We start from the raw sequence: 572,907 nt of genomic DNA, 5'->3' as shown, positions 1-572,907 counted from the left end.
AGGCAGGTGTGTACGAAGTGCTTGATAAATGCTGGTGGTTGTCATCAACCTATCATAGTAAGCTCCGTCCTGATTCCTGATGGAGACCCAGACCCCTTGTCCTCCGATACCAAGGGAGGTATTGACCGTGACGGTTCTGCTCAGGGTAGGGGAATGTCAAGAGTGGACACTGCACATAGAGAGAACAGCAGGAGCAAAGGCTTTGCTGGAGCTGTGAAGGTGCTGGAGAGCGAGGCTTCCTGAAGCCCAGGCCAGGCCAAGGACGGAGCTTTACCAGTCTCCCCAGAGTGCCCCTCTGTCCCCAGCCCAGGCCCAGCTACCTCCCTCCTTCCAACTTCCTGCAATTCACAGTAGTAATCACTTCTTTGTGTTTCTGTATTGTTTTATCACCCAAGTGTGCATCCCTATAATTTTCAGTCTCACTTTTTAAAAACCTGATACAGCCTTTAAGTTTTTTTAAATCTGAAGGGTCCCTTGTACCCTTTTCTCTTTCTTACAATTTATCTGTTGAAGAACCTGGGCCATTTGTAGTTTTCCACAGTCTGGGTTTTGCTAATTTTATGCTGGCGGTGCAGTTTACTCTTTTACCCTCCACACCTCCCGCAAATTAGCAGCTGGGCCCAGAGACCTGAGTTGCCGCAGATTTGATGAGACTCTAGGTGGCGGTGTGCTTGTTTTCTATCAGGGGCATGTCTTATCTCGTGTTCACTGTTTTTTATGTTGGCAGCCACAGATGCTCAATGCCTTCATCCTGGAAGTAATTCACTGTGGCATGGAGCGGGGGGCGGCGGGTGGGTGGGGGGAGATGCAACATGGAGATATTCTAACCTATCATGTTATAATTTATTGGAGTAATTTTATGAAGAGATGCTGCCCCGCATCTGTTTGATTTGTTTGTACAGGAAAGGCAGGATAAGTGCATAATTCTTTTATTCAACTTATTTATTCAACTTTTCAGATAATGAACTGGGCTGGTTCCCTGTTTTCCTCAGAAGGTGGTAACTTTTAAGGACTATTATGATGACTTCAGGGGCTTAAATGTATTTGATGTGTTTTATTCCATTGCGATTATTAATCATTATTGTTTCATTTTGGCTGTGGGGAGCTTTGTCAAGTTGGCCCCTGAGTTTGACACAGCCCTGGCGGTTGCTTTCTGGAGTTTCAAGTTGCCACAGGCTCATCTTGTACTAGAGGTGGAAGAGTTGTTTCACATGTGCTCTACCCATTCCTGACATATCAACATAAAGGTGGCCCTGCCACCTCCTGTTGTTTAGGCTCAATGATCTTGGCCAAGATGGTGACTTTTTTTTTTGTCGGCTGGTCCTCAGACACAAGGAGTCCAAATTACCTTGATGGTGACCAGAGCTTGAAGTTCAATGTACCAGGACCTACAGAATGTGGTTCTGTGTCCCCTGGCAAGAGAGTACCCTTTTTGGGGACCAGTACTTTCGACCTTGCAGAAGGAACAGGAAACACAGTGTCCCTCAGTGGCTCCTTGGAAGTGATTGTAAATGTGTCCACTCCTGCCTCTGCCCCTTGGATCTGGGACCTACGTATTCTTCGTTAGAGACCCAGTACCACATCCTAGTCTCTGATTTAATGCATTAGATCCTGAAGGATGGACCCCCATCCTTGCATGGTTTTGCCTCAAACCGTTGAAGCCAGTGCTTGTGTTGTGCCTTCGGTGGGCCATTCCAGTGCTCGTTGAGGTTGGCAGCTTCTGGAGGGTACAGTATACACGTGACCAGCAGATCCGGATAACATGAGCCTACTCCCTAACTTTCTTTCCTGTGAAGTGGGCGCGCCGGTTCGATGCCATGCTGGATGGATTTCCACACCTGAGGACCAGGTGTTCTGTAAGCTTCTGGATATTGGTGCTGTCCCAGGTTCTGTGGTCAGAAAAAGCAAACCTATTTTTGTATGGAAGAACCACTGGCTCTCCCAGGTTGGAAGGGGCTTAATATAGTTGATCTGCCACCAAGTGGTTGGTTGGTCTTCTCAAGGAACAGTGCCATATCTGGGGCCAGCACTGGTCTCTTTTGTGGGCAGAGCGGACGTTCAGAGGCAGCAGTAGCTTAGATTAGCCTTGGTACATGGGAGTCCGCTGTCGGGCTGCTGCAGAGCCTCTGCTTCTGCCACTGCAACCACGTCTGTCCATGTGCCTATGGTGCCGGTCCCAGTGTGACCAGTGACAGAGTGTCTGGGTCATTCAGTCTGCTTGGTCATTCGGTTTTCTCCTGTGGTGGGTGCTCTGTGGTGGGCGCTAATGTGTGACACAAAAACCTTCATGCTTTGTTCCTGCACCTAAAACATCTGTCTGTGTGCCTCTGCCGAAACCTTCTTGTCCTTGGTCTTCCAGACATTTCTTCCCAGTTCCTGACTAGCCGGCCGGACCACTGGCCACTGCCCAGGGATGTGAACATAGCCGCCTGCATCTAGCTCTCCTACATAGCCAGGTGCACCACTTGCTCATTGGGAAGATGCTCCTCCTGCTTTCCCTTGTTTCCTACTGCCTTTCAAGGCAGCCACTGCCAGCTCCCACCCACATCTCAAGCTGACCTGTTGGCAAGCCAGGCTCAGTTGCCATTTCCTTCTTACAAGGAACTCCTGCTGACCGCATCTGCCTTTATGACTTGGCAGTTTTGACAGGATCCAGTTCGTAACGGGAAGTTCTGGATGTGCTGTCACTTGATGCTCATGGTCTAGCATTTCAGTTAAACCAGGGCCCAGCCACATGACAGGAACTGCTTCTCAGAAGGTGTGTAATTCTCCACTGCAGGTGGCCTGGCTTTGCTCCAGAATCCCAGGGGCTTGCTTTGTGGTTCTTTCACTGGTTTGCATCTTTACCGGTCACTGACACTTCAATCCTATAGAGTCTGCTGGGTCATATGACACAAATGACAGGATATTTGCTTAGCAGCTTGGACCTCTTGTAGAGACCTCTTCTGCTCCAGGTGCCACTCAAAGCTGGCAACTTCCTGTGTCATCAGAGACTTCCTAGGCTGAATTCCTGGACCGTGGCCTTCAGAGCCTGAAGAGCCCTTTCAGGCATTGTGCTTCCTTCTTTGTGCTGGAGGATGCAAGAGGCATCAATTTGAAGGGGATATTTTGGCATAGCCATGACCGCTGGACACCTAAAACCTTCTCTGAGGTAGCAGGTCACTGCGTCTTCTTAGGGTTTATACCCACCTTCGGGAGCACGTGTGTCTTACCGAGGTCTTTGATAAGCTAGCCACCTCTTGCTTTTCCCACTCAGTCATCATGATGTAATGGACTTGTGATGTTCTGTGGCTGTGCAGATGGTCCAGATCTCTTCGAACTCTTTGAACTATATATTATGACTGAAGGCAAAAGAGTTAACATACCTTTGGGGGAAACAGTAAATGAACAGTATTGTCTGTTCCACATGAGTGTGAACTTTCTGATTTTATTCCAACGCAATGGCCACATACCACGTGTCTGAGGCCTGAGGCGTCTGCTGTGGCAGTGATGGCACATCCAGCACAACAGGGCTGCTGCTCGGCTGCACCGTGGCAGCCGGCTCTCATTCTCCAGGATTCATCTGGCTTTCCAGGGGCCAGACTTGCAAATTAAATGGAGGTCTGATAGGGAACGCCATCCCTGCATCCTTTAGGTCTTTAATGGTGGCATTAAACTCTGCCATCCTCCAACCCCTGCAAGATGTGATGTTGTTTTTTTATTTAGTATCTTGGCTAGGTGGGGGTTGGAGCAATTTCAGAGACTTCTGCTTGGATTTCCCCACTGTGATTGCTCTGATCCCTGGGCCAAGGATTCAGTGTTAGGGTTACTCTAATTGCCAGTATATCAACTCCAGTTATACCTCTGGGGATTAGGTAAACGACCAGTTGGATGGACCTATGGACCCAGGGGACTACAACTGGGCTTCAGCCAGGACTCTGTGATTTAGCCCCAGAAGGCCCACTTCAGTGTTCAGTCAGACCTTTGTGCAGTAGTCCTTGACGTGCCTGGGCATTCCCCTTTCCACAGTGTAACTCGTGGCAGCCGCGGGTCATTCCTGGGTTCTTAGAGGGATCCTCATAGTAAACAGTTGTCCCTAGGTCTTGGGGACTGGCCTTATGTTTAATCAGTGGGTTCTGGATCTAAAGACTAGCTCAGATCTAGGAAGTGGTCATGACTTTATATGGACATGGCCGCCCTCTGCTACTTGGTGCTTGTCCTCTCCTGGTTGTAGATGTTAAGCGTCCCTTGTTACCTGTCTGTTTTGCCCCTAGGGACATGATGTTCTATTAACCATTTTCACAGCTCCCTGCTGGTAAGCCCCCTTGGCCATCTTTCCAGCCTTGCAAGGCTTTAAGGTACTTGTGGCTCCCTGGCATCCGGTGGTTAAGTTCTGCCAACTGGCTGCTCTTACTCCAGGGCCTCATCATTTCTGGTCTAGCTTACCTCTGTCAGCCCTGCCCTGACACCTAAAAACAACAGTGTTTTTATTTATTCTTCTGTTCATTTACCTAGTGAGTGCTTATTGAGTCCCAGTTATGTGCCAGACACTATCCGAGGCATTGAAGAAGCACTAGGGGTGGGAGGTGGAATCGGAGGGAGGGGAAGGGACTCTAGCATCCGCTCCAGAGACAAGACTCTACAGCCTGGTGTTGGATGGGATGCGGGCTGGGGAAGGAGAGTTGTCAAGGTGTCTCTTAGGCCCGAGAGGCCCACAGCGGACACTTCAGTTCACTGCACAGACTTGTGTTCCTAGCTGAGCTAGAGTGTGTGGGGCGGTGTGTCTGTCCATGCTCACATGTTTACAGTCACCTATGGGACACCCTTCAGCGGTTTTGAACTTCCTTCACTCACACCAGTTCGGAGGGCAGTGGGGCGGGCTGAGCCCGTGAGAGTCCTGGAACTGGAGGTTCCTTCCTGCCGTTCCCTGACCCCACTTTTCCTCTGGGGTGGGGCAGGCCCTGCATACTTGTGGCCTGGCTGGGGTCGCAATGATCTCAGCTTCCGAAAGTTTTATTCTAGGGTCTGACCTTTAACGCGAGCTGCTCAGGCTGGACAGTTACAGCAGCCTCGGAACTGCAGGATTAATTGCTGAGAGCCGGTTTTGAGGCCTCAGCTGCTCACCGCAGAACTGGACCTAACCGTGTGTTACTCTCCATCTTGGTTCAGGCTCTTGGATCCTGGTCTCCTGTGGTGTCACTGGTAACTTCTGGCCTCTGGGACAGCCAGTGCCATCCCTACCTCTGTGGGCAGTCGTGGCAGCTATTTGAATCCTTTCTTTTAAAAATATAATCTTTATTTTATTTTTTTTCCATTACCATTTAGTTCCCTTATACCTCCCTTCCCCCCTCAATCATCCCATGTTGTCCATGCCCATGAGGCCTTTTTCCTTTTAGCTCGGTCCCTCTACCCCCAGCCCCTTCCCCTCACTGGCCGTCATCTGCTCTCCATCTATGAGTCCTTACAGTTCACTTTCCCAGATCGTGGCTGTTCTCAGTGAGGTTGCCACCGAGGACCAAAATACAGAACACATTAGGGACAGGCCTTCCAATAAAGAAACCTTTAGCCAAGATCTTGTAGGACTTGGTAAAAGCTTCTTGGCTTTGTGTTTCTGCCTCTTTATTTTAACTTTGGCATTTAGAGGCACCTTCGGTGAGAGCTGGAATTGCATGGCCTCAGCCCACCATCGTGGCTCACCTGGTTCGTACAGGTTTTCTAAGCTCACCCTCTAGCATCATGAGACCCCAGAATTTTTACCCCTTTGTAGCAGAAAGCAAGCATAAAGTTGAGTTAAAATTGGTGCATGGTGCTCTGGCTGCAGTTGGGTGATGCACTGTCCCATAGACTGAAAGGTGGCAGCTTCAATACCTGATCAGGGCACATATCTAGGTTGTGGATTCAATCCCCTGCCTGGGCAAGTATAAGAGAGCAACCAATCAACCCCCCTCCCCTCCCCTCCCCTCCCCTCCTTTCTTCCTTTTATTCTCCCTGTCTTCCTCCCTCTCTAAAAGCTATGAAACAATGTCTTTGGGTTAGGATAAAAAAAAATGGTGCTTGGTTTTGTTTACGACAGGTTTCACTTTACTGGATCACAGTTTCAGGTGATTCTTTTGGGTAGGTCTTTATTTAGATAAGGTTGCTGAACCCCAAAGGTGGGCACTACCTGGAAAGATGAGACACCTAGGTTTTCGTCTGAGAATGCTGCAGGACCCACTGCCCCAGGCAGTGTGCCTTCTGTTCTTGGTGTCCCCCCACCCCCACCCTCATCAGCCTCAGGCTGTGGCCATGCTGAAGATAAAAGGACCCAGCAGATAAATGCTGTTCAAAAATAAGTTAGTAGCAGTCAGTCAAGAAAATTAAATAGAAGATATCCAGACTGGAAACATAGAAGTAAATCTACCTCTATTTGCAGATGCCGTGATCTTGTATATAGAAAATCTGAAGGAGTCTACTGAAAACTATTGGAACTAATAAATGAGTTTCACGAGGTTTGAGGATACAATATCGATGTACAAAAATAAATTCTTTTTTCATAGAGGAACAATAAGCAAACTGAAAATTAAGAATACAATTCCATTTACGATGGCATAAAAATACTTAGGAATCTTTAACAAAAGAGAACTATAAAACTTATATATCTGAAAACTATCAGACATTGGTAAAGGAAATCAAAGAAGACCTACATACATAGAAAGACATCCATGTTCATGGATCAGGAGACTTAATATTGGTAAGAAGATGGCAGTACTTGCTAAAATGATCTATAGTTCAGTGCAATCCCTATCAAAACTCCACCCGACTTAGCAGAAATTCATAAACTGATCCTAAAGTTCATATGGAAATTTAAAGAACTGAAGATAGCCAAAACAAGCACGAGAAAGCAGACCGAGGCTGGAGGAGTGCCACTCTCACTCAGTGTGTTACAAAGCTATAGTAACTGGCGTAAGGATGGACATGCAGCTCAGTGTCACAGGAATGAGTTCAGGGATAAATTCTCATGTTTACAGTCGATTGCTTTCCAACGAAGGTGCCAAGACAATTCAATGGGGAAAGAATAGTCTTTTCCAATAAATGGTGCTGGGACAACTGGATATCCACACGCAAAAGAATAAAGTTGGACCCCTACCTCACACCATATGTAAAAACTCAAAATGGGGTGCAGGACTGGTAATGCTTATGTGTGTGGCTTCTTAGCTGGCCTGTTTCTTCTCTCTAGTTTGAATCAAACAGGCATTGACCATAAGTTCCATGTTAGCACCCTGCTGGCTGTGATGAGATCAGAGATAGATTATACCAGGGCGGCTTCCCACACAGGACCGTGGGATACCTTGGTCAAGGGCAGAGTCTGTAGACCTAGTGACAACAATGATGATGATGACGATGGTGATTGCTGACATTCTGGAGTGCTAACTGTGAGCCGCGCACTGTTCCAACTACTTTACAAGTATTACTCATTTGATTCTAACAATATTATCATCCGTATTTCACAGATTTGGAAACTGAGGCAAGGGGAAGTAAACTAACTTGCCACACAGCTGATAAATAGAGCCAGTGAGAAGAGAAAAGCTTCTAGTGGAAGCCCAGACCAACGACATCAGCAGAGAGGAAAGGGTTGGCATCGTGGCCAGCTTAGGCGAGGGCCTCACCTGCTTGGTGCTGGACACATATCCTGGTGGAGGCCTGTGGCTGACCCGCCCCACTGGGGTCAGCAGCCTCGTGGAGCTCCATACTCCTGCCTTGGCCTCCACATCCTGCTGCTGGCACGGAGCAGGAGTCTGTGGGCAGTGACCGGGCTCGTGGAACTTGGTGTGTACACTTGCTGGTGGACTTCCACGGTGCTTCTCTTACTGAAAGTAATTTAATTATAAAAGCAGTATGTACTCATTCTAAAAAATGCACAGTTGTTACCCACATCACGGGGAGTCAAACAGAAGAACTAGCTCCTGCTGCTTGTTCAAGTTGACTCTTAAAAGGGTTCTTGATGGTTTTTGAATGTGAGAAGTTAAGATTTTCCTGCTGGAAAAAGCAGGTTCCATGAGGAAGACCTCGTATTCTGCATAAGAAAACTAAGGACTTGAAGGATTTGGCATTTTATGGCAGGTGAGGACCCAAAAGGCACAGATTGGGGCAGGGGCAGAAGGGAGGGCACTGGGAGAGGGGCCTGTCGCCTGCGAGAGAGGAGGGTCCGGGAAGAACGTCCAGGGAGAATCTCCCCGAAGCAGGTCAGCCAGTGCAAGCAGGAGCAGGGCCGCCCCTGCGGTTGTAAGCTGCCTGCAATGCCGCTTTGGGCTGTGGCCCCCGCAGTCGTGCCTCAGGTAAGATATTCTTTGGGGAAATCGAGGAAAGGGGACAGTGTTCCGAGATTGTGTTACCCAGGGACAGAGAGAAGGAAACAGCTGCAGAGAGCAGGATGCCAGGGAAATGGAGAGCGGCAGGAAGAGGAAATGGGAGTAAACATGACAACTAAGCATCTGGAAATTCGCATCAGGTTGGGGGAGAGCATTGAACTTTGCACAGTGTGTCGGGTGATTTCAGGCAATTCCATTAAATGTTACAGAAAGGATGGAAGACTTGGGCATACCGACACGGCAGATACCGAGGCTACAAGCATGAACAAATGGAAGTTACAATCCCTCCACAGCTCACTCTACAAACATTTTGGTGTAGATAGCTTCAGACTTTTTTCTACACGCATATACACTTCTCTGTCTGATTTTAAAGTGGGATTTAATGCACACAGCATTTTGCAGTCTGCTTTTCCCACTTAACATGGTATTATGAACATCCTTTGATTTCAATAAATATTCATCTTGGCATCAATTCTAGGGGCTGTCTAGTACACAGCCAAGGCTTAATGTTTTGGTTTTAGCTGTTTTTATAAACATTGGACATACTCATGGTTTGAGGAGTCAAATAAGTGTATAAATTTGCTCTGATAAATAGTGATCCCTTCCTTACCCACTCTACCTCTTCATCTAGAGCAGAGACTACCACTCTCATCTCCATTTTATTTTTTTAAACGTTATTTATTTATTTTTAGAGGGGAGAGGAGAGAGAGAGAGAGAGAGAGAAAGATCAATGTGTGGTTGCCTCTCACACACACTGCTGGGGACCTGGCCTGCAACCCAGGCATGTGCCCTGATTAGGAAATTGAATCTGCGACCTTTTGGTTTGAAGGCCGGCGCTCAATCCACTGAGCCACACCAGCCAGGGTCTCATCTCCATTTTAGCCAGTTTTGTTGGTATTTACCCTGGTGTCTCTAATATTGGGTTTAGAATTGCTACTTACTGATTTTCCATTGTAGGTATTATTTCTTGATTTCTTGCTATGGAAATTGAGTTCTTGCTATGGAACTTTCCTCCTACACTGCCAGGATATATCTCTCCATTCTCCTGTCCTCTTGATAAAATGTTAGGGTAGTTTTGGTTAGACCAGTGCGTCTACATTGTTTACATTGTTACAGTTATGTAAATGCTGTTGATAGCTGCATGGTGTAGCAAAATATGATGAATTGTCCTTCATACCACAATGTTTATTTTCTCTGGAGTTGTCTTCTGTTGCAGGTTGGGGTTTTCCAAAATGAACTCTGGGATGAAGTTCAGAGCATAGGATGTGTATTAGGATCAACACCTGTGAGAAGAGGAGAAGACTGGGCACTGGGGTTGGGGTGGGGGAAGGGAAAAGTCAGGGTGCCCGGCAGGCCAGAGCACAGCCCTGCCGTCCCATCACCATCAGAGCTCTGGGGTAGAATGGCCCTTCAGAGTGGTCCCTTCAGAAGTTTTTAGTTTGTATCAGACATCCTGTGCATTTTTCTCTTTTTAAAGAACACATCCTGGACTCTCAGACCTGCCCCAGGCTGGACTAGTGGCTGACTCCGGCCCACTGTCACCCTGGGTTCTCTTCTCACCGTTCTTCTGGGCTTCGGGGCATCTCGTTGTATGAGGGTCCTGCCCTGTCCTCTGCTGAACTGAATATTCTGTTCTCCTGGATCTGTGCATTCCTCTTTCTTAGTTTTGATCCCTTGTTTTAGTGGAGCACATCTTCCAGTAACATCCCTGGAAAGTAAAGGGACATAATTTTTTGCGGTATTATGTACACATAATGTTGTTATGCTGTACTTACACATTACTACTTTAGAGAAATACAGTTTTCATGCTTGAAAATACTTTTCCTCAATTTTTAATGCATTATTTCCTCATGCTTCTAGCTTCCAGTGTCCTTGCTGAGAAGTGCAGAACCATTCTCATTGCCTGACTCTGCATGAGCCCTGTTTTTCCCCCCTTCTGGAAACTTGTAGGATCTTTTGGTTTCTGGTGATGAAATTTGCCAAGGTGTGTGTGTATTTTCATCCACTGTAGGCACTTAGTGGACCCTGTCAATTCATTTGGAAATTCATGGGCTTCCAACCTGGGAAATTTTCTTAAATGATCCTTGGGTATTTTCCTTCCCTTTTTCTCCTCTGTTTTCTCTTTCTAGAATGTCTGTATTAACATACTGTATGTTCTACACCTCCTCTTACCACTTACTCACTCAGCCATTGTTTTATTTTTGTTTTGGGGGAGATTTCTTCAATTTTATCATTCAGCACTTTTTAAGTAAGTTTTTAAAATGAAATGTAACACAAAACAATAGCGTGTACAAATCACACATATGTATGCAGCGTATTGAATTTTCACAAACTGAAAACACTTGCATAACTGCCTAACTGCCACCCAGGCCCAGGAACAGAACATTGCTAGTACTAAGCACCCTGCAACCCTCTCATGCCATTCATACACATATATATTTATAGCTATACATAAATATACATTTACATATATATGTGTGACATGACACAATAAAAGATACAGAGCAAGACAAAGAAGAAGAAATGGATGTAGGAATGGGTGAAGAAGAACAAGAAATAGCAAAGAAATCTACAGCTGAAAAACAGGTGAGTTACATATTATACTCTCACCATTTGGTTCCTGTCTGGAGAGGGAATGTGAACCTTCTGGGGGAGACTTACCCTTGGACCAATGACTATGGCCAAGAAAAGGGAATGTGCTGATTTATCTAAACCAGTTTTAGCCTGCTCCTGGAGATGGAATTAGGTTCAGTTTTCCCAAGCACATGGGTTGCTTAAAGGAGAGGTGAATACCTGAATGAAAATTGATGCATTGTTAGGGGGAGAGAAGGGGTGACAGATGATCAGGAGGCAAATGAAAAATGTCTACTACATTTTTCAGTAAGTAAAATGCACTTAATTAAGCCTTGACTACTCTCGGAGCCGCTGCAGCACAAACAGGTGTTGGCAGATGTTGCCCCAATTTCCCAGGAACTAAATGACCCTTTTTGTGATAGATTTGTTTGTTGGTAGTCAACATTGACTTCTAAGCCCTTGTAGTATGCCTTTCTGCACTGCATAGCTTGACAAGCTAATAAAAACAGCATGAACAGTATCTCCAGACTCCCTTGCAGCTAGGGTCCTGGATACAGTTTACACCGTGCCAGTGGAATATTTTCATGTGTGATTTGAAAAATAAAAGTGAAGCAGAGGCTATTTTCCAACTTCTTTGGGCTTTGTTTTGCTTATAAGAAACATTATGGAGGTAAGTCTATTAACCAGTTTGTAGGTATTGAGAAGCAGTTGCTGTAATAGTAACTTCTTCGTATCTTGATTCTTGCAAGACTAAGTACCTTGCACAAGGTTACATAGATAATAAGTGATGGTTCAAGCTCAGATGTCTGAATTCAGAGCAACTTGGAGTTTTTGAGGTTTGCCCATGTTGTGCAGAAATAGTGGCTTCCCTGGTGGGTAAGGTCTGGTGTCTTCTGTGAGTCATTCCTGAAGGCCCAGCCCAGAGCTCACCCCACTAGCTCTTTAAGTCATTTTGGAAGCTCTCGGTTCCTTCTATTATATACTTTAAGAGTCATTTGGATTTCGTACACTGAAACCTTCTCACTAGCATAATAGGAGAAACACCCTTCTGGGATCTGGACAGAGCTAGCTTATCTCCCAAAATTCCAGGTTTCCTGATTACAGTCACAGCACGGGTATGGATTAATAGTCATGTTTCCTCCAACAAGCAGGGGCAAGCACATGTATGTTGGCACAGCTGTAGAGTGGCCTGTATAGAGGAACTCAGGAAATAGGGCACCAGCCTGGCTTGGCTTCCATGGGCCCTGCCTCCACGGGGTTGGTGGGGAACGAGAATCTCTTTTACTGCATGCCCACTGTGCACCAGAGCCTGCACTCAGCACTTCACAAAGATCACCCCATCCCTGCAATGACTATAACCCTGCAAAACAGGTGTGATTACCCCCAGTTCACATATGGGGAAGCTTAGGCACCAAGAGGCTGATGTGACCTTTCTAAGATCCCACAGATAGTAAATGACAGGATGAGCGCTAACATCCACGTCTGTCTGCACACTCAGACTATACTCGTTTACATTTTTATTTAAAAAAATTTTTTTTATAGAGAGAGGGGAAGGGAGGGAGAAACAGAGGGAGAGAAACATTGGTGTGGGAGACAAATATCCACCTGCTGCCTCTCAAACATGCCCCGACCTGGGGCTGAACCTGCAACCCAGGCATGTGCCCTGACTGGGAATCAAACCAGTGACCTTTGGCTTCGCAGGATGACACCCAACCAACTGAGCCACACTGATCAGAGCCCATTTACATTTTTTTAAATCTCTCAATTGTAAGCATAACATCTATTCACTGTAGAAACTTTGATATCACCCCTTTGGTGCCATGGTAGCACGGATTACTTTGTCTACAAATGTATTTTCATAATTGTAAATCCCCTGCTCCTATCATATAAGATGCCCAGTTTTGATACACATGTATAAGCTTTAGTTGTTTTTTTCTTTTTCTATTTTTTTCTTGAACAGTAACATGAAAAATATTTTAGAAATAAGAAGTAATTGATAAATGATGGTGAAATGAAAGGGCATTGCTAGTTACCCACAAAAATTGCAAAATAGTTCAACAGATAATTGCAAGGAACCACAGGTCACACTTGTTATCTTATTTATAGGCTCTATGAGCTAATTTAAAAGTGTTACAACATCTCTAATATCAGTAATCTTGTATGATGATTTTAATGACTGACCAAAGAGTGTGTGTGTGTGTGTGTGTGTGTGTATTTTGATTGCCAATTATATTCCCACAGTCTTTAGGCAACAGTTACCAATGATCCCACAAGAATTTAAAAGATCTGTTAATCTGTTGCCTGTTTGGACTAAATTGGTCCAGGATGATAACTCTCTGTAATCAGGTGTCAACAATTCTAAGGCAGCAGGAGAAATTCTGTTACACTCTGTGGTTGAAAATAAACTACAAAGAAACCACACATTGAAAATTACCTTGATTTTAAAATTGCTTGGGATCTAGACTTCACTCACTTTTAAGTCACTCAGGTGGTTACAATAAAAACCACCTTCTCTCTAGTTCCCTCTTCCTCCTCCTGTGGGACTCTGGTTACATGGCTCAACAGCTAGGAACTGTAAAGAATAATAACTTAATTTAGAAAGGTATTAAATAAAATTCTTTATTTATAAAGAATAGTAACTGAAAACCTCCCTCCTATCCTTGACCTCCACCTACCCGGACTTCCTCATATATTTTTGTAGAGAGTCTTTATATATATATAAACAGCTATAAATATAGATTCTTGTTTTTACATGAAAGGTAGCAAAATATACACATCATTTTGCACTGTTTCCTTTTTTTTTTCATTTAAAGGTACATTTTGGAGATCTTTCCACACTAGAAGATATAGAGCGTTTTTATCCCTTTTTACAGTTGCATAATGTTCTATTTTATGGATGTCGCATAATTTACATTTCCAGCCCCCTATTGATAGCCATTTGGGTTGTCTCTAATCTTTTGCTACTACAAACAATGCTGTGATGAATAGCTTTGTGCATGTCATTTTGCACATTTTGTGAAACTCTATACACTTATTCAATTAACTTAAATAGATATTTTAAGATTGTTTTGTAGACTTTATGTCAATATCCACTCCCACCACTAATATTTTGAATGTCTGCTTCCCTAGTCTTACCATGAAAATATGTTATCAAACTTTGGATTTTTTGTTTCATATGTTTAAGATTCATTACATATCTTTTAATTCATGTCCTTTGCCCATTTTCTATTGGGTCATTGGTCTTTATTTATGAAGTCTAGTGGTTCTTTACATATGAGGGAGATTACATCTTTGTCTTCTGATATGAAAACATATTTTTGCAGTTTGTCATTTGTTCTTTGGCTTTACTTATATATTTTTTTCTTTAATATCAGGTTTTTTTTGGGGGGGGGGGCTATGGTTGAGCTTATTAATCTTTTATGGCTTCTGGATTTGGGGTGATAGACTTCCATACGACAAGATAAAACTTTTCTATATTTCTTTTAGTATTTTTGAGATTTTCAAAAAAGTTAAATCTTTTATCCATTTGAAGTTAACTCCGTGAGGCATGAGGAATAGATTCAATATTATTTTTGTCTAGGTGGCTATCCATTTGTCTCAATACCATTTTTTATTGATCTATATTTTCTCCAGTGACTTGAGATGTCAGCTTTATTATATTGTATCTATGTATAGTTCTGTGACTCTTTCTGAATATTATATTCTACTCCATTAACCTCTCTCTGTGCATGTCAGCACTGCACTGTTCTGATTCTGAAGCCTCCTGATACTCCTTAATACCTAGTAGTGCTGATGCATCTTCCCCATCATCGTTCTTTTTTCACACTTTTATCACTACTCTTGCTCCTTTCTTTTTCTACATAAAGTTTAGAATCAATTTATCTAGGAAAAAAAAAGAAAGACTGTTGGATCACATTAAAATTTTAAATTAAACTATGGAGAACTGACATCTTTATGATGTTGAGTATTTCTATCAAAAAGCATGTTATATTTTTACTTGTTCAAGTTTTCCTTTGGGTTGTGTTTAGTAGTGTGAAAAAATGTTTCTTAAATAGGCCTTGGATATTTCTTGTCGTGCTTATTACCAGGTATTTAATTTTTTGTTGTCATTATAAATACGGCCTTTTCTTTGGTCACACCATTTACACTGAGAAAACTTGATTTCTATATAATAATTTTGTTCTCTACTAGCTTACTGTATTTTCTTATGACTGGCAATAGTTTCATTTGATTATATGGGGTTTCCTAGGTGGACAATTATATCACCTGTAATATTTCCTGTCTTCCAATTTTTATACCTCTAATTTATTTTTGTCTTGTTAATTTGACTAATATATTCTGTAAAGTACTAAGTGATATCAAAGTGATCATATTTGTCTTGATTTAGAGCTTAGTGAAAATGCTTCTAATGTTTCCCTGTTAAGTTTGATGTTGGCTTTTGGATTGAGGTAGATTTTTCTTTTCATGTTAAAGAAGTATTTATCCTGCCCTCACTGGTGTGGCTCGGTTGGGCGACATCCTGCGAAGCGAAGGGTCGCTGGTTCCGTTCCTCCTCGGGCGCGTGCCTGGGTTGCGGTGTGGTTGCAGCACATTCGAGGGGCAGCAGATGGATGTTTCTCACAACAGTGCTTCTCCCCCTCTTTCTCCCTCCCTTCTCCTCTGTAAAATAATAAAATCTTTTTTTTTATAAAAGCAGTATTTATCCCTACCATATTGAGTGTTTTGTCAAGTATACTGGTTTAAAATTTCCTTTAGCATTTGTGGAGGTTATGATATCATTTTCCTCCTCAAATCTACTTATTATAATTAATTATGTAAGTAGATGTTAAATCATCCTTGCATTCTGAAATGTATCCCACTTAATTATGATCCTGAGTTATGATTAATCTTTTCTGTTTAGAGTTTTTAAATAAGGGATATTGATCTATAGTTTGCTTTTATGTGTACAAAAGTATAAAGTTTGGATATTGATAATTGTTTCATAGAAACAAGGAGGAGTACCAAAGTTTTTTAAACAAGAATTCTTATATTTATACTTTGGAAGAGGTGTTGAGGATGAATCCTCATTATATTTCTTTTATGTTGGACTGTGAGCCCTTTGAGGGCAGGCTTTGCCTCTAGTTCATCTTTGCAGCTCCCAGAGTGCCTAGCACAGCGCCTGGTACACGGGCAGGCTGCAGGGAGCAGGGGTGAAGAAGGAGGACCTGATTTCAGATGTCCTGGCATTGCGTAGCAGGTTATCTAACCTCTCTTCACATCAGTTCCTACATCGGAAAAGTAAGGATAATGACGATATCTACTTCTCATAGTGTATAAGAGGATTAAATGAGCTAATGTATGTGAAGTACTGAGAACGGTTTCTGACATAGTATTAATTCATACAGTAACTATTACCATATTTAAGTAAATATTTATTGGAAGGATTTTTAACCCTGTGTAAGCAAAAGAGAATGTTGGTGCAATATTTAGAACCAATGAAGAAATAAATGGAGTCCTGGCATTTATACCAAGATAGTATCAATTTTGTGAATAAAATAATCATTTATTATTTGGGCCCCTGAGAGGATGCAACCCTGCCCACCTGCCCTTCTCCCATCTCACTCAGAGGACTGCCTGCTGCTCAGTCAAAGTTTAACAGAGGATTACATGGAGCTGGATAGGAATATTTGTGGCTGTAAATAGCAGAAAACCCAATTCAAAATACCAGAAGGAGATACTGGTTCACATCCATTAGGATGGCTATTATAAGGAAAAAAAAAGCCCAAGCCAGAAAGTAAGTGTTGGTGAGGCTCTGAAGAAATTGGGACCCTAGTGCATTGCTGGTAGGAGTGTAAAATGGTGCCACAACTATGGTAAACATTATTCCCTTTCCTTGAAAAGTTAAAAGTAAAATTACCATACGATCCAGCAATTCCACTCCTCAGTATATACTCAAAAGAATTGAAAGCAGAGCCCTGGCCGGTGTGGCTCAGTGGACTGAGCACTGGCCTGAGAACCACAGGGTCACAGGTTTGATTCCCAGTTGGGGCACATGCCTGGGTTGCGGGCCAGGTCCCCAGTAGGGGGTGTGCAAGAGGCAACCACATCCTGATGTTTCTCTCCCTCGCTTCCTCCCTCCCTTCCCCTCTCTCTAAAAATAAATAAATAAAATAGTTTTTTTAAAAAAAAGAATTGAAAGCAGAAACACAAACATATTTTAACACCCATGATTATAGCAGTATTACAATAGCTAAAGGGTGGAAGCAATCCATTGACAGATGAATGGATAAAGAAACTGTGGCATGCACACGCAATGAAATATTATTTGGCCTTAAAAATGGGGAAGGAAATTCTGACACATGCTACAGTATGGATGAATCTTGAAGACATGACGCTAACGTGAAATAAGCCAGTCACAAATACTACATGATCCCATTCATATGAGGAGGCACTTAGAGTAGTCAGATTTGCAGAAACAGAAAGCAGAGTGGTGGTGCCAGGAGCTGGGGTGGGAATGAGCAATTACTGTTTAATGGGTACAGAGTTTCAGTTTTTCGAGATGAAGAAAAATCAAGAGATAAATGGCGGCAATGGTTGCCCAACAGTATAGATGTACTTAATGCCTTGAACCTGTACACTTGAAAATGGTTGAAGTGGTAATTTGTTATGTTACATATATTTTAACCACAATTTAGAAAGTAAAAATAAAAAATAAGTTAAATAAGAAATGAAGTCAAATAATGAGGATGGTTCTGGCACACACGACTGGAGGTGCTGAGGTGGGGAGTGGCCTCAGGCGGGCCTCTCGGGGTGTGTCTCGGCTGATGCACTTCTGCTGGCCTCAGGAAGGCTGCCCCTGTTTGTCATTCACCACAACATCCCAGGAAGAGCAGAAAACCCATCCATCCCAGCCTTTCAAGCAAAGGGTCTGAGATTCACTCTGATTGGAACTCAGTTAGATGCTTATCTCTGAACCAATGGCTGTTGCCAGGGGAATAGAATGAAAGATATTGATTATCTGAAGCCAGTTCCAGAACCTGAGGTTGAAGATGGTGCAGCTCCCCTCCTAGGAAGTGGGCCGCCTGGGGAAGGAATGAATATCTGTTAGGAAAGCGGAGTGAACAGATGGGGATGGGTAAATCACCAGAAAAATTTAATACCTCATATTCAGCTCAGACATATTGAAAAAGTTTTCCAGGAGATGTGAAAGCCATCCACGGAGGAGAAATTAATGTGTGTGCAAGAGCAGATGGGTTTTCCTTTCTGCACTACTTCTCAGGACCTGCTGGCCTGCAGATTCCAGTACTTTCACACATAGCTCATTGTTTTTTTTGGAGACATCTCAGCAAATAACTTTTTCCTTGGGGTATAGTGATATTTAATAATCAAGATGTTACACTTCATTTATTCAAATAGTTATTGAGCCTGACTTCATGTCTTCTCGGTAAAGGGAGCAGCGTGTGCACAAGAAAAGGATGTGTGAGGAGGAAAGTGACGAGCTCCTCGTACAGATAGTTCGATGTCACCGGAGCATAGCCTGTAGGGCAGAAGTGACAAAGATAAAACGGGATCGGATCATGACGGTCTTTGGCTAGGCAGTTCTTGTTTCAACTTATATCCTGCAGTAAAGCACACACAGCAAAGTGTGTAAGGTGCATAAGCTTAGGCCAATATCGCAACAAATTTTTACATATATATACATCCATACACACCCAGATCTAGCTGGACATTTCCACCATTCCAGAAGGATCCTTTTTGTGCCTTCCCAGTCAATCCCTAATCCCCAGAAGGAGTTACTATTTTGGCTTCTCTTGTTATTAATTAGTTTTACCTGTTCTTAAACGCCATAGAAGTGGAATTATACAATATGTATCTGGCTTCTTTCACTCAGTATAACGATGCCTCCATGTTGTTTGTATCAGTTTGCTCATTCTATTCTCCATAGCATCCCACTGAGTGAGTACTTCACAATTATTTCTGCGTTCTCTAGTTGGTGGATGTCTGGGTTATTTCCAGTTCTGTGCTAGTGTGAATGCAGCTCTTACAAATATTCTGGTGCATGTCCTTTGGTGCACATATGCACTGATCTCTCTGGGGTGCATACCTAGAAGTGGGTGGCATGTTTCGCTATAGTAAGATATAGCCCAGGGGTTCTCCAGAGTGGTTGTATCAAGGGAGCTTTGACTTTAGCCCAAGAAAGACTGGGAATGGTATGATGAAGCTGACATTTCCCTCTGGCAGCCACTGTGGGAGACCCACCCAAAGAGGGTGAGAGTCTAGACAGGGGAAACAATAAGGAACCATGTCAAGGAGCTTGGGATGACGAGGCCCTGAGCTCAGGCAGCGTTCATGGAGGAAGAGGACGGTCTTGAGAGATGGTAAGAAGACAGAGTTGATGGGATTGTTTGGATGTGCTGGGAAGGGAGTGAATAAGTCCGGGATGCCTGCCAGGTGTTGGCAGAATGGAGGTGGGCTTCTCTGAGAGAGAGAGCATTGAGTAGGAGCAGGGTGAGGAAGACGTGTTCCCGTTCGAATACATTGAATCTGAGGGACCTGTGGGAGAGCAAGGTGGGGGCGGCAGGCAGACAGTTGGATGCACAGGGCTGAAGCTAAGGGGGGAGGGCCAAACTAGAGGTTCTATTCTGGAATCAAGGCAATCAGTGAACCGTGGGGAAGAGAGTGTGAAAAGGGGATTCCCAAGAGGATGCTCAAGAAGGCTTTTCCTGAGAGGCAGGAGGAAAACCAGGGGCTGTGATGAAAATGCGAGGGAGGGAGATTTTCCAGAAGGAGTTTCCAGAGGCTACTGAGGAGGGAAAAAGGTGGTCATTGAAAGGTGTCCTATGGATACAGAGTTTACCTTGTCATTCACAGTCGGGGATGGGGAGGGTTGGGAGGGGGGGCCCAGGATTTTCTGCTTCAACAGTCTCTGGTGTCAGAAGCCCACACCAATGAGACGGGGCTGGCTGGCGGGGCTGCCTCTCCCCTCCAGCCAGCTTCAGGGAGAGGGAGATTCAGCCTCAGTCCAGGGGCAGGGCCTGTGGCCTTTCAAAGTTTGTGGGGACCTCAGCTGGACAATAGAGGGCAGAGAGCTGCCTGTACATGGCCCAAGTCCCTCCTGACATCAGAACACTGAAAACATTGACATTTGAACACAAATTTCCCGTCGGCCTCTCCCCTATGGAAATTCCCGGTTGTAAACCATATTGACTTTCATCTGAAGTGTCAGAAAGATTGTCCAGGAGTCTGGGAGCCGCCCAGCTGAAAGCACGTTTGTGTGAAGGTTGGAGCAAACAAAATAGAGTTCAGAACACTTTTTAAGATCTGTGCCAGCGGTGAATTTTCCAGGAAACATGACAAAAATGGGCTCTCTTAGGCAAAAAAGCACTGGGTCTTATCATTATTCACTTGTGTTCTTACTAAAATATAAACTTGGGGGAAATGGCCAAGAGAAAGAACAGCACATGTCTCATTTCTTTACCAGGCACAAGGGGCTGGAGGAGGCTCCCGTCGAGTTTAACGGGCAGCTTTATATATTTATATGCTTTGACTGCAGCTAAAGAGCTCGGTGCCACACAATGGGCAGTTTCTAGTTGGATTTTAAAAGAAAATAACTTTGATCATTTCAAAAGCAATGAAGCCTGATGCGGTGAAGAGAAAAGAGGGCGGTAATTTATGGCTACCATTAGGGACACAAAGACAAAGGCAGAGAGAACGTTTCACTAAGTGAAGATTTACAAATGTGTAAAAACCACCCTTATGCCTAGAAATAGCTGAGTGTCTCTCTCTCTCTCCGCGCCCGGAACAAAAGGGGGCGGGAGGAAGGGGCAAAACCCAGAAAAGGGGATGCAACCTGCCTGCCTGCGCTGGAGATGAAAAGGTCAGCAGAAAAACAAGCACAGAAAACTCATTTTCTCGGGTCCTCCATCCGGCAGCAGCACTGGCGCACAGACAGTCTCAGCCTCGGCACACGGGCACGGGCGGCGAGGACTGCGGAGGAGACGTGAAGAGGAGGGAGCTAGGAGGGAGCTCTGGCGGGGGTGGACCCTGGGAAGACCTTTTTTTTTTTTTTTGTGCATGAGCTAGGCGGGGACTTTTTTGTGATGTTTATTTTTTTCTGCTTGTCAAAGGAATAAATAGATAGCTATAGAAGCAGACGCATATAGATATAAATATAGATACATAGAAATGCACATTGCATGTAAGCATATATCCATAGGAGAAAACGGTAAATTCAGAGAAGGGCAAAGTAGCTCAGAATCCCTGAGTGTGGGGCTTGTGGCCTCCGGGACTGCTGCTGCTGTGTTTGTTCCTGGAGTGATGCGGACGGTGGCGCGACCCATCCTCTGCGCCTAGGGTGGTGTGGGGAGGCCCGCGCACTGTGTGTTCCCTTATGAGGATGTGTTGCTTGGGGGGCCAGGTGACGGACACGGCCCGTATTAGTAGCTGGCCAGACCTGATGTTTATGAGTTTGGGTGGTCACAGATACCACCTGCGCCCTAGGCCAAACTGAGGCTCTCTCTTGTCCCTTGTAGCTCACCCTTGACCTCTAGCCCCCTTTCCCTTCACCTTTTAGGCTGCCCTGAAGATACTTTGAACTGGTTTCGGTGAAGTGAACATTGTCTGCTGTGATTCTGGGCCCAGTAGTGCGCCGCCACTACAGCCTCAGCGTGCCCCGTGGTGGGGCGAGTGGGCCGCTCTCTCCCGGGGGGCTACCGGGTGGGCGGCCAGAGGCCTGGGTCAAGTAGGATGAGGAAGGTGCAGAGGGTGTGCTGGCGTGAGCGGAGAAGCTGGGCCACCCTCTTCACTGAGTTCTCCTGGGGGTCAGGTGTGTGTGGAGTCACCCCTCTCCCATCCACACTTGCCCCTCCCAAATGTCCGGGCGGGAAATCCCCGCAGGTGGCTTTGGGGTGCGGAGACTATAGGACTCTGAGTTTCCTCCCAGGACACTTTCTGGGTGCCCCCCGTCCGGATACTTCAGGCTACAAGGACTGTTTGTCCTCACAAGAGGGACTGGGTCAAGTTGCAGGACACTGCAAAGTGGCCGCGCCAGAGGCTCTTGGAGGGCTGGAGCGGGGCAGGGGTGCGGGAGCAGCGGGTTTGGCACGGGGGGCCTGCGGAGGGGGGGACGAGGCCCGCCCCCGAAGGGCTGACAGCGGCCCTCGGGCCACCTTGGCCGCGCCCCCCGCGCCCCGAAGGAGGGGGAAGGGAAGGGGCCGGGAGGGGAGGCAGCGCCCCCGCGCCGCCCGCCCCCGGCCGGGGAGGACCGTGTGAAAATGAGGCCGGGGCTCGGGGGCCGGGCGGGGCCAGGCCGGGGGTGTCAGAGCGCAGCGGGCAGGGCGCCCGCACACACCTCCCGGAGCCGCTGCCGTGCTCGCCGCCCGCGCGCCGCAGCCTCTGCCCGCAGCCGCCGCGCCTTCCATGGGGGTCGCGGGCCGCGGCTGTCCGGGGGCGGCCCCGGCGCTGCTGCTGCTGCCGCCGCTGCTGCTGACCGCAGCCGTGCTGCCCGGCCCGGGCCGCGCCCCGGGGCCGCCGGAGGGTGAGTGTCCGGGCGCGGGGCGCACCTGGCAGGCGGGGCGGCGCCGGGGAGGGCGTCCTGGGTCCCGGAGCAGGGTCGCCCTGAGCGGGTGGGCCGGGCCCCGGGAGGGGTTGCCGGAGCCCCGCGTGGCCCCCGCTCCCCTGGAGCCTTCACCCTCCGGCCAGGCCAAGGCCCCACCGCCGCCGGGGCTAGAGGCCCAGGGCCTGGGAGCTGCGGCGGCCTCGGACCCGGACCCGGGACTGATGACAGTTCCTGCCGCGTCCCTGCCTCCCGGGGTCCCCGGGGAGCGCCTGCTAGTCAGACTCTCCCCGGCTGAGCAGGGAGGAGGGCGTCGGAGTCTCGGGGTCCAGCTCCTTCTCGTTTCAAAGGGGAAACTGAGGGCCTCGGCCAGGGCACATCATTAGATCGTAGCAGCTTTGATCCTGCTCTTTCGGGGGCCGCGGAGTTCTCCCGAGGGCTTCGGGGTCGGCTCCCGGGACCTCTATTTGCGGAACGGCCACCGTCTGAGGATCCGGAATCCCCGTAGGCAGCAACCAGCCTGGCTTTTGGCCAGACGTGGATAAGTACTCTAACTGGACTTGCGATACTTTCAAAACTTTTGTTTTTAATTAACATCTTGGATTGGCGTCGACCCAGGAAATACTTCTGCCAAGGCCGGTGTCCAGGTTGGGAGGGTGAGCACTGGTGGATCGGGTGGGTACCGTTCCCCTCTTGGCATCACCTGAGAGCTCAGGATGGTGCGCTCACATTCCAGGGCGAGCTCTCCCCCCCGCCCCAAGAGGAAGCCGACAGACGCCAGTCAGCTTTCAGCAGGCATCTCCCCCAACCTGGCCTTTCTTGCAGCGGGCATTTACTATTGCCTACACGTGTGCCAGGCAACGGGGCGCGGCCCAGTCTGTAATCAAGGCACCTTCTGGAGAGGGAGACAGGCAGGAAAAAGCGACAACTCTGTGTGATATGTGCTACAAAAGGAGATAAATACAGAAGCACATTTGGGGGGATACTTCACCTATCCTGGGGGGTCATGGCAGGCTTCCTGGAAGAGGTGGTTCTGAGCTGAGTCTTGAAGTCACGGAGAAAGGGTGGGGAGTATTCCAGGCAGAGTGTCAGGCTGTTTCTGGAGCTGTGCCTGTGAGCAGTGGTTTGTCCCGTGGGCTCCCAGGCAGTTCAGCTGGTGAGGAGTGGGGTGGAGTGGGTTGGTGGGAGGTGGTGATGGAGAGCGGCCGAGGTCAGGTCTCACGGGGCTTGGGCACCGTACCAGGAGCGGCTGTGTGCTCTTTTGCAGATGTGGATGAGTGTGCCCAAGGGCTAGATGACTGCCACACCAATGCCCTGTGTCAGAACACGCTCACCTCCTACAAGTGCTCCTGCAAGCCTGGCTACCAAGGGGAGGGCAGGCAGTGTGAGGGTAAGTGTCTTGGGGTCCAGTGGTGGGTGGGCCAGCAAGGGTCGATCCTGCTCCTCTGCTCTTGCAGTGGTCACTGATGTGGGTAAAGGTGCTGCCTCTTCCCCCAAGTCATACTCCCCACTCTCTGAAATGCACTTCAGATCCTTAAAGAACTGGAAACATCAGGGCTTCCCTGGAGCTGACTATACAGTTTTTCCTGGCTCTGAAATGTCTTTTGTATCTAGCTTCTAAAAAGTAAAAGAGGCGTTTTAGTATCTTTAGTGTCACTCAGTTTGGGGGCAGAAAGTCAACAGCCTCGTTCAGGAGGGCTCGATCAGGAGGGCTGTGCCTGCCGAAGCAGGGCAGGTCCCCCTCTTCCCTGGGGCAGTTTGCACCTTCTCTCTGGAGTCGGAGAGCCAGCGTGCTGCCCTCCCCTGCTGGCGAGGGAGGCTCGGTCTTGCCCACGGTCCTGGGCAGTTTGGCATTGTGACCTGCCAAGCTTTAGAGCCACACCAAGGGTCTGCCTCATTCGGAGTTGCAAGTTCACCCTGGAAAGATGTGTGCAAGATATTTTAAGCCCTTAGAGCTCCAGACCTGGACTCTGCCAGTTTGAGTTCTGGGCCACTGCGTGAACTCTGAAGTGCAGGACTAGCTGGAGACGGGACGCTGCTAGGAGGGGGCTGTTCCTGAGGGTGGAAATCCCAGCATGGTGGATTGGCAGGGCTTTTCAGGGAGCTCTGAGCCAGTCCCATCCTCCATTTTGCAGATGAGAACACTGAGGCCCAGGGGAATGGGGGTAGGGACTTGTGGCTGTGCTCACACAGTCTGTAGGTGGAAGAGAGCCGGATCTCTAGCTCTGTCCCTGGCCCCATGTCTCTTCCATTCCCTCAGCCCCCTGGTGTTCCTCTTTGGCTGGGTGAGAGGTCCTAATATTTCCGGTCTCCTTGCTGAGGAGCAAAACTCCTTCCATCCGAGGAAGCCGGCTCCTGATCGTGTTCACAGCAAGTGGGGTTGGTGGTCCGTCCATAAAACCCTCCTGCCCTTCCAAGTTCATATTTTCCCAGAGACAGATGACCATGTCTCTATCTGCTCTGCATGAAGGGAAGTCAGAAGGCTGCCTCTCCCTGAAACATCTGCCTGCCGGTTCCTCCATACCACATCCTCACCATATTAAATACTTTATTTACCGTGCTGCAGTCCACACACATCGGCACTCTGCTTGGGGAAAAATGTTTAATTTTCACTGCGTCCTCTGGTCACTGTGTTCTCTTTGCGGGTGGGAACTGTGCCCTGGTCTCTTTTGGGTCAAGCACATATTAGTGAATGATGTTGAAGTGGCAAGTGGCAAGAATTTCCTTATTCTTAGCTGTTGGGTTTGGCATGTTGCAAATAAAATGGAATTGCTAACAGTTTATGGTTGAAAAGTCTACTATTTAGTTTAAAATAACTAATGATTCACTGGCATTGTTGCTTTTATATATTACATTTGCTTAGAAAAAGTCAGACAACACAAAAATGTAAAAAACAGAAAATTTAAGACCTTCCTCTTCCTTTATCCACAGGTAATCACCATGAACAAAAAACATACATTCTTTGCATTTTAAACAAAAACCCTGGGAACATTCGCTCTTTCAATACTTGTAGCATTTATAAATCTCGTCGGTAAGGATGCCTCTGTTTAGCTTGGATTTCTTGGTCCGGGAGTCCAGGAGTAGGGGAATTGCAAAGTTTCAAAGACATGACTCCAGTATGTGTGTTTCTTGGCTTGTTCGTTGTTAAGCCTCTTGGGTCCAATCGCCAGTATCATTTGCTTCTGTGTTCAAGAATGGGAACTAGGTTTACTCCAAGTGAACAGAATTGTATTCTCTACAAAGTGTCTTCTGCCAAAGTGTTGGATATATGAAAGTATGGGCCCTGAATAGTATTTTTTTAAAATAATGTGATTCATAAATGGCTTTAAATAAAAGATATTTTATTCTACATGATCTGTGCTAACATCTCAGACTTTGGGGAGGGGATGTTTCAGTGATCAGTATTCATTGTACAGTCCTTACTTCTCAGTTTAGGGAACTTAATTAAGTTTAATAAAGATGAACCTAAACTTGGCCTTTGTTCAGGAGCTATATTTTTCAAAAACTTTTCACTTAAAAATTATTTTAGGCTTCAGAAAACTTGCAAAAAAGGTGAATTTATATGTGTCCTTCACGTATCTTACCCACCCAAATATTAACAGCTTATGCAACCATAACACAGTATCAAACCCAGGAAATTAGCATTTCCACAATGTTATTAACTAAACTATAGACCTTATTCAAACTTCATCAGTTTTTTTTTTTAATGTCCTTCCTCACCACCCCCCACGTCCCTCCCGCCCAGGATCCAACTCCAAGTCCCACTTCCCACTGATCTTTTTCTTCTGTGTCTCCTCCCGTGGGTGTCAGTCCCTTAGTCTTTCCTGTTCTCTCAGGACTGGACCCGTTTGATGAGTACTCGTCGGTTCTTCTGATTTGCCTTCTGTTTTCTCATGAGAAGAGTTGATAGGGCAGGGATTGAAAAGGTAAGAGAATTGCCTGTGTTTTCTCATGGTAAGATCGAGGTTACACGCTTGGAGTAACACAAAAGTAAAACTTTTGCTAAGGCTGCTACGGAAGTGCTGCTGCGCAGCTCACAGGGGCACACGGCGTCGTTGCCTTAGCGGCGACGTCAGCGTTGGTCACCTGGTAAGGAGGTGCGTCCTGGGTTTCCCCACTGCAGTCAGATTTTTTTCTCTTGCAGGAGAAACTTGTCTTGGGGTCAATGCTTTCAGCCTTTGTTAATAACTTGTTTCTTGTCAAACCTTTGCCCCCTGTTTTTAGCATCGAACTGTGGGTTTTCCTGCAACAGCTGTTACTGGGATATGTGCTTCCCTTCTTCCTTATACAGCTGTTCAGTTGGGATTCTCCTGTAAGGAACATTCCTTCTCCCCCATTTATTTATGCATTGATTTATATGTTTATACATTTATACCAGTATATACTCATGGGTATTTATTTAATTATATGTACAGCTCTTTATTTTTGGCTCAAGTTGCTTCAGCTTTAGCCATTGGGAGCTCCATCACATTCCTGTCCTCAGCCCTTTTTATCTGCCCCTGTCCTTTTTATGAAAAATTTCTAATTTTCTGGTACCACAAGATGCTCCAGGCTCATCTTTTATTTTTCACTCCCCAGTCTTGGAATCAACCACTTCTCCAAGCAGCTATAGTTCCTTTTATTGGAAAATGGTGTACAGAAACCAAGATCTGGATGTTTGATATTTTCATTGTTACTGGGGTGATTATTCCTAGGTCCTCTCAGAGGAGCCTAGCTACAGAGGATAGAGCTACAAAATACATACACATCTATATTTCTTTTTTTTAAGATCTTATTTATTTTTAAAGAGAGGAGAAGGGAGGGAGAGAGGAAGAGAAACATCAATGTGTGGTTGCCTCTTGCATTCCCTCTACTGGGGACCTGGCCCGCAACCCAGGCATGTGCCCTGGACTGGGAATCAAACCTGGACCGTTTGGGTCACAGGCCAGCACTCAATCTACCAAGCTATACCAGCTAGGGCTCTATTTCATCTATCTATCTATCTATCTGTCTATCTATCTATCATCTATCTATCTATCGTAAATTACACTGTTACTTTGGATTCCTCAGCAATATCACAAGATTCATTCTAACCTTCCTCTTAGCTTATTAACAACTTCTTTCTCCAACCATGAGAAACTTGGCTCTCATTATGTGCAATATATCTACCCATTTGTTCAGTCCTAGTGTACAAATGAAGTACTTACAGAATTACCAATCTATAATCCTGTGAGTAACACAGGTTTACTAGAGTACAGTATTCATATATAACTGTTTTTATTTTTAACCTTACAATAGCAAGTCAAGATATAGTTTTCCAAAGTTACTTAGACTAGTACTTTTCTTCCTCATTCCCTTCAGTGTGGTTGTATTATTCATTTACAATACAGTACATTCACTTGTTTCTATTTGTACTCCAATTTTTATTATATTTTATAGACTATGTATTTCAGTTGTCCCAATGTCTCCCCCTTTGCCCCGCTCCATCCAGAACCTCCTTATTCTTTCCATCAATCTTCCTGCTTAGTTCATGGCCATGGGTCATGCATATCAGTTCTTTGGCTTCTTCATTTCTTATGCTATTCTTAACGTCCTCCCCCTGTCTGTTCTGTACCTACCAAGTTGTATTTCTTAATCCTTGCACCTTTCCCCCCATTCTCTTTCTTCCCCCTCACAACTGATAACCCTCCAAATGATCTCCATACCTATGATTCTGTTTCTGTTCTGCTTGTTTGGTTAGTTTTTTAGATTCAATTGTCGATAGTTGTGAATTTATTGCCATTTTAATGTTCATAGTTTTGATCTTCTTTGTCTTAAATAAGACCCTTTAACATTTCATATAATAATGGCTTGGTGATGGCGAACTCCTTTAATTTTACCTTGTCTGGGAAGCACTTTATCTGCCCTTCCATTCTAAATGACAGCTTTGCTGGATAAAGTCATCTAGGTTGTAGGTCCTTGCACTTCATCACTTTGAATACTTCTTGCCAATCCCTTCTAGCTTGCAAATTATCTTTTGAGAAATCAGCTGACAGTCGTATGGGAACTCCTTTGTAGGTAACTCTCTGCTTTTCTCTTGCTGCTTTTAAGATTCTCTCTTTATCTTTAACCTTTAGCATTTTAATTATAATGTGTCTTGGTGTGGTCCTCTTTGGATCCATCTTGTTTGGTACTCTCTGTGCTTCCTGGACTTGTATGTCTATTCCTTCATGAAATTAGGGAAGTTTTCTTTCATTATTTTTTTCTTTTTAAAAAAATCTTTATTATACCTTTTTCCATTATCATTTAGGCTCTTTATACCTTCTTCCCCCCAGCAGTCACCACACCATTGTCCATGAGTTTTTTTTTCCTTTTTGCTCAATCCCTCCAGCCCTTCACCTCCCCCAATCCTACTAGCTGTCATCTGTGTGCCCTCTATGAGTCTGTCTCTGTTTTGCTTGTTAGTTCAGTTTGTTCATTAGATTCCACATCAGTAAAATCATATGGTATTCATCTTTCACCGACTGGCTTATTTCACTCAGTATAATGTTCTACAGGTCCATCCATACTGTCACAAAGGGTAAAACTTTCTTTTTTATGAACAAGTAGTATAAATGTCCCATAGTTGTTTTATCCATTCATCTATTGATGGACACTTGGGCTGCTTCCATATCTTGGTGATTATAAATAATGCTGCAGTGAACATAGGGGTGCTTATGTTTTTTTGAAAAAGGGTTTTGGGTTCCTTCAGATATATTCCAAGAAGTAGGATTGCTGGGCCAAAAGGCAGTTCTATTTTTAATTTTTTGTGGTATCTATATACTGATTTCCACAATGGCTGAAACAATCTGCATTCCCACCAACAGTGCAAAAAGGTTCCTCTTTCTCCACATACTTGCCAGCACTTGTTGTTTGTTGATTTATTGATGATAGCCATTCTGGCAGGTGTGAGATGATATCTCACTGTGGTTTTAATTTGCATTTCTCTGATGATTAGTGACGTTGAACATCTTCTCATATGCCTATTCATGTGTATGTCCTCTTTGGAGAAGTGTCTATTCTGGTCCTTTGCCCATTTTTAAATTGGGTTGTTTGTTTATTTTGGTGTTGAGTTTTATAAGTAATTTATACATTTTGGATATTAACCCGTTATCAGATATATTGGCGAATATGTTCTCCCAGTCTGTTGGTTGTCTTTTTATTTTGTTGATGATTTCCTTTGCTGTGCAAAAACTTTTTAGTTTGATGTAGTCCCATTTGTTTATTTTTTCTTTTGTTTCCCTTGCCTGGGGAGAGATATCTGATAAAAAAATTGCTACAAGCAGTGTCTGAGATTTTGCTGCCCATGTTTTCTTCCAGGATTTTTATGGTTTCGGGTCTAACATTTAAGTCTTTGATTTATTTTGAATTTATTCTCATGTGTGGTGTAAGAAGATGATCTAATTTCATTTTTCTACACATATATGTCCAATTTTCCAAACACCATGTATTGAATAAACTATCTTTAACCCATCATGTGTGCTTACTTTCTCTGTTGAATATTAATTGACTATCATTATTTTTTTCAAATAAGTTTTCAATTTCTTACTCTTTCTTTTCTCCTTCTGGCACCCCTATGATTTGGATGTTGGTACATTTGAAAATGTCTCAGAGGCTCCTTAGCCTATCCTCATTTCTTTGGACTCTTTTTTCTTCTTGCTATTCTGATGGAATGTTCTTTTCTTCCTTATGTCCAAATCATTGATTTTATTCTTGTCTTCATCCCCTCCACTGTTAGTTCCCTGTAAATTTTTCTTTATTTCACTTAGTGTAACCTACATTTCTGCCTGGGCCTTTTTTATGCTGTTTAAGTACCCAGTGAGTTCCTTGAGCACCCTAATAACTGGTGTTTTGGACTCTGCATCTGATAGATTGCTTATCTCCCTTTTGTTTAGTTCTTTTCCTAGAGTTTTGTTTTGTTCTTTCATTTGGGCCATATTTCTTTGTCTTCTCATTTTGGCAGCCACCTTGTATTTGTTTCTGTGTATTAGGTAGAGCTGCTTGGACTCCCTGTCTTAGGAGTGTGGCTCATCTGGATGAATGTGGCTTCTTTAATTCTTTGATTGTCAGACTTCCATACAGCTAGATTTTCTGAGGATTCTGGGTGATATTTGTCTTATAGCCTAGTTGTAATTTTTGCTGTGGTTGTGTGAGGAGGCAAGCTCTGTTTACCTATACCTCCATCTTGACTGGAAGTCTGTATTCCATTTTTTTATTTCTCTCCTCATCTCACCCCTGCTTCCTGGGGTGAGCATTCATATGTAGGTATGATTGTATCCATGTGTGTATGTAAAATATCATTATGGTTCTGAGAGTCAAAGTTATACAGAAACTCAGAGAAGAGTTACTCCTTCCTCCTATTCTTTTTTAAAAGATTTTATTTATTTATTTTTAGAGAGGAGAGCAGGGAGAGAGAGACACAGACATCAATGTGTGGTTGCTGGGGGCCATGGCCTGCAACCTAGGCATGTGCCCTGACTGGTAATTGAACCTGCGATGCCTGGTTTGCAGCCCACGCTCAATCCACTGAGCTACGCCAGCCAGGGCTTCCTCCTTCCTATTCTTATTACCCTGTTCCCATTTCCCCTTCTCTCCACCCCTTTTCCCACACACTGTGGCTCACCATCTCTGTAGTTTCTGGTAGCCTTCCTGTATTCTTTTATACAAATAGGCAGCTAAATGTGTATTTTATTTTAATTACTTTAATGTTATAATTTGCATACTATAAAATTCACCAATTCTAAGTAAGTGTACAAATCACTGCTTTGGGATAAATTAGCTGAGTTTTGCAACCATGACATAATATAGTTTTCAGACATGTTCCTCCCTCCTCTCAATCAGATCCCTCACGCATGTGCAGTTACTCTTCATTCCCAGCCCCAACTCCAGGCAACCACAAATCTGTTTTCTGTCTCTGTAGATTTGCCTTTTCTGGACATTTTATATAAATATAATCAAACAATATATGTGGTCTTTTTGTTTGTTTTCTGTCACATAGCATAATGTTTCTGAGGTTCATCAGTGTTGGAGACTTGCTGGCATTTTAATTGTTGACTAGTATTCCATTGTATGGGTATACATATTTTGTATGGATGGATATACATTCACCCATTGATAGATATTCGGGTTACCTCTACTTTGGAGCTATTATAAATAATGTTGCTATGAATATTCACCTGCAAGTCATTGTGTGGACATAATTTTACATTTCTCTTGGATATACACCTAGGAGTAGAGTTTCTGGGTTATATGGTAAATTTATGTTCAACCTTTTAAAGGAACTACCAAATGGATTTCCAAGTGGCTGTGCTATCTCATATCATTATTGGCAATGTATGAGGGTTCCTATTTCTCCGTATCCCTGCCAATATTTGTCATTGTCTGTCTTTTTAATTATAACTATTATAGTGAGTGTGAAATGGTATCTCATTGTGGTTTTAATTTGAATTACCCTAATAATTAATGATTTTGAGCATCTTCTCATGTGCATATTAGTTATTCACATGTCTTCATTGGTAGAATGTCTATTCAAATCTTTTCCCATTCTAAAATTGAGTTGTTTGTTTTATTGAGTTGTAAGAGTTCTTTGTAAGTGCTTTATAAGATCTGTGATTTGCAAGTATTTTCTACCAATATGTAGTTGTCTTCATTTCCTTAATGATGTCTTTCGAAGTGCAAAAGTTTTTAATTTTGATAACATCCAGTTTATATATTTTTAAATTTATGGATTTTGTGTTCAGTGTTGTATTAAGAAACTTTTACCTAACCCAAGGTATGAAACATTTTCTCATAAGAACTTTATATCATTTTTTGTAAAAGCTTTATAGTTTTAGCTCTTACATTTAGGTCTCTGATCCATTTTGAGTTGATTTTTATATATTGTGTGAGGTAAGGGCCTAAATTAATCTTTTTGCATGTGGAGATCTAGCACCATTGTTGAAAAGAGTATCATTTCTCCTGACAGATTGTCTTAGCATTTTTATCTAAAATCAAGTGAGCATAAATATAAGTGTTTATTTCCGGACTCTCAGTTTAGTTCCGTTGATCAATATGTCTTTTTTTATGCCCATACTACACACTGTCTTGATAACTGTAACTATATAGTAAGTGGAAGTCCTCCAGGTTTGCTTTTTCAAAATTGTTTTGGTTCTTCTGAGTCTTTGCATTTTTATATAAGTTTTAGGATAGTGTTATTAAGTTCTGCAAACACTAAAGCATTTTGGAATTTCTCACTTTTTTTTGTATTCTCTTATTTTTTACACAAAGGTAACATACCATAGATACTCTTGCATTTTTCTTTTATTTAATAGTATATCCTAGAAATCACTCCAAATCGGGTCATAAGAATCTTATTCATTGTTTTTTTTAACAGCGGCATAGAACATCATTGAATAAAATGCACCATAATTCTTCAAAAGTCTGCTGTGTATGGGCATTTATGTTGTTTTTAGTATTTTGTAATTACAAATGTTACAGTACATAATCTTTTGTATATTTATTTTCCGGTTGTTGGAGATGTATCTTCAGGGTAGATTCCTAGAAGTTTAAAGGTAAATGTATATTTCTTCATAGTAAAGAAATAGCATCTGTCTGGTTGACTTCTCTTTTATTTCTCAGACATTGATGAATGTGAAAACGAGCTCAGAGGAGGCTGTGTCCATGACTGTTTGAATATTCCAGGCAATTACCGCTGCACTTGTTTTGATGGCTTCATGTTGGCTCATGACGGACATAATTGTCTTGGTAAGGAAAACGGTTGGGAATGGCAATTCTCCTCTACCCTCTGGCACCCCACCCTGTTTTTCCTTTGATGAAATACTCGTTAAAACAAAAAAGGGATCAGACACTTGTGTTTTCTAGCCCCCTAGAAATCATACTCTCTGACAGAAAACCAGGCAAAGGTTTTTAGTTTTTATTGTGATCATTCATAATATAAATCCTCCATTAGTCTAAGGAGGTGGGCGAGCTTTGTCATTACTACTTATTGACTTACTAGCATTGTCTTGTCACCTTTAAGATCTTTGATTTGGTGATGAAAGAGTCTGGATTTATAACCGTTTCTTCAATGCTGTATCTCTGTTCTAGAATCTGGTAAAACTGCTTTGTCCTGAAGACTCCAAGTGTGTGCTTGAATCTCATCCAGATAGATTCTCCCTCTTTTTTTTTTTTTTGACATAGAGAGAAGTTCAAACAGCACCTTTCCATCAACGTCCTCTTTGTATTCCACTAAACAGAAGCATCTGGTGGAGTTTGAGCCCCTGAGTTAGGGACTGCAAAGAGCAGTGTTTACCTGGGTTTCTTATGCCAGGAATAAAACAGGACTTAGAAATAGCAAGTAATTGGATGGGGTCGAGTGTTGGATAGTCTCAGAGGATGCAGTACACCTGGCGGGTAGGTATTGGTGACCCGTTTACATTTTAAGGCTAGTGTCATCAGTTGTACGGAGGACATCATGGGAGACAGGTGGCATCAGATTCCATGGACACTGATGACCCTCCATGGGGCTGACTCACTGATGTCCCCTTGGATGACCCAGGAGCAACTTAAGCCAGGCCCTGACCCCGTGCTCCCTCATAGTGCCGTGGGAAGAGTCACTTGATCAAATGCTTTCAGATCAGCATCAAAGTTACAGATAAGTATGGGCAGAGTGCGTGTTTTTTTGTGAAATATTTTCCTTTGGGACTTAGTCCTCATATGACCTTTATCCACTTCAGTGTCAGCTGGAGCCTCATCCTGATGTAAACTGTCTCTTCCTGAATAAGAGGTGAGGCTTTGCGTCAGACCACTTGGCTCGCTTGAGGGCCAGAGGCTCGCTAAGCCCTTTGCAGGCTTTCCAGGCCATCGTCCCACAAACAGGCACATTAGGGCAGCAGTCCTGAGAGCAGCAATACACTGAGATGAATTAAAAACTCAAAAACAGGAAAGCACTTTTAGCATTTAATTTGTTGGGAAGCATAGAGTATGTTTGTGCATGGGGGGGGGGTTGGGTTTTTTGTTGTTGTTGATTTGGTTTTGTTTTTACCATTTTCTGGGGGAAATGTCACATTTCCCTTTGATTTGCCAGCAGTGGCATTTCAAGGATTGGTCTCTGGTGGCATTCTCCACCATCACAGCTGTGCTCAAACCTGTAGCCTGGAGAGGTGTGAGCTTCCAAAGAATGAGAAGCCACACCGGCCAGGAGTTAAGGACTGGGGCCAGTGTTGGGTGGGGTGGTTCTGAGTACAGGTCTGCACAGAATCCTGAGGCCCGGAGTCTTCCTTGCCTGACCGCCAACACATATTTCAGCAGACTCTCTCCATTTTTGTCCTTGGAGTCTCTTTGTGGGTTTGGTAGCAAGGATCTGCCTTGCAGAAAGACCCGGAGCACCTGCTTACTGTATCTGAACAGGCTAAACATTCTTTTTAAAAAAGGCCTGAGAAAACAAAGTGGTACATTAAGAAGAGCAGGACCAGCGTACATAGAGACTTCTCTGCCAGTTAGACTTGAAAGGGCCAACACATTTTGTGAGCAGCAAGAAGCTCAGAGCCAGGACTCCTCAGGAGTGGCAGTTTCCTGTGTTCTCTGGGAAGAGCCCTCACCACTCTCCGGGCCCCGTAACCACACATTAGCCACAAATATATTAGCCAGAATCGACGAAGCACAAACACCACTTAGCTCTGGCACTGACCCCAGAGTTCTCCAACATCTGACTGCCTGGGCGTCTGAAAAACGAAACACAGCTCTTCCATGCTGCTCACCCCACCTGAATTCAGTTTCTGTTTGCTGAGTGTCTGGAAGCAGGGCATAGCTCTTCGGCTTTGTGGTAGTGGTTCTCCACGCTGGCTGCACATTGAAAGCACTTAGGAAGTTTAAAACAACACCGTGGCCAAGGTCGCCTCCAAGGCTTCTTCTATTAGTGTCTCCGGAGGTGGGTCCATGCCGCAGGGTTCTAAACTGCAGCCAGAGTTGTAAAATACTGTTTTACAGTCTGGAGAAATTCACCAACCTAGTGATATACATTTGTGCATGTGAACACACACGCTTTGCATTAATTCAGTCAGAGTGCATCACCTAAGTTAGTGACACATTTCTAATTGCCTTGGAGAAAAGGAATAGTGATTAAACGTGGGGTGGGGTGTGGCAGCTCAGAGGAGAGCACACCTTTACCCAAAAGCAATCCAGGACTTGGTGTTCAGGGAGGCAGATCTCTCCGGGGCACCGTGAACCCTCAATGAGGAACACCTAGGCCAGGTGTGTCCCAGTGTGGCTCATCCTCTGGAATGTGCTCCCTTCACCCTCTGGAACAAAGAAGGGCAGGTTTGTTAGGCTTCAGGGGATGGCTCAAGTCCCATCAGTTTAGAAAGGCATCTGCTTGGTAGTGTGGGAAGACCAATGACTGTAAGATCTGAAGCTTGAAACCAGATAACAGATATTTAAATGGGAATTTTCTTGTTACGGATGTGCCCAGGAGCTAGTGATAGGCCCATGGGAAATCAGGCTGGGGAAAATAAATTGCTTTTGTATCAGCCTTTTCCTTGAGCCTCTGTCATGTCTGAGACTTTTCTGGAAGTTTCCTCCTCTTTGCTCATGCATTGAACAGTTCAGGTGCAGCTGCACATTCCAGTAAAGAAACAGGTTCTGGTAAATAAAACACAAACTTTGGGCCTTAAGCAGTTTGCAGTCTGGTGGAGGTGGATAAGTAAAAGACTCTGAGGGGTCAAAAAGTACAAATAAAAAAAACCCAATTTTGGGAATGCAGGGCAGTGAGTATATTGATGGAGCCACATGCATGCAACTCGGTGGAAGGGAAGTCCCCTAACCCCACTTCGGGGGTATGGCACTGGGCAGGGCCTCTCCCTCCCTGTGTTTCTGATGGCCCCTTCTCCGGGGCTCCTGCTGTCTCCTCTATGTCTGCCTGCCCCTGGTATTCTCCCAAATTCTACCTCTGGCATCCCCTTTCTGCTCCCCTCTCCCCATTCACACACTCCTGCCTTGTCTTGGGCTTTCTCAGGGACACTCGCCTAGGTCAGGCCCCCACAAGTAAGCGGTTTTCAGGGCTGTCTTTACAATACCAGGGGGAGGTTTCCCAGTGCCTGCTGGACCTACGCCTGAGCGCCAGCTTCTCACACTATCACCTCCCTTCCCAGGGCGGGGGCCAACCACAACCCCACCCCATCTCTATACCCAGTGCTGCTCTTGCTCATATTTCTTGGCCACTCCACCAAAGGCCCACGTGGCTCCCCTCTGGCAGGCACCTGTCCACAGGTGCCTTTTATTTCCTCCTCCCTAGGCATCCCCACTGCCAGGCCCCAGGTCAGCCCCCCACAGTACCAGGCATGGCAATTTCAGACACTCGTATGAGGCTGGACTCCCAGGCTTTCGATTATTCCCATTGCTCCTGTCCTCCCCTCAGCTGCTGCCTTGTTCTTCCCAACACAAGGGTCTGACCATGTCGCCCCTGCTCCGAGCGTCTCCCAAATGAAGTAGACCTTCTCTGCTTGTTACTCAAGGTCCTCTACAGTGTGACCCCCAAATCGGTCTTCCCAGCTCTGTCTCCTGGAACTTCCCTGCTTGTGCGCAGGCTGCAGCCCAGAAAAACAACCCACTGTTACTTGAACAGACTCCGTGTTCCCCAGCCTTCCCACCAGTGCTCACACTCCCTCTGCCTGGAAGCCCTCCTCCTGATTTATAACTGGAGGAATCCCACAGGGCCCACCCTTCACCAGCTTTTCCACAAAACCCATCCTGACACCCAACAACCACACGTGACCTCCTTTTCCTTTGTGCCACCTCTTCCTGTATTTCATGATCACTTGTACACTTGTCTCTTTCCCCCTCCTGAAGAGCATGCTCCTGGAACGGGGGAATTTGATCTTTCGTCTGTTTTACTGCCTCCCCAAGCACTGAGCACTGCACTGTACTTTGCAAAGAGAAGGTGTTCAGTCAATATTTACTGAACTGATTATCCTATATGCATACAGAAGGCCTTTTTTAAGTGAGCCCCAGACCCATGAGGGTCAGTTAATCATCTGGAGTCTCCCTGACTTCAATGCTTGGAGCTTCCGTGATGCAGGGGCTGGGAAAGGAAGCCCATCTCTGCTTAGTAGGAGTCCCTGAGCTGCCGAGCGGAGCGGGGTATTGAACCAGTAACAAAAGAGATGATTAGCCTTCCCCCTGCAGACGTGGACGAGTGCCTGGAGAACAATGGCGGCTGCCAGCAGACCTGTGTCAACGTCATGGGGAGCTACAGGTGCCACTGCAAGGAGGGCTTTTTCCTGAGTGACAATCAGCACACGTGCATCCACCGCTCAGAAGGTACCTTTGCTCTGCTGTGGTTGGGGGAGGAGGTGGGGGACGCTCACATCTGAGCATCCCCCACCCTCAGTGACTATAGAAGGGAGGTATGGGCTGTAGAAAGCAGCCCAGACTCTGCTAGTGGGGGACCGTGGGCGAGTTGTTTTAGCTTCACCATCTTTACCTGGCTCACCCGGCAAAGTAAGTGGCTGAGCTCTGAGGTCTCTTCAAATTCTCACATTCTCTGATTCTAATCTTCCCATAGAGTACATTTCAAACATGACAAGATATCTCAGGGGAAATGGACAGTCTGCCAAGTTTTTCAAAATCGTGCTGCAAACCACAGCACCAAGCCGAGCCTGCTCCTTGCTCAGGGTGGGTGGGAAGGGCTGGAGCCTCCTGTGGAGATTTCCAGAGCTTTGCTCTGTTAGCACCCCCAGCTAGATGGGGCCTTCCCCATGTTTTGCATTTCTGAACTCTTAAGCCTCTGAGGCTCCAGCAGGCAGGGGACTCTCCCCAGGCTGGGGCTCTCTCTATGTCACCACTTACCATTCCTCCCTAAGTTTGCAGAAAGCTCTTCTCTTTTGATGGCCTTCTTTTCTTCTCTCTGTTTTGAGTTTATACCTTGTTTTGTGCCTCTAATTAGTTCAGTGGACTCTCAGGAGTGGGAGGGGGCATGAGTACACAGGGCCAATCGCCACTTTTTGCCAAATGATGTGCTTTTAATTCTTCTTGCTCTTTTGTAAGCCAGATAATCACATCTTGGTGACTGCATTTCTTCTCCCAGGGTTGCCTGTGCCTCTTTTCAAGTGAAGTGCCCTAAATATTAGACTATTAACTCCTTTTGGTATGTGCTACTTATCCGTTTTCATAACTTAAGAATGAGGCCATTTTAAGCTCTTCTATTATTTAATCACAGATTTATGGGTTTGTTATTTTAATTGTGGTGACAGTGCCTTTTCAAGGGTTTCTTTGTGGAAGATGATTTTTCCTAGGAATGAGGGCTCCTTCCCTGTACCTGACTGGAAAGCCCGTCTGGACACTGAGAATGGTCAGAGAAAACCCCCGGGACGAGGGCTCCATGGTTCCCACCACCCCAGCCTGGTCACGGCGGCCGGGAGCGCACACACTGGCTCTAACCAAGCAGGTCTCCATCTCACACAGGCGTGTTCGAGTAGCAGTTGGGTTTCCTTTTCCTGCGGGTCTGTCTGGGCTCTTGGGTGAGCTCTGACTCTCCTCCGAGGCGGAGTGAAGAGGCCAGCGGCACTAGTGATCTGATCTCAGGGCATCTCCCCTTTGGTTGCTCCAAGCTGCTTCTGGAGAAGTCACTCTGGCTTTCTTTTCTGGCAGCAGGTGGCCCGTGGGTGGGGGGGCCATTGCTTGGACGCCCCCAGCATGGATCCCACCCACTCATGAAGCCCTACTCATCCCTTAGCCTTGCACTTCCAGAGCGGTGGCCCCCTTTTCCCCTCCAGCAAGCCCCCTAGACCGATTAAAGACACAGGCTCCTCCTAACAGAAGTAAATACAAAAGCAGTTCCCTTCCACAATCTGCGTTTTTTAATTTTCTACAGTTCAGACATTCTTGGAACCCCTGAAGAGTATTTAAAATGAACCTATTTGTCTGGAGCTAAAACCAAAATCCAAGAATTCGCGCTGTGGTTTGGAAGCGCTCCCTGTGATTTTCTGTTGGGTTTTGACCTGATGGCCTGGCAAATGCACATCAGCGAGAGCCCGCGCGCACACTCGACCCGAGGCCCCACCCATCAGGCTTCACCTCTCCCGGTAGAACAGCCGAGAACCCCAGCTCCTCTAGGACTCCCCTACCATGCGCATTAAACCCTTAGAAACTGTATTAAAATAGACTTTAAAACCTACAGTTGATACTCCAAAAAATGGTTAAAAGGAGGTAACACTGCACACTAGCATTTTCTAGTTTAGCTGTTGTTTTGCTAACAGCTCTTGCTCTTCATTGTTTGCCAACTGTTCTTCAATGCAGGGGACCCTAATAGCTGATTCAGAGGGACAGCTCCAGTCATTGATTTTTTTTAAATTCTGAGAGACCCCAAAGCTCTGAGGGAGAGACCGTGTGTTTTCACCCATGTAATGGGGGTAGGCTGGAGACAGCGGCCCGCCTGCCTTTGTCCCCATTCACAGGCACTCAGGCTCTCAAAGTGAGCATTCCTCTGTTGTTTTGTCTGCGCTGAGAATGTTTTTAGGTGTTTGTCCTGTGGCCCTTTCAGAGCAGTGGGGAAGGCGTCAGGGTCGTGAGGAAGGGGCTGTGCCCCCACCGGGGCCTGTCCGGCCCTTTTGTGCGTCGCTTCTCACCCTGTTGGCAAGCCATATTTTTATTTGGTTTCTGGAAGCATCTTTCATTGAGACCCCGAGCCTGGGGACCACAGGAATGGGCATTTCTAATGTTTTTGAGCTGTTTTCCTCCTGGTGAACTAACATCGCTGAACACAATGGCTAGGCTGGTCCCAGGGGCAGCCAGGACTGTGGCCAGCGGGCCTCCCAGTTTGGACCAGATCCACCTGCCCCCCTCCCCGCCCCTGCAGTGGCCTTGTTTGAGTCAGGGTACCCTAAGAGGCTTCATGTCACCTCTTGAAAAGCCCTCAGCATCTCCAGAGCCATTTTTAACCTCCATTGTCTCCTGGTGAGCTTGGGTCTAGCTTGCTCTGATATGACATCAGGGGCAATTTTCTGTGTATCTCCACAGCATCTGGTGCACAGTTCATACAAAATATTTCTTGTGTAAATGAATTGCTCTGAGGCAGTAAAGGTCACTTTGTAAAAGTCTTAACAGGACTTGTAAAGAGAGTGAAAAAGAAGAAAAAGAAGCAGCTGACCTGTGTGGGGAGGGCACTTTGCAGGTGTTACTGCTGCCTTTTCTCGGGCACTGTCACGCGTACCCCTAGGTGCTCCTGGAACTTTTTCTTTTTTTCTTAATTTGTTTTTTATGTTCTCCCAGAGACATTTGTTTTTTATTACTTTTAGAGAGAAAGGGAGGGGGAGAGAGAGAATCATCGATGTGAGAAAGAAATATCGATCAGTTGCCACTTCTACATGCCCCAACCATGGATTGAACCTGCAACTTGCTTATGTGCTCTGGCTGGGAATCAAACCCACGACCCTTTGGCCTACCAGATGATGCTCCAACCAACTGAGCCATACCAGCCAGGGCCTGGTGCCTGTTATTTCAAATGCTCTGCTGACCTAAGGACAAATGTAATGCTCACTGTGCCTTCCCAGGAGGACAAGACACTGCTTTCAGAAGCACCTCCTGTGCCATCTTGGCACCAGGAGAAAATAACATCTTCAGAAATCACCAGTTAGAGCAATGAGCAGTTTCCACTCATCCAGTGCAAGCCTCTTTCTGTATTAATTGACAGCAGCCCTTGGCATGGGTGAATGAGTCCCAGCACCTTCCAGCAGATTGAGAGCCACAGTTCAAACAGCTCGTAACTGTCAGATAAAAACCAAGATAGTTTTAGGAGAGTATGGGATGTATTAACTCTTGTGCTATCTTTTGAAATGGGAATAAGAACTGTTTATATGAAAACAATTTTCCCAGTTCAGCATAGATCAGTGGGTCTGTGGCAGAATGGCAGAGAGGGGACTTTTGACCTCCTTAGAGCCAAGTAGCTAAGGTTTCAGGGGCACAGTACAGAACAGTGTGGGACCCTAGAGAAGCTGAATGAAAACACTGGTACTTAGGTTTAAACGATGTTACTTCCAATATGAGAAAGTGTCTTGTTACTAGGGAGCCAATGAGAACAAAATCCCTACTTTCAAAGGTGTCTTTGAGTTGCATTGCACAAATTCGAAGAAGCATTGCATTAGTAATGCACTGCAGACTGAGGTGATGTTTTGAGAATACTCTTGAGTGTGGCGATAGCTCTTTTGGAGTACGGGCAGGCATCAAGGTCTCAGTGGGTTTTGAGATGAGGCACAGTGCTGGCAAACTACACAGGTGTATACTTTGCTACGGCCCCGTCATTTCTGTGTATGTTAGACCATCCAGGAAAATAACCACCTCTCCCCCTTCCCATCACTGTTGCCACAAGATTGGGTCTAATGAAACTTACAGCACACCCAAAAGGATCACACAGAAGCCAAAGCAAACCCCACATAGGAGGTCTCCTTCTGTTCTCCTTGCCATCACGTTGTCGTGTGACACTGCCAGCGGCTTGTGCCCCCAGCTTGCTGAGAGAAGGGCCCAGGGACTGACAAGGGTGGTCACAAAGGAGAGGTCCCTGGGCAGGTGACCATGGTGGTGGTGCCAAAATACAGTAGTCATGGTCACCACCCAAATGTGGATTTGGTGGGGGGAGAGAGGAGGGTGGAAATTTTCTGAAAATCATCTTCAAGAGTGTGTGAAAGCAGTGGGGCCCCTCCTCAGCCCACCTGCAGGCTCTCTGAGGGGCACCCTCCTCTCCTCTTTGCATTCTTGATCGGCTTCGGTAACCAGTTCCTGGGGTCAGCAGGCTCTCATTCCACGCTCAGAGAGCTCCTGATGAGAACTCTCTTTTCAGTTTATTGGTGTGGGCTCCTACTTTTTTTTTTTTTTTTGAGAATTGAGACCTCTTATCTCTCGGGTGACATAAGAAATTTTTCATGTCTGCCTTGATTTTAATGATATATTCTTTTAAAACATGGGGCTGCTGGAGACTCGAGCAGGCAGGCAAGTCTGTGGCTCATGCCTGGTCACATGCTGCTCTGTTTTGCAGAGGGTCTGAGCTGCATGAATAAGAATCATGGCTGTAGTCACATCTGCAAGGAGGCTCCGAGGGGCAGTGTCGCCTGCGAATGCAGGCCTGGTTTTGAGCTGGCCAAGAACCAGAGAGATTGCATCCGTAAGTATGAACAGGTGCACACCTGCGCTGGGAACTGGCCTGCCCCAGAGGTTGTTGGCAGCAGCAGCCCAGCATCAGAACCGCCACTTCCTGGCACAGCAGCAGCAGGGAAGGAAGCTGGCATGTGACACTGACCTCCATCGAGCACTCAGTTCACTGTACCAGGGTAGTCTCCCAAAAGGGAAGAGAAATGGTTTTTTTTTTTTTTAAGTAACCACTCAGAAGGAAATGAAATTCAGGAGGAAGGAGTGTGACATTGGGGGCTGGGTATCCCCATTCCCACAGAACTGAGTCAAATTTCCTCATTGGGCAATCCCAGCTCTTTGCTACCTGGTTTGTGCTTCTTTTATAAGCCGTGCCCACCTCTTTTTCTCCCAAACACCAACTCTTTGCCTTTCAGAAAACAGCCCATGTCTTTCATGTCCCCAAGCCTTTTCCAAGCACTCCTCCTTCCCTGGCTTGGCCAATTCTCACTCAATTTTCAATATCCTACATGACTTCTACAAATGATAAGGGTAATGTCTACCTTTGGGGAAGCATTTATTATGTGCAAAGTCTTGTCTGAAGATGTACCCTTGTCATATTTAATTCTTAAAATCACCACCCTAAGAGCCAAGTGTTATTATGCTCACTTTTAGCTGAGAAAATTGTGGAGAAGCTAAAGCAACAAGGTCACTCAGGGATTAAGTGAACAAATTAGGGTTCCAGCGTGGGTCTGCCTGACACAGGGCGTGTGCTCGTAGTCACCATGTCGTCCTACCTTGGAATCCTCCTGGACGGCCTCAGCACGGCCACCGTTTGGTGTTTTGGCTCCCACAGCAGAGAGTCATTTCCAGCACATGATTCTCTGGGAGAAATTGTGTTTATGTGTTTCTCCCCAACCATGAGCCCTCCACGTCAGGGACCTCATCGGTTTCCTCTCTCAGTCTTCTGGTGCCTGCCACAGGATGTGCTCAATCCACACGTTTAAGATTAATGGATCTGTGAACGGCATACGTGGTCTGGACACAGCTGCCCCACAATGATGAAATATGCTCATGAAACACCAACAGACAATAGGAAACAACCGGCCATTAAAGGTGTTCCTGAACCACGATCTATGCCGGAGGAAACTCTGAGGGTTTCCCTTCAGGAACTCCTCCCAAAGCCATGGACCTTCTAGAAGACCCCTGCAGTTTGCTACGGATGGTAGTTTACAGTGAGGAGACCTTCATGGTTAAGAGATGAAGAGACAGCTGTTGTTATTTTAAGTCACCGCATTTCTTTTTATTTTTTAAATCGAGGTATAATCAACAGAAAACATTTTTATTAGTTTCAGGTGTACAGTATAATGATTTGAGATGAGACAGTTTCGCAGGTAAGAGACTTCTTTCCATTGTCTCCACCACAAAGCGGAGTGCAGCCTTGAAGCCTGCCGAACCAGGGCTGGTGCCCCCGGCACAAACAAGCTCCGACAGGCTTTCGGGGCCCTTACAAGTGAGGCTGTGCTTGGGGGCAGCCAGCGGCCGGGCAGGGTGAGGACCGCTTCTCCTGGTTCCGGGTGTCTTTGAAGGAGCACGCAGATCCTCCGAGACCTGTGCAGTGAGACTCAGCATTTCAGTTTTTTTCAGGGGCCAACAGACTATTTGAAAGCTTATTTTTAAAAATTTTAAATGTTTTTAAGATGTCTCTGCTCAAATAATATAATCATACTTAAAAGAGGACAAAGATTCAGAATTCCACCACATCACCAGCTGTTTCACTTTTTTTTCATATTCTTATTTAGGTGTTCATAGGCATAACACAATTTTTACATAACTACAATCACAGAAAAGTTTCTCACACCACAGATATGCATTTAGTTCTTTTAAGTTAGAAAAATTACAATGCCTGTGTAAGAATTCAAACAGTCCAAAGCGTGGAGAGAAAATATAACCTTCCTCCTCCCATTTGCTCTGCCAGAGGTAACCACTGTTCGGTTTTGTAGTTAGCTCTTTTTTTTGGGGGGGGGGGCTTGCCGTCAATGCATTTGTACATAGTCTTTGTAATTGCTGGTTAATATTGCATTAATTGTATGCAAAGAATCACTATTTCCTCTGATTACCCACCTTCCTTCTAACTAATCCAGATGGAATCTGATGAGAGAAATCCTATACACATGTACAAATTAAATTTTGTCTGTTTGTCCCAGACCTAGAGTGTGATTGCATTTCCCAGAGCTCCAGTACAGTTGTGTTAATATGCAAACTTCTCCTGATAGAGCAAAGCAGTAGTCTAAGAATCTTTTGTTATGAGTTTGTCTAAATAGTGAATATCTATACCTCCCACCTTCCCATCTCAACCTTCCGTATAATTTTGGTCAAATCTGTCATTCGGCATTTCCACACTCCATATCGTGACTGCCTGTTGATGCGGACAGAGACAGGGTCTGCTCAGGGTCATCTCTCCTGTGCCCAGCGCCCAGCGCCCAGTGTGTATGAGGGGCTCAGATACTTGCTGAATGAAAATCAGAGTTCTTCTGGCACAGACGCAGCCCTGGATGTGGAAATCTCAGGGCTTTATGCATCAATTCATTTTCCTCTCAGTGACTTGTAACCATGGAAATGGTGGGTGCCAGCACTCCTGTGAGGATACAGCTGAAGGTCCAGAGTGTAGCTGCCATCCCCAGTACAAGATGCACACAGATGGGAGGAGCTGCCTTGGTGAGTGGAGGCCCCCGTACTGGGTGAGAGTCTACCCCAGCCTGCCCAACCCTTACCCTAACTCTGACCCTAACCCTGACCAACTATTAATGGTGTTGGGCACCAGATGCAGGTGTTTCCAGTGCATTTGTCCCCAAACGGTCCCATGATGCTTCACATGTGGCAGTGGGAATGGTTTAGGGAATGCGGTCCCTTTCTCCATGTGTGACCTTGAAAAGCCCTTTCACCTCTCCTGGACTAGGCTTCTCCTGAAGCTAGTATTTGGGAGACTGGACAATACATCCTGAGTGGCTTCGGTGACACAAAGTTAAATCTAGTGGTTTGTGACAGCACAGTGGCCTTTCTGTCAGCAGGATCCAGGGTTGCATATTCCTGGTGGGATGCCTGCCCCATCTGTCATAGCGTGTCCTTTGTTGACTCCATTTTATAAGATTCTTTTCACCCTGGACTAAGGGTATTGGCGTGAATCTGAAGCTTGCATTCCCCAGTGTCTCTTTGGTCAGTGCGATGTGCTTCAAAAGCACACGTTTTTGAATGTTTACTGAGGCTCTGCATACATTTCGCATGCCAGGCTTCCCACAGAGCCTCATTACTGCACATTTTTATTGAGTGAGCAGTCACATATCTCACATTGCTCTCATATCTGGGGTTTCAGCAGAAGCAGTTGTGCAGGGGATGAATAATCTGACTCATTCGGTCTGAGAACTGTGCTCTTTTGTGTTTCTTGCAGAGCGAGAGGACACCGCCCTGGAGGTGACGGAGAGCAATGCCACGTCGGTGGCAGATGGGGACAAGCGGGTGAAACGGCGACTGCTCATGGGTAGGCGCCTTGCCCACTCTCCCCTGGCCACTGTCATTGTCCATTTCCCTCCCCAACTACATCAGGCCTGAGCCTGGGACCCAGGTGCCCTCAGGCCAGCGGGACGGGGGTCAGGAGCTCCTGTCAAGCCAGGGTGTATCTGATCTTAACCCACTGCTGTTGCTTCACCATCACCTGAACTCCTGTGTTGTGGGAAGAGCACTGGCCACACTGTCAGAATAGCCCGGTTAATGTCCTCCTGCCCCGCCCCGCCCCCCCCCCCGCCCCAGCTAGTTCTTGCACCCAGTAAACTGCCCCGAGCCTCCACTTCCTACACTTTCTTTAAAATACATGTAATAAGCCCTTGCCGGTGAGGCTCCATTGGAGCGTAATCCTGTAAACCAAAATGTCTCGGATTCAATTCCTGATCAAGGCACATACCTAGGTTGCAGGTTCATCCCTGGTCAGGGCTCGTGAGAGGCAACCAATCCATGTTTCTCTCTCACTTTGATGTTTCTCTCCCTCTCTCTCTCTCCCTCCCTTCCTTCTCTCTAAAATCAATAAGCACGTCCTCAGGTGAGGATAAAAAAATAAAATAGATGTAATAAGACCTACTTCTTAGGGTTGTCAGGAAGCTCAGTTAAGATACTAATGTGCACAAGTGCGCAGAGTCCGACGCCTGGGACTTAGTGGGTGGTCAGGAACATTCCGTTCCCTTCCTTCTCAGTAACTGTGACCAGAGAGGCACTTTGGGCAGCCTCTAGCTTAGTGTGCTGCTGTGTCTGTTATTTTTGTCCGCCGAGTCTCCTCTTTCTGACTTCAGTCCATGTTAATATTGGGAGAGATGAATGGAGGAGAGTGGCACTTGGCTGTGGGGCACGGGAGGGTCTGCCAGCAGGTCCGGACAATGGAGCTGGAGATGACAGCAGAAGTAGTGGCCGTGGCTATGGGCATGGGAATCAGACAGACCCTCTGGACCCATTTTTATTCTGGAGGAAGCTTGGCTTGACTTAAACAAAACCTATCTTTTGATAGCTTCTGGATTTAGCAGTCAGGTAAGATACTGAGCAGCCACTGGTCACCAGGCAGGTAACATTTCTGAGCTCTTTTCTGCCCTATTAAAACTATTGTTTCTGATTGCCTTAAATCAAAATAGTACATATGAATAATATAAAAACTTTAAAAACTTAATTACTACTATGAAGCATGTAATGAAATGCATCATTTCCTTGTCACCTAACTTGCCATTCCCTCATCCCATTTGCCCGAGGCAACAATTTTTAATTCTTGTAGTTGTTTCTTCTCTTGATTCCCCTTCCCCATGTTTCTGAAAAGTGAAGTCTATGCAGTTATTTCTCTTTTACCCTCTTTTATTGAGATACTATACAGTTATTTCTTGATGTGTCAGTTTTAGGAATTAGCTTTTGACTTCCTACTGCAGAACACTAAGTTTAAGTTTGTTTCTGCTCCCTCCCCATCTCTCTCTTTCCCTTCATACCCTAAATATGGCTTTATCATGATTTAAGCTCTATTACATGTTACATTATTGTGACTGTGCATATCTAAATATGATTCACCTGTGAGTCACGTAATGTGCTGTGATTATATTTTCTCCACTTGCTTAGTTTTCTAAGTACCTCTTACCAGTTCTTTTGCAAATTCCTGGCAGAGCTCTAGAACCCTTTTCAACATACTCAAAAATAGCAGTTAACTTATTAATTCTGTTTTCTTCTTAAAAAGTCTAGTCTGAGGTTCCCACCTGCTCTGGTGAGGCCTGTCTCCGGACCAGCTATACATGGCTCTCTTGGGCTTTCCCTGTAGCCCCAGCCTGGAATTCTCTTTACTTCACAGATCCCACGTCTTCTCTTTTGTTAGATTACATGGGTAGATATAGATTTTTATAAAAAACATTGCATGCCTGAAAATGACTTTTATTCCAATTTCACCTTTTATTGAGAATTTGGCTCAGGGAGGACTTCTGGTCGAGATGGCAGCACAGGTAAACACTGCTCACCTCCTCACACAACCACATCAAAATTACAACTAAAATGTAGAACAGCCATCATTCAGAACCACCAGAAATTGAGCTGAACAGAACTCTGACAACTATGGAATAAAGAAACCACATTTGTCCAGACTGGTAGGAGGAGCAGAGATGCAGAATGGGCTGGTCCTACATCCAAGCATGGTGAGTAAAAGTTTGGGAGGGATATCTCTGAAGTGAGGAGTCCCAGCCCCACACCAGGCACCCCAGCCCAGGGTTCCAGTGCCAGGAAGATAAGTCCCCATAACTTCTGGCTGCAAAACCCAGCTAGGATTGAGTTGGTCGAAGAAACTCCTGGAGTCCCAAGCAGTTCCCCTAAAAGAACCCACATATAGATTTACTCAGACTCACTCCCTCTGAGCTCCTGCACTGGGGTAGCAGCTTGAAAGGCACCAGTGGCATATGGGGAACTGAAGTGTCTGGCATCAAGGCAGGAGCTGGAAGGCAGTTTTCTCTCAGACAGGATGGCATACAAAGGCCATTGTTCCATTTCTGAGCTCTCCTGCCACAGAGCCAAAGAGCTTGCAGGTGGGTGCCACATAGGAGACTCCATCAACCTGGCTGACACTGTTTGCCCCCAACCTGGAGATCCCCTGAGACTCCACCCCACTCAACTTATAGTCCTACCCAAACTGTTAACTGTGACTTTTCCATGTGAATGCCTGGTTTTGGCTCATGCTTCACAACTTCTTAAATACTATCAAACATGAAACAGCTGGTCTCAGTGGCTCCCAGGCCCTGTACCTCTTGCTAAGTGGCCCCAGGCCTGGCATTAGCAGCAGCCAGCCCTAATTCACAAGTTGGCTTTTTCTGGGAATCTCCAAGCACAGCACAAGTAGCAGCCATCTCAAAATGATTTATAGCTCATGCAGGGTGGCCCCAGATGGAGCACAGGTCAGGGCTGACCTTGGCCTGCACCACCTGGGAAACCACAGAGTCCACCCACCCAGTGGACAGCTACAGACCACATTGGAGCACCAGCACCCTGCCCCTGCACAGCTGATCCTCCATGGAGGGCAGAGATTGGTGGTCAGTGGTCATAGCCAGTCCTTGCGGTTGACTGGCCTGGGTAAGTCCCTCCCATTGATCTGCCAACAGCAACCAAGGCTCAACTACAAGAGGAGGGTGTGCTCAGCCTATATAGAGGATGCACCTTGAATACCCAGCTTCAATGATAGGGGAGGCTATGCTACTGGACTGTACAGGACATCTACTACATTAGGCCATGTTACCAAGACAGAGTCAAAGCAGCTCTAATACATAGAAACAAACACAGGGAGGCTGCCAAAACAAGGAGACAGAGAAATATGGACCGAATGAAAGAACACATCAAAACTCCAGAAAAAGTACTAAACAAAATGGAGATAAGAAATCTATCAGATGCAGAATTCAAAACACTGGTTATAAGGATGCTCAAGAAACTTAGTGAGGACCCAAGCTGCATAAAAAAGATCCAGTCAGAAATGAAGGATGCATTAATTGAAGTAAAGAACTATTTACAGGGAAACAACGGTAGAATGGGTGAAGCCAAGAATCAATGATTTGGAACATAAGGAAAACAAAAACCAGCAATCAGAACAAGAAGAAAAAAGAATCCAAAAAAATGAGGAGAGTATAAGCAGCCTCTTGGACAACTTCAAGTAATCCAACATTTGCATCATAGGGGTGCCAGAAGGAGAAAAGAAAGAGCAAGAAATTGGAAATCTATTTGAAAAAATAATGAAAGAAAACTTCCCTAATTTCATGAAGGAAATAGACATACAAGTACAGAAAGCACAGAGAGTCCCAATTATGATGGATGCAAAGAGACCCACTCTAAGACACATCATAATTAAAATGCCAAAGGTTAAAGATAAACAGGGAATCTTAAAAGCAGCAACAGAAAGGCAGTTAGTTACCTACAGGGGAGGTCCCATACTACTGTCAGCTGATTTCTCAAAAAAAAAAATCTTTGCAGACTAGAAGGGATTGGCAAGAAAATTTAAAATCATGAAAAGCAGGAACCTGTAGCCAAGATTGCTCTGCCTGGCAAAGCTATCATTTAGAATTGGGGAGCTGATAAAGAGCTTCCTAAACAAGAAAAAACTAAAGGAGTTCATCATCACTAAACCATTATGATATGAAATGTTAAAGGGGCTTATTTAAGAAAAGAAGATAGAAACTATGAACAAATAAATGACAATAAATATATTATCTATTGACAATTGAATCTAAAAAACAAACTAAGCAAACAAGAAAAACAGAGACAGAATCGTGGATACAGAGAACGTTTTGATGGTTTCCAGATGGGAGGGAGAAGGGGGAGAATGGGTGAAGAGGTGAGGAGATCAAAAAGTACAAATAGGTAGTTACAGTGTAGCCATGGGAATGTAGAGTTCAGTATAGGGAATGAAGTAGCCAGAGAACTTATACGAATGACCCATGGACATGAACAATGGTGTGGAGACTTCCTGAGGGAGTGGGCAGTGCTAGGTGGAGGTGACAAGGGGGAAAAATTGGGACAACTCTAAATCATAATCAATAAAATATAACTTAAAAAATAGAATTGGCTCAGTATGTAATTCAGAGTTAGAAATAATGTTCCATGAGAATTTTGAATAGTTTTCAAGCAATCAGTGTTGTTTCAAGGAGTCTGAAGTCATTTTTATTCTTGATCCTTTATATGGAACATATGAAAGCTTCTCTTAGATGTTTTTAGGGTCTTCTTCTTGTTCCTGGGGATCTGAAATTTCACAATAATGTCCCTCACTTCTCCTTCCTGTTATGTTGAGCACTCAATTGACCTTTTCAATATGGACATTCAAGACGCCTGGTTCTGTTAAGATTTCTCATATTTTTTTCTTTAATAATTCTCTTCATTCCATTTTCTCTGTTCTTGCTCTCTGGAACTCCTATTAGCTGGCTATCATAACTCCTGTATTGATTCTCTAATTTTTTTTCTTTTCTCTATATGTTTTTGTTTTACTTTCTAGGAGATATTTTTCTTTCTCTCTCTTTTTTTTTTTTTTTTTTTATCCCCTAATTCTTCTACAGGATTCTTTTTAAATTTCTGCTTTCAAGAATTTCCAAGACTTTTGCCCTAACTGGTGTGGCTCAGTTGTTTGGGCATTGTCCCGCAAAGCAAAAGGTTGCTGGTTCCATTCCTGGTTGGGGCACATGCCTGGATTTTGGGTTTGGTCCTCAGTCAGGGCACATACAAGAAGCAACCAATCGATGTTTCTCTCTCACATTGATGTTTCTCTCCCTTTCTTTCTCCCTCCCTTCTCCTCTCTCTAAAAAGAAATAATAAAATCTTAAAGAAAAAAAAAGAGCCCTAGCTACTGTTGCTCAGGGAGTTGAGTGCCAGCCTGGGAACCAAAAGGTCACTGGTTCCATTCCCAGTCAGGCCACATGCCTGGGTTGTGGGCCAGGTCCCCAGCTGGGGCTGGGGGTGGTATGTGAGAAGCGAGAGGCAACTGCTCAACATTTCTCTCTCACATTGATGTTTCTCTCCCTTTCTTTCTCCCTCCCTTCCCCACTATTGAAACTCTTAAAACTAAAATTAAAATAAAGAAATCCCAAGAATTTTACTTTTGTCTTTTGTTGTAGGTACCTGTTTTTGTTTCATGGATATTTTTCTTATCCCTCTAAGGAAATTATAAAATTTTTAAAAACTTCTCTTTTGTTTCCTGTATTATCTTTGTTTCCTCCAAGTTTACTGTTTGTTTGATTTGTCGTATTTATTTCCCATTATAGGCTTTCCTGAAATGTCTGGTGACTCTTGACTGACTTTTCATATTTAATAGTGAAATACTGAAAAGCCAATTAAATATTCTGTCAGCTGGTGGGCCTTATGCTTGGGTGTCTAGGTAGTGACTTAGCCATTTCATTTGGAGAGCCTCAAATGGCAATATCTGTATGTCTTTCACTTGGGCTGGTCAGTTTATCTGCAGAGGAATCTTTCAATCCCCTGCAGGGGACACATAGGCTTGACTGCCAGCCTTCTGGCAAATGAGTGGGAGGTAAGAATTTGCCATCTCTCTTTTGAGGGTAGAGACCAGAGGTGTCCAACCTGTAGCCCATGGACTGCATGCAGCTCAGGATGGTTATGAATGTGGCCCAACACAAAATTGTAAATTTACTTAACATTGTGAGATTATTTTTGTGTGATTACGTGTCACAATGTATTTAATGAGTGGCCCAAGACAACTCTTCTTCCAGTGTGGCGCAGAGATGCCAAAAGGTTGGACAGACACCCCTGGTGTAGACTTTCATTGACGTTACTGCCCACCCTCTGCTATTGCTTGTGCCCTTGAGTCCAGTTCTTCTCTGGCCCCACTTCCCCAGGATACATTTCTGTCTTGTAGCCCAATAAGAAGGTGGTAGTCATCTGGCTGTAAAATTTAGGGGGGAATTTGGGGGCTTATTTGTTTGTTATACAGACTCTCAATCAGTCTTCCTATTTTTACCTCCACCCTCACCTCTCCTTCTAGAGTAACTTAGTACCTGCTATGCCAGTCAGTGCCCCTTCAAACATACCACTTCCAGCATATCTGACTTCTCTCATCTAGTAGCTTCTCTTTTATTATCTTTTAAAAATATATTTTATTAATTATGCTATTACAGTTGTCCCATTTTTTCCCCTTTATTCCCCTCCACCCTGCACCGCCCCCTTCCCACTAACATTCCCCCACCTTAGCTCACATCCATGGGTCGTACATATAAATTCTTTGGCTTCTCCATTTCCCATACTATTCTCAACCTTCCCCTGTCTATTTTGTACCTACCATTTATAGTTCTTATTCCCTCTACTTTTCCCCCCCCATTCTTCCTCCCCACTGATAACCCTCCACATGATTTCCATTTCTATGATTCTGTTCCTGGTCTAGTTGTTTGCTTAGTTTGTTTTTGCTTTTGTTTTTTAGATTCAGTTCTTGATAGTTGTGAGTTTGTTGTCATTTTACTGTTTGTATTTTTTATCTTCTTTTTCTTAGATAAGTCCTCTAACATTTCATGTAATAATGGCTTTGTAATGATGAACTCCTTTAACTTTACCTTATCTGGGAAGCACTTTATCTGCCCTTCCATAATAAAGGATAGCTTTGCTGGATAAAGTAATCTTGGATGTAGGTCCTTCCTTTTCATGACTTTGAATATTTCTTCCTAGCCCCTTCTTGCCTGTAAGGTTCCTTTTGAGAAATCAGCTGATAGTCTTATGGGAACTCCTTTGCAAGTAACTGTCTCCTTTTCTCTTGCTACATTTAAGATTCTTTCCTTATCTTTAATCTTGGGTAATGTAATTATGATGTGCCTTGGTGTGTACTTCCATGGGTCCAACTTCTTTGGGATTCTCTGAGCTTCCTAGACTTCCTGGAAGTCTATTTCCTTTGCCAAATTAGGGGAGTTTTCTTTCATTATTTTTTCAAATAAGTTTTCAATTTCTTGCTCTTTCTCTTCTCCTTCTGGCACCCCTATGATTCAGATGTTGAAATATTTAAAGTTGTCCCAAAGGTCCCTAAGGCTCTCCTTTTTTTTTTTTTAATCCTTATTTCTTCATTCTGTCCTGGTTGAATGTTTATTTCTTTCTTCTGCTCCAAATTGTTGATTTGAGTCCTGATTTCCTTCCCTTCACTGTTGGTTCCCTGTATATCTTTCTTAATTTTGCTTGGCATAGCCTTCATTTCCTCTATTTTGCAAACATACTCAACCATTTCTGTTGAGCATCCTGATTACCAGTGTTTTGAACTCTGCATCATTGTGTCCTCTTCCCCTCCAACTGCAGAAAGATAGGTTGGCTATCTCTTTGTTGCTTAGTTCTATTTTTGGAGATTTGATCTGTTCTTTCATTTGGGCCTTTTTTTTTTTTTTTTTTTTGGTCTGGCAGCCTTACGTATTCACCAGGGCTGGGAGACATAAGGCTTTGTTGTGGTGCTGTATGTGGGGGAGGGGCCTGAAAGGGAACAGTGCCTCTTACTCTGCTGTTGGCCAGCTTTCAGTCATTTCCCCTGCTTCCTACAAGCAAATTGGGCCCTTCTGGTGCTGATTCCCCAGGTGGGTGGGTTTGTGTACCTTCAAGGACCCTGTGGGTCTCTCCAATGAACTCTCCTAGGAGGCTGAGGGTTTCTCCTGTCACTGCAACCCCTACATATCTTTGTGGTCAGAGGTTTTGAGGCTTTATTTCCCCATGCTGGAACTCTGGGTTGCATGGTCTGTCTTCCTCCCAGTTTATCTGCATGCAAATGTAGGACCACCTAGCCTGCCAGCTGCCCCCTTGCCCACCCTGATCCTCCAGCTGCCACCTTGCCATGAATCCTCTCCCCTCCAACTGCACATCTCTGCCCCTCCTACCAGTCTGCATGAATGTTTCTTCTTTAACTCCTTAGTTGTCAGACTTCTGTACAGTTCAATTTTCTGGCATTTCTGGTTTGTTTATTGTTTTAAAATTTGTTGTCCTTCTTTTGGTTGTGGGGCAAGGCACAGTTTACCTTATACCTCCATCTTGGCCAGAAGTCACCATTCTCTCCTATTTTCTTCATCCTTAAGGATTTGTTCTTTAAAACATCATTTTAGTGATATTTTGAGAGGAAGCAAATAAACATGTATGTCCTGTCTATCATATCTACTCAGAACTAAGCTTGTACCCCCACGTTCTACAATAAGGTAGTTATGGTAGTAAAATCGGGTTTCTCTCTGCCTACGTGCTATCAGTTGAATGAATGTGGAAGAGCATTTTTCTGTTACTTGGAGTAATTGTATGAAATGCAGAACTACAAGGCCATTTTGCTTAATGTTCATCTCTATAGATGCTCTTTAATGACTGCAGCTAACTTTTTATCTAGTTCTGACAGCTCTTTCTCCTTTCATGGAAAGTAAACTGATCTGAGCTAAATGGCAGTTGTAAGGAAGAAGCCATTGGTCTGCAAAAAGAGAATGGTTGGGGCATGCAAAGCTTAGCTTCTCTTGCTTTGCCCGTTACTAATATTGAAGGGGGAGAGCTCAGGATTAAGGAAAGACCACCTCCCACCCCTTTCCTCTGTTCTGTATTCACATCTAACCTGCCGGATATTTCACACTTAGCAAGTCACCGGCTGTTGATAACAGGAAGTTTTAGTGGCTTCAAATCAGTCAGTGGAGGGAAAGGCTCAGCAGTTTGGGAGAGGCACGTTAATCCCTCTGATCACCCCATTAAGCTTCCCTGGGACATGTCACTTTTTTAGATGGGTGGGAGGAGCTGCACCCATTCTCCCTCTATCTCACCTGCAGGTGGCAGAGACTTGGGGGTAAAACCATGAATACCCCACCATGCTTCTTGGCTTTTATGAACTTTGTTAGGTATGAATTTTGCACTATCTCTTTCCTCCCACCTGTATTAGCACTTTTTCAGGAAGCTAACTGCCTTTATATACTTCCTTGTCAGAAACATGTGCTGTGAACAATGGAGGCTGCGATCGGACCTGTAAGGATACCTCGACAGGTGTTCATTGCAGTTGCCCCGTTGGATTCACTCTCCAGTTGGATGGGAAGACCTGCAAAGGTAGCCTGTGACTCTTCGTACTGCTAATGTGTGGGGATAAATGCACCTCTTCCCCTCCACACCTCCAGCGTGACTACAGACTTGCTTATAGTTTATATTGATGGGAGCTTTTCTTCCCTCGGCTAGTGGAAGGTTATAATTGAGTGAGCTTAACTAGAACCAACCTAATTACACTAACTGTTGAGAAGATCAGCTTCTACAAATATCAAATAATCCATTTCAGGCAGCGGCTACATTAGAAAAAGGCAAAAGTTCAAAGGAACATGTGTAGGAGATAATAGCAACATATCATAAATAACAGCCAAGATTGTTATCCAGAAAACCTAATGAATAAAACTATACCTTTAACTTTTGCTGATGAATAGAGACCCCAATGACCTGCTAGCATTTCATGGGCGAGACTATGAAGGCTTAGTTCTTCAACATGATAAAAAGTAGATAACCAGTTACCGGTACCAGCTGAAACTGAGAAAAGATAAGATTCATTTGAGTATCAGAATAATTTAAAAGCATTAAGGCTATTTGATCGTTGTGTAATTTGCCAAAACAAATGTTCTACTTCCTTATAACTTTAATGATTAAACTGGAATGGAAAGTATACCAAAGGGAGCCACCTTATCTTGAGGGAGCAGGGGGAGGATGAGAATATAACAGGACATCAGCATTCTGTCCCACAGATTGTTTCCTAATGCTGGTCAAGGGCAACACAAGCCACAGTTCTCAAGGGGACTAGGCTCTTGTCTCTCAAAATTGGTTAAGCCAGGCAAGAAAACATGTGTAAGATTAAAAACAGCAGCGAACATTCTTAAGTGCTTCTATGGGTCTGTTTTTGTTTCAGAGAATAATGAGGCACACACAATAGTACTTCAGGGATTTGTGGAAAACGAGGCAAGTATGGCTGTCTGATTTGCCGATGCTTGCCTGTTACAGATATTGATGAGTGCCAGACCCGCAATGGAGGTTGTGATCATTTCTGCAAAAACACCGTGGGCAGTTTTGACTGCAGCTGCAAAAAGGGATTTAAATTATTAACAGATGAGAAGTCTTGCCAAGGTATGTGCTGAAATGTAGCTGTGCTGTGCGATGCCTGCCGGTTGGTGTGGAGAACACGAGACCCCACCCTGGCAGAGACTGACTCGCTGGGCTTCTCAACCGAGTCCTCAACCCCACCTCCAACCTGTGTCTCACTTATTTCATCTTTTAGGGAGCATAAAAACACTGATGTAGCTCACAGGTATATTTTGGAAATTAAGCTGTGAATGCTTAGAGAACACCTCAAGGAACCCATCTGGTGTGATTAGAGCAGAGTTCTCTGCTACGAACACACTGGATCTCAGAATGCACGTAGGGTGATATTAGGGTGTCGAGATAATGAATACTTTTCCTTCTCTTTAATGATTAAAGCAGAATGGAAAGTATACCAAAGGGAGCCACCTTATAAATGTCCTTTAACATTACAGATTTTATAGACAAAATTTAGTGGCAAAATAAGCAGATTTAGTTAACATACCTTTTCTGAGTAAACAGTTGGGGTTGACCCATGATCAGTATCATGTACCCATTGGTCTCTTCCTTGTAGCACTTGTTTGAATGGCCTTGGAGCTTGGGGAGAGGGAGGGGGCTGAAAGGAGGCGAGGCTGGTCGGTCCTTGGGCAGATGCATCCCTCCCACGTCAGGGTGCGGCAAGGGAACTTCTCTGGGTGGCAGCTGTTGACACGTGAATAACTGTCTGGGGTGGGAGTAAACGCTTTTGGGTAGGGGCACCACTTGTCTTTTCAGGAAGAAGGTCTCAGAAAAGACCTGCTATCATGTATCCCTGTTCCATTTCTAGAAACAAGAACAGTCTAACTTAATTTTGTTAGAAAGCCCAGAATTAAAGCAAAATCAGAAAATAATATCTGACTTCACTTTAGATACTAAAGATGTAACATTACCTTTTTAAAAAACCTTATAGTATGAATTAGGTTTCTTTCTTGGATTTTTCTTCTTAATACATATTTTGTCAGGCAATTCAAGCATAGTCCCCTTTAAATTCAGTGAGTTCATTCTAGACAATTACTGCGGGTTTTCATCCATTTGGCTTGGAAAGCAAATGTGCTGTTCTACATAATGTTTCATAATGTATAGAGCAAGGAATACTCTGTTTAAGCTGTGTAAACACATTAAAAAGAAATTAGAAAAGTGATCTCATTATTTTTGGCAAAGCAAAAGCCTGTCACGAGCAGCCAAAGTCAGCTACTGGAAGAGTCTACTTTCTCAACAACTGGCTGATGTTAATAACAGAATTCATGGCGTGACATCAATTACTGGGGAAGAAACAGACTTTTTCTCATTTTTCACTGATCAGTCTTGGTAGTACAAATATTTGCACAGAACAAATTTATTGAAGAAGTTGCCAGGATTTCTGGGAAAAGCTAGGGAAGAAGAGGTGTTGCAAGAATTTGCCCTTTTTATTTCACTTTTTTATTCTTCTAGTTCCTCCCAAATGTTTGTGTTTTTTATTAATGTAGTTTCTTGCAGCACATTAGATATGGAAAAGAGATATAGCAATGGTCTAGTTAGCTTCCACTGAGTTCTGCGCTGGTCCTGGTTTATTCATTTGGAGACATAAGTTATAACTCTGTCAAAGGCCCACAAAGAGCTCAGGAAGTGAAGCTCTAAAGTTCTAGTCTGCAGGAAAGATGTGAGGACCAGACCAGGGAAGAATAGATGATTAGATCCACAAACGCAGTCCTGAGGCTAGTTTTTAGGACCTCAGCAGAAGTCGGGGATGTCTCCGCACTGGACCAGGTTGGAGGGGCCCCATGGGATGGAACCATCGGGAGGAAAACCAAGGGATTGGCCAAGAGCATCCATCTTGGAAATTTAACACCAAATTTCAGTGTCTGCCATAGAAAAGTAGCGCAGATGTTAGCGTTAATGTAGTCTTTTAGTGCAGGAGGCATTAAAGCCAGGGTCAGCTGGCCTCCTGGGGCCAAAAGACTCCTTCCAGAAAAATCAAAGAGAGAGGAACCAGATTTATCTCCAACCCAAGTTGGATTCTCCTTTCATTTTCCCCTAGCTTCTAAGATTACTATTGCTGTTTTACCAATAGTAATATAACAATAATAATGCACAGGCTGTGCCTTATCACTTCCAAACTCATTTTACATATGTTATCTCATTTGGCTTCAATTCAATATTTTAAGTTCCTCAGCCCTGCAAATAAGCATGGGTGAGGGAGACCAACTGACCTTTTAGACAAGTGCAGTTTGCAACAGAATTTGGAAAGAAGGGTCCTGGCAGTGAGGACACATATTGTAGGCTTCTCAATACTGTCTTTAACACAAGTGAGTGGGAGAACAGATAATGTTTTATTCTGTTTGTGTTGTTTTCCCCAGTAACTGGTGTTGTTGTAAAAGTGTTCTCTCCACCTATCCTTCAGAACTGGTTTCAGATCCCCTCTCCTTTTACAATTGCAGATGTGGATGAATGCTCTTTGGACAGGACCTGTGACCACAGCTGCATCAACCACCCTGGCACATTCACATGTGCTTGCAACAAAGGCTACACCCTCTACGGCTTTACCCACTGTGGAGGTGAGCAGAATGCCCCATTTGGAGTCAGAGGAGGCTGGGCCTGTAGAGGAGCAGGACTTATCCCTAAGTTTTCCCCATTGGGGGGTGAAGGGGACATTCCAGTTCCTGTACAGTAGTATTGAACCCATCGACTCAAGGGAAGCATTGGCTAAGGGAAGTCTGTCCCCATTTATCCCTTTAACACATCAAGTATGAAATGGAGCAGGCAGAAGAGATAAGCTCTTCAGCTGTGAATTCTTTATTGAGTTTACTGATGCAGTTATATTCAGAGAATGGGAGGATCTCTCAGGAGATGACACTCTACCCGCTGGAACTTCCCAGCAGATAGTAAAGTCACAGTCCTCAGAGAGGGTTGGCTGGACACCAACAGTTCCACAGCCTTGCTGTGTGTAGGAACTGACCACAAAGCCTTGTTCGAGCCCTTTAGTTGGTCTTTAAGCAGGCCTTTGAGCTGGAAGCTGGACCATTGACTTTCTCTCTGCTTGGTGCCCATGTAGCAACATGTTCTGATGTCCTTTGTCCTCATGGTCAAGTAGACTACGGCATCAGTCAGATTTAGCACCAAATGACTCCTACTCTGCTCCCTGATCATCATGTTCGTTCAGCAGTCTTTGAGGCTAGAGATTCAGGTGTTGACTCAGAATATCTGGGGCTTCCAAGGTGGTGCTGAGGACCTGAGGATTTGGGAATCACTGGCCTAAATACTTTCTGCCCAGTCTTTGTGTCCTGTGCTTAAGAAGAATGGATAATAGTGATTTGCTATGGACAGTGTTATCTTTCTTCTTTTTTTTTGACACATTCTTGGCATTGTGAAAAACACACTCTTCCAGTCCATCAAGCAACCCCAAGGGCATGCTCCTTGCATACAGATGTGTATCTGGGTTTTAGTTAGAGCCACCTTTGACTTAGGCTCAGTCTCAGGTTGATGGAGATTCATGCAAGTCGTTTTCCTTCTCTGCAGTTCAACTACATGAACTGTTCAGTGGGGAGTCCTAATTCTGTCTATCTGCCTTAGCATGTAGCTCAGGAGGATGGCAGAGTTTTAACTTGGAAGCCTGTGTAGCATCTGAGTTCGGGCATCTGAAAGTAGAGTGTGACCCTCTCTGAGTGTCCCTAATCGGGGAGTGGTTGGTCAAAAATGGAACTTGAGGCCATTCTGGTGAGGTTCGTGCGGGGAAATCCCCTGGGTGGACAATGGGGTCAGCTGATGCCAAGGACATGTCCTAAAGGCAGTCAGCATCTCCCCTTTGTTTAGTGGGTTTCAACCATGCGACTCCCCTCCTGCTCCTTCCTCAAGCGAAGGACAGCGACCGCCGAGTCGGTGAGGGGCTGCTGTGACAGGAGCGTGTTTCGTTCCCCAGACACCAACGAGTGCAGCGTCAACAACGGAGGCTGTCAGCAGGTCTGTGTGAACACGGTGGGCAGCTACGAATGCCAGTGCCATCCTGCATACAAGCTCCACTGGAATAAAAAAGACTGTGTGGGTAAGACTCCGGCAGCAGCTCGCCACGGGCCCAGCGGCACTCTCCCATGTCTGACTGGGCCCGGAGTGCGACTGGCCATCCCACCCCTGAATTCTCCTCCCCTTAGCTGTAGCAGCCACTCTTGAAATAGTTCAAAAACAGGAGATACTTTGCAGGCTCTGGCATTGCCTCTGTGCTTCTGCATAGGTTGGAACTCACTTCCATTTTCCTGGTTGCTTTTTTGCATGAGAAAAACAGCATACAAGTAGCTCCTTTACCTCGGTGGGAAACGGTGCCTGGCGTCTTGTGTTCTGTGCTGAGTGTCAGCTCTACCTTCTTTTCTTGGGGCCTCTGATACATGGGACCCAGCCATCTTTGTCACACCTGGAAATGTCCTTCTCTTTCTGTAAGTGACTATATTTTGTCCTGTCTAGAAGTGAAGGGGGTCCTGCCCACTAGTGTATCACCCCACGTGTCCCTGCATTGCGGGAAGAGTGGCGGAGGAGACAGGTGCTTCCTCAGATGTCACTCTGGCATTCACCTCTCTTCAGGTGAGTGGGTCCCAGTCTCTGGGGCAGGTTGTCATGCCAGGGCTTGGCCTTCCCGGCCTTTAGGTGTTGGGTGACCTCAAAGGGCTTCCCCCAGTCACCGGAGGCTACTATTTTGAGACACCACGTGCTGGGTGTTTTCCTAGTGGTCTGCGTGCAGTAGGGTTGGGGGGTGATTTTGTCTGCTACCGGGAGCAACTGTAACCTCACTTACGTGTTGACAATCCACATTCTATCTGTCAGGACTGCAAGAGGCCTACTCTGTTACCTGCGGCAATTCCTCTTCTCTCAGGAACAAACAGCAAAAGTCAAATGACTCTGCTTTTGGGGGTAATTACCAAATGTGTGTCCTCTCTGGGGCTCGCTGTGCTCAACGGGCTTCATTCCTGGGGTGCTGCTCTTGGGCATTGGCTCTGTTTTCTGTTTATCTCCTCGATGTCATGAGCATGTTAGAGGACGTTCTTGCCTGCAGCCTGGATGCCTGACATCTGACTTACTGTGTAACAGACACCTACTCGGTGTCCCTGTGTGCCGGGCGGCTCTGTGTTCAGCCCCGGTGCTTTCATCACATTGGGCAGAGGCCAGCAGAGTTCTGGAACCAGAAAACTCAGGTCTCCCAAACTCCCTGTGCCCTAGAGCACCTCAAAGGCCCACCATGAAAGGGTGCCTGGGTGCATGGCATTGGTGGAGACAGATATAGATCTGACAGGGGGACCTCTGGACTTCTGTCCAGAGAAAGGACCTTGAACCCTTTCTGTTTTGTCAAAAGACAAAGAAATTGAAAGCTTTTAGGAAGCTTCGTCCTCCCAGATTTAGGCATCTCAATGATATGTCATGAGAACACGTGAATGAAGAAGTGGTTCTCGATGGCCAGACCACATGTATGAGCAATGCCAGGGACCTGGGGCAGGATGATAATAGCTTGCATATACTGACCGAACAGTTCAAGTATTCCAGCCACTGAGTTTCCTGCATTAGCTGATTTAATCCACATTACAACTCTCTGGGGCAATTTTATTATTATCGTCTTTAAGCAGAAGAAGAAACTGAAGTTCAGAGAGGTGAAATAATGGACTCTAAGTGGCTCTGGTAAGAAATAGTGGAGCAAGGATTTTAAGTAGGCAGTCTGAACCCAGAGTTGCAAGCACACGCTTTACTGCTCCACTTGCCTGAGCTTTGGGCCGAGCCGGAGCGGACGTCATGCTGTGTCTCACCAAGTCCCTCAGTGAAGGTCACGTGGCCATTTAGGCCACCCAAGGGTGCGCAAGCAAGTCATTAACAGTAACTCAGCTGTCACTCTGTACCAGATACTAGGCTGAACTTTTTATTTTTTTGCATTATCTCATTAAATCCTTACAACAGCCTGGTAATGCAGGTAACATAATTATGTCTGTTTTATAGATGAGAAAACTGAGAATTGGGGAGATTAAGTTCTCCTCACAAGTTGAAGAGCTAGAGTTTGAATCCTGGTCATTGGCTCCAGAGCCTAACCTATATGGTTAAGACCGACCGTGGGCGGAGAGCAGAGTTTTGCACAGAGCCCCTCAAGGCGGGGCCTCCCCGACCCTGAGAACCCTGGCCACGTTTCGTGAGTGCCATTCTGTCTGGACTGGTGGCTCCCTCAGCCCTGTCCTCCCCCCACAGCCTTATGCAGGAGAATCTGCCCTTCCCCATTTGCCTCATCAGTCCTGCCCAAATTTGAACTAGGGGATTCCAGTCTTCTTTTCTGGAAAGGCACAAAAAAAGACCTCCTGTCTTATCGCACTGTTGAGGTTACTTCAGGCCCTCCCTTTGTTATATCTGAGCACTGGATTCATCTCAGATGGAGGAATACGTGTAGCTCATAGGAGGCTCCTGGTGGCCCCAGGCCCAGGGGGATGGCTACTCCATGATGCAAACCTTCCTCGGTCTCTGGGTGAGAGGGGCTCAGGATATGCGGTGTGTGGTGGGACCCAGCCAGTGGATCGCTTGCTGTCACCCACCTGGGGTTTCCATTCCTCTGCCTCTCAAGGTAACATCTCTCACTTGTTTCTTTCTGAAGATGTCGCCACCGTCAGGACAAGTGTAACCTTTAAGCTAAATGAAGGCAAGTGTAGTTTGAAAAAGGCTGAGCTGTTGTTCCCCGAGGGCCTGCGACCAGCACTACCAGGTACGGACTCAGATGGCTGGTGCAGGGAGCTTGCCTGCATGTTGGGAAAGGGGCCCGGAGCAAGCCCGAGCCCTTCAGCTGGGGGTTGAACAGTTCAGAGTCTCCAAGGACTCTCTTCCCGGGAGGAAGAGGAGGCTAGCCTAGCATCCTGTGTAGTTCTGGGGTTAGACTTCAGAGTGTCCTTTGTGAGGTGCAAATGGTGAAGCTCTGGGGAAACCTGTAGGTTCTCATGAACCAGGAAGGCCTTTCACATGCATTAGCACTTTGTGATCATATCGGGTTAAATTTTCTAGATCTTCAAGTTTGCTCGAAATATACACCAAAGAAATGGAAAAAGGTTTGGCTCAGAAAGGGTAATCTCTGATGAACAAAGATGTGGCATCAGTTTTCCTGCTGGATCTAGTTCCTGGAGGCTTCAGCAGAGCAGACACCATCCAGCTGGCCTCGCTGAAAGGAGCAGAACCCTGTCTGTCTCCCCCAGCTCACATCTCCAGTGTTGTTGCATGAAATGATTTTGAAGATTTAAAAAAATCAGAATCCCAGTAGTAGGGAGGCTTCTTTCCCCAATCTTCCCTCATGTAAGTTGAGCAAACAAACAGTTCACTGTGGTCGCTCTGCACTGTGGTCGCTCTGCACTGCCTATTGTGAGTAACTACCCAAGGTTAATGTGGGTGCCTCCATTTGAGGGAATACCGTGCGGCTATCAAGTACGTGTTTCACAAAATGTGTAGTGGCATAGGAAAATGTTCTTGTTCCATTGCTAAGATGGAAAAACGGAGAGGAACACTTCATATATCTAATACAGCCCAAGTTGTATAAAAACAAAAGGGGAGGTAGAAAAAACTGACCACATCATTCGTAGTCGTTATAGCTGGGTGGGAGGACAACAGGCAATTTTAATTTTTTTCTGCATTTTCCAGATTCTCTACAGTGGGCATTTATATTTTTAGGTCAGAAGGAAAAAACATTATTTAAAAATACTCTTGGTCTTTAGTTAACTTAATGATGTTGTACTAATGTTAATTTCTTAGTTTTGATAAATATACGTGTTAGTGGAAGATATTAGTTAACATCAGGGGAAACCTGGTGGAGAGTATATGAGACCTCTCAGTACTATCTTAGCAACTTTCCCATAAATCTAAATTTATCCTAAAATAAAAAGTTAAAAAAAAATAGATATGGGAAAATTGAAAGGGAGAAAGGCTCAAAACGAACATCTGTTCATTTTGAGATTTAAAGTTAGCCTTTGAAAAGGTAAGACAGATCTTAGGGGCAATGAACAGAGGGCCGCTGGTAAGCTGTGGAGCCTTGGGCATCCTTGTAATGGTGAAGAAGGGGACACTCCTGCTCAGTAAAGCACGACTTTAAGACAGACACAAATCAATCGTGTGGATGATATGTGGACCAGCTCTTGGTTCGGTCAGCGATCATTGGTTGAAAGGTTCCCTGGGCGCCATGGGTGAGGGGTGAGAGCCAAAGCCAGGCATGGGGATGGCACAGCCCTGCCTTCCCTGACACACATCCATCCCACATGCCTTCACGATGCTGTTTGGCTCTGCCGATTCTTTGTGCCGTGTGTCGCTCCTGGCCATTTCAGAATGAGACCTCACTGTTGATGTGCTTCCCAGCTTTCCCTTTGGGTTTGAATTACTTCAAGGTCAGTCTGCCTGAAAGCTGGAGTTGGTTTCCTTTCTACTCTCGTGCTCATTCCCTACTTGAAGCCCCAGCCCCTGCTTGGCACGTCCCAGTCCAGCTTTAAGGAAACCACCTGTGAGAACACGAGTGCACCTTGGCAAACCATCAGTCAGAGATGCGAGACTACCCCGGTTCCTGCCTGCCACACATGTGGCTTGTCAGTCAAAAACAGCCAGCTTCTGTCCATGAAAACACCTTTCAAGAGCTAAATCGTTAAGCGACATAGGAGGCAATACCGGCCCTTCAAAAGCAAAATGTCATCGTGTTCCACACTGAGGGCTTTCAACGTCTTGGCATCTAGAGTTAATCATTTAGTCCCTTGTGGGTTGTTTTAATGAAATGTTTACTGAGCTCTAGCAAATGTTCGACTGAGTGCTTTGCCAGAATTTGGCTTCCGATCATTTTGTTTCTTCATACAGAGAAGCACAGCTCAGTAAAAGAGAGCTTCCGCTACGCAAACCTTACATGCAGCTCCGGCAAGCAAGTCCCGGGAGCCCCAGGCCGACCAAGCGCCACTAAGGAAATGTTTATCACTCTTGAGTTTGAGCTTGAAACTAACCAAAAGGAGGTGACAGGTTGGTTTGCAAATGGTCTGTGGTGCCAGGCTTCTCACAGCTCGCTCCTGATTCCTTTGCCTTTCACTTTCTGTCATTCTCGGGGTGCAGGGGGAAAGCAGTGCAACCACTGAAGTATCTCCTGTTTTTTCCACCCCTCCCCCAAACTACACTGAATTGGTTTGGAACCTGACGATTTTATCTGTTTCATGTTCATGAAAACCCAAAGCTACCATGTTGGCCAACAAATTTCTCTCGGTATTGAATGTTGCCCGGCCTGCTAGGTGCTCAGCTCCAGGTCGCTCCCATCTGACCACAGGGAGCCGTGGGTAGTGGCGGGCCCTGTGGTGGGTCTGATTGCCCTCACACGCGGCAACTGATGTCCTCCCCCACTGCTGTCCCTCTTTTTTTCTGTAGCTTCTTGCGATCTGAGCTGCATCGTAAAGCGAACAGAGAAGAGGCTCCGGAAAGCCATCCGCACACTCCGGAAGGCTGCCCACAGAGAGCAGTTTCACCTCCAGCTCTCAGGCATGGACCTCGAAGTGGCTAAAAAGGCTCCCAGAGCGTCGGAACACCGGACACAGTCCTGTGGAGTGGGCCAGAGCCATGTGGGAAACAAATGTGGTGAGTGGCCCATTGGCCAGAACTTTCTTGCTGACAGAACTGTCTTCAGTTCCATAAACACTAAGGGTAACCATATGTCTGGCCCGTCCTCCCCTCTCTGGGCTCCCTCCAGAGAACACACTGGCCGTCCACTCATTTAGGAACTACATGGCGGTGTCTCTCACATCTGCTGGACCAGGAGCACCCTAGCACCTGGCTCATGGAGGGCACTAATAAATGTTTGCCGAATTGAGGGGCAGAAAGGGAGAGGCAGGGTTGATGAGAAGAGGGAGTGTTGCCCTTTTAGGGTCTGAGGGACAGGGATTGTCAGGTAACTGTGGTCTCCTGACTGGAGCAGGGCTGCAGGTATAGGGCACCATGAGCCTTCTGCACGCTCCACTATCCCAGCTCCCCTCTTAGCTGCCTCTGGCTCAACCGATGGGGGCTACAAGCAATCTCCTGTCTGCAGTTTTGCACAGAGGCAAGGCTGGGCGCTGCTCAGCTGCCTTATGAGACCCCTGAGCTTCAGTCCAAGGTTCCTCGTAGTGTCAGCTTCACCTACGTTGGTGTGTGTGTGTGTGTGCGTGCGCGCGTATTAAATCAGAGCAACATTGATTCTATTCCTCTGATGAAGTTCCAGTCAAGAGGAGCCTGGACAAGTGGTTCTAGGGTGGTCAGTCTTGAAATTCGTTTATTTTGAGAGACTGTTCTGGGCAATTATGAGAGATTCTATCTACAAGTCTTACACGGGGAAGATTGGGAGGCTCACTTTATAGTAATAATGGTAATGATTTATTGAGTTCTCGGCTGTCACAAGTACAGCACTGTATCTAGGCACTGTAGCTGCCTTATCTTGTTTAATCCTAACAGGCATCTCACCAGGCAGGTATTATTATCTCCACTTAACAGATGAACAAACTGGAGCTCAGAGAGCTGAGTTCTCTTGCTCAAGGTCACATTGATGGGCTGACCCCAAAACCTGTGCTCTGGTCCCAATTAAGGTGAATTTTGATAACCAGACCCCTCCAGAGTAAACTAATGTCTTTTCTGAAGTGTCATCAGAATCACATGTGTTGAGAAATGGAGCTTGAGCTAAGGAGTAATAAATCGGTGTTTGTGAAGAAGCAAAGCTGGACCCCTGGTACTCATTCAGGAGAATTGTCAACTTAACCCCATCGCCCAAATCTGCTGCTTTGCTGAAACATGGTAAAATCAAGTGTAACTGTCCACCAGAGGCTGGTTCTCAAATAGTCTTGACTTCTATTCCAGCTGACTCTCTTACAAAGAAAAAAAGCAGTAAAACACAGCTGGTTGGCTTGTTCTCATTTGTTTCTGTACAAAAATGTTGATGAAAGTTGGCTGTTGCTGCCCGACTCTCCTGGGTGAGTTGCAGAAACTTACAGGGATCGGGGGCTGGCCCTCCTCCTGGCCCCTCAGAGCTGAATTGCACTCCTTTTCTCCAGTTGCTACCTGTTAGGGAGAGGGCTGGTCATCTTTCCAGGGAGCCTTTGCGGCCAGTTAAGAATTCAGGAAAAACAAGCGTCAAAGGCCCCGTGGACCAACGCCCAGTGAGAGTGTTACCCATACTAACGAGGGTGTGCTTCTAGGGACTCATGGCCAAAGATTGAGGATCACGAGTTACTTAACAGAGGCCTCATGACCATGCCAACTCATAAAGGATGCTCGCTGTGGGGTTTGTGCAGCTGTTGTGTGTTTGTGAATGTGTCCTGAACGCTCGGCATGCTACGTTACCTTGGAGCTGTTGCTGAGGCAGGTAACATGTCTTGTCTCAAGAGCTCTCTCTAGCAATGGATGGATTTTGCAGCCCATATGGGACTAAACCAGGGTCACTGTGTCTGACAGCAATGTTGAAGATCTTACCACAGAGAGGAAACAGCACGGAGAGGAAACAGCACAGAGAATTCCCAGTGAAAATCCTTCAGATGGGTGTAAAGAGCTGCTGGGTATGTTAAGTAGAAAGGCTCTACCCAGCAGACTCATGGCACAGGCAAGCAAGCTGCTGTGTGCATGTTAGTGTTTGTATATCTGCCTGTCTGTCTTATATTCGTGGCCTATTTGATGGTGTTAGAACTTTGTACACACCAGGCTTACTGGTAGGTTCTGAAGTGGTGCACACACAGAGATAAGCCTAAGATCATTCTCTTTTGGAAACTATTTTCAGTGTCTGCAGAAGACACTTCAAAAAAGTGTTTTGAATCACCTAGAAGGAGAGATGGAACCATTATGTTTTCCCTTTAAAATATTTTTATTTCATTTTAAATTACCAAAATAGTGCATGTTTCAAATGGTACAGAAATATGCACAGTGAAGCTACGAGTTCTCCCCTTGGCTCCCATTCCCATTCCCCAGAAGTATCACAGTCAATAACTTGCTGCATATTTTTCCAAAGTCTGTTTTCATGCATGCATAAAAATGAAATTTTATTTATTTATTCAATAAATATTTATGGGGCACCTGCTGTATGCCAGGTACTGTTGGAGGAGCTGAGAATCTAGGAATGAGACAAAAGAGCATAAGCCTCAGCCCTCGCAGAGTGTGCGATGCTAGAGGGGGAGACAGACCATCCAATAAACAGGGAGAGATACCATGTGGCTGCTGGCAGTAAGGGTGTGAAGAACCGGTGAGCAGGGAGCTGGAATAGATAGTGCCAGGGCAAAGGGGAGGGGTGAGGAGGTGTGCATGCTCCCAAATGCAGACTGTGGTCAAGGATTATGGTCCTGCAGAATGTCACTTGGGCAGAACGTTAAGGAAGCAAACCCTGGGGATGGGTATCTGGGAGAAGTCCCAGGCAGAGGCACCAACAAATACAAAAGGCCTGAGGTACTAGAAAGAAGGCCAGGACGTGAAGGATGAGGGAGGGGAAAGGGAAGGAGTCAGAGCAGTAGCCAAGGGTCAGATTACCTGGGGATTGGAAATGGTGGTGGGGACCACTGACTTTGAACTTGAGAAATGAAGCCAATGAAGGATTTTGAGCAGAGGAATAACAGAGTTCTGACTCATGTTTTAAAAGGACAACTTTGGCTGCTGTGTTGAAAATAGATTATAGATTTATATGTGAAAAACATTTAAAAATATATCAATATAATTTGAATAGTGCTATATATAACTATATAGTAGATCACTACATCTTTCTGTGCTAATAGATGAGCTAACATTTCTTTTAAAGCTTCCTAGTCCTTTTTTAAGATACCAGTATTTATTAGTGATATGAAATAGCCATCTATTGCCACCCTATTGATGGATATTAAATTTTTCATAATTTTTCTATCACAGACAATGCTGCAATTGATTATCTTTTTTGTGTGTGCACGGCCAATATTTCTGACCCAATTGCTGGGTCAAAGGACATGTATATTTAAAACTTTAAGACCATCCTAATACATATCCTCTCTGATGTTGCATCTGAGTATTTATTGCCCCACATCATTGCTAAAATGGGTTAGCTATCACTGATCTTTTTAATCTTTGCAAATCTGATAAGTGAAATCTGATAATTTCAACTGTTTTTTCATTTCTGTTAGTGAGACTGAGCATGTTGTCATATATCTGTGGCCATTTGGATTTCTTCTTCTGAGAATATCCATATTCTTTGCCTATTTTTCCATTGAATTGTTTGTTTTTCTAATATCACTTAAGAAATACAATTTAAAGTCTCAAGTTACAGCCGTGACTGGGTAGTTCAGTTGGTTGGAGTGCCATCCCGCACACCAAAACAAGGTTTCAGATTCGATTCCTGGTCAGGGCACACACACTTAGGTTTTGGGTTTGATCCCCTGTCGGGGTGTGTGTGGGCTGGTGGGGTTGCGGGGAGCAACTGATTGATGTTTCCTTCACACATTGATGTTTCTCTCTCTCTTCCTCTCTCTCCCCCTCTCTCCCTTCCCCCCTTCCTTTCTGTCTAAAATTCACATCTCTAAAAATGAACATGTCCTCCAGCAAAGATTAAAAACAAGTCCCAAGTTACATCAAAGAACAGTCCCTTCTGACCAATTAAATACTTTCTTATAGTCATTTTTACACAGTAACTTCTCGTTAATTTGGCATTTAAGAACTTTTGGGACAGCTCGCTGTGCAGATGACTTCTGTATCTACTATCTGTGATCAGTTTCAGCAAGATGGGGAAAAAAGATAGCAATTATATTCTCCAAAGAACAAATTCCTTAAACTCCGTTGTAATTCACAAAGTCCTTTAGAGCTACAGAAAAATTAATGATCACATGGCTTTCTAGCTGTTTTTTGTTCATAGCTATTTATCCTTTCATAAAGAAAAAATTATTTAAGAAATATACTTGCTACTATATATGACTATATTTTTGCATTTGATTATTCTTAAAACTTGCTGAGATTTTTAAGACACAATCCAGGCGGCTGGCAAACTGGGAAGTATTTTAATGCCTGTATTCTTGAGAGACTAGGAAATTCTAATTCAGCTTTTAAGAGCTGTAGCTCTCCGCTGTAGCAGTTGATAAAAATGAACTCAACCAGTACTTACCAAGATGCCACTCTGTGCCACTCTGTGAACTTGGGATGAAGCATGAGAATATAATGGGTGAGGGGCCTGGTCTTATGAAGTTCACATTCTAACAGACAGGCAAGAACAATAGAAAAGTAAAGAAGAACAGTTAGGCCTGGCCAGAGGGCTCAGCTGGTTGGAACGTCGTGCCGTACACCAAACGTTTGTGGGTCAGATCCCTGGTCAGCGTGTTTATAGAAGGCAACCAATCAATGTTTCTCTCTCATTGATGTTTCTCTCTTTTTCTCTATTTCTGTCTCCCTTCTTTTCTCTCTAAAATCAATAAACATATCCTTGGGTGAGGCTTAAAAAAAAGAAAGATAATTTTAGAAGTTGTGAGTGCTATGAAGATGATAAAACAGAGAGTGCCAGAGGGGATAAAGGGTTACTCTCCATAGGGAAGACTCTCAGAACAGGTGACACATGAGCTAAGATTTAAGTAGGAAGAAGAATCATGCCCTTTTTACAGACGAGGAAACTAAGGCAGAGGGGGTAAGCGATTTACCTAGTGTCACCCAGTGAGTAAGCGACAGAGCCAGGATTCAAGTCAGATCTGACTTAAGAGCCTATGTTCCCAACTCTCTCAATTTGAAAACTCCCACCTCCCCTGGGTACAGCCTGTGCCCTGTGACTGTCTTACTCATGCTGCACCCATACGGAGAACTCTCCGAGGGCCAGCTCTGTGCTGGGAGGCCTGAATGAATGCCACAGCCTCCCTCAAGTCACACTTAGCCTTCCCAGGGAAAAGTCCGAAAGCCTTCCCAAAAGAGAGAAAGCAGGAGCTGGGTTTTGAAGAATGTGTGTGTGACCTGTACATGGAGAGGGGTATGCAAGCAGAGGAATGGCCTTGGGGAACGAGAACCAGGAAGATGTACCCAGGGGACTCCTGACATTTCAGTATTACCAGCCTTGGAGTGTGGGGTGGGTGTGATGGGCAGTGAGGCCAGTGGGGAAAGCATGGCAAGTCGAGAGAGACCTGGGCTCTGTTGCTGAGGAGTCTTGCTTTGTCTCCAGGTGGTGAGGTGCTGTTAGAGGGTTTAGCCGAGGTGCGTCCAGGTCTCTGGATGCGGGGCTCAGGACTGGAGACTGAAAAACCAATTTGGGAGCTTTTGAATGCCTCTCATGAGAAATATTGAGAACGTGAAGGCTGTAGGAAAGAAGCAATGGACTGAGGAAATATTTAGGAGGAAATCTCAGCAGCATTTGGTGATACATCGAACTGGGGACCGAGAAGAGGAAAGGGTTGGGCGAACTCCGAGATCCCTGACGTGGCCTCTGATCCGGGCACTTCCTTCCCAATACGCCGCCCGTCTCACGCAGGCCTGTTTCACATGCAGGAGGCACTGAGAAAGAGCTGTGGGCTGGTTGAATAGATACATGAATGTGATCAGTGGGGAAGAAATAATCAGAAAAGATTTATAGGAAAAGCAAAAAAAAAATAGTCTCGTGAGAGGGCATGAGAAAGAATGAACTCAGATATAGAAAAGGCAACTAAAGACTGAGTTTTGAGTTGAAGACACTGAGAGAAGTGCTGGAAGTTGAGTCAAGTCAAAGAGGTTTCTGAGCCCGAGAGAGAACCCATCACAGCGGCACTTTGGAAGGGTGAAGCTGGTGGTGGGACAGAGCTGAGGCAGGAGGAGCAGAAGGCGAGGGAAATAGTTGGAAGGTTTTTGCAGTAATTTACATAAGAGATGGTGAGGATCAAAGGACACTGGTGCCACAGGGATGAAGAATAGAAAAGGACAAAAGGGTCACATTTGTAGGATGCCGCAGCTGACTGATGGAGCAGGGAGGAGAGGAGTCTGGGATAATAACTGCGGTTTGGACTCTGAGGGTTGGAGTCTTGGTGACAGGAAGAGTAGAGATGCGTTTATAAAAAGGGAAAAGCCAGACGGGTAGGAAGGCCTGGGCAGGAAAGGAAGGAGAAGCATTCCTTTGGGCAATGCTTCTCCTTCCTTTAAGTTTAAGGAAGTTTAAGTTGTAACAAGACTTCCGGACAGAGGTGTCCATGGGTGTCTGGGAGTCTAGGGAAACAGCGTCATCGCTCGTGTCCAGACCGGCCCTCCCATGTCTGTCTGCATGTGCTCTGACTTGCCTCCTGTCACTGTGGAGGAACAGCCCACTCTCCTCTCTGAGGCCCATGTCCCCCTGCGCTCTGGAGCGCATGCTCTCTCACCTTCTGAAGCACACCGCTCCTGCTCCTGCCCCACTCAACTGCCACCCTCCCATCTCTGAATTCTTTTTTTCCCTACTAGATAATTTCCAACAGCACACAAACCTATCTCCTGTCTTAAAAAACAAACAAACCCTCATTGGTCTTCCCGCTTCTCTCAGGATTCTTTGATCCTGCGTGGAGCAAAACTCCTTGAAAGAGTTGTCTGAATGTACTGTCTTTGCTTCCTCACCTCCAATTTTCTCCCCAACTGTAGCCAGTCTGGTTTTGGTTTCTGGCCCTGCCACTAAAACTGCTTTTCCCAAGATGTCTAACAGCCTTTATGTCACCAAATCCACCTGCCAGACTGCACCCCAACACTGTCGATCGCTGCCTCCCCGGAACGCTCTCTGCTCACAGGTTTCAGAAGCCCTCCTGGCTCTCCTGCGGCCTCCCCAGCTGCTCCTTTTACATTCTCTGTGCTAGTTCTTCTCTAATTTTTGATCTTTCAATATCAGGTAACCCAGGGCTTCGTCCCTACCCCTCCTCTGTCGTCACACTCTCCTAGAGGTGACCTGATCCGGCTCCACAGCTTTAAACACCAACACACTCTGGTGACCCCAGAACTGGCCGCTCCAGCTCTGACTTCTGTTTTGAGTTATGGCTTTCTCTGTTCGGCAGGGCTGAACATTTTTGATCACACATACACAATAAAATATTTTTTAATCTATGAATGCTTACTTAAATAAAATTACATTGTACCACTGGCCAATATATTATGTCCATTATGAAGGCAGAAGTATGAGATGCACATTAAATAAACAAAAAATGTCAATCAGTGGCTAGCTTTTACAGTTTGGTGAGGTTCATTGCTAACAGTCATGGTCATTACTCCATTTTTTTCCTTTTTGTTCATTGCTGGTATTTTGGCTCAACTCTTGTCAGATCGGATTGCATCGTTGCTCGTTGCTGTGTCTATCTCTTGACGTGCTTTGACAAAGAACAAGGGCCAGGGGGACAAGCCGTGCTGGCCCCGGCACCGCCAGAGGGTGCATCATTGGCACTACCTGCGGGCCAGGTTTCTACAGGAATCATCCAAAGTGCTTTGGGACAGTTTGGTTGAAACTAGATACCATAATCAGGAAATCTATTTCATTAGGCACAGTTAAACTGTAACTTTCCTTAAGATGTTGCAAAGAAGTGAATCAGTTAGTACCTTCCTTCTCCAGAGTGTGGAATGCTTGCTTTGTTCCTAAAGACCCTGTGTCTTCCTATGCGTCTGTGACTCATGGATGTATATGCTGACCGAGGGGCCAATCTTATACCATTCATTAAACCTTGAACCAGTGAACCTTTCCTTTTTATTATTTTGGAGGTGAAAATTAATATACATAGATGTGAAAATGTTGTGCCCACACACAGTGGACCACCTTGCAAACCCCTTTGCAAGGTGTAATATCCCACTTTGGAGATCAGCAGTATAACCAATGCCTTTTTCATATCAAACCTGCTTGGCAAACAAGCATCCCAAGCTCAATGTCTCTAAACAAAATATTTTGTCCCCCTCCACTCTCTCCTAAATAAAACCTGTTTCTCCCTCAGCTTAGTAAATGGCACTTCTATTTACCCAGCTGCTCAAGCTGAAAACGCCCAAGTCTTCTTGGCCTTTTTCATTCGGTCATGTTCCCCATCCAATCCATCGGCAAAGCCTGTCAGCTCTGCCTTCAGATTATATCCTGAGCCCAACTACTTTGTCCTCCTCCATGATTACCACTCTGTTCCAAACCTCCATCGTCTCCTGTCCAGTCCGTCGTGACAGGCTCTGAATTTTCTCCTTACTCTTGCCTGCCTTTGGTCTGTCCTCCAAGCAGTGGCCAGAAGACCTTTGAAAAATGTGTTAGGTCGGGTCACTCGCCCATCCAAACCGCCAACATACTTAGAGTGAGGTCTAATTTCCTTACTATGACTTTCAAGAACCTATGTGATAGGGCCCTTGCTTTTAAAAATTCATCTCTTATCGTCACCCTGCCCCTTTCACTGTGTTACTGCTACACCAGCCTTTTTGCTATTAGGCAATGTCTTTGCACGTCTATTTCCCTCCAATCTCTGCTGCAAGAGGCCTTTTCTGGCTATTCTTAAAATGACATACAGGTAGACTTCACTCCCACCACTCTTTGTCTTCCCCTCTTTCCCTGTTTCTTTCTTTTCTTCATCACACTCCCCATGAGTTAGCACTCTACTATATACTTGCTTGCTCATTGATTGTCTAAATTGTTCACTAGAATGGGAGCCCCATAAGGCAGGGAGGGCTATGTCTGTCTTCTCTGCTGTGTACCAGCTCCTAGAACAGTGGCCAGCACCAAACCATTGCTCAGTAAGTAATTGAATGAAAGAGTAAACGAATCTTCAGAGGGACAACTGATGAAATCCCAAGGGTAGTTGTCAACATTAGGAGAAAAGAGGGCAGAATGCAAATCTTTGGGGAAATATTTTAATTGAGGGCAAAGAGGCACTCCTAAGGAAGTAAAATCTCAGCCCCACTTAACTGGGCGTGAAGAGAACATAGCATGCATTGAGGAACCCAGTGAGGAAGGTATCAAGCTTGGCTCATCTCTCTGTCCCAACTTCAAGAATGTTTTCCAGTTGCAAACCTGAACACACACTGAAAACCTGGACAGATACGACAACCCAACGGGATGCTCCTGATATCCTGAAAGTCTCACTTGAAAGCAGTTCAAACTAGGATCCCTAGGCCACAGCACTTCTTAGAGCACCAGGGCCCCCCGAGCTGTGACAAAACACAGCTCTAGGACACTCTGGGAATCCCTGTGGGCTGCTTGTGGCTTTCCTTCAGGAGCCAAGGCGTGACTCTTAAGAAAACAGTCAGATGCTTGAGAGTGACCTCTTTTATTAGGTTCACCATCTTAGCCACAGAGACACCATAGTGTCTGTCCAGGGCCTGAAATGCTCAAAGGCGGTAGTGTTGAAAAGAGGGCCAGCCTTTGGGTCTCTTTGTCGCCATTAATCCTGGTCCCTCTGGTCTCTCCCTTTTGCATCAGAAAAGCTTTCTTGTATTTTTTTTTTAAAGAGAGGGAGAAAACAGCTGTGTGGGATTTGAGAATGGGATTTTAATGGTCACTGAAGACACACAAAAGCTTTGCTGTGATCACGAAGTATTCTGGGGGCAATTGACTCCTTTGTCTGGGGCAGCAAAACGAGCTGGCTGCTCAAGGAGAAAAGAGAACCAACTGGAACGTGAGCGTGAGGTCTCTTCAGGCCAGATCTGCAGCACATTTGCAAAGAGCTGTTTTCAGGCGTCTGTTCAGGGCATTTCAGAATCCCGTTTTAATGTTTAGCTCATTTTTACCTTGTGAAAAGGAACAAATTAATGTGGAAGGTGCTCACCATGAATTATTTCTGCAGGTCTTTCTCTCTGGAAGGAAAAGGGAAACTGTGAGTGACAGTACAAGTTTGTTCATGTGCAGCAGGCCTTTCACCACGAGAGAAAAGAGCCGGTGCCCTCTTTTCCTCAGGGCAGCCCAAGGGGCATCACTCAGCCCCTTTGCTCAGTTGAGAAATTGCAACAGATGTGGGATATTGTGAGGCTTCTCAAAATGTAACCTTGCAAAGGCTTTGGGGGTGGAGAGGTTGAATAGTTCTAAGGAGGCCAGCACACCCAGAGCTGCAGGAGCCCGTCCAGTTAATCTCTTCAGTGAGAATCATCACTGCCTGCCTGTGGAGGGGATCCGTGTTCTGCCCGAGGGACTAGTGATGGAACAGACCGTGCTGATCTGACTCTAGGTCATAATGAATGGGGCTGCCGCAGTCATTGCCCACAGATGCACACTTTCCCTTTGGGTGAATGAGTGTTAGGAAAACAACTGTCCCCAAAGTGGAAATGGCTTGGACCAGCAGTGTTGCGGACAGCCTAGGTTTTATTTACTTTCTGCCAGTCTTCACGACAGTTGGCTTGTTAGAGGTGGGAAGGGACTATTCTCTCATTCACTAGCCTGCTATAAGCACTGGGATAGTCAGGTGGGACCAGGGTAGAAAGTCATGGATTTTGGTACGCAATTCAGCCCATCTTTTCTGGGGAGATGGGCTGAAACCGGAGTAATTATGGAAACCGTTATCCGGGAGGGCTGCATTTAGAGAATAAGTCTGGAATTATAGGCTTTATCTGCCTCAGATCTATGCATACACTCATTATAATGTTGTGTGCCAAGAAAGCAAGAGTTTGGTTCACTTTTAGCCTTTAAAAAAGTCATAAAATTAAATAAAAATGATATGTGAATATTGTAAAGGAAAACCCAAACAATATAAACAACTTTTAAGACAGACTTTACAGGAGACCTTATTGATTGATTGCATTTAATTATAGAAATAATATTTGAAATGTGGCTTCTTTTGGCTTACTATAATTTTTTAAAAGCCTAATTTTTAAAAAATTATGGCATGAATAATGAAAAGACACTTTTATTACTGATAATAATAATAATAAGGGTTAATATACACTTTTATTACTGATAATAATAAAAGTGTATATTAACCCTAAAAGGGTATATGCAAATTGCATTTGTAAGATATAATGAAAACAGACATTTCCCCCCTAGAGACATTCAAGACGTGTAATAGCTAATTTATCAAGTGATATTTTGTTGTCTATTTCTTGGTATCTTAAATATAAAAAAGAATGTGTTTATTCCATTTAAACTTCCCTAATGCCCCATAGAGAATCCTTGGTAAAGTCTTGACTTGCTATTCAGTCTACATTTTTTAAAACTTTATTTTAGAGAGAGGAAAAGTTTGGGGGAGAAAGAGAGGAAGAGAAAGGGCATCCATGTGAGAGAGAAACATCAATTGTTGTCTTCTGTATGCTCCTTGACCAGGGACCGAACCTGAACCCAGGCATGTGCCCTGACCAGGAATCCCACTGGTGACCTGTTGGTTTACAGGATGATGCCTGACCAATTGCTCAGTCTGCATTTTTGTTAAGTGACCCTCTTCTCCCTTAAACTTGAAGTTCTTGATCTTACCATAAGTGTATTTCACAGACTAGCTGTGGGAACTTGGCCAAATTATTTAAGGACTCTAAGTCTGTTTCTATAAAATGGAGCTAATAATAGCACTTAACTCCTTATGGTTGTTTTTAGGAACAAATGAGATGCTTATGTAAAGTTTGTGGCATGGTATCCGGTAGATTGCAAGTACTGAACAAATCTTAGCCATTAGAAAGGTTATTTTGATGGTTATGATGAGGATATTTGAGTATTATACTAGGGAACTTAATGTATTTACATTCATAGTCTAAAATGAGATATAAATCCACACTTAACTAATAACACCAGAAATATAATCAGAAGCATAGTTTATTAATTTCCTTGTAGTTTATTCTCCCAGGAGATACTGACAAGGGCTTACTCTTTGTAACATGTTAATTTTATTACAAATATGAAGTTTGCTATTTTGCAGAGTTATCTGTCAGACTCGTGAGATCACTCTCCCCATCGCCACTAGGGAGTGAGCTTTTCATGACACAGCTTCTGGATGTGTTCCTCTCCTTTCAATGGCTCCTTTACCTGCAGAGTAAAATCCAAATGCACAGCATTCAGGAACTTTTTCAGTCTATTCCCAACCTTCCTTTCTCCCCTTTCCTCTCCTGTGTCATACAGGAATCTTTACAACCTGCCCCTTTCCTATGTGATGAGATCCTTCTCACCCTTCAAGGCCCAACACAAATGTGACCTCCTCTAGAAAGCCTTCTAGGATGCCACCAGCCAGAATGAGAAGCACCCTCTTCTCTGTTCTTCCACTACTAGGCCCATGTTCAGTGAATGACTTTCAACTCCCTCATCCTTCTGGTGGCACTTCCCTGTGAAGTGGGGAGAATTGTCAGGCACTTGTGCTCAGAAACAATTAGGACCACTGTGATCCCTGCCCCGGAGCTCATGGACTAGGGAGAAGAGGCCTGTGACGGCCTCTGACAGTGGCAGAGGGTGTGTGCCCAGAGAACCCAGAGGTGCTGCCCATTCTGTACTTGGGGGGTTAGTGTGGGGGAGCTTGTGGTTGATGCCACCTGTTTTCCTTCACCTCCAGCATTCGCATTGTCCTTCCTTGGCCTCTGTCTCCTCACTGACCAGATCGTTTACACCTTTGGCTAGTCAGTTGCAGGGCTGGGACATATTATGATGGATTGCAAGAACGCTGCATTTTATGTCCAAATGGAACTTTCCAAAATGAAGAGGGACAGATCACATGTGAACCGTGCCCAAGACCAGAAAATCCGGGGTCCCTGAAGACACCAGAAACCTGGAATGTGTCTGAATGTGGAGGTAAGGATTCGCCTGCATCTTCTTACTTTTCTGTCTCCAATATCATTGTTTAGACAGGAGGCATGAGTGTGTTTCCATGGAGACAGTGCACACAGCACCCTGGGCTTCCCACCAGCAGGGCCCTTGGTGGGCTCCTCTTTGGCTTTCCAGGGCCAGACACATACTGGGAGATGCTCACTTGAATAAATAAACAAAAAGCTGATGGAATACTCTGGCAGAAAAAAAGGCATAAATGTTGCAATGGCATGCTTTATTCACTGTAAATAAATATACCCTGAGACCTCAGTGATCTCCCAGCACGTAGGGACTATTGAAAGTGTTAAAATGGAGAATGTAGTTCTGATTATTTTTCCAGCTTTGTTCTCAAATTTATAGCATATTGATTTTTAAAAAGTGTTCATCTGGCTGTTTTGTTAAAAACTCTGCCAAGAATTTTTAATCATCTCTTATAAAATGTTTTCTGACTCCAAGCTCACTTAGGTTCAGTGGACTTCTTTTCTATTTATCTTTATGAGTAAATGTCTTCCCCTTTATTAAATGGAAGAAAGGCCAGCTGCGTTGACACTGTGGGCTGAAATGGCAGGTGTGGCCTGACCTGGCGATCGGCAGGTGATGTCTGCGGAGGGGTGCACGGGCCCTCGGCGCCCCTGCCGCTCCTTCCAGGGACTCCCAGAACCAGCTTCAGTCTCCACCCGAGTGACTCTTAGCTCGGCTGCAGCACCTTTTCTGGTTTAAAAATCAGGTCCTTGGGTTGAGCGAGACTCATGCCCTGTCTATGGCCTGTTACAAAACCCGAGAACTAACTGCAAAGTTGATAATGAAGCACTTTGGGGCACCTGTTCACACTCGTATGTGGCCTTATTAAGATATACTTATAGTAATAAGAATATTAGTATTCATAGTAGTAATAATAATAGTAGTAATTGCTAACTCCATTTATTGAATATTCACCTATGCCAGGCATCATGGTAAGGGTATTACATGAATTTTCCATGTGGTTGTATTACCTTTCCAAGGTTAAAGAGAGCCATTCAAGGTCACGCAGACAAGGAGTGGAGGATTTGGAATCAGATGCCAGGTCTGACAGACTCCAGCTCCCCCTTTGGGGACGTGTTTGTTAAATGCCATTATAGCTGTAACTTCTGGGTAGGAGGAAGACCATGAAAATTAATAGAGGAAAGATGATTAGGAATATAAGACACAACAGATTTCTATAGCATCTTGCCAATGACAAGCTAATTCCTAAGGAACATGTGCTTTTAGAAGTCCTTTTGTTTATGGCTATGCTTGTTGTCAAAACATAATAATAAAGTAAATTGCTTCAAGCAAAGGCCACCGGGTTTTAATGTTAGTGTGGACTGGGTTTAACAGACTAATCGAGGGAGACCAGAACACACCTCAGGGTAAGGAGATGCAATCTAGTTGACGTAATCGGTAAAACGATCGCTGGGATGTAGGTGTCTGGGTGAGGGTGTGCTTCCAGGTCTCGTAACCAAACTGATTTGAGAGAACGAGCTCCCTGGGCGCTCCTGCGTTGCAGGGGCTGCTGAGTTCCATGCCCTCTCGCAGGCCTACGTGAGCCCCACGTAGTCACCTTTGTTGACCCTGGCTGCTTCTCTAGGCACGCTCACAGGCACGCCTGCAGCACACCCAGGCCTGCTGCAGCCACTTTGGACACAGTGGACGTGGCTCCTCGGTCCCCACCTTGGCCTGGGCTGTGGAACCCCGTGTGTCAGGCTACCTGCTCGGGCTCAGCAGCAGGACGGGCCAGGGCTTCTGTCACTGAGGCAGGAGCTGAGGTCCACACCGGGTGACAGGCCTGCCCAGAGTCTGATCTCATCTGCAGAGGGATGGGGAAAGGTCTGCCCGGGGGCCTTGCTCACTGGGGTCATTGGCCCCCCAGGTCTGTGCCAACCTGGAGAATATTCTGCGGATGGCTTTGCACCCTGCCAGCTCTGTGCCCTGGGCACATTCCAGCCTGAAGCTGGCCGTACTTCCTGCTTCTCCTGTGGGGGAGGCCTCTCCACCAAACACCTGGGAGCCACTTCCTTCCAGGACTGTGAAACCAGAGGTGAGGATGTGGCAGCTTGCCTTTTTCCAGAACTGAATTTCCCTTTTGAGAACCACGGGAGTCTGTTAAAGCCCAAATGAAGCCCAGCCCAGAGGTGTGCTGTGTGGTGCCCAGTGACTGGGAGGTCAGGTCCTGCTCCATCCTCCCCGTAGGATGTACAGACAGCACGGGAACCTCCAAGACATGGTCTCCCTCCAGCCACCTGGGCCCCTCAGATGGGGCTGACTGCAGGGACAGCTGGGGGGGGGCGGGGGCGGGGGGGGGGGATGCGCAGGTGTACACAGGCTCCTCAGCTCCTTCCTCCCAGTCTTCCAATATCTCATTGCTCTCACCTAGTGCTGCACCCCCCACCCCCAAACCAGAGCCCTGCTCCTGCTGCCTCTTGCAGGAGCCCAACTCCACACCCAGCCTCAGTCCTGCACCGGCAACACTCACAGGGAGACTCGAGTTGTGACTATTTATGTCCGACTCTGCATGGACCATAAACTCTTTGAAGATACACTGCACTTTGTTCCCTTTACATTTTTTGCAGTGACATGAGTCACAAGTCCCACCTAAGCTGGCTCTTTAGGGAATTAAGTGTTGATTAACCCCAGATTAGTAAGAAAGCGTACTTCCTTTGGGACAGAAATTTATTACACTAGCTGTGAAACCTTTTATGTTGCATTGGATGAAAATAGTCTTTTTTTTTAAATCCTCTCCACCCTCCCCACCCCACAGTTCAATGCTCACCCGGACATTTCTACAATACCTCCACGCACCGATGCGTTCGCTGCCCAGCGGGAACATACCAGCCTGAATTTGGAAAAAATAACTGTGTTTCTTGCCCAGGAAATACTACCACTGACTTCGATGGCTCCACAAACATAACCCAGTGTAAAAGTAGGTCTCTCTGTAAGGCTTCTCAGTCCTGATTATGAGGGCAAGTGCCTGGGTCCACCTGGGGGTGGTGTGCTCGGTGCCCCTGGTGGGGGAGGGGCGTCCCAGGTACATTCAGAACCGTGTAGATGTCGCTAGCCCAGCTCACGGCTCTGCGGACCACGCTGAAGGAGAGTAAGGCGTGAGCCCCACGTAGTCACCTTTGTTGACCCTGGCTGCTTCTCCAGGCATGCTCACAGGCCGCACCTGCTGCAACTTCAGTTCAGCCCTGTTCGCCAGCATTGCTTGAGGGCTGCTGTGTGCCAGGCACTCCCAGCAGGGCAAGCCCCTGTCCCCGCAGGCAGCACGGGCTGGGGAATTGTAGAGGAGGGAGCAATTCATTCTGTCCAGAGAGCTGAGGGAAGACTCCTGGAAGGCATGAGGAGGCTTGATGGGGAGGGTGGGGGAGCGCAGCCTCAGAAAAGTAAAAAGCTTTAGGGAAGAGACCCCCTGAGCCTGACCATGGAATGCGCTGAAGGGAGTCTGAGGCTGACCGGATAGGGAAGCCTTGAATGCCTCACTAAGGGGTTTGATTTGCATGTTATGGGAATGAGGAAGCAAATAATTCAGTGACTTGCTGTGTGGGTGGGTGGGTGATTGGTTGGCTCTTAACCATCATACAAAGTGCTCTAGTAAAGTGAATCTCAGCTGACTCACTGGTGTTAAGACAGCAGTGTAGGGGAGCAAGGAGGCGCCCCCAAGCTGGAGGAGTTTGGGATTGAAGGGGGCAGTGAATCATTTGAATTTTGATTGGAAGCTTATCTTGTTTTCTCTCTATTCCAATGAAGTCCTATTAACAGTATCCTCACAAGTAGCCCTCTAGTCTCTTCTTGAATACCACTGTGACAAGAAGCTTACTACCTCTCATGATACCCTGGACTGTTGGTGGGTTAGACTTGGGGGTGTTCCCAGTGTTAAAGGGTTCCCCCCACACCGACGTGATATGCACTTCCACACCTGCTCCTTGGCTGGTCCCCAGGAGCCACGTGGCAGGTTCCCCAGGTGGCCCTGCGGCTTGATGGCAGGTTTCTCAACTCCCCAGCTCTCTCCTCCCTGTCCTCTCTTTGAAGAAAGAAAGCCTGTTTGTTTTTTTCTACTGGGAATAATAAATTCCAATCCTCATTAGAGAGGGAAAAGGCAACCCCTTCAATATCTTCTGTTGCACAGGTTCACCTGGTAGTTTAAACGATAAGTACCTTGAGGGTAAGGACTGCCTTTCTCCCTTCTGAACCCGCAGAGGGTTTCTGATAACCTCTGTTGGGTGAGTGGCGCGTCAGTGAGTGAGGGTGTGGCTGGGATGGAGCGTGTGTGTGTGCCAGACGTGTATGTGTCTTGCCTTCGGTGCCAGAGGTGAATATCCATCCTGCCCCACACGGACTGATAGCTAACTGGAATTCTCTTCCCAACTTAAAAATAAAGCGTGGTCCTGACTAGAGAGAAAAGAGAAAGAAAATGGCTGTCACATCTTCATCAGAGATCTCTGGGAAGGGGTCAGAGATCGTCTGCTGAGCCGCAAGCTCTGTCCCCCTATTTTGACAGGCCTAGAAGTTCTGCACCTTGGTTACCTCAGCACTCGCACGTGGTAAACAAAATGTCAAAAACTAAAGGCGTCCTTTTGTTTCAACAATGTCTGCCCCTGACCTTAAGCACTTCCAAGCTAATGAAAAGAACAGGGCCTGGGAACTCAGAGGGGTGGGCTCCCAGCGGGGACCCTGGGCAGGACAGGACAGACTCATTCCCAGGGTGGGGTCATGTCTGGGCCCCACGCCTTGATGGCAGAGGGATGCAGGGGTTGTCTTCCGCTGAGCTACGGGTGGCTGGTACAGAGCCATGGCTGTGCTGTGCCTTCATAACTCGTCACCTGTCCCCTTCCAGACAGAAGATGTGGAGGGGAGCTGGGAGAGTTCACCGGGTACATTGAGTCCCCGAACTACCCGGGCAATTACCCGGCCAACACGGAGTGCACATGGACCATCAACCCTCCCCCCAAGCGCCGCATCCTGATCGTGGTCCCTGAGATCTTCCTGCCCATAGAGGACGACTGCGGAGACTACCTGGTGATGCGGAAAACCTGTGCGTCCTCCCCCTCTGCTCCCCTCCCCTTCTAAAGCCAGCCGGGGAGCCTCATGGCACGCTCCCAGCTTCAAATGTGAGAAACGGGCCTAGCACGTCACCTTTGTGTTAGAACAGAGGTGGGACATGAGTTTTTAGAGTTTTACAAGAAACAAAATTTCCACAACCCCCCCCCCCCACTGAGGCCCCTTGCTGAACCCCAGTGGTGGTGGGGTTCCTGCAGGCCAGACTCCCCCCTTGGGCTCACTGGGGACACAGGGAGTCCATGAAGCTCATGCAGGGCTGGCCCTGGACACTTTCCTCGCCCTGGGATGCAACTCATAGCTTGGGGACTGACCAAAGTGAAGGGCACGGTCCCGTCAGGAGGGACCCCCCCACCCATCCAGTCACATGGCCCAGCGTCCATAAGCAACACTGCCATCAACACAGTGTAGAGGCAGTGCTCTGAGTGGGCTCTGCAACTGAACTGCCTGGATCTGAACCCCGGGTCCACCTCTCAGGAGTTCTGTGGTCTTGGACCTACATGCTGGATTTTCTGTGCCTCGTTTCCTCATCTGTTAACGTGGGGATATGAATAGTTGCTACCTCATAGGGGCATCATGAGGAATCAGGTCATACCCATAAGGCAGTTAGAAAAATACTGACACTTGGTGCCACTGCATAAGTATTTGCCATTCTTCTTAGTGGTTACAATGTCTGAAGTCAAGTGTGGGTTTGAATCCTGACTTTTCTATGTACTGGCCTGTGACCCTGGTCAGGTGACAACTGCACTAACTGCCTGCAGTTTTCGGAGGGTTAGTGGGATCGGGTTTAGAAAGGGCACAGCACACTGCCTGGTCCTAGGAAGCGCGCAGTAAAGGGTGGTGAAAATTACTAGATTCCAGCAGGTCAGCTCTGGGATGGGAGGGCCCCTCCTCGGCTCCAGCAGTAACTGCTTGCAGGCTGGCCAGGGGCCTTCCGGTCAGCTTCCCTTGAGGGTGCACATCACCCCCCAGATGCATCTACTCTATTTCTAGGCCTTTGGCTCTTCTGATGGCCCCGCTGGGCCTGAAGAGCTCTTGAGCATAACTTGTTATGTGGTGTGAGCATGTGCCAAGATGAGCGTTCATCGTCTGCCTGCTCGGTGATGCGCCTTGAACCCCACCCTCCTCCTACTTCCCTTGGCAGCTTCGTCCAATTCCGTGACCACGTATGAGACCTGCCAGACCTACGAACGCCCCATCGCCTTCACCTCCAGATCAAAGAAGCTGTGGATTCAGTTTAAGTCCAACGAAGGGAACAGCGCCAGAGGGTTCCAGGTCCCGTACGTGACCTACGACGGTAAGTGCTGGGAAGCTCAGGCTGCGGAATGCGGAAGGAGCTTCTCTGCTTTGGACAGAACCGACTTCCGGGCCAGCTGGCGGGCTGCTGACAGGCACACAGGCACAGAGGGGCAGGAAGGACGTCGCTGACTCATAGGTGCCAAATTTTAAACAGTCATTTGGGGACACTGACTACAAGGATGAAAAGATGTTCTAGAGCATAAATGGAAGTTTGCATACATTTGCTTTGTGGCACAGGACAGAGAAAACCTAATCCATGAGATTTCCATTCTGTTACAAGTAGAGATTTATAGATCAGCATTATTTTTTAAAGGTTACAAAGACCATTCTGCTTAGAACAGGAAAGAATAAAGACATCTAATTTTTGGTTTATTCCTGTGTTCATTCAGAACTGAGGCCAAACTCCCTGGACAGGGTTACATTGCCTATGCTCAGACTCAACACTTTTCACTGAATCAAAATTTTGAAATACTTATTTATAAAATAACAACTATCTTTGAAATTAAGAAGCTAGGAAAAAATTAGTTTTTCCCATACACATTCACATTTAATTACTACTATAAGTAAGATATTTATACTTTCTCCAGTTTCAGTCTAAACATATGATTAGGAATAATAAGGTACAGGTTCTAGGACAGATTTTCTAATCCATGGTATGGCTCTGGGTAAGCCATTCTGGACCTCTGCCTTCATCCACATTTAATAGGGATTATAAAACTGTTTTTTTAAGCTACCTTATAGGCAAGTAGGCATAAGATTTATGTGACAACATTTTGCTCAAGTTGCTAAACAAACATAAAGGTATGTAACATTTTATCATGTTAACTATCTTCTAGTTTTGATCTGGTTTTTATAATTAAAAAAATAAAGGTTACATGCTTTCAGAACTACAAATAATTAAGTACATAAATAAAATAAGAGTGAGCGTAGCTTGGCAGGTGAGGGCATGGCTGTTGGCCAGTCTGGGCACAATCTCTTCTGTGACTCTGTGTACATTATCATTTCTAAGCCCATTTTCTTCACACGTAAATGATGGTGATCACGAAACTTAATGTGAGGGTTCACCAGTACAATCTATAATGGGTTTGGTACAGTGCCCAGTGCACAGTGATGCTCAAAAAATACTAACCCATTACTATTGTGGCTTTTATTAAATGGAATCCTGTGGGGGGAGAGGGGAAGCTGCCACTTCTGGCCCTGTCTCTGCCATAACTGACTGTGTGATTTTGGGCAAATCAGATGACTTCTCTGGTTTCATGTTCTTCTTGTTAAATAAAGGGATAGAGCCCTGGCTGGTGTAGCTCAGTGGATTGAGTGTGGGCTGCGAACCAAAGTATCGCAGGTTTGATTCCCAGCCAGGGCACATGCCTGGGTTGCAGGCCACGGCCCCCAGCAACCGCACATGGATGTTTCTCTCTCTCTCTCTTTCTCCCTCCCTTCCATCTCTAAAAATAAATAAATAAAATCTTTTAAAAAATAAAAAAAATAAAGGGATGTCTTACATGAGCCCTGCCTGGGGCCCTGGTCAGCTCTGAGAGTCCATTGACAAACATTTACTAGGAATACAAAATGAACTGAACCTTGTCCTAGAGAACCTTATAGGCTAGTGGGGGAAGAGTCATCTGTTCATTTGTGAACTTATTCATTCATCCATCCAACAAATATTTAATGAGCATCTACTATGCCAGGCATTGGACTAAGTGCTGGAAACAACATGGTTAGTGACAGAAACACAAAACAGTATATATTGCCATAGATGCTACAATGAGGCATGTACAAAGCTCTGTGTGAGCTACACAAGAAGGGGAAGCAGTTCATTTTTCAGTTAATTTTGCCGCGCCCTCACCTACCAAGCTATGCTCACTCTTATTTTATTTATGTACTTATTTATTTGTAGTTCTGCAAGCATGCAACCTTTATTTTTTAAATTATAAAAATCAGATCAAATACTAGAAGATAGCATGATAAAATGTTACATACCTTACTTCATGTTTGTTTACCAACTTTAGCAAAATGTTGTCACGTAAACATTGTGGAAAGAATAGAGCACAGTTTCAAGAGATTTGGGTCTTGAAAGAATATATAAGTTGGTTTGTGCATTTGTTTTAATAAATGGAAGGAAGAACATCCAGGAAGAAGGAATGACAAAGGCCAGAGAACGCAGTACCTGGCACGCGTGGGGTCCGATGACTTGGCCAGGTGGCAGGGTGCATGGGGCTGAGCCCTGAAAGATGAGACAGGAAGGGGATGGGGTGTGGCTGCAAGGAGCTCCGAGTGCCAGACCCAGAAGGGTGGACCTGATCTTGTAGGGGGTCACTGAAGGTGTTTAGACAGGTGCCAAAAGCATGTCTTTTAGAAAGACAGTATCTTAAGGATTTCTTAAAAACACTTCAAGTAGTTTCTGTCTAACATGCTCCAAAAAGGAGGATCACCCTCCCTGTACCTGAAACCATGTCAAACACCCACGGGCAAGGGCTCTTTGAATCAGAGTCCTAGGAGGACACGAGCACCTCCCACAGGGCTCTGCTGAGCAAGACAGGGCCTCGTGCCCCTGAGAGCAGCCCCTGACCACCTTTCCGATCTGGAAGCGGGAAGGAACCAAGGGAGACACGGAGACTCTGGAATAAGTGTCGCCAAGGCTCACAGACTTCAGGCTGACTCTTTTCCGCTCTGCCTTTGTGACAGAAGAATCCCTTTTGATATTTTTGTTGTTGTTGTTCAAACAAAGAACCAGGTGAAATTACACATAATCCTAGTTAGACCCACAAGAGTGTGTCTTCAACATGTCACAGCAGAAAATGTTGAAAACTGCTGCTTTGGCCATAGAGGAGCCTTTTAGGTCTTTACTCAGAGCCTACTTAATCTTTGTTGTCTAAACATGTATTTCAGTCAAGTCTGATATCTGGTTTCCAACGCTGATAGCAGAACAGAAATCACAGTTAGACCAGTCAGGTGAGGCTTCTCGCCACAGACCTGACTGCTGGAGAACAGGGAGAACTGCAGTCCTAACATGGAACGGGCACCGCTGAGCGCTGGGCCTGTGCTGAGTGCCTCCGACACAGCACATGCCTCACTGTCGCCCAAGAAGTGGACGTGCTTCTGTCCTGGTTTGGGCCACTCGGGCTGAGATTGAAGAAGCCACCCTGCACGCACAGCAGGACAGAGTTGCAGAGGTCTTTGGGACTCCAAGGCCTGTTTCACCTGCAACACCAGCCTGCTTTTCTCAGGACAGAGCAAGTGAGGAAACAACAGCAGTTCTTAAAAGCAGAGGAAATATTTTTTTAAAGGCAGCGGTCTGGAAGAGCAGCGAGCTGCTCTCCGGTTCTCTCTGACACCAGAACACAGCCCAGCACTGGCGCTCCTGTGGGAGCCGGCTCTCCCTGGTAGAGACTGTGCAGCAGAGGAATTAGAGATAAATAACATGTGCCCTGTTGATGTAAGAAACGTCCAAACAGGTGGAGAATTTTGATGAGTTGATTTGAGCCAAACTGACAACAATTGCTGGGAAGCAAAATCTCAAAGGACTGAGAAAATGCTCCAGAGAATGGCAGTTTTGCAGCTTACTTTATACATTACAATCAGAGGAGGAGACATAAGGAGAGCTATGTGAAATCCACTGGTGGTAGAGTAAGGGGACAGGAGAAAACAAAGTGAAGAAATCTCAGGTTGGATAAAGTTATGTAAAATGGAGACACACATCCTTCTTTGACATTGGTGAGTATAGGATAGTTAACCATTAGCACAGCATACAGGGATGGTATTTGGGGATCGAGAAAACAATGAGGAGTCATGGTCTCAAGGTCTGGTGTACCCTGAGGGGGTCTGGGAAGAGGAGATTATGGTACTCATCTGACATTCCAAGGTTAAATAGCTTGTATATATCTTAGGTGCAAAAAGACAATAGACAGGCTTGTCAAAGGTAAAGATTGACCTTTGTCAAGGAAGCTACAGGCCTAGGACGTGACGACCCACCATGACCTGCTTTTAGTTAGGAAATTTTATGTTCAGACAATCCTACGTGGTTACTTTCAGTCTCTGAGTTTGTAAGGCCACCATGCAGGCCTCCCCTGGGCTTGTCAGGTTTAGTATGTGGCTGCCTTTTGTGTCCACAGCCCTTCCTTATATTTTATATTCACTAAAATAAAAGAAGAAGAAAGGTACCACATGAATAGAGTAAGTGACACGGTACATGTGTTGAATTAGTTGTTATGGTGATTCTACTATTCATTTCCACGTACCATCACTGGGCTCAGAGAAACTCCTTCAAGAACTCCTCCTACACAGTTCCAATGATGTTCTTATGACTTGTTTGGTTCTGTTGCACATGATGTGCATATAAAGAGGCAATTTTCCTTCAGCCTGGAACTTGAAAAAGAGTGTGTTTTGCGTGTGCTTGATTTGAACTGTGACTGTGGGAAAGAGACCAGACTTTGAAGGGGAGTGCACGTTTGGAGAAGGCTCATGTGGTGTGCTCTGCATTTAATGTGGGTATCAGGGCCCAGAGTCATTGGTGAGAAAATGAGCATGGCTTTCTTCCCAATGAACACAGCTTCCTTCCCTCTCCAACCAGCCAAATCCTCCCCGTCCCCAACCCCAACCCCCACCTCCCGTAAAAAGGAGAGCAGAGTCTTGCTAGATAGGTAAGAAGCTTGATTGCTTTACATAATACAAGGACTCGGGGAAAGGGAGAAGGGAGAAAATGAGAGAGGGAAAGAAGAGCCATGAGCCTGGGCGAGCTCACCAGGGAGTGAGTATAGACGGAGATGACACGACAACCACGCACTGAGCCCTGGGAATCCTTTGCAGTAAGAGGTCGGGAAGAGAAGGAGGAAAAGCAACAGAGCCTCAGCCAGAGAAACCAGTGGGGCAGGAGGAGAACCCAAGAGCGTGGTGTCTCAGAAACTGAGTGAAGGAGTAGATCAGGGGGAGGGGTGACTGACTGGCCAGGTCACATGCTACTGATGCATCAGAGAAGATAAGGACTGAGAGTTGACCTTTGGGATTTAGCAACATTAAGGTCATTGGTGATTCTGACAAGTGTTTTGGGAGAAGTGGCGGAGGGCAAAGTGGACTGGCCTGGGTTTGGGAGAGAAAGAAAGGAGAGGAATCAGAGACAGTGAGCCTCGGCAATTCTTTTGAGGAGTTTTGCTACAAAGAGGAGCAGAGATGTAGGATGGATGCTGGAAGGAGAAATGAGATAGAGAAACAGACTTTTTTTTTAGTCGGAGACATAACAGCATATTTGCATGTTGATGGAAAAGACCAGTAGAAAGAGAAAACTTCACCATCCAGAGAAGAAAGGGTAGAAGTACTGGAACAGGCCCTTGATTCGGTGACAGAAGATGGAGCCAGTGACAAAGCGGACATGCAGGGGGTTTATCTGAGGGAGACGGAACAGGGCGGATGGGCGCAGACGCTGGTGGGTGAGAGGATGTGGCTGCGAGTCTGTGGGAGTTCTCTTCTGATCGCTTCCGCACCGTCCGAGTGGTCATTGTTCTGACAGCAGCTATAGAAGGGCATTGCTCAGAGCCTTATAAAAATGAAAGAGAGTGAGAGAGAAAGGGAAATGATTAAACCATCCAATGCAATATATGTCCTTTACTCCCACAGAGGATTACCAGGAGCTCATTGAAGACATAGTTCGAGATGGCAGGCTCTATGCATCTGAGAACCATCAGGAAATACTTAAGGTAAGTATGTACTTAAGGTGGACCCACGGAGCTCCCCAAGCACCACTGGAGGAAGGTTGTCCTCTTGCTCCATATCGCCGCCCTTCAGAGGCTCTGGCCTGGTGGCGCAGTTGGTTGGAGCATCCTCCTGTAACTGAAAGATCAAGGGTTCTATTCTGGGTCAGGGCACATACCCAGGGGTTCGATTTTGCAATCCAGGCGCATGTGGTAGGCAACCATTCAATGTTTCTCTCTTACATTGATCTCTCTTTCTCTCTCTCCCTTTCTTCCCCTCTTTCTAAAAATCAGTAAGCATGTCCTCAGGTGAATATTAAAAAAATATTCAGGAGGTTGTCTTTAGTGTTGTCAAGAGAAGTTGTATTTCTTGATTTGGAAATGTGTGGCAGAGGAGCAGTGGGCAGCTTGTTTATTGTAAACACGAGCCAGCAGCAAACTGCATTTTCATGTTTATTCTCCAAGTAGTTGTGTTCATGTTTATTCTCCAAGTAGGTGGAGATCCTTGGCTCTTTTATCCTTCAAGGGTGAAATTCACCAATTTTTAGATACTTATAAGTAATTATCAATAACGCTAGCCATATCACTAACTCAGTAAGTATTCCCCAAAATTCCAACAATGTATCTCATCTAGTTTAGAAAAAGAAAGCAGGTTTTTCATATATTAAATTTTCCTTTATAATAGTAACACATGCTTTTTATAGATAATTAGGAAAAATAAAAACTGGAAAAAAGATAAAAATCAGAGGAAACCATTTTCACAAGTTGTTTTTCAGCTAATCAGCTTCACACTGGGTCATTATAGTTCCATTGGCAAAATGTTTAGATATTTTGGCCCAGTAATAAAAATTCTGTTCTTCTTAGGACAAGAAGCTGATCAAGGCGCTGTTTGATGTCCTGGCTCACCCCCAGAACTATTTCAAGTACACGGCCCAGGAGTCCCGGGAGATGTTTCCAAGATCCTTCATCCGACTGCTCCGTTCCAAAGTGTCCAGGTTTCTGAGGCCTTACAAATGAGTCTGCCTGCACACCGCTTGGACCGTGTCCGCCTGCGGGCCGGTGGGATGCAGCCGTCTGCTGCTGCCTCCAGCAGCAGTGACTGGTTAGAGTTCAACTTTTATAGATAATACAGATATTTTGGTAAATTGAACTTGGTTTTTCTTTCCCAGCATTGGGATGTGGACTGAGAACGACTTCCAGTCTCACCTGCGTCTCACTGCCAGGGGCAGATGTCTCGGATACATCAAGGGCTGGCTGAGCTGGACCTCAGTCAGCTCAGGTGAGACTCACCTGTCCTTCCTGGTTCTCACCCCTCCCCAAGTGAGCTGTGATGGGAAACAGGCCACAGAAGGGGCTGCCTTTTCTGCAACTTCAGCTTCCTCCAGCCCAGCCCTCCCTAAGGAAGCCCTCGGTGCCCAGGTGCAGGCTCTGACCGGGCAGAGGCGGAAAGGAGGGAGGGGGGGAGGCAGGGAGAGCCCGTCAGGCACCGTCCACACACTGGTGCCTGGGAGGACTCCGTTTCTCCACAGCCTTCTCCTTCAGCCTGTGTGGTCTGAGTTTGATCCCAGGAGCTTGAGTTCTAAGCATTGATCATTAAACAAACACTCAAAGCAGAAAGAATTAGAAATAAAAAGATAAGAACTAACAACTTCCTCAGACAATAGGCCTGTTGACACCTTCCTTGTGTCCAGCCTCCACCCTGTAGCAAACACACAGTGCAGGTCTTAGCACCAGCTGTGCCTTTACACACCCTGTGGGTCCAGTGCCAGGGCCTGGGGAGCTCAGGTCGGACATGATCTGCTTGGTGGATGAGAATCAGCCACCTTCATGAAAAGGAAATGTCATGCACTCTGAGTCAGCACTGCTGAGGCTCCTGTTTCCACAGTGGGCTTCTCGCTGGGGGCGTCCGTGGTCCAGGTGGGATGTGGTGCGGCCCAGCCGGCTATGTGTGCCTTCCTTCCCCACTCTCCAAGGTCAGGGACCGACTCTGTTCCATGGGCAAGAACAGCACCGCTGAGGGTGGTCTCACTGCTTAAAGGTCACATCACCGCCAGAGGCGGCTGCACAGTCTCGGCCTCTAAGTTTCTCAGTATCACCTCGCTTTCTGTCAGCACAGCATGCCCACAGTCATCTTCTCCCACAGGAACTTGAATTTTCAATAGCATTACATTTTTAAAAATTTAAACCCATAGGCAAAACTCCCCTTGCAGTAAATAAAAAAAGATTTCTATCAAACAAGTTTCCATTTCCCTAATGAACGGGCTGACTGCACACAGCCATAGTGTTTTATTATTTCATAAAAAACTAGCTGTACCTACACTTCTCTATACCAAAGTACTAAAAAATGATTAACAAATATTTTTGAAGAGAACGAAGACTACTTCATTATTGTTGAACTCACTTTTCACCTCAGTGATTTTTCAAAACATATTAATAACATTGATCTTTGAAAAATCATAAACTTTTCTTCTTTATTTGGATGCATCCTAAATACCCATTTCTAAATTCTTCTTCAAAAATTTGAACATCTTTACTTTTTAAAAAAAGTCATTAAAGAAAGCACTTGGGCCCTAACAGACATGGTTCAGTTAGCTGAGCATTGTCCTGTGAAGCGAAAGGTCCTGGTTCTTTTCCCGGTCAGGGCACACGCCTGGGTTGCGGGCTGGTCCCCAGTTGGGACGTGTGAGAGAGGCAACCCATCGATGTTTCTCTCCTTCTCCTTCCCTTTCCCTCTCTGTAAAAACAAATAAATAAAATCTTTAAAAAAGAAAGACAGAAAGAAAGCACCTGGAATTTGTAACACCAGAACTTTGCCTACATTTCCGAGTCTAACCATAAGATGAAAATTCAAATGGAATTTTCAGCTCAGGGCACTGACTCAGTGCCCTGAACACCGTGGAGGCGGGGCAAACTCAACTCGGCCATCCTTGTCCAAGCACGTTAGTAACTCAGTGCTCGTGACCGTGTGAATCTGTGTTGCTGGTTTCAGGGGAAGGCTGGGAATGGAAATATGCTGGGGGTTGGGAGGGCACCACGTGAACCTGGTCTCTGTGAAGCAGCCTCCAGGAGCAGGCCCATGTACCACAGTCTAGGAGGTGAGTGGTAAGAGATGAGGCCAGGGAGCGCACAGGGGCCAGAGCACGTAAGGCTTTAGAGTCCAGAATGAGGCATTAATTCTACTATGTTGTGAAGCTTTCAGGGGGATTTATGCAGAGGGATGGCATGTGGGATGATATCATTTATGTTCTTAAAAGATATGTCTGTATGAAGAAAAGATTTTAGAAAGCAGGCATGGAGGGAGAGAGCAGTTAACAAGCTATTGGTCATCTGGGTGGGAGATGAGGTTGTCTGGGCTACGGGGGTGGTAGTGAGGATGAGAAAAGAGAAGGATTCTGGACACGTTTCAGGGGAGAGTCAGCTGAACTTGCTGATGAGGACTGGATGGAAGGGGAAGGAAAAGACGGCAACCAAAGGTGACTCCCAGTTGCCTGAGCAAGTGATAGATGGAGACGGCGGTAGCAGGGAGCAGGTCTGGGACATCTGAAAGTTTTAAAACATATCTGCAAATTCTTTGATGCTCCTTCCACAGACATTTGGGGGTCTTTCCCCCTCCTCCTTCTGTCTGGGCTCTGTGACTACTGCTTGACCAATATTACATGGCAGAAGTAACATTTTACCAGTTTCCTCACCCAGGACTTAAGACACTGGCAATTTCCACTTCTTTTCCATGGGAAGCTCACACTGGGAACTCAGTCACCATGCCCTGAGGAGGCCACGGCAGCTTGTAGATAGCCTGTGGGGGAGGGACCATGGCCCACAGCCCATATCCCAGCTGAGCTCCCAGGTGACAGCTAGCAGGACTTGCCAGCCATGTGATGCACCATCTTGGGAATGGAATCTCCAGCCCCAAGCTGAGCTGTCACAGTTGATGCTTCATGGAGCAATCCCCGTTGAGCCAAAATTACAGACTTGTGAGCAAAATCTATGATTATCATCATTTGAAGTCACTAGGCTTGGGGGGTGACTCCTTCCCTTGAGGCATTGGGAAAAAAGAGAAGATTGACAGTTCAATGTTGGCCATTCCTAGTATGAGATGCCTATTCTGTGTCCAAATGGAAGTTCAAATAGGCAGCTGGTTCCCTGGAGCTCCAGAGAAGTCAGAGCCAGAATATGAATTTTAATGTCACAGAGTAAAGATACAAAACTGGCTGACATCTGGAAACGGCATATAGATGAAAGAACACCAGGGAGCTCTGAGTTCTGGGACTCCTTGTGTGGGCACAGGGACCGGGACTTGGAAGAGCTGCTCATTAACTAAACAGGAAGAGGTCACAGCTGAGTTTCACTTTCCCTCCCAGAGAGCTGATTCTGTGGGAGAACTGTGAGTGGGATCCGTGCAAGTCCTTCCTTCCAGCTGTGGATATTGTTCTTGAGCCATTTACTCAAGTGCTGCATCTATGGATGCAACAACATTGCCCTTGAGTTGCCTATGCTAATTAAAGAGTGTTTGCCTTTCCACACTAACAGATGATTTTCTTCACTGTGGAAAATTGCTTCCTCTGACTCATTCTCCTGCTGTTAAGTGTGTTGTCTGCAGGCACTCACTGTATTTAGGTTTGCAGGTGATTTTTAAATTGTCATGTAACTTGGGAAAGGCAGGCTGATGTACCACACAAAGCACAGACTCGCTTGCCCTCGGGCAGATCTTTGTGGGAAGATGCACCAGGGCTGTGGCCTGCTGCAAGCCTCTGGGGACCTCGGGGGCCCACGCCAGGCCCAGCTTCACTCTCCTGCTTAACCTGGAAAAGATGCCTCTTACTAGAGCTGTCAGCATCTCTACTTCCTGTCACATAGTAGGGTGGGTCCTGGGAGCCTTACCCAGTCTACATCACTCTTTGCCTGTATTTGGGACGCACAGTGCATTAGGTGAGGCTGGAGTGAAGCTGTTCCCCACCACATCAAGGGAGGCTTGTTAACTATGGCCTTCTCGCGCTATCTTGCTTTGAATGCAAGCTATCCTTCAAATCCAGACCCTGGGTGCAGCCAGTAGAGACCCATCCACAGGAAATGAGAAGCCTTGGTGAGCGTTCCTTTCTGGGACATCTTCTACTGTAAGGGTTCATAGTACCCTGCTTCCTTTTCTCCCTTCAGGGAGCCCAGGAGACCACCTTCAGGGGCCTAATGGCCCAGCAAGGCTGCTTCTGTGCTTGACAGCCACATAGATATAATTGCTCAGCAAGGATTACTTTCCAGATTACACAGTAGGGTTAAAATAAATTTAGAAAATGAAACCACTCTAATTCACAGGCAAGTTGTTCTAGCAGAATAAATGGGATACAAACTAAATCCACCTACTGTAAACAACGAAATAACTCAGCATTGCTTGGTTTTCAGAGTATGTTATTGGGGAATGCAGCCACATACCTTAGTAACTAATAATTCTTTGTTAATATGTTCATTCATTCATTCACGATATTTACTGAGGGCTTACTAAGTGCTCAGTATTATAGGAGCTAGTGATATTGTAATGAGCAAAATAAAATCTTTGCCTTTGTAAGTGTTTAGGTTTTAGCAGAGAGAGACAGAAAATAAACAAATAAACATATATTGTAAAATCAAGTGTGATATCTGTTACAAAGAAAATAAATAAGATTGTAAGGATAGAGGATGAGGAGGTAGTGAGGAGGAGTTGCTATTTTACATAGGGTGAGCTCATCATTAAAGGCATGAATCCAGGCCCCTCCTGGCGATTGGCTCCTCAAACCAAGCCTGGGAGCACTGGCTCTGGAAAGCTCTGCCAGCCACCCAGCAAGAACTTGACTTTTGGTCAGAGGGCCCCCTCCACCCCCATCAAAGATTTCCAAGATGGGACAGCCATTATGCAGTTTCTGGAACAGGCGCCACCTAGTGGTTGTAAATGTAATTAACCTGTGTTTCAGGCATCCCAGGGCCTTGGAGCTTGGAATTTAAATGCTCATAGTTCAAGGCAAAAATGTTACCAAGGGGGTGTTGGGGACCAGGGCTGTGGTTTCCCAACTGACTGATTGCATGCTATTTCATAGAGACCCTTGTAATGTATCTGTTTAGATCTTTTTCTTCCCTGTGCCTGAACTAATGATGAATGACCAGGTGGGAAGTCATTGAGTTAGGCCCTTTCAAACCATCAACAATATTCTGAATCATGTCCAAACACACACACACACACACACACCACTCCCCTCATTCATTCATCCATTCATTGTTATTGTTTAGGTACATGTTAGGCTGAAGATATATATATATATTTATGCCATAAATTATACATATATATGTATGCATGTATAATTTATGTTTATATTGCTGAGACAGAAGGAAGAGGAGTTGAAAGAATGAGGGGAAAATCACCCCAAATTTTAATCTCATGTGATGGTTCACTACATGTAGTTCTAAGAGCTATCATATCCCCCCGACTTGGACTGTCCCCTGATCCTATATTCTAAGCTAGGACTGAAGGACAACATTGAGGCACAGTTTGGAGTTTCCTGTCTTTTCCCTACACAGTGCAAGAAGCAGAAGTACAAACCTACCTCAAATCTAAGCTTGGTGCTGGCTTCGTCTTATACACATTTTGTGGTTGAAAATAAATTAACTTTTAATTAATTAAAAGTAACGAGCAGGAAATGGAACTGATGCCCCAGGGAAGACAGAGCCCAGCAATGTGTGACTGACGCAGCCACAGCCGGCAGAAGAGTGTGGTGATGAAGAGCATGAACTTGGGCTGTTTCCAGATCTCAGCTATTGTAAATAATGTTGCAATGAGCATACCACATGATCTCACTTATATGTGGAATCTAATGAACAAAATAAACTGACAAACAAAATAGAAACAGGCATGGATATGTGGAACAGACTGACAGATCTCAGAGGGGAGGGAGTTGGAAGACTGGATGAAAGGAGAAGGGATTAAGCAAAAAAAAAAAAATATATATATAAAACACAAAGACACAGATAACAGAGTGGTGATAGCCAGAGGGCAAGCGAGGTGGGGGGTAAGTAGAGGTAGGCAAAGGAGGGGAATAGGAATAAAAAGAGACTTTGTTTGGGGCGATGGGCACACCATGCAGTGTGCAGGTGATGTTTTATTAGTTGTATAATTGAAACCTATATGGTTTTACAAACCAGTGTCGCTCAATGAATTCAATTAAAAAACAAAAAAAGAGTGTCAGCTTGTGGTGAACCCTGGTCAGGCCAGCATGCTCAGCCCTCTGCAGCCCTGTGGGTAACTTACTGTGCGTGATGACGAACTGCTCATCATCACACGGTGTCAATTAAGGTGCATTTATATAATGCCTATCCATTGCATCAAACTGTGTACAATGCAGCAATATGGTAATGGTGGCAAAGCAAGAATATGTGCCTGGAACCTTGATGTCAGATCCAGGTGGTTTGGCTTGAGGAAGGCAGCTTGTAGCAGCCATATCAGATATGAAAACTGGAGTTTTGGGTGTTGTAGGCACAAGTATAAGAGGCTTGATAGCCCTGGCTGGTGTGACTCAGTGGATTGAGTGCCAGCCTGTGAACCAAAAGGTCACCTGTTATTGGGGCACATGCCTGGGTTGAGGGCCAGGTCCCCAGTAGGGGGTGCTTGAGAGGCAACCACACATTGATGTTTCTCTCCTCCTCTTTCTCCCTCCCTTCCCCTCTGTCTAAAAATAAATAAATAACATCTTTTAAAAAATATTTTATTTACTTTTAGAGAGAGGGGAAGGGCGGAAGAAAGGAAGGGGAGAGAAACATCAATGTGTGGTTGCCTCTCACATGGCGCCCACCGGGGACCTGGCCTGCAACCCAGGCCTATGCCCTGACTGGGAATTGAACTGGTGACCCCTTGGTTTGCAGCCCATGCTCAATTCACTGAGCCACACCAGCCAGGGCAAATAAATAAAATCTTTTTTTTAAAAGAGACTTGATAAACCTTCTCTCAGGGCTTCCAATGAGGAACCAAGGTGACTCAGGCACCATCACTCACCCAATATCCCCCTCCCAGCATTCTGAATATACTTTTCTAAGAATGCATTCTCTGTGTTGATCTTAGTGAAAGATTTAGCTAAGATTTATGTTTCATAATGCTCATTTTCTCCAAGGCTCCCATTATGTTCTCTGCAGTAGCTGGATTTATATCCCAGGCCTACCACTTAATAGCCATGTAATCTTGCACAAGTCACTTAACTTCTCTGTGCCTCAGTTACCACATATGGTTAGTACAGGTAATGATAGTACCTACTGGATAGGGTTATTGTGAGATTAAATGAGATCACACACATGAAAAACTCTTGGAACATTGCTCAGAATATAGAAAGGGCTCAATAAGTGTTAACTTTCTTTTTTTAAAAAAAAAATCTCACCTAGAGACGTACTTAATTGATTTTAGAGAGGAAGGGAGAAGGAGAGCAAGGGAGAGACACATTAATCAGTTGCTTCTCATACATGCCCCAAGTGGGGACTGAACCTGTAAGCCAGGCATGTGCCCTGACTGGGAATTGAACCCAGGACCTTTAGGTTTATGGAACGATGCTCCAACTGACTGAACCACCTGACCAGGGCAATAAATGTTTAACTATTATCATCATCATTATTTTCCACTTCTTGAGATGTTAAAAGGTAAATCGAAGATACTTTTTTTTTAAAAAAAAATGGGTTCACACTTTGCTTTTTTTTCCCCATTTCACTGAAACAGAAAGTCCTTCAGTTATAGGCTTTCTAGTGAGACGAGCTCTAGGAACTGAAGAATTAAATCTTAATGAAAAGCAAGCCACAATGCCTGATCTGGGTTCTCACAAGACTTTCTGAAAAGCCCTACTATCCTCCTGAGCTGGGAGGGTGAAACGCACTTTTCCAGTCTCCTAACCTGTTTTTCTCTGGTCAGGAACAGCACACACTCAGAGAGACCTGTCAATGCTTCATCATTCCTTATGTCCAACCCTTAGCCCCGGATGTGCGAAGACGGCGATACAACTTGCTGAGCTCAGACTCAGACACTCTCCAGAAATGCTCATCTCAGTTTTGACGTTTCCAGCATGACAGAGTCTAACTCCAGACTCCAGGGAGGTAGTACTCAGGGCTGCAAAGTGTTCTGAGAGACCTTCCATCTTTGGAGGTCTGTTTCTCGACAGAAGTGCCCTCTACTGGCCCCTGGAGGGCTTGTCTTTTCCAGGTTCTCTGCCTATCTTGGATTAGGGAAGAAAAGAGAAACATGGCACCCTATTTCTTGAGGGCTCACTTTGTGCCAGGCCTTCTGCTTTATGTGTTATCTTATGTAAACCACACAGAGTCCTGCCCCGATGGGTAAAGCAGGGCTCAGAGAGCTGCAGGAACTTGGCCAAAGTGCTACAGCAAACAAGGGGCAGAGCCGGATTCAAAGCCAAGCACAGACAACCCTCCTTCTACCAGACAGTCTTGCCTCAGATCCTGAGGTGTTTTCCCTCCTTTCTCTCCTTTTTGCTGTCTGATTTGAGGTCACAGCCTGTCTTCATCCCAGGAAGTGAAACACAATCACTGCTGAAAGGAACGGATCCAAAAGACACGCCAACTTTGGAAAGCACCAGTGGGGCTGCCATCAGCCCTGTTTTATGAGGCTGGTGATGTTGGGAATCACTCTGAAGGAAGAAGACAGAAATATCTCTTGTCTTTGCTTTAACCTGCCAAAGTCGGCACAGTTTTCAGGGCTGGGGGCCAAGTTGTGGGCACCCACACAGCCAGAAATCCTCACACACATATGGCAGCTGCAGCAGACAGCTGTTTGAAGAATCTTCCTGCCAGAAGGAGGTGGGGGTGGTGAAGGCACCTGAGGAGCAAAGGGGACTCTGCAGCTACAAGGATGGGGGTGGTGAATGAAGTGGGATCCAGGAAGCAGCCCTACCTCCAGGTGTGCCCAAGGGCAAAGTCAGAGCAAAATATGCATGAGGGGGAAAGGGAGGGGGGTGCAACCTCCTTGGCCATCCCTGCTTTCTTGCTTTCTCCTCTGCTCTTATTTATTTTTCCAGCTTCCCAGCTCTGGCACACATTCTGTACCCCATTTTCAAAGGCCTCCCTGCTAGCTGAAGACCCAAAGGAGGGTTGCTGGGAGAATACATTGTACACTTGAAGCCGCTGATAGCCATGAGACAGGAAGAGCCTGCCTACTGTGGCATCAGCTCAGAGCAGAAACAGTGATAATGTCACTTGAGCCCTTCAATTCAGTCATGCCTGAAACCCCTGTACTTTTTAAATAAGGGACCCAAAACTTTGCATTTTGGCTTACAAAATTTTCAACTGGGCTTCTGTCACTTACAATAAAAAACAACACAACATTCTAAAACAGCACCAGCATGTCTAGTACAATTTTCAAGGACAGATCCTCTACAACAGCCCAGGAAGGATGCAGAGAACTTTAGCACAAAGCCACTTGACAGAGTAAACTCAGATTCTAGAGACACCAGGCATGGACCAAGCTGGCTAGCCCCTGCCTCAGGAGGCCTTGGCTCCAAGGGGCAGGTGTGGGGGGAATGTGTGTAAAAGATGCTCCGGTTTAACTTACATTTCCTGCAGCTCTGTAGGGAGGCTTGGAGGAGGCATAAACCAGGGCCTATTCTGAGGCTCGGCAACCTACAGGTTTTCCTGAAGCTGTCCCAAGCAATGATGGTAGCCACCTTATGTAGAACTTTTCCTATGTGCCATGATGTGCTGTGTGTATTATTTCATTTAATCCTCACAGCAGCCATGAGAGGTCGATATGTTACTGGCATCATTTTTCAGATGAGGAATTAAAACTCACAGTGATGAAGCAGCTTACTGATCCTATAGATAGTAAGTGGCAGAACAGGAATTGAACTCTAGTGTATTAGACTCCAAAACCTGTGGTTTTAACACTAATATTATACTTCCTCCAAGATGGGTCAATGAGGGTAGGAGAGCTTGGCTGTATGGAGAATTAATAACTATCTTTTCTGTTGGTACAGCCTTCCAAAGTTTACAAAGCCCAGATTTATATGCAATCTCACTGCACCCATTTTACGGATATGGAAACTCAGGCATAGAGGTCGGAAGCGACTTGTTCAAAGTCATTTGGGCCAACTGGATAAACTGCCCAAGGTGATGCTCCTCATATGGAGTGTGCGGTCTGCAGAAACTCATAGTGTATATGGGTAGTGGGTGGGGTTGGCCTCCCACACTGACCCATGCTTAAGGGCAGTGATGGGATCAGTCTGGCTAAGGAAGATCTCTGACAGATGAGGGGACTAGCCAGTGTTATGGCCACATATCCAATTGCAGGACACAAATCCCAAGACAGCAAAGAGCTCTGCACTCACACAAAGATTCCCAGCTCCAGCCAAGGCCCTATTTATTTTTCAGCAACACTTGATATGGACAAATTCCAGTTCGACCAGAGAGATTCAGCTTCCTGGGGTTCCCAGGGGGGCTCTCACAATGAAAGCGGCCCCTTTCTTCCATTGGACCATCCTCAGCAAAAAAGGCTGCAAGACTGACCTGAGCCGCCTGAGGAGCAAGGAGTTGGAATCTGCCTGCCTGGCTTCCTCCCTGAGGAGAGTAGCTGTCCCAGCCCGAGCCCCTGGGGCCCTCACTGTTGGGCCTGTCCTGAGGCTTTGCCGAGCTCAGAGGCACCTGTCTGCGAGAGACAAGGCAAGGCTGTCTTTCTCTGTTCCCTGGGTGACGCTCACCTGGAGGAGTGACCAGGCAGGGATCCAGGTGACAGGATAGAAGGGGCCAGGGCAGTCACTGTTGTTCACTGCTGAAAGTGTGCCAGGGGACTGGAAGGTAAGCTGCATTCCCACCCCCTCCTCACCTTCCCCTTCAGGAGATACTGCTGTCTGTGTAGATTTTTTTTTTTGCAGGGGGCAGGGGCAGTGAGGGGTATTCCTTGAGGCCAAGTGAACAGCCTTCTGGATTTATTTTCCCACAAGCTCTCTGTGAGCTCTGAATCTAGGACAAGCGTTGAAGGCAGGAACGGAGGAGAAAAAGCAGGTTCATGAAGTCAAACCAAGCCCTTCCAGGTCTGGAAGGTCCAGCACAGGTTCTGGGGGAGCAGATAGTAGGTCCTAGGTTTAAAGGCCCATTTCTACCACTTGCTTTCCTTGGGCAAGACCTTAACTCTTGCCATACTTAGTATTTACTGAGAGCCTCCCACATGCTTTGGATTCAAAGGTAAAGAGGGGAAAAAGATTTAGTCGCCTTCTTGGAACTTACAATTAGTGAGGGAGATGGAGATAAACATTAATCAGATAACCAATAACAGTCTCCCACCACCACCACTGTCACCAAAAAAAAAGTGAAATGTCGGGGAAAGATGCATAGAACATGGTTAGAGAGAATGCAGCCTCTCTGTAAGATTATAGAAGACTTTCCTAAAGAAATAGTATGCAGCTGAGGTTTGGGAAAGCCAATAATGAAGCTGAGGGCTGTTTGCGTACTGAACAGAGTCAGAGGGGCATTCCATGCGTAGGAACAGGATATTCAAAGGTAGAATATTTGGCAAAAGGGAGAATGGCTCCTCTAAGGAACTGGAAGAGGGCTCATGAGGCTGAAGTACAGGGTGGAGAAGCAGGTGGGAGCAGACAGTGCAATAATGTGGGTCTTTATCTTTAGAGCAATAGGAAGCCTCCTGAGGTAGTTAAGCAGGGAGGTGAGATGATCACACTTGCAGTTTGAAAACATTACTCTGGCAGTAGCCAATAAAGAATTGGAAGGGAACCAAAATTCAGGAGGCCAGTTAAAAGGTCTCAGGTGTTGGCCCGTAAAATGGGGACAATGATAACACTACTTCATAAGCTGTTGCCAAGATTCCACAAGCTACTACATTTTTAGTATTTCAATACCTGGCACATGGTAAACTTTTCAGTAAATGCCATTATTGTTACTTGTATTGTTAGTTTCTACAAAAAGCAGATCTTTCTGCTTCATGCTGTTCCAGTGAGATGGGCTGGGAGAGGGAAGTGGTTGTTCCTAGGATGGAAATGCAGTTTGCACCAGTCACAACGTTGCGGCCAGAACCCAGGATGCCCGAAAGGCCCTGTTAGAATGGCTTGAGAGTATGAATCACGAAGAAAACCAATTGATCCTGGAAACATGCTGGAGAGATGGTAAGCCCTAGTGTTGGCTGAGAAACGTGCTTTTCTGCCAGGTGTTCCAAAGAGCAGGTGTGAGGCTCGCACTCGTGTGCAGTCGCGCCTCTCCTCAGCTCCCGGCTGACCTGCAGGTTTCCGCCCCGCCTGGCTTCCCGGCCAGAGGGTGCTAGGAGGAGGGAGGGTCCCTGGAAGGCCAGCTCCAACCCGTCCGCAGGAGCTACCCCCTCCCCAGTCACGTGGCCTGGTGGGTGGGGACCGACCTGAAGTTAGAGAAACCAAGTTCTGAGTGCGCGGCGCGCGTACTCCCGAGCCCGGGCTGTGGGCGCTGGGGGCGTCGGAACGAGGGGCGGAGGTGGCAATTTGCGAAGCCGAGTGTCGGCGCGGGCGGCGGGACTCGGGGCATGGCCCAGCTGTCGGTGATCCCGGGGTCGGCCACTGCGTGGACTGGTGAGGGGGAATCCGGGGGCGGCAGCGGCTAGGGCCTGAGAGGCTGCTCCGGCATTGGGCACCACACCCCCTCCTGGTCTAGCAGACGCGGACACCCACAACGGAAAGGGCAATCGGGTAAAGAGACCAAGGTGGACACTTGGGGCTTGGGGTCAGTCCCACCAGCTTCACTTCTCGGGGCTGGCTCTTACCCCAAGACTGGGTGACGCTGAGATGCTCAGCCCACGTCGACGCTGGCAGCCGCTCGCCGGCCGGGGGCGCTGTGTCGGCTCCCAGAGTGGTGCCGGCCCCGCCCCCCGCGCGCGCAGTGGCTGCTCTCCGTGACGTCATGCTCGGCTATAAAGAGCGCGGCGCGCGGTTCTCCCGGTGCTGGAGGAGCTCGAGGACCAGGGTGGCCGGGGCCGTGGGAGTGGCGCGGACGCGGGTCCGCGGGAGTCTCAGCGATGTTTTACTCAGGGCTCCTCACCGAGGGCGGCCGCAAGGAGACCGACATGCGGGAGGCGGCGTCGCTGCGGCAGCAGCGCCGGATGAAGCAAGCTGTACAGTTCATCCACAAGGACTCGGCCGACCTACTGCCGCTGGACGGCCTTAAGAAGCTGGGCTCGTCCAAGGACACGGTGAGCCTCTCGGCCGCGACCGCGCCCGCCTCGGGATCCCCTCGCGCGGCGGCCTCCCGGGGCCAGCCCATTGCCGCTAGCCGCTTTCACTGAGTCACCGCCCCGGCCCTCCGCTGCCCTCTGTCTCGCTATTCTCCATCCATCCCCTTGCTTCAGTGTCTCTCAGGATTCTGTCGTAGCTTTTCTAGCTCGCGCCTACCCTCGGCTCTGTTTCCTCCCTTGAAGTCTGTTGTCGAGTAGACAAGACCCTACCCTGCCTTCTTGCCCTCAAGTCGCCTTTCCTTCCCGTTATTCACAGTTCAGATTTTGATCGCAGGGGCTGGAGCCTCGCAGCTAGGGCAGCCCCACAGGCTACTTGGCCAGTACTATGACCTTCTAGTGGGTGTGAGGAGAGGACGAAGTGGGAAGAGAGGTGGGTTTCTTCGTAGTCACCATACCAGATGACTTCTGTTAAACCCATTTTCCCCGATGCAAAATTTTCTCCGTTTGATTTGGGTCTTACCTACGTTTGACCTTGATCCTGAAGTGGGACAGGAAAGAAGGGTCAAACGTGGAGGTTTCCTGAACCCCAAACATCTCTTCATCATAATCATCTCTCTTCCTACTCTACCCCTCCCCCCACCCCCCACAGAGGGGGTAGATGGTGGAGCCCAGGAGTCTCCAACTCACTGACCTGCTAAAGTGTGGGGTTGGGGCGGGGCTGGGGCTGGGGCTGGGGCTGGGTCTGGGGCTGGGGCTGGCTTTTTCTAGGAGGGTTGCTCTTCGCATTAAGGAGAATCCCCCGGGACTGGAAGTCTGGGTTCGAAGATCATGCTGCCCTCTAGATATAGAGGGAGACGGATGGCTAAGGGTCACCTCTTTAAAGAACTGTATTTGACTGTCATCCTTCAGTCACTGCAGTGGTCCTGGGCCGAATTTATGTTTAGGTTTGTAGTTTTATCTGGAGTTTTCTTGTAGTTTACTTGTTTTCCTAAGTTCCATAGCCATTTTATTCATTGGGGCAATAACTTATGAAACAGTAATTGAATGCCTTTCAAATGAAATAGGTACTCTGTAATTTTTCCAGGTTTTTTTTTTTTTTTTTGGCTTTTAGAATGGTTCACTGAAATTGCCATTTCCAGCTCAAGAATAAGTATTGAGAGCAGAGTTCTGAATCGTTTCTTTTAAAGCGACCTTAATGACACACAGATACTAGTATCAGATTTGCCCTCCCTCATTGTGATGAGAGTCATTTTTAGTTATTTATATGCAAGAAAGTCTACCCAGTTATCTTGCTCTGTTTTTTTCAAAGGTATTTTTCCTGCACAAGTCACAGGATTGTCAGTCTGCTTCAGGCTTACTTAGAGTGGTAACTGAAATGTATTCCCAGAAAAAAAGATAACTCTCTGTTTTCCCTTCTTTCACTTCAAAGCAGTTTAGATTTATTTAGCAAATCAGGTCCAAGTCTTCTTACATTCAGGCCAAAATAATCCTAGCTCCTGGAAGCCACAGGAACCAATAAAGAAGAAAGTATTAGAAAAAGAAGTAAAATGTGGAATGTTTTTCTTCCTTTCATTCATTTAAGATATGATTGAAATTTGGTTTTCCTGAGCTGTCAGGAGCTATCCCTGAGAAACTACCTCTCCATCCTTCTGCCTAGCATTCCTTATACTACTTCACCCTGTGTAGGAAGAATTCCATCTGTGTTTCTGACTCCAGTCTGTCTCAACTGAACCACACAGAAGCTGATTAGCAGTAGGCTGGAAGAAGGAAGCATCCTCAGAAAGCAGGTTATTGCCATGGATGTGACACAGGGCAGTTTACTGTGAGACCCTGAACCGTGGTTCACACTTTCTCCACCTCTACCCCCCATTGCCATGGAGTTGATATCCCTTTCTCACTGTTCTCACACCTTTTATGTGCAAATGATTGCAGAGAAGAGTTAAAACAGGTCACAGCCTGGCTGACTATGATTGGGCCAGGAGAGCTGTGAGTACTGGAGTGAGGTGGCTTGCTTAAGCTCTCCTGGAACTGATTTTGCTGCCTCAATATAATCTTGGAAGTACTCTATCACTTCACTTTAAGGGTATATCTGTAGTATAGACCAGTGTTGACTCAATTTTTTCAGATTGAAGTGAAATTTTGAGGATGCCAATATTGACTGAAGAGGTATATAGTACAAACGCAATAGAAGGAAGACAAGAATAAGGAGAAGATGGCACCAAAGAGAGACAAGGGGAAAAGTAAATTAGCTTTAATTGACTCTGGGGTATGTGCCAGTGAGAAGATTGTGGGTTGTTTTTTTCCTACTGGTGACCTATATTAGAATGATATTACTGGGTTTACTTAATTATCTACCTTTTGCCAAGCTGTCTGTAACTTTTGCTATTTGATACTGGCCTGCCAACTTTTTGTGGATTGGCAAAGAGCACTAGTAGGCAATCAAATGTGGTCTTATTCTCTTGGCCCCAGGGAAGTGCCTTTGCCCTCTTTCTGTTTTATGTGTAGTTGGCTGCTACACAGTCTGCTATGCAAATTAAGTGCATAATTAACTTATTTCTTATATCTGGCTCTCTTATTTTGTGTATCCTTTCATCTTGAGATTTTTTTTTCTGTCTAATGTTAAGAGCCAAAATCAGAGGTATGAGTAATATTTTATTTGAGTTATTTTTTTTTTAATTGATGAAACTGGAGAAAAAATCTTGGAGTTTCTTTTGTTTTAGCTACCAGGTTCATAAATGTTTTTCTCACAGAGATAAGGACTTTTTAAGTTTTAAAAACAGTCGTGTCATAGGATAATGTGCAGTCTTTCCAATATAATAGTATTAGTGAGCATCAGGCCAAATCCATAGTTGTCTAGCAATAGAAAGAGTTTTGTGTTCCTATCTACGAGTGATTTTGCTTATAACCAAATGCCTTAGCAAAACTTACTGGAATTAGGAATGAAGGCCAGGGGAAGGAAAGATGGTGGAACACACACAGCAAAGCCAACTGACCATGAAATGGCCAGCCCTGTACTCTGAATGTCTGATGTACCTGATCAGAATCTGTCAGTTAGAGCAGCCATGGGCAGTACCCTGTAGTTTAGCTATTCATAATGCCACAAGACATCTATAATGCTATAGGTTTTGAACCAAAGAACTTTGGTGCCTTGGAAAAGGAACGTGAAATACCAGTATAACACCAGATCTGGTGCAAACTAAAGATTTTCAGAGCTGCGGTTGTGTCCTAGTAATAGCAAACATTATCTGAACACCTGCTGTGGTCAGAACACTTGATAGATGCTAGAACCACAAATAAGAAAATAGCAAAATTTCCGTAGGGAGCATATAGATTAGAGGAAGAAGAGAGCAAATTAATTTGTTCTACAAATATTTATTGGACAGTTATTACATGTCAGGCAGTAATACAGGCATTCAAGATATACTAGTGAATCAGAGTCCCTGCCCTTATGGAACTTACATTCTTGTTCAGAGAAGGCAGAAAATAAAAGCAAGTAGATATATATATCAAGAAGCCATAGGTGCTATGGAGAAAATAAACCGGGGTAAGGGGGATAGGGAGTGCAGTGAGTGGCCAGGGTAGGGCAGAGTGGGACCTTGCTATTTTATATAGGGTGGTCAGGGGAGGCATCACTGATACGATTTCATTTTAAAAGATACTGAAGGAAATTAGCAAAATATCGTGGTGAAGAATGTTCTAGGCAGAAGGAACAGCAAGTGCAAAGGTCTGAATGATCAGTGTGCTTGAAGTGATTGAAGAATTATGAGAAGGTCATTCTGGCCAGAGCAAAATGAGCAAGAGGGAAGGCGATAGGAGATAACATCAGAGAGGTGATGGGATGCCGGAGTACTTAGGTCATTATATAGATATTTTGCTTTTAATCCAATACGGAAAGCCAGTGTAAGACTGTGGGCAGAGGGGTGACATGACATGATTTACTCTGTAAAAATGTTACTCAGATCACTGTGTGGATTAGGCTGTAGAGGGGTGAGAGTAGAAGCCTGGAGACCGATTAGGTACAAGATGAAGGTGGCTCACAGCAGTGTGATAGCAGTTCAAGGGATAAGGAAAGATCAGGTGCTGGATATACTTTGAAGGCAGACAAGTTTACTTGACGGATTGGATTAAGGATCTGAAGGAAAGAGTAATTACGAATGACCTCAAGGTTTTTGATCTGGCAGTTGGAAGAATCAACTTGTCATTAACTGACCTGGGTAAGACTACAGGAGGAGCAGGTTAGGGACAGAGAATAAGAATCAGGAGGAGTGCAAAGTCAGAACAACTGTAATAGAATAACAACAATTTTTTAAAGATTTTATTTATTTATTTTTAGAGAGAGAAGGGAGGGAGATAGAGAGAGAGAGAGAGAAACATCAATGTGCGGTTGCTGGGGGTTATGGCCTGCAACCCAGGCATGTACCCTGGCTGGGAATCGAACCTGCGACACTTTGGTTCGCAGCCCGTGCTCAATCCACTGAGCTACGCCAGCCAGGAAATAACAATAATTTTTTAAAAATCAGGAATCTGATTTTTTAACAAGTTTGGGGTGTCTCTTAGTTATTTAAGCATAGCTGTAGACAGTTCCCAAGAAGGAATACTACCAGGAAGCCCATGTTAGTTGCCAAGATATTACAGTCATTAAACGCTAGAGGAGTTCAGCAGAAGAAGGGACTACTCTGGCCTGGTGTGACAATAGTGATGGAGACCAGCATCTGAGTATAGCTGCATCATTCCCTGGTGAGGAAATTGACTACAAGATGATTTGGAGAGGAGGCTGCCTCCGTAGTATGCCCTATAGAACCTCAGAGTAAGATGAACTTACTTACATGTTATCTGGTCCAATTCCCTGCCTATATGTGAATTCTTTCTAGCAAAAGTACAGCCTGCCATGGCAGCTGAGAAACCACCATCTCAGACCAATCCTCAAGCAGGCAGCAATTAGGAATATGACTGTTCTCTTTGAAATAATGTGTCCATTGGATCACAAGGCAAAGGTGAAGAGACAGAACACAGAAGACCTGGGCAATGTGACAGCCTGCCTAACATATAGGTCCCCACGTGTTTTTGAGCAACTGCCAGCCCAAGGTCAACCTGTCTATATTCCCATGGGGTAGAATGGGTCACATGTTGTATATTCAACTAGTAAATAAAGCAGAGGAGGCATAGATACTGGTGCCCTTTCCAAGACCGGATAGAGACATGTGTACTGGGCTTGAAGTGAGAGTCAATCAGGAGTCCATGTTTATCTGCAGAGTAGAATGATTTCATGCTCTTTTAGGGGAAAAAGTGAATGGTAACCAGCTTCAATTTTAGGCTACTCATGAGAATTTAATGTATATACACATACATACACTTACTAACATTTGAGTGCTTTGTGCGGATCACATTGTTTAATCCTCACAAAAGCACTACAAGGTACTTACTAACTTGACCTCAGCTCTGTCTGACTCCAAAGCATATAGTTTTAAATACTACTCTAAGCCAGGAGTTGGTAAACTTTTTCTATAAAGGACCAGATAGTAACTTTTTTCGCTTTATAGGCTGAACAGTCTCTGTCTCAACTACTCAACTGTGCTGTTGTACAAAAGCAGCCATAGACAGTTTGAGTTTTATTTACAAAAACAAGCAGCAGACTGGATTTGGTTTGGGGGCTGTGTTTACTGACCCCTATTTCTGGTGGTTCTAACTGTGGTTCTATTGCTAGCTAGAAACCTTGGGTTTCTCCTCTGGAAGTAATTGCTACAAAGAAGGCAGACTTCTCTCATCCTTCCTGTTTTCCACTCTCGTCCATTCTCTGGACCATAGAATTCCATTAGTTTGATTCTGTCTGGGTTCAGTGCAGCATAGGTAAAGGGATTGCGAAAGTAGCCTTAGAAGTTCTTGCACAAATCATATTGTGTGGCATCCTGCAGTGTGATCTATTTCCTTTCTCCCCGCATTCTTCCCGCCTACAGCCTGATTAGAAGAGCTAATTAAGCAAACTGTATGCCAGATTGAGGAACCTCAACTATTTCCAGAAAGTAGCTCTGCCCACAGAGCCCATTTCCTTCAGAAGCTCCTGATGATGATGGAGGCAGCACATTTGAGCTCGCCGGATTAGAGTTTAGATGCCTGAACCCAGGTTAGGGCTTAGAAGCAACATTTTAGAAACAGTAGAGAACCAGGGACCGCTTAGGTTTGTAGTTGCCTTGTTGAGCTAAAGCATAAAGAAGGATTCATATCAGGAGGATGACTTGAGAATTATGCCTGAAAGGCCATCAGAGCACCTGCAGCACCTGCCTAGCTAATTACCAGTGTGTATCTTGAAGGATATCAGGAATGTAGAAGACAGTCCTTGGAAAGCCAGAATTTCAATAGACATAAAAAATGAACCAGTTAAGCAAATTTACATAGCAACAGCCATGGAGTGCGAAGTCAAGTAGTATAAACTATGTAATGTACAAGAACTGAAGGGATTCTGAAAGAAAGAACTAAATGGTGTTCATCAAGAAAGGCTTTTTGAAGACATAAAGGGTAGAGATTGGTTTGTTCATCACTGTCTCAAGAGTTGGAGATACAGCTGTGATCAAGACACCCTGCCCCTGTGGAGTTAACACTGTAGCTGGGAGATGAAATGGTAAACAAGTAAATAAACAACTTTTTGACTTAATGATTTTATCATTACCTATTGATTTTCTATTATAATAGATGAAGTTTTGATTCTCCTTCACCTCCCCATCATGTCTCTCTCCTATTATACCAACATTCTGTTAGATAACTGTTTTGTGTCAAATCAGCATGTACTGCTTACATTATTATGACTATGTTCATGCTATTCACAGTTAAGTCAAATAATATATTTTAATTATGTCTCCTTTCTCATACACATACTTATTTCTCTCACAATTATTAATTGCCTATTTATTCATTCAATTTTCTATGTAAAATTTAAATATACTTTTAAGTACCTTAAAACTGAAGATGACCTAGCAGCTCCATTTCTTTCTTTCTTTTTTTTTTTAATTTGTCTTGGAGACATCCTTCCTGGAGCCTTCTATCTTCCCATTTCATTTTGGACTGGTTGCTCTCAAAACCTACTGCACAACCTATATGCATGACTTTTCCTTCATCACCATCCTCAGAATTTCCTTTGCCTGTCTTCTCTGTCGGATCCTTTATTTCTTGGATCCTATGCTTCCCCCCGCCCCGCCCCTTGTTCTTTGGTTTCCCTCACCTTGGTGGAACATAGCCTTCAGGAGCTTCTTGAGGATGTATGGGAAGTACCTGCTGAGTCTTGATTGATAGTTCGGCTAGGTTTAGAATGTATGTACTGTCAAGTTTTTAAAAAGCATTATTTCATTGTCTTTTAGCTTCCATTACCACCATTGAGCAGTCCTATGCCATTCTGGTTCCTAATCCTTTGTATTTGGGTCATTTTCTTCTCTTTGGAAGCTTTTAGAATCTTTGCCATCTGTAGTACTCCAGAAATTCATAGTGATGTGAAATGTTGGTGTGGATCTTTTTCCTTTCATCATGCAAGGCTCAGTGTGGGCCCTTTCAGTCTTTAAACTCATAGCCTTCGGTTCTGGCTTAATATGCTATGCCATCCTCTCTTAGTTGTTTTAGAAATCCGACAGTGCATAATTTTTAAGCCTAGCCAAACTGTCAACCAGAGTCTTTTGACTTACTCTTACAAAAAGAATAAATTTTTGGCATTCTTCCCAGTCATCTGGGTCAAGTGGGAGTCTTATGCAGGCTTTACCCTAATCTAGTTTCCTACCTTAATCATACCTTCCAACTATAGAGGTTCTAATATCTCTAGCTCCACAGCCTTTCCAGGGTTTTAGTTTGAGTAGGAAAAATGTTTTTATAGTTAGACCCCAAAATATATAATAGCTCAAACATAATAATTTATATTTTCTTAAGTAACAGGTCCATCTTCTCTCCCATAGTCATTTAGGGACCCAGGCTGACAGTGACTCTTGTGTCTTCAACATGTGACCTCCAAGAAGGTTACCCTAGGGGTTGTCTACATTCCAGCCAATGAGAAGAGGAAAAGAATATGGAGGAGTGTGTACAGGAGATTTTCATGGTCCAGGTCTAGAAGTCTCACACGTCGCTTCTACCCATATTCTCTTTGCTAGAACTGAGCCATGTGGGCATGCCCCACTGCGGGGAGGCTGGAAAACATAATCTAGGTGTCTACCCAGCAAGAAGAGGAGAACATGGATTTCGATGAACAGCTGGCAGTCTCTGCCACCCCAGAGCAGAATAGTGTGACTCACTCAGCTTTCTCTAGTCTAGGTCACTTACCACTTTTATGTCTGCCCTTCAGATTCCAAAATTTTGTCAGCACCTCTTTCTTTTTTTGTCATTTTATTTACTGTCCCTTTTGTTCTTCTAGGTTTAGGCCTTTTTTATTCCTTGGCCATCATTTTAGTGAAATTTTGTTTCGAAGAAGTGTATAGTTACACTGTCATTGAAAACATGCAGGCATAACAAAATGACCCCAGAAAAACAGCTCTGAGGTCCATACGGGTTTAATGGCTGTGACTTTCCAATTCTCAAACTGTACTATGAATACTTTTAGTTGCAAGAGTAAACAAAGAGAATTATATATACCAACAGAAAATTGTTTCATATGTTAAACAAGAATAGAAAATTTTAGAAGTGTTATAATATGATTCTATTTTTTGTATATGTTTGTAACTATTAAAATTCTTTTAAAGGATATACTTCTAAACTTAATGGTTGTTATTTGTAGGCAGGGGTTGAGAGGTTGGGGAACCTGTCCCTTTTAATTTTATATGCTTCAGTGATATGTGCATATTTTACATTGAGCATGTATTGTGTTTGAACCTTCTTTGGTTACCGAAGAAAAGAACAAATAATGGAATACAGTCACCCCTCAGTATCCATGGGGGATTGGTGCCAGGCCCCCACCCCCCACGTCCCCACTGAATTTCTCAGATGCTCAAGTCCCTTATATAAAATGCGGTAGTGTTTGTATATAGGCCACAGCTGGGTATGCCTGTACATCACTTAATTTGTGTGGATTCAGTATAGTGCTCAGTGTGTGGAAAATTCAAGTTTCATTTTTTGGAACTTGAAATTTTTTTTCCTGATTATTTTCAATTTGCATTGGTTGAATCTGTGGCCGTGAAGCCTGTTGGTATGCAGGGCTGACTGTGGTCAGCAGGGCCAAAGGTCCTCCAGTAGTCAAGCAAAGTGAAGGCTGAAACATACCTGCCCGCTCTGGAAATGAGGAGGTGGTTACTGGTCCTATGGGATCGAAAGTGACTCGGTGGGGAAAATGGATGGTATCAGGATCTAGACATGGTTATTCGGCTTTTCTTTGAAAAGACCACTCAAGATCAAGGGTACATACGATTAGAGAGGTGTGTAGAGTTGAGGAGATGGGGTCTGAGGTTTTTCTTCCTGATATATTAGAACTTTGAGTATGTTTTATAGCCTGTGGAGAAAGGGCCCAAAAAGAAGGGAGGAAAATCAAAACAGAGATGACTTCAAGGAAAATAATTTTAGAATGCTCCTCATTTGCCTCATCTGTGCAGTGGTGATTAGACTCCTCTGCAAGACTGAGTAACCAGATAAAGTGCTGTTCAGCAAACCAACATATAATAGTAGGAAAGCCCCAAGCTTTCGGTGAGGAGGGCTTTGATTACATGGCCTTTGAAACTCCTTGCAATTTTCAGTTCTGCACGGTTTACCCAAGTTGGTCCTACTAAGCATGGACTTGACAGAAGCGAACACCCTGATTTAGTTTGACTTGAGTTAGGAGTCTAGGCTTATTAGCAAGAGAGATAAGAATGAAGAATTTCTATTTCTTTTGAGGAGCAAAGCATTCTCCCAGTGGCACATCAAGAAATCTGAGTTAGCACTTCCTCTAGCTCCTTATCAACTTAAGAAGCTCATTTTCTTTAAAGTACCTTTTTCTCTCCTTTTCTCAAGGATACTAATTTAGAATCTGTTTTGCCAAGAATCAGAGTATTTTGGGAATACATGTCTTCACCTCACCAGGGTTACAGTGAGTCATGGCTCTGACTCCATCCTTCTGCCTTCCCTGGGAAAGTTTTAGGCTCTGGGCTTCTGAGAGTGATTGTCTTCCCCTAGAATTGGAGTGCCATCTGGTATGTGTTACATAGGAACTTAGGGTTAGATGCTATACTTTGAGGGATTTTGAATGATAATGTAAACTGAGAATAAGATGCTTTGTGTTGAAATTTCTCAGGTCAACAACTTCTTATCAGGAGGTAGCTTATACTTTCTGGAGGCCACTTTGGGTGGAAACAGTAGCACATGGACACATCTGCCCTGGGAACTCTCTCCTAAGCTCAGTCAAAGAGCAGACTTGAAATCACACTGCTCATTCTGCTTTCTAACAGTAGATATCCTGACACAGATATAAGGTCAAGTCAAGTCCCCTTCTTCTTGGTCAATCTCTGCACCTTTTATGCTCCCACTTTTTGGCCCATTGAAGAGAAGGCAATGGGTGACAAGCATATGGCAGGAGTTGCCTTATACTCTTTGAGGTTTAGAAGATATCAGTAAGAATGATTCCTGTGGGTTCTGCCACGTTCCAAAGTGTGTCTCTTGAGAGGGTTGCTTAGCAGGTCTCAATTCCTGTCTTCCCACCCCATCCACCCACGGATAACTCAATCCTCAGGCCAGTAAGGCATATGTGTATGGACCGGGTACGTATAAGGCTGTGAGGGAGTCAGACTTGAAATAGAAATAGGCAGCGCTTCTGACAGTTCGTCTGAAGGCAGGTTTCTTCAGCGTGTGGAAATAAGCTGCCCCTTCTGTAAGTCACCTGGAAGGTACACCTGTTCCACACAGGAAAAGGCCACTTTTCTCCTGAAATGCCTTTGTAAGGAAGGGGTGGGAAGGCATAAGCCCAGGTAGTCCAAATCACAAGGGTCCCTTAGTCCTCTGTAGCCATTGACTATTCATTGGCCCTAGCCACAGTTTTTAGTGTCACACCTTGCTCTTTTCATTCAGGGTAGCCCCCTGCAAAGTGGTTTATAGTACCTGCTCTGACAATACCAATGATGTTCCTACTTGAAGGGAGACTAAATAAGCAGCAAAGGTAGAGCTCTGTTATGTGAGGCCTCTTCATTATTTCAGTGGTACCTGGGGACAGTGGGAAAAATGACTTGCCATTAAGAAGTCTCTGCTTTCTCTTCCTCAAGCAACCACATAACATTCTGCAGAGGCGCCTCATGGAAACCAACCTGTCCAAGCTCCGAAGCAGTCGTGTCCCTTGGACCTCCAAGACCAACAAACTCAATCAGGCCAAGTCTGAGGGACTGAAGAGGTCTGAGGATGATGACATGATTTTGGTTTCTTGCCAGGTACTGTTCTGAGAACAGCTTTTCCAGGGTTGTCTGGCAAATACAGTTTGGGCTTATTGTGATCCTAATAGTGGGTTTCTTACCTCCAAATTGTGTGCAGCATGTGCGTCTTTACCATAGAATTTGTAAATGAGTTTCAAGGAGGGCACTCCATGCAACAGACAAGGTGTATGCAGTATTTTGCATGCGTGTGCATCCTTACGGAAAAAAAGGACCAAAACATTCATCAAATTTGCATAGGACTATGTGATACACACACACACACACACACAAGATCTACTTAATGTATAGAATGAAACACCCAAATTCCTTCGGGATCTTCTGTCAGCTCTAGGTCCAGCAGGGAAAAGAGCCCCTCAAGGGAGACTCAGCAGTGGGTAAAGATGGGATGCTACCTCCCCATATCGTGAAGATGCTCTCCATCCCTGCCATTCATATGACATCTGCTACTTGCTCTCCGATCTCCCTTCCCTTGCTCTTATTGAACAGTGTGTTTCCTCTCCACAGTGTGCTGGAAAGGATGTGAAAGCCCTGATTGACACAGGCTGTCAGTATAATCTCATCTCTTCAGCTTGTGTGTATAGACTGGGGTAAGTAGCTGCTGGGTGAAATTGTACTAGATGGATAGATGGAACTCAGATGCTAATCACTCTTTGCCTGAATTTCTTTTGAGGTTACAGATGGTGAAGGTTGCCACAGAGGCTCCAAGAGAAGGATGCAGAGCTAAAAATATCAGCTGGATCCAGTCTGTAGTAGAGGGACAGAGTGAGGGTCCTCGGGCCCCTGGGAGGAATCAGTGAGCCAGGAAAGCCTCAGACTTTCTGTTAACTCCCACATATTATGTTTTGAGGAAAGACCACGGGGCTCTGGAATGAGAAAATGTGAGATTCTTGGCTGCTGTGTGTCATGCCGTGCTCCGCATTTGTGCCCTGCCCAAACATCAAAGTAGGAGCTGTCCTGTTGGTATAACCTCCATGAGTAACAGCAGGGAATGTGGGAGGCTTTAGCTTATTAGGGTCCTTGTGAAGGTCACACTGCCTGTCCCAAGAAGCATCAGTCTGAACTTGGAATGGGACTGCTCTTGCTGCCAGGCCTGAAGAGCGGTCCTTAACCAAAAGTTTCTTAGTGCATTTTTCTCTTTCTGAAGAACATGTAAAATGACATTTTACCTCCGCGCCTGCTGGGTTTTGGATGTGAGAGGCAGATACCTCATGTATTGAATGTCTTCAGTGCTCTCACAGCTGGTAATGAATTCTCCCTCTTTTAGTCAGAGAAAGCCATTTTGTATCCTTCCTCCTTTTCACTCAATCTGTACTTTCATTTCTTCTTCCTTCTCTTTCTTCCAAAGTACCAGAGGGGCACTGAGATATAGCCCAGAATTGGGAGGATCGACCCAGCATTCTTTTCCACTTTTGTATCCCTACACACAACAAATAATTCTCTAGCCCAAATCTCTGTATTGACACAATCACTAGGGTAGATATAATGGCCCATTTTAAACTGCTTTCAAGGTGTTCATATTCTTAGGTAGGGCTTGCACAAAACTTGATTTGTGGAATCAGTGACCTATACTACATGATCTGTCCCTACTTGTTTCTACCCTGCTCTCCACCTTCACCATCACTGTGTCTCTTTGAAGCTGCCTCTGTGGGTTTTGTACATTGCTATACAGGGTGGTGGGTGGAGTCCAAGACGCAAGTGTTCTTGTGGGAAGAACCCTGGGCTTTTTAATGTGGTAAAAAGATGAGATAAAGTGCAACATGATGGTTCCAGAAAGACTAATAATGTCCTGGTGCATAATTAGGCAGCAGACTGCCATGATTCCAGAGGAATTAATAACCATCTGTAAAGCTGCAATTATTATTTTTTTGGATGGGCTATAACACTAAAAGAGAGGAAATGGAGTAAAGCAGAAGTATTGGCACAGAAAGTCCATAATTAAGTATTTATCCACCAACCCATAATGGTTCGGGTGCTAGCTGTTCCCATCATGTTACATAACTGTGAAACCTTGGATGCTGTTTCTTTCCTTCCTCCCCTGCACAGGCAAGTTAAATTAGTTGGAACTTTCTCCATGATATTCCTTGCCGATATCAGTATCAATGCACTTACTGACATTAAACTTATAGCCTAAGACTAACTGATGAGGGTAGACTGAAATAAAAAAAGACATAGAGAAAATTAGACATTGAACAAAGTATCTTCTAAAATTAGAATCGGCCTGCCCTCGCTGAGATCTGTTACCCACAGAGGGGTAAAAGGACTTGTTAACTAAGCTGCCTTGCACATGAGTGGGGATGTTAGGATGCAGAATAGGGTTCTCTGAGTGTGTCAACTCTTATCTTTTACCAGTGCACATGGTGGTGTATCTCTTTATGAACAGGAGCTGCATTTTTCGTTTTTCTTATATCCCCTGGCACGTTTACGACACGTGCTAAAACAAGAAGTGTAGACTGGCTGGCACTTTTTTTGTAAATTGATCCCAGGAAATCCCTGGAAAATTTCAACTATGGGTCAGAAGGTAGATATCTCCAGATTCCATCAGAAACCTCTGTCAACAGGATTCTGATATCTTCTCCTCTGGTGCAGACTCAAGGAGCATGTCAGATCTCACAAGCACGAAGGAGAGAAACTTTCTCTACCCCGGCATCTGAAAGTAGTGGGCCAGATTGAGCACCTAGTGATCACATTGGGCTCCCTCCGCCTGGACTGCCCAGCAGCTGTGGTTGGTGAGTAGAACTGGGGACTGGACCTATGGGCCCCAATGTAAATCCTCTTCCTACCCATGAGATCTCATGTCTGTAAATATTGACTTCTTCAAAATCCCAGGTTTTCAATTTTCTGTACTGTAGACCGAGTCCCAATTATTGCCCTCCAAAATACCAGTGGGACCCTCGGCTACATTCAAGGCAAGTTGAGGATTACTCTCGAAAAAAAGAACGGGAAGGGGGCAAGACAACAAACATTTTGTATGCTAGTGAAAGTGGCCCCTCAGAGCTTTCCATGAGCTACTTTGAAGTAGAGGGCAAGATCCTCTTACTCCTATGCCATAAATCCCTTGATAATTTCCCACCATCTATTACTCTCCCTAATGTGTTCTATTCTAAACTACTGTAGGTTCTTGATTTTTATTTAAAGTTAAAAAGACCTGGGTTTTCCCTGGCTGGGTGGTTCAGTTGGCTGGAGCATGATCCTGTACATTAAGAGGTTGCAGGTTCCATTCCTGGTCAGAGCATGTACTTAGGTTGCAGGTTCGATCCCTAGTCAGGGCACATATAGGAGACAACCAATTGATGTTTCTCTCTCTCTCTCTCTCTTTTCCTTTCCTTTCCTTTCTCTCTCAAATCAATAAAGGTGTCCTTAGGTAAGGATTTAAAAAAAAAAAAAGACCTGCTTTTGAATCTTGGTTAAAAAGACCAGGGTTTGAATCTTGGTTCTATTGACTTTTCTCTATAATGATCTGGGAAATTGCACAACAGATGTTTATTAGATTGATAGAACAAATATTCATTGGATGGATGGATGGATGACTGATTGGTTGGATGGAAACTAATGGTGATAAGGCTGACTTCTAAATCAGTATGGAAATGGCTGATTTTTAATTTTTTTTATTAGAGGACAATGAGAAAAACTTGTCCCTTGGTCTCCAGACTCTCCGATCCCTGAAGGTAGGATTGGTTCTACTTTCCCTTTGATATTTCTTCTCTGAGGAAGGAAGGGGTCATCTTATATGGACACCCCCAAAGTGAGATCATTAACAGTAACCAGTGATTCTCCTGTGTTTTCAGTGCATCATAAACTTGGATAAGCACCAGCTGATCATGGGGAAAACAGACAAAGAAGAAATCCCTTTTGTGGAGACAGTTTCCCTGAATGAAGACAAGTGAGTGTCCAAATGGGTTGGATCAAGTCAAATCCATTTGCCATTAACCAGAGGGGTTCTCATACAGGATGTGGGATTGTGTTCTTTTTTTTAGGCATAATTAACATATTGTATAAGTTTCAGGTATGCAACATAATGATTCAACATTTGTATATATTACAAAATGATCATCACAGTAAGTCTAGTTAAACATCCATTACCTCGGGTTTTTTTTCCACCGCTGCCCCCCGCCCCAGCCATCCCCATGGGTTGCGTTCTGCCTGTGGCCTTCAGTCACACTACAGATACACCCTCCCCACCCCCACATTTCACCATCTTACAAAACTCTCTAGCTCACTCACAGTTCAGAATGAGCAGTGACGATACTGCATAGAGTGGTGGAAGAAATAAGTAGCTTTTAAACTAAACTTATGCTTGCCTTCCTAAAGTCCTTGAATTGGTATCATTGCTTCTGTTTGTTTCTCTTTGCAGCACTTCAGAAGCATAACTGCAGCCTGCAGCGTGTCTGCACAGGTGCACACACACCAGGTGGACAGATGGCGAAAACGGGGTTTGAACCAAATGCAGTAGCAACTTGCTGTGGACCAAGTCCTTTTCTCTAGTAGAAGCCACAGGGGCTCTTTCCCACCCAGACCTCTCTAGACTTTAGTCTGTGCTTAGAGATCTTGTCTGGTTGTAGCCATTGTTTTCTACTCCTTTGACCACTTAATATAGACGTTTTGACACTGCCAGGTCTCACTTGTGGCCTCTTTCTCTGCTTCTTCCAGGAACTTGCTTTTATTAGTCAAATATAGGGGCTGCCAGGTTCTATTTCCCCATAAATACACTTGCTACTTTTCCTATAGCTAAAATGTATAATAAACAGGAACCCGACCTTTATCTCCTTTCAGCTATTTCAGATGGGTGCAGGATATGTCTCAGAATTAACATCTCTTCTAATTCATTCATTGATTTGTCAAGTATGAATAGATCTGAGATCTGAAAGAGCCCAGGGAGATAATCTAATTCAACCCTTTCATTTAAAGGTTCAGAGAGGCGAGTGAATTGTCTAAGCTCAAACACAGAGTCGGTAGCAGAAGGGACCTAGAATTCAGTTACTGACAAGCCAAGGCTGTGTTCGTTCTCCCATGCTGCTTCCTTTACCTTTAAGACTTGAGAGGAAGATGAAGAAATGGGGGTTTGTAAAAAGCCAGAGTAGGGGAGGAATGTGCTTTGGGGATGGATGCAAGGAGGACTGGGTATCCCTCCCTCCTGTGAGCTAAGCCCGCTGACATTCTCCTGCCCCTAATTGTCACCTTTAGGCCCTTGTCTTGGTACCTAAAAGCTGAAGGTACAAAGATCAACGAGATGGTCTTTCACCTGGAATTTCTTGAAGGGGAGGTGGGGAAGGAACCACAGACAGAAGAACGTTAATTACTCTCTGAGATGGAATTGAAAGCTTCAGTAAATACCGGTAATCTGGGTATCATTGTTAGACATTAATACTCCCAAATGCAGTCACTATCTCCGCCTAGCCTGTTGTTTGTCTGCCATGGACTCGAGCAGCTGAGAACAGGAGTAGGTAAACAAGGTGAAAAACCTGGAGCAGGCCCAGAATGGAAGGGAGGACTAGATCGAATCAGTTGGTAGGGAGGCCTACACAGGGGAATTTTTCTGGGAAGGAGACTTCCAGGCAGGGAATTGAGGGTTTGAATACTCTTTAGCTCTGTCCTGGTGTGACGGAAGTGGGAAGGCAGGAGCTGGCAGTGTTAATAAGGAGAACTTTTTCTGACTGCCCAGTATTTCCTGACCCCTCTTTTCAAAGAGCTGGAGGTCACAGGGACTTCTCGAAGCTTTTTGTTGGGGATGTCAGCTTGGGCACACAGATACCTATAATGGCATTTCTTCTTCAATTTGGTCATAGAAGTGCCTGGAGAAGTCAGAAAAATAGCCAACTGTGGGTATCCTTTTAGGAGATTCCCACGTCTACCCTTGATTCATAGCATGAGTTCCCAGAGTGTTTAATGGATCCCACTTTGAACTTTGCCAGGTCCCACCAACAGTCTCATCTAGCATTCGGCTGCTGCCCCTACCAAACAGCTCTTTGGAACTCAGAATGTTTTTAGCCCTACAGAAGCTCCCTTGAGACTAGAAGGAGCCTTGATGACCTCCATTTAACAGCTACAACCAGTTATCCTGGGTCGTCCGCAGGCCCTGTTCTTATCAGCCCCTGTAGAGGAAATAAGATGGAAATTAAGCGTAGCCACAGTAGAGGTGGTCACCTTTGAAGCTTTAGCAGAGGTGCTCCCAGGTCACCAGCCTTCATTGCCCCCTCTACCTCCACTCCATTTTCTTTCCTACGGGGTCTCATGCCTTTCCACTGAGGTCTCTCTATTCTCCTCCCCCACCTGTCATGACAGCACTTTGGTCTGCTTCTTATCCTAGGACTGAGATGAAATGCTTTACCCCTTCCTTCCCTAGTTGAAGTTCCACTCCAAGCCTTGGCTCCTGGCTACAGGTGAGGCTTGTTGGAAATTCCTTGGCCTGGTTTATCCTTATATAGATTCTCTGTGGACCAGTGAGACCAGGAATTCTCAGGTACTCAAACGATGAGACTGATTCTGGCCCTTTGAGTTCAGGATTATATGGCATCAGGGGGAAGGCAGATGACCTTTAGTGATCTTTCTGGCGTCTGAGAATTAGTCAGTGGTTTTCCAGTTTTGGAATAGAAACAATTGGGGCAATTTGGGCTTAGGACGTCATAATCTCAATGTAGTCAAATCATTTGAATTTACTTAACCAAATTATGTTTTAAACCTCAGGCTTGATAGAGGTACCTTAAAATGTCTAAAGACAATTATGGGAAATCTTGAGCTTCATTAATCTTTAAATGCTGCCAAGTTGATTACTCTGGTAGCCCATACCTCCTTGATATTCATTAGGGAGCACTGGGTCTATTTCGGGGGCAGGGGCTGCTGGCAAAATAAGCAAGTAAGGTCAGTTCTTCCCAGAATCCTAGAAAATTCTCTCTGGCACCTCTGACTGAGCGTATAGGAAGAGAATAGCTACCTAGGTCACAGTTCTGAAGACAGGCAGTAGCTAGAAGTAGCTCTTAGAACTGGTACCCCTCCCCTTCCTTACTAATGCCCATCTCAAACACAGAAAGTTTGGAAAAGACTGTTTTTGTCATTTGGTATTTTTATGTCTGACTTGTTTGAGGAACAAATGATTTCTGACCTTTCTATTTCCTTGCCCTGCACAGATCCCATCTGGTAAGATTCTCTGTTCCTTAGCTCAAAGTGTCTATAGAATGATTGCTTGGTGCGCCAGCTACCCTCACTCTTGTGTAATAGAAATATCTTTCCAGGTTGGGGACATGGAGGAGACAAACTGGATTACTTCCTCCCTCTGTTGCCAGACCTCTGCATTAGCACTTTATCTGCTCAGTGTTTCTGGCTCTGTTGGGTTTATTTGTGAGATTGATGTAACAATAAAGTGAAATCTTCCCCTGTGTGTGTGTTTGTCTGACAGAGTGTCTGTGTCAGGGCCCCTGGAGGGTGGGGAAGCCGGGAACAGCCTAATTGCTGCATCAACATTTGTCTCATAGGGTGTTCTGAACACAAGGCTTTGTTGTCCTCATTTCCTCTATTGCTGCTGGCCTTCAGCTCTCCCTCTTACTGGCTATATGTCCTCGGGCAAATTAATGAGCCTCTCTGAGCTTGGTTTAGGATCTGTAAAACAACTCATAATAGTACTTACTTTACAATGTCAAATGAGATAACCTATGTAAAGTGGTTGGCATATAGTATTCCCTCAAAGTTTTTTTTTAACGGTTTTATTTTTCTTTATTTTTTTTTAAGATTTTATTTATTTATATTTAGAGAGGGAAGGGAGGGAGAAAGAGAGAGAGAGAGAGAGAAACATCAGTGTGAGGTTGCTGGGGGTCATGGTGTGCAACCCAGGCATGTGCCCTGACTGGGAATTGAACCTGCGACACTTTGGTTCGCAGACCGCACTCAATCCACTGAACTACGCCAGCCAGGGCTATTTTTCTTTAGTTTTAGAGAGAGAAGAAGGGAGGGAGAAAAACAGGGAGAGAGAAACATCTACTGGTTGTCTCTGGCACATCCCCTGTCTGGGGATCTGACTACAACCCAGGCATGTGCCCTAACTGGGTTCAAACCAGCGACCCTTTGGTTCTCAGGCCAGCACTCAATCCACTGAGCCACACCAGCGAGGGTGATGACAAACTTTTATGGTGGCTCATCAGTATGAGAACACTTCTAGAAAAGGAAATATTATTTAGTTCAAACAAATAGAAGCGGTTTGGGAAGGGGAAGGGTTTAATGAACCTAAATATATAGTTAAAGCCATTATCTCAGTGACATTCCAAATAAATGTGTTCCATAGATGATAAAAACTTTATGTTAATATTTTAAATATTTAAACAGTATGAGTAAATAGTCAACAAGAAACAACCTTTATGCCAGTGGTTATCATAATCTAGAATTATGGTTCTATTGCTACTCATATGACTATCTTTCCACCTCAGAAGGCTTTCTGTCTTATTTTTGTCCATTCTACATATTAAAAATATAAAAAGATTTACCCAACCCGACTCTTAAGCAATGAGGAACAGAATCAAGATTCATAATCATCTTAATGGAATGATACCAATAATATTAAGTTTTAATGGAGTTAAAAATACATTCTGACTTTCATTTTTAAAAATTTGTTACACTTGCACAGTGAGAGAGAACTTGGACTAAGAAAGGTTCATGTGAACATGATGGTGTTTTAGTTGATTTATCTCTATGTGGCAGTATTAAGGACTGTGTATGGAGAAGATGTCATTCATAAGCCAGGGATGTGTATATAATATGTAGAGCATCCAGAAAAGGACAATGGCAACATGACTGTTCTTAAGAGCTTTCAGGCTGTCATGTGGAAAGTGTTTTCCTGGCACAAGAAAGCAGGCATGTCCAGTAGGTGGAGGTTGTAGAGAGGCACATCCTGATGCAATTGGAGGGAAGCATCTGCTATAACTGTAGTTACAGTTATACTATATTCCAGGGACTGTACTAACCCTCACAAAGAAGGTAGTATTGTTCACTGTTTTGCAGAAGAAAAAGCTAAAGCTCAGAGTAGTATGAAGATATAAGTGTTTAACACAATTAAATGGATTGTCCTCTAAATTTTCTTTCACTGAAAGTGAAAGGTGGAATGATCATTTTGAAAAAGATTTCTGCATTGGGTAGAAGGTTGGATAAGGAGACCTACAAAGTCATTTCTAATGCCCAAATTGTATTAAATGGCATTATGAATCAAATGTAGTTTCTTGTTGACTCATTGCCGTCACTACAAACCTAGACTCATTAATTATGAGCTTTTTACCCAGGTTTGAAGGGTTGCAGGTTACTGTTCTCAAGAATCAGAAAGCTGAGACAAACTAGTCTGCGTGTTATAGCCTGGACTCCTCTGTGAACTGTTGCTGCTTCCTTCCATTGTCAGTGCTTCCATTTGCTGCTGTTGTATTTTATGCTCACTTATCTGGCTGATGACTTACTGGTTGCTGTTTCTTACATGGTGTTGAGCACATAGGCATTGTGACAACTGTTTTCTCAAAGACCGTTTTTAATTCAAGGGTTGTGGTATGTTCTGGAAGTCTGGGGCTCTCAGATGCCTGACCAGAATGGAGGAGAATGTGGGTCTTTACCTGCTTTTAGGTACTGACTTGCCCAAAGGTTCTAGCAGTTTGGTGACTACAGGCCTTGTCCTTTCCTCCCAACATCCTTACATACTGTGCTGGACATATGCCCCTAACCAGCACATCTCAGCCACCAAAACCAGGGAGGGGGATTCAATGCTGGCATTGCTTTTCCAGTAGCCAGAGTAGCCTCCCAATTCCTAATCAATGCAGAAAACCTAATTCTCCAGGGAACCCACACACTCCAGTGTTGACATACTCAAACTCCGTCGGTTGCCTTGAACAGGAGAAACTGGCTGGGAAGAGGGAGCGTGGTTGATCCAGTAGAGATACTTGGGTTTGCCAGAGGAGACACTTGGAAGGGAGGAGGGACACATGGTCTTCTGTACTGTGATCCCAGATAACAGGAATTTAACTTTGCTTTCATTTGGCAAACTAATGTGGGATATCTTAGGATTTCATTATTGTTGGGAACCACCCTGCCTGGTTTCAGAAACTGTAACCCCCCATGGCTATGGCTGAGTGAGAGACCTTGAGACCCTAAGCCACTAAGGAGACAAAGCTTATCTCCCTGGGAGGAGCACCACCTCTGCTCACTTTACATCACCCTGCCTGGCCCCCAGTGCAGGACCAGTTAGCCAATAATGGGTAAGATTCCTCAAGGGAGGGATGACCTAAGATAGTTATGGTCATGAGGGGGCCCTCAGGGAAGGACTTGGGGGGCTATGGAGAAAGGGGGTGATGGACCCTTGCCCCTTTGGCTTTGACATAGCCTGAATCCTCATTCTGTCTGCAAGAAGTCTCCTAATCTCTTGGCTGCCTTACTTCCCCTGCTCAACCTAAGCCTGAAACAATGCTGGAGGTGGGTGCAGCCCTGTGCTGGAAAGGGCGGGTTCCCCTGGGCTATCAGGCCTAAGAAAGAATGCATAAAATCCTGTGAAACCTGCTTTGCTAATACCCTCAATTTAAATGATAAGGGTCCAAGCCTGAAATGAGTTTTTCCCCAAAGTTTTATTGCCCTTTAGCTATCTGACCCTGACTCAAAATAAGCCCTCAGAGTTCTTTGAATGTTATCTATTGTTTAACCATTTCTGCCTGACAATGATTGATGAGCTTTAGGCATGCACCCTGTATTCCTGTGCAAAATGAACCCAATACAAGCCTATCAAGGCAAGGGTCAGGGTGCTCTCCTCTTGAGAGAGTGGCTGTGCCATTCCTTTTCTTCCACAGGACTCAGTAATCCGTGTGAATTTGTCTTGTCTCATTCACAATGCTGTGGACACTCCTGGCCAGTGTCTGCATCAGTTATGAAATGCTGGACTCCTGGATATGCTAGATGACCTTATTCTCTGGGGGGCTGATATAGTGGTTCTTATCTTACCTATTTTTAACATGGGTAAGGACATGAGAATTTGGTGCTGAGGAAGCAATTACTCTGTTTTGAAAGTGCTATAGAAACTGTTCTCCACATGTCTGAATTCATAACAGTATCTTGGTTGTATATATGAACCAGCTGGGGGAACATTAAAATGAACAGGTTTCATAAGGACCAATTAGACCTCTCGGGTGTGTCAAGAGGGGCTGTTCAAAGGTCTGAAGAAGAGCAGCCAGAGAGGAGAGTTTCCAGCTGTGTATGTCCCATGGAGAGTGGAATTTCAGAAATGGTTAAGACTCAGTATGAGCAGGTAAGGGTTGAGGGGAAGGGCAGGAATTGAAAAGAGTGACAATTAAAAGAAGGAACTATGGGGTGGAAATCCCAGCCTCAGCCTAAGTTGACCCCACCACTGGGATTCAGATCTTTCTGTGGATGCCAGAAGGGTGGGCCAGTCAGGAGCCCCTATGTTTGAGGAGCTGAGAAGCATCCTGAAAAGACTGAGCCAATGTCTGTCTCTAACACCTCCTTCCACATTCTCACTCTCAGATGCTGACCTTGCTTTCTACTTCATTCATGAAATCACCAGAACATTCCCCACTCCCACCACATCTATCCTCTAACCAGCATCTATGTGCAGCTATTCCGCTTTTGCCTTTTGTTATTGCGTTACCATAGCACAGTATACCCAAACACTGTGTAACTTACTGTCCGTCTTTACCTGTAGAATCATAGTTCTGAGAGGATAAATCCCAGAAGAGATGGCTAAAAAATAAGCCTCCGGGGAGTAGAAATTGATTGTGAGAGGGCAGGGTTTGCTGCGAAATACTATTTTTTTAATCTTCTATATTCACAAAGATAAAAATGAATAAAAGTAATGTAGTATTTCATCTATTTGAAAATCTTGGGGCTCTGAAAGGATGGACTGTTTTTCTTAAGTATTTCCTTAAGCCACTGGGAAATCAACAATACTGATTTGGCACTCCTCTGAAAGAAACTTTAAAAGTTCTGTCTGCTTTGGTACTAAATTTGCGTTGCTTTGTTGGTTTGGGGACTGCAGTAACTTGCCAGCAATAGGGACACCCAGATCTCTAGGAGCAGAGAGATACTATTCTGACCTCATATATTGTTGTCATGGTGGGCACTGGCAAATGATGGCGTGGCACATGTCTGTAGCTTTACCGGCAGCAGAGGACAGAAATATAACTAAAGGGGACAAGTAGAAGGGGTTATCCTGGCGATGCACACAGTAAAGGAGAGGGCTCATCAGAGATGTTCCCAAACATGCTCAGAAATAACTGGAAGAACTCTGTGTGTGTGTGTGTGTGTGTGTGTGTGCGCGCGCGCGCGCGTGCGCGCTCTGCCATAACTGCTAGAAGCACCATCCAAGGACACAATGATCACTGATGCTATGCGCCACTCCATCTATTCTCCTGCCCCAGTGTGGCCTGGGAAAGTGCTGGGTAGAATAGCAAGGATCTGGTAGAGAAAACAGAAGGAGGCATGCAGGGAGCTATTAGATCACTGGAGGGGAAAGGCAGTCAGAGCTGGCAAAACCTTGGTCCCAGATACATAAATTGTCACTCTGTCTCTTAGTCCCACTTTCACAACTAAATTTAGAGAAGGCTCTTTTTACTCTGCTGACCATCCCCAACCAGGGAATTTTTCAGGCCTCACAAAGAAGAGAGAGGGCCTCACTGGACCTGTGCCACTCCTTAAAAGGAATGAAGTAGGGAAACCTAGTCACAGGGAAACAAGGAAAAGGGAGGGGAAAGAGTGGACACCGACAAAGGCCTATCTTGCCTGTAAATACAACAACTCTGATGCGACAGAAGGACCTAGGAAGAACCTAGGCCAGAAATCTCCCCTCTCCTGCCTGTTGTGGTGCCCCAGAGCCCCTGTGGACTTCTTTGGGCATCTCGATTTCTCCATGTCATGGTCAGAAAGAAATCAAGTAGGGATTCAAGAAACAGTTCCCCACAAACATTTACTTGTTTTTATTATATCCCAGTCTCCAGGTACAAGGATAATAGACAAGGTCCCTGCCCTCAGAGCTCAAAATATTTTGGTGGAGATTGGGAATATAGAGGCAGATACGAAAACAATAATTTTACTATAATGGGCTAAATTAGGAAAGAGATCGACACAAATACAGAAGGAAGGGCACTTAAATCAGGAAAGGCTTTCTAGCTTAAGATAATCCCTGACCTAAGTAAGGGAGAAGTTATCTAGATATGAGCAGGGCAAAACAAGAGGGACTGACCCCTCCAGTCCTACTGCATCACCTAAAATTGCATCTCCCAAACCCTTGGCTCTGGCTGTGCAAACACCTGCCTGTCACCCCTCTCCTTACTGGGCTTCTTCATTCAGTCTCCAGGCAGGCAACCATCTTATGGTCACACGCCACTTACTCATGCTGTTACTGGACAGGGAACCTGGCCCTAAGCAGGTCTGCCCAGGGCCAGCCGGCAGTGTGCAGGTTCTTGACTTCATGTAGAAAAGATTGCACAACACAAGTGGAGGTGACTAGGAGGGTATGTTTATTAAAGCTGGGGACAGTAAAACAAGAAAGAGCTTAGCATAGAAGCAACAGGAGAGTCCAGGCTGAGCTGCTTTAGCCCACTGGGAAGTCAAAGAAAAGAGGGACTTGGAGACAGGTTCAGGGGATTTGCTTGGGATGAGCTGCTGCTGCTGCTGCTGCCCATTACTACCCCGGTCTCACGGGCACTCTTAGAGTCTAGGACATGCACGCCTATCTCAGAAGGAAAAAGAGGGGAAAGGGAATGGCGCAGGGAGACCACATGCTGGGCTTTTATTTCTCTCCTGCAGGCAGTAATCTTAGGGGAGGTCTGAGGGGATGGTTTCAACAGAATATTCATGTTTTCCAGGTATGCTCTTTCACAGCTATGGTCTCCACTGATTGGTCGATGCCAGTGCAGGAGGTCCTTAGTCATTGCAGCTGGTCCTGGTGTTGCCCACCTGGTTTTGCTGCTTTTCTGGGCCTAGAGCTGAAATACAACTGAAGCCTAAATGCTATCTCAAGGGAGGTGACCTGTATCTGGCTATAAATTGTTCGGCCAGTTTGTTCAGGTGTCTGTCTCAGCTTCCCTATTCCACTTGTCCTGGCTACCTGGCCTGTCTCAGTGGCAGCCTCATTCTAACAGTGATACCTAATATAAATACTAAATTTTCTAATGGCCACATTTATGAAAAAAGAAACAAGTGAAATTATCTTAATAATATAATGTATCAGCCCTGGCTGGCATAGCTCAGTGGATTGAGTGCGGGCTGGGAACCAAAGTGTCCCAGGTTCGATTCCCAGCCAGGGTACATTTCTGGGTTGCAGGCCATAACCCCTAGCAACCCACACATTGATGTTTCTCTCTCTCTCTCTCTATCTCACTCCCTTCCCTCTCTAAAAATAAATAAAATCTTAAAAAATATATAATGTATCTAAAATATTTCAAACTTAATATAAAAACACAGATTTTCTTTTTGTACTCAGCCTTTGAAATCCATGTATATTTTACACTTACAGAATATCTCAATTCAAACTAGCCACATTTCAAGTGCTTAATTGCCACATGTGGCTAATGGCTACCGTACTAGAGTTTAAAGTTCTGCCTAGACCGAGTGTACTCGGTGTTTCTGCATTAAACAGAGAAGGCCCGTCAGTCTGTAGCACTACTGTATACTCCCCCTACCCTCAAAGAACAATTTTGGAGAAAGCCCGTGAGGATTCAGCTAGACAGTGGGCACTCCCTTTAGATATCAGATCTAGACTATTGACCTAAATTGATCCCAAAATTGCTGAGTCAGCTTTTAGCAATCAGATCCGTAGTGCCTCAGTCAGACACATTTGACCTCGGCTATCTTGAGGTTGTTCTCTGGCCAGCAGAACACCCACTACAAAGACTTGAGATTTCACTAATCTGACAGCATCTTCCTAAGGCAGCCTGGAGGGGCCTGGGTGAATGAGAAGTTCTCTAGTTCTGTCCCTCTGGTTCTGGTTGGGACTGGGCACCACTTGTCAGTTGGGACTTAAAGGGGCTCCTTCCTGTCTTAGATTCCAGCATCAAGACTCATAGGAGAAAAATAACATAAAAATGCTGTTAATTAAAACATTTCCACACATAGACCATCTTTTAAAAATGTTTATGAAACAAACACGGAAGCAGAATTTGGAGTCCATACATAAAATCTCCTCATTGGAGCCAAGAACCAGAGGCCCAGAAAAGGGAATTTTTGGCCATAGTCATCAGCAAATCCGTAGTGGTTGTGATGAGCCCTCCATCCTTTACTGTATCCAGTAACTGAGAAATAGTTTAACTGAGGACACTGTGCCATCTCAAAAGCCCTCCTAAATTACCTGCGGAGGAGGAACGACACTGGAAAGATTGGTCAGCGCTGCCCGGAACTTTGCTGCCGCCATCCCCACCCTCTGGAATGCTAGGCCGAGGAGGCTACTGGGGCGGTTCTTTCGCCAATTCAAGGGCAGCAGGCTGGACCTGGGCGGCCAGGCCCCGGCGGGAGGCAAGCAGGGAGGCCACACTGTGCAGGCAGCTCCCAGAGACTGTTAGAAACCTTGCGGGGAATGGCATACGGGAGGCGCGTGGTGGCCGGTTATTCCCCTAAGTGCGAACACTACCCCCTGCCTTCCGATCCGGGCGCGCTTCCCGGGAAGAGATAATCGGCCAGTCCCACACCCGGCTCCACGCCTGCGCCGCCACAAGAGGCCGCCCTTTAGCAGCCCCTGCGGTTGAAGCTCCCTTCGGGCCCACAGGGGTCACAGGCCCCCCTCTGACACCCCCGACTGCCTGGGGGGGTCTCCACGGGCAGGAGACCTTCCCGCGACCGCTGCCTCTGCGCCCGGGAAGGATATCCTAGCGCCAGGAAGCTTTGCTGGGCCGAGGCTGTCCCCTAAAAGCGGTCCCCTTTGGTTCCCGGGCCCGAGGATATCCCTGGCCGGCGCCCGGACCGCGCAGCCTCGGACCCTTCGCACCCGGAACAGTTTCCGGGGCGGACGGTTTTCGTAGGTTACCCGGCGCGGCCGGTGACGCTAGGCCCAGGCGGAAGTGCAGGCGGAGGAGCCCGAACCGGGGGGGTTCGCGGCGGCTCCGGGCCGTGAGGGCTGCTGGGTCTGGCGGCGATGGCGACTCTGTGGGGAGGCCTCCTGCGTCTTGGCTCCTTGCTCAGCGTGTCCTGCCTGGCACTGTCCGTGCTGCTGCTGGTGCAGATGTCAGACGCCGCCAAGGTGAGTCCCGCTAAACCTGCGCTGCGGACTGGAGCTCCTCCTCTGCCCCAGCCTGGAGGGGGGGTCTCTCAACCTGCACTCGCCCCATTCCTTTCCTAGTCCGGACCGTCAGACTCCTCGCCTTACAGCCCTGGCTGTCCCCCACCCACCACCCTCCCTACTGCCCGACAGCCCTCTACCCCCAGCCCTGACACCCCGCCCTCCCTCACCTCCATCCAGCCCCGACAGTGCCCACCGCTTGGACAGCAACTCCTCCGTCTCTTTGGCATTTCCCTGCCCTGCCCTGACAGCCTCCACCCCAAACTGTATAACCTTTCCAATTCTGGGAGCCTTTAACTTAAACTTTCCACCCTGAAGCTCTGACAGCCTACCAACACCCTCCATCAGCCTCGTAGACCACTACCCCCAACCCCATTCTCTAGGCCAAAATGATGGAGAGCCCCCGTCTCACATAAGTCTTCCCTCTTAGGAGCTAACTCCTCTGAGCTCATCCCTGAGCAGATTCCCTCACCATTGTGTAAACCTGCCTCTTTTGGCAGCCTTCCTTCCCAATAGGACTTCCGGAGTCCTCACCAACCTAATATCCTCACCTAACTCCCTCCAGGACCTCTTGGCCCTTTTCTTGCCTCCTCTCTAACTTATAATGCAGTGAGTAAGGGAGGATCCAAACTATAGGAATAGGAGGCTGTGGCCTCTCTCCTGTTCCACTTCTTGGCTTTTCTAGTCCCCTGATGCTGCTTTCTAGCCCCCTTTGTCTGCCTACGCTCCAGACCTGCCCTGGCCCGGTACCTCTGTGCTTCCTCTTTGATGAGCTAGCATATTATTGGGGAAAATAGAAGGAATTCACGTTAGTGTGGTGGGAAAACAGAATGACATTTGCATTTTTTAAAATAGGAGCTTGAATCTTTAACATAATTTTTTAGATGAGGAGGAGAAGAGAGACATCGATTTGTTGTTCCACTTATTTATGCATTCATTGTTTGGTTTTTGTGTGTGCCCTGATCAAACCCACAACCTTGACATATCTGGACAGTGCTCTAACCAACTGAGCTACCCAGTCACAACCTCTGTAATATCTTTAAATATAAAGTCTGGGAAAGACAATTTATAGGCAGACAGATTAGGGGGTTTTGATTCGGGTTCTTTATCAGGGATTCTTTTTGAAACCTTCCCTACCTCCCACCAGAAATAGGGATAGCAGCAAGTCTCCTGACTGTCAAAACACTGTTGGCACCCTCTGCATATCTCTTGTCATCATTTTAGGCAGTGTATTGTAATCACATATTTATTTGTCAGTCTCCTTTATTAGGGCGTGTCCTAATGACAGGCAGGAACCATGTCTTGCACTTATCTGAATCTACCACATTGAGCACAAGTTCTGGCACAGAGAAAATGCTCACTAAATGGTTGCTGAATGAGTGAAAGGATTGTCAACAGCTCTGCCAGACATGTCATGTATAAGAGTAGTGGGCCTGGTCCTCTGGGACTAATGAGCCACTGCCTTCTCAGGTAGATTCCCGTTTGCTGAGGAAGCATCTCCTCCCTCTGTTCATGTGTTAGTCACATCTTCCCCCACCTTTTGAAATTTGCTTTATCCGTGGCTGTCCTCTCTGTCTACCAGGGATTGGAAGCAGTTTCCTGCAGAGGGTAGACCAAACCGATCTCAGCTAGACTCCAGCTACTTCCCTTAAATACTTTCTAGTTGCAACTGAGTGCCTCTAAAACTTCATCCCTTCCTTCCATAGGATAGGACTCTGGCCTAACCCCTTTCATCCATATCAATTAATGCCTTTCTACCTGAGCATGGAAGAATGGTGGATAGCAGAATTGTGACTTGTTTTTTGAGTAATTTTTAATTTGATTCTTGCCCATCCTTTTATAATCAATATTCTTATTTCTGAGCACAGCTATCCATGTACTGTGTCTTTCTACTGTCAGATAGGTGGTGATAACTTAGCACAATTTGTTATTTGATCCATAATGTGACTAATAACTTAGAGATCATGTATTAAATATTATTTTTAAATGATTTGTATCTCTCAAAGTTATTGAAAGTTTTAAGTGAATGGTTTTAGAATACTTGGCAGGCGGTGCTTAACAAAATGCACCGTATTTTGCCATGAATAATGTGCTCCAGTGCATAATGCACACCCACATTTTTGGCCCAAAGTTTCAGGGAAAAAACATCTTTCATTTTAATTTTTTAATTCAATCATTTATTTATATTTAGAAACCCAACCGATTATGGTATCCAGAGCATTATTTTGCATATGGGACCATTATTGCTTTCTAGAGTTAGACTTTTAATGCATAAACATAAATAAAAGAATTAAAAACATTTGTGTAGATACAGAATTAGTACTGCTCATATATAATGCACATCTTTATTTTTCCCTCAAAAACTTGGGCAAAAAAGTGCGCATTATACATGGCAAAATACACTATATGGTTCGTTTTTTAAAAAATATTGACGATAAACTATCAATAAGCTATATACCACGTTTCCATTTTGGTTGCAGAATTCCGGGGATGTCCGGTGTAAATGTATTTGTCCTCCCTATAAAGATATTCCGGGGCATATTTATAATAGGAACATATCCCAAAAAGATTGGTAAGTATTCTGGATTACTTAATTACCTGTCAGATTTCTTTCTGTGGTTGTCACTGTTAGCTCAGAATGTTTGTCCGTCCGACCTATTGTTTTCTTTTTAAGTATTTCTTCTACGCAAAAGTGTCAAATTCCATTTCCATGTGAAAAAGGGAGAGAAAGGCCCTGAGTACATGATGTAAACCTAAAGGAGTAGGGCCCAGCACTAAGTCCCAGGTAGGGTGGGCTTTCTCTAGATGGGGCTGAGTTTGTGCCACCTGCACTGCTTTCCTTTGCCCCCTTAGATTTTGGCCTGCCCTTTTGCTTTTCAGTGAAAGGTAAGCAGGCCTCATTTATCTGGGTTATAATTTTTACAAGTTATAGGTTTTGACACCATATTGCCAAATATAGTAGACTATGTTTAAAAGTGTCAGAGGCTCGGGAAGGAACAGGAATGAATCACGTACATCAGTTTCCCAGTTGGTATGCTGGGAATAGGCTATAGGCATGGTAAGCCATTGATCCATCCAGGCCTCAGGGTGATCAAGCAGGCCTGTGACGACTGGGATCCTGACTGGCTTGGCACCAGCAGCCCTCTCTGTCCATCTCAGGAGGCCTTATAAGTGTTCCATAAAATGATTGGGAAGCAGTGATTTTGTCACAGGATGATGGATGGGTTCCTTCCTGTGGAACTGTAATGTGTTCATGGTTTGTGACCACAGTGAACCAACACCAGGATAGGCATAGAAGAAAGATACCCCCAAATGCTATGTGCTTTCACATGTGCTTGATTTCACAGCCAAACAGCCTGTGAAGGTTTGAAAGCAAAATTAAATTCATTTGGTTACTATATTCCGAGCTGCCTTGGAAAAAAAAAAGGCAGCCCTTGAGCATATTTCATTTTTCTAATGCTATTGTCTATTCCCATTTTGGTTTAATCCAATATTTGATAAGTATGTTCTTGAGAACTTCCTGTGAACTTCCACATTCCACTTAAATAGTTTTTATATTGCAAAGTGATTTAGCTATATTTTTATAGGTTTTATATCAGCAAGTTATTTGATATGACACAAGAAAGCTCAAATAAGTTTTGAAGTTATTCCTATAAATTTTCAGAACATATTGAGCACTTATAGTTCATTCTCTTAACAGTAATAAGATGTCTGTTATTTGAGTGGCAGATGAAGTTGCTATTCCAGTGGTTAGCACTAATATTTTCACTGACTTTTTGTTATTCCAGGTTCAGACAGAACCACATGTCATTCATCCCTGGTTATTGGTCACAATGAGCAGTTGAAAACAAGGCATGTTTGGGATATTTGTCCCCCATCTCCCTGCTTCCTTCCTGCAGTTTAGCCATTTACTGAAGATAGGTTCCCAGTTGTCACTGAAAAGTTTTCGACTGGCAGAAGGGCAGGCAAGTTATGTTATGGCTTTGTGAGGCTTGCAATATCTGGCCTTAGATGTATCTCTACCTTCTGGCCTCCATTTTGTTCAGTTGTTAGCTTTAATTCTTCATTGACTTATGCTGCGTGACTTAAGAAAAGTTTGAGTTCTCTGGTTTGTGTTTAGGGTGTGATTTAAGGAGAAAAATGTCCTCCCTTTGGCACTAGGGGGCGGTGTTGCCTAGTTCCTAAAGGAATTAAGTTCTTTATCTGGGTTGTGTGTTCACACTGGCCAGTCAGACCAATCTTTCTGCTTCCTCTCCCACCCTGCACAACTTCTGCACAACACTCAAAATTTCTTCATTATTACACTGTTTTTTCTTCAAAAGAAACACTCAGTACCCAGTACTTAAATTCTTAAGTAATTCTTACATAGTATTACTAAGGCTTCCAAAGCAGAAATAGGAAACTAAATGGGAGATAAGTCTCATTTTCTTGAGGTTCAGAGAGATACATGGGGGCTGACCAAGGAGGCAGGAGCCCTGGATTCTCATCCTTTTAGCTAATAATTTACTCTCTGACCTTGTGCAGGTGACCTCTGAGAGTGTTGGGTTGGATGAGCTCTATTATTCTGAGATAGATACTTCTGTAATGAGATTTAGCTTTCTCTGTCCATTTGATGCTTGCATCCAGCTGGTTACATTCCTGCTCTTCTTGTATACTTTTGGAACAGATATCAAACACTTGTATGGTGTGGTTGTGGGACCTTACCCTTATTTGACATTCTACCATTGGAGACTTATGTTTTCATTATACACTGCCTTTGCTTAGATTACCTGCTCAGTATAACTGATTGAACTTTTATCACTTACATTATTTTGGGTTTTCTTCTTATGCCACAGCACAGAAGGAATGAAACAAACAAACAAAAAGTATGTTTTGATAGGGCAACAGGAAAGAATCAGCTTAGAGCATTGGGTGCGCCCAAGAAGAGCGGGTAGAGTGAGACAGGAAGCTGTAATAGAGTTTGTGTAGCCAGAAGTGCCTAAGGAAGAGATGACAAAAGGGAAGAAAATTGCCCTGCAGAAGGCAGAAAGAAAGAAAAGTGTGGCTACTTTTGCTGACGGTGATCAGAGTAGTAGGCTCTTATTAGCTAAGGATAGTAATAATTATTTCCTAGAATTGACAGAATTCTGGGAAAAGATTTTTTATGGAGTTGCTTTTTCATAAGCCATAAATAAGTAGCATGGAAACTGGGGAAAAATAAAAAAATCCAACAACAAAACGTTCAGCCTTTTATTTTTGATATGAGGTCCATCCAGAAAAAACCCTACCCAGGGTTGTTAATATGATGAAAGTGGTTTGTGCAACACCAGTGTAACCTGGCAGCTAAGGAGAGTAGACTGCAATGAACATGCATGAACAATGACGACTTAACTGTACTAGTCAGCAGGGGTGGTAGAAGCTGTTGAGCGAGCATGTGTACTGCCTGGCCGTCTCATTTGAAATGACGGAGTGAGTAGAGCAACAAATCTGCACCAAATTTTATGTTAAGCTTGAACCTTCCTCTGTGGAAACTATTGGGATGATTTAGAAGGCACAGCTTTGGTCAACTGGTCATTGGCAGCTTCATAAGACGATGCACCCGCTCATGCATCACCTCACTTGCAGAGGTTTTGGCAAAATAGCAAATCACCCAGGTGACTCAGACCCCCTGCAGCCCACATTTGCCATCCTGTGACTTCTGGCTTTTTCCAAAACTAAAATTACCTTTGAAAGGAAAGAAATTTCAGACCTTTGGTGAGATTCAGCAAATAGGATCATGTGTGCCGAAGGGTAGCGTACAACAGGGCAGCTGATGGCGACTGGGAGAACTGTGGAAGGTCCCAAGCGGTCTACTTTGAAGGGGACTGAGGCAACATTGTCCTATGTACGATGTTTCTGTATCTTGTGTCTTCTTTAATAAATGTCTGTTTTTCATATTACATGGCTGGTTACCTTCTGGACAGACCTCTTGCTTCTTCCAAGTAACCAGTTTTCATTTAAAAATATTTGTATTGTTCTAGTCCTTCTCCATGCTTTTTCAATAGACTTTTGCTCATTAAAACAAGTAATTATTTCTTATTGTAGTTTTGAATATTCAGATTTCAGAGTTTCAGAATTTACCAACTGTTAAGTGTGACTAGCCATTCATATACCACACTGTGGCAATTAAGAATGATGTTACTTAATTCCTAAAAGAGATCATCTCATATTTGAACAATGCTCCAGGTCACTTTAAATTATTTAAAGCAGTTTTGCTTGGTAACTGAACAAGTTTGAATATGACTCAATTTGCTGAGTAGTTTTTGATCCCATTTGGGACTTTTCAGTTACATTTTAAACAGTAGCACCTTTGAAAATAGTTACTACATAAGTGTCTTGATAGCTTCTTAGACTCTTAAATCTTACCAAATTGCTGATATGAAGAGAGAAAATGGTTTTACTTCCCTTATTTGTTCCTTATATTCTTTCACTGGGGAAGTTTAAGAACTATTCTGGATTCCAAGAAGGTCTTGGTCAGTGTGAGTAGAAAATCCAGTTAGACTTGAGCAGCATTTTACCCTTGTGTTTTTCAGTGATTGCCTTCACGTGGTGGAGCTCATGTCGGTGCGGGAGCCGGACATAGAAGCTTACTGTCTGCGCTGTGAGTGCAAATACGAGGAGAGAAGCTCTGTGACCATCAAGGTAAAAGAAAATCCACTTTTTCTGCTTCTGGAATAGTTCTTGGTGGTATTGAGACAAGAAAGAAAATTTGACATACAAGTTCTATTTTAGTTATTTAAACTACTGCTCTTCCCCACCACCCCTTTCCCCGCCTTTCTCATCTCCAACCCCCACCCCAAAAGAAATAATGGTTCTGCACTCTGCCTGCCTCATTGAGGTGTTTTATGGATTAATCAAGATACATTAGATAGGTGTGATGTGTGAATAGCACAAAAACGCCCTGTATGTGATTAGCATATCCCAGAAAAATATCCCGTCTTCTCTGTGGATCATACGTGCCAAAGGGTAGTTAGAGCAGCATGACTAGGCCCCTGTCCTACCCTCTCAGCCCTTGGAAAAAATTATATATATAGTGACTGTTCTATTCTAGAAACATGACTTCTGGATTTTAAGATTTCCTTTATTTGCCATAGGAAATGGAAGGTAGATCATTTTGATCACCATTTTGACCTCTAGTGAGTTCAGTTACTCTATTGTTGTTCTTTTCCCCAATTTGTTTTTATATGGAGCTTCCTATTTCTTTCCCCAAAAGATGCCTCATAGGGAATGTGGACATGGTCAGCTGTAACAGTTAGGAAGATTTCTGTCAGCACATGGATTTAAGATCTTAAGAAAATCACTAGGCCGTAACATATTTTTGTACATCTAAAATAATCTTAAAGAGTAGTCTGTTGAAATCATCTGCATACATTTTCTGTTGGGGTTCCTTTAATTGTCTTCACAGCACTAGGACATGGTATTCAGGTGCTGTCAGTGCCATCAGTGGTGACAAATGACTGGCAGTGAGTGAAAATGAAGTTTTGGAGCCTTACAAAAAAATCACAAAGACAAAGGCCTTCTTTCCTTTATTCTTTACTACTTTGGTGAAGAGCTGAGTTTGTTTCTTATGTAGGAATCAGGTTTGTATAGAAATCCTTTATGCATAGCAGATAGATCAGTCTTCACTGTGGCTTTACTATTATTATATAAAATTCTAATTTCTTGGCTTAAACAGAGATGTAACTTACTTTCAATTTCCTTTAGGTTACCATTATAATTTATCTGTCCATTTTGGGCCTTCTCCTTCTGTACATGGTGTACCTTACTTTGGTTGAGCCCATCCTGAAGAGACGCCTGTTTGGACACTCACAGTTAATACAGAGCGATGACGATGTTGGGGTAAGTTCTCAGCATGCCCTCGCTACACCTGATGATGCCCTTTGTCATCATCATGGTGTGATACATATGTTCGTGTGCTGGAGCAGATCGTCAACTAGGGAAGCTGAAGACAACCCTAAATTTAGAATTTGTCTCTTTATGAGGAAATTGCTTTGGAAAGCCATAAATATGGTGGTTTAAACTGATGGTGCTTTTTGAGTGTGTTATACAAGGCCTTGCTCTTCAGTACCCAGGGCACAGTTTCATTGCCTTTGCCTGTTTATATTGAAAGAAGCATCTGAGACAGTTTTCTCCCCAAGCTCCTGCCTGAACACCTTTCCTGTCAGCATCACCAAATATCTTAGGAGATAAAGAGGCTTTAGTGAAGGAAGCATGAAGACTGTACTGTTCTTTTCTTAATGAAGTACAGCTTGATAACCTGCTGATGTTTTGTATATCCTGTTATCCTATTTTAAAAAAACCTGTGATCTTGATCTCTAGAGAAAAATAAAACCGTCACTCCAGATTATCTTCCTATCTTTAAAACACATTTATATTTTTATATCCAGTTGGCATAATCAGGGTATAAGTTGTTTTGTGTTCTGCTTTTTGTGTTAACATTACTTCATTGAAAAATGTCTAGAAATTGACGTACTCCACAAACTTGTTATTCAGTTTAGCATAGAGAAATATATTGTTTGTTTTGTCATTATCCTGTTTGGGCTTGTTTCCAAATTTTCATTATATATATATTTTAGAAATTACTTTTGCCCTGGCTGGTGTGGCTCACTGGATTGAGTACCGGCCTACCAACCAAAGGGTCACTGGTTCCATTCCCAGTCAGAGCACATGCCTGGGTTGCGGGGCCACCCAGGTCCCTAGTTGGGGCCATGTGAGACGCAACCGCACACTCATGTTTCTCTCCCTCTTTCTCCCTTCCCTTCCCCTCTGTCTAAAAATAAATAAATAAAAATCTTTTTAAAAAATAGAAATTATTTTTTATCTTGGATTACTTTTTTTGGACTATGTTTCTCAAAATGGATAAAATTCAGTTGAGTTTCAAGAACCAGTTCCAAAGCTAAAGCCAGAGTGAACCCTTGCTAACCACAGTGAGAAGTCCTTTTGCTCTTACATGGCCTGTGGACCTTTTGGTAAAAGATGGAAAAGGGGGTCCTGATGGATGGCCTGACTCATGAATATAAATGAAGTCTGCTTTTTGATCAATATGTTGTTGTCTCATGAATATCAGTTACGAATATTCAACTTATTGGGGGAAGATTTTTTTTTGTCAAGAGCTTTCATAGAAACACCTCTATTTACCTCTTTTTCCCTTGTTTCTTTTATACATTTATCCAATACAAAATGAATAACTTTTCATTATCAGGTACTGTGCTAGATATGAGCAATGAAGAGGTGAATAGAACAGAAACGGGCATGTACAAGAAATGACAAATAATAGTTTGTTTATTCCTTTTATTTTTAATTATTTAAGAAATGCCTATCTATTTTTTAAGAATTTCAGGAGGAGACTTAACAGGCTGGGATAAAGGTTAAGACTAGGGTCTGGAATGGTAAAAATCAGACATAGTGAGGCAGGTGGGGTAAGAGAGCTAGATAGACAGGAGGTTACGTACCAGGAACATGAGAGACTCAGGTATTGTTCCCTTGCTAATTCACACATTACAGGGTTTTCTCAGCCTCCTTTAGGTTGGGTAAGTCTTTGCTGTAGGGGTTGCCCTGTTCATTAGTAAGATATTTAGCAGCATCCCTGGCCTCTACCCATTAGATGTCAATAGCATCTTCATCCCAATCATGACAATCAGAAGTGTCTGGAGACATAGTCAAATGTTCCTGGGGAGCAGGATCACCTCCAGTTGAGAACTACTAACATGAAAATGTTATGTATCAAAGGCCATATAAACCATTTCATTGTAAGGCACATAGATAAAAAGTCTGACTTAAATTACATCACTTACAGTATTAAATATCTGGTTCCTGATTTTAAGAATAGATAATATCAATGTAATACACAAATAACATAAAAGAAATGGATGCACAAATGTGTAGATAAAAACATGTAGGAAAGGCATTTGATTGGTGGGATCGTGTGCTCGGTAACCTTTTCATTCACCAATGATGATTGCTCCGTGTGTAAGCTGACCATTTGAGAACACTGTTTTTGAGGCCTGGCTGAATCTTGGATATATTAAACTGATTGTGGGCAGAGAGAGGTTTTCTCTCTCTGAGACCAGAGTTGTGAATTTATGGCAACAATTCTGTATAAAAAGAAGGTAAATTAAAATTTCTACAGTTGTTAGCTAAGATAAGAGCACTTTACTACTTATGTGCTTTAAAAAGTGCTTTTGTTAAATTCTAAGTTAAATTGTTTTAATTGTTTAGATTTTTGCTCAGTGTGGACCATTTTAAATCAAGTGAGAGTTAGTACAAAGTGGTTACAAAGCTCATTGTAAGCAGTCACACTGTTTACTGTATATATATCCATGACACATCATTGCTATTATCAAAGCATTACATTAAAACATGTTTTGTATTTATTGTAATTTTATCAGGTGTAAAAGGACAAACATAAAAAGGTTAACTCTCTATTTGCATTCTTCTCAAGTTCATGACCACTAGTTCAGTCCTGTTCTGATAGGTGGAGAACCAAAGGGATTACTGATTTGTTTAGTCCTTTAAATTTTTCCTTAAGAAGATGTTTCTCCCCCTACCTTGAAGAGTAGGTAGCAGGACTATGAAATTGAGAGGTGCTCTGCTGATCAAGTCCTTCTTTCCAGTCTTGTTTATGTCAAAACAAATCAATGGAAGTAATATTTTATATACAAGTTCATCACCATATCCCTATAGCATCATTTTAATCTACCTGAACAAAATCAGTGTGTTTAGACAATATGACACCAAGTCAAGGTTAGGTGAGCTAAGTCTTAGTGTTTATGCCAATAAGTTAGGTGACCTTGGATCAGTTTATTTCCTCATGGGAAACCAAGGAAGCCTACAAATTTAGCCTTCCCCGTTCTTCACTTTTTCCACTTCTCTTTATTTCTTATATCTTCAGTACATTTTTAACTTTATGAAATTGTTTTTATTATTTTCACTTGAAGATTAAAAGTAAGAAAATAGGGTTTGCACAGCTGTTACCTAAATTAAGTGAAAAGTTGAGGAGTTTTGGTAAAGAAGGCGGGGAGGGGGGAGGGAGGGGGGGGGAGGAAGGGAAAGGAAAGGGGGGAGAAATCCTTTATAGAAAACCCTTTGATGTAAATTATGTACCATGTCTTGGTTGTAAAAAGAAGACCAGGTGTTCTGACACCACATGGTTACAGTTGTGTCTAGTTATACTGTTGTGTACAGCTTTCTGTAGACATGCTGGCTCCTGCCCCAGGTGTATAATAGAGCTTTTGCAAACATGCACAGCGAAACAGTGTTGTTCTGTACTAGAGGCAAAGTTTAGTTTAAGAGGTACAACTTACGACTTGTATATCCTGTGTTGGAATATGTACAAGCTTTGCTAACCAGGGTTTGGAAAAAGAGATCAAGGAAAAGGCAGATAAATTAGTTTTCAATGCTTTTTTGTCATTTAGACAGCTGTGTTTATATCTCACTCATAGATAGATTAGCTCTCCTGTGTGATGACCACAAACACCAGGCGCCTCGGTGTACTTTGACCAGGATAGGTTGGTTTTTCTACACAGAGACCTGGGTGAGGCTTCAGTAGCCTTTTTCCTAAGGTGGCCACTGACACGGAAGCCACTGGATGCTCAGCATCCAAAGATTCGAGTCTTTATCAAATAGAAAATCTGCAGTAATAATTCCTCACTCTCCTTGGTAACAGAGGGTAATTTTAGGATTTGAGCTGTGTCTCTTTCCATTACAGACTGGGGAAGGGGTAAGCCAGGCCACTTAATGCATGTATTGAGGGTGCAGGGAGAGATTAAAATCAACCAAGATCCTGTCAACTCATGTCCCAGGTGAATGTGGCCCCAAGCTGGAAAGTAACAATTCCAATATAATGGGAGTCAGTTAATTACAAGATGGGTCTTTCCTCTGCCATAGATTAGCTATATAGTATTGAATAAAGCCAACAAAATTCCTATCTTCTGTGTCTGTAGCATATAGATATTAACATGAAAATAGATTTCCTTTCCCCTACCTGTTAGGGAAGCTTTCTTTAATATACATGATCAAGGTCTTTATCTTGGATCCCTGCTTCTTAAGGGAAATGTCTTTGTAGATAGTGACCCATGGGAACATTACACAAGTACCTCCTCATCACTTATGCCACTTGCATCACCTCCTTCTGCAGCTGAGTTCATCCCACTTCCGGCAGTTGAGTGCCTCGGAGTGCTTGGGCAAATGGATGTTCTGTTCTATGGGAAGTCCCGCTGCTTCTGCCTCTGTGGCTGGATAACTGCTGTTTTCTGTGCATGTTTTACACTGATTATGCCATCTCTTATGTTCTCCATTCTTGAACTTTCAGGATCACCAGCCTTTTGCAAATGCCCACGATGTGCTGGCCCATTCCCGCAGTCGAGCTAATGTGCTGAATAAGGTAGAGTATGCCCAGCAGCGCTGGAAGCTTCAAGTTCAAGAGCAGCGAAAATCTGTCTTTGACCGTCATGTTGTGCTCAGCTAACTGAGAATCAGATTCAAGGTAACTAGAAAGCAACAAGGCAGACAACTGGACAAAATTGACTGAGTTTTCCTGGATTTTGTTTTATACCCTGTTGATTTCACCAACTCTTGCTGGGAAGTTCAAAACCTGAAACAAAAACGTGCTTCGTGTTTTCTTTTGTTGTTAACATAGTAAGAGACATTTTTTAAAGCTCACACCAAGTCAGCCAATAAACGTTTTCCTATTTGTGACATTTACAAATAAAAATAAGTCTGCTTGTAAATTATGTTGAAATCCTTCCCCTGGAACAAGCATTCTCTTTTCCACCACAGTTTTAACTTGCTTTTCAAGATAATTTTCAGGTGTGTTGTTTTTGCTGCTGCTGTTGTTGTGTTGTTTTTGGCAGGGAGAAAAGGGATGTGTGGGAACTGCTTAACATAACTTTTCTCAAGTCACTTTACTAAAGAATCTTTTGTAAATAGACTTTACCTTATATTTTCACGTTTCATTTCTATCTCGCAGTGTAGCCAGCCTCATCAAAGCCCTGACCTAACCCCTTTGAATTTTGCACTGACTGTATTGTCTAGGTGTCTGGTTGGCATGTGGCTGCACTTCATGGTAAACTAGATCTGAAATGCCTGGTGGCACGTCATCCGATGCAGATCTTCTTTAAGTGCTGTGGTGTGTGATGTGATGTGCCCTGGAACACACTGGCCATTTGCTACTTCACTGTAATGACTAACCATAGTCTTGGCATGTGTTGTCTTTCTCATCCCTCATATCTTTAAGGATGAATCCTAAGGACTTGGATACTTGCAATAAAGAACTTTTAAACCCAGCCTTGCTGGATTGATGACATTCACATGTTTGTCAGCCTTTCTGGTCAGGTTGAGAGGCAGGTTTGAGCTCTGGCACGTGCGGCTTTGGACAAGCACCAGAGTTCTATGTGCCTCCCTCCGAAAGGTGGAATGGTCAGTGGATAACTGGTTTTTTCCTTCCTATGTCTTCTTTGGAATGGAACAATAAAAATAATTTTGAACACCTACCAGTGTATCTATGTCTCTTAACTTTTCTCTCCTCCCTCTTTTGCTCTATGACGGATTTAAAATGGAAAGGCATTTTGTACCCCGTTGTCAAACTCCCATTTTAGACCAGTCTAATCATAAAACATTGGTTCAAATTGTGTGAGAGTGTGTGTGTGTGTGTGTGTGTATGCCAAGGGAGAAAGAGAGAGAAGATGTACAGGTATTAAGATGGGTCTCTGAAAGTATACAAAAAGCATTTTGATAAATTGAGAGATTTACAATGTATGAACAAATGCTTGTTCTAAGAAATTCTTGGCAAAAATTATTAGAATTAAGTTATATTGAATTCATAAGTATAAGGCTTTAGGAGCTATTAATGGGTTTTTTGGTTAGTAAAAAAAAACAAACAATTTTTCAGACCTACGAAACTAACCTAAAATTATTGATTTTATTTGTGAGTATTAAAAGATTTCTAAGTTCAACTACAACTGAGTGAAATTTATACCAGGGATTCAAGACTGGTTAAATATTCCAAAACCAGTTACTAAAGCCTATCACATCAACAGGCTAGAGAAGGAAAATGAAATGATCTTATCAATAGACGCAGAAAAAGCATTTGGCGAAATTCAACACCCTTTATGAAAAATTCTCAGTAAACTAGGAATAGAAGAGAACTTTCTCATCCTGACAAAGAATATCTACAAAAACCCACAGCTAACATACTTAATGGTGAAAAGCTAGGAGCATTCCTGCTAAGATGCAGAACAAGGCAAGGAGTCCTCGCCACTCCTTTGCAGCATCACACTGCAAATCCTAGCTAATGCAGTAGACAGGAAATAAGAGGTATGTACTTTGGGAAGGTAGAAATAGTCTGTCTTCCAGATGAAACAATCGTCCATGTAGAACATCCAAAAGAATCACAAAACAAAACCAAAAAACCTCCTGGAAGTAATGATTATAAAAAGGTTGTAGGATAGCAAGCAAATATTCAGAAGATAATTGCCCTCCTATGTACTAACAATGAACATGTGAAATTAGAAACAACACCATTTACCAGTACCAGTCCCCTGAAGGCTATAGGTATAAATCTAAGAGAATAGGCACAAAATATATATGATGAAAACTACAAAACTGATGAAAGAAGTCATCAGAGGAACTAAGTAAATGGAGAGATGTTCCATGTCCGTGGATAGGAAGACTCAATACTGTCAAGATGCCAGTTCTCCATTTGATCTATAGATTCAATACAATCCCTGTCAAAGTCCCAGCAAGTTATTTTCTGTGTTTCGACACACTGATTCTAAAGCTTACATCAAGAGGCAAAAGACCCAGAAAAGCCAACACAATATGAACAGAGAAGTAAAAAGAGAGGACTGGCACTGTCTGACTCAAAGACTTCACCTAAAACTATTGTAATCAAGTCAGTGTTGTGGTACCAGCAGAATAATAGATCAATAAAATAGAATATGGAGCCCACAAATAGACCCATACAAATGCAGCCAGCTAACTTTTGACAAAGAAACAGGCAATACAATGGAGAAGTCTTTTCAACAAATGATGTTGGGATATCTGGACATGTATGTGTAAAAACAAAGGAATGAAGCTAGATGTAGATAGATCCTTCAAAATACTAACTCAAAGTGGATCACAGGCCTGACTAAAACACAGAACTATAAACATCTATAACAGGAGAAAAGCTGTCTTTGGCAATGACTTTTCAGATAAAACAGCCCTGGCTGGTGTAGCTCAATGGCTCAGTGGATTGAGGGTGGGCCTGCGAACCAAAGGGGTGCTGGTTTGATTCCCATTTGGGGCACATGCTTGGGTTGTGGGCCAGGTCCCCGGTTGGGGACACATGAAGGACAACCACACCTTGATGTTTCCTTCCCTCTCTTTCTGCTTCCCTTCCCTTCTCTCTAAAAATAAATAAATAAAATCTTAAAAAACACCAAAAGCACAAACCATGAAAGAAAGAATTGGTAAGCTGGACTTCCTTAAAATTAAAAACTTCTGCTCTGAGAGATATTGTCAAGAGAAGGAGAAGACAGGCCACAAACTAGGAGAAAATATTTGCAAAAGACATTTGATAAAGTACTATTATCCAAAATATACAAAGACCTCAAAACTCAACAGTAAGACAACTTGATTAACAAAAGGTCCAAAGACCTGAACAGACACCTCACCAAAGAAGATACACCCTGGCTGGTGTGGCTCAGTGGATTGAGCGTGGGCTGCAAACCAAAGTGTCACAGGTTCGATTCCTAGTCAGGACACATGCTTGGGTTGCCATGACCCCCAGCAACTGCACATTGATGTTTCTCTCTCTCTTTCTCCCTCCCTTCCCTCTCTAAAAATAAATAAATAATATCTTTTTAAAAAAGAAGATATACAGATAGCAAATAATCATGTGAAAAGGCTCCACATCATACCTTCCCAAGGAAATACAAAAAAAAAACACAAGATACCACCACACACCCATCAGAACAACCAAAACCCAGAACTTGGGTACCACCAAATGCTGGTGCAATGGGAACTCTTGTTCATTGCTGCAGAAATGCAAAATGGTACAGCCACTCTGGAAAACAGTTTGACATTTTCTTCAAAAACTGAACATACCCTTACTGTAAGATCCAGCAATCACATTTGTTGGTATTTACCTAAATGAGTTGTACCCACACAAGAACTTGCACATGAGTATTTACGGTAGCTTTATTTGTAATTGCCAAAACTTGGAAGCAACCAAGACGTCCTTCAGTAAAGGAATAGGTAAGTAGAGTACACCCAGACAGAGCAATATTCAGCACTAAAAAGGAACAATCTATCAAACCATAAAAAAAAAGTACCCAGAGAATCTTAAATGCATATTACTGAGTAAAGAAGCCAATTTGAAAAGGCCATATATGGTATAATTTCAACTATATGATATCCTGGAAAAGGCAAAACTGGTAGGGACTTAAGAGTTGGAAAATTTTAGTTTTAAGTAATAGCTAATAAACTTGTAATCAATGCATGTAGAAGCTTTTGTTCCAGTAACTGAAGGTATGACCCACCCTGACTTCAGGAGACACTAAGCAGTCCCACCCACCTTTGTTCCTCAGAAGGACTGCAAAGCAACTCAAGATGCTATCTGAGCCATTGTGCTCCAGGGTGAGATGACCACTGCCTGATGCACAGCTGAAGACCACCCCCAGTTCGAGAATGCTGCAGTTGGTTTTTTTTCACCCAATGAACTTTTCCCTGAATTCCAAACCCCTTACCTACACTTTGTTCTCCTTCTAAAAAGGGCCATTTTAAATGGAATTAGATGGTCTGTTAGGGTATGAACCTGACATCTCAGATCGCTGGCCATCTGAATAAAGTGCCCATAAAGATTCAATTGCTGTCATTGCTTATTGGGTTTGGTAGTGACAGGCAGCTCAAACTCCAGTGTCTTTTCTGGTTTCAAAACTATGGAGGCAGTAAAAAAGTAGTGGTTGTCAGATATTGGAGGGAGGGAGGGATGAATAGGTGCAACACAGGGGCTTTTTAGCAGTGAAAGTATGCTGTATGATTCTATATGATACATACTACGATTTTGTTAAAACTCAATGTGCAACCCTATGCAAATGGAGCAAACCTATGTAAACCATGGGCTTGGGGTGATAATGACCTGTCAGTACAGTTTCATCAGTTGTCACAAGTGTATTTGGGGTGGGACGTTGGTAGTGGGGAGGGTGTGTGTTGGGGGCAGGAGCTATATGGGAACTCTCTATTTTCTGCTCAGTTTTGCTGTGCATCTGAAATTGCTCGGACAAAAGTACAGTCTATTTAAAAGGGGAAAAAGTAATAGGTATTTTAATAAACTATAGGTTCATATTGAATCTCATATTGAACTATAGGTTCAATCGCTATTTAATCACTATTTAAAAGAATATTGACCAATATTGGCACATTATGAGATTATTACTTACAGGTATTTTTCATGAATAATTTGATAAAAAATCATATAACCCAGATGAATGAGATTCTTTTTACCAACAAATTTGTTACAAGAGTCCAGTTTTGTAAGCAAACCTTTCTACTTAGTTTTGTTCTGTGTTGTCATATCTACATGTCTCGTAGAAAAAACAGCTAAACCAGAACTGAGCAGTTTTGTTTAACTGTCAGCTACTTTGCATATTGTTACTAAATGGTCACCTATAAATCAGGTTAAGTCTGACTGAATCCAAAATACAGCATCCTGGTAACAAAACTCAGGTAAGAGACTCTTCCCCAGGGTGGCCCATAGGGAGAGTAAGAATATGATTTATAGGAAAATTCCTAGGCACAATTGGTAAATGATGAATTGTGTCGGCTGCCTGATTATTTCATTATCTTAAATTATCAATTATGCCTACATGTTAGAAGATTCAGATTTTGCTGGTGGCTGAGTCATCTAGAGCAGTGGAAAAGGTTTTGGTTTGGAAGTCAGGAGACCTAGGTTCTGACCCCCGCTCTGCAACTAGCTCTGCAGCTTTAACCAAGTTTCAGTCTATGGGGGACGGGATAAGAGGATTTCTAGGGTTCCTTCCATCCCTAACATTCTAAAATTCAGCTATCTGTATAGTTGCAGCTTTGTTTTTTACATGCTAATATATTTAATAGCTCTAGAAGTTGAAGCTTCTACATTCGATAGAGCGTCCAAAATCTATTTAGGATTTTATCATTAAGACCTCATGTGTTTCCCAGAAGAGCTCTAGGACAGAAACCTGAGACTTTTCCAAGACAGGTGAGTTTGTCTGCCTTGCATGTGTCGGGAACTGCCAAACCCCAGCGCTGGTCATCTGTGTGACATTCTATAAAATTTGTAAAGATTTTGAGTTATAAAAACTCAGTTTCTTCAAACATACCCAGCTTCCACTGGATTTCCACCTTGATCATCTTCATTACTGCATTGTCCATTTCTATCACCCTGTTGTGGTTGAATGATCTTATTTGAATAAAAGATGATCTTATCTCAATGCTACTGCAGTGATTAGTCAATTTTTTTGAAAATGTTTAATAGAAACAGCCTCTCATCAGCATGTCTCCAGAGACACCAGGCACTTGTTCCAAGAATAATGCAAAGTCTTGTTAAAGCCTAGAAACTTTTAGTTATCTGTGGCATATACACATTATTCAGATTTCATCTGAGTCAGCGTTTAAGACAGTATTAAAATGGTCTGTCAGAATAAAACCATGCCCAAAGAATTTTTGTGCGAAATTGGCTTTGATGACGCCCGTCTTCTGTGTTGGTGTCCTGTTGTGTCACTGCTGGCTTGCCAGCCACGGGCCGCAGTGAGGGCCGCTGTTCCCAGAAATGTAGGAATACCCGCTCCACATGTGTTCTGCTTCTACCCTCTAGGATCTCTGGCTTGGGGATTTCCTAACTCTTTTCTCAGCAATTTTTTTTGACACAATCTTGGCTGGTTTTTAATCTTCGGACATTTTTGTTTTAATTTCAGGCCAGTTGGTCAGTAATTTGGAATCTTTTACTTCCTGTCCCTTTGTTTTGATTTTTTTCACTGAACCTATTGCACTTATCTCATCCCACCCCACCCCCGATAAGGAACAGTTTTTCCTGGCATTTACTTCTTTTCAGCTTGTTTCACCATGACTTCTAACCCTTCCGCCCTTCGCCCCCTATGCCCCAGCCCCCACCGCCCTTTCTGTTTCCGTAGTCACTTGTCTTTCCATACGAGATAGGATGTAGGCTTTGCCACAAAAATTGTAATACGCTTGAATGCCCTTGAGTTCTGGTGCTTAGAGGCCGCTCTATGCATTGCATGCTGTGGCCTGCAGAGTTTTGCTCTGCTCAGGTGGAAGCACAAGTGATGGGGCTATCTAATCCTGCTCATAAGTATTAGGGATTTTTTTGGAGGGCGGGGTGCGGGGGGTTCTTCACATATGCCAAGCACAGAGAACAACCTCTCCTAAAGATGTTGAAAAATCACGCCCCCGAGAAAGTAACAAAAAGCCCTATTTTCTTCTTTTTTCTGGAGGCCCACAGTTAGATTTCACGTCACTTTCCTTTTTCCATTTTTAGTTATGCTCTTCATCTCTCAACCAGCATGCTTTGGGATATATCAGTGTTTGATTTTCCCGTGTTGGGGAAAACATAAGCCAGGTTTTCTGTAAGGTGCCATTTAGAGAGGAATGCTGCATAAGCATTCGTCTGTTAATAAAGAAAAAGGGAAAGAACCAATGCCTAGCACATTGTGTATAGTTTTTTTCCTTCAGTCCTCACAGTCTCTCTGCAGAACAGTCAGTATCTCAGTTGGTCACTGGAAAAAGCTGAAGCCCAGAGAGATTACGAAACTTGTCTAAAGCCACACAGCTAGGGAGGGGCAAAGCCAACATGGAAACTTGGGGGTGTCATCACCGAAAGGAAAATGCTCTTTTCTTACAACGTTACCCTGGCACCCAGTTTACTGGTTAAACTGCAGTATCCCTGTAAAACCTGTGGCGGTTGCATTGTTGCAGTTAGAGGCAAAGCAACAGCAGTTTAAGGAATGAGATGGATGCAGACCTGTTCAGCTAGAGGACATGTGGCAGTGTGGGTCCTCTTGGGTGTAATACTTTATCCTTCTGTTCAGTTCTCAAAGAACAAAACTTAAATACAGATGCACTCCCCTCCATATTCTAAAGTTCTGTGCAAGTAAAATATGTAAATCTATGTTTTAAATGTGATAGGAGAGTTTTTCATTTAAAAGATCCAGTGAATTTGTAAGAGCGAATGATTCCTTTCTTATTTTGTTGTCAGATCTGCCTCCGGCATGTTAGGCATTTTTAAGGAAGGCTGTGCCTGTGAGGGTACATGGGTGCTAAGTCTGTAGTTCCTCCCACACATGGTCAAACACGGTGGCATGCAGCGTTTCCCAGACCTCGGTCATTCACACACACCTGCACAGCCATCGTTATCCGAGTTCCACCTATACTGTTACCGACTTGCCATTTTCTTCAGTCCATATTTTTTACTCAGGTAGGTATAGGTTTATTTTTTAAATAAACTTTGTATCATACTATAAATGTAAATCAGTATAATTCACTATAAAAAGGAATTAAGAGTAAAATATTATTAAATTCTAGCTAGACAGTATCGCTTGTTGAAGGCTTCCATCGGAGGAGGGTTAGAATGTGCGCTGGTAGGGCACAGGACACACCCAGCAGACTAAAGCTGCGTCTTTGTAATCATTGGAACTGAGAGAGAATTGAAAGGCAATAACTTTCTCACAAGGTGAGTCAGTGCTATTAATGCTGCTTCTGTGTATCATCAAACATCCTCTCTCTTACTACCCATAGAATATTGCAACCCCTTCTAGTCTGAGCTCAGGAAAGCAGCTCAGACTAGACTATATATCAAGGCAGAAAAGTCTTTAAAAACATTGATCTCTAAGAAAGTCGATGTCTGCTCTCCTTTGATTTGGTCCAATTAATGAACTCGGTTATGTTTCCAGGCAAACAGGGATATGATGGACAATAGGAGCTACTGTAATCTGCCAGAAAAACTGCCTGTCTTCTCTGACTCTGCCCACTTGCCTCTGACCCGGTCCTTCTATCTGGACCCTATGGTCACTTTCCACTTGTACCCAGAAGCCCCGGTACCATCCCCTTACGCTGAAGACCTGCCGTTGCTGCCCTTTCCCAGTGATTCCCTGATGGTGGAAAATTACAGCGAAGCCTGCCCCTTCTCCTTCCCAATGCCCTATGCAAGTTACAGGAGGTGTGAGTACTCCTACGGGCCCGCCTTCATCCGGAAAAGGAACGAACGGGAAAGGCAGCGGGTGAAATGTGTCAACGAAGGCTATGCCCAGCTCCGACACCATCTGCCAGAGGAGTACTTGGAGAAACGACTCAGCAAAGTGGAAACCCTCAGAGCTGCAATCAAGTACATTAACTACCTGCAATCTCTTCTGTGCCCTGATAAGGCTGAGATCAAGAATAACGCTGGGAAAGGTCCCACCATAATAGCAACCACCAGCCACCACACCGACCCCATTTTTAGAATCATTTGACTCAGTGTTTCCAAATAGAAGCAAATAATGTCACAAAATGGGGGCTCTTAGAGCATCATGCAGTAGTTTTTCCTAAATGTAATTTCTGTGTGGGCAGATAGTAGCTCAAAGGCCAACCTATGGTGGATGTTTATTACCTGGATTTCAGACATTACCTTCTGCAGATTGAAAAGATGATTCTTAAGCCTTGGCGATTGCTTTCAAATACTTGAGAGGAACGGGAGTCCCAGGATCCTCTATACCTCTCCACTTGCCCTTCTCACACCCTTCCTCAGAGTCCCAGCTGTGAGAAAGTCTCACAAAAGCATTGTATGGCTAATGATCACTGAATGCTTGTAAAATGCACTTTGCAGGCACCGCATGCAAAGCAAACTCAATGAACCTCCCTTGATTTGTCAAGTCTGGTGTTTTTTATTATTTGGGGTTGACAATAAATCTACACCTTACCCATGTCATGATGGGCAAGTGGTCTCAGAGCTGAGGCAAAAGTAGTCAACAAAACCTTGTTGTCATTTGAAATTTATCAGTCATCTTTTCCTGCATACACAAGACTTCTTTAGGCAGCTTAGTGTCGAGTGAAGAGGGCAAGCTCTGGAATCACACTGCCTCTGTGTAAACTATGACTCTGCTACTTTCTCTCCGTGGCGCGTTCTTCACCCACGGATGAGAATAACGAGAATAGCAACTACCCTGTATGTTTATTACAAGGATTAACATATTAACAGTGCCTGGTACATAAGTATCTATAGCCTTATTATTGTTGTCCTTCTCTTGTCCATAGCACCATCATTCTCTGGGTTTTTAAGCCAGAAACGTGCAGCTGCCTTCACCCCCGGGAGGGATGGTCACTGGTCTGTATCTGGAGTCTGCCTTCAAAATGTCTGAATTTCAGCTCTTCCTTCCCCCTTAACTCCCAAAGTCCCATCTGTCCCCAAGCTCAGTGAAACTTCCAATGCACTGTCACACTCATCTCCACTGCTGTTCCTCTGTGAAGTCTTCTCACCCTGGCTGTGTGCTTGCTTTTTGTTTTGTGTACATATTTTCGTGCAGTTTTGATCCTGCTGTCTTTGCACACTGTATTGCACAACGCTCTGTCTTCTTCAGGAGACTGGAAGCTCCTGAAAATAGGGACCAGTCTTATTCAGCCTGCACCCTTAGCACCCAGCGAAGAGCCTCAGGTCAGGTAGGTATTGTCAGTGGGCATTTGGGTTGCCGTTTTCCAGTCCTATCACACGTCTGAGTAACTGTTCACGGGAGTAGCCTCCCCCCAGGCCTCCCAGGCTCTGTTCTCAATGGGCTCCATCCTCACGCTGAGGTTCTTAAAGCATTCCACTCCCCTTTGTGGCTCAAACCGCATGAAGACTGCCTTGGACTATCACATTGTTTACATGCATCTGCTTGGTTTTCAAAGCTCCCACCAATCTGGCCCTTTTTTTCGAGTAGCCACACCTTGATTTCCCCTGAAACACATTCCCCTGCAAAAAGAAGTGTAGTCTTGCAAATGTATCCATCTCTCCTAGCTCTTGCTTCCTACTTAAACTGGAATGTTCTCCTTTTCTCCTCTACTGTTGAAATCCTACCTGTCTTATTCAGGAATCCTCTCACTGCCAGAGACTTCACTGGTTTTTTTTGGACTCTAATTTCAGCATTGTGCAGCACAAAACTCAGCCTTTAGGCAGGAGAGGGGTCATCAGGTGAGAAGCTCCAGAGTGTAAGAGAAAATCTGGTCCAGTTTGGTGTCATGGATAAAGGCTCACATAACTGAAGCATTTCGCAGTAGGGCAGCCTTCACAGGGCTGAACACTGTCACCGAGAACCTGTGTGCTTTAGGTCTGTCCTCTGAGTCCTCCTCTGGGAGTAGTTTCAGTGTCCCAGAAGCTCCCAGAGGCACACACCTCCTTATTGTGGACAGGAGGAAAGAGAGAGTCTGGAGCCCAGGAGTCCCAGCAGAAGTCCGGAGTTCCTCGGGTACGTGTCCCAACTGACCCCTGCAGCCAGGGGGACTCGAGGTGGTATGTTCCACTTGTGGGGCTGGGGTACCGTCAGCCCCTCCTGACCACGTGGGTCCTCAAATAGAAATAGGCACTGGTGGTACAGGGGAATAGTAACACGGGAGAATAGTAACACCTACAAATGTCCTACATACAGTGTTGCTGTTTTGCTTCCACTGAGCCCCCGGCCGGCACACAACCGGTGTGCAATGACTATCAGATGCTTCAAAACCAGCTTCTCCTGTGGACATTCAAATGAGGTCAGAAACTAGACTTCTTTTCCTTGGGTCCCCACTGTCCACTCTACCACCACAAGTGGTCACCACACCTCTGCTTCTAGGCAGAGTCCTATCTGTTACAAACAAACTTGCCCACAGCTTTGGTTATTTTGTTTTAAACGATCAACAAATTCTGTGCTAGAGTCTCTATTCCAGCCAGTGGCGACACATACCCCTAGCCCCTGCTTGCTCAGGGTGGAGGCACATCTGTAGTCCTGGGTCTAGGGCTCCCCTGGGATCCATGAGGGCTTCCCACCGTGACTGGGTCTTCTGGCAGTGAGGAAGCCTGAGCTTTTGGGAATTGAAGCTACCATGACCTTTCTCTCCAATAACCCCCTCTTTACAATTGGACAACAACCCCTGCCCCCTCACCCAGCCCATGCCTCCCAAGGCCCCCTGTCACCCCTGCACATGCTCAGTACACTCAGCCCACAGTGTTCCTTCTGGTTCCCAGCCATGGCAACGTGCTTGGTAACCAGGAGTCAGTTGGGCTGAGGCTCTGAGCCCCAACTGTCAAAAGGGCTGAGGCCGAGGTGGAGGAGGCTGCGGCTGAGGGTAAGTGACCTCGGGTTCAGACCTGTGGACTTGGGCAGGGGCAGATCCTGACAGGGCTCTGGGGGGCTGGGGCAGCAGAGCATGCTCTTGGGCCCTGGGTCACCACTGTTGCCTCTGAACAGGTCTGTGGAAGCCACAGCCCTGGGATCTCAGCTAGGCCTGGGCCTGAGTCGGTCCTACAGATGGCTGGGTTAGGAGGGCGCCTGTGGCTTGGGCCAGGGGTCATTTCATCCCCAGGGTTGGGATTTGTGAAGGGAAGTACGGTCTTACCCTCCCCTACCCCACAGGAGCCCTATGACTGGGGAGGAGGTGGGAGGAGAAAACTAACATACATACTGAGCCACTTCCGTGCCAGGTGCTTTCCATATATTACCTCCTGACTGTGTGGTAACTGAAGCTCAGAGGTGAAGCAAGCACGCAGCCCGCAGGCTGTGAAGAATTTAAAGCAGGTTTCTCTACAATCACAGCTCTGGCTCTTTCCACACTTTCCTGAACTGAGCTGCCCAGGGCAGGCGTTTCAGAGGACACTCTGAGCATCTGTGGGAACAAGTGGGGCCCCAGAGAGGCTGCTGACCACTGACCAGTGACCGCAGAGCTGAGCCCCATCCCAGCCCAGTGCCCTCCGCTGGGCTGCAACTCAGATAATGGTGGTGCTTGTTCTCAGGCGGTCTCTCCGAAGCCTATGGAATCCTCCGCAGAGCCTGGGATGCCTTTGCCCAAATACTGCAGTGTGGCCACAACCCTGGAGGTCCCCGCCTGGGCCGGCACTGCTCCTCCCTGGGACTTCGCCTTCACCTGCCCCTTTGGCCCCCAAGCACCCTGGCTCACCTGGCACAGCCCTCTCACCAGGTACTGGGCCCAGCCCCTCTGGAGGAAGAGGTGGTCATCTCCATTTTTCTTCTCTGTCTTTTGGTTCTGCATAGTGTACCATGAGGGAGAGAACTTGCTTCTTGGGAAGGCCGAAAGCGTTCCTTAGCGTGTGGGCTATGATTTGCTTAAGGTATTACACAACCCCAATCTGAACTGCACTCCCAGTGACCTCGAGGGCTGCCTGGCTCTTGTCCCACTGTATAGCAGAGTGGCACGTATCAGAGTCAGGTTGTGTGAGAGAAGGCAGTCAGGCATCCCTGGTTATAAAGTTTCTGGACTATTTTAGCATCAACCATGGGACTCGTTCTGGCACTATGTGAGAAATTAGGGTTTCCACAACCCAGAGCCAAGGTGAGGTCTCTAGGCCCCTCCCCATGTTCCCTCAGCGTCCCTCTGTTCTCCTGGCTCTTTGGAAACCAGATCCTCAGTCAGCTGTCTAAGGCGTGCCTACCAAAGGGGAAAGGCCCCTCAGCCTGCAAGCACATGCTAGCCGTGTAAGTCCCAGGGACTGCCCCTCCATTCAGTCTGCCCAGCTTACGGACATGGCCGCTCGAACCCTTAACAGCCAGCCCCCTTTCTTGATTCTCCTAGGTGGGCCATCTCATTCAAAGCCAGAGTTAAGCAATCGTATAGCCTGGCTTGCCCACGAAAGTAAACAGCTTCTTCAGAAACCCGAGTTCTGACTCAACAGTCCCTCCCTCCCTGGCTTGTCTGTGTCCACAAAACTCCCAGAACCAGCTTCTCCTTGTTCCTGTCCCCACAGCGTCTGTCCAGCTCCTCGGTGCCTCCCCTATGCACATGCTTCCTCCTCCCTCTGACCCCACAGCGCCACGGGCTCTCACACACTTGCTGCTTGGGCATCACCGTCCAAGCCTCCACACCTCCTCCTGGAATCCCACACACCCACTTAGGATTCCCCTTTGAGGTATTCTTCTCTGGCCTGCTATCTAATCTCAGAACCAGCATTGATTAACTGGAATATATCAAGGCTAATCACATTTTGATGACCTTGAAACAGTTTCCAGCCCTCAAACAATGGTTCCCTCCACCGTCCTCTCCCTCTGCTCCGGCCCACAGCTTGCCTCACTGGGGGTCATAGATGGGCACTTTGTATGTGGATTTGTGTTCCACGTACCTTTGTATGTCACATGCACGCCTCAGTGCTGCTCCAATCTATCTGTGAAATGTGTTTCTTGATGTTTTTAGGGCTGGGTCTTCTCTACTTCCTAATTCCATTTGCTTTTCCCCAGATGTGTGTCTTATCAACCATACCTCCACGTGGCTGAGCCAGCATGGCAGGGGCCTCGCTGGCTGGGAAGAGCTGGAGATGCTGCCGGCACATGGGTCCTGGCGAGAAGGGAACCAGATGGCTTTTATTACCGGGCTCAGATAAAGACCGCTCCGGAGGCGAGTGCCTCGCCACCCACGTCTCCCTGGCACGCTCCTCTGGTGGCCCTGTCATACCTGACATTCCTCAGTGGCATGTGCCCAGCAGTTCAGTTTCTTGGAGAGGCACAGCTCTTCTCTGGCTAAGGCTGTGCAAGGGGAAATGCGGCGTCAGTGAGTGCATTAGTGTGCTAGGGCTGTGTAAGAAAGTAGTGCAAGCAGAATGGCTTAAACAGCAACAGAAATTTATTGTAAAAGTACTTTCTTCGGTAAAATTCAATGTGTGGAGTTCTGGGCAACAGCTTGAGGGAAGCAGAAGCAAACACATGTGCCCCCATGCACGCCTGTGTGCCCGCACACACAGAAGCATGGCAACCTGCACTCAGGAGCCAGGCCTGGCTTTTACCTCAGTGGCTGCTTGCTTCTCAGGATTTTTCTCTTCTTTATGGAGGCAGACTTTGGGAATGGGGATCCATGGAAGAAGGACTAGTATGAGTTCTGAAAAAAAAAAAAAACACATGAATTATAAAATCTCCAATCAAAAGTCATTTTGTCATTTTTAAGTAACTAATACATGAATTCAAATGAAATATTAGCAGAGTTTTGCTCAAATAGAGAGGTTCTGTCTAGTGATTTGTTAACCACAATTTATTCCTTTCCAAAATTGTACTGAGCTCTCAAAAGAGCTCATACTTTTAACTAACTTTAGCACTTCTCCTGCCCTTTCCTCACTGGTGTGACACAGGGCTGAGGGCTGCCCTAGTACCCCAGCCACTCCTCGCCCTTGTGGGCCTGTGGGTGAAGCCACCATCGCTGTCTGGCCCTGGGCACAGGGACAACACTTCTTGGACATGCTAGCAGCCAGGGGAGTGCACTGGGGAAAGAGCCAGAGGACCCAGGGTTTATAGGACAAAAACAGGAACAGGAAAAGAGGAAACAAGAAAAGGACGAGAATGGGAAGGAAAGGCAGGACGGGATGAACAGGAGTTCCCCTTGCAGGAAGAGGTGGAGAAGGAGGAATACCCTCACTATACCCCTTGCCTGTCTCTGCTACAACGGGCTCTACGCAGTACCTGCCCCTCCCTTCTCTGAATGGCTCTCATGTTTGTAAGGATGCCTGGGCCTGGTTCCAGGGCACGGCTGCGGGGAGCTGTGCTGCTCCCTGTGGTGCTTCCTCCCCCAGGCCTTATTCTGAGTGTTTTTTTTTCCCCACAGCTGGAGAGGCAGGGGGCCCTGCTCGTGGAATTTGAGGCTCCACTTGTCACAGGCCCAGAGCTGCCAGCCCAGCGGCAGAGCGTGGTCTTAGAAGAAGATGTCGTTAGGTTCTCGCCATCCATGGAATGCTCACTGCAACCTGGGGACAAGGTGCTGTCCCCCTGGGAGCCAGACAGACAGCGGTACGGCCCCGCCACTGTCTTGGGCTTGGAGGCGAGAGATCCCCAGAGAGGTAAGGCTGGCTGCTCTGACCTACCAGTTCCCAGAAGGAGCCAGGCTGGTGATCAGGCCAGAAGAGAGAGCAAAGGGGTCTCTACAGCTTAGGGATCTTAGAGGCATTAAAAAAAAACACCCTTACCCCCTCACTTGCAGCTCAACCCGGGGTGTGGCAACAAATCTACAAATCATATCTTTAAGATTAAAAAATGTTTTTCATCAGGGTGAAAGAGCCTAAAACTATTACGTCTATGTTGGTTAGCTAACCTATGGTGTGGTGGGTTATCCTGGGGTCACACTGGTATTTGTGACCTGTCCCCCACCAAGTCATCCAGAGACTGGGACAGTCCCCTTCTACAGGGCTGACCAGTCGGCATCACTGTCATTCAGAGAATGACAGAGGGAGGTTCCTCCTTCCAGTCCCTGGCTGAGGAGGCACTTTGATTTTGACATCAAAACTGAGGCAGGGAGGCGCGTGCAGGTGCACTGGAAGTGCGGGGGTGAATATGGAGCGGGTGAGGGTGTGTTCCTGCAGGCTCTGTGGGAGAAGTCCGAGTGTGGAGGCCGCAGAGCAGAAGGACTGCTTTTGGGGAGAGAAGAACCCTTATCTCATGACATAGAAGAGGTCGTTATAACAAAATGTTGCCATTTTCTGTTATGCAGCATGGAAAGAAGAAATTACTGTTCACTTCTGGAATGGCAAGACAGCTACGGTGCCTCTAAGTGGGGTCAGGTGGGTGCCCCCTGCTGTCTGGAAGAAGGCTGTGGAGAAGCTACGCTGGCCTTCCACCAGGGAGCACCCCAGTGCCCTCCTCAGGGCCCCCTGCTGCTCTCTGCTGGGGCCGGGCACTGCATGTGTCACCTACAGGCTTCCACTGGGCCCCCCGTTCCTATGCCCACCCTGCCACCCCCACGCCTGCTGCCAGCTGCTGTGCCAGGGCTGCCTGGGCTGCCCTTTGGCCGGACCCACCTGGTGGCCTCTAACCAGGGCCTCAGGGGTCACCGCCAGAGAACATCCAGAGGCAGAGCTGAAGCCCACAGCACAGCTCTTGCCCCTGGAGGCTCCTAAAGAGGAGAAAGGAGCAGTGCCAGCTCCCATAGCTGTGTCCTCCTCCTCTGAAGAGGATGTGGAGAAAGACCTGGAGATGGGCCCCCGCCAGAGGCCGATGGTGGACAGCACAGCCAACACAGACCCCGTCCCTGCTGAGAAGGCTCCGAGGAGGCCGGGTGGCCCCTGCCAGCCCGAGTGGAGGTACTGGAGGAGAAATGGGCCTGAGCCGCAGCCTGGGAAGCCAGGTATACCTTCTTCTAAGGCGGGACTGAGGCCCTTGCTCCCTTCCCTCCCTGGTGTCTCTTGGGAATCTGAGCCACCTGACCACTAAGCTGGGAGTGGAAACAATACTTAGGGGTGTGGTCATGTGGAAGCGGAGTCTGTGATAGGAAGGAGATAAATGGTAGGTTTCCATTGAAGCAGTAAAGCCCAGCCAGAAAGGATGGATGGGGTGATCTTCTTGCAAAGGTTTGCCTCTCTTGTTAACAGCTGTCCTTTCTTCACTAGTCTCTCCTGCAGGTACTGCTGCTATCCTGCTTTTATAATACCTGCCCCCTCACCCTTTTTGTTCTTGGAGGCCTTGATTTTCCTCTAGATGAAGCGTCTAAACACCTCCAGAGGTTGATCAGTCTTAAGTGCCCCGAGAAGCCCAGGAACAATTTTTCAAACACCAGTCATCAGGCTGTACTCTCCAGAGGGGCCCCTTCCTAGGTCAGAAGCGGGGCCCTGCACTATGCTGCTCATTCTTACAGCTCAGGGTGAGGCGGTGGTGTTGTTGGCAGTCTGCAGCCATCCCCAAACTTCTTCTTTAAAAAAAATTAATTAATTTATTTTTAGAGAGAGGGAAAGGGAGGGAGAAGTAGAGGGAGGGAAACATCAATTGGTTGCCCCTCACACACCTCAAAGGGAACCAAATCCACAACCCAGGCATGTGGCCTGTCCGGGAATCAAACCAGCAACCTTTCACCTTGCAGGATGATGCCCAATCCACTGAGCCACACTGGTCAGGGCCATCATCCTCAAACTTCTGTATCATGGGCTAAGAACTGTGTGACATGCCCTCACAGGTTTAGGAGCAGTAGGTCACTGATGTGCCTCATGCCCACCCTCTCAAAAGTCCCAAAGGGGCCTGGGAGAGCAGAAGCCTGTCAGCTGGCCGAACTATATGGTGGGGGATAAGCCTGGTCCCCGGGGCTAGAAGAGGTTCATGGGGTCCTGGGGTCACTAATTTAACATTCAATAAACTAAATGAACATTCCTTCTGGGGCAGGGATGCTGTGAGGGTTAAAGAATACCACTGCTAAAAGCTCAAGGATCTCCAGATACCACCCACATTGGGACCCACGTGAGCCTCTGATTGAAGCTGTCGTCCTGTTTCCAGGACATCCACTCAGCCAGAAAGACCTCCTAGCCCATGAGGATTTCAGTCTTGCCCCAGGATAAGCTTTTTATTAGTCCTCAGTTCCAGATGGTTGAGAGATTGTTTCTACAATGAGAAACTTTCTTGGTTCTCTCCACAGGACCCCTGGGCTTTGGGGTGGGCGGGGATGGATATACTGTATTGTTCGGATCATAAGACATACCCGCCCCTCCAAATTTGGGAGGAATAATGGTTGTTAACGCTGCTGTTGAATTCTGTTTATATTTACATTGGTGAAATATTATGTTATTTATGTTATTAAATATTTTACTATATTTTTTGTTTCAAAATTTTTTCCCCAATTTTTCTCCTCTAAAACCTGGGTGTGTCTTATGATCTGAAAAATATGGTACATCACTGCTGTTGTGTTTTATCAGAGGGTTCCAGGCCTTCCTTGGCTTTCAAAGGTGTGGGATCTCTCTCCCACCTCTGAGAGGGAAATAGTAAAAGGACAAGAGTCTAGCCATGACCAGCTGAGCTCCTCTTCCCCTATTTGAGAAGAAATATATTAGAAATAGGGGTAGGCAAACAAAGGCAGGTTTACAGTTGAGTCCAGGAAACAGTGTATTTGTGTATTATTATCATCATATTATTTGTGTTACAACTATAAACCTACTTTGGTCCACCCTGTACAAAGGCTGGGGGAAGGTCCCTGTGCTTCTGTGAAATGGGTCACTCCAGTCTTGCAGAGGGAAACACTGGGAAGCCTCAGCAAAGCTACTTAGAGTAAGTTTTTTCTACTAGATGTACCCTCCCAACAGGTGATAATATAAATAAAATGGTGCCCAGATCTAGATTTCTCATGCTAAATTCTCCGTAGCTTCTACTGCCTCCTGCTTCAGCACAGAGGAGAGAAAGAAAAGCTGTACCTGTAGAGGAGTCTGTGGGGAGCCTCTGGGCAGCCCCAGGCCCCGCCTCATGGAGAGGGGCACCAGCGGGGTAGCCAGTGGGGTTGAGGGGGTCACACGTGCCCCAAGTACCAGCACGTTCCTGCTGCTGTGGCCAGGCCCACCGCGTCCTCTAGTCTGGCGCCAGACTGGAGCCAGTCCCCGGCCCAGAGCACGCACTGCTTTTATCGGCCCCGCCTACCCACCTAATCCTACCTTTAGTCTCTCCCCCCATCACCATATTTAAACAAACCCACTGCAAAGTATTACTTCCCAAAATATGTGATGATAATTGGCTATATAAAGAGAAATATAGTATCTTTGGGTACTTGGCCTGGCTGTCCTTCAGGTGCTGGATCAGTTGTTGCTCCAGGCAAAGGTAGTTCTTGGAGCTGAACCGCGAGGATCAGTGGGCCTGCCTTCTGCCTATGGAGAACATGCCTGAGATGGGGCGTGGAGGAAGGGGCCATCCCTGGCCGCTGTCACAGGTGGGCTGCTATACGCCACAACAGACTAGTGGTGAGGACACATTGCCAAACACCAGGGCTTTTCTTCCCCCCCACCCCCAGATTTTATATTCTTTAAGGAAAATGTGTTCTGCATCTTCTAGCTGTGCCTGGTAGCCATCGAGTACTGATGCTCGATAGTCAAGTCTCGGGCTCTGCCTCTTAATAACCCTCTTGTACGTCCCCTCCACCCTCCATACTTTTTGTTACTTTGACATACAGGCAGTGAAGTTAGCATCTGATTCTAAAACAGCGACCCTGGAGAGGCCAGACTTTATTTATTTATTATTGTTTAGAGAGCGGGGAGAGAGGGAGAGAAATGTCAATGTGTGGTTGCCTCTCATATGGCTTCTACTGGGGACCTGGCCTGCAACCTAGGCATGTACCCTGACTGGGAATTGAACCAGTGACCCTTTAGTTTGCAGCCCATGCTCAATCCATTGAACTATACCAGCCAGGGCTGGGAGAGGCCAGGCTGTTGACTACCAGTAGCCATGTTGCTCTCCTCCCTTGCTTATAGCTGAAACAGGATTCAATCTGTAGTTTTAAAAGTCAGGGAGATGATGGATTTCCTTTAAAGTATTTCTTCCTTTTTATACATTGCCCTATTCCTCAGGAAGTCACACCCCCTCCCCTTCTGCGGCCTCATTTGACCTGTGAAAACTTGTTTTCCTATCAGTTTACGATCTCTTCTTTGTGATCAGTGTGATTTATAAGCGCCTTCAGCTGGTGGCAGTGGGTTATTTTTGCTCCCCCTAATGGCTGGTTTGAAACATATGCCTGCTAACTTCTACCCAATTCCAAGTCTGGTGACCAGATACAGCCTTTCTCAAAAGCATAATAGGCAGAAGTGAATAACACAGTTTATTTTATTTCTTCCTTAAAAAGAGAGAACAGTGCTAGGAGCTTATAGGTAGTGAAGAGATTCTGTGATCCTTGGCAAAGTTGTACTTAAGTCGTCAAGGTCCATCCCATCAAAACGGTGGCACATTCAACACACCCCACTGAATTTTAGGTTTAGGAAAAAGATGTTGCGACACCCAGAAGGAAGTGAAGGGCAACAAACAACAGCGAGAACAAACTGCAGTAGAGGGGAACGCCAAGGAGCTGGCCCTGGAAGCGACCGACACGGAGCCCCTGCAGCTCCCGCCAGAGAAAGCCGCAAGCAGAGCGCTGAGCCCGGGAGCTACTGAGGCGCGTCTGAGATGCCAGAGCTCCTCAGACTAAACGCCCCAAGGACCCAGGTAAAGTAGCATGGCTGGGAAAGGACTTTTTTCAATTTTTATTTTTTCAAAGACAGTTGACATTCAATATTATTTTATAGTTTCAGATATACAGCATAGTTGTTAGACAATTACATAATTTGCAGAGTGATCCCCTGATAATTCCTTCACTCACTTGGCACCATACACAGTTATTACAACAACATCAGACTGTATTCCCTATGCTGTACTTTACGTCCCCATGAGTATTTTATAACTACCTTGTTTTTCCTTCTGAATCCCTTGGGGAGGGGTTTCTTAAGGACTCCTATGGTTCTTCAACCTTTTGGTGTCATACCCTCTTTGAAAATAAAATCTGTGACTCTTCTTTCCAGAAAAATTCACATACCCACAATTTTGCACGTAATTTCAAATGGCTTACAGAACCCCCAAACGTCATTATAAGCTATGTAGGGGAGCCAGGGTCCCCAGTTAAATGACCTTCTATTTGGTGATGGGCACGGGTCTGCTTTACTAGGCCCTGTGTCCATGGGAGTCTGATTCTCATTAGGATTGCTAATATAGCACTACTTAAAACTTCATGTTCATCATATAAAGTGCTGGCGTTTTTGCCCTGAGGGAAGACTTGTTCAAAATGAGATAACTAAGCAACTAAACTGAGAGGTGCAGCAATACTGTTGGTGAGGTAGCTTCAACGTTAAGGACTCACCGATGACTTTTTAAAATCAGTGCCTTTTGATCCTTAAAATTACAGTCAGTCTAAGACTCTGAGGGCTTTTTCCCCTTACAGGAAGCTACAGACAGTAGATGCCTGAAGAGGAGTTACCGAGTGGCTGGCAAAGCCTCCAGTGGAAGGAGGTAGCGTGCAGGCCACAGAGGCTAGCTGAGTAAGCAGCGGCGTCTTCGCCCCATTGCGACTTCCCGCAGAGGGGCGGCAGGAAGGCACCTGTCGTGACAGGCACCGGTGTGCTGGCGGCCCTGGCCAGGGCTGCCTGCCCCGTGAGGGCAGCTTGAGGATGCTGCTCCACACAAGTCACAGGTTGTGGTTGGCCTGCGTGGGGCATCTGTGTCCACAGCCTCTCTGTCATATTTTCATAAAGCCTACAGCTGTACATGAATGATATTTTGTTGCTCCTAATGCCAATAAAAAGGTATTCTCTTTATTTCCAAATCGAGTCTCCTTTTTATTATCATAATTAACCTTTACTTGGAAAGCAAGCAGTAAAAACTATTCAGATAGCCATTATTACTTTCAGGGAGAACAGGGTAAGAGGACTTCTACACTTTAAAAAAATAGGCACTGAAAGAGACAAGCTGCAGTTAGTAAGGCTGACCCTCTAGGGTCAGCCCCCAAAGCAGGATGGATGTGTAAATGTTACAAGAATCATATGGTGGCTTTATTCTTCTTGCTACTTAAAAAAAGGTAACGTGATGGTCAACATCATATAGGGAAAACCAAGTCCACACTTTGTCCTGAATCAACGGCCACCACTTGAGTCTTCTTGGTTAGATCATTTGCACCCACAGTGACAGAATAGGTCCCTGGATACACTTCTATGTAGAGGTCCTTAGAGATGTTGTCAGCCTGGAAGGAAAGCAAATATTGGCAGTTGAGAGGTTTTTATATCCCAATGCCCAGGGCACCCCCACTGGGCTACCTCTGTGTGCCAGAGGCCAGATGGAACGAAGCATTAATGTGGGAGATGAAGGTCCTGCTTTCAAAGTCTCAGCCACATGACAGGACTATCCCTCAGGTAAGTCTCAGCATCTCCTTGTGCTCACTTGTTTCCTTGGTTCTGAGACTGTGGTAATGCCCACCTCCCAGGTGAGACCACTGTAAATACCCAAGTATTACAGGAACATGAAGGATCATAAAAGGAACACTCTAGCTAGAGTAGAAAGATAAGAATTAGAAAGAGGGAAGGGAAAGGCTAAGTCCATTGTTTTGGGATGAAAAGCAGACAGTGGCACTTCTTAGTACAGATTAGCAGTAATGTAGAAGCACCTTGGAATTACGAGAATCATTCTTTTTCAACGTGCTTTGCTAAATTCATTATTGGGATGATGAACTATTTCTCCTAAAGCTGCAAATTCTGTGAGTAGATTCCATTTTGTCATGCAGCAAGTCAGCCGGCTGGCAAAAGCCCTCCCTTGGCAAACTGGCTCTCTGCTAGTGCAAAACATGGGGAACTGGAGGAAGTGGGAGGGTTGATGTTTAGAGTTGAGCTGAGCACAGACTTCGAACATGGTGGGGAAGTGGGTCATGGCAGGTGTGCAAGCAGGGGAGGGTGTCTGTTTAGATGGCAAAAGAGCCAAGTTGCAAACCAGGAAGGGGCCTGTCATTTAATGCCCAAGGCTCTTATTCCACAGCTGGGACACCACTCCTGCTTACTCAGTGCCCAAAAGGGGAAGTTGTCATTTCCACCCCCACCACTCCCAGGGAGGGGACAAAACCATTGGCTAGCAAATTCTACTAGGAAGATAAATGATAATACTCATACTTTTAAGAAACTTCCTCCCCCTCCACCTGATAGATTTGAAGCCATTTTTTCCCTAAACCGCTTTGTTACATGCTTTCATGTTATACTCCAGTTCTGCAAAACCAGAGGTGTGGCGTCATTTAACTGATGTGAATGACACAAGCATTTATTAGTCATCAACTATGTAAGTAAACAAAAGTAGGTTTGGAAAATACAGCTGCATCTGAGTTTCAAAAAGGCAACGATGCTTCATGTGTCTGAATAAAAGGACACGTACGGGGTAAGGCTGGCATGTGTGCTGCCAATACCGGGCTGTCTGGAAGGTTGGCATTACCAAAATCCTGCCAGTGCTGCAGGCATCTAAGCCTAACCACTTATATTTGTACTAGAAGGATAACAGTCTTAGTCGCTACTTACTCTGTTATTGGGTTGGCCGAAAAGTTTATTGGGGATTTTCCATAAGCTGGCTCTAGTAGCACTTAGTTGTCTTTTAGCTTCATTCAAAACAATTTTGTTAGATTGTATTGTGACAGCTGTCATATCAGTGTGCATTTAAAAAAAAACAAAAATTGGTGAATTTTTATGTAGCTATTTCATATTGAAGATGGAAGAAAATAAGGAACATATGCAGCATATTATGTTTTATTATTTCAAGAAAGGTAAAAATGCAACTGAAATGCAAAAATAAACTTTGTGCAGTTTATGGAGAAGGTGCTGTGACTGACTAAAACTGTCAAAAGCGGTTTGCAAAGTTTCACGCTGGAGCTTTCTCGTTGGGTGATGCTCCACAGTTGGGTAGACCAGCTGAAGTTGACAGGGATCGAACTGAGAACAATCAATGTTATACTATGCAGGAGACAGCCAACATACTCAAAATATCCACATCAATAAAGTTATTGGTGAAAATGAAAAATGTGTCTCTTATTTTACTGAAAACAGTAAACAGACTTTTTGGCCAACCCAATATATTCTGAATCTTGGCTAGCACATTGTATACAAAAAAAAAAAAAAAAAAAAAAGCAAATTACAGCAACATGCTGGAGTTCCTTTCCTCAGGATTCCAACCCTTCCAAGTTCCGAAATATTTCCTGAGTTTATAAACTAAAGAGTGCTTGATCCTAATGAGGAACTTACCCCCATATGCTTTTTACAGAGAAACATTACTGGAAAACGGGAACAAATCCCTTCACATGTTTTGGAACCTGATCTCACCAAATGTGTAAGTTTCAGAATGTCAGCAATGGTATTCACTTTGTAAGCACAAGGGTCAGGCCCCTCCTGCTGCTTGAACAGATGGTGGAATTCCAGCAGGACCCAGCGCCAGCCCAGCTGAGCCGTAGGAACTGAGACACGAATATTTCACATTCTTTCCAACCACAACTATGAGTTCGGGTGCAGAGCATCCCTAAAGCTTCAAGTAGAGGAAGGATACTAAGAAAACAGAATTTTACACTGAACCTCAATGTTGTGCATGCTCCATAAAGCTAAAAACACCCTAACATACAGACACTGCAGATCCAGTACCAAGAACCATAAAATAACCAGGCCAACTGGCTCACGACTTTGCAATGGTGGTGAAGCCCCGTGTGGGACACTGGGAGCTCTGTACTCACAGGCGGGGATGCCTCTGGGATGTACTCTGGGACTTGATAGTTGCCTCCAAAGCCAAAGGATGTTGTTTTACTCTGAAGAAACAAGTAGAAACACTGTTTTGTGCCCAAGTTCACACTTCTGGATTATAAAGAGAAACTTTCTCCTACTTCATTAGGAACTAACAATTGTTCTGTCAATTTTTTCTAAGTTGTCACCTAAATTATTAAGGCTTTAGTGAATTCTGTGAGATATTTTTAGTCAGATGTTCACCATGATTACTTGTAACCTTCATGGGCTTTGGAGTCAGATAAACCTGAGTTTGAATCTTATGTCTGCTCTTTACCGAGAGGAACTAATTTCTCTAAGCCTTGCTTTCCTAGTTTATAACATGGGGGTATGAGACTGGAGAGAAGATTTAAAGTGTAGAAGCGACAGACACTTAACAGGCTCTCAGAAAACAGAAGTGTCTTCTGTGCTTGTCTCAGGAGTGTGGGTACCAGAGGGGAACAGGCTGAAGGATCCACTTCCCTGAGAGGCACCAGCTTGCATTTTACAGGAGAGAACGGGAGGGACAGGAATGACCCTTGCCCACATATAACCCCTTCAGCACCAGGCCAGAAAAGAGAAGCCAGGGTTCAGGTTCTGGTGCTGCTCCTTACACCCCAGGGAACAAGAGGGGCTTCCTGTGTGCATCCAGTCCTTACTCTCATCCCTGTGGCCACGCTTCCCCTCCCCAAATCCACGGGCCAGAGAAGCCACAAATCCAACCTGAGGATCAGACTCTGGGTTTAAGTTTGCTATTTTTGAGTACAACCAGGGTAGTTTAAAAACAAAAATAATAACACCTACTCTCCTCAGCAACAAAGGATTCCTGTCCGATCAGTTCAACAAGTAGAATCTGCCTTTCCCAGAATGACACGTAGTAAAAAACAGGTAAAAGTTTGTAGTGAGCGACCTGTAAGCGTTATTATCTTTAGGAAAAGTATTTTGCTAAGAGACCCCTTTCTTGAACTTTATAAAAATTACCTAAGACATGATACATATCACTACCTTAGAATAAAATATGTGACTATGAAAAAAATCTCCTTCCTATCCCTAGATGTAGACGAGGATATTTGAAGCTCTTTTCGTTAAGACTGCCCAAGAATCCCATGACCCAGGACTGTGGGTTCAAGGGAAGATCCTACAGTGGCATCAGTATTATATCTTAGACAAACTCCTATTTCATGTTCACAGCTATGACTGCTCTGAGGCTGGGGGTTGATACATTTCTATCGAGCAGTGGAATGCAGTGGGATGCTGAGTCACACAGGCATCCAGTAACACAGCTCCAGCAGGAGCTCCCGACAGAGGGCCTCCCAGCTTAGACAGCTCAGCACACAGGACAGTTGAGGACGCAAACCTGACCACTCCCAAGGTCTGAGCACGACTGCAGTTGCGACTTCCTTCTGTGATACCGATAGACGTGGGTTGCCCCTCCTTCTTCCGGCACAGATGAATAATATTTCTAGAGAAGTAATGCGAAAGATGTGGTTAAATAGTCTGGTTAAGTTTTCAAAAAACTCTGTTACTTGGGCAAAATAGGGCTAAGAAGAGAGGCAAAAGGGCAAAGGTAAATTACCTGCCTGCTTGACAGGCCTGCAAAGTCATTGAACACATCTGAGCCCATGTAAACTGGCTGCAGAGAAGGAAGGTGCATTTGGCATTACTTTGCTGCCATCTGCTGCCTCTGTAGGGCAACGACTCTGGCCAACTAACGCTGGGCAGGACCATGCTCTTTGCCAGGTTAAATAGTTTTCCTGACTGCTCCCCTATGTCAAACACAGATGCCTTTTCATCTTCTCTCATGACAAGTTCTGGTGCACAACAGTTCCACATTGATTGTCTAAGTCCCAGACAAGGACAGGGGAAGAAAGGGGTGTATCTCTTTGAGATTTGGAAATACAACAGGAAATGTAACGTAAACCCAAGAGCTATGCAGCCGTTCTACTCTTGGAAGAGGGGAGAGGAAGGAAGAAGTCTCCAATTTAAGGACAATAATTCTTATTTTCTTGTCTGCTTCCTTCCTTCCCCTCAAAGTTAACCTTAGATTTGTCCTTGATTATAACTCATAATGAGGACATTTACCAGCCTGTTTAACTTGAACGCAGTGCAGGGACAGTATTTAAGGCATAAGACCAAAAGAATGAGAAGCTAGGGAAAGTACTTCAAGACATGGATCCAATGATGTATCTCAGGGGCTGCTTCAAAATTGTGCTGTCAAACTCATAATACTGTTTTTAATTCTATCTCAGAAAGGCAAGGGGTTCTGAGCCTCCATTCCATAACAGAGACCTGAACTGAAAACCAAAATGAAGAACACCAATTTGCTAAACCTCAAACCAAAGACAAATATTATTCCTTTTATGTTGATCACTTCACAGCAGAGCCCAAGTTATGAATTTTTCTAAAACCCCTTAACAAAGCAAGAACATAAAATATTCTCTGAACTACATCTCATTGGTTGGAATCTTGTTCTTGGAGCCATAGGGATTCTATGAAAATTGTAGAAAGATTAGAGAGTTTTGGAAATCTTAATATATGAAATTGAAAAGCAAGACAGAACAAGGTAGTCTCTTCCTTCTCTCTTACAGACCAGCATGCTTACAACCACACAAGAATCACAAACAGTTAAGGCTGGAAGAGACCCAGAGTCTGTTGTAATTCTTAGACCATAAAGAATGCCTTCCGTGCAGGTGATTTCCTTGAGTGTTGGCTGGCCTACACTTTAACATTCCCTCAAAGTTCTTAAAGATGACCTTAGTATAATTTTGAGAAGAGGGTCTTTAAAACCTTTGCTCACCCATTTCAATGTATGGTACCAAAAGTGGTACCGTAAGTCTTCATGCTCTAGTTCATGATAATTTTCTGATGTTCATCTCTCAGTGGAAACTAAAGACACAGACTGTAAAGGCTGGAAAGGATTTCAGAGATCTTCATTTTTTTTTGACAGGGAAGATAAGGGTGAGAGAGGCTAACTGTGTTAAGGAATTACAGCCAGTTTGTGGCAGAACACGGGACTGACTCCTGGGAGGCTGCTCCTGTTCCACAGAACCACCTTTGTGGCCATCAAGCAATACGAACCCATATGGACACATCTAAAAACTGCATTACCAGGGGCTTGAAACAGAGGTTAAATTCTAATGTACGGATTTTGTTTCAATACATTTTGAAAACAGAGAGGCTCAGTTTCAGTTTAGAGTGATCCTAATGAATTTTTTTAAACTCCTCATCAGTTCAAAGTTTAAAATACTTCAAATATTTGGACTTGATTGTTTTGGAATTCAGCAAATAATATGAGGGCAGAGACCTCTTCTGACTCGTTCACTGCTTTATCCTGAATAATATCTACTGAATTAGGTATTCAATAAATATTGTTGAATTCTACCAATAGCTTGGATTTATCACCTGGTTTAAATCCTTAAGTGATTACAATTGACCCACGAAGACAGGGCAGGGTGAAATGGTAGTCTCCAGATTCTCCCTAAAATCCACAAAGGTCTACTTTGTGATTCATCACCAGGCAGATCGGGGCATGGCTTCAGCTTACACCAACTTACCCCACACTGACTTGAAGTATAGTCCATGAATTCAGCCATTGTTCTGAAGGAAGCACTGAGAGTTGGGCGTCTTTCTTCTCTCTATTTGAATAAATGGCAAGTCACAGGTGAGATCTGGTATTCCCTACTGGAGAATGAAGTCATTTGGGGAATAGCTTTCGTTTCACTTTTCAAAAGTTTCTGCAAGTTTAAGTCGGTGATAAAGATTTTACTAAGAAAGAACTTCCAAACTCTAAAAGGAGTAAATTGACATGCAATTTGCCCAGGACAAAGATTGGTTTACGGGTTTTCCTCTAATCTCAGATCGTTGCATATAAGAATTTTTTTTTAAGTAACCAACCAGGGCCGAGCACTAGCAGTATCCTAGAGCTACCCAATAATGATTTGTAAATGTCACGAGTTTTCAAAAAGTTTTTCCGTTCACTTTCTTGACACTTCACAGCTTCCACCGCCAAGGGCAGGATCCCTCAGGTGCTTCCGTGTGGTCCATGCCCTGGTGCCCAGCAGGCCACCGCTGGGCGAATGAATGGGCTGGTTCCCCAGAACAGGGGCCCTCACCTCTCCTAGGAGAAGGCGCTCGGGGCCGGCTGCGGGCCATCTTTCTCCGTAGGGCCGCTCTTGGGAAATGACCCCCACGCTGCCTTTGGGAAACTCCAGAGAATGCCAGTCCACCGCCCTCCTCTTAGCCCGCTCCAGCACTTCTTGACCCAGCCTAGCCGAGCGCTGCAGGGAACGCCGGTCCACCCCGTTTAGCGCCGCGGCCGCTAAGCAGTTCTCCATGTAGACCTAAGCGGGCACATACACATAAACAATGGCGGGTCAGCCAGATGCCGCGACTCAGCTACAGCTTTGGGTCCGAGCCTAGGCCTCTACCTCCCCGGCGACCAGCGCCCCCGGTTCCGCCCCCAACGTGCTCCCGAGCGGCTGCCCCCTTCCATTTCCACTTCCCCCTACCCTCCGTGGGGAGCCCTCACCCAACCCATCTGTCAAGGCGCATGCGCTCAAATCTCAGGCGAAGAGGGAGAGCTGAGCCTAGAGCACTAAGCGCCGGCGCAGCGGGAGGGTGGAGGGAGGCGAGGCGGGGCGGGGCGGGGCGGGGCGGGGCAGGGCGGTGGGGCGCTGGTAATTGGCGGGTGGTGGGAGGGGCGCGCGCCCTACGCCGGACACGCCTCCTGCGTGATGCCCGCGACCTCTGCGTGAGGGCAGTCGCGCGAAAGAGAGAACGCTGGAGGCGGGTGGTGTTTGGTGGTGTACGGAGCTCGGTGGTTTGAGTAACACGCAGCCCAGTCTCTGAGTGCGCTCTGTGGGAGGAGCCTCAAGACCCAGGGGTCCTGGCTCTTGGAGGTCGTCTCCGCTGCTTAACGTGATGAACTTTATCTGAAGTCAGGTGGTCTCTTGTTGGGATAAGAAATTGTGGGAATAAGACTCTTGCGTCCGGGCACCTCTTTCTGCCTGGTCAATATTTTGGGATGTCTCTACTTTTATTTGAGGAGATGGGTAGGATAGGCCACACAGTGGGGCTGCCAAGGTGGCACTTGGAGAAGGAAGTCTCTCTGGCCAGCTGGCTGTGGACCATGGGACGTTCAGCCAGAAGGCAGGTATTTCTGGGCCAGAGGGATGCCTTAGTTGCATGAAGGATAATGTAATCCTATAGTGGCAACTTCCTCACCGCTCCACTGGAAATTACGGAGCGGTGAGGAAATCACAATTGTGTGAGTTGAACCCAACTTTTAAGAATAGTTGAACCACAGTTAAGTAAGGAATTGTGCTGTTAGTTACCTTTCCACCCCAATCCATTTGGGTATTTGATAGATGTAAGCCAAGGTCTCACTGCTAAGTGACTCCTCTACACTACCCTGCGTGCAGCAAAGCATTGGTGCTCAGGAAGGACCAATTTAAGAGACATAGGGAAATCAAATACCTAGGCTCCTCAGCAGATGACTTGATTAGCAGTTCTGAGCTATTGGCTACATACTAAGATACATACACATTTTTGCTCATCAAGTTGAGGACTGGGTTTAAATTCTGGCTCTCACTTTTTTGCTGTGTGATTCTGGACAAAATATTTAAATCCTTTGGGCCTCAATTTTATCTCTTACTTGGGGACACCAATAGTGCCAACGTCCCTAGACTATAAGCTTCTTGCAGTGACCATATCTATCTTGTTTACTGAATTTAAGGTGCATCTAGTATTATATCTGTCGCAGAATGGGCTAAAAATAGCTATTGTGAATTGGGTTGCTGTAAGGATTTTGTCAAATGATTCCTGCAAAATGCTTAGCACAATGCTTTGCAAAGAAAGAATAAGTGCTCCATGGATTTAGTTAGCGTTATTATGTGCCAGCCACTGCCCTAGGAGTTGTAGAGAATAGAAAATGGGTCAGACTAAAGGAAAATAATAAAGAATGATGTAAAATCTGTAATATCAGAAAGAAAATATGACTTGTCATAAGGTTAAAAAAGGTAAAGCATTATGTAGCTTAGAGGAGAAAGAGATTATGTTTAATTGGGGAGGGGGATCAAAGAAGGCTTTGTGGAGAAGGAATTATTTCAGCTAGACCTTGAAGGATGGCCTAGGAATTAATGAGAAAGGGGGTAGTCAGCTTACCTGTTAACTGCTTTTGTAATGAGTGTGGTTAGAGGTAGAGAATTTGGTCGTCTTTTATTATGGACTTCAAGACCATGGCTCCACAACTTTTAGCTGCATCTGTGTAACCATGAGCAGCTTATGCAACTGTTCTGTATCTTGGTTTTGTCATGTATAAAATGGGAATGATAGTAAATTCCTCCCAGGGTTGTTGTAAGGATCAAATAATTAATACACATAAAGTGCTTTTAATGGTATTTGGCACAAAGTAAGTTCTCCATGATCAGACGTGATTAGACTGGTCTCCCAATATGTCCTCACCTGGTTCTAGAGCCACACCTTATCTGACTTGGCTCTTCCCCAGGAATCTATTGCTACCTACTTTTGCTATTTTGGTTCAGTGGAAGCATTACTTTCTTTTTGTCAAGTCAACTCTTTGAAATCCTCATTTATTCCCAAGTTGTGACCTCTGTTTTCATAGCTTTTTAAAAATATGCATTGTGGTATTTACTTCGATCTGATTTAAATGATATGTAATTGTACTTCATTCTCTCCCAACAGCTTACTGACTCCTTGAAGGCAGGAACTGTACCTTATTTGTTCCTAAATATCCAGGGCCTGTTAATTAGTGAGTATTCAATAGACACTGTTGAATAGACTGACTCAATTTCTAATTTAAATAGACCCCTGTTAAGCCAGGTAAGAGTTGGCTATAAAAAGATGACCTATGTGCACTTTAAAGAAGTGATGAATATTCAGTTATAACTGATTTTCCCAGAATTTAACATTTTGAAATATGTGGAAAAGAAGATGCTTAGAATGAAACTGAGGACTAAAGACTGGCACCAAATTAAATCTTTGCATTTATTTTTATATTTATATTTCTATATACATCTTTTATAATTTTAAGGTTTGTATTGTAAACCACAGTTTGAGAGAATCCTTTTTCTCTTTTTAAAAATTGAATGGAAATGAGAATGATGGAACATAATTTACCATCAGGGCCCTTGTGGGTCAAACACAGCCCAAGTCAGGTACTTGAGAAAGCCACCAGTGAGACTGGGAAATGGAGGAGAAAGTGGAGGAAGGGCAGATACTCAGGAGTGTGCCTGGTATCAACAGAGAGAACAGCTGTTGGGTTATCTTTCATGATTTATCTGTTCACGAGGCTACGTTCATTGCAGAGAACACATAAAAGTTATTTGTCTAGGTTATGTGGTTTGGGGAATAGATAAGTTGGAGGAAGTCTTTACTCCTGAGATCTGAGGAATGAGATGGGTGCTGTATATTTTGGGGACATTTTAAGGAGGAAAAACAAGCCTAGTGAAGAACAATGCAAATTCTTTCTTCCTCTATGTGAATGGAGCAAAAAAGAGTTAAAAACTTAGGATGCAAAAGTGGGTATTGTGCCTGAGTTAGACAATGATTTATACTGTACATACCGGAGAATGTATAAATCACTTCATTTGACAGGTGGTATTTTTATTTCTTCAGAAGACTTAGGAGCTTTAGGGTTATTATAGCTTTGTAAAGTAGTATTATATATGAGTCATTAGATCATTCATTTTGCCTGATTACATCAACTCATTGGGTGATTGGGGAATGAAAGAAACTCATTATCAGAATTGCCATCTTGATTATATGTAGATTAAAGGGAATGAATAAAACTTCTGAGAATTAGCTTTTATAGCCTTTTAAAATTCACTAGAAGTTAAAAAGCTGGTTGCAGAGCAGGAATGATTAGGGAAAAGTTTTGTCATTTTAAAAGTTACTAGAGATTTGAAGGAATTTTAATTTTGGAAGATATAAATAGTTAAAATCTATGTAGAATTTTTAAAAAAACTATTTTATTGAGGTATAATTTCCACGTAAAGTTTACCTGTGTCAAGTATACAATTTATAATTTTTAGTAAAAATTTTAACAATTTATAATTTTTACAGAATTGTGCAAACATCACCCCAATGCAGTTTTGGAACATTTTCATTAGCTGAAAAAGATCCCTAGTGCCCACCATATGCAGTCAGTCTCAGCTCCCACCGCTAGAACCAGACAACCAGTATTCTGCTTGCTGTCTCTATAAATTTGCCTTTTGTGGATAAGTCATATAAATGGATCATATGAATGTGACTTTTTTGTTTGCTTCTTTCACATAGCATAATATTTTTGAGTCTCATCCATGTTATAGTATGTATCAGTACTTCATTCATTTTTTTGGCTGAATAATATTCCATTGTATGACTACACCACATCTTGATTATCCATGTACCAGTTGCTGGCCATTTTTGCTGTTTCTCCTTTGGGACTATTATGACTAATGCTGCTATGAAAGATTGCATGTAAGACTTAGTGTGGATACCTGTTTTCATTTCTCTAGGGGAGATACTTAGGAGTGGAAATACTTGCATGGTAAGTTTATGTTTAACATTTTAAGAAACTGCCAATCTGTTTTCCAAAGTGACTATCATTTTACATTTCCACAAGTGATGTATGACAAGTCCAGTTTTTCTGCTTTTCTATATCTTCTTCAATACTTTTCTTTTTATTGAAGTCATTCTAGTGAGTATAAAGTAGTATCACATAGTAATTTTAATTTGCATTTCCTTAATGACTAATGATGTGGATCACCTTTTCCTGTTATTATTCATTTCTATTTCTACTTTTGTGAGATGTCTATTTACATCTTCTGCTCATTTTTAAATTGGCTTATTTTTTTAATTACCAAATTGTGAGAGCTCATACTCTGAACAAGATTTCTTTTTCACTTATGTGATAAGTATTCCCCCCAGTTTATGACATGTCTTTTACTTTCTTACTGATGTCTTTTGAAGCACAAACATCTTAAATTTTAATGAAATCCAGTTTGTTTTTTTTATTTTATGGATTGTGCTTTTGGTGTCATATCTAAGAAATCTTTGATTAACCCAATGTTACGAAGGTTTTTTCCCCATATTTTCTTCTAAAAGTTGTATATTTTAGTTTTACACTTAGATTTATGCCATTTTGCATGTATCTGTGTGTTAGGGTCTTTGTTCTTGTATGTACGTATGTATTAATTTATTGTTCTGTTACAGTTGTCCCAATTTTCCCTTGATGACATAAGGGTCATAATTCATCTCTTTATATGTAGATGTCCATTTGTCTCAGTACCGTTTGTTGAAAGACTATCCTTTTGCCAGTAAGTTGCCTTGGCAACTTTTGTTAAAAATCTGCCCTGGCCAGGTGGCTCAGTTGGTTGGAGCGTCGTCCTGTACACCAAAAGGTTGTGGGTTTGATCCCCAGTCTAAGCATGTATGGGAGGCAGCCAATTGATGTTTCTCTCTCACACTGATGCTTCTCTCTCCCCACATTCCTTTCTCTTTCTTTAAACAATTTATAAGCATCTCCTCAGGTGAGGATTAAAAATGTCTATTGATTGTGAATATAAGGATTAATTTTTGGACTTTTAATTCTGTTTCATTGATCTATGTTTGTCCTTATGCCAGCACCACCAAGTCTTTTATTATTATAGTTTTCTAGTAAGTTTGGAAATTGGGAAGTGTAAATTTACCATCAATTTCTTAATTTTCAAAATTGTTTTGGTATTCTATGTGATTTGTACTTGCATAAAATTTAAAATCAGCTAATCAACTTACAGATAATGATTTTTAGGATTTTGATAGGAATTGCACTGAATCTATAGATGAATTTGGAAAGAACTGTAATCTTAACAACATTAAGCTTTTAAATTCATGAACATGGTTTTATCTATTTTATTTTAGCTTAGTTTCTTTCAATAATGTATAGTTATCGATGTATACCTTGCACTTCTTTTAACATTTAGTAAGTACTTTATTTTGGAATTGTTTTCTTGATTGTATTTTCGTGTTATGTACTAGTATATAGAAATGTAGTTGATTTTAGTGTATTGATTTTGTGTTCTGTGATCTTGCTAAACACATTTACTAGTACTGGTAGTTTTTTGTGTTTTTTTTTTTTTGGTTGTACTTGGAGTTCATTGAGCATCTTGAATGTTTGGATTAATTTTTTTCCTCAAATTTGGAAAGTTTGGGCCATTTTCTTCTTTAAATATTTTTTTTGCCCTCTGTATCTCTCCTTCTGGGACTCCCTTTAAACGTATGTTAGTATACTTGATGGGGTCCCACATATCTCAGAGGCTTGTTCATTTTCCTTCATTCTTTTTCCTTCCTTTTCTTTAAGTTGTATATCTTTATTGTTCTCTCTTCATGATCACTGATTCTTTTTTCTGCAATCTCAAGTCTGCTGCCGAGCCCCTCTAGTGAATTTTCATTTCAGTTATTGTACTTTTAAACTCTGGCATTTGGGGGTTTGTTTTATAATCCCTATCTTTTTATCGATAGTCTCTATTGAGTTATTGTCATACTTTCCTTAAATGTTAAAAGTTCAATTTTTTCAGTTCCTTGAACATATTTATAACCGCTGCCTTGAGGTCTTTGTTAAGTCTAACTTTTGGGCCCTATTGGAGCTAGTTTCTATCAACTGCATCTTTTTCTGCGTGTGGGCTCTACTTTCCTATTTATTAGTGTGTCTCATAGTTTTCTGTTGAAAACCAAGCATTTTAGATCAAGGACCAAGAAACTTTTTCTATTAAGGGCTAGATAGTATTTTAGACTTTGCAAGCCATATGGTTTGTTGTAACTACTTAACTCTGCTGTTGTTGTGTGAAAACAGACATAGACAATATGTAAATAAATGAGTATAGATGTGTCCCAATAAAACTTTATGTAAAAAGATAGGCAGTGACCATAACTGGTCATGGGCTACAGTTTGTTGACCTCTATTTTAGATAGCATAGCAACTTTGGATTTTGATCTGCTCCCCTCCCCAGGGGTTGTAGGCACTGCTGTTGTTTGTTAGCGTACTTGTTTAGTGATTTGCCTGGGCTAATTCTGCAGTGTCTGTCTCCCTGTAATATGTGGCCACTGATGTCTTACCTCAGTTTTTTTCTTTTCATTCTTGTTTTTATTTTTAAGTCTGACTTCCTAGGAATTATCAGCAGAGTAGTCAGCTAATAATAAGTAAGAGGATGTATTTAAATATTTTGAGCCTAGTAAGGCTTCTACCCTTTGCTGATTAGTTTGTGCATGGGTTGGGGAACACAATTATTTATTTTTATTTATTATTATTATAATTTTTTTTGAAGAGAGGTAGGAAGAGAGGGAGAGAAACATCAGTGTGCAAGAGAAACATCAATCCATTGCCTCCAACTGGGGACCTGGCCTGCAACCCAGGCATGTGCCCTGACAAGGAATCAAACCAGCAACCTTTTGCTTTGTGGGATGATGCCCAACCAACTGAGCCACACTGGTCAGGGCTTGGGGAATGCATTTAAAATTCAATTATGTCTGCATGACCTTTGTTTTCTGTGTGTGCAGGGCCTCACATGCAGTCTGTGTATAACCTTGAACATGTGCACACCTTCCAGATCACCAAGAATCTGTGAGAGCTTATCAAGGTCCTCCATCGCTGTCTTGTTCCTTGGAGCTCATGGTTATGTTTTTGGCTGATCTGTTGCTTGTCCCAACTGGTGCTGCAGATTCAGCCTGCTTTGAGGTTGGTTTTGCCTTGATTGTTTAGCACTTGTTTTCTAAGGTCACTTGTTTCTGACAATATCCTGGTCACTAAAGCAAGTCATCAATCACCCTCCAGCAGCAGAGATGCTGGTTTTTGTGGCTTGTCCTGTCCTGATGAACGATTTCCACATGGAGCTGTGGGGGTGGTGGGGGGATTGGGAGGGTGGGATAGGGGTGGGAAGAGCTCCAGTTTCTCACCTTTTTTCTTTTTTAATAGAGGTTTGGTATTTTTTATAGTTTTGTGTTTGTTTTCAATAAGTGGTTTTTAATTTGTTGTATACCTCTGGTCAATTTTCACCACAAAATCCTGAAATGATTGTTTTGACAATTTTGTATAGTTTTATTATAGCTTTTTTGAATAGATGGTTTGCCAATTTCCTTACTCCATTGTTTTGGAAGTGTTCCCTATTTAGAGTTTTATTGTCTTAACTACTGATACAATACATCCTGACAGATCCAGCAGCTTTTTACAAAATTAATATATCTTCTTGTTCCCTTCCAATTTTATATCCCTGCTAACTTTTTAAAACGCAATTCTTGACTCTTTTATAAGGTTTACTTTTATATATTCTTTTAGGATGACATTTATATTTATTCCTTCCATCAATATTTTGTTACTTGGTCAGTGGCCATTTATTAAACCTCTATTCTGTGTTGATGTTAGAATGTATTTCCATGCCAGGAGCTTTAAGGAGTAGAGTAGGAAGCCAGATTTCCAGGACTAGAATTATACTAGAGAAAACTTGAGTCATACCCCTTGGTCTGTACTAAGTTTACTTAATTATAATTACAGGTAACCCCATTTTTAGAAATAATAGAAATAAATTTTAAATTTTAAGAAATAACAAGGTAGTTATACTTTTAAAAATATACTGTTTACACTGAAATATTTGTATTCTTCAGTTTTGTGACTATTTTTCTGAATCACACACCATCCCCTTTATATTTTGTAGAGAGAACATAAAATGTTTTACATCCACCGTTTCTTTTTTCTCCTCCATGAGGCCTAATAGTAACTAAGGCAGAGATGTCCTGATTGGGCAGAAGGGAGCAGGTTGGTGGATATTGGAAGTAATGGCTGGTAGAATACGGAGAAGGACCCTAAAGGTGAAGTGGCTCAAGTTGTCATCTAAGGTGACTTGGCTGTAGGATGAGGCGAGGCAGGTAGAGAGGTATGCCATCTTTGGTATTTGTTCCTTGAGCCAGGGAAATTCTGCTTTTCATCGTGGACTGGGCAAGACTGGGCATCAGGTGAGTGAGGCAGAGGATGGTTTCATTGTGAGAAAGACGGAAGAGAAGATGTGTGATTGGGATTGTAGCAAACAAGACTGGTAGGCTGGTGGAGAGAGGACATGCAAGAAGGGCAGGCCAGGCTTTACAGAAGGTAGAATATTTCTCTGACTGTTAGTAGGTGCTCAGAGTCAACATCCAGATCCTCATCAGTCATCCTTTTTGTAGTTTAAGAAAGCAAAAGTGAGATGAAGTTGAAGGATTATTTTAGTAAGTTTGATAGGATTTTTTAATCCATTATCTAATAACATAGGAGGGATAGAAGGAAATGTGCTAGAAAATATTTCAGACTGATTGGTTTTGGGTCTGGTTCTCTAACTTGATCTTTGACTTAATTTTTATACTAACATTTTATAAGTGCTAGCATTGATACTAAGTTAGCCCTTATAAATAACAAAAATTAAGTTAATGGATATAAATTATTTTGAAAAATTTATCACTATATAAATGCAAGAAAATGTTATCATTGTATAGTGCTAAAATATTAAAAACTGCTGCAAAATGAAAATTTACCATAAGATAAAGCTTAACCAAAATCATGATGAAAACTAATGGAAAAATCAGACTTAATTTACCACAACATTTCAACATGCATGCGTTGAGTATATGCTTGTTGAGCAGTGAGGTTCATGAGAGTTAGAAGTGAAGGACTGATTATGTAATTGTCATATAGAACATGTAGGTATTGGCACTTAGAAATCCTTTGTGCCTTTTTCTCCTTTTGTGTTTATCATGCTAAACTCAGTACATTTGTTTTGTAAGAAGCCAAAGGGGATTTTTCAAAAAAAAAAAAAAAAGAAAGAAAGAAAAAAAAAAAGGATGATAGTCTGTTTATGTAGGCCCTCTAAAAGCATTTCCTGCCAAGCAGTTGACATGTAGCCTTGGCACAATTTCAGGAAACTGTTTGCTTCTGTTTACCCTTTCCCTACAGCATCTCCTAGGAATTGAGATGAAGAGTCCCCTTTAACCCGTTTACATTTTAGCTGCATCTTTTCCATAACACTGTGGAATTTACTCTTTATATTAGCACAATGAAAATTCTTGTCTAAAAGAAAGAAGAATGCATCTTTTAGTAGTGTAATTCTCATGTAGAAAAATCAAAGCCTTAGAGTGAATTAACCCAATAAAATGTATGTAGAATATTCCTTTTCTATTGTTAAGTCTCTCAGAAAATTCAAAGCAATTATATCTAAATATATAAAACTTAATAATTATGGGATAAGTGTTAACATTTCCAAAATCCTTTTTCACTAAGAAAAAGAGCCCACCATTGAGTATATTACAAAGAGTATGATCTACTTAATTGATTTAGAATATTTTTTATATACATTTCAGAAATATTTTCTGAAGTGAGGTAGATACTATATTAAAAAAAACTCAAATTATAATTCCTTTTATGGAGCCAATTTTTAATACTCAAAACTCATTAAAAGTTAGAAATGCAGGAACATATCACAGCTTTATTATAATCCCAGAATTCGTGTTATTTTAAGTATAATTATATCTTTGAGGGAATGTGGTGGCAAATGTATTAATTTAAAGATGAGCTCTGGCTGGTGTGGCTCAGTTCGTTGGGGCTTAGCTGGGTGCGTTGTCCCTTGCACCAAAAGTTTGCAGGTTTGATTACCAGTCGGGACACATAACCTAGGCTGCAGGTTTGATCCCTGGTTGGGGCACATATGAAAGGTAACCAATTGATGTTTCTCTCTCACATCGATGTTTCCCTCTTTCTCTCTCTACCTCTCTAAAAGCAATGAAAAAATATCCTAGGGTGAGGATAAAAAATAGTAATTATAATAAAGATGAGAAATTTGAGATACACAAAGGTAGAATAACTTGATGTACGTACTTCATTTAGACATGAGTAAAGTTATGTCCTCTCTGAATACTGTTAAATAAACTAATTGCACACTTCCTTTGTTCTGCCAGAGTGAGCCAGAAAGGGATTCTAAAATACTGGCCACTACCAGAACTACAGGCAGCAGTGGATGGGGAAGCAGGACCAGAAGTTGTTATGAGACTGAAAGAATGACATTGGAGCAAGTGGAAAGAATAAAGTTTGTGATCAGACCTGGGGATCAGAAGCCAGGTAATTGTTTCGGATTGGGAGCATATCCATGAGCCAAAATCAGAACAAAGCCATAGATCAGAACCAGAATACCTCTGAATGGCAAGGATCAGGACAGACAGCAGATCAGGGACAAAGAATACAGAAGATTGGCATATAAACCCCAATGGGATGGGTAGATGGGGAGTAATGAGCACATGTACAGAGTTTAGAGTCTCAAATTTAAGGTCTGCTGTTAAGGCCTGGCCCCTTAGTACTTATGTGCAACATAGGTCTATAGGATCTCCCTGCCTCTCTGTAATTTACAAGATTTCAGACTTAACTAGCAGATGTCACCATGCCTTCACACACTGATGCTAAAGGCTTATGCACTGAGATGAATGACTCTTTGCCTTAAGGGAATCAGAAGTCATTATAGCTTGCTGACATGTAGAGAATTCTGCCTTAGAGGCTGAATTGTAAGGGCAAAAAGATGCAGCAAACCTAGGGTCCCAACTGGTACTATGTGTAGAGTTATCTTGGTCTTGTGAGTTGGTGACTTTGGTCCCTTCCATGATTGCCTATCTCTATCTTGAAAGCCATATTGACTCTTGGACTGCCTGGATCTGTAACCACCTGATCACTGAGTGACAACCCTGTGAATCTACACCACCTTAATTTTTAGGATTTCCAGCTACGTATTCCAGAGGAAGCAAAGAAGAGGAAATCCAGAGTCAGGGTGAAACAAGCAGAATAATTGAGACAGTCCTTTCTGTTAGTCAGGAAACTAGTATCACTGCTGTCTTAGGGATCAAGCTCATCTCCACACCCACTCCATTGCCTGGAGTAGGCCCTAAATAAATATTGGTTGAACACTGAATTATGAGGTCTGTAAGAGAGGGAAGCTACTGAGCGGGAAAAGGAGTGAGTGGGTAATTCCTGACATAGGCTCAGAGCCTGAGCGCAGCTTTCACATGTGAGAAAGATGGAACTATATTGCTCTACAGGAACGTCCTAGAAATAAACTAAGGTACAAGGAAGTTACTGACCTATCTAAGGCTATAGGACCATTCAGGGCAGCACTGGAAATTAACTGAGTATCTTCATTTCTAGATGTATGCTGTGCACACTAAACAAATGGTTTGCAAAGTCAAAACAGTGCTTAGGCCAGCAAAAACAATTTTTTAAATTAATATAAAGTTTGAGTAAGTGAAATTTTGAAGATGATGGAATCTAATTGAAAACTTCCTTACTGTTCAACTTGTAGATAATCTCCCTTTTAAAGTGCTCATTACACTAGTGATTATGCAGAGAAAAAGCCTGTGATGAAAATGTGGTATAAAATTGTGTTCTTTGTTCAGCAAGTTAAAACAAGCTGGTCTGTAAGCAATTATTATCTTCATCAAAATTCCTAGCTCTAATGTTTTGGCTTCATTGGCCCAGCACGTATGCCTTCTCAAACAATTGGATGGCTTTAAAACACTTTTGAGATGTTTGTGCTTATATCTTAACATAGCATCAGCTCAACAGGAAAAAGAAAACACGTAAGATTTGGCATTACGGCATAGTTCCAAAAAGAAAATCAAACCCAAAGTAAAGTAAACAAAAACCCACAAAAATGCTTAAATCCCTCCATATGAATGAACATTCTGTATCCAGCCTTATAATACCCTTAGTTGCAGTGCCCTAGTTAGGGTTCACGAGTATCTCTTCCTTCTTCTTTAATCACTTAATATTTCTGAAAAAAATTACCAGAGGGGCTAGCTACCCATTACTGACATTTTTATATGGGTGATGTGTTCTAAAGAAATCTCTTTTTGCTTTTTTTTTTTGTTTTAGTTTTGGTTATTCCAAACAGCAACAAATGTGTTCAGTATTCTAAGGAAACTGTTAAGGTGACTTTTTGGATGAACAGATTATTTTAAAGTGATTAACTTTTTAAGTTCTAAATTTGCACGTGTGTAAGTGACTATGAAGAATGTGCCTTTGGATATGATTGGAAATGTTTGGTTAAAAAATAATAATCTGTTAAGATTAAAAATATCCACAGATATCTTTAAAGAATGTACAGATATGTTCTTAACATCACGTAATTTTTTTCCTAGTAGGCTAGGCCTCTGGTTAGATTCTTTGTTTATTTGATGATTACATAATCAAACATTTATACTGTATATTTATTTGAAATTACTGTAATTCAACAGCTATTTATTAAGTAACTGCCATTTGCTAGATGTTGATGATGGAGACACCTTCAAGAGGTACCCATTCTAGCAGAGTCAACAGATTGGGTCATGGTGCCCACTGGTTGTGAACAGGTGCTATGGGCTATGAACTGTGCCTTCAATGCAAAGAGGGGGAGTAATTCATTCCACCCAGGGGTAGGATGACGTTATAGAAGGCTTTACTGAAGAGGTGACATTTGTATTGGATCTAATAAAGATGTTAACTTGATACTTTATGGGAATGACAAATTATTTATGAGATTGGAGCACAGACTACCTGAAGCCAGCAATGAGATGTAAAGTTCGGGGTGTCTTTGGTCCATCCAGGTGCAAATGTCTACCAGGTAGTTTGAGGTTCAGGTCTAGATCTCAAGAGAAAAGGTTGGAGCTAGAGATAATAGTTTGGAAATAGCAGCATATTTCCTTCAAACCATGCAAACAGATAAGATGCCTAGGGAGAGGCTATCTGTAGAGAAGAGCCAGGAGGAAAATCTTCCAGTTAAAGGGTATGCAGAAGAAGAGGTAGTAATGAAAGAGACTGGAAAATAGTGGTCCTAGAGGTAGGAGGAGTTGATGGTAATGCTGGGATTGTAGAGAATGTCAAGAAGGAAGCTCAAGATGCCATAGAAAAGGAACAATCGGAACAAGGAAGAGCATTAGAAAGTAAAAATATAATAGTTGAAATTAAAAAAATGATTGAAGAGTTCAAAGGAAACTTGCAAAATTTCCCATAAAATACAACAAAAAGACAATGAGATGGACAGTTAAGGAGATCAATCTAGGAGGTCCAACATATAAATAATAGGAGTTCTAGAAAGAGAAATTAAAGAAAAATGCAGGGGAGGAAATTTATTTTTAAAACAATACAGGAGCACTTACAGGAACTAAAGGACATGAGCCTCCAGATTGATAAGACTCACCATGTGCCTTAGACCAGTGTTTGAAAAAAGTACTTACACCAAAGCACATCATGAAATTTCAGAAAAGATTGTACAAGCTTTTAGAAACAATCAAAGACATTATATTCCTAACCTGCAATATTAGAAAGTATATGAGCAGTGGAGAAATGCCTTCTAAAATCTGAATCAAAAGTATTTTTTTACCTAGAATTCTTTACCCAAACTGTCAATTCAGTGGGAGCATAGTTTGAAATCATTTTCAACCTTGCAAAGTAGCAAAAAATAATTCAATTCCTATGAACCCTTTCTCAGAAAATGACCAGAGTGGGGTACTCACAAAAATGAAGAGGTAGAAAAAGAAAGAAGACCTGAAATGCAGCCTTGGCCAGTGTGGCTCAGTTGGAGCTCCGTCCCATAAACTGAAAGGTCACAGGTTCAATTCCCAGCCAGGGCACATGCCTAAATTGCAGGTTCAGGATGCATAGGAGAGGCAACCAATGGATGTTTCTCTCCTTTCCCCCATCTCTAAAATCAATAAGCATGTCCTCACAAAGACGCATTTTGACATAGTACAGGAACTTTGAGGGAGTCACACCTCTGTTTTCTCAGTGGTTACCTGATGACAGTAGAAGTTTTGAAAATAGACAGGCTTGGAACAGTTGCTATGAGGAGCAAGAAAAGGATCTGAGTCACTAACAATAAGTAAAAGGATTGTTGAACAATATTCAGTATTGGGAGGAGGTTTGTAGTGAAGCCCGACAATTTCTTTTGCACCTTGTAATAGAGTTTCAGAAATGAAGGTGCTTTTTCTGTCAGTCAACTTCAGTGCTGATCAGAGATGAAAAACTTTTTCTGAGATTCTCTGAAGATTTGTGTTTGCAATATAAACTGAATTATGGTAAGCAAAGGATCTATTTCTTTACTGTGTTAGAATCTCTGCTGGAAAGCTGAGGCTTTTAGTAATTGCATTTAATAAATCACATTTAGTAGTAAAGACCACACACACACACAAAGTGTAGAGTGACAGCTTCCAATGCACCTATACCCTAGAATTTTTGAATCCTTGAATCTTGGCTCTTCAAGCCTTGAATGGAAAGTTGACTAATGAGTTAGATAGGAGGAAGGGACTAAGGACCAAGTGGTATGCTAGTATCCTAAAGAGGAAAGAAAGGAGGAAATGAGATAGCTGGGAAGAGCTTGGTCTTTTGGGAGACTGAGGACAGCTCTGTGCTCTGACTCAAGTGTGTCTACCATGTTGCCTAGCATAACAGAAATGTGGGGATAGGCTACCCCTAGATGCATGCAGACTGCCACCCCCATCGTATTGGTGTGTAAATATTTGAAGTCATAACTATAACTATATACATGTCAGTATGACCAACCTTTTCACAGCTTAGTACTTTAACAACCCCCTAAGCGTTTGTGATTCCGTTTGTCAAGCAAATAGTTATTTTATTGTATTGTTTATTTGAATCTACTAAGCATATACATTTGGTCATCTCTGAACTAGACATTTCCTTGACTCTTCATCTGTACTCTAGAACTTCCCATGGAGTTTTTAAAAATTATAGGTGCCTAGACCCTACCTGTAAAGATTGTGACTCATAATATTGAAAGATATCTTGGACCGGAGCATTGCATTTTGAAAAGTTCCTCAGATGAATTTTTCCCCAGAGGACAGATATTTTATTCTTTAGAGAAATATAAAGGAATTGAAAGATGACTACTATTCTCCTTAGGTGATTTCTAACATGCACCGAAGGTTGAGACTACCTTTGCTTCTAATTTGCTCTGCACATTGCATCCAGATTTTCTCAAGTGCACATCAGGTCATTTTTTTTCCTTAAAAATGTTCTTTCCATGACCTTCAGAATAAAATTGAAATTTCTTCACACAACTTTCATGGCCTTTCTAAATCTGACTCTATTATTGGTCAGAGTAGGCTTAGCTTATGCTGCAGGAACAACCCTTAAAACATCAGTGCTTAAGAAAACAGAATTGTGTTTCTTATTCATACAGCATGTCCAGCATGGGTCAGTAGGGTGGTGCTAGCTTATTTAAGGACACAGTCTGCTCCATTGTCTCACATGACTTTGGATCCACGTGGCAGAGAAGAGAAACATGGGCATCTCTCACCCATTCTTCAATACACTGACCGGGAAGTGACATCTGTCACTTCTGCACACAGCCTGTTGTCTAGAACGATCACCTGGTCCTGCCTAACTGCAGGGTGACAAGGACATAGAAACTTCTGGGGACCGAGAAGGATATTAGCAAGCATTAATAGTATCTACCACAGACCTGTAATCTACCTTTTCCAAAAAAAATTTGAGGTGAAATTCATATAGCATAAAAATCTTTTAAAAATGTACAATTCAGTGCCATTAATTACATTCAAAATGTTGCACAATTATCACTCCAGTGTAGTTCCAATACATTTTCATTGCCCCCAAACGAAATTCCATACCCATTTCTTCCTCATCCTGGCCTCTGGCTGTCACTAATCTTTCTTTCTGTGTAGATGTACCTATTTTTGGATAGTTCATATAAGTGGAATCATACAACATTTGGCTTTGTCTGGCTTCTTTCACTTACACAGTATTTTCAGTGTTCACCCACATTGTAGCATGTGTCAGTGCTTCATTCCTTTTTGTGACCAGATAATATTCCATTATGTAAATACTTTACATTTCATCTATTGATGGACACTGGATTTTTTCTGCATGTTGGTTATTGTGAGTAGTGCTGCTATGAACATTGGTGTACAGTGTCTTAATACCTGTTTCCAACCTTTGGGGTGTGTTCCTAGGAGTAGAATTGCTGGGTCATATGCTAATTCTGTGTTTTACTTTTTGAGGAACTGCCAAACTATTTTCCACCTAACCTACCTTTTTAGCTTCTGTTACTGTAGTCAAATCATTAAGACCAGTCATTGATCTTAAACCTAGAATTTCACTTTCATAGCTCAGGGAGTTCCTTTGGTTTTGAATTATCTCCCCTTCTTTTCTATTTATAGAAATAGAAATTCTAACAGTCATTTAAGTTCATTTCCAAATCTCTTGCCCTCAGTTCTCAGCAAGAGTCTTTACTACTATTGCAAATTCCTATATTTCCTCCTCCTTATCTCTCTTTTTAAAATATTTTATTTATTTATTTTTAGAGAAGAGGGAAGGTAGGGAGAAAGCAAGGGAAAGAAATGGCAGTGTGTGATTGCCTCTTATGAACCCCTAACCAGGGACCTGGCCCACGCAACCTAGACTGGGTATCGAACCAGCGACCATTTGGTTTGCAAGCTGGTGCTCAGTCCACTGAACCACACCAGCCACAACATCCTCTTTATCTCTTTATACCACTTATTTTATTCTGACTTGTTGTTCATGTATACCTTCCTCACTAGATTTTAAATTTGCTTATAGCACTTCTCGTTTAGTTCCAACAATGTCAAAAGCAGTTCTTTTGCCAATATTTAATAAGTGCTTGAAAGTAATATAATATGTTAACTCTAATTGAAAAGTAAACACTTATTAAAAATACATATTTGTTTAGTGAATACAGAAATTAATTAATAGCTACAGATATATAATCATCTTTTTCTTATTTGCTGTAGGTTCATTTTTTGTTTTTGCAGTCAATCTAGAAAATGACTGGAAGATACTACATTCTCATAATTCTTATTTCAGGGATACCTGGGTAAAATTCAGTGAACTTAGTCATAAGGGATAAAACATTCTTTAATCTAGAGATACTCGATTAGATGTAAGACTGATACCATTGGAACAATGATTGGTAACTAGTTTCAAATCAGTAAATTATTAGACTTTAGTTTCTTCCAGTCAAAAATTATCTTCAAGCTCATGAGACAAGAAAAAAGAACCATCAGTTAAATGGACAAATGAGGAGACCTTCCAGCTTAGTGAGCTTTTCTGAGCCTTCTCTTATCTCCTATCCATTTAAAGAGCACCTAGCGCCTCATTTTCTCCCAAGTCCAGCCCACCCAGCATCAGCAGTCAAACTATCCTAATACTTTCTTTAAATAAATAATAAATAGCCTGGTGTTTGGAATAAAATCCCAAACAACATTACAGAGCAATAAAATAAATGGACCTAGGTCAGACTGAACCCTTTTCTAAGCTGGTTATAGAAGAAGCAGCTTGATTTTATGTGTCTTATTTTCCATGTGCTTTGGAAAGGGACAGTGAAAGGCACTCCATGGTATTCAGGCAAGGAAATAGATTCTACAGTACTATGAAAAGGTGGATAAGGGAAGCAATTCAGTTCAGTTATCCTTTAAAACCAACATTTTTAATTTTGTTAAAATCCCAATTATAATACTTAATAATCACTGAAGTCCAAATGAGATTTACCATCTTGACAAAATTAATGTATATTTTAAAGGATATGGTTTGTAAGATATTTGTTAATAACTCTGTAACTTTAACTTATGTTATATCTATCAGGAGTGTTAAGTTAATTTTGCTCCCTAAATTCTCTGTAGATATAAGTAAAATCTTTTTATCTCAGTAGAAAATTTTCAGGTTGGGAGAGAAACATCTGCTGCCTTGGCATATGTATAGGTATAAGCCAGAAATTTCCTACAGGTTTTCATGGTCAGTCAGTCCAAATAGTAACAGAAGGACCTTCACTGGAGGGATTGTTTGAGAAAACACATAAAAAATTGGAAAGTTATTTACAAACATGTGGTATTTTATAACCACCTGTGCACGTTAACCAACATTGCTTACTGAAGCTATTTTTTGGTCTGGAATCAGGCATAGTAATACTCATAAGCAAACAAGGTAGCAGTTCTGCTAATCCCACCAAAGAACTGGGGGTAGAGTGCGAACCCTTAGCCTCATCCTGGAATGGGGATGCTTACTCTTTTTGACATCATGAACCCCTTTGAGAATTTGTGACAGGCTATAGACCTCTCCTCCCTGAAATGCATTATATGCACATAAATAATTTTGCATTCCATTTGAACATCTCTGGAAAAGTATACAAGAAACCACAGTGACTGCCTGTGAGAGTGGAACTGGAGGGCAGGAGTGGGAAGGAAGACTTCCTTTTCTTTGTTATTCTTTTATACTGTTTTTGAACTTTTTAACCAGCAATAGATGTTATTTATATTTATATTTATACTTATATTTATACTTATATTTATTTATGTTCTTTAAGTCACAATGTCAAAAAATTTTGCACATACATTTTGGGTTTTGTGCTTCTTATACCCTATAGTTCTTTAAATTAAGTAACTTAATAGGATATAAGGTACTAGACTATAGGAATAACAGAATAATATAACAGTTAGGCAGTTATTATGGATACTTTACTTGATTACAATAGAAATTTAGTCAATAGTTTCAGTGGCCTATTAGTGCTGTTATGTTTGTGTAACAAAACATTGCCGATTCCTCAATAATCTATTTTTATATCTTATTAAATTTTTTTAAACATTCACTTTAAGAATTTTTTTCCTTTTGGAGGTAGGCTGTAAACATAGTTGTGCCCAGATAAGTTGGGCATTGTGAAGGAAGAACTACGTTATATTTCAATTCATATATCTGCTTGATTCCTTTTGGGAAGCCTGTGTGAGTGGGTGGTGATTGTGGGGATTTCCTCCAAGGGAAAATTGGCATATGTAGAACTGACAGAGTAAAGATAATAGAATTCATTTAGTGTACTGTTTCTCGGCCTTGGAGATTCTAATTCAGTGGGTCTGGGACTGGGGCCAGAATCTGTATTTCAGAAAGCCACTAGAAGATTCTGAACTAGGGATTTTGATGTAGGAACTAGTGAAGTAGTACACACCATGCTCTCCTGACTGCAAACACGAGTCACAGGGACTCACACTACTCAGTCGCATCTGTGTGAATGTGAGCCCCGTTTGCCTTTTGAGGGCCTTGGAAAAGAGGGAAGGTCAAAGTCAAAAGGAGGGACAAAGTCATCCCTTTGCACTCCGGATAGCTATTTCAGGAGTAAGGGGATGACCCTGTCATGGTATGCTAGGCTCCTGGAGATTACAGATCAGAGGTGGCATATGTCAAAGTCTTAAAGCTTATGGAAACACTTCAAAGGTGAATATGGGGTGCTTTAGAAATGAGGCTCTACTGAGATCTAGGGGGAATGGAAAGCAGGATTGGATTAAATAGTACTTGTTGAAGTTATGGACTAGTGATTAATAATTATTTTTAAGAACATTTTAGGATGATTTCAGTCTTTAGCATTTATGTTTAGCTGTTTAAATAAAACATACTGTTTTATTAAAATTTAAAAAAACCCCTGATATGTGGAAAAGTGTGACCTATAAAACTTAAAGGTTATCTCGGTCAACCACCTTTCCCTGTCTGTTGCCCACCTTTGAGAAGCTTGCTATTTGGATCATGAGGCCTAAATAAGCCCCTTTTATGACGACATAAAATATTATAGGCAGAGTACTTAGGAGGAAATAACTGCTTCATGAGTGCTAGACCTGAGAACCTGAAAGACTGAACCCCTTTGTCCCTTAAAGGAAAAAAAACATGCAAAGGAAAATCCATGAACCAGAAAACTCAAACTACCATTCACTACACTTAAGTGCAGTATTTAAAATAGCAAAAGGAAGTAAAGCCCATCTCTGATGTCAAGATCTATTTTGGTATATTAAAAAATAGTTGAATTCTAAGTCCCTCACAGTTAAAATATTAAATAGGCCCTCATCTATAAAATGCGGTGCTAGGCATCTGTATGGAATATAACCATGTAATCAGAGTATATTGTACTTCACATGAAGAGAACCGAAGCTACTGCTTCTAACGATTAGGAGACTTTCATTACACTGACAGAAGACAGTACAGAGGAAATGGCTTGGGGGTGGGGGAGACGTATGAGAGGATGAAGGGAACAGTATTCATACCATCCAAATTAGAGCCAGGATGTTTATGCTCAAATCTTGTCTTGGCTCTGTGTTGAAGGGACTGAATAATGGGGACATGGGAAAGTGTATCTCTGAGATCCCTATATTCAGCACTAAATATATCAAATTCCTCCTATAAGGGCTTCTTATTTGCAGCAATCTCTACACGTCTCTGTACACGTCTCTGAATATATATTATGATTAAAGTCTAAAGCCAATTAATGCTAATTACCCCTTCCTCTTTTTTGTTGCTAATGTCCTTCCTAAACCGGTTTGTTCATCCTGTTGCTTACAAGTCACATGCTCCCACTGGGTTTTAACCTTATAGGGAGTGTTTTTATTTATTTCTCATGTACTGAGACAGCATATATTTTGGTGCACCTATTTCATGCTGGGCACACAGGATGTAATTATTAGCAAGATAGACCTGGTCCCTGTCCTCATAGGGCAGGGGTGTCAAACTCATTTTCACCAAGGGCCACATCAGCCTCACGGTTGCCTTCAAAGGCTAAAATAATTTTAGGACTGTATGAATGTAACTACTCCTTAACTGTTAAGGAGTTGAAATTACATTCAAAACTGATGTAGCCCCCGGTGAAAATGAGTTTGACACCCCTGTCATAGAACTTCCATCTCCCTTAGTATTTTATACATAGCTGGCTTTATTTGTCAAGTGATGTGGAAATTAAGTTAATGCAAATTGCTAAATTAGCACCATTTAAAATGCTGTTGAAGACATTTCAGATGTCAGTGTCTCTAATAAATCTTTGACTAGTATTAAGATTAATACAGACATCAGTGGAGTTTGGGCTCAAGACTAGCAAACTTAAGGGATGTTAATTTTCTGATAAAGCAAACCTAATTAAAGTTTTTCATAGGAATTAAAAAAGTTCTGTGTACAATTGGCAATGGAATTGGCAAACAAAAAGAACTATTTGTATCTTATTATTGCCCTCATATTACAGCTGCCAGAGATGAAAACAATTACTGTCCTCGGTCTGAACAGAGAAAATCTTGATGTGTTCTGTCATTTTAATAGTTTTGGAAATGGGAAACTTAAGAACCTCCCTGCAGAGTTTAGGGAGCTGCAGGTGGAATTGCCGGGAGCATTGTTAAATTCTGTGGCTTGTATCCCCTAAAGAGTCTTGTACATGAGTTCTCTTGTTGCATGTGGAGGGTAGAACATGCCCGAAATTGATGTTGGAGAAGATTGGAAAAGATTAAGTTCTTGCAAATATGGCCTCGGTCTCCTGAAGGATTTAAGCACTTCAATGAACTAGAGTAGAAACTCACTGCTGGATTTTGGAATATGAAGTAAAACTTGCTCTAATTGGTTGAGTTTCAAGTTGTCTCCTGTGTTTCCCAGTGTGCCTCAACAACAGCTGGAATCGTGGGTTCTGCTAATGTAGACCAGCCAAGTCACTTTACCAAGAGTTGATTTATTTGTCACGCACGGACCACTGTTTCACCCTGTATGTAAGGTCTTCTTCTACAAAGGCCAAACATCCTTCGGCATCAATATCACTGAGATAGAGTTAATGCTAGTAATTCCTGTTACTATCCTTTTTTGGCAAAAGAATAATAGACTTTATCAGTTTGGTTCTTGCCACTCTTTCTGTTTGATCATAAACAAGTTAAATTATTTCCAGGATGTATCTTAAACTCCCCATTATTTTTGATGCTTGCCCTGCAGCTGAGAAAATACCTCATTAGGATATGTGACAGTTGAATTGGCTTGGGCTTTTAAACATGTCTTGGCCTTAGAGCCAGTTTATGTTCATTCATATTCATTTGTTCCTTCAAAATGTAGCTAGGTTTGTGAAAGTCAATTTTGTGCATTTCAATATCAGGTTCTATTTATAGTGACTTATGGGAAGAGAAATTGGGTTACATGGCTTCCTAATATCCCACTAAGTATGTATGGGTTTAGATTTTAAGTGATTTGTATTATTCTTTTCCAAGTGGATTGTTACACTTGGTTAAAAATTTCACAATCCCACTAATAAATTACAGATTCTCACTGCTATGAGGTATTCTTTTGCTTATTATTTAATGTCACCCTTTTCTAGTTTTTGGTTCTGCACGCTAATGGAGTATTTAAAACAAATTCTCTGATGTCCTTGGAACTTTCCGTCCAGACCAGACTCCTTTGCCACCCCAGAGCTGTCAGAGTTTCTGTGCTGCTGCTGCGGTACTAAATGGAGCTCCTTTCAGTGTCTTTTTGGGTTTTGCAGGGCTCCCCGAGGCCGAGGGCTGGGAGAACGGGAAGAGCTCATTGGTTTGTTTGAAGGCAGGCAGGCTTCCGGGCAGCTTTTCCCAGACGCTCCCAGCTCCGTCTTTTCTTGCATACCAGCAGAGCCGCTTTTTTCCTCCAGTGATTGAAACCATCTGGACTGCAGGGGGTCACGTGTGTATGAGAAAATGACATAAAGTTTTAGACCCCCTTGTGCTTTGCTCCAGGCCCAGACAATTCTTGCATGGATGGTGCCGAGGTGAGGACTGTTCTGTTTGAGGGCCAGCTACCCTTCCGGCCCACCCCCCATCTCCCATCTTCCTCCTCCCTGCGACCCCCACCTCCGGCCCCGCCCCTCGCGCTCTCTGCGCGGCTTTCTCTCGTAGCTTGGGAGCACACCCCTCCGCAGGAGCGGGCAGCCCACCCTCTGTCTGGGGTGGAGGCACACCTCCTCCCCGCCCCTTCACTCAAGTCTGCGCGGCTGCCTGGGTCTCTCTCTCCAGCCGGCCGGTGCGGATGCCTGCCGGCAGCCCGCCCGCCCAGCTCCTCCTCCGGGCTTCGCAGCTCCTCTCCGCGCCAGTCAAGCCCCCAACAGTGCGAGCCCCCAGCCTGGCTGGGGAGCGTGGAGGTCAGTGCTTCGCCACTGCCCCGGCTTTCCCCACCCGCCTGCTTGCCCCTCTGCCTTTGCTCCTGGCTGGGTGGTGGACAGGAGGGGTGCCGGTTCCGGCTGTGCCCTGCCTGCTGCTGCAGCCCCAGCGGGTTTCCCGCTATTCACCACTCCTTTCCCCTGGCGGAGGTCCAGCTCCGTGAGTATTTGCATCCTGGCACCCAGACTCTGGGGGACCTCTGTAGGCACGGAGGAGCAGGGCGGCTCGGGAGCTCCTCTGGCTGGAGGGGACTGCCCTCCCGGTCAGGCAGCTCTGCTTCCCGCGGGCTGCGGTTGGGGGTGGGGAACATCAGAGGAGGGTCTGGGGAAGTGCAGAGCTGGGGTATGCGAAGAGATGGCTACAGTCTGGGCGGCCCTGGAAGTGGGCTCTGCCAGCCGCCTCGTCCCCTGGACATGCCCAAGCGGTGGTGGTGGCTTGTCTGCAGGCTCCTAAAAGCAAACACACACGCACACACGGAACTCAAACAAAGGAAAATTAACTTTGTACTCTAAACAAATTGAACTGTGTTTATTGGGAATGATTACCTTTCCTTTTTTTGTCTTTCTTCTTAAGTGTACTATTAAAGATATATTTTTTAAGTTACCCAAGACTAAAGGAATACACTTTAAGAGTTTATGCTACCTTATCCAAGAATTTAGTAATTTAGTAGAGTTCAAGAGACTGAGCATTTTCAAGTGTTTCTAAAGTGAAATTATTGCATTTCCTGGAATCTTTATATAAATGTGGTTTATATTACTTGAATATGAATAAAACAACTTCTTCACTAAGTGAGACAATTTGCCTTCTTGCTGCCTTAGTCCAGCTTTTGCTCGTATCACCTGTGCAGGTGTTGCTGCTATTTGGACAGTAGGGTCTTGGGAAGGGTGAGGAGATTATTATTCCATCTCCGGGGCTGTTCTGAGCTAGGGTATCTTTTATATGCACACACTTCAGCTGGCTATCTTAGGATAGGGCCCTGAGGTTAAAACCCAAGTGACTGCATTATTTTCCCCCCTCCAAGTAATACTCTCAGGAGGTGAATCTCTTCGTTGATGGGATTTTTCAGAAGTAGGGCTTTCTAAAGGATCAGAAATAGTCTAGGTTCCAGAAAGCTAATCAGAAGTAGAGACCCAGTTGAGCTTAGTCTGTCTTCCATGCTGAGAAGGACAGCACGAAGCAAGAGCTGAAGGGGAGCCTGTTGAATACATGAAGTAAAGGCTTTCTTCACCCTAGTGAGGCAACTCTGAGGCAACTGTCTTCAGAGTATTTTTTATTGAACACTTAGATTGTGATAGGCTTGATAATTAGTGAAAAGTTTGCTCTTGGGTTTGTGGACTCATTGGGGAAACAAGAAGGACATATCGGAGAAGAGTAACAGTTTCAGATTATAGAAGCTCAGAGGAGAAAACTCTTGGGAGCCAGGGTGGCTTCGCAGAAGAGAAGGGACTTTCTTTGGGCCTTGAAGTGCAGTTCTGTAACTAGTGGAGAGTTGCTGGGGAGAGTTTTCAAGAGAGAAGAGACTAGACCACTGGGATTGGAGCAAGGGAGAAAGTAACACTCACTGAGCCCCTACTCTGTGCCACATGCTACACTCTCTTTCATCTTCCAGTGTTGAGAAGTAGGCATTGTTATTCTTGTTTCAAAAAGGGGGAATTCTTGATTTAAAGGAGATCGCAAAGGTATGGTAACCTGTTCAGGATCACACAAGTAGTGAGTGGTAGAGCTGGAATTCCAGCTCCCCATTGTCTGGCTCTAAAGCCCGTGCTTCCTCAGCTGCTTTCCACAGCAGGCAGTGGGAGGTTCACTTGAAGCAGACTGTGGTCAGCTTGAATTCTGGCTCAGGAGCTGGAACTTTATCCAACACGCATTATCTAGCTTTTAAGGATTTTGGAGAGAAGGAGTGATGGGCAAAGCAGTGTTTTTAGAAGATTAGTGTGACATCTGTGTTCAGGAGTGTGACACACTCATCACAGGGAAGATGTAGTTCTTAAGGGGGTTTTAAGAAAAAGTGATGTAGCCAAAATATCTAGATGTTTAAATTCCTGCCCCATTTATGCTTCAGTAGCTTGGTTTGTGGGGTAAGAACTAGTCACCCTAACCATAGGGCTCCTGGAGATCAGAGAAGAGCTGCTATGACCAGGCGGACATTGACGGGGAATGTGCGTGTGGAGCCACACAACTGGTGGTTTGTCCTTGTGTTCCCCACATGTTTTGCAATGCTTCGGTGAAAGTCATGTTCTTTCACGGCTGCCCTGGGACCCGTGGGACATAGATCGATGTTATAGTTTGTCTAAGAGCTTTTACTGAGTGGCAAAGTTGAGCTCCAAATTGGGGTCTCTACCCTAAACATGTAAGTTGAGGTGCTCTTTTTTCCCCAACATTCCCTCGTTTCTTAAAAATCTTAAATTAAAAAAGCAAACTTGGTACTGGCAAGGTAAAAATAATTGAAATTACCTTTCTTAGTTATTAAGATAAAATGCACATTTATTTTTTTTTGTTGTTGTGGAGAAGTAATAGGATGATGCCTTTGGAGAGTTACTGGGTGGGAATTTGGGTTATGAAAACCAGGATTTGGAGATGTGCAAAGCTCTTCCTGCCCTTCCACATTTCTTACCAGTTAATTGTGTTGTTATATATATACAGCCAGAGAGCTTACAGGACCACTGAATACCCAGTTTTATAGCCGAGCCCTCTGATTCTCTGCAGATAATGAGCCTCAGGAAGGACAGCAGTGGGTGGAGCCACCCTAGTAGAATTGTCTCCCACTTGATGTACAATCTAGATTTCTTGCCTTTTCTTGTACGACCTTTACGCCTTTTCCTCTGAACTTGTGAGAGCTCTGAAGACTTGGTTCTTAGGCCAAGAAATGCCAGGTAGTAGAAAGTTGCACAAAAAAGGGACAGGCAGAAAAATCAAGTTCACCAACTAGAGAAGTTTTGTTTTAACTAATGCAAGAGTCAACAATGCTTTTTTGTAAAATAAAAAAAAAATGTAAAACCAAAATATGACCCCAGCCTTTCATATCCATTTTTACCTTTATGAACCTCTAGCTGAAGAGCTTGCCCTATTGAATGGTGCTTTGATATGTGAAATTCTCACCAGCACCTCTAAACGTGTCAGGATGACCCAGTTGGGGTTTTGGACCTCTGAGGAACATGACCTCTCAGGGTACGGGCCTTAAGAGTCCAAAGATAGGGGTTAAAGTTCCAGCTTTGCTATTTCTTTAGTTTCTGGAGTTTGATGTCGGAGGACCCTTTTAACTCAGTTTTTCTAGTTCTTCTAGATTGAGGGTAATCCCCTAGGATGGTATGGGGTTTATGCCCTGATTAGTCCCCTGTTTCCCCCAAAATTGATACCGCATTTTGTATGTGGTATCACCTAAAAGCCATTTTGTTTTATCTGTAGCTTCTAGTTATAGATCGGAAAGGAAAGCCATCTAAGGTTTCCTCTGGGGAATGACACAGCTCATAGTTGGCCCATTGGTGATCTTTGGTTATGAGTTCCTGTGAGAATGCTCTTGAGGTTAGTTTGGAGAGTTAGAGATCTCAAAAAGAGACTTTCGCAATTCTCTTACTTATTTATTTACTTTTTAGAGGGGGGGAAGGGAGGGAGAGAGAGAGGGAGAGAAACATCAGTGTGTGAGAGGATACGTGGACCTGGGACCTGGCCTGCAACCCAGGTTGCTGACTGGGAATTGAACCAATGACCTTTCAGTTTGCAGGCAAGCACTCAGTCCACTGAACCACACAAGCCAGGGCAACAGTTCTCTTATTTAAATGTCAGAGATGTTTGCTTGCATTTTTGGCTCCTTGCTAACTCACATAGTTGTAAATGTTTTTATATTTGGTAAGCATTTGTCATTTTAATTTATTAAGGAGTGCTTTTGATTCTCTAAGATAGCAAAAAGATAGTTTGAAAATAGAACTGCAATATGCTTTTGATAGTCAATGTAATCTCCTAGTGTAGTAGAACAATTTGACTATTTTACCAAATATCCTTAAACCTTTCTCAAGAGATTTCACAGCCTGCCCGAGAAACATTTCCTGAGCTTTCCAGACTGTTGATCGTAGATTACCTCCTTGTAGTTAGCCTGTTTTCTGTTGGTATTTCTTACTTTTATGCTTTTCCCCTCCCTATTCAATGCACAGATGTTTGCAGAGTGAACAAACTGCTTTTCCCAGACCACAGTGGCTGTGTTGCAAACACAGATTGTCCCTTTCTGTGCCCATGCTTTCCTTCCCTGCCTCTGGCTGGACAAACAGACCTTTCTCTGTTTTTCTTTGTAAGTCTTACTTTTTAGACTTATGATGATACTTGTTCCTTTGTGTTTTAAGCAGAAAGTCAATATTAGATATGCTGGCAATTAGAGCTCTTAGATCTAAAGGTGCCATTTGGAAATAAAATGTGGGCACTCCACCCCCCACCCCCACCCCAATCAGGATGAGTAATTGTGGAACGAGTGTAAACTTGAGATGATTTTTTTTCCAAAAAAAAAATATCGTTGAAAGAATTTTGCTTATTCCTTTAAGGGTATAAAAAGAATCCAGCCTTTGCTGGATTGCTCTAATAGTAACAGACTAGCCCAATTAAGGTGTTTCCAGAAGTATGGGAATCATTTGTTTAAACTGAACTTTAGGATCCCCACGCAAATATAATAGAAGTAGTCTGCTTAACCCTTTGTTAACAGCATAAGAAATAAGACCTTTTTATTTATTTTTTAAAGCTTTTATTTATTTATTTTTAGAGAGAGGAAGGGAGAAAGAAAGAGAGGGAGAGAGACATCAATGTATGGTTGCCTCTCATGTGTCCCCTACTGGGGACCTGGCCTACAACCCAGGCATGTGCCCTGACTGGGAATCAAACTGGTGACCCTTTGGTTTGCAGGCTGGCATTCAGTCCACTGAGCCACACCAGGCAGGGCAGAAATAAAACCTTTTTAAATGGGCCTTGTGATAAAGGGCCATGGTGGTCAGGATACCTGTATGCTGGTTGGACATATCCTGGTTGTCGGTATTCTGGAAACTACTTTGAGGGGACAAGTGTCATTATTAGTGGCTTTTTGTCTGTGAGGTGAAGTGGGGATAATTTAGCTAAGACAAGTTTGCATCTAGATGTTTGTGGGTATTTTTTCCCCCTTTTCCCTGTTCTTTCTCTGCCCCGAGGCTAACTGAGTGGAGTAGAAGATGCCTGCGATCGAGAAGGCGGTGTCCTGGGAGGTTCTGTCAGACTCTAGTCTCTGAGGAAGCACTCTGTGTTACCATTGTTTACACACTGTTCCTCCTTTCCTTTCTTTCATTTGTAACATTGAATATCTGCTGTGGAAAAAGCAGTGGGTTAGTTCTTTTAAGCATCTTTTTGTTCTCTTACTACTTTTTTCAGTGAACATACTTAATATTAGGTATTTGAAGAATTAATGAGTAATGTTAAAAAATTAGATGGAAAATTATTTTTGGATATGGGTGTTGAATACCACCAGTTTCACCTGCTGCTGTTGGGAAGTGGCTGTTTATACATCACTCTGAGTTTTGCTCCAGGTGCTGCAATGACCCCTAACAAGAAGGCTCAGCATGAGGAGAACTATTTTCTAGTGAGTGAACAGGGCCCAGTCAGTTATTTTTCCTATGAGTTGTGTTAGGTTACACCTACTGTTGCTAGCACCTCCACTTAACATAATGCCCCCTGGATTAGAAATGCGCCCTGTGGTCAGTAGTAAGGACTGCCTGGAGAAGTTTTTCCTCAAAGTCTGGTCTTGTCATGTGAGCCAGGGGTGGATGGGTGGTTGGTGCTTAGACCCAAAGGGCTTCTACACAAGCCATGGTAACCCTAACACCAGTACCACGTCCAAGGGAAATGTGCATTCTCTTGAAAACTGTGTACCAGTGTGGGCCCGGGGAGGGGGGTAAGGTGTTTTGCTTCTTGGTGGACCCTAGAATCTGTGCACAGAGACTTACAGATGAAGAAAACCCGACTTCAAATGAATATTGCATGCTATGGGGTTTGGGAGAGCATGGAAAAATGGGATTTGAGGTCAAAGTGTTTATTTGAATCCTTAATGTCCAATTAATCAGAGATACCAATTGTGAGGGTTCTGTTTTGCTATTTTCTCCCACACCTGTATTTTGACAGGTCACTGCCTTGAATTAGAATAGTACTTGGGATTAGAGTGTTTGTACAGAAAGTGATGGCGGAGTCATGGGAGATGAACAGAGACCACTTTATATCTTATTTCAGATGGGCCATTTAAAAAACCTCTGTAAGTAGATCAGTGGTCAGAATTAGTAAGAAATAACTTTGCTGAAAGGTATTGGTAAAATAACATCTAGCAGCCTTTGTCTATTCCAGGACTAGATTTGAGCAGTAAAACCAGTTTGGGAGCAGTGTCTTGTGCCCAGTTCTGCCCACATTCAAGTCGCCTACATACTTCCCATGCATTTGTCACTGTTTCTGGTCCCTGGAGGGCTGGGGTAGATCTCAGGATATAAGGCTCAGACTTGGTGGGAACCACATCAAGAGCTGGTCCTGGTAGGTCAGCATCACTTTCTGTGATTTATCATCACCAAGATTGGGGGTGTGAGAGATGGGTGGGTGGGGTAGGGAAGAAACGAGTAGAAGGGCATATAGTTCTGTGGAAATTGAGTAAAGGAATGAAAAAGTTAGAACTCTTTTTTTTTCCGCCTCACTGACTTGGACCTTTGTTCTGTTGGAAACTCTTATCTTTCAAGGTTATTTTATAAATACTTGCAGTGGCTAACTGAAGGCACTGAGACTTCTGTACCCTGGTGGGAAGGGCCCTCCTAGATGATCCTCTGGATATGCATTTGGGTTATGCCCATTTTGTTTCCCTCATTTCCTCCTAAATTTTGATGCTTTTTTTTTAAAGGAATATTCTGGCTTCAGTATTTAGATTCTTTTAGGGCTTTGGGGACTGAGGGCGGGGGACTGAGCATGTGACATGTTGCCAGATATGAGAGACTTTTGCACTCAGACAAGTCTCCAGGAAAGAAGAGACAGAAGAGCTCACACACGAGGCATAAGGACTGGGAAGTCAGAAGGAGACGTGGCTTGTGGTGTAACTGCTCTGGCCAGTGTGACTGTCCCTGCCACGGTGGGCCTGATAGTTGCATGATGGGGAGGTACGGAGGGTATCTTATAATCCATGTTATTCCATAAGGAAGAGGGCTATTTTTTTTCCTAAGGGAAATCATGGTGCATTACATTGGGTTTTAGAAAAAAATTACATGATGTCCACAGTGCGTGTTCATGAATACCCAAGTATGTGTTTAACTCTATGCCAAGCATGGTGGTAGATATATAAGTATGTGAAGAAAAAAACCCCCCTGAATTTAGAACATATAATTGTTGCCTAAAGAACTATATAAAGTATTATGTTATCAAAGCTTTCAGCTGTGAGTTACATAAAGGGATTTGGGGCCCCAGACAAGGCTTAGGACATGCAGGTTTATTGTAAAATCTTGGGCTGAATGGAGGCCTTTGGAGGTGTTGAGGTGTCTCAGGCTTCAGCCCCCTTCTTTTCTCTGCACTGTTCTTGGGTATCTCATGGTTTCAGAGCACTAGTATTCACAGAGTGTTTACTTTGTGGCACACTGTGTTCGAAGGGCTTTAGTGCACTAGTTTAATTTTCCAGGCTAATTTATGATTTAGGTACCATTATCCTCACTTAAATATGTGGAAATAGAAATACAGAGAAATGAACTTTTTTCAGATCACATAGCTTATGAGCTGAAGAGTCAGGATGTGACCCTGGGCAGTTGGAGACTGGATGCCAAGTTCTTAATGGTTCTGCATTGCCTTCTGACTTGTCCTGACTCATCTACTCCTGCCCCTTCACAGTCTCTACTCCAGGTAGTAACCAAAGTTTTACATTTGTCCCCTGCTTTCACCCTCCTATGGAATCCCACCCATCATATACTTAGAATCCAAATTTACTACCTATCCCTTAGGGGCTCTAACCTCTAACCCTCACAATTGCTTTCCACTTTGCCCCATCTCTTCTGTCTCAGTGCCTTTGCCCTGCACCTGGGATGCTCTTCTTTTTAAAGATTTTATTTATTTATTTTTTAGAGAGGGAAGGGAGGGAGATAGAGAGAGGGAAACATCAGTGTGCAGTTGCTGGGGGCCGTGGCCTGCAACCCAGGCATGTACCCTGACTGGGAATCAAACCTGCAACACTTTGATTCGCAGCCCGCGCTCAATCCACTGAGCTACACCAGCCAGGGCTTGGGATGCTCTTCTTGACTCTTGCTAGTTTGTGCCCTCATTTCATTTAGGTGTCAGCTCAAATGCACCTTCTCATGGAGGCTTTCCCTAACCATTTTATATAAAACTACTGTCCTTCATCAATCTTTAATCCTTGCTTTGTTTTTCTTGCTAAAATTATATACACATTTGTGTGTTTTTCCTGTCTTTTTTCCCAAATAAATAAACTCCATAAAGACTAGGGAGTTGGTCCATCTGTTTACTGGTATCTTTACTTTTTAGAACAGTACATGGAAAGTTTTCATAAATATTTGTTAAATGAATAAATGATATTATTTGCATCTGATGTTCATGTTTCACATGACTTCACTTGCACAAAAATAGTGGAAAAGAAGTAGATCTACAGGTGATATATACAGGTGTGGGTCTCACATGGCTTTATGCTTATTACCAAGGATTTGCCATAATATCTGGCCGAGAAAATGCTCAGAAAATCTTAGTTGAATAAATGCACTACGTGATTATGAGTCATAGAAGAACTTTTTTTTAACCTGGAAAGACTATGAAGATGGTCTAGTTCGGTCTTTTTGTTTATAGATGGGGAAAGTGAGCATAGAGAGGCAAAGGGCCTGCCCAAAGGCACACAACTAGTTTTCATCAGAATCATGTCTAGAATTCAGGTTTTTTGACTCCTAAGTTAGTTCTCTTTCCTCGATACAATGCTGCCTTCAGAACTGACGAGGACACTTAAGGGGCTGGGAAGTGACTAGGAGTTGCATTAGCCAAGTCCCAGAGGCAGGGAAGACGTGGTTAGCTTGTGTGCTGTAGAAACTGGAATGGGAACTAGGCAGTGCTAATTAACCAGAAGATGAAAGAGACCCATGGGAGATACAGTAGGCTGCAGAAGGGGAAGCCCAGATCCCGAAGGCTCTTGAATGTTATTTTAAAGACTTTAAATTTGGAATGGCAGAGATGCTTGAAATATTGTTCTATTTTTTTCTCTCCAGTGAAGGTGACATATAATTAGTAAGTACAGAAAATGGATTGGAATTGAGGAGGAAACTGGAGCCTTGGAGGAGTTAGGAGGCCCTTTTAACAATCCAGATATTAGTGTAGTTAGGGATCTAGTATAATTTGTTTGGTTTTTAGAAATTGGTGGTGGTTTTAAAGATGACATATAATTCTCTCATAAGAGGTTTGTACCCAGATTTCTAAGAGAGTTTTGGAGTATGAAGCTGGAGAACTGGTATTTTGCTTTAATTTTGCATATGGCTGTAAATGACATTTTAGTATCTACATGTTAATTCCCGGATTTTCCTAACCTGAAGCAGGTTAGGAAAGCAAGGATAGAAGGTAACACCATACTACTGTGAAAATAGTGATGGAGGAGGTGGGGAGGGGCAGTGGAGCAGGTGGATAATGACTGGGAGCAGCTTCCGAGAGAGCGCCTGGACGTCTAGTTGTGTAGTGGCTGTGGAGTCAGGCATCCAGGCCCTGAGTCATTGTACACAGAGTCTTTTTTTTTTTAAAGATTTTATTTATTTATTTTTAGAGGAAGGGGAAGGGAGGGAGAAAGAGAGGGAGAGAAACATCAATGTGTGGTTGCCTCTCGTGAGCCCCGTACTGGGGACCTGGCCCACAACCCAGGCATGTGCCCTGACTGGGAATTGAACAGGTGACCCTTTGGTTCTCAGGCCGGCGCTCAATCCACCAAGCCACATCAGCCAGGGCTTTTTTTTTTTTTTTTTCCGCTGTGACCATATCCATACAAGCCCTCTGGAAGTAAAACCTGCCTTCTGGGTCCACAAATGCTTTGGATGGATGGGTTGTGCTAAAGACCAGGGCAGTTGATGTGGTCCACAGAAGTTTTCAACCGGTACATATGTTAATAGATTGATAGAGCCCTTACAAGACTGGTTAATTGGCACAGGGCATGATCATTTAAAAGTTTTTTCCATCTTCAGAAATCTTTTTCCTAAGGAAAATCTTTAAAGGTCAGCATGACACTGAGAACACAGACCTTTAAATAATCTCATAGTGGATCAGAAAGTTTTGAGTTGCAGAAAAAATCATGGAGCATTCACCAAATGCTCATTGAGCAGGACCTACTAAATACAAGATGCTGTGCTGAATGTTGAAACTTTAATCTTTGGATTGTATTGCAGCAAATGTTATGAATAGATTATTATTAACATTTGGTTCTTTTCTATGTTAAGGTTTTTTGGCCACAAAAGTTACATAGCTCAGTCCGTAAATCCTCAGTTCAGGCTTAGGTTTGCATTTACTTGTCAAATGTCCACTGTGTATCAGATCATATACTGATGCTGGGGCAGTTTTGAAGATGAATAAGAATTGGTGACTGGAATCTACCAGGTAGATGTAGCAGCACTCCAGTTTAGCCAGGAGGAGAGTGAAGTCAGCAGTAATGTATTCTCCTTTACTTGTTTCACCCACCCTGAGTACTTACCCTTGTCCCCTACCTCCATCTTTACATTTTATTTTATTTTTTAAAGATTTTATTTTTATATTTTTAGAGAGAGGGGAAGTGACGGAGAAAGAAAGAGAAACATCAACATGCATGCGAGAGAAATGTCAATTGATCGGTTGCCTCTTGCATGCCCCCAACCGGGGACCTGGCCTGCAACCCAGGCATGTGCCCTGACCTGGGAACCGAACCGGTGACTTTTTGGTTTGCAGGATGATGCCCAACCCACTGAGCCATGCCAGTCAGAGCTCCACCTTTACATTTTAGAGAAATGAAAATTAGCTCCCTTGCTTTAAGCTTGGGAAGTTTCATTAGAGCAGTATTTCCCTGATGAAACCTGTAAGTTGGAAATTTTTCTGCGAGAATCTCTTTTGCCTGTGTGATTCCAAAGAGTTCTGTATGAGATCTTTACTCCTACCTCTGAAGGTGGCTTTGCTTACGGTATGGATACAGGGCATGCAGTAATCTGTGTTCCTCTGGCCCTCTTGGGGATGCCGGGAGGGCCACAGTGTCTTGTTTTCTCAGAATGAATGACACAAGTGAGAGGAAGGCAATCAGGGTGAATTTTCCCATCATTTAGAAAGGAAGCTACTTAGAACAAAAGGGGCAAAGAAGACAAGGACAGAGGAGGAGTGTTTTATTGAGCCTTTGGATTGCCAGCGGGAGCGAGGCCCTCTCCTTTGCTTGGCACCTGGAGCAAGCTCGTACACTGGTGGAGGTTTGCTGCTTCCTTTGTGTCTGTGAACTCCTGTAATAGAAAACTTCAGAAAATAAAATTGTCTTCAACTTCAACTTTAAATTGGTTCTTTTAAAATTTTGATTTATGCATCATATTACACTGTAAAAAATAAAAGAGCTTCACTTTTCCACCACCCAGAGATCAGTGATCACAGTTTATACCTCAGTGCACCCTCTCCTAGCTCCTTGTCTAGTCACATCTGTGTACACATTTATCATCTCTTACTTACCAATGCAAGATCATACTATACCTAGTGTTTTTCATCCTTTTATTTTAAAAATTATCTCCACTCTTCCAGTTCAGTACATTTTTATTGTAGCTAATACTCAGACTGTGTTTCAGATTTTCTGTTGACCCTTAAGTGTCCTTGTTGTTTTTTTCCATACGAACATTGAACCTACAGCCACACACTATATCTGGTTGTTATGGCCCTTAAACTGCTTTTAATCTAACCCAGTCCCTTCTGTACAATACCATCTTGTTGAAGAATTATCTGTAATAGTATCATTAATTGAGTGCTGACTCTGTGACCTAGGTACTGCTAAGGGGTTTATACATATCATTTTATTTAATCCTTGCTGAGAAGCATGCGTTAGTATTCTTTATTTTTGTATACTCTCTTCCTGTGGGACCTCAGGTATCCCCAGAGCTTCAACTCTTTCCTTTATACATCACCTGTATTTTAAGAACATGAACTCTCGAGCCAAATGGCCCAGATTCAAGTCCTTTTTCCACCAGGACATGTGATCCTGGACAAGTTGCCTAACCTCTCCTTTCAACAGTTTCCTTAACTGTAAATGCATTAATAATAGTGCCAACCTCATAAGGTCTTCATGAGGTTAAAGGAATTAATATATGTCAAGTACTTAGAAGATGACCTGGCACATTGTTAGTGTATATAATTATTGCGGTTGGACAGCCGGATGATCCACAGGCACCTCACATTTCCCGTGTTCAATACTTACCTCTGCGAAGCTGCTCTCTCTTCTGTTGTGTCCACCAGCTCCTTTAAAGGATATCAGAGTCATCTATGGTTTCTCCTTCTCTCTCAGTAATCACACTCATGAAGTCCTGTCAGCTTCATTTCCCCAAAGGCCTCCCTATTGTCTTGTTGCCTCTCACCCGGTTAAAGCCTTGACCATCATTTTCCTGGAATGCAGCTTTAATGTGTCAGCACGTCCACCCCTCTATGTTCTTCAGTCAGTCTCCTAGGCTGCTCCCAAGAGTGGAGCGAGCTTTCTAGAATGCTGTTTAATCATCATGTTTCTTTCCTTTTATTTATTTTTTTAATCCTCACTGAAGGACTTTTTTGTGTGTGTGTTGCTTTTGGAGAAAGAAGATGGGAGAGAGAGAAACATCAATGTAAGAGAGAAACATCCATTGCCCCTCCCCCCCCCATTCCCCATGTGATGAAACCACAACCTAGGTATGTGCCCTGACAGGGAATTGAAACCAGAACCCTTCGGTCATGGGACAGCGTTCCAGCTAACTGAGCCACACTGCCCAGGGCTGTACGTTTTTCCTTTTTTTTTTTTTTTTTTTTTTACGAGGAATAAGACAGTTAAGTGCAAAAATACTAAGCATATATCTTACAGGATTTCAACATTGGTACTCACTCGTGTAACTACCACTCAGATCAAGGCATACAGCATTTCCAGCGCCCCTGGAGGTTGCTTTACATCTCTTCCCAGGGAATGTTCGCAGCCCCGTCCTTAACCACTTTTCTCTTACCTTTCATTTGCCTTTCCTTGACCTTCATATGCGTGAACCACAAAAGCTCTTTAATGAATCTTCTTCCACAGAGTAAGCCCCAACTTATCTGACATTCAAAAATCTTTTGTCACCTGGTTTTTACTTCAAGTCCTTCTTCACACTAACCTGCCCTTCCTGCCTCAGTGACATTGCATGGTGGGTTGCTAACACAATAGGCATTTTTCCCTTTTTTTTTTTTTTGCTCCTCATATCCTCTTGGCCTTCTGGCTTCATACCCTGGCAAGTTCACCCTTCGGGACTCAGCTCCAGGCGGAGTCAGGCCCCTCTGTGCACTCTGGAGGCATGCTTATTACCCAAGTTAACTTATTTAAATGTTTTTCTCCTCGTCATGTTTAAGAGACCGTGGATAGGACATTTCCCTCCTTAGTTGAACTTTTACACAAGCAAGTCATGTTCTTTATAGAAAAATTAGGAAACAGAAACAAACCAAAAAAATCAGCCACAATCCCACACTATACAGAGACAACCAAATTTTACATATGTACTAAAATATATACCAACACTGTAAAACAAACATATACATTCACAAAAATACTGAATATTTATCTACTTTATGTTTAGTTTTTTTTCTTTTTTTGCTGTTGTAAAAACACTGTGATGAACTTCCTTATGTCTGTATTTTAGTGCAGTTCCCTGATTGTTTTTGGAGGATACATTTGTAGAAGTAAAATGCACAGATGAAAGACACAACCATTTTCAAGGGCTTTTGATAGGCTTAGCCAGGCTGCCCTCCAGAAAGTCTTTAACCCGCACACATGTGCACTAGAGTGAGTGAGAGTGCCTGGTTTCAGCCGTCCCGCCAAACTAAAAACAGTGAAAATATTCGCAAATCTGATGAGAAAAAGTGGTATTGCATTGCTGTTTTAGTTTGCATTTCTTTGATTGCTACAGAGATTTAGCATTTTCTCACATGTTTAATGCCACTTAATTTATATTTGTTTTGTGATTTATATGTTCATGTATTTCCATATTTTATTTTTACTGATTTTACCAATTCCTTTAATATTAAGGATATTAACTCATGGTATATGTACTACATATATTTCCCTCAGTTTGTCATTTGTCTTTTTACTTTATTGTTTTTCACATATAAACACTTGTAATAATTTAATGTAGTGAAATTTATTAGGCTTAAACAATTTTTTTAACCTGCGGTGTCATTCTTAGACCAATCTACCCTCAGCAAGATTAAGATAAATACCTGAATGTAATCTTCCTCCTCTTTTATGATGTCATTGTCTTATTTAAATCTTTACTAAATCTGGAATTTATTGTTATGCAATAATAGTAATGTTAATAGCTAACATTTTTTAGTCCATGCTACATACTCCAGCGTCCATGGAGGGTAGCAGCTGAGTGATTGATTGGGCAGTTTCACTGAGTGCTTAGATGTGTGCAGCCCTAAGCTAGGGACTGTAAAGGATGCAAGAAGAGTTCACACGTGTCTAGGGAATCTTTGGTTACATAAAAGAGGAAGATATTTGGGATAAATCACAGGAAACAATGTATCCATTGAATCTGTAAGCAAGTAGGTATCCTGCATGATGAAAGCACTGAGGGGCGATTCCATGGGATAGGAAAATCACAGACTCATAAAATTAATAGCCCTGACTAGTGTGGCTCAGTTGGTTGGGCATTGTACTGCAAGGTGAAAGGTTATCGGTTTGATTCCTGGTCAGGGCACATGCCTGGGTTGTGGGTTTAATTCCCAGTTGGGTTGTATGAGAGGCAGTTGATTGCTGTTCCTCTCTCCCACTGATGTTTCTCTCTCTTTCTCCTTCCCTTCCCCTCTCTCTAATGAATAAAATCTTTAAAAACAAAAAAAAAATTAGTAAGTCACAGACCTACCCTCAAAGAGGCATAAAACATCTACAGTAAAGAGCTAAAGGTTAATACCAAAATGTCAGTGGAGTCATGAGGCAGGTTAGAAATCATCAAGCATCTGATATGACAGGACTTCAGTTACACAAGAACTTACTAAGAGCAGAAGTGTTTGAGGAGGTTGCATAGGGAGAACAAGGGGCATAATCTTGGCCCTTGGAGGGTTGGCAGGGTTTAACTTGATGAAGAGGAAGGGGAACTTTAACTGGGAAGAATATCCTGAGGCACAAAGGTAGGAAGCTGTTCTATAAAATAGGTTTATTTGCTCCCGTCTGTAGGCTCTGTCCCCCTCACCAAGTTGCAGAGCCTTGGCTCATGCTCCTTTTTCCTTCTGCCCACAGCGATGAGTGGGGGCCTTCTCAAGGAGCAGTGTTCCGCCCAGAGGGCCAGCTCTGCAGTTTGGGTGCTGCTTTGCTTCTGACTGCACTGCTCTCCACTTGCCTTTTTCCAAGGACAGAGCCCTGTCTTCTGGGGCCAGCAACTTGTGGAGAATTCTTTCCAACGCCAGCAACCTCTTAAATACTGGATTCCTTCATACTATGTGGGTCCTTGCTATCTGCCATCTCAGCCTGGAAACTTCCCACCTGCTCCAGACCTAGGCTTCCAGGTGGCCATTCCATAATGCTCCTGGCAAGCCTTGTTACCCTTTGGTTCTCTGGCACTTCCTAGTCTGTGTGGCTCCATGGGCTATGGGTGTCCATACCGGAGTCTAGAAACTATAATTAGAATGGACAGTGGTATCATGGGGACTGTACAGAAGGGATAGTAGGAGCCAAAGCTGATTTTGGAGGACTTGATTCATTCCCCAGGGGGGACCATGTAGCATAGTTTTTGGTTTTGGGTGCTCCATGATTTATTTAAAAAGACCTTTATTGAAATTCGTTTTGATCATTTTTCAGTCTCTTCTGTTAAAATGTAACAGTGATTATCCAAGAGTAAACACAATTTAATGTTAATTTTTAATTTTGGTAATGCTACCATTTTGGTGAGGGAGGCAGATAAGCTAGTGATGTTCAAACTGGGAAGATTTTCCAGATCCTTGACTTCCACATGTCATCTTTCTAAAAGTCAGTCTGTTTGTGGACACAGTTGGACTCAGTGTGTTCCCTTTCTCGATCACTCTTTCCCACTTTATGAGAAGGCATAGCTATAACTCATCCCAATCTTGCTATTTGTGTACGTGGTGTGTGAAAACTTCAAAGTTAGCAGACAAAAAAAGTTAGAAATATTTTTAAGAAAGTGAGTGATTCTGAGAAACAAATACTTTTCCAAATCAGATGGTTTTCATTTTTGCTTTCAACAAAATTGAGAGAGTTGTCAGCTGGTACATAATTAATAACAATTTTTGATGATAAATTACTGTGTACTTTTAGCATATAACTCAGAACAAGTGCAAGACTGACTGATATTGCTATAATAAAATTCTTTCATTTCTATCTAGTTATTTATGTCAACAAAATTTCTTGGTGTTTGCAACTATAACAGTGGAAAGTTAATGCATTTGTAATAAAATTTGCTTATATTTAGTGATATAAATCTGTAATATAATCATGTTTTGATCAATTGCATATTAATAATAAAGGTAATGAAAGCAATCCAAAGGAGATTTCTTTAACATTTAGAACTTACAATCACAGGAAAATTTAAAAAATTTGTATATATATATTTATAATAGCTACATTGTGGAGAAGTACCATGGGTTGATCAGTGAAAGATTTTCAAGCGTAAGTATTAGGATACAATTCTGAGGAGGAAGTAAAAAGGAAATTAGAATTCGAGGATAAAAAGGATGGTGTGAAATTTCATGTTTTCAAAAATGGATGATATATTTTAAATGGTATTTAGAGTTCATTGGATTTATTTGGATTCATTTAAGAGAATAACATAGCAGTTTTATTTTAAAATATCAGTATATATAAAATGCCAATATTTATAACATGCCAGAAAGTGTGTCTCTACTACTATTTATGATACAAAAATTTAAATGTTAACTTAAATATATGGCAAGAGTTTTGTTTTGTAAAATTTGTTTAGAGCACTTATGATAAACAGACATTTACAATAGAATATGATACAGGTTTTTGACCAGAAGAAAGGGGGGAGTAATAAGGAACAGATGCACAGGAAGCCCCAGACTCAGGAAAAGCAACCAGAGGAGACACTACTGGAGCTGACTCTTGAGGGAGTGTTGGAGTTGGGTAAGCAAAGTAGAGGCGGAAGGGCATTCCAGGAAGAGGGAACAGTATACGCCAAGGGCCTAGAGATTTAAAAGAACATGAAGACTTTGGGGGAGATGGCAGAGTGGCGTGAGCAAGGGTGGTAGTTTTTAGCCAGCCCGACAGTGCGCTTTGATGGCCCAGAAAGAGCAGGTGATGGACGGTGGTAGATGTCCGTGGAAGGTTCTCTTGCCAAGGGCGGGGCCTGAGAGTGAGAAGGAGAGCCCTCTGTTAGCGGTGCTTCCTTCCCAGTGATGTTTTCCAAATTAACAATCTTCTGGACATTCTTACAAATGCAGAGATTCCATTTACATTCTGCTAGGGGAAAAGAATGAGGCCCAGCAGGGTCTATTCCTCTTTCAGGTTTTGCACCTGAGTAGCAGTGGGCAGTGGACAGACTGAGGTTAGTGCCGGAGTCGGGTTCTTTTTGCACACTGGCCACATGCTTGGTTGAGGCTGCAGCTTGTTGTTAAAAAGGGTGACAGCGACTTTGAAACCAGAATTTTAGATCCTAGGGCCAATACATGAGTTTCTTTTCCCTTCTGATTTGTGAATTTGTTTACGTGAAGAGTTTTACAAAATCCTGCAAATTAAATCAACTTAATGTATACATTTACTGGTCCTGGCCGGCTAGCTCAGTTGGTTAGATTGTCATCCAGATGTGCCAAGGTTGTGGATTTGATCCCAGGTCAGGGCGCATACAAGGCGACCAATGAGTACATGAAAAAAGTGGAACAACAAAGTGATGTTTCTCTTTCTTTCTCTCTAAAAATCAACCAATAAAAATTAAAATAAAAACATATACTTTTACTAAATCGCCCTACCATAAAGAATTTAACTGTATAAAGCTTCTATGGTCTGAGAAAAAGTAGTGTGTGAGGTCACTCTTTGGTCCATCTGGTACTGGGAATTCTTTTGCTTTCATGGCAGACAGCTTTCTGTGAATAGGGATCAGAAAAGGAGGGCTGTAAAGTAAGACCGTGTAGTCCTGAAAAACTGATTGCTCTTTCTGCCTATTTGGAACATTTGTTCAGCAAAGTGAGACAGAGCCGTGGTTCAGTGTTTGCATAGAGCAGGTTGAATGAACTCTGAAAGGAACCCATCAAGGGGTTGATGGGATACCACGCAGAAACACGAGTTAGTAAGATGAGAAGTTTTTCCACATTTTAATATTTTCCAGTATGACACTGACAGCCTTGCCCTTAGAGAACCCTGAGCCACCTAATACTTCATTCTTGCAGCCTCCCAAGAGGGCGAAATGGGATATTTGTACCAGTAAACAGATATCCTGGGCCTTCCCTGGGAGAACCTGGAAGGACATTGAGGACAGCCGTGGGAATGTGACAAGTCAGGCGAGGTAAGGAAAGCATCTTGACTGATTTCTTGTGGGAAGATGTTCCATTTTGCTCCATAATTTCCAACTCCATTTTCAAAAAAGTTTTAGAAAAGCCTTGCTTTGCTCTTGGGGGACAACAGTAGAGAATGTTGTTGAGGAGCAGCTGAGTCAGTACAGGAGACCTACTATGTGCCATTTGCTGCTTTTATAAATCTCACTAATTGTCTCAAAGAGGAGGAAACCATGTCTCAGAGAAACCAAGTAACTTGTCCAAGATCCAGAATTTGAACCCAGGTACATTGCCATTCCCAGGCCCTTGCCACTACATTGTGATGCCTCTTAGGGCTGAAATAATGGAAAATGAGTGATAGTCTGGTTTGGATTAGGGAACTCATTGTATTCAGCTAACTCCTGAAAAACTCTGAGTATGCTTTATTGGGAGGCATTTAGGAAGAGGAATAATGCTGGCGAGGAGAGAGGACTCGAGGGGGAAGATACTAGAATTCTTCAGACTGTGTCTGTTCCATGGAAAGGGAGTTTGTGCTGTGGCATCGAGTTTTTGGTGATGCTGTTTTGCAGGAAGTGGCTCCTGAATTCATTTACTGCCAGTTATCCCTGTGCAGGAAAATGGTAGAAGCCTGGCACACTGTAGAGGGATAAGGAATTTCACAAAACACGGCTTTTGTTTGTTTGCTTGTTTTTTGAGACCACATAGGGTTGCCAGATTTTTAACATTTTTTTCCAAGGGAAGGGACTAGAAAGAAACAAAAATACATGTATAAAAAAGGAAATTTGAAAACCAGAATAACATAAATTAAAAACAAATAAATAAGCAGGCAAACAGGACATCCCTTTCCAAGAAAGCACATTATACTCATCTATGATAAAATTAGGTTAGATTTAAAATATTTCTTAAGTCAGGAAAAGTTACAACATAAAATTAATGGATGTGTTTGCCAATTTGGGAATTTTTATTTGATAGTGCAACAGTGGAAGAAGCTCAACTGTCCAGGTTGTATTTTACTTTTTAAATCACAGTTACTGTTGCCAGCCCATTTCAGCAGGTGTGGTGGTGTAAACAGTATCAACAGTCTGTGTAGGTTACTCAGTATGGGGTATTTTGGGGAATGGAGAGGAGAGGAGTAAGAACAGTTCTTAGGCTTTTGTTTCTGTGGCCAGGCCAAGAAAAAAGCAGAAGCAGCAGCACTGGCGTCTGACCGGTGATGGCTCCAGGAAGAGGGCTGGGCCCCCAGGACCTGCCTGTGGTCGAGTCATAAGTGGGTGGGGGCAAGGACTGCACAGGACCCGTACTGCCTGGTATAGAACAGGTAGAAATTTATTTGAGAGGGATGCTCTAGATGCTTAAAAAAGCTTTACCGTGGCCTGGACCAGTATTTAAGAGAACCATTTCTGCAAAGGAATTATTCTGTCTGGTTCTCTAAGATAATCTAAGGCAAAAGCACAGACAAAGGCCCATTGTTTTCTCCAGGGCAGCTGTTTATTGCATTGGTGCTAAGGAAGGGTGTGGGAGGCCGGCAGGACTGTGGCCTGGGTGCTCAGATTTGGGGGTGGTCCTGCTGCCTGGTTATTTTCTCCTGAGTCTCCTTGGTGGGAACTTTGGGCAAACCACATTTTTCACCAAGCAGCAAAGTCTTAGCTTCACCTTCCACTTGGTCGCAGTAGTGCCTTGGAGTTTTTGTGAATGCTCTGAGGGCCTGGGAACAGAAAAACAATAAAAAGCCTAATAAAAAGCCTCAAAGCAGCTTGGGAATTTCCCAGCTCTCCTAGCATGCCTCTCTGGTGTGAGGGAACACCTGCCTTCCGCATGTCCAGGGCCTTGCTGGGGGAAGTGTGTGTTTTGGCCTCTCTGGAGAAGGGCGCGTTAGCTTCCATGGCCTGTTTACATTAGTTTGGTCCTTTCTGCCTTTTGATTACAAATGAGGCCTTGGGTGGGGGATTTCCCTGCTTCCATGGAGGTCACTTCTTCCTTTTGTCTGCTTTCTCAACTTTTTTACCTGGGGGAAGCGCTGTCTTTTTCTTCCCTTTCTTATTTTTTTCTCTTCTTTTAAATACTTTCCTTGGCTTAACTTCTTGGCTTGTAGATTTTTGCCTAGTGAGTGAATTAGTTCACATTCAGGAAGCAATTCATCTGTCTCCTAAAATTCCCTTTTGCTGAATTCTGTGACCAGTAGACTTTTTCTCATTTGCTATCACTGCCTTAGTAGTTGTCAGTAGTCTCCCTAAGAAAAGGAAAAGTCTTCCAAGCCCAGAGGCAGGATTGCGTACTGGTGCTTGTGAAGCCAATGTGTTCACACAGGGTTCCCTGGTTCTTTGGAATGTGTGTTTTGGCTGCTCAAGTAGAATGTAAACCCTTTAGAGTTAAGGGCTCCAGGCTGTTTTTCCCTTTCCTCCCAGTCTCTAGTAAGTATGGCACAGAAGAGGAGAGGGGGACTCTGTGGGGAGGGTGGCCCACCTACCACCTGTGGCTGAATTTGAAGGTGAGGTTGTATCTCCTTTGTTCACAGTGTTAGCCCGCCCACCTAGAGCCCAGGCGCAGCCCGGCTGCTCTGAGGTTGACTTCACTGTGTGCTGCCCCAGAGTATGGCTCACTGTACGTGCCAGAAAAGACCCTTCTGCCCCTAGGCCTGCCTCAGACCGCTTTGTTCTTCTTGTTCACTGGAACGTCCTGGTATCAGAGCCTCTGATCCAGTCAAGTGACCCTGTCTGTCCTTTGAAGCCTTTTCTTTCTTAAAGGTCACTGGAAAGCTCAGGTGACTTTTACTTGATGGTAATAACTTTTCCACTCTCTTCATGGATTTCATACTCTTTGGGAGTCTTCTCTCTGGGATAATTCAGGTAGGATTTTTGGTTTAAACCAGTGGACCTAGTTCTGCTTAGTGATTTCTTCTGTTCCCCCAGCCTTCCTCCAGGTGATCAATACTGGTGCTTTTCCTCCTTTTGGAAGACCCTTGTTGGAGTGTCCTGAGCTCCCTCCTGGCTCTGCTAGTGATGCTTCATGAAGGTGGTTCTCTGCCTCTAGCCCTCTGCCTTCTGCCCTTGATCTCCTAGGTGTTCCCATCACTCACAGATTCCTGTCTACTTTACTTGATATTTTAATATTTTTTTTCTGGCTTCTATTTGGTCAGCTCTCATATGACAGTCTGTTTGTATTTACATTTAGATCTGGAATCCTCTTTTTAAATCTCAACAATTAAAAGAAAATCAGATTCCTTTGCTCCTAGCTTGTCCTCAGTTTAAGATTCTATTCCTCCCCCTTTGTCACCCCTTTCCCTTTTGTCACCCATCTCCTGGCCTTCACAGTGGTCCTCCCTTCAGTGTCCCCGTGTGCTGTACCTACCTCCCTCCAGCAGTCTTCCCCTCTGGCACAGATCACAGATGAAATATTTATTTAGTCTCTTCCAAACATTTGGGCCGTGTTGTTTTGCTTAAGAGGACATGCAGATAAACTGTTTTGATTCCCGGTCTCCGTGTTCTAGGGCAGATGTTTCTCCTAGAACCGAGGTATTGTGGTCAGTTGGAAAGAGCGCTGGACTAGAGTTTGAAGAACTGGATTCTAGTCTTTGCTGCACTATTAATCTGTGGTGTGATCTTGCGCAAGGCGCATTTCTATGTCTCAATTCCCTTTTGTCAAAAGGGACCTTATGGTAAAGAAGATAGGAATCTATGGATATGAGATGGGAACTCAGAGAGTAAGTCTGGGGATTGAGGACAGAGTATATGGGCTGGAGGCAGAGAACCATGACCGTGAGTATCATTAATGGAACCAGAAGGACACTCAGATCCAACTACAGATAAAATGTGTGTGTGTATATATATACATATATATGCCCTTTGAAAAATATACAATGTGCTAACAAAATGGTAGGAATTCTCTGGCAAGGACAACTTTGTGAGATAACTGCCTTGTCCACCCCCGGACTTGCTCTGGGTCCACACCTGATGTCTGTCACCTTGGGATGTGGGAGGCTTGGTTTTCTGTAGGTTCAGTCCCAGAGTTCTGCCTCCCACCTTCCAGCTCCTTTATAAACCCAGGAATATTTGAAACTCAGCCAAGATCTTCACCTGGCTTTGATTTTGCATCATGTGGAAACGGTCCTTGGGAAGCTGTAGTTTCCAGAAACCTTAAATGTTTGCTAACATGTGTAGCTTCTGCATTTGTTGATCACTCCTTCTGTGCATGGCTGTGTTGCAATTCTTGTGTCCTGAAGGTGGTATGATTTGGTTCCAGTAAGGAAGGGGGGCATTCTGGGGAATTCTATCACCAGGAACTAGGACATAAAAGTAGACAAAGGGACTGAGATGCCCTTTTGGTGTTCATGACAGACAGTTCTTTGAAGAGGAAACTGAAGGTGGTTTAACCTCTGCCTACATACCTCATAGCCCCCACATACAGGGGTGGGCAAACGTAGGTTTACACTTGTTTGTGTGGAAAAGACATGCAGGTTATGATGATTACAACAGCCTTGTTAACTCAAAAGAATGTCACAGTGGCACAGTGTGACTCACAGCTGTAAACCTACTCCCCCCACCCATATACATACTTAGATAGGCAGAGCTATATTTCCTCCCTGTCTCTGTCCCCTGTGAATTGATTCTGGGATTTAATAAAATATTGCCTAGTTTATACTTTTTCTTTCCAGTTACAGATTTGCATTGGTTTCCAACAGTTCAGAATGAGTTGGACAAAGACAGTCCCCACAGTCTTTTGCTGCTCTTCAGTCTTCTGTCAGACGTAACTTTTCTGAGAGTGCAGAGGGGTACCTGTTTCTGCGGAGTTAGTGATAAGGACCTGCACTCACCACTGCTGTGTGCAGCCCTGGGAAGCTCCCAGGCTGCTGAAGCTTTTTGGAGAAAGTCATGGAACTGAGTAGAATAGTTCTGGGGAGAAGAGTTACATAATCAACTGTATACTTTCAGCTGGTCTTCTCTGCTGTTTTGCAATACTTTTATTTATCTCTAAGACCCTTTGACATAAACCACAGTACTCATTCCATGTTTTTTGTGCTCCATTATCCTGATCCATCGTGATTCTGCATGGTGATGTAGCACTCTGGGATGGTTCCTTTTCTGTAGATAGCCAGGTACTGTCCAGTTTATCCAGCTCCAGGAGAACAGGCAGTGAGCATTTCTGGTAGGCTCCGTAGGCCTGTTCGTTGTGAATGCCAACGTCATCTGGGTAAAATAATGGTTTGATTTGGGGCTTGATAAGAGTTGTAAGCTCAGGTCTGACTACTTGGCACTTTCCTTCATCCCATTTTGTCTTAGGTTTTCCCAGGCACATGGCCCAATTGGTAGTTGTCAGGTAATACCTAATGTGTCTGCCCTGTCCCTACAGTTGTGGGTAACTAGAAGCTGCTGGTTTCTATGTCTCTTACCAATCTTAGCTCATATAGTTCCTACTCAGGTAGGTGTTCTTCAAATCCTGTTTACTTCCTCTTAAACGCTCTTCTTCCATTCTCTTTCTTGCCTACCTATTTTGCTTAGTTACCTCAGGAAATACCCTCTTTGTCCCCTTCCTTCTTGGATTGTGGAGTAAAAGCTAGCCCTAATAGCTGTCATAGCTGATAAGCATGACACTAAGAATACTTAAGACAGGAAAATCACATTTTTGGAAATGAAATTAGGTGGTGTGAAGAATCGGTGCTATTATTACTGTCCTTGTGAATACCTTTTAAATTCCTAAAAATATCCATTTTTTAATTAACCTGCCCTTTTTCTGGGACCGCAATTTGGGGATATGTAAAAATTATTTAATTTTATTCTTCTATGTTTTGTTTTATTACTGGTATTACACAGGGTTTTATTTTTTATTATTTTATCTTATTTTTAAACTGTATTTCTTCCCATTATCATTTATCCCACATATGCCCTCCACCCTGCAATCACCACACTATTATCCATGTCCGTGAGTCCTTTTACCTTTTTGCTCAATCCTGCAACCCCCTAAACCTCTCCCTCCATAGCTGTCAACCTGCTCTCTCTCTATAAGTCTGTCTCTATTTTACCTGTTAGTTCAGTTTGTTCATTAGATTCCACATGTGAGTGAAATCATATGGCACTTGCCTTTCTCTAACTGGCTGATTTCACTTAGCACAGTGTTCTCCAGGTCCAGCCATGCTATTACAAAGGGTAAACTTTTCTTCTTTTTTATAGGCGAATAGTATTACATTGTGTAAATGTCCCATGGCTGCTTAAGCCACTCATCTACTGATGGACATGTGGACTGCTTCCATATCTTGGAGATTGTAAATAATGCTGCAAGGAACATAGGGATGCTTGTGTTCTTTTGTATTAGTGTTTTGGGTTTCTTTGGATATATTCCTAGAATTGGGATCACTGGGTCAAAGGCAGTTCTATTTTTAACTTTGTGAGGTGTCTACACACTGCTTTCCACAGTGGCTGCACCAATCTGTATGCCCACCAACAATGCAAAAGCATTCTCCTTTTTCTACATCCTTGCCAACACTGGTTTATTGATTTATTGAGGACAGCCATTCTGACAGGTGTGAGGTGATATCTTATTGTGGTTTTAATTTGCATTTCTCTGATGATCGGTGACGTTGAACATCTTTTCATATGTCTGTTAGCCATCTGTATGTCCTCTTTGGAGAAGTGTCTATTTAGGCCCTTTGTCCATTTTTTAATTGAATTTTTTTTTTTTTTTTGGTGTTGAGTTTCGTAAGTTCTTTATAAATTTGGGATATTAACTCCCAATCAGATATATTGGTGAATATATTCTCCCAATCTGTGAGTTGTCTTTTCATTTTGTTGATGGTTTCCTCTGCTGTGCAAAAACTATTTTATTGTATTTTATTTTTCTTGGCGTATTGCATGTGTACTTTATTTTTTCCTTTTAAATTATATTTTACTTATTATGCTGTTAACACTTGTCCCAATTTTTCCTCCTTTGTCCCTCCAACCAGCACCCTCTACTCCCTCAGGCAGTCCCTAGAGCTTTGTTCAAGTCCATGAGTCATGCATGTAAGTTCTTTGACTACTCCATTTTCTATACTGCACTTTATATCCCCTTGGCTATTCTGTGACTACCAATTTGTACTTCTGAATTCCCTCACCCCTTCCCCCATTCCCCCAAGCCCCGCTCTGATCTAGTAACCATCAAAACACACTCCATAACTATGATTCTGTTTCTGTTCTTCTTTGCTTACTTTGTTTTTGAGATTCAATTGTTGATAAATATGTGTTTATTGCCATTTTATTGATTATCTTCTTTTCATAAAATATGTCCCTTTAACATTTCATATAATAATGGTTTGGTGATGATGAACTCCTTTAGTTTTTTCTTGCCTAGGAAGCTTTTTATCTGTCCCTTGATTTTAAATGATAGCCTTGGTGGGTAGAGCGATCTTGGCTGTACGTCGCTCCTTTTGATGACTTTGAATATTTCTTGCTAATTCCTTCTAGCCTGCAAAGTTTCTTTTGAGAAATCAGCTGACAGTCTTATGGGAACTTCCCCTGTAGATAACTAATTTCTTTTCTCTTGCTGCTTTTAAGTTTCTCTGTCTTTGACCTTTGGAAGAAATGAAGGCTATACCAAGTGAGATAAAGAAAAATATACAGGGAAATGACAGTGAAGGGAAGGAAATCAGAACTCAAATCAATGATTTGAAACAGAAGGAAGAAATAAACATTTAACGGGAACAGAATAAAGAAACAAGATTTCAAAAAAATGAGGAGAGGCGTAGGAACCTCTGGGACAACTCTAAGGAGAAGAGGAAGAGCAAGAAATTGAAAACCTATTTGAAAAAAGGAATGATGGAGAACTTCCCCGATCTGGTGAAGGAAATAGACTTCCAGGAAGTCCACGAAGCTCAGAGAGTCCCAAAGAAGTTGGACCCAAGGAGGAACACACCAAGGCACATCATAATTACATTAGCCAAGATTAAAGACAAGGAGAGAATCTTAAAAGCAGCAAGAGAAAAGCAGACAGTTACCTACAAAAGATTTCCCATAAGACAATCAGCTGATTTCTCAAAAGAAACCCTACAGGCAAGAATGGGCTAGAAAGAAGTATTCAAAGTCATGAAAAGCAAGGACGTACATGCAAGATTACTTTACCCAGCAAAGCTTTCATTTAGAATAGAAGGGCAGATAAAGTGCTTTCCAGATAAGGTCAAGTTAAAGGTGTTCATCATCACCAAGCCCTTATTATATGAAATGTTAAAGGGCCTTATCTAAGAGAAAGAAGATGATCAAAAATATGAAAAGTAAAATGACAACAAACTCACAACTGTTGACAACTGAACCTAAAATGAAAACAAAAACAAACTAAGCAAACTAGTAGAATAGGTACAGAGTCAGAGAAATGGAGATCACATGGAGGGTTATCAGTGGGGAGAATGGGGGTAAAGGTACAGGGAATAAGAAGCATAATTGGTAGGTACAAAATAGACAGGGGGAGGTTAAGAATTGTATAGGAAATGGAGAAGCCAAATAACTTATATGTACGATCCATGGACATGGACTAAGGTGGGTGGTGGAATGCTGGAGGGCAGGGGGGTGCAGGGAAGAGGGGGATAAAGGGGAGAAACAAATGGGACAGCTGTAATAGCATAATTAATAAAACATACTTAAAACATTAAAAAAAGGATTCTCTATCTTTAACCTTTGGCATTTTAATTATGGTGTGTCTTGGTGTGCATCTGTGTGCGTCCATCTTGTTTGAGACTCTCTGTGCTTCTTGTACTTACATGTCTATTTCTTTTACCAAATTAGGGAAGCTTTCTTTCATTATTTTTTCAAATAGATTTCTAATATTTTGCTCTCTCTCTTCTCCTTCTAGCATCCCTATGATGCGATTGTTAGGACACTTGAAGTTGTCCCAGAGGCTGCTTACACTATCCTCTTTTTTTATATTCTTGTTTCTTCTTGTGTTCTGTTTTTTTTTGTATGTTTGTTTCCTTATGTTCCGAATCATTGATTTGATTCTTGGCTTCATCCATTCTATTGTTGATTCCCTGTAAATTGTTTTTTTATTTCCATTAGTATATCTTTTATTTCTGCTTGGATCTTTTTTATACTAAGTACCTTGAGCATCCTTATAACCAGTGTTTTGAATTGTGCATCTGATAAATTGCTCATCTCCATTTTGTTTAGTTCTTTTTCTGAAGCTCTGATCTGTTCTTTCATTTGGGCCATGTTTCTTTGTCTTCTAATTTTGGCAGTCTCCATGTATTGGTTTCTATCAGGTAGAGCTTCTATGACTCCCTGTCTTGGTATCATGGTTTAATATAGTAGGTGTCCAGTGGCACAGCCTCCACTATCATCCAAGCTGAGTATCTGAGGTGTGCCCTCTATGGGCTGAGTACACCCTCCTCTTGTAGTTGAGCTTTGATTGCTGTTGGCAGAACAACAGGAGGGATTAACCCAGGCCAGTCAGCTGCAAGGACTGGCTGTGACCACTGACCACCAACTTCTGTCCTCCATAGAAGCTCAGCTTTCCAGGGACAGGGTGCTGGTGCTCCATTGTGGTCTGTAGCTGTCCACTGGGTGCGCAGGTTCTGGGGTTTTCTGGGAGGTGCAGGCCAGGGTCAGCCACCCACTGTGTTCCACCTGGGGTCACCCAGCATGAGCTACAAAGTAATCTGAGATGGCTACTACTTGTTCTTGGCTTGGAGGTTCCCAGGTGTAGCCAAACTGTGATCTAAAGGTGGCTATTGCTGGTTGTGGGCCTGGGGCCGCTTATCCAGAAATATGGGGGCTAGGGGCTCACTGAGGCTGGTTGTTTATTTGAGAATATTTAAGAAATGTGAAGCCTGAGTAGAGACCAGCCATTCATTTGGAAAAGACTGTTAACTGCTTGGGTGTGAGCCACAAGTTGGGTGGGTCAGAGCCTCAGGGATTCCCCAGGGCAGAAGAAACCTGTGAGCCAGGTTGCTAGAATCTCAGATATGGTCCTCATCCTGCCAGCTCTGTGGCTCTGTTGGGGAACAGCTCAGAAAAGGATCCATGGCTTCTGCCTGCCTCTCTGGGAGAATGCTGTCCCCCAGCTCTCACCCTGATGCCAGATACTTCATTCAGTTCCTCCCTGTATGCCACTGGTGCCTCACAAGCTATTTTGGTGATAGAGCTTAGAGGAAGTCAGTCTGAGTAAGTCCGTGTATGAGCTCTTTAAGAGGTACTGCTTGGGACTCCAGTAGTTCCTTTTATCATCTCAAACTCTGCTGGTTTTTACAGACGTAAGTTATGGGGGCTTATATTCCTGGCACTGGAACCTTGGGTGGGGGGGCCTGGTGTGGAGCTGGGACCCTTCACTCTTAAGATACCTCTCCTGAATTTTTATCCACCACATGTGGGTGTGGGACTGGCATGTTCCATGTCTTTTTGTCTCCTACCAGTCTGGATGGATGTATTTTGTTTAGTTCCATAGTTATTAGACTTCCATTCAACTCAATTTTTGATGGTTCTGAGTGATGATTGTTCTGTAGTTTAGTTGTTGTTTGATGTGGTTGTGCGAGGAGGCGAGCTGTGTTTACCCACGCCTCTATCTTGACCAGAAATCTTGTGCAAAAACTTTTTAGTTTGATGTAGTCCCTTATGTTTATTTTTTCTTTTGTTTCTCTTTTCTGATATATATCAGACAAAATATTGCTGCAAGCAATGTTCGAAATTTTACTGCCTATTTTTTGGTCTAGGATTTTTATGGTTTGGGGGCTAACATTTAAGTTTTACTCCATTTTGTGTTGGGAGATCTGGATAGCTATATGCAAAAAATGAAACTTGACCACCAACTTATACCATATACAAAAATAAACTCAAGATGGATAAAAGACTTAAGTATAAGTTGACACCATAAGAGTCCTAGAGGAGAACATAGGGAGGAAAATCTCAGATAACCCACGTAGCAGTATTTTGACCAATATGTCCCCAGAGCAAGGGACATAAAGAATGAACAAATGGGACTTCATCAAAATAAAAAGCTTCTGCACAGCTAAAGAAAACATCAGCAAAATGAATAGGGAACCAACTGTATGGGGAAATATATTTGCAAATGATACCTCAGACAAGGGTTTGATCTCCAAAATATATAAAGAACTTATACTACTCCACTCCAAGAAGACAAACAACCTAATTAAAAAATGGGTAAAGGACCTGAACAGACACTTGTCCAAGGAGGACATACAGAGGGCCCAGAGACAAATGAAAAGATGCTCAGCATCACTAGCTATCAGAGAGAGGAAAATTAAAACCACAGTGAGATATCACCTCACACCTGCCAGAATGGCTATCCTCAATAAATCAACAAACAACCAGTGTTGGCAAGGATGTAGAGAAAGGGGAGTGCTTTTGCATTGTTGGTAGGAATGCAGATTGGTGCAGCCACTGTGAAAAACAGTGTGTAGATACCTCACAAAGTTAAAAATAGAACTGCCTTTGACCCAGTGATCCCACTTCTAGGAATATATCTAAAGAAACTCAAAACACTAATTCAAAAGAACACAAGCATCCCTATGTTCCTTGCAGCATTATTTACAATCTCCAAGATATGGAAACAGCCCACATGTCCATCAGTAAATGAGTGGCTTAAATAGCTATGGGACATTTATACAATGTAATACTATTCGCCTGTAAAAAAGAATAATATTTTACCCTTTGTGACAGCATGGCTGGACCTGGAGAACACTATGCTAAGTGAAATCAGCCAGTTAGAGAAAGGCAAGTGCCATATGATTTCACTCATATGTGGAATCTAAAGAACTGAACTAACAAGCAAAATAGAGACAGACTTATAGAGAGAGAGCAGGTTGACAGCTATGGAGGGAGAGGTTTAGGGGGTGGTGGGATTGAGCAAAAAGGTAAAAGGACTCATGGACATGGACAACAGTGTAGTGATTGCAGGGGTGTGGATATTTGGGGGATAAATGGTAATGGAAAAAATACAGTAAAAAGAAATAATAGAAAAATATTTGACAGAGAAAGCAAGTACATAGAATGGGCTGAAGATAGTTTGTTCAGAGGAATTTTTTTTGTATCTTTGGTATATATAAACGATATTTTAGCCATACTATTCAGTAATGAGCTTATCTGCTCATTGGACTAACATGTCTAATATTATTTCTTTGGAAAACTGTCTTCAACTTATGAAAGTGACTGAGTGGTAAATGGAAGTTTAATGAAAATACAGCCTTCCCCCTCTGTCCCCCTCCTGGTGATGTTGCTGGGGAAGTGGCAGACTCTGTCCCTGTCACCTGGGGAGGAAGAAGAGTGCTTCCCAGGAAGACCTGGGACTAGGTCAGGATAACTGGGTCCTTCTTTTGTCTGAGTCTCTTAGGGAGGTGGTAGCTAGAGGTGCTGGTGTGTTCCATGCCTGACTTCTTTCCTTTTCCCACCCCCTGCTGTGTGTCACTTTGGGAAAATACTTTAGCTTAAAGCCTGAAGAAGTTCTCCCACTTTGGAAATAATGATCTAATTATGACCAGACCACATTGTTTAAACACATTGTCTCATGGAGTTAATTGAATTTCCCCCTTCTATTTTCGAGTAGGAAATAATACATTCTTGTTGTGATGCCGTATCAGGTGTTAAGTGGAAAGCTTCTAGTTTAAAGTTGTGTACAGTTAGTTCCAGTGGGGCCAATCTGCTGCCAATTTATGAAAGCCGAGGGTGTCTCTGTGCTCTCTGTGTACACTGCAGCATCTCCTTGTAGCATGAACAATTCAGGAAAATGGAACAGTTGTTTGGATAAAACTCCAAGCTCTACTAGTTCCAAGTGACGGAGAATTTCCTGTTTGAGTGCTACAGCTTGTCCATGTGTTTTTGCCTGGGGACGGTGTGCATCCTGTCGTTCCAAAGAAGTATGGCTATACCTGATTACCTCATTCTTTGTCTTTCTTTCTAAGGTGCCCAGAGATGATTTGAGCTCACCTCTGGTCACGTCTCTGAGAAAAGCAGCATGCATTGATCAAGGTTTGGGAATAAAATCTGTGGCCAGAGGGCAAGGTAAAACTAATGGTTGTTTTACATAGCAAACCTCTCACCTTCGCTTCGTTGGTACCAGGCTGTAAGTAACTGAACCAACCAGCTACAGATGCTTATTGTGCAATTTTGAGGTGAGGATGGGCAAAGTCCCAGGGGCTGGGATGCAGACATGTGGCTACCAGAGAGATGACATCAGCTAGTTTACTGCTGCTGTGGAGGAATGGGAGATTCCAGGTGCTCAGCCTCCTTCCTGTCTGTGGGGGTGTCTGAAGCCACCCCCAGTCCTATTGGCAGCCAAGGCCTTTGCTTGGGAAAAGCCTGCATCTAATTCTTGCCTCCTGCTGTCCCCACAGGGACCTGAAATTGGAAAGGGTCTTGCAACTTTGGCTGTCGGAACAAAGCATTGAGGAATGAACAGACATGTGTGTTTCTGTGTCTGTGTGTGTATCTTGTGTTAATACTAACAACTGGTGAGGGGTTCCAAGCTGAGAGTTGGACATGATGGAAGGGGAAGCGTTGTCTGGGTTTTGTTTTTGGAATCTGTAATGTGTTGCCCCTTTCTTGGAAGGGAAAGCAGTTTATGATTTAACTCATTTTTAATTAACATTATTTGGTCATTTTCTGTTGATACTCTTAATGTGGATACCCAGTATACAGTAGGAAGGCATTTCTAATAATTTCCTTTCTATGTCCTGCCCCCTCCTCTGTGCATATCCTAAAACAGAGCCACACAAAGCCAGAACATGTGACACGTTGGAGAAAGCACTTCCTCAGGGAATATCTTTCTCTTTCCTCAGCCTTGCTTCATGGACTGGGTTCTGGAAACTGGCGGGGCTTCTTGGGGAGCCTGCTCACAGTGGGAATGGGAAAGGCTTTATGGCCTCTGGAGCGTGTCAGAACAGAGCTGTGAGGCGTTGGGGCCCACAGAGCCCACCTTCCTGCTGGCTTGTTTTTGTCTCAGATGTCAGGTGCTCACTCTGGTTCCACCCTCCTTCCCCAAGATGTGGGGGAAAAATGAGGCTTCTTCATGGAAAGCCACCAGCAAAAAGCTTATACTAAGCTTATACTTTTGCTAAGAGGTCCAGACATCCCCACCCCAGGCCCACCTTGGGTTTCTTTGGGGCCGTCTATAGTCTAGGGTTTCTTTGCTCACATTCAAGTATAGCCATTGTTTACCTGAAGCCATATGGGGCCAGCCAAGTCTTGTTCTATCCAGGTGTCTTCAGACCACCGTGCTTTTCTCTTCTTTGGGGCTCTCGCCTTCAAGGTCCCTGAGCTGTCAAAGTCTTTCTTCTGAGAGCCTGGTTCCCCCAACTCCCGGGCCCAGGAAGCTGTGGTGAGCTCTCGGTTTCCTTCTCAGCCCGGCACTTCTGGGAAGCTGTCTGAATTCCTTTCTGCCTGGCGCTCTGCCCCCAGGGCTCCGTGGGGTGTGGTTGCTTCATGCCTCAGAGAAGAGAAATCTAAGGCAATTTCCCTGAGACCAGTGGAGCTGCTGGAGATAACCAGCAGTTTGAAGGTGGAATTGCTCTTTCCTACAGTCCTGGAACCAGGAGCTAGCTTTTCATGGAGTGTGGTGTGGTGTTGATTCTCCTTAAAATTTTCTCCAACTGACTTCCCAGTCTCCTTACTGCTCTAGAAGAGAAGGGTGAGAAGAAACATTAGTCCTCAGTTCCCTGTGGTCTTTGTTTGGCACTGGAGATGGGTGCAGACAATGCCTTTCATGAGGAAGGTGCTTAGAGGCAGATGAGAGAATCTGCCTTCTGGTTGCCGGAAAACTGGGTGTCTTCCCAGTCTGGGTATGTTGACACTGAATGGTTATGTTGGCATCTCTTGGTCCTTGAAAGCAGGTGCCACCATCTTTACCTAGGTTAAAATCTTCTAGAGGGCAGCATCATCAGCTCTTGTAAAGTAGAAATGGCCCAAGAGACCATTATAAAGAATGAACATGCTGAGCAGATGAGCCCAAGAGGGAGACTTCTTCCTCTAGATACTACCCAAGTGTGTGTGGGGGTGTGTGTGCACATGTGTGTATGTGTGTGGGTGTTTAGGGCTGGAAGTGGAGGCTGGAAGTAAACACTTCTAATGAACAAAAAAGGGCAGTAAATCTGGAGAGGGAATGGAAGAAGCTGGCTGTGGAGGGCCTGGAAGCTGGGAATTTTTGCAGAGATGTGTTCCAGAGTGGCTAGAGGCAGAAGCGGTGGGGGAGTGGGTTTGGGCATGCCTGGCTGTGCTTGCGCTGCCAAGTGCCTTGGGGGCGATGGCCTCGAACGCCTTTCTCTGGCAGTACAGCTGCTCCTGTGGCAGCCTCCCCACCTGTGCACAACTCAGTTTGAAGTGTGCTGGTCCGCTGATAACGTGGATTTAAAAAAAATTGTAAATGTATTTCTTCTCCCTTATGGTTTTCTTAGTAGGTTTTTCTCTAATTTTACTAAGAATATAGATACAATACATATACAAAATATGTGCTAATCAGTTACTTATGCATTGGTACGGTATGAGGCTGTTAGTAGTTAAGTGGAATCAAAAGTATACAGAGTTTTTAAAAAAACATTTAAAAAAATTTTTTAAAATTTTATTTATTTACTTTTAGAGCGATGGGAAGAGAGGGAGAAAGAGAGGGAGAGAAACAGCAATGTGCGATTGCCTGTCAAGTGCTCCCCACTGGGGACCTGGCCCGCAACCCAGGCATATGCCCTGACTGGGAATCAAACCAGTGACCCTTTGGTTGGCAGATCAGTGCTGAGTCCACGGAGCCACACCAGTCAGGACATATACACAGATTTTTGACTACTCAGGGGCTTGGTTTGGCACCCCTAACCCCTGCATTGTTGAAGGGTCAACGGTATCTATGTGATTCTTGCCCATTGGGTCCTGCCCTAGAGTGTTCTGGGGCAGAGGCCCTGGGTGTGAGAGAGGGCCAACTGGCTAGAGTCCGTACTGCCCAGTTTGCTGGCTCCCTAAGGATGAGAAGCATCTTTGCAGCTGCCAGTCCTCACTGGTGTGGCCTGTAGAGGTGTCTGTGTGCTGCCCCTTGTGGGCTTGAGAGCAGATGTGGCTTAGTGTGAAGCACACCTACCCCAAGGGCCCAAATCTAAAACGTATATTACAAATTACTGCTACTCTTAGCTTCTCTCCCCTCTGTGTCTTTCTTTCCTCTATCTTCCCATCACCGTCAGGGATTGTGAGCAGCCGCTGCTATCACACAGACTGATCAGGGCGTTGAGAATGGAGCTAAATATAACTGTCTGCACGTGTTGCTCTGGTGTGCTCTGGCGCACCCTTAGTGAAGGGGTTGATTTGGATTTGCGACAGAGAGGGCCTTTCTACCCCAAACAACTGCCAGTGAGAACAGGGAGGAAAAGGTGGGAAGGTACTTCAGGAGTTGTCAGGGTACTGATTTCACAGCTTTCTTTTCCCCGCCCCCCCCACCCCCCCAACATTTCCTGTGAATGGTCAAGGGCAGGAGAGAAAACGGAGATCTTGCTTTTTAGCCTTTAGGCGGTCAATAAGTACTTGCTGTATTTTTTTAGCTTAAGCAACATTGTGATTGAAATATTGTATGAAGCTTTTTTTTTCTGACTGAGGGAATTTATAATATATTGGAACAGATGAACTTGTTAAACAGAGAATATTGAAGATCTTAACTGTTTGATTACCCAGTGAGTATGTCTGTAGCTCAGAAATAACGTTGTATCTTAAAACTGTAGGAAAACTTTGTAGGAGGCAGAATAATTTCTGGTCTTGGAAAGTTAGATCAACTTGATATAAGTACAGGAGGGTGGGGAGTGTTCTGGACGTGGGAAACAGCAGGAACGGGGAGAGAAGGTGGCGCTCCAGGGTCGCTGTGACCGTCTGCCTCCAGAGTGGTAGGTTGGGCAGAGCAGGGCTGGAAATTTGAACTCTGGAAGCTCTGCCTTGGTGCATAGGAGATGGGAGTTGATGCAGTGGAAGTGGAATTTGTGAAAATCACTCTTGTAGAAGAAAGGAGGATAATTTTGGAGAGGACAGACTGGCAGTAGGGAGACCTGCTAAAGAATATCAGCAATAAGAATAGAGAGGAAGGGGGTGGATTCTAGAGAATTTAAAAGTGAAATAGGTAGGACGTAGATGTGGGATATTAAGAATGAAGCTGAGGCCCTGGCTGGGTAGCTCAGCTGGTTAAAGGATTGTCTAGATTTTCCAAGGTTGCAGGATTGATCGCCAGTAGAGCACATATAAGAACCAATCAATGAATGCATAAATAAGTTGAACAACAAGTGAATGATTCTTTCTCTCTGTCTCAAATCGGTAAATAAAAATACATTTTAAAAAAGGATGAAGCTGAGGAGAAAGACAGGGTGCCAAACTCTCTGCCCTGTGAGGGTACATTCATGAAGTGCTTTGCACTTTTCATTCAGAGACCATCTCAGAATTGTCTGGGCTCTTAGGGTTCCCCTAGCCTGGCTTCATTTTTCAGATGGGCGATTAGAACTGGCAAGGGGGAAGGTAACACTCCCAATGCACACAGCTGTTTAGGGGTAGAGCAGGACCTCTAATCCTGGCCTTTTATCTCCTAGGGGAATTTTAAGAATCGTAGGGTGGTAGGAAGAGTGTGGGGTCAGAGAAGAGTCCTTTGTAGTTGCACAACATTAGGTGATTACCAACCTCTCTGAGCAAAATTAAGCTTATTCAGAAGCATTCAGATCAGTGGTTTACTACTAAGAATTTTTTGTTTTTGAGAACCACTAGTCAAAGATGACTCTTTGGTTTCTTCTGGTTCTGAGATTCTTGAGTACAGAAAAAGAATGTAATAGGACAAGTATTGAATTGATTTTCCTGGGAGACTGGCTGGTTTGCATTGGGGTGCCTTTCTGAGGGAATTTCAAGAGTAAGTTCAACTCCATATGATGGTCACCGTACGTGCTGACCACAGAACATAACTGCTGAGGAGGACAACATTGCTGTTAGTAGGCTGTGGCTGGCGATAATCAGAGCCAAGAACTCAGTATTCACAGAATTACACTATGGCTCTGTTTTTATCAACTTCCTCTCTCCACCTCCTTTAACATACACACACACACACACACACACACACACACACACACACACACTTTCCTCCATTCCCTTTACTCTCTCTCTTTCCATTCCTCTTTATTCTTCTTTCTTCACTGTTTTTCTTGTCTCATTCCCCTTTCGCCACGCCTACGCTCTCCACTCTTGTATATCTTGTTGGAATAGCTTCCTGTGTTGGAGCAATCTCCCCTCTTGGTTAAAGTCAGACATGACTACTGCAAAGTACCTTGTAATATTGTTTTGTCTATATTTCCTGACATGGTGACGGGTGCTCAGCGATCTGAGCCAGAACTGGGAGTTATCCTTCCTCACCTCCACATTCAGGCATCTTCAAGTTCTTGTATTCTATTAAAATAGCTCTTGATCCTCCCTTCTGGTGACCGTTCTCACTGCTCTATGCAGCAGGAGAGAGAGCAGGGAGAGAGATCACATGGCAGAAAGAAAAATGGAGATGAGGGTTGCCTTCAGAATCCTTGGAGACCTTTTGCAAACCTCCAAATCCCAATTTAGAGTGTCCATCTTTGCCTCTGACCTGCTTGCTGATCTCCCTCAGTCTCTGGCCCTCTGTGATTGTCTCATTGGTTAGCTGTGCTTCTGCTGGCTGTGTTTGCAGAATTCCAAGTCTGAAGAGGAACAGTAATTTAATAAGCAGTGGTAACTCTCTTGGAGTACATAGACAGAGTCAAGCCTCATCTTCTTGCTGAACTTTCCCTAAGTGGACTTGCCCTCCCCAGCTCCTGCAGGCCTTTTCCTTGGAAGAGGTGTGTCTGTGCATTACTGGCAGCAGATGGTAAGCCTCTGCATCAGGGATGAGTGGCTGCAGTCTGTCATCACCTTCAGGACTCTCAAAATGGTTGACTTCCTTCGTTTGAGGAGAGCCAGTGTCTCCCAGTTGTAGCCTCTGCAGTCCCATGGCTTGTGAGAAAAAAGTCTTCTGCTGGCATCTGCTGTGCTGGGGAGAGTAGTCTTTGACCCTTTGTTCTTTTTCACTCTGCCTCCCTCCTCCCAGTCACTAGCAGTGTTAGCCAACCAGTTACATGGGGCTGGGGACAATCACATTAACCCAGGGTAAGGAACCCAGGCATGGGGGGAATAATAGGCTTTCTGAATTCTTTCTTTCCTTCGGAAGACTAAGTGGTACTTAAATATGTGTCTTGACATCCTGGGAGTAATGCTCAGGAATTCCCCCAAATACACTGTTCTCAAGCTTCCAAACAAGCTTCCTCGGGTTTCTGTGCTTTAGGACCTTAAATCACTCTCTGCTCTCCCTCCACATTCCTTTGTTTTTCCTCTCATTTCACCCACTGCCTTTCCTTGAAATCCAGGGTCTGCTTTTTTACCCCCTACTGTGTAGATCCCTCTATTTTTTTTTTTTTTTATTTTTACATACTGGTTTTTGGTGGACAGCTTAGTGGTTAGACAATCATATACTTTACATGGTGTTCTCTTTTCTTCTGTGTTGATCTCTAAGTGAATGAATGCTTATAAGCACCTCTTTTTTATACAGAAGTCAAACTAACTCTCTTCTATCAGGTTGGCCAGAAAGTCCATATGTTTTCTTCCATAAAACAAAGGCACATTTTCACCAATAGCTTTAGATATTTTTAGTATGTCAGCTATTTCCTGCATAGTATAATGTTGTTTGTTCCCAATTAATGTCTCAATGTGATTGCTGTCAACTTCAGCTGGTCTACCCAACCCTGGAACATTGTCCAGCAAGAAATCTCCAGCACAAAACTTCACAAACCACTTTTGACACATTTGATCAGTCACAGCATCTTCTCCATACACTGTACAAAATTTTTTTTTGGCATTTCAGTTGCATTTTTACCTTTCTTGAAATAATAAAGTATAATATGCTGGAAAAGTTGCATATTTTTCTCCATTATCAGTATTAAAGTGGCTGCAAAAAAATCACCAATTTTGATAAGTTTGTTTTAATGCACAGTGATATGATAGCTGTCACAATACAATCTAACAAAATTGTTTTGAATGATGTTAAAGACAGCTGAATGCTATTAGAGCCAGCTTACAGAAAAAATCAAACGAACCTTTTGGCCAACCCAATAAATAAAAATGGGATGCATCTAGTGCATGTATTGTCAGGGAAGGAGCTAACCCTTACACAAATGAGAAACTTCTAGGTTCCCACCCTTGGGGAAAAGAGAGAGAGAGAGGTTTAAAAATGGTGTCTTTTACTGTAGGACATTCGTACTTATTTAGTATGGTACTCATCTGTAGACTGGGGCCACCTCCATGATCCTAGGATAGGAACTAGATTTTGAGGGGTCACTGCTCTTTTCTCTTCCTGATCCTTCTTGGGTCTTCCCTCAGAAGAAGCACCGTAGCTTCCCATTATGGGAGAGAAGCTGGTATGTATGTACCCCAGCCATGCCTGACAGAGCTGACACACTGTGTTCCTGCTGTGTAATGTTTCAGTTTCAGTGACAACAGTCAAGCCAAGTCCTAGCTCACAAACAGATATCAGATGACAGCTTAGTGCAGGAGGTTAAAGATCCACAAGAATTCACTCTGATAGTTAAAAATATCACTTTGTAATTCTCATCATGGTTAACCATGGTTTGGGGAGATAATGGCTCAGATTGTTTGGATTCCTGAGCTGCCCTGTGCCCTTGCTAAAGCTTGGATGGTCAGAGCCCCAAATGGGAGGTTCTGATGTGAGTAGCAGGAGGGACAAACAGCAGATTAGGCAGGGCTCAGCTGTCTCTTTTTTCTGTAAACTCTCTAGCCATCAGTCCCCCGAGCTGACTCCATGGGGATAAAAGTGTAGTTTTCTATCTTCCTGTTCTGCAGGAGGACTCAAGAACCTCATGAGCCAGGCCTGTTAACCTTATTTCGCAGTTGAAGGGGCTATACAGACTTGATTTTCTTTTTTCCTTCAGCGTGCTTGCCTGAGATGTTATTAAGACTCCATTTACCCCTGGGTCTGCAAATATAGTGTGTGGCCCCTGGAGACACACTTGTTCTAACCAGAATGGAGCAGGATAAGGCATGGACCTCATCTGACCTGTGCTCTGTATTTCAGTCAGTGGAACTCAGTCACCTTGACTCATCAGCTGACTCATATTCCTCAAGTCTCTCTCACATAATACATTTTTATTCTGTTGTCATGAACTTTTCTCTAAACTTGGGTAAAATGGTATCTTTTGTCCTTTTAAAATTTCATGTTATGGTTCAGTTTGTGGAGGCCCTTTTTCCCCTGATTATCTGTAGTGTATTGATTATCCCTCCCCATTAATTTGTCATGTACATTTTTGATATGTAGGTCTACTCTAAGTCATCAAAGAAAAGGATGACCATGGTAGGATCTAGAACAGATGGGGAGTGTCTGGACTTCTAGGGTTTCCAGAGCGCCTCTTCCCAGCTGGTGTGGATCCATTCCACAGTGCTGTTTGGGCCTGCTGTCCTGAGCCACCAGACTGTCCAGCGGCTGGTGCATTTCTGTTTTATCCACGAAATCAAGAGGGGCTTTTCTGAAACCCAGGCCCTGACATTCTTGCATTCTTTGATGTGTGTGTGCATATGTATGTGTTTATATGGTGCGTAATGTATACCATAGACAAATACAGGGTCCGGCACAAATAACACCCCTCTTTTATCACAAAATCTTTAGTTACAAAATCATAAGCATATAATTCTGTGACATAACAATATCACACTCAAGTACACCATATGACATTTCAAGTGAAATGATGAAATTAAAACTGTAAATGATTACACCTGAATTATTTCCCTACTAACCACACTGAAGCAGGCCTTACTTCTTCCAGACCTCTGTATGTATCATGAAAATATGCATGCATGTTATTTTAAAAACCCAAACTATTATTTATAGACCACTTGCTATCTGTTGCTGGGTATTTTACTTATGTTATCTCCTTTATTCTTTATAATAATTCTATATTAAGTTCTATATTAAATAAAAGTGATTACTTTTTTTTTAGCATGACTTGTACTTAATCTCCAGTGATCAGTGCTCCCTTCTGCATCTTTGCCACATTTCATAGTTCATACACTCTGTTCTGTAGTTTTGCCTATGATATTGCTAATTTATTAAATATTTATGAAACACTTACAATGTGTAAAGAAATCCCCTACATTACAGTCTGTTGGAAATTTAAAGGGGAATAAGAAATTGTCCCTTTGCTCAGAAGAGGTTATATGTGATTAAAAATATGAAGGAATGGGCCCTGGCAAGGTAGCTCAGTTGGTTAGAGTATCATCCTGATATGCAGGTTCATTCCCTGGTCAGGGCACATATGTAGACTGGTGTAGCCACTGTGGAAAACAGCAAAGAATCTCCTCAAAAAATTAAAAGTGTAGCTGCCTTTTGACCCGATGATCCCACTGCTGGGATTATACCGTAAGAACCCTGAAATACCAGTTTAAAAGAACCTGTGCACCCCAATGTTCATAGTAGCTTTATTTATAATAGCCAAGTGCTGGAAACAGCCTAAGTGGCTATCAGTAGATGAGTGGATCAAAAAACTGTGGTACATTTACACAATGGAATACTATGCAGCAGAAAGAAAGAAGGAGCTCCTACCCTTCACAACAGCATGGATAAATCTAGAGAGCATTATGCTAAGTGAAATAAGCCAGGCGGCGAAAGACAAATACCATATGATCTCACCTATAAGTGTAACTTAATCAGCAAAACAAACAAGTGAGCATAATAGAACCAGAGAAATGGAAATAAAGAACAAACTGACAGTGACTAGAGGGGAGGTGGGGAGGGGGATGAGGGGGAAAGAAGAGGAAGAGTCAAGTCAAGGAACATGTATAAAGGACCCGTGGACAAGGACAATGTTGGGGGGAGGACTGAATGTGGAAAGCGGTGTGGGCAGGGCAGGGGAGAGCAATGGGGGAAAAATGGGGATAGCCGTAATTGAACAACAATAAGAAAAATTTAAAAAAGAATCAACCAATGAAAGCTTATGTGAAACAACAAATCTATGTTTCTTTTTCTCTCTCCCCCCTTTCTTCCCCCCCTAAAAATTAATAAATAAAACAATAAAAAATATGAAGGAATGAACAATGGCTTGATGGGGGAAAGCGGGAAAGCAAAGAAGATAAAAGAGTCCTGAATGTGAATGGAATGCTGACACTAGCCCATGTACAAAGTTCTGAATGAAAATCTTAGGAAGCCATAGTGGTGGTGTGGTCCATTTTAGAACGTCTTTACAAGGATGAAAGGTATCCAGCTGACTGATGGTTTTAAATCCTCTCCCAGCACTTTGTTGGGAGTATCTTCCTGAGTTTGAGGGTAAGGAGAGGCAGGCCTGGAAAGAGGGTCCACTTTTGAAATCTTTCATTTGAAAATGTTACCAAAAAAATATAGAGAGTATATTTTTATATGTGCAGTTTAAATGTGAATGTTCAGGTACCTGTTACCCAGCTGAGCATTACTATTAGCTTTGAAATCTTCTATGTGAACAACTGCATTACTTTAAGAAAATAAACATATATGTTAAATTGTAGAAATAAAATATTAACAGTGTAAAGTATTTAGAACTTAGTAAAAAGGAAGAAATGGCCAGCATGCAGTTATTGTTTTGGTATACTTTTTTTCACTTGTATGGGATTTTACATTTTTAGTGTAGTTATGGCTTTGTCATGCATAACCAGCATTAGCTTTGCCTGATGCTGTGCAGTTCTTCACAGTCATCACTTAATTTTTAAATAAAATAGTGCATGTATGGATTGTGAATTCAGAAGGTACAAAGAACATAGTGAAAAGCCGATCTTTCTTTCACCTTTTCTCTCCCTAGAGCCTGACCAGTTTGTGGATTGTAGTCATCTTGTTTATGGCTGCACAGTAGTCCATCCGGTGCCCTGATTTTCAGCCTTTTTCATCTCATGGCACACATAAACTGATTGTTAAAATTCTGTGGTGCACCAAAAAATATATTTTTTTGCCAATCTGACAAAAATAGGTATACTTTTGATTCATTCACACTAAACAACTATTGTATTGGCTGTTGTCATTTTTTTATTTGACAGTCTGAGGGAAAAGAGGTCAGTGCCCCTGAATAAACAGTCAGGTATTGAATGTTTTAAGAACTCTTGCAGCACACTGGTTGAAAATTGCTGATTTGGTGTGATGTTTTTCACATTGCAGGTGATTGCCAGTTGGTTGTGAAGTCAAGTTAGTGGATCTCTAACAAACTGTTTTCTTAATGTAATAGACTAGTATAGAAAGTAACAGAGAAAATCACACATGGTAAAGATAAGTATTATTTTGAGAAACCTTTTCAGTTCAGTTTTATACACACATGTACACACACAGGGTTTCTCACACATGTACATATTATATTACATTTATAAAAGTGCACTTTTATAAATGTGATATAGTATATAATATAGTATAAAATTTACAAGTCTAGTAATGATTGACATGGAAGTTGTTTCATTATTATAAATAATGCAGGGAACATGCATTCCCCCCTCATGTTTGGAATTTTTTTCTTAGTATAACTTCCTAAAAATAAGGATATTGAGTCAAAGGGTAGGAGCATTTTAATTGATCTAGCTAAGTTACGGTCCAAGAGCTATGTCCCATTTCCTGTTTAATAAATGCCATCTGTACTTTGTTCAGCATAGGTTATTTTTAACACAGACATTTTTTCCGGTGCATTATATATGTGATATGTATTCTTTAACAAAATGGGATAATTTATTTTTTCCCAAGCAACATAAAGCAAACACTTACCTATTTTCCTAAATATTCTTCTACATCCACAGTTCTCATTCCGGGAGCAGCTTTTCTAGGATGTGGAGTGTGAAGGGTGACTATAGTAATTGCTGCCCACCTTTATGATTTGTACCATATGTACTTTTATTTATTTATTTACGTTGGCTTTTTGAAAGCTTTTTAAGTAATTTTAGATTTGCAGAATAGTTGTAAAAGCACTCCCCCTAATCTTATGTAACTGTAGCACAGTTATCAGTGGGTATAATGTAAGCATAAACTTAGTTAACTAGAGACTTGATTTGGATTTCATTAGTTTTTCCCACTAAGGTCCTTTTTCTGTTCCAGGATCTACCTAATCCAGGATCTCCCATTACATTTAGTTGGTGTGTCTTCTGGTCTCCTCTCATCTGTGACAGTTCCTCAGCCTGTCCTTGTTTTTATGACTGTGACACTTTTGAAGAGTGCTGGACAGGCACTTTATATGACATGCCTCAAGTTAGTGTGTTTGATTTTTTCTCATGATTAGATTGAGGTTATGGACTTTGGGAAAGAACACCATAGCTTTCTCCACTGTCAAGTTCACTATTTCTGCCATTGTAGTTAATACATATTCTGGAAGAGACATATTGCAAGTATCCTGATTCTCTTTAAACTTTTACCCATTGATTTTAGCAAAACAATTCCAAAAGCAAATAAAAAACTTATATACCTTCTTTAGCATTGGTCTAATCAAGAGATCAGTGAAAATGGGGTTAATAGCTGATTATCTTTTCTTCTTATGCACATTAAGGAAAGTATAAAAATACTGAAAACTTAAAAAATGTTTGTCCATATACTACTTGTGGCCATCTTGTATGCATACTGTATCTAGAAAACCCTGGACCACTCTGGGGTGTCAAGCACCAAATGGTTTAGGTTCTATGGTGATATTGTTGATCCCTTATTACTTAGATTGATTGCCTGGTTGGTTGGTTTCTTTAGTTCATATATTAAAAATTTATTAATTGTTCTTGGTGCAGAGTCCCAAACCAGGATTCAGAATTAAGACATTGTTCTTACTGAAGACTATTAGAGGCTAGAAGGAGACTTGGGCTGAATTAGCCTTGGTGCACCAAAGCACAAGGCAGCGAGCACAGCTGACACTGGAGTAGCAAACTGCTCCAAGGAGGGCAGGGGTAGGGGTGGACGACCCAGTCCAGCTGGGGGGAATCAGGGGAGATGGCATAGAGGTGACACAGTCTGGGTCCACATTCCCCAGCTTGGCCCAGAGCTTATTTTGTGATATACTCCTTTCCCAGGCTCAAGAGATTTTCTTGGTTATATCATGGAAAAGCCATTTGAATCTCTGTTTCTCTTATTTCTCATTTCCTTCCCCCCCCCACTTTGTACTCTAACTGTTCATTCTGCAGCTTCAGTCATGACAGATTACGATCTTGGTTGAGTCTTGGCTGGGTAGCTCAGTTGACTGGAGCATCATCCTGATATGCCAGGGTTGTGGGTTCAATCCCTGGTCAAGGCACATACAGGAGACAACCAGTGGATGCATGGGTAGGTGGAACAATAGATCAATGTTTCTCTCTTCCTTCCTCTCTCTAAAATCAATAAAATAGTAATAATAATAAAAAATATCTTGGTCGAGCTCAGAGTTCTAAGCAAGCAAGCATGAGAAACCCATTCTGAAAGGGTAAAATGGTGCTTTTAGAGGGGCCTGGGATATTGCCTCCCAGGTACAGTCTGTCCTGGCCCCAAGACTGTGTGTATGTGACCAAGTGTTAAAATGCTTGGTCTTAACAAGGGGCAGTGGTTAGGGGCCTGTGGATTTGAGAAATCCCAGGAAGTCAGCCTTAGATGAGCATTGTGACAGATACTGCAAGAGGCTGGATCAAGCCCCTGAGTACCTTGTGCCCTGGGGACCTGAACTTTGAGTTTCATGTGGAGGGTTGTGAGCTGAGGGGAGGTGAACTAGGGCTAGAAGGCTGGAAGACTGAAGGACAGCGTGCTCAGCCCAGCCTGGAGATGTTCATCAACTGTTTCACCACTGGGAAGTGGGATCTCTTATAGGATAATTATAGGCTGAATCCCACACTTCTCTAGTTCACAGTCTTAGGGTTGGTTGGGGGGTGTAGCTCAGAGGGTGAGGAGCGAGTGATGGGTGGGAGGCAGGTGGGATTAGGGCAAGGCCCTGGGAGAGTTCCTGTCCATAAATGCCGGGACTTGTGTGTAGAATGGACATTTCTCTATTTTCCCAGGAAGGCTGTGCAAGCAAGTATGTGTAGCAGTGGCCAGCTTGCTGGAGGTCCTGCCAGATGTGGCTCAGACAGAGGGGGCTGGGATTGCCATCTGGAGGGAGACTTTGTTTTGTTGGTTCAAAGGCCTTAGTAGCACTCTTGAAGAGACTGCTTGATTTGCAGTAGGCAGACTGTCTTCTAGGAGGACTTAGTTATGTATTGCCAGTTCTGCTTTGTAAAGCAGCTTTGTTTCAAATGATGGCTAGCAGTGAGTCCCTGGCAGAGCCTCAGTCTTCTCCCAGGCCCTTCCCAGGCCTTTTCCTAATTTCCCCCTCCTGTGGTTGGTGCCTTTCTCCTCTCCCCAGTCTTCCCTTGGCAGGAAGCCTGAGTCTCCCATCTTTTCCTCCAGGAAAGGCAGCCTTTTGTTAGTGATAGTCTTGTGTCTGATTCCAGGCAGATGTCTCCAGAGCCCCAGGTCAGGGGCTCTGCTGAAGGGGTAGGTGGAGACTCCGTAGCCTCTAAAACAAACTCCTGCTGCTGCTTGAACTCATTCAGAGAGCAGCGGGACTAGGTGACCTCAATAGAACAGTGCAGTAGGACATTCAAGCTAGAAGGACCGTTGGAGAATAGCTAGTTCCAACAACCCTCTCATTATATGCAGGAAAAAGGTGAGGTCCTAAGGGGCATGGGGACTTGCTCAAACTGTCCCTACCTTAGAGAGCAGGACCTGGGTCCCAGTGTGCCACTCTGTACTTCTGGGTTTTTAACTGCCCCACTGCACATTGCCTCTCAGAGTTGGAGAAGGAAAATTGGAAAGCCCTAGAAGGGTTTTTGTGCAAAGCCTGCCTGCTTACCTGGCAGCCAGAGCCCAGTGTAGGAGAACTAGGCAGGACCCACGTCGATTCGAGATGACCTAGGTGGAACTGGATGTCTTCAGGGGAGATGCTGCTGGACCCCGACCTGGTGTGCATTGGGGGCTAGGCTCCCCAGAGGCCTCTGATGGTATGTTGCCTCCCTTAGGCATTCTAACATCCAACCAGCAGTATTAAAACAATAGCTTACTTTTCTTGATTCTTCCTTTGATTAAAAAGTGAGGAGTGACTTTAAAAGATTTACTCTGGTCTTGTGTTTTCAACAGAATTTCAGTTGTTTTTAAAAAGACAAGGAAATATGATCAGTTCTTCTAGTGACCAAGTCTAGAATCTATTATAAAATCTTCCATGTACCAAGTTGGTACAATATAAGTCTGTCCACTGAAATTCTCTCATCTTATGGAGAGAACAACTGTTTCTGTTTTTGTTTTTTAGAGTCTTTTTCAGGGATTTATTTATCCCACACATATTAATCAGTTGCCCACTGTGAATGATATACTATAGTGGATAGACTTCAAGGGGTTCAGGACTGTGAGGTGGACAGGGGTACAAGTAACAGTGATAAAGTGATATAAATACCATAACAAATGCACCTTCCAACTGCTGTGGGCTTGCCAATAGACAAACAGATCCTGCCAGGAGGTCAAGAAATATTTCACGGAGGAGGTGTTAACTGGGTTTGGCCTTGAAGGCAACCAGATTTTGCTAGTTGGGGAAGGAGAGGCCCTCAGAGGAAGGCCACAGTGTGAGAAGTGTGGAGAGGGAGAAGGAGCATACCGTTTTCGGAGCCCGAGGTGACATGCTGTGGTTGTGCCTGTAATGGGGCGGCGGTGGCAGGGCGAGTGGGCAGGAGATGAAGCCAGAAAGGGTCTCAGGCTTAGGTGGAACTGTGTTTCCTGAGAGGGGATTGGACTTAGTCACTGCTTGTTTTGTTATTTGTGCCTCATTATCTCTGCCCCCCAGACAAGACTTTTCAAATTTTATTTTAGTAATGGAGAAACATTTTTTTCAAACCTTTTACATCTATCTCTAAATTTTAAAGACTGGAATCAAACCTGCCAGCTTTTGGTGTTTGGGATGATCCTCCAATCAACTCAGCCACCCGGCAAGGCCTTTTTTTTTTTTTTTTTTTTTAAGTAACAACATATTTTCTGTAAGCACAGTGACTTGTACAGTGGAGGTGAGAGTAAGTGTTTTTGTCCCCGATTGGAGCTGACTTGAGAGGGCATTCTCATCTGTGGGATCTGGGCCACTGCTGCGTCCCGCTTGGTTTGGCAGTGACACCAGCGGTGGAGCGCCTGTGAGTGGGCACTGCGGTAATGGGAGAGGCTGTAAAACCCTGGAGCGCGTCCCCAGAAGAGTGACCTTACGAGGGAAGTTCTGGGAAACAAACCACAGGGAGACTTTACAGGAATTTTTGGTTGAGCCAATAGGCAGGACACATGAAGAAAGGAGATGTAATTACAGTTTGTTAGTCTATGAAAAAATACAATGAGTGACATGAAATAGCTGTTCTAAGCTGCTTCTTCCTGTAAGACAGGAAGAGATGGGTTTTTCCGCATTCATGTAGCAAATATTTACTGAGTGCCAGCTGTGAGGTGGTCCCTGCACTGAATGTAGGAAATGTGGTGGTCACCAAAAAACAGTCCAGATTCCTGCTCCTAAGGAGTCATGGGGGAAGGCTGACATTAAACAAAAATTGCAGATACCCAATAACAAATTGTGGTGAGTGCTGTGAAGGATAAGTTTTCGTTTAGATTGGAGGATCACGCAGGAGCTCTCTGAGTAGGTGAGAGGCAAGTCAAGGCATGGTGAGTAGGAGTCAGCCAGGCAAAGACTAGGGTGTGGGGGAGTGTCCCAGGCAAAGGGGAATGGCCCGAAGAAAATCTGGGAGTTTTGGGGAACTACAGGAAGGCCTATGTAGCTAGCATACAGAGGGGGAGGGAAGGAAACGTAGAGGAGGCTGGAGAAGGATCATGCTGAGCCTCTTAGGTCAGGTAAGAAGTTAGATTTTTATCCTAAGTGTGGTAGGAAATAACAGGCTCTGGTGTAAAAGGTGATTCAGACAGCTCCGTGGAGAAGGGATTGGAAGCTGCGGCAATTAGGAGGTTTTTGCAATAATTAAGGGGAGGGACTCAGGTGGCAATGGAGGTGCAGAAAAATGGACAGGTAAAAGACACATTTTGGAAGTAGAATTATTTGGAATTGGTAAATGGATTGGATGAGGGGAGAGAGAGATAGGGAGATGGACGTCTCCCAGGTTTTTGGCACAAGTATGCCACTTAGGGCTGTTTAAAACCCTATCCTTCGAGACAGGACAGGTAGGTTTGATCTGAATCCAGCCTCACAGAAGCGACAGAAGGATTCAGCTGTCCGCTGGCTTTGCCCATTTCAAGGAGCTCAGACACAATAGCAGCACCCAAGCAGGGATTCCAGTTCTCCAGCTTGGGGCCCTTTCAGAGTTGCCTCTGGCTGCAGACAGGCCCTAGGAAACCTGTGTAATTTCGGCGCACCACTAGGGGGAGCATGGCCTGCATTCTGTGTCTGGTCTGGAGGGCTTTTTGAAGTTTAGATTGTTTTCAAGACTGACTTATATCAGCTTGGCCTGGGCCCCTGGCCCCCTTCACTTCTTGGAAAAATGCCTGATACATGGCAGGTGCTCAGTAAATTGTGGTGATAATATTAAAACTGTGAATAATACCTTATTTTAGAAATCGATGAGCATCACCTCTCCTTTCTCAGTAGGAAGACGGGGCAAGTAGACTGTGCATTTTGAGAGTCAGGAAAAGAGCTGAGGGACACCTTTTGGGAGTGGGAAGAGGAAGAGACTTTAGGGATTTGTTGGTCTTGAACTTGCCATTTCGTCCTCTCTTTGCACACTTTGGAACACGATGAGGGATTCCTAAGCTGGCACTTGGGTGAGATTGGGCATTTCTGTGGTGATTGGGTGTGTACCCCCTTTGAGGCTTTTTGTGCTCTTCTTGGGGGATGGCAACTGTCCCAGGTTTTTGTTGTTTGTGGTGAAGAGCAGCTGAGATGAATGATGTTCCTAGCTCAGTGCCTGATTTAAGGAGAATATTTTCACACATCATCTCTCTTTATGTTCACCTCAGCCCTCTCAGTTGTGAGAGGGTTTACAGACAGAAACTGGAGGTTAGATGACTTTGCCCAAGGGCACGGGGCTAGTGGTGGAGCCAGACATTGCCAAGGTCTTCTGATTCCTGCTCTTCCTGGTGCCCTTGAACTACTGTGCTTAATATACATGGAAGAGAGTAGAAAGGCTCAGGTATGGTTTCTGAATTTGGTATCATCTAGTTCTGTGACCTTGGGCAAGTCATTTGACCTCTATTTCAGATTTTTAAAAATCTGATAAATTAGTACAATAATATTAGCCCTAACTCTCAGGCCTATTGTGTTAAACAGGTGAGCCAAGATTTGTGTGAGTATTTTGGAAAAAAATAAGATAATTTATAGCTATAGGGCAGGACTTCTTTCCTTTAAAATGTGCCCCCATCCTTCCACATCTTGTGGATGCTATCATAAGTCTTCGGACTGAAAGGATGGTGGTCTGGCCTACCTCATCATCACTCAGAAAGATCCCCCACCTTCCCCTGGGAACACTGCCTTGTGTTTCATAACTGGTTTATTTGTAAGATCAGATGGCAGTGTACATTAGTGGAAAGTGCACTGGACTAGGGGGCAGCCAACTGCCTCTATTTTTCGACTGCACAACTAGTTTTGTGACTGTGGGCTAAAGGTTTGATCTCTCTGAACCTCAGTTTCCCATCTATAAAATGGTGATAATATCTGTCCAGTTTATTTTGAAAGGTTCTGAGGATTAAACAAAATAGTTCACGTAAATGCACAATAGTTCAGCATAAATGCACCCAGGGGGGTTAAACTTGGCCTGCTGTTCCCATGCACTGTGCCAGCTCTTGGACAGGGGTGGTACTCTTACTGGCCATGATGGCAGCTCACAGGAGGTCTGGGCTTTAGCTGCAGGCCCAGATCAGAGAAGAGAGATGAGAATGTAGCTGTATCACCTTTGTTGCTTGGGCTATGACTCTGGACTTGCCCAGGACTCTAACTGGTCCTGACCTAGTGTCTTTCCTCTCCATTGCAGGAAGATGAGAGACTGCTTGGGCACCAGCACTAGTACCATGAGTCCCTGCACTGGTTAAAGCCATCGCCACGACCTGGGCAGGCAGCAAGGTAAGCAGAGAGGCCAGTCCAGGCGAGCTCCTGGGATGTGAATGCATTTCCGCCTCAGCTGCTGCCCGGAAAATCCCAAGTGCACAAACAAGTCAAGGCAGTGCATCTGGGTCCGTCTAGCACCATATTTCAGGACCCAGAGAAAGGGCTTGCTTTCCCTCCTAGTGCTCCAGCTACCTCCCCCCCCCCCCCCCCCGCCCCCGCCCCGTGGGATGCTTCCAAGTTATAAAAAATAAGGAGACACTAGAGGGGAGGAAAACAAGTCCACTCACTGTCTTCTCCCTTCTCCCCTCTGAGCTGTTTAAGCAAGTTCCCAGGAGCAGCCCAGAGCCCTTGTTTGACTGGAAGGGAGGTAGGAGGAGTGGAATGCGTGCAAAAACTGAGCTGATCAAAAGACAGTGCTGTTTCATGGAAGCCTCCCAGAGCTGAGAGAGAGAAAGAGAGAGGGGGGGAGGAGAGAGAGAGAGAGAGAGAGGGAGGGAGAGGGCGCGAGCGAGCGCCGGCGAGCTAGTGCTGGCGAGAACAGGGTCTCCATGACAACTGGCCTGGCCGGCTAGCCGAGCTCTGCTCATTTGGCTGGAAGGAGCGCCACGAAAGGTCAGAGGAAGGAGCTGTGGGAAGCTCGCAGCAGGTATCAGAGCTAAGTGAGTGGATTTGGGGGCCCTGGGCTCCCTAACAGACTGTGGTGTGAGCCAAACTCTGCCGAGAATGGAGTGGGCAGGAAAGCACCGGGACTTTCAGGTAAGGTCAGCTCCAGGCTCAGATTGTTTTTCCTCCTTTCCTGGCCATCGTTGTCGTGGGCTGTTTTCTGGGAGGCAGGAGAGTGTCTGTACTCTCTGCTCAGGGTTTGGGGCTCAGGAATGATGTCATGCTCCAACAGTTGGATTCTATTAGCTTAAGGAGGAGGGGTACAGCCAATTTTCTTGACTTTGCAAGTCTAGCTGATCTCACTTTTGCTGAACCTGAAGTGTTCAGACTTCACTATAGAAATCATCTTACTTTTATTTAGAACAAAGGCTTAGGATATTTTACAGGAAAGGCTCTGATGTAGAGAAAAGGAGTTATCATCACTCCAGTGTTGTGTTTGTACTTCTTATGTGGAAACTCCAGTGTCTTTTGAGTGACTAGGTTTGTTCTAGTGAACACTGTCTGTTTTGTCTCTTGATGCTGCTGTGTTTGACCTGCAATAAAACAATTGTTAATTAACTCAGCTAGGAGCCTGTGGGGAGTTCCAAGTCTCTCTGGATATATTAGTAGGACAGAGGGACTGTCGGAGGGATATCTATGGTGTCCGGGTGTGTGTGTGTGTGTGTGTGCGCCCGTGTGTGCGCCTGCCAGTCTGTCTGTCTGTTTCTCCCAGGTAGCTCGGTAAGAAGCAAGCTGTCCTCTCTCATTAATAAGGTCCATCACAGGCTTTCCTTAAAGATATATGGGGGTGGAGGGGGTAGGGGGCAGGTCTTGATGTGGAGGGCCTGCAAAGAGGTTTCTTACCCAGATTTGTGAGTGAGTTCTCAGCAGCAGCTGCTGAGAGCTAGGCTGCCTGAGGAGATAGGAGGTGCTGGGGTCCTGTCGATGGAGCCCTTGGGTTAATATTTTAACCAGATCTCAGGGCACGCAATGCGCCCCTGCCCTGCTTCTGTAAAACTTGTTCTGACTTATCGGCATGGCGTGTGGTGGGCTCAGTGTGGCCTAGGAGCAGAAATGCAGTCAGAAGGGCACTTTCCTAGGTGAAGGGGCAGCTGGGTTTCCCATGGTCTCATTAGGAGCACACGTGCAGAGGATGCTCCCTGCAGTGGAGACCCGTCAGGAGGTGTGCCTCTACTTCAGCCATGTCCCTCTTAAACTTACTTCTGGACCTCAGGCGACTTTGGTTTCTCTGTGGGGTGAAGGAACAGCTGCCGTCCTGGCTCTTCGGTTTTTCTTCTTGAACTTTCTAAACAGAATGTCTTTTGTATTCTGGCAAACAATGAGGGGGCCTTCTGCTCCACTCTGGGTCAGCTTGCCAATGAAAGCACTGGCCATCCCCACTTTGGGCTCCCGAATGTGCACGTGTGCACATGAATGTGTGGCCTGAGGGTCTGCGAGGGTGAACCCAGTGGCCCTGGACCTCAGATGGACCTCTTCTAAATCGAGACTTCTTTTCACTACACTTCAGGGATCCCCTGCTTGGGTGAAATGTGTTTTACTGGGGGGATACGGCATAACACTGTCGGTTGGGACTAAAGTTGCAGGGTGTGAGGTGGAGGCCCTACTGCATGGCAGCAGGCAATGCAGGCCCAGGGTGTCACCACTTGTCCACTCATGTGGCTGTGGGTGGGGCTCCTCTGTTTCTGTTGCCCCCACATGTGGGAAGAGGCTAGCAGGTGACGTTTCTTTGGGTGTTGCAGACAAATGATGGGTTTGGGGTTAGGAGACTTGAGTCCCTGGCCAGGTTCTCAAGGTGGACATGGGCAAATCCCTCAACCTGTCTGACCTTCAGATTTATTAGCTCTGTGATGGAAATAATGATAAACCTTTCACAGGATTGTTGGGAGGAGCAGTGAGATATTTTCCATGAAAGCAGTTTTAAGTAAGTCAAGTCTTATATAGTGTAAGATGAATTGGAATTTGAAGGATGGCCCAACTCTCTTCTGGAAAGTCACTTTGCCTCTCTGCTCTGGTTTCCACATTTTTAAAGTACCCTCATCTCTTCTGCATTTATGAATAAAAATGAGAAAAACCTTAGAAGACTTCTTTAAGATGTTAAAGGAAAAAGTAGTGCTTTCTGGGGTTGGGAAGTTTAGAAAGAGTGGTGTTCACTGCTGACTTTGAGCCTCGGGAATGACCCTTCAGAGAGGACCCTTCCTCAGGTCACTTGACTCAAGTTTCAGTACAGAGGAGAGGGCTTCCAGGAGACCCTGTGCTTTCACCAGGGTCCCACTGTTGGCTGGCAGTTACGATGCCCTACATTTCAGTAGTTGGAGGAGAGGCTCCTGCTTGCCAGGGCTGGTTCCCGCCTCCTGCTCGGTCCTGCTGGGGAAGCGGCTCAGAGAGGGCACAGAGGCCTTTCTCCTCCATTCTGGGCTGGAAAGGCAGGGCTCCAACCGGCAGGAAGAGTTATTGCTCTGCCAGGCTCCTTGGGGGCTGGGCAGCTCTTTCAGGAACTCCTGTGGCTGCAGCTTAGAGGGAAACAAGAAAGAAAGAAACAAGGAAGTGGGAATTCCAAGGGCAGAGATACTTGATAGGCCATGGGACTGTGCCAAGGCACAGAGGCGAAGGGGAGGGGTGACGCCAGCAAGGGCATCTGAGATCTGTCCTCAGAGAATCAGTTGGGCTCATGGTATACTAGGTGGGAACACAGGGAGGGGATGGGCACCCATGGGGTGGGGCCTCAGCTTTTGTTGTCAGACAGGGAAAAACCCACCAGTCGTGCCCTGGCATGGTGGCCAGGAAGAAGCCCCTAGAAAGACCCAGGTAGGCAAATTTTTTTTTTTAAACAGAGGCCTTTTTCCAGGCGAATCATGTCACGGCAGCTTCTAAGGCCCCAGAAAAAGTTGTCCACAGCTTAGACTGGGGCTGCAGCTGCTCCCCACTCCTGGTCAGCCCAGTTTCCCAGAGCTGAGTCACAACTTGGATCCCTCTATATTCCTTAAGGATTGAAAAGTAACATTCCTGTTCTCATTCTCTTTCCCCCCCCTTCCTCTACTCCCCTTCCTGCACACTCTCCCCCTGGGCTCCCTCTCTCTAAAATCAGGGTGATCAGTGACCCAAGGGAGTCGAATCTTTGAAATACCTTGGAGGACAGGTCAGGAGCATCCTTAATTCTGCTGGCTCTGCTCCTGCCCCTAGAATGAAGGGCTTGGGTGTACAGTTGGGAGGGGCACCCCAGACTCCAGATACCATGGCTGCACTGCTGGTCTGGAACTAAGAGAGGCTGTGCTCCATTTCCCTCCTTCTCTGACTCTGAGAGTGATTTTTGGGAGGCCTGCTTGGCTCCTGAGGGACATGGGAGGGGACTGAGTCCCAGGCCTTCCAAAGCACCTCTCTGTAGGCGGGTGGGACTGAGAGATTGACGAGCATGCTTTCCTGGTGCTTCTTTTAGCTGTTTCCTAAGAGACTCCTGCTTTCCAGTGTTGGGCCTAAGAGAGTCTTCTGAAGCAGCCAAGCAGAGGGAACATGTACGGGAGCCTGCAGGAGGCCAGGCAGCCGCCCCGCAGAGCCCTGGATCAGCCTCCCTTCTGTGTTCTTCATTGGCTGGGGAGGAGAGGATGTTTAGGGCCGGCTGGGAGAGGGGGAGGGGAAATCTGCTGGCAGATAATTGAGTTCTTTGAGTTAGAGGGACCATGGAAAGTGGAGAAGGGGCCAGGAGGGCATGAAAGAAAAAAAAAAGACCATCTGGTATAGTCTGCAGAGATTTTTCTTTAAAGCCTGTGGGAAAACTTGCATTAGTGAGTGCCTTCTTCTCGGGGTGGGGAGGGGCACGCTGTGCATTTATTTTATGCTGGGAGGAGACACTAAGTACATGGGTCTCAGGTGGGTGGGGGGAAATGCTGGGCACATCTGTCATCTGTCTTAGGGGAACGTGCTACATCATGTCACCCGATTGAAGAAATCTGGGGTCTCTGTTTATAGCTAAAGACCCCAGAAAACTCCTGTGTGTGCGCGCGTGCACATGCATGTGGAGGGGAGAGGAAGATGTTAAATGAGTCTAGACTACAATATTGAAAGATTTTTCCGAAGATCCCTTCTTTTATTTTTTTTGGCTCCGATACACTGTTGTGGAGGGGCCGTTGACATTATCACAGTATTCTTTTTGTCTACAAACTGCCTGAGTGGCGATTACACTTTCCCTAGAAAGGGTAAATTACACGCAATTAGGGTGTGAAGGCCCTTCTCTACCAAAGTCGACTTGTTCCTAAGGATTTGTTATGAAACCACCCCAGGTTTTCAAAGATCCAGACCCTTGTTCTGTGTGACTTGTCCCTGAAGGGGGTGTGTGTGTGAACTAGAGATGGACCAATAGGAAGCAGCACAGCGAATGAAGGGCTGTTTGGGAAACTTGAGAAAAACGCAAGGTTATGGGAATCAAGATCTGAAACAGTAGAAGGCTACTGGAAGGACACAAGAGAGAGGCCGTGGGGAAGAGGACTGGAGAGAAGGTAGTTCTCAGGGGCAGTGGGGATACAGCTAGAAGGGGGTACCTGGGTAGACCTAGGAGGCCTTCACAATTGAGCAGAAGGCTGGCCTGCCCCCAGGAACTCCAGGGGACAGTGCTTTATAGGTTCTAACAAGTACTGGGAGCACAGGGGTAGGTGGGGGTGGCTGGCATTGGCATTCTGTTCATTTGCTCTCAGGCTTGGCAGCATCTCTGGTGCCCATATGCTCTCTTGATCTCTTCACCCATTTAGTCACTGAACACAGAGGATCAGGGCCAAGAGCCAGGCAGGATCTAAAAAGTATCAGGTTGTGGGACTCATCCCCATGTATGCTGTGTTAGATGTTGTAGTGACTTCCTCCCCAGTGTGAGCCTCTGTCTGTGATTAAGAGAGAAGAAACATAGTTAGATCTGCTGAAGTTTGAGGTTTTGGTGGTAGGGTTAATGACCATCTCATGCTTTAGGCTGGGAAAAAGGAGGGTCCAGCTCTTAGATGCTGATTTAAAGTGCTGTTTGAATGATGGAAGAGAGCCAGCTGAAGGATTGGAAATATGAGGAGGGTGAGGGTTCTTGGCCTGTGTCAAAGCTTCTCGGAGAGTGTCAAAGGATGGGGTGTAGGGAGTGAGTAATAGGAAGAGGGAAATGGGAAAATTGGAAAGAAAACTATGAAGTCAGCTAGGTTTTAGGACCCCTTAGCTTTGTTGGAAGAACTGAATTTTGGTGTGCTCACTTGGGTTTTGGAACACAGGCCCCCTTGTGGAGTTCTGATAACTGAGTTTTATAGATTGCTTTTAAATGAATCAACCTGTGACATGTTTGTTCCGCCAAATGCTCTGAGCGTGTGGTGCTGCCTTTGAGTGGCTCTGGTGGGACCATTTGCACTTAAGAGGAGCATTTTACAGTTTGTGTAGTGCAGTGATTAAAACCTGGAGCTCAGGGGTCTTATAAGCCTACATGTAGGACCTGACATTACCATTTACTAGCCGGGTGATCTTGGGCAAGTAATTTAATCTCTCTGAACCTCAGTTTTCTGTGAGGTGTCTGTAAAGTGGACACAGTAATAGTACTTAGCTTGTTAGAGTTGTGGCAAAGATGAAATGGAATGATATCTGTAAGGCTCTCTACCCAGTGCAGGGCACATAGTAAACACTCAGGGCTTTCCATTATTAATACCAACTTCGAGCAGCATTTTTAAGACAGTAAGGCTGGCATCTCCTCATCAGGTTGGGGTCACTGCGCTAGGAAAGTCAGACCAGATTCTTCTTTTAGTAGGTGTTTCCACTTCACAGTTTCTTCATCTTTCTGTCAAGACCCCAGGAGAGTCTCTGAGATGGTCCTTCTCAACCCAGCATCATGGCTCAGCGTTGTCTTCTGGTAGGATGCTTACCCTTCCCATTCGGGGAGACTAGCACTGCCTCTTGCTGGCCCCCTTTCCTGCAGGCCAGCCCATGTAGGGCTCCTCCTTAACCCAGCACCAGAGGCCCTTCACCAGCTGCTCTCCCTGCTCTGGACGCAGACCACCCCAGCACTCCTCCCTCCACCTCCATGGATTCCATCTGTGCACGCCTCAAGACCCAGCTTCGGGCACAGGCACTGCAGCCAGCTCTGGGGCTTGTCATCTGGCTCTTCTTCTTACTATCTGTGGACCTCTGGCAAGTCAACCTCTGTAAACTTGAGTGTCTTCATCTGTAACTTGGGGGTCTTGTTACCCACCTCAAAGGTTTGTTGTAGGGGTAAATGAGTGTATTTATACAAAGCGCTGAGCTTAGTTCCTGGCATGAATTGCTGTCAGTAAGTTCACTGCTGCTGCTGCTGCTGCTAGAGATCTCTCCTGCCTGTAAATTTCTTTGCCTGCATATGCAGTAGAAAGAGCCCCAGCCAGGTAGTCGGCAGATCTGAGCTTTAGTCCTGGCTCATCTGTGACTGGCTGAGTGATCCTGGGAAAGTGACTTGGCTTCTTTAGGCTTCAGTTTCCACTTCTTGAGAGTGGCTTGTTTGGATTGAGTGTTTCCATCAATATTCTGACTTATTTTTCCAACTAGATCCCCTAAAGTTCTATGGAATTAAGGATAATATTCTATACATTTCAGTTTCTCAAATATTTGAGTAATGTTTTTTAATCCCATCCGCTGGATTCTAGGAAGCGTTTCTACTTGGTGTTCATTCCTTAGAGAGTTGGGGACTCGTTCTCTGATGCACAGGCTGTGGCTGCAACAACTTGCAAAGAGGCTCCAGCCCTCCGTGAGTTAGAGAGCCCACCAGGACTGTGAGACTGGAGGGTGGGTTTCACTTGGTGCCGTGGGAGAACTCCAGTTGACAGGTGGGGACTGCGTATTTGTCCTGTGGTGTGGACTTAGACCCACTTCGTGAGTGAATACTGCTGTCACTGTTTCCTCCCCTCAGTGGAGAAAAATGGCAGTGGTTGTGACCGACCCTCTCTCCTGTGGAGTTTTGAGTGAGCCAGTTGTGCTCAGAGACAAACCCATGTGTTAGGAGGAGTCGTCCAATCAGAGAGTAATGTTGAAAGCCTGGGCCCTGGACTTTTGGCGGTCAAATTCTGGCTCTGCCCACTTGCTAGCTGTGTGGCCTCAGAGAATTAACTTAGCCCTTCCTGCCTTAGTTCCTCTCCTGTAAAGAGGAGGAACCCTCTCAGGGTTGTGAGACCTTAGTGTCAGGTGCTTTGAATAGTTGCATCTTGTACCCAGTGGTGAGTGAAACGTGACCAATGGTTGTATTGCTTATTTCACTGTAAGCCAAGCAGAGTTTCAGAGTTGGTAGTCTGTTGGAGGGTCATTCTGCTGAGAGACGTGAGGTGGTATTTCTTTCCTCTATGTCTTGGGCAGATGTCTAGGGTCAGCACAGCAGTCGTAGGTGTCCCCCAACCAGTACCTAGGTCATAGCTCCTGTACCTTGTTGTGGTAAAGAAAAATATAAACCAGAGGGGGAATCTGGCTGAACCAAAGGCACCTGTCGGTTGAAAGGTCCCTCTCTGATGAGTAGTGTATGTTGTATGGCACTGGGGTAGGGACATGCGTGAGATGGGAGGTGGGCTAAGGGAGAGTGTAAACCCTCAGGCAGAGAGAGCTAGGTATGAAGAGTGGGCAGGTGGTTGGGGCTAAGACAGGAAGTGACATCGTGAAGCTCCTGGCACTTTATTTTCCCAAGAGATACGTTGACTCCCTGGCCCCAGGTGAGCTTTGCCCCAGCAGCAACCACACAGACCACTGTCAGAGGAGTGGCAAGTTGAGATGAGGAGGTTCTAATCTGTTCCTAAAGAGAATGAGTAGACTGCATAGCCCTGTGCATCTTATCTTTAAGTGTAATTATAAAGAGATTTCCTTCTCCAAGTGCAAGAAACAGGAACTTTTGCTGCCAAACTTAGCAGCGTGTTTTAAGTCCCTCAAATCTCCTTTGAGTGCTACCAAAGCTCTCAGCTTTGTTGTTATCTCTTGTTGAAATATAGCCTGGAAAGGTCATATCAACAGTGCCAATTTATGGGCCTGCTGAACCCAGGCAGGCCTAGGGCAGAATAGGGAGTTCCTGGGAGTAGGTGCTTTACAAATTTTCCCTTTGAGTGAGGCTGTTTATAATTTAAGGTTCCTTTTGCTTTAAGAAACCAAACTCTGCAGATTAGGGTCAAACATTTTATTTCTTCTGTTTTACTTCTGTAGGGTCCCCTGGGCAGGAGCTCAGACTCCACAGTAGCTCCCTGTCCAATCAGGAGAAGCTCGGCCTTGTTGCTTAGAGTATGCCCCACATGCCTCACTGGAGGCAAGTTCTCCCAGCACAAAGTTGTGCCAGGATCTCCCATCCTATTTAGTCTATTACCAATTTTTGACCTACTGTATGTTCTGAAGGAGTGATTAAAGAGGTGAAGACCAGATAGTGTACAAGATACACCTGGGGCCTTTTTCTCACTTGTGAAAATCTGAGGATGAGAGAGTCAAACCCGTGTGTGTGTATATGTGTCACTTGGCAAAATGGGTGCCAATAGGAAAGGCAGTTAGAGAACCTGACTGACCCTGGCAGTTGTAAAGAAGTGTGGTACTGGCATGCGAGAGGAAAGTACCTGGGGCCTCTGAGATGAACTTGGCAATGGCAGGGACTGTGGCTTGCTTTCTGTGATTTGACTGACTTAGCTGCTGCGTTCAGAGAATTTAGGCTTTGGAATTTGGAAAGGGAAGACAGCACTGAGTTTCTTATTTTCTTTGCCTCCTTCTAACTCCCGTTTCACTCCCCCCTTTGGGCTCAGACGTAGATGGAAAGACTGCCAGAGAAGTTGCTGTTTTTAAAATAGAATGGGTTCCTGTCTCTCTGAGTTTGTCATCACTGCTGCTCAGCACTGAGTTACTGCTGTCGTCTGCGAGAGCCAGCTATGAGGGTGCTGCTGGTAGGAAGCCGGGTGGGTTTTGTTGACTCCTGAGTCAAGTGCCCAAAAGGAAGTGGCAGGGATCAAGTGAAAAAGACAACAATGGGAACAACTGGAAATTTTTGTTTTATTTCAATCTCATTAAATGGAAATAGAAAAGCTTTTTTTCAATCTCACAACCCTACAACTGTTTGGTCAACCCAGGTGGGCATCAAAACCAGTAGTATCCAGATTTCCTTTTACCTGAAAGACACCCAAGTTCAGATGTCTACATAGCTTTGCTGGGAGGAGTTGAGCCCTGGGAAGCTGCAGACACTAAAGGAGGAAACCGTGGCATTGTGTGTATTTTGCCACAAGGAGAAAAATCAGTGAGGGGAAAGCCATGCAGATCGCAGCACCTGTGGGGGCCTCCCAACCCCCAAGAGCAGTTCACGTTTTGTCAGTGGAGCGTGGGGGTACTACAGTCTCGCTGTGTTCCCTGGGAGTTCATTTCTCCTCAGCCCTTTCTCTTTTTAATTTACAGTCTTTCCCTGAGGTCCAATATTCCACTGCCACCAGTTAGTTGGAGAAAGAAGGGGCTTGGGGACTGTCCAACTCTGCTTCTCTTGTTTGGAAACCAAATTTATTTATTCATTCAATATGTGTTTTTTTGAGAATCCATTTTGTTCTAGGCACTGTTATAAATGCTGGAGATGTAGAGATAACTAAGACAGCCAAGTCCTTGTGTCATGGAGCTTAAAGTATAGTGGGGAGCAGCCAGTAAACAAGCAAACAAGTCAATAAGTGAGATAAAGATCATGGTAAGAGCCGTGAAGGAAATAATGGTGCTGTGAAGGAGAGTAACAGGAACTTGAGAGCCTTTTCAAAAGAAAACTTAGAGAAGGCCTCTCTGAGAATATTACATTTGAGCCACAAGTTCAAGGATGAGAAGAAGCCTTGAAGGTGCCGCAGTGGGGGAGGTACGCTCCTGGGAGAGGGAGCAGCAGAGGCACAGCCCCTGAGGTAGGAAAGAGCTTGGCACGTTGGCAGGACATACAGTCACTGTTGTTAGAACATGGGAGCTCCTGGCTGTGGGCTGTAAGGCGTTGGTTCAGGCAGAGCCTTTGGGCACCGGTAAGGTGTTTGGACAACCAATACAAAGGGTTAGTAAACACACACACACACACACACACACACTCCCCCCCCACACGTATGTTTTTTATTTTTAAAAAGTGTATTAATTTTTGAGACAGAAGGTGGGGGGAGAGAAAGAAACATTGATTTGTTGTTTCAGTTATTTATGCATTTTTTGGTTGATTCTCGTATGTGCTCTGACTGGGGATCAAACCTGCAACCTTGGTGCATCCGGACGACGCTCTAACCAATTGAGCTATTTGAGAGATGGTTGGGTAAAAGGAGCATTCAATTTGATTGAGAAGAATCAAGGATAAAATATGAGCAAATAGGAAAGATCTGGATTAGGGATAGGCACACAGCTGATTAGCTGAAGGAAGTTGAATAAGTATTCAGTTCTGCATATTTTTTGGGATCAGGTAAATGATGTATTTTAAAAATTTCTGTAGATTTAAAGTTCATGTTGTATCATTAGTAGAATGCATACTCTGTTCTGGGCACTGTGTTATACTAGGCATTTTCCCTTGCATCATTTTGGTAAATTCTCCCAACAACCTGTGAGTGAATTTGTTGATATTCTCATGTCTACAGAGGAGGAACTCAGAGTGGCTGACATGCTTGAAATCTAAAGCTGAGTCTGTATGACTCCAAAGAGTGTGCTTTTTGGATACCTCCACTCTGATCTGTATGCCAAGTGTACCTCCTCTTAGTTATCTAAAATAGTTAAGGAGTACTTTTCCCTGCACTTTTATCTGTTGTTTACTGCCATGTTCTCCTTTCTATCCATTGGAAGCTGGGATGGATTTTGTTGAGTTGGATGAGTTTTTTTCCCCCAGCTTTCTCTGAAAGGAGTTCCTGGTTAATACTGAGAATGCCAGTCCTTAATCAAAAACAGGGGAGGGCTGGTGTGTGTGGCAAGACTTGAAAACGACAGCCCGAATCTCCACTCTGCCCGGGTGGGATGAGTGATGATCTTTCTCATTAACACGCCACAAGTAGTTAGTTGGCTTAGATTTTGGTTCCTCCTGTTTCAGGTAAGAAGATGGAAATTGTGTTTGGAAAATTAAAAAATTTGTCAGTAAACTCGAATTTGAAAATGAATTCTGATTTCTTACTTGTCAGGTCTCTTTCAGAGTTTCCACATTTGTTGGAAATGTTTGAGGAAAGAAATTTACTAGGTCGCAACTTTGCACTGGTTGGAAATTGAACATGGACTCATTTCTGTGGGTGGATACTTCTTTTTTAAGGGACTGATCCTGTTTGGATTCTATAAATTAAGGGTTAGGATTCTGAAATGAAAATGTGTAGGGTGTTTATAGATGCTCATTCCTCGGTGTTCTTGGGATCTGTGTTCAGCCAAGCCAGCCGATTTTGTGAAGGACAGAGCAGAGTGAGATAGAATTGCAGATTTATCCCAGATTCCTGACATGTACAAGAATTTCTCTTGTTAAGCAATGGGATTCTCCTTTCCAGTCTTCCCTATTCCTGTCTGTGTTAGTAACTACTTTGCTTCTACAGGAAAAGATAATGTGGTTAGGAAAGATTCCTTAGACAGTGTTTTTTTATCCTTAACATGGATCCACTTGGCAGACAATAGGTGGTCATCTACCAGGAGCAGGTCCACACAGATGAGTCAGGGGATGAGGCTGAAAAGATTGGTCAAGGTCAGATCTTGAGGGGCTTGAAGCCTCTGTGCATTGGGAGATCGTTTTCCTTCTGAAAGCACACAAAGAACACAAATAGAATTTGGTTGGTAGACAAGAAACCTATACAACTATTGGAAGATAGAATTGGAGTGGGAGGAAATTTGTCTGTATCATTGGATGTAACTAAGAGTTGATATTCCAGTCCCTCAAAATTAAGAGCCATCTGGGGGGTCTGAGCTCCATGTTGCAGAGCTCTCTGGAGCTGTGGAGTCATGGTTTGTGGACTTGAGCGTGCCCCAGACTCACCTGGAGAGCTTGTTGCCAATCAGCAGTCCTGAAGTGGGGCCCAAGAATTTGCATTTTTAACAAGCTTGTGAATGCTGCTGCTGCTGCAGACTGGGAACTGCTGCTTAAGAAGCTCCGCAGCTGAGGTTCAAATGAGGCTGAGGGCCAGATGCTAATTCATATGCCTTCTTTCATCAACCTAGAATTTCACGTTTGTACCTTAGAATCTCTCGGGTGGCTTACCCGTAACATCAACAGAGCTGGCCGGTCACAGTGACTCTCCTCACGGTATCCGTGTCACTACCCGAGGAGCTTTCCAGCTATTGCTTGTCTCTAAACAGCCGTTTGAATGATTTTTGGAACATGCCCATTTGGGCACTTGATTCTGTTAGGACAGGTGACCTGTACTCTGGGATAAGCTCTACCCCAGCCTCCGCCCTTCAGCACAGCCTCCTGGGCAGGCTCAGCATAGTGTGTTCTGTTGATTAACCAGGTTTATACAAGACATGCTTGGGAGATTACTTTTTTAGCTCCAGAATACAATTTCAAGGGCAAAGTCCAGTGTTGGCAGCTAATAGGCTGAGAATACCTGGAAGAGAGGCTTTCACTAGACTTTCACTGAGCCAGGCCTCAGTGCCTCTTCCCCCAGGTGTTGGGTTTTCTACTTGCCTGCTGCCCAGGCAGGGAATGTGGGGATGCTTCTCCCAGAGCAGCATGGCTCAAGGCACTGCCCCTTGCAGTTGACTTCAGGTCCTGTGGCTTCAGGTGACACACTTGAGTCAGCAAATATGAACTGCCCTCTCTCCCTGACACCCTCATTTCTTGAGTCTTGGTCTGTATATGCTTCTTTCTCCTCTTGAAAGAAGGATCTTTATTTTTCCTTTGTGGTCAGTGACTCTTAGATTTTCCCCTGGGCCTCTCTCTCTTCTTCCTAAGTTTCTCATTAGTTCAGTACAATCTTAGATTTCTGTCCCAGTGTGAGAAGACATAGTGAAGGTTACCTGACCTAGCACTGCCCAATCTCTTTCATATCCCTGCACACACAGAAAATGATCATTTTTGTAAGGCGCACTGGGATAGAAGGCAGGGAGGCTGCCCAGCATTGAAGGAGCCACCACGTCTGCACAGCTGGAACCCATTCTTGGCATACTGGTTGGGACTCTGATCCAGTCCCAAGTGCCCCAGAAGTCAGGGGTGAGAAAACTGAGCGCCCAAGGTGACGACGCCTGGACCAGGGTCCAGGGCCCTTCATTTCTTCTGATTGCTTAATGTAGGACCTATAATGTGTTACAATTTCAGATTAGCAAGCGTGCAGGAAACTGTGCTAGGTGAACATTTGTTTTAGATTATCTTCCTTTTTTTAAAAAAGAAATAAAACCAATACATTTGTTTTTAAAATGTTTACAAAATAGAAAAATATATGTCAGAATATGATTCTCTCCTATAAACCTATGCCCTAGACATATAATCATTGCTAACAGTTGGGTAACAGTGGATCCTTTTTATTTTACAATAGATTTATATACACATTTATTTTATTTTTAGGATAAAAGGTTTTCCTCTAACCAAAAAAATGGAAAATAAAAAGTGTTGGCAAGGAGGTAGAGAAATCAGAACCCTCATATGTTGTTGGTGGAAATGTAAGTGGTGCAGTTGTGGTAGAACCAAATTCTTCTGGTTCCTCCAGAAGCTGAAACTTGCCATGTGGCCTAGCAATTCCACTTATCTATGTATACACCCAAAATAATTGAAAACAGGGCCTCAGATACTTGTATGCCAATACTGGTTCACAGCAGCTATTCTCAGTAGCCAAAAGGTGGAAACAACCCAAGTGTTTATTCACAGATGAATGAACAAACAAAATGTGGAAAATGCAGTGATTATTCAGCCTAAAAGGGATGAAGTTCTGACGCATGCTACCACATTGATGAACCTTAAAATTGTGTAAAATGAAATAGGCCAGACACACAAGGACAAATATTGTATGATTCTGTTTATATGAAATATCTATAATAGGCGGATTCATAGAAACAGAAAGTAGATTAGAGGCTACTAGGAGTTGAGGGAGAGAGGAGATGGGGATTATTGCTTAATGGTCATCGAGTTTCTTTTTGGGGGGTGATGACAGAGTTTTAGAAAATAGTGGCAATGGTTGCACAACATTGTGAATGCCACTGAGTTGTAAACTTAAAAATGCTTAAAATGGCATAATTTATATATACTTTACCACATAAAAGAAAAAAATGATTATACTCTACTGGAAATTTTTTCACTTGATGATTTACCTAGGGTATTTTTCCATGTCGGTGCATTACTTCTAACGGCAGCATCGTGCTCCTTCAGGTGGATGTATTGAGCTTTAATCACATCCTATTGATGGACAACTGAGTTGTTTTCCAATCTTTTTAAATAGATAGTGCTACAATAAACAGCATGATGCAGCTGTCTTGTCCAAGTGTTCCAGCACTTGTATTACCTTAGGCAAAATTCCTAGAAGGGAAGAAGAGTTGCTGATCAAAGGGTATTATGCTCATTTAAAATGTTAATAAATATTGCCAAACTGCTTTCCAAGGAAGTTGCATCAATTTAGTTCTCATCAACTGTATATAAACCTGCCTGTTTGCACCACACCCTTGGCAATGTGGGTGTTACTCATCTTTGCCAATCTGATAGGTGAAAAAGGATTTATTATTATTACTGTATTTAGGGTTTCTTTAATTATTAGTGAAATTGAATACCCTTATGCTCACTGGAAGTTGTGGTTATTTTTATGTGAATTTTCTGTTCAAATATTTTGTTTATTTTTGTTTGGTCAGTATATTTTTTTGTAGATTTATAAGAACTTTGACATATATACTACATTAGAATGCTTTGCCTTATGTGTTGCTGATATTTTTCTTCTTTTAAAATAATTTTTGGCTTTGTTTATGCTATGTATTTGCCCTTCACATGCTTTAAGTTTTTATGTGGGCAAATAGATGATACTGAATGTCATTGCTTCCCCCCATGGCTTTTGAGTTGGATTTTATGTCATACTTTGAAAACTTTCCTTCACTCATCAGAATTATAAAAATAGTTCATTTTTTATTATTTCAATTTTTATATTTAAACTGTAAGTTTGTAATTGATAAAAACCCAAAATAACCTTTTCTTAGTAATTTGTTTTTCACATAAAATTTGTAAACTTGTCCACTTTAGTGTTTTTAGTGAGTGTGGCTATCCATATTCAAATTCATGTTACACTTCTTATTTAGTATGTACCATAACCATTAAAAACATTTTCTTCAGTATTTTATAAACTCAATGTACAAAAAAATTCTATAATGAGAGAGTCAGATCAAGAAATTGCACCCCTGTCTTCTGATTCCCAACCCTGTTTCTTGTTTGTTTTCTGTTATTCTTACACAGTGCAGCCAGACTCCTTTTCTTCGTGTTTGGGAATAGTTGTATGACTCCCCTTCTGGAAAACTGCACTTGGACACCCTATACCTGGATATTGTGGCACACCAGGCCCAGATATTGAGGTGGGAGCAGGGAGGCAATTGCATGTTGAAGATGTATGGTTTGGTGCTGAGCAGATGGAAGGGCCCAAGTCTGAGGGGATGTTAAGACCCAGGTAGGGTGAGATTCTGTGAAAGGGAAATGGCAGGAAGAAGTGTTAAGAAAATTTCTTAACCTGTTTAGAAGATAGATTAAGGAAGATTTTTGAGAGACGAAAGAGAAAAAATGTTTATTGAGGACTCACTTATGTCCCAGATACTGAACTAATAGGTTCCACCTAGCTGTATTTAAAAAGTCGGTGTTTTGTGCTGGGTTAACAACCTAGGGTTGCTGTTCCTAAGGGTTGCAAACCCGGAAAGAAAAGCCTTATTCAGAGGTCAGATTAAGTACAGTTCTGGGAGCCAAAGTTAGAGTTTGAGAGACCGCGGAAAGTAGCATTGACCCAACATCGTTCCTGCCCCTGTCAGCCAGTGGAGACCAAAATGTTTTTAGCAGAAATGAGCTAAATAAGGAAGCAGAAGGAGAACATACTTCAGATCAGCAAACATTCATTAGGCCCCTTGTAGGACCGGCTGCATGCAGACGTGCAATCCCTGCCCTTCAAGAATTAAATATTTGAATGGACAAGACATATAAAAGGCGAGTACAATGCAGTGTGACTTATGCTGCCGTACATGTGGCACTGGGAGGAAAGGATTAATTCAGTCACTGGTGGGAAGACAGTGAAGAAGAGGAGGGCAAGGCTTCACAGAGGACATGATTCAGATTTTGCAAAAGGCATAGATTTTTTTTTAAGTTTGTACCTTTTGACCATTATGAATAGTTGTTTTTTGAGTGGGCAAGGCAAGGAAGGGCCTTCAAGGTGGAGCGATTAGTATGTGCAGGGGCAGGAGTGAGGCGTGTGTGCAGAGTTCAGCACACCACTGCCTACTGGGCGTTTCACTGTGCGCAGCGGTGCAGGGTGAGCCACGTCAGGATGCGGCTGCACAGACAGGTCTTGGGGCCGTCTATCGCTGTTCTAACTCCACCTCACCCTGAAACATTTTGGGTGTTCAAACAACAGTAATTTTATTGTCTCTCATGGTTTTGGGGGTCTTGCTTGGGGTCTTCTCATGTAGTTTTAGCCAGAGGGTAGTGGGGACTGGAATCAGCTGAAGATTCACTCACCCGTGTGTGTGGTACCTGAGCTGGGAAAACTCAAGCAGCTGGGCCTCCTCAGCTCTGTCCCTTTCACCACCCCCATCATTCCTCCCTGTGGTCCCTCCAGCATGGTGGCCCAGGGGTAGCTAGCTTTCTTGTCAGGTGGCTGAAAGCCAGTGCCCTTAGACTGGCAGAGGTTGCAAGGCCTTTATCTGACTTCTCTTGTCAAGCACCCTCACACATTCCTCGAAATAGTTACAGGAGCCATCTGGTTCAGGGGAGGAATGTCAGCAAATATGCAAAGTTGTTTTGAAATCACCACAGTCATACAGAGAAACTTGCATTTTATGCCATTGGGCCGTTTCCCTGAGACTTCATTCACTGCTTACCATCTTCCCAGTATCACCATGGCCTCTTAGTACCTAAACTACATGATGCCTAAATCAGCTCACTTTCGAGCTTAAGTTTATTTTAAAAGGAAATGCTACCTCACTTTTTAAAAGTAGAAAGTCAATATTATTTACTGTGCACAGAAGATAACTTTTAAAGTAAATTCAATAAACCCTGGCTGGTATGGCTTAGTGGATTGAGTGCTGGCCTGCAAACCGAAAGGTCGCCTCTTGGATTCCCAGTCTGGGCACATGCCAAGGTTGTGGGCCAGGTCTCCAGTTGGGGGCACATGAGAGGCAACCACACATTGATGTTTCTGTCTTTCTCTTTGTCCCTCCCTTCCCCTCTCTCTAATAATAAATAAAATCTTAAAAAAAAATAAAGCAAACACATACAAAAAAACAAAAAAGTTAAAAATTTTAGCTACATACTGCTGTCTATGAAAGTCTTTTAAGAGTTTATCAGGTGTTAAAGACAGAAGCAAATGAAGACTTTCTTCGTAATCTAGTGAGAAGGTTTGAAAGAATTAAAGTGTGAATGCCTTAGTCACCCTGTGACACATGCATTGAGTGCTGTATGACACGGAGTTAGTGCCCCCCCCCCCCCCCCCCCCCCCCTGTGCAGCCCTTACCACATGGTGGGAAACTCTGCTTGGGCAAAGATGCTGCCAGAAGGATTTGAGCGCTGGAGTGATAGGGCTAAATTTGCAGGGTCACTCGGCTGTGCAGAGAGCAGACCTGAAGAAAATAAAAGCAGGAACAAGGAGATGGTTTTTAGGAAATTATTGCAATAATCCAAGCGATTGGCATTAAAATCTGAATTAAGAGTGGCAGGAGAACAGGAAGTGCGTATGAGACATTAAGGAGGTGGAATTTGCAGGACTTGGTGATGGATTGAACCAGAGTAAGGAGAGTGAAAAGTCAGGGATGAGCTGTAGAAACCTGTATGACTTTGTGGGAAAAGTACTGGAGGGGAAAGTGTTTAGTTAGGAGTGAAGTGGGAAACAACGAGTTCGGATTGAAGCATTCCTTTTTCTTAAAATTTTTAACATGCATTCATTGTCGTGTGATGGATTTATCTGATTGTTTCTTTGGAGTATTGAGTATTTTTTAGGTTCTTCCTCTCCTATATTTTCTGTAAACTAAATTAGATATAGAGCCTTGATTAGTTTTTGATTTAAGAATTTTTGAAGGGAAAACCCCTTTATAAATGATACAGCAGATCAGAGGCACAAAATGCCTGGTTTTCCCACCATTATTTGCTAAATTTGTGACCAAATTTATGCTAAATTTGGTCACTCCTTAAGGTAGTGCCAGCCAAATTACTCCACTGTAAAATTATAGTTTTCATTTTATAACTAGCAGATAATCTGTGGGTGACCTTTGGCACTCTTCCCCATCAATCTTTCACTTAAGTGGTTTTATTTTTTAACTTTTTATTATGGAAGATGTCAAACACACACAAAAGTAGACAGAACAGAAGATGAACGCCCATATATCCACCATCCAGCCTCAACTATTATCAGCACGTGGACTAGCTTGTTTTATCTTTATCCTTGTCTACCAACCCTTTCTCTACTGCAGTTTTGGAAGCAAAAAAAAGCACCATACCATTTCCTCCATAAATACTTCAGAATGCATCCCCAAAAGATCTTTCAGACGTATTTTAGACATGTTGAGCTCTGACCAGCACTTTTTAGTTGTTTTCCCTGGGAATGCAGTGTGCTGATGATTGATCGATCTGGAGTGAGGGCTTTGCAAGTAGGTATAGTGGAAGGATAAAGGGGCTAGGGATTTGAGGGTGAAGGATCATGGATTCTCACCTGGAAGCACAGAAAAGTGGTGGCTGATAGAAACTAGGGAAGAGAGACTTGGCCAAGGTCAAAGGGCAGCTGTTGGGTAGTAAAAAGGTCAAGAGGTAGGCAGGAAGGGAAACTGGTCAGGGAGTAGGATTTTGCAGGACAAGATTGAGATGTGTAGTCTCAGGCATCAACAAGTTCCCAGGTTTGTCCACGGATATGGGGGACTAAAGTAACACTGAAGTCAGGGATCAGTCGTGAGACAGGAGTTTTGAGTGGATCCATCCACGTAGGGATTGAAGGTGCCAGGATGAAGAGAGGGCTGTCAGGGAGAGCCCGGTGCATGTCAAGGCAGGAGACGGTGCATACACCTGTGAAGGGTCCGAAGATGAGGGGCAGCTGCTTTACAGCAGAGCGGTAACACTGTGGGATAGGCTGGAAGCTCGGTTGGTGGTGGGAGAAAGTGAGTGAAGAAAATACAAAAGATTTTAAACAACTTTTAAGCTTCTTCGCTCTAGAAGACACTGCTGTCCACTGGTCAGGGTGGGAAGAAACTACTGGGGCAGGGGGATCAATATGGAACAGGAAAAGAATTGTGATGTGTGGGGGTGGGGGTTGACGCAGGAGCACTCAAGAGGAGACACCCTCGATCACCTAAGCAGTGCCAGTATTAGGGGAGCTGGGCAGGAGATGGCAGTGAGCCCCCACTCACCATTTTATCCCTAAGGGATCCTTTGGTCTAGCAGCCCCTGATGCCTTTTGATTGAGGTTTACTTTGCTAGACACTCTTTGTGAGGATATTTTTGCATTCTTTACACTTTGGTTACAGGTTTCGGGTAAGGGCAGGTAGAAGGGTTGCCTGTCTCTGGAGAAGGCCTGGTCCAGGGAAGTCCTAGCATCTTCTGCCACTGGTGACCACTTGTCTCTTAAACTAGAAATCCATTGAAGCCTTAGGACTAGAGGTGGAGGTGCTCCTTTCTGACCTTGTCAGTGATTCTCATCGTTGCCCCTAAAATATGAGGCAAGGCATACACACACACAGTGGGGGGCAAATGTAGGTTTACAGCTGTGTATGTGAAATGCAGAGTTTATTCTTATAATCTTACTTATTGCATTATTTTCCATATGAACAACTGTAAACCTACTTTTGCCTCCACCCTGTGTGTGTGTGTGTGTGTGTCTGTCTATCTGTATCTATCTCCTGGGTCATTATCATCAAGCCTGTGGGAAAGAAGCGTGTTGTAGGTTTCATTTTTGAAGAACTTTGAGCTAAAGTCATGGACTTGTGGATGAGCCAGAAATGAAACCTTGAAGTGAAAATTCTTACCCCTAAGATATCTCTTGAAATAATACTTTCAGGGTGATCATCACTGAAGGAGAAGAGGTTAAAGGGGAGTCAGGAGAAAAGAAGGCCGACCTGGCTTAATCCCAGCATCTCTTTGATTCCAAAGCAAACAGAGCCTGTGCCCAGTGGAGTCTGCAAGTGGGATGATTTCTCACTATCTTGCCAAACACCTATTTTTAAGGGAGTGACTGACCCACAGACTTACATGGCTTTTATGAGTTTTATTGTGGAGAGAAAAGTGTTTCTCTTAGGCTGCATTTGGAGCTCATTTCCTGCTAACTTGGCTGATGTGTGTGTATGTGTGTATGAGTGTGTGCACACGTGTGCATGCATGTGCACATGTGTGCATGTCTGTATGTGAGAGCAGAAATGTCTGCTCTGCTTTATGCATCTCTACCTGGAAGATAATGATACTTATTTGTATATGAATAATAATGTAAAACATATAAAATATGTTTACATACATCACTTCATCGGCTTCATGGTCTGTCCTTTCAGAAGAGGAACTGAGGTGGCTGGCTGCAGAGGACGTCATGAAGACAGCACCCCACTGTACTTAGTGGAAGGGACAAAAACTTGAAAGTCAGACCTAGTTTGAATTCTGGCTTCTCCTTTGACTAAGCTCTATGACGTTTGGTTTTAGTTTTACTTAGTAAAATAGAATTGATAACATTTACTTCATAGGGTAGTTTTAGAGTATTAACTGAATTAACATAATTAACACCTGGGAACAATGCTTGGCACACAGTAGCTACCTGGCAAAGAGAGGCCTTAGTCATGTTAATGACACAGAAACAGAGCATCAACACCAAAGAAAAGAAGAGCATGCAAACGTCCTAATCTAGTCCATTAAGATGGATTCTATGAATGGCCTTGGACTTTGAGTTCCTTGGTAGTCATAGAAACTGACTTTCTGATACTTTTTACCTTTAGGAAAGAGGAAACATACCATTTTCTCAAGGCAGACAAAGTTTGCTTTTTAATGCTATATTTGTATGAGATTTCTTATGTGGGTATCTTTGTTGGAGATGCTGAATAATAACATAGACAGTATTCCTTACCATTTTTAATCAAGAGTTGCTTTTTTTTCTTGTTTTACAACTGCAAGGACACTTCTTCACTACTTTTACAGCAGATGCTTATGCGGTCTCGATTTCTGATAGCTCTCTTGTGGTGACTGCTAATAAAATACGATGTACTGTGTGAAATTGCAGCTCGGTGAAAACCACCTGCAAGGAGCTGAGCTCCTGGTGTAGCTATATAGCTTCCCAGTGACCTAACTGATAGAAAAATGGAGCTTAAAATACCCACGGGCATGGCTATTCATCACACTCCTTAGATGGTCCTTTTTAAACATCGCTTTTTTTTTTGTTGGGCTTTTGTAAGAGTTGGACAGAAGTCAATTCAGAAATCCTGAATCCTATATTCTCCACTCTATTCTGTATTTCCAACTGAAAGCAGATCCATAGACTTTGGGAAACAGATGGAAGGACTGACTTTCTACTAGAAAGTTAAGGCCCTGTAACTTGTGTTCTTGCCTGCATTAAAACATTATGGATTTTGTTTAGTCTTTATAATAGCCCTGGGAGGGAAGGACACTGACCAAATGTTTCATTGTCTTTGAAGCACCAGGCATTGGACTTTTCCTTCATTTACAAACGGGAGGCTGACTCAGTGTGGAGCGATCTGGTGAACAACCCATTGCCTCCCTTTCCTTTCTTCTCCTCCATCTCCTGGGTCGTAAATGCCAGACAGGGCTGCCCTTTGCTTTATTTCTGATCTGGAAATGACGATCATCACTCCTAGATAATACCAGCTCTGGGCAGTTGCTGAATGGTGCTCACATCACAAGCAAATCACGGGATTATAGTGACCCAGGGAGAGATCCTAGTTGGGGGTGGATGACTTTTCCAGAAGATGGAAAACAACGACAGGGCAGGGAGGTGACCACTTTCAAAATGCAGAAGGGCCCCTTGCTGTCTTTCATCTTTCTTGGTCAGAGGCAGGTAGAATGAGGGGAATTTGAGGCACTGAAGAATTCGCATGTGTATACTTGGTCCTACCTTTTTCTCTTTGCAGCAGTGATCTTAGAAAACAGGAAAAACTGCCATGATCACAATCAGTGTTTGATGCAAAGGAAAACTGACGGTGGTTTTTCCCAACATAGGGCAGATTCAGGCTTCGCAGCCTGGGGTGCAGTGACTGCTCATGGAGATGCAGATAGCTGACTCCTTGGATGAGATCCACAGTCTGAAAGTACAGTGGATACCCATGGGCTCTCAGATAGTGTACCTTCCTATGCTTTCTTAACAACTGTCAGCCCTCAGGCTTGTGGAATAGGGATGACACACCCAGAAGGAAGATACATGTGCTAAGAGAACGTCTGTATTGGTTTATAGATGCCACACAGCCAGTACTTTCCTGGTTGGTTCAGGTTTTAGATGTTTCCCGTTTGCCTGTGTGCAGGACTGGCTTGGGGTTACCACCTAGCTTTGCCAGCCTTCTTTTCTTGCCCTGCGCCTTGAGCTTCCCTAGCCTTTATCTCACTAAGTCTAGAGAAATAGAATTGCTGGTTGTGTAGTGGACACCAAGGCCACTGTGAAACCATTTGCCTCAGTCACCCTCTTCATCCCAGACAGTTCAGTCCTAACTGGCATTTCCTTAGGGCTTCTGAAGGTACATAAGGAGTGGGAGTGGGAGGAGGTGTTCTTACGATGGACTCTATACCAAGAAGCTTAACCAAGAGTCTACTTCCTGTTGCTGAAGCTCCACCAAAAGAAGCTGGTCTCCATGGCAGGTTCAGAATGTGAAACGGAGTACAAATTATTATTAGCATTTTGTGAGGGATTTGGGAACTGTGCAGTTCTCTCTGACTCCTACTCTCTGTCCTTCAGGCAGGGACAGCTCTCCCCAACTGACTCCTGACCTCTTGCTGCCTTCAGGTTCCTGAAGATTCTCGCCCCAGGTGAAAACCTTGGAGCCTTCCCCGAGCTCTTGTTTTTGCAGAGTTGTTATGTTGCTGTCTGTAATCTCTGTCTCTCTCTTTTGCTAACCTTCTTTTGTGCAAAATTAACTCACTTTATTGATTTTTTTAATAATAAAAGAAATAGCCCTGGCTGGGGTGACTCAGTGGATTGAGCACTGGACTGCTAAGCAAAGGGTCACGAGTTCAATTCCCAGTCAGGGCAAATGACTGGGTTGTGGGCCAGGTCCACAGAAGTGGGTGCGAGAGAGGCAGCCACACATTGATGTTTCTCTTCTTCTCTTTCTCTTTCCCTCTCTCTAAAAATAAATAAATACAATCTTAAAAAATAGTAATAAAAGAAATACATGCTCATTGCAGAATACTTGTACATAAAAATATTAGAAAGGAAGTAAAGAAAAAACACATTCTTCTACCAGAGATAACATAATTACTGTTAATTTTTTGGTATATATTCTTTTGCATCTTTTTCCTTATATGTTTTAGATAAGCTTTTTAAAAATATGTACAAATATAGCATTGTTCTGTAAGTTACTTTTTGGACTAATATTATTTTACAGTCTTTAATGATGTATACAAATTCCTTGTATGGATGAGTCATTATTTAATTAATCTTCTGGATGACGGACTTTTGGGTTATTTTTATTATTTTGTATTAAAATCTATGTGGTGATATAGATCTATACAGCTATCCATCTGTTCCTACTTGTGTGTTCAGGATAAATTTCTATAAATGGAATTGACAAATCAAAAGGTATGTAATATATTTAAATTATGTAAATAGTATCTTAAATTTTAAGTATGTGAAAAAGAAAAGAATTTATGTACTAACAAACCTATGTACCTGTCACCCAAATTTAATGAATATTAACATTTGCCATATTTATTTCAGAACACCTATTGTAAAAAAATTTTAATATGACAGAAATGGCTAAATCTTTTTCCAGTCCTTTCTCCCTACAATTACTATGCCTCATCACCACATATATCTTATCCTTGTATATATATGTGTCCATAACTGATGTGTAGTATAGTGTATTTTAAAGTTCCATGCACATGACAGCCTTCCTGCATGCAGCCTTTTGCTGTTTGATTTGTTTCATTCAACCTCATTTTTGAAAAGTATGCATGTGTAAAATCATTCACTTTAATCGGCCTATGGTGCACCATTGTATGGCAGTGAGATGGTGAAAGTGTTTCTGCTTTTTGTGTATTAAAAACAATGCTGCAATGAGCATCCTTGTATGAGGAGTGCACAGGAGTTTATGTACCCTCGGCACCTGAGGTGGGGCCTGCTCTCCAGCTTTGCTAGTCTCTACCAGAGTGCTCTCCATGCTGCTTGTGTGGATTTACCAGCAGAGTGCACAGGTTTCCACTTCCCCAGATCTTTGCCAACGCTCAGAGATTCTACACCTCTCGGTATTTTCTAACCTGATGAGTATGAAATAATATCTCATTGCTTTAATTTGCATTCTCCTGGTTTACCAGAGAGCTTGAGCATTGCTTCATATGTGATTGACTATTTGGGATTCCTTTTCTTTGGCTTGTCTGTTCATATCTTTTACATGGTTTTCAGTTGTTTTTTTCTCTTTCTTGTTGATTTTCAAAGTTTGTATTCTGTGCTTTGCAGTTATTTTCTTCCTGCTTGTGGCCTGTCTATTAAAAGTTGTGCCAGTTTAAGGCACCTCCCCCAGTGTATGAGAATGCCCCATTCGCCACACCTTGCCTTTCTCTCAGTAGGTATAGTTCTGTTGTCTCGACTGATCTGGTAGACAAAAGTGGTACCGCCTCCTGTTTTCTGCCTTTTCCTTGAGTAGTATTACCTCTTTATTATAGCTGAAATGTGGTTTTTCTATGAAGAGCTCACTCTCTGTGACCCACTCGCATAAAGCAACTTCATCCCCTCCCCCGCTCTCTGTTCTCACTTACCTTGTTTCTAGCCCTGCCTGGCAGCCTTCCCCAGGTGAAGTCAGTCTCTCTCTTCATGTATATCTCCCCTCCTCGCTCTTGGTGGTGACTAGGGGGTCAGCACTTGACTTCCATGTTAATTGCTTACAACTGTCTTCATGTGGCCCCTTCCTGGCATAATTATTATGGACTTGAGAGTTTACACTGAGAATCCTTCAGTGCTGCGGCCTCACAGTCTCTCGGTCTTTTTAACTCTAAGACTTCTCTTCATTCCTTTTAAGGTGCTCATAGCATGGCCATTCCTTTAGCCTAATCACTTGCAGGTTTTCCATTTTCAGGATCCTAAACTTTGAAATTCCCTTCCTTCCTCAATATCCTGAATATCTACACCTCCTATTCGTTCACTGCCCACTCCAGACAGCTGGTTCTCTGGCGTTTCCCTGGTTTGTACAGCCTCTCAGTTGCCCTTGATACTTCCCACTTTTTTTCCTATTCAGCCTGAACCGCAAAGACAAGAATTCCAGGCAGGTGCTTGATTGCTGGAGCTACTTCCTTTTCTTATGCTTCCTGTGATCTTCAGTCCTGATGGACTGTATGGTTGAATTTTTCTGCTATAGCCCCTAGATTTCTGATTGCATACAGCTTTATCTTTAAGAAGCATAACAGTTCCTGACTCATCATTCCTTCATCAGAAAATATCTGTGATTTCCCAGAGAAAATATAAGATCCTTGATTTGACTCTAAGATCTGACTTTTCTCTGTCTTTCTAGCTTTTCCTTCTCCTGGGTCTACTTCCAGCTAAACTCCCACCAGACTGAACAGCTTGTTCTTGGTGTTTCTGTCACTTTTGCGCCTCTAAGACTCTGCTCTTATAGTTCCATCTGCTCAGGGTCGCCCCTTTATCCTCTTGCCATTTGATCTTCCAGGCCCAGAGCTAGGGCACCCCTCTCTATGAAACCTTCCTGCTTCTTCAAGTGGAAATAATCCCCCTCTACCCAAGTCATACATTTCTGCCTTCTAATGACACTTAACACAGTTTTCCTGGTATTTGTTATCTTTATGTGTCTATAGTACCCACCTTACTAGAATGTGAGCTCTCTGAGGATGGACGTGTGCCTTATGTGCATTGGAGTTCCCACCAGCACGAAGCATTCCAGTTCACGTGTGGTTGCTGTTTGGTATGTTTTAGTCGAATGCATGTGTGATTGTATGTGTGCGTGGAAGGAGGAGAGACTGTACTAACAATTTCATACCCTTCTCCTGCTCTCGTCAGTAAAGAACCAGGCTTAGCTTGACATAGACCCACAGAAGAGTAGACCAAGCTGCTGACCCACGTTGCAGTTGGGAGAGCATGAAGCTTGTCCTGTTGTGGGAGCAGGAACCTTGAGTCCAAGAGTTCTGTTGGGATGTTTTGGGCTCAGGGAGTCAGGCTGCCTGCGTTCTATGCACTGCAGGGAGAGGGTTTCAGAGGAGTGTGGGAAAAGGAAACACTGAGAAAGCTCTTGGCAGAGGTGGGAGCAGAGGGACTGGAGAGTGTGGCTACTCTGTGGTGAGGGTTTTATGCTCGGCAAGTCAGGCTGGCCTCTTTCCTCCCTCCCTCCCAGGGCTGAGCCGCAGTTGGGTAAGGGAGAACCTACAGGCATATTTGCCGTTCTTCCTGTCCTGGGATCTGGTGTCATTGTCCAGCTCTTCATCTCAAACGGCCTCCTGTCTCATTCTGTCCAACTACTGTTTGTCTTGAAGGTCTGGCTCACATTTCCTCTCCCACGGAAATCCTGTCCCGAGCTACTCCAGCCCCTCCACTCCCACCTATTGTACTTCAGAGTGCTTTTGGTCTGCGTCTCACATTTGAATTATTTCCTATTGCGTCTTGTTTCCCTAAGTTAGTCTGTGAGCTCCATGAGTACAAGAATCACCTCTCTCGTTTTCTTCTCTCTGTGGAAACAAAGCAGTGATCAGCAATTACTGTCAATTTCATTGAGGAGCCTAATACTAGAACTTGGAAGATTATCTGTAGCAGAATAACTGAAGATGGGAAAGGACATAAAGGTAAAACTTGGCCTTGGGCTGGTTCTCTGGAGTCTGGGTCTGGGAGACAATGCCTGTTCATCTGTACAGCCTTCTAGTGTACAAGGGAGGAGGGAGGGCTTCCTGAGTTCTGGCTTTGGAAACCTGCTTTCCCACAGCAGTCTGCACCTGGGCAGGTAAGGGGATGAGGTATTCAGGGTGTGTCTTCCAGGGAAGGAGAGGGAGGGCTGGTGGCTGAGGCCCATCTGGCAGTGACCATGCCCTCCTCCTGAGGATGTGGGGCTATAGGCATCATGAGAGACTAGAACTTGACTCATCCTTGACCAGTCTCTTCCCTGAGCTGGAAGCAGGACTGGGAGCAGCAAGCCAGCTGGCTGACTTGCCTTTTCTGCCTTAAAGTACTTTGTTTCTGTTGCTAGCAACAGACATGGGTAGTATAAATAAAACACAGACACTCAGGCACATAGATACATACAGAGACTGAAACTTGGAGTTGTCAGGAGCAGAGGGAGGGGTTGAATGGAAGGGGGCTGAAAATGTGCAGCTAAGCCTCTGAGGATACTTAGTGTGCCCCGGGCCCTCCCTCCAGCCTTTGGCCATCACCCTCCTGGTAGGGGCGACTGAGTCGGGGGAGCCTGGCAGTCAAGGAGGAGATGACATTCTCCGGATGCCACAGGTTTCAAAGACTAGCTGCTTGCTTCAGTTGGATGCAAAGGTTTGCTCAGCCAGATACTCCTCCAGGCTAGAAGCTGGTGACCTGAGGGCCGATGGCAGCTTCTTCCCTTCTGTCCTGCCCTCTCTTTGAGGCTTCGCTCATTGATCCCTTGGGGTGCTCACAGGTGGTGTACACTGGTCAGCAGTAGCCGTGGCCTTTCCGGCGATCCTGACTGTAAAAGCCCCCTGAGGTCTGCACACCTAAACATGCGACTGGTGGTTTGGGTAAGCTCCAGAGAGGTGAGCGCTTCCTTAGCGCGGACTTAGAGGGATTCAGCCTGCTGGGAGGGGTGGTCTTATCAGCGGGAGGCTGAGTAGTCAGTGCTGTAAGAAGTAACAGTTGCATCTCTTATGAGATGGGCTTCTTCAGATAGGTTGTGATGAGGAAGACTCTGGGTCTCCATTGCTGGAAATACAAATAGGGACAGATTAGGTATCCTCCCTTCCTCCCCAGTTCTCAAAGGTATCTCAGGTTACACCTGGAAAACCTCTTCCGTTTCTGAGTTGGGGGAGAAAGGAGCTGCAGTGATAGGATATGTCATGTTATGTCACGGTTACTATGTGTATTACTACAGGAGTTAAAGGACCAAGATACATGTGAGTGGGCTACCTCTTTTTATAATTTAAGAGGTATGCAAGACGATCCCTATAATAATAGCAACCTAACTCATATTCTGACAACTTGTCCTGACTAGGGCGGAGAGGAGTGGACTCACTGTTAGGGTCTAAGAATTGCATCTTGCCCTAGAGAGGCCTGAGGGGGTCTCCTCCATGTGACCTCTGTCACCCATGCAGTCATGGTGGCAGGAGGTCTGGGATCTCTCGAGGAAAGCTTTGGTCATTTTCCCTCTGTTCTCTGGCTTAGGGCAGGACTGTGAGGCTCTGTGCCTGGTCCTTAGCAGGAGGAGTTGACGAGGGCTATTATTGAATCGGGTGGGACCCAGCCTAGCTGTGAAGCTAATAAAACTTCAAAGCCAGGCAGAAGGCAGCGCTACTCAAGCTGGTCAGAGAATGACGGTTCTTGCAGCAATATGCTCCAAACCACCAGGCCTGGCTGGCTTCTTGGAAAGGTTGAAGGAGAGTCAAGAAGACCTCACCTCACTGTACTTTCTGTCCCATACTCACCGTGACCCTCACAAGTATCACAGCAAGCTGCCTGTGGGGTCTGGTGATTGACTCCCCTACCTGTGATTCAGGTGAGCAGGGATGTTCATGTTGAAGCCCCGCCCACCAGTTAGGAGCCTGTAGGATTGTGTTATTTTCCTTACTGTGTCCTTGGTGCCTGGCCTAGTGCCTGGCACAGAGCAAGTGCTTGGTCATTGTTTAGGGATGGAATGACTTCCCAGCCTCCATTTAAGAGGGACCTTCGACTGGGCCTTGGAGCACAGATAGGATGTGGATAAGCAGAGAGGAAGGAGAGTGCTCTAGGCTGGAAATGGTCTCAGCATAAAAGCACGGAGACAGCAGTGGACATCTTTGGAGCAGTCTCCTGTCTGGAGAGAGAAGTGCATTTGTGTGTGTGTCTTTGGGTGGAGGGGCAGGAAGGGTGTGGGAGAAGGGTGGTTGAAGAGGAGAAAGGAAGAGGGAATGGAGGTTGGTGGGTAGCGTTTGACAAGGTGCTGGAAGAAGTGCAGGAATCTGGATATGATGTGGTTGGCAGTTAAGGACCCCAGAGGAATGGCATGATGCTGTTGATGTTCCAGGATGCTAAGTTTGCCATTTATGAGCAAGGAGAACTAGAGATGGAAGAATAAAGGGAACTGATAATGATAACAGTAATACTTCATTCACATTTATTTAGTGCATCCCATGGGCTGGCACTTGATAAAGCCCTCCATATATAATCAGATCGTTGTAGTAAACTAGATATGAGGCGATGAGCTGGAAAAAATTTGCACAAAAGATGATATAGTCAGTTTCTTCATATTTGGCTATGTTTGGCTCTTATGTGGTTAAATATGAAACGGCTCCAAGGACATCTTCTTCCTGGGCTCTGCTTCCGAAAACTTGTCCTTGAAGCTGGAGCTGTTATCTGGCATGGCTGGGCTGCTGAGCTTTCGCATACTCCCTGCCAGGAACTAATGTCCTTGGGCCTCAGCTGGGGTGTGTCCCCAATTCAGCCATCTGGAAGGTCAGTGAAATCAGCCACTAGAATGTGCCCATTAGTGCTTCGAGGGGTTACAACCTGTCAGTGGAATCCTGAGCCTGGGAACTGCTTCTCTCACAGAGCTTCTCAAAGTTGGAACAGGCTAACTTCTAGCACTCACTGATCCCTTATTTGGACACTAAATTTTCAGGGTGAGATTGGACTCCTGCTTTGGTTTAGGGGAGTGTTTTAAGAATCTGGTATCCGTGTGAGAGTGAGTGAACTCAAAGAGAGAATGTAGCCTCAGAGCCACACCTTTCTTCACCTGATTCTCTTCTTGGCCCCCAGCCCATCCACTTATAAGACCAGACTGGGGCCCCTGTCCCTTCACTTGCCCACTGTCCCCTCACCTCAGTTTTCCCAGGGGGGACATGGACAACACATCACGGAGCCAGGAGTCAGGGTGGCTGAGGCTCGAGAGTCTGGCCCCCAGGGTTGAGGACGACTTCATGCTCAGCCTTGGGGCTTGTCTCTTGGCTTTGAGGAACAAATTGTGCCCATTGACTGGGTGGATTTGCAGTTTTTCAGCCCAGCTGTCTGTGAGACCAGGAGAGTGCAGGAAGGGGTATGGTTGTGGGGGTGGGTGGTAGCGGCGCTGTGGAGGGTGAAAAAATCTTTTTTGGCAACTTTGAGAGCGTATTTGCCCTGCCCACCCTGCACTATGGGCAGCTAATCATACTGGAAGCCCAACTCTGTCATCCTCCGGCTTTCCTTCTGGCTGACCCCTGCCAACCTCAGGGAAGTAATTCAGCTCACGGCAGTGATATTGGATGCTGTTGGAGGAAGGGAAAGCAGGAAGAACATATTTCTGTCAACAAAGGTGTGCTTTCACTAGTTGGAACTTGCTGTAAGACGGCCTTCAGCTCTTTGGGTGATTACTGTGGGCTTAAAGTGTAATGTCGTAAGTGGAAGAGGCTGTAAATCATGAGGACAGGTAGGGCCTCCAACGGCAGTTGCCAGGAACCCAAGGTAAAGGCTGACTGAGCTGAGAAACTGCTACTGCCCAGGAAGAAAGTGCTTTGGCAGTGGTAAGTCCTTTGCGTGCGATGTCTTATTTAATCTGCACAGCAGCATGTCATAGTTGGACCTGTCATCTCCGTGTCATAGATGAGGAAGATGAAGCTTGGAAAGGTTAGGTAACTCCTCCATTGCTTCATTTCTAGCAGGGGCAGAGCTGGAATGTATACCAGAGTCTACTCTTTCCCCCTTATTCCTTATAGAGGAAACCAAGCCATTGATTTTAGAAGACTTTTTACTTTAAAAGAGTTTTAGGCCCTGGCTGGTATAGCTCAGTGGATTGAGCACAGGCTTGTGAACCAAAGGGTCACCAGTTCGATTCCTAGTCAGGGCACATGCCTAGGTTGCGGTCCAGGTCCCCAGTTGGGGGAACGTGAGGGGCAACCACACATTGAAGTTTCTCTCCCTCTCTCCCTCCCTTCCCCTCTCTCTAAAAAATAAATAAATAAAATCTTTTTAAAAATGAAATAGTTTTAGACTTACAGAAAAGTTATAAGGATAGTACAGAGAGTTCCTATATCCCCTGCAGGCCATTCATGTTTTTTCTTCCTTTTCTGATCCATTTTATGAGGATCCATTGGGGATGGGTACAGATTTATAGTGAGAACATTTTGTCTAAAGATTACAACTTGGTGACTTTTCAGCTTGAATTTTTTTTTAAATTCTCACCCGAGGACATGTTCATTGATTTTAGAGAGAGGAAGGGGGAGAGACAGACAGACAGACAGACAGACATCAGTGTGAGAGAGGAACATCGATCAGTTGCCTTCCATATGTACCTGGACTGTGGCTCTAACCTGAAACCTAGGTATATGCGCTGACTGGAATCAAACCTGCAACCTTTTTGGTGTGTAGGACAGTGCTCTAACCAAGTGAGCCACCTGGTCAGGGCGTGGCTAGGATTTTTGAAAGTCTCTCAGAGTATGTTATTTCTTCCCCAAACCCACTTCATCTCAGCTGGGCTAGAGCTGGCTTTGACATCTGCTTTCAGAGTTAAATACCCTACTTTCTGACTCCCTCAGTAGGGCTGGATAACCACTGAGTTTCAGAGAGTCAGGGAAGGCAGGTAGCTAGAGAGGATGCCTAGAAGCATGGTTCTGGACATTCTTCTGTCTGCTGGGGCAGGGACCAGGGAGTGTTAATAGTTTCAGCTGGTGTCTCGTGGCGTGTAGCCAGAACCCTCCTAGGGACACAGGGAGTATCTGTGTGGTGAAGGCTGTTCCCTTGGATGCTCTCTGGAGTTTCTCATTGCATTCACTGTGCAGAGTGGTTTGCAGTAGTCGCTGCTCTGAGCCTAGGCCCCAGTCTGCAAGCAGGCTGGCTGGCTGGCTGCGGGCAGCCGGTGTGCTTCGCTTTGGGGCCCCTGGCACATTCTCCATTTAAGGGAAAGGGGTCTGTGATCTCCTTGGCTCTGGGTGTGAATGGGCTGGCCCGAAGTTTGCTCATGGCCTTTGGTGGATGTGCTTTTTCAATGAGATCATTCCAGAATTACATTCCTATGAAATTATATTTTAGTCAGGACATGAAGCTGGATTTGTGTTAAAGCACTGGCACTAAAGCTCAGGGCTCAGAGCAGGGCAGAAATGAGAATAGGGATAAACAGCGTTTATTTAGAAGGAGGGAAAGACACAAGGAGAGAGAAAACAATTGTTAAAGGATTTTGCATTTAAAATTAGTACACTGTAAGCAAAGCCAGGGAGTCGAGGTTGCCACTCAGCCCAGGGAAAGGCATATGTGATGTTTGTTGTCCCTGAGGCCTGCCACCCCCAGGCAGTGTGGGCTTGCTGTCCCAGGTCTCATTTTTTTTTTTTTTAAAGGTTATCAATTCTTTTTTTTTTTATAACTTTTTTAAGATTTTATTTATTTATTTTTAGAGAGGGAAGGGAGGGAGATAGAGAGAGAGAGAGAAACATCAATGTGCGGTTGCTGAGGGTCATGGCCTGCAACCCAGGAATGTACCATGGCTGGGAATCGAACCTGGGACACTTTGGTTCCCAGCCCGCGCTCAATCCACTGAGCTACGCCAGCCAGGGCCAGGTCTCATTTTTCTCTCTTCCCTCTGTCTGTCTGTCTGTCTCTGTGTCTCTCTGTTTCTGTCTCTGCTTCCCTGTGACTCTCTGAAACACACACACAGCGCCTCCCTACTGGCGGTGTGAGATTCTCATACTCGATGAACCTGCCCTGAACCCTTGCCTATGTGCTGTTCCCTTAGCTTGGAATGCCCTTCTCTCCCTTTCCTGCCTGGAAAACTCTAGTCACTCTGTGTAACTATGTCAGCATTGCCTTCTCCGAAACCTCCAAGAGAGTTGTTTTCTGGTGCCTCTGTGCTGTCCCTCCTTTGTGCGTCCCCCTCTTCCTGCCCTTCTCACTTGGTGTATTTGGAGGGCAAGGAATATGTTGCCCAGTACCCAGTACAGTGCTTGGTACTATACAAAGGGGCTTGTGAAATGACTGTTGAAGGAAGGAACTGAATGAGTGAAGAGTTGGGTGTAAGCAAAAGTTGGGTGCTGTGGGCAGGGCCAGCCACAGCAGGGTGGCTAACACAGTGTGAGGGACATCAGAGGTTGGGAGAAGAGAGTGTCAGACCTGCAGAGAAGGTAGTGTGTGTGGGGGGGGTGGCGGCGCACAAGAGCATGAAGGAGTTTGTGCAGTGGTTAGACAGACAGCCCAGTGGGTTCTAGGTTCCGTAGACAGAGTTCTGGGGTTCGGTCTGAATTCACCTGAGGTCAGATGGAACAACTTCCCAAGGAGTCTTGAGAAACTGTGGCAGGACGGAGAGGGAAGAGCGCCAGGTTTGGAACTGGGGGCCGTGGGTGGCAGTGGGAGCAGTACTCTAAAGGCGGCAACAGCAACAGCAGTAATGTAGTCCTTACTGCAGGCCAGACACCACTTCAAGAACTTTTTGTATGTTAGCCCAGGGCTCCCCAAGCCCGGGCTGCCGACCGGTGCTTACCTGTGGCCTGATAGGAACTGGGCCGCACAGCAGGAGGTAAGCGGTGGACTAAGTGTTGAAACTTTGCTCCCTTGCATTGCCACCTGAGCTCTGCCTCCTGCCTCCCCTACAGCCCCCAGCCCCGACTGTAGAAAAATTGTCTTTCACGAAACCGATCCCTGGTGCCAAAAAGGTTTGGGATGGCTGTACTAGCCCATTGATCCTTTAATTGTTGCCATATGAAGAACTGTGCTCACACAGCTACAGAATAGTTCTAGACCTGGTTCTGCATGTAGTAGTTGAGAGACTTTGGGGCAAGAATGCCTTTCTGAGCCTCGGTCTCCTGTGTAAAATGAAGAAAAATACCAATGGCATTTACCTCCTGGGCTTGTTTGCTAGACTCAAATGAGATAACATGTGAAAGTGTCTTTGGAAACTATAAAGCACCCTAAAGTATTGTGGAGGCAGGACTGGGGAATAAGGGAACTTGCATCTGATATTTTAGACCAGGCTCATATATAGCCTGTAGGCTGCCCTGAGTGTGGGCCTTGACTGTGTTTCACAGCCTCACTGAGCTGGCCAGTGGCTGAGTCTTTGATTCTGTTTAGAATCAGGATTTGAGCTGCCATTAAAGAAGCCAGTTTTTATTGGAGCCAAATGAGCACGTGAAATATCCTAACCAGCCCATCCCTCCTAGCCAGGGACATAGGGGAAAGCAGGGTGGTGGTGGGCATTTGCATGGGGGAGAATTATCTGTTGGGCCTTTGGGAGCAGTGAGGCCACTGCAGCTGGTGGCAGGGAGGCTGGCTCGGAGATGCCACCAGGTCAGTTGACACAGCAGTGGACTGTGGGATTCCATGGGCAGGTGGGTGGGACCCATTTTTCCTCAGGTGAGAAGTCTGGGGAGTTTCTAGAAGTTGCTTTACAGACTGGGGAGGCTGTGCCGCTGGGCCCTACAGGTACACACACACACACACACACTCACAGTGGAATATGCTTCAGTCATAAAATAGAATGAAATCTTGCCATCTACAACCACATGGATGGACCTGGGGGAGTATTACACTAAAGGAAATAAGTCAGACAAAGACAAATGCCAGATGATTTTACGTAAATGCGGAATCTACAAAAACAAAATAAACAAGCAGAACAGAAACAAACTAACAAAAAAGGAGTTGCTTGACATTGCTATTGCAACGAAGCGGGCCATTTTTGTGGGCTTTGGGCCCACACATGTGCCACCGCTTGGGCTTGGGGAGTGTGCTGAGCCTGGCAGTGGATGAGGAGTGGGTGAGGGGGATGGATGGAGGGGGCGCGTGTCCTTGTGCAGCCGAGGAGGAGCAGTGTGGTCCTTCTGAGGCCTGTTGCTAACGAGAGTTGTCTGGCCCTCCTGTGAGCCGAGCTCAGAGCACCTACAGCCTGATAGTTGCCTGGATTGGCCACGATGCCTGTGTGAGTAATTATAGGTCACTGAACAGAACCACTAGTCAGCTACATCCCTCAAAAATGCCTAATTGCAGGCTGCAAATATGAAAATATACAAGAGCTTAGATGCATGTCATAGCTCATTACAGAGAGCAATGGCATGAGTCAGATGTGACTTGGGTGGCTTTTGGGTGTTGGGAGCTGCTTGGGGAACATGCCGCCTGGCCCAGAAGAAGCCTGTGGGGAGGCATATTCCCCATGTTTCCCACAGGGAGACTAGGGACTCAGGGAAGGGGAACAAGTACATGCTGTGACCACAGCTTGCTCTTCTTATCTGCACTTGTACAGCTAAACAAATGTGGTTACCTGAAGGCACATTGGACTTTTGTTTGGGAATTGTCTCTACCACTAGTTTACAGACCACATTAGAGAAAGTCACATGAGAGTCTCAGCATGCTTGACATTTGTAAATCTAATATTCTTGAATTTAACTATTTCTGATGCTCCTGAAGGCCCGTGATATGTAGCATGTAAATTGCTGGCTTTGAAGTTTGAAACGGTGCTGTAAGGACTTGGGGCAGCAGGGTGCCTTGTTGCAAGGGAGCCTGTCTTCGGGCCCAGCGTTGGCATATCTGCTGAGCTCCGCCAACCTCCATTCAGAACTAAGCTGTGCGTTTATGAGGCAGGTGAAACGGGTAAGGACAAGGGTTTTATTTTTGAGTTCTCAGCAACAGAAAACATTCTGGAAGATGTCTCATCTCCCTTCCTCTTTGCCTACTTTTTTTTTTAGGACAAGGATTCTTAAAATGAGTCTCCGGAAGAACTTTGGGAGCTTGTCAACCCCCTAAAATGGTTGATAGAAATTTATGTGCATATAAATTTTCAGTGGAGGTTCCTAGGGTTTATTAAGGTACTCACAGGGCTCTGTGACCTCAAAGTGAATGACAGCTGCTATGCTCTAGGGTGGAGATTTGGGACGGTTTCATTGTATATCCCCTTTGATATCAAGGCTCTGCAGTGTACTTGACAGTTACTGCTTATTCTGATCTAAGATGAGTTTCTCTAGTTTGGACTGTTTTTTGTCACATGGCTCTGAATGAGTTAGCACCCTTGAAGGACGCAGACTTTCCTTCAGAGAAACTCCAGGAATATTTCAAGGACTTAGAGGGCAATTTGCAAATGGGAATTTCGGGATGCTTTGAGACTGCATTGGGATAAAAGTGCAGGCCTCGAAGGATGACTTTGAAGAGGACTATACCTGGTGTATTGTGTGCAGTGGTCTCCCCTTACCCACGGTTTCACTTTCTATGGTTTTAGTACCTGTGGCCCACTGTGGTCCTAAAATATTACATGGAAAATTCCAGAGATAAACAACTTGGGAATTTTAAGTTGTGCATTGGTCTGAGTAGCAGGATGAAATCTTGCACTGTTTTGCTCTGTCCTACCCAGAGCGAGAATTATCACTTTGTCCACTGTACCCACACTGTGTACCGTGTCCCTTAGTATCACTAGGGACTAGTTCCAGGACCCCCTGTGGAAACCAAAACCCATGGATGCTCAAGTCCTTTATATAAAATGGCATATTTGCATATAACTGATGCACATCTTCCTGTATTCTTTAAATTATCCCTAGATTACTTACCATACCTAATACAATATAAATGCTGTGTAAATAGTTGTTATGCTGTTTTGCTCAGGAAATAATGACAAGAAAAAAATCTGTACATGTTTGGTACAGATGCAGCCATCTTAGTACACGTCAGCAACAATGTAACTTTAAAAAATACACCTTTGTACTGATTCCGGTCTCTTTGTAAACTCCTTCAAGTGTGTGCTGTTAAATTGAGACAGCCACATCAGGATAGAGTCCGTCACAGGATATTGCCGGAAGCACAGAATGAGGGGAGACTGAGCAAACATCAGGGGACCTGGGAAAGCACCAGTTGACCAGGACAGCTCTGTGAGACAAACACGCGCAGAGGTAAGCATTCATGTGTCACCAGCAGAACACCTGTGTGCCGGGAGCAGTTTGCTCTGCGTTCAAAAGCACTTGTAATAAATGCACCCTGGAAAGCCTGAAAACTGGCTTTCAGTAAACAGTGAAACAATGAAAATAAAAGAATAGTTCTGATCTGCAGTAGGCTGCATCTGCATTTGTGGAACCTGCAGATCCTGGGGCCAGCTGCACGTTCTCTGCCCATCAGTCACTTGGTAGCTGACTTGGTGATCACATCTGCAGTTGAGGTGGCACCATGCTTGTCAGAAGGTCAGCGGCAGCTACATGGTTCACCTTACTCCATCTCACGCCCTAGGCCTGTGTCATCTCACAGCTTTGCAAGAAGGTTGAGGACAGTAGCACAACGAGGGATGTGGAGGAAGAGGGAGACACCACATTCATAGAACTTCTATTACAGTATATTGTTCTAATTGTTCTACTTTATTATTAGTTATTGTTGTGAATCTTTTACTGTGCCTAATGTATAAATTAAACTTTATCATAGCTGTAGAGGGTTTGGTACCCTCCATGGTCTCAGGCACCCACTAGGGATCTTGGAACTTACCATCTGCAGGTAGGCAGGCACTACTCTATCGTTATTGTTGAATGATCTGTTCTGTTCCCTGTAGTTATACTTTCATGCCCTTGCCAGTTGGAATCAAGGGTACAGCCCTAGCACAACCTAGGAAAAGAAGATCTTGGGATTATTTCTTTGAAAACTGTGCTGTAGTAACGATGTTGTGTTGGGAACTGCCCTGCCTGGTTTCAGAAGCTGTAACCCCCCCATGGCTAAGGCTGAGTGAGCAACCTTTAGACCATAAGCCACTAAGGAGGCAAAGCTTATCTCCCTGGCAGGGGTGCTGCCTCTGCCCCTTTTACTTCACCCTGCCTCACCCCCATGATTGGTTAGCCAATGACAGGTAAGATTCCTCAAGGGAGGGACGACCTAAGACAGGCACAATCATGGGGGGCCCCCAGGGAAGGACTTGGGGGGGCTACAGAAAAAGGGTGCGATGGACCCTCACCCCTTGGCTTTGACATAGCCTGAGTCTTCATTCTGTCTGCGAGAAGCCTCCTAATCTCTTAGCTGCCTTACTTCCCCTGCCTGATTTAAGCCTGAAACAATGACAGAGGGTGGTGCAGCCCTGTGCTGGAAAGGGCTGGTTCCTTAGGTGATCAGGCCTAAGAAAGAATATATCAATTCCTGTGAAATGTGCTTTGCTAAGAATGCTCTCAATTAAATGATAAAGGTCTGAGCAGGAAATGAGTTTGTTTCCCAAAGTTTTGTAGTCTGTTAGCTAACAGACCCTGACTCAGAATAAGCCTTCCTAGTTCTTTGTATGTTATCTATTGTTTGATCCTTACTGCCTGACAATGATTAATGAGCTTTTTTTACCTGTATTCCTGTAAAAAATTAACCAAATAAAAGCCCACCCAGGAAAAGTGTGTTGGTCCTTCTCCTCTGAGAGATCGGCCACTTTTCCTCCCCAAGCAGATCATGGTGGTGGCTGGGGGGGCCCTGCAGGTGGAGTCCCCCCACAATGTTGTCACGCAGACAGCCCCCAGAAGATCATTGCTTGAGTTTGACGGGGAAATTTTAAGTTCCTTGAGAGCAGTGAGGGTATCGGAAATACCTCGTATTATCTAGGTGGGCCGTACTTACTGATTGGTGGGCTGGGGGAGCTCGAGTTCCCATAGGGCTTACTTTGTCTGGTCAGGGTCGGGGTGGAGGGTTTTGATAAATGGATGCCTAGCTGCTTGCTCTGGTCTGGTGCGGTCCAGCACAGTGCTGCCTTAGCGTGAAGTCTCTCCCCAGCTGAGAAGGCAGCCTTAGCTTGGCCTACATTTCCAGGCTTGTGGATAGCAGTGGTGGTGGGTAGGATTTATCTGTGGCCTTTGGGATCTTCTTTCCTCTCAGTTTAACATGTTTTAGTTAACTCTAACGATCAAGGAATCTCAGTATTGGAAGGGACCATGTTTACTTACCATGTTTACCTGTGCTAATTTACAAAGCTGGAGGAAGGGTTGGGGCATGAGACAGTCTAACCTCATCTGCCTCTTTCACTGTTGTGTCCCCAGCGTCTTAACTGAGTGAGTGGCTTTTGGTAAGGATTCAAAAAATACTTATCAAATGAGCAAATCCCAGTAAACACTACAACCTCAGCAGAGCAATAGCATTGCATTATTTGTTTAACAAATATTAATAAGCTCCTACTATGTGTAATCTCCGGAATATACTATGATAACAAGATAGTCCTTGTCCTCAAAAGCATAGTCTGTAATTGAGAAGTAAGGAATTAGAAAAACAAACAAACAAACTACTGTCTTTAGTTGGAATTTAAGAATAAAAAGTTCTTCCTCATTTTGGTCATTCTGATCTTCTCATTGTGTGAAGTCTCTTTGGGGGACCACAACAAGTCCATTTTGGGGGACACATAGTCCCTTTTGCACTTGAGAGCCTTTCAGAATTTTCAAGGCAATTGCCAGCTTCTCCTGTCCACAGATGGCTCCCCGGTGAACACTCAGGTGCTGTAGTCATTGTGCACGGGATGTGTCTTCCAGGGCCCTCTGCATCCTGCTCACCACCCTCAGGACGCAGCCCTGAGTCTGTCCCTCGAACAGTGTGGAGTCCAGAACTCAGTATAATATCCTAGGCAATTTCCAGGGCATGCTGCAGCCTGGAGCCTTTTGTATGTTTCAGCCCTTCGCCACCCACTTCAGGCTCAGACAGTGAATGATGGGAGGAGAGCATCTTGGACTGGGCCAGACTGAGAACATCTTCACATTCAGATAATCCTGGCATTGAAAACTCCTTTCTTTTGTCTCCTTTCTGCCCTTGCCTGCCCTCCTTCCCCTCTCCCCTTGGTGTAGACGAATCTGCACACAGTTTAATGACAGTGGCTTGCATTCCCTTTTCTGAGCCACTGCCCTTTACCACCAGGAAAATTAGCATGGGAAAGGAAATTCCAGTTCTATAACTTTATTCTGTTCCTGCCCTTTGTCACATTCTCTGTCCCCACTCCCCACCAACATCGAAGAAAGTTGAGTCTTGTGACATCACAAAAGTTGACCATTGTATCGACAGCTGTAATGTCACCAGCAGAGGATCACGACTTCAGGGAAGAATGGAGGGAGGAACTGTGTGGGGCAAGATGCCCCTGGGAACAAAGGAGTTATTTTCATGCAAATCTTCACCCCAGAAGCCCACTTGTCCTTTCAGTGGTTGGGCTGTCAGTGGAAACCCTCTCCCAGATTCCCACTGTTCCCTCCCTCTGTGGACTAATGGTTTTGTTTGTAGACATTACCCGAGTCTGAGCATGTGTGGAAGTCCCCTGCCAGACGGCCTCTGGGCCGGCTTTGGGTTTGACTCATAAACAGAGCTTTTCAGGGAGGGAGTTTTGAGGAGTGCCTGGGAGCCTGGGGCGAAGCTGAAGTAGATGCACAGCCTCTGGGCCGACAGGGAGCCCCTTCTGTTCAGTCAGAGGGGCAGCTGTTCTGTGAGCCGCTGTGGGAAGCCTGGATGTGCCGTCCACAGTCCTGAAGCCTGTTGTCCGCCTGCTGCTGGGACAGGGTTGGGCCTGCCCTGGGAACTCCTTTTTGGCTCCTGCATGCAGACTTAACCACACCTGCTGCAGAAGTTCCCAAGCTTTCTCAGGTCATGGATCCCTAGAGTTTCAGTAATTTTTCACAGTGTCCATAGGCCAAAAGGAAACCTGAGTTTCATTGACTAAGTACTTAGGTCTAAGTAATGTAGTAAGTGCATAGCCATTTGAAAGAATTATACATAAAGTCAAAGGAAAAATATTATTTCCTTCTAAAATAACCACAATTACTAACTCATGGGATGTGCTGGGCACTGCACAACATCTCACATCTTGGAATCAGATTGAATACTGCCATCCTCATTTTCTGTTCCACATTGCTTTTCAATTGGTCCTAGCATTTTTTTTTAAATTATAGCAGCTGCTGAAAAACGCAGCTTCACAAAGAAATGACAGAGTTGAAAAGCAGGTAGTGCCATCTAATGCCAAAACTGGCAAGTCATGGGGTGTCTGACAGATGTCGAGTATTGCTCTGTCTCCCTCAAAAATGTGGACTGTCTTGCAGCACAACAGCAACCCACTGCAGTGCCCCTGGGCCCTTGGCGCCCAGTTGGAGAGCCACAGACCTGAGATGGCCAAGTAGCACTTGTTTAAAGGAGCAAAAAGAGGCACATTGTGCCCCTGTCATGATGCTTAAAGAAGTTAGGCAGGAAAAAACATACAATAAAAAATGAAAAGAAGAGACTCTCTTTAGGTATATTTAAATAAAAGTTTGGATGTCAAAGAAAAAAAGAAGTTGGACAGATGGACAGACTTCCCTTGTCTGCAGTCTCAGCTGCCGCTGGGCCGTGTAGTAGGGGAGGGCCTCGCTCTGACCGGGGCCTGAGTTGGGAGTGCCTCCAGCCCCAAGTGGGGAGCAATGGTGGGGAGAAACTCCTGAAGAACTTCAAGAGAGGAGCATCACTTATATTTATTTCGTGTTGACTCAGGGTCCTGTGATATTTGGCTTCAAGAGAAATGGGTTTTTAACACCAAGAGTTTGGGGGCCAGGCATGAGACTTCTGCCAATATTCTTTTCTAATTCCATCCAGACAGAAATGGGCTGCAGGAGTGTGCTTGGGTTGGAGGCTTCTTGCCATAAGATGTGACAGAAACCAAAGGACTGATGTCCTCTGGAGTCAAAGAGCTCAGCACCAACTTCTCACGACTCCAGGGTCCACCACTTACTGTGAAACCCTGGGCAAATTACTTAACCTACACCTCAGTTTCTTCATCCATAAAATAGAGGTAATGACAGGTAGAGTAAGTGAGATAAATACATGGATAGGACCAGCAGAGCCTGGCTGTACAGGTGCATTTTCTTCCACTCCCTTCCAAAAGTGAGGAACAAAGGGCTTTTCTGCAAAGGGAAGTTCAGCCCGCATGACCTGCCCATTGTCTGCAGTTTGAGTGTTGCTCTACTTTTCCTGATAACTTCACTCCGTGTATTTAATGTTCTCAAATCTGCCACGCCCTGCAACCTGTGTGCCTGCTCTGTAGGTTCCTTTTCACTCTCTAAATGATGTGTGTGTGTGCTTTCTTTTTTAAATGAACAGAGTTCTTATTTAATGTAGTCTGATTTTTCAGTGTTTTCTAGTATGGTCATTGCTTTTTGTGTCCTTTTCAAAAATCTCAGCTTGCTTCAAGGTCTCCTTGGCTTTTTTTGCTCATGCATTTTCTAATGCTTGCAGTATTCTGCCTTCTTTATCTTCCACAAGTTCTACAAGACGCTGCCCAGTGTTACGTCCTGTTCCTCCAGAAGCCCTCCCTCACATCCCTCCTGGCTACCTCATGACTGCCTTTCTCCTTGCTCCTAGAGCACTATGTTCACACTTCTGTCCCAGCTCTTGTTACATTGTTCCAGAGTCTTTTCTTTACTACTTTTTCTCAGGCCAAGATGAGGAGCTGCCCAAGGGCAAGGTGCAGAGTGTAACACAGTGGCATGCCCACAAATGGTTCTTAATGAAACAAATGAAAATCTTAAATGCCCACACTGTCTGTTCCTCTCCCCACTTTGCCAACAGTATTTCCCAGCTGCCCTTAACCCATGCCCCCTTTGGATGATCATACAGAGCTCCAGGCAGGTATGCACGGCTACCCCATAAAGTGTGCTCCAGACTGGGAAGGAGCTCATTGCAGTGCTTCAGAGAGGGCTGATCAGTGGTCTCCCAGACAGCAGAGATCAGGAAGGGGAGGCCTGTAATTCAGTGAGCCTCAGAGAAAGGACCTTTGCCTCTTTCAATGGACAAATGGTGGTAAGCTTTGCAGAGAGCAATTTCGGTTGAGTTCTTGGACCAAAAGCATCCCTACCCTGGATCTTTTGGGTGCTCAGAGGGCATGGCCCTCTTTCGATTATCGATTATCTGAGTGGATGTGGTTGCTACAGGTGAGTTAGACTGAACTAGGAAGGCTGGTGGGGGTTGGCAGGTAGGCCTGGATGGATAATGGAACCCCGAATTGCCGTCCCTGTCCAGGGAGGACAACTCTAAGCTGGTGACAAATGTTTTTTCATTCAAAAATATTAACTGAGGGTCTCCTGTGCCCTAGGGACTGTCCTAGGCACTGAGGATACAACTGTGGGCAAACAAATGAGGCTTTATATAGCCTCATGGAGCTTATATAAGCATAAATGGAAAAAAAAGTAGTACATTAAATGATGATCAATGCTATGGGAAAAAATAAAATAAAAAATAAAACAAGAAGTAGGGAATATGTCTTATGGGGGGTAGAGGGATAGAGGGAGGTTTCTGATAGCAATTTTAATACTAATTTTTTATAGTGTGGTCAGGGAAGGAAGACCTCACTGAGAAGATGACATTTGACCAAAGACCTGGGAGAGGAGGGAGCAGATTCTCTCAGGGGAGTGTGTTCCAGCTCCGGGACAGAGCAGGTGTGAAGGCCCTGAGGTCGGAATGGGTGAGACGTGTTTGAGGAACTAATGAGGTAACGGGGCTGGTGTGGAAGAAGTAAGAGGAAAGAGTAGTTGGCGTGGGGTCAGCGATATCATGGGGACCCAGGTGATGCGGGGCCTTGTAGAGTCATTACAAGGATTTTGCCTTTTACCCAAGTGGTCGGGAGCCCACGTAGGGTCCTGAGCAGAGAAATGATGAGATCGGCGCTGATGCTGGTGGTGGATAAAGGTGATCGATGCTGGTAGCTTACTGAGGGTCTGTTCCAGTGATTTCTGTTTGCTCAGGGAGGTAGGGAGCAAAATCAGCTGAAAAAGTGAGGACAAGGGAGAGGGAGTTAAGGCTGAGAGTTGGGGGAAAGCTACACCCTTGGCCCAGAGACTTTAAGTGTGTTCCCTTTTGGCTCTGAGTATCCTCTATTTTTTTTATAGGTGGTGTCACATTAATCTTCATGTCCTCACTATATAGTTGGGGGGGGTTCTCCTTATGCTACAGATAGGAAAACAGAGGTGTTGAAAGTCCCAGTCCCAGTCCCCTTGCCCTTACTGTTTCTGAGTCTTCTGAGAAAGCTGGCTTGGGGGTGGTGTGTTTTTCTAGAGCAGGGGAGGCGTTTTGCCATCACTGGGGTTGAGTTCACCCGGACCAGAGAGCATGGGAGGGGTGAGAATGAGATTGACTTAGGGTCAGGAAAGGCTTCAGAAAGTAGTTGACATTTGAACCAGATATTTAAGAAGGAATGGAGGTGGAGGACATCAACATAGAAGGAGCTGGTTGAACCAAAAAGCTGGGAGGCGTGACATTCCTAGCACGGGCAGAAGTTGGCAGCTGGTCTGCTGGGGCTGGCCAGGGGAAGGCGCTGGTGTGAGATAGGTCTGTGGCCTTTCATGCGTCACCATGGCTAGGGAACCCAGCAAGCTGTTCTTGCCAAAGTGGTTAGCCCCCAGGAGCAGGGCTCTTTGTGGGGCAAGCCTTCCTTTGACTCTCTTTTTCACAGTGGTGGCAAGCCATGGGGCAGAGTGGGCTGTACTGTCCTGGCAGAGCTGGGCTGAGCCGCTTGCTGAGAGGCTGAGTTTCCAGACTGGCAGAAACAGCTGCGTCTAGGTCTTTAAAACTGTCTTGGAAGCATCCAGATTTTCTTTGGCCTGGAATTGCCTAACAAACCCTCACCCCATTTCAGGCTTTCAGGAAATGTTTAAAACCAGCTTCAGACCTCCACAGAAATCTGTACTAAAATGGAGAAGGACCATCTGGCAGGAAAGGGAATTGAAAATGGTTGAGGCTGAAAACCCAAACTTCAAGCGCTCTTTGAGGAGGAGGGTTGGGAAAGAGGATGTGGGAGTGATAAGTGGATGGTGAGGAGATGGGAAGAGAGCTTAATTTTGTTTTAGATTATTGTTCAACAACAACAACCATGAAAATCCTCTTTTCCTGTGGCTGGTTGAGGAGGATTTCACCCTCATAGGGACCTGTCAAAATACCCAGCCATCCCTCTGACCTCCCAGCAAAACAGATCTTGGTTCCTCTCCACTTGACTGGGCTCATAATCCCCTCAGCACTTTTGCTTGAAAGGCTTTCTGGACCTAGAATCCCAGAACCTGGGGCTGGAATGAAAAAGATCCAAGGTACGAGGTAGGTAGATGTAGTGAGAGGGAAGAGGGCCTTGTGGAAGAGACTTGAGAAAATTCCTCCTAGTTCCCTTTCTAAAGCTGTAGAGACCCACCCACCCAACCTCAAGCCCCCTTCCTCCCATTTTCCTTGTAGTCCTCTGTTTTCAGGCATAGCACAGCCAAAGACAAGGTTGTGAGCAGATAAACCAGTGAGAGATGGATCAGGAAAGGAGGGGAGGAAAAGAGGGAGGAGGGAGGAGACAGCCAACCTGAAGGAGATGAAGGCAGATTTCCCAAGAAGGGCCCTTCCTTAGGGCTGTGTTGGGTGAGGACCTGCTAATGCAGAGGGTCTAGCAGGGACGCATGTGAAGGTCAGGATTGGCTGAGGGGTGAGGGGTGGGGGTGGGAGAGGCTGGGGAGGCAGGTGGGGGAGGCCTGCCACTGACCGTCGACTGGGTGGAAGCTACAGTTGGAAAACTCGCTGCAATTTCATAGCTGCAGACTTTTGGAGGAGCAGATGTGCACCTGAAGGGGTATGGCCAGGGCTCGAATTTCCAGGGCCCTTTGTCATGCGTGCCTTTGACTCCTTGGGGTCCTCTTTTGTCATCAATTATTTGAGCACCATTTTTGGGTGCAGGACTCTGCCAAGTACGGAGATGAACTAGCCAGCACTCCCTTACAGCTTTCTCAGCCACATGGGGCCAGTAGGGACCAGGCTGTCAGATCCGTGGGCTGGCTGAACTGCCTAGTGATGCCACAGACCTGCAGGGCTGCGCAGGTGAGCTGCTACAGCAAGGCCTGGAGCTGTTAGTCCTGGCTGAGCTGTGAGAGGTACATAGAGCCTGTCCCACCCCCTCCCCACCCCCGCCCATGGACACCTGCAGGAGAGAAGGGAAGAATTAAGCTCTCACATTTTTGAGGGCTCTGGCTTGGGTACTGAACAGGAGCTTGTCCTAGTGGCGGCCCTCCCTGAAGCTTGCAGTGGCAACACTGGGTGTGGAGCCTCTGGGAGGAAGAGATTAAAGAACTAGGCCCGGCTGGGGCTGGGGCGCGACCAGTTTGTTGATTATCTCTTTGACCAGGGCCTAGGGATGGAGAAAATTTGCAGGGGAGAGTCTGTGAAAGGGTCAGGAGGGTCTGAGTTGGTGTTCCCGGGCTGGGGGAGTGGGCAGGTTGGACTCATCGTACCACAGCTGTGCAGAGCTGTGAGCCACAAGCAGGCTTTCTGGGCACATGCAGGGCTCAGCTCTCTTCCCGCCTTGTTCATCCTTCCCTTTGGGCTGTTTCCTAAGCTATTACTTCCACACGAGAGATTGCTTAAGAAGTAGTGGAATGTAGATGTCGGCAGAAATTCTCTCATGTGGTTTGGAGGTTCCTGTTGTCGGGCTTCTTACCTGGACGAGGAAAGCAGGATGCCGGGCAGCGTCTCCTCTCCACGGAGGCTTTAGCCCCAGCAGAGTGGGAGGCTTCCCTCCCAGTGCTTCCATCTGTTCCTCATCATTCTCAGGGTTCAAACGGCTCCTTCTTCGGGAACAAGGCATACTGTCACGTCCACAGTTAGGCTTGAGGAAAAGTACCTAATAGACACTCAGAGATGTCACCTAAACAAGGGCAACAGTGTTTTGCTGTAGGATAAGGAAGTTCATTCTTAGAGGCGGGGCAACCCTCAGAAGGCGCTCCCTTCAGATCCTGACCTCCAGTGGGGCTCTTCTTGGGCCTTGGGGAGAGCCTCCAGATCCGGTGATGGGGTTGGATGGTGGGGAGAGGGAGCACTTGGGAAGCTGGGAGAGTGTTGCAAGATGAAGGCTGACCTGAGCAAAAAGCTCTTTCTTCCAGTGGCACTTGAGGGGAGTAGCTGTGGGTTTTCAAGTGGCTAGGAAGCGATGCCCTGTGCTGGAATAGGCTCTTCTTCCCTGCACTGCTCAGGCCCAGCTGCCCAGGAGGCTTGTGTGGCTGCCCACAGTGTGGCACCTCTCAGAGCTTCCCTGCTGGGGCTGCAGTACTCACCTGCTGCCTGGGAGGCCCAGGTCAGAGCTGCATGAGGCTGGCCAGCTGCAGGCGTTGGGTGGGGAAATTGGGAGAGCTTGCTGCATCTAAATGGGTCACTTCTCAGGTCTGGCTTACTGTGGTCATACTGTATGGAAATGCAGGCAGCAATGGCAGATTTTCTGATTTTTCAAGAGAAACCAAAAATCTGATTTTTTATTTGTATTTTTATTTGTACACACCCCAGTTTTAAAATGTTTGACAACTGATTCAAAGCTTTTACAAATAAAGGGAAGGACAAGTGAGACCTTTTTTTTGCTCTTGCCTACAACCAGTTTGTGTCTTTGGGTTTAAACTTTTTCCCCCAGGAACACAAGCGAGGAGAGCAGTTGATAGCAACCAGAGGTGGGTGGCAGGAGAGCTGTTTTGAGATGCAAGAGCTCTGAGCACACCTTTCACTGGATCGGTGATGTACCTGCTCCTCTGCCATCGGGGGGCGGCGGGCAGCGCAGGGTGGAAGAAGCTGAGGGGTGGGAGGAGGGAGAGGGACCGAGTGTTCATTTTTATTTGCTCACAGCTTGGCAGACTCTTGGGAAGATGATTGGTGGTGGCCCTTCATACCTTTCCAAGTCCTTGGAGAACGTGCTATAGGACACATGTTTTCATACTTACGGGTATACAGACTAATCTAAAGTGCTTTCTGAAAATGCAAATCCCTAGGCCTCATCCCTGCAGACTCCCATGCCAGAGGTGGAGGTGGGGCCTGGGACTTGGCATGTCTCACAAGCACCCTGTCGGTGTCGAGGAAAGCAAGTAGACGGTGGAGTCAGGCAGAGCTGAGTCCACATTCCCGCCCTGTTCCTTCACTAGGTGAGTGATCTTGACCCTGTCTCTTCATCTTACTGGACCTAGATTTCCTGATAGGAAAAACGGGTCTGTATGATCTACCGCCTCGTAGAATGGAGAGTGCTGAAGGAGAGGGTGACTAGGGGCCGTGCAGGGTCCTGGCTCGGAGCTGGGGCATGGGGGCAGCCGCGTGGGCTCAGATTCCTGCCTTGCACTTTCTAGCTGTGTGACTTGGAGCAAGCTGTTTAATTGCTCTGTACTTTGATTTCCTCCATATTGTATAAATAATAGAGCCTACTTCATAAGGTTGTTATGAGGATTGAATGACTTAATACATATGAGTGCTTATAACTGTAGCTATTATGATTATACAGAGAATCTCACAGTGTGTCTCCTAGTAAATGTACCTTTGCTTTTCCTTAGGTCCAGTTACTGTGGGTAACAAAGAAGTTGAGGCTTACTTCAATGTTGCCTCGCTATGAGGCCTTCCTTTTACTTGGCTTTTCTCCCTATACAGTTAACTTCTCCGGGGCGGGGATTGTGTCTGTCAGTTTTTATAGCTTGTGCTTTGCAAGTGCCTAGAATGGAGTAAACGTATCAAATGGCAGTGCCAGGGAGTCAGAAAAATGATTCAAGCTTGTGAGTGGAGAAGTTGCCTTCCAAATAACTAGAAAAACATAAGCTGGAAGAAAAGCCATGTACTATTAAGGTTCTCTGTGCCAAACATAACAATCTTGTAAGGTAGGTCATGTTGTTATTATTACTCTTACCATGAGAAAGTCGAGTCTTGGAAAACACCCATGCAGTGTCCCTTAAGTAGTAGTTGATAGAGGCGGGCTTGGACTTAGTTATCTAACTCCAAGTCAGGTGTTCGTCCCTCTGCACCTTATGTTTCTGGGACTGGGATCTCTTTGTCTCAATGCAGAGTTTGCAGAAAAATTCTAGAGGTGCCGTATTGTGTTCCTTTCTCTGGAGCTCAGTAATTCCATTTTTCCAGACGTGCAGTTTCTGTCTGGACTGTACCATTGGTGGGCCTGGGAACGACAGAGCAGCCTCTCAGACTCTTGCTTCTCTGCTCTATTCCCAGTGGTTGTTTCCTCTGCCTCAGCCCGAATAGCCAGGGTGTCAGGCTGAAAGCACAGATGAGAGGCCGGGGTTGTGCTCAGGGCCCCAGGAGAAGCACTGTCCTCTCGGAAGCCAGCTGTGCAGAATGCTCATGTCTGAGCTGCAGGTGTGAAGGATCAGCTGGGTCCTCAGTTCCCCAGCCCCCTAGATTACCCACTGACCCTTATAGATCTGGCCTGTGGAAAGCAGGCAGGATGGAGGACAGTATGAAGAATATACTTTTCATCTGTTCTTCTGACTTACTGGGCACTGTTGGGTTCTCAGCAGTGCCTGCGCGAGATGCCTTAACTCTGAGGCTGCTTTTGAGAGTAACAGCTGTGCTTTTGCAGAAGCATGACCAAGGGTCCCTGCCATGGGCCTGGTAGCAATTTTGATTCACACCTCTATGGTTACGTCTTCACAGGATATTTCTTCTTGAACCAGGCAAATGTCAGTATCACCTACAGTTTTCCTTCTTACCAAGTTGGCTTTGTTTTCATATTCAACCATGTAATAGCATTTCAGAGCAATGGGTCTCAGCTTCTTATGTTGGGAATTCAGGGAGAGAATTTATTGTTCATCATGTTCTTTTAAGATATTTCTGTCTTTAGTCTTTCCACAAGGCTTCTGCCCTTTCCCTGGGGGCTTGCCCTGGAGCTGCTAGAGCATGCCCAGTGCTGTTGTGATGGGTTACGTGGCTGTTGCGACCATTGTTACCATGGGCACAGCTGAAGGCTTATGCTCAGCACATTGATTCCGTGTAACACTGTGCTTGCTGCCGACCCTGAGCACTGGCCTGGGGAAGCTCCCAGGGGCTGCCTCTTCTTTCCCTTCTTCCTGTTACACACGCAGCCCCATGCCAAGCACGTAACTTGGCACTGGGCTGGTGCAGGTAAAGAATGCCTCACCGGAGCCAGTGTGCATCGATGCTCTGGTGGCCGGATGAACTCTTCCTCTTCTTCCATCTCATCGTCATCATCACTAACGTTATGTTGTGTACTTCAGTTTAGAAATATTTTTCCCCAATAGGTAGGGATGGTTTTTCTCCACTTTATGAAGGATAAAAGTGCAGCTTGGGTTTGGCTCCCTTTTCCCTAAAGCACCTGCAGCATTCACCCCAGAGGAGTGTCTCATTGCTCTCACCATCAGATAATAGCTCCTTTGCCTGCTGGCAGCTTCCTCCCTGTCCAGCTCCCACTCTATTCACTACCACCATCACCAGAACCACAGCCCTGACAGCTGCTGTGAAGTTAAAGCAATTTGAGGGGGTGTGTTTCATGTTGAAATTGGAAAAGAAGTATGAGTGATATAAAGAATTAGGGTTCGGCCTATTTTTATCATCAAGACAATCACTTATTTGTATCCAGGTAATAAATAGAGGGCCTCCTGGATTAAGGTCATTCGTGGCCATAAATAAGTATGTTGAACTTTCTCATCCCATATACTTGATTTTGGTCAGTGTGATGAGAATGCCAATCGGAGGGAGAGGCCTGCTGTTCCTGCCTTGTTCAGCGTCCGCGAGGGCAGAGGCAGCCGGGCCAGGGTGCACTTTCCCGATGGTTGTGTCCCATTCACTCTCCAAGGCATTAAAAAAATTTTTTTTTGCTCTTAAGTTTTATTTTAGCATCCATATTGAGATATGCACCTATGATAAAATTCACTCATATAAAGTGTATAATTCAGTTGTTTTTAATTGAATATTCACAGAATTATGTAGGCATTGCCATTATGTAATTCCAGAACTTTTTTTCACCCCAAATAGAAACTTTCGTGTTCATTCAGTCACTCCCATTCTTCTACCCTTGACCCGTCCCTCAGCCACCACTGATGGACTTTCTGTCTCTATATATTTGCTGTCTTCTGGACATTAAAAAAAAACATGGCATTAGGGGTTATCCGTGTTATAGAATGTATAATGTATCAATGTACTTTATTCCTTTTCATGCCTGGATAATGTCCACTGCATGCGTACACCACACGTGTTTACGTGCCCGTATGTTGGTGAGTTGTTTCCACTCTGGCTACTGTGAATAATGCTGTTAGGAACCTTTGTGCGTACAAGGATTTGTGTGGACGTGATGTTCTCTTTTCTCTTGGGTGTATACCTAGGAGTGGATGGTGAGGGGTCATGTGGTAACTCTGAGTATAACTTTTTGAGGAACTTCCAAAGCCACTGCACATTTTGAACGAAGGTTCCAGTTTCTCCACAGCCTCATGAGCACTTGTTTTTCTCTCTTTGATTATGGTCGTCCTAATGCCTCTGAAGACACCGCATTGTGGTTTTGATACGTATTTCCTAATGACCAGTAATGCGGAATATCGTTTCATGTGCTAATTGGCCAATTTTATTTCTTTGGAGAAATGTCTATTCAAATCCTTTATCTGCTTTTTAATTGGGATATTTGTCTTTCTGGTATCGAGCTCTTTATGTGTTCTAGATACAAGTTCCTTAGCAGACGTATGATTTGCAAATAATTTCTCCCACTCTGTGGGTGTCTTTTTACATTTTTTATGGTAATTTTTTAATAGCACAAGTTTTTTTATTTTGATATAATACAGTTTATGCCTTTTTTTAAATCCTCACCTGAGGATAAATTTATTGATTTGAGAGAGAACAAAACATCAATTAGTTGTCACCCATACATACCCTGATTGGGTATCAAACCTGCAACCTAGGTATGTGCCCTGAGTGGGAATCAAACCTGCAATGTTTCTGGTGGATGGGACAATGCTCCAACCAACTGAGCGACCTGACCAAGGCTTTAGAACATTTTAAGAGAAGCAAGTCAATTTCAAGTTGATTCAAGAAAAATACTGAATAGTTTTTCAGGAGGTATGCAAATATGGCAACATTCATAAAGGCTATATGGCATGCTAGGAATTTGAGAAACTCTAATTTAAATGGGAAGAGGTAGGATATAGGTGGAGTTTTTTTTTTTTTTTTAATCATTTTCTGTGAACAGATAAGTCATCTGTTAGCTCACAGACTCTCTCTTCCCAGCCCAGACCAGGGGTCCTTAGAGGCTCTTAAGCTCTAACACGTAGAATTAAATATATGTGGGAAAGTGGTTCCTACCACCCACCACAGAAACCCTCTTGGCAGTTTTGGAGGTCATCTGGAAATGTTTGAGGTGCTTTGGGCTGCCCGTGGAAACTTGGCTTATAGGTCTTGTCTTTGCAGGGCTGTGGGTTTGCAGAGAGCCGAAATGACCATGACTGCCAACAAGAATTCCAGCATCACCCATGGAGCTGGAGGCACTAAGGCCCCTCGGGGGACTCTGAGCAGGTGAGTAGGGGAGCAGTGCAGGAGGGAAGGGGGTGCAGGGGTGGGGGGCAGGGGGAATGGGGCTCACTGCAGGGTGCCATCAAGGGACAGCCAAGTGGCCTGGTTCCTGGGCAGGATCCCTGCCAGGATGTAAATGAGTGTCATCATGACTCTGACAGTCAACCTCAGTGACTGATCTGGGCCCAGCTCATGCTGACCATGAAGCAAAAGTAAGATGGATATTTTCTAGTTCCCTAAGTCTCCCCAGGAGAGAGAAATAGGGACCGTAAAACACACTTTGCTTTGTGCTGTCAGAGGAGCCTAGAGCTCCAGGAATGGAGCCAGCAAGAAGCAGCTGATGTTCTTCTGGACGTTTCTTTTTCCCAAAATGAGGACAGATTGAGGGGCTACCCCTGAGCTAGGCTGTGCTGTAGCACTGGAGGCTGACCACACTGGGGGTGAGGGGGCGGCAGTTGTGCACATCAGTACAAGTTCCCAGCAGAAGTCTGGGTCTACAAGTATTTAGGCTGGGCTGCAAACAAGGCAGCTTCGGGAATTGTAGTCAGCCTAAACTATAATCTACTTTGCTGGTTTTTCTTCTTTTTAAAAGTGGGAATGTTGGACCATAGAAAAACCACAATTTTGGACTCATGGAATTGTTTTTAAATCTAAGCTTTAACTACTTAGATCTCAGGGTGTTTTCTTATGCCCTCTAAACTCCTGATTATTCCTCTGTAAAACAGTAACAGTACTTATGTTACAGAGTTGCTATGAGGACTAGCTGAGGTAGTTATGTGTCGTTGCTTAGCATAGTGTCTGGCGTAAAGCCACTCAGTAATTGGCAGCTCCTTCCCTGTGATGGGGTGAAAGCTTCCAGAGCTGCCAGGTAGGTGTCCAGTTCTCACCAGCACTTCTCCGGTCTTGGCCAACACCTGATGCTGATGTCCTAGAAGAACCTCCGGGCTCTTTTATTAAAGCTGCATACCTTTCACAGCCCCTTCTACTGAATCTCAGGTGGACAGGTTTGGCTTTTGGTACCTCCACCACTGGAATGGGTAACTAGCTATGAGAAGGACGCTCAGCTTAGGTTGGGGTAGGCTTGTTCCTTCCAGGATGTCTGGGCTGTGCAGTGCCAGGCTTAGCCCAGTGGGGTGTAGCACCCTCATGTTGGGCCAGGGGTAGTGGATGTGTGATTCATTCAGAGCTGGAGTCCAGATATGGTGGGTAGAATGGGGTGCAGGACATAGCCCTGGGGGAGTCACTGTGCACGGATGAGGCAGGAGGAGTGGTCCCAGTGGGAAGGGCCTGGATGGACTGTGCCAGCCGAACAAACGGAGATGGGTGGGTTCTGACTTGGGAAGTACCTAAGAGCTTGGTACTTAGACAGACAAATGGAATGTCCGCTCTGTGGCAAGAAGACCAATAAGAACCCCTGCCTTCTGCCCACGCACCCTCTCATCCCAGGCCAGAGGGGCTCGCTTGCTTGTTTGCCTCCCTGAACTGGGTGAGGCCAAGAACTGCAGGGACCATCAACTTCTTGGGTAAAAACAGGCAGAAAAACTGAATTCTCCCAGAGCATGTGGTGGCCGAGGCAGAAACAGGTCTAGATGGCAGAGTCTCTGTCTCCCTTTGTCATCTTCTGGGGAGCTGCTTTGCGGGGCTCATAGCAGTCTGGTGGCAGCTGGAGACGGGGGGGTTCATTAAGGTTCTCACATCTTGAATGTGAAGTTGTAGAGGAGAAATAAACATTACATGTGATTGTATGGTGTTATTCTTAATTTTAAAGAAAACAGTATATTTAGAACCTGAATTAGAAATTACCACTCCCAGTAGCCCTTAACTCCTTTAAGTATTCATTTTTGTTTCTAATTTTCACTCTGGGGGGTGATGCGATGCATGTTTACATCCATCACAAAGCAGAATCAGGGCTGCTGATAGTTCTCCACTTTCTACTTAGAAACCTATCTGTATGTTTTACATGTTTTTAGAAATTGCTTCTTTAGCTTCTTAGTATGCTTGCCATCCTAACAAGATGGATGGTGTTTGTAAATATCTGAGCCTCCGGTGTGCCTAAAAAAAGCCTTTTTGCAGCCTCCCACCTAAGTCCTCACTTCCCTCCCTTCCTTCCTTTCTCCCTCCCTTCCTTCCTTCCTCCCTTCCTTCCTTCCCTCCTTCCTTCCTTCCTTCCTTCCTTCCTTCCTTCCTTCCACACTCTTGCTTCCTTCCCTCCCTCCTTTCCTGGGCTTCTGGCATGGAGTCTCAGGCCTCAGTGACTAGCTGCCCCTTTCTCTCAGAGGCTGCTGCTGGACTGTAGGTGTCGTTTTGAATTTGTCATCTGGTGGTTTCTCAGGCTGCCTTCCCCACCAGCCACATCTGGGGTGGGGGTGTTCTTTGGGCTGAGTAGGTAGGGCAGTAGGTCACCAGTTCACTGACGAAGTCATTGTCAGCGAACCCCGGGGGCTCTCCTCCTGGGTGCCAGGCTCTGTGGTGGACAGTAGGGGACAAAGAGGGATGATGGTCTGTTCTCTTTCTTCAAGGCATTTACAACCTGAATGCATGACCTCGGTGTCCTCCTCTCTTAGTCTGACCTTTAACAGGACGTTTGGTAGTAACCTGGAGCCTTTTTCTCATTGTCAGCCCAGAAGTCCTGGTGGGAAAAGTCTCCCTGGTGTGACCGACAGAAACTGGTTGGGGAGTGAAGGGGTCCTAGGGTCTTGGAAGGCTGGACCTTTGACTCCCTAGCTGCCTTGGGGACCTCCATGTCATCCACATGGAGGCAGAGGGACCCAATGTACTAACAGGCATTTATGTCATACTTGAGGACAGACTGTCCTCTGGGGCATGGGAGGCTGGTGGGGAGGGGCAGATGGGACCCTGTGGAACTGTCAAGATAAGTATTTGCAAGGCTGTATCCTTAATTTGATTAAGACTTCACCTGATGCTACTGCTAAGCCAATAGGGGTTAAAGATCTTGAATTCCCTTTCATTGTTAGTTTTTTACTGATGTTTTGCTAATTTATCCTCTTCCTTTTCCTTTGTCTTCATGAGGCAAGATAGGGATGTGGGAGGAGGAAATCTAAGCCATCTGATTTGACCACACCAAAGTTTTGTTCTTTTTTTGTGTCTGGTCTCCTGGAGTAGGTGGGTTTCCCTTTCTCTTTGTTGACAAGGTGTCACCCTTAGTTGCCAGATATACCCTCTTCACAAGCTGTTCCTGCCCCAGCTCAGAAGACATTGCATCCGATTCTGGGTATGTGAGGGCGGATTCTCAAAGCTCCTTTGAATTCCAGAGGTCAGGCTTAATGACCTTGGTTATGGAGGAGCTGTGGTTGGACTAGAAGCAGCGGTGACTTGCAAGCAAGGGAGTGTTGTGTTAGAGGTAACTCAACTGCTGAGGTGGTGTGAGCTTTGCCCTGTGTTGCTCTTAGGAGATCCCCAGGTGCTGTAAGACCTGGCAGGCAGCGGGGGCTGTTTTTAGAAGACTTGCCACGCCTGCTGATTTCCTCGACAGCTTCTTCACTACGAAACTTCAGCACCCAGGTCACTGTGACTTGGAAATCCAGGCTGTCGATACTGTGTTTGGGAACTTGCCTGTGGGTATAGGTGTAGGAAACCTGGGTGCCTGTAACAGTGTAGATATCTGGGGGTCAAGGGCTTTGCCTCACTTTTTCCTTCTCCCCTGAGCCTGGAACAATGCCTAATATGTAGAACACAGTTAACTATTTGTTGACTAGTTAACTAGATGGCTGGGAGATCAGCCTCTTAGAGCAAAAGCTACTATTGTGTCTTCCTAATGGGTCTTGTTAACTTTGAACTCCCTTTCTATTCAGTCCATAGACTCTTAGAAAGGCAGCTGAAAAGGGACTTTGGAGTTCTTTCAGTCTAGCCCACTTGTTTCATAGAAGGGGAACTGAGCGCAGAAAAGAGAACGTATTCCCAAGGATGCAAAGCCAGTGGGAGGGAGAACTTAAGGCTAGCTTGTTTGACACTCCTGTCATTTTTTAATGTCCTTCTACATTCACCTCCCTGCAAGCATTACTGGAATCTCCCTGCTCAAACACGACTGTCATCTGTGATACAGTCAAACTTGGCCCGGCTTGTAGGCTTTCATGAAAAGCCCGGTCTTTCGTTTTAGCCTTATCTTCCTGCTCTCTATGCAAACCTTACATTTCTGCCAATCTGGCTGCAAAAAAATGTTAGTTATTTCCCTCCCAGTGCTTTTCTTGGCCTCCCAGCTAGGAAGGATTCCTCTCCCTTCGGCATTCCCTCTTAGAACCTTGGTCTGGAGCCTGCAAATGGCACTTATCAAACAGTGCCTCATGGGGTGGACGTTTGTGTGGGTCATGTTTCCCTAGTCGGTTGGAACTCCTTGCGGGCACAGCACACACCATTTTGGGGTGTTAGAGGTGGAGAGGAATCATGGGATCCTTTTGGCTCAGTTATCTGATGTTACATATGAGGAAGCTAAAGCCCCCATAGAGCTATTTGACAGTGGAACCGTAACTTCACTCACCTGTGCAGGTTTCTGTGCAGAGGAGGCCTTCGTTTGGGATATGGTGAAATCCAGAGAAGTCTTAAGATTTGAATCTGTACCTTAGATTTCAAGAGAAAGGTAAGGAAGATCTCCTGAGAGTAGTGACTGTAGGTTAAAGGAAAGCCTGTGGCTGTAGCCCCACTGTTACCTCAGATGCTTCCTAAAATCCAACCATGATGTTACTGGTATTAATCCGGTTATTTATTATTGCAGAACAAATGACCCTAAACTAAGGTTGGCTCAAACATTAGTGCCTAAAAACATTGTGTTAGTGGTTTAAAACATTAGCAGTCATATACTTTGCTCATAAATTGCAATTTGGGTAGGGCTCATTAGGGAAAGCCCATTTCTATTCCTTGCGGCATCGGTTGGGGTGTCCTGAAGGTTGGGGGTGACGAATGGCTAGGGGCTGGGATCATCCGGAAGGCTTGTTTGAGTGCAGGTCTGTCTGCTGATGCTGGTGGTCAGACGGGGCCTCACGGGGCAGAGGGGGGACGCCTGCACATGGCCTCCGCATTGGGCTGCATGCTTTCGTGGATGACATCAGGGTTCTGAGAGTGAGCATCTCAAGAGAACAAGTCAGAAATGTATGGCGTTTTGATGATGTAGCCTCAGAAATTGCATAGTGCATAGTTTTACTCTATTAAGGCAATAGCAAAGGTCTGCCTAAGTTCAAAGTCAAGAGCTTCATCGATTTCCACTGTGGGAGTATGTGTGAGGGTGGGGGGTTCCCCCAAAACCACTAAGTAATTCTCCTGCACTGGCTTGGTGTCCTACAATTCCACTCAATTCTGACATAATCTAGAATCAGATCCCACAGGTTAAGGGCTCAGTCCCATAACACTGCCTTCCACTTCCACTTCAGATGCCAATTTTCAAGCCCAGGTTGTCACTTGAGCTTCTGACCCACTGACTGTAAGTCAGAGACTTCCATGACCCTCCCCCACCCCCACCCCCGCCTGGGGCCTAATTTGTTAGAGCAGCTCACAGAACTCAGGCACTGTTCACCAGATCACCAGTTTATTACAAAGGATGTGTTACGAGATAGGGATTAACAACCAGATGAAGAGATACGTAGGTCAAAGTCCCAAACCAGGGAACTTCTGTCCACATGGAGTTTAGGCCTGGCATGGGGCTCATGGAAGCATTCTGGTTCACCAGCCTGGATGTTCTCTGCCTTGTCCCTTTGTGTTTTTGTGGAGTCTTTATTACATAGGCACCATTGATTAAATCATTGGCCATTGGTGACTGAGTTGATCTCTGGCCCTTCACTTCTCCCCAGAGATTGTGGGGTGTGACTGAAAGCTCCAACCCTCTTATCACCAGGTTGGTTCTCCTGGAAATCAGCTCCCAACCTTAGCTGGGGTCTGGACGTCACTTCATTAACATAACAAAAGACACCCTTATTCCGGTCTTCCCTTAGGAAATTCCAAGGGTTTTGGAGCTCTGTGCCAGAAACAGGAATGAAAACCAAATATATACTTATTACAAGTCACAGCATCACATGAGGGGAAGGAAAGTGGTTCCTCCTTGATGAGAGCACCAGCGTCATGCTGTGAGAGGACATGTGAGATGGACACGTTGTGGCCACTGTCTTTGGGAAATGTAGTCTGCCACCATCTGCTCTCTGCTCACAAAAATTCACGTCTTTCCCCATTGCAAAATACACTCTTTCTTTCCCTTAAGATCCAGAGTCTCATCCTGTTAATGATACCAGCTCAAAGCCTAGGATCTTGGTGTCCAAATCAGGTCCAGGCATAGATGCGACTCTTGGGGCACAGTCTTTTTTATTGTGTGCAGTTCCTTGAGTATAGTGCTCTTGATGTGAAGTCCTATAAACTTATTCTACCTGCCTATAGTAAAAGAGAAAAGAAATGAACCAAAAAAGGGATCTATTCAGTGTTCAAGCAAATTTTTAAAGGAAACATAAATGAGAAAGGGCTTTCTGGATTAGAAAATAAGATTTGTTTTATTCTCATTCTCTCTAGACAGGAAAGAATTCTCAACTTAAGAAATGGCTTCCACATAAAAAAGAACAAAATGTTATCATTTGCATCAGCATGGGTAGACCTAGAGGGTATTATACTCAGTGAAATAAGTTAGTCAGAGAAAGACAAATACTATGTGATTTCATTTATAGGTGTAATCTAAAGGACAAAATAAATGAACAGACAAAATTGAAACAGACTTAGAGACACAGAGAGCAGACAGGTGGTTGCCAGAGGGGAGTAGGTTGGGGGACTGGGTGAAAGAGGCGAGGGGATTAAGAAGTACAAATTGGCAGCTACAGAATAGTCACGGGGATGTAAAGTACAGCATAGGTAATGTAGTCAATAACATTGTAATAACTATGTATGGTACCAGGTGGGTACTGTAAATATCAGGGGGGAACACTTTGTAGAGTATATAATTGTCTAACCACATGCTGAATACCTGAAACCAATACAAAATAATACTGAAAGTAAACTGTAATTGAAATTTTTTTTAAAAAAGGAAGAAATGGCTTCTAGATTGTGATGGTTTTATAGTGCGTGTGTGTGTGTGTGTGTGTGTGTACTCATCAAACTGTATTCTTTAAATTGTCCACTTTATTATGATTTAATTATCCCTTAATAAATCTTTAAATAATCTGGAGTGGGACTAAAAGATCCTTTGTCAAGACCTCAAAAAGAATTTCAGTGTTGCCTCATAGGCTCTCACAGACAGATGGAGGGCCTCCTAGGGCTCCCAAGGGTGGGCATGCAGATCCCTTGTGAATGACAAGGCTTCTGAGACTCTTAAGAGTGTTGTCAGACACCTGCGTGTGCTGGCTGCACGTGCCAGGGGCTTCCTCACAGTGTGGGGACGGGAAGTGGAGGCTGCTGGTTACTTGAGACCTAGGCCTGAAAAGTGACACAGATTCATTTCTGCTCTATTCTGTCTGTCAGGTAGTCACAGAGCCTAGATTCAAGAGATGGGAGACATGTCAAAGAAATTGAGGGCCATGTTTTTAAAACCGTCACCAGTGTCTTTAGCAGGGTTTCCTGGAGCTGCATTGTCTCCTCTCCCTCTTGGCCTTGCGTGGTGCCTGGCTCTGCTTTATGCACAGTGCCTTTGTTACTGGACCAGGGCCCTGGGGGGTGTTCCTATGAGGCCTCATATTATACCTGCCTCAGACAGGGCTTCTGTCTTGTAAATCCTCTGTGTTCATTGCTGCTGTTTCTCGGAGGACTTGGGGTTCCCACCCAGAGAAGAGCTCACCAGGCCTCTTTGTGCTTCCCTGGAAATCCTCTTGAGGGCAGACAGGTAAGGTTGTGGTGGATTCTTAGATGAGCTTCCTGGAGGTGCAAGGGACTCCGTTTCTGCTCTGACTCAGGTTAGTTCCCATTCTGCTCACCCTAACAAGCTGTAACTGACCTCAAGGGTCTCTGTATGTGGTGGCCCAGATGTAGCCCCACTTGGAGGTTGTCCTGTATCCTACTGCAGCCATCCAACCATTCCAAATGAGGTTGCTTTGGCAGCAGGAAGGCCAAGTTGTGAGTGTCATCCTGTCCTTTGGCTTTGTATCACAGCTGTCCCAGAGTTGAATATCAGTGGGAATGACTGAGCTGAACGTCTGCTCTGGCCTGGAGTCCAAACTTCTGTACATACTGATCGGGCTCAGGCAGCCTTCCTCCCTTCTCTGCTCCTCTGTGACTCAGAGCATGGTCTTGGGGAAGTCTAGTAAGATTGCCATCTCCAGAGTTGGGGCAGTGACTGAGTGATGGGAGGGTGTTGGTGCCCACCGAGCCAGTGGGGCCCACCTTAGTTGAGCAGCCGAGAATGGTGAATGGCCAACTCTCAGAGCTTTCACTTGGAAGCAGGCTAGACACCTGCTTAGGGGTGACTAAGCATATTGGAAGCTGGGCCTGTGTAACCTCAACCTGCAAACAAACTCACTTCATGGCACCTACAGCCCATCTTGATGCCCAGGTCTATTTCCAAGACTCCTAGGAGCCTTCCCCAGCTGACCCCAACTTGTTCCTCTTCCTGATTACTTTTGGAAGCCTGGAGTTCAGAACAGTCTTCTCATCAAGGATTAACAATAGCCTTTCCTGCAAAAAAACCCCTGGGTGCACTCGACAATGAATGGGGCATCCCTTGCCACTAATGCTTCCTGCTGTGTTACTTGACAGTAGCCCGAGTAACTAACCCAGGGGTTCAGTCATGTTCTTGTGAAACAATACTAGAGGGAAAGGCACATATTTTGCATCTTAACTCTCACTTTATGCATACATAGACACACGCAGGTACACACTCACAGACACATGGACACACAGACACATGAGCATTGCTTTTTCTTTAATTTTTTTCCACACCTTAGTTCATACTCTTCATATCCCACCCACTTGTTTTATGCATTTGTCTGTGTGTGTTTGTGCTCCTCTGTTTCTTTTAAATTTCCTTTACATTCTCCCTGCTTTCTTCTCTCTTTCTCTTTCTATCTGTTTATCTTGCTCCCTCTCCTGAAATGTTGGTTTTGGCCTGGCATGTGCTGCAGTGTTGGCGTGCACGCCTGTGTGGAGCAGCAGGCCTGGCGGCCCACTGACAGGGCACGAGTGCCGAGTTTCACAATCCTGCCTCCCTGGGGGCAGGCTCTGGGGCTTTAGGAGAGAGAGAGAGAGAGAGAGAGAGAGAGAGAGAGAGAGAGAGAGAGAGAGGGAGAGAGAGAGAGAGAGAGAGAGAGAGAGGGAGAGAGATGATGTGAACGGAGCCTTAGGTGTCTTTTGGCCACTTCGTACTTTTCTTTCACATGTCTTCTACCTTCATGGAACTACTTATGTATGGTACCCAAACACTTTTAAAATTTATGTCCCCTTAGTCACCCAGCTAGTTTACCTGGGTACTCAGAGCAAGAGTTTTCTCCCTGACTTATAGATAAAGAACCTGAGGCTCAGAGAATTTTTAGGGGACTTGCCCATGAGCACACCCAGGAAATGGTGGGATCAGCACCAGGGGAGAACCTGGGTCTCTGGAGTCTTGGTCTAGCCTGTGGCTTTTGCCTTATGGTAGAGGGCTTTGGGCACAGCTGCACCCAGGGCGTTATGTGCCTGTCTGTGGTGTTCTCCAGGTCATGGGGCACAAAGCAGGGGGCAAGGAAGTCTGTGAACAGTGCTCTGGGCAGACGGGTTTTAGCCAAGTATTTTTACTCATTTATTTAGTCATTCAACACAAATAACTAATTCCTACTAAATTCTACTTGCCGTGCAAAGAACAGGGATATCAGGGTTAACAAGACACGGCCACAACCTTCAAGTAGGTCCACGTGTGGTCTAGTAAGGGAGGCAAGTGAGGACACAGTGTAGGTTTAATGAAGTGTTACAAGGACCACAACAGAAAATTTTCCAGGCACAGTGGAAACATCAAAAATTGTCCATCTCCACCTGGATGGGTGCAGGCGAGTAAGGTCAAGAGAGACTCCGTGAAGGAACTACAGAGATGTGCGGTGAGCAGGCCATCATTCCAGGCAAGGCAAACAGAATGTGTAGTGGCCCAGAGGTGTGAAAAGCAAGGTGTTTGATGTGTCTGAGAGCAGGATGCAGGTTTGTGCTGAAGACAATATGAGATGACAAAGGAGAACAGGTGGTGACCAGATCTTGGGAGCCCTTGTCATCCACGCCATTGATTTTGCACTTCATTCTGTTGGTAGTGGGGACTTTTGAGCATGATGAGTTTTATATTTTATAAAGATATCAGAAGGTGAGAGGATGGAGTTGAACTAGGGTGAGACCTAAGGCAGAGAGGGAAGTTGAGAGGTTGTTTTAATAGTCTTGGTGAAAGATAAGATCTGAGCCAAGGAAGTAGCAGGAGCAGTGGGGAGGGCGAGGAGGGGGACAAGTCCCAGCAATGTGAAGGGTGTAGAGTGGAGGTGATTAAGTCACCAGGTAGGTCAGCGTTTTGGGGCAGGGAGCTTGAAGGAGGGGAAAAGAAGAACGAATCGGGACCTTTCCTTTCCTGTGTGGAATGAGTTGGAGACACACACAGCAGTGAAAGTCGGGGGAGAAGGAAGCACATAGCAGCACAGGGCCGAGACTGTGTGAGAAGGCGCTTGGCTGGGGTGTGGGTGGGGAAGTGGAGGAGGGGGGCACAGGGATGTGGCAGGCCAATTGCACGCAAGCCTGGCCTTTCCCACCTGTCTTATTTGACTATTGCATTAGAGCGATCCACCCTGAAACCTAGTGACTTGGAACAGGCTATTATTCCTCACATTCCTGTGCATTCACTGGGCAGTTCCTCTCCTGGTTTCCCCTGGGCTCACTCATGTAGCCGGGGTCATTTGGGTCCAAGATGACCTCACTCCTGTGTCCGGCTCATGTGGTGGCTGGCTGCTGGCTGAGGTACCTTGGTTATGCTGCACATGGCCCCTCATCCTCCAAAAGACTAGCCTTCCTGACGTGGCAGTCTCAGGGAGGCATTCCAAGTGTGTGAAGGGGGAAACTGCAAGACCACTTGAGACCTCAAGTTTGGAACTCAGACAGCTTAATTTCTACCACATCGTATTGGTCAAAGCGCATCACGAGGTCAGTCTGGATTCAAGGGACAGAAAACCAGATTCCACCTTTTGGTAGCATGAGCTGCAGAGAATTTATGGCTGTGTTTAATTTATTCCCTTCCGCTCCCACCCTGAGCAATTAAAACCTAAGGACAGAGAAGTAAGCTGTTTGAAAAAGTTTGCCAAGTGATTATTCTGAACAGGCAGCTCCTCTTTCACATTAGTAATCATCGAGCTGAGGTGGAGTGCTGTGTGTTAGCTACTGAGTCCAACACCTGAGGTGTGTTGTGTCTGCCCCTTACAGCAGTCCTCCGAGGTACATTCTGTTCACCTCCGTTTTTTACAGGTAAAGGAACTGAGGTTTAGAGAGATTAGGTTATTTGCTCAAAGTCGGTAACTTGTCTGTGGCTATGCTGAAATCTGGGCCCTCGGGCTGTGAGGTTCTTACCCCCTGTTGAGAACAACTGGCCAGCATAACCTGCTGGAAAACTCACTACATCCTAATGAGTTACAGTGTGTGACAGCATTCCCATCCACAGCCTCATTTACCCATTACGACAGCCTGGTGTTGTAGGTGGCCCAGCAATTGTCAGCCTTTTTCATCTCATGGTACATGTAAATTAATTACTGAAATTCTGTGGTACTCTAAAAATAATATATATTTTTTGCTGACTTGAAAAAAATAGGTATAATTTTGATTCATTCAGACTAGACAGCTATTGTTGGGTTGGTTACTGTCGTTTTTTAATTTGACAATCTAAGGGAAAAGAGGTCTGTTCTCCTGACTAAATAGTCAGGTATTGCATGATTTAAAAATTCTTTTGCCACACCAGTCAAAAATCACTGAGTTAGCCCAGTTTTGAGGAGTTGACACTTGAAGCTGGGAGAGAGTGACTGGCTTTGCCCCTGGTCACATTCCTAATCAGGGGCAGAGTCGGAAAGTGGAGAGAGAGCAGCGAGTTCCACACTCAAGTAGGAATTGCAGCCGCATGAGGGAAGGGAAGGGCCATATTGGTATTGTTTGCAAATTCCTACCTAGGACCTCCAAGTGAGCGTATGCTGCCTCCTCTGTGATGAAGCAGGGCTGCCTGTGTCACGGGGTCAGCGTGGGCAGCCCCCCTTTTCCATCCCTAGGGGCTAGAGCACATTGGGTCTGTCAGGGTGGGGAGCCTAGGTGAGGAGCACCTGCAGCTCTGGGCCCCTGAGCAGCAGGGACGGAAAGACCAGGGCCTTTAAAAGGGAAGGTCAGTCTCTTCTTGGTTTGGTCTTCCATGAAGAGAGAGACTAAATCTCAGTTAGAGCAGGCTAAGCATTCAGAAAACTTCTTAACTTGGGATTTCTCCATGCTGGAACTGCTAAGGAAAGTTAAGAATGATTCTTTTTTTTTTTAGTATATTTTATTGATTATGGTATTACAGTTGTACCATTTTTTTCTTTCCTTTATTCCCCTCCGCCCTGCACCCCGCCTCCCACCAGTATTCCCCACCTTTAGTTCATGTCCATGGGTGGTACATGTAAGTTCTTTGGCTTTTCCATTTTCTGATTCCTTCTGAAAGCATGCTGGAATTAGACAGACCTGAGGTTGTCACCATTTTTTTCTGTCCCACCTACGGAAGTCCTGCCATCCTTCCTTCCCAAGAGTAACAGTAGTTTTGTGGACTGGTGAATTTGTACCTTGGGGGTTGTGGGGACAGATCCCTAGGAGATCATATATCAAAATGTCTGTAGAGATGAGACATACATCATCTGAAAAGGCTTCCTAAGAGATTCTGAGTCTCATTAGGTGTCTGTCATCTCCCACTAGAATTGAAGCTTCACGAGGAAACAGAATTTTGTCTCTTATTTATTCTTGTATCTATCTCCTATGGAGACTACCTAAAACTCGGAGTCCTTTGTGTAGCCCAGACACTCACCAGCTTCTAGGGCTGGACTGATGACCTTTTGCATCCGTGGTTGTGTGAAAGAAGTGAGGGACCCGAGGCCTTTCTCAGTTGTGAGGAGGCCTCCCCCCCCCCCGCCCCACCCCCCGACTCAAGCCCAGCACATTGCCCTGCCGCTCCCTACCCTGAGGAGTGCTGAGGCTTATTCTGTTCACACCTCTTTGCTGAGCAGAGTCTCTTTGGTCATTGGCTTGGCTGGGCACCGAATTTCTCTCATCTGTGCCCATGTACACGTGGGATAGCTCTTGTTTGACTTGCCCTTTTAAAAACAACTTAAGCATGTTGAGGTTTCCTGTTGACCAGGGGCAGCCAGAGGCTATGACCCAACAGGGAATTGTCGGCCAATCCCTGACTCACCCCAGCTCCAGTTTTCTGTGTGTGAGTGAGCAGTGACAGCAGCCTGGCTCAGGGGCAGCTGGCTGCCTTCCTGTGGATGGCATGGCACTCTGGAGCCTGCAGGCTGGACCGCCCAGCTCTGAGGGCTACAGCATGGGGGTCAGGTAGGCCTTTGGAACATGCACAATTGGCAAAAACCCTGCTGTCTTTGAACTAAAAATGTTTGGAAGAATTCTGAAAGTTGACAGTAATTACCAGAAAATTACACTGAAAAGGAAATATGCTTGTTCTTTTCAGGAAGCTCATGATCTTTAATCTTTATTTATTTATCATTCACTGAGTACCTTCCAGGTACTGAGCATGCATTCCTCCCCTTGTTAGAAATCATGGCCTCGTAGGAAAAACCAAGAGTATCGTGTGATATGTATAAGTGCTGCCTTCAAGACAGGGCTGTGCCCTCTGCTGTGGGAGTGTCTGCTGGACTGTGGCTGGGGGCCTGGGTGATTCACAGAGATGGCAGGGGCAATGTAGTATAGTGTAAGTTCAAGTCTTGGCTTCAGCGCTTACCAGGTCAGTGATCTTGAATGAGATAGTTAACCTTTCTATGCCTTCGTGTTTTTTACAAAGTACATTTTATTGATTATGCTATTACAGTCATCCCATTTTTTCTTCCCTTTATCCCCCTCTATCCCGTACCCCCCCTCCCACCAGCATTCCCTCACCCACCTTAGTTCTTGTCCACCAATCAGTTGTACATAAAAGTTCTTTGGCTTCTCCACTTCATATACTATTCTAAACCTCCCTCTGTCTATTCTGTACCTACCATTTATGCTTCTTATTCCCTGTACCTTTTCTCCCACTCTCCCCTCTCCTACTCCCTGCTGATAATCCTCTATATGATCTCCATTTCTGTGATTCTGTTCCTGTTTTAGTTGTTTGTTTAGTTCGTTTTTTGTTTTTTAGGTTCAGTTGTTGATAGTTGTGAGTTTGTTGTCATTTTACTGTTCATATTTTTGATCATCTTCTTTTTCTTAGGTAAGTCCCTTTAACATTTCATATAATAAGGGCTTGGCGATGATGAACTCCTTTAACTTGACCTTATCTGGGAAGCACTTTATCTGCCCTTCCATTATAAATAATAGCTTTACTGAATAGAGTAATCTTTGATATAGGTCTTTGCCTTTCATGACTTAGAATACTTCTTTCCAGCCCCTTCTTGCCTGTAAGGTCTCTTTTGAGAAATCAGTCGATTGTCTCTTGGGAACTACTTTGTAGGTAACTCTCTCCCTTTCTCTTGCTGCTTTCAAGATTCTCTCCTGATCTTTAATCTCGAGTAATGTAATTATGATGTGCCTTGGTGTGTTCCTCCTTGAGTGCAACTTCTTTGGGACTCTCTGAGCTTCTTGGACTTCCTGGAAGTCTATTTCCTTCATCAGATTGGGGAAGTTCTCCTTTATTATTTTTTTCAAATAACTTTTCAATTTCTTGCTTTCCCTCTTCTTCTTCTGGCACCCATATGCTTTGTATGTTGGAACATTTAAAGTTTTCCTGGAGGTTCCTAAGCCTCTCCTCATTTTTTTGAAATCTTGTTTCTTCATTCTGTTCTGATTGAATGTTTATTTCTTCCTTCTGTTCCAAACCATTGATTTAAGTCCCAGCTTCCTTCCCTTCACTGTTGGTTCCCTGTACATTTCTCATCATTTCACTTTGTATAGCCTTGGCTTCTTTCTCTATTTTGCAACCATACTCATTCATTTTTGTGAACATCCTGATTACCAGTGTTTTGAACTCTGCATCTGATAGGTTGGCTATCTCCTCATCGGTTAGTTGTTTTTCTGGAGTTTTGATCTGTTCTTTCATTTTGGCCATATTTCTTTGTATTGGCACTCCCGTTATGTTCTAAGGTGTGCTCCTGTTATGTTGTAAGCAGCGGCCCACATTGCTGTGTTGTGGCACTGTATGTGGGGGAGGGGTCAGAGAGGGAACAATGATGCTTGCTTGACTCTTGGCTGGCTTTCAGTCACTTCCCCCGCTACTCACAAGCAAATTGGGCCCTTCTCATGCTGATTCCCAGGCGGGTGTACATTCTAGGACCCTGTGGGTCTCTCCAACAAGCTCTCCTGTGAGGCTGGGAGTTTCTCCCACTGCAGCCCCCCACAGATTTTTATAGCCAGAGGTTCTGAGGCTTTCATTTCCCACATTGGACCCCTGGGTTGTGCGGTCTGTCTCGCTCCCCAGTTGTTCATCCTGGCTTATCCACATGTGAATGTGGGACCACTCGGTCCACCAGTTGCCACCTTGCTTAGCCCAGTCTGTTGCCTTGCGACGTATACTGTCCACCCCAGTTGCTTGTCTCTGCCCCTCCTATCAGTCTGGATGAATGTTTCTTCTTTAGCTACGTGGTTGTCAGACTTCCATACACTTTGATTTTCTGGCAGTTCTGGTTATTTTTGGTTTTTAAATGGGTTGTTGTCCTTCTTTTGGTTGTATGAGGAAGCAGAGTGTATCTACCTATGCCTCCATCTTGGCTGAAGTCCCTGCCTTCGTGTTTTTCATTTGTAATATGAGGGTAACAATAAATGATAATAATCCTATAGAGTTTTTATGAAGATTAAATGAGGTAATCTGTGTAAAAGCATTTATTAGACCTATTCCCAATATTTGCTGAGATCCGTGTGTGCATTTGGAGCTGGGAACTGGCTGGTGCTTGTTCGATGGGATTTCACCACTGGCGGGTGGAGCCACCTGCAGAAGTGTCCTCCCTCCCTGTTCACCTCCTCCCTGAGAGTGGGAAGGACTCTTGAGGGGCCCTCCTGATCTTTCTGAGACCTTCAGGGATCTGAATTCTGATCACGACCCAGTCTGAGGAGCAGTATCTCTGTCCAGCAACAGAATATCAGGGGATATAGGGGCTTGTTTAAGACATAGATCAAAGGGCTTGAGTGTGTATTGGGGGGACTGCTTCAGGAACTGTTTGCTGGAGTTGCTCTGTAACCAGCTCTTGAGAACTAGCCAGTAGTGTCCTCAGGATCTCTGGGGTTGAACTGGGCACAGAGGCCTGCTGTGGATGAGGGGACTTTTTTCCCTCGAGGACAGCTTTGAAGGTGGGTTACTTGAATAGAGTGCTTTTGAGAGTCTCCCAAGGAGTTACTGAGCTCTCTGGGATTAAAATGCGGTGCCTCTGGTTGTCAGGCCACTGATTGCCGGTTTCTCTTCTTTTTCTTTCTTTTTTTTGCTCCTAGGTCTCAGTCAGTCTCTCCACCTCCAGTTCTCTCCCCACCAAGGAGTCCTATCTACCCGCTTAGCGATAGTGAAACGTCAGCCTGCAGGTACCCAAGCCGCTCCAGCTCCCGGCTGCTCCTCAAGGACTGGCACCCCCGTGAGCCTTCACCTTCACACCCTCAAGCTTCCTCCCCAGACACTTCACCACCCATTTGTCCCCTTAAGGCCACCACCTTCAGTTATTTGGACGGAAGCCCTTCAGTGTGCAAGAGAGAGGACCAGAAGGAGAATGTCCAAAGGGCAGCCCAGGATATAGAGGGAGTAGCTGCCTGCCTCCCCCTTGCCCACAGCACTCCCTCTCTGGGGCTAGCCTCCAGCCCACGGAGCGCCTTTCAGAACCGCATTGGCACCCGTGCCCACAGCCTGGGCATCCGGGAGAAGATTTCAGCATGGGAGGGTCGCCGAGAGACTCTGCCCAGGATGAGTGTGTGTGGAGAGAAGCAGGAGGGCTCTGGGGGCGAGTGGGCGGCCAGTGAGGGCTGCCCCAGCGTGGGCTGTCCCAGCGTCGTGCCGTCCCCCTGCAGCTCAGAAAAGACCTTTGATTTCAAGGGCCTCCGGAGGATGAGCAGGACCTTCTCCGAGTGTTCCTACCCTGAGACCGAGGAGGAAGGAGAGGCACTCCCCATCAGGGACTCTCTCTACCGGCTGGAGAAATGGCCAGGCCGGAGTGAGCCCAGTGCCTTCCTCAGGGGGCACAGCGGCAGGAAGGAGAGCTCGGCAGTGCTGAGTCGCATCCAGAAAATTGAACAGGCCCTGAAGGAGCAGCCAGGCCGGGGGCTCCCCCAGCTGCCCAGCAGCTGCTACAGTGTAGACCGAGGAAGAAGGAAAACTGGGACCCTGGGCACCTTGGAGGAACTGACAGGAAGCGTGGGTGTGAGCGCTGGCAGCCGGGCAGGAGGAGTGGCTGGAGTAAGGGGGGAGGCGGGCCCACCCCTGGAGAGGGAAGGCAGTGGCTCCACTAAGCCAGGGACCCCTGGAAATAGCCCAAGTTCCCAGCTGCTGCCTTCGAAGAGCTCCCCTGATTCCGCTGTGAATCCTGTCCCCAAACCCAAGCGCACCTTTGAATATGAGGCTGACAAGAACCCTAAGAGTAAGCCAAGCAATGGTCTACCTCCTTCGCCCACACCTGCTGCTCCACCTCCCCTGCCCTCCACCCCAGCCCCGCCAGTCACCCGGAGACCCAAGAAGGACATGCGTGCGCACCGCAAGTCCCAGAGCAGGTAACGCGTGGTCCTCCAGTGTCTGATAGCTGGGCACGGCGGCTTTCTTTTCCACGGAGGATGCAAAGCAGATTGTAGTCACGGGTCACAGTCAGTAGTGTTTATGGCTGAAGTTCTGAAGCACCAGATAATTTGTAGGTGGTAACATGAGTTAGGTGAAAAGGAGATTGTTCTTTTGCTCTCGTAGGAGGATAGTTAAACGTGAAGGAAAGGGGTGAAGTGCTTCTTCTAAATGCCGTGTACTGAAGGTGCTGGCTGGGTTTGGCCTTTGGAGCAGAGTTGGCCTCTGAGCCCTGTTGGAACTTCCTCAGTCTTCTCTCAGAAGGTTGGGGCCATGTTACTTTAGGATAGGATAGACAGTCCCTAGAAGAACCATAGGATTTTAGCCTCACGACTACCTGAAGTGCCAGCATTCAAAATTTATTTCTCTGAATGCAGCATTATCTGAATACTGCATGTTATCATTAACACAGTAGTACTGACACATTTCACACGACTTCCTCTTTCCTGAGGGCTACCTGGCCACATAGAAAATCTGGGCCTGGATGAAGAGGGGATCCTTGGATCCTGAAGGGAGGCTGATGGGAAAAGAAGTGAAAGAACATTTCACCTACCAGTTAGCCATGTTGAAGAATGACCTGTTCTGAGACTCACATTGGTTTCCTGGTCAGTCTCAGGATTCCTGTCCCTGACTACCCAGCCATTTCCACAGTTATAGTGGCTTGGGAGTTCAAATTGGTCAGAGTTGATAGGCATCGTGCTCTCAGCATTGGGGCAGGCTGCGAGCCAGCCTCCTTTGGAAGGCCTGTGCGCCTACCCCTCAGCCTTTCTCCTCCAAACCGGAGTCAGACGGGCATTCAGGTTTGCTTCACTTCTGGGGTTTGTCAACCTAACCCCACACATCAGGCTTCATCCAGCGTATCTTATCTCATATGTTGGGTTGGCCAAAAACTTCATGTATTTTTTTCATAAAATAAAAGACACATATTTCATTTTCACCAATAACTTTATTGATTTGGATATTTTGAGTATGTTGACTCTCTCACATGGTATAACATTGATTGTTTTAATTCATGTCTAAATTTGACCACTATCAACTTCAGCTGGTCGATCCAACCATGGAGCATTGTCCAATGAGAAATCTCCTGCATGAAACTTCCCAAACCACTTTTGACACATTCGATCAGTCACAGCACCATCTCCATATACTGCACAAATGTTCTTTTGCATTTCAGTTGCATTTTTACCTTTCCTGAAATAAGAAAGCCGAAATATGCTTGAAATAATATGCCAAAAGTGTTTCATATTTTTTGTATCTTCAATATTTAAATGGCTACACAAAAATTCACCAATTTTGTTAAGTTTTTTTAAATGAATGCTGACATGACAGCTGTCACAATACAGTCTAATAAAATTGTTTCAAATGAAGTTAAGCACAACTAAGCACTACTAGAGCTATCTTATGAAAAAAAAAACCAAAAAACAAAAACCAAACAACAAACGAACTTTTGGGCCAACCCAACAGAAACATTTCTGCCACGTGCAGAGAGGTGGACATCTCAAAGTTGCAGACCCCTGAACCACAAAGCTCCTGGCTAAGGATAACCCCCTACTTTGGCCCACCCCACGTGCTCACACACTCTTCTAGTCTTTAACAGCCTACCAAGAGTGTTTGCTTTGTTTATATCCATTTTTATAAACACATACCTACATAGAACATGCTATGCACAAAACCTTGTAGTAGTCAAGAAGACACCAGGGCAAGTAAGACAAGGTTCTTCCATTCAAGGAGTTCACAGTCTGGTGCAGGAGATAGATGCACAAATCAATCACAGATGCTGGGCCATGTGCCATGGTCCTTGTCAGGGTAGGACCCTGCAGAGATCTAGTGGGAGAGGCAACAAAATTGGAGTGGGGAGACAGGGAAGCCTCCTCATGCAGTTGCTGAGCTAACTTTAGAACATCAGAAAGCAGTTACTGTATTTTTCAGACTATAAGACGTATCTCTCCCCATCCCCGCCCCCGCCATTTGGGAGGAATAATGGTTGTTAATGCTGCTGTTGAGTTCTGTTTACATTTACATTGGTGAAATATTATGTTATTTATATTATTAAATATTTTACAATATTTTTTGCTTCAAAAATTTTTTTCCTATTTTCCTCTAAAACCTAGGTGCGTCTTATGGTCTGAAAAATACGGTAGATAGGTAAAATAAGGGGGTGGGGAGATAGGAGATGAGCCTGAAGGTTTTACACACACTCCCCCACACATTACATTTATATATAATATATACACATACATACCATACATAGTGGACTCACTTCATATAAGAATTAACTTGGCAAATTTAATCTGTGCTCTTGGGAAAAAAGAGAAATGGCTCAAAAGTACAGGCTGTTTCGTCCACCTTTCCACACAGTGATCATGCTCCCCTGAGGAGCGCGAGATGGTGAGTTTGTATCTGTTGTGCAAGGTATGATTCTTATATTTAACATAGTTTTAAATTAAAAAAAAACAAGCCAAATATTTCTTCTGGTATTCAACCAAAGAAAAAGAAATCTGTTGCCCTGGCCGGGTAGCCCCGCTGGTTAGAGCATCATCCCAACATGCCGATGTTGCGAGTTCCATCCCTGGTCAGGGCACACACAGGAATCAACCAGTCAATGCGTAAATAAATAGAAAACTAATCGATGTTTCTTTTTCTCTCCCTTGTCCCCTCTCTCTCAAAAAACAAATCACTAAATTAAAAGAAGAAATCGGGGGGAGAAACTGACTCTATTAATCTTAATGAAAGACAGTTTGCTGGTCCTTGATGTGGTGCCTTCCTAAGGAATTTTCAAGGGTAATTTGGCTGAACATGATTTGCGTCTTATTTGCTGACTGGAGGACTACTTGCAGAAGATGTTGACTCTGCCGTATATGTTAATGAAAGCGTGGTCTCAGACCAATAGTGGTCTGAGGGCCGACATTTAGGAACCACTGCATTCAGCCATTGGACATATAACTGGTGGAGAAGTCTGGGTCAGAGACAGAGATCTGGCAGTCGTCGTGGTAGAAATGGCCATTATGGTGCTGGCCATCAATATCTGGTCCCTAGAAAATGCCAAGTGAGCAAGAGTCCCACAAACAGGACTCTGAGAGATCCTGGCACTGGAAAGGCAACTGGAAAGGGGGTCCCTCACAAGGGCATGGAAAGTAATTGCCAGAGTAATTGGAGGGACAGTGTCACAGAGGCGAGGGGAGGCGATGACAGCGTCGAGTGTTCAGTTGTGACAAGTGCTGCAGAGTAGTAGCCAGGAGAGCTGAGGACAAGATGTGGCCTTTAGGACGTTTTTAGTCCTTGACTTATACCACAGGATTCTTAGCAGGAGTTGCTCATTAAACAAGAGAGAAAGGACTTCATTGGCCGAAAGGCTAATGGTGCCCAAAAGAGGAGGGAGCTGTCAGTGGGGGAGAGGAGGGATTCGGTCAGTGCCTTGCCTTGTCTCCCTCCCAGGAACCTGCTGGGGACCTGCCTTGGAGAGGGAGAGGATGCAGCTGGGGTCAAGTCTTAGAAAGGACAGTACCGGCCCCTGAAGGAGAGGACTAGAGAGTACTGTGGTTCAGAGTGCCTGGGGAGCTAATAAGTTGTGATTTTGAAATTCTACAGTAGATAGGAGGGTGATTGGGGGGTTGGAAAGGAGCGGGTGACCGACTGAAGGGAAGCTGGGTCTTGGAAGTAGCTTCACGCTGCAGATTGTTCTACTCGTTCCACCTCACAAATGGTGTGGCTGGTGTTGAGGGTTCAGCCCTTCCTGTTCCGGCAGACCGCCACCACCAGCTGATTCCCTGACCCCCAAACAACCCTGGGGATCACCTGTCCAATGCAGAGCCCTCACTGCCTGCTCAGGGCAGGAGCCCTCGCTGGGATGCAGACACAATGTGAGACTCCGAAGGCAGATGCTTCTCAAGGAGGATTTTCTCCAGGCTTGGAGGCCTAAGTCAAAAGCTCAGACCCCGCAGTCAGACACCCTGGGCGAGTCCTGCCTCTGTGTCTCCATCTCCCTGAGCTCTCGTTTCCTTGTTGGTAAAATGGCACAGTGCCCAGTAGCAGCACTGTGAAGACTAACCAGAGTAATTGGTAAGTCAAGTGAAGCACTTGACTTAGCCTCTGACGCAGAGCACCCTTCTCACCTGTGGTCGTTTGTTGTTGGTATGATTTTTAGTCACCCAGGCTGGGGCCTTTCAGACCTTCTGGTTCTTCATTTGGGCGGTAAGTTTGTATCCGTCTTGGTGTTTCTTTGCTCAGGAGCTGGTCTTGTGAGGAGGACTTCTGGACTTTGCTCGTGCCCGTGGCTGTTCCCTAAAACAGCAGGAATCTAATTCAGCTGGAATGACTTGTGTTCTTGTTTTCCACAGAAAATCCTTTGAGTTTGAGGATGCATCCAGTCTCCAGTCCCTGTACCCCTCTTCTCCCACTGAGAATGGTACTGAGAGCCAACCCAAGTTTGGATCCAAAAGCACTTTAGAAGAGAATGCCTATGAAGACATTGTGGGTAAGCAGTGGCCGGAGTGGTGGCAGGGTGACCTCTGGGGGCTGCTGCAGAGCAGGAACAGGAGGGAGACACTCCCAGGCTCCACCGCATTCACCACGGGCAGCCAGGGCCTGGCTACCGGAACTTCTCAAGGAAATGGTCATCAGAGGAAGTAGCTTAGTAAAGGCTGAGTAGTTGAGAGATTAAGTCTTGGTTTTGAATGAACTGAAACCCAAAGGACTTCTGGGACCACTAAAGGGGGAAACCACATTATCCCTTTCTTTTATTTTCAGAAGCCTGTAGCGTCTAGCAGGTGCCCTTGCTGAGCTGTGTGTCCTTAGGCAAATCCCTTAACTTTTCTGAGGCTTCTGTTTTCTCAAATGATGATAATATCATAACAACAAATAAAAGTGATAATACTTCATAGGATTATTGTTAGGATTAAAGGAGGTTAAATATATATCAAAGTGCCCAGCACAGTGCCTGGTTTCTTAGTGTGAAAGCATCTGAGATTTTACTCTGCATGCAGGCTGACAAGGCCAGCCAGCCCCAGAGTCACAGATGTGGGCAGGAGATGCAAGACGCCTGGAGCACAGACAAAGGGCTTATTCCTCCCAGCACAGCAGGCAGCCTGAGCCTCATGTTGGCATGGGCTTCCCTCGCTTCCGAGTCCAGAGGGCAGTGTAGGGAGGTCCAGGTAGAGGCTGCACTCAAGGCTGAGGAAGAAACCCCAGTGTTGTCAAGGGTTTGTGAGCAAACCTGCCCATAAGGAGACATTGTCCTTGTTACTCCAGTCAGGAATAAAATCTGCCTGTGTCTGGAGGGAGCTACTGTTCCTGCTTTCCAAGGCCGTTTGCTCTATAAACACCTCTGAGAAGACAGTTGGGAACCGTTAATTCCTCTTGCTCAGAAGGTCAGAAATGTGAGACAACACGGCAACGACTGGGAGGACTGGGTGTTGACAAACTTTCGTCTGAGAGTCAATAAAACCCCACTAATCTAGGCTGGGTGGGCTTATTTCCGGCTTTTACTTTGATTCTGGCCTCATTCTCTTTAGTGGGGGCTTTAATTCTGCCCAAGTAAAGGCCGTGCCCCCATGTGGGTGGCAGAAGAGAAGCTGTGTGCTGGCCCACTTCCCACTCTCTCATCCCTCATCCCTCTCTCGTCTCTGTCTGCCTCGGCCAGGAGGCTGGAGAACGTATCTTAGCACATTAGAGAGAAGTGGCCCTAGGGGAGACCCCTTTAGATTCTCATAAGACTGGAATCTTAGGAAAAGAGAAGCATTTATCCCCTCATCTGATCTGAGCTGTCAGGTTCATTGTTTCCCTCTTAGAACTTGCTGGGCCAGCGTTCCTGGGGCGCCAGCAGCAGTGCTCGGGTCCACACAGGCTCTGCTTTCCCAGGAACGAAGTGATTATTAACATGTAACCGTCCAAAATTAGGTCATACCAGGAAGGCTGTGGGAGTGAAATCCCTCAAACAGCAAAAGGGCTTCAAGGAGGGCCTCTTCCCTTACCACTGGGGAAAAAGCTTTCTATGCACGGGTCACCCAGCACCGAAGTCAAGAGCTGTGGGGATCAGGGCACAGCTCCATCTCCCTCCCCACCCCCACCCCCAGCTGCAGGGTGAATTCCTGTTTCCTCTGGTTGGGAAGGAGTTGTAATATCATTGCTGCCCACAGCCCTTGTGGCTGCTGCCCTGGGCAGAGGAGGCACTGCCTACACTGTGGTGTTCACCATTCTCTCTTCTCTGAGATGCTTTGCAGCCCATCTGGGCTGCCCAGGGATTTCAGGTGGGAGGATGTTCTTGTCTCAGCTGAACTGAAGTGAGAGAAAGGGATGTTTTAACCATTGGAACTGTCCTGAGTTCCACGATTCTAGGACTCTGTTTGGGCTTGTTTGGGGGCAGTGTCTGGGTGTGTGTGTGTATGTGTGTGTCTGAAAATTTTGGAGCCACTTTTCTGAGCAACAGAACTAGTCTCTGGGCCTTCTAGGTCAGGTTAGAGAGAACAGAAAGGGGGAGGCAGGTAGAGGGGACTTCTGAAGCCACTTCAGAACGTGGCATGAGGAGACAAGCAAATGTAGGAGCTCTTTGGGTGCTTCTCAGTTGGGTGATTTAGAATCAGGCATAAGGGCTGGCGTGGGGTGACACTGGAGTTGGGGCATCTTCCTCAGCTGCTCACTGGCTTCTGATCTTTGGCGCCTGTCTAGAGAGCTGGGGGGAGAGGAAAGGGGGAGGTGGCATAGGAGGGAGGGCTGGGGAGTGACCCAGGCACCTGGGCTTTGCTTCTGCCTCATGGGGTAAGGGGTGGGTTTCAGTGTCTGTAGGTAGTTCAGTGCCCTGGGCACATTGTCCTCCTTTGTATCTCCCACAGCAACCCAGTCTGAGTTTCTAGACCTGACCAGGGAGGCTAGAGGGAAAACAACTCTTTCTCTTAGATTCTGGTTGATTTATCTCTGTCTTCAGAGATGGAGACAGGCCCCAAGGATTTGGACCCTCCTCCAGAGGCTTTGCAGGGGACCTTGTTTCTGAATTCGGAATGTCATTTTCACTTTTGCCTCAATTCGGTGCCTCTGACTTCCCGAGATCCTATCTCTGTTCTCTGCCAGCCTGTGCTCTGTGAGGTTACCGTCGATTCTGGTTCTGTCTCTGCTGCCTCTCTTGCAGAGGGACAGATGAAGCTCTCTTGGGGTGTGTGATAATGGGGCAGGAGGGGAGAGCACCCACACTACATCTCCATCTTGGGGACCAGCCAACTGGGTTGGAGGTCCTGGGCTGTTAGAGATTGAGGGCCGTTGGCCTGGAGACTATCCTGTCTTCTCTGTGAACAGTGGACTTGAACAAGGGGCCTTGGGAGTTTGCTGTCCTCTCACCCACACCAGGCAGGGCACCTGGGGAACTGGAGTGGGATTCTCCAAAACAGGCTGGGGTTTCTCCTGCTAACTTGCAATAGAGGGGTTCAAAATAAAGTGACTGCCTTGCTGCTTCCTGGGGCTGTTAATTCTTACCTGTCCAACTTGACATCTGCCCCAGAAGATGCTATTTGACAAAGCCTTATAATTGCTTGCATTCTGAGCCTGACACTTAAAAATGCACCCAAGGAAGCAGCTTGTTAGGGAGCTATGTGGAGTGGCCTCGGCGCCTGACCAGGGAGCCTGGGCTGCATTCCTGCAGAGATTCCCACTCCTGTCAGCTAGCCGGCAATGAGGGAGAGTTTCCAGGAACTTGAGTGGGATGGGAGCTGGGGACAGGCCAGTCAGCCTGGCTGCAGAGCTTTTTGAGCCTCTGCTCTTTCTCTTTGCCCTCTTCTCATTTGTCCCCAGGCTGGGAAGCAGTAAGGAAAGGAACAGAGGGCACCTAACAGAGTGGAGGCTGCAGCCCAGCGGCACAGCCCCAGGAACAGTGCCCTGGCAGTTGGGAAGTGGTGTCCAGGCTTGGAGGGCGGGTAACAACCGGCCCCTTATAGCTCCCCATCTGACGTGCTGTGTGTTGTAAGGGGAGCCGGGCCCTTACCCTGACCCTCCCTCCAGTGTGTGGTGTGAGAGGGGGTGGAGGGGTGGAGAAGCTGTGGTCAGGAAGAAACAGCTGGTTGGGATGGAGAGGGATGGGGAGGGAAACGTAGACCCAGTGCCCTAGTCATGGGTGTGGTCCAGGAAGCTTAGGATTCTGTTTGGAGAAATTCTCAGTGCCTGTGCACATATATGCACACACACGCATGCGTGCATACCCCTTCCCTAACTGGTTCTTCCAGTTGGGTGTGTGTTGGGAGGGAGGGTGTTGGCACCCAAGGAGCAATGGGAAGGAGTGGGGGCAGGGCCTGGTGGGGCTGGGTTCTTCCTTCCAGAGCATCACTGTGATAAGTTTGGGCTCTGACAATTCCCTTTAAAAGAGCACAAAGCAAAAATTCTTGGCCATGCCCTTGTCCCTTATCTCATCAGCAAAGCTGGGAGGGTTGAGACCTCTGGCTTCCCCAGCTAGGCTTCATGTGAGGAGATGGGGTTGCTCGGGGCCAGGCCTCCAGGGAAGGGGCCTACCTTCTCTCCCTCCCCCCAGGCAGAGGGGGGCTGCAGGCTGCGCGTTGGGGAAGTTGTGTGGGAAGGAATGCAGGTGAAAGTCCTGTAGTCTGCCTGGCTTTCTGTCTCCTATCCCTGTCCCTCCTGCCTCTCCACCATGATTCTCCACTCAACTGTAGCTTTTCCAGCCATGGTGTAGCTCTGCTGCTCAGGAAGTTCTGAGCCTTATTCTCCAGACCTCCTCCTCACCCAGCTCTGAGCTTTGCTTTGCTATTAACTTGTTCTCAGCAGGTTCAGTTTAGTGGTTCTAAGGTTCAGGACCTGCGTGGTCTCTGCACATCCCCATCCCGTGGCACCCTTATTCCTTGGAGAGGTGACGGGGAGTATCTCTGTGAGACAGCTCAGAAGGGGGAGTCGGGGGCAGTCTAGGAAGTGGAGAGCAGCAGGTGAACCAGGGCGGTGAAGGGCCCAAGGGAAGCCTGGGAGGCAGGGTTTGGGATGGGGCCAGCGGTCATTTCCTGGAGAGAAGATCAGTGGCCTGCTTGTATCAGACAGGATGTTCAGCATTGCCAGAGATGAGGCTGATATTCAGGCTAGGCAGACAAGAGGCACAGGCATGTGAGGCTTTCCCTTAATTCAGTTTCAAGAGGCAGGACTAGTGTGGAGCACCTGGTTTCCCCACTGTTTTCTCCCAGGTTGTCACTGATGTGCAGCAACATCGTACTCTCTTACTTCCTTGGGCCTCAGTCACCTACATCTGTTTTTTTAGGCTTGGATTTTATATCAATGTTCAGAGCTCTGATTCTGGGGAAAGAAAGAAGGGAGAGAAGGAGGAAGGGAGGGAGGGAGGAGAAGGGAAGGATGGAGGAAAGAGGGTTGAACTTGGGACACTGCCCTGGCACTCTGCAGCTGTTAGGGAATTCAGAAACATCTATCTGAGGCAGTGGTTCTTCTTTTTGAAAAAGTACTCTTCAATTATAGTTGATATGCAATATCATATTAGCTTTAGGTGTATGACATAGTGATTAGACATTTATAAACCTTATGAAGCACTCACCCCAATAGGTCAAGTCCTCATCTGACACCATACACAGTTATTACAATGTTATTGAATAAATTCCCTATTAAAGCAGTGGTTCTTAATGGGGGGAGGGAATTTCCCCTCCCTCCCTTCCCTTTTTCCTTCTATTAGCTATCTACCCATCTGCTCAGAGGACATTTTTGGTTCTTACAAATGAAGGGATGCTACTTTCCCCTAGTGCAGCAGTCACCAACCTCTTTGGCACCAGGGACTGGTTCCGTGGGAAACAGTTTTTCCACAGACTGGGGTTGGGGGTCGGTGGACAGGAGGCGGAGCTCAGGCGGTAATTCCAGTGCCGCTTTGCTCGCTCACCTCCTGCTGTGCAGCCCAGTTCCTAACAGGCCCAGGGGTTGGGACTCTACTGGATTGAGGCCAGGGTTGCTGTTAAACATCCCACAGATGTACAGAATGGTCCGCCACAGCAAGAATTATGCAGCCCCAAATGTCAGTAGCTTGGAGAAACTCTGATCTGGAGGAGTTGAGACAAAGCCATGCTATAGGTGGGGGGCAACAAGAGGGACTCTAGAGGATCACCTGGATGATCAGTCATCCCAGAGACTGGCAAGTAGTGAGCACTCAGGAATTATTTGCTCAGTGAACTGCTTTTCCACTTCGCCACTCTATTTCCCCCACCACTGAGCTCAGCGAAGAAGAGAACAGTCCCCTGTTAGAACTAACTCTCCTCCTGTCTTCCCCGTCTGTGTTGATGAGCTGGGAATAAGTGTTCTTCCTCCCCCACCAGAACAGTGATCGTCTAACCCTTTGTCCCCTCGCCTTACTGCTGCAGGGAGTGTGCAGGAGAGTGACCGAGAAGCAGAGGTGACCCTGACCCCTCCTAGGTGCCTGCAGTGGGGTGGGCTGGAGACAGCGGGCAGGGGATGCCAGGTTGAACGTGTGGCTCCCAGAAGCAGTGTTGCTGGGCCAGCTCTGCTTAGTCAGGGCTCTGGAATGGAGACAGGTCATTTTCATACCATGACTGGGTTACAGGAAAACGGCTGCTCAGTTGGTGGGGACTCTGCTGGTGTTGGGAGTCACTTAATCCAGCCCAAATCCTTCCTTGTGCCATCTCTGACTCACATTTACGGGGTTCGTCTTTCTCCCATGGCAGCCTGATTAGCTCTGGCTGAAGTCTGTCATTCATGCCTCCCCTCATCTCTTTCCCCCAAACTTCTGTAAAGGCATTTCCTAAATTCATTGTGGTTTTTCTGGATAGTAATAAGTGGCTACCACAATTAGCAGGGATCTTGGCTTTGGAAACTGAGAAGTCTATGAGTGTATGGGATTGGTTTTTCTCCTGAGTCCTGCACTAGGAAAGCCCACGTTCCCAGTGGCCTTTGTGTCTCATCCTGTAGCTAGACTTCTGCCCTCTGCCTTCTGCCCGATAAGCGGCCTTCGAACTCCCTTGGGGTGTGAGGCATGCCCAGGCATCCGTGGGGCTCCCTGGTCACCTGGGCTCAATCCTGCTGCTTCACAAGGAGCTGGAATGAGCCCTGCTCTCACCACATGTGCTGCCTCCAGCAGCACCTTATGCTGGTTGCTGGTACCTAGGTCCCGACTGCCCCAGGGTGGTGTTGATATGGAGGGAAGGGTATGGAGAGACAAGGGAAGGGGGAGCAGAGGATTGTGTTCACTCACAGTCCCCGTGGACCTTTTCCGCACCATGGTTCTGGCAGGACTGAGGCAGGAGTGACCTGGATTGTAATGTTACTGGATTTTACAAAAGTCCAGGCATGTGTTGGGGGAAAGGGGCAGGAGGGTATTGCTTATGGGAAGGGGTTGCTCTTCAAGGACTGTGCATGACTGTCTGAGAGTCCCTGGCCCTGACACTAGTCCCTGCTCCTAGGGATTTGAGAACTGTCCCCCACCTCCACGGCTTTCAAGCCTTTCACACCTGCCCCTGTGTCAGGAGGAGAGTTAGTTCTAACGGGACTGTTCTCTTCTCCGCTGAGCTCAGCGGTGGGGGAAATAGAGTGGCGAAGTGGAAGAGCAATTCACTGAGCAAATAATTCCCGAGTGCTCACTACTTGCCAGTCTCTGTGCTTGTGCTGGGTTTCCTCCGTGGGCCAGACGGAAGAACTGCTCTAAAGGCGTCATTGAGCAGAGCAACGCCGGGAAAGCCCTGCGCCCTAGAGCAGGTCCTCAGGGAACCGTCAGTGACGGGACAACCTCGTGACCCCTGACAGCCCGTCCTACCTTGAACTGTGTTTCTCTGGGGCTTTTGCTGCAGAGGGACCGGAGCCAAGGAAAGACGCCTGGTGTTGGCTTTGTCCTCTGGCTGGGCACTGGCAGGGGTGGCTGAGCCAGTGTTGTGCAATTTCTGAATTTGTAAAGCAGAGGCCAGACCAGACTAAGCTGACTGGGGGTGGGGGTTCAGCTCCTGGACTTGGAGCCAGGAGCTGTCTGTAGCCTCCCACTGCCGACGGGCAGCTGCGTGACTCATGAGCTGAAGGGCCAGGCAGAAGCCATTCTCTTTGGTTCACAGGAATTCTGCTTGTTTATTTGTGTGTGTGTGTGTGTGTGTGTGTGTGTGTGAGAGAGAGAGAGAGAGAGAGAGAGTGTGCGCATGTATTTCCTTTTTCCCCTCTCCCCCTGCTTTAACCATCCCTCCTCTGCAGGAGATCTGCCCAAGGAGAATCCATATGAGGATGTGGACTTAAAGAGCCGAAGAGCAGGACGCAAATCCCAACAACTGTCAGAGAACTCCTTGGACTCTTTGCACAGGATGTGGAGTCCTCAGGACAGGAAGTACAACAACCCACCCACTCAGGTGAGGCAGCCGGACTTGGGCCTGTGGGTCAGCGTGAGTGCTGTAGTTGGGGGCCTGTCCTCCCAAGGCTTGGGCTGGCCCCCACTCAGGCTTCTCCCTGCACTAGCGCCTGGCAAAGGAGGTGACCTCAGGAAAGAGCTCTGCACTCAGGCACTTGTGGCATGTTGAAGCCCTTGGGGACAACCGAGACATGGTCTTAGGGGCATCCTGTCCAGCTGCCTTCCTTTTACAATGAGAGCGCTGAGCTGCCAGACTAAGGCAAGAGGCCGTGTTTTCTGCTGTCTTATCATCATTGCTGCCCCCTTCCGTGGGAAACAGGAAGACAGGACCCTGTTGCAATCTTGGTATTCTGCAGTGCCTGCAGGAGCAGTCTCAGTACAGGCACTTGGCGGCCAGGCTTTGGCCCAGGGACCAGGTTTGAGAGCCAGCCAGGTGTCCACAAGACCTGGAGCCACTCCTGTTGGAGGGAAGAAGCATGAATCTCCAAGGGGGTGGACTGCCAGAGGGCAGGATGAGAAGAAAGGCAAAGAGTCAAAGGAGGCTCTAGACCAAGGCCCTGGCCTTGTCCAGGGTGGTAAACCAGGAGGCGGGAGAATTAAGATGTTTTCTTGGACCTACCCAGGCAACTCTAATTTTCTGTGCAAATGGAGGGACCTGGATGTTTGTAACATTGGCTAGAGAATATAAAAATTATTTCTTCTGGCCTTGGAATGATAGGATTATTTTTATAAAAGATTTACCTTCCTAATGTGCTCTGTCCAGTCTTCCATTGAATACGTATTGCTAGGCTGGTTGGGTGGGAAGAGGAAATTGAGGGACAGAGAGGAAGGAGGACTTGGTGAAGAGTGGTGAGGGACAGTGCCAGATCCAGACAATGGGTACGAGGCCCGCCAAGCTTATGGGGAGCACTGGCTTCCTAGCAGTGAGCAGGACCCGCTGAGAGTGAGGTGCCCTGCACTGGAGGGTGGCTGCCTAGACGGAGGGAGCAGAAAGTAGGACAGGGCTGGGGAAGGGGGCAGCCCAGGGCCAGGTGGGTGAGGGAGCCAGCTGGCTATGGGGCCTGCCTTGCTGGGCGTTGGTGGTCAGAGCCCAGAGCACTTGTGTCCCTTTTGGAATATGAGAACAGGGCCCGACTGGCATGTAGAGTGCGGCCTCTGCTCGAGAAGCCTTTCAGGACTGGATCAGGGGCTGAGGCGGGAAGACTGGCTGCAGTACGAGCAAAGTCTAAGCCTTGTCCCAAAGCTCAGGAGGAGCCCCCAGTATCCACTCTTTACACTCCAATGACAGCCCAGTTTTCTTAGCCTCTGCTTTCTTTATTCTGGCAGAAGTAGTTAAGCTTCCTTTGTGGAAGCAAGTATCTAATCTCACCCTGAGCTGCTGATTAGCAGCTAAGGTCTTGAAAGAGGAAACCCCGGTGGATGAAAATTCCAGGGTGGGATCCAGGGAGCCTGTGATGCCAGCTCATGGCTGCTAAGTCCAGGCCCCAGCAGACCAGTGCCGCCCAAGGCTTCTATGGTGAGTCCCTCTTCCGTGTTCTGTCCCCACTGCCAGCTTTCCCTGAAACAAGGCAGCCAGTCCCTGCGCAGTGGGAACTGGTCGGAAAGGAAGAGCCACAGGCTGCCACGATTACCCAAGAGGCACAGCCATGATGACATGCTGCTGCTGGCTCAGCTGAGCCTGCCATCTTCACCCTCCAGCCTCAACGAGGACAGCCTGAGCACCACGAGCGAGCTGCTGTCCAGCCGCCGGGCCCGCCGCATCCCCAAGGTAGCCTCCCCAGACAGGGCTGGGTGGGCGGGCAGGCAGGCAGGCGGCCTTCTCTCCCTTCTGTCCTTCCCCTAATCTGGGGATGCTTCCTCAGTTCTCCTGGAGGATATTCTGGGCCTGGCAGCCTTTCTATTTCAGCTGGTTAACTCACGCTTCTTACCAGTAAAGATGCACTAGGGACTAATGGTGGACGGATGTTAGGGGACAGATAGGCCAGCCTCTTCCCACAGGGAGCACTCGGTGCCTCTGGATGGATGGAAGCCAGTCCTTAGGAGGCTCCCCATTAGTGCACGTGGGGGTGTGCATCTTGAAGTTTCTGCACAGGCAGACATTTCCAGGCTCAAATATGGGTCTTCCTTTCTGTGACTCTCAGAATCAGAGTTTTCGGCAATGATTTGCACACATAGGGCCCTCAGCCCAGAGCAGCAGGATTTAGCTCGATGGTATTTTTAGCCTGCAAACAATGCTTGAGTATATTGGGAATTTAGCTCCTTCCTGTCAGGGCTCCAGGTTATAGCCCAGAGGGGAAAGGCTGGAATCCTTGTTCCTGTTATTGCATCTGAGGAGCTCTTTGTCTCCATTGGTTCAGTGACTCTGGGGGCCCAGGAGTGCCCATCCTGTCCAGTTTGATCACAGTTCCTTCCTCTGGGGAGCTAAGTTTAATGTCCTTGTCTTGGGGCAGGAGTCCCCTTAGGGGACTAGGTAGATGGAGAGCTACCAGACCATCTGCACTCAGGGTCAGTGCAGCAGGGAGACCAATATTGGGCCTGGGGTGAGGGTGCAGAAAGCTTGCACCAGTGAGGAAACGAGTGGGCTACTAATCAGCCCTCTCAGAAGTAGGGGCAGCTGGTGCTAGGGTTCTCTCACCCTCCCTGCTTTCTCACCCAGCTTGTCCAAAGAATTAACTCCATCTACAATGCCAAGAGAGGAAAGAAGAGGTTAAAAAAGCTGTCTATGTCCAGCGTTGAGACAGCATCACTGAGAGGTAGGCCTTGATACCTGAACTGGTTCAGCTGTGTCTGGGGCCCTTGGGCATTAGGAACAGGGAGATGCATGGACTAGCCCCAGTTTACCCTTCTGTGGGCCAATTGTAGGAATCTTCCTGCCTCCTAGGAAGGCAGAGCCCTGCCAAGAAGTGGTCACACAAAAGAAATGGGCCAAAGAGGGAAGAAAGTTCTGGGTGGGTTGCTTCAGGCTTCGGCCTGTGAGGCCCTGAGTAGAGAGGTGGTGAGAATATGCTTCTGGCAGAAGGAAAGTTCGGACTCACTCAGGTCCTCAGCTCCCCGCACATCAGGATTGGATGGGAGGGGTTTGTATTTAGATGAACGTCTGCAGTTTGAGCTCTGAGGGACCCTGGCCCCAGGCCACTCAGTGCCTGGCCACAGGCCCCCTGGAGCCCAGACTAGGTCCATATTCATCCCTCTCGAGCAGAGCTGGGGGTAGGCACAGGCAGCATTTGCTGTGGGACAGCGGCTCAGCAAGCATGCATTTCTGTTCTTTCTTTTCCAGATGAGAACAGTGAGAGTGAGAGTGACTCTGATGACAGGTTCAAAGGTGAGGCTTGGCTCCCCAGGAGCATGGAACCCCTTCCCAGCCCTGGCTGCAGGGAGTAAGACTTCCCTCCCTCCACATGGGTTGTGCCCATGTCCCTGGCCTGGCTTGGAGAGGCACCAGGCAGGTGGGAGACCAGGCCAGCAGAGTGAAGGGCTACAAGGGAGTCTGTTCCTACAGTCACATGAGCTCAGCCTTTTGAGGTTACCTTTAGATATCTCCTTTTGCCCAAAGTTCAGGCTGGAGGCCTTGCTCCTACTCTCCCAAGCCACTGCCCGTGAGCACTGGGTACGAGATTTGCCTGGTCATAGACGAGTTCAGAAGAGTACAAGCACCTCTGCGGGTCATAAGGAATGTGCCGCAGTCTGAGGAAACTGGTCCTCGGAGGCCCTGTGGCCACTCACCTCCCCTTTCCCTAGAGAGGGAGACTGCCACCTCCCTGAAAAGGTCCTGGGAGCTTCACATTCCGGGGGGCTGGACAAATCTCTGTTCTTCCTCTCTGGGAAACCCTGCCTAGGTCTTCCTGGGGGATTGAAGTGGGTGGGAGCTAGTTCCCTCCTTCCCTCTGCACTGGCCCCAGGCAAGTGGGCAAGTGAACTTTGGGCCTGGGGACAGGGACAAAAGGTTCAAGTGCAAGGACTGGTAGAGGCCCAAGGATGAAACCTTTGTGGATGTTGCTTTCTTCTAGTTTTGTTGGCACTGAGGCAGGGGTGGGTGGGCGCCAGGGATGCATCCCTGGGCTTGCCTGGCTGTGGCAGTCCTATTGGCCCAGTTCAGCCTCCAGAGGCCCCAGCAGGCCCGGACCAGGGGCTCTGTGTTGGGCAGACACCTTGCTCCTGCCGCTCCTTCCTGAAACCTAGCTGGGTGGGGAGTCAGACCAGGCTCGTGCACTTAGAGGTGGTCCACAGGGGCTGAGCCCCAAGTCTGGCACGGAGGGGGGCTGGTGTGGGGCCTGAACCCTGATGTGTGACCTGTCCCCAGCCCACACGCAGCGCCTAGTCCACATCCAGTCAATGCTGAAGCGTGCGCCCAGCTACCGGACGCTGGAGCTGGAGCTGCTGGAGTGGCAGGAGCGGGAGCTTTTTGAGTACTTCGTGGTGGTGTCCCTCAGGAAGAAGCCCTCCCGGAACACCTACCTCCCCGAAGTCTCCTACCAGTTTCCCAAGGTGAGGCCATCTCCGTCCCCCATCCCACCCTGCCACCTCTGTCCGCCTGGCCCCTCTGGGGGAGAAGAGAGGCCCTGGTCCTGCCAGGGGGACTCAGCTGGCCGCCCCGAGCGTGGCTCCCATCGCCAGGAGGGAAGACAGGGCTTCAGGGGGTGCGGGTGTTCACGCAGAGGGTGAGGGCGCAGAGAACACCTCGCAGTGTGCTTAGAATAAAGTCAGAGTGTCCTGAGGAAGGGCCCCTGGCTTCCCTCTCTCTCTTTCTCTTACCCTTTCTCTCTCTCCCACCTTATTGAGATGTAGTTCGCATACTATATACGTAATTCACCTACTTTAAAGTGTACAAGGCAATGACTTAGTATATTCAGAGATGTACCATCAGTTTCAGAACACATTTGATCACCCCACAAAGGAAGTATTCCCATTAGCAGCCACTCCTCATTCTCTGCCATCTACCTTACCCCTTCCCACCCCTCCCCTGCCTGTCACCAGCCATCCTGGCTCTCTTCCCTTCCTCAGCGCTCAGGCCTTTCTTTCTGCTGTAGCACCTGCCAGGCATGTCCTTTCTCCGCCTCATCTCATGGCTGCTAGTGCTTTCTCATTCTTCTTTCTTGTTCTCCATTCGCTGCTCAGATAGTGCCTCTTCAGGAGATCTTTGCAGATAAAGTAGCCCCTCCCCTTCCCAGCTCTCTATCACCCTGTTTGTTTCCTTTGTGACACCCTCTGAAATTTTGCTGTTCATGATCTCACTCTCCTGACCAGAATGTGCAGGGTCAGGGAACTTGCCCACTTGGTTTCCATCGGTAGCCCCAGCACATGGCACAGTGCCAGGTGCCACACGCAGAGTGCTTGTTTGGCATATATGGAATGAGTAAGTGATGGTTCAGCCCACACCCAGACCCCTCAGTAAGGACTGGGAGTGGGGACAGGGTTTGCTGAGCAGCATGCCAGTTGGTAGAATGCCATCCAGGGCTCTCAGGGGAAAAGATGCTTCTCAGCCACCCCCTACTCAGGTTTCATGCCTTACCTGTCTCTCCCCAAATTCCTCTTCCCTGCAGCTGGACCGACCCACCAAGCAGATGCGTGAGGCAGAGGAGAGGCTCAAGGCCATTCCCCAGTTTTGCTTCCCTGATGCCAAGGACTGGCTCCCCGTGTCAGAGTACACGAGGTGAGGCCTGCCCTGACCTGGCTATGGGGAGGGAGAGGGCAGAGCCTCTTTACCCCCGTAGCAGTGCACAGTTGAATGGGGCCCACCCTGGACCCAACATCTTCTCCTACAGCAACTTGGCCCTTCACCCCCTCCCTGGGATGGTAGGCCCTTTTCTTGGGGGCTGTCTCCTGGGTCCTCTGATGCTTCCCTGACGCCAGACCTCTCCCTGTTCCAGTGAGACTTTCTCTTTCATGCTGACTGGGGAGGATGGCAGCAGACGCTTTGGCTACTGCAGGCGCTTACTGGTGAGTAGGGCCCTTCGGTCCTCAGGGACTGGCCCCCAGTGTATGTTTGTGTGCCTTTCTTCAACTTCAGCTTGTGTGGAATCCTACATTCTGCTCCCTGAGGCCACCCCAACCCCCTCGTACACACACATTCTCATAGATGAGGCATCCTGAGCTGGCAAGACTCAAAGTGGCCCCTCTGCCTGGGCCCTGGGATCTAAGATGATGTGTAAAGGGAGGAGGGAACGGCTTGCCTTCTACTGGGCTGTCATATGTTTTTAGCTTGCCCATACTTTTCCTTCTCATTCATTGGCCTCAGGCTTCTGAGCACTGATTGCTAATCCCAGACGGCAGCACCCTGTCCCCCAGCAGCATGTGTGTGCGACAGACTGGGGTGGAGCAAAACCTTCCTCGAGCCCCATCTCTGGCCAGCCTGAGGCAGGGAAGCATTGTGTCCATGGTCTGGTAGGGCTGGACACGGAGCAGGAGCAGAGCAGTACCTTCTCTGGGATTCTGGGAGAGATGCTTTCTCTATGGGATCCTGGAACTCCAGGGAAAGGGATGGTTTGGAAATATAAGCCATGTTGTGGAGAGAGAAGTCCTTCCCATTAGTCCTGGGAAACAGATCAAGGTGTTACATTGTCCCCGGGAGCTCAACAGGGATGTCGTTGGCCTGGGTTGTCGACTATGTTTCAGAGTTGCCAGGCCTTAGTGGGAGAAGGTCTTACTAGTTGCCAGCCTAGGGGCAGATGAGGGGGATCCTCAGCAAGGGTGATGTATAGCAGGGATCCCAGTGAAGGGGTTTTGGCCCATCATTCATTCATTCATTCACTTATTCATTCATTCGGAAACACACATCCTACACCTATTGACAGTCAGGCAACATGCTAAAAGCACCTAAAGATCAGACATCGATCCTGCTACCCTCAAGCAACTTCAGATAGTGGAGCAGAGGAGGTAGGACTTTCAGCGTAGAAGGGAAGGCAAAGGGAATAAACTGTTGTTTAGAGCCTGTTCTGTTCCAGGCTAGATCCTTTAAGTATGTCATTTTCTTTAATCCTCATAATAGCCCACAAGATAGTATTATATCCATTCTATGGATTAAGAAACTGAGACTTAGAGTAGAATAATTTTCCCAAGGTCACACAGCCAGTGAGGGATGGAGCCAGAATTGACTCCCAAGTCCTTTAACACCAAGTCAGGTGCTCTTGGATCACCCCGAAGGGCAGTCTGGGGAGAAGCGATACGCGGATGTGGAATGCCCAGTAAGTGGGGCTGAGGGAGTGGGAGTGCGGAGCAGTGCAGGTACAGGTGGGGAGCCAGGCGGAGGCCAGCACGCTCAGGTTCACCTGGGCCTGAAGGGGAGCCTTCCGAGGCTCCCTTTGCAGGAGCAGAGATGGAGCAGAGCTGCTCCTTTGCAGTGGGCCTGCTGCCCCCAGGGAAGAGCATGTTTGTCCTGGCGTGCTCAGAGAGGGCCTGGGCTGGGTCCCTGCCAAGGGGGCTGGCACTAGTTCGGCATTCCTGCAGATTGGACACAATGATTCTAACCCAAATCCCACATACTTGATTTAATCACTTGGGGCTTTAGGGGAGGCGGGAGAGAGGGAAAGATTGAGGAGCGAGTTTCAGGCCTAATATGGACAAAAACAGATTCTGCTTTCTCTTTATATCTGTGACGTGTGGCCAGCAGGTTTGAAGACTGAAATAGCCCCATCTGCATTTGCTTAGCAGCTTGCATGAGGGGCCAGCACCTGCTGCTCTTATCCCTCCCCACCAGGCCTTGCCAGGCACTTCAGGCTTCTGAGCCCGAGGCAGCCACAGAGCCCTGCCAGCCCCTGGCTGGAGCAGTCGCCTCCTGTGGACACACCTCAGCCTGCACTAGGGGCTCCAGACATGGGGAGCTCTCGGTGTACATCTCTTCCCGCTGCCCACCTTTTAAATCCCTTATTTTCTTTGTTCTCCTCTACTCTGTGGCATACCTCTGTCCTGGGTCTTTGAGCCCCTTTCTCCTTCTTCCTGCCGGAAAGTAGCATGCCTTAGAGGTAAAACAGCAAATCGGAGGCCAAAACAGACTCCTGGTTCCATGACTTTTAGATACATGATCTTAAGCAATAGCGTAATATTTTAAACTCAGTTTACTCATCTGTGAAGTGGAGATAATAGTGCTTATCTCACAGGTTTGCCTCAGTAATGTAGCAAGCCTGGAACTCAGATATGGTAAAAAAAAATTTTTTAAAGATTTTATTTATTTATTTTTAGAGAGGGAAGGGAGGGAGGAAGAGAGAGAGAGAGAAACATCAATGTGCCGTTGCTGGGGGTCATGGCCTGCAACCCAGGCACGTGCCCTGACTGGGAATCGAATCGCGACACTTTGGTTCACAGCCCGAGCTCCATCCACTGAGCTATGCCAGCCAGAGCTAAAAAAATTTTTAATTTTAAATTATTGGCTAGAGAGAGAGACATAGGGAGATAGGAGAAGGGAGAGAGAGAAAGAAACACCGATTTGTTGTCGCACTTATTCATGCATTCATTGGTTGATTCTTGCATGTGCCCTGACTGGGGATCAAACCCACAATCTTTGAATATCAGTATGACACTTGAATTCACATAGCTACCTTGCCAGGGCTGGTAAACTTTTAGTAGACAGTAGCTTGCTTCCCTTCTCTCTTACCTTTTAGCCTTCCTACAATAGAAACAGATCAAGGAAAGGAGAAAAGAGCAACTGAGAAAAGGAATGTTTTTCAGAATGTCCCCTGATGTGGGGACAGAAGACTGTATTGCTTGCTGCTAAGAATGTATACAAGTTTCTCTCATTACCGTTGCATTCCTGGGGGTCGCAGCCTAACAAATGTAAATCCACAAATCAGACTATAGCCTCTGCCAAACTGCTTTGTTCTTTGCACCCATCACTGTCCTCCTGGGAGCAGGGGAAGCCTGTGAAAAGCTTTGCAGGAACCTGGCACCTTGGGCTGGAAGACCCACCAGAGACTGCTGAAGCCTTCCCCCTAAGGGCAGCAGACTCTCTTTTGGGGCCTGGTTGAATGAAGGTTTAGAAAAGGGGTTTTCCTTCTTCCTCTAGAAGAATGGTCTTTAGTTCTCAGCTCCCAAGGAAGAGGAGCCAGATATAGTAATCATTCATTCTCTGTGTCTGTGTCTCTCTCCTCCTCTTCCTCCTCGTCCCCACCCAGCCAAGTGGGAAAGGGCCCCGGTTGCCAGAGGTATACTGTGTCATCAGCCGCCTTGGCTGCTTCGGCTTGTTTTCCAAGGTAAGAGGGCTCTGGCTTACTTCCTTCCCCCTCCCCCGAGCTGACAGCTCCCACAGGAGCATCTGCAGCCAGCTTAGATGAGAAAACCACCTGTGTGTGTGAGTGAGAGGGCGAGAGAACGAGAGAATGCAAGAGCAAGTGCAAGCGAGCTCTCTGGCTCCCTCCCGATTCCCAAGCCTGGCTTCTCACCCGGCCAGCTGGCATCGCCCCAGCTCCTGCACTGACGGTGTCTGCTAAAGCCATAGCCCACCTTGGGCTATGGGCAGAGACAGATTTCTTGGGGATAGAGACCACCTTGGGGAAGCCAAGGGCCCAGGGACCCGACTCTCAAGTGGTGTTTCCTTTGCCCAACTACTCAGCTCTTAGCGTCCGAGACAAGAACTGGTTAGGGGGGCAGAGTGGTCACAGAGTGCCAAGGGAGATGAGAATGGAGGGTGGGAAGCCCCTGGAAAGGTAGCCCCCTAATCTCCCAACTGTTGGCCTAGGCTGGTCAGGTCCCGAGCTGCCCTCTCTCTGCCGAGAGGAGGGAAGGGCAGTGCCCTGACACTCTTCCTCTTTGGGCTGCTGGTGGTGGGCACAGGTCCTAGACGAGGTGGAGCGACGGCGTGGGATCTCCGCTGCCTTGGTTTATCCCTTCATGAGAAGTCTCATGGAGTCACCCTTCCCTGCTCCCGGGAAGACCATCAAAGTGAAGACATTCCTCCCCGGTGCTGGCAACGAGGTAGGGCTTTCTGCTGCCTCTGCTCTCAGACTAGGGACTGGGGCAGGAGCCTGGCCTGCCTTGCCGAGGGTGCAGCCTGCGGGAGGCGCAGAGCATGGCCCCATCCGTGCTCGCCATGTTTGTGTGCCTCATCAGTATGGACCGAAAAAGGGAGTAGCAGGGCTGCTGACTCTCTGCCCAGCTCTCTGCCCAGCTCTCTGCACACCACTTGCCCTCTGCTTCATTCACCAAACAGCTACTGTGTGTTCTCTCACAGTCTGGGGTCACGCCAGACCTTGGGGCACAGTCCTGAAGTCAGAGAGGGGCACAGCTCTGTCCTTGTGGAGTCTGTAGTCCCGTGGGAGACACTGATGCTAGGTAAACACTTCTACATGTAAATAGATAATCCCCAAGTGTGTTAAGTGCCAACTGCAAGCACAGGAGTGAGAGTTTGTAACGAAGGATCTGCTTGAGATTAGGGGGCCAGGGAAAGCCTCCTTCGAGGAAGTGACATTTTACTAGGGGCCTTGAGGTGAGTAGAGTCAACTAAATGAAGTGAGAGGAGGGAGACTGAAGAAGGGTGTGATGGGAGGTCATTCCAGGTAGAGGGAACCGCACATGCAAAGGTGGAAATTGGGGAAATGTGTGTGCTTGTCAAGGAATGGAAGAAGGCCAAGGTGGTTGGAGGGGTGGTGAGCAGGGGCGGAGAGGCCAAATCACAGTGTGCCTGTGAGGCCAAGGGAAGGATTTTTGATTTTTTCTGAAGACAGGTTAAATATCTGAGATAAGCGTTTAAAACCGCACCCTGGCTATGACACAGATCAGGGGTTGGAGTGGAAGGAGGGATACTGGCCAGGGTACTGTTGCAATGGTGTGGGCGAGGGATGGCAGTTGCTTGGGTTAAGCTGTGGTAGAAAAGACGAGAAGTAGCTGGATTTGAGGTACATTTTAGAATTAGGATCAGGAGTACTTGTGTTTGATTGGAAATAGGGAATTAGTTTAGGGAGATTTTAAAGCTGACTCCCAGCTTTCTGGCCTGGGCAGCAGGGTAAGCTGATGGAGCCCCTGATGGAGGAGCAGGTTTTGAGGAGGTCAAGTTCAATTTTGTGCATGTTATCTTTAAGATGCCTGAGACACCCCAGAGAAGATGTTTGGTGGCAGAGTGTAGACAGGGAAGAGAGCGCCGGCCTCAGTCCACCTCAGTTCTGAGGGGCTCCAGCATTTAGAGGTCCTGCAGTGGGAGCAGCAGCCAAGGATGGAGGGGATAGGAGGAATACCAGGAGAGGGTGGGGCTGGGAAGCCGAGGGGTGCGGAGGTGGCATCTCAGGAAGGAAGGAGCAGTCAGATGCCACCAAGAGGTCAGGAGAGTGGATTTCAGAAGAGTGGAGGTGGGGCCCCAGACGCCTGAGTTCTGTGAGTTGAGAGAGTGCATGGGGGGTGAGAAAGTGGAAACAGCCTCTATAGACATTTCTTCAAGATGCTTGGTTGTGGAGAGAAATAGGGTAGGGGGGACAGTGATGGAAAGGGAGTGTGGGCTGGGGAGAGTTTGTGAAGATGGGTGTTTGGATGCTGGTGGGAATGGCCCCACCCAGGAAGAAGCAGCAGAGAGGGGGTAGTCCCCCGTCCTGGAGGTGGGACCCAGGGAGGGGCTGGCTTCTGTTAGGAGAGAAGGGCACATCTTTATGTAATGCCAGGGAAGGGCTATGGCTTGTAGAGTTTGGATTCTCTTCTGATGGCTTCTCTTTTTTCAAAATAGAAAAGGTCATCCTCTGAGAATGAGAGGTGGGTGCTGAGTCCTAGGACAGGGAAGAAGAAACAAGTTAGTTGCTGCAGAGAATGGGAGAGGGACTCATTGGAGAAATACTGGGTTTGCTGGGCATGGCGAATACCATTTAAGGCCATCCCCTTAGGCTCTTTTTGCCCACCCCGGCTTGGAGGGACTTAAGGCTTCATGAGTGGTCTGGGGGTGGGACAGCTGACTCCACCCTGAGACCCCAGCAGTGTGCCTGGGAGTTGTTCGGGGTGTGGCCCTGGCCCCCTCACCAGCCTCCTTTCTCATCACGCAGACTTGAATTGCTTACTGTCCCTGAACTAGGCTGCTTTTTGCCCAGAAGACACTTCCCTTCTCTCCTTGGGCAGGCCGAGTTAAGCACCTTGTGCTGCCCTGCCCCTGCCCTGCCCCCGCCCTTCCCCACATGAGGTTGGCGCCTTCTCTCAAAGCCCTCTCAGCCTCTCTGTAGATGTTAATCCCACATTTCCTCTGTCATGACACCAGTCTCCTGGGCTGTGATGAGGCCCTCTGAGCCCTGCTGGACTGTGACCTCCTGAGGGCAGGGGTGAATGAGAAGAGACCTAGGTCACAGAGTTGTCTGGGTGAATCCTCACTCCCCGGAGGGCGCCCAGCCCCTCAGGTGGTAGGAGTGCGGAGCTCTGAGCATCAGAGCAGAGACTCTTGGACGGCATGAGGGCTCTCGGGAGGCAGGGTGGGGGCTCTTCACTGTGACTTCTGGCAAAGACAGGCTGGGTGCAAAGGTCCCTGGCATAATGTGATACGGGATTCCTTCAGCCCACACGCACTGAGCGTTTCAGGTGTACCTGTGACAGGACCCCTGGGTTCTATTGCTTTGGGTTTTAATGCCTGCCACCAATGAGAACCGTGACCCCAATGCAAGTCTTATGAAAAGGAAAGGAGCTATTTATTCAGAAGTTATACAGGTTTAGAATCATGGCGGAATTCTGCTGTTAAATCTCACTCCCTTTAGAAACAAACAAAAAAAAAACACCCACAAACACACAGTCCTGCTCCCCTTGCCAGACCGGGCCAGTGAGAGGTGCGTCTCTCAGGAAAAGAAACAGAAGTCTGTAGCTGAGCTGGGCAGATTGCCGCGTGTGTTCTGGCTTCTTCCAGTCGTCGTCGGTGCTCAGCTAGCTAGGTTCCTGCTTTTAATCCCAAACTGTGTCCTCATGGTGGGCCCAGGAATCCGTCTGCATTCCTTCAAACCGTGTGGCCTAGAACCCACACTGCTGCCACTGGCCAAGAGGTTCCTCCTTCCCTAGCCGCCCCGTCCAGAGAGCAGGGCTACCCCACTCCTCATTTAAGTCCCAGAGGGATCTTCCACGGTAATCCCATTTACGACTCCTCCCACACTGGGTTACACCTGCCAGTAGTCTGGTCTCCTCTGCCTTTCTTGGCTGCCATTGTTAGTCCAGGGCAGCTTGGTCCCTGGACAGAGAGCTAAGTGCCTCCCGGCTCTCGCTTGTGCAGCAAGCCCCCCTTGCTGCATCTCATGGCGGGTTAGAGTCATGCCCATCTCTCCCTGGCTCTGAGCTGGCACAGCCACTTAACATTATTACTGAAACACTGGCCAAGTTCTTCAGATATGCAAAGTAACTCTCAAGGGCCCTGCTCCACTTCCCTCATCCCCCAAGCCATAGCTATGGGGTTTTTCTCCATTTGGGGGGGACTCTAGCTCAGCCCCTGTTACATACCCAGCATCCAGGTCTTCTGGGAGTTCAGCATCCTTTGGGGAGACACAGTATAAACAGACCGTTAGGGTGACTTGTGCCCATTTTGCTGCTTCTCTGGGGCTGAGAGGGGTGAATAATGAGCCAAGAGTTAGAACTTCACTTGCTTAGACCCCGAGGCCCAGATGAGATGACTAGGGCTAAAAGCTCCTGAAGAGAGCTCTGATACCACAGGACACCATGGGACAATAAGGGGAATTTGCTTTCACCCTGGTTCTTAGGAGGCCTGCATTTCCATGCCGAGCACGTTTGCTGAGGGGCCCAGGGTAAGACAGGCAATCCCTGGACAGTGCTTTGGTGTGGCCTGAAGCCAGCAGCACCCCCTGCTCACACTGCTGGGGTCAGCTGCTATCCTCCACCCTCATGATTGAGCCCAGGGAAGTGGCTGTCAGTGCCATGGCACTGACCTTGGGAGTGGCCTTGCAACCCCTTTGGAGGAAAGATTGCTAGGTCTGGCCCTGATAAAGCAAGTCCTGCTTCCTGGCAAGGCTGTAGCACAGCCAGCCCTTCCCTTGTGTTTTTCTTGTCCCTGGCACAGGGATTAGATAGGCCGATAGGGAGAGAGGCTAGGATGGCAGGGAAGGGGGGGGGCATGGCCCCAGGGATACTGCTTTGCCTTTCCAGAGGTGGTGGAGAAGAGAGTCTGGGGTACGGAGATGTTGCTTTTCCTCTGGCCTCAGGAGCAGCCGTCAGCTGTGGAGTCTGCTCAGCCCGGGGGCCAAGACATTTGCTTGGGGAAGTGGGCAAGAGCATGGGGAGGGACCCTGCAGATCAAACTGTGCTGTTCCCACATTTTCTGTATCTGTGAGAGCACTCAGCTCTCCTCCCCACTTTCCTGAGAGCCTGATGCATGGCACTCAGTCCCTTCCTGCTGGCGCCTCCCCACACTCACGGAGCCAGCCCTCTGGCCTGCAGATTGGGTGTCTGATGGGGAGCAGAGCTGTGGTCTGAGGGGAGGAAGAGATGGGGCCTTGTTGTGTAGTGGGGTAGATTAGTGACCCTGGAAAAGAGAGGGTAGGGAGGGAAACCAGTGCCCTGTCACGTTGGGGAGAACCTGGAAGTGGCACCCACCCGGCCTGCCTTGACCCACTTTCCCTGTCGCTCTCCTGCAGGTGTTGGAGCTGCGGCGGCCTATGGATTCCCGGCTGGAGCATGTCGACTTTGAGTGCCTTTTTACCTGCCTCAGTGTGCGCCAGCTGATCCGAATCTTTGCCTCACTGCTGCTGGAGCGCCGGGTCATTTTTGTGGCAGATAAGCTCAGGTAGGACCCAGTAGGGCAAGGTGAAGGACAGCAGGGGAGGCACATCCATTAATTCATCCAGCATGTATTTACAAGCCCTGGTACATGCCAGCCCCTGTGTGTGAGCATGAGTGTGTGTGGTGGGCAAAGGCCAAAGGGAGAGGGACAGGTCAGCAACCCGGGAAGAGAGGGTGGCTGCAGGACAGTGTTGGGAGCACCCAGGATGGGCGGCTCGAGAGCCAATGGAGGACTTGACCTGAGGAAGAAGAGGGATACTTCTGTGACAGCCCAGGTTGTGCAGGTGCAAACAGGGCGTGGGGAAAAGTAGGTTTACGTTTGTGAATATGTGAGACCCAGAGTTTATTCTTGTATTAGTGTTTATTCCTTACTGTAGCATTTTCCATGTGAACAACTGTAAACGAGCCCTGGTAAGTGCCAGCGCCGCCCCCTGTTCCCCCTCCCCCCCCCCCACACATATATTATACAGAGAAAAGTAAGAAGGTAAGGAGACTTCTGGCTGATGGCCGCATTTCCACCAGAGGGGAGACAAGGCCATCTCTGTGGGATGCTGAGTTTGAGGGGAGGGCTGAGCCCTCAGAAGAGTCACCGTGAAGAAGAGGCCAGGGCACTGCCCAGGGGTAGGGGTGGTATGAGGAGCGCTGGGCCGTCTACCGAGGCACCGGTCGAGGGGGTCACCTGGAGAAGGCAATTGATTGCAGTGACCCAGGGCAGGCACTTGGGGCTTTGTGGAGAAGGACTAGGTGAGCACTGAGTGGGGGGACAGGGGGAGCAGTTGTGGGAACGTCAGCCTCAGTCAGACTAGGGAAGGGAACAAGACGAGTGCAGGAGCTGGAGTGTCGGTGAGGCAGGGAGGCTGGTGTAGGAGGAATGGGACGAGAGCTGGAGGGAGCCCAAGTCTGGGTCCTAAGTGTTGGCATTAATGGTTTTAGAGGAGCTCCAGGTGCCAGGATCTGGTTGTGACCATCGGAAGGGTGGCAGGGGTGTCACTGGACTTGAGGCATTCCAGAAGAAGCCAAGCTCTTTTAGGCAGCGGACGCTTAAAAACAAAGAGTGTCTGATCTGTTCCGGCTGCTGTAACGAAATACTGCAGACTAGGTGGCTTATAAACAGCAGAAATGTATTTCTCACAGTCCTGGGGACTGGAGGTCCAAGGTCAAGGACCAGCATGGTCGAGTTCTGGCTGGGGCCCGCTTCTTGGGTCACAGCTGGCGCCTCCTCACTGTGCCCTCATACAGTGGCAGGGGCTTGGGAACTGGGGGGGCTCTGTGTAAGAACACTAATCCCATTTATGAGGGCTCCATTCTCATGACCTAAGTGCCTTCCAAAGCCCCACCCCCTAATGTCACATTTTGGGGTTAGACTTTCAACATGTGAATTTGGCGGGCACAGACATTTAGACCACAGCAGAGATGTGTGGGGGGTGGGACAGGCAGGGAGCGCTTGTCTGTGTTTTTGTTAAAGAACCCACCACAGGAAGCAGTAGTTTCTCTGAGGTGGTAGAATTCATTCATTCAGGTATTTATTAAGCTACCTGCTGCCTGCCGTGTGCCACACCATAGGCCAGGTGTTGATGTGAGGAGGGGCAGGAAGGAAAACCCCCCGGTCTGGTGTGTGCCCCACTAAGCCCCAGATCCCTGAGGTATTTCTGTCTGTGGGGGGTGGTGTTGGTGAGGGAGCAGGAGCAATGGACTCCCATGGCCACCGGGGCAGGGACCCAGGCCCCGCCTCAGCCCAGAAGGATCAAGAAGGGAAAACCAAAGCTGTGACTTTTCCAGAAAATTCCAGGTTTAGATGAAAACTTCCCCTCATTTCTCATCACAGCCTCAGTGGCTCTCTATTCCACAGTCCTGTCTATTTTGTGGCCCCTTCAGACCCTTGTGAAGGGGCCAAGCCAGCAGCTGGAACTGGCCAGTCACGGCAGCTCCATAGGCCCTGCCTGCCCTACCACCTCTCTGCCGTCCATGTTCATTGTCCATCAGCAAACCCCCAGCTGCCCCGCTGGGATGCTCTGGTCTGGCCAGACCTTGGTGCCCCTAATAGAGCTTGGACCATGAGGCTTCTTTCCCTGAAGGTTCTGTTTCCCCGCTGGGGCAGAGTCTCCTCTTTGCTACCCCCACCCAGCCTTAGCCCAGTTCCAGCAGGGCTATGAATACAGCTATTGTTTCTTGTGGCTGCAGCTGCCTCTGAGCACATTCCAGGACAGGACCGGTGTGCGAGGAAAGTGCCCCAGGGTTCTGTTCCTGGCCTGGCTCAGTGTTCGAGTTCTGCCATTCTTGGATCTTAGAAAAGATGTCCTCCTGCCCCAGGCCTGCCTCTGACCAGAGATGGGCAGGGTGGGGAGCCCCAGGGATGGCACACAGGCTGGACTGTGACCGGGGCTCAGGAAGTGGGGCCCGCTCATGTTCCATTGCTCATGTTTTAGGGTTTCCACAAGTCCTCTGTCCCCCTGACTTGGCTCTGATATCTGCGCGCGCGCACGCACGTGTGTGTGTGTGTGTGTGTGTGTGTGTGTGTACACCTGCATGCCCAGGCTCTGCGGCAATCAGACTGAGGGGGTGCACAAAGCCCTCTGCCTCCCAAGGCCCATTGGAGGGAGGAGATGGTGCCGATCAGTGTGTCCCCAGGCCCTGAGACAACCTTTTCCAGATCTTTTTAAATGGCTCTCCTTGGGGTATGCGGAGCTGTTGTGCCCAGGGGAAGGACGTCAGGGCCAGGACACCTGTGTCTCTGCTTCAGGCGCAGCAGCATTAGAGGTGTCCCTGGGGTGGTAGGGCAGCCAAGCAAGGCGCTGGCTGACAAAACACTCATGAACATTCAGAGATCCTTCTAGAAGAGAGGATTTGTTTCTGTCGTGGATTAGAACCATGTCTTCTGACTGGTGAGGCATCATTAGTTGTGAGAGGGCGGGAGTCCCTACTTGGAGCTGATCACGTGGAGACCAGGCTTCAGTGGCTAATACGTGGGGCCAGCAGAGGTGGAGGACAGGGTGGGAAAGTCCAGCTTGAAGGTGATCTCGACTGTCAGCATCTGTCCCCTCGTCAGTAATAAGGTCCCCAAGGGAGGGCCTTTGGCTCTGGTCCTGACAGATGGACAGTTCAGCCAGGTGTCTCCTGTGTTTATTGGTGCCCTTCATCGGCCCTCGACACACCCAGGGAGTGTGCAGTCATTTTCGTACCTTCTGGTTAGTATCCTAGAGATTTTCCTCTGGCTCCCATTGGTCATTTGGCTCAGATGGCCAGCCCTGCAGTACACCTGGGTATAGAAGCCTGGAGCCCCCTCTAGGCCACAAGAGGGGTGACGCCCCTGAAACCTGTGGCCTTTTTTGGAGCCTGAGAGGAAAGATGGTAAGAACGGTGCCATCCCCATCACCTTTTTAGTGGTTCTCGGGCTACTTTTTCCAGTCCCGGGGAGGAAGGGATGGACAGAAGGGCAGAGCAGGAAAAGTGACGCTGGACTGGGGGACAGGAAGTCTGAGTGTGTTGTAGTTCTGCCACTCATGATCACATTAACCCTGGGGATCGGTAGCCCCAGCTATACATGTGGAATCAATGAGACGACCTCTGTAGGGCCTTCCAGCTCTTACACTCCATGAATCTGTGATCCACTCTTCCTCCTTTTACCTTCACACTCCCTGGCCTGAGCCGATACTCCTGTACCAGTCAGGCCTGCCTGTGCATTTGGGTGGTCCTTTTGGGGGTGAGGGAGTGTGAGTCCTTGGTGTGTTCAGGCATTGCTACATACCTTCCTGGCTGTTTCTAGATAGAGTCACCAAAGAGGGTAGTACCAATGTCCTTGGGGCCCTGACCGGTGGGAATGTGGGGGCTTCACTGGGTCCGAACCAGGTTTGAGCCCCATTAACTTTTATCTTTGTAGCATTGGGAAGTTTAACATAAAAGGGTGTTCTGAGCCCCCACGGGCTCTTCCTTGAAGGTGCTGGGCCTGGCTTCAGGTACTTTGTCTCTCTCTTTGTCTTCCAGCACCCTGTCCAGCTGCTCCCATGCGGTGGTGGCCTTGCTGTACCCCTTCTCCTGGCAGCACACCTTCATTCCTGTCCTCCCGGCCTCCATGATTGACATCGTCTGCTGTCCCACCCCCTTCCTGGTTGGCCTGCTCTCCAGCTCCCTTCCCAAACTGAAGGAACTACCTGTGGAGGAGGTGGGTCACTTGGGGAACCAGCTAGGGGCAGGGGAAGAAGGAAGGGACAGAAGGAACAGAAACCCCCAGGAGGGAAGGGCAGAGGGGGAGTGGAGGGGAGAAAAGCACTGGGATCTTCTCATTTGTGACCCCTGGGCATCTCTGCCCAGCTCTTATCCTTTCTCCCTGGATGGGCTGTCCCCAGCTGGAGTTGTTCCTGTTATCTGACCCTGGGGGGGCTGGAGGCCTGGGGAGGGCATTGCAGGGATTCATACCCCGAATCACTGTTGCTAATGACTCTTTTTCTCAGGCACTGATGGTGAACCTGGGATCTGACCGATTCATCCGACAGGTAAGAGCGGGACACTGCAGAATGTGGCCTGCCTGGGGTGCAGACTCCAGAGCAGCCAACAGTCACACACACACTGCTCAGCCTCCACAGCCTGCTTGTTGAGCTCTCCGGGTTCCATAGTCACCGAAGAGATAAAGGTGGGAGAAGCTGGTCTGGAAAATCTTGACCTCAGCAGGATCTGCCTTTCTGGTTGACATCATCAGCTTCTAGAAGGCAGTGTGGGAGTGCCAAGAACAGGGCCTGGAAGTCTAAAGGCCTCTGGGCTCTGCCATCTTTGAGCCACATGATCTTGGACAGGCCTCTGAGCTTCTTCTCTAAGCCAGAGTTCTCACCTCTGAACCAGGCATGGCGATAGTGCCAGCTATGGAATGTAGAGGTTTGCAATTGTTGTTGTCAGCTTCAAAAAGCTGTTGTCAGTCATGGAAATCCTACGGGCTCTCTACAAAGAGCACATAGCCCAATGCCGTACTCTCTGGGAGTGTACAGTCTGTTACACGGCCTTGACAGAACTGCAACTGCTGGGTGCAAGGCATCAAGGTGTGGACACTGAACCAGAATGTAGAGACAGGAACAACAGCCTAACCTCATGCCTGACACAGGCTGGGCCACAACCCCCGACCCCAGGCCAACTGTGCTTCCCACCTGGAGCTAAAGATGGAGGAACTGGGGAGACTTCAGGGTGCCAGGGTAGGAGCCCTTAGCTGGTCCTGTGAATGCCACTCACTCTACCACTTTTTATCTGTGTGACCTTGGATAAGTTTCTTAACCTCTCTGTGCCTCAACTTCTCCTCTTAGAATGAGGTTGATAAATAGTGTCAGGTTTTTGGGAGAATTAAATGTGATTGTGTATCTAAGCTCATAGTAAGTGCTTGGTCATTGTTGACTATGACTGGATTTTCCTTTTCCTGCAGATGGATGATGAGGACACATTGTTACCTAGGAAGTTACAGGCGGCTCTGGAGCAGGCTCTGGAGAGGAAGAACGAACTGATCTCCCAGGACTCTGACAGCGACTCCGATGATGGTGAGTCCGGCTTGCTGCGGCACGCAGCTCTGGCCCCAGGCTCCCTCTGCTCTGAGTCTGGGCCTCCGGGGGCGGGGACCCTGCTTCTGTGCTCCAGACCCTTCTGGCTGATGAGGTTCCAATTGCAGCACCTTGATCACACTCAAGCCTGGAATTCTCTCGCCTCACCACCAGTGAGGTTCAGGGAGTTATGGCTTGACTAGGTCTGAGAGAAGCATTGTGGTATTTTATCAGAGGGAGCTCAGGAACATAACAAAATTGGGGCTGCTTTTCAGGCGGCCCAGGCTACAAAGCTACCCTCTTCCCCCTAATTCTTCTCTACCTCAGGAGGCTTGGGAAGGAAAACCCAAAGACACATGACAGCTATAAAGACTCTTCTTGCTGACAGGAAACTAGTTATTCCTCCTTCTCAGGCCTTACTTCGAGCTGTTGAAGGAGATAGAGGGAACTTTCTCTTCCTGTGAAGCCAGGAGTACCACCGAGGGTGAGGGTGTGGGGAAAGGGGTCCTCTGGCCTCTGATTTCCACTCTTGTTCATCTAGCAAGTATTTTCTAGCTTTGTGTTCAGAGCAGTTTTCAGCCTCCCAGCTTTGGGCAAGTTATAAGCCCAGGAGCACAGGAGGTGGTTTCAAGAACAGATAAGTGGCCCTGGCTGGTGTAGCTCAGTGGAGAGAGCACTGGACTTCAAACCAAAGGGTTGCTGGTTCAATTCCCAGTCAGGGCACATGCCTGGGTTGTAGGCCAGGACCCTGGTTGAGGGGTGTGTGAGAGCCAACCACACATTGATGTTTCTCTCCCTCTTTCTCTCCCTTCTTTCCCCTAAAAATAATTAAATTAAATTAAATTTAAACAAACAAAAGAACAGACAAGTGGTTCTGGCAGGAATTTTACTGGGGAGAGAGAAACAACACCAGCTGGAGGTGGAGGTTGGAGGTTGGAGGTGGCAGACTCTTGACCTGAACCTCAAATATTTTCTTTTCTCTTCCAGAATGTAATACCCTCAATGGGCTGGTGTCAGAGGTGTTTATCCGGTTCTTTGTGGAGACCATTGGGCACTACTCCCTCTTCCTGACCCAGAGTGAGAAGGGGGAGAGGGCCTTTCAGCGAGAAGCCTTCCGCAAATCTGTGGCCTCCAAAAGCATCCGCCGTTTTCTTGAGGTTTTTATGGAGTCTCAGATGTTTGCTGGCTTCATCCAAGACAGGGAGCTAAGAAAGTGTCGGGCAAAGGGTAAGGTTAGAAGAGCTTGGGGTTGGGGGCAGTGGATCTCCTTCTCTGGCTTTTCTGCCACCCGCGGGGCTGCGTAACTAGGCACTGTGATGGACGCTGTGGGGTACTGGCCAGGGCCAGGCCTCCGAACGTCCCTTTCTTCTGCTAGAAACTTCTAAGGGAGCTTTCTTCTCTTCCGGTCCCGGGATATGCCCGCACAAAGGCTGTGCACAGGCTGCAGCCACGTGGCTAGAGAGTGGGGTTCGCGTCCTCCAAGAGCGGCATGCCCAGCACCTCCTCAAACACCCTTCCTATTCAGAGAAGAAGACTGCACAGAGCAGTTTAGAGGGGGTGTGGTCTGAGAATCCAAGGTCGGGCAGGCCCTTGAAGAGAATTAAGCTAGCTCTCTGTCTTAGGTTGGTGGCACAGTGCATTCAGAGCAGGCCATCTTATCTCCAGTTATTTTATCAGCTCTGCTCACTCTAGGGCTTTTTCACCTCATCAGGATTTTTCTGTCTAACATGAGGGTTCTTCTGTCCACTATTACTTTCCATTAGTGTGGAAACATTTTTGAAACAACCACGTAGGGTGGTCTCAAAGGAACTAGAGAAGGTGTCCGCCCAGGGGCAGCTTTGAAACAAGGGGAGTAGCATCTTCACCATGCACAGCTCAGGGATGTGTACCTAGAAGCAAGGTATCGAGGGCTTCTGGTCTACGAGCAGTGAACACCAGTGAGATGTCATTGATGATGGTGTTGATGAGCCAGTCTGAATTCTAAGATGCTCCTGTAAATTATAATTGCAGATCCTTGGTTTTTCCCATTTTGGGGTCTGGGCCCTATGGGCCCCCTTCAGGAGGCCTCCTCTTCCCTTCTTCCAGTGACTGTTCTATTCCCTGCTCCTGTTTCTCCTCTTCTCCAGGCCTTTTTGAGCAGCGAGTAGAGCAGTATTTAGAGGAACTCCCAGACACTGAGCAGAGTGGAATGAATAAGTTTCTCCGAGGTTTGGGTAAGTAGCCCTGTCATTGATGAGACAGATGTTCACCAACAAGGGAGGAGGCGGGGGGATCTGTACCCTAAGCTGCTCCAAACCAGTGCCAGTGGGTATTTATAGTGGGGTTACAGACAAAATGGGAAGAGATCCCTTGATAAAGACAAGATTCTCAGCCCAGGGCTCCAAGAGCATGTAGCACTGTATTCCCTAAACTGCAGAACCAAGAGACACCACAGGTCCTTACCTGAGTCAGGTCTTCTGGGTGCACTGCTTCCTGAGTGAGCAGGAGGGCCACTAGGACCAGAGAGCTTTCCTCTAGGCCATGAGGGGTGCACAGAACTAGCAGTGCTGGAGTGCCCATCTCTGAAAACCTCCACTCTCTTCAAAGAGCTCAGCCAGTTAGATCATAGAGTGTTTCAGTTTAAAGGGGAATTGAAGCCAAAGAAGTTTAATGCCTGCCATGAGCCAAACAGTGATTAATACCAGTGCCCTCACCGGAGCTCCAGAGTGTTTTCCCTGCCATGGGGCAGACCTCTCACAGCTCTAATCCAGTCCTTCTAATCCTTTCTCTCCAACTGGGAGGGCTAGGGTTGTTAGAAGAGATGACACTGAAATATTCTCACTCTTGCTCTTTCTGGCCCACAGGCAACAAAATGAAGTTCCTCCACAAGAAGAATTAAGCCCCTTTCCCAGTAACTGAGTCCAGTGCCTTGCAGAGCCTGGAGCCCGGGGAGGGGGCCCAGCCTGGGGCCCTCTGGGCTGCTGTGGCTGCTGTGCCCCCACAGACCCCACCTTCCAGGTCAGGCCACCTCTGCCTTCATGATATCCCAGATATTGTTTGTAAATAATCTGCTGTAAGCTTTCTTATCTGTTTTTGTAACAAGCAAAGAGAATCTGGTAAATATTTGTATATTCCCAAGGGGCCGGGTGCTTTCCTGCCCTGCCCGAGCATGGATGAAGTTTGCTGGGTGCTGGTGACTGGCCAATGATGTGCAGCTGACTGTCTCAGCCAACCACTGATCTTCCCCTAATGGCTCCTGGCCTGCCTGCCTGAGGCCCCTGCTGCCAGTCTCGGGCCGTGGAGAGCAGATGCTATCTTGTTATGTACAGGGGGACTATTTTTAAATTTTTTTTCTAGAGTTTCTATTTTTTCCTAGTTGTCCCCCTCCCCTAACCCTCTGTTTTTGAGGGGCAGAGGTCAATCAGTCCCTGTTTGCAGCACCACACCAGGCTCTTGGGCCTGGCCTTCCTGGTGCCCCCCACCTTGGTGATGGTCAGTGAGTCGTGGGAAGCCCGCCCCCAGCTCTGCCAGCGCTCTCCGGCCCGGCTCCCAGGCGTGGCAGCCATGATGCGGTACAGGGCATCGCTCCTTCCCACCGTCTACGGGTGTTCTCAATAAACAGTGTACAGTTGTTTGGGCCCAGAGCCCCATGTGTTCCTTGGCTTCATTGTCTAGAACTTTCCCTCCGGGGGGATAGGCTGAGGTAGGCCAGTGAGGGGTGAAATGCCATCATGCAGGGAATTGAGGACTTGATTAGAAGTTCAGCTTTAGAAACTGGGTTGTGTTCTGAGGTGTATGACTAGTCTTTCGGTCAGAAAATACCTAATCCTTGTTCTGGTTCTACTTCCCTCATCGCCAACTGTTCAGACTCTATGTCGCCCCCATTTCCAGTGATGAAAAATGCTTTCTCATTGCCCTTTGGCGCCACTAGTAGGTGAATCTTAACATTTTCCTATTCGGTGTGGAGCCCCTAAGACATCACTAAGCATCCTGACAACAGTGGAGTGAAGCCCAGACCCAGGGCTTGCTGACAGGTCTGCTGAGAGCCTGGGGCTCTTTCATGTAACTCTGAATAGTTATTTCTGTGGAACCTCTAGGACTGAATACAAAAAGTTTTACTACCTTCCTTGGAGGAGCAAGGAGAGAAGCAGGATGGGGAATATGGGCGGCTTAGGCTTTCTTTTCACCCAAGGCCTTCACAGAGCACAGACAGACCTTGCAAATTTCAAGAAGAGGTATGAAGTTGGAACTGTGTTCATTAGTGGTGGGTTTGGGTGTGGCAGGGTTTGAACCATAGTTTCCCTACCCTTCCACCCTCGCCTTCTTAAGCAGGAGACAGTTCCATCCTTAGCTTCCTTTCCTCCTCCTCTACATCTCCATTGACCTGAGGTTGCTGTCTGCTTCATAAAGCAGAGGGTTGTCTTTTCCTCTGAAAAGCCTCCTACATTGTTGGCGTTGGCACCTTCCAAGAAGGAATTGGAGGGCAGGGGTTGAGGCCTCAGGAGTCTGGGTTTTCCAGTGAGATAGGGAGAGAAGACAGTGCTTATAACCATGAAGTCCAAAGTGGGGTGCAGTTACCTCCAGAATGTCACTGTTAACGCAGCCTGGGCTTATTGATAGTCATAGAAGTGGATTCCTTAAGTAATAATAGAGTTTCCAAAAGGTGCTGTTTTTTCTCCTTTCTCTCCCTCTTTTTTAATGTGGCTTCAAAGAATCATCAAGATGTGATCAGATCACAAGATACATAGGTGTAAATTTTTTTTTGGGGGGGTGGAATTAGAAACATTTATGTATCTTTAAAATCTTAAAGACCTAAGATTAATCCTAGGGATTTCTTCCTCCTGTGGCCACAGCACTCATCCCAATCCAGAAAACCGATACTGGCACATAGTGGTTTAGAGTGGGCTGCAAGGGTCCACACAAGGACCGCCATGGGCACCGAAGTCTTACAGGGAGGGTAGACGTGGGTATGTCCAAGAGGCCTGGTTTGGAGTTGATGAAAAGTGCTCAGGGCTTCTTTTACACTCTGCTTTCATATGATCTCTGGACCCCTAAACAGATGGTTCTCAACCCTGTCAGATCCAGCACTCATCTTTCCTGTAGAAAATACCACAACACCTCCTCTTTACTATCCTGAAATGAAACTCATAGATAATGTAACCTACCTAAACATGTCTTAACAATAAAAGGGGAGAAATAAAGGGAAGTATTTTATAAAATAACATGTATTTAAATAACTAAATGCTGGGCACAGTGTACTAGAAAATACAGCAGAGTCTGATGCTTACACCTGTACATAGTCACTGGGACTGCAACAGCTACACACACAGGCAGATGAAAGGGCTGTATTAGAAACTCCGATTCGATTGAGTAGGTGTTACCATTGGCAAGAGAGTTTTATGAAATGAACAATTTGGGGCGACAGTCTGAACAAAACACAGTGTGAGCTCCCCTTAGACAGTATTTGGAATCCTGGGAAACAGAAGTATGTGAAAACTGACTTAAAAAAAAACACAAAACGATTAAATATATGTAAATGGAGTTAGAGTCTAAGGTAGGTTTTCCTTTTCATTAAGAATCAACCCAGTCATTGCAGGACAGCTGCTAGTATTCCTAGTTGCTTCCCCGCTCCCTGCCCATGACGGCATTGCCTCCTTTGAGAATGAGTCCCTTTAACAGTGCCTTCCTGACGGCCCTGAAGCAATCGCTTTGGGGCAAGGCAGTGCTGTCCCCTCTACCAAAAGTCCTGGTGCGTATAGGATGTCAGCCCTCAATTCCAGAGTTAAGGAAGACCCTGGGTTTTCTCCTATAATCAGTCTAGTAACTTTTTAAAAGCAGGCCAGGCTGCCCTATTATATTCTTCTAAATGCTCTTTTCAGGAAGTAATCGTGTGGGTAAACTGTAGTGTCAGAATGAGGAGTCTGGGTTTTAAAAGGCAGTGTTTTGAAAGAGTGCCCTTGGAAAGCATTATTGCTCCAGCTGTGGCTCACACTGGATAATGGTCGGTGTAGTTGGGAACCCGAGAAAATCATTGTAATTACAATCACAGCCCAGTTCAAGTTTTGTTAAATATAGTTCACTGCGGACCTGAAACCTACCTTGTATATCAAATAACATTTCTAACGATACATAGAGGGGTTTTTTTTTAAAGTAGGAATAAAAGTAAAACAGAGATTGGGAGGTAAAATAAAGCCATGAAACATACACTTTAACCTATATTCTCACTAGGGATGGCACACAAAAGTAGTTTCCCAAGCCATGCGGTATTGTTATGCGCTCCAAAGCATCTTAAATTTACAGAAGTAGGGTGGGTGTAAATTCAAATATCATGAAAACTCTGGAACGAACATACTACTTTTCAACACTGGCAAGTTAATGGGCAATTTAAAAAATTACTGTTTGTCCGTTTATATTATCTTTTAATATGAAAGTAGTATGCATTTCTCCTTCACCGGAGATCCCTTATTTTCTTTCAGAACATTTCATGTGTCTGTAGGTACTTTTAGCCCAAGGTACCATGAACATGGCACTTGTTATCTTTTTGACCACTGGAATTCTGACAGGTTTGGAAATTTCCTTCCTGAAAGTGTATGCAAAGACCACGCCTGTTAAGCGCAGCTGAAACGGGATTTGAAGTGTGCAAGGGTGAAGCTTTCCACTCTAACGGCGGCCCACGCCGTACAGTGACTGGGGGCCCCAAATTAAACCTCCCGCCTAGCGGAGAGAAAGCTCGCGCATGCGACGCAGGCCGGCCCCGCCCCCTGCCGGAAATGGCTGAGCCAAGAGCCGGGGCCTGTCAAAGCGAGCCCGGAAGCAGAATCTCACTTCGTAAGCGGCTTTCAGGGCCTGTGGGCCATCTTGTTAGGGAGCCGTGGAGTCCAGCGGTAGACCAATGAAGGTAGCTGCAGAAGCCCGAAGCTCTGCAGGGCTCACCAGAAACCCGCAGCTTCCCACCTTCTAGTGTATGCGGGGACCGCACATCTTTCCCCGCTCGCACTGGCGCGCGGCCGGTTGGTTTTCGCCCCCAAAGACAGGCTGCTCTGGAGCTAGCCCTTGAATAGTAATACATTTGAATTAAAAACTTAAATCAGACCTAGCTCATTTTTGCCCTATTATGTGGCAGACACTTCCCATAAATGAGTTACAGCTGCAGCTCCACGGCTTATATGAAAACAGAGCATACATTAGGCTAGCAATGTTACCCATAGCAATTCTGGCTCAGAAAATTTAGCTGTCAACCTAACGTGCTAAGCAATACCATTTTCTACAACCACTTTCAGATACCTAAGAAAAAGGTTGAAGGCTACATACAGAGTTAGGCAATCTGACAAAGCTCTGATGCCCACATGTGGGAAGACATTATCAACCCTGTGTGTACTGAGTGGGCTTGTAAGTGCAGGACAGGTTGACTCTCAACAGAAACCTAGAATGAAAACCTGCCTGCCTTTGCTTCAAGCCACTCTAGGTCTGTGTCCTTCATTTATTTGGGTTCCTGTCACCCAGCTTCCTCTGGCATTACTGCTTAGAGAGAAATTGGAGCATCTGCCCTGCTGTTAGCTGTAGATAATAAGGATGCAAGCTGGACCAAAGCTCCACAGATCAATAGGGGCTTATCCGAGGTCAAGAAATGGCATCTGCACCTCCGTATAGGACTGGGATGAGGATTATTCCATCCTGTTTCTGGACAGTTACCACAGAATGCCAACAATCAATTCCTGGGACTGGCACTGACCACTAAGGGACCAGTGCTCATCCTCCTCCCCCTAAACCTCACTGTTTTGTGATCAGCCCCACAATTCGGTAACCAAGTCCTGCCCATTTTGTCTTCTGAATCCTTTTCTTGGTCCTGGCCTCCATTCTTGCATGTAGCCCAGTCCCTAAACTAAAGCCTCTCCAGACTTTCTCCCAGATAACAAGTCACTTAGCCTAACCTTTACAAACTGGTTTCCGAAATGCATGTTTGTTCTTCCCTCTGCTTGGACCCCTTTCCCATTAAGTGATTCACACCAAGGTTGAGACTTCTTGTCTGCTGCCATAATGAACTTACAAACCGGTTACTAAGAGTCAAAAAGGTTTAATGAATACTTTCCATTTTACTTAATCCCTATGATCCTCAAGTAGGTGATTCCACCTACTTTTAAAGGTAAGAAAATTGGACCAACAGGCCAAAGCCTAAGTCACACACATGCTAGGTTTTGGATCTAAATTTGACTCTCAGACACTGCATTTCTACACCTTCAGTGTCAGTTAAGGACTTTAAATCAGGTCTGGTAATTCCTTATCTATTGACCACTTGTTTTAGATCCATGTCCTTTCTTATAGCTTCCATTAAGTCCTCAGGAAGACACTAAGGGAAAACCCATCACTTCACCTTTCTTCAGCACCATCATGGAAGATGCAAACCCAAATGATTGTTATTGGTTTGTCCAGCTGAATAAAGCCTGCCTGACATCTCTTAACTCCCATTATTTAAATCCATTAAGTCTCCCCTGACCCCATGCTTTTTTACATATGGTTGCTATACCACCTAAAGGTTACCATGACAGATTTGTCCTATAGAAACCCATGGTTCCCAGCCCGTGTATGAACCCACAGAGCAGTAAAGGAAACTCTTCCCCAACCAAACCCAACCCAGTAGCTGAGTTTTAGTAGGTTTCAGTACTATCTTGTTTCTTTGCCCAGGATTCTAGACTGCAAGTTTTATTTTGGGCCAGTATTTCAAAATCATTGAAAGACCTCTGAAAACTGCAGCAAACTGTAATTATCATCTTGGATCCATGAGCGTCCTATCTGTACACAAGCACTGGTCACCGGTTTTTTGCAGGAGATACCCAGTTACTAGGATACCTCATGTCTCTACTAGATACACTAAATACCAGAAGGAACATTGGTAGCATCTCATAATAATTCTTTGAACATTAAGTTAAACCTCCTATACACAGGGATGCTTACACCTCCACAATGGCTTTCTATAATCCAAACTCCACTGTGATTGTAAAAGCCCCATTGTGTTTAAAATTCAGATTGCTAGGGCACATCTCAAGATTTTGGTTATGACTAGAATAGTTAAAAGTCCAAGATGAGGGAGCCAGATAGAAAAACCTTAGGATCAGGAATTACACCCTGAAGAACCACCTTGATCTCATTACCCTGTCCCCTCTTTACAACATGACACATTAAATTCCTGTAAAGACAGAATCAGACCCTTGTGAGCCCCCTGCAACAGTTAAGGGCACACTTCCATTCATTGTAAATTCAGAGTACACAATACAAACAGACCTTTCAACTATTTTATATTTATCACACACACACACATCACCAACAGCCATCATTTTCACTTTATAAATGAGAAGTTCAAGTTAGGTAACAGACCAAGGCCTCTAAGCGCTGGTGCTAACTCTTGCATACTTTCTTTCTCAGGGGAGTTGGCAGAGGAGCCCAGGCCCTCACACCTTTTAACTCCTAGAACCTGCAGGTTTCTGACACACAGGTAGGGGTGCCAAGAACCTACACCCAGACCAGAAGACAAAAGCACTTGTGAACATTTAATGATTTCCCGTCCATGTGGCTTCAAGCTACCAGCACACAAGCCCCACCAACACTCTTAATCTTCTCCTCAGCTCTTCTGCTGAAGAATTTGGCTTTCACAATGACAGGCTGCTTTGGGAGCTTTCCCTTCCCCAGAACTTTGTAGTAGCCCTAGAAGAGAGAAAAAAGGTTATAGCACATTATGGCAGGTACCAACTCCCTAGTGGGTATGAGGAAAGATGCCAGACAACCCACACTCCATCTGGTAGCTGGAGAGGATATGTTTCTGATCTGGGCACTACCCGAGGGCACTGACTGCCCTCGTCAGTGAATCAAGACCAGCAAATTCTCTCCGAGAACTGTAGCACACCAGGACAACAGCTGTCAGGATGTGACTCTAGTCTCGGGCAAAACACAAAACCCCCCTTTCCTATTCAATGACCATCTAACAAGCAAAAAAGAAAAACCACATTCCCAGCAATGCTTTAAGCAGTCATGACCATCAAAATTGCTCAAGGGATGGTAAACAGGCTAGGAAGGGGAATCTGATACTTTAATGCAAGTCCTCTCAGGGTTTAGAATACTTCTGTATACATAGGAGGTTAAGACTGATACAAGGACTAGAACTCCCAGTGATACTATTTAAAAAACACAAACAAAACAAAACTCGGGTGTAGTTTTTTTGAGGGGGCGAGGAAAGGAAGGCCCTCTTCAGGTAATATAGGGCCTTAAATCTCGAGCACATTATTATTTTATTCTGTAGGGAGCATGAAGGGTCAACAGCTGTGCTCAATGCAGCCTTGTGTAAAACAGACCAGAGCCAGCTAAGATATTGCCAATAGCTCAGATGAGAAATGCAAACCTGTGCAAACCAGGGCAGTAACAGCAATGAGATTACTGACTGGAAAAACATTCAAGTGAAAATGAAATACCCCAAAGAATGAAAGAGTGAGAAGGATTACTCTTCAAGTATTTTGTTCAATCACAACTGAACTGGAGTTCAATTTTGGCCAATGAATTACCTCTGGAAATTTTACCAAAAGGTATGTCTAGAAGGGAACTGGGTACAGACTTCAAGTGGGAGATCAAGTAGATTAGAGTACTCAAGAGTTTTGAGGACAGGCAGCGAGCCATATAAAGGCAAAAATATTCCTTCACTCACCGATCGCACCACATCAATGATGGGAGCGGCTCCGGTCTTGTTTTTGGCAGCATTGACCCGCGTCTGCTCACTGACCAAGGTCCATAGTTTATCCAGGTTGACAGTGGGGCAGAAGCTCTGGTTCCTCTTTAAGTGGTAGTGCCTCATACCAACTTTCCCAAAGTAACCTGGGTGACTGGGAAGAGAAGGCAACCACTTTCATAACCTCACTAATTAAGAAGCTATACTTACCATCTTTATGGCCCATCTCCCCAAGTAGTGTAAACTGTTAACTGGTGTAGAGCTGTGACACAACACGCTCTGCTCCATTCGTTTGTTGGATTAATCAAATCTTTATAAAAAGCCCACCAAAGACCTTCAGGAGGAAAAGAGTAGCCTTATTTCACGGAACCAGGTTAAGTCACTGAATAATAGAGATGTTCTAAACAAATAATTATAAAATCCCACCCCCTAATTTGTGGGCACAAGTGAACCTACTGCCATAGAGGTCAATCTGATGCATGTCACTAACCTGGTGACTGACCATGCCACAGGGGGGCCAGAGTCAGTGAATAAGGTCAGCAGTTGTTCTTCGAGGACTCTAGCACACTAAGGCAATAGCGGATACCCAAGCGTGACTCTAGCCTCGATGGCAAAATTTCTCATTTCACATCAAGTGTTAACTTGGTAAACGCCCAAAAACAGGTTTATGGTGGTTAAGAGGCTTGCTTCCCGTTCAGAATGTTCAGAGCCTGCTCCCCAACCGCCCCCAAACTCCAAAACTGTGTCAGTTAAATACAGTCCCAGAAGCACTCACTATTTGTCAAAGTTGATCCTGTGATGATGCAGGCCACCAGCATTACCTCGGCCTCCCGGGTGCTTCCTGTGTTTGCCTGCAGGATTACAAAGATACATGGCCAACAGCCTTCCCCGGCCCCAAACTTCTCCCAAACGCATTCCCACCCCCGTTTCTGCCTTTGCTTATGCTGCTCCCAGTCTACAATTCCTCTTGCAGCATTGCTAACTCCTTCAAGACCCCACTCAAAACCTATCTTTGCAACACTATCACAGCACTCCACGCCTTCAACCAATACTGTGCCCCGCTCAATTTTCATTCCCCCAACTGATGTGATAATTCTCTGTATCTTAAGTACTAGATTCTCAGAGAAAAAAAAGTCAGGCTCAATCCGACCCGACAGCACAAAGCTCTTACTAACCCACTTCTAAGCTACCTACCTTCGACTAGTTAAGCACCAAATTGGGGCAGACCAAGGCCGACCAGGATGGAAAGCCGGCACTTACCGATGCGGCCGTGGCCGTGGCTCACGTGGCCCCGAAGTTTCCGGGTCTTCCTCAGTCTGGATGGCTGTGCGAAAAAAGATGCTTGGTGATAAGGCCTTAAAAAGGTGGGGCAGGGGGCGAAGTATGCCGAATTGTAAGGGGCACGTAGGCGAGAAGATCAAGGATCTGCCTTGTGGTTCATTCAGCAAAGCTGAGATTACACCCTGGCCCGGGGCCGAGCGGCCTCATCCCGGCGCCGCCCGGACGCCCGGGCCCGCGTGTCTCAGAGATCCGAATCCAGGGCCGAACACGCGGCCTAGAGATCCGGGCGCACTTCGGCCCCCTACCCTGCGGCCCACGATGCGTGATCTTGAAGGCCGGGCTAAAACCCAGGGTAGGTGGCTGGCGTGCACAACGAGCAGAGATCCCGGCCCGCGACTGTGGTGAAAGGAAAGCACGAAAGAATAACCTACCATGTTGGCGGCCGAGACGCAAAAGGAAACCGTATGCGAAGTCTCGCGAGGTATGGGACGCGAGGGAGGAGCAAACACTTCACTTCCGGCCGGGGAGGCCGGGCCTAGACGGCGTTGCAGATAGCGCGTGGCTGCGGGTTGCGTTGCATCCTTTTGCTGCAGGTTGTAGCCGCGGTCTCTAGGCAGTCTTGATAGCTATTGCGGCGAAAAGCCTTTCTACGTCCAACCTGTTGTGTGCAGAACCTCGGAGGCTGAGAGTTGTGGAAACTGAGGGCGCTGTGGGCCGGGCCCTTTTCTTGACGCAGTGTCCTAAGTACCCTCCCAGGTCACCGTATCTTTCAGCCCCCTCATCAAACGCCCCAGCCCTGAGCGGCACCCCAGCCCTGCTCTGTTCTTAGTAGTCAGCTCAGCCCGGCGAGAGCGATTGCTTGCTTGCCCCTTCCTCTGCCGGATATGGTGAGGAGCTATGAGGCACTATTTATTTGACCCTCTTCGTACCTACTCGGTGCCTCACTCCGCTGCCTTTTAAGTCTTTCTCTAGATGTGTGTAAAACCCTCTGGGACTACTGCCCCACCCTCCCGGAGGGGTGCTGGGTTTTCCTTTCTGGTTGTCTTTGTGCTGTCAGCCAAGGCGTTCTCAGTCGGAAACTACTTCAGGGACCTGTATGCCTGGTTGTTTCATAGCCCTTTTCATCCAAACGTTGTCAATTTTCGAACTGCCACATGTAAATTTCCACCGGAATTTACCTTGACACCACGGTGACGCTCGCCCCGTGGATTAGAGAACCCCCCACTCAACCTGGACCCAATACCAGCGTCTCGCATAGCTGCTCTGACCCTTTCTGTCAGAGTTGCTCACTTGATAGGTGCACCACAGAATCTCTGACGTAGCTCTCATATAACTGTCCGTCCACATTTCTCTTCCCTACTTGATCAAATTCCTTAAGTGCTTGAGAATTATTTTCTTTTATCCATGCACTTCCAGTTCCTGGCATGTAGTACGGGCTCAACAAATGATAAACTGAATGAATACACCTACCCTCACTTACATTTTCACTTATAATAGTGTCTTAAGTCTCAACCAGCGGTCAAGATCCTATTCCCTCAGTGAGTCCATGTGTATATTATTTTCTGTTCTGTTTTCTGAAGCTAAAATATGTTTTAACTAAAATATCCTAGATTCTTCCTGACTGCCTGCATCTACTACCCTGGCTTCTTTACCTTACATAAGAGTAGTCTGTGAATGCTGTCCATATGCTCACTTCCCATTCGCTGTTTAATCCGTTGCAATCTAGCTTTCAGTCCTACTATTTGAGTGAAATTGCTCTTACCAGTTATCAATTAACCAAATACCAAATTGAACGGACTCTTCCTATTCCTCATACCTCTTGTTCTCTCTTATATTTTACCCCTTTGGCTTCTTTTTCTAAAGAAACTCTCCTACCTCTTATCTTTCTGGCTATTTCTCAACCTTCTTTTCGGGTTCTTTGTCCACCATTTAAAGGTTCTTCAGCCTCCTGTCTTTGTACCTCTTTTCATGGTACACAATCTTCTTGGGTGAACTCATCCTGGCTGGCCTCAATTCACATCTCTGTTGCTGAGCTGCACACCCATACATTAATTTAATTTCTGGTTAATATCCCTCGGATATTCTACAGACAAACCACATAACCATACCCAAAGACGCCAGTCTTCCTGGCTGATATGTACCTTCTTTATACCTTGTTCACCATAGCGATGCCAGGGAGACCTTAAAATTGTCCTAAGCCTTCTTTTCTTCTAAAACACTGTCACCATATTCTTGTGCCACTGCCCGCACTAAGGCCCTCATCATATCTTGGGTTCAACACCCTCCTTTGATCACCCTGCCAGCATTCCAACGCTCCTCCAATCCCTCCAACCATAATACCTCTGCCACGTTAATCTTCCTAAAAAAAAAGACTTTTATCCTTTCACTTATTTGATCAAAAAGTTCAGTATCTCCCTGTTGCTAACAGAATATACACCACTGGCCTTTCCAGCTTCATATCAGCTTCCTTGCTACACAAGCTTTCTACTGCAGCCAAACTGGGTACTTCTCTTATGCCCTTTCACCTGTGCTTGTGCCATCTCTCTAGTTTGGAGTGCTCATGCTGTTCTTGAGCATATATCCTGGATTTCCCTCAACCTTTAAGGCCCACATTATAATATGCTTCTTTTCAGAACATTCTGATGTACAGTGATAATAGCCAAATACACCTTGCAATTTACAAAATGCATCTGCCTCAGAAGTCAACACTATCATCCCCATTTACTGAAAGAGAACATTGAGGCACAGAAAGTCGAGTGACTTGCCAGAGGCTACGGATGGAGAGCCTAGCCTTTAGTCTCTCTCTCTCTCCAGATCTCCTACTTTTGCCATTCCCTCTCTGACCTCACAGGAGTATGGTCTTTGCCATTCCTTCAATCCTTAATCACCTAGTGCCTGTGACCAGCAGAAAGGAGTCTTGAGGGTGCAAGACAAAGTCTAAGAAGAGATCATCTTCTATTGGACATCAAAACTGACCAGGAAGTGTATAAGGGATGAGCTGAACTAACTAGAAACTACCCTGGGATGATGCTCTGTGAATTAAGGTAAAATGGGAAGACCCTTGGGAATGAGAGGTATCCTATAACTAGGGCCTGAAGCAAGGACCAAGATTGTCTGGGGTGGGGGGGTGGGGATGGAGGTAGAGTCCTGGGTGATGGGACACTATTTCTGGGTAGTTTTGCCAAGTTCTTTGGTTATAGAAGAGCTACATCCTATTTGTTAGGCCACCTGGCTGACTGGGAGGCCTCCCTGGGTGGACCAGCAGTACTGTTAGGTTCTTTGTTTACCTAACTTTCTTCTTATTGGTTTGGCCTCCAGGGTAGGGAATGCCCTGGGTGGTTATCTGGCTCTAGTTTCCAGCTGGCTCCCTCTCCTTTATAAGGTAATCATGTAGCTTAAACAAAAGGCCCATGTGGAAGCTGTCAGAGTGGGTCAGTTTCCCTGGGTTGAGCAGCTCTAGGAGAACAAACAGAGTTGAATTCTAGATCTGCAAAGTTGAGTAGCCATTAAATGACCTGTCTCTTCCTGTCAGGCACACAGGGCATGACCCCTGAGAGGCATCCTTCTCTGTGACATCTCTTTTGAACTAGAGCATGACATTGTGACATATGAGGCATCTGGGCTCTCCCAGAGAGTCAGGACCTCAGAAATACCTGTGAAATGAGCAGAAAGGAGATGGTGCCAGGCAGCAGCCTGGTGAAGCAGGTAACGGTGATAAGGACCTTTTAGCTACCTTATGCCTCTTTCCAGGTAGCCTCGTGGGCACACTGCCACTCTGAACAGGGTCCTGGTGGTTCCTCTCTCTTCCCCTCCTGACTTCATCAGCAGACCTATAGACGGCAGCAACAGTGTGGTGGGGTTCAGCCTTGTTTTCTGGCTCTTCATCTTTAAATTTGGGCATTTGGAAATACTACGTTGCTTTCCTATTTCAAGTAGAGCAGGGGTGTCACACTCATTTTCACTGGGGGCCACATCAGCCTCAAGGTTGCCTTCAAAGGGCTGAATGTAATTTTAGGACTGTATAAATGTAACTATTCCTTAACTACAGGCAAGGAGCTCGGTGCTGCCACCAGGTAGAAACAGGTGCTGGGCCAGATAAAACATGGTGGAGGGCTGGATTCAGCCTGCGGGTCTTATGTTTGCCACCTGTGAAGTAGAGGATTGTGAATTTAAGATGGGAAGAGCCAGAAATCTGTTCTAAGTGAGAATTAGAGAAAAACTTAGAAATCCAAATTTGTTTCAGAATGAATTTTTAAAAAAATTTATAATAGAAAAGACAATGAAGAATTTTTAAAAATTTTTGAAACATAAGTATAAATATCTCAAATCATAACACCTTACAATGCTGTTTCATGTCTGAATATTGCCTTTCAGCTCTCATCTACATGGAGACGGAGCTATCTGCAACACTGATGATCGTAGTATACAAATCTTTATGTTCTGCTTTTCATTGAATACTGTGACATTTTTCTGTATCACTACCCAGTCTTCATGATTATTATTTTTAACAGCTAAAGAGTAATTTATCTTTAGCACATACTGTAAGTTACTAAGCCATTTTCTTGTATATTTTGTTTTCATTTTTTCTTATTGTGTTCTTTGCTGTTGGAGACATGATACACTGAATATCTGTGTGTGTATATGTAGTTTTTTCTTCTGTTGAATAACTTGTCTAGAATAAATTCCCAGGAGAGAGATTGCTGGATTATAGGGTACGAACATTTTTGTGCTTCATGTTATGTTGCTATATATTTTTTCTAAATGGATCGTATCAATGTGTCAGCAGTGTGCATAGTTTCCAATTTCAGCTACGCCAGATTCAAGGTATTTTTTTTATCAGTAACTTTTGATAAATGGCAATATGGCACCTAGAGGAAAATCCATAGGCCCACAGGGCTTTCTTCGGCACAAAGTAAAAATAATCTAATTTGAGGATTAAAAATTTTGGGAGTCTTTCCTTTCTGGGCTGGATAGATTTTTAAAAAAAACTCTCGTTGTACTACATGGCAAGTGCATTCCTAGAAGCTTCATTGGCAGCTAGAATGGCTGCCCTGCTGCCATCAAACTCAGAATAGCGAAATGTGGAGAGAGGAATTCTAGGATCCTTGAGACAGCAGTTTATCCACTAGCACCAATGAGGAGCTTAAATAATTGAATATTAATTTCATTTCAGATGATAAAATTAGTAGAAAGAACACAGAAAGTTGGGTTTATTTCCTACCTCTCGATGATATTGAACAAATAGCATATTCTCTTTGAATCTTAATTTTCTTGTCTATATAATGAAAAATGGCTGGGACTCATTCATTCATTTTAGAAATATTTATTGAGTGCTTGCCATGTTCAGGCACCCTATATAGGTGCCAGGCAGTGAGGGGCAGGCACAGTGGGGAACCAGAAAGACGAAGTCCTGCTGTAGGACTGTGTCTAAAACAGTAAATGAGTAAAGAAATGGATAATGTATCACCATCAACACAGCCTAGCACAGCATGGACGCTGTGCCATTACCTAGTGTTTCTCCCATTTCCTCCCTAAAATGAGTCCATTTTAGTCATTTGTTCTGTACTACCCATGCAAACAATCTTTGAAATTCTTACTCCCAATATGTCGTGGAATGACTTGTTCTGTCATCCTTGGCAAGGAACAGAAACCAGGAAATATTTCCCTTCTCTCCCATCCCCGAATGTGGGATATGAGAAGGAGGTGGTTGGTGAGCAAGGTAGTCTTGCACGTGAGGTTTCCCATCCTGCAAAGTTCTTTCATTTAGTCCAGGTTTCTCCATGACTTAACATAGAAGTCGCAAAATAATTGCTGATACGTAATTTTTTTGATTCATGCTGTTCTTTTATGCTTTTTAATTTAATTAGTTGCCAATGTTTTAAAATTTAAATAAAAGCCTGAGTTTCCGGGTTTCTGCAAAACTAAGGTTTGTCAACATTGACCTACATTCTTTTAGGTGAACATGCCTTGCTCTGTAGGTATTTGAGTGTGCTGCCCCTGGCTTAAGCACATTCTGCCACCTTCTATCCTCTCCGCTTTCCAGGTCAGGGGAGAGGGAGGAGGGGGAAGGACTAAGTTATGGTGAAAAGCAGCCAGAGAAGGGAAAGGAAATAAGTCATTCGACCTTCCTCCACTTTCCCTAAATCACATACTCATTGGTTGGCTGTGCCTTTAATTTAATCTTGATCCTCACAGAGTTACTTCAATTGCTTTTCTGAGACAGGAATTAAATAGTTATTTCTTTATATTTTTACTCTGTGTAGAGTCCACTGGTGTTGGAAGGCCATGCCACTTCCCCTTTTCCCAGAACTGTTCTTCAAAGTCTAATACAGCAGCTCTCAAATTGTGGTCCATAGACCCGTGAGAGTCCCAGAGACCCTTTCAGGGGGTCCAGAAGGTCAGAACAGTTTCTATCGTAATATGATGTTATTTGCCCCTTTCACCAGGGTGATATTTACATTGATGGTGCCAAAGCCAAGGCCAAAGATGGTATGCAAAACTGCTGATATAAGTCATTGTACCACTGTCATGCATTTGCATTAAAAAGAAAAGAAACAAAAGGAAAAAGCCAGTTTCACTTCAGAATGTACGAGGTGTAGCAGTAAATAATTTCATTAGATTTCCATTCTTGAATACAGGTCTTTTTACTGTTCTCTTACAGTAAAAAGGAATTGGAGGAAATTGGAAGTATGCAATCAGCACTTCCGCTGCTTGTGCTACTATCTGAATTGCAAACTGAAGCAGCCTTTCTGGTGGGGGGCATAGAACACCAGTTTTACTTGAAAGAACAACTAACAGACAGACTGTGGTTTTACAGGCTTGGGAATTTTGTGGATGTTTTCTCAAAAATGAAGTAAGCCTGTCATTTCAAGGGAAAAACTGGCAGTATTTACTGCTGGTCACAAAATTTGAGTTTTCAGGCAAAAATTACAATTCTGGTAAAGTTACAGCTGCTTCTATGAGTTTGGCAACTTTCTAAGAGTTGAAGAATTTTCTGTGAGATTAGAGATTAAAGAGAGTGATTTTTTTGTTTGTTTTTGTATGATGACATGTGAATATTTGGAACATCTACATAAGTTGTTGAACCAGTATTTTCCAAATGACCAGTGCTCAGTGTTATAAAATTATGCCTGTGTAAAAGAGCAGTTCATAGTGCAAAATAGACCAGTGGAATTGAGTATACCAGAATAAGAAATGTCCATTAATGTAGTTTCAGATTCCGCATTATAACTAGCCTTTAAGAAACTACTCCTTGTTGAATTTTCATATAATATCAAAGATGAATATCCACAATTGAAAATTGAAATATCCATATTGAAATATTCCTATTTTTTAACTGTGTGACTGTGTGAGGCTGGATTTTCATCACATGTGATAAAAAAAATGTAACAGATTGACCTCAGAAGCAGGTATGGAAATCTAGCTGTCTTCAGTTAAGCCAGCCTTTGATGAGGTTTGCAAGAAGGAAAAGCAATGTCACTCTTCTCACTAAATTTATTTTTTGAAAATTGTTCATTTCTCCTAGCATGTTATTCATGTTGACATGTAATAGGTTTATTGTTATTTTAGTGAATTAATATTTTAAAACATCTCAGTTTTAATTTACATCATGGTAAATAGCAGTAGCTATAACCCAAATAAACAAAATCTCTTTGGGGTCTTCAGTAATTTAAAAATGTTCAGGGGTTCTGAAACCAAAAAGTTTGAACTTCTCAAAGTCTAACAAAACAAACTCAGCCACTTAAACCTTCCAAGAGAGACTGCCCTCATGTCCACTGGGGCTGCTACTATGGTTGCTTTCTGGGAACTACCTGCCCTGAGAGCCCCATAATGAGTTAGAGGTGAAAACCTACCCGTTACTTTATTTAGTGGCGTCTTGCTGGGCCTCCAAGCAGCCTGGCCTCTCCCATCCCCATCACCCTTTGTCCTTAGTGGGCTTGGCTCCCAGAGTCTGTGGACTGAAGTGAAAGTTCTCTCAAATAAATGTGCATAATTACAGAGCTCCAGATTTGAGTTAAATTATTTTTGTTTTGCTTCTTAAAAAGTACAAATGTAAAATTAGGTACACTCCCTTTGTTCTTATACAGTTATAAAACAACATAGTTTACAAATTATAAAAAAACCAAAAAAATCAAATTAACAATACTAACTTCATTTGCAGATGATGCGTTGCTAAAGTTCCTTCCCACTGTAACTGAAAGGTGGTGCTCCCTGTTGGGGCTGAGTTTGGCAAACCTACCCCCACCCCCCACCCTGATAATGATGGCCTGCTTTCCCCCCTCCTCCGCCCATTCCAAGTGTGTACTGTGACACACTCATCATCATGTGCCCAATGTCATCTATACTTCATGTGTCAAGAATGCATCCTTTACATATTAACCCTGCTTCTTTGTCTTCTCGTTAGCCTGAGATAAAGTAACACTGCTTGGTGTGAACTAGATCCTAAACTCTTACATCCTGTATTCATTGATATGTAGATGATCCAGAATATTTATACTTTAAAAAACTCATACCAGAATGAGACACTAGTTTAAAAAAATTATTGGAGAGAATTCATGAAAGCATGTGTGTGGACCTCAGCTTGAAAAACATTTCAGTAGTTGAAAGTGGAGTTTGGAATCAGACTGACCTGCGTTTGAATTTGAATTTGAACTCTGCTATTTTCCATCTGTCTTTGTGCAGCTACCCAACCTCTCTGAGCCTCAGTATCCTCAGCCTGCCCCTTGTGGTTTTATGTAATTTATAAAAGTATCTTAATCCCTATTTCAAGGGTAGCTGTGTGGATTGAGATACAGTATATAAAGCACCAGGCATACACTTGGCATTTAATAAATTTCCTTCTCTTTTCCAAAATGAAATCTTGAATCAAGCTTGTCCACTAATAAAGAGGCACAAGTAGATCTGGGACAGTTTTGAAGGCAGGCAAACCCTGCAAAAAACACACGACCTAGCAGACCCCTCCAGCCTTTGTTTTCCTCAGTAAAGATACTGTGGGTCTCTCTTTGGGCCCAAGGGAGGGGCTGAGGCTGTGACCTGCTGCAGGGCATGACCTCCAGTTCTGGGGAGGAACGGAGCCTGGGCTTCTGAGGCTTTGGTCTCTGAGTCCTCCCTGGCCTGTCCAGGAACATCCCCTTTCCAAAAGAAATAAACCAGTCTTTTTTTTTTAATATTAATTTTTAGAGAACAGAGAAGCAGGGGGGAAACACTGATTATTTGTTCTACTTAGTTATGCATTCATTGGTTGATTCTTGTATGTGTTCTGTCTGGGGATCAATCCCACAACCTTGGCGTAGCAGGATGATGCTCTAACCAGCTGAACTACTTGACCAGGGACAATCACTCTGCTTTGTGCTTCCCTTACAGGGAGTGGAGCTTGCTCACTCTACACGCTGCTTCACACCTGAGGATATCAGTGGAAAAGACCCAGCCCCAGGCACAGGCATGGGCATGGATATGGGCGTGAGCTTTATGGAGCTGCCACTAGTTGACCGGAAACACAGGAGTGGACAGATAGAGGCCAAGGTACTGACTTGCTCGTTGTGCCAACAGGACCTGCAGTATGCGGGAGCCTGGCTCCTGCCCTGCCAGCATTTGCTCTGTAAGGACTGCTTTCGGGGCTTGGTGCAGGAGCTAGGACAGGTCACCAAGGCTCCTGGGACTGTCCCCGATGGTGAGTACACAAGCAGCACAGGTTCACCTCCTTCTGTGTAACAGGTCTCTCCTGTTTCATAGGATCTGCATTTTAGGTGTAGAAAGAATCAGAATTTAAATGCCCAAAGGGACACTCATTGCTGAAAGCAACTCTGTGGGGAACCTGTGAGACAAAGCAAGTCCTCCTGATACCTGATATATCTGTTTCATGAGCTGGGGCTTTTCATGTTTGGGATTTCCCTACATTGGTGACAGACTAAGAACCTGGGGAAGGTTTTAATCTCAGGTTTGACCGACTCCCCAGACGGAGAGGATGTGTCCTGTGTCACCAAACTTCTGAGGCAGAGGGGTATGGACTGGGCTCCCTAGGGATGGTCAGAAACAGATTTTGAACAGACACACTGACTAGTGAACTACTCACCATCTAAGTTGCTGCCAGGCATGGAGGAGGAGCTTGTGTCTTGCCTTTGAATGTCAGGTTTCCTAGGAAACAGTCTGTGAGAACTGCAGAGTCCTTGGAGACACGAACCAGGTCCCTTTGTGTCAGTCCTGCAGCTCTGGGCATCTGATAGTGGTACGAAGAACATTCGTTGAATGAACTTAATAGGATGAGAAAGTCAAATAAGTTGATGGCATTTAGAAACATTATCTTTTGTGTGTGTGTCTTTGTTGTCAGTTTTTCAAGGTGATTTGTAACACAAGTCTAGGTTTTCTTTGAGGCAGTATAACTTTGCATTTGTCCTGTGATCTCAATTTTGAGCTCTTTAAACTCTTGGGCAGGCTACCTAACCTCTCTGAGTCTCTGCTGAGAGTTTGGGACACAGAGAACGTATGGATTTTTCCACAGAGAACTACTTTGAATTTTTAAATTAATATCTGATATTTAAACTTATAACTTAAACTATGTTCTTCCTTAAACTTTTGGTTTTAGCTTATAAATACTATTCTGTTTATAAATGTGGCAAAATTTAACAGTCATTTTTAAGGGCTTTTCATTAATATTTGATTATATTTACAAACTTGGTTAATATTTGCTTTTACAAATTAAATGTATTTTCTTTTTAAGTAATGCAATTGTCTAGCCAATAAGCTTACTTAATGAACTCTTAGAAACCCAATAAATTAAATTTGTAAATATGGTAAATCTTAAATATATCTTAAAAGTTCCAGCACTGTTGGGTTAACATCCAGGATATGTAAAGAACTCCTACATCTCAACAATTAAAAATGAACAACCCAGTTAAAAATGGCAAAGAACTTGAATAGACATTTCTCCAAACAAGATAAACAAATGACCATTATGCATGTGAAAAGATTCTTAATATCACTAATCTGAGGGAAATATAAATCAAAACCACAATGAAATACCACTTCACATCCATTAGCTACTACTGAAAATAATGTGTTGGTGAGGATGTGGAGAAACTGGGATCCTTGTGCACTGTTGGTGGGAATATAAAATGGTACAGTCTCTGTGGAAAGCCGTATGGTATTTCCTTAAAAAATGTAAAAGTATAATTACCATGTGATCCACAAATTCCACTTTTGGGTATATACCCAAAATAATTAAAGTTGGGCCTCAAAGAGATATTTGTCCACCCATGCTCATAGCGGCAATATTTGCCATAGCCGATAGGTAGAAGCAACCTGATAGGTGAATGGGTAAAAAAGTGTGGCATACACATACAGTCGGATACTGTATCATTCAGCCTTAATAAGGAAGGAAATTCTGACACATACTACAACATGAATGAATTTTGAGCACGCTGTGCTAAACGAAATAAGCCAGTCACAACACACACACACACACACAGGTACACTCTCTATGACTCGACTTACACGAGGTACCTAGAGTGGTCACATTCACGGAAACAAGAAGTAGAATGGTGGTTGCCAGGCGCTGGGGGGAGGGAGAAATGGGGAGTTACTGTTTAGTGGTATAGTTTTAGTTTTGCTCATTTTAAAATCCGGTGGCTGTTTTGTTGTTGTTGAGTTGTAGGAGTTCTTTATGCATTCTGGGTATCAGTCCCTTGTCAGATGACTGATTTGCGTATCTTTTCTCCCATTCTTTGTGGTGCTTTTTTGTTCTGTTTATAGTGCCCTTTGATGCGTAAAAGTTTTTAATTTTGATGAAGTCCAGCTTTTCTATTTTTTGTTTTGTTGCCAGTACTTTTAGTTTCATATGCAGGAAATCATTATCAAATCTATTGGCATGAATGAAGATTTTACTCTATGTTTCTAAGAGTTTTATAAGTTTTAGGTCTTATGTGTACGTCTTTGATCTCACCTAAGATTTTTAACATGAACTAATATGCACATCTCAAGGTTTTGTTTGACTCTAAAGTCAGAAAAATAAATTCATACTGATGACAATCATCAGAATCATAATGTGTTAGCCACATTTTCTAAGCTCAGTGGAAACCAAAGTCATAAGCTTTGCTGTCAGTAAAGCTGGGCATCTGAGTGTGAGTCCTAATACACCTGCTCCGAAACAGCCATGTCCTTGGGCAAGCTCTCTTGCCTGTAAGATGGGGATGGTAATGGCAATAAGTCCTCAGGATTGCTATGAAGATTAAATGGGAACATACACATAAAACATTCTGTACTATGCTGAGGATATAGTAAGAGACCAAGAAATGTGAAAAAATACTATTACTTAGAATTTGTGAAACTGAAATGAGAAAAAAAATCTGTTAGGTGCAAATTGGCTTGTTTTGGAACCAGAGAGGCAATTTCTTGAATATGTGGCAGCTTATATGTTTAGGTATGTCCTATGGTCTGGCTAGGCCATTGTTACCTTCACATTTGCATTTATGGGTGAAGAGTGGAATGATCTTCCTCTACCACTTGGGGATATTAGGACCCTGTCATGTGTGGTTTGTATGTCTGTCTCCTTCACAGGTATTTATTGACTTTTGTGTACTAGGCTCTCTGATATTTAGGGTACAGAGGTGAAAAGGAACTCATAGTCAGGGCAGATACCTACACAGATGATAATCATACCATATGGCAGGGATGTGAAAAGAAGATTGTTTCAAGTTCAGGTGAAGGAACGATACCTCTGGAAGGTTCTTCATGCACCAATTACTTACTGAATGTTTTCTAAGGGACTAAAAGAATGGCACCTGAATGAGCTATCTGATGAAATGCAGAGCTGTCACCTATCTCTGGTAAGTCTAGGGAGACACCCAATGCCTAAACTTAGATTTCTGGTCCATAATTTGGGAAGCCATGCTTTGAGACTTTGGTTCTTTGGAGAGAACTTTTAGCATGGCCACTTTACCCAGTGGAGGAGGAGCATAGATTTGCGGAAAGGTTTATCCGATTTCTGCCAATCTGGGGTCTTCAAAGGTAAAATATGGGAGAAGGTAGCAGATTGTCAGATCAGGTTGAATTCAAGTTCACTTGTCCTCAAAGTTTGTGATCTGCACTGTAGCACTTTGCTCTGGGAGATTACATGCTCACTGGAGTTACTGAACTGATGGAGAAACTCCATGGAGAATCATTGAGGGAAGAACCAACCCTGAAGCCTGAGTCATCAGGTGCAAATTCTTTAATTAATGCAGCCACAGCCTAGCTGAGATTGTCTCCAGCAACTCCATCGCACTAGGAAATGGGACTGCATCAGGCCTAGGGCTCTGAAGAGACCCGCTGGGCAAGGTCTTCCAAAGCTAGTGATGGGGACCAGAGCGAAGGCAGTAGTGTGCTGAGCACATGTGGTGGGCCATCTGGAGCTGGAGGCTCTGTGCTTAAAGGCTGGGTATTGGAAATGGATTTACTCAGTCAGTGAGAATACCTACTTGGGACTATTTAATTTTAAACCTAATTGAAATGGTCCCAGGTCAAATTCTATCTGCAAAGTTGGCCATTGAGTCCCAAAGTGATACTTGAAATAAATGTTACAAGCTCTGGAGGGAGCTGGCCTGCCTGAAACTGACATTTACTAAGTGCTAGATCTGTTTTCAAAATTCTCAGGGTGCCTGTGGTTCTGTTTGCTGTTTTAGGGGGGAAACAGCAATTAATTGGGTATGTCATTCCCCATAAAAGTAAAAGGAACATTATTCTTTCTCTTCAAATCTACTAAAAGACAAATACCAGCTTGGAGACTTTGATTCTGACATCAAAATGCAAGAATCTACTTGTTTAAGTTATCTTTGTTTTCCTATTGTCAGTGAGGGTGATAAGTAAAGATGTGGCCAGAGTCTGGCAGTCATGGCCCCTGGAGCTCTGTCTGGACTCTAGCACTAACTGCCTAGGAGATACTGGGCCTTTTCTGGCTTTCAGGGCTGGACTTGAAGGGCTCTAAGAACACCAAGTAACCGCCATAGCCTCATGCTTCCTGAAGCTAGTAACGGGTGACAGCGTGTCCCTTGTAAATTACAAATGCTGAAAGGAGGAGCAATCTCTGTTCCTCAGTGGGCAGGTGCTGGGGCTTTGGGAAGATCCAAAGAGAGTTAACTGATGCAAGATGCTACAACCTAAGAGTCAGAGTGGGAAATGATGTATATCTTAATGAGCAGCTCAGCTGGAGGGGCTCTAATGGCCTGGGGAGAGGGTGGGACGTGGGTGTGGGGTGAGATCTCAGCTACAGGCGGGCCTGGCAGGCAAGGTGACTGCTAGTTGCTTGTTCCAGGTGCTAAAGAGTGTCCAACCATTGTGGGGTCTGTTGTGGGTAGTAACCCAAGTCCCCCAGGCGGAGGCCAGGCTGCTGGGCTGGGCTGAGCAGGGTGTGCAGCAGGTGCAGAAGCTAGAGCTTTGGAACCCTATCTGCAGGATGGCTTCTTAGTTCATGAACAGTTTCCTCAACTTAATTGGCTCTCTAGGGCACTGGGAGTAGCACTGTGCACCTCAGAACAGTACTCGTTACTGGGAGAGCAGTTCCCCTGCTAATAAAGTAGGCGGGCTGTGTTGTGGGGGAAGGCTACAGCTAGAACAGAATTGCTGAGGGAGGGAGTTCTTGGTAACTGTGATTGAAGGGCAGGTCGTGGTGGGGTCTATAGTTTGCTGGGACTCTCCTAGTCAAGGGAGGGCAGTCGTAATTGATGCTGTGGAGGGTAGAGGGCAGGATGACACTTGGAGCTTATCTCTAACCCCTCACTGCATAAATGGGGCATCAGGATTCCAGAAAGGCCTGAATCCTGCTGAATGTTACATAATTGGTCACTTACAGAACCAGAAAAAAAATGTCCCGTTCCCTTGCCTGCCAGTCCATGGCTTTCCTGGGGTTGAGGGCCATTAAGAACTGCAGACCTAGAGTAGGAACTCTGCTGCCCTTGGTTCCCCCACTGTCTCTCTGTCTAGGCACAGCTGGAAGAGGGACAGTGGTTTTGCATGGAGTATGCCAGTGCATCAGTCCTTGGATTGACTCTTGAGAGTTGAAGTGAAAAGGGATAGAGGTGCTACTCTATCAGATGAAATGAGCCCAGATTCATCCTACCTGTACTTTCTGCCTTCTGCCATGGGTTCTTTGGCACAGAAAGCTTGTTTCACAGTTGGGTGGTTCTGAAGAGCATGGGCTCTGAAATCTCTGGACTATTCATGCCCCATCTCAGCCTGTCACCTGGCCTTCATGCCCAGATTCTGACTCTTGGCTCAGATCTGCTGCCTGGCCCTGCCCCACAGTCCCTGGATTCCCTGGCTTGATACCATCTCACCCATTTCCTCTGTTGGTTCTTCTTCCAGTCTTCTAGCTTTAACCCTGATCCCTCTTTCCTATTCTGGGCCTGTGTTTCTAGCTACTTCAAGGCCCCCAGTTGCTTATAGAAACTTAGCATGGCCTTCCAGGCTCTTCCCAATCTGACCCCAAACTAAGAGCCTCATCTCCTGTTGTTCCTCTATATGACCTAGCTTTACCAGTCTCTCCCCAAGAAGCCTCACCTTCTGACATCTGAAATCCTCGGTTTATGATGTTCCCTCCTCCCGAAATGCCTTTTCCTTATTGTGAACATCCTACCGAAAACTGAAGGTCCAGCTCAAATGGGACCCAGTTACCAGAACTAGAGCATACAGGGATGTGGTTAACTTGGGATTAAGCAGGATCCCCATTACCAAAGGGTGAGGCTAGAACTGTTTAAGTAGTTGTTGCTTAAGACCAGGGGTCAGCAAACTTTTTTGTTAAGGGGCTAGATAGCAAATATTTTTGGCTTTGTGGGTCATACAGCTGCTGTTACCACCACTCAGCTCTGCCACTGCAGCACAGAAACAACCATAAATAGTATGGGAATGAGTGGGCATGGCTCTGTTTTAGTAAAACTTAATCCACAAAAATAGGCAAATTGTAGTCCTCTGACCCCTGTTTTGGGCTCTTCCTAGGGAAATTGGGTGGGTTTTTAACCTGTGGGTGTTATCTAGTAAGAATAACTGTGTAGGAGCCAGGCAGGGCCAGAAAAATATGGCAGTGAGTTGCAGGTAGGGGTAGTATTAGGAGGATGGATGCAGAGGAGAGGCCAAAAGGAACAGCAGGGAGTTAATTTTGGCTAGAATATAGGAATGCTTAAAGGAGTGAGGTGGAAACTCTTGCAAGGAAATTTAGGGCCACAATGTGATGGTTCACAACCAATATAAGCTATTCTGTAGACAGTGGGGAACCATTGAAGGTTTTTCAGCAGTGGAGTATGATCAGATCTATATTTTTAAGAAGTCATTCTGTTTCAGAGAATGATTGGAGGAGACAAGACTGGATGTGGGGAGATCTGCTAGGAGGCTACTACAGTTGCCCGGGCCATTGTTTCCAGATTCCTGGCCCTTGAACCAGAACTGGTCTGGATGCTGAAGAATTATTTGTGAAATTGGGTAAAAATATCAATTCCTGGTCCCACACCCATACCAAAGAGATTTGTGAATCACTGATCCAGCAAGGAAGGATGAGGCTTGATCTTAAGAGGCTGTGGGGGCCAGAGAAAGTAGGACACAGGTAAGACAGGATTTGGCAATTGCCCTGTTCAACTTGTCACCTGTCTCTCTTCATGACAGCCCATCCATTTGGTTCCTTTCTCTCACACCCCACTCCCCACAACATCCCATTTTGGTTATATGCCATTAGTTCTCTTTGAAATGACTCCTCTGTCCCTTTCTTTCCATTTCTACTCTTGTTCAGGGTACCATTAGTGTTCAACTGCCTAAGCCTCCTCCCTGACACCGACTGACCCCCTCCCCATCGCCATCTGCAGTCCATCAGAATAATCAGAGAGCCAAGCTCTGTCTCTCTCCAGAACCTTTTTGGGCTGCTTTTGCTTTTAGGACAAAGGCCAAGCTCCTTAGCTTAGCATTCAGGGCCCTTTAGGAGCTTACTTTCCTGCCAATCTCCAAGTGCATTCTGTGTGACTCCCCCTCTGTGCTTTTGAAATTTTCCTCTACCCTGTACTTTTGTAATTCTCTTGTACTTGTAGGCTTGCTCCATTCTAATATCTTTGCTCCAACTTGATCCCGTTTTTCCTCCCCTTTTTTCTTCCTGCTCCTGTAGGACTAACTCCCTGTGGGGTGGAGTTAGCTGCCAAGGGACACCTCCCAGGACCTTTGTGCATCATAAAATGTGTGTCTTCTCCATCTGAAGTCCTAATCCTCCACTTGTGACGGACAATTGGTCACTATGGCAACTGACTGTGACGTCACAGGATAAGGACTTCAGGTGAAGTGGCAGGAGCAGGTGAGTGTGTAGGAGACCGATTTTAATGTCTGTCAAAGGCCCCCCGCCCACCCTCCTTCAGTGCTGGGGGCATGGAGGGCTATCTCGGGCTCCTGCTGATTTTAAAAATGATGCGGTGAGAGTGTGTGCCTGGCATCTGCGTGCTGCAGCAGTGTGGGGCTGACAGAGTGTGTCAACTTGAGCTCTGGCTGTGCAGGCACCGCTGCTGCGTGAGCCTGTTATTCCATTCTGGATTGCTATTTTGATACCCAGATTGCATCATTCTTCCTACGTATAAACAGGGGGTCCCCAAGGGCCCTGCAGCTACTCACTTCTCCACCAACACTGTTGTTGTGATGAGCTCTATTTAAATGAGCTGCCGGATCCGGGCAGGTTCCAGCCACACATGAGCACTGTCATTTTGGGGAACATGGAGGGCTGAAGGATTTTGGATCGAGTCCTAAAAGGCTGAGAGTGATGGCCTCCTGAGCTGAGCAGAGCGCGGCAGAGCTAGTTCCTGAAAGTTGAAAATCTCGTTTTCTTCCTTCTGAGCTTCTATTCCAAGGCACCCAGAGGATTAGGAAAGAGCTGCAGCTAGGAAGAGAGTCGCCTCTTTGAGGTCTCCCTCTTGCTGTTCAGTTTGGGAAAATTGCTGCAGAGCCTTCGAGATAAACAGGAGCAGGAGGAGTCAACCAAGCCCTTTCTTGCAGCAGCGTCGCAGGTGAGCAGGAGAAATGCAGCCCTGGCTGAGGATGCATCAGAGGAAGGAGGAGAGGATCCAGGCTGCTTCCCCAACCCTCCCCCACTCCCAGCACCCAGTTCCCCGAGGCTTAGGCCCTGCGGCCCAGCTGGCTGCAGCATGCAGGGTGGGGTGTTCCTGGGTGCTTGGTAAGCACCATCCTCTGGGACCTGTGGTGGGCTCACCTGTCGCTCTTCTGACTTCTCTCCCAGGTGTTGCTCTAATCACAGGGCAGCAAGGGCCACAGGTAAGCCTGCTGGCAGCTAGGGGCAGGAACAGCAGTCACTTAGGATCAAGATCTGTCTTTCTAGCAGGGACTGGGCATCTGGGGAGTGGGTGCAATATATTTCTCAAGGTGGTGCTGCTCTGAGCTGTGGGCTAAAGGAAGGCTTCAGGAGCTTGTGTGGTGGGGGTCTTAGCTGATGCCCAGGACCTTGGATCTGCCCTTGGGTGGGAGGACAGGAATGGTTAGTGAGGATGGCCAGCCCACCAGAGGATACAACCAGAGTGTTTTTTCTGCTTGTATAGTATCTGACAGGAGCATAGGGAGGTAGAATGTCTTACTGTGGCTACAGAAGTAATCAGGTACTGCTCAGTGGTTCAGAACACCACCTATGTTTTGTAAGGGCTCTGTGGTGTTTAGTTAAGTTCCTCCTCCTCTCTGGGCCTCCATGTCACCATCTTTATGGTAAGGGAATTGTCTAGATGAGCAGTGAAAAAAGCTAGGTCTGTCTGGCTTTGGTTTTACAGGTAAGAGCTGGCAAAGGACTATCCGACTGCTTCAGAGGATGCCACTGCTCTGTTGGAGTCAGAGCTGGGGCCCCTGCTACAAAGTTTCATGGACCCCTGGACAAGAGCTGTAGAACGAAGGGTTTAATCCTCCAAGGATTAGTTGCTTAGCACTGAGCTCAGGCTTATGCACCTGGTGTGTATGGGACCCTACCTGGTAGGCTGAGCTGACCCAATGCTAGCTTTCCGAGACCTCCTTGGGCCTTCTTTCCACCCCAGCCCCCTGGTGCACAGGTTGCCTTGGCTGTGCTGTTCATGTCTGAAGGGTGGACTACCCGGTCTTGGCCCCCATCCTTTGCTGCCTCACTGAATCCTGGGCTCAGCACACTCTCTAGAACCCTGTAGCAGTCTTGCAGTGCCACACTTCAGGCTGCACCCTAGGCCTGCTCATTGGTCCTTCAGTGGAGCTGGGACTTAGGGGAGGTGAAATGTCTGCCAGGTCACACTGCCAACCACCAGGGTGCCTAGGTGTCAGGACACCCTTCTGTGTATTGAGCATCTATCTGGCCTTTGCTATTCTCTGTCAGAGGGGAAATACATCACAGCTGCATTCAGAATCTTTAACTTTCTGGAGCATCTTTAAAACTGGGTGAGCCTGACTTTCTCAGCTGCCAGATACAGGAAACAGAGCTATTAGGCTTAGCCCCAAGGAGAGGGGTGCTCTCTCTAAGGCACTGGTCCTCAAACTTGGTTGCAGTCACCTGGGTTAAAAATCCTGATGCCTGGATCCCATCACCTGAAACTTGGATTTAGTTGATATGGGATGTGGACTGGACATCAGGATGTTTAAAAGTGATTCAGGTATGTAACAAAGCTTGAAAACCACTGGTCTATAGAAAGACACTGTCCTCCGATTTATTTTCTCCAGCCAGAAAAAACTGCTTCACTTGCCTTTTTAAAAGATCATATTTCTTAAAACTTTAAGCGTAGCTGGGGCTGGTTTTCAGTTTCTTCTGGATTCCCAGGTCCAGAGCTGGTTCCATGTCATCATTAGAGTCTAATCACTATTATGGGATATTTTACTTATAATGAAATTATTTAGTTGATTAAAATAAAATAAGCTTTTAAAAAAATTTACACTCTAATTAGAAAGGAGCGTAGTGTAGTAAAGGGGCTGGGTTTTAGAGACTGACTTGGGCTTCAGTTGTAGTTCTGCCCTTGCTTCGTATGACCTTTGAAGGGTGACAACTTCTTGGTGCCTCAGCTTTGCCGTCTGTGAAATAGGGGCAATGCCTACTTCTCCGAGGTGATTTGATGATTAAATGAGAAGACACATGAAAAGTGCCTGGCACAGGGAGTGGTGGTAAAAGAATAATTTGCCCCACACATTCTGGAATCAGAAGTGCTCACTCTTGTAACAGATTGACTGAACATCCTTGGGTGGGATTTCAGAGCCACTCTACCAGGCTGTTAGGCCCCAGCGACTTCTCCTCTGGGGACAGTTGTGTGGCCTTTGGACCATTTATCAGGATTGATGTTCCTGTGTATGAAATAGAAGCTCAAGGCTGTTGCTTGAATAACTCAAATAGAAAAGAAATGATATATCTAAATAATATGTAATACATGATTCAAATAGGTATGAATAGCTACATGTTAAATATTATAAGTAGATGTTTGATAATTTTAGATATATAACACACTCATACATACAGTTGGACTGTATGTATTCTAATTGTCTTAAAAATTTTGTTTTGATATTCTTGTTGAAAAATGGAGAATACTCTTTAAAAAAAAAAAAAAGCTCAACGTTGACACGGCTTGTTGGGACCAGGGACCTTCTGAGGGAAGATAAGAATTTCTGGACAAAAGTATTGTGACCTAGAGAACATGTCCTCTGTGTTCACTCTGGGGCCCACAGTCTCCCTGGGACCTGCTTGCACCCCTGTATGAGTCTCTGTCTCTGCTGGCTGCTGCAGCAGCCCCTCCTCAGCTGGGCTGAGCCTTCAGATCCAGGTCTCGCTCAGGCCCTGGCTTGTCTCCTGACTTGCTGACTTGATAGCCAGGTCCCTGTTTGGCTAGTTATGCCTTCCCATCTTGCCCAGGGGACTGCTTCTGAAGCCTGGCTGCAGCAGGCAGAGGAAGAGGGTTGGCTAGTCTATACTTCCCTGGTATTCCCAATTCACTCATTTTAAGGATGTAGAAAGTACGGTTCAGAAAAAGGGGGTCACCTACCCAAGGTTACAAAGATAGTGACAGCCCTGGGCTTGGAACCCACATCTCCCAATTTACAGCCTTTCCCAAGCACCACACCTCTGCTCTGGGTCAGACCTGATTCCTTTATCATCCTGAGCTGGCTTTTTTTCCATCACTCTGAAAAGTTCCAGATGGCTTCTTACTGCTTTAAGTGGCTGTGAGTGTGAGGAATACACATGGAATACCCAAATCCAAAAGAAGCATAATTATCTAATTTGCTAAAAATCATACAATATTTTTTAGTACCTATTGTGGATTATTTTTGTATGCAGAAATATGAACAGATAGTTAGAATGCACTGTGATATTTGTTATCCTAGAAGGATGCTCAGGATGCTGTAGGCACTCAGAAGAAGGAATAATTAACTGATCCTGAGGGAAATCAACCCTGCTTCTCAAAGGCAGAACATCTGCAACAGGTTTGAAAGGATGAATAGGAGTTTATGTGAAAAGGAGGGAATAAGAAAGAAAGAATATTCCAGAAAGAAGGAACAGCACTTTTACAAACAATTATGCAAAGGATTGGTGTATCCAGGTGATAACAGAGATATTTGGCTCAGTAAGGACATAGAGTGTGTGTCAGGTGAAGCTAGAGATGTGACTAGACAGAGATAAGGTCAGTTTGGACAGGGCCTGAGAACCAAGCTGAGGATTTGGGCCTAAAGGCCAAGGTAGGCAGAGGATAGGTGATGAGGCCTTCTCCAATCTATTTAGTTATTTCTCTTTCTTTGTGATGCTAATGAGGCTGTGTTAGTTTGACTAATGTGTGGGCCTCTGGTGCCAGGGAGTTGGAAGCCTTGTGGAAATTTTTAGGGATTAGAGAAGCATTTCTGACCTGGGTGTAGATGAGTAGGGTCTCCCTGGGGTGAGACAGGTGGAAGGGAGGAACAGGCACCTGATTCCCCTGGATGAGGCCTCCTGTGGAGAGCATCCTTCTCCACCTCTGGCCACTGTTCTTGACGGGTAGGAGACTATCTGGAAGATTCCAGATCCAGTTCTGTCCATGGTTCTGTGAAGGCTGGGGGAGGTTTTAAAGTTTTTTTGGTGGGGGGTGGGTAAGAGTGAGAGGAGGAAGAGTATTAAACTATTATTTTTCATTATTTTGTGGATTTTGATTTTTTTCAGGATATATCAGTTAGTTTTTGCTTCATAACAAGCCACTTCAAAACTTTGTGGTTAAAACTACTACTTTATGATTCTACAGGTTGGCGTTTGGGTCAGGAGTTTTGGCTGGGTTGAGCTGGGCTTGGCTCATCTCAGCTGTGCTCATGCCCGTGTCTGGGTTCAGCTGGTGGGTCAGTTGGAGCTAACAGGCTTATGGTGGCTTCAGGTGGGACACCTGAGACAACTGAGGCCTCTCTCCGCATAGCCTCCCGTCTTCCAGCAATCCAGCTTGAGGTTGTGCACATGGCAATCTTAATGTTCCTGAGAGCAAGAGCAGAACCATGCAAAGCCACGTGTGGGTTAGGCTTGGAACTTGTCCAGTGTGACCTTTCCTGCATTCTCTTGGTCAGAGCAGATCATGAGGACAGCCTAGCTTCAAAGGGAGGAAAACAGACTCAGCCTTTTAATGGTTAGGATTACAAGGGCATGGACACACAATGGGAAAGAATTCGTGGCCATTTTTTCAACCTACCTCTCAGACTGCTTGATTTTCATCATCTGGGAGAGTTGATAATTGAGGTCATTGCCATGAATGGGATATGAGAAATCTTGAACTCAAAGTCAACATTCATGGATGCTCATGTGCTTTCTTAAGTATTACCTAATTTAATCCCCACAGCAACTCCTGTTTCCCCTTTCTATTTTACATATGAAGAAACTGAGCACAGAAGAGTTAAGTGAGTTTAAGTGACTTGCCAACCCAGGTCACTGAGTGGTAAACTTGGTGTTTGGACTTACATTTGTCTGACTGCAAGTCTAGAGCAACTGCATTCCATCATTTTTGATGACTGAGACAGAGAAGACTGGGGTGGTACTGGCATAGGCAGCCCCTTTCCACGTCGTTCCCATCCTTGGGCACAGGCACCTGGTTCTGGTTAGGAGGCTCATTTCTTTGCACTTGGTGAGCTGGTTACTCTTGGGCTCTTGCAGAATGCTATTGTCTTCAGGGGGGCAGTGATGCTGCTTATATAGTTCAGGAGCCCACTATGCTGAGGAATGTGTTGGAGATGGTTGCATTTTTTGGGGGAATTTCTTCTAGCTGTAACAGGAGAAAAGTATTTCCTAGATGAGCAGGCAGGGAGGCCTTGCTTTTCTCTGGTGAGGGCCTTTTGGAAACTCAAGCTTTGAGGTCATTCAAGTAATTCTGCTACCCCATAACCTTAATGGCTGGAGCTGTGTCCTGGGCTAAACATGTGCCCTGGAACTTAGCCATTAATGGGAGCTGGGCTCTCAGAGCTGTGGAAAGAGGAGTGGGAGTGGCAGAAGGCACCCAATTTTCAGAGCTAGAGTAGGGTTGGGCATGTAAAAGCAGGGCTTGTGGGAGGGGAAACGAAGGTAGGACCAGGCAAAGATAAGGATATAAGGAGATCTGTAGGGCAGGCTCCTAATGGGATGGTTATGTTCAGAGTATCCAGATGGAAAGTTCAGACTGTGGCAGTCTAACCTAGTTCATTTTGGGACAAGTGGTATTGGCTCATACCTTGGTGTTTAGTGTTAGAAAGCCTTGTGTCTAGGCCTTATGCTATATATAATCTGCCATGTTGCCCTGACTCTGCTCTTTTTCCCCCCCTCCCAGAGCTCATCACCTGTCCTGGGTGTAAGCGAGTGTACCCTACCAGCGATGTAACTGAATATTTTTTTCTGCAGTGCTTTTCTGCTGGGCAATTCAAGATGGCCAGGGTAAGTCAGGACAAGCAAAGAAGCAGCTGATCCTTTTCAGAAATCTGTGGGGTCCCTGTCCATAAGTCTGTCTATCTATTCTTCCATCAGACTTATTACCCTGCTGTTCATCTGCCTAATCATCCATCCATCCACCCATCTTTCTATGCATCTATCCAGAAAAGAATTAAAATGTTTGAGTTGGGGAAAGCAAAATGCGAGTATTTTTCTCTCTCCTACAACTCTTACTAAAAATGTCAGTATTGAGCTTCTATTTCTTTTTTCTCCCCCTGAGTTGAAACTCATGCACCAGCCTGGATTCAGTGGGCTCTTCAATCTTCTATTTTATGACTGATACCCTTAAACTGAGTTTCACATTACTTACTGACTGATTCCCCTCCTGTTCCTTTTTCCACTAGGGTATCCTTGCTGCTATATTTTATTCATCTGTCAATTTACTTACTTGCTCCTGTATCTAATTCTTATTGAATATCTTACATGGGCTAGGCCCTGTGCTAGGTGTTAGGCAGACAGAGACCCATTTTCTCTACCCTCAGTTCATAGTTTAATTAGTGAACTTGTATTTCTCCTCTCCCTACCCCCCCTGCTGTGGACTTTTCAGAGGCCAGGGTGAGGAGAAAGCTATTAGAATCTATATCAATTTAGTGGCCTATATTATTCAGGAAAGACATGCTAATTTTTTCTAAATCTCTTCTCCACATGTTTTATATCAGCCCTGCAAGGTATTTTCTATCCAAATGAACGAATGTTTGGACTAGGGGAGGACTGGGTACCCTTGGGCCCAGCAGGCCCCAGTTGTGGAAACAGCTCTGAGAGTTGGTCTGTGCTTGGTCTTTCCTGGCTGTGTACAACCATCTTTCTGGGTCTTCCACATCAGTGGCTCCCTCCTCTCTGCAGGCATGTTGAACTTTCTGCCCATGCCTTCCCATTTTCCTCCCTTGTCTGCCTGGTAAACTTCTACTTGTCATTCCATATTCAATGGAAATGTCACCTCTTTATGAAACCTTTTCTGGCCTCTCCAAGACTGAGCTCTTGGAAACTTCCCTTTGTTTAAGTAGCACTTGGTGCCTTCTTTTTTCAATGTTGCTCATAGAGTGCCAGCCATCCCGTCCAGGCTGTGTTCCTTACTCTCATCTTCAGCAGAGGGTTGTGTTAATAGCCCCTGAGCCCACTATTCTTTTAGTTGCTTTTCCTCACAAGCCCCCACATATCACTCCCGGGCAGCTCTAAGAATTGACTGCACTTCACAGTGGTGGAGAACATCCCAGCAGGACCCCAGTCCCTAGAGTATTGACCACTCATAGAGGTGGGCCCAAATAAGGACATTGTCAGTAATTCCAGAACCCTCTGCTTCCAGAACTGCTCTGAGTGCAAGGAGAAGAGGGCAGCACACATCCTCTGCACCTACTGCAACCGTTGGCTGTGCAGCTCCTGCACCGAAGAGCACCGGCATGGCCCTGTGCCCGGGGGGCCGCTCTTTCCCCGGGCCCAGAAGGGAGCCCCAGGTATCACTTCTCGCTCTCCCTACCAGCTCACATGCCCTTAAGCAGTGCTGAACCCTAAAACCCCAGAGAATAGCTCTCTGACCTCGCTTCCCTGCTGGAGGTGGGGAGAGAGGTAGTCTCCGAGCCTTTCCCAAAGGAAAGGTGTCTCCTCCAGAATCACAGTCACAATATAAGTCACTCTAGGCTCTCCCCTTTGGGTGGGAGTGGGTGAGTGTGGGTCAGATGGTACAGGGAGGAATAGTTTTGAATTTTGGAAGGTAGCTGAGTTCTTTACTTTCACCTCTATCTACAGCTCATGCATCACTTCTGTTTAGTTACTTAATTAATCAGCCGGTATCAGGGTTTGTTCATTTGTCTGTCTATCTTGAAAGTCTTTTCCCAAGGCCCTTGAACCATGGGAGTTTTACCTTTGTCATACTCACAGGAATTGGGTTTAATGATCCATGTGGTCCAGCCTAGAGCCTGGTGAGGCTGGGTAGTTGGTTTCAGCCCCACCACATTGAATCCTGCTTGATGAAGAGGTTTAGGTTGAATTTTAGAGGAGTCATTATTCTGCAGGTGATCCTGTGCTACAGTGGTAACAAACACCTTCCTGAGCCTTCCTGGTAGGTGGTGGAATGCCTGGGACTTGATGGTATGTTATTTTTGGCCAGCTGGGGAAATCCATCTGGGCTAAGCCTGCATTCTTCCTTGTGCTCCTAGAAACTCGGTAGCCCAGAGAGAGGCCTCTGCTGTTTGCACCATCTATCTTCAAAGCCCTGTGTCTCCACTGTGTCCATTGAGGGCCAAGGGCTACTCAATAGCGCTTTCTCCATCTTGTCTGGCAGGAGTGAACAGTAGTGGTTCTGGGGACTTCGCCTTGTACTGTCCTCTACACACACAGGAAGTGCTCAAGCTATTCTGCGAGACCTGTGATGTGCTCACATGCCATCGCTGCCTCATGGTGGAACACAAAGAACACAGGTGGGGCTGGCTGGCTGCTCAGAGGGTTTGGGGAGGGCTCTGGACCCCCTTCTTGTGGGAGTGTCGGGCTTGCAGTACATCAGAATTCTTTTCCTGTCTAAGCCAACCTTCAGCCCCTGGGCAGAAGGACTAAAGGGCCAAAAGCCGACAGTATCTCTGACTTTTCCTAGGTGCAATTCCAGCCTCCATTGGCTTGGCTGCGACATGCACTGTGGGGCTTCTTGCTTGGCTGACATGCTCAGACTAAGACTCAGCTCTCCTCAGTTTTTTCTCTGCCTCTCCTCCAGGTGCAGACATCTTGAAGAAGTTCTGCAGAATCAAAGGATGCTTCTGGAAAGTGTGACTACACAGGTGGCCCATAAGAAATCTGCTCTACAGACATCTGCAAAGCAAATTGAGGACAGGTAGCACAAGCTACCCACTTGCCAGCTTGGAAAATGCTTTGTTCCTTTATATTCTGGACATGCCATTAAGCAGATAAGGACATATGTCTCAGAAGGCATATGTCCTGGCCTTAGAGGTCTCAGGGCCTGTGAAGGGGCTGCAGGTCATCACTTAGTGAATGGAACAAAACTAGGTCAGGATGATCAGAGTGAGTCTGGGCCAAAGTGCATGCCTTCCAAAAGTGGCCATGAAATAGTCAGAGGTAGGTGCTTGAGACCAGGGCACAGGGCAGATAACTGGGGAAGAGGGTGCCACTTAGCCTAAGGGTACAACCAGTAAGTGCTAATCTGTCCTTTATTACTCCTTCCCCAATGTTTGCTGTAGAAATCTACAAGTGGTATTAAGTCATTGGTATTTTATGGAGGAAGAGGAATTACTAGTACTGAGAGCTCATTATGTGGCAGGCATTGAGTTGGGCATCATGCATGTATTACTTTGTTCAATTTTTACCATTCTTTGAGTCAGGGGTTACCTCCATTTTACTGTTGAGGATAGGTGATTTGTTAATCAGTGACTGAGCTAAGTTTGGAAGCTAGGTCTGTGTAATTTCAAAGCCCATGTTCTTTTTTATTTTTTTAATAGCTTTACTGAGATATAATTTACATACAGTATAATTTCCCTTTTAAAATGTACAATTCAGTGGTTCATAGTGTATTCATAGCTTTGTGCAACCATTATTACTGTCTACTTTTAGAACATTTAATCACCCCCAAAAGAAACCCCATACACATTAGCAGTCATTCCGCATTCCCCCACCACCCCCAAATTCTTGGCAGCCCCTAGTCTGTTCTCTGTTTCTGCCATTGCTCTTTTTACTGCATGGCATTGTGTGGTGCAGCATCCTTCTTTTTAAGACAACAGATTACATGAAATCATACCCATACTCACTTACTCTGTCCTTCCCTTAGTGCTGTGTGCTCTAGTGAGCTGCTGGGTTGACTTGGGCATGGCCCTGAGGTTTACCTAGAAAAAACCAGGTTGAACTTTGTGCCATTGGCTCACTTAGATCAAGTGGGCTGGGTTGTACAAAGGGTGAAGTGGTGGAGGAAGGTTCTTGATTTTTTATATTTGGTGCCTGCTGTGCCCTGATCTCAATGGGAAGCCTCCAAGTTGTTGGCTCTTAGGTTTGCTGTCTCTAGGCCCTCAGTCCTGGAGGGAAGGGCTTACAATGCTATGTTCATCCTATTTACAGGATTTTTGAGGTGAAGCATCAGCACAGGAAGGTGGAAAACCAGATCAAAATGGCCAAGATGGTTTTGATGAATGAGCTGAACAAACAGGCCAACGGGCTTATAGAAGAGTTGGAGGTATATGTGGACAGATGGGTCAGGTGGATGGGTTCTGTGCACTCCCTAGGTCAGAAACCAGGCACACATCAAAGTAGTTCCAGGGCTCAGAGCTGCTTGGGCCTAAATTCAGATGTACAGTTTCCATAGCTCTCTCCCGCTCCCTAGGTCTTAAAGTGTCCAGTCTAGTTTTGGGAGGGTGGCTAATTAAGGGCTGGAAAATTAGTTTAAACTCCCATCAGTGCTGTGGCTCTAAGGCAGCTGCCTTCCTGGACTATGCAGCATTATAGCCTTGGAAGAGAGTCGTGCAACGACCCACCTTCTTCATCAAGTTATGTCCAAGAGATATAGACATTCATCACCTATTCCATATTTGCACTGTAAAATACCCCCACTCTTTCCCCCTCCCTTCTTCCATCCCTTAGCAGCCCATGGCAGCGCTCTGTCCCGCTGTCCTCCTGTCAGGTGCAGTCTCATCTGATTCCATCAGTGTTCATACTGACATACATAGGCTACCAGATTTCCCAAGCAAGTAGACTTCAGTCCAAGAATAGGATCAGGAACTCTACCCTCTCTCTGTGCCCAGGGCATTACTAATGAGAGGAAGCGGAAGCTGGAACAGCAGTTACAGAGCATCATGGTCCTCAACCGTCAGTTCGAGCATGTGCAGAATTTCATCAACTGGGCTGTCTGCAGCAAAACCAGCATCCCTTTCCTTTTCAGCAAAGAGCTGGTAAGAAGAACTCTTAACCCCTCAGTCACTGCTTTTGAGTTAGTAAGTGAATGCCATTTTTACTGAACCTTGCAGTAGAATTGTTCCTCCTTCCTGTAGGCAGCTCAGCTGGGAAATTCTGTAGTTATTTGTCTTAGGTCACAGATTTAGAAATTATCCTGGACACTAGGAGTATGGTTGTCATCCCAAAGTTATTTGGGTTTAAATGGGGGGCCTAAAAGGAAAGAAGTTGAGGATAATGTTGAAGTGTTAAGCTTGGGAGGAGAGTGATGCCCAGGAGAAGGAGCAAGAATTTTGAGAGAAGTTGGTGGGGTTTATAATTGGATGAGGAGGCAGGAGAAGGCTATGAAGAGACTAAGGTTCAAGGAAATGAGCATATGGCAGAGCACCTTGAATCTAACTACCTGTAGGACATCTAATAGGAGATATCCAAAATCTGTTTTGATAGATGGGTCTGAAAGTCAGAAGAGATAGAGATGTGGGCATCTCTGGTATATCTGTAGCATCCCCGTGGAAAAGTCCGTGAAGGAAGAAGAGAAGAACAATCTGGAACCCAGGGAAATACCATGATTTTCAGCAGAGAAGAGAGGAAGAGGATGAGTGCAGGAAAGAGAGAAGCAAAGATCTAAGGAGAAATAGGAGTGTGTGGTACATAAAAATTAACAGTTTCGCATTTCAAGTAGTTGATGTTCTCATTGCTGTGTAGGTAAAAGAGGATGACTAGTGAAGAGACACCCTGAGATCTGGGAATCGGGAGGCGCCTGGTGACTTTTTGAAAGAAATTCTAGCAAAGTAGGAAGGATTAAACGCTAGAATGAAGAGGGGACTGAGGATGGATGGTGAAGGAAAGACAAGTGAAAAGATGGGAAATAGAAGGTGGCTTGAGAAGGAGACAGACCTTTTTTTTTAATATGGAAAACACTTGCATGCATTTGTTTGGTTGAAGTTGAAAATAGAAGAGTTGTGTGTTGGAGTGAGCATGCTGAGAAGGCAGGAATGTGGGATCTAAAGTGAACTGGTTGACCTTAAACAGAGGCAGCATTCCTTTCCTGTGAGATGGCAGGATGGGAAGGTGTCAGTATAATGTAGTTAAGTTTGGAGGTGGGAGGGCTACAAGTTTGGGGGACCCTGCCCTTTATGATCTCTTCTGTCCTCTGTGAAGTTGAAGGTGATAGATAATAAGAGGGCGAGGCATTGGGTAGGTGTCATTGAGGAGAGCTGTAAAGATTTTAAATAGTCCCTGAGGACAGTAGAAGAGGTAGCTGACAAGAAAGGAACTGACAAGAAAAGGGACTGAAGTTAACGATCACTGAAATGACCACAGATAACATAGCTGTGGAATGGCCAGATTATCGTGAAGGTAGGCACTGGTGATGAGGAGGGAATTTGGGCACCAGTGGTGTTGTAACTGAAAATGATGGAAAGCTGAGTTGGCCCTGCGGATTGATGGGATAGGCTTATAGAGTTCAGTGAGGTTGAAGAGTATGCTCTGAAGGAGTGAGAACTAGTTATGATCAGGTAATAGGTTACTGGATGTTATGGTCTCATAGGTAAAGTGGTTCCAGATGATGAAAAGGATGACTGAACTGAAAAGAGAGGTGAAGCTTATTGACAGCAAAGAGATCAAAGAAGTAACAGGCCAAGATGTTGATTGGGACATCACCCATAAACTAGATCATGGAAGGATAAGTGGGACCTTTGCCACAGTCCTAGATAAATGGGAGAGTTAGGGATAGGAAATAAATGAAAGGGAGGAGAGCTCAGCCGATTAGGATGGAAGGAAGTTTTACATGCATGTGGAAGGACAGCAATGTGGAGCTCAGAGAATGTCTGCCCTCATAGGCTTGTAAAGTGAGATACGATAGAATGAACGGAGCATTCTTGAGAGGACATCCAGGCAAGTGATTTCCTGAGAGGAATTACAAACCATTTGAAGCCTGGGAGAAATTGGAATGTAGGGGTCCCAGAACCCTCAATAAGAGGAAGGGGATCAGTGGGGAGTGCGGGTAGTTCCAGGTGGATGCGGTGGTGACGAGGCAGGAGGGGGATATTCAGGATACTAAGGTTCAAGGGAATGAGCCTGTGGCAGAGGACCTGAGACTGAAGAGCTAGGGCTTTGAGCTCTTCAACCTGTCTAAAGAATGAAGGAGAAGGAGTTGTCATTTAGGCATAAATGCCCAAAGAAATGACTTTGGTGCTGTTGTCAGATTGTGTTTCAGATGCAGCGATTGCTGGAGACAAATTGTAACACAGATCCTGGTTCCCCTTGGAGTATCAGATTCACCTGGGAGCCTAACTTCTGGACCAAGCAGCTGGCTTCCCTCGGTGAGCCAGGGCCTACACTGTGGGCTTTTACATAATTGTTGGGAATGAATATAGAGCATTTGCTTAGCTTATTGGATAAGTCAGCATATGCCCAAGAGAAAGCACTTCCTGAGACTGCCAGAGGTCATTTGGCAAAGCTGTTGTGGGCGGTTGGGAGTTAGGGTATGGGTATGGGTGAGATTGTGGACAGCTTAAATGCCAGTGGCCATGCAGGGCTTTTGTAATGGAACCAGTTGAAATCTGAGTTTTGCATTTGGCATGAGTGTCCCCATTACCTTGGGTTCATTGGTGGAGAGGAGATAAGACAGTGGTCCTGCTCTCGAGAATGTTGTGTGGCAGTGCAGGTGAACCTGTGTGTCTGTGGTTATTTGAGGGTATATGTGTGTGTGGGCACAAACAGGTATCTCAGCAATGAGGGGTGGGGAGAGAGAAGAGGAAGAGGGAAGGAGAGGGAGAGAGGGGGTAGAGGGAGAGAGAAAAAAAGAGGGGAGAGAGAAAAAGAAGAGAAGAAAGAGGAAAGAGAAGAGAAAGAGGAAAGAGGAGAGAAGAGAGAAAGAAGAGAGAAGAGAGGAAAGGAAAAAGAATAAGAGAGCAGAGGAGAGCGAGGAAAGATGAAAGAGGAGAGAAAAATGAATGTCGTATACATCTTTTGGAGTTGAGATGTAAGCAGATAATTTATGATTTTGTGCATTTTTCTTTTCTGCTGCAATAATTTGCTGACATTCAGCCTTTAGGCAGAATATAGACAACTTGTAATTGTGCGTCTGTGTTGATGACCTAATAGTAGGTTTGTTAAACTAAAGGCCAAATATTGCCTTCATCTGGGCTATTGATGTCATTGGAAGTTTTTTGAACTTGACAGAGTGATGAATGATATGTAGGATTTTATTTTGCTGCGATCTTCTCTGTGATTTAACTCAGCAAAACTTTGGCAGCCCTTGCTCTCTGGGTCAGGTCTCATTCTGAGCACTAAGGGACCAAATGTGAATAAAACAACTTCTGCTCTCAAGTTGCTCAGCCTTCCCCTAAGTAAGCCTCAGCAAAACAATGGGCCAAAGGAGCTTTTGGACTGAGCTAGAAATAGATATCATCTACTCATACAGGAGGGCCCCGGGAACTCAGAGGACAGTGCTGGTGCCTGCCACTGAGCTGGTGTTGGAGCTTCCCGTCTCCCTTCCACCCTATTTGCCCCACACACAGTTCCCCAGGACTGGATTTGAAGACTTGCTCATTGTCCTATGGATGGCTCTTCTTTGCTACTTTCTAGCACATTCCCTCCCTATCTCCAGTGTTTTGTTTTTTTTTTTCCCTTAGTCTCTGTGGGGCTATTCTGTTAAAAAAAGAATGGGTGCTCTTTGAGAGAGTCACTATGTTTGTTTGTTTCTTTTAAAAAAATACTTTGTTTATTTACTCTTAGACAGAGAGGAAGGGAGGGAGAGAGGGAGAGAAACATCAACGTGTGGTTGCCTTTTCACACACCCCCTACTGGGGACCTCACCCACAACCAGGCATGTGCCCTGACTGGGAATCGAATCTGCAACTCTGTGGTTCACAGGCTGATGCTCAATCCAAAGAGCCACAGCAGCCAGGGCAGTCCATGGTTTCTTCAGTGGGATACAGAGGCAGTGAGCATGTGGTAAAAGCAGAGTTAATTTCTTAAATGTCTCAGGCCCCCAAAGCTGTTCTGTACAGATTCAATTAATGGTCTTATTCCAGACTGAGTCTTAGAGATCAGGGGTAAGATTCATTGATCTCTGTGCCTGTGCCAGGTTTCCTGAATGATTTCCATTAGTCCTAAGAGCAGGAGGTAGCAAGTAGGGAACAACTGCACGTTACCTTTGGAAACACTCTCTATTCTGAACTTTCAGGCTGTATCACTACAGAAGGTGGACAACTCTCCCGGCCAGATACCCCTGCTTATGGAGGTTTACAGGGACCATCATCCTTCTATCAAAGCCACCAGTCCCCCGTGGCTCAGCAAGAGACTCTCAGCCACCCCTCACACAAGTTCCATTCTCCAGCACTGTGCTCCTCGTCTGTGTGCTGCTCCCACTGCTCCCCAGTCTCACCCTCCCTCAAAGGCCAGGTCCCCCCACCCAGCATACACCCAGCCCATGGCTTTAGGCAGCCCTCTGAGATAGTGCCCCAACAGCTGGGGTCACTGCAGTGCTCCACCCTGATGCCCAGGGAGAAAGAGCTGCCCTTAACTCCTCATCCACCAAAGCTGCTGCAGCCCTGGCTGGAAACCCAGCCCTCCGTGGAGCCGGAGAACATATCCCAGCGACTTGGGCATCAACTGACTTCCCAGCCGGTGTGCATCGTTCCCCCACAGGATACTCAGCAAGGAGCCCATGCCCAGCCCACCTTACAGACACCCTCTATCCAAGTCCAGTTTGGCCACCACCAGAAGCTGAAGCTCAGCCACTTCCAGCAGCAGCCACAGCAGCAGCTGCCGCCTCCGCCACCTCTGCCTCCTCCGCCCCAGCAGCAGCCACCCCAACCTCTACCTCCATCCCAGCATCTGGCTTCTAGTCAGCACGAGAGCTCTCCTGGGCCTGCCTGTTCCCAGAATGTGGACATAATGCACCACAAGTTTGAGCTGGAGGAAATGCAGAAGGACCTGGAGCTTCTCCTTCAGGCTCAACAACCCAGCCTGCAACTGAGTCAGACCAAGTCACCTCAGCATCTTCAGCAAACCATTGTGGGGCAGATCAACTACATCGTGAGGCAGCCAGCACCCATCCAGTCCCAGAGCCAGGAGGACACTGTGCAGGTGAGCCTCAGGGTGCCTTGGGGCACACATTCTCCCCATCGTAGGATCGCTCAGGGAACACAGCCTCCCTAGTAACAGGGTGGCACAGGAACACAGTCTCTCCACCTTAGGGTGGCCTTGAGCACAGCCCTCACAGTTCAAGACTGTCCTAGGCTGACCTCTTATCTCGGGAAAGCTCCAGAGAACACAGTACCTAGTCCCAACATAGAGCTGGGGCCACTACTCGCCGGAGTGGCTTTGCTTAGCCCTCTTCTCCTCTGTGATGCCAGGAACCTTAACTGGAACCTTCTGGTCTGGCTGGATTCCTGCCAGTGCCATGGCAGAAAGGAGGCTGTCTCTCATCTTCGTAACTGCCTCACTTTCCTTGCTGGGAACTTAGGAAGCTCAGACAGGGGAATGGAGACCTTGAGAAGTGGAGGGAGGGTATGCATTAGATGCTTGTGGGCAGCATCTTTATAACACTACACAGCTATAGACTTAAAATTTATTTAAGGTATGTTAAGGTATAAAACAAACTAGGTATGTTTTATATATATGATATCATTTACCCTATCGACAGCACTGGTAGGTAGGCATTACCATCTGTATTCCATAGATGCAGAAGTGGAAGTCAGAGAGGGTAAGGAGTTTGCCTTGAGATCACAGAACACTGAGTGGTGGAATCAAGTCTTGGATCCAGGTCTGTTGACTCTGTAATGACACCTCAGAGGAGGCCCCATTCCCTCCCTAGGGGAATGATGAATGCTTCTCTTTCTCAGCTAAAAGCCAATGGAAGAGGTACAGTTTGTACCTCTGGGATCTTTGCTGCCTTCTACATCTTCATCCTTAACGTTTGCTTTTCTTTTTCTCCAGAGCTTCCTGTTCCATCCCCTCACTTTCCCCATAGCGCTATCTTCTTTAAGTCTGTAATCACATTTAAATCTTCAAAGCAGCTCTATACACTTTTACTTTTACTACAAAATATAAGGTCTCATATTTACGCTCAGTACTCACAACTTTAGAGCATGTTTCATTGTTTTCCACTGAGGCTCGGTTCTTATGAGGGAATATAGAATAATCCTCATGATGGCCGTGAAGAGTCTAGGGTTCACAGAGGACCCCAAGCTAAATGGAAGTCATAACCGTTATGACTACTAAGGTGAATATGTCAGAGTTTGTTCAAAATTCTCTGTTGGGGTTTTATCTTAAGACTGTTATTAGGATGTAGTCTTAGAAAGATTTGGGTAAGAGTATCTGTGTTTCTGAAAAATTTTTAGGCAGTTCACAGTGGTGCTAATGGGGACTGCAGGGTGGGCTTTAACTCTTGCTGCTGCTGCTGCTGCTGCTGCTGCTGCTACGCTTGGCAGTGAAACCCACTGAGGTTTTATTTTCTTCTCCAGGCTACAGATGAGCCCCCAGCATCTGAAGGCCCAAAGCCAGCTCTCTCTCTTGACAAGAATACTGCTGCTAACATGCCCCAGTCATCTGGGGAAGAAACCCCTCACAGTGTCCCCTCACTGGACAGCACCACCCAGCACTCCTCTACAAATGTGGTGAGAAAGGTACTAACGGAGCCTGCTTTTCCTAACCACATGGGACCCACTGCCAGCCAAGACCCCCGGGAGCTGGATGAGGAGGACTGGGCGGGGGGAGGGGTGTCGCTGTTCCATCCCTGGGTGTTACACAGCCCTGACTCATGCCTTCTGTCCTAATGAGTCAGCAACATAAGTCCTTCTCACCCCCATTTCCACACCCACATATACACTTAAAATGACATTAAGCTTCATTTAGAAAGGGAAAGAGCCAATTTATTGAACACTTACTCTGTGCCTAGAACTGTGCATGTGCTTCACAACCATTATCTCAGCCTTCCCAACAGTTCTGTGAGGTGGGCGTCCCCATTTTATAGCTAAGGAAGCAGTGGTCCAGGGTGCTATGGCTAGTAAGCGAAAGGCTGCGGTTTATTTTAAATGAGGTCTGTCAGAATCCAAAGCCTGAACTTTTTCCTCTCTGCAGTGAAAACAGGGAAGTATTTCCTGTGACTCCACAACCCAAAGTTGGTTGGCCTTAGAATTAGAATCAATGGAATTTGTTGGGTGAGTAGGTATGTTCTGAGCAGCTAGGTGCACTGAGATCTCTTAAAGATGAACTACTAGAGCCCTACCTGTCCACCTACCTCCCTGCTTGCTGGAAGTGTTCATTTACTTGGTGATAACCCTAACCCACTGCTCCTCAGCTGTCCCACTCTTACCCTTGCCCTTTCCCCCTACCCCGTCATCCTCCTACCTGGAACCTCAGTACTGTGTCATGCCCTCCACTCAGCCCTGTCTGTGTACCTTTGCCCCACTCCTAGCATCCTGTTGCCTTCTCTGGTCTGGTCCCCTCAGCCCTCCTGGTGCCTCTCAGCCCTACACCTGAAGCTCTGTCAGGTATTCTGTGCCCTTCCAGCCAGCACCCTCAGGCCTGCAGCATTGCTCTGGACTACAGCCCCAGTTCACAAGTTGCCTGTGTACCTACCCTTCACCATGTCTCCCTAGCAGCACCAGTGCCCTGAATGTCTTAGGTCAGTCTATCTCAATGGTACTTGAGAGGAGAGTTTAGAAAAGTAAGGGATGGCCAAAATGAAATCTTAACTTGGGAATCCCTGGTGACTCTTGAAGTCTGCATAGATCTCTGGTATTAGTGATTTCTCTTTATGTCTGTCCTGCTCTACCTGTCAAAATGCTTTGGCATAGAGGCCGCAGAAATGCTATAAATAGGCCCTTGTAGCTCTTAGGGTAAAGGTTTAATATCAGGTTCTTAAATTCTTATACTTAGGCCAACTGCCCATCTATCCAAACACTTATTCACTTGATGTTCAAAAATGCATATCAATCCCCTAGAATATGCTAATATTTTTGCTAGGTGTCAGGCACACATTGGTCAGTCATCTCATGCTGGAATTTCAGTCTGGAGGGAAGAGAGTTAAGCAGCAACAATAAAGCCAGACAAAGTGCTGTGATGGTCATTGTGGGGCATAGAAAGAACACCTAGCCCTGGGGAAAGGGACTGTTCAGAGAAGATTCCCAGAGGACATGATTTTTACATGAGATTTAAAGGAGAAGTTAGGCTAGTGGAAGGGGTGGGAGTGGAGAGCTAGAGTAAACGGTCAAAGGGGATGGTGAGTAGGAAGCTCCAGAAGTGAGAGAAAGCCTCAGGCACTTAAGGGTTTCAGATAAGTTGACTTGGTAGGAACATGAGGTGTACTGGGGATGGGAGTAAACCCAGAGAGGCTGGAAGGCCTATGCGTCCAGTCTTACGGGCTGTGAGGAGTGAATGAAGAATTTCTAGCAAGGAGGGACCTGGTTTGAATTAAGTTTTAGAAAAATCACTTTAACTGCAGTAAGGGAGACCAAAATAGTACAGAGGAGAAATTGGAGGGGTTGAATGAAATCAGTAATGATGGGACTAAAGAGGAAGCAAGGACTTTGAGAGATCAGTTACAGGAGCTTTTGGACTCAGTCTGATTGGCAATGGGAAATGAGGGAAAGAAAGCCTTTTGGCTTACCATCCAGGTCTTTTTTGCTCCCCAGTTTGCCATTCACTGAAATGTGAGCATGGTAGGAAAGCATTTAGGAGGAGAAACAAGTTTTGAATTGCTGATGTTCTTCTGTGGGAGCTGCATTAGAAAATGACCAAAAGGCAGCTGGCTGTAGATGTCAGCAGTTCAGAAGGAAGCACGGGAATTACCAGTGTTCAAGTGGTAGTGGAAGCCATGCAGAAAATGTCACTGCTTGTTTAATGAGTCTCAGTTCTGTACCTAAACACAGGACAGAGGACAGAAAGGAGATGAGCCAAGCGCAAACATGGAGTCATGCTGAGGGGCAGTGGCCCATAGAGCTGTCTGAGCAGCAAGGGGATGCTGCTCTCCTGTGTGGCTGCAGGTTGGTAGTGGGGTTAGTGAAGGTCCTAGGAACTCTGACTTCTCATCTTGAGCTGCCCTGGCCCTTATTAACCTGGGCTCATGCAGAGGTTGAGAGGCCAGAGGGCCTGGGATTTTTTCACATGTTTTATAGGCTCCTTCATGGCTTGGACTCCCATAAAAAGGGACCTCAGGATTATCATCCTGGCCCAGAGGACCCTTTGGGTCTACTTGACTGAGAGAGTACTAATTATACACAAAGCTTCTTAAATGAGAAAAAGGGCTTTCTTTTTATGGCATTTACTGCTTTAGGCCTATAATTGGGCAGGGTGGAAGGTATGAAGCTTGAGGACACCAAATAAAATTTTGAGCATCTTATAAATGAATGGTAATACTCTGTATAGCATTTTCTACTTTTTGCATAGATGTTTTCATGAATTATCCCATTTTATCTATTTGTTTATCCTAGAAATACTACGAGGAAGCCACTTTCTTGCTCCCCTTTGAAAGTTGTGGAAACTGAGACACAGAGAGGTTAAGTGACCCATCTAAGAGTTACATAGTTGGTTATTGGCAATGTTAGGACCTGAGCACAGGTTCCTGACTCAACCATGTGTTCAGTGACTAGGTTAAATGACCTTTCTTTGTGCACTGCAGTGGGAGAGGTGCGACTCCATTTGGCCTCTCATGTCCTGGATTTTCCTGCCCTCACAACCTTTGAAGTAGGCTGAGGCCTTGCTGGGGAGGGGTCTCAGGAGCCAGCCTAGTTTGGTCTTGGTTTTCTTTATCTGGGAGAGGTTTTGTTTGGCCTCCAGCCCACCCCTCAGTCTGTACTGACCTGAGTGCCAGAGAAGTCAGAAATCTCTCTGAGGGTCACAGACTGGAGGAACCCATGGCACTGGGCACCTCTCTGTGTGTCTCACAGGGACCTGCTTGTGCTCTGAGCCGCTCGCTGCCTTTACACCACCACAAGGATGGTTTTGGTTAGAGTAGAGCCGCTGTGCACAGGTACCTAGGACTTGGGACTCAATGAGCTCATGTGGAAGCAGATCACTGCTGAAAACAAGATGTCAAAGTTCTAGAATGGATTTTCCAGTGACATGAGGTCTGCAATCTTAGGAGCATTTTATCCCACCAGCTTCCCTGAGTCCACAATGATGTTTCTGAGTGAACTTTGACATTTGTCTGACACTAGCTGTTGCCTAAACTTCCGAGTCTTGGTTTAGCCACTCTGAAGAAAAACCATGGTTCCAGCTCTACAACAGAACCCTCTTACCTCTCAAGTGAAACTGGAAGACATTTTGATGGCTTAATTTTATACTTCTGAATTAGTCAACTGCTGGAAAATATATACAACTCTTTATGCAAAGCTCTCATGGAGTCAAGGCTGAAGACATCACAGAGGGCCCTATCTGAGACCTGGTTCACCTGCAAAAGGGATCTCTCTTCTATTCATAATATGGCCCCAGACCTTTAACAGAGGACTTTGAGGGCACCAGGACGCTGTTCGTGGCTTGAGAGGAGCCCGGGATGTATCTTCAGTAAGTGTTACTGAAGTCGTAGGCACTCCAGTGGTCCGGACTAGTAAGAGTGATGCAGAAGAGTAAAGGAGTCTGACTCATACAAATAACATTTATTACCATTATTAAAGCACTTTGATGTCTGAGCTCTAAATTTTATTCTTACAACTCAATGAGATTCACATCAACCTGTGGAAGAAGAAATTAAAACCCAGAGATGGGAAATGACCTGCTTAAACTCATACTCTAAACCCTGGCATAAGTGAGGACACACTAGGCATCCTGCCTTCATAGTCTCCAAATCCACCACCATGGATCAGATCATAGGTTCTCAACCTCAGCCATAATGTAATCTCATAGCCTAGCCCTGAGAGCAGCTGTTTGCTCAGAATTTTCCTGAACAAAGAGCCTGGTGAGGCCTTCATAGGGCACAGCCTGTGTTAGCATGTGTAGAACTATACAGAGACCCACTGTGCTACTCAGGAATCAAGTCAAACACTCCTCAGGACTGGTTCCCTGAATTTATTTCTGTCTAGGAAGCCTGTCTCTGTAACTCTAACCTGATTAAATTCACAGACCAAACTCAAGCTCTTTGTTTGGGTCTCCCAGTCCATGAGAAAACAGGTCCTCCTTGTGTGTAGGCCTTAAATAGGCCTGGCCAAAGGACTTTGGGCCTATTTCTCCTGAGTGGCCAAGGCTTGAAGCCCTCCAAGTATTTTGACGGTTCCACTCCTTCTGGCTTTCACTTTAGATTTACTGGAATCCATTTATTCCTTTCCTCTTCCTTCCATTTCAGACTTTGGGGTCCTCTTTGTCTTTTCTGTCTTTCTGGGATCATCAGGGCACTGGGCACTCTTTAGTTTTCTCATTTGACTGTGGTCAGTTAGCATAAATCAGCATAGTTACAGCCACAGCAGTAGCCCTAATTCCTACAAGAGCTCAGTGCTCACTATCAACAAGAACAATGACTTCACTATTAAAAATTAGCTTGTGAAAGCACTGGCTGAAACAGTTCCCTCCTCAGCTATCTGATTCAGCTGTTTCAAGATATACTACACCATGTAAAACCAGTCTGCCTACTCTGAAGCTGTTGAACGCACTCAAATATTCCAAGGATTTAATTCACAAATCTATTTACCTCTATCCTTGTCTCCTTATCTGTTTCCTTCAGCCAGAGTGAAGGCTTTCAATATGTTTCCAAGACACAACTGCCAAGTCATTGGTCCCTTCTCCTACTGCACTCTTACACAGTGTGGTTAGCCTTTGACAATTTCAACTACTGGAACAAACACCCGACATCAGAAGTGATCAGTCAAAACTTCGGAGCAGCAGCCAAAACAGATGTCACAAACTTCATGCATTATATTCTGTATGAGATCACAAGCCCACACTCAGGTGTCTAGTCAGCATTGTTGACCTAGAAAGCTTAGTTGTATGGTTTTCTTCTTCCTACATTACAGCAAAGCAGATTAGAAGCAGGAAGTCAGGACTTCTATAATGGCAGCTAACAACAAGGGAGAAGGCAAGAAACTTCACCTGGAAAGTGGCAGGTTGTGAGAACTGAGAGGAAAAACTAAGCCCTACATTCTTAGGAGTTACCTAAAGCACCACTGATGTACAGCCCACCCCAATATAGAAGTTCCTCAGAATTTCTTTGCATCACTAAAGAAATGGTCTCATTAGTCTTTGTGTACTATGTTTAGTAAGCCTGGGTAGTGTGTAAATTGTTTCAGAAGTGCTCCCTTTCAAAATAAAAATTTAAAGGTATGTTTCAGATACCTGAAAAAGTGAATTTCTGTGGAACACCACCCTACCTGCATTACTTTATCCCCAGCACCATTATCTTGCTGTAAGAACCTGAAATTGATATTAAACACAGGGCATGTGTGCACCAAGTGTCTGTTTATTGACTTCTCAATTCCCTCTTACTTGGGCACTAGTTTTCTAGCTATGGCACAAAATCAAGACCAGCCAGTAAATTTTTAAGGCCAGGCTAAGATTCCTAGTCTTGGGCCTAAACAGGCTTGGGAAATATGGGTAATTACTCTGTGTCTCAATTTCCCTTTTTGATAAAATGAAAGAACAGTGATTTCTCTGATATTTGACATCATCATGTGGCTATAATTATAATAATAATGGTTAACAGATTGAACTCCAGAAAAAGATCCGGGTGGTGAGGTTGGGGAGAGGGCACAGAGAACAGGTGGAGCAGGAGACAGGTTGGATGGTGAAGATTGCATGGGTGATGAGCAGAAGAGGGTGGAAGTCAGACAGTTCAGGGAAGTGGCAGGCCAGCAAGCTGTGGAGGCAGGTGGTTCAGACAGGCAGATTACATGCACTCTAGATGAGGCGAGTCAGAGAAGCCCCAGGTGAAGCAGGTGCAAACAGAGATGAGGAGACAGAGAGAGAAAAAGAGACAAGAAGAGCACAGGGACAGGGACAGGAACGTATAGTTTAGGAGGAGAGAAAATTAGGGGCCGTGAGGATACCCCAGGTCAGGGAGGTAAGGAGGGGCTCTTTAGGCGCAGGGCTGTCTCCCCTCTCACCCCAAAGGCAACCCAGGTGGATCAGCAGAGTGAATGTTTCTGGCATGTTGACTTCTTTTCCTCCCTGAACTAGAAAGTGGTTATTTTCACTCGAAAATCTCAAACATACATTTTTCCCAATGAAATCTGAAGGGTTTGTATGTAAAGATGAGATCAGGGTATCCATTACAAACCTGCCAGATTGGAAGTGTCAGTGATTGCTCTACAGACTTTACAGCTGGCCACAGACTTCCACTGTTTCTCATTTGATCTCTCAACGATCCTGGGTGCTAGAGAGGGCAGGCCGCATCGTCCCTGTTGACAGATGAGCTCTTCCTGTGTGTGAAGCACCCAGTGCAGGAGTGGCCGCTTTCCCAAGCCCTTTCCCAACCCTAGCGTGCACTTTGGAAGCACTTTCCTTGCTTGCAGGCCCTAGAGACTCAACCTGCTTTCCTGACCCTGAAAGCACATCCTCCCCTGACCCCAATTCACCCTGTAACCCTGGCAGGAGAGTAGGATGGAGGTCCTCAGTACCCCTCTTTCTTCCTGTACATGAAATGAGTACCTTTTGTTTTGCTATTTTGTAGCCCTTCACTCCAGAGAGACAGATAAAGCATCCAAAAATAACTAATACTCAGCACACATAGGTTCCAGAAATGCCATTGTGTTTGTGTAGCCTGTGCAGATGGAGTCGGGGCTGACTTCCTCATAGCACTCGCTCTGAGTCCCTTCTCAGAATCCCCCTATGAGCATTTCCTAGGTTCTCTGTTACCACTGCCAGAGCTTCACCCCACCTCCTGAGAGCTTAGGCCTCCTTGAGATTGGCTGTAGGCATGGAGACAAAAGAGACCAGTCCAGTCTGCAGTATCTTAGGACATGTTACTGATCTTGTACTATTATAATGCTGTCATGGGTATTTATGGGAGCAGGTCCACCAGGTCCAGGTTAAGACAAATTATGACAGAGTTTCCACAATTCTTCCATGGCTCAGTCTACATGCCCTCCTCTCCTCTGTTATTCTATTAACTCACATTTCATGAAAGCAATAAGTAATCAGGACAGGAGAGTTGGTATCCTACAAATGTGATCTCTACCCCTAATCTGGGAAGTTTTGTCTTTGGGAGTTTAATTTGTGCACATCTTATGACATATAGCACCTGATTGTTATTACTTGCGACGGGCTTGGGTGGATTTTGGTCCTCTCTGTGCTCGGCACTAAGATCTCCCTGAGAGAGGTTGAGAGGCTGAGAGCGTGTGTGTCATTGGTAGATGAAACAAACCCCAGAACTGCATTAAATATACATGTCAAGTAGGGGAAAGGTGGAAGAGTCCGGCTCCAAGGATTTGACTGTGCTGTCTAGCAACAGGGAGTGCAGTCATTATTGGGTATCCTTGTCCATAGATAAGGAAATACAGAATACTGCAAAGCTATGGTCGTCCATAGCCAGGACAACCAGGTGATGCCACAGGGCCTGTCTGGGATAGTCCTTGGTTTCTAACTGCAGTTCCTCAAGCGGGGCTCCCTGCCTAGTCTGCCTCATTTGGTTTGAGCACTCCCCCCATCCTTCCTCCTTCTCAACTTTTCTTATCTTGGGACTTAGAGTATAGAGCATATTGAACCTGTTTTATTGAAGACTATTGAGCTACCAAGGAATATATGAAAAACAAACTTTTCTTTGGAGAGATAAAGCATGCTTAGCTCCTCTGCTTTTAAAATTGAGAATAAGAATAGAAGATATAAGCTTTGCTAAAAGATAATAGGGGGAAAGGTCCAGGAGAGAAGAGAAAACAATAAGGAAAAAAAACAGTGGAGAGGGAGAGAGAGAAGGAGGTCAGGAGAGAGGCAAGAGCAGGGGCAGGAAGGACAGAGAGGGAGGAACAGAGTGTGGGAGAGACAGGGGAGAGGAAGGAGCGTAGAGAGAGATAGAGGCAGATAGGCCAGGCTTACGGCTGTGGCTTCAGTGCCAGAGGTCTAGATTCTAAATCTACAAGAGTCCTACTCAGTGGTGAGGTATTGAAGAGATTCCCCCTGAGACGAGGAACGAGACTAGGATGGCTACTGTAACTACTTCTGCGTAACCTGGTACTGCAGGTCTAGGCTAGTGGCATAAGGCAAGAAAAACAAATGTAAGAAAAGGAAGAAATAAAACTTACTATTCACAGATGACAGGATTTGTGTGTAGAGAAAAATCCCAAACTGACTTTAACTAGGTCTCAATATACAAAGGTCAATATACAAAAATGAATTATATTTCTATATGTGAACACAAACAGAAAGAAATGGAAATTTACAAAATTAATTTTCCAATAACATTAAAAAAAAAACAACTTCAGATGCCTTTCTGGATGGGGCTTCTCAACTCCCTTCTTTCTTCCTGTACCTGAAATGAGTAGCTCTTGCTGTAATATCCTATGGCATTCACTCCAGTGTAAAATTAGGGTCCCAACAATAGCCACCACAGCGAGAGCCATAGACGGGGCTTACTGAGCACCCACAGTATGGCAGAAGTTGTTCTAGATGTTTATGTGGGTTCTTCCTTTTAGCCTCCACAACAGGCCTTCAATGTTTGCTGCGAGGATTAAATGAGGAAATATATGTAAAACACTCAGCAAATTACCTTGCATACAACAAATGCTTAATAAATTTTAGCAACATAAAAACAATAGTTATTTTAGAGAAGCTTATAGACTCAGTTGTTAGTAAAACTAAGCTGCTATTCATTTGGCTTAAGATTTGTAAACAGTCATGCATTATTATTGTTTTTAAAAAAGATTTAAATAGCTTGTTAATTTATTTATTCAGCCAGGCACTGTTCGTGGGTATAGAAATATAGAGGGTAAGCAAAATAGACAAAATCCATGCCTTAATGGAGTTTACAGTCTGTAGGGTAAGCAGACATCAACCGAATGGTGTCACAGATTGTACTATGAGAATGAAGTACGAGGATTTATGAGAACAGAAAAGAGCGGAGCTTTCATGGGCTGCATCTCCCCTTCCCCTCTCTCCATCCCCAGCTAACAGCCTGACAGCCCTGTCTTTGCTCCTGCAGCACTCCACCTCTGTGAGCATTATGGGCTTTTCCAACACTCTGGAGATGGAGCTGTCATCTACGAGGCTGGCGAGGGCCCTAGAGCCACAGATCCAAAGCGTGAGCAGCCTGACAGCTGGCCACCCCCAGGCAGTACCAAGCCTGCTGAGTGGCCCCCCACCAACCGTGTCCAGCCTGCTGAGTGGTCAGAACCAGACTATGTCCAGCCTGGCAGCCAGTCACCTGCAGACAGTGCCCAGTCTTGTGCGTGGCACAGCCCAGTCCATGCCCACCCTGATGAGTGATTCCTCCCAGGCCATCACAAGCCTAGCAAGTGATTACTCTCAGGCCGGGCCCAGCCTGATGTCTGGTCCCACCCAGCCTGTGCCAAGTCTAGCAACTTGTCCTCTGCAGAGTATGCCTCCGGCTTCCGACGTGCTGCCGGAAACTGGAGCCAGCTGCAGTCCTGGCCCTGGCCGAGCTGCAGGGAGCCTGTGCTCTGGCGATGGGGCTGACCCCTCTGTGGGGAATGCCCTGTGTAAGGTAAGTCCTGGGAAAACACCATTCAACTTTCTCTGCTCATCACTGAGCAAAAGGATGGCCCCTGAAGGCCTTTTCCTGGCTTTCGCCTAACAGCTCTGTGACCGCTAATGGCAAAAATGTCTGATTTCTTTTGTTTTTTCTTGTCCTTTTACTTTTCAAAGATGGAAAGTGAGGATTCTACCCATTTTGCTGACTCTTTGGGACAAGGCCCCACGGCCCCTGGCCTACATGTTTCCAAGGACTTGACTATCCCCTCAGAACTAGAGGAACCAATTAACCTTTCTGTGAAAAAACCACCTGTGGTCTCGGTGGTCAACACATCCATAGCTCTGCAGCAGTACCAGACTCCAAAAGGTGAGATTCAAGTAAGCAGCCTGCCTTTCATCCTGGCCACAGACTTGAGCAGATGTACTCAGCATCCCCAGGTGAGGTAGAGGTAGCAGGCAGGCTTTAGCCTGATGGAGCAGTGCTTCTCTCTCAGGCTGACTTCACCTCTGTCCCCCAGAACTGGCTTATTGATTCCTGTTCTGTTTCCCTCACCATGGCCAGGGCTGATCTAAGCATGGCTCAGGGCTTAGCCTCCTAGTAACATTCCCCGTGCAAAGCATTCTGGGGGTCTGGGTTGCAGGTGGAGGGTGTTAGGAAGAACTCATCCTAGAAGGGTGAGCCTTGGCAAACTACTTTAGGGAAAAGAGCATGTCTCACATGGGAGTAGGTAGATGTGAGTTAGAAAACCAGCACTGCCTCTTTATGTTTGATCCTGGGTAAGATACCTCACCTGCCCAAGCTGGTTTCTGTTTCTATAAATGGGGCTAATCTTAGCTGCCTCACAGGCTGCTGGGACAAGTGATTGCAGGGAAATCATTTGGGGACTCTGTAGCAACAAGAGTTTGCCTTGCACCTGGCAGTAATGTGGATTTGTGTTGTGCCTCATGGTAGAGGGAATTTAGACCGGTGGAGATGGTCCTGAATCCTCTTCTCATCTACTGCGCCCCTTCTCAGTGGGGCTGGGCCGAAGTTCCTTTCTTCTGGGGAGGGGAGGGCTAGTGGGGAAGTTAGGGAGCAACTGCCTGGTGATCCGATGGGACTTTTTCAGTTCAGTGGATGATGTGCATTTAGTTTGTAATGGTCAGCCTATGTCCTATATATTTAATAAATGAAAATGAAACCATTCTCCTTTTTCCCTCACACTGACTGAATGACCCACTGAAAAATTATTGGTTCTTAACTGCACAATAATGTAACCCTGCATTTTAAGCAGTTACATTTTTGGGGGCCTGCTTGATTGTGGAAAGTGCCCAGGATAGCACCTAGTGCTGAGTTGGGAGCTCAGTAAGTGCTCATTTTCTCTTCTCTTCCCACACTGCCCGCCTGCCCACCTGCTCAGACTGCGCTACTCAGGGCAGGGCTCCAAGGAGCCTCTTGCCCACAGAGTGTGAGCTGGATTCTCAGGCAGTGCTGGAATCCCAGCACAGGCAGAGACTAGACAGAATGACTTCCGAGAGCAGGTAACTCCAGTGTGTGCAGAACAGTGATTTCTGAGCTCACTTTGTAGGTGAGAAGGGGGCCTCTCAGCGCTTGACCTAACAATCACTGCTAGGCAGCCTCTGAGTGTTTATCTTTTTAAAAGAAGGTGGCCTTTTTCCCCTCCCAGGAAGGAGGGCCATGGTAGGATTTTCTCCACTGTGAATGATTACAGAGTATTTAACAATGTGTGACAGGTAGATGACCAAAGGTATGAGTAGCAGATATGAGTGTGGGTCACAGGGTATGTTGTCATAAATATATGCCACAGACATTTTTCTTTTGCCTTAGAGTATGAGAATTTTGAACAAGGAGACCTAGAGCTGGATGCCAAGGAGAACCAGATCATCAGGTAACAGATTCTTGGCCCAGCCTTTTTCTTCCACCCCCTCAAATCCATGTCCTGGGAGGCTGGCACAGGAAGTAAGCATCCTTGATGACTTAACTAGAAGCAGGAGTTTGCCTGCAACTGTGGGGTCTGGATGGTTGGGCGTCTGGGATGGTGGTGGGAGGATGTCATGCTCCTGCACTGTGGGGCATGGGCTCTGGCCAGTCCTCCCTCTCAAGGAGCCTCTTGCTTCGACCAAAGGGCTTTCCAGAGGCTGACGGGGCCTGCCTAGGCAGGGCTTGGCAGGAGGGCAGACTATAGGTTTATCGAGGGTTGGACTGAGGAAATCTCTGCAGCAGTTCAGTTGTGGGATCCTGGATAAGCCTTGCGTAGAGGTTGGGCCAAAGGAGGCCCCCACTAAGACCCAAGGGGGTTTCTCTTGATATAGACCCTATAGTAGCAAGCCCAAGATTCCCTATGTGCGGCTGGAGCGGCTCAAGATCTGTGCTGCCTCCTCGGGAGAGATGCCTGTGTTCAAGTTGAAGCCACAAAAGAACGATCAGGATGGAAGCTTTCTGTTGATCATCGAGTGTGGCACTGAGTCCTCCAGCATGTCCATTAAGGTATCGCTTTGCTTTGCCTTGGCCTTGAACCTTGGCATCTCTCGCTGTGCTACTGCCAGAATTCTGGCTCTGGCCCTGTCCTGACTCTCTGAGTGGGGCTGCAGCTTGGCCATACTTTGTCCCCTGTCATAATGGGCCTGCGAGAAGCACATTAGGAGTGAGCTGCCAGCACTCCTGGAGCTTGGCTGGCTGGTGGTCCTGGAATAAGTTGGTGTGCAGGGCCTGTCAGTCCCCGCCCTCCTCCCCTCCCTCAACAGCCCATGAGTGCTGTGCTCTCTCGGCTCAGACTCCCTTCTTCTCCCAGGTCAGTCAGAACAACCTGCCTGACGCCATCCAGACCCCGAGTCTGGGAGGAAGAAAGGTCACTGTTACATCTCTGGCCGGGCAGCAGTCACCAGAGGTGGAGGGGGCGTCTCCTGAAGAGCACAGACTCGTTCCTCGAGCCCCTGGAGCCAAGAAGGGCCCCCCCGCACCAATAGAGAATGAGGACTTCTGTGCCGTGTGCCTCAATGGGGGAGAGTTGCTGTGCTGTGACCGCTGCCCCAAAGTGTTCCACCTTTCCTGCCACTTGCCAGCCTTGCTCAGCTTCCCAGGGTGAGTCAGGCCAATCCAGAGCCATCAGCTGTCCAGCAGGGGCATTGTCCAAGGGTGATTGTTTCAGGCCAGGCCCTCAGAGCTCCCTCTGATGGTCTTCCTCCCCTTTTTCAGCCTGCATGAATTGCAGGCCTGTGAGTCAGAGTTCGTACAGCTGTGTTCCTTCAGCACACAGAAAGGTGGATGTTCAAAATTCAGTTGGCCTCCTTTCTTTCTCTGTTCTCAGCTTCCTCTTGCACACAGATTATCCCTATATTCCTGTCCTAGCCCCTCATCACTTCCCTCTTCCTGCATTCTCTAAATCCTCAGTTACTGGATTTCTCTCAAGCTTGTGGCCAGGAAGCCATTCCCTGCAGTGCAAGGCTAGGGACTCAGTTTCTCATGTCACTCCCTCCGCCCCCACACCTGTCTTGGGTCATAGGGACAAGGGACGGAGCTCTGGGCAATGTGCTGGGGCCTAACTTGGCCTCACCCACCTCTGCAGGGGAGATTGGGTGTGTACCTTGTGCCGCAGCCTGACCCAGCCCGAGATGGAGTACGACTGCGAGAATGCCCGCTACACCCAGCCTGCGGTGCGGGCCCCCCCTGGACTGAGCATGTCTGACCAGAAGGTAAGGAGGGGTCTTTGGGAGTAAGGTTCCACGCCAGGGGCAGCCTCTCTGCCAGGCTGAGGCATTTCTGAGGGATGAGAGGTATCTCCAGGTGCCTCTCTTTGGGGCTTTCCCTGGCAGTTTGGCCCATGGGGAGTTTGCCATGATTTTCCCTCTGCCAGCTGTTTTCTTCTGGCCTGGGGGGCTAAACTGCTGTAGTATGATGGCTCATACCCTGTGGCATAGAGCCAACCCCTTTAGAGTTATCAGGGTCACTATCGGGGCCCGCACAAAGTAACACTGCCAATTCTGATTTCTGCAGAAGTGTGAGAAGCTGGTACTGTCCTTGTGCTGCAATAGCCTCAGCCTGCCTTTCCACGAACCCGTCAGCCCGCTGGTAAGGAAGGCCTTGCTGTTCCTGCCTGCTCCTGTGCTTTCTGCTTAGGGGGCCCGAGGCCTGGGGGCACATGACAGTGGCACCCAGGTGGGCTCAGAGCACAGCCACTGCAAGTATATCAATTTGTGGGTGGTCAGGGTGGCCAGGGCCAGGATCACCACAGCCTCTCCCCAGCTGCTGCTGTATCCAACCTGACTTGACAAGTAAAACATTCCTCCTTTTCCCTTTCTCTTTGTCTTCTCCCTCCACACTTTTCTTCTTGCTGCCTTTCTCTTTTTTATGTCCTTTCACTTCTATTCCAACTCATTCTCCATCTCTCATTTTCTCTTATCTTCACTTTTCTCTTCCGGCTTTCTTCCTTCTCCCCAAGGCCCGGCATTACTACCAGATTATCAAGAGGCCCATGGACCTGTCAATCATCCGGAGGAAGCTACAAAAGAAGGATCCAGCTCACTACACCACCCCAGAGGAGGTGGTGTCAGACGTGCGCCTCATGTTCTGGAACTGTGCTAAGTTCAATTATGTATGTTTATGTATGTCTTGCTTGTTTAACCTGTCCCCTATTTCCCAATGGCCCCACAATTGTCACGTGGGTGGGTGTCAGGTTTGGTCCTGGGCTGCTTTGGGGACTTAGGAGTAGACCTCCAAGGTCTGCTGTAGTCACAGTCGTTTAAAAGGTCTCTTCCCCATGTGGGCTTTACCATGGACTGAAGAGGAAGATGGGGTGCTAGTGACTGGCCATCTGGGTAATGGTCCTTTCTGTTGTAAGAGTGGGTACCAAACTGGTTATTCTTAGTCCTGAGGAGAGAAACATAAATTTCCAGACACCCCAGAGACCCAGCTAGGCTTTGTGGTCTCTGCATAGCTCCTGAGAGGCCTGGAAGAGATGAGCTGGCGGAAACAGGCCAGACCATCCCTGCTCTCCTCCCCCTTCAGCCTGACTCCGAGGTTGCAGAGGCCGGCCGCTGCTTGGAAGTATTCTTTGAGGGCTGGTTGAAGGAGATCTACCCGGAGAAACAGTTCGCCCAGCCGAGGCAGGAGGACTCAGACTCCGAGGAGGTGTCTAGCGAGAGTGGGTGTTCTACTCCCCAGGGCTTCCCATGGCCCCCCTACATGCAGGAGGGCATCCAACCCAAGAGGCGGCGGCGACACATGGTAAAGAGTTGCTGCCGGCTGGCAGACAGGCGGGCGGGCGATTGGGCAGGTGTGGGCACCTCAGCAACATGTGTGAGAGCACCTAGAGTGAAGCGGCTCAGGTGGCACAGGAGAGAGGTGACAACGAACCCTCATTTCCAGTCCCTTAGCCTAAGAGGAAGGCAGAGCAGGACAGTGCAGGGCTCCTCAACTCCCATTACCCTGAGGTTCAGATTCAGAGAGGTGGATGCACTTCCTCAGGGCCATGCAGTAAAGTGATGGCAGAACCAGGGTGAGTACTGTGGTATCCTGACTCCTTGCTCAGCGCTGGTTATTCTGAACTGCGATGCCCCTGACAGAAGTGCCTGGTCTCAGAGCCTGATCTTGACTGGGTTTGGAGTCAAGGAAGGGACCTCCCCAGACCCTTGGTGTAGAGGAAGAAGGAGAGATGGTGCTTGCAGCCGAGAGAGCTGCTCTGGCCTTTTGGATGGTCCCACCTTTGCAGCCCTGAAAGATCAATTCAAAACTATTTAATTCCACCAAAGTGTATTGCTTGCTTACTGTGTGCGGGTCTGACCAGCCTTCCACAGTTGTTTATGATCCTTTGCACACAGTGGTTAGTACCTTCAGTGAGTTTTGCTGTTGCGTTCCCAGGATAGGAAAAAGCTACTTTGGCTCCAGGAGTCCCAAGCTGGACACTTACAGCCTTTTCATGTTAAAAAATGCTATATTTCTGAAGGCCATTCTAATTCCAATTTTTTTTTCTTTAGGAGAATGAAAGAGCAAAAAGAATGTCTTTCCGCCTGGCCAACAGCGTCTCCCAGGTGTAGGGCTGGAAGGAGACTAAGTGCTCTGGCAGGTGGTGCCGCCGCACCCTCTGGACCACTCCTCCCCACCTTCCCACTCATTCTCTTCAGACTGTGGACGTGAGACAAGTCTTGTCGAGCTGATGTAGTGCCCTTCTTTGCCATTTGCATCTTTCAGCATTTATTTGGGAGCCATAGTGCCTCCACTACAGAGAAGATTTCAGTAATAAACAGCAAAGAGGGAGGTGTTCCCTAACACCAGAGTAATCTCATGTGTAGGGTAGCTTGACGAGACCAAGCCTGGTCAGGCCCGGGAGGACCTAACTTCCTTGGTGAATTCTTCCTGCTGAGGAAAGCAGACTCTTCTCACCTTTCAGAGTGCAGGGCTCAAAAGAGGGTAAAAGAAGGGAGAGAGGTTCTGACCTGTGATCCCTGGTCCAGCACAGCCAAAGACTGTCACTGGTTGCCTTTGTCTGGCCTGACGGGATAGAGGCACCAGCCCTGGGCAGGGTAATGGAGGCTTCTGGAGGTCAGAGGTCTCAATAGGTGCCTATTCGGGTTCTAACGGTTTTCAGGGTATTTGTTTTCCACGCCCCCTTTCCTGACGTTGACTTCGGTGACTGCTGTGAAAGGCTCCAGCTGCTGTGGTGTTCCTGCTGAGCCGGCTGGCTGTGCCTCGACCACTCACAGCGTTAGGCTCAGGTTTCACTGAGCTTAAGAAGATGCCAACTTCACAGCCAGCCCTTTATGTCACTCGCTTTGGGCTAACATCTCCTCTTTGGTGTCAGAACCCACTTTCCTAGACGTTATTGTTGGTGGCCACGCCTTCCCTCTCTCCATTTTTGGATCCCAAGTTCTGCTTGGGAAACTGTGAGACAGCTGCTTTAGGGACAGAGTTCCTGGGCAAGGAGAATGACCACAACCAGCTCACTCTGCTGGACCTCTCCTCCTGCCTAGATTCTAGTCCTCAACCTGGCCACATTCACAGAGCCAAAGATCAGAAGGGAGTCCTCTGACTTGCCTGCACTCGGGCTCTCCACAGCCCAGAAAAAGCCTCGCCTCTACTGGTAGCTCTTGTTGCTGCTGTTGTTGTTGTTGTTGTTGGAGGTTGGAGAAAGCCGGAGGGACTGGCAGAAGCCAGGTCTGAGCATTCACAGGGAAGTTCTGTCTAGGGTGAGAAGGGGAAACCTGGGAGGTGAAAATCCAGTGCCCTTCTGTGACCCTGACACCATTTCAGGATTTTCCTTCTCCTTAAAAACAGAGAGAAGTGTTCTAGAAGCCATGGGACCTGGAGCAGAGCTCCAGGCTGCATCTCAGATGGATCTTCATGGTCCATTTAGGGTGTTAGGGAGGAAGAGGCATAGGTGGATGCCAGAGGTCAGGCCGCCTGGCCAGCGAAGTTTTGCTCGAGAAAGAACTCATTGCTGATGTTGTGAGGGAGCCATGGACCTGGTACTTCAGTTGCCTGGGGACAGAGCTCTCTTTAGGGGATCCTGTCATGGTTTGGTTAATTTCCAAGGAGTCTGAGGCTATGGTTTTATTTTTGCTAAGAGATGCAGTCTAAGGAAGTTCTTATTTGTAGGGTCTTTGTTGATGGGAACATTTGGATCACAGAAAGCATTTCTTCTCTCCTTGTGAGTTGATGGGACTGCTCATTTTCTTCTCCACCCAGGCTGGAAGATCTTCCCAGCACAGCAGAGTGTGCCCATTGACTTGCCGTTCTTTCACCAGCACTTCCAAGCTCCCCTAAGCAGGTGGGCGTCCATACCCTGTTTTCTAGGTCGGGGTAACTAAGTCTTTAATGCTCCAAAGCAGCCTTAGGGGCTCACATGACTTTCTGGTTTAGGTTCTGGCCACTTCCCTTTCAACCTTTGAATGTTTTTCTCTGTTTGGTTAGCTTGGCAAGGTTCCCTCTGTAATTATCTCACTGGTTCCTGCTCTTGGTAATCTTTCCTTTGTGTGGCCCTCATCCCCCCCCCTCCCCCCAAGAGAGCTTCATGGTGCTTTGTGTTGAACAGCTAGGTGAAGGCTGTGTGTAGCTCAAACTCGATTAAGATCCTTCCCCAGGACCAGCTGGAGACCACAAATATAAAGCAGAAATGCCCGGTTAGAGACTTGGCTTTCCTTCTGTCAGTGAAGCTTCGAGCTTGGGGATAGTACCACGGGCCCAGGGATCAGCCTGCTGGGCCAGAGGATCTCAGTACTGTAGTAGAGAGTCACACATTCCCTTCTGATTACAGAGCTCCTGCATGCTGAGAGGCTTCCTTTAAGCACCTGAGCTGTGTGGGCCAGGAGGCAGAGTGTCCTTCCGTCCGAGGGTGCGAGGCCGTGGCCCACCATATTGTCCCTGTACTGGTTGCCTGAAAGCACTGCCCTCTCTGTGGCATTTCCTGTGTGCTCAGCACCAATGTTGTGAGTCAAGGTTATGTTTTGTTTTGTTTTTGCATGCAGAAAACAGATCATGTCTTTTTAGAAAAAAATTTTTAAAGCTATTAGCTGCGTGATTGGTTACAGTGGCTCTTTGCAAACATTTGGGTGGATCCCACTTTTGGCTTAGATCTATAGTGGCCCCATTTGGAAGTCAGTCAAGTCCTTTGGCCCTCGACAAAGTCAGGAAATGGAGATACAATGACCTCTGGATTCTTATGGTGCAAAATACCACCTTAGAGATGAAATTGGGCTTCTTGGGTGTGCTGAGAAATAGGAGGATGAAGTGTTTTCCATTGATGCAAAGGAGGTTTTTGTGCAAACATTGAGGAACTTGCGGAGCACTCCTCCAGAACGTTGGGCATGTTGGTCCTGCCTGCCTTCTAGCAGTTGCCAACTACACACACTCTGCAGGTGGCAGTCACCAGATCCCTGTAGCCTTTGCTGTACACAGGCCCTGCCATTGACCCTGGCACACTCTGGCCCCCTGTACCCATTTCTGGCAACAGGTCCCTGCCTAAGACCAAGCCCCGTCTTGTTTGTTCCTGAGCTTTGCTCTGTTTCCTCTCTCAGTCCATGGTAGCACCTTAATCTTCTCTGAACTCCTGGACTGAGACCTTCCTTTTGGATCACCATAGCTGTGCTCCCTCTTCTCCTCCTCCTTCACTGCTGTTTACTTAAATTGTTTGTTCCTTTAGCCCATTTCCATGACCTCAGCTGTCCTTCTGGTCTTTCAGCCTTCTCCTGGACTTCTTCGTCTCCCCAGCCTGAGCCTATGGCCTATCACTGACATTTCTATCAGCATCCTGAAGTTTCTCATCCCCCCGAACTTCTGCTGTGACTGTTAACCATTCTCTGCTTTCTGCACCACCCTGGTTTTTCCTCCCTCTTCCTGGTCTGCTAAACATGGCAGATCCATAGTGACAGCCTGAGCTGAACTCTCAGTATTGGTTAGTGTGTCTCTGACTTAATATTATCCTGCTTTCAGTCCATGCCATTCACCCTTGCTCTCAGCAGGTGACTGGCCTCACTGCCCGCTTCTCGGAAGAGAGGCCCTACAGCAACAGCTTCCTTGCCTGCTAGTCTCTCCCCTGTCCTGTCGCTCTGTCTCTGTCCTTCCTCTTGCTCCTGTTTGGTGCCTATTTCTCGAACCCTGCTATATGTCCTCTAAGAGTTTGCTCTGTCACTTGTCCCATTGCCTTTACTTCCCAGTGTCTTCAATCTCCCTCTCCATTGGTTACCTCCTGTAACCTGCAAACAAGCACAGACCTCCCCAAGATTTAAAAAAACCTATTAGAGGCTGTTGCCCCTTACACATTTTCCTTGTCATCTTCATTTCTTTTAAAAAGAATCTTTGTTACTGATTCTTCTCACACCACTCCTCACCCTCTATAGTTTTTCGTAAAAGTCACCAGTGACCACTCAGTTGCCAAATTAAACGAATATTTTCAGTCCTCAGCTATCTTAAACTCTACACATTTCACAGCTTCTACCACTTCCTCATTGAAACAACCTCTTCTCTTGGCTTCCAGGACACCACAAGTCTCTGGATTATCCTCTCCCCTGTCAGCCACACAGCCTGAGCCTCCGTTGAGACCTTGACAGGGGGACACATTGTAGCTTTCTCTGGCCTCTCCTCTGGAGCAACCGGGCAGGCGGGAGGAAGCACCGCTGCTGTTGCTCTGGCCCTGACCCCTGTGTTGGCTGGCCTCTTCTCTTCTGCCTGCTTCTCCTCCTGGACCCAGTTTTCCTTGTGCCACAATGTTTACGAGCTCTGCCAGGAGGAGAGCATTGGCTGGCCCACCCCCTGTCTCTTCCAGCACAGCACAGAGACAGATTTTAGCCATGTTTGCTGAGAGGCCCCGTTTAAATCAGCCCGAGTGTGGGTTGGGTCTCACCACAAAGCAGTTTGGTAAACGGGATTATCAAGCTAGTGGGAAGCTCATCATACAATCCCCCTACCAGTTAGGGCTTGCTGCTGTTGGATGGTGATCCAAGGAGCTCGGGATCGTGGTGAACATGTCTCCACACGTGGTTCAGTGCTGCTAGCCAGGAGGAGAATCCTGGCCCGGTGAGTGTCTGTCGCTGATAACATCCTGGTGGAGGTGAAACGGAGAAGTGCTGTGATTTGTCACTTGCTTGGGGCTTGGTTGGGGTCAGCCTGGCCTCCTTCAGCCAGGTCTTTCCCGTCTCTACAGGTCATGACCACCTGCTTGCTCCAGTTCCGAGAGCTGGAGGCAAATGTATGTTGTTTTCTTGGAAGTAGGGAGGTGGTGTAAAGGGAAATCTCATTTGAGATGCCGAATACCTACGTTTTGTCTCTGCCAATTATGAGGTACATGACCTTGGGTACAGTTTCCCCATCCATAGAGCTGGGCTGGGGTGGGGGCGGGTATGGAAAACAGTGATTTCTCAGACGTTCCTCAGCTCCAAAGACGGTAACAGTGATTCTAACTCTGAAGTTCAGGCCACACAGGGAACAAGGGAACACTGGGCATAGGATACAGCTGGGGAGTCTTCACCAAGGCAGGGCAAAGGGACTCACAGGCCAAAATGAGCTGCTCTGAGGAAAGCCTTCAGTAGCTGGTGCTGCTTCCTGAGCTGTACGCCCCTTCCTCAAGCTGCATGCCTTTCTTGGGTATCTAGGGAGACGGGAGAGTTCCTCCTAGGCCTCTTCCTAGAAGCGGCCATCGGAATCCAAAGTTTTGGTTGGGGGAATGAGGAATATTTTAAGGGGAAGTGTCACTGATCTTAAAAGGACCCATACATTCAAGAACAAATAAAAAAATAGCACTTTTTGTTACCAATAATTGTGTCCTGGAGTGTTCTTTCAGTGGCGGTTGTTGAGCACACTTCATGGTCTTCTTGCCCCTGGATTCCAGCATCATTCAGAACACAAGGTAGGGAAGAGTGAACTGGGAAGCCGTTCTGGGGGAGAACTCCACTCTCTGCTTCCGATTGCACGGACACAGCCTGTTCTTCAAAATGCAGGTGGCAGGTCTGAGGGGGGTGAGGGAAACTGTCTAGTGAATGCCCACCACTTGTAGGCACTAAGTATTTTAAGAATGTGCTCTATGTAGTGATATTTCCTAGTTGTCTAGCCTTGGCTCTCCTCTCTGCCCACTTTACACCAGTGGTTTCTAGCCACTTAAGGTAAGGACAGTATAATGAATAATTTTCACTCATTTTAACTACATAGAATCTGAACCCCTTTTCTATTTGCAGGAAATTGTGCACCTCAGGAGTCTTCAGAGGCAGAGCTCGCTTCTCACTGTAGAACCTAGATATACTAAAATCTTCATTTTCCAGCATCCCTTAAAGCCAAGAAACAGGTCTAGTGGTAGTAATTTAAAAAAAAAGCAGGGACCACAGAGACTTCCTGGTGGCAGTGTGGTGGCATCGAGGTGGGGTTTCCATGGCAGCAGCAGCAGCGGCAGCAAAACAAGTTGAAGCACCTGGTGCTCGATGGCAGTGACAGTTGCTGCAGCAGACCAGTTAGCTTAGTTTTATTTTCTGGCCTTCCCAACAGTTCTGTGAACCACCTAAAAAATATTTCCCCAAACTCATTTTCTGTTTCAATTAGCTAGGACTGGGTTCTTTTACCCTAATTGATGCAGAAGTCTCAGAGAATCTGATAAAAGTCCTGGATTCACTCTCTGAGTTCCAGAACCCCTGTCCTGTGGTCTGTTGGACACCTTCACTTGAGTGTCTCAATGTCACCTGGGACACCAGCTATCCTCCGGTGCCCTTAACGTGTTCTTCCTCACTTATTCCTGATCTCAGAAGCCAGGGATGTCAGAGAGAAACCAGGGATGTGGTGTCAGAGAAGTTTGTGTTTCAAGGAGGGACGATCACTGCTTTTAATGCTCAAGACGAGACCTGGAAATCATTTCTGGTCCCCCACCTCTTCCCAGACTGGCCCTTCAAGTACCTGAAACTTTTCCCTCGCCTGTCCTGAGTCCTCTGCTGTTTTGTCCTTACTAATTATATTATAGTACTAATTATATTATAGTTTGCCCTTACTAATTGTGCTATGGGGCTGGCAGGCAGGTCCAATGCAGACCCCCTTCCTGCACATGTGGCTTCTGGGCTGTTTCATCCACTAGGCAGTCCAGGCAGAGTATCCAGGGCCTGATAAAAATGTTATAAATTTTTTTTAATGACAAAACCTAAATAAATATATAATTAAATGTCTATAAACTATACCATATGTTAAACTCATTAAATGTCTATAAACTATACCATATGTTAAACCCATTAATTGTCATTTTATGACAATTTTCATAAAAATTTTATTACACTTGAAAATAATTAGTAGGTTAGAGATTTTCAGGGGCCTGTGAAAGTAAATGCTAAAAAATTAAAGATGGTAAAACTTAAAGAATAAATATCTCATTGAATGTCTCTAAACTTATTATTGTTAAACCCATTAATTGTTAATTTTATAATTTACAAAAATTTTATTACACTTGATAACAATTTGTAGGTTGTGGTTTTTTACTTCACAAGAAATTCTACATTCACAAGATGATTGCTAAGAAACCTGAGCCAACTGCCAATTCGATGAATTGCTCCTAGACAAACCATTTAAAAGGCAATATTATAAAGACAGTTTCCAACATTTGCAGTAAAGACTAGGTTAACTGCAGGCTGTAGGTGCAGCTTAATGCTTGGTGTGTGTTGTAGGGCCTCCTAGAATAAGAATGCTTGGACTTCGGGAAGAGCCCTCTTCAAGGGCCATGGAGCTATGGCCTGAGGACCTCCTCCTGTAGCCAGGATCCCCTGAAAGCCTTGCACAGGATAGGGCTTGGGAGCTGAGAGAGTGATCAGCCCCTAGAGGCCAGTTTCCAGCGTGGCAGAGCCTGCGGACTGTCAGTATCCATCTGCTCCTTAGCTTTAGTAATAACCCCCATCCCCACCTTCCCGCCCTCCTCTACAGCTGCATGTTGCCTTATGAATAAGCCATAGCTGGTCGATTATGAGAAGCAGTCATATCTATGACAACAGGTTTTAAATGAAATTGCTTGTCCTTCACTTCCTCTCTCTTTACTCTTCAGACAAAACCATAGATCAGCTACTGGTTGTCTACTTCAGTCCTGCAGATGGGTGACATCCTAGAGAATGGTGGAACCAGAAGCTGGAAAGAACCTCGGTTCTTTGACAATCTCATGTAGCAGCGCCATCTGCTTGAACTCACTTTGAACTTGCCTTGAACTGCCTGCTTGCTTACTTCCTGGACTATTACCTGAGAAAGAAATACATTTTTATTTTTTAAGCCCCTTTATTTTGGGATCTTTTTATGTTATTGTTCTAGCAGTTAAGCCTATACTGTTAACACAGCAATTTTCAACCTTTTCCCTCTCATGGCACACATACACTAATTACTAAAATTCTGTGGCATACCCCAAAATATATTTTTTACTTACCTGTCCAAAAATAGGTATAATTTTGATTGATTTGCAAAGAAATATTATGGTAATTACCTACCTCTTTTACTCAGAAATGACTTTTTAAGAAGTCAGGTGCCTATACTTGGACTTCTGGTACCAAGAATTGTGCAATCATTTGCAACCTTATTATGTGATGTTACCAATAAAATGCAGCTTTGTTATGTGACAAAGTTATATGCCGTTTATAGCTCAAGACTGCATTCACACCAGACAGCTATTGGGTTGGCTGTTGTCATTTTTTTATTTAATGAAGGGAAAAAGAGGTCAGCGCCTCTGACTAAACAGTCAGGTAGTGCATGTTTTAAACATTGTTTCAGCGCACTGGTTGAAAATCGCTGCTCTAAGACACCACTTCCTGCCAGTTTCTCTACCCCTGGTCTCCACTCTGCAGGCTCCGAGATCATGGAGAAAATGAGGAACTCCGTGGGAGGAAGCTCTGTCACCACAGCCTCAGCCCCGCCCCAGCCCACGGACAGGCCTGGTGCTGGCATTAATTTTTAATGATGTTTGAGTCCATAGGGCATACCTTAAATGAGACAAATCTTTGTTTGAGCTAAGAATCCAACAGAGTAATGAGATGCACAGAGGGAGAAGAAAACTCCAAAGTTGTTTCTTCTGCTTGATAAACCTCTCAAGCATCTCAGAAAGCAGAGCTGTTAGTTTCAATAATTATCAAAAGGGAAATGGATTATTAAGACAAGAAAATACATATATATTTGTAGATATATATGTATGTGTGTGTGTATATATATATGTATACATATAAATTTAGAGATCATTGTCATCTTAATATCAAGTCTTCCAATTTATGACAAATTAATTTAGTTCTGATGTGTACTAACCTGACCTCTAATTAGTTCTATCTGACATTGAAGCTGGGTCAGATATTTATAGTTGATCAGACAAACTGAATTACTAGATAAATGTCTGTTTCATTTTGACCTATGGGGATAGGTCCAGTTTTATGTTTTTACAGTCAGGGTAGGAGAAGAGACAAGTAGAAAGACTTGCATAAATTGGTAAAGCCTACTAGTAAGCAAAGACAGACCTCAGTAGGAAAAAGTTACATTCTGCAATATATACTTTTGAAAGACATGTCCTTGTTTAAGAAATCTTAATATAACATGTGGTCTAAACATCTCTGAATTTAGCTTATAGGACAGAAAAATCACGAGGTGGTTTCTTGTGACATGGAATCTCTTAAAAGTCCTTTGAATATCAGAGATAAATTTTAGTTAATGCATAAATCAACTGTTTCTGGACTTAAAAAAACCGAGGTCTGTCTCCCCCCGCCCCCATCACACTCTGGTATTTTTACCAGCTGGGTCGGCACACCCTGGAACAAATGGCACTAACTGTTTCTATGTTTTGTTATAATGACAAACTTCAATCTGATCTCTTTTCCTTAAGTGCCGAGCAACTTGATATTGCACTGTAACAATGAGGCTACCACAGAGTGTTTAAGTCAGTAGCGTATAACACTTGTTGCCAGTGGTGACACTGATGTTACAGGAATAGAATGAGAGCAGATTGTTGTGTGGTAGTGACCCCTGCAATAGACTGTGTTTCCTTGGCCATATCGAGAGTTTGCCAGGTTGGAGGGCCTGGTGTTGCAACCCATTATCTCACTGAGAATCAAAGGCTTCAGCTATGGTAACTAGCCATAATATTTAATACTTGAGCCACTTGAAAACTTAAAAAAGTTTTTGTCCAAGGCTTTTACATCAAGGGTTCCCCAAGTAAACCCAGTACCTGTATGTACATATTTTAGGGAGTTGTGTTTTTTACCTCTTTGTGTGGCTTCTCTGATTTCTCTATACAAATGTTAGTGACATTTGCACACTAGAAATGAGTATTTGTCCATTTGTTAGTCTACCTATTCACCTATTTAACTCTCCATCTATTTAAATCTCACCGTATTCTACAAAGTCTCCCTCCTTCCCTCTGTCCCTTCCTCTCTCCCTCCCTTCCTTTCTTCCATTCATTCTTTCATATACTAATGCCATGGTTTTTGTTAAATAGCTACTAAGTACCAGGCACTGTCTTGGGCACTGGGAATAAGCAACAAACAGACTGGGTCCCCATTGGCTTGGAATTCAACTTCGGTGAGGGAAGAAAGAAAATGATTGTTTTAGATGGTTTTAAGTGCTCTAAGACAACAAAGTAGGATATTGTGATAGACTGTGGGGTGGGACTCCTTTAGATGCAGTGATCTGGTAAGGCTTCTCTGAGGAGGTGGCAAGTGAGCTGAGATCTGAATGATGAAAAAGAACCAGTCTTGTGGATATATAGGAGAAGAGCCCTGCAGGCACAGGAAGCAGTAAGTGCAAAATATTTAACTCAGCTTAAAATAATTCAGGTGATACAATGAGAAGTGGGAGAGAGCAAGAGGAAGTTGTAATGCCTGTATGCAAGGCATACAGTTTGACAACGTTATTAAAATTGAGCTGCCAATTTGGCTTTCTGGAAGTCAAGGTGAAGAAGAAAATGTGATGAATTTCATGTTTTTTTGCTTTTTTTGTTTTGTTTTTTTGAAAAGAGAAGTCAGTTTTTCAAAATGAAAAAGATTTTTTTTGGCACTCAGGATTGAAATACATTTCTTCCATGGACCTTCCTGTAAGGGATATAGAGTGATTATATTAGTCACCAAATTTATGGTAATTTATTACAACAGCCATATGAAATCAATGTAATTAAATTCATTTTGGTTGCAATAACAGTAACTCAGCCACTTGAGCTAGCTTAAGCAAAAGAGGGCACTTTATTATAAAGATTTGAGATATTACACGGGATCCAAAGGCAGGAATGCAGCTCATTTTAGGAAATACTAGATCAGGGGTGGGAAGCTCTAAGAACTCTGTGCTTCTCTCCTTTGTGGATCCTTCTTGTTCTTTTCACATTTTTCTTGCAGATTGGCTTTCTGCTTTTTTCCAGCCATGTGGTGGGAAAACACATCTGTGGACAGCTCCCAACTGTCTATGTTGCAGTGTTCTATGTTAATACGTTAGCTACCTAGAGAAAGACTGAAATCTCTCAGTCCCAATTCCAGACTCCTGGGAGAGGGATAGGATTGGCGTGGCTTGAGTCAGGTGCCTACTTTTGGAGCAATCAATGGTAGCCGGGTTGTCCAGTTACCTTATATGAGGATCCGGGGCTAGTTTCCAGATGCAACTTGTAACTCATCTAGGGGTCAAAAAACCATTTAAAAGGTGGAAACCAGCATTAAAAAGAGATAAAAGGTATTAGCACTTGTAGGATGGGTAATACTATGTAAAACTTGTTTTAGTTATTAAATGCATAGGGACACGTGTGCTGAGTCATAATGTAAAACATTTCTTTTGGTGGGTTATGGTCCAAAAAGTTTGAAAAACTGGACCGGGCAATCTGGTAGGATTCTGCTACAGAGGTGTGATAAGGATCCTTCTTAACCCTTCCAGTAAATAGAGGTTTTTTGTTTTTTTTTAAAACATGATCTCTTATATGTTTTAAGGGTAAACATATGGCATAAGGGTAAAGCGTGACAGCAACTTTGCTCAGGTGGAGACAGTCGTACAAATACACAGCTTTTTGGCGGTCAGGCTTAATTCAGGCTTAATTCAGAACCTGGTTTTGTATCAAACTTGCTTGAAACCCTTTTAAAAATGGCTTAACGGCATCTGTTTAATCAGAATTTCTGGAAGTGTAACCTGTGAATCTGCATTTCAACACAAACTAAAACAAGAACAGAACTCCCCAGATGACTATGCTATGTAGCTGTGTTTAGGACTCACTGACCCAGAGACTATACATCAACATATAGACGAGGGGTCGTCTGCATGCCTTTCAAACAATTCTCCCTAACTGAAATTTTTCTCAACCAGGCTTTTGATAAGCATTAGGAAGTGAATAGTTCACAGTTATTTCTTGGTAAAGATGTGGAATGTAAGGCTTCATTCACAGCTGCTGATTAAAGGCAGATCCATACACTTCACAGCCCGACGAAGCAGGCGGCGGAGTTTATTTCCTTTTTGTTGGACACAGTGGCGCTAATGCACATGCTTGATGGAGGTGGGGTTGCCGGGAGGGCCACAGAGAAAATTCCTGTAGGCTCTTCCAGACCCTTGTTAGATGATAGTTCTGTATTTCTTCAGGAAAAACAAAAGACAACAAAACAAAACAAAACAAAAAAACCCCTCTAGCCAAGACCCCCAAGTTCTACAGTAGAGGACATGATGGGGATTATTTGTGCTTGGAAAATCTGCAAAAACTTGAAGTTGCAACTTTAAGCCAGTTTCCCACCATGGCTATTTTGAGTTTTCCACTGAACCGGGCAGGATGAACCAGTTGCCAAATGTACAGCTATCTCCAAGCAATAAAATGAATAGGCCTGCTGTACCAAGTGATTGGTTATCAATCAAATTTTAGAGGCTATCAGCCTCAAATGATTAGGCTAGTATTAGGAGAGTTGAATTTCATCCACACAGCTGCTAGAGAGCAGAGCCCACGCCTGCATAAGTTATTTCTAGGCCGGGTCAAGCAGTACATTAGCAACCCACTGGAGCCCTAGGTATTCTAGCCTCTAGCAGGGGCCTGCAGTCACAAGGTTTCACAGAAGTCTGTGGCTAAAGTACTTCTCCGGGAATTGTCATTTGGTCTGTCAGGAGCCTGTTCAGCCCTTGGTGGGGACAAACACCCTCCCTCCTAATGTTCCCCTCCACACTGACATTCGGTTCATTTTTGTCTTTTTAGGCTAGAAACCTACTGTAACCCACTGTAACACAAGGTCCAACTGGCTGGACGACCAGACTTTGGGCCTTGGGGGAAAATGTTGGCTTAGCCATCACCTTAGTCTGTGATTTCAATGTTTGGAAGTTTTAATTTCGTGTCACGTGGCTGCTTCTCTGTCCGGGAGACAGGATGATCAGGGCCCGCCCTAAGAGGAGCTGCTTTCGGGGTCGCCTGGGGCGCACCCGGGCCACGTGGGCTCCTGGGGGGCGGTGGGTAGAAGAAGCTTTGTCCTCGCGCGGACCCCGTCCTCCTCTTCTTCCCGCGGCTGTTCCGCCGGCCTGGAAGTGGCTCCAGGTGCGGCATTCCGGGCTCGGCGACCACCCGCGCCAGGTGTGCTCGCAGGTCTGGGACCAGCTCTCTCGGCGGCGCCGGTGAGCGGCAGTCGCCGCACAGGGCGGGCTCCCTGCGAGCGGGAGGGAGTCCCGGGCTGCGGCTGGACGCGGCCGTTACTATAGCAACGCGACGGCAAACGGGCCGCTGGGCCTCCAGCTGCGGGTCGGCTGGCGGCCCAGCCGCGGAGGGAGCTGGCCTGGGCCCGCGCTCCCCTGCTGGCGTCTGCGGGGGGCCGAGCCGTTGGGACCTCGTTTCCCCCGACCGGTGTTTGGGGTGGTCCCTGGCTGCCGTGGTTCGTCTCTACCTCTCACCTCCACCCCATCTTGGGATCTGACCTTTTTTCAAAGTTTAAAGTGAACTTACTATAGGGTAAGTGTGATTTGGCAAAATTAACCCATCCTAAAGGTTTCAAGTTGTTTTTTTCTTCCTTTCTGTCTTTTTTTAATCTGCTAACGCCTGACACGTAGTAGGGCCTCATACAACGGTAGCCCTTTTTTATGGCACTTAATAGTGCCCCTTGCCCACAGTGGATGCACATACCAGGAAATAGGGAAGCGGAAGAGCAGCCCTTACCGGCTAGCAGACAAGTAATTTAAGCACTGTACCTCAGTTTCCTCATCTGTAAATGCAGATAGTTCTCACAGAACTGGGCTCCAAGGAGCCGGCAGGTGAAACTCCTTTGTCACCAGTAAATGTAAAACACTTGAGAGTTAGGTGTAAGGAATAGGTGCGTGCTACAAGTGGTGAGATAGTCCTGGGCGCAGATCAGCCAAAGAGGACCTTCTTTGACCACCAAGCAGCTCCAGTATCCAGCCAGAAAACTGGGTGGTCGCGCATTGGAGAGGGCGCTGAGGATGGAAAGGAACAACACACTTTGAACCTAAGCTTTCCCTCCCTGTTTTATACATTCTTCTAGGCCTATGCTTCAAATTACAACCGGCACGCACATATCTCTCATATTTAAATGTCTGGCCCGTGTAAATTTCTCCTGCTCCTATCTCAATGAATCTTCCGTATGGTTTGGAAGCCAGAAGTCTTGGACGCATCCTTGACATCCTCCATTCCATCTCTTTCCCTAACCAAATCATCATCAAAGCCTGTTCATTTTATCATCAAATCCATCTCAAATTCACCCACTTACAGTTATTTCTGTCCCTGTCACTATCACTCTGGACCAAGCTGCCAATTTCTCTTGCTGAGTCTCCTATAAGTAGCCTCCTAACTGGTCTGAAGATACTGACCCTGTCCTTTGAGTATCCCCATCCGTTCTTTGTGCTGCAGCAGGAGTAATCTTTTAAAAATTAAAATTTAATTATGATTGCCCTGCCCCCTTGCCTTAAAATCCATTGACTTTTCGTTGTTTGTAGGTTAAAAATACAACTCTTCAATGTGGTCTCTAAAGTGGGTGACCATGTACTTTATTATCCAGGTTGAGGTATTTTGAGAGTAAAAGTAGTTGCTTGTATTTACGCTGGGACTGTCCATCAGGCAAATGGTCGCTCTACCTGTAAGGAAGGTCCTGTGGCACCTTCCTCTTCTCCAGGCTCCCCTGGTTCCCTGCATTGGTTACATTTGCTCTTTTTCAGTCCTTTGTCACCATTTTTCTTCCTACTGCAGGCTTTCGCACATGCCCTTCTCCCTGCCAGGTACGCTCTTTCCTCTTCTCTGTGGTCTAAAATAGCTCATCCTTCACATCTCAGATCAAATGTTTCCTCAGGAAAACTGCCTCTGACCTCTCTGTCTAGGACAAACCCCCTTAGGTCTTAGGTCTAGGCTTTCCTGACACCGGTTATTTTTTCTTAGTAGCACTTATCAGGAATGCAGTTTTATTTCTCTTTGTGTGTCTGGCACATACATAGTGTGTAGTTAATGACTGCTTGACTGTTTGAATTATAAGCATTTTGCCATATCATCAAAGAGCCTCTGAAAATGTTGTACACAGTGGCGAACAGCACAGACTCCAGAGCCAGACAGGTGCTTAGATTTGAATTTTTGCTCCACCGTGGTTCTTTATTTGAAACCTGTGGGCCTAGGTTGTTTTAAAATTCGGAATTTTTCAAATTATAGAAAAGATAACAGTGTATTACAATATCACTTCTAGTGAGGTCTGGGGCAGCACCTGTAATAAAATATTAATTTGTAGGATGACTTCACTCTACCTGGAATAAATGAAGACTGTACATAGTTTCATATCAGTTCAGGTCAGGTTTTGAGTTTGCCACAAGTTTATGAGAAACACTTGGTTTTCAGAGAGCTTGCTGAGTTTTAGAATTCAGATAAGGGTGTGTGAGTCCGTCCCACTGTAACCGTGAATCATGAATTAGCCACTGTGCTCCTCTGTGCCTCACATGCTTCAGCTGTGGAGCAGAGATGATACTGGCACCTACCTAGCTCACAGGTTCCATTCGTGCTGTTGTGAGGAGTAAATGAATGAATACCTGTGAACTCCTTACAGCAGTGAATGGTCCTTAGTGCTGTGGGAGGGGCAGCTGTATCCTTTTTATTGGCCCCACAATAATCCACATTGTGGATGAACCACAATTTACTTATGGTTGGATATTTTCTATTTCAAGTACAAAAATGTCGAGATGAACATCTTCATACTTAAATCTTTTGATTGGATTTTTAATTACTGAAGATCATTTCTTAAAAATGAAATTACAGGGTCAAAGGGCAGGCTCATTGTGAATGCTCTTGGAATGTGTTGCCGCCTTCAGAAAGATTATTCTAGCTTACCACCCTGCCACCAGTTTTCTGACACCCATGTTAGCACTGTTATTAAAAAAAATCTTTGTTAATATCACAGGTACAAATAGTACTTCCTTATTTTAACTCACATCTTTCATTACTAATGTGGTTAAGCATTAAAAAATCTTGTTAGCTATTAGATATTTCTTTTCTGTGAATTACTCACATAAACTCTATGATGATTTTTATATTGGAGTCTCAGTTTTTTCTTATCATTTGTTTAATTGTTTGATTTCTGCCTCTCCCAGTGCAGGCAGGAGCCAGTATGCTGGGCTTTGACCGGAATTTATTGCATGAGGTATCCCTGGAGCCTGGGGCGAGTTGTTACTTGTCTGCAGACTACAGAACAATGTAGACAGTGTGTCAGAGGCTGGGTCTTGGGGAAAATGGGAGATCAAGACCAGGCTGACTGTCGGTGCATCTGAAGCTTCATTGTAACAGGACGGGAGAAAGGGGGCATCCAGGTAGGAGGCAAGAGTGATCCTGAAACCTGGAAGAATGAAGCTGTAACCCTTTTTTAAAGAAACCTTGCAGGTTTTTTTTTTACAGACAAGGAGGGGATCACTGGGGGCACCGACTTGGCCAGACCCTGATTGGTGTGAACTCTTGATGGAACAAGAATGTTAACCCTTGCTTATCTTGGGGCATTTCCCCACCGTTGCCTTTTCCTTTAATTTTTAATGGCTTTGCGTTTATTGACTTTAAAAATAATTTTATGTTGTCTACCTGTTAATATTTTTCTCTTTGATTCATTGCTTTTATGTTTAGAAACTTCTTTTCATATAGAGATCAACTATGTTTTCTTAAAAAATGTTATTTTGTGATGTCAGCAAATTAAGGAAGAGTTGATGAGAGTGAGAATTTAGTGTGATTTCCAATAAAAAAAAATCCTAAAAGATAATGCTACAAAAGGTGGTACTGTTATTTTGTCACCATCACAGTGGAATGCTCATCTGCGGTGACAGTTTGCTGGCAGAGAATCCTCTTAGGATTCACGAAAGGCAGTGCGTCGGAGGCTCGAGCTCTTGTACACTGTGCGTGCACCAGGTTTCTTTGCCATTAGCACACCTAATGCAGAGGCTCTCGTGTCTGCTGTAGGGAGCTCAGCCTCCCGCCAGCTGAGACACTTGGAAGAGAGCAAATACCCTTGAATGTTTTTCATGGAAATCAAATTCGTTTTTTCTTTTAATTTTTTATGTTAAGTTTATGGCAATAAAATTCAGTTATTTTTGTATTATTATGAAAGTAAGCACCAATATCCAGTATGGTGATACAATTCAGTTATTTCCATATTTGTTATTATGAAAGTAAGCCCCCATGTCCAGCGGGGATTTTCAGACCAACTGCTTTCTGTCGTATCTCTTCGGTGGTGCGTATGTTGCAGTGTGCACCCTGAGCTCCTTCTTATGGTCGAACCTAGCTTCGTAAGTTGTGATATGTTACACAGTTCACCCTTTTAAAGTGTGCAACTAACTTTTTAGTATATCGTGAGGTTTTGCAACAGTCAGCACTATCTAGTTCCAGAATGTTTCATCCCCCAAGAAGAAACCCAACATCCATTAGCAGTGGCTCCCCATTCTCTCCTTGCCAGGCCCTGGCAAGCTACTCTGCTCTCTCTATGGAATTGCCTGCTTTGGACGGTGTAAGTGCAACCGTGCAGCATGCAGCCTTTTGCATTTGACTTTTTTAACTTAGCATGTTTTCATGAATCATTTCTGTTTGTATTTGTATCAGTACTTAATTTCTTTGTATAACCAAATAAAATTTCATTGTGTGACTGTACCACATTTTGTTTATCCATTCATCAGTAGATGGCCATTGGGATGTTCCCTTTTTTTTTTTTTTGGCTGTTAATGAATAACGCTGCTATGAATATGTGCATACAAGCTTTTGTGTGAACATACGTTTTCACTTCTCTTGAGTACATACCTAGATATGGAATTGCTGGTCATATAGTAATTTTATGTTAACTTTTTGGAGACTGCTGAACTGTTTTCCAGAGTGGCTGCGCCATTTTACATTCTCACCAGCACGTACCATGCTTCTCATTTCTCCACGCTACACCACCTGTTTATTGTCCTTTAGAGTGTGGCTGTCCTCATGGATGTGAGGTGGTGCCTTGTAGTTTTTCTTTGCGTCTTCCTGATGACTGATGATGTGGAACATCTTTTCATGTTTATTGACCATTCCTCTATCTTCTTTGGAGAAATATCTATTTAAATCATTTTTTTAATTCAGATTTTTTTTTATTGTTGAGTTGTAAGAGTCCTTTATATATTTTGGATACTAGACCCTTATCAGATATGTGATTTGCAGATCATATATCTGATTTCTCCCATTGGGTAGATTCTCTTTTTACTTTTTTTGGTAGTGTCCTTTGAGGAACAAAAGTTTTGTTTTTCTTCGGTTGCTTGGCTTTGGAGGCCATGTCTAAAAAACTGTCATGTCAGTTCAGGCCATGAAGATTTACCTGCGTGTTTTCTTCAGAGAGTTTTATAGTTCTAGTGCTTACATTTAGGTCTTTGATCCATTTTGAGTTAATTTTTGTGCACGTGTGAGGCAGGTGTCCACACTTCCACGTGGCTGTCTGGTTGTCCCGGCGGCAGTTCTTGTGCACCTCACTGCATTTGTCTGAGTCCACTTGCAAGTCATGTTTTGGGGGAACAAAATTTGGCCGATTCCTTGTCCCCTCAGTTAGATGGCACCATCCTGCACAGAGGACACTCCAGGCAAAGGAATTGCTGTCTAAAACTGTAGCTTCAAATTTCTTTTTTTTGTCATTCAAATTTTCTTTAAAAAAAAGCTAAAAAGTTTTATTTTTCAATTGCTGTTTACATTCAGTATTATTTTGTGTTAGTTTCTGGTGTACAGTATAGTGGTTAGACAGTTGTATACTTGAGAAAACGTTCCCCCTGAAGTTTCCAGTACCCACCCGATACCATATATAGTTACTGCGATATTGTTGACTGTATTCCCTGTGCTGTACTTTCCATCCCTCAGACTGTTCTGTGACTACCACATTTTAGTTCCCTATCCCTTTATCTTTTTCACCCCGTCTCCCGAATCCTCCTCCTCTCTGGCAACCATCCTTCTGTTCTCTGTCCTGGAGTCTGTTTCCATTCTGTTTGTTCATTTATTTTGCTCTTTAGATTCCACATATAAGTGAGATCATATGATATTTGTCTTTCTCTGACTGGCTTATTTCGCTTAGCATTATACCCTCTAAGTCCATCCATGCTCTTGCAAATGGGAAGATTTCATTCTTTTTTTATGGCCGAGTCTTACTCCTTTGTGTGTATGTATCGCAGCTCTTTCATACACTCATCTTAGCCCTGAATTTCTATGTAGGCTGATAACGTGGTGTATTGGCTTTTAGGGGATGTAAGCTTCAGGGCTGCTTCCTCCTTTAACCTAAGGTCTCTAAGTGGACCCACGTGGCTGCCTCTTTGCCATCTTTTCTCAGAATAGTAAGCTGATTTCCACTTGACCTTCTGGCAGATAGGAAGACTGAAGGAAGAGTTGCTTCATCCTCAGCTGAAGAGTCCCTAAAAGTTTCCTTCTAGCCTCATGGGAGGAACAGGAACACTCAGGTGCACCTTGAAGAAAAGGGAGCGAGCCTCAAGGGAAGATGGAGCTTCACAGCTCCGCACCTCGCCCGGAAAGCTCTCCTCTCTGGAATCGTGACTTAACTGAAGGCTGGTGCTGGTGTCAGAACTTGGTTCCTTGAAACGAAAAGACAGGGAAGGGGGCCTTGTGTTCCTCCCAGAGGTTCCAGTGTGCGGTATGGGAAACGCGTAGGACTGGGGTCAGTCTCTCCTCAGTCCGAATTTTGGCTCTAAGTCTCTGTGTTTGGTTTCTTTATTTACGAAATGGGGCTTATCGCCCCAATTTTCCAGGATGATTATGAAAAACAAATTAAATATCCTGTGTAAAGTGTCTAGCAAATTTGTAGCCCTTCGGTAAATGCTAGTTTCCTTTCTCTGTTTTCCAGATTTTCCGGGAAGTTTGTATAAATTTGTACAAATAGTATAGTTTTTTTAAAAAAACTCCATACAGTCTTAGAGGTGGAAGGGACCTTCATGACCACAGCATTTTGCTGAGTCTGTCAGAGCTCTTTCATGTTTCTTTACTTGATTTATTTAGTTTTTATCCATCACTTACCGCATTTCCGACTGTTCTCCGATGCCCATCGTAAGTCCGTGGGGCAGAGATGGACAGACACACGTGACCCAGGCCTGGCACACTGTTATCACTTCCCTCACTCCTGCTTTCCTCATCTGGTTCATTCACTTACCAGACTATGAGCCAGACTATGCTGGGCTCTTGAAATACAAAGTTAACAGTTTTTGAGAGCTCACGGTCTCTTGTGGGTCTCTTGTGAGGGGAGCAAAACCAAAACATTGCAGTAGCCTGCGGGAGGTGCTGTAAGGGACTGGTGGACTGGCGCTGTGGGAGCTGGAGAGAGAGCGCTCGGGAGGCTGCCTAGGGGAGTTGGGGGTGGGGAGCAGAAGGGGGAAAGACTCGGAGGCAGAATGAGCAGCAGGCCCAAAGGCCTGGCATTGGGAAAGAGTGTAGGTCTTCAAGAAAGCTGATATCCAGGCTTACAATCCGAGACAATGACTGGACAGGAGAGCAGTGCTAGGCTTACAGAGCCTGGTGTGCTGGGCTGCGAGCTGAGGTCAGTTTTGATGGAGAAGATGGAAGCACGGTTTGTAGTTCAGAATTAACGTCTACTTTGGCTTTATTCTCCTTATTCTAGGCCTGGCTTTAAAAAATCCTCTTTGTCTTTAGCATTTTCTCCAAGCTTCTGCTGCTTTGGGCTTTTGCCTTTCCAATTCTCTTCATCTAGCATCTGCCGCTTTGGCATTTCCCTAGGTTACTTGCACATCTCTTTGGAGGTGATCGCTTGTGGGGAGCTAGCTCCCTGTGTGGCTTTACACTTTCTCTGGAGGGGTCTATCTCCTGTTTGCCACAGGATTTAGTAGGTCATGGGAAAGACCAACCTATCGCGCTGGCTGAGACCAAGTAGAGAGAGAGCTCTCAGAGGAGGGCCAGGCTGTGGGGAAGGCCCCTGAACTAGAGGTGCTGCCCTTGGGCGCTTCTGATGTCGGCCTGGTTAGCACCTCTCTCCCGATCTCCATGGTCACTCCCTGGTGGGCCCCACCCCGGGGCTGTGACTCTCAGGTCTCCCTTGGGACCTGAGTCTAGGCTTGTTGGTGGCATCCATCCTCCATGTATGCAGCCACCTATTCCCTAGTCTGAGCCGCCCCTTCAGACATGAAAGAACATGTCTGAATTTGGGGAGGTTGTTCGTGTAGGTGTTAGTTCTGAGACTCGCCCCACATGCTAAGTCATTGAAGAACTGGACTTGGAAACAAGATTGGGTAGAGGTGGAAAGGGAGAAGGAGGGAGGGTATGTAGCTGTTTTCTGGAAGGCTTGTTCAAGTATAGTAGATAAGGTGCCAGATTTTGGTCTGGGATTCTGACCCTACCTCTTACTAGCTTCTTTTTTTTCCATCTAAATTCCTTTAAGCCTAAAATAATTTCATGATTTAATAAATGTAGCAGGCAGTTACTACTGATTAGATCTGGTTTCTTGAGGCAGATTGAGTTTTAGCTTTTTGAGCTTAGCCACTAGTGAATTGAAATTGTAATAGCTGTATTTATTATACTCAGAATTGAATGAGTTATTAATAAGCCATTTCTTAGCCCCATATTATCTCTTTTTCAGGCTAATTTTTTCCAATAAGATTTCCTTAATTGTATCAAATGTTTCATTCCTAGAATGCTTAAAACATCTGATTGGTATAATCTCCGGGGAAACTAAACAGTGTTAATTACATCTAGTATTTTGATTTCATTTGATTCTTTAGATAAGATCAAAAGGAATTTTTAAATAAAAGGTTATGACTATTCTGTATGCTTGCATACCTATGCTTATTGCAAATTTAGAAAGTTTTGGCCATATTACATTTATATTACCAGTGTCTCAGATAATTTAGGTATGGACAAATGGCTTGATGATACTATCTATTTTTCATACCCGCCCTATGTTTTTCTCATCACTGTCTTTGCATTGATTGATATTTTCTGTTTGTTTAGTTCGTTCCATAGTATGTCCCTAGGAAGCAGAAGGTTCTTTGGTTTGACTCTTCCCCAAATATCTGTTTCCTAGTGAGTAAATGTTGATAATAATTTGTAGAGTATGAGTTTTAGTTCTGGGTGCCATTTTTAAAAAGATTTTATTTATTTATTTTTAGAGAGGGGAAGGGAGGGAGAAAGAGAGGGAGAAAAACATCAGTGTGTGGTTGCCTCTCGCTCACCCACTACTGGGGACCTGGCCCACAACCCAGGCAGGTGCCCTGATTGGGAATTGAACCAGCAACCCTTTGATTTGCAGACTGGCACTCAGTTCATTGAGCCACACCAACCTGAGCTGGGTACCATTTTTAAATAGAGATTTGGGCAAATTGTACTTCACCCAGAGGAGAGTGAAGGGCTCATGATGGTGAGGGGTCTTTAAATGGTACGAAGAACAGCTGAGGGTAGTGGCTATGTGGAAGAGATGGCTAGCCTGTAGGAAACGGGACTGAGGGGCACATGCCCATTTCCTTGTAACAAGAAGACTGAGGCCTGTTAAAGAGGGACGAGGTGTATCCCTAAGAAGGATAGACTGGGCATAACCAGTGGGAAGATTACAGAAAAATAATTTTGACTCAGTATGAGGGGAAACAGTCTGTCATTGGAGTCCAATGGAGTGATTGGGGAAAGTAAACGGTGGGCCCCCTGTCACTGGAAACCCTTTCACAGTGTCTGTGCCAGCATACGTCAGATCGTCTGTGAGGGGAGGTCCGTGCTGCACCAGATGTCCTTTGGTACTCTTTCCAGTTTCTGGATTCTGTGGTTCCTTCCCACTCCTGACACCATGATGTGGTTACTTCTCCATTCTGGGGTTTGCTTTAATGATTAATATGATTGATTTTTATATCACTGAGCATACTAAAGCACAGGAAGTGGTGATGTGGTGGATAAAAACTTCCTGACATTACATTTTTTTGGTAGGTAATTCACAAAGTGGGTATATGCCACATGTACATATATATGAGGTCTGTCCAGAAGGTATCCAGCCACGTGATATGAAAAATAGACATTTATGGAAGAAGATACAAGAAACATTGTACTTAGGACAACGATGCATCAGTCCCTTTCAAAGTAGGCACCTTGGGACCTCACACAGTTCTCCCAATTGCCATCAGCTGCCCTGTTACATTTTCCTGAATCTCATCTAAGGTCTGAAATCTCTTCCTTTTCAAAGGTGATTTTAGTTTTGAGAAAAGCCAGAAGTTGCAGGGTGCCCAATCTGGGCTGTAGGAGGGCTAAGTCACCTGGGTGATTTGATGTTTCACCAAAAAACTGCATGAGATATGATGTGTGAGCAGGTGTGTTGTTGTAATGAAGCTGCCAATCACCAGTTGCCCATAGCTGTGGTCTTCTGAATCCAAAGTGTTTCCATGAAGAAATGTTCAAGCTTATGGCAAAATTTGATGCAGATCCATTGTTCTACTTGCTCAGTCATTTTGAATGCGATGGCCACACAGTACACATGCTCACTCAACAGTGTCTACGACCCCCACTGACTAGTGCAGTGAAGTCGTCGTCGTTCACGCATGCACATTCCAGCCCACTCTCCTTGGCTGCCAGGTTACATCAGTGTCACGCAAACAGTTATCACATTAACATTGGCTGGAATTTTTCCAGGCAGACCTTGTACCTATACACATACATCTGTTTTATATCATTGGGATTTATTATATTTTTATAGTTTTGTCCTTTGTTCCTACTGTTACAATATATATGCTTTAGAGACCCATGAGTCTCATAAGAAAATGTTTATTATTTTGACATTTATATATCAAATTGATTTTTAAAAATACAGCTCTGTTAAGTCTTCACATCAGAGCCAACAAAGAGCCTTTGTGGGAATAGGAATTAAAAACTGGTGGTTTTATTGTGAGCTTATTTGAGAAAGATCTATAAATAAAATAGCATGGACATTCAATTAGAGTTTTATATATTTAAGAATAGGAAGTGGGAGCACTATGGTCATTTTGGAAAATTGTGTTTTCAGACTCGTTTACTAATTGGATTGTCGAGTACAGTATTAGCGGTTTCAAATGGCATCACAATTCATTGCAGTTCTGACCTGGGGTAATAGATATTGAGGTAGAATGAAATCCATCTTCCTTAAGAACTACTGGTTTTATGAAATAATTAAATCTGATCTTAAAATAAAGCATTAAGTGAAAACCATTAAGAGTTCAAAAAATACTTATAGGTCCCATGAAAGAAGATTTAGTGCATTTAGCTTTCAAACAGTTTGCTCACTCTGGATGGAATGCCTTTAAAGTGATGTAAGTTATCATGCCAATAAATTAATAAAATAGGGGAAGTTATGTGTCTTCTTTCTGGAGTGGGCTCATCCTCCAGGGACAGATGGGCCTCTCTCAGACGACTTTCTTCTGAAGTGCGAAGGCGTCAGAGAAGTCTCTTCTGGGGTGTGCCTCAGCTCAGTGTGGGTGCTATTCAGACTTTCATTCGGTATTTTGAAAACAAATAAGTCATGCTGGAGAATTTCCCTGGTGAGACAGATACAAGTCTTAGAATTCTTTAAATCTTTCTATTTAAAGTGCCCAAAGCATATGTGATTAGGCCAGATTACACCTCTATTCCATGAACCCTGGCATAACCCAGGCCATTGGTGTTAGACGATTTGGGGGATGTCCTTGATTTCATTAGGGACAGGGAGATCCTTGGCCAGCTTGGAGGATGGACGGATTCTCCAACTCTGCTAAAAATGAATCTTCCACAGAGCCACCTTTTCTTCTGACTCCAGCCTGAATGCTGTGCAATGTAAATAGTGATATTTAATGTTGAAATATATGTATGATTTTTTCAAATATTTGCATATCTGATACAAATACTAAACAAGTGAATTTATCACTTTATGTCTGAACATTTTACAGTCATACTGCTTAGTGGAAATAATGACAATGAGTGTCTGTTGAGAATATCGACATTTTTCTTCCTTTCTCTCCTTGATCGTAAAACATCCATGTGTATCTTTCTCAAAATGTTATTAGTAATATTGGCCATAGACATCCATTTTGGAAGTATTTGAAATCATTGTGGCTTCTTAGATACCCAGCTGGAGCATGGAACAGTTTTTTTTTTCTTCCCATTTCTGCCCCCTCCCCTCCCCCCTATTTAATTGCCTCTGTGCTTCTACATAGAATTGATAAAGAACTCTACATGGACTTGCTTACTTTACAAGCTTGTTTGTGGAGTGCCAGTGGAATGAGACTGAGTAGTCATTGCTTCTGTGGTTAAAAGTTTCCTACATTATCTGTATGTTAACTTTCAGCCATTTAACTTCTTTTAGCCTTTAAAAAAAACCATCTGTAGGGGTTCTCTACCTCCTCAACTGCTACCTTTTGGCTTATTTGTATGGAGAGATTGTTCTTCTTCCTTTCTCTCCCCTCGTCTTCCTTCTTTTTCTCCTTTTCACAAACAACTGAATACCCACTACTGGGTGTGCTGGGAGAGCCCTAAGGATTCAGTGGTGAATTGATGACACCATCTGTGTCTCCATGAGAGCCCGGTGGGAGAGAGGCGCATACACGGTGTGCTAGAGTGGGGTGAGAGCCATCCCAGAGCCGTGGGTACAGTGCTGCAAAGTGGGGAGGACGGAGGGACTGACTGTGTGTGGTGGGGGCAGGGGGCGGGATAAGAGAATTGGGAACTGAAGTAGAGGTAGGATTTAGTATTTATTCAGTTTTTTGCACTTGTCAATGTTGTTTAGTCTGCATGAACTTCAGGCATTGATTTTTCAGTTCAGTGTGGTGGGATTTATAGTTGGCCAGGAGGTTTGAAGCATGTATTTTATATCTTTAAAAAAAGATCCCCTGTGATAGATTCTTTTTTGGTTTCCAGAGGCTTAGCAGGAGATATATTGTTGCTCTTGATTTCTTGCTTCTGCATTACTGGAAGCTATTTCTACCTGTTCTACAGAGAAGCCTATTTTGTCGTTTTTCAAGGAGTCTGACCTGGTCACTGAGCAGTCGTAATGATTAGAGTCTGTCGTACGAGTTGTATTCCTGAGGCTTTCACCTTCTGTATCTATTAGTCTTTTATCACTTGGGTTACTTGAGTTTTAAAGAATTCTTACATTTAATGTTGTTTGTGAAATATTCATAAATCTTGGGAGGCCAAGATTTGGGTGAGCACTGGTGTAAAAGAAAGATGTGGTTTCCCCCTTCAGAGAGCTCCCAGTTGAGAGGGGAATGCAAACAGGCGACCAGGCCGTTGAGAAAGGCGCTGTGGCAGGGGAAGTGCATGGTACGTCTGGACTTGTAGGAAGGGCGCCTGTTCCAGACTTGGGGGCCAGGAGATGTGTTTTTGGATGAAGTGACACTTCAATTAAGACCGAAGGATAGGCAGAGATTCTTCAGGTAAAAAGTAGAGTGATGGGCCATGGTGTTTCAAGCAGAGGAAGTGACATAAGCAAAAGTCAGCGTCTGTGAGACATAGGACCATGAGAACCGACCAGAATGACGAGGGGCCTGCAGAGCGAGCTGGGGCTGAGTGCAGAGATGGCACCGTGCGTGTCTCGTGGGCTCCGCAAGCCATGTGGAGCCTAGATCTTAACTCACGGCAACCGGGAGTGTTTGAAGGGCCTTAACAGGGGAATAGCAGGGGTAGACATTCATTTTAGAAAAATCATTTTGGCTGCAGTTTGGAGAATATATTGGAGGGGGCTGGAGATAAAGAGATCAGCTAATCGGAGGCTGGTATAGTAACCCTGGTAAGAAATATTGCAGCTGAGTGCAGGGAGATGGCCATCGGCTTAACAGGATGAAAACTTCAGTGTGATGGAGGCTCAGATTAATTGGACATTGGGCTATGTTTGATTTTCTGTCTTCATGAAAAAATTCTGGATTTTACATTGTTATAGAACAAATGTCTTACAATATTAAAACATGATGTTTATGTTATAGATAGCAGTGAGTACTATAAAGTGTACCAGACATCATTCCAAGCACTTATATTATATTCATTTATACTTTACAACAGTCCTATCAGGTAGCTGCTAATATTATCACAATTGGACAGATGAGAAAACTCGAGACACAGGTTAAGTAATACACCCAAATCAGAAAGCTGGGATTTGAGCATGCCGGTTTGGAACCGGGGTCAGTGCTCTTAGTCCTGGCTCTCCAGCCCTGGATGTTTGGGGGACTAGGCATGAGCCCTCCTCTCCAACTCTCTCTCTTCTGTATCCATTCTGAAGAGAAGCAGATTAATGCTGAAGATTTTTTAAGATAGAAGGAGCATTTGTGGATCTAGGGAGAGGAAGGAGAGTAGAATGACTTTCAGATTTGTGGTTTGCCATTTGGGTGGTCATGGGACCATTCACTGTAATAGGGAGCCCAGGAGGCTGAGGAGGGAGAGCAAGTCCAGGCAAGCATTGAGGGTGGAGGAGCAAGGTGAGCACGTTGAGTTTGAGGGGCTTCTGGTCATCCTGGCAGATCTGCTCTGTAGACAGTTTGTCGTTATGTGTTTAAGTTGTTTGCTACTGTTGACGGGAGAAACCTGGTTCTTCTTGCTGACACATGTAAAGAATTACATGTCAGCAAATGTAGTAGTATGTAATCAGTTTATTAGTGGCTCGCTTCCATGGAAGAGAACAGGACTGGGTAGAGTAGGGGGTGAAAGGCACAGTTTCAAGGCAAAGCAGGGTGAGAAAAGCAAGAGCGGCTGAAGACCAGGGTGGCAAGCCCCTGGGCAGCCTGAGGCCAGGTGGCCAGAGGCCCTGTGGCTCAAGAGCCAAGAGCCCCGAGAGAAAGAGAGAGGGAAATGTGACTACCCAAACTTAGGGATTAATGGGGCTCTGTCCACTCGAATCCTTATCTTGCTCCAGACTCCATTTGGTTATCCTGTTGTAAAACAAATACGTGACAGGAGGCAGTTAATTAAAATTGAAGCACTTTCCAAAGTTACTTAAGGGCTCTTTCTGTAAGCATCAGGGACTCCCTCCTAAAACAGATAGTGACCAGAGGTAGGCAATTAACCAAAGTTGTTTTATGGGCTCTTTCTTTGGGCACTGGGGACCCTCTCCCACATTCAGGCCTTGGGATAAAAGCACAGTTTCAAGGCTTTCTTTCCCAGATAGTGGAAATGTTACATAGAATTTCAAGGACTTTTCTTCTTTCTTGTTAATATAGTGTTTCTTGTGATACTGAAACACCTGGCAAGATTATCAGACCAGGCTAAGGACTGCTGAGTTAGCATGTGAGACTTGTCTCCTTCCTCCTCCTTGCCTCAGTTTACTATTTATTCCACGTAATTGGTAAAGGGAGTTGCCTGGCAACCAGGGTGATAAATGCTGGCCAGTGACAGTATTTCAGTCTCAGAGTTCTTCCTATGCTGTCTCCTGCCTCACTACCGTAGTAGTTAGAATCCAGGACAGCTTCCGTGAACTAGGCCTTGATTTACACAGGTCAGAGCCTTCTAGGTGAGGGAAGGATAGTACTTGATGATTTCCTGGTGAAAATGTGGGTGAAATAAGCAGTGAAATGGGAGCATCTGAATTATAGGCATTTTTTGGTAAATATTTTAAAATTTATTTTTAGAGGGGAAGGGAGGGAGAAAGAGAGGGAGAGAAACATCGATGTACGAGACATCAGTCGGTCGCCTCTTGCACACTGCCCACTGGGGACCTGGCCCACAATCCAGGCATGTGCCCCGACTGGAAGTGAATCTGCGACCTGTCCGTTTGCAGGATGATGCCCAACCCACTGAGCCCCACCAGTCAGGGCTAGGCTTTTTTTTTTTTTAAGAATGTTTCACTTTGGCAATTCCTCCTCTTTGGCTTTTATTTTATTTATTTTACTATTTTAAAATAATTTAAATTCATATTTAGTAGTGTGCCCTTGAATTACTAATATTTATCTGCAAAAGAAGAATAAAAAATATCTGCTCTGTTTGCCTCATTGTTGTTGAGAACTTAGAATGTCCTTTAGGAGACTTTCTATTACTGAGATTTTTATTCCAGGAATTAAACTCAAATGTTTGAAACTACTTTGTAAATGGTAGAGCAGGGATGTGAATGTGAATTGGGACTGTGTGGCTGTGTCTCTGTGTAGTGGCCAATGGGCAGTGGCTGCCGATTGCCTTGCTAAGGAAACTTATTTTATTTATTTATGTATTTTTTGCCTTGCTTAGGAAATTTAAATATTTAGTTAATTCTTTAGCTAAATCTCTAAAATTTAGCTAAATTTTGGTGGTCTGGGCTAATCTCTAATGCTTATAGAATGGCTAGAAATGGTTGGATGTCACATCTTTTTTGAAAGAGGAGCTAGCAACATTTGCTAACTAAGAATAAGAGAAAAAGAGATGGGTGATGACTGTGATTTCCAAGTCCACACTACCACTTAAAAGAGAACATTAAATAACAATAAGTTCCAGGCACTGTGCCAGGCACTTGATCCGGTTTAGTTGTCACAGTAACCAGGACTGGCCGCGTGTTCCAAAGGAAGCCGGAGAGGGCCCGGAGAATTTGCCTGAGGTCGCACACTGGGAAATGGCAGGGTGGGACTTAAACCCAGGTCTTATCTGCAGAGCCTCCGCATGGAACTGCCCTATTTATTCTTTTAGTTCAAAGTTTGATTACTTTTGAACAGGTAGTAGTTATACTTGATACATAATTTAAAAACAGGAAGGGTATACAGTGAAAAAGGTCTTCCTTTTGTCCCTCTTTGTCTTCTTGACGCTCATTTCCTGACAATGAACGTCCTTTCCGAGATGTTCTGTTTGTATGTGCGTGTATGTGTGAACCAACTGTATAGGCTCTACATACACAATATGCATACACATGACATCTAACACCTGTTTTACACACGTGGTAGTCTACTACAGGTCTGCGCCTTGATTTTTTTTTTTTTTGCCTTATAATATCTAGGAGATTGTTCCAGTTTAAAAAGAAGCATCTTCATTTTTAAATTGCTGCATTCCACAGTGTGGGTATGCAACTAATCCCCTATTGAGGGGCGTTTGAATGTTTTCTGATATTTTACTGTTACAAACAACACTGTAATGAATAACTTTGAATTTAAGTTATTCATGCCTATGTGAGTCCATTGTATAAGCCAAACAAGAATGTAGGGGATTGTTCTGAGTATGGTGAAACTCACTAGAGGAAGAGATGTATTTTATTACTAATATGGAAGTTTTTTTATTTCAAGTACAGTTGTGCAATAAATCAACAAATATGTGAGTGCTTTTCCATCAGCAGGGCTCCACATTAAGCACTGTAATCATATACATGTAAGGGCTTGTAGATTTCAAAAATGAGAAAATAGAGGGTTATGGCATAGTTGACTGACCAGGAGTGAGAGATGTCTGCATATAGGCAGGCTGCATATAGGAAGGTTTCAATAGAGCGAAACCTTCATTCCCGCAGGAGAATGACTCATTACTGCATGGAAGAACTTCCCTGGGGAGGCACTGATGCATTTGACCCTTAGTAGGATTATGGTACAATTCTTGCTCAGAAAAAGTCACCATATAGAAATAGTTGTAATGGCTCTGTTGCCATTCAGGATATTCAGAAAGTGGGCCAAAGGAAAACTTCAGGATCTGTGTGCAAAGTGAAGAAACCAAAGTAAGCTTGCACGGGACGAGCTGCAGAGCCGTCGGCTGGAGTGGAGTGCGAGCGGCACTGAGACTGACGACTGCGCAGCTGCTGTCCTGGTGGAACACAAGGTGAACAGGGGCGCACGTTAACACCGCAGAGCAATTTGTATTCTTCTGTGCTGATGGACAGTTGCTGGTTTCAGGAGTGGTTCCGGATATTTTAAAATTGACATGAAGAGGCTAGAAAAATAATATATGTCTGGATAAACACCCTTAAGGAGGGTGATGTGGCAGATTCAAAAAACAAATCTAAGATTACTCTGTTTATAGCACATTGCATAAATAGTAAATTATAAATGACATTTGTGAAAAGTCATGGGGGCTTTTGAAATCTGAGCCAAAAATGAGTTTGATTTGCTCTTCTAAAATTTAATTTGCTAATTATGCAGTCTTGGAATACCTTTGCTGATTTTTCTTTTTGGCTATTTTCTGTTTCTTCGTTATTAGCATTAAAATCTATAGTTAATGAACTGGAGAATGCAGAGTAAAGTCACTTTAATTAAAACATTAAAAATCTTTTATCCATAAATATAACCTCTTAGTTTATGTATAGTGTATTTGGAACATAATTATTGCATGTAAAAGAGTAATACTATCATATTTTGGTAGTGGTATCACATTAGCTTCTGTAGAACTCTGTTATAGTACTATACTATACTATACTATAGCACTCTGTAATAGTCACTGTTCTGAAATGAAATCCTTCTTCATCCGAGGAGGTCTCCTCTTTTTTCTAAATGAATCTTCCTGACTCACGACCTGTTTTGACACCTCCGAGTTCCTGCCATTGCCAACTGCTCTCCATCAAAGTCTGATTAGAACAGAGTATGTTGGGTGATTGATACATAAGCTTCCCAGTGGTTTCTGAGCCTTGTTGTGTAGCTCACAGAGGCAAGTGGTCAGATGGTCTCGTTTGTATGACACTTGACTGGCAGTGTCCAAGGACTTCTGTTCCCACAGTTTTCAGTTTCCTGGCACCGGCTCTGCGGCTGCGCCTGCAGTGTCCTGTAACACGCCGTTCGGTTCAGCCGGGCCTCCGGTGCCCGTGCCCTTTTTTGTCCCACCTTGTCTGCCTGCATCTTCACTTCTCACTTGTTCTGCACATTCTCTTCGCTGAAGAAGGAAGAAACTAAATGGGAATTGACACATCTTTAGGATGTGATCGTATATATAGTGTATTACTCTTTCATTCTTTTATGGACTATCACGTTTTTATGGAATGCTTACATTTACGTTTAGTCTGATTAATTCATTTAATTAATTAATTAATAACTAATAAATTCATTTACAAAAGCACCACTAAACCAACTGCTGTTACAGTTACCATGTCTCTGAATCAGGCGTTAGTTTTTAAATATTGTAGTGAAACTACTTCCACTTGTGATGATGTTCATCTGGTTATTTGGAGATAAGATGGAAAGCAACACAAATTTGGGGTTTATTTTAGCACTTTGGGTGGTTTTGCGAGAGCAGGAACTGCTGGAGTCTGTTGGTTGAGCTGGTTCAGACGTAGCGTCTCACGGTAAGCTCCGGCGTCCCCGTGTGCTGGCTGGCGGGCGTGTGACCCGCACTTCACAGCTCGGAAGACTGAGGTGCGGAGGCTAAATGGCTGCCAGGGACACTGTTTAGTAACGTAGCGGGGGTGGGGTCTGAGTATTGGTCTACTCATGGGGTCTTTCTTGTCAGAGTCTCTGACTGAGAAATTTCAGGTAATGGCCAGTATGTCCTGTGTTCTTGGTCATTTTGCGTTAATCAAGGAGTGGGAATGAATCTTAGTCATTTGTATGAAAATAGTTGATTACTTTTTTAAAGTTATACTGTGTGGTACATTCTACTTTGGTAATTTCTCGTCAGTTTGTCAAAATGGTATGATAATTCTTTTTTAAACAATTTAAAAAATATATTTTATTGATTATGCTATCACAGTTGTCTCATTACCTCCCTTTATTCCCCTCCACCCTGCACCACTCCCCTCACCTGCATTCCCCGAGTTTACTTCACGTCCACGGGTCATACATATAAGTTCTTTGGCTTCTTTGTTTCCCATACTATTCTTACCCTCCCCCTGTCTATTTTGTACCTACCATCTGTGCTACTTATTCTCTGTACCTTTTCGCCCATTCTCCCCCCTCCCCTCCCCTCCCCAGTGATAACCTGACTCTGCCCCTCCTACCCGTCTGGAGGAATGTTTCTTCTTTAACTCCTTGGTTGTTGACTTCCATATAGTTCAATTTTCTGTCAGTTCTAGTTACTTTTTGTTTTTAAATTTGTTGCTGTCCTTTTGCTTATGTGAGGCGGTATAGTGTGTCTACCTATGTCTCCATCTTGGCCAGAAGTTGAGAATTGTTTTTTAAAAGGGAGATTTTAGGCTTAATAATTTGTTTTTCCCCCAATAAATGCTTTTTATATTTTCAAAAGGATATAGAGCATAGCTTTTACACATTTCCATTTAAAAATTAAATTAGCATCTTTAAGTTCTAGTTTCAAAAATGTATTTTCCCCTGGAAGAACATATTATTAACATTGTATAATTATAAATACATACAGAAAACTTGTGATTCTTGTTGACTGTATTTTCTTAGTGCATTTGACTTACTTCCTTTTAACAGTATAAGTTTATTTTCTGAGATCTAGTTTGAAATTGATGAAGGTTAAAGTACAGTTAGGTTACAGTTTGAGATTACAGGTGCCTCCTATATGAAAAATGCATATTTTCTAATTTTTCATTCAATCACCCCTAACATTTATTTTACTCTTTTTAATGACTAGTTCTTAAGTTAAACCAGTGGAACCCTGGCTGGTGTAGCTCAGTGGATTGAGCACCAGCCTGGGAACCAAAGGGTTGCCAGTTCCATTCCCAGTCAAGGCACATGCCTAGGTTGTGGGCTAGGTCCCTGGTAGGGGGCGTGTGAGAGGTAACCACACATTGATGTTTCTCTCCTTCTCTTTCTCCCTCCCTTTCCCTTTCTATAAATAAACAAACAAACAAATAAGAAAGAAAATTAAAAAACAAAACAAAACAAATACCAGTGGATTGGTGTATGAAAATTGTTGAAAGCTATTTCTTTGTGACAGTCTGATGGCTTCCATGTCATATCCAGTATTTGATATTCACCTTGTATTTTTTAAAAACACCATTTTATTTTGAGACAATCATAGAATCACATGTAGTTGTAGGAAATAATGTGGAGAGATCCTGTTGGACTCTTCATCCAGTTCCCCCAATGGTGACATCTTATATACTGTAGAACAATATCACACAGGGACATCGACATATACACGACCTTATTCAGACTTCACCAGTTTTGTGTGTACATGTGTGTTTAGGATCCCTCACTCCACAAACGCCTTCCTCTTCTCACCTAACCCTAGAAACCACTGATCCAGTCTCCCTGACTATGGTATTACCATTTCAAGAAAGTTAGGTACATGCCTCTTACTATTTTGTCCCTTCATGTGCATGGGGTCTGAAAATAAGAACATCTATAAGAAAAAAGACAAAGGCTTCTCAATGTTTGTTTCTACCATATTAGGTGTTCTAAGGTTCTCTTTGATAGAAAGGTAAAGCTATCACTTCAGTGTTCACTAGATAAATTACTTTCTCTGGGCATAAATTATAGTTTTTATATACTAAAATGCTGAGTTGCTAAATCTATGTAGTTGACACATTAAAAATACATGTAATTCAGATTTCCACTTAAAATCACCTTTAAAAGAGACTATTTTGATTATTCAAACTAGCCTCCAAGTTATTTTTATCTCATCGTCCTCTTATTTTCAACATGGCACATAGACATTTTATTGTTTATTTGTCCCTCTTTTCTTTTGCTTTAAATTTTTTCAATTACAGTCTACATTCAATATTATTCTGTACTAGTTCCATGTGCATGGCATGGTGTTCAGACAACCATATACTGTGCAAAGTGTTCCTTTGGATATTTCCAGTACGTGCCCGGCATTGTGCACGGTTACTGCAGTGCTGTAGACTGTGTCTCTGTGCCTCCCACGCTGTGCTCCACATCCCCGCAACCATCCCGTGACCACCAGTCTGCACTTCTCAGTCCCAGCCTTTTCCACCCAGCTCCCCACCTCCCCTCCCCTCCTCTCCGGCAGCCACCAGTCTGCTCCCTGCATCCGTGAGTCTGTTTTCATTTGTTTGTTTACATAGTTCTTCAGATTCCACAGGTAAGTGGAATCACATGCTATTTGTCTTTCTCTGACCAACTGATTTCACTTAGCCCAGTACCCCCTAGGGTAGGGGAGTCAAACTCAAGCTCATTTTCACCGGGGGCCACATCAGCCTCGAGGTTGCCTTCAAAGGGCCGACTGTAATTTTAGGACTGTATAAATGTAACTACTCCTTAACTAGGGGCAAGGAGCTTGGCGCTGCCGCTGGGTAGAAACAAGGTGCTGGGCTGGATAAAACAAGGTGGAGGGCTGGATAAAACAAGGTGGGGGGCTGGATTCAGGCTGTGGGCCCTGTGTTTGCCACCTGTGCTCTAGGCCCATCCATGCTGTTATGAATGTTCAAATTTTGTCCCTTTTCATGGCTGAGTCATAGTCCATTGTGTGTGTGCAACACAGTTTTTTTATCTGCTTGTTTATTGCTGGCCTACTGCCACAGCTTGGCTGTTGTAAACAGGGCTGCAGTGGACACAGGGGTGCGTGTGTTCTTTCACATTAGTTTTGGGTTTCTTCAGATAAATTTCCAGAAGTGGAATCTCTAGATCATAGAGCAGTTCCATTTTTAATTTTTTGAGGAAAACCCCATGCTTTTTTCCTGTTTGCCTCTTAAAGTATAAGCTCCACGAGAGCAGGGCCCTCATTTGTGTTTTTCACTTTGTGTGTCCAGTGCTGATTGGTCCCCACACATGTCCTGCTGTTATCGAACAGAATGCACTTCATAGGTCTGAAGATATATCTTCTAAGCCCATGGGTTTTTTAAATTTGATCATAAATTTTATTTTTTATGGCATCTGACTGTGCCTGAGTTTTGGTGTACAGTGTCAAAATGTTTGAATCATTTTACTAGAACTTAGTCAACCAGTGATTTGTTTGGAATGTTAAATACCAGGGAGGTAGCGCAATTCATTCACACCCCAGTCAGGGCTGTTGAGAGTCATCCAGGTTCAAGTCGTATCCCGTGGTCTTTTGTGAGTCGATAGAACTCTGCAACGCCTGTCACTCGCTTCATTTTGTGGCATCACTGCAAGAGTTTGCTCTGGTAGTTGATTCCCTGGGTTTGGAGCCTGTCTTTATCATTTATTGGCTGTGTGACCTTGTGCAAATTACCTAACCTTTCTGTATCTTGGTTTTGTAATCTGTAAAATGGAAATAATAGAACCGATTGAGTAGAGTTGTTATGAGAATTAAGTGAGAGTTTTTAAAATGTACTTGGACCAATTCTTGGCACAGAAGATATATTTAATAAACGACAGCTATTATTGTTTCATATGAGAAAGTTAGTATCTGTTTTATTCACACATCAGGCAGTTGAAATAACACAATTTATGGCATACATCTGATTAGATAATGGTAATGTATCATAAGAGTTTTGTCTATAATTGGAAAATTAATTTCAAGTTTGTTTTCTCTTTTTACATTAGATAGTTTCATGAACATCAAATAGTTTGGGAAGTGCTAAAAGGAAATGAAATTTTAGAGGCCTGTGAACATGCTCCCTTGACGGTTGATTGTAGTTCTTGCTTTGCATGAGAGCGGTCCCCTCAGAACACTGGCTGCTCTTCTCTTGTCCTCGCGGATGGTGATCGCGATCACGAGGGAAGGTCCCAGGCAGTGGTGAGCGCTGCTAGTGAGAGGCTGTCGTGGGGAGGCTGCTGCTGCTGGTTCTCAGCGGCCTGCAGCCCTCCTCCCAGACCCCCCCCCCCCCCCCCCCCCCGTCTCTGTCTGGGACACCCGATTTCTGCCTGCTGCCCCCGGGCACACCGTCTCACATACGCACATACGTTCTCTGTGCCAGCCATAGATGTCGGTTTGTTAGTGATTGGCTAAGTCTTCAGATTGTGTGCGTACACCGCCCTCCCCTGTAAGGGTAGATTTTCAGGAAGTTACCAAAAAATGTCCAGGGAGGTCCTGTCCACTTTTACCCATCCTCCCTTGGTTTTAAGATCTTGCATAGCTGTTGTGTAGAATCACTGTCAGGAAATTGACATCGGTACAATCTAGGGAGCTTATTCTCTACATTTATTCGTACGTTTCTGTGGGTGTGTGTGGTTCTGTGGGATTTTTTGTCACAGGTGTAGCTTCCTGCGACTGTCGCCACCTTCCGCGTGCAGAGCCGCACCTGAGTCGCACCACTGCGGTAAAGGTTCCCGTGCAGCACCTTCACCGACACCCTCGCCCCACCTGTCTGTAACCCTGGAAACCATCGCTGGTCCTGGTTCTCCGTGATTTTATTTTTTCAAGAATGTTATGTAAATGGTATCATAAAGTATGTTGCTTTTTGAGATTGGATTTTTTTCACTAAGCATAATTCCCTTGAGCTTCATGCATCAAAATTTGTTGCATGTATTAATACTTCATTTCATTTTTATTTCTGAGTAGTATTCCTTGGTATGACTATACTAGAGTTTGTTTTATGTTTACCTATTGAAAGACATTTGGGTAGTTTACAGTTTTTGACTGGTGTTACTCTGAACATTGTGTACAAGTTTCTGTGTGAACATAAATGATCATTTTTTTTTTTAATAAATGCCCAAATGTACAATTGCTGGATTGTATGGTCAGGCCATTTTTAGTTTTAAAGGAACTGCCATGCTGTTTTCCAGAGTTGCTTTCTCATTTTCCATTTCTGCCAGCGATGCTTGATGGAACACTGCTTGTTTCTACACCCTCATCCTCATGTGGTGTTACCACTATTTTTTGTGCTCTTTTGCACATTTCCTTGGGAGATACATCTATATGGCATCTTAAATGAACTAAAGCTGCTGTCTTGACTGAGTCATTTTGTAGAATCATGTCCGCATTACAATTTTCAAAAAGATAAAACAATTACCCAAATTTCAGTGCTTACCTCAGGGTTCTCTCTTGGTGTTGTACATAGTGTGAGTTGGGATAAATATACGATGGACTGAACCCATCATAACGTCATGCAGAGTATTTTTGCTGCTCTAAGAATCCTCTGCTCTGCCCAGTCGTCCCTCTCTCCCCAAAGCCCTGGCGACCACCGAGTGTTTTGCTGTCCCCATGGTTTTTTCTTCACCAGGATGTCATGTAGCTGGAATCACATGGGATGTGACCTTTTCAGATGGTTTCTTTCATGTAGTAACAGGTATTTAAGATTCCTCCATATCTTTTCATGGCATGGTAGCTCATTTCTTTTTAGAACTGAATAATTGTACCATAGTTTATCCATTAACCTGTTGAAGAACTCCTGGTTGCCTCCAGTTTGGGCAATTATCAATAAAGGTGCTGTAGACATTCATGTTCAAGTTTTTGTGTGGACATGAGTTTTCACCTCTTTTGGGTAAATACCAAGGAAGATGATTGCTTTATTGTATGGTAAGAGGATGGTTAGTTATTTTCTTTTTGTAAAATTGAATTTATGGGGATGAGATTGGTTAATAAAATAATAGTTTCAAGTGTATTGTGTGTTCACCACCCCAAGTCAGCTCTCCTTTTGTCACCATGTAATCCCCCTTCCCTCTGGCCATCACCTTACTGTTGTCTGTTTCTATGAGTCTTTGTTGCTGTTGGGTTATTTTTGCTTAATCCCTTCACTTTTATCACCCAGCCCCTAAACTTCCCCCTGACAGCTGTCAGTCTGTTCTTTATGAGTCTGTTTCTATTTTGTTAGTTTATCTTATTCATTAAATTCTACATATGAGTGAGATCATATGATATTTATCTTTCTCTGCCTGGCTTATTTCACTTAGCATAATGGTCTCCAGGTCCATCCATGCTGTCCCAAAAGGTCAGGTTTCCTTCTTCTTCTCCTCCTTCTTTTTTTTTTTTTTATAGCTGAGTAGTATTCCATTGTGTAAATGTACCACAGCTTTTTTGATACACTTATTAGTAATGGGTACTTGGGCTGCTTCCAAATCTTGGCTATGTAAATAACACTGCTGTGAACATAGGGGTACATATATTCTTTTGAATGTATGTTTTGGGTTTCTTTGGATTTATACCTAGAAGTAGATGGGATCTCTGGGTCATAATGCAGTTCCATTTTTTATTTTTTTTGAGGTTATCTCCATCCTGCTTTCCACAGGGGCTGCATCAATCTGCATTCCCACCAATAGTGCACTGTCATTCCCTTTTCTCCACAACCTCTCCAACACTGGTTGTTTGTTGACTTATTGATGAGAGCCATTCTGACTGTTGCTATTTTTCATTTTAGCCATTCTGATTGGTGATATGTTATTGTGATTGTAATTAACATTTCCCTAGTAGTTGATCATCTTGTCATGTGCTTGTTTGCCATTTGTTTGTCTTATTGATGAAATGTTTGTGCATTTTTGCCAGTTTTCTACTTGGATTTTTTAGAAGGTTGAGGTTTGAGAGTTTTTTTTAATATATTCTAGATACAAATCCTTTGTCAGGTGTGTGATTTACAAATATTTTTCCCAGCCTGTACTTGTCTTTTAAATCCTTAACTGTGTCTTTCATAGAGCAAAAAATTAATTTTGGTTAGGTTAACTTACCAGATTTTTCTTTTATTTGTTTAGTTTTGGAAAACCTATGCAGTTTGGTGTATCTTGAACTTCTTGGATTTGTGGGTTTATAGTTTTCATTATGTTTAGAAAAATTTCAGCCATTATTTCTTTATTTTCTTGTCTCATTTTTCTCCTTTTGATACTCCACTTATATACAAGGCGTGTCCAGAAAATATCCAGCCATGTACTGTGCACAATAGAGACAGTTATTGTAGAAGATACAAGAAACATTGTACATAGACTAGTGATGCCTCAGTCCCCTTCAAAATAGGCACCTTGGGACCTCACGCAGTCTTCCCAATCACCATCAACTACCCCATCATATTTTCCAGAGTCTCACTGAGGGTCTGATATCTCTTCTTTTTCAAAGGTGATACTAGTTTTGGGAAAAGCCAGAATTCACAGGGCACCAAATCTGGGCTATAGGGGTGTGATTTGCTGTTTTGCCAAAAAACTGCACGAGACATGATGTATGAGCATGTGATAGAGCTCCCAATCACCAGTCACTTATAACTGTGGCCCCTGAATCATCCAGATAGTTTCTGTGGAGGAATGTTCAAGGTTAATGCAAAATTTGATGCAGATTTGTTGCTTAATCGCTCAGTCATTTTGAATGTGATGGCCACACAGTACACAAGCTCCCTCACTGGTGTCTACCACCGTCACGGACTAGTACAGTGAAGTTATCATTGTTCACACATGTGCATTCCAGTCCACCCTCCTTGACTGCCAGTTATATCGATGTCATGCAAACTGTTCCCATTATATTTACAATGGCTGGACTTTTCCAGACAGACCCCATATGTACTAGAGGCACAGGTCACTGAAGCCCTGTTTATTTTTTCTGTGGCCTTTTTTTCCTATCTGTGTTTCATTCTGTTTGGTTTCTCTTGCTATGCCTTCAAATTAACTGATCTTTTCTTTGGAAGCACCTAATCTGCTGTTAATCCTAGCCACTCTGTTTTTTATTTCAGGTACTGTAGTTTTTGTCTGTAGAGCATCCACTTGGATGATTTTAAAAATATCGTCCTTTTCTCTCTTACTGGTGTTCACGTGTTTCTATAGTCACGTGCTGCATGCTGATGTCCGTCAACAATGGTTTTCCTTTCCCGAGCATCACAGTCCTGTGCTGTCTGTTGTGTGATTCATGAAAACTGCTGTATCACATGTTTTATCCAGTTTTCTAGCAATTAAAGGCAGAAGGGTGAATCTTCTCCCTGTTATTCCATCTTGACAGGAAATGGAAACCTGTGTGTGTGTGTACATTTTTTAACAGCTTTATTGGGATAAATAATTGACATACAGTAAACTGTACATGCTTAAAGTGTACAGTTTGATTGCTTTTGATATGTGTATACCATCGCCACCATGCCGACAATGGACACATCCGTGACTCTCGTGCTCCTCCTAACACTCCCTCCTGCCTCCCCCTGCCAGACCCCACCTCTCAGCAGCTCTTAGTCACTGTCTCTGTCACTACAGCTTACTTTGCATGTTCTCAAATTTTATGTAATTAGAATCATCTAGTACTCTTCTTTGTCTGTTTTCTTTTGCTCAGTGTATTTACTTCAATATTCATCCATGTTGCATGTTTCAGTACTTCATTCCTTCTTATCACTGTGTGGCATCCCGTTGTGTGGATACACCACAGTTTATCTGTCCACTCACCTGTTAATGGACATTGGGTGGTTTGCATTTTTGGGCTGTCACAGATCCAGCTGCTATGAACATATTTGTGTAAGTCTTTTTGTGGACGTATGTTTTCATTTTTCTTTGGTATACACCTAGGCTATACCAAATTGGAATTATTTATTCATAGTGTTAGATGTGCTTAACTTTATAAGAAACTGTTAAACTATTTCCTAAAGTGATCATCCCATTTTATATTCTCAGCAGCAGCATGAGCAGCAATCTCAGTTGCTTTACATCCTCCCCTGTACTTGATTTTGACAGTCTTTTAAATTTTAACTTTTCTGAAGGGTGTTTAGCAGTATCTCATTATAGTTTGAACTTATATCTATCTAATGAACTCACGTTTTGTGATTTTTTTGGATGCTTACTTACTATTCATATATCCTCTGTAAGGTATCTCTTTTTTTTTGCCCGTTTTTGTGATGCGTTGTCTTTTTATTATTGAGTTGTAAGAGTTCTTTGTAATTCTCAGTATAGCCCTTTGATAAATATATGTTTTAGGAATATTCTCTCCCAGTCTGTGGCTTGCCTATTAATTTTCCTAATGGTGTCTTTTGAGGAACAGAAGTTTTAAATTTTGTTGAACTCTAATCTGTCAATTTTTCTTACATAGTTAATGTTTTCTATGTTCTTTCTAAGAAATAACTTATCTTAAAGTCATGAAAGTTTTCTATAATTTATTCTAAAAGCTCTGTAATTTTATCTTTTGGATTTATGCTTATCGCCCATTTCTAGTTAATGTTTGTGCATGGTGGAGGGCGGGAGTTGAAGTCAAACTTCTTCTCCACACACACGTGCAGATGTGTCAGCCCCATTCGTTGGAAAGACTTTTCTGATTTGTTGAATTACTTCGCCCCCCTGCCGACACCCAGCCGACCCCTGTCCTGGTCCACCGGTCTGCCTGTCCTTGCCCCAGCACCGCAGTGCCTTTATGTTGGGTTTGAAACCAGGTAGTGTGAGTCCTCCAACCTTTTTTTTTTATTGTTTTGGACTTTCTGGGACTTTAGCCTTTATAAATACATTCTGGAATGAGTCTGCCAATTTCTATAAAATGTGCCACAAAGTTGAGTTGCAGAACAGACCTTGGGAAAACCCATGTCTTCTGCTGTTTCTTGTGGATCTTCTCTGGACGCTTTTCTTAGGAGAACTAGGCTGTGTTCTCTTTTAACTTCCATATCTTTTAATTTCTAAAAAGGAATTTTAGTCCCTGGCTGGGTAGCTCAGTTGGTTAGAGTATCGTCACCATACACCAAGGTTGAGGGTTCGATCCCCAGTCAGGGCACATACAAGAATCAACCCAATGAATGCATGAATAAGTGGAAGAACACATCACTGTCCCCCTCGCCCCCGCCAAATCAATAAATAAAAAAGAGGAAGTTTACATGAACAAATGCTTTTCTTTAAGTGTTTGCTTGGGTGCATAGTTGCCTTGCATATTACAGTGTCTTTGGTAGAACTGTGTTGTTATTATTTCAGCCTTAAAAAATATGTTGATTTAGTACAAGGAAAACAAGATAACATAGCGTATCATTAAGTCTATCTACAAAGGATGTGTCAGAGAATGAGCTTTTTTCTTTACAATATCAGAGCTGATCTTCCTTTTGCTACATTATATTTTCTAGACAGGCATTAGGGAAACACTCAGCGACACAGTTTTAATGGCACTGTATTTGGTAGCAAATACTATAATGAAGTAGCTTTATTGCTTTTATATTTCCAAATAAACTAGAGTTCCTCAAAAACTTCCTACAGTCTATTTTTTGCTGTTATCTTGAAATATATGCTTTAATAGTGTTATATTTCTTGGTGACATTAAATTGCAGAAAGAATTATATGACAGTATGTATGATATTTTCTAGAATTTACCTAACCATATTGCAGTATTCATTTTTGTAATTATTTCTGAGTTGTGTTTTCACAGATATAAAATATTAAATACAATTCATGATTTCAGTTGCATAAATCGGTCCTTTTTAGTCTCTTGTAGTAAATACATGTAAATGTTATGAATAAGATCTTAGAGGAATTTTATGTCATTTTAATGGTTCATGTTTGTATTGAATAACTGAATTGCAACATTTAATTTCAATTTGGAGTGTTCGCAGAATAAAAAAATTTGAATGAACTGAAATGAATTAGAGTACCTCAGGATAGCGATGGAAAGAACTAAAAACTATATTCATTTTATTAGAGTGATCTTACTGTTTTATGAGAAAAACAAGCCATTTTTCTCTGGATGGCAATTATTTGTAGTAAAGAAGTACCTTGGAATTAGAGATGATTTTTCAATTTTATGGGCATTTCTCTCAGCTGAAAATAATTGCTGATTTGGGCTTTCCTTGGAAAAAGAGGTGGAAATTATATTATTAATTTTGTATGGAGGCATCTTTTAGTCATTAACGTGCTGTATTACTCTGGAAGCAATGGAATATTGTTTTAAAATGTCTATAATTCTGTGATATAAGCCCAGTTAAAGAAAAAGCCAGTTGTATGCAATAGAAAAGTCCTGCCTGTGTGCTCAGAGCACCTGAGACATGACTTAGCCTGCGGCGAGGGACTAAGCGTATGTGCTGGGGACATTAAGCATAAAAAGAATTTAAAGGCTGAAGATCCAGGTGGTTTGGTTTAAAGGTTAGTATGTGGTGGCCTTTACCCTGCCCATAGTGGACAACAGAAGGACTTCCCAGTATTCCCCACAGAACGTTATCCAGCTGTAGTTCACTGGCTTCTGGTCTGTCCTCCTTGCTAATTATGTACAAGCGTAGCCCACGTGTTTCTGGAAATGAGAGGACTAACTCGGCTGGTGCTGGTTGGTTGGCTGTAGCCTAATTCCTAGAGAAAGGTGTGCCCGCTAGGGCTCTTCTCCATGTTCTCTGAAGTTGTGATTTGCCTCCGACTATAATCTCCCCCGGGTACAAAAAGTAATAGCCAAAATCTTATGTTAGTGAACTATGTACAACGCAGTGTTGTAGATGCTTTTCCTGTATCGACTTGTTTGGTTCCCGCCTCAACGCCATGAGGTGAGTAATACTGTTTCTTCCGTTTCACAGCTGGGCAACTGAGACAGACATTATTCAGGTAGGAAGTGACAGAGATGAGCTATGAACCAGCGTCTGTGTTAACCACCCTATTTTCTCTTCTGCTTATCTTGAATTTACTAAAAATCCCAAGTACATTTTTATTTTCAGTGTCTTAAACATTATTTTCACAAATCACTGCTAACTGGATCAGAGATGTCTCCAACAAGCTTGTTCAGTAATTTCTGTAACTTCCACTAGAGGTCAGTCTATCACTTGGCAATGTGAACATTTCTGGCTTTCTGTTACTGGAAGTGCAGAATTTTAACTGTCCTAAGTTAGAGGAGTATGCTGTGACAGAGGCTTGGGCAGCAGAGTATTTTTGAATTAGAACATAACCAAAGAGCCATCTTGATAGTAGTAAAAGCACGTGTGACTATTACAAGACCCAGTATTGGCTCGATAGAGCATACTTGCAGAATTTAATCAAGATACCCTGTGAGATAACATCTGGCGTAGAAAAGGCTAATGACCTTCACCTTTCTTTATTGATTCTAAACTCACCACACATTAAACATTAAACCAATTACTAGCACTCCAAATTTCTTTTCTTGATTCATTTAATTCAATCAAAGACTTAGAATATACCCTGAAAGTAATGAAATAATGAAATTATTTAGTGTTCACTAATAGATACTGTCTGGCAAGTTTAAGGCAATATAGATTTTAGAGTCTTTTTAAAAGTAGCCTAGAGAATTTTATTTCAAGTTTTGAAAATAAGAAGGTATTGAGCTGAGATGCAGAAACCAAGAGTCTTCATGTAGAAGAAGCATTTTGAAGCAATTTCTATGGCTGTGAAAGAGGAGAGTCCTATTTTGGAGGGATCAGCTACAGTTGTCTGGAGAGTCTAGGATTTTCCTGGGTACAGAGTGATTTATCAGCTGACCAGAGGTATTTGTTGTATGTAAGTAATGGTCTGGCTGCTGTAGGTTAGATAAAGCCCCTCAGGCAGCCTTCAAACTAACAAAACAATCTGACTGGACTTCAGATTTGTCATGCTGGAAAAGAATGGCAACATGCAGAAGAGGCCAGGCCAGGGAGGGAAGTTGTATAGGAGGGGGTATGTCAGCAGAGTCTGTAGGTCTGGAGAGGTAATAAGGTAAATCTAGGGGATCTTCAGTAGGGTGAGGGACAAGAAAGTCTTGTAGATAGAGATAAATAGGTAGAAGCAGAGATGATATTGGGGTTCCAGGTAGACAGGTTGCCTGTAAGATCAACAGAGAAGAACAAATGAATAGGAAGGAAAGAGTTTATGATTTCTAATTCTAACAGTACTTTCCCCTAATGTGCACTTTTACTTTTAACATGTAAGGTACTGTGCTAAGAAGCTTGATATACGAGGTCTGTCCGGAAAAAGTCCAACTATTGTTAATATGATGAGAACAGTTTGCATGGCATCATGTAACCTGGCAGGCAAGGAGAGTGGACTAGAATGCCTATGTGTGAACAATGACGACTTCACTATACTAGTCAGTGGGGGCTTGAGTGAGCATGTGTACTGTGTGGTAGTTACATTCAAAATGACTGAGCGAGTAAAGCAATGAATCTGCATCACATTTTGCTTTAAGCTTGAACGTGAACATTCCTCCAAGGAAACTATACAAATGATTCAGAAAGCCACAGCTATGGGCAGCTGGTGACTGGCAGCTTCATCACAACACATCTCCTGCAGAGTTTTTTGGTGAAACGTCAGATCACCCAGGTGACTTAGCCCCCTACAGCCCAGGCACCCTGCAACTTCTGGCTTTTCCCAAAACTAAAATCACCTTTGAAAGGGAAGAGACTTCAGACTGTTGATGAGACTCAGGAAAATATGACAGGCAGCTGATGGTGATTAGGAGAACCATGTGAAGTCCCAAGGTGCCTACTTTGAAGGGGACTGAGGCGTCATTGTCTTATGTACAATGTTTCTTGTATCTTCTTCAATAAATGTCTCTATTTTTCATAGTATGTGGCTGGATACCTTCTGGACAGGCCTCATGCATTATCTAATGTTCTCCTTCTAACAGTTGTATGAGGCAGAGTCCAATTCCCTTTTACAGACAAGATGACTGAATCTCGGAGTTTCAGTAACTAGCCTGGGGTCATACAGCTTATAAATGGTAGAACTGGTATTTGAACCCAGGGCTTTGTGACTCCAGCTTTCTGATGCAGAAGGTATTTCTTTTTTGCCCCAGTTTTATGCTGCCTGCAGTGTAGAGAGGGTCACAGGCTCACACCCAGTGGGAAATTAGCCCCACAGGTAAACCCCCTGCAACAAAAGTAGAGGGTTATAACTTGCAGGGAGGTGAGGTAAGGATATTTTTGTTAAAAATGTGAAGTTTCTTAACCTTTGCTTATAAACCACGGTAAAGACCTATATTCTCCATGTGGCAGTGATTAGATGGTGAATCTATCCCTTGTACTTCTCACTACTTTGTGGTTCTTTTCCCCCTCTCCTAAAACCCACTAATTACCTTACTAGGTGTCCTCTCTGTTGGCACGGTTTCTCATAAATGACACTACCGGAGGTGCCCTCTCAAGGACTTTCTAGGGCCTTAATAGGAAGAGCAGTGGGCCAACCTAAAAGAAGTTTAGGGATCACTAATTTGGTCTGTCAGTATACCTTTGTCACTTTATTTTTATACCTGCAGGCAGCAGGGCTTCTGAGACCTTTTCGTCCTTTAAAGATAGCTTTGATCCCAGATCTCTTTCTGCTTGGGATATGTTTTTGAAGGGATGAGGACAGAATGTCAGCTTTCTTCTCCCAAAGGCACCGTTGCTGAGTTTCCCCTGTAATCTAGGGCTTTCATCATTTCCTCCATGTTGATGGTGGCACCAGACCTGGGGAATGGCATTTATCTTTTGTTTTTTGACCTAAGTGACTGGTTAATGGTGAAAGGGCCATCAGCTAAGAATGCTTTTAACAAGGCCCTCTTTCCTGTGGGCTGGCCAAGGCCCATGGCCGACCACAGAAAGTATTTCCCAAGTCCTCTCACTTTTTCCATCTGAAGTTGCTTGAAGGTGATACTTAGGGCAAGCAAATGGAAACTTCTCTTTATATAGCGTTTAATCTCTGGGGTAAAACTTTGATTTACTTTGACAAAAATAATATAGAATTCTTAGCCTAGCAGTAGAATGTAGCGCTGGATCCTCAAGCACCAGAAGTCCCTTTGAAGCTTTGAAGAAGAATTCTATAAGGCCAAAGTGCCTGCTCTCTTGCAAGAGGCTTTTGGGATTGAATTTCCTTGTTTATAATCCATGAATGCCCAAAGTCAACTCTCTCTCCTACTTGTATTTCATAGAGAAGGAAGACAGTTGGTGGGCATTTCCCTACAACCAAATTTAGGAGCCCACTTGCACCTGTACTTGTCCACTCTTCTTCAGACAGCTTCCCAGCCGGCTTTCCTGCTCGTTTCCACTCTGGACTTCCTTGCGTCCTACAACTGAAGTCACACTTCACAAATACTAGTCTGATCACGTCGTTCTTAAAACTTATTTATTCCTTTGCAGTGCTCTTAGGTTGCAGCTTGAAGCTTTACCCTATTTACAGGGCCCGAGAGGAGATTGTCTGCCTCACCCTCTGTGACTGACAGTAGCGTAGCCCTCCTTCACCGTCCAGCCACACTGGCCCTCCTTGATTTCCTCAAATCTGCCCAGTTCCCTCCTGGCTCCTCCTTTTGGAATGCATTCTTTGCTTTTCCTAGCTAAACTGCTTGCTGTCCTTCAGATCTTGGCTCAAACAAATGTAACTCAGAAATCCCAATGTATTCCTAGTTCTTTTAATTACCAAGTCAACTGAATTATTTTCTACATGTTCTTATTGCCAGAAAGTTCAGGGTCTCCCTTTTGAGGACTCTCCCTTTACTTTATGGGTTGTCTGAGAACCTGGAGGTCCCAAAGACGTGTTAGTTTCGTGTGGCAAGTGGGGAGTGAACTGGAAATGTGGTAAATGCAATATAGCTGTTGCTGATGAAGACTGTTGATGAAGAAGACTGATCCTGAGTAGCTCAAAGGGGCAGATTCTCTGTTGCATTGTGATGACCTGCCCAAGCTGCAGAATGTTTCATTAGGTTACTTTCCTATTCTCAGTCATTGTTCCTCAAAAGCGTACTCTTGTATTACGAGCATAGTGGTTGTGGGCTAGGCCAGAGTCACCCTTCCTTTGTAGATACCTCGGTTGAGTTACCAACTCAGACAGCTGCTGCCGAGCAGGTGCTGCTTCAGCGGCATGTACAGCCCTTCTTGTGCTGGAGGACTTTGGTCAGGGCCGTCTCAGGCTTACCCCGACAGGCTTCCTTCACTTTGAGTCCTGAGGAGTACTCCCAGAAGGCCTGTGGGCTTTGTATTCCAAGAGAAAAAGTAGTTATTTTAAGGTTTTACACCCAAGAAAGGGCCTATTATACCTAGATGCAGGGTACTTATCTTGCAGTCTGACATTAAGGGAAGCAACTTAAGTGACTCTTCACAGAAAAACAAAGCAAAACAAAACAACGCTTCAAGGAGACTTCTGACTCTTCCCATACGGAGAAACACTTCAGAGGTTTTCTAGCTCTAATAATTTAACCCATACCTCTTGGGCACTCTATTTAATCTCTGCTTTAACAGCCACCCTTTTATTCACTTATTGATCTAGTATCCTTGTTTAAATGTCTGCCTGGCCTACTATAATATAAGCTCCAAGAGAATGGGAACTATTTCTGCCTTCTTCATTGGTGTATCTTCAGTGTACCTCAAAGTGCTTTGTACATAGTTCACATTCTGTGCATATATGATGAGTGGATGGAACTGCAAATTTTCCAAAGTAGAAATTTAATAGCAGCTATTCTAAAAATTCAGAAGATATTTAGAAAAGTGAAAGCATGTTAATTATATTCCTTGCCATGGAACTAATTAAAACTCAACAAATAGAATGAAATATACAGACAAACATTCCATGAAATTAGGAGCAGCTCAATTCCAGGCTGTGGACTGGTATCTGAGAAGTATAATGAACCACGGATGAAGTATAGGAAGGCGCTAACAGCCGACACATACTTTTCTGGTTTGTAAGCAGACTGTGAATTTCATTGCCAGCAAGTGGAGGGCCCTACATGCTCCCTTCTGTGAGGTTTAGGAGTTGGGGCAGGCCACTCGAAAAATTTGATAAACCCTCCAGGAAGCCGGCTGTGCACCTCAGCACAGACAGAGAGATGAGACTAAGGGAGAAGCATCTTTCATGCCCGACTTCTAGTCTGTAGTGAAGTGAGGGGGAGAGAGAGGAAAGAACGACAGTGAGCTTCGCACAGGTCGACCAGAATCCAGTGAACAGAGTGAGCAAACCACAAATTACCAAAGCCCGAGTTGGCTCCACTGCTTTCTTCTAAGCATGCAGATGAAGTACATTGAAGATTAAGACTTATTTTGAGGGACAAATTCCAGAAAAATACATCTGTGTTCACTTGAGTAATCCAAAGGGAACATAGGGTTTTTAACAATTGTAATTGGAAAGATCCTTAGGTGAGAATTGTGAGATGTGGGAGTTGAGCTGCAGGCAGCCCTGTTCCCTACCTCGGGCTGGGAGTTGGTCCGTCTGTAATGGAAAGAGCTAAGTCCACTCTGAGAAGCAGAAATGAAAGATGAGAGGAACAGCCTGGTTGATGTAAACAGACCAGGCAGTAGTAGTGTTGCAGTCTGTGGTTCTACTTACCCCTGAGGCCCAGCTGCACCCCTTTATTTGACACACAGTATTATAAATATTAGTTTCAAGTGTACAACATAGTGATTAGACATTTATGTATCTTATGATGTGATCACCCTGATAAGTCTAGTCCCCATATGACACCATTCATAGTTATTACAGTATTATTGATTCTGTTTCCTACACTGTACTTTACATTCCCGTGACTATTAATATAGCTGGAAATTCATACTTTTTTAATCCCTTTCACCTTTTTTAAAAAAATTATTTTAATCATTGTTGAAGTACATTTTTCTGTCCTTGGTTCCCATTTCCACCCCCCCCCCTTAGTTTTTATCCATGTGTCCTTTATATTTGTTCCTGTAAACCTTTCCCATTCTTCCCTGAAATTCCCTCCCCTCTCCCCTCTGGTCACTGTCAGCCTGTCCTCTATTTCAATGTCTTTGACTATATTTTGCTTGTTTCTTTGTTTTGTTGTTTAGGTTCCTGTTAAAGGTGAAATCATATGGTTTTTGTCTTTCACTGCCTGGCTTATTTCACTTAGCATAATGCTCTCCAGCTCCATCTATGCTGTTGCAAAGGGTAGGAGCTCCTTCTTTCTTTCTGCTGCATAGAATTCCATTGTGTAAATGTACCGTAGTTTTCTGCCCTTTCGCCTTTTTTTACGCAACTTCCCAACCTACCCTTCCATCTGGTGACCATCAATTTGTTTTCTGTATCTACAAGTTTTTTTTAATTTTGTTTATTTTTTTTTAGTGAAAATAAGTGAAATTATATGGTATTTGTTTTTCTGTGTGACTTATTTTACTTAACATAATACCTTCTAGGTTTGTCTATGTTGTTGCAAATGGCAAAATTTCCTTCTTATTACAGCTGATTAATTTTCCACTTTATACATGAACCACATCTTTATCTATTTGTCTACCAGTGGACACTTAGATTGCTTCCATAGCTTGGCTATTGTAAATAATGCTGCAGTGAACAGATGGGTGCACATATCTTTTCAAAGTAGTGCTTTGTATTTCTTTGGGTAAAAACCCAGAAGTGGAATTGCCCAGCTGCTCTTCATGCATTTCCTGGAGTGTGTGAGGTGCTCCAGTGTCCTTCCAGTACATCTCTTTTATCTAAGCTGGTTCAAGTGAGACTGCCGCTATAGGCTTGCAAGTAAGAGTTCTATCTAATACAGCACAGGTAATGAAGACAAGCAGAGAAGATACAACACATGCAGTATTGGTGTGCCTGGTAAAGGGAGCAGAACAAATGGATAGAAAAATTTTAGATAGTAATAGAGAAAAAAGTCATTCAGAAATTAGGGAAATTCATAATCTGTAAATCAAAAAGGTGCACAGTTCTAGGTAAAACTGAAATAGGGTGATCAATACCAAGTAAGCATATTAAAGAGAGTGTGCTTTAAGATTAAGAAAAGAATCTTAATAGGCCTTTGGGCAGAAAAAGAAAAAGTAAGTCATCTGAAAGGGAGAAAATCAATCTGGCCTCAGGCATCACGGAAACAGCTGAAGGCAGTGGAGCAGAGTCTCTAGAGCTCTGCAGGGGCATCTGCGGGTGTTTATGAAGGTATCCAACAGGATTCCCAAACACCCAGGGACCTAGTTCCTGAAAAATTACCTCATGCATAAAATTAGTCACCTAAGTGATAAATCAGGAAAAAGAACTTGGCTGTGGAGAAGCAGATACATGGGAGGACTGGCAGAGCGCGTTCATTTAAATACAGAACCAAGTCGAACCTAAATAACTGTGTGTGTTATGAAAACAAGCAAATGTGAAGGCGATACAATTAATAATGAGAAAAGGGATTATGTAACGACCATAAAGTGGGGAAGATAGAAGAGGTAAAGTTGTGTATAAGTGAACTGCTCATTTTTCGCAGCGGAGTCAGATGCAGCCTACAGTCGATGACTTTGTTGGTCTGAGTTGAAATCTTGACATTGCCACACACCAGCTAGCAGTGCAACCTCAGATCAATTGAAACCTCATCTGTAGTCTCAGAGTCTGTCTGTGTCCCGGAGGTAATGACGCTAGCCACCTGCTGAGGTGGTTGTGAGGGTTAAATGCAGTAATGTTTGGGAGGTGCCCAGAACAGTACCTGGCCTCACGTACGCATTCAGTAAAAATTACCTATTTTACTTGAAGGAGAAAATGTGGGCAGATAGTTTTATAAACTCAGGACAGAGAAGGTCTGTCTAAGCAGAACTTTAAACCCAGAGGCCATAAAAGAAAAGATTAATAATTTGACTTCATAAAAAGTAAAAGGTTTTGCATGGCAACATCACCATGATAAGTATCAATGAACAGATACTCAAGTGGGAAAGAATAATTGCAATATACTTCATAGAAGAAGGGTTGGTGTTGTTAATGTTCAGAGATCACGGATAAATCAGCAAGGAAATATGAGCAACCTGATCTAAAAATGGGTAATCCAATAGGAACAAGTATTTAATAGAAAAATAAAAATAATAAAAATTTGAAAAAATTCTTAGCCTCACTTATAATTAAAGAGCTGGAAATTAAAATATGTCATTTTTCATTGATCAAATTGACAAAAATGAGTTTGAAAATATCTAATGATGGAAAGGGTGTGGTGAAATAGGCATTCTCATATCCTTTTTGGAGAGCAGTTTAGCATTTATCAAAATTGTAAATGTGGATACATGTTATCTTTGCAGTGCTACCTCTGAGAATATAGTCCACAAATATATTTATCTTAGGATACAAAGACATATGTGAAACAATGTTCTTCATGTCATTACTTATAATAGAAACAATTTGGAAATGATATACCTGACTATCAATATTAATTTGTTAAATAATTGAAGGTGCTTATTTACCTTGGAACACTATATAGTCATTAAAACAAAAAGTGTATAAATATGTGTAGTAATAATGGAAAAATGTCCAGGCTATAATATTTAGGGCAAATAAAGCAAGTTACATGAGAAAAGTTGTAATACAATCTTATTTATACAACTAATACATATTATTCTTATATAAATGCACAGAAAATTTCTAGAATGTTACACAATACACAAGAACCAATGGAAGCAGTTGTCTCTGAGGTGGAGAATGGAGATGCTGTGCACTTTCATTTTCATTTTATACCCCCTGGACTCTTCCCATTTTTATTAAGCAGTCATCTTTTAATTTTATAGTAATTAAAAACAAACACAAATAATCTTTGAATGGTGGTGCTGGCGACAATGTTGCTTATGAAAATGGAATTTAATATTTTGGGAATAAAATTATTTTGGGTAAATAGAAAAACTAATTAACAAAGTTTAACTAATGTTTATTCAACAAAAATTGAGTAAAGCCCGACTTCGAGTGAAGCACAGAACCGAGCACGCTTGATGCTCACAGGACTTGGACCAGACCCTGCGTGATACATGCTGCAGACAGAGGCGCGAACACTGCTATTCAAGGCTGGCTTTTTCCAACTGAAGCCAGATGAAGTCGGATCTGTCCACAAATACTGTCTGCACTACTTAACCACTGTTATGATACTGATAGAAATGAGCACCAAGGGCAAGAAGAGTGCCGTGGCTAAGGTTTGCATGAGGCTGCCCGAGCTTGCTGGCTCTGTGCTTTGGTTACCGTGATGAAGGCTGCTGAATGCGGGAAGGTGTTCTGCTGAAGACGGCAGGAGGAGAAGACTCAGTGTTCCTGAGAAGAACTAGATCTGCTCAAGGCTGCACTTACCATCAGTGTTCAGATTTTGTCACTGTGTACTTAGTGCCCTAAAGGAATGATTACATGGAGAAGACTACTTTCATGGAGCCAAGCAGACCTCAGCATTTTCCAGAGTTTGGCGATATGATTTTACAAATCTATTTAGAAATTTTGACTTTTCTCTTAGGGAGTCTGCGATTCTTCAGAATCTTGTGATTCTGTTCAGCGGATGACATGTGAGCGGTGGCAAGTGACCGCAGTGTCCCGGTGGCACCGGCTGTTTGCTTCCAAAGGCTCACTCAGTCAGCTCTGCTGCGCGCCCCGGGGGGAGCTTGGTGCTGTCTCCCTCCCTGCACACCCCCTCAAGTCCTGCTTCTGCTGTGTGACTTTCACACAGTGCAGTGGGTTTTAGGAATGCAGGTGTTTCCTTCTATGCTGATCTTTTTGTCTTTTCATTTTAAGTTTATATAGTGCATCAGATGTGTAAAGTTTAGTTGCCCAGCCTCCCGCAAATGAATGATTAATATCGTATTTTTCCTTTTGTTGCTGGTGCTCCATTGTACCAAGTTATGTCAGCATTTCCAGGGTTAAGCCAACTCCTCTCGTTTCCTATGACAGTTGGTTAGGCCTTCCAAGTTTACAGGTATATGAGCGAATTGGGTGATCTTTCTAAGTTAAAATTTTGCAAAGTGCTGCATGTTATCATGAGGTCCCAAATGCTACACGTTGAACTCCTTTGGACCTCTAGACCTCTGGGACTTGAGGTTGATTGCATCACTAATCTTCTTTATGTTTATTATAATGTGAGGAAAACATACCAAGTTTGTGGCATCAAGTAGCTACAAGTAGCATGTGGTTGACAGCCACATATTTATTATTTGGAAATGAATTATTTGTGAAGAAGCTTAACCTTCTTTCTTTGAGGGTTTTGTCTGCTCCAGTGACAGTTGAGGCTACTATAAATTCTTTCATGTTGAATATTGACGTTCTTTTTGAGGTTCTAACATGATATGCGAGGAGTCAGGACAAGTGGACAGCTGCCTTCTTGACATCTGACTTATGATGCTAACCCCATTCCTTATTCCAGTTCACTTAGTTTTTACGTTGTGGATTATTCCTGTAAAAATAGGAGCAGTAACAAGGTATATTTTGGCTTGAATATTTGGTTTAAGATTTTTGTTTTGGAAGTATGGACTTGTATTATGATTTTAGAAGATAGGAATTTGGCCCCAAGTTGAAATTTAAGATTTCTCTTAATCTTCTCTCTGAAAGAAAGTACCTTTGTCAATAGTACATGCAGCACAGTGGGCATTACAGCAGTGACCTTAAACCCTATTCTTCTCTTCTCCATTCATTCATTCTTCATAGAACAAGTTTTTATTAAGTGCATACTGTGTGTTGTATTGTTGCAATATGATGATGAGCAAGAATAGTGTTGTCCTTCCTCTCGAAATCCAGTGGTGGAGATAGTCTTTAACCAATTACTGACCAAAATAATGTAATTACAAATTGTAATAAGTGCTATGAAGAAAAAATACAAGTTCCTTTGAAAGAGAAAAAATAGGGAAACCTGATTTGGATAAGTGATGTAAAAAGGCCTTTCTGAGGAAGTGACATTTAAACTGAAACCTACAGGACAAGGAGTTTACCGGAAGGGAAAGGGGGCGGATGGATTTCCAGGCAGAGGCAGGAGGTTTTGTGATATCATTTTATAGTGCTTATGACCTTTGGAAATGCTTATATAATTAGGTACTAGTATATGAGCAAGACAGTTTATAGAGCTGTGTTACTGAAAAGATGTGTATAAATTACATTTTTATAAATGAATTCCTGAATTCCTGCAGGCTTCCATTACACTCACTGTGCTATATCATCTGCATTTGATTGATGTTCAGTTACTTCAATTACTGCTAGATTGATCTTCCTAAAGCACAACTCTGATAATGCTTTTTCCTGCTCAGAAATCTGCACCCGCTCCCCAGTCACCCAATGAAGTCCAGACTTCTCAGCCTGATAGTCTCCAAAACCAGTTCTCGTCTTGATATTTTACTTCGTCTTTAATTATTCCTCTTTCTGCAGTACTCTCTGTTAGTCAGCAGAATTTCTGAATGAGTGTGGATGCTTTCTCCTTATGTCCATCTGCACGTGCATTGTTTCCCTTTCCTTACAGCCGGCCTACCTTTTTCTCAGGTTGTCTAAACCCCGTGTGTATTCTGGGCCCACCCCAGATGTTACCATCTAATCTCCGTGTCTTCCCCGGCCACCCCAGCTGGAAGTCACTGCTTTTGCTTCTGACTTTTTATGACCTTTTATTTTACCACCCTTTAGGCACTTCTCCCTTCCTACTGTATTTGGTTTTGAAGTTATTTCTAGGCATGTCTTGTCATCCCAACTGGAATTGTATGCTTTTTGTGTCCAAAGCCTGTAATGGATAAGTCTTTGCTTCTCGCACTGTGCTTAACACAGTCCCTTGCAAATGACTGATGCTGAATAAAAAATTTTGGAAGGAATTTATAAGTTAATTGTGGCTGCTAGATTGCTCTTAAAAAATAGTTAATGATTTCTAATAAATACATCAAGAGACTGATATATGCAAAAATCCTTTTAATGTTAGAAATTGTAAATTCAGATTTTCTTAATAAAGGGAATAGTACTTGCTTGGAATGTTTATATGTAATTTTCATGCATTTCTGTGGCACTGATTCACAGAGATTATTTTAGATTCATAAATGGTTCTGTCATTTTCATTTTTGCCTCTCTTTTGAAGATTTGCATGCTCATTTAGCTGTAAAAAAGAATGAAAAGAACAAATCGACATCTTCTGTGGTTGTGTGTACCAGGCAGGGAGAAGGAGATTTGGAAGCGTGTCTAAGTCTCGTGCTTATTCTGATTGTTCAGGGTTTGCCATGTGCACGTGGCTTCAGATAAGTTTGGAAGAACCCCACACAGACTTTCCTTACTCATAGGAGGCAGTTTTCATATTTGATTAAACTGGGGACACAGAGGTTTAAATTTCTTCAAGGTTATTTTGAACTGGAAATTTTGAATTGCTGTTTTTTTTTTAACCTTTTCTATTTACATTGTTCACATGATGAGTATTTTTTAAAGACTATTTGTTTTAACTGTTTAGTCTTGACATAAATTTGAAATACCTTGTTTTATTACCAAATGTGGTCAAATAAAGTAATAGTGTTTTAATTCCCACGATTAAAAATATATTTTTTGAGACCTGGCCCATGTGGCTCAGTTAGTTGGAGCACTGTCCCATAGACTGAAGGGTTGTGGGTTTGATTCTGGTCAGGTCACATACCCAGGTTGCAGGTTTGGTCCCCAGCTGGGGCACACAGGAGAAGGCAACCAAGTTGATCTCTCTCTCTCTCTTTTTTTTTTTCTCTCTCTACCCACCCTCCTCCCACCTAATTTCCTCCCTCGCTCCCTCCTTTTCTCTCTCTCTAAAAACAATGAAAAAATGTCCTTGGGTGATGATTAAAAAATTAAATAGATAAAATAAAATGCTTTGTTTCTTTAAAAAATATTTTTTGAACTCTAACCTGCAGGCATTTAAAAAATGTTTCCATCTGCTGATTTGAGTTCCTCTTCTGGATCCCATGGTACCACGGCACCACGGCACAGGGCAAGGCCCTGGTGAACACGTGGTTCTTACCTGGTTGTATTTGACTCCAGGAAGCAGATGGATGAATGAGGAAAGATCTTGAGAACAGAAATTGACTCTGTATTAGGCAGCATCACATTGATGGAAGAAAGAAGTTATAAAAAGTGGAAATGAAATCTTTTTGTTTAAGATTTATTCATTCATTCTGCAAGTACTTGTTCTTTGTTCAGGCATGTTTGGTTGGTTCAGATCAGGTGTCTCAGCCGTGGCACTGTTGACACTACAGGCTGGTGAGTGCTGTGTGGAGGGTTGTCCTGTGCATTGTAGGTGGGTAGCATCCTCATCCGTGGTTTCTACCCTGTGGATACTAGTAGCACTGTCCCAATTGACAGGTGAACATGTCCCAGACATTGCCAAGTGTCCCCTGGGAGGGAAAGTAACCTCTGGTAGAGAACTGTTTTTCAGATGAACATTTATAAAGCAAATTTTTTGAAGTGTACTTTGCATCGTCCCCCCATTTCAAATGTTGGGACATGCTTCACGTGATTTAGTCTTTCAGTATTCCTGGGTAGTGCCCTATCTGAAAAAGTGACTTAGGTTTTATTATAGAATGTGGAAGTAGACAAATTACCTATAGAGATACTGACAGGAAAACCTTACATTAAAAAAAAATTAACAGTTGATTTAACCATGATTCTGTAGCATTTATGACATCTTGGATCAAATAATCTACTATTTCATGATCTTTTGAAAAGTACTTTGTATCTAGGAACAAATTGTTACAAAGAAGTCTTCTAATGCTTGTTATTTTTCCTCTAAGAATGATCATATTCATCTTTTGTTTTAAAGCCTCTGTAACTTGTTGGTACTGCATAAAAATTGCATTATCATAGAGACCATTCTCTTTCTTTCTCTCCTGCATCCTTTTCTGAAGCTATGAGGGATGCAAAACATACTCGGAAAATTCATTCAAAGCTTTAAAACTTATTATATCCAGGAGAGACAGATTTAAGATTGCTGAGGTTTCTGGTTGTAGTACTTCAAGCAGAAATCCATACTCCATTAGGTTCTCTAGCATTGTGACCTTAATTTTCCAGATATTTTGCCCTTTAAATTGAAAGCAGTATTTTAATACTATTTAAGTCTTCTGGAGGGGCTTGTAATATCACAGACTTAAGTTGTGAAACATTTGAGACAAATGAAAAGTAAAATAGCAACTGACTTAGGACTGTATCATTTTATATATGTGCTGTTATTTCAAAATATGCAGTGGTAGAAAGGTGTGCGCGGAACACACTTCATGCGCTGGCGTCGGTGGAGGGGCCCCGCGGTGAGGTGGGCCCCGCGGTGAGGTGGGCCCCGCGGTGAGGCGGCTCCGGCTGTGCTTGAGCGGACTCTCTTTCATGGGTTCTTTCTGGGCGTCACTTAAAGGGTTTCTCATTAGGAACAGTTGTTAAATTCTCTGAATTTAGAAAATTTACTTTGTGTAAAACTATGGTCTGGGTGAAATGAAAATCTACCTGGACAATAGCTGCTGAGTTATCTTGCTTCAGCAGATAAAGCAGGAAATGTAAAGCTGTATTATACTACTGAGTCCCCAAACCGAGAACTATTTAAAAAAAAACTCCATAGAAAAGGAGAGATGAAAAGCCCTTTGTTCTTTCATTAGTAAATTAGGTCAGTTTTTAAATAATATTCTCATTGAAAAATGTACACATTTATCAAGTAATTGATATAATTTAATCCAATTCATATCTTAAAGGTATAAAACTAAACTGAATTCTTTAGGGGCCCTTAATTACTTCGCTCTTTTCCACTGTAAAATATTGTTTAGAACCTAAATTAATCATATAATCTTTAATTTGTGGCTCACTGAAGGATGATACATCAAATATTCTTTATTAACCTATAGGAGCTAAAAATTTATACTAGCCTGTGTTTGTGTGTGACATTAGTTATGAGATAGTTATTAAGGGGCCGCAGTAACCTCCCTGAGTTCCTTACATGTATTCCTGTTAGTTAAATGCCAAATAAATTGCAGGACTATGCTAATGCCAAGTAATGATTGCTTGAGTTTCCAGGGGCCGTGGTTTAACATAAAGGACCATTGCAGGTAGATTCTCCAAACGTCTTCCTGTCCTGTCGCAGTCCAAATCTAGGGTAGTTTATCCCCATTGGTGCTGCTGTTTTGTGGGCGCCCCGTTGGTTTAGGGTGAAGGTGGAAAGACCCTTCCCTGCTGGCAGGATGTAACCCGTTTCTGCCGAGAGTTCGGTTTGGTGCGTCTCCAGGGCAGGTTCCAGTTTCCATATTGCCAGCTGTCTTTCTTCTTCGCCTTATTCACTGACCCTCTGTCTCCCAAATGACTACTTGTGGCCTCGTAAGACCGGGACAGGAGAGATCCATCACCTGTGTCCAAAGACGGCCAGCAAGCCCCTGGAGGTCTCGCCTTGCTACCAACATAAGAATGAACAACAATAAAAAATAAAAAAAAAATAAAAAAGAATGTCTTTTCTGTAAACTCAGCAAAGCATTCAGTAGGAAAAACCTTCTGGGTACATGTGACATGCTTGGATATGTCTGACATCAAAGGGAGAGCAGATTCTGGACAACTCTTCACCTTGTTCATCCCAGTTCGTATCACCAGGATATTTAGAAACATTCCTCTTAGCCATTACATACCTTCCTGTTGTCAGAATGGTTAACTGGCCGGGCAGCAGTGGTTCATTGTCCCATAATTATCACCTGAAACAGTCCCTGACTCCTGACTTTTAGGGGCTTTTCTGTCAGGAGATCATAGCTCCAGAATATTCCCCTCATTGGCACCTTTTAAAAGGTATAGACATTCTGCAGAGATGTGCATGTGTCCATCCATCCATCCATCCATCCATCCATCCACTCGCTCAGTTGTGAAACACCAGGCACTAGTGCAGGACACAGATGCTAAGTTTGAGTCATTCTGCAAAGTTTATGGGAAATTACCTATGTTCCTGAGCTCTTTGTCTTTCCAGAAAATTTCCTGCTATTGGCCTTTTTCTTTAGTTAGTGGCAACAAAGCAGCCTGTAAACTTACAGGTGTGACTACTAAAATGACAAGACTCATCCTTAGTATTTTTCTTAATAGAACATGTCAGCCTAGAAATAGAAGATACAAAGAATAAGTGAAATTGAAATACTGGAAAATATAACAGTGAAGGAAAACATCGCCGGTATTTAGATTTGTGCTTGACTGAAACCTAGTTCAGTGGTTAAACAACAACACTTCCTCAGTGTGCTGTGCGGTCCTGGTTGTATCCCATTGTGGGCGCCACATCACATGGTGAGACATAATGTCAGGTTGTCTCACTTCACCGGGGCTATTAGTGATGGTCTGTGGGCGCGGGTGGCATCAGCCAGGTCCCCCGGCGAAGTCTCCCCACCCTTGTCTCTCTTCGTTCTTGGTGTTCTGAACTTTTATGATTATTGATGTGGATCATTTGTCATTAGCTTGCTGTGAAACCTGTGGACTCTTTCAGTTTGAAAATTCACTTACTCCAGGGAAGGTTTATTTGTATTATTTCTTTGATATCTTCTCTTAATTTCCTGTATTCTTTTTTGTTTGAACTCTTGTCATTCAAGTGTTGGACTTCCTGGACTCATTCTTTAATTTTTTTTTCTAGTCACTTCCATTTTCCATCGTTTTGTTATTTTGGTCTGTTTTCTAAGACATTCCCCAAATTTATATTCTATTTCCTTAATTTAATTTAATTTTTATTTTTAGATGTTAAGGACTCCCTCTGGCCTCTGAATGTTCTTTCCTTGTAGCTTCTTTTTTCACGGATCCTTGAGCTCTTGGAGGGTACTTTTATGTGTATGGTTAGTTCTGCTCCTGGCCTTTTCTCTGTTCTCTTTGAGTTCCTTTTTCCCTATTGGTTTGGTCTCTTTTGCTTTGGAGTCTTTCATAAAATGTCTAGCTAGCCTTGTTATTGTTTCCTGTTTAAGAAGCAGGTATTAAAATTGCATCCCAAGCTTTGTGTCAACTAGTGCATGTGACCTGGTGAAGATCTAAGTAAGCTCCTTTTCTGGGGGCTGTAGGGTGCTGGGGAAGAATCCCTGTATGTCAGCATCTGTGCTGTGGGTGGGAGAGAGAGAAAGAAACATCGACATGAGATGGAAACATCGATTGGTTGCCTCCTGTTTGTGCTGCAACTGGAGATCAAACCTGCAAACTAGGCACGTTCCCTGACCAGGGAACATAACCCGCAACCTGTGGGACAACACTCCTACCCGCTGAGCAGCCTGACCAGGGCCGTGTCTGTGCACTTATGTGTGTGTGTGTGTGCACACACGTGTGTGGCAGTTTCTCCAGAAAGGAAGCTCTGCTCTCCTGCCTGAGAGATAAAAGCCTGGCCTCCAACATCCTTGGAGTAAAGAGGGAAAGAGGGATGGGGAATCTCACAATGGTGCTTCACTGTTGATTACAGATATACTTGGATCCCAAGCCAGAACCTGGCTGAGAGGGTAACTTCTAGACATTTATAGGGGAGGGAAGAGTAGTGGTCTGGCTGTGCAGGATCTGGTGATACTTTTTGAAATTTTTGCATTGATTGGGATGACTCAAATCTGTAAAATGCTTTAGTCACATTTGAGACAATGAGACCAACAATTCAGTGCCTGGACCATTTATTGAGGCCTGGAAGGAAATAGAGGACAGTAACAGATGCTGGGACTAAAGTGGCAACTGCACTGCAGCGGTCATGGAGATTCACCGTAGTCTTCTGGCTCCTGTGCGAAAGAAATAACGATTTTTCTAAAACTCACTGCTGTACGAGGTTTAGGAATGAGTTTCCATACCCTCCCCTTTCCTGGTATCTTTCTAAGGTCCTTGGGACATTCCGTCGTCCCAGGGAAGTATTTACTCTCCTCATTCCACTAAACATTTTATCCAGTAGTTTGCATTTCCTCAGAGACATCCAGGGTGCAGGGTCCCTTCAGAGGCAACCTCTTCATTGTCCTTCGTGTCTTAAGACCAGTAAGACCTCACAGAGATACACTTTCATTTCTGAGCATTGCAGACTGCAGGTCTCTAATAATAGCAGCTTCATTTCGGTGGATCATATGTCACTCAAACAGTAGAAGGCCCACTGGAACTGCAGATCACCTAATTGTCTTTACTGGATGATGATTTAATACATAACAAAGTTGCCTGTAGTCATTTTTGATGCCTTGGAGCAGTGGTTTCCAAACATTTTGACCCAGACCTTGGTGTGAAAAAGTTTACATCACACACACACACACACACACACCCGGCGCTCGCTGAAGCTAATGTAATGAAAGGATACCTTTATGAACAGTGTTATATTCTCATATTTTCTCTTCTATTTAAATTTAAAATATTGTGCCCCATAGGTGACCTACAGTTTGTAAATCACTGCATTGTGGTTCTTACTATTTTGGGAGGTATGGTAGATTGTGGGCCTTTTTGGCACTCTGCTGAAAGTACTGGAATCTCATCTCAGAAAAATGCACATACACACATTTTTTCAGACATTTTCAGGAGATTGATAGGCTTCAGGTATAAACAGGGACTTCTCCCTAGTTCTGAAAGCTTCTATGCTAGATAACATTTGGAGTTACCTTGCTTTGCTGGCACATTTCAGCCAGCGTGCCTGGATAGCTACCATCGACTGCCCAGCAGATATTCTGCCCTTCCTTCCTTCCTCTTGCTAAGTGTTATTAATATCGGGCTGTAGGCCAGAAACTATATAATAAATCAAACTTCATCTTGCGTACCAAGGTTGAAGGTCTCAGAGGATACTTATTCTTCCTGGGTATACAGTTGTCTCTATACCATAGAGTCAGTGCACAGGGACCTGGGAGAGACAAACACTTGCTTCCGGGTATGTCAGGAGCTGTTGCTCTTCTGCAGAGATGCTGCTTTGCCAGGACCTTAACACGCTGATCCCGGAGCATCTGCAGGCTGATTCCTCAGCTGTCTTCATTCGCAGTGCAGAACTTACTCATCACCAGTCAGCGTCCCCTACTCTTCTTTAAACCACCGTACGGTAGTCAGAATGGAGCCCCAGCTCTGTTGTGTGAACTCTGTTGCCTCCCCCCACCCTTCACTTTTCATTCTTCCTCTCCTTCCTTTCACAAATATTCAGTGAGTTCTTTCTGTGTGCCAGGCTTTGTTAATGAGAGGAATAATACACTGGTGAGAAAAAACCCACATCCGGGAGTGCATGGCTACCCCTTGCCTCATTCTTCCAGGACCCGACCTCTGGCTTCTGACCCTGGGCCATCATCGTCTGGCTCCTAGTGGTCCCGCTGCTTCCTTCCTACTCCCCTGGGGTTTCATGTTTAACTGTTACTTACTTGCCCACATTGGAAATTTTAATCTGCAGTTTTTATTCTGCCTAGAACAACAGACTTATATTTTCTTACACAGTTTTCTTTTGTCTAGAACAAACAAATGCTTTCTATCCTTTTACATGATAATGTAAATATGCAAATCTTAAAATATCATTTCTGATGCTATGTTCTGGGTCACTATTCTGGAAATAACATCATGGGAAAATGGTGCTAATGTGAAAAAATTACCCCCAAAGTTGAGAGTCATAATCTTTGAAAGATGTCTTAATGGGACATTTTTAGCTGATAAAATACAGGCTCATAGCATTGGAGCATTATCAGTGTTCTCTCAGGAGCAGACACCAGTCTCAGATATCTGGGGCAAAAACATGACAAAATTGGTCTTTATTACACTGTGATAAAATCCAAAAATGATTTTATCTTCTTCACTTTTTTATGAACGTAATATATTTGCATATTATTTCAATAACTTCCACAGCAGTTGCAACAAAATCTGATACATTGTTAATGGTGTAGTTAAAAGATGTTTGCATTACATCCATATTTTGTTGCAGTTATCCAAGAGTTTTTTGAAAACGATTCTTGAACTTGTATATTTTATAGTCCGACTCAGCAAAGAGACCCTGTGCATGCTGCACGTTAGCTCTTTCAGGTGCCCACGGCAGACATCTCTGAATCAGTCACAGCCTTCCTTCCCTGAGACAACCTCACATCCTTAGCACACTGACTCGGGTCATTGCTAACTGAGTGCAGAGAGCGCGTGTGATAAGAGCTATTTGTCATGTGTGTTTTGCACCTTAACCATTAGAATGAGTGGAGGACACCAAAAGTCTGCTGAAGTTTGGAGAAAGAGAGCAAACAAGAACAATAGAAACGACAGTACCTAATTAAATCACGTAACTGTCAAGCTTATGTCCAAGCTTTGCCATTTGTTGGTGTATCCAGCATTTTGGCAGCCGGCCTTCCGCAGAGAGTGAGAAAACAGCAGCAAAAGGGAGGCCAACTGTGACAGATTCTTAACTCTTGTTGTTTGTGTTTAGGTTCATGTCCACGGTTGTACGCGGTGGACCCTGGATGCCCTCGTCAAAACAAACTTTTCCAGCGTTCCCAGTATTAACCCCCATTGAGCATGTAGGTCATTCCTCTTCGTGTTCAGGTTAGTTGGTCACATGCGCAGGTTGGTAATTTTCAGTACCAGTTTGGTCAGCCCTTAACCCTTCCTTGGTAGTGAAACCATTTTAGTGGAGTGGTTGTAGGTCATTGTGGCAAGACTGTTTTCAAAAATGGAAATGAAACAGACAAGAAGAGCAAGTAGAGCACATTATAAGTAGTGAAGGTATTTTCATGAAATATTTACTTATATGTATGTATGTGTATGTTGGGACAAAATGTAAAATGTATTTGTTATTGTGGAACAGATAAAAAATGTTTGAGAAATACTCAGCTAGACTGCCAGATCCTTGTAATAAGAGTCCGATTAATCATTGTGTTCTTCAGTTAATTTCATATTATAAGTGCACATGGAATGATTACAATATTTGCCTCAGTAGACACTGCGCATTGAAAATGAAGGGCTTGTTTACCCAGTCAGTTTCTGATTTGGCTTCTGTGGATGTAGAAACTTTTTTTTAACCAGGGGTGCCTTTAGGTGTACCACCCATTATCTAGTCTTCTTTAGTTGAGTGGGTTTGACATGGCCATGCACTGTCTTTCCTCTTCTCCATTTACCTTTACGTTTTCCTGTGCCTTTATGTTTACCGGGGGACCCGTCAAAGACTCTTTGCTGAGACACGATGAGTGGTTTGGTTATGACCTAGACACGGTCCCCGTCCATCACCCCACAGCGTGTGTTGAGTGCTTACAGTTTATTGGACACTTTACGTGCATTCGTGTATTATATACAACCATTTTATGTGTATTCATTTACTCCTCATAATAATCCCATGGAAGGTGCTTTGCTCTCCCCAATGCACTAATGAAGAAAGTAAACACAAAGTACATTAAAGTCACAGACTCGGTAAGTGGTCAGGATTTGGACCTAGGCGGTCTATAGGAAGGAATGCAGCACTACTGATGTGCAGAGAGCTAGGCTAGAGGGCTTGTAGGCCCAGGGAATTTTGCTCAATCAAGGCTCTTTCTTGGGACAAGGTAGCTAGACAGAAGGCCTCCTGTAGTCTTTTTTGTATGACTAGGCCCTGAAATTCAGTGAAACTGGAAGAGAGACTGAATTCTTTCTTTTCTTTTCTTTTTTTTTATTTTTAAAATTATTTTATTGTTGTTCAAGTACAGTTGTCTGCATTTACCCCTTACCACTCTCCCCCACCAGCCATCCCTCCCTCCCGCCCCTGCTTCTACCTCACTTTGGTTTTGTCCATGTGTCCTTTATTGTTGTTCCTGAAAACCCTTCCCCTCTTCCCCCTCATTATTCCCTCCCACCTCGCCTCTGGTTACTGTCAGTTTGTTCTTAATTTCAATGTCTATGGTTATATTTTGCTTGTTTATTTGTTTGGTTGATTAGGTTCCACTTAAAGGTGAGACCATATGGTATTTGTCCCTCACTGCCTGGCTTATTTCACTTAGCATAATTCTCTCCAGATCCATCCATGCTCTCACGAAGGGTATGTGCTCCTTCTTTCTTTCTGCTGTGTAGTATTCCATTGTATAAATGTATACATGTATAAACTAATTGGGTAAATTGTATAAATGTATAAAATGATTGGATAAATGTTCCATAGTTTTTTGATCCATTCATTTACTGACAGGCAGTTAGGTTGCTTCCAACACTTGGCTATTGTAAATTGTGCTGCTTTGAACATTGGAGTGCATAGGTTCTTTTGGATTGGTGTTTCAGGGTTCTTAGGGTATAATCCCAGCAGTAGAATTGCTGGGTCAAAAGGCAGTTCCATTTTTAGTTTTCTGAGGAAATTCCATACTGTTTTCCACAGTGGCTGCACCAGTCTGCATTCCCACCAACAGTGCACTAGGGTCCCTTTTCTCCACATCCTCCTCAACACTTGTTTGTTGATTTGGTTATGATGGCCATTCTGACTGGTGCGAAGTGGTATCTCATTGTGGTTTTAATTTGTATCTCTCTGATGGCCAGTGAAGCCGAGTGTCTTTCATATGTCTCTGGGCCCTCTGTATATCTTCCTTGGAAAAGTGTCTATTCAAGTCTTTTGCCCATTTTTTTTTTATTGGGTTGTTTGTCTTCTTGGAGTGGAGTCCTGTGAGTTCTTTATATATTTTGGAGATCAAACCCTTGTCCGAAGTAGCATTGACAAATATGTTTTCCCAAATAGTTGGCTCTCTTTTCATTTTAATGCTGTGTTCTTTAGCTATAGAGAAGCCTTTTTTATCTTATGAGGTCCTATTTGTTTATTCTTTCGTTTGTGTCTCTTGCTGTAGGGGACAGATAGATGAAAATACTGCTACATAGAATATCTGAGGTTTTCTGCCTAAGTTTTCCTCTAGGACTTTTATGGTGCCATGGCTTATATTTAAGTTTTTTTTATCCACCTTGAATTTATTTTTGTGTATGGTGTAAGTTGGTGATCAAGTTTCATTTTTTTTCATGTAGCTGTCCAGATCTCCCAACACCATTTGTTGAAGAGGCTATTTTCACTTCATTTTATGCTTCTGCCCCAAATATTAATTGACCATAGAGACTTGGGTTTATTTCTGGGCTCTCTATTCTGTTCCATTGGTCTATGTGTCTGTTCTTATGCCAAGGATGTCCGCTTTCACCACTCCTTTCAACGTAGTATTGGAAGTCCTAGCTACAGCAATCAGACAAGAAAAAGAAACAAAAGGCATCCAAATTGGAAAGGAGGAAGTAAAACTGCCATTGTTTGCAGATGACATGATAGTATATATAGAAAATCCTACAGACTCCACCAAAAAAATACTCGACCTAATAAATGAATTTGGTAAAACAGCGGGATACAAAGTCAATAGTCAGAAGTCAAAGGCATTTTTGTATACCAACAATGAAATATCAGAAATAGAAATCAGGAAAAAATCTCATTTGATATAGCAACAAGAAAAATAAAGTACCTAGGAATAAACCTAACCAAGGATATAAAGATCTGTACTCAGAAAACTACACAACACTGAAGAAAGAAATTAAGGAAGACACAAACAAGTGGAAGCATGTACCATGCTCATGGATTAGAAGAATTAACATTGTCAAAATGTCCATACTACCCAAAGCAATTTATAGATTCAATGCATCCCTGTTAAAGTACCAATGACATATTTCACGGATATAGAACAAACATTTCAAAAATTTATATGGAACCATAAATGACCCCAAATAGCTGCAGCAATTTTGATAAAAAAGAACAAAGTTGGAGGGATCACAATACCTGATATTAAACTGTATTACAAGGCCACTGTAATTCTCGCTTTTCTTTTTTTTTAAAGATTTTATTTATTTATTTTTAGAGAGGGAAGGGAGCAGGGGAGAGAGAGAGAGAGAGAGAGGGAGAGAGGGAGAGAGAGAGAGAGAAACATCAATGTGCGGTTGCTGGGGGTTCTGGCCCGCAACCCAGGAATGTACCCTGGCTGGGAATTGAACCTGGGACACTTTGGTTCCCAGCCCACACTCAATCCATTGAGCTACGCCAGCCAGGGCTAATTCTCGCTTTTCAATTAATTTTTTGATGCTGTGTGGACAAAGCTTGAGATAAGTGGCCAGCTGCCTTGCCTTTTAATACAAATCTGTATTTAGTCTATCCCCACCAATTTATTTAAGGTTCTATTGGCAAATTTTCAAGGTCAAAATAATTTTTAAAAAATTAGATATACTTTACATATAAAATTTACCACTTTCAAGTATGTTACTCCATGGTTGTACAACTAGTATTAACTTCTGGTATGAGAATATTTCTAATTAGAAGAAAGCTTGTAACCATTAGCAGTCACCACATACTTTCCCTCCCTGCCAGGCCCTAGCAAACACTAATATAGTTTCTGTATAGGTTTGCCTATTCTGGACTTTTCAGTCAGTAGAAATTGTGCAATATGTGGTTTTTGTATCTGGCTTCCTTTACGTAGCAGAATATTTTCAAGTTAATCCTTGGTGTGTGTGTGTGTGTATGTCACCAATTGTTATCCACTCATCAGTTGATGGACATTTTATTTGTTTCCAACTTTTTTGACTACTGTGAGTAATGTTGCTCTGTTTATTAGTGTATAAGTTTTGTGTGAATATATGTTTTTAATTCTCTTGGGTCTATACCCAGGAATTGCTAAGTCAAAGGGTGACTTGGTTTGACTTTCTGAGGAGCCACCAAATTGTTTTCTGTAACAGCCACACTATTTTCTATCCCATTAGCATTGCATGGAGGTGACAGTTGCTCCACACCCTGTCCACCACTTGTTATTTTCTGCTTTTGTTTGTTTGTTTTCCTGTAACTATCCTGGTGAGCATGAGGTGGTATCTCACTGTGGTTTTGATTTGCCTTACCATGGTGATAAAAGAAAGTAAACATCTATTCATTTGCTTATTGTCATTTGTATATCTTCTTTGGAGAGATTTCTATGCAAAAATCACTTGCCCATTTTTTAAAAAATTGGGTTGTCTTTTTATTCTGGAATTGTAAGACTTCTTTATAAATTCCGCATACTAGACTCTCATTAGCTGTATGATTTGAAAATGTTTTTCCAGTTCTGTGGGCTATTTTTTTTACTTTCTAAGTAATGCCCTTTGAAACACAGATATTTTTAATTTGATGAAGTCCATCTATCTAGTTTTGCCTTTGGTTGCTTGTGGTTAAGTGTCATATCTAACTAAGAAGCTGTTGCTTAATACATGATCAGAAAAATGTATTACCCCTATGTTTTATTCTATGAGTTTTATAGTTTTAGCTCTTACATTTAGGTCTTTGATCTATTTTGAATTGATTTTATATGTATTGGGAGGTAGGTATCTATATTTGTTCTTTTGTATATACATATAACTGTCCCAGCATCATTTATTGAAAAGACTGTTCTTTCCCCATTGAATTGTCTTGATAATCCGTGTCAAAAATCGATTGACTGCAGATCTGTAGGTTTATATTTGGAATCTTAGTCCTATTCCACTGAACTGAATGTTTATCCTAGGCCAGTACCACACTGTTTCAATTACTATAGTTTTAAAGTAAGCTTTGAAATTGTGAAGTATGAGTCCTCCAACTTTGTTATTCTTTTCCACAGTGTTGTTTTGGCTATTCTGGTCTCTTGCACTTCCATATGAATTTTAGGATGGTCTATTTCTGGCCTCCCCTGCCCTCCAAAAAAAGACAGTTGGAATTTTGATAGAGAAGACCTCAAATCAGTAGATCAGTTGGGGGAGTATTGCCATGTTACAGTATTAGGTCTTCTAAAACATGAAGACAGAAGTCTTTTTGGTCGCTTTAATTTCTTTAACAGGGTTTTATACTTTTCACTGTATAAGTATTGTACTTATTTTGTTATTTACTCTTGTTTTTTGATATTACTAGATTGAATTGTTTTCTTAATTTCATTTTCAGATTGTTTGTTGTGAGTGTGTAGAAATATAACTGATTTTTGTTTATGGTTCTGGTGTCCTGCAGCTTTGCTCGGCCTCTTAGCCTTTGTGTGTGTGTGTGTGTGTGTGTGTGTGTGTGTGTGTTTTTCTCAGAGGTTTTTATACACAGGGTCATGTCATTTGCAAATAGAGATAACTTACTCTTTTTCCATTCCACCATGGATGCTTTTAATTTTATTTTTATATTTAATGCACTCCAGGCTAGAACTTCTAGTACAGTGTTAAACAGGAATGGCGAGAATAGACATTTTTATCTCATTTCTGATCTTGAGGGGAAAGCTTTCCATCTTTTACTATTAAGCATGATGTTACCTGTGGGGTTTTTGGTAGATGCCCTTTGTCAGTTTGAGGAAATTCTCAGTGCTTTCATCATGAGAGAGTGAGGGATTTATCTGTTTTTTTTTTCTTTAGATATTGATGATCATGCATTTATATTCTCCTTTATTATATTAATATTGTATAGTACACTGATTTTATATATTGAACCAACCTTGTATTCCTTGAGTAAATTTCCCTTTGTCATATTTATAATCCTTTTTACATACTACTGAATTTGGTATTTTGCTAGAATGTGCTGCTAATATTATGCTGAGGAGTTTTGCATTTATAGTCATTCCCAAGAGTATCGATTCGTAGTTGCGTACATCTGCACATGTGTGCATGCATACTTCCATGTGTGTGGTGTCTTTGACTGGTTTTGGTGTCAGTGTAATATTGGTCTCAGGCTAGCAGTCACTTCATGTTTGAAGGACAGTTTTTGCTGGATTTTGGTAGACAGGTTTTCCCCCCACTTTCAGAACTCTGAATACGTCATCTCACTCTCTTTCAGATTACATGGGTTCTGAGGAGAATCAGTTGTTATTTTTATTGAACATCCTTTGAATGTGATAAATGATTTCTTTGTTACTCCTTTCAAGTTTTTTTCTTTGTCTTTTGACAATTTGGTTAATATGTGTCTAGGTGTGGATTTTCTTAAGTTTATCCTACTTCGAGGTTTGTTTGTTTTTTAAGCTTCTTGGATGTAGAAATTATTTTTCATCAAATTTTGAAGCTTTCAGCCATTATTTCTTCAAATATTCTGTCTGTCTTTTTGTTTCTGAGTCTCCTCCTGAGACTCCCATTATGTACATTTGATGGTGTTCCTATTAATGTACAAAACTATGTTTATCTTTTTACTTCTATTTTTCCTCAGACTAGATAATCTCATTGGTTTATCTTCAAGTTCATTACTTCTTTCTTCTGCTTGCTCAAATCTGTTATTGAGTATCTCTAATGAAATTTGTTTCAGTCATTGTTGTACTTTTTAATTCCAGAATTTCTACTTGATTTTTTAAAAAATGATTTACTATTTTAATGATAATATCTGTTGGCGAGATATCCTCATACTTTCTTTGAAGTTTTGAGACATATTTTCCTTCAGCTCTTTGAACATATTTAAAATAGCTCACTTAAAGTCTTTGTCTAGTAAGTCCAACATCTGGACTTCATCAGGACCAGTTTCTATTGAGTGCTTTTTTTTCACCCCCCTTCTGTATGGTCATAATTTCCTTCTTTTTTTTAAAAAAAAGTTTTCATGTTGAATTTTTTTGTTGTTGTTGTTGAAAACTGGATATTTTAAATAAGTTGGCAACTCTGCAAATCAGATATTCTCCCTCCGCAGGGTTTTTTGTTGCTGCTGGTTCTTGTAGTAATAGTTTGCTTTGCTAATTTTCTGAACTAATTATGCTAAATTTCTGTTTCTTGTTTTCTGTAGCTCCTGAGCTCTTTACTTATTTAGCTTAGCACTCAACTAATGATTAGAAGAGATTTCTTTAAACACCTGTGTCCAATAAATCACCAGACTTTGCCGAGGAGCCCTATGCACACGTTAGGGTACACCTTCAGTGTTAAGCAAACTTTTCATCAACTCTGCTGGCCTCTACTTTCTGCTGTGCAGAGCCTCAAGGTGAGCCACAGATAAGAGCTTAGGGACTCCTCAAGTCTTTCCCTGTGCATATGTATAGCTCTATTCATGTGTAGCCTCCTAAATTCTCAAGAATATGTTAGAGCTTTTCAAATTCCATGTGGATATCTTATTTCCCAGCTTTTCCTTTTAAGAATTTTGGTTTAGTCTGTTGCTCCAAGTGTTAATAACTGCCTCAGGCAGTTATGAAATTAGAACTTGCTTGTAATTATTTTCAACAAATACCCCTTGGGAATGGACTTTTTGTATTGGGTGAGCTCTGAATCAGGTCAAGTACAGACTGGCTTATAAGTGAGGCCTCCCAGGGAATCACCAGAAAGTTCAAGTAGTGACTAATATTTAGGAATGAGGATTTGAAAGAGCTCCAGCTCCATTCTTCTTTCCCCAGTGACTACTAGGTTGTAACAGGAATGTGGGCTATTAATTTTCAAGGCTCTTGCAGAGATGGAGAGTGGGAGATGGGACCGAGGAAAGTTAAAATTTCACAAAGCTTACTGTTCCTACCAAGATCCAACTATTTATTTATTTAATACAAATGCCTCCTGGATGGCTGCAAACCTTTGGTTAATTTCCAGAACTCTGAAAAGTTTATTTTAATAACTTTTGTTGGCTTTTTCTATTGTTTTTATGGGTGAGCTAAATTTTGGAGCTTCTTAATTTGCCCATTTTGCCAATAATCCATCATACTTTAAGTACAACTTTTCAGCCTTCATCTTTCTTGAAAATGTTGAGCCATTTGGCTTTTGACCAACATTGTTGAGTGGCCTCTCTCTGATTATCCTTTAGAAGTTGATGTTTCTCGTGGTTCTGTCCTGGACTCTCTTCTGTTTTCATTCCTCAGATGCTTCCTGCGTGATCTCATCTACACCCTGACTTCAATTTCTTCTTCTATATGTGTCTAACCTGGATTTCTCTTTATCTGTGGGCTTATATATCCACTGTCTGTCAGGCATCTCTCTTTCAGTATTTTAAAGTCAAACTGGCTTAGCATGTCAAACTGAGCTGATTATCTTATCTAAATCTGTTTTTCCTCCTCTCTTCACAGTCTTAGTGATTTGGTCCTCACCCCCCTCAGTTTTCAAGGTGTTCTTTACTTTTTTCTTTCTCACCATGTTCATCCTAGTCATTTACCATTTCTGTCACTCTGCTTTCTGAATATATTTCTCTCATACCTGATGCTGCTTTCCTAATTAGGGCCACATTTCTGTCTTGCTTAAACTATTGTTAATACTTTTCTTGCCTTTCTCTCTCCAGTCTTGTTCAGACTTCTGTACATTTTCTATACTGTCGGTAGAATATGCTTTCTAAAATGCACATATACAGGGTCTGGCACAAATAATGCCCCTTTTAATTACAAAATCATAAGCATGTAATTCTGCAGCATAACAATATCACACTCAAGCACACCATATGACATTTTAGGTGAAATATTCAAATTAAAACTATAAATTATTACACCTATATTATTACTCTACCAACCACACTCAAACAGGCCTTACAGAATCTGCTGGACCCTGTATTTTTGTCACTCCCCCACTGGGTAAACGATTGGTAAAAGCATAGACACCATCCCTGCTTTGGGAAACTTTGGGTGTAGTGAGGGATGCAGACAAATACATGACCAAGTATGGTTCAGTGTGTGATTGAGCCAGTACAGTGCACACAGGAGAGGCAGACACCCAACAGAGACTCAAGAGCTCAAGAAAATTTCAGAGGAGATGATATCTAAGCTGAGATCTACAGAAAGCATAAGAATTGCAATGATGGAGGGAAGAATGGAGTGTTCCAGGCTGCCACTGTGAGTAGGAAGGCCTAGAGAAAGTGTAGGGCTGCAGGAAGGAAGTTCTGTGTGTGGGACAACTGTGTGTTAGGGAAGTAGCAGGAGATAAGCCTTGAAGAGGTAAACTGGGGTTGTAGCAAACAGGCTCTTTTATGTTAAGGACCCTGTTTAATATCAGTGATGTTGGGAACCATTGAAGTAATTTTTGTTGGGAAAAAGACATGATCAGATTTGCATACTAGAAAGAGCACCCTGGCTGCAGTCCAGAGAATGCTTTGGATGAGAGAGCTGATTTGGAATCAGGGTGACCAGTTTGGAAGGGAAGGGACCAGTTAGGGAAGAGTTAGGAAGCTCTTGCAGTAATCCAGGCAAGAGATGATACTGATGTGGACATTTGGAATGGAGAAAATGGGATGGATTTGAGAAGTGTTTTGGAAGTAGAATGAATTTGTTATTGTTCAATGTGGAGACTGAGGGAGAGGGGAGAATCTACAGAAAGTTGTTTGCGTTATTTAGTTAATAATGCTATGTATTTCAAATAGCTAGTTATTTAGAACATAAAGCTATTATGTGTGTAAGTGTATTCATGACAAGAAAGTATATGGTGTTTTGTAAATGTTCTTTTAAAAATTATTGACATCTGAGTTAAGTCTAAACACCTAAGCTTCCTGAAGAGACTTTACTGTTCACTTGGTAAAAGCTAATAAACATAAACCTAATGCCTGGGTCAATTACTTATTTCTATGAGCCTAGCCCTGTATTTCCTATTGGGATTCATGATTAAAATCATCTTGCCTTTTCTAGTCAACAATTATTTTCCTATCATAAGTATAAAACTACATAGTTGATTCCATCAGCTTTCCCAGGCTAAATGAAGATGTTTCTACTTTGAACTTTGCACTATAAAGCAATTAAAAACTTTTGCAATTTTCTATTTGTTACTAGTACAGTGGGAGATTTGAGTAAAGTCTTGCTGATTTTAGGTTCAGTTTCATTTGGTCACTTTTGTCAAATGAATTTATGTCTGCATGACTAACTTTTTCTATTTGATTAAAAAGCATACTTTGAAATATGCATTCTTGGATTTTGATGGCCTTTTAAAAAGTTTATCATCTCATCACTGAGGCATGAAAAGAGAGTCATTGATTATTTTTGCAGAAGACATTTGGAAACTCCTATTTTTGGACTTTCATATTCTTCTGCATGGACTTTGCTGAGATAATAATCTTACAAAAAACCACTATCCCCTGAACTATTCTAGTATTTGGTAAATGGATATGTGGTTGGAAAAGTATTGTTAAACACAAGTAGCTTTCAGTTTAATTTTAATCAGGATCATCAATCTATTTTTATTTTAGGAACCAAAGAAAAATTTAATATTTTCAAAATATTACAGAGGACATTTTTTATCTTCATCATAAAAAAAAAGAAACATGATGATTTCCCTTTTAATTGAAGAGGAAAATTCTTTGGCTCAAAAAAAAGAAATCCTCTCTATTCTCAGTTGCCTTTAAAAATCTTGAACCTGTCAGTGAAATTGTGTAATCTAGTAATAACATGCCTGAGGCTTATTGCCTTTTCTTGGGCAACAGTATCAGCAAATGATGTGCTCTATCGATTTTAATCACATTGTTTTTACAGTTCCATTGCAAGGTTTTGAAAACTCACCAAGTAAATAGATCCATGGTTATAGACTCTTCCTTTCTCTGAAAATCTAACCATTTACATATTTTTCCTTCTTGATCAGTTGTTAAGGTATAATATAGACTAGTAATATTTTGGGAGACCGGTTTTAGCTAGGCTAAATAAAATGTTCTCCTTGATATTCAGAATTCATATATTTTAAAAATAGAATTGTTATAAATTCAGTATTTGAGTGCCTGTAGCATTGAGAATTTAACAGTTAACAAGCTGCTCATGGGCTGGGCCCCCAAGCTGTTCCTGCTACACCTCAGCAGCACAGGTCTAGGGCACGCTTGCACGAGGTTGTGTTCTGAGCTGGAGATGAGCTCATTAGATGGTGGTTTGTAGCTCGGAACCCACATGGAACACTATTTGGAGCATCAGATTGAGAGATGATGACTTTGTTTACATGACAGGCCACTGGCTCTCTGTATTACATTCATAAGGTCTGAAACACTATTTCTGTAATTCAGTGATGACTTTCAATCAATAATCCTTATTTAATGGTGGCCTTTCACTGCATAGAAGATGACAGAACATAGTTCCTGTCCTGAAGGGGATCAATGTTAAGAGAAAAAGTTTTTGTTGTTTTCTGTTTTTACTAAATTAATATGATTTCTACAGAAACTGGAAAACAGGGACAATGGCATCTGTTTTTGGTGTCTTGTTATAGATTGTTTGGAGTTGTCACATTTGCACAGAGGCGCCAAAGGAAGAAAGTTACCTGGATATCTCTAAACTGTGCAGCCGGTACGGAGTGTGGTCTGGAGGGGCAGTGCCTTTTCTCATATGATGTGAAAGGTCTGGGTAGGAGCGTCATATCACACGTTTCCTTCACTAGTGAGTTCCATGCAAAGTTGATGATTTGGGGTAGTTCATCTCCTCTGACATCCCTGGGAATATTTGGCATACAGGAAAGGCACTCTGACCACACTTATATTGATACGTTTTCTTAATGCAATAGTGTTGATTTGGTAAATGAAGTTTCTAAACCACTCAAATTTACCTTCAAATTCTTAATCTAATTGATCTATTGCTAATTGGATTAACATTCCTGGGTACATATTTACTTTGTGTGTGTGAGAGAACATTTAAGTTCTATTCTCTTAGAAAATTTCAGTTTTGTAACAGTTTTGACTGTTGTTGACAGTCACCATGTGATACATCAGATTGTAAGGATTTATTCGTCTTATGACTGGAGTTTGTGCCCAATGGGTGAAGTGATGGATGTGTTAATTTGGGGGAATCCTTTCACAGTGTGCAGGTATATCAAGTTATCACATTGTACACTTTAATTATCTGTGACTTTATTTGTCAATTATACCTCAATAAAGCTGGAAAAAAAGATTCCTGAATAGAAGAACACTGTTTTCTGTAAGCACCGTGGGTGGGGCAGAGCTGACTGTTCATGAACAACCCTGGGAGTGAGTGGTTCTGCTTCTCCTCTGGAGTCTGTGGCGATGTGTTTTTTGGCTGCCTTAGCTACATGGGGGCCCGCTTGCTCGCTCTGCACCTGTTATGCTCTGTTTTCTTGACAGGAAATCTTATTTCTTTTTCCTTCTGCACTTTATTTAGTGTTTCTAGCTAGTTCCACTGCTCCTCAGCACATCCAGCCTTCCATCTCATCCCTTCCTCCTCTTCAACATCCCCCTGCCCCCAGGGTAAATTCTCACAAAGCTGCTCTGTTGCAGGTGAGATCCAGATTGGGTGAGGTGAGTTTGCAGGCTGTGACTGGTTTGGCCTGGTTTGTGGGAGAACAGACAGCACGACTTCCCTGGCAGTACCGAAGCCTTCCAGCGGAGGTGAGGTCAGTTACCGCTTCAGTTCCTTCGATGTCTGCTGTGCCTCAGTGGGTCATTAGAAGCAGCGATTTCATCTTTGTAGGGTTTTAGGGTTAGAACGAACCTCCAGACATCATAGTCTATGTTTGAATACCTTCTAGGGTTTCCTGTCAACTGGCCTCCCAGCCTGTGCGTGTATACTTTTAGCAACTGAGTCTTTCATCTTGCACAGTTCTGTTAGGAAGTCCTTCACAGTAGATTGAAAGTGGCATGTACCCTCCCTTTGAATCGCACAAAGATTCGTTCTTTAGGCCTAATATTTTTCAGATCTATGAAGAGATTAAATTCCCTTCATGATATCCCTTCTCCATACAACCCCCTCCTTTGATGAACCTGCCTGTACCCAGCCTGAGTGATTCATGATTCTGGCTGTGCCCCACAGAACGCACGTTCCGACATTCTTCCTGTGTGTGTTATGCACAGGGATGGGTCCGTGGTGGCACAAAGGTCCCTGGCTTCGGGTTGCACATTTCGTATAGGGAGGAAAGACACGGGACAACAACAGGAAAGAATCAGGGAGAGGGTCCCCTGCTTTTATCCAGTCTTCCTAAACCAGACTTTTGTAGTAAAATATGTTCTTACCTTAAGCTGTTGGTATGGGAACTGTATTTAAGACTGTCCCTCCAGATTACAGTTTAAGCAGTGAGGAGTATTATACCAATTGAAATGGAAAGAAACACTAACGGCACGCATCAACTGTTAAACATTTTTTAAAAATCTATGAAATAATGTAAATTTTAAATGTAGTATAAATCCTTATATAAGGCAACACAGACCCATTTTGCTAATCATGCCCTTTGTAGATACAGGAAACAAGTGCCCGTCTCCTTTAAAACACAACGCTGCAGTCTAACAGCTCTAACAGCTCATCGGGCCCCTCCTCCGGCTCTGTGCTGGTGCTGCAGAAACGAGGGCTTGAAAAGTGAGTCCTCAGTCATTCGGGGAGGTCTGCGTCGTGTCAGGCGGCCCACAAGTTCTTCACGTGAATAGAACACATTCTTGACCGAACTGACTGACTGTTTAGGTTCCTGTAGATCCAGTTTTTAGGAAAGAAAATGAAAAAATTGCTTTTGGGGAAGAAAATTGTAGCTAGTTATATCTCATAAAACCATTCTCGTGTTCATTTTCTGGAGGAAATTGCTTAAGTGTAACTTTTAGGGCCAATATGTAAGAGACCTTTTTATGCTTAAATAAAAGCTCAGAGTTGTTCCATTGGCTTATCTTAGTTCTGAAAGTAAAATGAAAACCTTTAGCCAAAGGGAAGTGTGCACGTTAGTTAAATACAGGCAGGATCTGAACTTCTTTGTTTGCGTATTGTCTAACACCTGTGCTGTCCACTCTTAGGAGGCACAAAGAAACACTATTATATTAGAAGCTGCTTTGGTTTTCTAATATATCTTTTTATATCTAAAGTCCTGTTTAAACATAATTCCATGGTTCTATAGAAGTTATTCATCTTTGTGTTTACCTAAAGATATGTTAGGTTTGCAATACTTGATTAATTTTATGCCTCTAAAATATGAATGACATTATATGGCTTGCTAGAAAGTAGATTTATTTTAGTAACAAATATTTCATATCAATTCATAAATGAGAAAGAAAGAAATGTGAGTAAACATTTATTCTATTTTGGTTTTTAAGCTAAAATAATTAGAATTCAGCCAGCCAAAAAGAAATTATATTTGAAATCTAAATCTTGTCAAGAAATTTCACATGCAGCTATTCAACCTATTGCTTTAGAATTGTGGTGGTGAGACTGTAGAACATTACTTTAGCAAATGCAGTGGTTGGTAGGTTGGAGAACAGAAATGAAACTTCGCAGTGAGTAATAGAGATTCCTATGCTTTCTGAGTATAGCTACTAAATACTTCCAGGGCCATGGACAGGTCAGAAACTGGAACGAGGAAGCCCTCAGCAGTCTGTGTCAGTGTCAGCGATGTTATGATAACATGAACTACTGAAGAATTGATGAGAAAATCAAAGGAAATGCTTTCTGAACAGCGCTGAGAAAAAAATCACTTTTTTGAGTCACAAAACATCCATCTTAATATGGGAAATTTAATATTTAAAGATTCTGTTGAAAGCTTGTGTGTGTGTATTTGAAGGATATGGTAAGCACGCTTTTAGGAGTACTGTTTATTATGAGTTCAGCTACACTTGAAATAAACCTTTACATCATGAACACGTCCTTCAGTTTCTTATAAAAAGTACTCTAAAGTCAGTATTCTTAATGCATGCATAAAATAATGCCTTACACATCTGACGTGTGGCTTGTCTACCCCTGCAGAGAGAAAGCACTATTTTTTTCTAAACAGAAGGGTTGTTGTTTGCAGATCTACTCCACCACTCTGAGTCACTGACGGTTACGGGCTTATACTTAACCTGAAGTGCAAAGCATTTTCTTCCATGGCCTGAAGTTAAATCATTTTGCAAAGTGTGTACAAATATATTCTGAGTGGTTTTTTTTTTGTTTTGCTACATATACTTGAAAAACAAAGCCAAGCATCTGTGAGAATGGCATGTGTGTGTTTAGTGGAGTCAGTTGTATTCTTTTTTCCCTCTCCCAGTCTGGAGCATGATTTTCATGTAACTTTTTCAGTGCTTACCTGTATGAGTTTTAATCAAAGCAGGAAATTTTTTACACCACTTTTATAAAAGGTCATATTTATTGGGTTGACTTGTCCACAATTTCTATCTAATGATCTTAGCATACACTGTCCACATTACCTGGGATAAATATAAGTATTTAGAATTTTTACATCTATTCACAAATGAGGTTGGCCTTTTAAGAAGTCCTTTCCCCTTTTTGAGATTACTGCTATGGTAAGATTGTGTTTATTCCAGCAGAATGAAATGAACTGTAGGGCCTTCCACTGCTTTGAAACAGTCTATATGGCAATCATCTGTTCCCTAAAAGTAGGAAAGAACTCTGGGAGAGAACTCCTGAGTGACATGGGTAGGTCCTGTGAATAAAAATAAAGCAAGGTAAGGGGACAGTGTGAATGGGCCTGTTGTCTCAGAGGATGTGGTTAGAAAGGGTCTCTCAGATGAGCAGGAACAACCGTGAAGCAAGGGAGCTAGCCATGCAAATGTCTGAAGAAAGAGCATCCCGGGCAGAGGAAGCACAGGGCCAAAGCCATGGAGAGGGTGTGTGCTGGGCAGATTCGAGGAACAGCAAGGGAGCTAGTATGTCTGGAGCAAGGGAGAGAATGGTAAGATATGAAATCTGAGAGGTAAAGAGGGGGCAGTTTTGGGGAGATCTTATAGGCAAAATTCAACAAAACCTACACCTCTTTGTCATTTCTATTCAACTTAAATTTTATTCTTTAATCATATTTTTCTCTTTTTGACCTGACAACTCATGTAGTATATTTTTAATCTTTTCCTATTTTTAATGAAGGTTTAAGAATACACATTTTCTTTTCTTTTCTTTTTTTTTTTTAAATTTATTCAAGAGAGAGAGAGAGAGGGAGGGAGGAAGGGAGGGAGGAACATCAATGTGCGGTTGCTGGTTATGGCCTGCAGCCCAAGCATGTACCCTGGCTGGGAATCGAACGTGTGACACTTTGGTTCGCAGCCCGTGCTCAATCCACTGAGCTACACCAGCCAGGGAAGAATACACATTTTCTTAATACAGTTTTGCTTTCATTCTGTAAGGTTCATGGCTGTAAGTCATGTCACCATCCCCAAGCTGCAGGGGAGGATAGCAAACAGATCTTAATGAGCATATTACTGCCCCAGACAAAATCAGGATTCTGTTAGTAAAGAAGGATGGGATAATAAATATTGGATAAAATACTAGCAATATCATAAAATCCTGTGGACCCAGAGATTTTCCTTTGGATTCCCATGGTATACAGATTGTTACCAAGCATCGTGAAAGGAAAGATACCCAATTTATTTTATGAAACTAGCCAGCATCTTGTATCAAAATCTGACAAAGAGGGCTGCAAAAAATTATAGACTAATTATATAAGTTTAACTTATGAATTTAACTATGAAAACTTAAAAACATGTCAGTTTTTCAGCACATTAAAACAATCCTCCTTCATGATCATGTAGGGTTCATACTATAAATGCAAGAATGCTTTAATGTCAAAGAAGCTTTTGACACACTAAAGCATATAAAATGATTCAATAAGAAAAAATATGATAATCACAATAAAGATTTGATAAAAGTCAGTCCTCATTTCTGATTTGAAAACCAGTCTTAGACTAGAAAGATGTTTCTTTAATGAAATAGAGACACCTAACAACTTATTCTGGTCCACTTTATTCAACTTCAAAGGAAAAGGCATAGTCCATACAAAGCCAGCCTTTTATTCTCCTGCTATGATTAAAACTCATAATGAGCCCTGGCTGATGTGGCTCAGTTGGTTTGAGTGTCATCCTGTAACCAAAAGGTTGCAGGTTTGATTCCTGATTAGAGCACACACCTAGGTTGATGGTTCAATCCTCAGTGCGCGTGCGCGCCCCCCAATCCAGATGCATACAATTCTAGTGGGGGCGCTGGTCCCTGGTCTGGGTATGTATGGAAGGCAACCAGTTGGTGCTTCTGTCTCGCATGGATGTTTCTCTCTCCCTTCCTCTTTGTCTAACAGCAATGAAAAAAAAATGTCCTCAGGTGAGAATTAAAAAAGAAAAACTCTTAATGTTGAGCATTGGATAAGGTATATAGGTCAAGACTTCAGGACAAGATGGGCTATGTTCTTCCCTCCTCCCATGACCACATGAGAATTACAACTAAAGTGTAGAACAGCCATTAGTGACAGCCACCGGAAGACTAACTGAACAGTATTACCATAACTAAGGACATAAAGAAACAGCCATGTTGAGACTGGTAGGAAGTTTGGAGATGCAGAATGGGCAGGCCCCACACTCACAGTGTAGAGATTAAGAATCAGGAGGCTCCATAGCTTGGCTCCAGAGGCCCCACTGTGGAGTGAGGGGACCCAGCCTCACACTAGGTTCCCTAATCTGGGACATCAGTGCCAGGAAGATGAGTCCCCATAATCTGGCTGTGAAATCAGTAGAGATTGTGTCCCAGAGAAGCATATTCTCTGATCAGAATGGTATGAAAGTAGAAATCAATTACAAGAAGAAAACGGAAAAGCACATAAACACATGGAGGCTAAACATACTGCTAAACAACAAATGTACTAACAACGAGATAAAGTCAGAAATTAAAAGATAACTTGAGACAAATGAAAACACAATGACTCCAAATATATGGGACATAGCCAAAACAGTTCTAAGAGGGAAATTTATAGCAACACAGGAACCTCAAGAAATGAGAAATGTCTAAAAAAATAAATCTAACCTAAAGAAAAAAACAATGGAAAAGATCAGTGAAACCAAGAGCTGGTTCTTTGAAAAGATAAACAAAATTGATAAACCTTTAGCGAGACTCATGAAGAAAATAACACAGAGGCCCCAAATTTAAAAAAGAGAGAGAGAAATGAAAGAGAACGGAAAACAACACCACAGAAATACAAAAGATTATAAGAAAATGCTATGAATCATTATGTGCCACCCAATTGGACAACCTGGAAGAAATGGATAAATTCCTAGAAACATATAATCTTTTAAGACTGAATGAGGAAGATACAAAATGTGAACAGACCAATAACTACTAACAAAATTAAAGCAGTAATAAAAAAAAAACTCCTAACAAACAAATGTCATGGGCCAGATGGCTTCACAGGAGAATTTAATTCAAAGAAGATTTAATACCTACCTTTCTCAGACTCTTCCAAAAATTGAAGAGGAAGCCTCCCAAACTCACTTTACTAGTCCAGCATTACCTTTGTCTGATTCCAAAATCAGACAAAGACACTATAAAAGAGAGAATTATACGTCATTACGCCAGATGGACACTGATGCAAAAATCCTCAACAAAATATTAGCGAACCAAATTCAGCCACATACTACAAAGATCATATGCCATGATCAAATGGGATTTATTCCTGGGATGAAAGGTTGGGTTAATATCTGTAAATCCATTAATGTGATACACCACATAAACAAAATGAAGGCTAAAAATTATATGATCATTTTAATAGATGCAGAAAAAGCAGTTAACAAAATCCAACATCCATTTACAGTAAACTCTCAGCAAAGTAGAGATAGAGGGAACATAACTCAACATAATCAAGGGCATATATTTCAAACCAACAGCTAACATTGTACTCAATGGTGAAAAGTTAAAATCTTCTCCTTAAGATGAGGAACAAGACAAAGATGTCCACTTTCTTCACTTTTATTCAACAAAGCATTGGAAGTCTTAGCCATAGCAATGAGACAAGAAGAAGAAATAAAGGCATCCAAGTTGGAAAGGAAGAAGTGCATAAAGCTGTCATTATTTGCAGATAACATGACACTATATATAGAGAACCCTAAAGATTCCATCAAAAAACTACTAGAGCTTATAAATGAATTCAGTAAAGCAGCAGAATACAAAATGAATATTCAGAAATTGTTTGTGTTTTTATATACCAATAATGAGCTATCAGAAACAGAAATTAAGAAAATGGTCCCTTTTACAATTGCATCAAAAAAACCCCACTTAGGAATGAATTGAACCAAGGAGGTAAAAGACCTGTACTTAGAAAACTGTAAGACATTAAGAAAAGAAATTAAGAAGGTAAAAGAGCAACTACAGTGTGCTAATGGATAGGAAGTATGACCATTTTTTAAATGTCCATACTCCCCAAAGCAATCTACATATTAAATGTAAATCCTATCAAAATACCAATGGCATTTTTCACAGAACTAGAAAAAGTAATCCAGACGTTTATGTGGAACCATGAAAGACCCTGCGCAGCCAAAATAGTCTTGAGAAAGAGAACAAAGTTGGAAGTATCATGCTACCTTATATCAAACTATACCACATATTTATAGCAATCAAAACAGCATGATACTGGCATCAGAACAGACATATAAATCAATGGAACAGAATAGACAGCCCAGAAATAAACCCATGCCTATGGTCAATATGGGGACAAAGGAGGTAAGAATATACAATGGGGTAAAGATAGTCTCTTCAATGTGGTACATACATACAAATGGAGTGTGACTCAGCCATAAAAAGAAGGAAATATTGTCAATTGCAACAAAATGGATGGACGTAGAGAGTATTATGCTTAGTGAAATAAGCCAGTCAGGGAAAGACAAATACTATATGATTTCACTTATATGTGGAAACCAAAGAACAAAACAAACAAAATAGAAAAAGACAATTATATAGAGAACATTTTGATGGTCACCAAATGGGAGAGGGGTGGGGGTTGGATGAAAAAGGTGAAAAGCATTAGGAAGTACACATTGCCAGCCCTAAAAATAGTCACAGAGATGTAAAAAGCACAGCATAGAGAATATAGTCAATAATAGTGTAATAACTGTGTGTGGTCATGTGAGTGCTGGACTCACTGTGGTGAGCACTTCATAAAGTACACAACACGTCTGATCACACCTGAAACTAGTTTAACACTGTATGTCAATTGTAATTGAGAGACAAGTAAATAAATAAAAATAATAAAAAGCTTTGTCAAAGGTAAAGTGCTATCTAAATGTGAATTATAATTTCAATTTCATGCTCTTTGGAATAAATTTCAACTTCAAATGACAAGCGATCATTGGGAAGTACCAATAACTTTGTTAAAGACTCAACTTTATAATTTCCAAACAGTTTTCCAGTGTAGCATAACAGATAATGATTTTTTTGCCCATGAGTGCAGTTTTATTTTCCTCATCTTGATACTACTTTATTGAGGAAAAACATAAAGATTATGTTTTTGGTTGACAAAACAAAGAAAGAAAAGGCATATAAAAGTGCCCTGTAGACAGGTGGAGGGGAAAAGAATGCAGCCGATGCCAGTTAACAGACACACACACACACACACACCCCTCTCTTGCAAATGCTTGACTTTGTTTTTCAACAAAAATCTGTGACTACAAAATACAGGGCGGAGCAAAAGTAGGTTTATGGTCGTGAGCATGGGAAAAAGTTTATTCTTGCATTATTATTATTTATTAATTACTGTGTAGTTTTCCATACAAACAACTGTAAATGTACTTTTGGCCCACCCTGTATACTTTTAAATGGTATCCGAAATAGTACGGCACAAGACTGCAGTCCCAGCTACTTCTGGAAGTTTCTCCAGGTATCTTTCATATGCACTGCAGACCACATCCTCCCCTCCGTGCTCGTTTAGACCATGCCAGCTCGCCAAGGTGTCATTGCCAGTAACTCTGGTCAGTTGAACCGCTGGGCAGGCCCATTTGCCACGCAGGGAAAGAAGCACCCATTGTTTCCTGTTTTTGCTGTTTGAGTATAAAAATGAGGATACTTCTAATATTGCCTTGACCTTTTAGAATTAGATGGTTTTATAAAATCAAATTATCCACTTCTTTGTGATGTGTACCATGTAACTTCTCTCTCACAGTCAGTAGACGGAGGTTTAACTTTTGAATTACAGTAATGGATGCTTCACATCAGTGTTTTATGCTTCTTTAAAAACCAGTCACATTAAGAAATACATTTTATAACCTGACCAAGTGTACCCACACAAACATTATATATATAATTATATATATATGATTAAAGTAAAAGTTGCACAGAACTTGCCAAGAATCTATGCAAAATACCCTGATATTATCTGTTGTTTTATTTAAAAAATCGATAATCAATCCACCAAACTGGCTTCTTTAGATTATGCTTTTCAGCAGCTCCATGATTCTCAACAGAGAGGGTGATTCTTTTGATTGTTAAATAAATAAAATTTCTGGAGTCCAAGGATTCAGTTTTGAAAGAAATTAGAAATATATCCTAATTTTGTTGTAAATATTAACTTTTTATGTATAGACTGCTTTCGGTGCTAGCTGCCAGTTTTCTCATTTCTAGGGGAGTGGTAGGATGAGGCGGAATGTTCTAAATGGTGTTTTTTTTTCTTTCCGCAGCTCTCATGCATGAAGAGAAGCCTAGGGCCTGGTTAACTTAAGGACCTCGCCGACAGGAAGCTACAGATTTTGCCATCAGCTTACCTTATCCTTTTTGGTCTGGTTCTTTCCCTCAAACAGTGGAAACGTCGTCCTTTCGAGTTGCTTTTGTTGCGGAGTTAAGGAAATGGCCGATAGTGGCACACGGAACAAAAAGCCCACGAAGTGCTCCCACTGCTTGTCCGCCTTTCAGGAAGACGTCCTGTGCCTGTGCTCCTCCGGGGCGGGGCTTTCTCCAGTGTCGGTGGTGGAAATGTCCGAGACATCAAGCATTGGTTGTTCAGACACTTCGATTTCAATGGAGAGAAAAAAAGACCAACACATTAAAGATAATTCCTCTGGAAAAGATGGGGTAAATGTCAAAGATTCTACTTCTCAACGCAAGTTGAAATCCCATTCTCTAGAGCTATCCCTAGCTTCCTTCATGTATCTCACAGGCCCTTGTCGGCTAATTCTTTGCCTTCTTAATGATTAAAGGAGCATTTCTCTCTTACATAAGAGGTGAACAAAGTTGATTAGTACTTTCTTTTACGGTATTTCCAACACTGCCCAAATTAATTATTTCCTTGGGTTGTAATTTGGAATGTTCTAGCTTTTTAAAAAAATGATTCAAGTTGAATTAAATCTGAGTTTTGGGGCACTTTTTTCAATGCAGAATGAGTTGTGGTTGTGGTTAAATATAGGGTGGTTATTATTGAAGACAATTCCTGGTTATCTAGATGGAATATCAAATATACTTTACAAAACCAGTCTGCACACAGTCTGTAACCGCCCCTTGGGACTGGTTCGGATGTGCCCACCTTTCTCTAGAGGAGGTGGTGTGGAAAGTTTCATTAAACATAGCACAGCTTTGGGGTCAGAGCGGGAAGTTTAAGAAAAGTTAGGTTCTCAGCCCTCAAAGTTGTACCTTTTTCAAATTTTCATCCTAAAGTTTTTTTTTTTTTTTTTGATTTGTATTACAATACAGTTATTGCCATACAGGCATCTCTGAATTAATTGTTAACTGGGTGAGTTGTTACTATGTTATTTTCATTGGAAGCATAATTTGTGAGTGTCTGGCCAGTAATCTTTTATGTATCATGTCTGAAACAATTGCTATGTTTTGAAATAAGAATGATTAAAAAAGCTGTGCAGTTGCCTTCTCATGACTTGAAAGAGTCATTGAGGAGGTTCTGATCTGTCTGCTCTGCAGCTAACAATGCACACCTGACTGGATTTGGGGCTCAGATTGAGCAACTCCTTAAGGACTCTTTCAGGCTAATGAGACAGTAACTCATAAAGGGCTTACTTAGAATTGGAAAACAGACAGTGAATGATCTTGTCTGCCGTAACTATCATGGCACACATTAAAGATTTGTTAGATTCTCTAAATTAGGGCTTTTACTTTGTCAACAAGTGTGTTGTATCTTAATATTACTTTTTAAAAAATTTTTGGTCTAAGCCCTCAAGAACCCCGAATGTAGAGAGAAAGATATCTCAACAACAGTGGAGTCGGGGCAACTTCACAGACGGAAAAGTCCCTCACATAAGGATGGACAATGGAGCTGCTATTCAGGTATTTAGAAAGCAAAGTGAAGCCACTAGGAACTTTCAGGTTTATTCTGTGTCACTCAGTGGTTAATGGCGAAAATGATTTAAAATAAGTCTCGAAGGAAAGGAAGGAAAGGAGAGAGGAGCTTTACTCTTTTCAAGTATGTTGGAGTCTTTACTACCAAAAATGCAGGCTGTTTTTTCTGGTCATAGAGGACCAAGTGGATTTTAATCAAAGTGGAGGGAATTTTTATTAGATAAAATGAGAACAGGATGGTCTTCAGGTCTTGCCTGTTGCTGAGTGCAAACGTGGAGTCTTTGTGAAGCCCTCAGCGGGGTTCAGAGGGAGACCAGGTGAGGGCAGGTGGTTTGGCTCTCCTCCCTCGAGGCCACTTTTTGCCGCCTCTGATTGGATGAATACCAATGTTAGTTTTCCTAGGATTCTAATTATGACATACAGATATGAATTCAATATTAGTGCCATTTTAGAAATGAAATGTTATTTTAACAACAGTTTAGAGGAACCTCAACAAGAATAACCACAAAAAGAAACTTATATTAATGTTAACTTTAAAAATTATTTTAAGAGATATTTAGCAATATACTTGAAGTAATCAGAAAAACTTCCTGAGAAATTCTAACTTGAAAAGTTTAAATCTTCTCTTTTAAATGAAAGGCCTATATATTTTTTAAAATTTACAAATGTACTGATTTTTAAATTTAGTCATAAGAGCTTTTATAAAATAAAAATGTATTCATTGTGAAAAATTAGGAAAATACAGATAGAAAAGTGAAGAATATAAAAAAATCGTGAGCCAGATATAACCAATTTTAACATTTATTACCTTCGTTTTTATACATGTGTGTCACTCTATTTTTTCTTTTCCATTTCTTTCCTGCTTTAAATTGTGGAATATTCAAAGTATGCACATATTTTTAAGAAATAACCTTAACTAGGATAGTAGGGGTTTTTCTTCTTCCATTTAATGGACAGGCTTATTTGAAAGATTTTAAACATTTCAGTAGAGTATAAAACAGGAAGTTACAGTCATCCGGAATTTTACTACCAGTGATAACCACTCACTGTGAATGAGAGTGTTTCCACACAGCGTAAGCACCCCCACATACACACATTTTCAACACTTTTGTAATAGAATCAGATTGTGCATACTTTCACACTCCACACCATATCATAGACTTAGTCTCTGTCAAAGAAGATAGATCTCTTTACTATTTTAATAACATCTTCTTATAATTAATACAAACAAGAAGTCATTTTCTTCTTATTTTTACCACTATGAAATGATGTCAAAGCAGATAGTTGAAGAAAAAGATCAGTTTATAAAAAACTAGCTGGACCATTGAGCTGTTCCTCTGCCCATTCCTCATTTTAAAGTCCTATTGAAACAATATTAAAATTCTGTGCCCAAGTTGTGGTTCTGTATGTTTAGAAAGAAAATGAGAATTTCATTTTTAAAGGTCAAGAAAAATTGGGGAAATGGTTATAGAGTTGAGATATTTTTGTTCTGTGGGGGAATAAGGGGGTAAATGATCATTTAAATTCAGATTTAGTTCATTTTACATAATATGGAGCAGAGAGTAATATATAAATATAATAAAACTAAAATATTTGTCTTATTTTAGTCATCTTAGTTTTTTGACTTTGATTCTCACTATTAAGTGGTACAGGGAGAGGAGCCAAAGTAGTGATGTCATCCGAAAGCAGGTATCCGGGACAGGACGCACCCAGTGTGAACCCGGCAGTCCCCATTCACAATGTTCATGACCCTGAATCCGGCGCTGCTCCTCGAGGGTTCAGCTCCACATACCCAGCCTCCCATTTCTCTCAAGTCTGTCTGTATAGAAGGATTCTGACTGGCTTTTATATGTGTGTGTATATATAGAAGCTCTGACTGGGTTTATTGATTGATTCATTCACTCATCAGTTCACTAGTTCATTCCACATTTGCACTGCTATACCTTTGGAATGACTTCCTTGCCTTGCTTGGATTATTGGAAAAAAACTCAATTTTTTTTTGCCTTTGTTCACTCACATGCCGGCCTCAGCAGCCACCTGTTTCAGAATGTTTACCTTTATTCTCCCAGGGTTTTAGCTCTGGTCTCTGGCCCCAATGTTGTTTTGTACTTTGATTTTAACTTATGACTTTATGACTTAAGAGTAATCCTGTCTTGAGTAGATTACACATTCTGAGAAAACGGGAATTGTTTTATTCAACTTTGTAGCCCCCAAAGTGTAAATCTCAAGGAAATATCTAAGGAAAGTCTAACATGTTGAAACTGAATTATTTCCTTCTTTCTTCCTTTTCCTTCCTTTCCCTGACCTCCCCTCCCCTCCTGTCTCTCCCTTCCTCCTTCCTTCTCTCCCTCCTCATCCCTTTTCTCTCTTTCCCTTTCCTTCTGTCTTTCCTTCTCTCTTTTTCTTCCTCTCCTCCCTCTCCTCCCTCCTTTCCCTCCCTTCCCTTCCCTCCCTCCCTCCCCCTTTCCCCCATGCACTAAACATGGATCTTTGGCCTACAAGGTTTTAGGGTAGGCTTTTTAAAGGATACAAAAGAAACAGCTTCTTAAGGAGCTTCTACATGTCTTATCTTGGGGAAAAAATGAGTGAAAACGTAAGCTAGAGAGTAATAACAGTGTTTGAGGATCAGTGTGTACATGTTGAGAGAAGTCAAAAGACAGGAGCCCTGACTGCAGGGCAGAGTCAGGCGGGGAAGCCCTTCATGAAAGAGGTAAATAATTAGTTGGGCATTGAGTCTTCTGTTTCTAAAGTAAGTAGAAAATAGGAAGACAGCGGCTACATTACCTGTTGCACAGGGAAGGTCCGAGTGACCACACAGAGCCTGAGCAGCAGCCCCAGGGATCGTGTGGCCTGCCTGGCCAACGTGGCCCCGGTGGCCCTGCCTCAGCTGTTCTCTCATGCTTAGAAACTCTTTCAAGACCCAGACATTCTTTAATGCCCTGAAGTCGGTTTGGATCAGGGAGGCTGACTCCTCTCAACCACATTCACAAGAAGTGGAAGTGTGCCGGAGTGGCCTGCCGGTCAGGTCTCGCACCACCTTGCGAACCAGAATGCCGGCGCGGGCAGGGCCGGTGTGCCGTGTGCTCGGGAGCAGGAGACAGATGGTAAGCAGCAGGATGCTTGGTCTGCAGAGGTGGTTTTTACTTTCTTCCCAGTGGTGATTTGTATTCAAGTTTCTGTGACATACCACCTTTTCTAAAACAGAAGGAATAAAACAACAAAAGTTATTTTCAATAGAAATAATGAAGATAAAGAAAAAATGTTACTTGATAAAGAAGAAAGCAGTAGTTCAATGGCTAATATGTGTTAGTTTTATGGTATAGCTCTTAGAGTTTTGGGATAATTTGGGGGGTGAGTGTATTCTATACACACGTATATGTAGGTGTATGTTAATATTCCATTCCTTTTTCTTAAGATATTTCATTAATATTATAGTTGTAAGAGACTCATTTTTATACTTTTCAGGTTTTCTACATTTTCCCATTAGGATTTTTATGATTTTCCTCCAAAGGACATTTAATGAAATTCATCAAGGCTTATTTTTATTTAATTAAGATGTATTTATTAATATTGAAGCAAATATGTGGTGTCTTCTCTTTGATTTTACCCTGGAGCAGAATCTCTCTTCCCTTGGGTGGATGCCTGTCAGTATTATGTGTTCATTTTTAATATCCAATGAATGGCAGAGAGAGAGAGACAAAGGGACTCTTACTTTTTTATCCAGGAAATCTATACATTTGGAAGAGTATTGGGAAAAGGGAGCTTTGGAATGGTCATTGAAGCAACGGACAAGGAAACAGAAACTAAGTGGGCAATTAAAAAAGTGAACAAAGAAAAGGTAAGGCTTATTAGCAGCGTCATACCAAGAGCAGTGCAGGGTGGGGGGCAGTGCAGGGTGGGGTGGGCAGTACAGGGTGGGGGAAGTGCAGAGTGGGGGGCAGTGCAGTTCTTTACACTAACATACCTGCTTCTGACCTTTCAGGCTGGGTCTGGGCTCCTCCCCAGGGTCTGTAGGCATTTCTGAAGCCTTCTGGGTAGGGACCAGTTCTTAAACTCAGGTGGATAAGTGTATCTAGAAAAAACAAATGTAAGGATAGCTAACATAGTCAGTATAGCCAAATATAGGTAAAGTCTATGCCAGAGTGAGTTGAAGATAAGCTCTGATTATCAGTGTGTATAAGTGTGGGGCTATTGGCTATAAATGTCTCAGCCAGAAATGAGTCCTGGGACTCTCTCCTGATGTGGTTCTGCTCTACTTTTCTCCGTTCTCTCCTTCCCATTGAGTTTCCGTTTCCTCAGTGTCAGTTTATTCTGTTTATTCATCCTACCTGCTCTTTTAGTTTGAACCACCTTTTCCCCAACTGTCTGCTGTACGCTTTACTCGTACCCACTGTACTGCTCACCGGATTTCCCCTGGGCTGGAGAATGGCTGGGCTCGTCTTTAGGGGGGAGTCTGAGTCCTCCGGTTTCACACCTGATCATTTCATCAGCTTTTTAAGAATTTCTGTTTCTGGGGAAAAAATTATGATGTTTTTTTTTAGCTTTGTGATGATAAATACTACAATTACAAAATGAGGTAGTAGATTTTTAAATGTATTCTTTAAAACAAATGATAACAAATTGCATACCATTTCTCCTTGAAGATTAATAAAGTAACTTCTAAATCTTAATAAAGGGAGATCCAGAGGTTTTCTAGAAATCTTCAGAATTTTAAAGCCATGGTGCTACACGGAACATTAGTCTGTTTGCCCCTTTGGCATCAGGTGGGACTGGGGTTTAGGGTCAGGGCGATACTCGTGTAATCTGGACACCTGCTTGTGGTTTTCAGAATTCATAGTCTTGTACACGCGTGTTGATGCCAAGAGTTTTCAGGACACTGAGGTAGTAAGATGAAATTATATAATCGATACATGAATTGGACCGCACATCACTGCGTAATATGTGGGTCAGGCTGTTTGGGGTGGGAGGTAGGAACAGAACTGAGGTGGATTTTAGGAGAAATCATGGTAACTTTCCATATCTAATCTAGATAGAAATTCACCCCTCATGGTGGCTATTTTCCTCAACCCTATTCGGATAACCATAAAATGTGACTGCCACCCTACATGGGTAGGGCATAGTAGGTGGGAAGTTTTGGTTAAAAGGTAAAGTTGATTGGAAGCAGGGACAACCCTAGGTAAAATTTTATCTTAGGTAAAGATGGCCTTATGATCGACCCCATTGCAGTCCTTTCATAACTATTGTGTACTCTCCTAAGCTTGGGGTGGGGAGTGGTGCTGGTGTGTGGGGGAGGTGTGGGGAAGGAGGAAGGGTTAAAAATCTTTGTTACCCTTTCAAAGATATTTTACATGCTTGAGGATAGTGCTTATTTGCAAATAACAATGATCATTTGGATTCAATAGGGGTGATGACTGGGGTGGTGGCAGCAGTGGTGATGGGGGGAAAAGTCCTAAAATTTCTTAGGTGACATTGTGTTAATGGAAACTCAATGACTTGCACCCTGATTGGAGGCCTCGTGTGCGGGGGCGGCTGCCTGTGCCTTTTGCTGTCAGGTGTGGTTAAGGGCTACCTATAAGGAGATGAAGTAGGAGTTAGGTTGGTTGGAAGGCAGGATCTCGATACCTCTCTCTCTCGGTTATTAATTTTTGAGGCCTGGGGACCAGGAGGTGATATAATGCAGGGCTGAGTATAGACTCTCATTTCCTGTTGTTTCCATTGATGTATATACATACAATCAAAGCAAAACCACAACAAAACAGAAAACTACTTTGTTTTTATCTTCTCCAGCGGATGTCCTTGGAAAGCAGATTTTGTGTTTGTTATGCTAACATCAAAGGATCAACATGATTCTGAAGGAAATACCAAAAAGCATATTAAAAATTGGAGTAATTTTAGTGAGGTGACGGAGACCATATTGTAGCTAACTTACAGGAACAGTCCAACAAATAGATGTGGTTTGAGCAAAATTGTATATAAAATTGGAGAAAGGAGAGAAGGGGCATAACTTAATTTTATTATGGAAATAAGTTGCATGTTATCTTTTGAAAAAGACACTTCTCAAGAAAATGTAGAAAAATACAAGAATAACTAAATTTTATTTTGCGGTGTGTAGCAGTGACATTTGTATATGAAATCTGTGCTTCCTCATTATTGAAGGCTGGGAGCTCTGCTGTGAAGTTACTCGAACGGGAGGTGAACATCCTAAAAATCGTGAAGCATGAGCACATCATACATCTGGAACAAGTGTTCGAGACGCCCAGGGTAATGCTCCAGCAGGTGCTGCATTTCAAAAGTTGTTATTGTTACAAAATGAACATCATTTCCTTCCGCAGTAATCCCTTTGGGGCACGGTTGCTCATGTCCTTCGCGTGAGTTTGTCAGTGAAGATTGATGAGAGCGTTCTGGAGGACTTTTATTATTGATTGTATAATTAGGTGTCTGATGATTAGATTGATGGCTTTAGTGATAGTTTTGGGTGGCATGTTGAAAACAAATGTTTAAAACTGAAACAACTTCATACCCAACCCAGCAGTGATTAGAGCTTCCTCAGAGATGGCTTTACTTCCGCTTTGGTCCTTGGTTTCTCCATTGCAGTCTCTTGGAATATTGTCATAATTTTGCAAGGTTAGCTTTATAATAAAGTCAGCATGGGTATATTTGGCACTACATAGAAGATATTTTGTCATCTGTGTCTTGTCAATGTGTTTAATCTTCATTCTCCCCCTAGATGTTAATGTTATTTTCTTCGAATGCATGCCATTTTTTATTTAGAGTGGTTCTGAAGGCTGGGGATGTGCCATTCTGCCTCCAGACTGTCAGCACCTGTGGCTCTGGTGTTACTCTGCCTGGAGGCAAAATAGTGATTAGACATGTGGACTCTGGGGCCAGATTGCCGGTGCACTTGAATTCCAGCTCCATTATTAGCTGTGAGACCATGACAAGTTACTCCACCTCTCTGTACCTCTGTTTCCTCATCTGTAAAATGGACTTAATAATAGTGTCGACCTCATTTAATTGTTGAGTGATTAAATGGGAAAATGGATATAAAGTATCTGTCTCCTTAAATGTTAGCTGTTGTTTCCTCTGTCAGTCTCTAAGGCAGTAATAGTCAGGTTGGGTTATGCATTATGCTTGATTCATTAGGAGTGCTTAATAACTAAGGAAGACCACAGCTGTCCTTTATGGGAGCAGTGTGTGGCAGTGGTGCTGGAAGTCTTCTCTACTCTCAGTCCTAAAGTTGTGATTTCTTTTTTTCTTATATATATTTTATTGATTATGCTAATCCAGTTGTCCCATTAACCCCCCTTCATCCCCCACATCCTGCACACCCTTTCCTACCCACATTCCCACCCTTTAGTTCATGTCCATGTGTCATAAGTTCTTTAGCTTCTACATTTCCCATACTATTCTTGCCCTCCCCCTGTCTATTTTCTACCTACCATCTATGCTACTTATTCTCCATATCTTTTACCCCTCTCTCCTCCTCCCACCCCCCTGTTCCTAACCCTCCATGTGATCTCCATTTCTGTGGTTCTGTTCCTGTTCTAGCTGTTTGCTTTGTTTTTGTTTTAGGTGTGGTTAATTGTGAGTTTGCTGTCATTTTACTATACATGCTTTTTATTTTCTTTTTCTTCTTAGATAAGTCCCTTTAACATTTCATAAAATAAGGGCTTGGTGATGATGAACTCCTTTAACTTGACCTTATCTGAGAAGCACTTGATCTGCCCTTCCATTCTAAATGAAAGCTTTGCTGGATAGAGCAATCTGGGATGTAGGTCCTTGTCTTTCATAACTTGGAATACTTCTTTCCAGCCCCTTCTTGTCTGCAAGGTCTCTTTTGAGAAATCAGCTGACAGTCTGATGGGAACTCCTTTGTAGGTAACTATCTTCTTATCTCTTGCTGCTTCTAGGATTCTCTCTTTCATTTTTACCTTGGTTAGTGTAATTATGATGTGCCTTGGTGTGTTTCTCCTTGGGTCCAACTTCTCTGGGACTCTCTGAGCTTCCTGGACTTCCTGGAAGTCTATTTCCTTTGCCAGAATGGGGAAGTTCTCCTTTATTTGTTCAAATAACTTTTCCACTTGGTTGCTCTTACTCTTTTCCTTCTGGTACCCCTATAATTCGGATGTTGGAATGTTTCAAGATGTCCTGGAGGTTCCTAAGCCTCTCATTTTTTTTTTTGAATTCTTATTTCTTCATTCTTTTTTGATTGTATGTTTTTTTCTTTCTTCTGGTCCACTTCATTGATGTGAGACCCAGCTTTCTTTCCATCACTATTGGTTCCCTGTGCATTTTTCTTCATTTCACTTACTGTAGCCTTCATTTTTTCATCTAATTTGCGACCAAATTCAACCAATTCTATGAGCATCCTGATCACCAGTGCTTTGAACTGTGCATCTGATAGGTTGGCTATCTCTTGGTCACTTAAAAAGATTGGTTCTGGGGTTTTCATTTCTTCTTCTGTTTGAGCCATCTTTTTTTTTTTTTTTTTTTTTTTTTTTGCGCCTGGTACATAGGAGGGGCAGAGCCTTAGGTGTTCACCAGGGCGGGGCACTCCAGTCGCAGGGTTGTGATGCTGTATGTGGGGGTGGTGTCCGAGAGGGAACAATGGCACTTGCTCTGCTCTCCATCGGACTTCAGTCCCTTCCTTAGTGACCTCTCCTGCGAGGCTAGGAGTCTCTCCCTGTGCCTCAACCCCCACAGGTGTTTTCAGTCAGTGCCCCAAGGCTCTATTTCCCAGTGCTGTGATCCTGGGTTGGACTCAGTGCCTTGCTTCACAATTGCTGCCTCGCTGGGTCTGCCAGATGCCACCCCTTGGCTGGGGTCTGCCAGCCGCCGCTTGCGTGACCAGGGACTGCCCACTGTGGTCTTATGTGCCCAGTCCCAACACTCTTTGTGCCTTGACCCCTCTCTGCCTGGCTGCCTGACTCCGCCCCTCCTACCAGTCTTGATGAACATGTCTGTTTCAACTCCTTGGTTGTCTGACTTCCATACAGTTCAATTTTCTGTCAGTTCTGGTTGTTATTCTGTTTCTAAATTGTTGTTGTCCCTATCTTGGTTGTGCGAGGAGGCACAGTGTGTCTACCTATGCCTCCATCTTGGCTGGAAGTCCTCAAGTTGTGATTTCTTTATCCTCAAATATTCTCAGAATAATTTTGCTCTTTGATTATCAGTTTTAGGCAACCTATCTGATTAGGTTGTGCCTTGGTGTGGTTTTCTTCATTGTTTCTTATGCTTGTGGATCATGGAGCCTCTTGGATCTATGAGTTAATGATTTTCATCAAATTCAGGAAATTTCTGTCCATTATATCTTTAAATATTGTTTTGCCATCTCCCATTTTGGGGACTCCAAGTACGTATGTTAGGTTGCTTAGTATAGTCCATAGCTTACTGATGCTGTATTGATGTTTTTAGTCTTTTTTCTGTCCTCTCATTTAACATAGTTTCTGTGGTGACATTTTTCTGATTCAGTCACCTCTCTTTCTGTAGCATTGTATGTGTGTTTATCTTTTTCAATGGAAATTTGATTTGGGTCAATATTTCCTCCTCTTTCTTAAATATAGTCACGATAACTTTTAATATCCTTTTCTACTAATTCCATCATATGTGTCATTTCTAGTTCAGTTTTATTGATTAATTCTCTTTTCCTTCATCACAGGTTATATTTTACTGTGTCTTTATATGTCTGTTAATTTTTTTATTGGATGCTAGGTATTTTTATATTTTTATAACTGTATTTTAGTTTTATTGTGGGACACAGTTAAGTTACTTGGAAGCTGTCTGATACTTGTGAAGCTTCCTTTAAGCTTTGTTAGGTGACGGCAGGGCAGTCTTGGGTCTTGGGCTAATTTTTTTCTACTGATGAAGAAAGACCATTCAGAGGACTCTACCTGATGCCCCAGAACTGTGAGATTTTCCACTCTGGCTAATGGGAGTGCAGACTCTCTTTGACCGTGTATAAGCTCCAGCCATTGTTCCCTCGGTTCCTTTTGCATAGTCTCTTCCCAGCCTTTGGTGGCTTCTTCATACACACGTGCTGATTAGTATTCTGCTGAAGACCTGAGGGTGATCCTCTGCAAGTCTCTGGAGCTTTCTCCTCTTTGGTACTCTGCCCTGGGCACTGCAGTTGTCTCGGCCCCCCTGGACTCCCAGCTTCATCTCCTCAGTTCACGGAGACCCCTGGGCTCTCCTCAGATTGCCACTCCCTGCTCTGCGGCCTGGACGCTCCCTCCAGATGGCAAGCTGGGATGATCGTGGGCTTGCTCGTGTGTGTGACCCTCTCAGGAACTCTGCCCTCTGCCCTCTGCTGCCTGATGCCTAATGTCTGAAAATTGTTGTTTTGTATATTTTGTCCATTTCTCAGGTTGTTTTAGGAGAGAAGGTACTCCATATTGGGCACAAGTGAAGGTCCAAATCTAGAATAGTTTGAAGGCAAAGGAAACCATTGTTTGTGACTGTTGTTTCATGTATTGCTTGCCCTTGATCCATGTGGGTCAGATCTGCCTCCTCCCCTCCCCAACTCACACAAGTGCCTAGACGTTCCGCTGAAGCCGTCTTTAGAATTACTGGAAGTTGCTGCCCGCTTGGTCAGGCCACGGTATTAGCACTGACCATCCACCTTGCCTGTGTTATGGTATCTTCTGAGTCTAAACATTCTCCACATTTATACAATGATTTCAGTAATTATAAAAAGCCTGTTAAAAACCTGTTACTGCTATAATTTTTATCACTGTACATACTTAAAACTGACATCAGTGCATATTGTCAGCACAGCTAACATAGCTGTTCCTTCCACCATTTCATGTACTGCTGTTCTCTGCCATACTGTCAGCAGAAGAAATGTGGCCTTGTTCAAGAGCGTATTTGTGTTAGACTTTGCAGAATAGTTACTTACAAAATTCTAAGGCATTCTAAGATTTAGTGAATCAGAATTTTGACTATAAAAAGAAAAAGTTAATCTCTTCCTGTTCTCATGCTTGCCAGCTGAACACAGAAATTACATTCATAGAGATTGTAGAATAGAACCAGACCCCCAAATTTCAAAAACAACAAAAATCTAGCAGCGCAGAGTAGAATGGAGATGGAGAGGGTATTCAATGACTGAATTGCAACAGGTGTGAAAAAGACCTGTGTTTCAGGTGACCGTGAATCTTCCTGACTCAGTGGGCCACTTGACTGTTGTCCCACCTCGAGCGGTCCCAGTCTGCATCTGCAGAGTCTGCAGACGTGGGGTGGGCACTTCGCCTGTGGCTCCTGCCCCGTACAGCCAGGTGGTCATGAAGTTCCTCTGTTTCTTTCTCCTAGGTTCCTTTCACACTTTTTTCTTCTTCCCCTACTGGTCTCCCTTCTGTGCCTCTTACCCACCCTCCACAAGCAGGTCGGCACACGCAGTGTGCGGCCAGATCTGGCGTGTTGCCTATCTTTGTATGGCCCATAAGCTAAGTTTTTTTTTTAACATTTATAAATGGTTGAAAGAAATGTAAAAGAGTAAGCTTTCATGATGTGAAAACTATATGAAACTAAAATTACAAAGTCCATAAATAAAGTTTTGTTGTATTGTTTATGATTGCTTTTATGCTATAAGAGCAGAGTTGAGTAGTTATAAAAGTGATTGTATGGCCTGCAAAGCTTAAAGTATTTATTGTCTGGCCTTTACAGAAAAAGCTTGCGGAGCCCTGCTCCACTTTACTGTGAAAGTGTTCATTTAGAAATGCAAAATCAGTAATAGCATATACCTTTCCCACTTCAGACACCAGCTTAAAAATCTTCAGTAGCTCCTTGCTGCATATGGGAAAAAGGTCCTAACTCCTTTGTGTGATATCCAAGACTCTTTATAACCTGGCACCAACCTTGTCTTTCCGGCCTCACCCCTCACCACCAGTCTCCTCTCTTGTGCCCTACCAGACTCCCAGTGCTATTGTTAGTGGCAAAATGGCACCAGAATGTAACCAGACCTCGGTTCAGCAACCTCAGCACTTGAGTTTTGGCTAAGAAAGAACTCAAAACCAAGATTCAAATTATTACAGAAACTGTATTTAGAAAGTCACAGAAGTAGAAAAGGTGAGCCCGCTGGGCCGTGCGGGCTCAGGAAACAAGTTAGAGAGGCAAAAGGACGGGCCCTTGGAGCTTAGGAGAAGGAAAGCCTGGGGGAAGAAGGAGGTGGAAAGGTGAGGGAGTGCTCCAGACAGTGTCGCTGGGTCCTCTGTCCTGAGGGTTTTTATCCCCTTTCTAAAGGCGGGGGTTTTGGGGGAGGTCCCAGAGGAGGATCTCAAAGGAATATTCAGCAGCTTTCCAGGTGTGCTCTTTCAGGGTCCTGTTCTCTGTTGATTGGGTGGCCACAGGGCAGGGGTCATTAGTTTTCGCAGCGGGTCCTGATGTCAGCCACAGTGTCACTCCTCTGGTTTGGCTGCTTTTCTGGGCCTGGAGTTGAAATACAGCTGAGGTCTAAGTGTTATTAGTTTGAGCAGAACTCTGATTCTGTGGTCAGCAGGCCTAAGGCTTTGTTCCTAAAATAACATTATGCAGTCAGAACCTCATTGTTCTGAGGGCTTAAGGCTAAGGGAGTAACTGTGCAGGGGTTTGGGTAGGAGTTGTAAGGGGCTGTTCTCTGCCCCTCATTCCTTCTCTGAGGAATGCCACATGACCAGTGGCATGCGGGGGGAGGAGAGGTCAGGGGAGGGTCCAAACCGCATGGCTAGTGATGTGCTACGGGAGGAAAGGTCACCCTGGGGATGGGGTCCCATCCTACAGCTGCCCGTTGCTAGGCACCTAAGGCTTTCTGCCCCAGTGACCTTCCATGCATATCTGCCCTGTATAACTTTGCATACTTTGCTCCTGCGCAACTGCTTGCTACACAATTAACACTGAGATGTTTGTCATTCTTTTAACAGCCAGTGCCATTCCAAGTTTTGTGGTTTCTGCAAATACCACATGTTCTGCCTATTCTTGTCCATGTTCTCTATGCCTGTATTGCCATTCGGTCATCCAGACCTGTCTGTGATGTCATCTCCTCAGTGAGCATTCTTTAGGCAGACACTTCCCTCCTCTGTAATCTCCTGGTATCAGGAGCTCCCCTCTTCTGTCAACGCTCATCATCTGATATTGCAGTTGTACAGACTGGGTCTTATTCTTCCATGTCCCTCTGGTATCCTGCACGGAAGCTTGTACATGACAGATGATAAATATTTCTCAGTAGGCTGATGTGAAAGTTGTGAACATATTTTTACTATGTATGTAATATATATAACATATTTAAGATCCCCGCCTGTATAATTTGCTCTCTCCCTCTTTTAAAATATATAATGCCAGAAAATGTACCTGGTGATGGAACTTTGTGAGGATGGAGAACTCAAAGAAATCCTGAGTAAGAAAGGGCATTTCTCAGAGAATGAGACGAGGTGGATCATTCAAAGCCTTGCATCAGCGATAGCGTATCTTCACAACAATGGTAAGAGGAGGATCCTCCAGGTCATCTACTCCGTGAATGCAGACATCACTTTTGTTCAAGGGTTCAGGATTCACAGTCACAGAAAGAGTGCCAGCCAGCATGGAAGATTTTATTTAAACATTAAAAAGTTTTTCCTTTTTTAAAAAATATATTTTCCTTTATAACTTATTTTAATTAGAAGCAAGGCAGGTGTACAATTACATTGTCCATAGACAAGGATGAAGTTCGAGTATTCCTATTCAGCCATTTGAAAAGCAGCTATTATCAAATCAAAAGTAGACGAATCAATAAGTGAAATTTCAAAAAACATTTATATACAAGGTCTGTCCAGAAAGTATACAGCCATGTAATGTGAAAAATAGAGACATTTATTGAAGAAGATACAAGAGACATTGTACATAGGACAATGACGCCTTAGTCCCCTGCAAAGTAGGCGCCTTGGGACCTCACATAGTTCTCCTAATCTCCATCAGCTGCCCTGTCATATTTTCCTGAATCTCAACAACAGTCTGAAATCTCATCCCTTTCAAATGTGATTTTAGTTTTTAGAAAAGCCAGAGTCACAGGGTACCCAATATGAGCTGCAGGGGGGCTGAAACACCTGGGTATTTGACATTTCACAAAAAAACTGCATGAGATTTGATGAGTAGGCGCATTGTTGTGGTGAAGCTGCCAATCACCAGTTGTCCATAGCTGGGACCTTCTGAATATCCAAATAGTTTTTGTGGAGGAATGTTCAAGTTTTACATAAAATTTGATGCAGATTCCTTGCTCTACTCACTCAGTCATTTTGAATGTGATGGCCACAGAGTACACATGCTCACTCAATGGTGTCTACTGCCCCCACTGACTAATACAGTGAAGTCGTCATTGTTCACATGTGTGCATTCCAGTCCACTCTCCTTGGCTGCCAGGTTACATCAGTGTCACACAAACCATTCTTGTTGTATTAACAATGGCTGGACTTTTTCTGGACAGACCTCATATTAATAATTTAAAAATTATATATTCTCAGAATGTTTTAAAAATATTTATTTTTAGAGAAAAGGGAAGGGGGGAGGGAGAAAGGGAGAGAAACATTGATCAGTTGCCTCTTGCCCAATCCAGAGACAACCGTCAACCCAGGCATGTGCCCTGACAGGGAATCGAACCTGCAACCTTTTGCTTTGTGGGACAATGCCCAACTGAGTCACACCAATGAGGCTTTCAGAATTTTTTTGTTTAGTTTTTTAGAGCTGTTTTAGGCTCACAGCAAAATTGAACAGAAGTTACCCAGATTTCTCATACAAATTTCCCCACTCTCTGAAAGTAGAATGTTCCTATGATACCTTTTATAATCTGAAATGGCATAAAGCAAAAAATCATCATTCATTTATATGGAAAAGTTTTTGAGTGTTCCCAGACCCAGAAATAACCTACCAAATATCTAATACCAAATAACACTAACGTAGTAAAAACAGGAATGACATGATAAATAAATACCATGTTTTGTACAGCCATCAGTCTACTCAAGCAATAGACTTTCCATTTTATCCACTACTGGATATTAGCTAAAAAGACACCACTTAGCAACTAGCAGAGCCAGTAGTAACTTTGTCAGCTTTCAGGATTGTTTGTCTCTGTGTATAAATAGTGCAAATGGTGGACACAGGCAAATTCAGTGCATGCATAATATCTTTATTTCAATCACTACGACCACAGTGCTTAATTACGTCTAGTTTTACAGTACTTGGGAGCTCTTTTAGGCTTTTCAGATACCTTAGGACACATCTTGCTAATGAATGCACAAAATAAATCGAGATAAAGCACAGATGCTCACAGACACAGTTCAAAGCTATGGCAGCTAGCTGCTGGGATGCTGAGTGTAGTTCCCAGGAAAGGAGCTAGGTGGTGCCACTCACACTGCACGCTGCTCAGGGTGTGGGTTGCCTCTATAAAGGCTCACTCAAAACAAATGTTGAACTTTTTTTTTGTTTTTCATATTTTTTTGTAAAAGCAAAAATCCTTTTGGGATTTCTTTCAGTTAGCAAAAACAGGTAATAATGTAGGTTTTTTTAAATAAAAGTGAAGTGGTATAAAATGAACTTTTGAAAAGCAGGGGGTCCCTGTACCCCCACCAATACATGCACAGCCTTCCCCATTAACGACAGCCCCCCAACACAGTGGGATATTTTTGTTATTGATGAACCTACATCGATACATCATTCCCACTCAGACTCCATACTTGACATTGGGATCACTCTGTACGTTGCATGGGTTTTGACCAATGTGTAATGGCATGTATCCACCATTATAGTACCATGCAGAATAGCTTCACTATTTTAAAATCCACATTTAAAAATTATTCTGTTATTCTAATTGTTTTAGTGTTCTTTGGAGTTACTGCTGCTTTTCCTCATGCCTCCCTCCCCTTTTTCAAGGTTAGTTGGCCTACCTGTGATTTTAGAAATGTTTCATGTTATAGATGAGAAAAACCTTGTCCTAGAGAGGTGAAGCGACACGGGTAGGTGAGGCAGAGCAGGTTCTGGGACCCAGGGGTTCCTTCGGCAGGCACTCCCTGAACCTCTGCATTGCAGTTGGCCCTGGAATAACAGATTCACAGATAAGGCCCCTCCCCCTCAGGAAATTCAGTCTGGTTGGGGGGCCGAGCATAGAAACAAATTATAGTTCAACATGATAATTTCTCTACTAGAGAGACATATAAAGTGGAGCACAGGCGTGTAAGAGCTTCATCCGATGTGGAAAGGCAGAGGAGAATTCACAGAGGAGGCAGGGGGAGCAGAGGACACTGATTCAGAGGGAAAAGGGGGCTTTCCAGGCAGGTGGCAACAGCCTCTGCAAGGCTGCCCTCTGCAAGGGCAGGAAACCTAAGGCTTAATGTTATGCTGACGTCAACTTTCCCCCATTAAGGTACAAGTTTAGTATAATTCAAAACAAAAATCTTACCAGGATTTTTCATGGAATTTGATAAAATTATTCTGAAATGGATTAGAATAGCAAAGAAACCAATGAAAAAGGAGAGCAATGGAGGCAGCAAAGACACTTGCCCTGCCAAAAATCAAAACATATGGTAAAGATACATTAATTAACATCATGTGGTGTTTATGTAAGAAGAGATGAGTGGAGCAATAGAAACGATAAAAATTCCCCAAGTATAGGCTGGGCACTGTGTACGGAAACTCTAAATGGTTAGGTATAATTGCCAATCCAGGGTTCATTCAGCTACATTTTTCCAGCCATTTTACATATAACCTTTTAAGCCTAGAGAAATGATTGCTATGGATATGCACCAAATCAGTTATTTGCAAAGGAAGTGCTTGGCACATGATTGTCTGCCCGTACATAAAAACCTACTCGAGGTCTAACATATGCACCTGGAGATTTTGTGTCTCAAGGGTTTTTTGTTGGTTTTTTATTTTAACACACAAAGAGTAGTAAAGTGTGGTGATGTTACAGAAAAATATACTGAAATAAGTGTAGTTTGTATACATTTAGCCAAGTTGCAGTATGTTAAATGTTTATATCAGCAATAACATATGCAAAGAAGGAAAGAAGTGATTCTCTATTTGGAGTCGTACAGATATAAGAAATGTCACCGGGCTTGTAGCTACAGTTGTCTCCGTCATCCTGGGAACCCTGACCTTGGACAGGATCCTCATCCACACTCACAGGTCACTGGTCGGGAGGAGCTGCAGCCAGGTCGGGCAGCAGGGGAATGGGGAGATACGAGGGAGTCAAGGAGAACGGGCTCCTTAAGGTTAGAAATGTGGGGAAAGGGATTTGAATAAAAGGAAATGGAACACAGCAGAGTTATGCTGGGCACGCCTCAAGTATTTCAGTGGTGGATGTTAATTTGTCAAATATATTTAATTTGTTGTATTTGTGTCCCCTCTAATTATTTTTCCATTATTCATTTCATTTTATTTGTTGTTTATTTTCTTGGTAGATATAGTACATAGAGATCTAAAACTGGAAAACATAATGGTTAAAAGCAGCTTTATTGATGCTAACAATGAAATGAACTTAAACATAAAGGTAAGATATTAGAAATGGTGGTAGATATTCTCCCATAAACAGTTTGATAGCAAAGTAGCAAAGTACACTCTCTCTTTAGATATGTTTTAGAAGCTTTGAGCAGCCAGAAAATAAGTGACTCGTGCTAAAACAATAAAAAATTCACAAAAGAGGTTGTAACTGACAATAATTTTGCAAGTTAAGTGGTGAAGTTGAATTTTTTTTAAGTACATATTCATTTGGATAGTTCTAAATCATTAGTTAATAGCAAGCAAACAGATGCTCTGAATTCTAATTAATTTCAAAATTATGCCTTTGATACTAAATGCCAAAGTCTGTATTTCTCACTGAAGATTTTCCTGGGCATTAATATGTATATCCTAAGCAAAATTAATGTGCCAAGTATTTATTCTTGAAGATTTTATTCAAATTAAGTGTTCCTTAATGTCAAATAAATGATAGGATACATTATTTATTACTTAGCATTTTACTAGTGCCTGCTCTCAAAACATACGAGTGTGTTAATTTAGGAATAATATGTCTGTGGGTAACTCTCTCTGCTGTGGGTGGTAAATCCCTGTGGTACAGTAGGTCCACCTAACAGCATGGTTGTTTCACCTGAGTGAATGTTCTTGAACATTTCCATTGTAAACTCTGTGCAGGCAAGAATCATCTGTCTCATTCACTGTTGGTCCTTGGAGTAATGCTTGAAACATAATATGTGCTCAGTTAATATTTGGCGAGTGAAGGAAAAAATTCTCTCCAAAGAACGGAATGGATCGTGAAACCTTTTGTTTATTCAATACCCGTATAGATTTTCTGTGGAGAAAGACTGTCCTGGAACTTCAAGTGGGAAAATTGCGAAAACTCCTGGGGAAATGGATTAATCTGGTTACAAGAAGAGTGATACCACATGATGACAGGAACTTTTTCTTACTCCATAGGAAACTTTCCATTCAGTGCCTGTGGATTGACAGCCTGTCTTTGGTTGTGTGATCAATAAACGGGCTGTTTTTCTGCTTTCAGCCCAAGGCTGTTCCAACTTGGGAGACAAGACCAAGGGCACATACCGAATATTTAACAACCAATGTTTAATGACCAATGTTCAGAACTGAGCGGAGAGACTGCAGCCGCAGCCACAGCCGCAGCAGGGGACTCAGTGTGTTTGTTTTTCCTGTTGCTTCTTGGAGTTTTTAATAGTGTGGTCATTGTTTTAACTAGTACACTCCAGAAAACAAAGGAAATGATAAAGAAAAGAGTGTTTACCAGTGATAGTGTTTTAAAAATAATTACCAAAAGGGGGAGTTTCTTTGCTGAAAAGGAGAGTGATTTGCACTTATAACAGTGCTTTAAAGTAGAATGTAGCTTGAGTGTCAGAAAAGTAGATAATAAACATAATAAGGCCAGAATGTACTTTAAAGTGAAAGAACTTCTTAAAAATAACTTTTACTTGAAAAAAATTAAATGCCTTCTCACAAGATGCCATTTCCCATGTTGAACTGGTGAATTTAATTAGAAGGAATGAGCAGTCAACATCCTGGGCGGTTTCTCAAGATTGGAGAAGCCAAGCTTCTCTTTACCAAGTTTCTTCTTCACCGTGCGAGGTGGGTGGGGAGGCAAAGCACGATTAAAGGTCCTTATTACTAATACAAGTAAAGCCCCTCCATCCTCCCTGTTCCTTGAGTTAAATGCGATGATGAAATCCTGCCTCCAGAGTGAGGGAACTCTGGGCCAGGAAGACAGGTGACTGAGTTTCTCTTTCAGGTGACTGATTTTGGCCTAGCGGTGAAGAAGCATGGTGGGAGCGAGGCCATGCTGCAGACCACGTGTGGGACTCCCATGTATATGGGTGAGTTAGGAGCCCAAAATGACTTTTTCAGTATTAAAATGTAGAGCAAGTGTTGTGAGCAATTCGCTTTGCCATCAGGACTTCGTGGCCCCGAGCAAGCTACTATTTTTAGGGTCAAATAATTTCAGTTGTTTTAGAGTTTTTCTCATAGTTTTTTATCTTCAAAAATTGTAGTGTTTATTGTTTCTTTAGGCTCTTCTTAAAGTTGTTTATTTCTCTTAAGGAATCACACCCCAAGCTTAATTACTGTTTTTGTTAATTCATGCTAAAATCATGTCTTTTGCTTCTCTTGTTTTTTATTCAATTTCATTGTCATCAAATAGTTTTTCGTGAAGAATACTGATTAAATATATTTGTAAAAGAACAATTTCCCATTTTTCTAAATGTGATTTTAGCAGCTTTACTAAACTATGATTTAAATGCCATAAAAGATGTGCCATTCAGTGATTTTCCGTACCCTCACAGAGTTGCCCAGCCCAGTTCACCTCACCGCGGCCCAGTTTTAGAAAACTCCTACCCCCAACAGTTGCCTGATGCCTATTTGTACTCAGCCTCATGCCCATCCCAGTCCCAGGTAGCCACTAATCTTCTTGTCTGTCTAGAGTTGCCTTTTCTGAACATTCCTTGGAAATGGAGCTGCACAATCTGTAGCCTCTTATGTCTGGTTTCTTCCCCTCAGTGTCATGTGTTTGAGGCGTATCCCTGTTGTAGAGTGTATCTGCATCTGTTCCTTTGTGTTGCTGCACAGTGGTCCATTGCACGGATATGCCGCAGTTTGTCCACTCGTTAGCTGATGGGTGTGGGGGCTACTTCTGGTTTGGGCTATCATGAATAATGCTGTTATGAACATTCATGTGCAAGTTTTTATATGGCCATATGGTTTTATTTTATTTTTTAAAAGATTCTATTGAATTTGTTAGAGAGAGGGGAAAGAAGGCAGAAAGAGAGGGAGAGAAACATGTGCTAGAGAGACATAAAGCAGTTGCTTCTTTCACGCTCCCAATGAGGGGACCTGGCCTGCAACCCAAGCCCTGTGCCCCGACTGCAAATCAGACTGGTGACCTATCAGTCTGTAGGCCTGTGCTCAGTCCAATGAGCCACACCAGCCAGGACGATAGATGTGGCTTTCTTTTCTTTGTGTAGCAACCTAGGAGTGAAATTGCTAGCTTATATATTATTTATGTTTAAATGTTTAAGTAACTGCCAGGCAATTTTCCAAAGTGGCCGTAACATTTAACCTTTCTACTAGCAATGTATGAGGGTTTCAGTTTCTTCGCATCCTGGCTGACACTTGGTATTGCCTTTTTACACTTCAGCCATTCTAGTGGGTATGAAGTAGTATCTCAGTGTGGTTTTAATTTGCATTACCCTAATGACCACTGATGTTGAGCATCTTTTCCTGTACTTACTAGTCATTTATATGTCTGCTCTGATGACATACCTGTTCAAATCTGTACCTGTTGAGATAATTGTGTATTTTAAATTTATTAACAAAGTAATGACATCAATGGCTTTTTAAAATGTTGAACTATCCTTGCACTTGCTTTAATATACTGCTGTATTCAGTTTGTCACCACTTTATTGAGGAACAATGGGTGTAGCTTGCTTTCTTTGGTGCTGCCCTTGTCTTTTTTGGTGTTAGTGTTATGCTAGCCTCATTTATTTTATTTTATTTATTTTGATAATTTTTATTGTATTTTTTCCATTACCATTTATCCCCCTTGAGCCCCATTCCACCTCTGCCCACACCCTCCCCACCTACAGTGAACACATTTGTCCATGAGCATGAGTCCTTGTTCTTTGTTGCTCCATTCCTCCACCCCCAACTCTCCCCTACTCAGCGCTGTCAGCCTGCTCTCTGTCTCTGAGTCTGTCTCTGTTTTGCTTGTTAGTTCAGTTTGTTCATTAGATTCTGCATATAAGTGAAGTCATATTGTTCTTGTTTTTCTCTGACTGGCTTGTTTCACTTAGCATAATGTTCTCCAGGTCCATGCATGCTGTTGCAAAGAATAAAATCTTCTTCTTTTTTATGGCTGAGTCTTCCATTGTCTTTTTTGCTGTTAGAGTTATCCTAGCCTCATTTAAAGAAATAAAACATTTTCATTCTTTATATGCTCGTGAACCATCTAAGAAGTAGAAATTATTTATTCATTAGTTTGACGGAATTTCTCCTTAAAATATTTTGGTCCTGGTATTCTTTGGGGAATACAGTTTTTATTGTATTTTCAATTTATTCTAGGTTATTCAAATTTTTCACATCTTTTTGAATCATTTTTATACTTTTTTAAGAAAATTGTTTCTTACATTGTGGTTTTACATTTTATTGACATAAATGTGCAAGTATATTTACTTACAATTTCACATTCCCCTGCGTATTTGTGGTTATGTCCTCCTGCTGATCCCTGACATTTTTTAAGAAGGCAGTTTGACGTTGTGTCGGTGACACGGCCTCTGACGCCATGGGGCTGACTCAGGATGTCAGCTGTGTCCTCACTGTCCGATGACCCCCAGAAACTGCTGGTCTTGTCGCAGTTTCTACATCACAGAACCGGGACTGTGTCGCTCATTCATCAAAATATCTTTGAGGGTCTTTGTGTCAGACACTGGGCCAGATAATGGAACTATAATAGTGAATAAAATGTCATGTTGGTGAAAATATCAAACAAGATGAAGAAGTAAGATATCTGGTACATTAGAGAGAAGTACTAAGGGAGGAAAATAAAAATGGAAGGGAAGATGACATATGTAGGATGGTACTAATACTGTCTTACCAGGTTGACGTGCGAATCAAATGAGAAAATGTATGTGCAGTGATTAGCGCGGTGTCTGGTGGTACTTGGTGCTCAACAGGAGCTCTTTTAATATATTAATCCTTTTTTTTTTTTTTTACCAGGTTTGTTAGCGGTTGGGCCAGTGTATTGGGATTTCAGAGAATTGGCTCAACTTTAATGTTACATAGTTTGCTTTTTCATTAATTTCTGCTTTAATCTTTCTGAATTCCTTTTCTCTACTTTCTTTTGGTTTATTTTTTAGCTTTCTAGGCTAAATGTTTATTTTCAGTCTCCTCATTTTCTAATAAATGCATTTGAGGTTATATATTTTCCTCTAAGTAATTATTTTACCATTTCTTTTGCTTTATACAGTGTCCAAATTATATAGACTATTTCTTAATAGCCTGTAACTTTGGCTTTAGTCTTCCTCTTTAGTTCAAGATTTATTTAGAAGTGCTTTCAGAATTTTCTAGGTTGTTATGATGTATTTGTCATTCATGTGAATGTGTGTTAGTGTTCCTAGCCTTGGTTTTTCTGTCTGGTTTTCTTCATTTTAGTAGGCAATTGTGACTTAAAGCATTACCAACTTTTAGGAATTCTTTATGATTGAACACATGATTTGTTTCCATAAATGTTGCATTGGGTATTTAGAAGTATGTATATTCCTGGTTCGTTGAGCATAAAAATTTCTCTATGTTTGTGTTTATAAAATCAAATGTGATACTTTTGTGATTTAAACTTTCCATATTGTTGATTTAATTTTTCTTGCTGCTGCTTTTGATTTCTAAGAGCGAAGATTTTTTAAAGTGCTCTCATCAAGATAGGGCTTTGAGAAATTCTTTTTGTACTTTCAGTAGATTTATTTTAAAAATCTACTTTACTGAATTGTAATTTATATACAATAAAATGCACACATATTAAGTGTAAAATTCTACAAGTTTTGAGAAATGCATATACTTGTATAATCACCACCCCAGTGGAGGTACAGAACATCTCTGTCACTCCAGACAGTTTCTTTGTGTCCCTCTCAGTAGTCCCCCATGTAGACCCCAGCAACCATGAATGATTTCTGTCACCATAGCTCAGTGGTGTTTGTCTGGAGCTTTATATACATTAAATTATGCAGTACATATTCTTTTGTCTGTTTTCTTCTGTTCCATGTAATGATTTTAGACATATTAGTAGTTCTTTCTTTCTTCCTATTCCTTCCTTCCTTCCCTTCCTTCCCTCCCTCCCTTCCCTCCCTCCCCTCCCTCCTTCCCTCCCTCCTTCCTTCCTTCCTTCCTTCCTTCCTTCCTTCCTTCCTTCCTTCCTTCCTTCCTTCTGAGGATTATACTGAGTTATTGATTTTTGTTTTGGGTTTTTTTTTTGGCCTACTTGATGCATAAGGTTTCAAAATTGTTTTATGTTATTTGGGAAAAGGCTACTTTAGATTCTGTTCATATCCTCCTGTTGGCAAAAGACATCTGGTCTGTGGTTATATGGGGAAAATATAGCCAAGCACCCTGAGTTGTGTGCCTGCTTATTAGTTGTCTACACTGATAACAAGTGAGAGAACAAGAGAGAAGACAGATGGTTGGTAGAGCTTTGCTGACTTTCTAAATGGCTCCTTGGCACAGTTGTCCTGGCCTCTGCCTCCCTCTGAGAGCTGGGATGGCAGTGCAGTAGAAATGCCCCTGTTAATTAAGGTGACTCTCAAAGAGTGAGGGTCAGGAACTGGGCCCCTGTGGTGTGTCCATGTCGCACCTCTACGGAGATTCTTCATGGAATATAATCTCAGAATTTGCCCTTGTCATAGACATGCGGCCATAGGGCCACTTGAACTTTAATGATTCCATAATTAAAGAGTAGGAAGAGTTAAAGAAAACAAGTAGCTGCTTAAAGGAAAATATCCATCAGTTAATTTTCAATGATTTGGAGATGAATTATTCAGTTTGTAAATTATAGTAGAGTGTTTATTCATTTGCTCTTCCATTTACTTTTTAACTTTTTTGTTGCTTTTTAGCTCCTTTAACAATACAAAAGGGAAATGAAATTCCATTTGCTTCTAGTAGTTATAAAAGGGGTGTGTGTGCGTGTGTGTAGGTGAAGGAGATTGAAACGGTTTTCTAAAATAAAATCACTTTTGCCCTGACCCACGTGGCTTGGTTGGCTGAAGCATTGTCCAGCAACGTGAAAGGTGGACAGTTGAGCTACTGGTCAGAACACATGCCTGGGTTGTGGGTTCGGCCCTTGGTTGGGGAGTGGACGAGAGGCAACCAATTGATGTTTCTCTCTCACATGGATGTTTCTCTTCCTCTTTCTCCCTTCCCTCACCTCTCTCTAAAAGTAAATAAATAAAATCTTAAAAAAGTAAAAGCACTTGTAACTTTAGGCAAGTCACTTAACATATCTGAACCTCAGTGTCCTCATTGGCAAAGCGAATCAAATGCCTACATACTCATCTCACAAGGTCCTCGACGTCACTTACACAAGTGCCATAGCCTGTACAAAAGCGCTTTGTCAGTGTTAGAGTTCTTGTGAAGCCTATGCATGTGTTTTATTTTTATATTTACAACTATTCTATTCTTCCTTATTCCTTAAAGACATCTGAGTCCTTGCTGTAGAGATATAACAGACTTACTTCTGAAATATATGTGACTTTCTTAAAAACCAGCATTATAAAAAATCTAATCATTAAAAAATGTGCTACCTTAAAGTTAAAAAAAAAAGTTTTGCTTTGAAAAGATTGTTTAAAGGAACCCTGTTGTGAACACGATGTAAAGCAGGAAGCATGGAGTGGCGAGGCGGGAGCATGGTGCCTGTTGGCTGATGCAGTTATGTCGCAGGGAGCTCGCTCTTTGTGTCGGTTTCCTCATTTAGAAAGCGCGGAAAATAATTCATGTTCTGTCGGAGGAGTGCCATGATGTTATTATCTTACCACAGTGATTTATAGCCACAAATCTTAGCTTTTCTGTGAATCCAGATTTCCACATATTAGGCTTACTTTAAATCATAACCACTTAAGGCATGTATTTAATTCTATTTTTGGAAAAGAACTGAGATATTGTTGTCTTCTACTGTAACTACACAATCTTTGCAAAATCCTTTCTTAACAACTCCAAAGGAATGAAGAGTAGTCGTGCACTCAGTCACACGGTTTGTGCCGTAGTAGCTTTGGAAGCTAAGTGACAGGAGTGAGGATGCAGTGACATCAGTTGTCAGGGCCTGTCCCTTATTCATTTAGCATCTGCCGTTGGCTCTCGTTTTCCCTGTGGGGGAACAGATTTCAGCACATCAGCACGTTTTTCATGCTTTGTGTTTAAGCACGTAAAAGTCGTCTATTGTATCGTTAATGCTACTTTACTTCTGCTTGTTCGCAGCCCCTGAGGTCATCAACGCCCACGACTACAGCCATCAGTGCGACATCTGGAGCATAGGGGTCATCATGTACATTTTGTGAGTAGCTCGTGGAATGGGCAGTGTAAAGTGAATGTTTTCTAGCATAGTCATGTAGATTTTCAGTTACAAGTAAGAAGCGTAGTTTTTAAAAAGTGATTGAAAAAAAATTGGGAGGTCAGTCTGAAAGCTCTCTTACCAGTTGTCAGGTACTTACATTAGGTATTTTTTAATATTGTAAATTCTTAACTTTCAGCTTTGCTTTTTATTGATTTGCAACAATGCACTGTATGATGTGAACACAGTGAAAAACTTGCCCTAAAACTTCCCTCATCCTTTGCTATAAACCGAGCTTCTTTGTATTTTCTCAAGAGATTACTGAGGGCCCATCAGGTAGAGGGCTGTCCTGGGAACTGGCACTAGAGCTGCCCTGGGCACAGGCAGGTGTGATGAGTGGCCATTAACCAGGTGGAGATTCATCCCAGGGTCCCTGGATCGCATGCCTCTGGGTCTTTCTTTGGTCATGCAGTTCCTTCTGCCTAGAATGTTCTTTCTTCTCTCCTAACCTCTCTTCTGGATGTACCCAGGTCAGACATTAACACCTTGTATTTTGCAAATTCCTACTCTACTTCAGCAGATTTACTATGTTCATTATGTATACTTTCCCAGAGGGTTTAAGGCAACATACAGAAATGTATGCAAAAACAGTAACATTGAAAGAAAAGCAAAATAATAAAGTAGGAATATTTAACCAGGAAGGTTTGCATGTGTGTAAATTTGGTAGAATTAATTGTTTACTCCTCCATGTTCTCATAGCACTTTTAAAAACTAGATTATAATGCTGTAATATAATTATTGTGTTATGTGTATTGTGTCTATTTTCCTTGCTCTAAATTCCATGAGGGGCAGACATCTTATTCATCTTTGCATCCCTAGCATCTGGTACAATAGTAGGCATGTAGTCAGTGTTCAGTATCTGCTTGTTAATTGAATTAAAGTGAATTTTGTAAGAGGCGTCCTGAAAAGTTAGGGACCATTATTCTGCCTCCTGATGAATATAAACATTTTTATGTTGACGCAACATTAGTTTTATGGCCATACTGAAGATTTCACCGTGTACTTCCTCTTCCAGATCATTTCTAAATATTGACATCACAGTAGTTACACTTTCATAGTTTTGGGGTGGAACACACAGGCAGTGGAAATTGGGTGATGGGATTATAGCTGTAACTCAGGTGGTCAGCATGCATTACCTGCTTAGATTACATTAAGTGTAAATGTAGTCACACAGTTTTGATCATTGTTTTGTGTTAGTTAGAATCATAGTGTAAAAATTCTGAGTCTTAGTTTTAATTAAAAATATCATTTTAATTTAGTGTTTTATACTCTTAAGTCTTTTTAGGCAACACAAATCAAATATATGTGCAATCTAATACTACATAATTCATGTGTTTGCTGCCTTCTTAGTTTTGACTTTGATGTTAAGGAAACTGATAGTGTATTAATATGTTAAATTTTTCTCTTTCTTGAAGATACCATTTTAATTTTTCTGCTTCAGAGCATCACCACATATCATCACAAATGACATCTTTTTTCCTTTACAGTAGACTCTTACTTAGCTAATCAGTGCCTATTCATTAATCTGCCTGAGCCCAGTGATCTTAGGTAATTTCCTTCACCGAGGGTGCAAACATATTACCTCCTCCAGGGGGGTTATTTTCTTGTTTATCAGTTACTTCTGATTTACTTCTACTTAATTGGACAATGATAACATACTTTCTCAAGGTGAAATTAACATAAATACTCTTTATGGGTATATCCTCTGCTATTTTGATTCCTATGAATGCAGCAGAAAATAATAGGAAAGCATTAAGAGGCATTTTTCATGTCTTGGATTTACTTTTCTGGATGTGCAGAAAATTGCTGTCATAAAATTTCACATGCTGCTGATTGACCAGCCATTAGATACATTCTTGTGTAAGTAAAATTGCAAAGGACAGAAAAAAAGTGGAATTTTAAAAACGTAGCCCTTGGCTATGGTTGCATGCTAGTCAGGCAGTGCAGGAGCAGTGGAGAAACTGGCAAATGTGCGTGTCGCTGGTTATTAACAGACTCGATGAGCTGGTCTTTTGCTGGCCCATACTTGTTACAATAGATAGTCATTGTCCATAAGACTGTTTTCCTGGCTTTTTTAAAGTTGCATTTTAAAAGTAAATAGCAGTGACGTAAGTAAGATCAGAGAAAGGAGGGTCAGAATGAGCTGGAGAAGTTGAAAAGTATTGAAATAAGAGTTTGTGGAGCAATTTGGTAAATATCCATCTTGTACCAAGGAAGGGCCTGTTGGTAAATGAAAAGTGACATTGTCTAGCCCAGTCTGACAAAAACAAACACTTTTTTCCCCTAGGAAAATCATCATCATCATATCATCATCTTCATTCAAAATATTTATTAAATGTAGACTTATTAAAAAATGTTTGTGGGAAAGACTTTTAAAGAACTTAAAGGTATAGCTAAAAAATCAGTAGACATATAACTGTTAGGAGAATTAGAGATCATTATACTTAAGTATATATTAGACAAGAATTTGGGAAGAATAATGGAGTTGCGCCATTTTATTCTTTCAGCAATAAAGTGGGAAAAATATCCAGTCTTGAGAGTGGAAGAGTAGACAGACGGAGTTGCTCTGCGCGGAGTTCCAGTGCGACTTCTGTCCGTCGGTCGTGGGGAATGTCTGGTGGTCACGTTCGGGTTGCTCTCGGAAGGCGGGTTGGCGGGACGACGGTGGCTAACACTTGTTGACAGCGGACTACGAAGAACTGAATTGAAGTGTGTTTTTGTGGTTTGGGACTAGATTATCTACTGAAGCATAGGCTTGCCATGCTCTTTGTTAAGCATAGCACAGTTTTTCCTTTTAAAAGGTCGTAACAACACATAGTTCCTGTGTTCTGGAATGCGCAGGCAAGCTCAGGTTCCCACACTCTGCTCGTGGCGGTACTGATGTGGATCCTTCTGTCTGCTCAGCTTTCGCCCTTTCAGACTGAAGTGTCGCATCATCACCACCTGTTTTTTCTCATCCAGACCTTTTTCAGTTTGTATACTATTTTTGAAGAGTTGTGATCATTTTAATGGATTTTTTTAAAGCTTTGACTCAGAGCCTATAGATGTTTCCAGGGTTATTCTTGTTTTAGTCTTAGTAACATTTGTATAGTATTTTACCCTAAATAAAATTCTTACATGGTCATTTAGACTCTGATAACTCAGTATGTTTTCCCAGAAGTTTAGTTCAGTTTATGTGCCTTTGGCATTACATTACCCCTGCTCACAATAAAGTGTGTCTCCTCTATTATCTGCAGCTATGTCTGTGTGCACACCTTCCTGTATTGTAACCCTGGTTAAGCTTAGTGTTTCTCCACCTGGAACAGCTTTGGGTCATTTGCAGATCTGGAGGTTTCAGTGACAGGGGTATCCAACCTTTTGGCATCTCTGGGCCAAACTGGAAGAAGAAGAGTTGTCTGGGCCACACATCAAATACACAAATACCAATGAAAACTGATGAGCAAAAAAAAAAAGGTTTCAAGTAAATTTACAATTTTGTGTCGGGTTGTATTCATAGCCATCCTGGGCTGCATTCGGCCCATGGGTTGTGGGCTGGACACCCCTTGGCCGAGTATAAGAGCCTAGCACTGACCTCACAAAACCCCTTTGCTTCCATTTCTACACACAGGAGGTACGTGCCGTTGTTACATGCTATTGAGTTGGCTCCAGGTCTTGGATATTCTGTGAATGAATGATGTCCATGATGTCCTGTCCTCACCAGCCCTGCTCAGCTCCTGTAGATTCATGCCTATGGGTTCTTAAAAAAAAACAAACAAAAAAAACCTTATTGTGCTAGGATGATCAAGTGATTAAAAAACGTTTTATTGTATTTTCTTCCATTACCATGTAGTCCCCTTGTACCCCTCCCCCAAAATCACCATACTGATGTTCATGAGTCCTTTTTCCTTATTGCTCAGTCCCTGTACCCCATAACCTGCCCCCACCTGTCATCCTGCTCTCCATCTATGAGTCTGTCTTTTCCAAAGAACCCTGCCCTCTCATGATGTGCCCCTAGTAGGACAGCTTCTGTGTTGTCATTTTGCCTTCAGCAATATATCAGGTGTAATTTGCTCTAGGACCCATTCGTTCCTCTTTCTGGCCATCTGGGGTATCCACAGAGGTCTCGTTCAACATCTTTTCTCAAATGAATCACTTTTTCCTATCAGTCTTCTCCATTGTTCAACTTTCACATCTGTGCATAGTAATTGGGACTATGAAGGCATGGATGAGCTTAGCCTCAGCCTCTAATGACACATCTTTGCTCTTGATGGTTTTTCCAATTCTTACATTTCTGCCCTTCAAGTCTCAGTCCTCTCTCTCTCTTTTTTTAGAGATTTTATTTATTTATTTTTAGAGAAAGGGGAAGGGAAGGAGACAGAGAAGGAGAGAAGCATCAATTGGATGCCTCTCACAGTCCCTCAGCCAGGAGCCTGGTCCACAACCCAGGCATGTGCCTTGACTGGGAATTGAACCGGCGACCTACAGTTTGTAGGATGATGACCAACCCACTGATTCACACCAGTCAGGGCTCAAGTCTCAGTCTTTCCTTGATTTCTTGGCTGCAGTCTCCATTTTTATCTTTTATTTATTTAATTTTTAATTGTTATTAAATTTATTGGGGTGACATTGGTTAATAAAATTATATAGGTTTCATGCATAGTGTCCATTTGAATTAATGACCAAACCAAGATAAGCAAAATCTTTAACAGTTTCAATGTCTTCATGTCTATCCTTCCTCCTGTCCTTTATGTAAATATGAAGCACCACTACTTCCAAGTCCTGTGGAAACTTAATTTTTAATAGCCTTATTTGGATTTTTAAAAAAATCTAAAGAAAATGATTGCCTTTGTTGTAGGTTATGTGGAGAACCGCCCTTTATGGCAAGCTCAGAAGAGAAGCTTTTTGAGTTAATAAGAAAGGGAGAACTACATTTCGATGATCCAGTTTGGGATTCCATAAGTGATTGTGGTAATGCGGATTTGTTATTATTTACTAAAGCAAATGTGCACAATGTAAGAATTGTAGTTTGCTAGTAATTCAGATGCTTGAAACCTCTGTTTAGTCATTGAATTTGCTTGTAGAAATAACACTATTTACCTGTGGAAATAGTGATTATCCTCACTATGATTTTTATAGTCAAAACTTCCAACCAAAACAGAAAATACATAGTAAAAATTGAAGAGGAAATGTACTGATTATCTAGTTAATTTTTACTATAGAACTTAAATCAGCTAATCCAGGCAATAAAACCTCACCGTAGGCCTTAAACTTTATTTCTAAGCTATTTATACTGATGATATTTGTTTTATAATAGTTATCTTTCCTTCATGTCATACAGACCTAATTCTAAATAAATTGGAAATTAAATGTTACTAATTGCAGTTAAGAAATAAGATATTCAGGATATTCCTTTATTTGCAGCCAAAAGTGTTTTGAAACAACTTATGAAAGTAGATCCTGCTCACAGAATCACAGCTAAGGAGCTACTGGATAACCAGTGGTTAACAGTAAGTTACTGTATTACAATACTTCTTTTTTTTTCTTGTCGACATTCTACCATTGCGTATTTCTTTTCACTTGGCCTCATAGCTTATATATAGTTTTTATTAAAAAATAGTCAATTTCTCTCATCTGACAAGTTTAAAAAATTATTGAGTCTTCACACATTTCTGAGATGGGTATCTACAAACTTAGCATATCTAACAGGGAACTTGTGAGTCATCCCCCTGTATAAACGTATTAGATAGTGCTAAGTGTGAGACACCTATGTGCCGTCCACACAGAGATATCAAATATAGTTGAATACATGGGTCTGGAGCTGGAAAAGCCTGAGCTGGAACTGTAAGTTTGGGAGTTGGGGTAGATAGATGCCATAAAAAGCCATTAGGCTGAAAAGATAAATTAGGAAGAAAATACAGATAGAAAGGAAAAGAGATCCCTGCACTCTCCTTTTAGATAATGCAACATTTAGTAGAGGAGAAGCTAGCAATAGAGGCTGAGAAGGAGTAGCTGACGAGGGAGCAGGAAAATTGCAAGAGTAGTGCCGGGAAGTGAGAAAAATGTTTGAGAAAGTGAGAACAGTCAGCTCCCAGGTAAATGCAGCTAAGAGGTCAAGATCAGAATGAGGAGTTTCCATTAGACCAGCCAACAGAGCGGTGGGTGGTGACCCTGAAGGCCCAGGTAAGTTTAGATTCCATAAATGTATAGTGATATCACTCTTCTTTTAAATTTTCTAATTTTCCTTTGGCAATTTCTAATCATTTCTTTGAGTAATATTTTTTCTCCAAGGCTAAAAGAAATTAGTCTCCACTCAAAAATGGGTTCTTTCTGCCCTCTTTTATGAACATGTTGATCTCTCAAATCATTCTGTGCAATCAGTATTTCTGGCCCGAAGTAACTGTGCAAGCACACCAGCAGCCAGGCACATCACTGCAGACCTGCGCGGAGTGGATTTGTACGGCAAAATCAAAACCCGTACAACAGATGGTGCGCCTCAGAAATCTCTCTCTTTTCAGCATCACACAACATTTGGGTTTGGCCATGTAATTATTTGTGTTCTAATTAGTACAGCTTTATTTCTGGCTTTGGTCATTTCTCCAGAAGCCTCCATCTTTGAGCCTCCATACCATTTATTTCTGTGTGGTCTTTGCCAAATGGATGCAGACATGACAGAGAGCGCGCACTGCATCAGACTGTCCTGAGGAGTCCAGTGTATAAAGTCGAGAATGCTGGCATCTTACCAGCTTCTAAAAGGCAGCACTCTTTTCTTCTTAACCACTTGAAGTCTTACTTCATATCCTCTGTTTGAAATAACCTAAAGGGAACATGTTAGTTTTCTCAGTGCCTTGCTGCTTTATAACCGGAGCTTTTGCAATATCTAACACATGTAACATTTTTTTTTTCAAAGAGCTTTATTGGATAAAAAGTTTCTAGGGTTTAACCTATGTATTGTCCATTTTGAAATATGGTACATATCTGAAGAGTATTCTATGTGCATTTAAGTGAATGGAACTTAAAATAAACACATATTGTCATTCCAATTTCAAAGTCCAAAGATCAGATGTAAGGAAAAATAACCAAGAAATGACTTTCCCACCAGGAAGATTTCGATGGCAACTCGCATGCCAGGAATGCCCCGGTAGCCCCTGTCTGTCTCTTCCCTTTGTCTTCTTTACTCTCAATGTCAGTTCAGGAGTTTATTCCCTTTTATTAGATGAATACAGTTGCCTTGTGGTGTTCCTTCAAATCCCCTGGTGACAACTAACACCAAGAATTTGCATTTTAAACAGGTTTCCCAGGTGTTTTTAATGCCTGCTTATATTTAAGAACCCTGCTATAAATCAAGGAAACATTTTTCTTCTGTGGCTTGTCAAGAAAGCTTCCAGATTTTAGCTCTATTGGCATTATTCAGACATTCAATAATTTTTTTTTTGGTGCCTACCACGTGCCAGGACCTTTGCTAGGCGATGAAATGTAGCTGTAGACATGTAGGACATGGTCTCTGACAGGAGGAACCCACGATCTAGTAGGGGAGGCATGCCATGTATAAGATACAATGCAAGGCAGAGAATGATAAATGACCTAAGAAATTGCCAAATGACCAGAGGTGCAGAGGCAAGCAAGTGTGAAAATAGGAAGTTCAATTTGACTGGCAGATTAAGATGCTTGAAGGAAAGAATGAGAATTGAGAAATGAGACTTTTAGAAAAGGAGAGAAAATTGTGTGGAGGACTTGAATCTCAGGCTAGATAGAATTTTAACTTCCTTTCATAAATAGTGGAAGCCAATTATAGGCTCTTTGAAATGAAGGAAATTATTGTTATAGTGTATAAGCCTTGCAAGGTGACTTATTTTAAATGGGACAAGTGCCATTTAAATGTCTATACTGATTTTAACAAGTATCTTTTACTTAAACCACTGGACACTATAGGGGTACAAAGACGAATACAATGCAGCCTCTCCTGGGGAGTCATTTACCACAGATCATGGTGTACTTTGCTTTATAGTCACACCTTGCAAAGGCGTATGTACTCAAGGCGTCTAGGGTCCGATTTCCAGAGCAGTGTGTCCTAATGTGTGAACAAGGCCCTTGTTCATTAATCCAAAAATTGTTATCCATGGTTTGGTCATTAGCTTTTGACCTTGAGCCCTAACATGTGTACTCTACATAAGCAAATGGAAATTTTCTGATGCCTAATGGATGGGTAGTTTTTTCCTACTGTATACTTTCATCCTAAATATGTTTACACTCAACTTTTATTTTACTATATTTAGTTATTCTTAAACTCTGAATTATGTGTATAAATATGCTGTTGAGGCCCTTTTAAAAAGGCTTTATAAAAATTATGTTAAGAAAAACCTCATAAACCAGAAACCTTGGGGACTTATTCAATACTCAATGATTACTATGTACTTAGTAAGTCAACAAATCTTTACTGAGTAGCGGTTATGTGCTGGTCCAGTCCTGGCCCACAGACCTTCCACGCCCAGCAGAGGGTTTGAAACAAACGTGCTGGAGAACGAGTATATCATGTGCGTGTATATATATGTAAGCATGCACTCTATATGTTAAATATAGCATATAATACAATGGCTTCTATAAGATATGTAAATGTATACTCAGTATAAAAATATGTTTTATAGAGAGTATATAGTAGTAGTACTATTAGGTTTTCAAGAAGAGAGCTATTATTTCCTTTAGGGGACTAAAAACTGCTTAGCGTGAAGGCAACATGTGCCCTGGCTCTGAAAGAAAGGGAAAAAGTAGGAATTAATATTGGAGTCATGCTAAGAAGGAGGGAGGTTCTCAATAGGAAGAACTTGACAAAGATTTAAAGACAGGAAAAAAAGCACATTCAGAGACTATGAAGCGTATTAGTAGTCCTTTTTCTCTAGAACCGTAGAAGGACCTGTAGGGTGGTGGTGGGGAACTAAGCTGTGAAGACTCGTGGGGCTGTTTTGCCGTGAACCTTGGCTTCTGCAGAGAGGACTCTGTATCTGACTTGTTTTGACAGGGGGTTCCTACTGAAAGGCACTGAAGGACCATGATCACAGCTGAATTGGTGTGAATTTTCTTCTTTGTCCACCTCCATCCAAGAGTTCCTTTGTTCTTTCCCCAAGTATCTGCCGTACAGCTCACCAGCAGTGTGCCAGAATGCCAGTTCTGTTCTGCATCTTCTCATTGTGGTTTTAATCTGCATTTCATGAATTACAAATGAAATTGGTCACCCTTATTTATGCATTTATGCTCATTAGCTTTTTTGATGTCTTCTCTTGCAAAATGCCTGTTCAAGTCTTTCCGAAGTTTCCTGTAGGTTTTGTGTATCTTTTACTTATTGATTTGTAGAGGTTTGTTACATTTTCTAGATATGGGCCTTTTGTCATGCACACAACCACACAAATAAATGTATGCACATTAGCAAGCATTGGCAGATACTGACCAAAGAAAAACAACATGCAAAGGATTACTGCAGATCCTTACCCAAGGTGATGATGACTTGGAAAAGAATAGATCACTGGAAATTCAGGATCTTGAAATTGATCCCTGCAAACTATCCTTTCCACACATCCTTGGAAAGTCTTTATGTATAGCCAGATGTATGCATACATCAATTTGAAGAATGTCAGTTTGGAATATATTGAGTTCACTTTTATTTTTCCAGCTTTATTGAGATATAATTGACACATAACATTGTAAAATTTAAGGTGTACAACATAATGATATATGTATTAATTAGTAAATGATACCACAATAAGTTTAGTTAATATACTTATCATATCACAGTTATAATTTTTTTCTTGTGAAAAGGACTTTAAGATACACTCTCTTAGCAACTTTCAAATATACAATACACAATACAGTATTGAAGGCTCAGCAACATCTCTAGCTAGAAGTTCTTAGCAGGCGATTGGAAATGAGCTTCTAGAATAATGGTATATTACTAAATTTCTCAGGCTGTTTCCTCCTGAAGAATAGGAATATCACCACCAACATGTGTACTCACATAGTTGCTGTACTTGTAGGAGAAAAAAAATCACCGAGTTTGTCAGAAAAAAACTAAAGTAGCATACAATTGCTTACTTTAGTGGTTGTTACTACCTTGATGTGCTGTTGCCTTGGGCTCACTGAGAACCATTTGGAAAGGTTTGGTGATTTTATTGGGTGCTATCAGTTCTTTGTGGGTATCTGCAGCTTACATTATTACTCTCCTACTATAATTTACATTAATTATTAGTCATATAAAAGTAATAGGTGAGGCTAGCCATGGCAAATGATTTAAATGATAAACAAAACAGAAAAAATAACTTTCTCTTTCCATTAACCTCATTCCCTCTGACTAAAGATAACCATTGTTAAGTCTCTTATGTGTTCTCTCAGAAACATTCTATACATTTTTGTGTATATATTTTACACAAATGGGTTCATATTATGCACACTATTATTTTTTATCTAATATATCTTAGAAAGATTTTCTTATTTAAAAAAAATAGCATTGTATTCCAAACTATGGACACAGCATTATGTTGTGAATTATCCCCAGCAAATATGGATCATTTAAATTGTCTCATATCTTTCCTATTACCAACAGTGGTGCGATAAATGTTCTTGTAAATACATGTTTGCACACCCTGTCAGCATATCTACCAGGTAAACTCTGGGCGGTGGAGTTGCTGGCCAGAGAGAATGTGCATTACACGGAGGCTGTTACTAACTCACCCTTCTGTAAGAAGCAAGTAAATGAGAAAGCCTGTTCCCCCTCCAGCCCCCCCCAACATAGGCTGTTGTCAAACTCAAATTCATGTCCACCTGTCAGTGAAAACTGGCATCTCATTGTTTTGATTTGGATTTTGTGGGGGTTTTTTTTTACATAGATTGACTGTTCTGTTTTTTTGTTGAAAAGACTATTCCCGGGAATGTCACAGAATGAAGAGTTCTAGCTATTTCCAAAGAGTGGAATGCGATGACTATAAGCTAGAGAACCAGCGTGTTTCCTTTCAGTTTTCCCAGTTTTATGTTGTATGCCACCGATCTGTAGCTCATGAGTATCATTCACTTAAAAATACCTGTTCTCTACCCAACACCGATGGGCATCATTCCTGAAGAGGCAGGTTTTGTTAGATGGGGACACATGTTTGGGTCTCCATTGGTGGACCTGTCCACTAGGGCAATAAATCCAAATCGTAGTAATTGACCAATGCTTCTCCATGAATGTCTATTTTTCCAGTTTTTCAAAATAAAATAGTCTCAACTTTCTGTTAAACAAGTGGAATTTTGTTCCTTTTTTATTGTTGTTCAATTACAGGGGTCCCCATTTCCCCCATTACTCTCCCTGCACTGCACCTCCCACGTTCAGTCCCTCACCCCAACCCGTTGTCTTTGTCTGTGGGTCCTTTGTACAAGTTCCTCGACTTGACTCTTGCCCTCTTCCACCCATCATTTATTAACCAGGAGACTGGTTTTGTACTTGTGATAGCCTCAGACTATCCTCCTGTTACTGCTGCCTTCTTGCCACTTGCTCCTTGATGGTTGATGAGTTCAGTGTCTGACCCTCTGAATAAAGCCAGTAAAGGGAGTTCGGGGGCTAGTGTTCTGATGGTGAGGTGACAGACAGTCTACAATGTCTGTCCTAACAATTCCATCCATTTCTGTTCGGTTCATCGGGTCATTTGTAGTTTCTGTCGGACCTAGAAGGCTGATGACACATACTCCTGTATATGTTATCCACTGGTCAGTCCAAGCATTTGATGCAAGTCCTCTTCCAACTACTGGCAGCAAGAGGCAGTAGGGGATGGGGGAAGGAAGGGGGTTAGTCTAGTAAGTTATTGGCTGGACTTTAGACAACAGGGAAAGCCTGGAATTGATATTACCATTTGATATCACAAATGAATATAGGAAGCAAACAGTTAAAAATAGTAGAGTGTTTTTGAGGTAATAATGCTCCTCTTCTGGATCATTTGTTCTTCTCCACAGTCTCTTTGGAATGAGAAATAGGGTCATTTCACTGAGTACAAAGGCATTCTACTTTAGGCATGTGGAGTGTCAGTCACCCAGCTCTTGGGGGTATGCGTGTGTAAACTGCACATTTGAGAGAGTGCTAGAGAGGCGGAATCAAGATAATACAGGAGTCCTTGCTCTTCGAAGTAGTGCAAGACTACAAAAATAATGCAAGTTGAAACTGTGCAAAGTGGTTTTAATAATCAATGGAAATATTATGATTGTTCCATGATCTAAAAAATTTTGTTAAATATTGAAAATGTTCTAATGGCTAATTACAAACATTAGGGAATTAAAAGAAGTAATATTTTGTAGTACACTGTAATTGAAACATTAGAAATGCTGAGAATTAAAGAATCTTATTTTTTGGTTAAAAAAACTTTATCAGGATTAGTTTAAGCAGTGCTTGCCCACTTCTTGTCATATTACTGACAATGCAGAGGGAACACCATTTTCACGCCCTGCCAGATCGTCCTGCTGTTTCCTAAGTCTGGGTCAGCTTCCAGCACTTTATCCTTTGTGCTTTCAGTGTTGTGAAGTATCTCTGAAAATTCTTTAAATGTGCAACATTGTGCAGGTGTCACTGTCTCTGAGGCAAATTCATCCTTTCTGTCACAGCCGCGCTGCTCATTTATGCTGATAAATTTGCCTTCACTGAGTTCCTTCGGTTGCGCATCCAGATTCTCTGTAACGGTGGCAGTGTCATCGTTCCTGTGGCCAGCAGTTTCTTCTGTTGCTCTACCTGCGTTTGATTCGGATTGCACTCCAGCATGATCACTTTCAGTTTTTTGCTGCACTTTCATCTTTGTTGACAAGTTCCCTGAGAGATGAGGAGACTGCACAATGGCACACTTCGCTGTCTGTGTGTGAACTTAATAGGTGCACAGTGTTGAGTCACCAACAGTATGTGAAAGCTGTGACCTGATTGGTCACTGATCATTATGCACATCTGTCATTTGCATAGTGATTCTGGATTAAAGAGCTAGCAGTGAAATTTGAATTCTCTGCAGTTATAGTTAATATGCCATGCTGACTGAAATTTGAACTGTGTCATTGATATCGTTTAAGCAGGTCACGATGGCTGAGATTCATGCATATGAGGACAGTGCAAAGCAAGGGCTGCCTAAACAAATGGCCTTCCACATGCATGGTGCTGATCGTGTGGGATTTCTGTAGTAGTGACAGTTTTGTTGGGTGTGCTGATGATAGAGTAGGCTCACTGTTTTTAAGGCCTTTTAGAAGTAACTTACAGAATGTAAATGTTTATTTGCTGTCTGTTTTGGGACAGACTAGGTTATGCTGTGGTATAGCAAATCTCAGCACTCTTGATCCTTCCATCGCACATGGGCTGGGAGGGTAGGGGGACGATAGGAGACTGTTTTCCTTGTCCTCACTCTGGGACCCAGGCTGAGGGAGGCTTTTATACAATATTTCCGTGTTTTTATACAGTGGTTACTGAGGCAGGAATTGGGAACATGAAAAATTGCATGCTGTTTCTTAAAGTACACCCGGAAGTGATACATCCCATTTCTAAACTCATTTCAATGGCCAAAACAAGTCACATGGTCATGCCTCAAAAGAGGTAGAGAAGCACAATGCTGCCATGTGCTTAGAAGAAAGGAATGTTGGGTGAGCAGCACTAGTGACTAGTATAGTATCTAACAAGTTAATTTAAGGGGAGTTAATCTGAAAAGGGCAATTGAGGTTTGGGATTACAGACATGTAATCTGTTATGTGTTAGATTGTCTCTGTCTGCCAGTGAGAGAATCGAGCTGAGGCCAAATCATGTGTTCTAGCATCCAGGACTCTGGACTCTGTGATTCCATGAAAGTTAGGGTTGGAGGCCATGATGGAGCCAGGAGGTTGTAATGGAGACTAGCTGGACCATAAGGGTCAAGCAGAGCGGTGGACAGAACCCTGGCAACCAGAGCCCCTTCAGATGAGAGCTGCGACGGTCTGCCACTGTGAATGACTTCAGCTCTCTTGTGGCTTTTGAGCCTCTGTGCTTTATTTGAATTTAAGTTGGCAACATCTTCAGGGGGTTTTCCTATTTTACTGTTTTGTTGTATTTTTCTTTTTAACATTTTTTATTGAATTTATTGGGGTGACATTGGTTAATAAAATTACATAGGTTTCAAGTTTACAATTCTAACAGAATAAATAATCTATATATTGTATTGTGTTCACTGCCTAAAGTAAAGTCTCTTTCTGTCACCATTTATCCCCCCTTTACCCACTTCTACCTCCCCGCACCCTCTTTTCCCTCTTGTAATCACCGTACTGTTGAAGTTGATAATGTCTTTGGCAGTTCTGGGATACTTAACACAGATGGCTCTCAAACTGAGCCTTGAAGGAAATGTAGGCTATGGGCTGGCAGAAGGCATGGTTGGGGCATTCTGGAAGTAAGTGGTAGAGGATGCATAAGTGCAGTCAGAAGTAGGATGCTATGAAGTTGTTAACAATATAGACCTTCTTAAAACAGGATGAAATAAAAGAACCACAGGGAATTAATTGCAGGATGATTCTCATTTAGTTATCACTACTTAATGTTTGCCTTTAACCATGAATATGTTAAGCTCTAAAAATCCTCAACAGTGTACTCAGAGGGCCACCTTTGAAGTACCCTGTCTCAGAGTGTCCTGTGTCACCGATGCTTGATGGATGCTTGAATCCACCCCTTACCAAATGCATGTAGAATCCTCCCTAGCTGTACTCACACCTGAACTTCCTATGTTAACCTAAATGTGACCCAAACTTCTTGTCCAAACTTTCTCTACTAATCTGAGTTAGGAGAAAAATTATTTAGGGCATACTTAGTCTAGCAGAAGTCATTTGAGACTGCATTCATATAGTTCTTGGCATTAAATGAAATATTACCATGTTTTGCCATGTATAATGCACTCCTGTGTTTAGTGTGCACCTACATTTTAGGCATAAACTTTCAGGAAGAAAATATTTCATTTTAGTTTTTAATTCAATTATTTATTTATATTTAGAAACAAAACCAATGATCATATTCTAGGGTATTATTTTGTATATGGACATTGTTATTGCTTTCTAGAGTTGTACTTTTAATGCATAAGCATAAATAAAAAATGAAAAACATTTATATATGTGGAATGGGTATTACCCATGTATAATGCACATCCTTATTTTTCCTCAGGTCTAAATGTTTCAGTGAACAAAAGGCTTTCCAGTCAAATGTCCGTATCCTTGGGCACAGCACTTGACTAATCAACTGAATTTAGATTTTTTTACCTGGATGTTTTGATGTTATATGGGCTTGCCCTTAGTGTTGGATCTGCTAGACTTTGGGGAACTTCTTTCATTCTTCCAGCTTCCCTGATACTTGTGTAAGGGCAGTGCTATCAGGGAGTCTTTGGATTTGGGGAATTGCCCCATCTGGGGTCCTTCTCAGTACAGGGGGTGTGCTCCAGTGGGTCAGCAGGTTTGCCATTTTGCAGCATTATAATATTTCTTTGTGACTTACTGAATTTGGGAAAATGTGTTACTAAAAGATGTAAGAATCCTTTTAATTTTCCAAACTGTCTATAACACCAAAAATTCATTAACATTAGGGTAATACACATTCTTCAGCGAGACCAATCAATGTCTTAGAAATGATGAAAGAGTGGAAAAACAATCCAGGGAGTGATGAAGAAAATGTGGCAGAGCAAAAGAACAAGTGGTCCAATCAAGAAAAGTTGCAAGTTTCCCAACTCAGCAGACCCGGCGGAGCTGCCCACGATGTTGCCTGTGCCTCAGATGAAGACGAGGAGAAACAGGTAGGAAGAACCAACAGAGCCAGTAGGAAGAACAGTTGTTTCTTTCTCCAAACTGTAAAATACCCTCCCAGTACTTGGAACATTTTGTGCCACCCTGTCTTTTTTTGTTGGTGGTTCGTAGCAAAGCCCCTACATAACAAAGCAAGTAAAGTTCTTTCCTCCCTTGAGACCGTCATGATGTAGCAATGTTGCCTGCATGTTGAGGATCCCTGCATAGAGGGGAAGGGTCTGCAAAGGGAGAGATCATACAGATCTTAGGCTGTGGGGGCCACGATACTTCTCAGCTCTGATATTGTAGCATGAAAACAGGCACAGGCAATTTTAGGACTTAGAAACAGGTGGCCTGTCAGATTCGGCCCATGGGTTAAAATGAACAATTTTTACTCTACCAGGCTACACAATTTGGAGTGTGTTTATATATTACCTAGACAAAGAATTATTACATTATCTAGTTAATTGTTTCTAGTTTTTTGATACCTAAAACTACTTATATAGGTTTATCATATTGTTTTATTAGATCTAAATAATAGTTTTATTCTTTTTGGTGAATAAATTTTTGTAACATTCTGATTGATTGTAGATTGTGTTCTACTAACTGGGTATTCTCACAGTATACCCGAACAGTTTTCTGTGTTTGTGGGGAAAAGTTTTCTGCATGCTTATTTTCTTTTGTGTCTTGAAATCTGCCGAGTGCATTTTATCTCTTCTTTAATGATTGAGTGCTCTGCTGGTGGCAGCCGTGTTCACCTGAGGGCAGCCCAGACCTCCTACAGGGAGTTGCTGCTCTTTGGTTCGAGGAGCAGGACTGAAAGGGTGGAGCCTGTCCTCACCCAGCGAGGTGCAGCGCTGCCGGCCCGCACCCTCCATTCTAGGAGTCCCGTCAGAAACTGGCAGAAAGAGACCTAGTAGTGCAGTTAATTGATTTTGATGTACTGGTTGGAGCTTCATCTACTTGATAGCAAATGTCTAGATAATAAGCTTATCATGTAATGATTCAGGTATTTTGAAATAATCATATTTTGGCATTAAGGTAAACATAAATTTACTGAGATCCCTTCTTCCTCTGTAGTCTGTTAACGGCTCCTGCAGTGCTTGGCTGCTATGTGTATTTTCTTTCTTGTTAAAATGATATTTTAAAAACCCACATCTGTATTTTCTAATTGAATGTAATTTGAAGATTTTCCTGTTAGCTGGCTTAGCATTTTATACACACATGTACATATGCATATACTGATACATACACATATACACATACATCACACACAAACATATATTTACATACTCATACATACAGATTACACATATATACTCCCATGCATCCACATATACTCACGTATATACAAACACATACTTACATACACATGCATACAGACACATAATATTTTGAGGTCTTAGGTTATATCTATGTTTGTTTCTGAATCCGGCATGAAATATCCTTGAACCAAATGTTTGGTTGTCTTCCCTCACCTTCCCCTTGCTCTGTCACACATCTGCTCTCTCCTCCGCTTCCCCGTCCAAGTCACAAAGAGATGGGACTTGCTAAGCTGTTCTCAGCTACGTCCAACTATGGAGTAGAAGAACTGGAATTTGAGGAGCTTATGGATGATAGGGCTATACCCAGTGGGTTGAAAATTCAAGAATATAGATTTCTACCCAACAGGAAGAACTTGTCCACAATCAGAGCTCATCTGCAATAGAACAGGCTGGACCAGGGAGGCTGGACCCCACCTTCCAGTTATTGGAGGTGTTCAGGGAGATTCTGGAAAGCTACTTGCTATAAATGCTGTAGCAGAAATTCCTGGACAGGAAGATGGGCAGGACTTTACCCTGGAAACTAAGGAGTGACTAAGGAACTTTCCCATGCCTAAGTTTAGGCTATGATATCTTAGGAGGAATACCTTTTCCTGTCTGGGAATTTTTCTGTAAAGTGTTACCACTTAAAAGAAATAATTTTTGCCTTGGCCAGGGACCCAGGTGGTTGTAGCATTGTACCATGCACCAAAGGGTTGAGGGTTCAATCCCCGGTCAGGGCACACATCTAGGTTGTGGGTTCAATTCCCAGTTGGGGCACACACTGGAGGCAGTCAATTGATCTTTGTCTCTCACATTGATGTTTCTTTCTGTCTCTCTGTCTAAAATCAATAAAAACATATTCTCAGGTGAGGATAAAAAAATGAAAGAATTCTCATGCATTTAATAAACGAAGTTCTTTTCCCAAGGATTTTTATGAATAAATATGATAGTTTGCTAATTATATTGAATTTATGTTAAGAAATTACTTCTTTGAAATCTTCATTAATGGTGGGCAGTGCTACAGAAAGCTCTAAAGAGAAACTGAAAACAGGGTGACCAGTTACTCTCAAGTCCATACAGGATTCATACAATCATTCGTGTTCTTCAGAGTGGAATTTTAATTTTATTGAAATTTATCCTGTGAATATTGAACTACTTCCCATGGGAAAATTTTGTTTGTTAAAATTATATTGTTATATGGGCTATATGATATGATGATATGAATAACCTATACCTACTAAATTAAGAATATGTGTATGATTATCTTTTCATTAAAGTCTTTGAAACTTGGCTCTGATTTACATGGAAACCCGCCAGCAGTCCCTACTCTCCGCTGCATCAGTGTTCCCCCTTCTGGAGAACCTTGTAAATCCAGCTAGAGCCCTAACAATGTGTTCTCCCAAGCCAGGAAAATTACATTTTTTAGATAAGTGCCAGAACTCTTGGAAAACTAACAGAGGAAGTGAGGATTTGTTAAAAAACAAAAAACACTTGAGCTAAGCACTTTTCTCTTTCCCTGAGTAACTGCTCCCTGGTTCCAAATGCCCTGGACGTTGTGGGGAACACAGTCTGTATCACGCGTCACTTTTTCAAACTTGTTTGCACGTAGTTGGCCTTTGGCTATGTCCTTTCTTTTTTTCTTTTCATTTCTAACTTTTGGTGTATTTTGGGTAATGGCATTCTTTGAGGACAGAGATATTCTCTCACGTTTATCTTGTGTTTTGCAAGCTGAGCACATCTGGATAATGTTTTGTGCCATTAGTAACCCTCTGAAGTCCCTACAGTGGGTCCTTCATCTACTCTCAGACCCGAGACTTGAACTTCAACAGCAGCCTTCTCTCCTCTTCAAATGAGATGCTTGGCAGACCATTGCTTCTTGCAGGGGCATGCCTTTTCACATTAGGTCTTTAGTGATTTCTGATAAACATTACTGATACTTTCATTATTTATTAAGCTCAGAAAACAATTTAATTGTTTGTATGTCTGTAATTAAAATGCACTTCCTCGTAATCTTAGAGGGAGGGACTAGAAACTCTGGATGTGACTGAAGTACTATATTTGCCTTACAGAATTCCTGCTTCATAAAGGGGATACTGCTTAGTTGTTAAATTATTTATTGAATGCAGTCGAATATATTTGTTTAATGAAAATGGGGAAAATTTTTTATTCTTTTGTGATCATTTTTCTTGGCTGCAAACATGGCCTTTATGGTATCATAGGTGATAGTACATGTAGCAGATACTTTACCCAGTCTGGTAAGCAGAAAGGCAAGGTATCTTAAAGACTTGGAAAGTTATTTTGATCAATGAAATATATTCATATATTAGTTCTTCAAAGATAAGATGTGTTTGAATTTAAATAACATTGAAATTAAACAGTTGAGTTATGGTATATTGATATGTTTCAATAAGGAAAAAGTCAGGTTTTCGTGGTAGTTTAGTTGAGTAGGATAAAAAATTTTCTTTTCTTTACAAATTAAATCTTAGCCTTTGAGCTCATATGAATCTGTGCAGATTTGGTGGTGTTCTCACAATTTGGCATGCTTTTGTTCTCCAGTATTGAAGCATTGCAATCTGGTATATGTGTCCAAGCACTGCACTTAAAATATCATGGTGGTTCAAGCCTAAGCTCCAAACCTAAGATGTCTGGGTTCAAATCCTGGCTTTACCACTTGCAAACTTTCCAACCTTGGGCAAGTCTGTAGGCCTCTGTTTTCTCATCTGTAAAATGGGATTAATAGCATCAACTAAGAGCTAAATGAAATAATTGCATGTAACACTCTTGACATGTGATAAGCACAGATTAATGTTAACTTATTTTTTATTATTATTATTTTTTAGATTTGTCTGACACCCAGTATACTTTTATTTTCTTTCATTTTCTTTTTTAAATTATATTTTATTGATTATGCTACTACAGTTGTCCCAAATTTTCCTCTCTGCCTCCCTCCATTATGCTCCCCCATCTCCCTCAGGCAATCCCCACGCCATTGTTCATATCCATGGGTCATAACTCACAAAAAACTCACAATTATTAACAACCACACCTAAAACAAAAACAAACTAAGCAATCAACTAGAACAGGAACAGAACCACAGAAATGGAGATCACATGGAGGGTTAGCAACAGGGGAGTGGGAGGAGGGGAGAGGGGGAAAAGGTACAGAGAATAAGTAGCATAGATGGTAGGTAGAAAATAGGGGGAGGGTAAGAATAGTATGCGAAATGTAGAAGCTAAAGAACTTATGACACATGGACATGAACTAAACGGGGGGAATGTGGGTGGGAGGGGGGTGCAGGGTGGAGGGGAGTGAAGGGGGAAATGGGACAACTGTAATAGCATAATCAATAAAATATATTAAAAATAAACAAACAAAAATATTATTATTATTTGTATTTATTTATTTTTCGAGAAGAGGAAGGGAGGGAGAAAGAGAGGGAGAGAAACATCACTGTGCGAGAGATACATCGACTGGTTGCCTCTTACATGTCCCCACCTGGGGACCCAGCCTGCAACCCAGGCATGTGCCTTGACTGGATCAAATCAGCGACCTTTTGGCTCTCAGGCCAGCACTCAGTCCACTGAGCCACACCAACCAGGGCTAATGTTAACTTATTTTATTACTATATTGCTAAAGAACTTGTATAGAATATTACTAAAATTGCACGATTTTTTTCCTGCCAGTTTCAAGGCTCCTTTGGCTATAGGTGTTAGAATAAACTAATGAACAAAGAATAAGAAATACCATTTTCAAAGATGATAACGTGATGCTTCCAACCCCAGTTGCCCTCTGAGTTTGGTGGGGTCCCCAGTGTACTGTGGTGGACTGTGTTATGTTTCCCAGTTGTTTCATCCCTCCCTGTAAGGGATCATACAGTCACATCCTTCACCCTGTGACTTTGCAGCTCTCCCTGTTAAAATAAATGAAGGGAATTTTCTTTTTCACTCCACTAATGTTTGTCTGAGTTACATGACTCACTTTGGCTCATGGAATGTGAAGAGGTGTAATGTAAACAGACACCTTAAGAGTGTGTGTGACTTAGCTGGCTCTGTGTGTGTCTGCCACCCACCATGAGGAGCACATGCCTGCAGGGAGCCCCAGATCTCGGAATCCTAAGGACTGTGGAGCAGACCTGAACCCAAAGCAAAGCCTGAAGTCTAGACTAGCACAGCCAAGCCCTACAGCTAATTGAGAAAAATTAATATCTGTTGTTATAAGACTTTTGTAGTTGTTTCTTATGTAGTTGTACAGAAAAGAGTTAATGAAGCAGGCCTATACTGCTATCTTCGAAAAGGTTTGCTTGCAAGGCTGGTCCCTGGCTGGTGTCTGAGAACTTAGGTTTTGAAACGGTTGCTACCATTAACAGATAAGAATGATTCATTGCACCTTGGCTGGTGTGGCTCAGTGTATTGAGTGCTGGCCAGCGAACCAAAAGGTCACCAATTCGATTCCCAGTCAGGGCACATGTCTGGGTTGCAGGCCAGGTCCCCAGTAGGATGCATGTGAGAGGCAACCCGTCAGTGCATCTCACACATTGATGTTTCTTTCTCTCCCTCTCTTTCTTCCTCCCTTCCCATCTCTCTAAAAATAAATAAATAAAATCTTTTTTTTAAAGGAATGATTCATCATGCCTAAACTCTTTGTACAAACAATATGCTTTCTGCTGAACACCTGGTTTCCTCCTGGGAGTCTGGAATTTTGGCAGGTGCGAGGCAGAGGCTGCTTACCCGACCAGCTCCCAGCAATAACCCTGGATTGTGGGCTCTATGAGAGCTTCCCTGGTTGGCAGCATCTCACATGCATTGTCACAACCTGCTGCTGCGGTAACTAAATGCATTCGGTGTGGTGGAAGAGAGCCCTTGAAGCGTGAGCCTGGTTTCCACCTGACTTCACCTCGAGAGCCTTTTATCGTTGCTAATTGTGCCATACGGCCTTTCACTGTACTAAATCCTAGCAATGAACACAACTGTATACTGAATCATGGAACCTGGGGGTGGCCTTGGGGGCCTCCAAACCCAGTAGCATGACTGCAGCGACAGCTGACTAAGAAAGGTACAAATAATTGATTGTGCTAACAGGAATGGTGACCCCATTTTTCTTTCATCTAATAATGCTGTTTGCAGTGCCAGGTGCTGGTTTGGATTCATAGACTTCCATAAACAACAGCGCTGTGGTTGCTCTTTTGACCCGCTCTGGAACCTCCCACGGGAGGGCTTGGGTTTCACCACCACAGACTCAGCCAGGCACCCACAGTTAAATGGATGGACTGGTGAATCCTTTCGAATCATTTCCCTGGTTTCCCAAGAGTGCTTTTGCTTAGTGCCCCTTAGGGTCTGGAGCTGTTAGGATATGCCACGTATACCTTTTCCCTGGGGAGAACCCACCATTGGGTTGGGCTATTACTAATGTGCTTCAATCAGATATGTTAATTTGGGGCCATTCATCTCTTTTCATGCCTTTATGCTCTAATTGTCACCTATACAAGATCTTCATAATTGTAAACCCCACCAAACAGTGTTTTAATTTTTGCTTTAAACAGTCATCTGTATTCCAAGAAATTAAGAGGAAAAGCTGTCATATAGTTACCCAGATACTTACTATTTCTGGTGTTCTCCTTTCCTTTCTGAAAATCCAGTTTTTCATCTGGTGTGATTTCCCTTCGGTCTGAAGGAGTCCCTTTGATTTCTTGTATTGCATGTCTGCGGGTGATGAATTCTCCTAGTTTTCTTTTATCTAGAATGTCTTCATTTTGTCTTAACTTTTGAAGGATAGTTTCTGTTTACAGAATTCTGTCTTCCCATGGTTTGGCGTCCACACTTTAAAGATGTTATTCTACTGCCTTCTGGCTTCCAGTTTCTCTGATAAGAAGTCATTTGTAATTTGAAGTGTCCTTTCCTTATATGTAATGTGTTCCTATCCTCCGAATGTTTTCAAGATTTTCTCTTTATCTTTGGTTTTTAGCAGTTTGACAATGACATTTTCAGGCACATTCTTCACATTTATCCAGTTTGGCGTTTGCCGAACTTCCTGAATCTGTAAATTTGTATCTTTTAGACATTTTGTCATTATTTTTTCTTAAGTTTTTTCAGATACTCTACTCACATGTTAGACCTTTTGATATTGTTCTGTAGTTCATTGAGGCACATTCTATTTTTTATCAATCTCATCTTTAAATTGGAAATATTCTACTGATCTATCTTAAGGTTTGCTCTCCTGGTATCTCCATTTTCCTATTAAACCTATATTGTGACAGGTGTAATATTTAATTTCACATATTATATTTTATTCTAAAATTTTAATTTGGTTTGCTGATAACTCCTTTATTCATCAAATAATATTTTTCTTAACAGCACTGATAATAGTTGTGATAACTATTTTTCAAAATCCTTGTTTGCTAATTCCAACATCTGGGTCATCTCAGGGTCTGTCTCAATACATTAATTGTTATTTCTGTTAAGTAACTTTGCATGTATCCTAGCCATTGAAAATGTTATGTTGTGCTGACTTTGGATTCAGCTCTGTTCCGCCAAAAAGTGTTGATGTTTCTTTTTTAGCTGGTGGTTTGAGGTTAAACACAAACGGCAAATTGTCTCTCAGCCAGCAGTTCAAAGCTTAGGTCAGTTCATATATCTTCAGCTGGCCAGAATTTAGGACACCCCCTTCTCTGGCTGTGTCCTTTTAGAGATTCTCTCAATGCTTCCTGGTATCTGTGGTTGCTTTGAATACTATTCTCTAATTCTTAAGACCAGAACGGGAGAATTGTAAAAGTACCCAGTCTGGGGCAGTGGTGGGGAGAGGGGAGAACCCCATTGTTGTCAAAGGAGTATCATATGACACAGCAGCAGGAATCATGGAAGCCAGAAAACAATGGAACAGCATTGCTAAAGTGCTAAAAACATATGAAACAAAAAAACGTGCCAGCTCGGAATTCTTTAGTGATAATTTGCCTTCAAATATAAAGATAAAAATGTTGTCAGGTATATAACAGATGAGGGGATTTGTTACCAGCATGTTTTGCTATAAGAGATACTAAAAGAAAAATTTCAAGATAAAAGAAAAAATTCAAAGTAAAAGAAAATGATCCCAGATGGGAGTACTGAACTGCAGGAACATATTAAGGTCATTGGCAGGAGTAAATATGTGAGTAAAACTCCTTTTAAACACATCATAACAGATGCACAAAAATAGAAAATCTAAATAGTTCTATATTTATTTTTAAAATTGAATTTATGATTAAGAACTTTCCAAGAAAGAAAACTGCAGTCCCAAATAATTTCACTGGTAAATTCTTCCAAATATTCAAAGAAGAAAGAAGAGAAAGCTTTTTACACCAGCTCTTGAGACTATTTCTCAACACATTTATAAGGTGAGCATCACATTAATACCAAAACATGACAGGGTTATTACGAGAAAAGACAATTATTAGCCAATATCGCTCATAAATATAGATGCAAAAATCTGAAGCTCAATACTGGCGAGCTGAATCCAGAAATACATAGAAAACGTAAGGCATCCTGATCAGGTGGACAGTGTATTCCAGGAATGTGTGTTTGAGTTAGCATCCAAGAATCAACCGACATAATTTACCACACTAATAGGTAGAGGGAAAGCCATGTGACCATCTCATTAATTTTGAAAAACATTGAGTAAAATTCAACAATCAAACATGAGAAAACCCCTCAGCAGAGTGGGACAGATGGGAGCTTCTTTTACATACTAAGAGATTTTTACACCCCCCCCCCCCCCCGCCCCAGAACTTCTAAAGCTAGTCTTACAGTGGTGCCTCGGTACTCACAGTTAACTCGTTCTAGAACATGTGACAAGTGCTGAAACCGACTAGGCCTGGATGCTGAAGTGTTTTCTCTCGCTGGACGGCATTGTGACTCTCAAGTTCTAGCCAGCGCCACAAGCCCCGAGCAAGCGCTGAGTGCAGAAATGTGTTTTTCTTACCAAAAAGCCATGAGTGCAGGGTTTGATGAGTTGTGAAGCTGACAAGTTCTGAGGTATCACTGTATTTTTAGTGGCGGAGGGAGGGAGAAAGAAAGGGAGAGAAACATTGATGAGAGAGAAACATCGGTTGGTTGCCTTCTGCAAACACCCCAGCCGGAGCCCGCAACCCAGGCACATGCCCTGACCAGGAATCAAACCAGTGACCTTTCAGTTTGCAGGACAATACCCAACTGAGCCACACAGTCAGGGCTTGCCTTATTTTTAATGTGCCAGGGGTGTTAACCAGTACAACGAGGGAAATAAAAAGAAGTAAAATTATGTAGATGGAAAAGTAAAACTGTCTCTATTTGTAGATGACACTAGCAATGACCAACTAGAAAACAAAATTTTAAAATACCATTTAAAATATTATTGTAAAACATAAAGTACTTAATGATAAATTAATATGTAATACATTTGTATAATCTAATGTAATACAATCTAATAAAAATATGTAAAGCATTTATACCAAAATCTACAACATATTGCTGAGTGAAATTGAAGAGTATTGAAATATATGGGGAGATATACCATGTTCATTGATTGGAAGATCTGATATTTTTAAGATATCAGTTCTCCCCAAATTATAACTTTAAAGCTACCTCAATTGAAATCTAGGACTTTTTCTTTTCTTTTAGAAATTAACAAGACAGTTCTAAAATGTATTTGGAAATGCATAAGAGCTAGAACACAACAAGTTGAAAGGAACGAAGTTGGAGAACTTACATGACCTGATTTCCATACTTACTGTATAGCTGCAGTAGTTGATCCAGTGGGGTGTTGGTGTAAGAATAGACAAATATATGAATAAAACAAAATCAAGAGCCTAGAAATTGACCCACACTTACATAGTCAATTGATTATTGACAGATGTAAAGTCATTCAGTGGGCAAAGGATAGTTTTTTTCAATAAAATGGTACTGGAATAATAGGATATTTATATAGAAAAATTAACTTTGGCATTCTTAGCTTACACTGTACACAAAAATTTGTTTGAGGAGGGTTATAGACCTAAATCTAAAAATTAAACTGTAAGGCCTGGGAGAGTATCTTCCAACCAGAGAGTAGTCAGAATTCTTAGAACACAGGAAGCACTTTAAAAAATGGATAAAATGAAAGCCCTGGCCAGGTAGCTCAGTTGGTTACAGCATTGTCCCAAAAAGACAAGGTTATGGGTTTGATCTCCAGTCAGGATGGAGATATGTATCTATATCTATATCTATATCTATATCTATATTTATATCTCTATCTAGATAGATATCTATCTATATATACCAGTGCATGTCTGTCTATATATATATATGCATATGCCCTGACTGGAGATCAATACAACCAGTAAATGCATAAATAAGTGGAACAACGAATCGATGTTTCTCTTTCTTTCTCTAAAAATTCAATAAAAATCAATCAAAATGAATAAAATGGCCTTTATCAAATGTAAACACATTTGTTCATTTAAAAGATATTGAAAAGGAATAGGAAAGCCACAGACAGGGAGAAAATATTGGCAATAAATATATCTGATGAGGGACTTGTATCCAGTATGTGAAGATAATTCCTACAAGTCAATGATAATAAGGCAGTCCAATTTTGAAAATAGCCATGTCTCGAACAGACACTTCAGATAGGAAGATATACAAGAAGTCAATAAGCATATGAAAAATGTACAAGATCATTAGTCATCAGGAAAATACAGTGATATCAGGAAAAGCCATAATGATATAATACTATACTCTAGAATTGTCAAATTTAAAAAGACTGGAAAGTCCAACTTTTAGCAAATATTTGAGCAACTGGAGTTTTTCTGCATTGCTGATAAGAATGCAAAATGGCATAATTCCTTTGGAATACAGTTGGCAGTTATTTATAAAGTGAAGCATTTACTTACCATTTACCCAGTAAATCCCAAGTGGAAGTTTGAAAAAGGATTTCTAGAATATGTTTATAGCAGCTTTATATATAAACAACCCCAAACTGGCAATAGCCCAAATATCCATTAATAGAAGAATGGATAAACAAATTATACCACATGTACATACAATCAAATATTACTTAACAATAAAAATATTAAATCATGGACAAATCTCAAAAACATGATACAATACCATGAGAATCTACTTTTTTTAAGATTTTATTTTTTAGAGAGGGGGAAGAGAGGGAGAAAGAGAGGGCGAGAAACATCAACATGTGAGAGAAACATCAATTGGTTGCCTTTCACACCACCCACAATCGGAGGACCTGGCCCGCAACCCAGGCATGTCCCCTGACTCTGAACGGAACCAGTGACCTTTCGGTTTGCAGGATGACACCCACTCCACTGAGCCACATCAGTCAGGGTATAGAATCTATTATCTTAATGAAAGTTCCAATTAAAACATGAAGCAAAAGAAGTTGGAAACTAAAAATACGTACTGTATGTTATTTCATTTATATGAAGTTTTAGAAAAGACAAAGTAATTTATGTTGAAAAACACCAGAACACTTACAGCCCCAGGACAGAAGGGAGTTGATGAGGATGTGGCACTAGGGGACTTTCTAGGAAGTTGCTCTACTTCTTTTTTTTTTTTTTTTAATTTATTAATTTTTTTTAGAGAGGGAAGGGAGGGAGAGAGAGAGAGAGAGAAACATCAATGTGTGGTTGCTGGGGGTTATGGCCTGCAACCCAGGCATGTACCCTGGCTGGGAATCGAACCTGGGACACTTTGGTTCCCAGCCCGCGCTCAATCCACTGAGCTACGCCAGCCAGGGTGGAAGTTGCTCTACTTCTTGATGGGCGTGTTGGGTATACTGGTCTGTGCATTGTCAAAACTCATAAAACTGTACACTTGAAACTTGTTCATTCTACTGTATATAAATTATACTTTAATTAAAAAGAGATGTTTACATCTCTCTAACTTGCAAGCTAGTTTTTATTTTCATTAACTCCATACAGGACTCAGCTTTTTATGTGGGAAGGCTTATACAAGAAATCTGTGTATTTGGAAGTCAGTTTCTCTTCTTCCCTTTGCTCATCTTTCCCTTCCTCCTTCGTTCTGAAAAGCACAGGACTGGGAGCGAAAGTGGGCGACCATTGCAGCCGACAGTGTGGCGAGAAACTTGTATCAGAGTGTTCTGTCACTTGCACCTTGTGCAGGCCTATTATTTGAATGTGTGACTCTAGAAATGGTTGCTATGGTGATAAACCACTTTACTTAAATAGCATATATTTTACTCAAAATTCAGAGAAGTGGTAGCAGTTTCTAGCAATCATGCACTGGTATTAGCTTTCAGGGATAAGCCAAGAGCTCACAGGTTTTGCATCCATTATCACTAGATGAGTTCATCAGGTTAAAGTCATGCCAGTGAATAATGAAATATGTATATTTAGCCCAGTTTTCTTGTTACATATCTCCCCTTGCACACATGATGCCCTCTTTTCAAGGCTGGTAATATGAGCTGGAGAAAGCAGGCCAAGGGTGCTGAGTTACTAAAAGATGGAGCTGCAGGGAACCTTGTAAGGTCATCTTTTCCATCATTCTGCCTCCGGGAGGCCTGGCTGTCCTTCTGCAGTCCCAGAGGGCGAGGATCCTCGGGTGAGGCTCTGTCGGAGGGAGGAGCAATGGCAGAGCTGCCCCGACGCAGCCTTCCTGCCGGCCGGCCACGCTCCGAGATGGGGTCCAGCTCTGGTGCTGAAACCTTTTATGGATTGTGATTACACGGGTCCTCTAGTTCTGTATATTTTTGAGACTGAAGAACCCTCTTGCAAAGAAACCTCCACCCACTAATCAGATTAGTAGCCTGTCTATAAACCTTCTTGGTCTCTTTTTTCTGTTCTAGCTGGTTGTAGTGTTATGGGTATGAATTCTCCATGATTTTGTATAAGGATAGATTTTTTTTCTTTGATTTTGAAGGTGCTTACTGATGATAGCCAGGTTTTCTTGGTTACTGTGCAGTAGTATACCAGTGTCTTCAGGAACTAGTCTAGTGATTTTTATTGTAGATCCTCTTTCTTGGACTGAGGATGATGGCCAACAGTCTCGTAATGATCCTTTAGACTCCTTCCCCTTAGACCTGAACACTGGTGTTCCTCTCTCGTCTTCTCCCCCTTTGTACGAGCTTACGGGAGCCCTTCACCTTCTGTGTGTCTTTCATGACCTGCAGGATCTCAGTAACTCCTGGAGCCTTGGCAGTTCCACTTTCGCTTTCTCTGTCTGTGACTCATAAAACTGTCAAATTGTGTCAGTGGCAGACCTTCGAGGAATTCCATCAACTATGAGAACAGAAAAACAGACAGCTAAATTTAGATAATCTATAACCTAAAATCTGTATCCCTGAAAAATTAAGATTTGTTCGTGTTGCTAGACAAAAACCTAGAAACCAGAATTTGCCTTGGCTGGTTATGTTCCAAGGAGATGAGAGACGTGGCTTTTGGTGAAGAAAGTTAATGCCTTGCCCGAAGGGCTGCATGGGGACCCGCCTGTGCCCGTGTTTGGTTGGCGTCGGAGAGCAGTCTCAACGGGAGGAAATGTAAGAGGAGTCTTTAGGAAAGCTCTTATGACTCTGCTTCTTAAAGTTAATGCAAGTGCAAATTATCATCAGAGACATGGTAAAGCGTACACATGGACAATATTTAACAAAAAGCACACATACGCACAGAAGCTGGTAAGTGGTAAACATTCGCATAAAGGTAAGTGGGTTTGCGTTGATGTTACCAGGGAGCAGAGGAACAAATATTGTGATTTATTTCACTGTACCCAGTTTTAGGCCGACTTTGGAGCTCCATTAAAATATGGTCGACAATATCAGTTTTAACATGCATTCAATACCAGACTGAAAACAAAGTAAGAAAACAAGCGCTTGTGTGTTTCTGGTAAGAGCATTAGTATAATGACTCAAGTACACTGATTAACAAAAGGGAGCCTGAGGAAGAATGGAAACATTCAACCAGGCAGGAATATGAGTGCATGAGAAAGAAGATGACTGAGTCCCTATTCCTGTTCTCAAGAATATTGGTTGTGGTGGACCTGCTGAAAAACGTTTCCTCGATGTCCTAGAGGTGGAAATGTCAAAGAGAGAGGGTTACAGTTAGGTTCACTTTTTAATAGGATTTGTATGTCAAGTGGATTGAAATTTCCATGATAGATTTCATGTCTTTGGGACCAGGACTGCACTAGACGAAGCCCCTCACCTTCAGCCAGATGCCGATGCCGTGCCAGGACATCTGGGTGCTGTCCTCTCCCCCTGTTGCAGTGAGAGGATACCACCTACATTACTGAAAGCAGTACACTTTAAGTGTTTTCTGTTTCTTGAAAGACTATACAGAAAAGCAACACAGGAATTTCCTTGGGGAGAAAAAACTGAAGAAAAGACCTGTTTACATTTCAAAATTTATACAAATTAATTTTTCAATGAACAAAATTACCAGCTCAAGAACTAGCACACACTGTCGTTGAGTCATGCAGAGTGGCGCTCTGCAGAGGCACATGCTTCAGGGCTCCCTATGGTGCGCAGCCGTCAGGTAGATTTTCTCTTTCTTGAAATGCCGGCACCAAAAATTGTTACGCGACCTGTAGTTTTGGTGCAGCCCAGGGAGGTCATTTACTTATTGGACACGTAGATATTAAGTGCTGCCACTGTGCACAAAACATGGCCACCTGAATCCCAGGAGCCTGAGTGACCAGGGTTCATTGTTTTGGGTCACATGTAGTTTTTCCCTTTCCAGTCATTAACCTAACTGTCACCACGTGCACACGCTGTTTCCCTTGACTGGAGTACTCACTGGTGAGCCCTGCCCCAGACCACTCTGTGCGCACTCGCGAGGCCTTGCTGGACCCCACCTCGAGTCTCGCCCTGGCCTGCTTGTGTCTGCCTCCTAAGACACTCCCGGCTCTTTCCAAGCTCTGTGTCATTTAATTAGAAGTGATCACCTGTAGAATGGGTCTAAAGTCAGCATAGACTCTGCTTCCCTCCTGACAGGATTAGAGACCGTCTCCTCCGTGTGGGGTGAGGTGGCCTGAGAAAACACAGTCGCCGGTTAAAATCCGGTCTGCCTGTTTCAAGGTTTGAAGCTACAGAGTACTTTCACGGCCACCACCTTGCTCATTCTCACAATAGACTCGTGTAGTAAATGTGCAGTTACCACTCTCCCCACGTGGCAGTGAGGCGTCAAGGCTCTGGGGGGGCCTACAGGCCTGGCCTGGCAGTGCAATGGGGCACAGATGCCAGCACCTGGCCCCAGTGTGGAGAACGGCAAGGCTGTGAGGAGCAGCCCATGCAGCAGCTTTGTATCCAGGCAGAAAGAATAGTCGTGATGGGCTTGTGGGGACCCACGCAAATGTCACCGCGTGTCTAGAATCTGTGAAGACGAGCCGAGCAAGGCTGTGTGCAAACGCACTTCCCCATGCAAATGTCAGCACACATTTGCTTCCGTTTGGTGTGGCTGAGGGTCTGAAATCGTATCTCGAGTTTGCTCTCCACCAAACACTAAACAACCCCGAGTTCCTGAAGGTGCCAGCGGGCCTTTCTGTGCCATAATAACAATTTTACAATGTGATTAGTTTACATCTCGTACCTGGAGAGTGTGCAGCTTGCAAATCTGGGACAATTTTGCATTTCTTTGCTTCTTTGAATTGATGTGTGTTGCTTTGTGCCTGAAAATTAATCCAGCCCTTTTATTTCTAGCCCACTGCTGACAAAAAGAAACTTCCCGTGACCAGTAAGAAGGGAAACACGGAGAACCTGGACTCAAGCAGTGCAAGCTCCACGTCCAGCAAACTCCTTCCAGCCGGAATCAAGGGAGAACTAGAGAAAACCTCTGTGACTTCCAGCCACGTAACAACCAACAAATACACTCCTAAATCCTACGCCCTGCCCAGAACCAAAAAGAAACTCTAAGGTTCCCTCCAACACTGATTAGCACGAAAACAGAGCTGCTCTTCCTAGTGCTAAAATGAGGGGGTAGGATGTGTAAAGGACCAGCGCTACATGAGCTTTTAGCTCCACCAAGCCTAGCAGTGTGCTTGCACCAGTTTAGAATTGAAGCTAGTTACCTCCAAGCAGCGTGGTGTCGAAGGACAGCCCCTCGCAGGCTTGATGGCGGGGCTGCGGTGGAAACCGGTGCAAGGCCCTTGGAGGGTTGTTTAGAGGAGCAGGCGCCCTCGGAGCAGGGCTGTGGGCATGCCTGCCCAGTTTTACTTCACGTTCTTAGATTTCAGCACGGTTCTTTACAGGGGAAGCGAGAGCCACACGTGGTGATGGAAGTTCCTAATAATTATGTGCACTTTGCACTAAAAGACTTTGTTAGGAAATCACTAATAAACTTACCACGGGCATAACAGCAGATGTGCCTCGGCCATTCACGTGTGTTCTTGTGATGGTAGGTTGCTATAGATTGTTTAACACAATTTAAATGTAGAAAAATAGGAGATTTTATAACTGCTTGTCATTAACTTGCTGCTAAATTCCCAATGTATTGATTGACTCAATAAAAGACAGATGTTACCCATGCACATTAATTTTTATGTTAACAAGGAGTGAATATCATAAGGTCCTCTAAGCCCCTGTGCAAATTGGGAGCTTGGTCCACCACTGCAAAGGGCGGCACCCATCTCTGGGCAAGGTCATGAGGCTGGGTGCAGCGAGGAGAACATAATTACTCTTTTTTAAAAAAATTGATTTGAGAGAGAGAGACAAATACCGATTTGTAGTTCCATTGATTTATGCATTCATTGGTTGCTTCTTGTATATGCCCTGGCCAGAGATTGAACTCACAGACTTGGTATATTGGAATAACACTCTAACCAACTGACCTACCAGACCAGGATCCATAATCACTCTTAGTATTACGGGTTTCTTATTCTATACCTGGGCAAAATAATTTTGCCATTCCAAGTCAAACTGAGTGAGTGGATGCTTCACTCGGTCTTCCAAATCACTTCTAAAGAGAACATTTACATTGGCTTTTACCTTTATAAAGTAGTAACCTAGTTCCATTCCAGCCCCCCGTCCCATGTAGGGTTGTCATATAGGCCTCCAAAATGACACGCACCTGGCCAGCTGAGCATGTATAAGTTGCATGTAAATCCACTCAGTGGCTAAAGGCAGTAGATGTGCTTCTTGTGGTTAATTTAGAAGATGCTGTTGTGCTTTTGAATGGGTCACAGGTAGCACTGACCTGTGTTGCCCCTGGCTGAGTAATCCTGCCTTCGATGTGCTTCCCCTGGGGGAATCTGACAGCCTAAGTGTATGTAGTTTAAATTGTCTAGACCTTATTTTAAAACTGGCATTGGCATAGCTTCTTCAAGGTCTTTCTCCCTTTCTATCACTTGGAGTCTTACCAGGTGCCCGTAAACCACCTCCTGAGCTTTAAGCCTCTCCAGGTTTAGTGGGCCAGTCTTTGAGAAGCAGTTTCTGTTTACCTGCTGAGAAGCCCGGCCTCATTAGCTAGGTGATTTCCTTCCCCACTAGTGCTTCTGCTGGCAGAGGGGGTTGCTGCTGCTGGTCTCCGTGCAGAAAAGCCACTCGAGACGGTGGCTTTGATTCTGCCCTCCGCTGGGCCTGAAAATGGAACATGCTCTGTCTTCAAAATGCTCTTGACTTTTACAGCACGATGCAGTCTTTTGTATCACAGGGAATTCTCTTGTTAAATTGAGTGCTATCCAAATTTCTGTCTGCATTTCTCTTTGGTCCTAAATGAGTGACTTTGCTCAGTAAGTTGGGCAGAGGTCCAGAACTGAGAACCCAGCAGAAGGTGAAGCCATGTCCATGCCCTCTCCCATCTGGCACCGGGCCGGGCCGCCCTCCGTCACACAGGTGTGTTCAGTGAGCTCTCCTCCGTCAGACCTTCACTGTATGTATATAGAGCCTTCTGACAGGGACTTAGCTCGCTCTTTCTGAGGGGAATTCCACATTATGTTTATTAATGTATTTGTGTGGACACACCCGGGCCAGGCCACGTCTGAGCTTTGTCTTCCAACTGTTCTACCTCTTTCATATTTGGGAACCTAGGGCCTTGCTTTCTCCATTTGCCTTCACGGCTGTGAACAAAAATAGCTCTTCTGTTTCAGGGTGGTTTTTGGTGACCAATAGGCCAACTCCAAGGCTTCGATGACAATCACTCTGACCTCTGTGCGCTTCCGCATGGGGGTTGGGCCGTGTATGACCCAGAGGGACATATCATCTCTAGGACAGTACAACACCGGTGTTATTTCCAAGGAATGCAAATCCTGATCAACATTCCGACTTAAAAATAACAGACAAGTCAAGGCAAGAGGGACACGATAAAGGAGATAACTGCAGGCCTGGGGCTGGGGCGAAGTTCACCGGAGAACAGAAGGTGATGTCAGAGAAGAGGGTAGAGCAGAGAAGAAAGGAAAGTGGGTTTGGGGTGGGGCAAAAAGACAGGAAATGCGTACGATTCATAAAGAACTCTGATTGGATGACAGCACCAGCTCTGCCAAACCCAGATGCCCCGTCAGAGGAGAGAAGCGCTGTTCTGGAGTCGTCTTTGCTTGGCCCAGTCCCCAGTCGTAGGTGGAACTGGCCCCTCCCAGGCCTGTCCTCAGGTGAGCCCAGAGGAAGACGTGGGCTGAAGGGACAAAGACCCAGGGAAGTGGAAGCTGGGAAAGGCTGTGACTTAAGAGTTGGCCGTGGAATAGCCCTTATGTTTTGAGGAGGGATATTATATAGAGGAGGAAAGGGGAAAAAAATCAAAACATTTTGTGGTTATCACTGAAATGCTTTGTTTAAATAATTCTATTTGACTCCAAAATATAAGTTCCAGGTTAGACAAATCAAAAGCAGCAAGTCTTGAAAATGAAGCTTTTTAAATTCCAGCCCTGCTGTTGGAATAGAGAATAAAGGCTTTGTTCAAACACCCGTTCCCAGCAGTCCGCAGAGCTCTGAAATTGGCCGGGGAAGTGGGGCCCTATAAAGGCGGCACTTGGCTGGAGACCAGGAAGCTGTGGCCTCTGGGAAATGAACCGGGGCTGGATGTGTTCCAGCTGCCTCTCCAGAGCCACTCTGCCCTGCCCTGTCCTCTCCAACCAGAGGGGCAGCTAGCTCTCGAGGGCCTGCAGCCACCGGTTCCCTGGGCCACCAGGATTCTGTCGGCGGGAGACACCGCCCTGCGAGCAGAGGGTGGGAGAGTCACGCCCAGTCGGTTCCCCCAGCACCTTGGGGCTGGGCTGCTGAGAAGTCACTACATTTTCCTTCCATGGGACTCAGCTCCTGCTGCGCCCCTCTCTCCCAGGTGTGTCCCCTGCCCCTTTAGGCCAAGATCAGGAACTACTGCCCGGGGGCACTGTGCCTTCCTTTGCAGGTTTTCCCTAAACTCGCAGTAGCTGCATAAATAGCCTCTGTGTTAGACTTGCAGCTGCCCCATTTGAGTGTACCACCTGACTCCTCCGGGAACCCAAAGGGATCAGGCCCTTGCCTTACCAGCTCTGCACTGTTCTTGACCAGGGTCAGCATTGTCTGTGGCTGCCAAGCTTCTCCCAAATCCCAGCGAAGAGCCTACATGGGTTCTCCCTGAAACTACCTGAGTGGTGACTAGGGGTTGAGGGTGGGGGTGGCTTGGGAGATGTTCCCAGGGTTGGTACCCAGACTGAGCAAGAGAAGTCTAACACTGCCCAGCGGAGTGTGAAATTGTCTAGAGACAGGAGCCTTGAATTTAGGTCTTAAACTCCAACTGGGGCCTTTGGGAGCCTAAAGAACGTAACACTTGTACCAGCCAAGAGGACTCCAGGCTGGTGCGGGAGCCGCCCTCACTGTCCCAGGCCGGGGACCGCAGGGTGCAGTGCAGGCTTCCAGGGAGCCTGCAGCAGCGAGAAGCCCAGGACGTCGGAAGTCGTCCCCCTGGGCCGTGCGTTGGTTTTGTCTCCACAAGGGCTAAGATCAGCTTGCAAAGCATTTTAGAGTAAATGTGTCACTACTCAAAGGTCTCACCGTAGTTCAGTGTTATTCTTCAGGACTCTATTTTTCAGAGTGAGCTGGCGTAGATTGGTTTGATTTCTCTGCAATACATTGTTATCACTTAATTCTCATTGGTGAGCCAACTTTTTTTTTCTGCCTTTGTTCTTCAAAGGAAGTCCGTGTTCAGTGTCCGTCCTGCATTTTTGTGGCTGCCTTCCCCGATTGCTAGTATAATGAACCCGACTCTGTTCCCTCTCTGTCAGTTCCCACATTTCCCTGAATTCTCCGGAGCAGCTGTCAGTGGGCATGGTGGGGATTCCCACTGCTGCCCAGTGGCCTCACTTCCCACGGCACCACACGTGTGACTGTGGAGCACGGGGAGATTCAGGAGGCCACTGCGGGTCACTACTGGCTATCTCAGGCCTCCCCTCTCTGTTGCCTGGTGCCACCTCAGACATCGTAGGTGGCCCCAGTGAACGCAGGGTGGAGATCCCAGAGGACCTCCGTCCCGAAACTTGCAGTGGTTCCTGGCCTGGCACAGAGCACAGGGCTACCAGCTGCCAGGCGGACCCCTCCCCGCAGTACAGACTCCTTCCCCCTGGATCGTGCAGTGTCTTCAGATCGTATCTGTCCTTGGCGTCAGTACAGGGGTCACGTAAATCCTTCTGCCCTTGGGGCACTGAGACTCAACCTCTGACCCCCTCAGGAGTTGGGCTCTGCAGATGGGAGCCTGCCACCATGCTGCTGTGGAGGGAAGACTTCTGGTCAGCACAGGCAGTTGTCTCTGTCCCGGGGGCGATCGCTAGGTGCTGGGAATCAGCGTTTCCAGGGGGACACAGGGGCACAGCAGGGGGAAGATGGCCTTGTGTGGTGGTGGCAACAATGTGTTCTGGTCCAGGCAGTGGTTTACACTGAGTTTACCAGAAGTGGAACCCCCCCGTGAATGGGACTTTGAGCCACGTTAGTGCAAGGGGTGTGTGTCTTTGAACTAAAGCCCCACTGCAGGGCCATGACCTAATTATGGCGGTGACATTTCCAGAGCACTTAGCACAAGCCACACACTGTTCTAAGCACCTTACGTGTATTCTTTCAGTCCTGACAACCACCTGTGAAGTTGGTACTCACAGGTCTACAGAGGACTAAACTACAGCACAGAGAGGTTAAGAAACTTGCTCCAAGTCACACAGCTAAGAAACAGTAGAGCCAGGGTTTGACCCAGACGTGGCTCAAATGTGTCACCGTCACACCACGTGCCTCTCAAGGCCTCTGTAGTTTGGGCCCGAGACTGCCGTCAGGTCCAGTCTCAGCACTGCCAGAGGCCAAGTGGCTCGTGAGCACCTGTGTCCCCCAGCCAAACCCTAGAGTGCCAATTTTGATGAGTTTGGGGCTGGAGGTGTCAGAAGAGAGTAGGTTTATTTGACATGTTGACAAATTTGCATGCGACCCAGCCACACCATGCCAGGGGGAGGGTGGGCTGCATGCACCCTTCGTGTGCTAAACATGAATTCTAAATGCCTTAGCGGGTCATCGTCAGGACTGGTCTTTTGAAACCTTGGACTGTATTTTTGACCAAAGAGAGAGAAGAGGCTCCGTTGCCTCTTAGGTCGGACAGCCCTGTGGGTGCGGACAGGGCAGATTGACGCTCACCAGGAGCGGATGCCGGGACTCCCATCCTGGGGCAGTTGGGGGTTAAGAACCACTATGATGTTTCAATTTCCTGTGATTCTCCATCAGGCAGCAGGTGTAGCTACACAGCTGAAATACAGGGTTCAGAGGTCAGCTGCGGGAGCACTTGGTGGCCCCACCTCTCCTGTGTACCTCTCACTATTGTCACCGAGTATTGCTAACATGTGGTGGTGGGGTGGCGTTTTGTTGCAGGTGTACAGACAGCACCTGGGGGGAGGGGTGCAGACTGTTTCTGGGGGCTCGGGCCCATTCTGTGAGGCAGGACACGGCAACCTTCTGCCCTGGGCTGCCCACCCCTTGGTCTGCTGCCTGCAGCTTGGTTTCAGAAGAGAGTCGTTACTCTGTGAGATCCTCATTGCCCTCTGAACTCTGGAATAAAGGGCTTCTAGTGGGAAAGCTCCTAAAGCCCACGGAAATGGGTCATTTTTGTATGAGGCATTTTCCCTCCAGAAGCAGTTCACCCTTCCTCCCATCAGTCATGAGACCTTGTTCATTCAGCCACTTACATTTCACACCAACGTTCTGCTCGCTAGTGTTTTTACACCAGTTTCTGACCATGAAACCTCATAAGATCCTCCACGCCCCACGTGAAATCTCAGCAGCGATGTCCTGCCCGCGGCATGCTCCGCCCGCCTGGCTGGGGTGGGGCCCACAGTGTGGCCATTACCGAAGTCTGCTTGTCCCTCTGGGCTGACCAGCACCACAGTCTGTGGCACCAGCATGGAGGAGCAGGTGTTGCACAAAGAATGTTCACTGGGTAGAATTGGATTGAGAGATGCAATCATTCAAGAAATATTTATGGACCATCTACTGCATGATAGGCACTGGACATAAAATGATGTAAAACACAGTCAAGGTCATTGCCTTTAAGAGGCTTGCAGTCTGGGGGGCAGGCAGGGGTATCAGACCATCAGTATCTATACAGATACGTAAACTGATAATGTTTGTGATCAGAACTAGGAAGGAAAAAGAGGGCTACAGTAGAGACTAACAGGGTAGGAACCTTGGAGAGCCTTTCTGAGGAAGCTTGAAGGCTGAAGGGAAGAATCCTTTAGGCGGAGGGAGCAGGGAAAGAGCTTGGGGATTCCGGGACTCGGTTGGGAGGCTGGGGTCATGGGGGAGTGAGAGGGGCAGGGGCCAGGCCCTGCAGGGCTTCGGGGGCACAAGAAGGAACCTGTTTATTCTAAACAGCAGGAAACTATGGGCAGGATTGTTTTTGTCTTTGTAACAGATGGTGAGGAGCAAAAGCAGGACCAGGAAGACTGGTTGGAGGACACTGGGAAAGATGGGGCAGAGAAGGTGGAGAGAAGTGGGTGGACCTGAAATGGGTGTCAGAGGTAGAATTGGTAGGATCAGTGGTGGACCAGGTGTGAAGGGTGGAGAAAAGGGACAGGGGACCCAGAAGTGACTTTAGGCTTTAGCACCCAGACTGATGTCACTCAGTGAGGAAGACCATGGTGGGGGAGTGTGCAGTGGAATGAAGAGCTCCACCTGGTCACGTGCAGCTGAGATGCTGCGTGACCTTGATGTGGAGGTGGCTGCTTGACATGTACTTGAAGTCTGCAATGGGTCAGGGTGGATGGAGAGAAGGGAAAGGCATCCGAGAGCGGAGGAAAGATGTTAAGAGAGGCCCAGAATTAACAGTGAGTTGTGCACAAGGACTCCTGGACCTTGGGCAGGGCTCGCAGAACCGGGGCCCCAGGGAGACCCTGAGTCAATGCGACGCTGGCCACACAGCCGCTCGTCTCCCTCCCCCGGGGACTGAGCAGTGACGGTGCTTCGGCAAGAACAAGGATGTAAAGGGAATGGGGTGACATGAAGTGCCACATGGGAAGTACCCACAGGAGATGTGGCCAAGCTCCTTGCAGCTGGATTAATCAGATCTGAATAGGGATGGGTAACAAGGCCTCAGCAGCTCAATCATAATTCCATAATCCCTTCATCAGAAGTAAATCAGAAAGTGGGGGACCATGGTGGGGAGGGGGTCGTGGAGGTGGGAGAGGGTATAAGGGGGATAAATGGTAATGGAAAAAATACAGCAAAAAATAAACTATTAAAAAATAAAAAAGAAAATGGTGGACAAGACACTTTCCCTGAACCCAAATTTGAAGACTCTTGAACCGTCTGTACCTCTCCAGCAGGTCTCTGATGACACCCTTCCTGGGATGGGGGCTCCCCACCCCCCAAGGCAGAGGAATTCTGTCCTGAAAACACGTGAGGGCTAGAGAAGTCTTTATATTGACCTTCCCCTGCCCCTCACTGGTCCCTCTGGAGCTATTGAAATTCAACTCCTTCTGCCACATAACAAGTCCCCTCAGGAACGGAGATGCCCACAGCCCTGTGCACCATCTCCATTGCCAATGGTCCCACTTGTCTTGGACTCCTCCTCAGGTGACATGTCTCTTGGCCCTTCGTTCTAGTTCATTCGGACACGGGCCCTCGGTCAGTGGGGCCCATCGTGTTCCTGTCAGCCGGTCCTGTGAGCAAGGACTTGGGGGCAGTCTGGTTCGAGTTTGCTGGGACAGGCTTTAGCGACGGTGGTCCCTGAAGCAGGTCTGTTTTCCTGTCGATGTCCTTGTGACAGACCCTGTCGGTGACCATGAAAGAGCCCCTCCCAGTGTGCTGCCAGGGGGACTGACAGAGTGTGCTGACTGCCTGGGTCGGGTCTGAGGCACAGGCCGCTGGGATTACTCGGGAAGACAGATTTTCCTAAGTGTCTGTCTTGCTAATTATCCACTGAGATGTGCAGAGGGGAGGGGCACGAACCACATTCCGGCCTGCTTGCCAGAGGAGGAATTAGTGGCTCAGCAGCTGCTGGAAGGACATCGAGGGGCAGGAGAGGCTTGGCAGCCTCGGACCAGCCCTGACCCAGGGCCTCCAAACACAGCAAGCGGGATGTCCTCCAAGTCTGTGTCACCAAGTGTCCCCAAACCTCCTGGTCCACGGGGGAGCATTAACCTCCACGCTGGAAGTGAATGCCTCTGAGCCCTCCCCCTCTGTGGCCAGCAGGAGTCTGAGTCTTCTCCAGAGGATTCCTCGCAAGCATCTCCGAAGTCCCGGGAGTGCTCCCCCACCTGCCTCTCCCTGTTCACGTGCTGCTCTTCTCCTGGAAGCAGAGGCTCAGAGCCGATGCTGAAACCAAAGCATAACTTCACATGTTCTTACCCCACACTTTTATCTTCAGGCTCCTGTTTCCCCAGCTTGTGTGCAGCTCCTGGGGACCCCAGTCAGATGCCGTGTGTCCAAAGTGATGTGAGCCAGACCCAAAGCCTGGGTGTCCCCCCAGCCTGGTGTGACAGGGCTGCCCAGGCCATGAGTCCTAGAACATCCCTTGCTTTGGCGTCCCCTAAGGTGCCCCCAGTGAGGGCTGGGCCGTGGGAAGTGGGCGGACATGGGAAGTAAGGGGGTGCTGAGGGGCCTGTGGTGTGGGATGTGGGGTGGGCGGGGTGGAATTGTGGGGAGGAGCGTCACGGGCACCGAGGCACGTGGGTGGGAGGCCCCTTGGAGATTTCCCTTTCAGGCCTTCCCTGGCCCCCCCCATGGCCTCGGAGCTCCTAGGTAATCCTGGCACTCAGCAGGTCTGCTTCCTGTCTGGGCCCCAGGGCAAGCGATTTGCAGGCTCTTTTCAGACGTCAAGGAAGTAGTGCAAAGAGCATATCTGCCCAGGGTCGATGGCCCTGGCCACACTCATACCTAAAGTTTTTCATTCAGAATCATTCAAAACACAGAGCCCATAAAAGAAATAATGAAAAGTGCCCTGGCCAGCTGGCTCAGTCGGTCGGAGTGTCATCTTACACACCAAAAGGCTGTGGGTTCTACACCTAGTCAGGGTATGTACTGGAGGCAACCAATCAATGATGTTTCTCTCTCAATCTCCCTTCCTCTATAAAATCAATGAACATATCCTTGGATGAGGATTAAAAAATAATGAAAGGCATCTTTGGAGGCGCAAAGGGTAAGATGCAGGCTGGCCGCTCGCTGTACAGTGAACCTCGGTGAAAGGGGTGTTCTGGGGCTTGGTGCCCCCTGGACCAGAAGCCAGGCAGGGTGTCAGCTGGGAGCGGGGAATCCTGGGAGCTGGGAGCTGTTCAGTCTCTCCGTGCTCTGCATTCAGGATGTTCCCTGTGGGATGGAATTTCTGGATCCTACTAGGGGGCCAGGGAAGGCACATGCTCTATAACCTACTCACACCTCCAGCAGCTCCTCAACAGCATTCCCACCCCCATTCTCTAGGGGGCAGTAGCAGGAGCCTGAGTCACTGTGCGGGGGGGAGGGGACAGGCAGGAGACTCAGCTGACCTGGATTTCTGGATACCCTTTACCAATCACGTAGGGGCTCCCACCACTGCCTTTGGGGGTTTAGAGATTTAAAATGAGGTACATTTTAACTGGACAGTTTTTAGGGGGGATCTGTTTGGGACCCAAGTGAAGATTAAGGGGTCTGCAATGTCTCCACCTAGACAATAAGACAACAGCATGAACCCAAGGCTATAGGAGTATTTACTGGTCATTCTTGAGTGCCAGGGACACCACCTCTAGCTTCCAGTTATTGCTTTGGCTGTGACATGGCTGAAGGAACATGGAGTATTTTACAAAGTGCAAAGGGGCTGGTCAAGTCACTGGCTTTGATGAACCGACCAACTTACGCAGCATGTGGGACTCGGAGGAGGACAGAATTGATACAAGGGAACCAGCTCCAGGTTCCACTGAGGAGGAGCATTTCCCACCTGGGCACAGTGTTGGGCACGTCCAGCATGTCAGGGGCCAACACGTGGTCACCAGAAGATGTGATCTTGCTTATTTAAGAGAAATGCAGAAGCCAAGCCTGCCCAAAAAGGTGCTGCGCCGACACTTGTCTGCTTCCGGAGATCACGCTGGTGATGAAAGGACCTGGTGCCACTGGGCCAGGAGCGCTCCGGGAGCTCTCCTGCCCTGCTGCAGGCTCCCTGCCTGCTCCTGCTCCAGCCAGGCCTGAGTAACACCCGACCCCCATCACACACCTGTGAACACCCTCGTGGGCGACCTCTGCCCCTCCCTGCTGCAGTGGACAGGTTGCAGTGGGCCCGCATAACATGTCTGGACACACATAAAATTCATTCACTTTCTGTCCCCTCTAGCCCCCCGCCCCTGCTGGGTATTGCGCAGTGGAGCCCAGGTTGGAACCACAGCTCCGACCTGGCTCATTTCCCCGGGGCCTCTCTGGAACGGAAGTCAGGGGGACCACCCGTCCTGTCGGAAGTTTAGAGAGGTCTGTGGCCCACAAGCCCAGGGCTGCGTTCTCTGAGCTGAGTTTCCCTCCAAAGTTCACAAACCTGCTTCCACCTTCTAGGGAAAAAGAATTCACAAACAAGTAAGTTACAGACCACTCACTGCTGGCAGCATGTCTGAACTGTGTATTTACTATTAAAGATACAAGCTTAAATACATCATAAAATCATTCTCTGTGAACTTGAAAATCATCTAGAGGTTCCACTATTCTTACCTTGATGGTGCCTTGCTAGTTATTTAAGTAACACAATTTCTAGGACTTCATCCCCAATAATGAGGGTCCATCTGTCAGCAATGGGGAGAGGGACTGGTGAGTCACATATACCTCATACACCCCTGAGGTAGGCACAGGATGGAAATGTCTCACACCTGAACCCACGCGAATGCCTGCCCTCAGGGCTAGGTTATGCACCGGCCCCCTGTTGTTGCAAATGCATGTCCCCTGTACATTGTAGGGTTAACCAGCAGGCAACCACATTGGTAATGATGAAGCTAAAGTAATGGGGTCTGTGGTTAAAAGGCAAAAGTAGTGGCTAATTAAAACCACAAGCACTCAGGATAACGTTCTTCAAACCCCACGAGCGTGCCTTCAGGTGGGAGCTCAGCCATCTCCCTACCGGCCAGCCTCCTCAGGAGGCCTCCGCATCAGAGTCCTCTGTAGACTCTGGAAACGCATTAATGGACTTAGTTTATGCCATGTGATGAGGAAATGCTTTGTGAAAATTCCCGCTGGGAAGAAAACGCACTTGCTTGCGAAACCTCCCTTGATGGGCCGGAAGTTGAGATGATAACAAGCCTGAATCCAGGAGCAATGGGTGGGGGAGGGCTGTCCATCACTCTGAGATGAGGTGGTCAAACCCTCCATCTGCAACATCACCTTTCTGTCATCATCCGCGTTATGGGCTGAATTGTGCCCTCCCGCCAAATTCACATGCTGAGCACCCCCTCCCTCATGGGGCTGCATTTGGAGACAAGGCCTTGGGGAAGGTAATTGGGGTTAAATGAGGTCATAAGGGTGGGGCCCTGGTATGATGGGATTAGTGCCCTTATAAGAAGAGACATCAGATCTCTCACCCCACCCCCCATCTCCCCCAAGTGAG

At 44.3% G+C, this 572,907-nt stretch overlaps 10 protein-coding genes and 2 non-coding genes across 37 annotated transcripts; 8 read left to right on the top strand and 4 right to left on the bottom strand.

The window, feature by feature from the left end:
- Positions 1-22,198: 22,198 nt before the first annotated feature.
- Positions 22,199-93,810, top strand: SCUBE2 (signal peptide, CUB domain and EGF like domain containing 2). 3 transcript variants are annotated; one of them, XM_036028995.1, is made up of 23 exons: positions 22,199-22,416; positions 23,702-23,824; positions 33,049-33,174; positions 37,591-37,725; positions 42,434-42,559; positions 45,124-45,240; positions 45,971-46,060; positions 55,480-55,596; positions 56,527-56,649; positions 59,058-59,174; positions 60,536-60,658; positions 61,075-61,188; positions 61,429-61,515; positions 63,227-63,334; positions 65,449-65,604; positions 66,001-66,207; positions 79,034-79,204; positions 81,108-81,275; positions 81,996-82,157; positions 84,069-84,266; positions 85,434-85,586; positions 91,199-91,278; positions 92,137-93,810. In XM_036028995.1, the coding sequence occupies exons 1-23, from the start codon at positions 22,299-22,301 to the stop codon at positions 92,287-92,289; spliced, it is 3,072 nt and encodes a 1,023-aa protein (XP_035884888.1). In that variant the 5' UTR covers positions 22,199-22,298; the 3' UTR covers positions 92,290-93,810. The 3 variants fall into 3 exon arrangements, with proteins under 3 accessions (XP_035884888.1, XP_028373369.1, XP_035884889.1); XM_028517568.2 differs by having other exon boundaries at positions 61,072-61,188; XM_036028996.1 differs by lacking the exons at positions 61,075-61,188; positions 61,429-61,515; positions 63,227-63,334; positions 65,449-65,604 and having other exon boundaries at positions 22,201-22,416.
- Positions 93,811-105,138: 11,328 nt separating this feature from the next.
- NRIP3 (nuclear receptor interacting protein 3) lies at positions 105,139-124,144 on the top strand. Its single transcript, XM_028517736.2, has 7 exons — positions 105,139-105,436; positions 116,608-116,769; positions 117,277-117,359; positions 119,359-119,498; positions 120,385-120,437; positions 120,558-120,652; positions 121,124-124,144. The coding sequence occupies exons 1-7, from the start codon at positions 105,263-105,265 to the stop codon at positions 121,137-121,139; spliced, it is 723 nt and encodes a 240-aa protein (XP_028373537.1). The 5' UTR covers positions 105,139-105,262; the 3' UTR covers positions 121,140-124,144.
- An 8,323-nt stretch (positions 124,145-132,467) lies between these two features.
- On the top strand, positions 132,468-146,509 carry TMEM9B (TMEM9 domain family member B). Of its 3 annotated transcripts, XM_028516981.2 has the most exons (5): positions 132,468-132,964; positions 135,484-135,575; positions 139,555-139,663; positions 140,726-140,860; positions 145,332-146,509. In XM_028516981.2, exons 1-5 carry the CDS (start codon positions 132,860-132,862, stop codon positions 145,485-145,487), a joined length of 597 nt encoding a protein of 198 aa, XP_028372782.1. In that variant the 5' UTR covers positions 132,468-132,859; the 3' UTR covers positions 145,488-146,509. The 3 variants fall into 3 exon arrangements, with proteins under 3 accessions (XP_028372782.1, XP_028372781.1, XP_028372784.1); XM_028516980.2 differs by lacking the exon at positions 145,332-146,509 and having other exon boundaries at positions 132,557-132,964; positions 140,726-141,430; XM_028516983.2 differs by lacking the exon at positions 135,484-135,575 and having other exon boundaries at positions 132,578-132,964.
- Positions 146,510-150,531: 4,022 nt separating this feature from the next.
- On the top strand, positions 150,532-155,004 carry ASCL3 (achaete-scute family bHLH transcription factor 3). 4 transcript variants are annotated; one of them, XM_036028990.1, is made up of 3 exons: positions 153,362-153,470; positions 153,578-153,725; positions 153,946-155,004. In XM_036028990.1, the coding sequence occupies exon 3, from the start codon at positions 153,958-153,960 to the stop codon at positions 154,501-154,503; it is 546 nt and encodes a 181-aa protein (XP_035884883.1). In that variant the 5' UTR covers positions 153,362-153,470; positions 153,578-153,725; positions 153,946-153,957; the 3' UTR covers positions 154,504-155,004. The 4 variants fall into 4 exon arrangements, with proteins under 4 accessions (XP_028372423.1, XP_035884885.1, XP_035884883.1 ...); XM_036028991.1 differs by having other exon boundaries at positions 153,578-153,733; positions 153,954-155,004; XM_028516622.2 differs by lacking the exons at positions 153,362-153,470; positions 153,578-153,725 and adding an exon at positions 150,532-150,727 and having other exon boundaries at positions 153,954-155,004.
- Positions 155,005-155,266: 262 nt separating this feature from the next.
- On the top strand, positions 155,267-167,267 carry C6H11orf16 (chromosome 6 C11orf16 homolog). Of its 3 annotated transcripts, none has more exons than XM_028515830.2 (7): positions 155,267-157,327; positions 157,992-158,176; positions 159,448-159,604; positions 160,799-161,030; positions 161,678-162,310; positions 165,894-166,122; positions 166,892-167,267. In XM_028515830.2, the coding sequence occupies exons 2-6, from the start codon at positions 158,010-158,012 to the stop codon at positions 166,103-166,105; spliced, it is 1,401 nt and encodes a 466-aa protein (XP_028371631.1). In that variant the 5' UTR covers positions 155,267-157,327; positions 157,992-158,009; the 3' UTR covers positions 166,106-166,122; positions 166,892-167,267. The 3 variants fall into 3 exon arrangements, with proteins under 3 accessions (XP_028371631.1, XP_035884882.1, XP_035884881.1); XM_036028988.1 differs by lacking the exon at positions 155,267-157,327 and adding an exon at positions 157,361-157,776; XM_036028989.1 differs by lacking the exon at positions 165,894-166,122 and having other exon boundaries at positions 156,498-157,327.
- AKIP1 (A-kinase interacting protein 1) lies at positions 165,730-174,840 on the bottom strand. 3 transcript variants are annotated; one of them, XM_028515831.2, is made up of 6 exons: positions 174,748-174,839; positions 174,332-174,559; positions 173,774-173,854; positions 171,577-171,681; positions 170,195-170,266; positions 165,730-167,686 (listed from the first exon to the last, which is right to left on the bottom strand). In XM_028515831.2, exons 1-6 carry the CDS (start codon positions 174,754-174,756, stop codon positions 167,543-167,545), a joined length of 639 nt encoding a protein of 212 aa, XP_028371632.1. In that variant the 5' UTR covers positions 174,757-174,839; the 3' UTR covers positions 165,730-167,542. The 3 variants fall into 3 exon arrangements, with proteins under 3 accessions (XP_028371632.1, XP_035884886.1, XP_035884887.1); XM_036028993.1 differs by having other exon boundaries at positions 170,195-170,270; positions 171,581-171,681; XM_036028994.1 differs by lacking the exon at positions 170,195-170,266 and having other exon boundaries at positions 174,748-174,840.
- Positions 174,841-197,993: 23,153 nt separating this feature from the next.
- DENND2B (DENN domain containing 2B) lies at positions 197,994-356,030 on the top strand. Of its 8 annotated transcripts, none has more exons than XM_028517727.2 (21): positions 197,994-198,163; positions 248,777-248,865; positions 301,950-302,054; positions 318,597-319,856; positions 324,255-324,391; positions 332,080-332,231; positions 333,783-333,998; positions 334,887-334,983; positions 335,508-335,552; positions 336,531-336,715; positions 337,771-337,880; positions 338,098-338,167; positions 341,335-341,412; positions 341,993-342,133; positions 346,750-346,898; positions 350,876-351,053; positions 351,343-351,384; positions 352,296-352,407; positions 353,395-353,634; positions 354,534-354,620; positions 355,251-356,017. In XM_028517727.2, exons 3-21 carry the CDS (start codon positions 301,975-301,977, stop codon positions 355,283-355,285), a joined length of 3,414 nt encoding a protein of 1,137 aa, XP_028373528.1. In that variant the 5' UTR covers positions 197,994-198,163; positions 248,777-248,865; positions 301,950-301,974; the 3' UTR covers positions 355,286-356,017. The 8 variants fall into 8 exon arrangements, with proteins under 8 accessions (XP_028373528.1, XP_035884875.1, XP_028373523.1 ...); XM_036028982.1 differs by lacking the exon at positions 197,994-198,163 and adding an exon at positions 198,214-198,341; XM_028517722.2 differs by lacking the exons at positions 197,994-198,163; positions 248,777-248,865 and adding an exon at positions 249,340-249,606.
- Positions 356,031-361,904: 5,874 nt separating this feature from the next.
- Positions 361,905-364,889, bottom strand: RPL27A (ribosomal protein L27a). The gene is made up of 5 exons (XM_028515509.2): positions 364,810-364,889; positions 364,358-364,421; positions 363,873-363,948; positions 363,077-363,251; positions 361,905-362,085 (listed from the first exon to the last, which is right to left on the bottom strand). The coding sequence occupies exons 1-5, from the start codon at positions 364,810-364,812 to the stop codon at positions 361,957-361,959; spliced, it is 447 nt and encodes a 148-aa protein (XP_028371310.1). The 5' UTR covers positions 364,813-364,889; the 3' UTR covers positions 361,905-361,956.
- On the bottom strand, positions 362,193-362,322 carry LOC114501154. Its single transcript, XR_003684917.1, has one exon. It is a non-coding gene; the product is annotated as a small nucleolar RNA SNORA3/SNORA45 family (small nucleolar RNA).
- Positions 363,575-363,706, bottom strand: LOC114501155. The gene has a single exon (XR_003684918.1). It is a non-coding gene; the product is annotated as a small nucleolar RNA SNORA3/SNORA45 family (small nucleolar RNA).
- Positions 364,890-365,686: 797 nt separating the features above from the next.
- On the top strand, positions 365,687-420,972 carry TRIM66 (tripartite motif containing 66). Of its 6 annotated transcripts, none has more exons than XM_036028978.1 (21): positions 365,687-367,422; positions 373,742-373,900; positions 388,114-388,217; positions 389,575-389,722; positions 390,550-390,685; positions 390,973-391,089; positions 392,322-392,436; positions 393,002-393,148; positions 395,356-395,473; positions 397,342-398,246; positions 399,626-399,787; positions 409,222-409,743; positions 409,905-410,097; positions 411,559-411,619; positions 412,044-412,218; positions 412,523-412,812; positions 413,297-413,423; positions 413,725-413,799; positions 414,170-414,322; positions 414,736-414,954; positions 415,704-420,972. In XM_036028978.1, the coding sequence occupies exons 3-21, from the start codon at positions 388,209-388,211 to the stop codon at positions 415,761-415,763; spliced, it is 3,732 nt and encodes a 1,243-aa protein (XP_035884871.1). In that variant the 5' UTR covers positions 365,687-367,422; positions 373,742-373,900; positions 388,114-388,208; the 3' UTR covers positions 415,764-420,972. The 6 variants fall into 6 exon arrangements, with proteins under 6 accessions (XP_035884871.1, XP_028373505.1, XP_035884872.1 ...); XM_036028979.1 differs by lacking the exons at positions 365,687-367,422; positions 373,742-373,900 and adding exons at positions 381,188-382,374; positions 382,605-382,639; XM_028517704.2 differs by lacking the exon at positions 365,687-367,422 and having other exon boundaries at positions 373,655-373,900.
- A 7,262-nt stretch (positions 420,973-428,234) lies between these two features.
- STK33 (serine/threonine kinase 33) lies at positions 428,235-561,449 on the top strand. Of its 3 annotated transcripts, XM_036028976.1 has the most exons (16): positions 428,235-429,085; positions 432,406-432,511; positions 479,773-479,860; positions 480,005-480,095; positions 501,743-502,133; positions 503,223-503,336; positions 507,073-507,186; positions 509,505-509,609; positions 516,657-516,795; positions 520,742-520,830; positions 522,574-522,658; positions 528,792-528,867; positions 533,759-533,871; positions 534,325-534,410; positions 544,476-544,682; positions 560,625-561,449. In XM_036028976.1, exons 5-16 carry the CDS (start codon positions 501,909-501,911, stop codon positions 560,835-560,837), a joined length of 1,566 nt encoding a protein of 521 aa, XP_035884869.1. In that variant the 5' UTR covers positions 428,235-429,085; positions 432,406-432,511; positions 479,773-479,860; positions 480,005-480,095; positions 501,743-501,908; the 3' UTR covers positions 560,838-561,449. The 3 variants fall into 3 exon arrangements, with proteins under 3 accessions (XP_035884869.1, XP_035884870.1, XP_028372223.1); XM_036028977.1 differs by lacking the exons at positions 432,406-432,511; positions 479,773-479,860; XM_028516422.2 differs by lacking the exons at positions 432,406-432,511; positions 479,773-479,860; positions 480,005-480,095.
- The last annotated feature ends 11,458 nt before the right edge of the window (positions 561,450-572,907 follow it).

The sequence above is a fragment of the Phyllostomus discolor genome, chromosome 6, assembly GCF_004126475.2.
Source record: "Phyllostomus discolor isolate MPI-MPIP mPhyDis1 chromosome 6, mPhyDis1.pri.v3, whole genome shotgun sequence".
NCBI classification, from domain to species: Eukaryota; Metazoa; Chordata; class Mammalia; order Chiroptera; family Phyllostomidae; genus Phyllostomus; species Phyllostomus discolor.
This window is presented reverse-complemented; position numbering and strand designations above follow the sequence as displayed.

What these genes read in the sequence shown, in the direction of transcription:
- TRIM66 (XM_036028978.1), top strand. An exon ending in CTACAAATGTGGTGAGAAAG is followed by an intron (nt 399,788 to 409,221) that starts GTACTAACGGAG and finishes TTGCTCCTGCAG; the next exon opens with CACTCCACCTCTGTGAGCAT. An exon ending in GCCTTGCTCAGCTTCCCAGG is followed by an intron (nt 412,813 to 413,296) that starts GTGAGTCAGGCC and finishes CCACCTCTGCAG; the next exon opens with GGGAGATTGGGTGTGTACCT.
- RPL27A (XM_028515509.2), bottom strand. An exon ending in CCACGGCCACGGCCGCATCG is followed by an intron (nt 363,949 to 364,357) that starts GTAAGTGCCGGC and finishes GTAATCCTGCAG; the next exon opens with GCAAACACAGGAAGCACCCG. An exon ending in AGGATCAACTTTGACAAATA is followed by an intron (nt 363,252 to 363,872) that starts GTGAGTGCTTCT and finishes TTCTCTTCCCAG; the next exon opens with TCACCCAGGTTACTTTGGGA.
- SCUBE2 (XM_028517568.2), top strand. Translation starts at nt 22,299, where the DNA reads ATGGGGGTCGCGGGCCGCGGCTGTCCGGGGGCGGCCCCGGCGCTGCTG. An exon ending in GTGCATCCACCGCTCAGAAG is followed by an intron (nt 37,726 to 42,433) that starts GTACCTTTGCTC and finishes TCTGTTTTGCAG; the next exon opens with AGGGTCTGAGCTGCATGAAT. An exon ending in ACCATCAGGAAATACTTAAG is followed by an intron (nt 91,279 to 92,136) that starts GTAAGTATGTAC and finishes TGTTCTTCTTAG; the next exon opens with GACAAGAAGCTGATCAAGGC.
- ASCL3 (XM_028516622.2), top strand. Translation starts at nt 153,958, where the DNA reads ATGATGGACAATAGGAGCTACTGTAATCTGCCAGAAAAACTGCCTGTC.
- C6H11orf16 (XM_028515830.2), top strand. Translation starts at nt 158,010, where the DNA reads ATGGAATCCTCCGCAGAGCCTGGGATGCCTTTGCCCAAATACTGCAGT. An exon ending in AGATAAAGACCGCTCCGGAG is followed by an intron (nt 159,605 to 160,798) that starts GCGAGTGCCTCG and finishes TTTTCCCCACAG; the next exon opens with CTGGAGAGGCAGGGGGCCCT. An exon ending in GGCGAGAGATCCCCAGAGAG is followed by an intron (nt 161,031 to 161,677) that starts GTAAGGCTGGCT and finishes TCTGTTATGCAG; the next exon opens with CATGGAAAGAAGAAATTACT.
- TMEM9B (XM_028516980.2), top strand. Translation starts at nt 132,860, where the DNA reads ATGGCGACTCTGTGGGGAGGCCTCCTGCGTCTTGGCTCCTTGCTCAGC. An exon ending in AGATGTCAGACGCCGCCAAG is followed by an intron (nt 132,965 to 135,483) that starts GTGAGTCCCGCT and finishes TTTTGGTTGCAG; the next exon opens with AATTCCGGGGATGTCCGGTG. An exon ending in AACATATCCCAAAAAGATTG is followed by an intron (nt 135,576 to 139,554) that starts GTAAGTATTCTG and finishes TGTGTTTTTCAG; the next exon opens with TGATTGCCTTCACGTGGTGG.
- DENND2B (XM_036028981.1), top strand. Translation starts at nt 294,832, where the DNA reads ATGAAAAAGATCCAAGGTACGAG. An exon ending in CCCGTGTCAGAGTACACGAG is followed by an intron (nt 337,881 to 338,097) that starts GTGAGGCCTGCC and finishes TCCCTGTTCCAG; the next exon opens with TGAGACTTTCTCTTTCATGC. An exon ending in GCTACTGCAGGCGCTTACTG is followed by an intron (nt 338,168 to 341,334) that starts GTGAGTAGGGCC and finishes GTCCCCACCCAG; the next exon opens with CCAAGTGGGAAAGGGCCCCG.
- STK33 (XM_028516422.2), top strand. Translation starts at nt 501,909, where the DNA reads ATGGCCGATAGTGGCACACGGAACAAAAAGCCCACGAAGTGCTCCCAC. An exon ending in AGCGTATCTTCACAACAATG is followed by an intron (nt 516,796 to 520,741) that starts GTAAGAGGAGGA and finishes TTTTCTTGGTAG; the next exon opens with ATATAGTACATAGAGATCTA. An exon ending in TGGGACTCCCATGTATATGG is followed by an intron (nt 522,659 to 528,791) that starts GTGAGTTAGGAG and finishes GCTTGTTCGCAG; the next exon opens with CCCCTGAGGTCATCAACGCC.
- AKIP1 (XM_028515831.2), bottom strand. An exon ending in AGCGCCTTCTCCTAGGAGAG is followed by an intron (nt 173,855 to 174,331) that starts GTGAGGGCCCCT and finishes TTATTCAAATAG; the next exon opens with AGAGAAGAAAGACGCCCAAC. An exon ending in ATACTTCAAGTCAGTGTGGG is followed by an intron (nt 171,682 to 173,773) that starts GTAAGTTGGTGT and finishes TTACTTCTCTAG; the next exon opens with AAATATTATTCATCTGTGCC.
- NRIP3 (XM_028517736.2), top strand. Translation starts at nt 105,263, where the DNA reads ATGTTTTACTCAGGGCTCCTCACCGAGGGCGGCCGCAAGGAGACCGAC. An exon ending in TGGGCTCGTCCAAGGACACG is followed by an intron (nt 105,437 to 116,607) that starts GTGAGCCTCTCG and finishes CTCTTCCTCAAG; the next exon opens with CAACCACATAACATTCTGCA. An exon ending in CTGCCCAGCAGCTGTGGTTG is followed by an intron (nt 119,499 to 120,384) that starts GTGAGTAGAACT and finishes TTTTTTTATTAG; the next exon opens with AGGACAATGAGAAAAACTTG.